This window comes from Camelus ferus, chromosome 22, assembly GCF_009834535.1.
Source record: "Camelus ferus isolate YT-003-E chromosome 22, BCGSAC_Cfer_1.0, whole genome shotgun sequence".
In the NCBI taxonomy this organism is placed as follows: domain Eukaryota; kingdom Metazoa; phylum Chordata; class Mammalia; order Artiodactyla; family Camelidae; genus Camelus; species Camelus ferus.
The window spans coordinates 1,773,596-2,247,240 of NC_045717.1; the positions used below are offsets into that span (position 1 = coordinate 1,773,596).

General features: G+C 50.4%; 6 protein-coding genes, 1 long non-coding RNA gene and 2 other non-coding genes across 12 annotated transcripts; 2 read left to right on the plus strand and 7 right to left on the minus strand.

Annotated features, from left to right (window-relative positions):
• Positions 1-135,453: 135,453 nt before the first annotated feature.
• ADAMTS2 (ADAM metallopeptidase with thrombospondin type 1 motif 2) lies at positions 135,454-341,006 on the plus strand. 3 transcript variants are annotated; one of them, XM_032464910.1, is made up of 23 exons: positions 135,454-135,728; positions 136,747-137,141; positions 205,947-206,106; positions 255,776-255,978; positions 277,744-277,827; positions 295,015-295,171; positions 298,988-299,093; positions 299,760-299,903; positions 300,166-300,298; positions 301,588-301,701; positions 313,121-313,266; positions 314,606-314,781; positions 315,979-316,112; positions 319,691-319,814; positions 320,787-320,867; positions 321,245-321,411; positions 323,792-323,951; positions 325,756-325,888; positions 326,690-326,897; positions 328,028-328,161; positions 328,523-328,526; positions 329,325-329,406; positions 336,893-341,006. In XM_032464910.1, exons 1-23 carry the CDS (start codon positions 135,602-135,604, stop codon positions 337,360-337,362), a joined length of 3,642 nt encoding a protein of 1,213 aa, XP_032320801.1. In that variant the 5' UTR covers positions 135,454-135,601; the 3' UTR covers positions 337,363-341,006. The 3 variants fall into 3 exon arrangements, with proteins under 3 accessions (XP_032320801.1, XP_032320799.1, XP_032320800.1); XM_032464908.1 differs by lacking the exon at positions 328,523-328,526 and having other exon boundaries at positions 135,456-135,728; positions 328,028-328,157; positions 329,316-329,406; positions 336,893-337,066; XM_032464909.1 differs by lacking the exons at positions 277,744-277,827; positions 328,523-328,526 and having other exon boundaries at positions 135,456-135,728; positions 328,028-328,157; positions 329,316-329,406; positions 336,893-337,066.
• TRNAN-AUU lies at positions 139,108-139,182 on the minus strand. The gene has a single exon. It is a non-coding gene; the product is annotated as a tRNA-Asn (tRNA).
• LOC116658958 lies at positions 332,945-335,614 on the minus strand. The gene is made up of 3 exons (XR_004314182.1): positions 335,085-335,614; positions 334,319-334,453; positions 332,945-333,079 (listed from the first exon to the last, which is right to left on the minus strand). It is a non-coding gene; the product is annotated as an uncharacterized LOC116658958 (long non-coding RNA).
• Positions 341,007-343,317: 2,311 nt separating the features above from the next.
• On the minus strand, positions 343,318-376,463 carry ZNF879 (zinc finger protein 879). The gene is made up of 10 exons (XM_032466341.1): positions 375,339-376,463; positions 371,831-371,957; positions 371,303-371,398; positions 365,688-367,128; positions 358,986-359,064; positions 358,678-358,946; positions 357,184-357,271; positions 352,149-352,275; positions 351,610-351,705; positions 343,318-347,529 (listed from the first exon to the last, which is right to left on the minus strand). Exons 1-10 carry the CDS (start codon positions 375,369-375,371, stop codon positions 346,184-346,186), a joined length of 3,702 nt encoding a protein of 1,233 aa, XP_032322232.1. The 5' UTR covers positions 375,372-376,463; the 3' UTR covers positions 343,318-346,183.
• GRM6 (glutamate metabotropic receptor 6) lies at positions 375,556-397,529 on the plus strand. The gene is made up of 13 exons (XM_032466342.1): positions 375,556-375,574; positions 376,129-376,585; positions 386,533-386,584; positions 386,798-387,403; positions 388,507-388,723; positions 388,960-389,095; positions 389,749-389,903; positions 391,011-391,151; positions 391,254-391,454; positions 393,204-393,349; positions 393,440-394,063; positions 395,901-396,212; positions 396,947-397,529. Exons 1-13 carry the CDS (start codon positions 375,556-375,558, stop codon positions 397,142-397,144), a joined length of 3,264 nt encoding a protein of 1,087 aa, XP_032322233.1. The 3' UTR covers positions 397,145-397,529.
• Positions 397,530-408,439: 10,910 nt separating this feature from the next.
• On the minus strand, positions 408,440-443,232 carry ZNF454 (zinc finger protein 454). The gene is given in 6 exon segments (XM_032464912.1): positions 408,440-411,480; positions 411,482-411,705; positions 419,785-419,874; positions 420,298-420,424; positions 422,876-422,996; positions 443,156-443,232. Coding segments are annotated over 5 exon segments (1,584 nt in total). The 5' UTR covers positions 422,909-422,996; positions 443,156-443,232; the 3' UTR covers positions 408,440-410,370.
• Positions 428,204-445,636, minus strand: ZFP2 (ZFP2 zinc finger protein). 2 transcript variants are annotated; one of them, XM_032464913.1, is made up of 3 exons: positions 445,534-445,636; positions 443,156-443,252; positions 428,204-430,488 (listed from the first exon to the last, which is right to left on the minus strand). In XM_032464913.1, exon 3 carries the CDS (start codon positions 430,412-430,414, stop codon positions 429,017-429,019), a length of 1,398 nt encoding a protein of 465 aa, XP_032320804.1. In that variant the 5' UTR covers positions 430,415-430,488; positions 443,156-443,252; positions 445,534-445,636; the 3' UTR covers positions 428,204-429,016. The 2 variants fall into 2 exon arrangements, with proteins under 2 accessions (XP_032320804.1, XP_032320805.1); XM_032464914.1 differs by lacking the exon at positions 445,534-445,636 and adding an exon at positions 445,387-445,527.
• LOC116659172 lies at positions 444,564-444,753 on the minus strand. The gene has a single exon (XR_004314454.1). It is a non-coding gene; the product is annotated as a U2 spliceosomal RNA (small nuclear RNA).
• A 10,596-nt stretch (positions 445,637-456,232) lies between the features above and the next one.
• Positions 456,233-471,825, minus strand: LOC102521197 (zinc finger protein 354B). The gene is made up of 4 exons (XM_032464911.1): positions 471,201-471,825; positions 468,289-468,415; positions 467,432-467,527; positions 456,233-458,280 (listed from the first exon to the last, which is right to left on the minus strand). Exons 1-4 carry the CDS (start codon positions 471,609-471,611, stop codon positions 456,698-456,700), a joined length of 2,217 nt encoding a protein of 738 aa, XP_032320802.1. The 5' UTR covers positions 471,612-471,825; the 3' UTR covers positions 456,233-456,697.
• Between the last annotated feature and the right edge of the window lie 1,820 nt (positions 471,826-473,645).

Here is a 473,645-nt window from a genome sequence, read left to right on the forward strand (position 1 = left end):
GTGGTGGGGTGGTCACCTCGCGCCAGGCAGGAAAGCCCCTGGCTGATGTGCACAGGGGCTTGGAGCTAGGTCCTTGGGCTCGCCTGCCCGCCCTGGGGTCCAGGGAAAGGGACCACGTCCCCTTGTGCCCAGGTGCCCAGAGAGGGACTCCCACCCAGCTGGATGGCATTTGGAATAGACGCATGTAACTTGTAAAGCACCCAGCAGAAGCGTCAGGAGACTCCAGCCTCCATTGCAACGGGGGTGATTCAGCCCTCCTTAGGCGTCCCACTGGGGAACAGATGTCAATGGGTGGCTTTTACAAGCTCCAACTTGGGTGTTCCTTATCTGTTGCAGGGAGTTTGGGGGAAGCCCGGAGACTCTTGAGAGCAGAGTGAGTAAAATTACCAGAACCTTTCCAGTAGCTCTGCCCTGCGCCACCATCTAGATGAAGGAGGATTAATAAAAAAAAGCCGCGTTTAGGCTAGCGGATGGTTGCCCTTAAACCGGCCAATGGACCTGACTGACTGGTTGCTGTAGCTCCAGGCCCATTGTTAAAACTACAGCTGTTAATTTTGCCGTTTCCGCTTTATTCCAGTAATTGAAAGGGACAATCATGCTTGGTCTCTGAGTTGTTCTCCAGGGAGAAGATTACAGAATTGTAACCTTACAAAATAGCCTGAATTACCAAGAAGATCATGCCTTGGGCACTTATAAGATAAGGAGATCTAGAGAGTGACAACCACTGGCTTCTATGGACTTGGTCACCTGGAGATACCGTGATGCCACTCTGAGTCTTAGGAGAAGAAAATGATTCTGTTCTGTTATCGATGCTTTATTGTTTGAGCTATGGCTGCATAATGCCCCTGCCCCATCCCCAGGAGGGCTCCCAGTTCTGAAGGCACCAGCCTGCTGTGAGGCCCCTTTGCCTGGCAAAGCGATAAAGCTGCCTCTTTTCCACTAAGCGCCAATAGCCTGGCTCTCAGTCATTTGGCTCGTCAGGGACTGGGCTGATCTTTCGGCCACACAGATAATTAAGGCTGATTGGCTAAATTGTATTTCATTTTTCCAGAACAGCCATATATATGTAGCTGTGAGAAAATGAGGTTTAAATATATAAACTCCTTGATAACTTGTCCCAAAATTACCAACAATGAGCCTTAAATGGATTTTGATTTGTGAAGAAGATAACATAGCAAAGCTCAAAAAGAAGCCTCTCAGAGGGCCACAGGGAGGTGACCAGCCGATGTGGGGCCCCAGAAGAGCGCTGGGCCCTGGGGCAGAAGCTCCTCTAGAAGTCAGGCAGGCCGGGCAGAGGGGGAGGGAGGCAAAGCCCCCCACCTCCGCCCAGAGAGCCCCCGCTACCCGCCGGCGCACCTTGTCCCCAGTCCCCACCCAGCCAGCTACTCTGAGAACTTCAGGGTGGCCCTGCCACCCACGGTGTCCTGGATCTGCAGGCTCAGTGCCATCCCTCTGTGAACAAAGTGGGTGACTTTTTGGAACCCTCCTTCCAAAAGTCCCCAGGATGTCAGTGCAGGGACCCCCAGCCACAGCCCACCGGGCCATAGTGCACATCTGCCACCTGGGCTGGCATTCTTGGTGCAGGCGGTGGAACAGGCTTCCAGCACCTTCTCAGCCTGCTGCTGCCAGGTGCCTTTGGCTCGGGGGTCCACGAGGATCAGACGGTTGTCACAACCACCTGTGACCAGCTGGTAGCCCAGCTCCGTTAAGGCCTCCGCCAGAGCCCTGCTGTGGCCACCACCGGCGCCCATAGACTGAATTCCCGGAGGAACGGCCTGCTTCAGAGCCACGGTGCCCTGAAATTTTAACATCTATGGTTCAGTTTTAAATATTTCTTAATTTGCTTTCTGCTAAGAGTACTTTAGTAATATATTATGTACTTTCCAATCTTTCTTTTTCCTTTTCTTTTTTCCCTTCCAGCCCCCTCCTTCCTCTTCCCTTCTCTCCCCCTCCCTCCCCCTCCCTCTCCCCCTCCCTCCCCCTCCCTCTCTCCCTCTCCCCCTTCCCTCCCTCACTCCCTCTCTCCTTCCCTCTCTCTCTTCCTTCTTCTGTCTCTTTATTTCTTTCCAATTTCCATTATGGTTGGAGAACACAGTTGGTACAATATTGAATTTATTGGATTTATTCAAGTGTCCTTTAAGGTGCAATTTTGTTTAATTCTTATAAATATTCTGAATGTGCTTGAAACTTATATGATTCTGTTTGTGGTGGATGTAGATACATACACATGCACACATTTAACAACATTGTGCAGGTCTTTCACATCTCTGCTGTTTTTATCTGCTGGCTTTATTGGTTTCTGAGAGAGGTATGTTAAAATGATTGATTTAGCTATTACCTCCTACGGTTCTGTCAGTTTCTGGGAAAGTATGCTAGCATTACTAACTTACTGTTTCTCTTAAAAATTCTTCCAGTTGTGGCTTGCCTTAACTTGAGAGGCTAAGTTTTAGGCCAAATACATCTGTGTGGATGTATATTTTTCTGTTAGGGTAAATGTGTATGCAATTTTGCTAAATATCATCAATTTCTGCTCCACAGGTTTATACAATGTTGCCTTCCTACTCAAAGTATGTGAAAATGATGGTTTCCCCAAAACCCTGCCAGTAGGGTGTATGGTCAAGTTTTTAGATTTTTAATTAATTAATTTTATTTTTTAAAAATTTAAAAAACTTAAACAAGTTTTTTTTGGGGGAAGGTAATTAGATTAATTAATTTTTTAGCGGAGGTGCTGGGGGTTGAACCCAGGACCTCAAGCATGCATGCTAGGCATGTGCTCTACCACTGAGCTCTATCCTCTCCCCAATGTTTCAGATTTCTTGTTACCATAATGGGTGAGAAATTATTTATATCTCAATGCAGTTTTAACTTGCATTCTTTTTTGGGGGGGCGTAATTAAGTTTTTATTTAATTTATGGAGGTGCTGGGGATTGAACGCAGGACCTTGTGCACGCTAAGCATGGGCTCTACCGCTGAGCCACACCCTCCCCCCTTAGCTTGCATTCCTCTTATTACAGGTTGGGTTGAGTTTTTTTTTGGATTTGAGTGCTATTTCCACTTCTTTCTCTGTGATTGTCTCTTCATTTCTTTTGTCCATTTCTCTACTGGGCTGTTGATTTTTTTCTTTCCAATATTTAGAAGATCTTCATATATTAAGCATAATAATCCTCTGTATTATAAATTCTCATTCATCTTTTCACTGTGTGATGGTTTTTGGAAGTAAGTTCCACTTGGTTATTATTACTATTCTTTATTTATTTTTATTTATTTATTTATTTATTTTTGTAAGGGGAGGTAATTAGGTTTATTTATTTGTTTTTGATGGAGGTACTGGGGATTGAACCCAGGACCTTGCGCATGCTAAGCATGCACTCTACCACTGAGCTCTACCCTCCCCCACTATTCTTTAAATAGAATGGTGGATTCTATTTACTAATATTTTTTTAGAAATTTTGCATTTGGTCTGTAAGGAGATTTTTTTTCTCCTACTCTTCCTTCCTTCCTTCTTTCCTTCTTTCCTTTCTCTTTTTCTTTCCTTCTCTCCTTCCATCTATCTTCCTTTTTAAAAACATATCCTTGTTTGTCAAGTTCTGGTGTCGTGATTATGGCAGCCTCCAAGAATAACGTGGTCACGGAAGGCAAATTCATACCCCACATGTGTGTCTGTCTCTGTGAGGACAATTCGCTGTCCCTTCCATGATAGAAGTGCCCAGTGTAACCACCTTGAGTGGGCTGGGTGGTCCCTGCGTTGCATCTGTCTTTGGCAGGGTGGGCACTCAGCAGCGGCCGTGGCCAGAGCAGCCTCTATGAAGGGAAGTCCACGCAAGAGCCTCCCCCTTGCTTCCATGGCCACTTTGTGCCCAGACCTGATGAACACGTACTGGGTGCTGGGGAAGCGGCTGACTGACATCCACAGAAGGGTCGTGACAACGTTCTCTGCAGTGGGTGGATGCTGCCTTCTGGGTCGTCTGCTTCTTTCCAAGTCCCTGGTCAGCTGGCCAGTCTGTTAGCCACGGCCCATGGACCACTGCCACATCAAGGGCCATCTTTCCTTTCAGACAACGTGGACCGCCAGGTGCTCGCGACAGCCTACTGTGCTTTTTCCTCTTCATTTCGTGGTCCTGGGGAACCCCCATGAGGCATGGCAGCAAAGCAGGAGGGCTGGTCCTGTGGGATCTGATCCACAGACAATTTATTTGGACTTTCTGGAGCCACTTGGACCTACCTAGCGTATACTACTTCCGTGGTACAGTGGGCTGCTTCTGGGCACACCCACTTTTATGATTTGGTAGATCGGCTGGTACCCAGTTCCTAATGGGCAATGTGGTGTAATTATTTCATAAAGCAGATTATATTTTTTAATTAGATTTTTCATTTGCTGGTATTTCTTGTACATTTTGTCTTCTCCTATCTTGAGGTCATTGTTCTGATTTAATTTCCATGTTCATGAGAATATCCTTGAATTATTTCCTCAGTGGATTTTATGAGAAATATGTTAGAAGTGTGATTTTCTTTGGCAACTATTCTGTTCTTTCTTTCTGGAAGCTTCTAAGATTTCCTTTTGATCATCATAGTTCAAAAATTTATAGAAAATGTCTGTATTTGTGATTTTAAAATCAAACTCTGCCAGTACTTAGGCTAGCATTTTCAACAGGAAAATTCATGTTTTTTTTTTTTTTTCAGATAAGGGAAGTTTTCATGTATTGTATCTTACAGATGGATGAGGTAACTGCATCGGTCAGGCTAGGCTAGGCTTCTGCCTCGGTAACAAACAGCTCCCAAATCCCAGTGGCTGGACACATGGAAATTTATTGCTCAATCATATGAAGTTTGTTGCAGGTCTGGGCCCGTTTCCAAGACATCTGTCTTTCATAGAGTGATTCAGAGATCAGGCTGCTTTGGTTTTTTTTTTTGGTCCCACACACCAACATGAGGGTTTCTCCAAATAGATGCAGCGGGAAAAAAGACAGCTGGAGAGCTGTGTGCCAGGCTTTGCTGGGAAGTGACCCGTCTCCTGCTCACAGCCTGTTGGCCAGAGCCAGGCACATATGGTCTTCTACTTGCTGGGAAGAGGTGGGAGGGGTATGGATGAGTGAAGTCACCAAGGAAGGGAGGTAGATAGAGGGGGAAAGAAGGTCATGGAGAAGAGGAGGAGCCAACAAAAGAGACAGGGAAAAAATGATGTTCAAGGAGGTGGGAAGAGGACCGGGACGTGTATCCTGGAACCCAAGGAGGAGACTGTTACTGGGAGGAGGGAGTGAGCAAGATGGGGCAGTCAGATGAGGACAGGCTGTGGGATCTAGGTGGAAATGATCTGTAACTTGAGGACAGCAATTTATCAGAGCGGTGTGCAAAAGCCTGTCTGCAGTGAGTCAGAGAGAGATGGGGCTGGGGAGGAATTCGAGACAGGCATAGACAGGCAATGGGGCAGGTGCTGGCGGGGAAGTAGGTTCAGGACAAGGGTGTTTCTGCTGGTTCTTTTCAGCTGGGGAGGAAACAGCATTTTTCTTTGCTGTTGAAGAAGATCTCATAGAGTGAAAACTGATGATGTGGGGAGAGAGAGGGGAGTGCTGTTGGAGCAGTGCCCTGGAGTGGCTGTGGGTGGCGGCCTGGACAGCCCATCTCAGGTCCTGGTTAAGGTTCATCAAGAGAGTTCAAGGAAGAGAGAGGGGCAGGCGTTTGGGGTTTGGGCAAGGGGGTGATGGTTACGATAACGTTAGCTCTTCTTTTTGACCTTTGGGATCATAAATTATGTTGCCAGCAACATACGTTTTATTTTTCATTACCTCTACTGAATTTTATCACCTGCATATATGTATTTATATTACATATATGTAAATGAAATAAATAACAGTATTAAAAATAAAATGTAAGTATAAAATATACAAACATGTAGAAATGTATGAGTTAAAAAATAAGTTAAAATTACAATAAAAATCTAAAAAATTATTGTGATGAAAACTCTTAAGGAGAGTCAAGAAGATACTACAAAGAAACAATGAGAGAAACAAAGATTTTGGAATTTACCTATTCCAGATCCATAGCTAATCTTTATTGACACATCTATCTCCCTAAGGGTGTTTCTCTCAATGCTGTTTTTTGGGAAGGGGATGGTAATTAGGTTTGTTTATTTTTTTAAATTTATTTTATAATTTATTTATTTAAATAGAGGTACCAGGGATAGAATGCAGGGCCTTGTGCGTGCCAGGCACACACTCTACCACTGAGCTATGCCCTCCCGCCATCTCAGTGCTAGTTTTGTTTCCTCTGTAAAGTTTGCCTCTCCTGGAGCCCCTGCCCTGATGGTGGCCTCTGTCCCCTTCCCCCCAGCCACGGGGTCCTTTGTACCAGTGCTGCTCCATGTGGTCCTGGACCACACCTGGGAGGTTTGGGGGAAGGCAGATTCCCAGGCTCTGCCCACGACTCCAGGAATCAAATCTCTGGGGGTGGGGCCCAGGAACGTACAAATTCACTAGCTCCCCGGGGATTCTGTTAAGAACTGCTGCTTCTATGCCATTGGCCTTTGCTTTCCTACTCAGGTGTGGGATGTGGGCCCCTCCAGACCTGCACTGGTCGAGAGTGCAGGGGGCTCTCAGCCAGCTGCACTGGGGAGCTGGCCTGAGGCACAGGAACTAATCCTTCCTTCTCTAGGGATGTGGGGGCGAGAGAATGGTGGGCAAGCTGGCCCACAAAGATCCGGCTCCCCATTTCTCGGGTTCTCCACGTGCATATTTTGTGTTGAGTTGGTACCCAGCCAGCCCCGTGCGTGTTAATTACTATTCTCACCTCACTGTGGTCCCTGGGGGCCTCCCAGGCCTCTTTCTGGGCCCAACAAAGGGAGGACGCTGAAGTCCCAGACCCAGAGAGAACCCAAAGTCAGCTGAGTTTCTAAATAGGTTTAAAGCACTCACAACAGAGGAAAGACTAATTTGAAAACCAAGGGATGTTTGATTTGCTTAGGCTAGCCCTGAAGGACTCTGTCTAAACATTTTTCCACGTGGAGAACTGAGTGGGGAAGATTGCTGGTTGAGGGAGGAGCTGAGAGATGTGTCCACTGGCTGGGAGCCTGGGTGGGCTGTGTGTGGGGCTGTGTGCGGGGCTGTGTGCGTGTCCGTGTGCGCGTCCAAGAAGGGCCATAATGAAGGACGGTGTAGCTCAAGTGGTAGAGCACATACTTAGCATGCATGAGGTCCTGGGTTCAACCCCCAGTACCGCCTCTAAAAAGAAATAAACCTAGTTAATTTACCCCCCCCCAAAAAAAATTGAAGAAGGGCCATAAGCCTGGAAAGTGGGCTGGCTGCAGGGTCCCAGCACCCCAGCGTCCCAGCACCCCAGCATCCCAGAGGCTGCGGGCAGGGAGATCAGCTGCACACCCTGGGTCTCTTGAGGTAGACCCTCAGGGTCGCTCTCAGCAGTGACAAAATCACACACAGTGTGTCCCCTCACAGCAGGTGGCCACAGCTGGGGGTGGGCTTCGGTGGATGCTGGTGGGCATAGACGCCAGCCCATAGTGTGATGCTTGGGAGGGTGCTGGAGGACTGGGACTAAGCACGGATCTCCCTGGGGCCAGGGAGCCACCGGAGGAAAGGGGGACCAGGGTGGGGTGGATCTGCAGGAAATGTCTGAGTTACTATAGACGAGACTGAGTTTTCCTTCAGAGGACTACATGGGGTGTACAGAAACTGGAATCAGAAATTCAAATTGTGTTAAGAAAAACAGAGAGTTACGATTTGAATGTGTGACTTTGAGAATTTGTACTTGTGTTTATTATACTTGAACCTGACAGTATTTTGCATGGTGTCCACGAGGTGCTAGTTAATTTCTTTCCAGTGATGCACAAGGCCTAGGTGTGTGCACACACCCCAGCGGAAAGGGTGATGGAGAAGAGAAAATGCCCAGGTGATGCTGTCATACTGTTTTCATTCAGAAATGTGTTTGCCTTTTCACACATTTGAAATCACCCCATATAGATGATTTTTATGACTTAGAGGTAATCGTTAGTACAAGATGATTAAACTCCTCATTGATCAGAAGACCCAGGTGTGAATCCTGGGCCCAGCCCTCACTGGATGTGGAACCTTCAGCAAGTGCTTCACCTCCGAGAGTCTTCCTTGTCACTGGAAGTAGTGCCTGATTCACGAAGCTAGTGGAGAGCGATGAATGTCTCTTGAGGACTTGCACCTCCCTGGGGCTGTGCTGGGCAATTTAATAGATGTTTTCTAAACAGCAAAGCACAGGGCCCGAACAGGTGCAGACGACCGTGAAAGAGTAAGTCTGCTCTCCCATGTCTATAAAAATTTTTTTTATTGAAGTATAGTATAGTATTACAATGTTGTGTTAATTTCTGGTGTATAACATAGTGATTCAGTTACACACACATACACATTCCTCTTCGCCTTCTTTTTCATTATAGGTTGTTACAAGGTATTGAATAAAGGTCCCAGTGCTAGATGGTGGGACCTTGTTGGTTCCCATGTACAAGTCCTACACACACATCGCACGCACACAAACAACACACGCACTGCAGCAGTACACACTGCCGGCACACATACCACACACAAGCACACACCACACGCGCACGTGCATGCACACACAGACACCACACCCATACGTGCACACACAATAAAGACACGTACACACCACCACACACATGCCACAGCCCCACATCTCACCCACCCACACACTTCTATCACAGGCACACACATCACACGTGACTCATGTGAACACACACATGCACAAACCCCACCGCACACGTACACACACTCCATGCACACGCACGTGCGGTAACCAGGAATTGCAATAATTAGAGGTACCACCAGGTGGCATCTTGACACTTTTATTCAGGAATTTTTACTTGTCTTTTTATACATTTGTGATTCTACTCTATTCGTCGTTCTCAATGTGCAGCCAAAACTATTTTCATAATGATACTAAGATGTCATTTGCTTCCTTTCAATTAAAAAATTTATTTATCTATTATTTTATTTTTCATTTTTAATTGAGGTATAGACCGTTTACAATGTTGTGTCAGTTTCTGGTGTACAGCGCAATTCTTCAGTCATACATGAATATATATACATTCATTTTCATATTTTATTTATTATTATTTTTTTCACTGTTTCTCCCAGGAGTATTCAGTGGAACTTTCCAGAGACTACACTATGCGTGAAGCAGATCTGAGAATCCAGCCGTCTTCTACTAAGCCAGACATTAGAGATTTGTACATGGAAAATACCGCCACTCTTCTCGCTGAGTTTTTAGAAGATATAGCTATTTTTCATTAAAATGTTAACGTTAACATGCAGTGGGTTTATTATTGCTATTTAAGAATAAATAAACATTTCAAAATCTCAGTTTTGATATCTAACAGTTAAAATCGACAGATTCAACTCGCATAAACAAAAGTTCTTTAGGAGGGTCCGAAACACATTTGTTTTTAAGGAGTATAGAGGTTTTTGGAGGCAAAAATGTTTGACAATCGTTGTTCGATATGTAGTCACACGTCCATGATACATATCAAGGTTTTTCTTTTATTATAAATTTATACAGGACCAACACACTACAGAGGATGAGAAAATTCACTTTTAAAAAATACATTTCATTTCTTGTTGCCAATCAAAAATAAATTCCATATATTGTTTAGCAAATGTCATTGTGACAAAAGGTAACAAGAAAACTCCCCGAGAGTCAAATTCCCCAAAATGCCAAAATCAATCACAAAAGTATGCAAATTAAGATCTTATGCAAAATCAGGACGAGTTACCGCTGCCGGGGCTGTGACTTGGCCATTTGGGAAGGTCTCCGCGCGCGGGAGGGCGCGCAGGGCTGGGCCCGTCCCAGGATACGGCCAAGAGGCGGGAGCCAATCACTGCTGACGTTTTGCAGCGTTTTCTTCCAATTGTGTTTCTGCACACTCGTCTGCACGGTTGACGGCGTGCCTGGACCTCAGCGGAGAGTCGCAGGCTGCACCAGTCACTTCCCGGCCTGCTGATGCTGACACGCGAGCTTGGCGGCTCCGCCCCGGCTCCCAGGCGGGCCATCCCTCTCGGTGTTTCTACGGCCTTCAAGGGGTCCTGCCTGAGTAAACCCAGTCACCTCTGCGTTGCTACCTGTGGGTTCTGGCTAAGGTGTGTGTGTCCCCAGGTGGGCGGCAGCCCTAACCCTCCCGCCTGTGTCCCTCCCGGCCCCCGTGGGGTGTGGGAGTGTCTCCCACCCTGCCAGGGGGCCGTGGCCTCCCGGTGTCCTCCCGGTGTCCTGTTCCTCCTCCCCCGACCTCTGCTCGCTCTGCCTTCCTGGGTCAGGGCTCCTGCCCCGACCTGCTGCTTCTCTGATCCTGTTTTTCTGGCTCTGTGGCCCCCACGGTGTCCACTTCCTCAACTCCCGCGGCAGGGCCAGCTCCCAGGACCTCCCCACGCATCCCTCTCCTGTGAGAGAGCTGAGAAACGCCTGCCCGGTGCACGTCCAGCTCTCTGGGGGAGTGGATCGCTGGAGCTACAGGGCTACATAAGACCCCTGTGAGCCAGGGTGGGAAGGGCTGTCCTTGAGCGGAGCAGGCTGTGAGGAGGGGGGGGCTCCCCCCTCCCGGGGGGTCCACGGGACTCCGGGCGGGGCTGCCCAGGCGGGGTCAGCGGCAGCCGCCTGCCGCTTCTGCTCACCAGCACGCGCCTGTGTTCCCTCTGCTCTCCCGCCTCCTTCGGCCTCCTTCCCTACCATGAGGCGGGCACGTTTAAATGTGATCGTGAGTCCAGCTGAAGCTCCTTCCCGTGATTCGGCTGGGCCCTCGGAAAATCTAGAGATACGGCCGGACCCTGAGCCCCAGGAAAGGTGTTCCAGACTCTCTGAAAGCGCCGAGCTTTGTCTGCGAGCCCGCTGAGAACTGGGGGCTGTCCAGCCCCACAGATGGGCGTACCCACCCCTCAGCTTCAGCCGGACACCATGCCCAGCTTCCTACGTGCACATTTTTTTTATTGAAGTATAGTCGGTTTACAGTGTTGTTAATTTCTGGTGCACAGTATAGTAATTCATTGATACATATATATATTCCTTTTCATGTTCTTTTTCATTATAGGCTAATACTGAATATAGTTCCCTGTGTTATATTGCAGGACCTTGCTGTTTATCTATCTTATATACACTAGTTAGTAGATGCAAATCCCAAACTCCCAGTTTATCCCTCCACCCCTCCCTCTCCCCGCTGGTAATCACAAGTTTGTTTTCTATGTCTGTGAGTCTGTTTTCTGTTTTGTAAGCAAGTTCATTTGTGTCATTTCTTTAGATTCCACATGTGATATATGGTATTTTTCTTTCTCTGTCTGACTTACTTCACTTAGTGTGACAATCTCCAGATCCATCCATGTTGCTGCAAATGGCATCATTTTATTCTTTTTTATGGCCGAATAGTATTCCATTGTATAAATATACCACATCTTCTTTATCCAGTCATCTGTTGATGGACATTTAGGTTGTTTCTATGTCTTGGCTATTGTAAATAGTGCTGCTGTGAAGATTGGGGTGCATGTCTCTTTTTGAATTAGAGATTCCTCCAGATGTATGCCCAGGATAGGGATTGTTTGATCATACAGTAAGCCTATTTTTAGTTTTTTGAGGAATCTCCGTGCTGTTTTTCATATTGGCTGCACCAAACCACATTCCCACCAGCAGTGTAGGAGGGTTCTCTTTCCTCCACAGGCTTTCCAGCATTTATTGTTTGTGGACTTTTTAATGATGGCCATTCTGACTAGTGGGAAGTACATTCTTAAATTGAGGTATATTTCAGTCAAATGCATGGATCTTAAATGTATAGTTCAATGATTTGCAAATACTTATATATCTGTGTAGCCAACATCCCATTCAAGATGTAAAACATTTTCATCACCCTAGAAAATGCCCACCTGTCCCTTTCCAGTCTACCTGCCTCCCCCCACCCCCACCTCCACTCCCCAAGCAATCACAATTCTGATTTCTATTCCAAAAGATAATGTTTTCCCTACTTTGGAACTTCATATTAATGTAAAGTATATACTCTTGAATATGGCTTCTTTAGCTCAGAACACTGTTTTTAAAGTTCCTCCTTATTTTTGCTTGTACCAGTAAACCATTCCTTTTAAAAATTGTCGGGCAGTATTCCATTGTATGAATACTCCACCATTTGTTTATCCATTTTTTTGTTGATGAGCATTTGAATTGTTTTCAGTTTTTTTCTATTTTGAATAAAGTTGCAATCAACATTTTTGTACAAGGATTTGTGAGGACACATCTTTTCATTTCTCTTTGGTCAATCCCTAGGGGTGGAACTGTTGGGTCATAAGGTAAGAGAAGGTTTAACAGCATAAGAAACTGTCAGTTTCCCACATTGCTTGTATCAATTTATACTCCCACAAACAATGTATAATTTCCATTTGCTCCACATCCTAGCAATTACGTGGATTTGTCAGTCTTTTTAATGTGAACATCTTCATGTATGTGTAGCAATACTTTGTCATTTTAATTTGCACATATGTTTGATTTTATACATATTTATTCTACTTATATGAATTAATGCATTTAAGCTCTTATTAGCCTTCCTATTCTAGGAAGGATTTTAGGCAGTTAATTTGCTTTCTATATTTTTTCTATATTGCCTTGTATTTTCAAAGTATTTAAAAAATGATTGTGTATTTTTAAATGCTTGCTTAACATTCCAGAGTGTGAGTGAATCATATATTTTCTTTTGGCTGTTTTAGGCAATAAAGATGGAGGTTAGGACCCCTGGAGACAGTGGTCTGGCTTTGAAGGGAAGGTGACTCAAGCTCACTGGGCCTCTGCAGAGAGCCTGTTGTGAGCATTGAATAAGAAAATGCATGTGAAAAGCTTGATGGAGTAATGTGCAGTAAATACTTCTTTCTATTATAAACCAAATTACCATTGTGCATGAAGCTTTTTCCCCTCTATTTTAAGATTACTCCTTTAGGACCAACATTCAGAAGTGAAATTACTGGGTCAGTAGATGCGAACATTTTTAAGAATCTTGGTAGCTATGCCCAAATTGCTCTCTAAAAGTACCCATTTACTCTCCCACTGGCAGCATCTGAGAGCGTCCTTGTCACCACACTGTTCCTGGAAAGTGATGGCTTATCATAGTGGAATGTTCTATCTACAGTGAGAGAAGCCATGTTAACAGGCAGTGACTCAGAAATGATGCCTCACATCTGCTGCAGTGACACCTGCCACCTGCCCAGTATCAGTTAGCTATTGCCACAGCTGTGCTGTGTAACAAACCATCCCCCCAATGTCAATGATGTACAGTAATATGCATCTATTTCCTGCTCATGAGTTTGCAGGTTGGCTGGTGTGGCTCTGCTTCACGCTGCCTAGGACTCTGATCCTTCTCCTGGGACTACAGGGACACAGTCATTTCTGGGTGATGGCAGGGGCCTGAGAGAGGGCACACCTGATCACTCAAGCACATTTCAAAATTTTGCTTGTGTCGTGTCTGCTAATATCTCATTGGCTGAACTCAAAGTCAAGGGGCGGGAAAGTGCCTCTCACCTACACTGAAGTTGTAGCAAGGGTGTGGGTGCAGGAAGAGGTGAAGAATTGGGGCCAACAATTCAGTCTACCACTCCCCGCTTCAAAGAAGTTTCTTTACTGCATTTTTTTTTTTCTGCAAAAAGCTTTATTGTTTCTGTCTGGTCCAAGGCTTGGGAGAGGGCTCCAGGGTGGTTAAAAAGCTGCCTGGTGACTGCACAGAGAGGCTTCAGGCAGAAGCTCTGACACCAGTGGGGCTCTGCAAAGGCTGCAGGGTTGCTGGGGCTCCTAGTCGTGCGTGAGGGTGAGCTTATCAAAGAGATGCTTGCCCAGTCCAGCCTGGGGACCAGCCAGCCTGCGGAGGTGAGTCAGATGGTCGGCCATCTTCCTGATGAGTTTCACCTCATCCAGGAAGTGGCTCTCCAGGAAGTCACAGTGCTGTGGGTTTGCACGGGCAGAACCCAGGGCAGGCAGATCCAAAAGGGCTTGGGGCCCACGCCCTCTAGAGCCACATCGTGGTGGTGGAAACTGAAACCCAGAGAGAGGTTGATGTAGGAGGCCCACAGACGCACGTTGACCAGGTGGTTAATGGCAGCCTCCACCTTGGTGGGATAATTCTGACGAATCTGGGGTCTCGTGGTTGATCGGTAATAAGGAGTTAAGCTCAAAAAACGGTGTTGGCTGGTCCCCAAGGCCGAGGATAGCAGAGTGGCTGGTTCTGAAGGCTGCGACTAGAAAACAGGTGGAAGGGTGGTTGGCGGCTGGAGCAAGGGGTGTCCCTGGATCCGTTCTGTCCAAACACTGTTGAAGCAAGAGACAGACCCACGGGACTGCCAAGCGCACTGCTCTTTACTGCATCTAAAAGGATAAAGGAGGGATTTCTGTTTAGCTTAATATGCTGGTATATTACTAATACATGTAGTATATACTGGTAATTCTTGTTCTTCATACTTCAGCAACTCAACACTTTTTAAGACACCCTGTCAGGATACAGCTTTTTCTGTTCTTTCCTCACCACATGAGATCTCTCTTCATCCCAGACAGCTCTCCACTTAGCCTGATCTGATTTCTTGAAAAAGATACGTGACAATTTAAATGAATCTCTTCCATGTGCTCGCCACTCTACCCCTGCCCTTGAGTGAGTCCACAGGCACACAATTCATCCACATTTTTATTAGCTTGAAAAAGCAAAATTGGTTTAATTAGTCCAATTATTTAGTGAATCAGTGCAGTTTATTAAAAATCCAAAACTGAGTTATTTTTAGACGTATGGCAGTTCTAACTGGATACTTGGTAAAAGAGAGGGATGCTGAGGGTAGGGGAGTATATACGTGTGGGTGGGGAGGGCTATGTTCCAACTCTCTGTATTTTCTGCACAATTCTGTTGTGAACCTGAAACTGCTCTAAAAGAACAAAGTCTATTAAAAAAAAGCGATCCGTTCTCGTAATGGGACAACAGCACATGCACTTGGAGCCCGAGCTCACTTACCCTCCCAGCCGTTCCCATTAACCCTGCAACCAGTTCCCTAGCTCAGTGAGCTCATTGCAGATTTTAATTCCAGACTGAAATTTAACTTTTTTTTTTAACTGAATGCACCAACTTTAAGTCTGTTTTTTAATTCTGTTTTGTTTTGGGAGGGGTGATAATTAGGATTATTTACTTATTTATGTAAATTTATTAAATGGAGGTACTGGGGGTTGAACCTGGGACCTCATGCATGCTAAGCCTGCAATCTACTACTGAGTTAGTTATACCCTCCCCCACTCCATTCTCTCCCTGGAGATCAAAATTAAAGTTAGTATAATGTCTTTGCGTTCTCTATTGCTTTTTTTTGGTTGTAGTTTTATTTATGTTTGATACCATTTTATCATGGTGTTGATTTTTCTCAAATGTTTGGAGATTCTTGACCACCATTATAGATTGTTTTTCCTTTCCTTTCCCTTTTTTTTTTTTTTTCCCGCTTCTTCTAATTACATAAGTCTTTTCTGTCATTTTGGGGATTTTGATTAAGAGGGAGGTCAAACGGGGGTGCTTAGTCCTCCATCTGGCTCTGATCTGCATTTTTAGCAAAACAACTAAGTTTGAAAGTTTGAAACTAACGACATTAGGGCTGAGAGATTTCTTAATGTAAATATATTTCAGCACAGTTAATGAAAACTTGGAGTGCTTACAAAGTTGGATATATTACATGTGTGACAAATTATATATAAACCGGATTTCATTTCCTGTTTTTTTTTTTTTAATCAGCAAAGGAAAAATGGCAAGAAAACCAAATCTCCTATATTTTAGCTATGCATTTTAAGGGATAATGCATATTTAAACATTTTCAACATTTGCTGTTAAAAGGAACGAAACTTTACAATAAAATCCCCTCCCAAAGCATACAGTTCTAGCCAGCGACGAGCCCCTCATTCGGATCCGGGCCAGGTTTTGCCTCAAAGGGCCCGTTGGCCTCAGGCTGCTGCTGTTAGCAACCACAGAGCCATTTCTCTCAAACCTGTATCTCATCGCTATGGTGACGCTCGTTAGAGAAAGTGAACAGTCCCGATCTTGTGCCCTGGCACCTTATTTGGCGTTATGTCTGTGGCTGTCAGTTTCCACAAAACAACAGCCACCTAGTCAATAAATACTTGTTGAATGCCTACTGTGTGCTTGGTCCTAGAGACACAAAGCTCAATAGGACAAAATGCTTTCCCCCAGGGGAAGAAAAGGCAAAACCCATAGATTCCACGGACCATTTGGCAAGTGGAGCCCAACCTGATGTGCTTCTGTGGTTACTAAATTTTCTAATGTTTTGTTTGTGTAGGTAGGTGTAATCTTTTAAAAATTATGTTTAGTTTTCAAGGGGGAGGTCTTTTACAGGGTTCACAAGTCAAAATGACATGAAAAGTTAATCTCCATCTCTTTCCTCCTCTCTCACCCCCTCTAGCTAACCATTTTTATTAGCTTCTTGTTTCTCCTTCTACTGCTTTCCTAGGCATTATTTACAGATATGTATTTTATTTGTGTATTTGTTTGTTTGTTTGTATATTTATTTATAGTGAAGTATAGTCCGTTGCAATGTGTCAATTTCTGGTGTGCAGCACAATGTCCTGAATGTGTATTTTAATTTCCCTTTCCTAACGAGGGTGACATGCAGATCCGGGTGATCTTCCCATATCCGTCCACAGAGGTCTCCCTCACTGTCTTTTGCAGTAGTCCCCCTGGCAGGTGTATCACAGTACATTAACCAGCCCCTACTGATGGCCATTTGGGGTGTTTTCAGTCTTTTGCCGTTACGAAGAATGCCCCCAGTGAATAATCTTGTGCCTGTCACTTGTATGCGTGCGGGGTCTTCACAGAATTGATGTCCAGGTGCGGGGTTGGTGCATCAAACGCTACTTGGATCTATACTTCTGGCAGTTTTTGCCAGCTGTCCCTTGACATTTTCCCCTGTCCCAGCTATGGGTGAGACCACTTCTTTCTCCTGCTGAGAATGTTTTAAATCCGTTCTTGTTTTCTAGTACCAAATAACACTTGCATCTTTTCCTCGTTGCGTTGTCTTTGTTCTCTGGTATTGTCCAAGTTTCTTTTAGCACAAGTGCAGCCACTCACAAGCAGACAATGCGATACATTTGCTTTGTGGAACGCCAGATAAGGAATCACTGACGGGAACCCAGCATATTTAAGGGATGGTGTGGAGCGCAGGGTGGCTGGGTTCAGGGCAAGCTGTCGAGTAGTAGCCGGGGGGCCGGGGGAAGAGCAGGGTCACATTGTGGAAACCGTGGGCTGAACCTTACACCAAGAGGTTTGGATTTTTCCTGCCAGCAACGGGCAGCCACTGAAGGTTTCACAGCAGAGGGAAGAGACAGTTAGAGCCGTGTCAAGGCAGATTTTAGTTCCAGTGGTCTCGGCATAGGGAAGAGACTAAGAACTGCAATTTTTAATTCTTACACGTACCTGCTGTGGCATGCAGGGGTAAGAAATGTGTAACCTTGCTATTTAGCAGTTGTCTATTACATGAAGAGGTTGCGGGGGAGAATTCCTTAGCCAGGAGGGGTAATTTCTCTATTATTCTTTCAGACTGGTAGGGGCGAGGGGCCACTTTCCCACGTGACCCCTCAAGGTTTTTCCTCATCACTGTCATTCAATACACAGTAATCAAAACACTGAGTCCCTTTAAGCTTACAGAGCAGCTGGTGCCTTTGAACAAAGGTTTCTTATCCTCTAATCTTGTGATATTATTTCCCATCCTCGAGGGAGAGGCGGTCCTTAGGGGGCATCCCTCCCTCCAGCCAGTGTCAGACCAGAGAAAAGCAGGCTAGCTTCCCAAGGTCTCGCTCGGCTGTTTTCTCTCTACTGAGTGGCTTTGCCAAACACTGCCGCCTTCTCAGCGAGGGTGCGAGAAGCCGGGGTGCTGTGCGCGGTTTCCATGGCAGTGGCCCGCGGGGAGCAGCGGGGAGCAGCGGCCAGGTGGCTCACCTGCCTTGCTGTTGGCAGCCGCCCGCTTTGCTCGTCTTGGTTCCTGGAGCTTTAGAAGTTCTTCTGTTACTCCCTTTGTAAGTCTGATCTCTGTGTGAGAGAACCTTAAAGTTCTGAGCTTATAAAAAGCGCGACTTTATCTCTAAGCAATTGAATGGCAGGAATTCAGAATGCGAGGGTGGAAAAGTGCTGGGAGATGGCGCGGCTCTCGGAAGCGAGGCTAGAACTCAGAGGTGAGGCCGACTCCGAGCGCTAAGCTTCCTGCAGAGGGTGGCAGGGACACATTCCACAGTGGAAAGCGGGTCGCCCCCAGAGGGCCCCGGGATTCTCCCCACAGATGTCATTGGCCCACGGCTGTCAGACTGCCGGGTCTGGCCATCATTGTTTCATCTGAGCTCTCCATTTAATTAACTCTGGAAGACTGTATATGACTTGCTGCAGCCCAGAAATGCCAGTTTAATCACTGTCTATAATTTTCTGGTGAGGATGCATTGTTGGAGGATTATTTGTAATTCAGAGTCATGGAAGGGAGATGAAGAAGCTCAGACGGAGAAGGACGTTAAAGTCAGGCCCAAGCACACCTGTGCTTCATTAGCGAGTGCTTCTGGTTTCCCTGTCAGCCGGCTGCAGCTGCTGTGTGCAGCCCTGTGGTGTCGGGGACCAGCCAGCTCTGCAGACGCGGGACCCTGTGGGCTCTGCCCAGCGAGGACACCAGGCTCGGGGTTCTGCCCTCGAGGTGAGGTCCGGTGGACCAGGACTTTGTCTGATGAGTTAACACTTAGAAGAGTTCCATGACAGGGATGGAGACAAAGGCTTGGGGTGAGGGACAAGGACTCTGGCTTGGGAAGTGGACATGCTGGGAGCCGGTTCCGTCCATAACAGTTCTGGTGGCACAGATGGCAGGGGCCGCCAGGACACAGAGCAGAACAAACGTCTTCTCAACTGCTTACGACCCTGGAGAAGTGGCCCTGAAGCCACATGCTCTCCTTGGATGTACTGAAAAGCCATCAGACAGAGCAGAACGTACGTTAGCATCAAGTGCCACCTGGAAAGTTAAAACTAAACCTCGGTTTAAGTCCGTCTGTGAGTCAAAGCAAATTTTTTTCACTTTCTTCAGGGGCAGAATATTCTTTGTCCCAGTCATCTGCTGTTAAGTCACGAGCAGAGACAATGAAATTCCCTCCGGGAACCCCTTCAGCTAATTAAACGCGTTTCTCTGGCTCCCTGTCATGACCAGGAAAAGGAAAATGAGGGAGGTGGGTCCATTTGATGGCTCCTTGGGTGAATATTTTTTGAGTACTTACTGTGTTTCTTGGCTCTGAAGTAGGAAGTGAGTAAAGCCAGCCTAAGTCCTTGCCTCCAGGGGCCGAGTCTTCTGGGGACTTGGGGGAGCAACCAGCCAGGTTGCAGCTGGGGGGGGGGCTGACGATCTTGGACGGGTGGGGCAGTTCGGGCGGCGGGAAAGCTGAAGAAAAGGTGCAGAGGAGAGAGAGGGAGGCCCATTCTGGGCACAGAACTGAGGGGGGCAGCAGCTGGAATAAGAGGTGTCGTGAGAGAAGGGCAGAGCCCACTGACTTGGGGTGTGGACTCCATGCTGCCCATGGGAGAAGCCTTTAAACAAGGGAGGTGGGCTTCTCAGAGGCCCGCGGGGCTGGAGGGTGGACGGGGAAATTGAGGCTGTCATGGGGACAGGGAGTCCAGGGAGAGGCCTACTGCTGGAGCCAGAGGGAGAAGAGGTGGGGCGGGGGTGTAGGGCTGGGCACAGATCCGAGAGGCCGCCCAGCCCACGGGGACCAGCTGGCCAGGTGCAGGAGGTGCGAGGGAGGAATCAGGTCACAGCCCAGGGCTTCGGGCTCGGGCAGCAGCAAGACAGACCATGCAGTCCATCAGGCTAGGACCTTGGGAGGGCTCCTCGGTGGGCACGATGGGCCTAATGAGTTTGAGTTTAATTAATGGTATAAAGTAGTGTACCAGTTGGGGCTCTGCCAGAGAAACAGAATCAGCAAGATATTAAAGAGAGAGGAGAGACTGATTTTGTGCAAGGCTGACATGCTTGTAGGGCTGCCGAGGCAAGTCTGAAATCCGTAGGGCCGTCCGCGAGGAAGGACAGGCTGGAGTTTCAGGGGGAGCAGACCCTGCGGCGCACAGGTGGAATTTTTGTGGTTGGCTTTATTCCTTTGATAATGATTTAAGCTTAAAAAGCTAAAGCTCTAAACTATTCTTAGGAACAATGATCAGTACACATATGTAAACTAAAAAAAAAGGTGCAGTGTACTGTCTACGTGTACTTACATGCAGTATAATGTGTGTGTGCAGTCGGACTGTAATAATTCTACCTAATAAAACTGAAAAAGGAAAACAAACAAAAAAAAGACTGAGCTGCTTGGTGATAAAGCTCCCTGGAGCAGCGGGAGGAGTGCAGGCAGGAGCCTGGCACCAGCTTAGTTCCAGATCTTCCCACCTCTGGTCCTGAAAACCATACAGGACACCGAGGATCCTACACCACCCCCACCCTCTGTAACAAAATAAAACTGCAACTTCAGGGGATCCAGGAGACAGAGGAAGGCTCCAAGCCTCAAATGTCATTTGACTATGGCCAAAGGCTCTCACAGTGGAGCGCCAGGCCTGGCAGAGCCGGAGGGGCGTGGGGAAGGGTCTCATGAGCACGTCCTGGAAGGAGAGGCCCTCACCCCGAGGAGGAGCTGCTGTGAGAAGATTGAAAATCAGCTGGAGGAGGGCGGGGGGAGACGGGGATACGAACGCGTCTGGAGGCGGCCCAGAAGTAGCCAACCTAGGAACAACTGCTTTGGGAAGAGTGGATCCCTGCAAGGCAGGCTCAGTGTCCCTTGGAGACAGCAGCTGCTGGTGGAGGGGCTGGAGGGGCCCAGGGCTGGGGAACGAATCTGTCCTTAGGTTTAATTTGCTCCCCGTTTTCCAATGTCTTATGGCAGACTGTTAGGTTATTGATTTGACATCTTTCTTTGTTTTTATTTTTTGGGGGTCAGGTAATTAGGTTTCTTTATGTATTTTTAAATTAATTTATTTTATTTTTAATTTTATTTTTTAGTGGAAGTACTGGGGATTGAACCCAGGACCGTGTGCATGCTAAGCACACACTCTACCACTGAGCTACAGCTCCTGTTCTTTCTTAACATAGGTGGTTACAGCTCTATATTTCCCTCTAAACCCTTTTTTAGCTGCATGCCATAAGTGTTGGTATGTTGTGCCTTCATTTTCATTCACTTCAAAGGATTTTCTGATTTCCCTTTTGATTCCTTCTTTGACCCATTGGTCATCCAGGAGGGTTGCTTGATTCTCATGGATTTGTGAGTTTGTAAGGAGCCTTTCCAGACTGGTGGCCGGGTTCTGCAGTTTTCATATAAAAGATACAAGGTGAAAGAAACTGTCCTCTGCGGTCACAGAGGAGGCAACGCTGGAGCTATGTCTGCCAGCACCAGCAGCACCCGGGACTCCCCTGCTAATAGCTAGTCCTAGAAAATAGGACTCGCCGAAGTACCAGTAATATAATAGGTACAACAACACATTCAGAGAACATCATAAAAAATCATCAAAAGATAGAATTATTCTGCAGATGAGGAAAACACATCAGAGCAAGGTTGCTAAAGGTGGGGGGAATTGTACCCTAACCTTCCAACATCTAATAATAATAACAACAACAACAACAATAATAATCATGCAATGAAGTAGTTGTGCTTTGAAGAAAGACCACAAGGCAGAAATTTAAGACCTTAGGAAAGAAATTGCTGAACAAGAGGAAGAGATGGGCAGATAGTGAGTGGACATTAGGACCTGGTAGACGTTAGGAAAGAAATAGAAGAAAATATAAAATCAGAAATGAACACTAAATTAAAAGGGGCTCAAGACAGAATGGAGCAGAAAGCACAATAAGACAAATTGAGGTTATCAACGAAGAAACAACTTGAAATAGAAATAAAAGGATGAGACAGATTAGAGGTATCGGGAAAACTTGTAGAAGATTTTGCAATAGGCCAAAAGGATGATTGGGTGTCTTCAACAGGAAACTGTGTTTCGGAGTGGAATGGACAACTGAGCACCACCTACGAGATGGTCCCCTCCTGGGTCTGTGCCTTTCCTTGTCTGTGTGCTATTGTGTAATTCTGTAACCTGCAGATAACCGATAGCAATGCAAATGGTTTTGATCTGTAGGTCTGCAGATTAATTCTTTATGATGGAAGGAACAACTGACCCTCCATTTTGGTAGGCAGGATAAAGGGCCCCCAGATGTCCACGTCCAAATCCCTGTAACCTGTGAGTATATTAATTTTCATGGCAAAAGAGATTTTGCAGATGTGCATAAGTGAACGATCTGGAGAGGAGAGTCTCCATCCCAATGTATCTGACCAGTGGGGTCAAAGCTGGAGCGATCCATGTGACAGTGGAAGCTGAGGCTGGAGAGATGCACGGTCATGAGCCAAAGAATGAAGGCGGCCTCTGGAAGCTGGAAAAGGCAGGAAACAGATTCTTCCTTAAAGCCTCCGCAGGGAAGTCCTGCCAACCCATTTTAGAGTTCTGACCTCTGGAATTATAAGAAAATAAATTTATTGTTTTAAAGCCAGTAAATCTGTGACAGCGGCAACTAATCCACACCCCTACAAAGAGGTCAACTTTGTATCTATTTGTATGTTCATTTCATGCTCTCGATGGCTCTGTTCTTTGAATTCTCCTTTAAGCTTCCTATAACACCTTATTGATTTTATCACTAATCAGTGAGTTCAATACAGTATTTTAAATATGTTTATTTTATATTTTTATGAATTTATGATTTCACTCTTCTAAAAAATCATTTTTGACAGCATAGCCAAGACCATTCATTAGGGAAAGGAGGTCTTTCTAACAGTGCTGTGAAGAGGTGCCGGGAAAACTGGGCACCAACATGCCAGAGAATGAATGTACCCTTATCTCACGCCATTTGCAAAAATTAAGTCAAAATAGATAAAAGACCTAAATGCAAGACCTAGAACTCTAAAGCTCTTAGATCAAAACATAGGGGAGATTTTCAGGACATTGGATCTGGTAATGATTTCTTGGATATGACACCAAAGGAAAGGCAACAAAAGAAAAAAGTGGATAAACTAGATTTCATCAGATACAAAAATTTTATGCATCAAGGCTACTACCAAGAAAGTAAAAAGAAACCCCTGGGATGGGAGAAAATATTTGCAATCACCTATCTGGTAAAGGATTGATATCCAGAATATATGGAGAACTCCTAAAACTTAATAACAAAAAACCCCAAACAACCCAACTCAAAAATATGCAAAGGACTTGAATAGGCATTTCTCCAAGGAAGATATAAAAATGGCCAGTAGGCACTTAATACTAGTAATCATAAGGGAAATGCAAATAAAAACCGCAATGAGATATCATGTCACATCTATTAGAAGGGCTATGATCAAAAATCCAGAAACGAGTGTTAGTACGGACACAGAGAAAATGCAACCGTTGTGCACTGCTGGTGGGAATGTAAAATGGTACAGCCACTGTAGAAGACAGTAGGGCAGTTCCTCAAAAATGAAGCATAGAATTACCATTTGATTCAGCAATTTCACTTCTGAGTATATACACAAAAGATCCGAAAGCAAGAACTCAAACAGATCTTTGTACCCTCATGTTCACAGCAGTACTATTGACAGTAGCCAAAACGTGGGAGCAACCCAAGTGTCCATCAATGGACAAACAAAATGTGGGTTTACCCATACAATTGAATATTATCAGCTTTAAAAAGGAACTAAATTCAGGCACATGGTTACACAGATGAACTTTGAAGACATTATGCCAAGTGAAATGTCAGAAGTGAAAGGATAAATACTGTGTAATTGCATTCATATGAAGTATCCAGAGTAGTCAATTTCATAGAGACAGAAAGTTGAAGAGTGTTTACAAGGGCCTGGGAAGAGGAGGAAGTAGGAAGTTAGTGCTTAATAGTTAGTTTCAGTTTGGGATAATGAAAGCATCTTGTAGATGAATAGTAGTGATGGTTGCACAGGAACATGAATGTATTTAATGTCATTGAGCTGTACACTCATGGTTAAAAAGGTAAATTTTATGTTATAAATATTTTACCACAATAAAAATTAAATTAAAAATTATCTTTTGATAGAAAGTGATAGGTAGAGAAGACAGGTAAGGGAGACCCAGTAGATGATACATGATCAGAAACTACAAAGCAGAAACCAAAAGGGTGAATCAGAACAGACATTTTAAAAGAATAGTTTGGTGCAGCCATTATGGAAAACAGTATGGAGACTCCTCAAAAAACTAAAAACAGACTTAACCACGTAATCCAGCAATCCCACTCCTGGGCATACATCCAGAGGGAACTCTAATTCAAAAAGATACATGCACCCCAGTGTTCATAGCAGCACTATTTACAATAGCCAAGACATGGAAACAACCTGAATGTCCACTGACAGATGACTGGATAGAGATGCTGTGGTATATTTATACAATGGAATACTACTGAGCCATAAAAAGAATAAAATAATGCCATTTGGAGCAACATGGATGGACCTGGAGATCATCATTCTAAGTGAAGTAAGCCAGAAAGAGAAAGAAAAATACCATATAATATCACTTATATTTGGAATCTAAAAAAAAAGACATAAATAAACTTATTTACAAAACAGAAAAAGACTCACAGACATAAAGAACAAATTTATGGTTACCAGGGGAGAAAAGGGGTGGGAAGTGATAAATTGGGAGTTGGAGATTTACAGATACTAACTGCTATATATAAAATAGATAAACAACAAGGTCTTACTGTATAGAACAGGAAGCTATATTCAATATCTTGTAGTAACCTATAATAAAAAAGAATATGAAAAAGAATATATGTGTATATATGCATGACTGAAACATTATGCTGTGCACCAGAAATTGACACATTGTAAACTGATTATCCTTCAACTAAAAAAATGGAAAAATATAATGTAAGAAAGCTTTTGTGAAACTAAGCTTTTAATCTATATATTGAGAGAGCACACTGTATTCCAGAGAAAATTGACACCGAATCTCAACACTGATACATATCCTAGAAAACAACTCGCCTTTAAAGATAAAGAAAGACTCTTTTGCATAGTCAGGCAAAAACATTACTTGAGGGGAAGAAAATCAGGTTGGCATTACCTCCTCCACATCAACACACAAAGTCAGAAGACAGTGGAGCAGTAGTCGCAAGACAGACAACAAGAGAAAGTGTGAGCCACGGATTTCTAGCCAGGTTGAACTTTCTAGCCAGACAAGTTTTAAATATTCAGAAGACCAATGGTAGGTTTCCCATGAGCACTTGCTGAAGACTCTATTGGGGGACAAGGTTAACCAAGCTAGAGCCGCCAGGAGCCGCCAGCAGAAGGTCTGATGGTGAGCCCTGGAGTAACTGGGGCATGAGCGACTGCAGAGCTGATACAAAAGTCGGGCACAGGGGACAACAGAGGAGAACGTAAGTGTCTTATGTCCTGACGATGCAGATAGAATCAATTTTTTAAATGGGAGAAAAAGAGAAAGTAGAATAAAAAATACGGAGTAAGTAAGCAGAATAAATACAAAAAGCAAGCAGAAAGTGGAATCAGTTGGCTAATTGCCTCCTATAGCACAGAGTCAAGGGAGATTTTTTAAACTAACAAATCAAGTGGTGGAATTTTAGGCGCAGTTAAGAGGTCAAAAATAAACAAAGATAAAGAAGACATTAGGAAAGATAAAGAAAACGTAGGTTAAGAAAGAGTTTCAATGTCCTAAACTGGAACGTAGAGGAGGAGGGAATGCAAAGGAGGAAGCTAGAAGCTTTTCTGTTTTTTTTAACGTTCGTAGTAGAGAAGTAATGAACGCCATCTAAAAGGGGAGCGGGGGAGTTGCTATATAAAGATTTAACATATATAATCTTATGCATAATTTTAGTAACAACTAAAATAAAAATATGAGCCCTGCCAAAATTAGAACTAATAAAATGAGCAAAAAGAACAGACTACATACTGAAATAATTAAAAAAAATATATAAAAAGTAAGTACAACAAAATACAACAGAAGAAGAAACATATTTCATATACACAAATATAAATATAAATGTGCTTAACTCATCTTTTAAAAGAAAGATTTTCACATTAGATCACAAAGTAAAATCCACTGTGTGCTGCTTACTAGAGACAAACTGAAAGCAAAAATTCAGAAAAGTTAAAAATAAAAGGATCAGAGGAGAGAGAAATAGCTTCGCGGTAGAGCGCATGCTTAGCCTGTACAAGGTCCTGGGTTCAATCCCCAGGACCTCCAGTGGAATAAAAAAGAGAATAGGCCAAGGCGTACCAGCTAAACGAAAAAAAAGAAAAAAGAAAAAGAAAAAAGGAGGTTGTGCTCTTGCTTGTATTGTTTGTTGCATGTGGGGGAGGTAGTCAGGCTTCCTCATTGACTTCTGCGTGGAGGAGGTACTGGGGATCGAACCGGGGACCTCCTGGGTGCTGAGCATGCGCTCTACCACTTGCGCGATACCCTTCCCCCGAGGTTGTGCTCTTAATATTAGAAAAGGTAGAATTTACAGTAAAAGTATTAAATAAGCCAAAGAGGAGCATTTTACGATGCTGAGGGCTACAATCCACAACAAAAGTATTATGAATATCTACATACCAAGTAGAAGCAGTCGTCAGAAAAATTGGGTCTGAGCCGTCTGGAAAAATACAAAGTTGGATTCATACCTGACCGTGCTCATCATGATAAGTTTCAAGTGGGTCAAAGATTTAAATTAAAAACATAAAATTATAAAATTACTAGAACAACACATGACACATTTCTTGATAACCTTGAAATGGGGACATCCTTTCTATCATTCAAAATTAAAAGCCATTAAAATAAGCTAATATATTTGACTACGTTAAAGAGAACCTTCCACTAGGCTTCTGGAAAGATGGAATAGATATACTATTTGCCTATTCCTCCTGCTAAGTACAACTAAGACGCCTGGAATTACATATAAAGCAAACATAAGAAGACCCTGGAAAGTTCAGAGTTAAAGGCAGACTGACTATAAACGCCTCAACAGAGCCCTCTCTCCGTGGCCGAAGGACCAGGAAAGAGACAGCTGGATAAGACAGGAAACTTTTAGACAATAATGGAGTTAATGTTAGAAAGTCTCCTAGTGAGTTCAGCACATTGATCAGCAGAGGGAGAAAATGGCAAACGATATTCTCAATAGATGCAGCAAAAGAATTTGATAAAAATCAAAAGCTACTCATGATTTTAAAAAAACAACTGAACTTTTGACAGTTTAGAAATAGAAGGGGGTATATACTAACAATCTATGGCAAACATTGCACTCTGAGGTGACATGCTAGAGGTAGTCCTTAGCCAATCAGGAATAGGATGGGATACCCCACGTGCCGCTGCCATCCAGTATTGTCATGGGGGTTCCAGACGGTGCAGAGAACAAAGAGAAATTCGACTTATAAAGATGAAAAAAAGCAAACCAAACAGTATCTATTGTCTGATAATATGAACGTAGAAACAGAACACACTCCCAATTTACAGACAGAAGACTGGAATTAATAAGGTAGTTTGGCAAGCTGCTGGATATATAATCAATAAACAAAAATCAATTGCATTTATGCTCCAAAAAACAATGAAAATAAATCAACTTACTAAAGCAACAAAAAGTATGGGGTGCCTAACAATAATGCCAGCAAATGTTTCGCAAGGGACTTCTAAACATCTCAGTTCCAACAGCCTTGGGTCCAACCCAAGCATGGCAACAGAGGGGAGAAAAAAGGTGGAGCCTGGGGCTGGCACCTCAGACCGACCACACAGCCTTCTGCTGAGGGATTTTCTTGTATCAGCCTCCGGGTGAGAGTCAGAATGTCTTGAGTTAAAGACATTAAGTAGGGGGTGCAGGAAGCTGCCCAGTAGCGACACTCCTCTAAAAGCTAGACCACTCCATCTTGCCTTCCCCTAGTTGCATCTGGCGGCATTGACCCTGCAGGGGCATCTCCGACCACACCTGGACCGCTCACCCTCACCAGACACAGCTGCTGGTCCCAGGGGGATAATGGGCATTGGTGGCCAGGCTGGTACGTCCTGGCCTCACGCCTGCACACGTATTTTTAAGGTGAATTTAATTCCGTTAATAGGTAGTACGTTTGTATTGTTAACCAAACCGAATCATACGCAAAACCTTGGTGGCGGGTGACAGATGGGGCCGAGAGCTTGGGGCAGGAAGCAGCTTGTGTGCACCGAGCATCTCCGCTGTCTCGGCATCCCTGTCCCAAAATTCCTCTCGTCTGCAGTCATCGCTTGCCCCGTACTCGGACCTGCCCTCACTCTTCCCTTTATCCTTTGACTCTGTCTCCTGTGAAAACTGCTCCTCTGGCAATTTTCCAGAGGAGGCAAGAAGAACAAAAGTATTGTCTCCTTGAAAAGCCTTTCCTGAGAAGACACCCCAGCTCCTCTTGGCCTTGGGGCCTGATGTGCCCTAACCTCCAGGGCAGACCTCCCCTGTGCTCCTGACCCCAGTCCCACCGGGCGAGCCAGCACCGCCTTCCCTGCACGGCCGACCTGCCAGGGCTGTCTGCACTGGAGCCACGCGGACCCCAGAACAAAGGTGCAGGTGAGGGGAACCCCCAGGAGGGGCGCGGTCCTGGACTAGGGGCAGAGGGGGACGGGCCAACAGCAGCACCTGCAAAGGCAGGAGGGGCAAGTCAGACGTGTGCAAAGCCCCGCTGGGCAGGAAGGGGGGGCCGGGCATGCGCAGACAGGAGAGGCCGGCTGCACTCACGGAGCGCTTCCTCCCGCAGTGGGCTCCCTGCGCGGGACGTGGGAGGGACTGGGGAGGAGGCCGGTGTGCGTGGCTGTAAGGCCAGGGTCCCAGGATAGGAAAGCCTCTCTCTCCAGTCTCTTGGAGCCTGTTTGGGATCCTGGGCAGAGGGGATGGCTAGTTGTCACCATGGGCTTGGGACTGAGCCTGGAGCCGGGCTGGGGACTCTGCTCACCCTGCCTCCTGACCCCACCTCCTCAGCACCTTTCTAAACAATATGCCAACTGGCCCATTACAGCATCCCAAATTATCCAGATCAAAAAGTGGTTTATTGTTATTGCAGCCTCAAATTTCAGGAGTGGGCAGTGGCCTTGGGTTGTTGGCCTGTTATTCCAAGGACAGGGAGAGGGGTTGTTCCTCTGGCTGTTGATGAATTAATGACAAACCGTAGGATCTGGGGTTTCTTTGCCCTTCAAATCAAGCACCAACATAGGATTTAGCATTTTCCTTCTGACTGGAATTTGTGGCTTATTACTGCCACTAGCACCATCCGGGTGAGTGTGGCTTAAATGTCAAGATATATTTTTCAGGTGCTTAAGACACCAAAGATCTCGGCTGTCTGGAAAAGTGAATTTTAATTAGCAAAGGGATCCCATAAAACCTCCCCAGCCCTGACGAAAGAGCCCCGCCAGGCTTTGTGCAGTCCTGGTGTTTATTACAGCCTCAGATGGCTGGTGATAGTGTCCAGAGGACCTCAGGACTGCGTTAGTGGGAACTGGTTTTAGCTTTCAAACCTTATCTGTCAAGTCCCTAATGCTAAATATCTCTGGAGAAACAAAGAAGGCTACATAAAGGCACTTTGTGAACAGCTAATAGTGCAGTGCTGCCCCTAGGGCCTTCCACGGACTGGGCTTCCTTAGCAGTTAATTCATGTGGTTTAGAAAGAGTTAGCTCTTTGAGAGCTTGGGGGCACCACTCAGATTTGGAAGGGAGCCCCCCTTCCTGTTCTTACCTCACTTTCTCTCACACCTGCTTACTTCTGCTCTGCCTCCTCGGCATGGCCGGAGAAAGCCAAGGACATCCCTTCTTTGATGCAGCAAAGATTTGTGCATCCAGCCAGCCTCGCCCTAGCAGCTGAGCCCTCAGAGATGCGTGGGGAGGTGACTTTTGAAGGGCTCCCAGCCTCCCTGTAAGCAAGCCGGCTGTGACCCTGAGAGACCAGGTGCCCCGTTACAGCATGACTGAGGCTGGCAGTGAGGAAGGTGTGTGAGTGTGTGTGTCGGGAAGGTGGTGAACTCACCAAGCCACAGCCAGATTTTAGAAGATGAGTAAGACTTTATTAGGCAAAAGGGGATACTACTATCCAACGTCACAGAAATAAAAGATTATAAAGGAATATTATGAACAACAGTTTGTCAACAGCTATTAGATAACTGAGATTACAAAGAAAGATACGTTAGATGAAATGAACACATTCTAGGAGACAGACTACTAAAACTGACTCAGGAGGAAATTGAAAATCTGAATAGACCTATAGCACGTGAACAGATTGACAGCAGGAGCCCAGGCAGCAAAACGAAAAATAGAGAAATTAGACTTTGTTAAAATTAGGAACCTCTGTGTTGTGAAGGACATCGTCAAAAATGTAAAAATATTTGTGTATCTGATATTTAAAATTCTTAAAGAATTTTCTCTCACTAAGAAAAGACAAATAACCCAATTGAAAAATGGGCAAATGATCAGAATACACATCTTTTTCCAAAGAAGATACGCAAGTGGCTAACAAACACATAAAAAGATGTTTAACATTGTTAGTTGTCGTGGAAATGTAATCAAAACCACAATGAAAACCATTTTACATTCAGAAGCTTGGCTAGAATAAAAAAGTCAGATAATTCTGGTGAGAATGTGGAGAAATTGGAGCCCTCTGGACCCTGCTGGCAGGAATGTAAAACAGTGTGGTCATTTGGGAGGCAGTCTGGCAATTCCTCGAAAGGTGAAACGTGTAGTTACCATGTGACCCAGCAATTCCACTCCTGGGTGTATACACCCAACAAAAATAAAAACATGCTCACACAGACACTTGTACAGGTGTACCTCGGAGACACCCAGGGTTCAGTTCCAGACCTTTACAACAAAGTGAATATTAAAATAAAGCAAGTCCCATGAGTTTTTTTGGTTTCCCAGTGTGTATAAAGTTATGTTTACACTATCCTGTAGTCTACTAAGTGTGCAATAGCCTTGTGTCTAAAAGAGCATTGTACAGACCTTAATTAAAAAGTACTTTGTTGCTAAAAAACATTGACCATCATCCTGACCCTTCAGTGAGTCATAATCAGAATAACAAACAACATTGACGATCACTGATCATAGATCACCATAGCAAATACAGTCATGAAATGGTTTGAAATATTGGGAGAATTACCAAATGTGACACAGAGACACAAGGTGAGCAAATGCTGTCGGAAAAATGGCACCAATAGATGTGCTCAACACAGGTTTGCCCCAAACCTTCAATTTGTAAAAATTGCAGTATCTGTGGAGGCAGTAAAGGGAAGCACAGTAAAAGGAGGTCTGCCTGTGCATGAGTATTCACAGCAGCATTATCCATAGTAGCCTCCAAGTGGAAACAACCCCAAATCCATCAAGTGATGAACAGGACAAAATATGGTATATTCATACAGCAGTATATTACTTGGCAATAAAAAGGAATAAAGTTCCTGGGAATATATCTGGAGAAAACTGTAGTTGGAAAAGATACATGCACCCCAATGTCCACAGCAGCACTTTTTACAACAGCCAAGACATGGAAGCAGCCTAAGTGTCCACCGACGGATGACTGAATAAAGAAGTTGTGGTATATTTATACAATGGAATACTACTCGGCCATAAAAAAGAATAAAATAATGCCATTTGCAGCAAAATGGATGGACCTGGAAATTGTCATTCTAAGTAAGTAAGCCAGAAAGAGAAAAATATCATATGATACCGCTTATGTGTGGAATCTAAAAAAACTCACAAAAATGAACTTATTTACGTAACAGAAACAGACTTACAGACATAGAGAACAAACTTACAGTTACCAGTGGGTAGAGGGGGTGGGAAGGGATAAATTGGGAGTTTGAGATTTGCAGTATACCGTATATAAAATAGGTTAAACGACAGGTTTATACCATGTAGCACAGGGCACTATATTCAACATCTGGTAACCTACGAAGAAAAGACTATGAAAAGGAATACATGCATGTGTATGTGTGACTGAACCATTATGCTGCGCACCAGCAGTTTACACAACACTGTTGTGTTGACTATACTTCAATAAAAAAGGAGTGCAAAAAAGGAATAAAGCACCGGTACATGCAACAGCAGAGATAAACCTTGAGATTATTGCTAAGTGAAAGAAGTCAGTCATAAAAGACCAATTATGTGATTCCATTTATGTGAAATGTTCAGAAGAGATAAATTTATAGAGACAGAAAGTTGGTTACTGGCTGCTCAGGGCTGGGGGGTGGGAAGCGGGGTGGAAGGCTAGCGGGTAACGGAGCTTGGAGGGGAGTCATGAAAATGTTCTGACATTGATTTTGGTGATGGTTGTGCAGCTCTGTGAATACACTGAAAGCCATTGACTCATACACTTCAGAAAGGTGAACTTTATGCTACATGAATTGTGTCTCAATAAAGTTGTTATTTAAAGACAAGAAGTCACTGGGCAGAGGGAAGGGCATGTTGGGCTGGGGAACAGCATTACACACGAGCGTGTTTGGGCACCTGGAACACTCGATGTGACAGTGGCAGCTGGCGGTGCGCGGAGGGGCACTGGGCGGGGTGGAAGGTGAGAGCAGTGGGCCTGGGCTGGAGCACCCAGACTAGGGGGCCTGGATATTTTTTGGAGGCCACAATGGGCCAGTGTGAAACAGGAAGGAAGCTGAAGGAAGACTGCTTCAGAACGGAGGGCAGGCGGCTGAGGCCAGGGCTGAATGGGGCTGCAGGTGCCAGGCGTGGGCAAGAGGGGGTAGCTTTGAGAGCCATGTGGAAGGCCTAATCAACATTGTGGGGTGCGGAGAAGGGCCAAGGAGAGACCACCCCCCATTGGGGGACTCTGGGGAGGAGGGGAGTCCTGCGATGAGAATGGCTTCTGTCCCCCCGACCCCACTACTGACCTGATCCGTGAATCCAGCCCGCATGCCCGAGCGTCCCCCAGCCTGGGCCCCACACCGGGTGCTGGGACGCAGAGACAGGGCCGACTCCTACCCCTGCTGTGGGACAGCGGGGCAGAGGGTGAGCTCAGGGGTGGCGGGAGGGAGCAGAGTAGGTTTCCTTGATGGGGAGTCCAGCGCCAATCCTTTCACGGATTCCTTGATTTTAATTGGGAAGGACGATGGAAAAACGAAAGTGGGATCTGGAAACAAACCAGCGAATGAAAAACTCCCTGCCTCCAGTGACCGCTTCTCCTTTGCCTTTGAAGCTGTGGCTGGGGACACGGTCAAGCTCCTTAACCTCAGGGAGGGCTGCATAAAGACCAGCCAGAGGTTCCATTCTCGCCCGCGCATGTGGCCACCTCTTACATTTTTGGAAGGATGAGATGGGTCTCATTCTGAGTTCTTTCTCTTAACTGGGGGTAATAAGATTTTTCATTGTGTGTGTGTGTGTGTGTGTGTGTTACTATCTTGAGGAGGCCTTTTTTTTTTTCCAGTGGGAAGATGCACAAAAGGGACTATTTACTTTAAGCTTTTATTTATTTATTTTAAATTAATGAATTAATTAATCCTTATTTTTGTCTCCTGCACTGTCATGAAAAAGAGATGTGAGCTTAAGGTTTTAAAAGTCTTATGTCTATGGCTCTCTCTTCTGCCACGTTTGCCTTGTGAACATTGATGCTGTGTTGTTTATTACTTAGATATCAGTATCTCTGTTGAGAATTACACCTTTGACCCTAACAAAGGGCCGTTTTTCATCTTAATGAATGTTTTTGCCATGAATCCAAACTTTATACTCTTTTTGCTGCATTTCCTTGATAGATCACTCATACTCTGGTGTTTTACCTTTTTGAGTTACTCTGTTCTAGTTATGTCTCTTGATTTTTTTTAATTTAATTTAATTTTTTTTATTGAGGTATAGTGGGTTTACCATGTTGTGTCAAGTCCTGGTGTGCAGCACAAGGCTTCAGTCATACATAAATACACATATATTCATTTTCATACTCTTTTTCACCATAAGCAACTACAAGATATTGAATATAGTTCCCTGTGCCATACAGCGCTCTTGTTTTGTTTTTTTTTTTAATTGAAGTATAGTCAGTTTACAGCGTTGTACCAATTAGTTACATCTCTCATACGTTACTTTTTGGAATGTCTTTGTTTGTGTGTTAACCCATGCATTAGACCAAGTGACAGGTGTGTTCTGTCATGCAATTTAGTTTTTAGAACTGTAAAAACACTCCTTATGTGATCTGTTTTATTCATTTTGCCTTTTTATGTGTATTTCTTCTGATAAGTAGAGAAGTGTGTATTACTGTTAGTGCTTTTTTATTGAGATGTAACTGACATAAAACACTGAATGAGGTTTACGTGAACAGCAGGATGATTTGATATGTGTGCTACTCAGTCTTTTTTTTAAATTTCTTTTTTGGTGGGGAGAGGTAATTAGGGTTATTTATTTATTTTTAGAGGAGGTCCTGGGCATTGAACCCGGGACCTTGTGCATGTACGCGCTCCACTGCTTGAGCTACACCCTCCCCCCTACTTAGTCTTTATATCATCTCAATGCCACATCTCATTCTACCGTGCTGATGTGTCAGCATTGTTTTTTAGTAAATCTTGTGTGGTAGACTGAGGTTGTCTCTAATTTTGCAAAGATGCTCTAAGCATCTCTGTGTTTAGTCCTGGTTTTAGTCAGGACTCTTGTTTGCAAGTGACAAGGATGACTTGAGTAGCTGAGGGAAATCGGTGCCCAGGCCTCCTGGGGGAGGGCCATGCCCAGTGTCCCCACAGTGCACTGATTTCAGCCTGCCCTTGCTATCCAGAGCTATCATTTAACTGCCCCCTTCTTTGCTAGTTTAATGGGTGTAAAATGAAACCTCAATGTTGCTTTAGTGTTACTAACAAGGGGTGAGGACGTTTACGGGTTTGCTCGGTGTGGGCGCCTTCCCCTGTGGCGATGGCTGTGTTTATTCCTCCGCTCACTGCCCACGAGGGCTGCTTGCAGACTCTGCCCGAGCAGAGGGCCCGGCCTCCGCATGGTCTTCCCATTTCTCAAGAACAGGCAGAGCGCAGCTCCAACTGTGCAGCAAAGGCCAGTGTGTTCTGCTCCCGCCACGGGGCCAGCTCTGTTTCCGCAGGCTGCCTGAGAGGGGCTGAGGAAGTGATAAGTGAAAAGCCATCACAACTTCTGGAACCAACTCAAAGGACACACTGGGGCGGCTGGAGCACCAGCAGGGCTCGGCCAGGCTCAGCGGTGTCGTCAGGAGAACGATTCCATTTCAGCAGATGCAGCCCCTGGGGAGAGGACGGGGGGCAGGTCTTCAGAGGATAACTTACAAAAAGCTGAAAAACTGTCTGAAAGGTATTTGTGTCGGAGGAGAGAGCTTTGGGCTTTGCCTGAATCCAGTGTCCTTTGCGTCCCTCTTTTGTGGGGTGTCTGTGTAGCAATCACACCCGCTTCATTTATTTCCCCCTTTTGGACAGAGCTGTGAGCAAAACACGACAAGCGGTGCTTGGTGTGGCCAGGGCGTAACTCAGTGGGTTGTGCACTGGTTCGCATAGTGTCTTACACAACGTCATGTATGTTTGACACATTGCTTTACTCGAATAACAGTCTTTGGATTTCAGGAATTCCTGAGTTTGCTTCAGTTTTCTAAAATCTTTGCAAACAGAAGATGGTTCATAAGAGGAGTAGAAAATCTTATCTGATTAGTAATCTTTTTCCTTATTAGAAAGTTGGCTTTCATCTCTGAGAGTCGTTCTAAGGGTAACTGTGCAGGCTCACGCCCTGGGTCTCAGGTAGGTGTGGGTGTCAGCATCCCTTTGCGGGAAGCACCGAAGAGGCTGGGTGTGGAAGATAAATCCTCACTCAAAATGAGACGTCCTCGCCTCTGGGTTCTCTCCTAAGTTAGATCTCATTTGCGTTCTATTGTCCAGAAATTCCTCAAAGTATGTGGTCCACCAAGAGCATCGATCTTGGTTCCCCAAGACGTATTCATTTGAATGGCTGTTTTCTCGTGCATTCCTTAGCTATTTTGGAAGTAGGAAATGCCACATGAATATGGTTCACTGTCTTGAATTGGACATTTCTGTTTGACTCATTGAGCTTTAAACATTTGACCCATCAGGACTTTATTTTAGTGAAGAGTATGGTTGTGACCTGGCATTAATTTTTTTTTTAGTATTATTTTTAACTGATTAACTTTCTAGTGGCCTCAGTGCCTTTTATTGAATGAGATATGTTTGCCCCACTGATTAGATGGTTCTCCTCTATCACATACACCTCCACACTTGTACTTGCACTATTTCTGCACTCCCTTGTCTGCCCTGACTTCTCCTTCTTGGCAGCGGTGCCGGCCAGGTCCATCACGTCTGGGAGAGAATGCTGGTTCTGCTTTGCTGCTTCTGTTTTTCAGAAATTGCCTGGGCGAAATTTTATTTTCCTTCAGATAGATTTCTTCCTTTTCCAAAAATTGTAAGAAGAAAAAAATAGAACAAGATACTATTCTAAACCCAAAATCAATCAACCCATCAATCGATCAGTCCAAGCCAAACCAAACCAAACTTCAAATCAAACAGAATTCTATTAAGATTTTGATTAGGATTGAATTAAGCTTATAGTTAATATGGGAGAGAATGGACATCTGTATTAGTTTTCTAGACTGCAGTGACAAGTTGCCACAAATTACATGACTTAGAAATTTATTCTCTCATAGTTCTGGAGGCGAGAAGTTGTAACTTAAGGCGTGCGCTCTCTGAAGTCTCTAGAGGAGAATCTGGTCCGCGTTGTCCTCTTAGTTTCTGGTGGTTACTGGCAGTTTTTGGCGTTTCTTGGCTTGCAGACACATGACTTCAGCCTCGGCCTCTATCACCACATGGCATTCTCCCTGTGTCTCCTGCCTTTTCCTTCTGACACCAGTCACTTTAGATTAAGGGCACACCTACTGCAGGATGACCTCACCTTAACCAATTACATTTCCAACTTCCTAATTGAAAAATTGAATTCTGTTATTTCCTGATAAAGCAACACTCTGAGGATTTGGGAAGGACATGAGTTTTGGGAGGACACTCAAACCTAGTAGAACATCTTTAAAATTTGTATCAATATTGTATTCAAGAACAAGGTTTGTCTATTTATTCAAGTCTTCTTTTACTTCACTGAATATTTTTTTCATCCAGTTTATTCCTAGTTAAAATTTTATTGTCCTTTTTTGAATGATACAGTTTCTTCTGTTACACCATCTAGCTGGTGTTGTTTCTCTGTCCCATAACAAACTATAGGAAATCAATTTTGTTTTGGATATAGACTTTATAACTCACTGAATTACCTTATTATTTTTAATAGCTTTCAGTCAGTTTTCTTGAGTTTTTCAAGTTTGTAATTGCATCGTCTATATATATTGATACTATTCAATATATCTGTATATATTGAATACTTAAACTTTGAATCTTGTTCTCATGTCTAATTGCATGGTCTTGTAGTTCTAAAACACTATCACATGAAGGTGACCATGGTGGTCACCGTTCTTAGTCCTGGCTTCTGACTTGGGGGCCACATAGAGGGTGAAGTCAGGAGAATGTGTAGGAAGCTTCACTGCTGCTGAGACCCAGACTCTGGCTAAAGGGGTCTTTTGACGTCTTGACCTTCTCAAGCTACTTCTCATCTGGATGGAGACTGGGGTGGTGAGAGGACAGCTCAGGTTTCCTGGGCAAGGCCGACTACTGTCAGCACCGGGATCCACCTGGACATCTGGGAGCTATTCCCTCACCCCGGCAGGCAGGCACTGGGGGGGTGGACAGCTGCTCATGCCTGCCCTGCATCCATGGCCCCTGCTTTGGTAGCAGGCCTCGCTCCTCTCCCGTCTGAGTCACGTGGCTTGGGCTAACTCCAGTACTCCGGGTCTGGCTAGTCACTGTATTCTGTTCCTGGGAATGGCAGTGGTTTGGGGCACGGGTGGAAGGGTTGCACCTGATTCAAGCCAGGCTAATTTTGGGATTCTCTTTTTTTTTTTTAGTGCCTGCTTTTTATTTATAGATATATATTTTATCGAAGTATAGTTGATATACAATGTTGTGTTAGTTTCTGATGTATAGCATAGTGATTCAGTTATGCATATAAATACATATACATATTCTTTTTCATTATAGGTTATTACAAGCTACTGAATATAGTTCCCTGTGCTATATAGTAAGATCTAGTTGTTTATCTGTTTTATATATAATAGTTTGTATCTGTTAATCCCAAACTTCTAATTTATTCCTCCCCACCCCCTTTCCCCTTTGGTAACCATAAGTTTGTTTTTTATGTCTGTGAGTCTGTTTCTGTTTTGTAAATAAGCTCATTTGTATAATTTATTTTCAGATTCCACATATAAGTGATATCATATGGTGTTTGTCTTTGAATTACTTCACTTAGTATGATCATCTCTAGGTCCATCCATGTTGCTGCAAATGGCATTATTTCATTCTTTTTTATGGCTGTGATATATATATGTGTGTGTGTGTGTGTGTACACGTACATACCACAGCTTCTTTGCCCAGGCATCTGTCAGTGGGCAGTTATTGAGTATTGTAAACAGTGCTGCTTGTGAACATTGGGGTACGTGTATCTTCTTGAATTAGAGTTTTTCCCCCCAGAAATATGTCCAGGAGTGGGATTACTGGATCACATGGTAACTATTTTTAGTTGTTTGAGGAATCTCCATAGTGTTTTCCACAGTGGCTGCACCAATTTACATTCCCACCAACAGTGAAGGAGGGTTCCCTTTTCTCCACACCCTCTCTAGCATTTATCATTTGTGGGCTTTTTAATGATGGCCATTCTGACTGGTGTGAGGTGATATCTCATTGTAGTTCTGATCTGCACTTCAAACAGTATGGTACTGGCACAAAAACAGGTGTGGATCGATGGAACAGAATAGAGAGCCCAGAAATAAACTCACACACCTATGGTCAGTTAATCTTTGACAAAGGAGGCAAGAATATACAATGGAGACAAGACAGTTTCTTTGGCAAATGGTGTTGGGAAAGCTGGACAGCTGCATGTAAACCAGTGAAGTTGGAACACTCCCTCACGCCATACACAAAATAAACTCAAAATGGCTTAAAGACTTAAATATAAGACAAGACCCAATAAATCTCCTAGAAGAAAACATAGGCAAAACATTCTGTGACATAAATCATAGCAATGTTTTCCTAGGGCAAAATCCCAAAGCAATAGACATAAAAGCAAAAATAAACAAACAGAACCTAATTAAACTTATAAGCTTTTGCACAGCAAAGGAAACCATAAACAAAACGAAAAGACAACCTATGGACTGGGAGAAAATAGTTGCAAACGATGCAACTAACAAGGGCTTAATTTCCAAAATGTACAAACAGCTCATACAACTAATAACAAAAAAACCAAACAACCCAATCAAAAAATGGGCAGAAGACCTAAACAGACCTTTCTCCAATGAAGACATACAGATGGCCAATAGGGACTCTTTTTTAAGAGAAGGTCTCTGCCTTGTGGACCTGGGGTGGGGAAGGAGTTGTCCTGAGACTACTGGAGTCACACGTGAGATGCAGCCTGGTTGAGCTTCAGACCAGCAATAGTGACAACAAGCCATGACAGCGTCCTTTGCTTACCTGGATCCAGCCACAGTTACTCTTAGAGTTTGAAGCTACAGGAGCCAATAAAGACCTTTTTGGTTATGTCTTTTTTTTTTTTGAAGTATACTCAGTTACAATGTGTCAGTGTCTGGTGAACAGCATAATGTTTCTGTTATACATAAACATACATATATTCATTTTCATATTCTTTTTCATTAAAGGTTACTACAAGATATTGAATATAGTTCTGTGTGCTGTACATAAGAAATTTGCTTTTTATCTATTTTTATATATAAAAGTTAATAATTACAAATCTTGAACTCATAATTTTTCCCTTCCCACCCCCTTTCCCCAATAACCGTAAGATTGTTTACTATGTCTGTGAGTCCATTTCTGTTTTGTAGATGAGTTCATTAGTGTCTTTTTCTTTTTTTAGATTCCACAAAGAATGATAGCATATGGAATTTTTCTTTCTCTTTCTGGCTTACTTCAGGAACATCCATGTTGCTGCAAATGGCATTATTTTATTCTTTTTTATGACCGAGTAGTATTCCACTATATAAATATTGGTTATGTGATCTTGAGTTAAGTTTGCCCCTTTCAACTGGAAGACACTTGAAAAAATATCCACCCTGTTAATGTCTGTCTGAAGCTCAGGAAGTTAGTTGGACCCAGAGCTGTACTCACCTGCAGTTCAAGAATAGCATGGTCACGGGGCATTTTGTGCCTGTTCACTCAGATAGTGTGTGAGGAGCACCTAGTATGCACAAGTGCTGTTTGAGCCCTCAGGATGCTTCAGGGATCAGAACGGATGACGATCCCTGTTCTCATGGAGCTCACATCTCACTGGAGAAGGTGGCTGATAAACACTTGAAAACATGAACAAGTGAGTTATCTAATGTGCCACAGTATGATCGGGGCTATGGAAAGACAAAGAAGGGTAGGGTAAGGGGGGTGAAGAGGCAGCTTTCAGCATTAAAAAGGGTGTTCAGGTTAGCCTCACTGAGAAGGTGCATTTTGGGCGAAGGTGGGTAGGGGTGTGAGGTCTGATACTGGGACATGCCCTCTGCTTGGGGCCGGGAGGAGGTGGGAGAGATGGAGAAGTGGGTGGGTTTGCTGAGGGTAACTAGGAGCTGGAGCTGGCAGGACAGTGGGATGGGCAGGGCACCTGAAGGAGGGTGAGGGAGGCTTGAGAAGACGCCTAGGTCTGGACTGTTTGTCAGATGGGCCTGAATGGAGCAGGGAACTCCTGCCCCGAGGCAGGCGCCAAGTGTGTTGAGCTGTGATATCTTGGAGACGTCCAGGAGACTCCCGGGGGGCTGGTTCCGTGGACTGGGCCCTGGTGGTCTTTTCTCTAGCATCTTGGCTGCTGGCCGCGTCTGGCCAGCATCCTTCTACAGGTGGGTTCACTCGAGCTGGGAGGTGGGCTGGACAGTTGAGGGCCTGGTCTTGCACCTGGCACCCGTCCAGTTCCTGGTGCCCTCCTGCCCTCCCTGCCCACCCCTGTGCTCAGGTGCAGGCCGGGCCAGGCCCAGCCACTACCCTGTGTCTGGCCTTGGACGCAGCCCGGAATCCTGTTTCCCTCTTGGGCAGCCCTGGGCAGGCAATTCCAAAACACCTGGGCTGAGTGTGGCCCGGCAGCACCAGGGGCCTCCCAGGCCTCCTTCCCCTGCCCTGTCCTCGCTCAGCCAGCACCCACCAAGTCCCCGCTCCTGTTCATGTTTGTCGTTCACATTTCTCTGATGGATTTATTTGCCCTCATTTGCATAAGAAACACCACACTCCCCAACTTAACGAGCGAGCCCATCTGGCACTGCAGGCTTCCTCTCAGTGAGAGCTGTGCGGGCCAGGAGCCCTTATAATTAGGGCGTTCCCTTCCAGGGTTGAGGAGGGACTGTCCGAGCAGGCTCTTGACATAGCCCCTGGACCGGGGCTCGCCGCAGCGCGGACCAGAGCCGGCCCCCTGGGCTGCCGGCTGTCTCACCTGTGCGCCCATCTGCGTGCGCCGTCTGGGCTGGCCCTGCCTCTCCCAGACTGTCCTTGGCCGGGCCACAGCTTGGCTACACCAAAGCAGGCATTTCGTAGTAACATTGCAAAACCGAGCTGGGAGCATCCTCGTGGCACTTGGTTGAGCGTGGCCCAGGCTGGAAGCTCCGGAATCCTGTAGTATGGTTGTCATGGAAGGCATCCTCTGGAAACTCAGCTCTGGCCGGTCCTTATCTGGGCTATGTCAGAGGTGACACCCCAGAGAAGGTGCCCTAATCTCTCAGGTGTCACTCTGGTGACCTCCATACTAACCCCTCATCCATCCACCCACGGCTTCAACCCACAATGGTCCCTGCCCTCTCCTCTGTGCCAAGCAGGCTCTGTGCTGGCCTCAGGACAAGAGGCGAGGGGCTCAACCTCTTGGTGGGGGAGGAGGGGAGCCAGAGGACACAGGCACTCCCATGCGACAGCTAGAAGAGGGTGGGACTGAGGGAGCCTGGCCAGAAGAGTGTCTGCGTCTGACTTGAGTGGGTCATGCCTGGTCCAGCATCGGGGTGGCGTCCCCCAGGTCTCCCTGCCCATGAATGGAGTGCCAAGCCACCCATCTCTGCCCCGAGGCTGCCTTCAGGCTCGGCTTAATCATGGCTGCCCTGGCTTCACTCCTGCCCCCTGCTCAGCCCAGGAGTAGTTCCTGTGTGATTAGCACTTGTAGCCTCAAGAAGCCTCAGTTCTAGCAGTGGGATAAAAATCCATGCTGCTAAATGAGAATTCCTAGGAAGGGGTGATGGAGCCCACAAACATCCCAGGAGGAAGGGACTGGGGAGCAGGGGCTGGGGAAGGTGGCAGCGGGCAGCACCCTGGAGTGCATTTTCCCTCCTTTTTGCTTTGCTTACAGGAAGGCTCAGGAGGAAGAGTAAGTCAAAGGGAGAATTTTCTAAGTTCTAAGCTGGCATCTAGAAAGAGACTGACGGGCTCCCATGAATGTGCCAAGCTGCCTCGGGGCTGGAAGCGGGTGGAACTGTGCCTGGACCTCTGGGACTCAAGTCTGGGTGTGAGGAGGAGGATTCTGATGCTAGAAAGAGCATGAGAGAAAGAGTGGTGAGAGTTCGTGAGTTCTTATGTCTTTGTATTTCTTCCAACTAAATTCTGTATTTGTATTTTTAGGAAATTGAGGTATCATAAAAAAGTGCTTAAAGTACACTGATATCATCACCAGGCAGGACCCTAAGGGCCTTCCTGAGACAGACCCCCCCTCTGCCTGCCTCTTGTTTGTAGAAGCACTTCAGCCTCATAGGCCCTCCGCAAGTTCCAAAGAGCATATTTAGTCAGAGAAGAGAGAAAAGGCAGAAACAAAGGAATGTAGTCAAGCAAGACAAAATAATAATAGTTTAGCCATCAAACAAAGTCAAGGAACTTCAGCTCCTCCTCCGGATTTATAGATAACATTCGGAGCCGTATCCTTTGAGCTGTTTTGCAGAGTGTGAAACCCCCACCGGGTGGAAGAAGTTAACTGTGTGCTGCCCACGAGCGCGGAGACTCCAGGCCCGCGGGAACCAGGAGGGCGATTGGTTTCCAGCGACCTCCCCCCCAGCCAATCAGAAGAGCGCCCACGAGCCCATCACCCGCCCACAGCCCTCCCCCTCGCCCTGTCTTTAAAACCCTTCCCCTGACAGCCACTGGGGAGTTTCGGTCTTTTGAACATTAGCCTCTTGGACTCCATGTTTGGTGCCACAGTGAACACCGCACTGCCCTTCGCCGCAGCCCAGGTGTCAGTAGATGGGTTTTACTGTGTGCGGGCAAGTGCACTCAAGTTTAGTTCAGCAGCAGCAGCAATCAGATCTTTACACATCTTTCTACGTGTGTAGAGAAGCTGACCAGCACTCTGTAAGGCTCTTGCATTAATCATGTTTTTTTATTTTTCGTATTTTAGGATGCTTTGGCATCGTCTGATGTTTTGCTGCCTGGGGAGAGACTGCCCCTCCCGGTCTAGAGACAGCAAACAACTTGCCTGCAAGTCTGCCTTTTATATGCAAACCAACCAATCCAAACTGCTTTCTTTATCTCACTCACAAGTCAAGCCAATGTCCCCCTGCCCTAAATCACCCCGCAGCCAGATTCCAAACAACCAGAGGCCACCCCCACAGTCCAGGGCTTGCTGAAGTTATTTAGACCAGCCAGTCCTGAACTTTGCTCACACTCGCCTACTTGTTGCTCTCGTTTCTTCCCCGGGAAGCCGCAGTCTGGGCCCCGGCCATGCTTTCCCCCGGCTCCTTCTGTCTTCTGACCAATCTGGTGCTTCCCCAAGTGGCCCTTCATGGCCCGACATGCCCCGTCCTTTTGGGAACTGTAAGTTGTAAGCTTTTCTTTTAAAGGCCATTGTCTCTGTGTTTGTCACCTTAGCACATCTGATTAAAACAAAAGCCCATTAAGACGGCCCCCTCCCGTCCCTTCCTAGTCTATACTTTCCTCCATCCCAAGAGGTAACCGCTGTTGCGATTTCTATCATAACAGAGTTTTGCCTGTTCTTGTCCTTCATATAAAGTCATTCAGTGTTTTCCCTCGTGTGTCTGCCTTTTTTTACTCAACATAATGAGATTATCCAGGTTGCTGAGACTATTTCTCTCTCTCTCTCGGGCATAGTGTTCCATTACATATGGAGGCCACAATTTACTCATTTTTTGTTGATGGGTATTTGAGTCCCTCTCTGTACCTGTTTCTCATAGAGTTCCACATTTCATTGTTATTAGACTCTTTTGCAACTACGAAGGAAATTTCAAGTATCTTACAAGTCGCAGCTGTGTGTGTCTTGTATTCTGCCTCCGAGAGCCTGGTGCCCAGTGACAGCTGCTCTCCGTCCGTCTGGCAAATAGTTCTTGAGCACTTACCTTGTGCCTTGGTGCTGTCCCAGGTGCTGGACTACCTCCCACAAGGGGCTGCATTCTAGTGGCGATGGTGGGAGTGGGAAGAACAGATAGTAAGCAGGCAGGAAAACAGATCATATAATTTCAAGAAACGATATACACAAAGGAGAAAATAAAGCAGGGTGAGGGTGTTCAGTGTATGTGTGGGGGTGGTTAACACAGGCCGGGAAGTCAGGGCAGTGCTCTCTGGGAAAGTGCCTTTTAAAACATAACTGAATGCAGTGGGGGAGGAAGCCATCTGGGAAAAGAGCATTTCAGGCAGAAGGAATAGCATGTGCAAAGGCCCTGAGACAGAAACATACTCTCGTAAGGTGCAGCAAGAAACCCAGAGGGGCTGGAGAAGTGGACTTGAGGGGGAATGTGGTAGGGGGAATGTGGCCCTGGACTTGAAAGATTGACAGACACACTAATGGTTATTCAGACTCAGGTATTTGGGACACATTTTCTTGAAAATGAATAAAGTGAACTTCTTTCTTCAAGGAAAATGACTAATAGTATTTGTGGCCAAAAAGAAAATTTGAACTTTTAGGTGAAAATTAGAATTTTGGAAAACATATCCCCACCACTGTAAATTTAACAGCTTCTCGCTACAGAAAGACTTTGTTGATGAGAGTAATGATGATTCTCACGAAAGTGATGCTTGATACTGTTTAAAGCAGCATGTCAACCTTTGGAAGCCCTGCATGACTTGAAGAACCAATGTTCTCTGAATGCCCACATGATTGCTATGGAAGCGTGCTGTGGGCAATAAAGTCCTTTGTCACTGACACAGGAATCTCATGTCTTTTGCCAGCATCCATGAAATGGCAAGTTAATTTGGTAGCTTCTCAGTAGGGTAAAACCACATCCCAGCCCTGACAGTTACAGAATCATGCAAAAAATGAGGCAAAGTACACATTCAGAGGCCAAGACAGAAAAATGAATTTTAATGGAGCAGAATACAGAAAGCTTATCACTGTGGTTTCAGAGTTCACACCACAACCAGCAGAGCTGGAATTAGGTGGAAGGAACAAAGTTCAGGCACCTCTCGCAGCTGAGAGTGTCTCGAGTCTGTACCCTGAGTGACTCGCTCACCTTGTCCTGGTCCTGACAACTAGACTTTAAGGAACTGCTTCTTTAAAAATTTTTTTTGAGGAACCACTATACTGTTTTCACACATATATGTAGAATCTAAAAAAAAAAAAAAAACAAAACCAAATGAACAAATATGACAAAACAGAAGCAGACTCAGATGCAGAGAACAAACCAGTGGTGACCAGTGGGGAGAGGGCTGGGGGGGAGGGGCAAAATAGGTGAAGGGGATTAATAGGTACAAACTGCTAGGTATAAAATACATAAGTTACAAGGATGCAATGTACAACACAAGGGATATGGTCAATATTTTATAATAACTTTGTATGGAGTATAATCTATAAAGATACTGAATCTTTAAAGATAAGGTGTACAAGACAGCTACAAACCTGAAGCTAATAGAATATGGTAAGTCAACTATACTTCAGTTAAAAAAAAGAAGAAACAGCTTCTTGTTGAGTTCTGGGTTAGTATCAAGTAAGAAAATCCATGATGCTCTGAAAAGGCGATGAAAATCTTCCTTTTCTAATTGCATCTCTGCAGGGCTCCCAAGCCTCTTCTTATGCTTTAACCAAACAACACATCACAACAAACCGAAGGCAGGAACAGAGATGAGAACCCAGCTGCCTCTCTTAATCCAGGCATTAAGGAGATTTGCAAAACTGCCAAACAATGGCATGCCTTCCACTCCCTTTCCCATTTGTCTCGGAAGACATAGTTTTTATTAAAAAACGTGTTATTTATAGAACCAGGCAATGAGCTCCTTGTTATTTTTAAAACAAGTTAATGAATGAATGTCTTCAAGGTGTCTCAGTTTAAAATTTTAACATGATAAACACTGATGGATATAACTCGCACAAACAAAAACTCTTTGGGGTTCTCCATAATTGTTAAGAATGTAAAGGGGTCTTGAGACCAAAACGTTTGAGAACTGCTGGTCTAAATGCTTAAAAGCTATAAAGCAACCTAATGAACTGGCAAATAAAGTATGCTACGCCTCTAGCCTTGAAAAATGCATCTTTAAAGTGGCCTGGAAACCAGGTTCAAATTGAGAGCTCTTCTAAATGTCCATCAACAGAGCGCTGGATAAAGAAGTTGTGGTATATTATACAATGGGACACTACTCAGCCATAAAAAAAAGAATAAAATAATGCCATTTGCAGCAACATGGATGGACCTGGGGATTGTCATTCTAAGTGAAGTAAGCCAGAAAAGAAAGAAAAATACCATATGAAATCACTCATATGTGGAATTTAAAAAAAAAGAAAAAAGAGGACACTAATGAACTCATCTACAAAACAGAAACAGACTCGCAGACATAGTAAACAATTTTATGGTTACCGGGGGAAAGGGAGTGGGAAGGGATAAATTTAGGAGTTTGAGATTTGTAAATATTAACTACTATATATAAAAATAGATAAAAACAAATTTCTTCTGTATAGCACAGGGAGCTATATTCAGTATCTTATAATAACCTTTAATGAAAAAAAATAAAAATGAATCTATGTATGTATATGCATGACTGGGACATTATGCTGTGCACCAGAAATTGATGCATTGTAACTGACTATACTTCAATTAAAAAAAAAAGCAAGGTGAGAACTCTTGACCTCCTCAGGGTTCTGTGCTGGGGCGGGGTGGAGACAAGGCACTGTCTTCCTTGCCTGGCATCACCCTCCTCTTCTCACCCTGGGCTCCAGGAGCCCCTGAAAACAGAGACTTCTTGGCCACCTCGAAGGTCTACTGGTGGTGGGGTCCACCCTCTAGGACAGCTCCACGAAAGAGGGCTGCATGGGTCCTGAATGTGAGCCTGGGCTTTGGGGGCAGGACCTGCGGGATCTAGGGGACCCAGAGCACAGTCTGGAGAGTGAGGGAGTAGGCTTGGGTGGGCACCTCCCCTTGACCCCGTAGACACCCCATCCCATGGAAAGGGGCGTGGCTAGAAGAGGTCTGAGAGGGAGGCAGAGGGCAGGTTCTAACGGGCTCCTGCTCCCCGGCAGCTGTCTTGGGGCTTAGCCTGTCGTATAAGGCCTTGCTGACGGATTGGAGATTCCAGGGTAGCACTGGGAGCCGGTGTTCTCTGCATCTGCCATCTAGACCCTTCCTGATGCTGGCTGCCACGGCCCTTCTCCTGATCTCCACTTCCTTGCGTTAAGATGAGGAGGGTTGATAGGCGTGGCCCCAAACATTCTCCAAACATTCTTCACATGTTCATTCCAAGAATCTGTGATTTCCAAATTGAGACCCTGATAACCTATACGCTGTGGGGGGATTTAGCTGGTTGGTTAGAGAGTGATTTTTCTTTTCTTTTGAAAAAACGAATAGAAATATTTAGAAGATTTCTTTCTTAAATTACATTGCCAAGGGAGATAGGCTCACACTAAACAGGAAAATAAGAGTATTTCATATATATATGTATATATATATAATTTTTAAATCAGTTACCGTTTCAAAGTACATTTTAAAGAATACAATCATCTTTGAAATAGCTTGTAAGTGTGATTTGCAGGGAATGGCTGTTACAAAATCACTCCTACTGGTTTTATGAGATTTTCATACGAATGTTATGGTACGCGTTGGATCTGAGGGCAATGCCTGCACACAGTCTGTTATCATTAAGAAATACTTTTGTGAAGCCTGTTTTGTGGGTGAAAACAAAAAAATGAAATGCACTAGCCTACTTTCAAAAAGCTTCAAAAAGGTTACTGTCTCCTAAGAGAAATCTATTTATCCATCCATCCATCCATCCATCCATTTGTCCATTTCTCAACCCTCCCATTTGTCCATACATTCATGTATTTATCCACTTATTCTGCCCATCTATCCACCTACCTATCACCTACTCATTCTCTCCTTATCCATACATTCATCAATTTACTGCATATCCCAACCAACCAACATCTATCTATCCATCAGTTCATCCACATATCTATCCATCCATCCATCCATCCATCCACCTATCCATCCATCCATCCATCCACATATCCATCCATCCATCCATCCCTCCAGCCAGCCATCCACCCATTCATCCATCCATTCATCCATCCACCCATCCATCCATCCGTCCGTCTGTCTGTCCGTCCGTCTGTCCATCCATCCACCTATCCATCCATCCATCCAGCCATCCATCCATCCATCCTCTCCTCCCTGAGAGGAGCCAAGCCTTGTATAGGTCATGTGGTGGAGTGGTTAGAGAATACTCTGGGTTTCTAGGAACTGGCTCTGCCCTGACCCTCTTCATTAAGTTCAGTGAAGGAAGTCACTGCAGCCTGACACAGTGGGGGCACATGCATCTGCCCCCTTAGCCAAAGAAGCAATGCGGTTATTAGCTCAACAGGAGAAAATGCCAGAGGCAGGTGACTGGGGGCAATATTCATTTCTCATACAGACCTGATGATGGAGAATGAGTCTTCACTCTGCAGCGAGGCTCGACTTCGGATATTTTTGAAGTGAGCATTCTGCACCCCAGAGGAGAAGGCTCCATGGTTCCCACCCTCTCCCCTGCCAACAGGCCCAGAACCACCACAACCCCAGAGTCAGCGGACCATGAGGCTGACACTTCTTTCCCAGCAGGCTGGGACTGCCCAAGGGCTGCTGAGCTTAGGACTCCGCCACTCACGGGAGGGGCAGGGTCAAATGTAGGGGAGTGGGTACAGAGACGGGCCCACCCTTGGGGCCAGAAGGGGGTTCAATCTCCTCCAAACTCAAAGGCCTGAGCAGAATCCCTGTGGAATGGTGGAGTGGCCATCCCGAAAAGCGGACAGCACCTCTTCACTCCCTGGTCACCCATGGGTAGGGGTCCTACCAGCAGGACTCCCGTCTGGGATTGGCCCTTGACTCCCCACCCCACGTCCCAACTGCTAGCAAGTGGGCACAACTCATTCTACAACGTTGGGGGGGGGATTTTTGCCCCAGCCGTTGCCACCCTCCATGGGTCACAGCCCAGCGGCCGGCTCTTCTCCCTGTGCTGGGCCACCTCATGCAGCTGGAGAGAAGCCATGACCTGTTCCTCCTGTCCCCACGGGTGAGGAGCCCATCAGAGCCTCCATCCACTCACCTCTGCAGCAGCTCGACCTCAGGAGGGAGACCGGCTGGGTGGGTGGCAGAGAGCGGCTGTAGTTCACCGAGACCGGGGCTCGCGCCCGCCGTCCAAAGCTGCCTAGTATTTACCGAGTAAAAGTCATTGCCCTGGAGACGCGGGCTTTGTTGACACTGAGGAATGAACGTTGTCTGGTCTGTGGGTCTGCAGAGGAAGCCTCCTGTGTTTCTGGACAGAGTCTCAGGGAGAAGGCACCTGCAGGGGCCCAGAGACTGGCAATCGTGGGCGACTGGGGGTGGCCTGGGCCCAGGAGGCGGGTGGTCTGAACAGCCTGGGGTCTGGGATGCGTAGGGGTGACCCTGCCTGCAGGTTTGCCCTGAGTGTCTAGTCCTGGCTTCAGGGACTGCCTTCCTCTAGTTTCCCTTTCATCTGGGGCCAGCTCTGCCCTGGTCCCTTCATGGCCTCCGGTGTCGGGCTCAGCCCTAGGTCCTAGGAGAGAGGGTCTAGGGACACCCTAGTCCCATACCTGGGGCCTCCACAACCAGGATTTCTTTTGACCTGGGTGGTTGGGTCCTGCCCTGGGTCTCCCAGGCCCTCCACACTTTGGGGTGCCTTCCTCAAAGTTGTCTAAGTCCACATGCAGAGCCTGGGACCAGCCAGGCTGGCAGGGGTGCCTGGGTGGGGCTCTCCCCATCTGAACAGGACCCGTGTGGGCTCTGGCTCTGTTTTCTCCCTCAGATACTATCTGACCCTGCACCCAGCACGTGGAGTTGACCACATTCCTCAAGGGCTCCAGGACTCAGGCTGAGGGCCCTGTGGCTGGGCCCTGGTCCCAGAAAAGTGGCCTCGTGAACAAATGCTTGCTACTGGTTTTCCTTTTGTGGGATCATGTGAGGGTTGGCTGCCAGAAGGGTGCTGACATGCTGGTTTGGGGTGACTCAAAGTTTATGCAGACAGAGGTCCCACAAGAGATATTTTCCCAGTGGCCTGCCTGCCCTTGTCTGCACAACTCACGCTGTCTGCTGGGTACCAGTAAGTACCTAAGCACCCCACCATCTCCCTACCTGACCCCTCTTTCCAGCACAACCCCTGGGCAGACTGCTGGCTGCGTGCTCCGACTTACTTCTTGCAGCCACCACCCCAATTTTGATCTGAGGATCCTCATGGGGCCCAGCTAGTCTTCACCCCCTGGGCCACTCTCTGCTCCTCCCTCCTCTATGCCTGTGGTCCACGTCCCTGTCTGCCTGTGTCCCAGGGGTGTCTGCGCCTGCCGCCTCCCCGGCCTGGGCTGCCTCCCCGGGCCGCTGCGGGGTCTGCACGTCCCTGTCACCAGCCAGCCTGCCTCAGACACTGGATGTCTGTGAGGACAAGTCTGATGTGTGCAGGGGCCGCCAAGTGGAAACTTCACATTGGTGACAGATGCTTCCTTCCAGACAGCCGATAAAGGTCGCTCCTAAATTCCAGAATAAAAGCCTCCACTTTACTGGAAAATGTCAGAAAGAAGAACAGCTGCCCTTTGCTGAGCTGAGCCAAGCCCTGCGGGTTTTGGCGGGGGAGGGGGTGGGGTTGGGGAGCCACGGAGGGCGAGGTGCATGCCAGGTGTGGCCGAGGGGGGCCCACTTGCTCACTCAGGGAGGAAAGGATGGTAGGTGGCCTTCCCCGCTGGCTGGTCCCGAGTCCCAGGATCGCCCGGGGCCTGGGTGCCAGGGAAGGTGGCAGTGCGGTGGGGAGAGAGGCAGTGTGTATGACAGATTTGGCTGGAAGAATTGTTCTGCTTGACATCACCCCCAGTGATAAACGGCTAACTTGACACTGAACCTGGTGTTCGGCGTCTCTGAAGAGGACCCTCCCTGGGCAGACATCCTTCTGGTGCATCGGCAGGAGCTGGAGAGGAGCTGCCTGCTGGGGGGCTGCCGCTCTCCAGCTGCCCACAGTCCCGGGCCAGCCTGCCTCCCGCCCCGCTGGCCTGCCTGGCCCCAGTGGGCATCCCGGCCTGGGGCCTAGCACTCAGCTGTGAGCCTACTGGGCTCCAGGCCGGCCCACTCCATTCCCACCTCTGTGCCTTTCTCTCCCCTTCTGGCTCCCTTTCTGGCCCCCCATCTTCTTCTCTCCACCTGAGTTCTCACCATGTAACACAGCTCTGTTTGTTCCCAAGCTATGGGGGCTCATTCTTGCCTCACCACAAGCTCTCCCCCATGTCTCTTTGTCTACATCTTGGCTGTGAGTTGGACTGTGCTGGAAGCCCCACCCCTTCCAGGGTCTCCCACATCTCAGCAGAGTCAGGAGAACCTAAATGCCGAGCAGCCCTCTTCCTGCCCGGCCCCCTCCCCCAGGCAGCGCCCAGGACAGCAGGTGCCCTGTGGCCGGTGCGGGAGGCCCAGGGCATCCTCCGCCCAGCCCTCCTAGTGAGGCTGAGGGGGGGTGCTGGACGCCCTGCGCCGAGGGCCGGTGAGGGCCGGTGAGGGCCGGGCCTGCACGCCGTGCAGCCACGGGGCCGGGGGTTGTGGGAGGCGGCCTGCCCGCGCTCGGTGCTTCGGCAACAGAAACGTACCTTCTCACAGTTCTGGAGTCTGGAAGTCCAAGATCAAGGTGTCAGCGGGACGGTTCCTTCTGAGGGCTCTCTCCCCGGCTTGAAGAGCGCCTCTCTCCCCGTGTCTTCACACCATCTTCCCTCTGTGTGTCTGTACCCTAATCTCCTCTCCATATAAGGACCCCAGTCGACTATATTGGATCAGGACCCACCCATATGACCTCATTTTACCTTAATTGACTCTTTAAAGACCCTGTCTCCAATACAGCCACCGTCTGAGGCACTGAGGGTTAGAACTTCATCACATGAATTCCGAGGCAGGGGTTGCAGTGGGGAGTGACAATTCAGTCCATAAAAGTTACCGCAGTGGTGTCATCGCCCCTATTTTTACAGATGAGGACACAGAGGCCGAGAGTAACTTGTAGGAGACACTCAGCTTGGCCCAGAACCAGGCAGCGTGTTTATTTATTTGTTTATTTTAACAGAGGTGCCAGGGATCGAACCCAGGACCTCGTGCGTGCTAAGCACGCGCTCCAGCCCTGAGCTGTGCCCTCCCCTCGCAGGATGCTGATGGAGGTGAGCAGGTTACCTAAGTGGCCCTCCCCCGTGCTCATCTCTGGGGTCAGTCCTTGCTGAAGACAAGGCTGCTGGTGCTGAGGCCCTGCAGCAGGGCTGGGCAGCTCCTCCTAGGAGCTGCAAGCATGGAGCCTTGGACCATGGCTCCGGCACGGAGGTGGGGCCAGGGGGCTCCCAGGCACAGCGCCAGCCCACCGTGCTGGGGGGTTCGCAGTGCTGCTGGCAGGGAACAGCAGAGCTGGCTGGAGCAGTAGCAGGGACCAGGTGGCTGCAGAGAAGCGACCACGTGGGTGAGGCTGCCACACACAGCCAGCAGCTACTGCACCTGGCCCTCGGGGACAGCCCAGCAGACAGATGGCAGGTCTGGTGGGGACATCCTGGGTGGTCAAAGCAGTGTGGACGTCTGGCTTGTTCACAAACCCTCCCACCCCCAACCCTTGGGGGAATCTGCAGGGGGCTGGAGGTGCCATCCGAGCAGGTGGGGCCACGAGCCACTGCTTCCAAGTTCACCCCGCTGACCGTGGCTCCACCAGAGACTTCCTCGCTTTGATACGGCCTGGGTTCACCCTTGTCAGTGTTCATGATGTGTGTCTGGGCGGTGCCTCATGTCTCCGTCACTTACCATTTCAAAATTCATGGACTTCTATGGACATCTGTGGAGAAAATATTAAATTCCACTTGAACTTTTAAATGAATATGCGTAGCTCTTCCACGAGAAAGATGCCTTTTGCCATCACATAAGTTAATACGTATCTGGGCACACTTCACTCAGTGAAATTTGAAATGCTGAGCTGATCTGAAAGACAAGTGTTTTTATGAAGATTGGAATTGTAATAGGGAAGGACGAATCTGACTCCATATTGGATCTGTTTCTTTTACTTTCCCCTTTGTGTCTTGCTGCTTTTGCTACAAGTTAATCACTAAAGGGATGTTGCCTATAAGCTTAAATTATACGTGCCGGCCCATCTCTGGGAACCCTGCCTCCCAGGTAATGAGTATTGAGCTAAAATAACTTTGTTTAGCTCACAGGAGACAGCCTGACCCGGCCCCCCCATGAATGACTGCAGGAAGGAAGAAGTGAACACATCCTCTGGAGGCTGACCAGAACCAGGAAATATGTGACTTCACTCCCTCCCCTTTTAGAATAAAAGAAGCCTGAATTCTAACTCAGGCAAGATGGTTCTTTGGGACACTAGTCCACCACATTCTCAGTCTGCTGGTTTTCTGAGTAAAGTCACTATTCCTTGCCCCAACAACTTGATTTATCGGCCTGTCACGCAGGGGGCAGTACGAGCTTGGACTCAGTGACAGAATGACGCCAGGTGCCCGCTGTGCACTTGCTGCCGCACAAGGTGCGGCCTGTGAGCTAGTCCACTGAGTGCCCAGGACAACTTCGCAAGCCAGAAGTGCATTTCCGTTCCCATTTTGCAGACCAGGAAATTGAGGCCTGGCTGGATTAGGCACCTTCCCAAGGTCCAGCCTCAGCCACCAAGCTGCCCTGTGAGGGATAACGGGGACCCGCGTGGCCCTGGGAGGCTGAGAGGGAGGAGCCGCTGCATCCTTCTGAAATGTCTGAGTGCAAATCCCAGACCCAGATTCTCATCTCAGGCTCCCAGCAGGCTCTACACACACACGCTCGTCATCATGCCAAAGTTCAAGCCGGCAGACAGAGTTGATTAGATTTGACTTTATCCCTTGCTTTGAATTATTCATGCTTCTACCCTAATTTCCCCAGAAATAATTTAATAATGCACAGCTGCAGGAGGGCGCCTGGGTGGGTGGCTCTGTGATGTGCTGGCCCAGGATCCTGTGATGTCTGTCGGGCAGAGGCTGACCTGAGCCATCTTTCCTTTAAAGCAAAGCCCTCCCTGAGTGCCCACGACTCAGGAACACTGCCTGAACAGCCCAGAGCTTCAGGAACTTCCATCCTCCCGTGTCCCCGGCCCCTGAGACTTCTGCCCCAGCCCCATGTCCTGTCTCCCTGCAGGGCTCCGGTGCTCAGCACCTGGCCATGCTCTCAGACCCCTGGACCCTGCTTCTGTCAGCCCTGGTCCAGGCCACCCTCCCTGCAGCCCGAGTGTGTGGGGTAACCTTCTGCAGCCACACCCCTCGCCTGTCCCACACCCTTCTGGAGCAGGCTCCCTGTCTCTCTTGGGCAAAGGCCCAAACTTGCTAGCTCGGCACTCAGGCCCCCGCTGCTGTGGCCCACGGGGTCAGCCCCGGTCCCCTTCTGCTCCCCACTGTGTGGAGCTGCTTGTGGGGCCGGAGTACCTGCTGCCCTCCCCCCACGGCAGCCTTGAACGTGCTGCTCTCCCGTGGGGATGCTGGGCCCACCGCACACACCCTGATGGGCCGGCACCTCCTGCCTCGCCTCCCGGTCACAGCTCAGCGGGGGAAAGACAGCTGTCTGGGGCCTCGGTCTGGGGTCCTCAGCTGGGTGCCCCTGCCCTGCAGAGCTGCAGGGTGAAGGCCCAGAGGCCCTGGCCCTCTGGCACACACACCTTCTGTGTCATCTGCTGGGGTTTCAGCTGTGTCCCCTGTTTGAGGGCAGCCCCTTCCTCAGGAGGACCACAGGGCCTGGCTGAGGGCCCTGACCACAGAGCGACCCCAGCCTTGGGCTACAGAGGGCGGGCAAGCTGCCTCAGGAGCCCTGCAGGACCACCCCCAGGGGACCCGCCACCCGGGCTTCTCGTCCTGCCAGGGCTCCCACTGCTGGGCTGCACCTCCCACCAGCTCGGGAACAGATGGAGGGCCAGAGCCAGACTGAATACTCCTCTGTGGCCCTCGGAGGGAACGGAGAGATGCCCAGGGCGTGAAGGGGACAGTGAGAGGAGCAAAGCTAGCATCTTGCAGTGATTGCCATCTGCTGGGAGCTGCTGTCAAAGCTCTTCACGGACTGTCCCACGGACCTGACAGCCTGTGAGGTGAGAACTGCTACCACTCCCATTTTACCTAGGCGAACACTGAAAGCACAGAGAGGTTAAGTGATTTTTCCAGAGTCACACAGCAGTGCAGCCAGAGTTCTGGTTTCTCTGATTTCAAAACCCTCTCTCTTGGTTGTTACCTGGAGGTGGGGCCAGGAGGGAGAGATGACTTCAGTGTCTTCCTGTGGCACTGGAAAGTGCTGGCTACAAGGCTTCATTCCGTTCCTTCCCTCCCTCCCTCCCTCTCTTCCTTCCTTCCTTCCCTCCTTCCCTGGCAGCTGGCAAAGGAACTCATGGCTTGTGGAGGTTGGCCCAGGAGGCATCTGGAGGCTAAACTGGCTGATGCAGAGGCTTGTTGGACGATGGGGTTGGGACACAGAGCTGCCCGAGTGGAGGATGGGACCTGGTGAGGAGGAGGCTGCAGCATGAGAGGTCATGAGCGGGTCACGAGGGGACAGAGGTCAGTGGGAGGTCAGCACAGGATTGGGTGGCGTCAGGCCACAGGACCACGGGGCATCTGATGGGGGGAAGACTCTCAGTCTCAGGACAGGGTGCTGATCCCAGGCTGCACAAAAATGGACACTGATAGGTGACTGATGAAACCCGGGCACAGGGCGGGGGAGCGGACGTCAGGGACAGGGCTCTTCCCCACCTCTGCTGGCCCCACAGTGGACACAGGACTGTGGTGTGGTGGGGGTGTCGCAGACAGTGTCTGGAGGAGCAGTGGGTACAGTGGGTGGAGAGCAGGTTCAGGGTGGCTCTGGAGGATGCACAGCGGCCCCTCCCCTAGAAGTCCCCCTCCTAGTACCTGGAACTTTTGGACGTTACCATCTATGGCAAAGGAGACTTTGCAGATGTGATTACACTAAGGATCTGGAGATGGGAAGATTATCTTGGATTATCCAGATGGGCCCTAAATGTAGTGATCAAAGTCCTTGTAAGAGGGGGGCAGAGGGAGATGTGACCACAGGGGAGGGAGCAGAGATTGGAGTGATGTGCTCTGAGGATGGAGGAGGCCGAGGTGGCGCTAGAAGCTGAACCAAATAAGGAATAGATTCTCCCCAGAGCCTCCAGAAGGAACCAATCTGCTGACACCTCAACTTTAGCCACATGAGACTGATTTTAGACTTCAGACTTTCAGAGCTATAAGAGGATAAATTTGTGCTGTTTTAAGCCACTGAGTTTGTCATATTTGTTACAGTGGCAATAGGAAACAAATACAGTGACGATGCTCAGGGTGAGCCAAGTGTGTGGCAAGGTCACATTATAAGAGGTCAAGAGCCGGTACAGTGGAGGGCATAATTATTCTCTGTGCAGTCCACTGGGACCTTGGTATGTGGGCATCAGTTCTGGACTCTACACTCTGAGAGGGATAGAGACTTAATTAGACAGGAATGACCACTTTTGGGGAGGGGTTTGTCCAGTCTCTCTCCTCTGAGAACTTCTCCCCCTACCCCCAAGGCTGGGTCACAGACAGCAAAGTTCATGCCACATGGTCTTGTCACATTGGCCACACTTGGTCTGGCCAAGATGGACAGTTGACCCTAGCTGGCCCAAGCAGACGCTCTCTTCTGGAAGCCTTTAATTGAAGCAGGTTCTTGTTGAGTCTGGGCTGGTTGGTGAACTGAGGTGAAGCGAGCTCAGGCCCCTCACAGAGTCAGAGCGGCAGAGGAAAGAAGAGACCCATGGCGATGTGCTGTGAGCTGAGAGAGGGTCCCGAGGCAGTGGCCCTCCGGCTCATGGGAGTAAATTTGTTTGTGATAACCTCTTCTCTTTTTGGGGGGGATTTTTTTTTAATTGAAACAAAATTCTCAAAAGATAAAATTCACTATTTTAAAGTATACAATTCTGTGCATGTTCATAATGCTGTGGAACCATCACCACTGTCTAATTCATCATCCCCCAAAGAATCCCGGCACTCGTTAGCAGTCACTCTCCCTTCCCTCGGCCCTACCCATGTATTTTCTGTCAGTAGAGATTTGGGCATTTCGTATAAATAGGATCATGAGATCTGTGGCCATTTGTGTCTGGCTTCTTTCACTTAGCATAATGTGTTTGAGGTTCATCCATGTTGTAGCACTTATCAGTAATTCAATCCTTTTTTATGGCCGAATAATATTCCATTATATGGATAGATCACCATTTGTTGATCCAGTCATCCATTGATGGACATTTGGATTGTTCTTTTTTGCTACTATGAATAATGCTGCTATGCACATTTGTGTGCAAGTTTCTGTGTGGGCCTGTTTTCAGCTCTTCTGAGTAAATCCCTAAGGATTAGAATTGCTGGGTCATATGGTAACTCTCTGTTTAACTTTTTGTCCTCTTATCTTTTAAATGTCTGTAAGATTTTTAATAATATCTTCTTTTCCATTTCTGACATCATTTTCTGTTTCCTTTTTTTTCTCACTCAAGCTGCACCGGGTTTATCAATTTTATTTTGCTTTTCAATGAACCAACTTTAAAAAAAAATAATAGACTATTTTTTTTGAGCAGTTTCAGGTTCACAGCAGAATTGAGCAGAAAATACAGAGTTCGCACATAGCCCTCCCCATCCACACATTTATACTCCCCTACCCTCAACATCCCTCATCAGTGTGGCGTAGTTGGTACAATTGATGAACCAACATGGGAACATTATTATCAACCATAGTCCATAGTTTACATTAGGGCTCATTCTTGACGTTGTACATTCTGTTTGTTTTGACAAATGCATAATGACATGTAGCCACCACTACAGTATCCTACAGAATAATTTCATTGCCCTAAAAATTCCCGGTGCTCCATCTTTTCATTCCTCCCTCCCTCCCTCTCCCCAAACCCCTGGAAACCATGATCTTTTTATTGTTTCTATAGCTTTGTCTTTTCCAGAATGTCATTTGGTTGGAATCGTACAGTTTGCCACCTTTTCAGACTGGCTTCTTTGATTTAGTAATACGTCTTTTAAGTGTCTTCCATGTCTTTCATGGCTTGATAGCTCATTTCCTTTTTTTTTTTTTACTGCATATGTATTTTTAAAATTTGCATATATGTACTGTTCTCAATGAACCGACTTTTGACTTAGCTGATCCTCTTTATTGTGTACCCTAACATTTTAATTAACTTATGCTTATATTTTAATCATTTCTTTCCTTTTACTCTCTTTGATTTATTTTGCTGTTATTTTCAGCCTTATTTTGTGTAGTACTTGTGTTTAAAACTATGCTTCCACGTAAACGTGGCTTCAGCTGCAACCTTAAAAATTTTGATGTGTGGTATTTTCATTAAGTCCAGTGCATTTTCTAATGTACATTGTGGTTTTTTCCCTTGATCTATGAATTATTTCAGTGTGTGTTTTTCAGTGTTCCAACAGCAGGCCCTGGCCTCACTTCCCTCGTGAAGCTCTCAAATTGTCACCCAGGGTCTCAGCTGCCTCCTGGGCAAGCAGCAAATGTATTTGTTTTCAGTGCTGTGTAACAAATGACCATGCATTTAGTGGCTTACAGCAGCACCACATGTTCATTTGCTCCCAGGTGTGTAGGTCCAGCACTAGGGGCCAGGGTCCTTTGCTCAGGGTCTTTCCAGGCTGAAGTCAGGGTGTTGGGCAGGCTGCATCTCACGTGGAGCTCAGTGATGGCTTTCAGCCCCATTCAGGTCATTGGTAGAATTCAGTTCCTTGTGTTTGTAGGACTGAGGTGCCTGTTTCCTTGCTGGCTGTCAGCCATGGGCACCCTTAGCTCCTGGAGGCTGTCTGCACTTCCTGCTAGAGGCCCCTCTCCATCTTCCAAGCCAGCCAAAGAGAATCTCCCTCACCCTTTGACTCTCCTTCATCAGGAAGAACCGGTTCTTTTTAAGCGCTTATCTGATTAGGTCTGGCCCACCAAGGATAAGCTTATTATAAGATCAACTGATTTGGGTCATTGACCACATTCAGAAAGTCATCTCACAGAAGTGCCTAGATGAACATCTGAATAAACTGGACAAGTTAGGTATACACCAGGGGTCAGGGATCTTGGAGCTGTCTTAGAATTCTGGTTTCCACATAGTCCTAAACAATGGGTTTACCTCCCAGGCCTCCTTCAGATCTTGGCAAGGGAATTCTTGATTATCTTCTTAGCTTTCTGATGCGATCTAACTGATTTTTAAAGTTTTGGTCCAGTTTTCCTCAGTGGGATGGTTGGCCCACATTGTTAGAAGCAGAAACTCCTCTATTCCTGATTAAAAACCAACCAACAACAAAACCCCAACAAACTAAACTCTTAGGAATAAAAGAAAACTTTCTTAACTTGATAAAGAATGTCTGCCAGAAATCTAAAGCAAATATCACGTACAAAGTTGAGATATTAGGCTGATTCCTATTAAAAGTCAGGATTGGGACAAGTTCAAGTTCCCTGTCACTGCTTCTAGCTAAAAACTGGAATGTTGACAATAAAAAAGCTAAAATTGAAAAGGAAGAGAAAAAAACCCGTCATTATTTGTAGACAGATATGATCCTCTACCAAGGAAATCCAATAGGTTCAATCACCTGGCAAATTACTAGAGTTAATTAGAGAGTTCAGCAAGATGGAAAAATGTCAGATCACCATAGAAATGAACAGTGCTCCTAACTGGGTCCTAAATAATCAAAACACAATAGAAATGAGGTACCAGTGACAACAGCCACAGAATTTGGGAAATTCCGGCAAATGACTCTAACAAGACATGAGAGGATTCATATGTTGGAAATTGTAACACCTAACTGAAAAGCGTAACAAAAAGTCTCAGTCCGCGGCGAGACACGGCACATTCGGCGCTGGAAATATCCAATATCCTGCCGACTTCATTCTCCTCAAATCAATAGATGTTCAATGACAGTCACAACCAAAACCTCAGGGGGTAGGATTTTTCGTGGAAATTGTCAGACTCATCCCCAAATTCATGTGGAAGACACTATGGGCAAGCATGAAATGTTTCTGAAAAAGAAAGAACGGTGTGGAACCGGGGAGGGTATAGCTCAAATGGTAGAGCGCATGCTTAGCGTGCAGGAGGTCCTGGGTTCAATCCCCAGTACCTCCACTGAAAAATCAAATAAATATATAAATAAACCTAATTACCTACCCCCTGCAAAAAAAAGAAATTAAAAAAAATAACCATGGGGGCTCTTTCAGGTGTCTTGAGAGAGCAAGAATCTCTAGAGCATGGAATAGTGTGGTGATGGCTCAGGAACAGAACAGCTGTGCAGCTAGGAGACAGGCCAGAGTGATCCACGTTCTTAGTGGGGAATTTAGTACAAGACGGGTGGCATTTACAATCAGTGGGAAGAGCTTTTTTTCTTTCCTTTTTAAATAAATAAGGTAATGTCAATTGGCTCTTTGTATCAGTCAGGGCATACTCAGGAAAGGAAAAGAGCATTCTTTTTTGTTCGTTTGTTTTTCTTTTGGTGGAAAGGTAATTAGGTTTATTTATTTATTTAATGGAGGTACTGGGAATTGAACCCAGGACCCCATGCATGCTAGGCATGCACTCTACTACTGAGCTATACCCTCCCCACCCCAGGAAAAGTGTATTCTTAAAAAATTTATTATTATTATTATTTTTAATTGAAATATATTTAGTTCCAATGCATCAATTTCTGGTGTACAGCATAATATCCCAGTCCTACATATATATACACATATATTCCTTTTCATATTCTTTTTCATTAAAGGTTACTACAAGATATTGAATATAGTTCTCTGTGCTATACAGAAGAAATTTATTTTTAATTTATTTTTATATATAGTAGTTAATATTTGCAAATCTTGAACTCCCAATTTTTCCCTTCCCTCTCCCTTCCCCCTGGTAACCATAAGATTGTTTACTATGTCTGCAAGTCTGTTTCTGTTTTGTAGATGTTTGTTAGCGTCTTCTGTTTTCTTTTCTTTTTTTTTTTTTTTTGGATTCTACATAAGAGTAATATATGGTATTTTTCTTTCTTTTTCTGGCTTCATGTAGAATGATGATCTCCAGGTCCATCCATGTTGCTGCAAATGGCATTATTTTATTCTTTTTCATGGCTGAGTAGTATTCCATTGTATAAATGTACCACAACTTCCTTATCCAGTCATCTGTCAATGGACATTTAGGTTGGTTCCATGTCTTGGCTATTGTATATAGTGCTGCTATGAACACTGGGAAAAGAGTATTCTTAACAGAAGGAATAGAATGCAGGGAACTGGTTAAACAGGGGATGGAATAGCCAGCAGGGGCCGGAGATGCAGCCAGGCCTGGCCTGGGTTGGAGGGATGGAGTGGGTTGGGGTCAGCTGGCAGAGGCTGGGAGCACAGTGGGCTTACCCAGGGAGAGCCACAGCCACGGAGCAGGTGCAGTTTGTTGCAGAGAGGCTACCTGGGCAGAGTGGGAGGGACAGAAACATGCCAGCTTTCCTGTCCTTCTGCCCTCTAATCTCCTGCCAGTGCTTCCTCTGCTCTGAGCCCAGCTGGAAGCCAGGTGATATGGTGGCCTGGGAAATGCAGCCTGTAGGGTCAGGATCCCATGGGCAGGGCCAAGCAGGGGAAGGGCCAGGATGGAGCTCAAGGCAAACAGGCCAAAACTGGCAAGCTATCCTCTTGGGGAAAAAAAAATGTAGATGTATAGTTCATGGCTTAAAAAATATATTCCGGGTCACTCAAAGGCTTAAACGTAGGAAACAAGAGAACTGAAGCAGCAGAGGAAAAATAGGAGGATGCAGACACCACCCTGGGGCACACAATGCTTTAAAGAACACCCAAATTAAAAATAAGCCATGAAAGAGAGAACTGACGCTGTTTATACAACAAAACCAAAAATCTGCTTTATGACAAAAGATGTCACAAACAAATGAAAAACATATCAGATGAGGATAAAATATTTGCAACATGTAAAAAACAAAGGATTAATACTAGGATACATAAGCACGTCTACAAATCAATAATAAGGAGGTAACGCAAGCCAGAAGGAAACCTGACAATTCCAAGTAGAGAAAATTCAGAAAATGCTGAGATGGGAAACTACAAATAGACAATACAAATGAAATGATGGTCAGTTTCACTAGTTATTGGGAAAATGCCAGTTAAAACAACAGTGAGATACCATTTTAGATAAACACACGGGATGAAGTAGTAAGTACAGGTGACAGTGTGTGATGGAGAATGAAAGACACCATTACCCATGTTTTCAACAGTGACCACACCCCACAGTTTCAGTTTCACGCAGGGCCTCCCAGAATAAAGGCTGAAGTTCACTCCCCTTTACAACTAGATGTGGCCATGTGACTAGATTCAGGCAATGACATGTACGGAGAAGAGTGAAAGGGCAATTTCTGGAATCTTCCTTGAAGATGGTAGGCATCCTTTGCCCCTCTTCTTTGTGCTTTTTTCTTCATAATGCTGGGAATGCAGCCGTGATGGCTGGAACCGGAGCATCAGTCAGGAGACCTATAGGAAGGGCAGGCCTGGTGGGAGAGAGCCACCAGGCAGGTCTCTGGGGACTTGGGGAAGCAGAGCTGCCTGGCTGCCCCAGCCTGCCCACCTCTGAGCTGTAACTTGAGAGAGGGCTACACTTCCATCTTGTTTGTTTTCAGTTCCTGGTACTCTTAGCCAAATGGAATCCCAGCAGGTGCAGGGATATAGATGGGCACAGGCATTATTGTAAGCTGACTCGCGTCTCCCCTAAAATTCGTATGTTGACATCACATCCCTGAGGACCTCAGAATGGGACTGTACTGAGTAAAAACGAGGTTCCGTGAGTGGGCCCTAATCCAGTGTGACTGATGTCCTTATAATGAGGAGATTCGGACACAGACACGCCCAGAGGGGTGACTGTGTGAGGACACCGCGAGAAGATGACCCTGTGAGTCGAGGAGAGAGGCCTCAGGAGAAACCCACCCTACCAGCGCCTCGGTCATGGGCTTCCAGCCTCCAGAACCGCGGTCCTGTTTTGGTGGCCCGCGCAGATGGACACAGGCGTGGCGGCAGGCAGCTGGGCTGCTGACGAAAGTCAAGGCAGCTTCTGCGCTTTGATGCTTCGCTGCGGGCGGAGGAGGCTCACGCCAGCGCCTGGGGCCGTGCTTGGCTCGCAGCAGGTGCTGGCTACGTAGTTGTTTCAATGTGTGAATTGTGCACGAGGCTCTTGGCTGCAGCGTTACCCACACGCGCAGAAGCACGGGGACAAACGTCCAGATTCACACCCATACCCGTGTCGACAGTGCACTGACCCCTGCAGAGGGGGTGCGAGCTTGGGCTGCTTATGGGCACCCATAGCTTTATCCATAGTGCTTCAGTCTTTTTTTTTAATTTGAAGTATAGTCAGTTACAATGCATCAATTTCTGGTGTACAGCACAGTGTCCCAGTCACGTATATATGTGCGCACATCCGCTTTTGCATTCTTTCGTAGTGTTTCAAATGGTTGAGAGTATCAGGTAAGAAGGCAGACTTCAACCTCCCGTTTTCCACTCGGAAGCAGTGGTGGCAGGCAGAGCTCAGGCCATCCCTGGCCCACAGCCGCCTCCCTGCTGCCCTGAACTGAGTTTTGGGCATGCTCCGGCTGGCTTGGCCAGAACTGGGGCACTGGCTCTCCAGTGGGTCCACATGCTTCGGAAGGCAGGGAGCCTCAGACTGGTGCCTGCAGCGGGAAGCTGGACCCTCAGGGAACTGCTGTAGGGCACCCACTGCACCGGGTGGGGAACTCCCACCCGGCTGGGCTGCTCGGGGCGGGGGCGCTTGGTCCCACCGCCCACAGATCTGGCCTCTTCATTGGCCTCCTTGCCTCCTGTGGTTGTAGAGTCTGCTCCTCTCGCTCTCCATCAGACCCTTCCATCCTGCCCTCAGCAGGGCTGCCTTGGACCCGCCTCCCTGCCTCTCTGGCCTAGAGCGGCTGGGTTTGCACCCAGCAAAGTCGCTGCGCATCTCCTAAAGTTCACGGCCCAGGGAGGGCAGCTGGAAGTTCACAGCAGCCCGCCAACATCTACGGACCGCTGCAGCCAGCTATGGGGAGCTGACTGGGCCGCACGCTGGGGTTTCAAAAGGACTTTCTTAAGCCCCAGTCTTCCTTTATGCATGGCACAAACCTTTAGGAGCCCATGGCAAGTACTTGCTGAGATTCAAACCCTGAAGGTGAGAATTAGAGCAGACCAGGTGGCTTCTCAGGCCAGGGACCAAAATGGTTCAAGGGGGCTGTGTCCACAGACGCCCCTGCCAGCCAGAGGGCAAGTGACTGGGGCAGAGGGCAGCACTCCCAGGGTGGACAGGGAGCCGGGCGGTGCTCCAAGTGTGGACAGCTGGTCCCGCTGGGCACCTGTTACAGGTAGGGTGCTGGGACCATCCCCGCGAGCTTGCTTCAATGGAGGCTTAAATTACTTTCAGCCACTCACAAAGGAAATGGAACCAATCCCAAACCCCCCGCCAGCCACCAGGAAAGAGACTTCAGCAGAAAACAGCAAATGGGCCCATTATTTCCTTTCTCTTGTGGGCCTGGGGGTCTGGAGAGCACGAGGGGAAATGAATTGCTGGTTCCTTTTGTCCAGGGGTCACTTTCTTCTGGGGGCCTCCTCCGGCCTCGTCTCTAGACCCATAAGCTGCTGGGAAGGAGAGAAGTCACCGCCTCTGGGCAGCTGGTCCCCTGGCATCCTGCAGCGTGAGTGCACAGCCAGCCTCTGCCTCTGTGTTTCCAGAACCCCTGGTGACCCTGGGCCCTGGACCCCCGCCAGCCCGGGAAGGAGGGTTCAGCTGGCCATGCAGCCACGGCCATGCCCGTGACGCAAGCGTCCTGGGGACCCCGGACTGGCAGGGGCCCCTGCTCTGCCTGGGGGCTCTGTTCACATGGCTGCTGCCACCGTGGTCGCTGGTGCTCTGAGGGCCTTGCAGTTGGCGCTGGGCCCCAGCTTGCTCCACAGTGCCTGGATCTGGTCACCGGCCAGGCCCTGCGCTGGTGAGAACCACCTGGGGCTCTTTCCAGCCCTGATGGCCCCCCATCTGTCCCATGGCCTCCTCAGACACAGACTGCCTCTCCGTTTTGTCTGGGACGCTAGGTGGGGGGTCCCCTTTCCTCGTCAGCCTGAACAGCTCGTTTGGCCGGGTCCTGCCTGGCTGCCGTGTCTCCTGCCCACCAGCTGGAAGGGGTTGCACCGGGCACGGGTGGGGGGCTGTCATGGAGGAGCGTCGGGGCAGGGGCAAGGCGGACCCTGGATCCTGCAGCTTGGCAGTGAGGCGAAGCCTCCCTGGACCCCAGACAAAGCTGGCTGCCCCGTGGGGTGATGAGAGGAGGAATGTCGCTGGGAGCCAGGCTACCAGAACCGCTCAGAAGGGCTGCCCCTCCAGCAGGCAGCAAGGGGCCGGGCCCTGGGGGGCCGGGCGCTGAGGGCAGGCAGGGTCTGCGAGCTGGCCCCTGGCCCTGAGTGGGGCGGGCCCTGGAGGGCTCTGCGGGGTCCAGGGAGGCTGCAGGTCCCGATGGGGACAGCACAGACACGAGTCTGAGGCTGCTTGCCGATCACCTGCTCCAGCCGGGGAGGCAGCCTGGGCTCTCCAAGGCTTCCTTTCCCATCTGTGGGCCGGGGACAGAGAGGTATACTTCAGAGCAGGCGCTGCACTTCAGTAAGCTACGGCCGCAAAGCCCCCAGCCCTGGTCCAGGGCCAAAAGGACACAACCCACCTCTTAACAGGGAAGGCAAAGGCTCAGAAATGGATTCCTCACAAGGAAAATGTAGGTCCCACTCAGCCTGACCGTTTCCCTGGGTCCCCCAGCATCTCACCCTCTCTGTAATGACGTTGTGTGTGGGCCTGCATCCTCCCAGTCCCTCCTCCCACAATCCTGGGAAGTCGGGGCTGGAACCCCCTGGATTTTATAGATGACAGCCCCGAAGTTCATGTAGGGAGGCCCTGCACCCTGCCCGTTGTCGTCTTGTGGGGAAACACAGAGACAAATTTAAAAGCCAGCCCCTGCTTCTGAGGAGTTAAAGGCTGGATAGCCCAGGTGGGTTGGCCCAGAAGGAGCCTTGCCCAGGGGAGGGGCTGGGTGCCACCTTTTGTCCTGGGAAGAGGGGGAGGGGGACAGGGAATGCAAGGTATAAGGGCTCCAAGGCTGAGTGCGGGAGGTTCTGAAGCTTCCTGTCCTCTAAGGGTCCCCAGAGAGGCTCAGAGACTGGAAGTGATTTTTTTTTTTCCTTGAAACTAATTGCTATTCTGAGATTCAGTGAATTAGGGTTCATGGAAATGTTTAAGTCCCTGGGGGTAGAATTCAGGTGTTTCTCCTTGTGTGTCCCTCCTTGGCTCCTGCTTGAAGATTTGCACAGAGAATACTTCCTGTTCCCCTTGTGAGGGGCTCTGGCTTCCTGGGCCAAGGGCACCGGGCGCTGACTTGGGAAGGCACCGCGTGGCCATGCCCGGGTGCCCAGGAGGGATCTGTGCCCGCTGCCAGGCCAGAGTTCTGCCAAGGTGAGCAGGGCAGGCGGGGCGGGCTTGGAAGCCAGAGGGCGGGCTGAGCGAAGGCCGGCCTCTTCTCTGTCCCGCTCACCCCGGCCCTTCCCCAGCCTCCTGGGCGTGGCCCCGCTGGTCCCTGCGTGCACACGCACAGGCGGCAGCCCCGCGGTCTCCCGCGCCCTCCTGCTTCCTCACGTAGCAGGTAACGCCTGCATACTCTTACTTAATGCCGCGCCCTGGAAATCTTTCCAGATTGATACCTAGAGTGCGTCCGCGTCCTTTTTATAAATAGCTCCAGCATCAGTCAGGGGCCTGGCAGGAAGCAGATGGCTCACTTAAATTGGGTAATTTGAGGAGCGTTTACTAAAAGGGATTCTTTACGGAGGTGTGGGCCGGACATAAGGGAAGTCATGAGGGGTGGCCTCCGTCCTTATCATCCAAGGCCAGAGGGACGAGGGGAAAGGGCGAGAGACAGGCCAGCAGGGCCGCTTGGCAGGAGCAGTGACCTTCGGTGAAGGGTGCAGCCAGGCTTCGGTGACTCTGCGGGAGGGAGGGTCTGTCTCCTCCTGCTACCCCTCCCCGATGGCTGAACCAGGCCCGAGGCCAGAGGGCGAGGGAGCTGTTGTCCCAGTCACATGACAGCCTCCTGGGGCCCTGAGGACAGCGAGGGGTGGACAGTGATTTGGATAGGCAAGTGGGAAGACCTTCAGGCTTTTGCATGTCCTTCTAGGTTGCTGGGCCATACAACTTTTTTTTTTGTAAACAAGGTTCTTTGCTTAGATGTCCAATCTGTTGCTCTTACACATGCAGGCCTATGGGAAGGACGCATTTTCAGAAGCGAAGTTGCTAGGTCCAAGGGTAAATGCATTTGCTGTTTGGGTAGCCACTGCCTTCCATCGGGTAGTGCCTCTTCCCGTACAGTTTCCCCAGCACAGGTTGCTGTCACATTTGCATTTCTGCCCAGCTGACCAGGAGAAGCCACCATAGTGCTAATCTGTATCGCTCCTGCTGGGTGAGTCAGGTCGCTGACCCGGTGTGAGTCAGGGTCACATTTCGTCTATGTCTGAGGTCAGAGGCCTTCCCCTTCGCGTCTCAGGGGCTGTGTTAAGCTCTCTGGGAAGACACGCCTGGCCCCCAGGTCTGGGCGGGAGGCCGGGGGCTCCCCAGAGTATGCGGCATAGCCATGCCTGGGAGGGCAGAGCTGTGCTGGACGAGCTGGATCCTGGTCCCTGGCCTGTGGAAGGAGCTTATTTTTGCCTAAATTAAGAAACGAAAGCCCAGAAATCAGGACAGCAGCAGTTGATAGAGAAATGCAGTGTTTTTCAGGAACATCTTTGGATTTGCCCCTTGGCACTGAAAAGCTCTCTTAGCCTCTGAAGGGCTTAAGGAAGAGCGGGCGCCCAGCCAGCCCCGTAGACAGTTGAAATGAGCGCAGGCAAAAGCTTCCATAATGCGTGTGCCACGCCGCCAGTCCCCAGAGTCCCATGAAAGGATGGATTATGTTTTCAGCAGGAAGAAAAGAAATTTGTCATCTCCTCCAGTGCTGGGAGGCAAGGTCACCCTGACTGCTGAGTTGCCTTCCTCCTGACACAAGGAGTGTCCCTCAGGTGTCGGGAGAGGCTGGGGGCCTTGGAGGCCAGCGGGGCAGGCTCTGCAGATCACCACTTGCCTCATGGGAGGGGTGACACTTCCGGAGGGCCCCCAGCCCAACAGCTCCTTCTGCCCCCTCCCACGGGGCCTCCCCTGCGTGCACGCTCCTCACTTGTGGTGGCAGTATCCCCAGAGAACCATGGCTCCCACCCACCCCGGCTCTTGTGCTGCAGGGGTCTCCATCCCTCTGCCTGGGGACCATACTCCCGTCTGTCCTGTGGGCAAGAGTTGCTAACATACAGTGACCAGAGAACATGGCCTAAAATGGCCAGCGCTGGACAGTTACTGAACGTGGTGTAAAATACTGAGATCCATTCTTCAAGCCCCTACGTCACTGTCCCCTTACCCCGCCCGCTCCGACCCGCTTCCTCCTTGTGTGTCATCTCCAGGGGCTCCGACGCCCTCCCCACTCAGGGAGGTCCACCTTCTCTTGCAGTCTGGGAGAAGATCCCGCTTCTCCTCAGAGCCTCAGTTTCCCCACGAGAACTGCCAACAGCGGGGTACAAGCCTGGGTCAGACACTCAAAAGCAGCTGGCTGACAGGAGGGGCCTGTCTCTGGGGCTCACATCTCCCAAGGGGCTTGGGGTGGGGAGGGAGTCAGAGTTGGCCTGGGGGCACTAACTGGGCAGTAGGTGCCCAGTAAACGTTGTTGCCTGGGGTCCTTTGGTGGGGACAGAGCCTGAGCCTTGGGTGCGAAGGGTAAAGGGAACAGTTGGTGCAGACGGCGGGGTACGGGCACGCAGATGGTGACTAGAAGCAGGACCAGGGCAGCAAGCGCCCCAAGCCAAGAGCGTGGGAAGTCAGGAATGGCTGCCTGGCGGCAGGGCAGGGCACTCAGCCTTGAAGGATGCGAGGATTCTGACAGCTGTGGGGTTACGAGGAAGGGTCTTCAGGCCTGAGCAAAAAGGAGGAGAAGGAACATGCTGGGTGAATGTAGACGCACAAGCGAGTCATTTGTGTTGGAGGTGAAAACGGACGAGAGACACACGAAGAAGCCTCCACCCGATTATAATCAGAGGATGCAAATTACAGCAGTGAGAAAATGCTTTTCCCCTCAAATGTTATGTAGGCAAAGATAAGACCGCATTGGGATCCAGGCTTGGAGGGGGGTTGGGAGGCTGACCCTCTCACCCTTGTAAACCGGGTCAGTGCAGTGATGGGTGTGAGGAGCCAGAAAATGTGTGTATGCTTTACCCTGCCAGGCTGCTTCCAGACGCTTTTCTTAGGATGTAACTAAGGCTGAGCGTCAACATTCAGCTCTGCTGATTTTCATCAAATCACTGCTTATGACCACAAAAATCTCTCAATGTTTAATTGAGAATCGGTGGGGTAAACTTTGGTCATTAAAATTTCTGCAGTAAAAGAGCAGTTACTGACGTGAGGAAATGTTCCTGATAAGCTGCTGGGTGGGAACAGCAGGCTGTAAAGCAGCGTGAACAGCGCAAGGCGGGCTTTGTGGAAATGGACGCGGGCATGTGTGCGTGGTGCGTCTTTCCTGCTCCCAGCAGCAGGACACCGGGCGCTGCGGGGTCCCCCCTCCCTCCACATCCTCGAATGGGTGAGCCTGCCTCCCTCTTTCTCTGCAGTGGCCGCAGGTGCCCACTGAGCAGAACTGCCTCTTGGACTCTCCCGCCTCGCCTCACGCAGGTGCTGGAGAGCTGGTACCCTGCCTGCCTGCCTGGGGGAACTGGGCGCACACCCAGCTAGCACTAAAAGGGGAGCTTTGATCTGCCGTTTGCCACAACCCCCTCCTCTTCCTACAGCTTCCTTGAAAACCTCATGGGCAGGGGGTGCCTGGGCTCAGATGAGGTTTGAGGGGTTCCCCATCCTGCCATAATTTATGCTTAAACTTTTGAATATTTACTCTCTGTTTCAAAAGGCACAAAAGACTGTAGAGTGAAAAATATGATTTCTAACCATGTCTCCTAGTCCATCAGATCCACCCAGCATTATCAATTTCTTGTGTGGCCTCCTAGAAATGTTTTAGGAATTTGATGACTATTCAGACAATTACACATAAGTAACTTCCCCCCACCACTTTCACACGACTGGTAGTGCACTGTACGTGCCTCTCTCTGTGTCTTTCTTTTCACTTAATGATGCGACTTGATGATAACTGCATACCAGTCCACAGAGAGGTCCTTTTTCACGGCTGTGTAATATTTCATGGCATGGAAGCATCATCATTTATTTAACAATGGATGTTTAGGTTGTTTCCCACCTTTTACTATTACAATGAAGCTTTTGCACAAGTCAATTTGCACCTGTGAGACACTATCTGTAGGATAAGTGGGCAAAGCTTTGTATCCTGGAAATCCGGCTCAAAATGACCAAAGTATCCTCCACAGAGGATGCACCAGTTTACACCTCACCAAGCATTTCTCTACCCCTTTGCTAACACAGTGAGTCTTGAGACTTTTTTATCTTTGTAAAACAGTTTAAAATTTTTTCACTTACTATGAATGGGGTTGAACATCTTTTTAATATTCTTTTTTAAAATTGTGAAATATAGCACACATACAGATAAATTTTTAAGTTGAAGTACAGTCGTTACAGTGTGTCAATTTCTGGTGTACAGCACAGTGTCCCAGTCATGCATACATATATACATGTATTTGTCTTCATATTCTTTTTCATTACTACACATTTGTCTGGTAAAATGAAAAATTATAAATGAAACTCTCAGATAATGGAGTAGATCAGGAATTAAAACAGACCAGCACCCCAGGACCCACTCCCACTGTGTGAGCCCTCTCCGGTCTTGACCCCTTTCTCCTGCATGGGCAGCCACACTCCTGAGTCCTGTGATAGCTCTGTTCTTTCAGTGGTGCCCCGGAGATCACTGCCGGTCCTTAACTTAGCAAAGCCTCTGGTTAATCAGTGCCCTCATCTTCTTCCCAGATGACAGACCCTTGAACCCTTACACGTCATTTACCGCCACCCGCAACCGATACATTACTGTGGTCGTGTATTTTAACTCCGTCTTCTCCCTAATGATTTCTAGGATCTTTCCGCGTATTAGGAAATTAGCTTTTTTGCCGGTGATGTGAGTTGCAAATATTTCTGTCTTTTTAAATTTTTATTTTGGCCATAGTGGTTTTGCCATGCAGAATTTTCATATATATATATATATATATTAGTGAAAAGAGACAAGTAGGTTTTACACCAAATGAGAGCAGCCCTCACCACAGTTAGGGCGGAGTTGTGGCTCATTTGGAGGTTTTCCCTTTGCCTTTATAAAGTTGTTTTTTTCTGTATTGAGGATATATTACTTCTGTAAAAACCAGAAAGAAATGGAGCAGATGCCATACAAGCAGAGTTGTTCATCTGTAGCAGGACCGTCCAGGGTCTCGTGGACCTGGGAGCTGACGCGGCCACTTTGCATTGAGGCCCAGGTGGGTTTGGGTTCTGTCTCCCTCCCACCCCGGCCGCCGCAGGCCCCACGGTCTTAGCCTCTCCCATGACCTCCCCGGCTGTTTCTGGGAGACCAAAACAGGGTCTCTGAGGTGTCCTCACCTGTCAGTCCACGGTGCCTCATGCTGCTGGCATCTGCAAACTTGAACCTCTCTGCCGGGCTGCCCCCACACAGGCGGCCACCCCTGATGCTCGGGGACACTCCTGAGACGTGAGTCACGAGAGCTGGATGGCTCCTTGACCCTGTGGCACCTCCTCAAGGGGCCGGCTGACCGCAGGCAGCTTTAGTGGGGATTTTCCTCTTTCCTTCCATGATCTTTCCATGCCTGGGCTGCACCCTGCTTAGTTGGTGATTTCAGACTGAAGGCATGAGGGACTGAAGATTTGGGGGTCCAAAGCAGGAGCGGATGGGACTTGCAGGGTCCAGGGATGCCCTGAGGGGTGCTGGGCGCTCCACTCCACTAAGCAGGGGTGACCCCTGGGACAGTCACTGGGGGACTCTCCCCAGAGGGTGGGGTGCCATTCTGAAGGCATGGCAGCTGCACAGTCTGCTCACCGTCCTCCAGGCGTGGGGAGCAGGGGGCTGGAACCACCCCTGTCCTGCCCACTCACCCCCCACCCCCGCTTCCAAGCCCACAGCCTGGGAGGAACGCCCAGCGATCCTCACCTCCCACCGTCCTTGCCTCGCAGTCCGTGGGAGACGTCCCTGGGAGATGGCCCCTGGGTAATCGTGTGTGCTTTTTAACGTGACCAACCCCGAAGCTTCCAGCAGACGGGCTTGCTTTTTCTGGTGAGCGGCTAGGAAGCTCTGGGACGAGCCGTGGCCCGTTCTGGTGAGCCCAGAGATCGGTTGGCCTTTGTTTTCCAGTTAGCCTTGCTTCTTACTCCTCTCTGTGTCCCTTTGCTTGTTTCTCCTTCTTTTTTGGCTCCCACATTTAATTTATGCGATCTTGTTATATATGTGTATCCTTGTAAGCACCTTAAATCCTTTCCAGAAGCGTTGGGTAGAAATCATAAATACCACTTCTATCTTCATCCGGAGTCTGGAGGTGGGTAAACATCTCAGTGACAGCCAGTCTCGTTAACCCTCGCCTGGGCAGGCAGAGCGACGGCTCCTGAGCAGAGCGGGCCGTGGGGTCCAGAAACGTCCCCTGCAGACCACGGAGAGGTTCTGGGGAGCGGGCGGGTGGAGGCAGGAATCCACCGCCGGTTGAGGGAAGGGGTTTGCGTAGGGACCATGGGGCACTGGGGGGCGGGAAGCCCGCATGAGTGCTGCCAAGAGCTGCTGGGAACCCTGGTTTCTGTGGGGTGAGTCTCCAAGCAGTCTCAGCCTCCTGGGTATTTGAGAAAAGGCACATTTCACTGATCTGGGATAGAGTTTTTCCAGGCTTGTTTGGCAGAAGGATGGAACGAAAGGTTGCTATGGGCGCTGGCAGAAGGGGAGCTGAGGGGCTCAACCGCTGGCCCCACCTGGGCGGGGCAGGCAGAGAGGCCGCGAGGTGTAGGCAAGACCCATCGGGGTGGGGGGGGGGGGTGCTGATCGGCTGGGGTGAGAGGTTCAGGATCGTGTCCCGGAGGTGGCGCTGTCCTGGGTGATGAGATGGTTTCAGGTTGGCCTCAGCAGAGGCTGGCTGAAGTGGTGTGGCAGGAAGGCCACTGGCCATATGGATGGGCCACCCCTCTGGGTGCTGACCCCTCCCTGGGGCTGGCAGTGGCAGGGTGGGTCAGTGAGTGGGGGTACAAGGTGGTCGAGCTGGATGGGCAGCCCTCCCGGGCTGGTGGAAGGACACTGTGTTGGGTCTAGGGCTTTTTCTGTCCAGCAGCCATCTCCCTCTTCTCCCAGGGGCAATGCCCGGAGGCCTGTGGGAACCTGCCTGCCTCCCACCTCCACCCTCAGACCGTCGCCCTCAGGAGCTGCAGTGTGAGGCCACGGTAGGCCCGTCCACCAAGTTGGTCCAGCTGTATTGAATGGGGATGTCTGGGAGGAGATGCTTTCTTTCTTTTTGAACTTGAATTTGGAAAGATGAAGGCCTGAAACTATGAGTAGTGCCACGAGGACGCTGAAAGCAAAGCCATGAAGAGTGGACTGGAGGAAGGAATAGAGAGACTAGAGGAACAGGAGATGCTTTGAGCCCCCAAATCCAGCTGCCCCGAAGATAATTTGTTGAGTTGTATGTTTAAAATCTCCAGGGGTAGGTTGGACTTCAGGAGAGACGAACCAGCAGCTCAGTGGTATTCTGCTGAGGGCTCTGAATCCCTTCTGCTTTTCAGCTCCCGTGGTGTTGGCATCGGCCTCCAACTGGCTCTCTTCTTGGTACAGTGGCTGCCGGCAGCAACAGGGGTCATGCCCTTTCTCATTTTTCCCAGAGGTTTCTGTAAACTGGGGGAGCATCTTTCCTGGGGGAACCCCAGCAAGCATCTTAGCCTCTCACTGGCCTGACTTGGCTCGTGTGCCTCTCCTTGGACCAATCCTTGTTGTCAAATGGTTGACCAATAGGGGTCCAACCTGAAGCTGGAAAGTTTGGGGATCTGTTAGGAAGGCAAGGATATACCCTGGGGAGGCAGCCAGCACCCATGTACTGCAGTCAGCCTTGGGGTGCTGATCCCACAGCGGACCTGGCTTCCGGTGCAGCCCTAAGTGACTTCTCACTGCATCACTGAGCCTTCTGCCCCCTCTTCCTACACGCTGGGCTCGTGGCTCAGACTGGGCGTGTCTGGGCTTCTCTCTCCTCTGGGTCAGAGTCTTTGGGTCTGACTCTGGTTACAGGAGAGAGTAGGGGCCAAGCTGGGGCTGGAGGGGGCAGCCCACTCAGAGTGAGGCTTAGAGAAGTCAGCAGGGTGAGTAGAGTGACAAGGCGGGGAGTTGATCACCTGGTATGCCCCATCTTCAAGGAATTTTGTTCAGAGACACGAGCTGCACGCACAGTCTGGGAGCAGGCGATCTGGAGCTGGAGCTGTGTCGCTGCCATATCTACTGCACAATCTAACCCCCACGCGATGCGCCACGCATACGACTGAATCCGTCTGTTGAGGTCTGAATGACTCATATCATTGAGGCTTTGTTCTGATGGGATGAAATTACTAACCACGGCTTAACTGATATAGATCAAAGTGTAACTTATCTGTCAAAGGTCCCTCGGCCCCATCAACTCAAGTCACTGGTCAGGGAGGGGCCACTGGCGGTGACTGTGGAGGGTGGGGCTGAGACTCAGCCAGGCGGCTGTCTCCTCCCAGAATCGAACTCCCCCCAGTGGCTGAGCCTCTTCCTGGGAGAGATGTCCTTGAGCCGGGTGTGCATCTGTAACTGAGCCGTGTCTGGTAGGGGTCTCCTGCCTGAGACCCCCAGCAGGGAGGGAGGAGGGAGACCCTGGGAGTGAGTCCGAGGGCAGAGGGAGGGGATCCTGCCCTCGGGATCACAGCCTGGGGGTCTGTGTGCCTCAGAGGTGTGCAGAGTCATAAGCAGAGGTGAGTTCGCCACTCTGAAGCCCCCCTTTGGGCTAGGGCTGCGCTTGTATCAACCCCCTACCCCAGCCCGCCAGGGCTTTGCTATTGGACAAGGGACATCAGCGTTCACCTGGGCGGCGTGACTGGGGGCTGCCTCCTCCAGCACCTTGCGCTCCGCTTCCCACCCAGTCTCTGCTCTGGGCCCCCAGCCAGGACACCAGGGCTTCTGCCTGGACGCTCTGGACATGGCGTGAGTCGGGGCCAGAGGAGCGGTGGGGCGCGAAAGCAGGGCAGAGCACAGGTAGGAGGTGGGGGGGCTGCTGGGGGCGCTGCTGGGGGCCGAGCAAGGCCTGGAGGAGGTGAGATTCTGGGTGTGATGTGAAGCCATGGAAGGCTTTCCTGAAAAAGCCCCTTGGCTGACGAGTAATTTACAGGCCCTGGGTTCAGAGGGCCTAGGGGATGGCCAGCACGTCCTGGGACCCTCACTGGGGAGTGAGGCGTTGCTGGGCAACCTGGCCCTGGCCCCGTGCCCCCATTTCCTCGCCTGCAGACTGGAAAGATGACAGTCTTCCTCAGGGGCTGGTGTGGGGGATAGAAGGACCTGCACTCCGTGGAGAGTGCACGGGGCTGGGCCGCTTCTCCTAAACTCAGGGTGCTTCATCGTCTAGAGGTGGAGGCCAAACACCGAGGCTGCTCTCAGGGTGTCTCCAACATGGGCTGTGAGGGGCACCCGACTTGGCTCTCAGAAATGGGGAGGTTATTCCAAAGTGCGATGTCAGTTAGAGACACCTCCCTCCTCCCCCGTCTCACAAGGATAGACCAAGTGCAAAATCACACAGCAAAGGCCCCAGGCACTGGCCGCGGTGTGCGAGGGGCGTTCGGTGGGACAGAGCTGGGAATGCGAGGGTTCCGAGAAATCACAGAACAGAGGCACAGGCCGTGGACTCTCGCAGGGTGGAGGCCGTGGGCGGAGGAATCTGAACTCAGCCCCTTCCCTCTAAAGCCCTAAACGTGATGAACAAACATGCGAGTAGTTGTAAATCTCACTACTGTTCGGAGGAAAGCAATATGGGGACAAAGGGGAGAGGTGGAAGCCTGAGAGGTGAGGCCAGGGTCAGTGGGTGGTCAGGGAGCATCTGGGTGGGGTGGAGGTGGATGGCCTGGCCCCCTGGCAGGAGCCACCAAGGCCATGCAGACTCAGGCTGGGTGGTGGCAGGCACCCAGGGCCCCCCCTACTGCTGGGAGCCTCCGTGGGTCACAAGCAGCTGGAAGGCTGGCTTCTCCCCATCCTGCATGCACCCCCTGCTTCTCCCAACTTGGCTTCCAAGTCAGAATCGTTATTTAATCCTCCTTGACTCCACAAATGGGGCATAGGCCTCAGCATAAACGCTGTCTGTGCATTTGGGTCTCAGAACCGTTTTCTGTCAGGTTAGGGCCAGGGTTTGAGCTGGGATTTAGCATCCAGGAGGTGGTCTTGTCCAGTGACTTTGCCCCCAGGGCTGAGGATGTCTCCCTCAGTTTGGTCCTGGCCTGCCTGCTTTTCCAGAGCCCATCCGCCGGCCTGCTCCCCAGTGAGGTCGGGAGGATCCTTGGGTTTCAAGGTCATTAGGTGGGTCAAGGCCTCCGAGCTGTGCCGGCAATAGCTTTGGGGGTTGCCGTGGCTTCTGATAGTACCAGCGAGTGGAATAACACTTCCTGGGGCTCTTCCATTTGTGCCATTATATTTGGTGCTCACACTGGTCCGCGCATTCATGTTCCCATTTTACAGATGAGGGAGCTGAGGCTCAGAGGAAGAGGGCCCTTGGACAGGCCACCACAACCCAGGAGCGGTGGTCAGGCTGGGTGTGGGGCTGCTGCTGGTTGGCCCCCCCGATGGCCCGGCCATCCCCGGCTGTGTCCCGGCTCTAAGCGCAGGGCCGCTGGGAAGGCTGTCAGGCGTCCAGCCTCGGGAGTGGTGATGGAGCTGTGATGGAGCCGCGTCCCAGGCCCGCTGTGCCCAGAGCCTCTAATTGCTGGGAGCCGGCAACCCGAAGGACAGGACGGTGATTGCAGACCTGGCGGAGTGTCCTATTCTTTTGGATGTTGTTTTTTTCCATTGCAATTGAAACAACTTCACTCCTTCTCACGGGGCTGGGGCCCTGGCCTCGAACAGCTGAGCCGGCCGTGGGAAACTCTGACTCGCTTGGGCTGCCTGGAAGTGTGGTGCTGTCACATCTTCAGCAGCTGGCCCTGCCCTTGGTGACCTCAGGGGTGGGAACTAGCCAAGCCCTGGGCCCTGGGCAGGGGTCCGGGTCTGGCTTCCTGGTCTTGAATTTGCTGCCAAGGCCAGCTGGGTTTCCCATCTCCGCGCCGGGCCACCCAGGGAGAATGCCCAGCTGCTAGTGTCAACTTGACCTAGACTCCCACCCTGGTCAGGGGGCCCAGACTTAGGGAGCGTCAGCCAGAGGCTGGCAGAGGCTGCTGAACCCTTTTCCCTGTCCATCTGGCTCCCATCAGCCAGAACAGAAGGCAAGACCTCAGACAGGAGGGTGGAGAGAGGATGAGGTGCTGGCCTGGTCCAGTCCACCCTGGGCGCAGCGGTCTTAGGCTAGGCTCCTATTCCTGGACGTGGGATGGGTGGCATGGAGACAGGAGCTCTGACTCCTGCCTGGTGCAGCTCAGTGTGGGCATCAGTGAGGATCTGGCCCACTGCTTGCTCTTGGGTGCCCCCTGGCCCTCAGGCTCCCTGGGGTAAGCTGCCCTGTGCTGAGGCTCAGCCACAGCAGGGCCCGGGAGTGTGGGGGATGATGGGGAGGGGACACCCACCTGCCTGGCTGGCTGGAGCTCTGCTGCCAAGAGCCCAGGGAGAATCTCCAAGGGAGCCCCGCACACCCTGAGCCCGCCTCTGCCGTCTCTGGGATGTTCCAGCCAGATGCTCAGGCCTCCTCTGAGGGCCTGTTTGGAGCAATCAGGCTTCGGGCAGGAGGCAGGGTCCACTCAGATGGAGCAAGTAGAGGGAGGCAAATGAAGGTACCCACGGGGGCAGGGGGGACTTTGGGCCATAGCATCCTGGACCAGCAGGACCAAGAGAAGAAGCAATGTTGACCCGGCAACTTTTTTTTTGAGTGTACCATTCAATGTTATTTTTATTTATTATTTATTTAAAAATTAAAACAAAATTCTTAAATTGAAGTATATGTAGTCAGTTACAATGTGTCAATCTCTGGTGTACGGACTGCATAATGTTTCAGTCATACACATACATACATATATTCATTTTCATATTCTTTTTCATTAACTGGCAACTTTTAATTAAGTAGACTTTTAGCAAGTTTGGATAACCAGTTTCTAAGGGGATAGAGTAGAGAAGCAGCAAATGTGTGTGTGCGATTGTGTGAGTGGGTCTGCGGGATGTGAGAGTGCAGGCCCGGGACACTCTTCCCCAACCCCACACCCCCGCCCCACCGCCCCCCCAGCAGCCCCGTCCTCCTTGATTCTCCTTGATTCAGAGTAAAGGACCGGCGCTGGGTCATCTGATTCCTCTACGTCTTCCCTGGGATCCTGCACGTATGTAGAAGCTCATCTGCAAATATCTATGGAGTAGATGAGTCAATGTATAAAGACGTTAGTAACTGCAGCAAAGAGGGAAAGTGTCGGTCTGATACGTAAGAAAGCAAATTAAGAGGAAAGAAGCCAATAAAAGCAGATGAGAGAAATACAAAGGCATTGCGGCGTGGGGCTCATTGGGGCAGGGGCCAGGCATTCCGTCACGCTGGGAAGATCCTGTCGGGTGGACGATTGATTGGAAGCCTTGCTCGCCTCCTCCTCCGCCTGCCCTGCCTCCTTCATTCTGGTTCCCAGACACGCTGACCTCTTCCCTTCCATCTCCACATGCCAGTACTTTCCTGCTGTTCCCTCTGCATGGAATAGCTTGCCTTGTTGACCTTATAAATTCTCCTTCCTCAAGATCGAGTCAAATGCCTTCTCCTTTGTGAAATACAGCTCCCAGTCCCCACTCGTCTTCTCCGCCGGGCCTGGGACCCCACTGTGAGTGGGACCCAGCCTCCAGCCAGGCGTTTGCCCCAGCCCACTGCCATCGTCTGGTTTTGTGCCCTCCTTTCCCATGAGTTCCTCCCGGGCAGGGGCATCATCTAGTTCTTCTTGGAGAAATTCGACCAGTTTGCTGAATCAAATTGAAGTTTGGATATTTAAAGTCTCAAGTCTTCTAGAAATTTGGCTGATCAGAGAATCATGCCCCAAGGGTCCAGTGTATTTGAAGTTTTCTTTCAAAGGTTTAAGACAAAAGACCCATAAAGGTAGGGAACTGGCTTAAACCATTTCAGAGGAATTTGTCTAACATTAGACCAAGATGCCTTCTAGGAAAGAACTATTTTTCAACAGCAGAGACTTCCTCAACGGTTAAATTGGACATGCTGGAGGCCCAAGGCTGCTCACGTCAATTTTACTTTCTTCCTCTCTCATTTCCTGGCTTTTAAAAGACTCATCCACTGTTGTTTAATTTAAGATAGTTTTCAACCTTCATGCAGTCGAGCTCAGCTGGTACCGACTGGGCTGTGCCCTGAGTCAGGCCCGCTCTGGAGGCTGACCTGGGAGGTGTGTCAGGCCCACTTCCTGTGACGGGGCTGCTCACTCTTGGTGGCAGAAGGGGGCAGGTGGGCACACAGGTGGGCTCAGGGCAGCCCTCAAAGGCCAGGGTGTCTGGGCCTCTGTAGTCTGGGAAGCTGAGGATGGCTGCTGGCTGCAGGCTGATGTGTGCTGTGACTCGGGGAGACAAGGGTTCACAGCCTGGGTCCCAGGCTGCTGGCTGGTTGAGATGGCTGCTCCCCGCTCTGTGCCTTGGTGTCATCATCAGTAAAGAGAGAATGTGATGTGCTTAGCATGGGCTGGCACCAGGCAGGACTCAGGACGCGGGGCTGTGCTTGTTGCAAAGCCATCTGGGATTATGTTACTATGAAAAGGGAGGCACGATGGCCTGAGACGGAAGCCACTGGCCCAGCATGACTCTATAACCCAGCTCAGTCCCACCCACCAGCCCAGCCCTGCTGCCTTGCGGGGTCCAGGGTGTCACCCAAGGTGAAGGGTGGTGTCTGAGGTGTGTCCATGCTTTGGGCTGTCTGTGCTCAGGCCTCAGGGGAGGCTGTGAGGGAATCTAAGTTGGCCCTGAGGGAGGGTGAGGAGGAGGCCAGAGCTGGAGGGGTTTCTGGAGACGAGTTTAGCGCCTGCCACTGGTGTGGTGGGGGTGGGGGTGGGGTGTATCCAAGACCTCCTCTCTGAGGAGCCGCCTGGGGCCTGGGGCTTCTACCTCATCCCTGACCACATTCACTCCCAGGCCCTGGCTGTCTCCTTCCCTCTCCAGAGTCCACACAGAGCTCAGACTCAGCCAGGGGGCCCTGCTGTCCCTGCTGCCCCAGGGTCCCAGGATTCCCATGGAGGGACCCCATGCTGCGCCTGTCTGTCCGTGCTGGGGCTTCGGGGACAGTGGCCTTCCCAAGATAGGCCTCTGAGGGTGGCTGTCAGTGATGGAGAAACTTTTTTGCAGATGGAAGTGCTAATTAAGACATTTGAATGTCTTCCATATTCCTAATTCTTTGTTCTTTCCCTTTATGTAATAGAGAAGAGCTTGCCTCGCTCATTACCAGCTGGTCTAGTAAACATCTAGAGACTTAAGGATATTTTATTTTAATTGCCTGAGTCTCAGGATTATGGAAACAAGACAGTAGGGGGAAGGGCTCTGCAACGAGTCTGGAAAGAAATGCTCTTTGGGAAGTGGTCACTTGGAAGCAAGAGTTCAGGTTCCTTGGATTGTTGGCGAGATTTAGTTTTTGACCTGCACCCAGGAAAGACTGAGACCCATTTGGAGGAACAGATGAGCAGAGCCCGAGCTGCTGCCCGGTGGACGGGAAGGCAGTCAATTAACCACATTTCTCCTTAATAAACGTGGCAAAGCTGCATGAAAATATGTCTTATTTTCTAAGTGGCATGAATCAAAGTCTGGCAAGGGGCCCGAGAGGCAAGAGCTGTTTGCTCTGTGACAGACATGCGCGCAGACTCCGGATGCCGGCTGCGGGTTTAACTCGCACAGGGAGCACGGCCCGCTTTCCAGAACAGGGCTCCCGAGCCAGCCAGCCAGCCAGCCAGCCGGGCCCGGGAGCAGTGGTGGGCGGTGGACGCTGGCCGGCAGGCAGGCAGGCCGGCAGGAGGAGAGCAGGGTGAGGCTGACCACCGGGAGGAGCTGCAGGTGAAGCGCAGGCCCGGCCCCAGCTCGGCTGCGCAGAGCCCCGCAGGGCGAGGCCTTGCGGGTGCCTGCCCCAGGCCCAGGGCTCCCCTCACCAGTGTGCCCGAGAGCCCCAGCTTTCCCAGGGCAGGCTGAGGGTGCAAAGGGGCCCAGTGAGAAGGCAGGGGCCCGGCAGCTTCCCCCGTGTCCTCCCAGTGGGCCGCTCCCAGCTCTGAGCCCGGGCTGGAGGAGCAGCCTGCTTTGCTAACACCCAAGGCAGGTCGGGGTGGACGAGACCATCCAGCTTCCCCGGGTCTGGCAGCCAGGGCCCACCCCAGGACCTGGCTCTTGGAAGGTTCTGGTACCTCGGTGAGCAAGCCTGGCATGTTGTTCTCAAAGTGAGCACCCCTAGGATGTCATTGCCTGGCGGAGGGGTGGCACCCCTGCGGCCCTCCGTGGCACCCCCACCCCACCTGCTACACATGCTCCCTGGAGACGTCCTTGGGCCTCTCCGCCCCTCTGCACCCAGCCCTGTGGCTCTAGGAGGGAGGGGTGGCTGGGGCTTGTACCTACACAGCCGTGGGGTTGGGCTGGCCGCCCTGGGAGCCAGGCTGAGGAGGCGGGACAGAGAGGATGCTGCCCGCGTGGGGGAAGGCTGCCCCCCTCCACCCCCACAGATGGCCTTTCTCTCCGCTTAGTGGGGAGAGTGCCTGCTTGGCCTTATTAAAGACTGGGACCCACCATAAATGCTAATTCCGCCCCCTTCACCCGCAGCGTGTGTGGTGATGGTGGAGGGAAAGCCATTAGGCCGAGCACTTTCCGGGCTGGGGAAGCGCTGGGCTCATTAGGGAAGCCAAGCCCGCCCTAGGGCTCTAATGAGCTGTGAAAACCCCTCAGGACTGGGGATGCTCACAGACAGGGTGCCCTCAGACTCCCAGAGGAGAGGTTTCTGCCTGATGTTGGAGTCCACAGGCCAAGGCACCTGATGGGAAGGCAGCTGACAAGCCAGGGCCTGTCTTCTACAAATCTAAATTGAGTCTTGGGGACAAAGTTCTCCCACAGAGGAGGTTCCCCTGTCCTGGGTCTCCCCAGCTTTTGGTGGGGAAGGAGAGATGAGGTGGGTGGGGGTAGGGGCCAGGCTAGGGTCCACCAGGTCCACAGGACAAGGTGGGGCGCTCAGGCATTGGGACTGCGGTACTTGGGTGGGGACATGGATGGCGGCCATTAGGAGTGCAGACGGTGCCTGGCTGGCCAGACTGGGGCTCTGGCCAGTTCCTGGGCCAAGGAGGTGGGTCTACAGGGAGAGAGGTCCTGAATGGAAGTATGTGAGGCCTGTGTTGGTTTATTCTCAGAGACCCATCCCTGATGGGCTTAAGGGGAAACACGAGCCAGCACCGGCAGAGGCAGGCACAACCAGGCCAGGGGTCTGTTCAGGTCAGCCGGGGTCTGTTCCCTGGTCCTTCCCAGCCCCCTGAACTGTCTGCAGCTTCTTCCGCAGGGACGTGCTCCCCACACAGGACCTTGGGAGCTCTGGCTTCTGCTCCTACCTTACTCAGCCCAGTGGGTGGAGAGGCCCTCTTGCTTAGAACTTCTGGGAAATGTCCCAACCATGAAACTCATCCCCTAACTGGAACCACTGGCCATGCCCTTCTTGAGCTGGGGCCGAGGTCAGTCACACTGGGGATTCTCATACGGAAGTCAAGGGGCCATGGGCACTGGCAGACCCAACCCAAAAGTGACCCTTGAGCAGAGACACTCAAACCGCTGCAGAACATCTGGTTCTCCCACCAAAAGCTCACTGCAGGAAGGGACCAAGGTGGCCTATGGGGTAACCAGGCAAGCAGAGGAAGGGTCCCCTTTCTGGAAGGCAGGTATCTACTTTCCAAATGCTGGCAACCTCCTCCCCCACCCCCAGGACAATGGTCCACACCCCTTGGCCCAGGTCAGCATGGTCAGGTGTCTGTGGGACAAGTGGTCTGTCATGTGCTGCCCTGTGTGTATACATAATAACTGGTGGCCGGTCTCCCACTCCCAGGCACACCTGTGCCTTCTTGTTTCTGAGCTCATGGGCCCTCCATGGGATTTTTCAGCTCGCAGACCCTCTCCTCTCTTTCTGGACACCTTGGCGTCCCTGACACAGCATCCTGCTATGTTTCTTTCTATTCTGTTGACTACTCCCTCTGCCTCTTCCTCCTTTATCTTTAAACTGAGCCTCAGTCCTTGGCTCTCTTTACCTCTCACTTTAAGTCACCGCCAGTCAAAGCTGTCCAGCTGTGACCGTAAGACCACACGTGGGTAGATGACCCTCGACTCTGTATCTCCAGGCCTCAGCTTTGGACTTGCCCGCTTGGCATCTTAGCTTGTCCCAAACTTGAACTTGCTTTCTCCTCTCCTATCTGCTCCTCCTCCTGTCCTCCCCGTGTGAGCAAATCCTTCAGTTGCTCCATCCAGAGACTGGGGACAAGCCTGCACTAGCCACCACTGGGAGCTGGCTGGGGCTGCCAGCCTGGAGCTGAGGGCTGCAGTGTCCCCAGGCTATGCACAGGCTTGGCCCATGCAGACTCGCCCTGGGGTGGAGCTGCGGAGGGCGTCCCTCCTAGTTCCTATTATCTTACTGGCACCTCCAGAGGCCTCTGAGGAAGGGGATTCTGAGTGCAAGCAGCTGGAACAGGAGAAAGGAGTCCACAGGGTTAGTGGCTTCTTGGTCTCCAGGCAAGGAAATACTGATTTCGAGGTGCTGACGCTTCCCTTGGCCTTGTCACAGAGGCTGCCGGAGTGTACCAGGGAGTCACCCGGGACACGGCTCTGCATAACTGCCCACAGCCAAACAGGCTGCAAGTGCTATTCTTCTTGCCTCTCAGATGGATCTCAAACCTTCACCCTCTCCACTACGACCTCTGGACCAAGCCATCCCTCTCTCTCTGTTGGACTCTGCAGGGGCTGCGAACTCATCTCCCTGTATCTCCTTCAGCAGCGAGCACAGTCCCTGGCACCTGGCAGGTGTGTCACGGAGGGACAGAACTGCCCTCTGGGTGACAGTGGGCCCAGGGGACAAGCTTTGCTGCTTCTTTTTAATGCATTGTACTTATTTACTTATTTTTTTATTTTTTAAATTTTCAAATTTTTAATTTTTTTTTTTTAGTAGGGAGGGAATTAGGTTTACTTATGTATTTATTTTTCAGAGGAGGCACTGGGGATTGAGCCCAGGACCTCGTGTACGCTAAGCGTGCGCTCTGCCACTTGAGCTACACCCTCCCCCCGAGCTTTGCTTCTAAAAGTATATTTCGTGCCCCTTGATGGTGGGGGTTATTGCTACTATTTTTAGCTTATTGGGAAGAAAAATAACAATTTCTTGTTATTAAAACTAGAGAAGAGCTACTGGTTTGTCAGAGCAGGAATCACAGTTAGTGCACTTTGCGTGTCACCTACGGGCCCACCCAGTACGTGGCTGACGGTTGGAGTTATCTCTGCACACGTATTGTCCTGTGCTTTTTCCCTAACTTTTAACTTTGAAATAATTCACAGGAAGTTGCAAAAATTGTGTATAAGTCCCTTTATAGTCTTGCCTCCCTGAATGGTGACATCTTATATAACCACGGTACCATGTCAAACCCAGGGACCCGACACTGGCATAACATTGTTAACTAGAGTACATACCTTATTCAGTTTTCATCATTTTTAACTTGCAATAATCTCCCTCCCTCCCTCCCTCCCTCCCTCTCTCTCTCTCTGTATAGTTCTGTGCAATTTTACACCATGGAGAGATTCAGTACTCACCACCACAATCAAGACACAGAACTATGAGACGCCAGTAGCTGTGGTCTTGGGCATACAAAACAGGCCACCAGGAGGAATCTGCTCCATGTTAGCATTACCAAGAAAAAACCCACAAGCTACAGAGTTCATGCCGATGAAGAGTGGTTCCCACGGAAGAGATTCCTGTAGTAAAATAATTGCCAAGTCTGCCTGAGAAGGAAATACTCATCTTCATGTTGTTTTCCAGATAACGTTCTCTTCCTTCAGTTACATCATTTGATGCATGTCTAGAAGATGTGTGTATGAAAGAGAAAAAATACATGGTAAAAATAGCTTTATCATAATTATAATAGGGGAAAACACCCTATAAAATAAGTAATAATAGCAAATACCTAGTAATGGTGACTATGTGTTTGGCCATAGTAAAACTTAAAAAAATCCATCGTCTGGAGAAAACACAGTCTCTTCAGCAAGTGGTGTTGGAAAAGCTGGACAGCTGCATGTAAATCAGTGAAATCGGAACACTCCCTCACATCATACACAAAAGTAAACTCAAAGTGGCTTAAAGATTTAAATATAAGACAGGACACCACAAAACTCTTAGAAGAGAATATAAGCAAAACATTCTCCAACATAAATTGCAGCAGTATTTTCCTAAGTCGGTCTCCAAGGCAAAGAAATAAAAGCAAAAATAAACAAATAGGACCTAAACAAACTGATAAGCTTTTGCACAGCAAAGGAGACCATAAACAAAATGAATAGCCAACCTACAGAATGGGAGAAAATATTTGCAAACGATGTGACTGTCTTAATTTCCAAAATGTATAAATAACCCATAGAATTCAATTACAGAAAACCAAACAATCCAATCAAAAAGTGGGCAGAAGACCTAAATAGACATTTCTCCAAAGAAAAGTTATAGATGGCCAATAGGCACATAAAAATGCTCAACGTTGCTAATTATTAGAGAAATGCAAATCAAAACTACAATGAGATATCACCTCATGCCAGTCAAAATGGCCATCATTAAAAAGTCTACAAATAACAAATGCTGGAGAGGATGTGGAGAAGAGGGAGCCCTTCTACACTGTTGATGGGGATGCAGCTTGGTGCAGCCACTATGGAGGACAGTGTGGAAGTTCCTTAAAAACCAAAAACAGAGTTGCCACATGATCCAGCAATCCCACTCCTGGGCATATATCCAGAGAAAACTCTAATTTGAAAAGACACATGCACTCCAGTGTTCATAGCAGCACTGTTTACAATAGCCAAGACATGGAACCAACCTAATGTCTATCGACAGATGACTGGATAAAGAATATGTGGTGCATATATACACAATGGAATACTACTCAGCCATAAAAAAGAATGAACAAATGCCATTTGCAGCAACACGGATGGACCTGGAGATTATCATACTAAATGAAGTAAATCAGACAGATATCAAATGATATCACCTACATGTGGAATCTAAAAAATGATACGAATGAACTTATTTACAAACCAGAATCTGACTCACAGACATAGAAAATAAAGTATAGTTACCAAAGAGGAAGAGGAGGGAAAGATAAATTAGGAGTTTGGGATTAGCAGATATACACTGCTATACATAAAATAGGTAAACAACAAGGATTTACTGTACAGCACGGGGAACTATATTCAATATCTTATAATAGCCTATAATGGAAAAGAATATGAAAAAGAGTACGTACATACAAATATCTATGCATACGTGTGTGTGTGTGTGTATATATATATGTGTATATATATATATATGTATATATATATATATATATATATATACATATATATATATATATAGCTGAGTCACTTTGCTGTACACCTAAAACTAACACAACACTGTAAATCAACTATACTTCAAAAAAAAATCCATTGTCACAAATGAACTCCCTTGTGCCACCTCTTTGTATCCATACCCCCTCGCCCTGCCTCTGTCCCTTAGCAAACACTGTCCAAGCATGTGAGGGCTGGGTTGTGCACGAAGTGCGTATTTTGTTTTGTGAGAAACTGACAATTTCCCAGAGTGGCTGTGCCATTTTACATTCTCACCAGCAATGGAAGAGAGATCCAATTTCTCTGCATTCTTGCTAGTATTTGGTATTATCACTTTTTTTTTAATTATAGCTGTCTTAATAGGTGCATAGTGATCTCTCATTCTGGTTTTAGTTTGCATTTCCCTAATGGCTAATGGTGTTGAACATTTTTTTCATGCTCTTATTTGCCATCTCTGTCTTTGGTGAAATATCTGTTCATATCTTTTGCCCATTTTGTAATTCAGCTGTTTGTTCTGTTTTTTTATTGTCAAGTTTGTGTGTGTGTGTGTGTGTGTGTGTATAGTGAAATATACATAACAATAACCAGTAAATGTTTCTTCTTTCTTTTGATGTTTTTTTTGCAGTAGTATAAATTAATATACACCCAGAGATCTATGTAACATGACCATATCAGGGATTAATTAGGGTAAGTGTTGGTAGCTATAATAAACAACTCCCAATTCTCAGTGTTTAAACACAATAAATATTTATTTCTTGCTCACATAAAGCCAAAAATGTGTTGGGTGGTTCTTTTTAGCAGCTTTTGCCAAGTATTGACTGTGGAACCTGAGTACCTTCCATCGAAGGGTCTCCAGAATTTATTACTCGTAGACATTTTAGTGATGCTTATTCTAACTGGTGTGAGATGATACCTCACTGTAGTTTTGATTTGCATTTCTCTGATAATTAGCAATAATGAGCATCTTTTCATGTGCCTATTGGCGATCTGTATGTCTTCATTGGAGAAATGTCTGTTTAGGTCTTCTGTCCATTTTTTGATTGGGTTGTTTTTTTCCTTCCTTCCTCACTCTCTCTTTCCCGTTTCTCCCTTCCTTCCTTCATTCCTTCCTTTCTTTTTGCTTGCTTGCTTGCTTTCTCTTTCTTTCTTTTCCTTTCTTTCTTTCTTCCTTTTTCTTTCTCCCTTCCTTCCTTCATTCCTTCCTTTCTTTTTGCTTGCTTGCTTTCTCTTTCTTTTTCTTTTTCTTTCTCTCTCTCTTTCTCTCTCTCTCTCTCTCTCTGTAATTGCATTGTGTGAGCTGTTTGTATATTCTAGAAGTTAAGCTGTTGTCTGTTGCATTGTTTGCAAATATTTTTTCCCAGTCCATAAGTTGTCTTTTCATTTTGTTTATGGTTTCCTTTGCCGTGCAAAAGCTTATAAGTTTAATTAAGTCTCATTTGTTTATTTTTGCTTTTATTTATTTTGCCTTGGGAGACCGATCTAGGAAAACATTGCTGTGATTTATGTCAGAGAATGTTTTGCCTATGTTCTCTTCTAGGAGATTTATGGTGTCCTGTCTTATATTTAAGTCTTTAAGCCATTTTGAGTTTACTTTTGCGTGTGGTGTGAGGGAGTGTTCCAGTTTCATTGAATTACATGTGGCTCTGCAGCTTTCCCAACACCACTCGCCCAAGAGGCTGTCTTTTCTCCATTGTGTATTCTTGCCTTCTTTGTCAAAGATTAATTTAGCATAGGTGTGTATGTTTATTTCTGGGCTCTCTATCCTCTTCCATTGATCTATATGTCTGTTTTTGTGCCAGTGCCACGCTGTTTTAATTACTGTAGCTCTGCAGTACTGTCTGAAGTATGGGAGGGTTATGCTTCCAGCTTTATTCTTGTTCTTCAGTACTGCTTTGGGAATTCTGGATCTTTTGTGATTCCACATAAATTTTAGGATTATTTGTTGTAGTTCTATGAAAAATATCATGAGTAATTTGGTAAGGATCACATTAAATCTATAAATTGCTTTGGGTAGTGTGACCTTTTCAACAATATTGATTCTTACAATCCAAGAGCATGGATTATCTTTCCATTTCTTTAAATCATATTTAATTGCCTTTATCAGTGTTCTATAGTTCTCGGCATATAAGTCTTTCACCTCCTCAGTCAGGGTTATTCCTAAGTATTTTACTTTTTTGATGCAATTAAAACTTTTTGTTTTTACTTTCTCTTTCTGATATTTTATTGTTAGTGTAAAGAAATGCAACAGGTTTCTGTGTGTTAATCTTGTAACCTGCTACCTTGCTGAATTTGTCAGCTCTAGTAGTCTTTGGGTGGAGTCTTTAGGGTTTTCTATGTATAGTATGTCATCTGCATATAGTGACAGTTTTATCTCTTTCCTTGCAATTTGGATCCCTTTTATTTCTTTTTCTTGTCTGATTGCTATGGCTTTTTAGTATTAGTCATCCTAGTGGATGCATGGTAGTAACTCATTGCTGTTTTATGTTGCATTTCATTTATAAGAATGTTGAACATCTTTTCATGTGCTTATTGGATATTCATGTATCTTCTTTCATGGAATGTCTGTTCAAATATTTTGCCCACTTAAAAATTTGGAACCATTGTAGTAGGTCATTTGTTTCTGTATTATATTGTGGTAAGAGTTCTGCATATATTCTGGATACAAGAGCTTTGTCAGGTAAATGTATTACAAATATTTTCTACTTATCTATGGCTTTTTAAAATTTTTATTAATGGTGTCTTTTGGAGAGCCTATGTTCCTAATTTTTATATATTAATTAAATATTTATTGTTAGTTCTTATTGTATTCTAAGAAATCTTTAAATATCTCAAGGTCATGAAGATTTCCACCAACATATTCTTCTAGAAGTTTTGTGGTTTCTCTTTTTAAATGAACCTAATTCAAAATATGACAATAATTCAGTAAAATATTTTTAGTATAGGTATACTAATGAGAAAATGGAATTTTATTTTTGGGGGGTAACATTTTCACTTCAAAATTATGTATCTTAAAAATTGTGTTTCTTATAAAACTCTGTTGCAAATGTAATCAGTAATGATATTTTACATATTTCATTTTTGACAATGTCTTTTCACATAGACAGATATTGCCAAATACTGATACAATCCATGGGCATATGATTTTTTTCCCATTAAATATTTTCTTTGAGATACAACTCATGTGACATAAAACTCACTATTTTAAAGTGTACAAGTCAGTGGTTTTTAGCTTGTTCACTATTTTGTACAATTATCACCATCATCTAATTCTGGAACACTTCCATCACCCCCAAAGAGAAACCATGTGCTTATTAGTGATCAGTCTCAATTTTCTCCTCTTCTCATCTCCTCGCAACTATTAATCTTCTTTCTGTCTTGATTAGCTTACCTATTCCGGACATTTCATATAAGTAGAATCATATAGTATGTGGCTTTTAATGTCTGGCCTCTTTCACTTAGGATAATGTTTTCAAAGTTAATCCAAGTTCTATCATGTAAAAGTACTTCATTCCTTTTTATGGCTGAATAATATTCCTTTGTGTGGATGTGCCATGTATTGTTTATCAATTCATCAGCTGCTGGATATTTGTTTTTTCCCAACTTTTTGGCAATTGTGTATAATACTTCTATGAACATTCATGTACAAATTTTTGTGTAAGCATGTTTTAAGTTTTCTTTGGTACATTCCTGAAAAATATTGCTGTGTTTTATATCAAAGAGTGTTCTGCCTATGTTTTCCTCCAGGAGTTTTATAGTAACTGGTCTTACATTTAGGTCTTTAATCCATTTTGAGTTAATTTTTGTATATAGTATTAGAGAATGTTCTAATTTCATTCTTTTACAAGTAGCTGTCCAGTTTTCCCACCACCACTTATTGAAGAGACTATTTTTTTCTCCATTGTATATTCTTGCCTCCTTTGTTGTAGATTAATTGGCCATAAGTGTATGGATTTGTCTCTGGGCTTTCTATCCTGTTCCATTGATCTATATGTCTGTTTTGTGCCAGTACCATACTGTTTGGATTACTGCAGCTTTGTAGTATAGTCTGGAGTCATGGAGCATGATTCCACCAGCTCTGTTCTTCTTTCTCAGGATTGTTTTGACTATTTGGGGTCTTTTGTGTTTCTATACAAATTAAATTTTTTTTGTTCCAGTTCTGTGAAAAGTATCATTGGTAATAATCAGAGATTGCATTAAATCTATATATTGCCTTGGGTAGTATGGTCATTTTAACAATATTGATTCTTCCAATTCAAGAACACAGTATATCTTTCCATTTGTTTATCTCATCTTCAATTTTTTTTTATCAATGTCTTATAGTTTTTGGAGTACAGATCCTTTACCTCCTTAGGTAGGTTTATTCTTAAGTATTTTATTCTTTTTGATGTGATGGTAAATGGGATTGTTTCCTTAATTTCTTTTTCTGATATTTTGTTGTTAGTGTATAGAAATGCAACTGACTTCTGTATATTAACTTTGTATCCTGCAACTTTACCAAATTCGTTCAAGAGCTCTGGTAGTTTTCTGGTGGCCTCTTAGGGTTTTCTATGTATAGCATCATGTCATCTGCAAACAGTGACAGTTTTACTTCTTCCTTTCAAATTTTGATTCCTTTTTAAATTTTTCTTCTCTGATTGTTGTGGCTAGGACTTCCAAAATCATACTGAATAAAAGTATTGAGAGTGGGCATCCTTGTCTTGTTCCTGATCTTAGAGGAACTGCTTTCAGCTTTTCACCATTGAGTACGTTAGCTGTGGGTTTGTCATATGTGTCTTTCATTGTGTTGAGGTACGTTCCATCTATGCCCAGTTTCTGAAGATCTTTTTTTAAATCATAAATGGATGTTGAATTGTATCAAAAGCTTCTTCTGCATCTACTGAGATGATCATATGATTTTTATTCTACAATTTGTTAATGTGGGGTATCACATTAATTGATCTGCAGATATTGAAAAATCCTGGCATCCCTGGCATAAATCCCACTTGATCACAGTGTGTGAGCCTTTTAGTGTATTACTAGAGTCAGTTTGCTAGTTTTTTGTTGAGGATTTTTGCAACTATGTTCATTGTGTGTAATTTTCTTTTTTTGTGGTGTCTTTGGTTTTGGTATCAGGTGGCCTCATAGAATGTGTTTGGAATTGTTCCTTCCTTTGCAATTTTTTTGGGATAGTTTCAGAAGGATAGATGTTAACTTGTCTCTGAATGTTTGGTAGAATTCACTTGTGAAGCCATCTGGTCCTGGACTTCTGTTTGTTGGGAGTTTTAAAATTACTGTTTCAATTTCAGTACTGGAAATTGGTCTGTTCATATTTTCTATGTCTTCCTGGTTCAGTCTTGAGAGATAATACCTTTCTAAGAATTTATCCATTTCTTCTAGGTTGTCCATTTTATTGGTGTATAGTTGCTCATAGTGGTCTCTCTTGATCCTTTGTATTTCTGTGGTGTTGGTTGTAATGTCTCCTGTTTTATTTCTGATTTTATTACTTTGAGCCCTCTTCCTTTTTTTTTTTCTTGATGAGTCTGGCTAAAGGTTTATCAATTTTGTGTTTCTTTTCAAAGAACCAGCTTTTAATTTCATTGATCTTTTCTTTTTTACTTTTTCCTTTCTTTCTTTCTTCTTCTTCTTCTTTTTTTTTTTTAGTTTCTATTTCATTTATTTCTGCACTGGTCTTTATGATTTCTTTCCTTCTACTAACTTTGGGTTTTATTTGTTCTCCTTTCTATAGTTACTTTAAGTGTAAGTTAGATTGTTTATCTGAGATTGTTCTTGTTCTGAGATAAGCTTGTGTTGCTATAAACTTCCCTCTTAGAACAGCTTTTGCTGTATCCCAGAGGTTTTGGATCATCGTGTTTTTGTTTTCATTTCTCAGCCTTGGAGAGAGAAGTGGCCCCCAGTAGGAGACATCCTATCTGTCCCAGCAGTGCACTCCCCTCTCATCACCCAAGGGCCACGGGCTAGCTGGTCCCAAGGTAGCATCTGGCTTGCTTCTGCGGACTTGATCTGTAGGCTGCAGGACTGTACATATTTTGCTTCTGGTGTCTTGCCTTCTGATGGGTGAGGCTAGTCTAGAGGCTTGTGCAGGCGTTCTGGCAGAAGGGGCTGGTGGGTGGATCTGCGTCTTGGCTCTCTGGTGGGCAGGGCCATGTCTAGGGTCATGTCTAGAAGCGGCTGTGGGCTCGGGAAGTCTTTAGGCCACTTGTCTCCTGATGGGTGGAGCTGTGCTCCTGCACAGTTTGTTGTTTGGCTTGAGTCGCCCCAGTTCTGGAGCCTACGGGCTGTTGGGGTGTGCCAGGCCCTTGTGCCAAGATGTCAGCTTCCAAGAGAGCTCACACAGATGAATGGTCCCGGACATGTTTACTGCCAGTGTCTATGTCCCCAGGGTGAGCCACAGCTGCCCCCTGACTCCCCAGGAGACTGTCTAGGTCAGCAGATAGGTCTGGCCCAGGCTTCTATCAAATTACTGCTTTCGCCCTTTGTCCTTGTGCACGTGAGATTTTGTGTGTGCCCTTTAAGAGGGAAGCCTCTATTTCCCCCAGTGCTATGGGGCTCCTGCCATCAAGCCCCACTGGCCCTCAAAGCTAAGTCTTCTGGGGGTTCCTCTTCCTGGTACTGGACCTCCAGGTTGGGGAGCCTGAGGTGGGGCTCAGAGCTCTTACTCCTGTGGGAGAACCTTTGCAATATAATTATTCTCCAGTTTTGGGGTTGCTTACTGAGGGAGTATATGATTTGATTATATTGCAAGTCCATCCCTCCTACCAATCTCATTGTGGGTCCTTCCTTATGTCTTTAGTTGTAGAAGATCTTTTCTGGTAGGTTCCGGTCTTCTTCATCAATGCTTGTTCCACAGTAAGTTGTGTTTTGGCATGCTCGTGAGATGGGGTGAGCTTAGGGTCCTTCTACTCGGCCATTCTGGCTGACCCCTGCAGTCTGTATCTATTGAAAACAAATCTGCACATAAGTAGATCTGCTCAATTCAAGCCCAGGTTGTTCAAGGGTTAGCTGTATGTTGAATTTGAAGATCAATTTGTGGAGTTTTGACAGCTTCACAATACCGAATCTTCTGATTCATGAACATAGTATATATTTCCATTAATTTAAGTCATATATATATATATGGTGGTGAGGAAGATCTAACTGGCTTTATTAAGTGATTCAGGAATCAGGTAGCATACCATCTAGTAAATAGAAGGGTGCTTGAGGGTTTGCTCAAATGGAAAGTTTTATAGGCAGACGGAGGGTGGGCAAGGAAGTATTAGCAGGAAGAAAGAAAGAAAGAAAAAAGTAAGAAAGAAAGAAAAAAAGAAAGAAAGGAAGGAAGGAAGGAAGGAAGGAAGGAAGAAAGAAAGAAAAGATTGATTCAAGCCAGTCCATCTTCTTTTGGAGGGAAGAGAGCAGCAGAGGTCTATATCATGCAGATTACCTCACTAATGTGGTCCTGAAATTTCATATTACCTGTTCAAAATTCACATTCCTGGGAGTGGTCAAAACTGCAGTCTTGGTTTGCTGTCCTGGGGGCAAATGACTCCATCTGGGCTTTTTTTTTTTTTTTTAAACATGTTAATTATACCTTTAAAAAAAATCAGTGTTTCCCCAACTTTAACATATGAAGGAAGATTTCCTTTAATTTCTGTCAGTAATGTTTTATAATTTTCAATATGGAGTTCTTAGGTATCTTTTGTTAAATGTGTTTCTATGTATTCAATATTTTTTCATGCTATTGTAAGTCAAAATTTTTTTTACAAATTATAATCCAATTTTTATTGCTGGTATATAGAAATGCGATTATTTTTGTTTTTAACCTTGTATCTGTGACTTTTCTGAATTCATTTATTAATTTTAGTAATCTTTTGTAGATTCTTTAGGATTATCTCTGTAGACAAGTACATTTTTAATGCACAAAGGCAATTTTACTGACTTCCTTCCAATCTTTTTGCCTTTTGTTTACTTTTCATGCTTTATTGAAATATACAGGACCTCCAGCACAATGTTCAATAGAAGTTGTGTGAGTGGCATTCAGTATATCACCACTTAGTATGATAACAATTGTAGTTTTTTCATGAATGTCATTTACCAAATTGAGGAAGTCCATTTCTAATTCCTAGTTTGCTGTGCATTTTGATCATAAATTGGTGTTAAGTTTTGTCAGATTCTTTTCCTGCATCTATTAGAATGGCTATATGATTTTTTCTCATTTATTTCATTAACAGGATGAATTATAAATTAGTTTTTGAGTGCTGAGTTTGCGTTTCTTAGAATCCACTTGGCCAAGATTTATTATCATTTTTACATATTGCAGGATTCTACTTATTAATATTTTATTGAGGATTTTTTTTTCATCTACGTGTGTAAAATCGGTAATTTTTCTTCATCAATTATTTGATAGGATTCACCAGTGAAATCATTTAGACCTGCAGTTTGTGAGAAGTTTTTGGTCATAGTTACTTAATAAATTTAGGCTCCAAAGCTGGGTGCCATCAATTTCTTCCCTTTCTCTGTACATGCCTCTACGTGCATCTCCCTCTCTTGATGCTGGGGTGGCCTTAAGACTGACTTTGACAAACAGAATATGGGAAAGTAATGCTGTGTCTGGAGTTCCAGATCCCTTAAGAGCCACAGCTCATGCTTTCCCTCTTGAAGTCAACCACAATGTGAAAAACATGACTACGCGGAGACCACACTGCTTAGATGAAGCTCAAGAGGAGAGCTCGTCTGAGGGAGCATTGAGGTACCAGACATGTGAGTAATGTGTTCATGGACCTTCCAGCCTGGCCCAGCTGCCAGTGGAAAGCAGCAGAGTGAGTCATCCCAGCCAATACCATCTGGAGGAGAAGAATCACCTAACTGAGGTCAATTAATTTAGCAGCAACAAAATGATTGTTATTTTTTGTCATTTGAAGTTGCTAAGCTTTGGGATTGGTTATGAAGCAATAGGATACTGAAAAGTAGGGCTATTCATGTTCTCTTCTTTTTTGTGTGTCACTTTTGGCAAATTGTGTGTTTCAAGAAGTTTCTCCATTTCATCTAAATTGTTGAGTTTATTGTTATAAAGTTGTTTATAATATTTCCTTATTCTTTCAATGTTTGTAGGGGTCTCTCGTGATATATTCTCTTTTATTTTGGATATTTTGTAAGTTGTTCTCTTTTTCTTCATTAGTCTTGCTGGATTTAAAAAAATATTAGTCATTTCAAAGAGCTATTTTTTGGCTTTTATTATTTTTTCTATTTGCTTTTTTAAATTTAATTGATTTGGCTCTTTATTGTTTTTTCCCTTCTACTCACTGGGATCAATATGGGATTAATATGTTCTTTTTTTAGATTACTAAGGTATATGTTTAAACTACTGATTTTTGATCTGTTTTTTTTTCTATTATAGACATTTAGAATTGTATATTTCCTTGTAAGCAGTGCTTTAACCTAATCCCATAAAATGTGTTATTTTTTGTTTTCATTATCATTCAGTTAAAATATTTTCAAATTTCCCTACTGATTTTTTGGTCATGAGTTATTTAGAAGAATATTTTTTGTTTTCCAAATATTTGGGACGATTTTTAGATGTCTTATTGTTCTTGGCTTTTAACCTAATTCCATCGTGCTCAGGAAATAAACTCTGTAAGACTTTAATCTTTTGCAATTTATTGGGACTTATTTAGTGACTTAGCGTATGGTCTATTTTTGTAAACATGTGCACTTGAAAAAAATGTGTATTTTAAAAATTTTCAGTGAGATATTCTGCAAATGTCAATTAGATTAAGATTGTTGATAATGTTGTTCAGATCTTTTATATCCTTACTACTTTTTGTCTCCTCATTCTGTAAATTACTGAGGTAGAGATGTTAAAATCTCCAGTTACGCTCAGGGAATTATTTATTTCTCTCTTTCCTCTCTTTTTGCTTTATGAATTTTGAAACTCAGTTATTAGGTGCAAAGTTAAGATACTAATGACTTCCTGCTAAGTTAACCCTTTTGCCATTAAGAAATACCCCCCTTTACCTGTGCAAATACCCTCTGTTGAAGTCCACTTTGTCTTATTTTAATATAACCATACCAGTTTCTTATTTTTTACCATTTTCATCTTTTTCCATGCTTTTACCTTCAATCTACGTCATTATATTTCACATTCATACAGTTGGGCATTGCTTTGAAGAATCTATTCTGTCAATCATTTTCTTTTAATTAGTGTCAGATTAGTTTTACTAAATTATGTAGTGGATTTTAAGCCTAATATCTAGTTACTTATTTTACATTTATCCCATCTGCTTACTGTTCCTCTTCCTCTTTTGTAAACGTCTTTTGGACTAATTGAATATATTGTATTTTTATAATCTCCTCTATTGGTACCTAAGCTAGTCCTTTTTTTTATTTTTATTTTTTACTAATTGCTTTAGGGATTACAATATGTGCTGTTAACTTATCACAGCCTAATTATAATTAATACTGTTTTACGTCACACATTATTAGCCACATTTCACAAATATAAGAGACAAACAGCAGTATAACTTCACTTTCCTCTCCATCTTCTGTGCTATTGCCGTAATTTTAATTATATGCATAGTATAAATCTCAACTTACAATGCCATTTTGCTTCAAATGGACATTTGTCTTTTAAGAAAATTAAGGGAAAGGCTAGTGCATTAAATGTACATGTTTATCATTTTCAGTGTTTGTCATTTCTTCCTGTAGATCTGTTTCCATCTGGTATCATTTCTCTTTAGCCTAAGAACTCTATTTAGTAATTCTCATAGTGCAAGTCTGCTGGTAAGCAATTCTTGCAACTTTTTAAAATCTGAACTGTCTTTTCTTTATTTCACCCTCATTTTTAAAGGATATTTTTGCTGGATTTAAAATTCTTAGATTACAGTTTTTTCTTTCTTCACTTCAGTATTATTCTGTGACCTTCTAGTGTCTTTGTGTCATTGTTCCTACCTACTCATTCTGTCATTTTGCCCTGGTTGCTTTCAAAGTTTTCTCTTATCTTTGATTTTCAGCAGTTTAATTACAATGTACTTACTTGTGGTTTTCATTGTATTTATCCTACTTGGGGGTTCATTTAGTTTCTCAGGTTGGCAAGTTGATGTTTTTCACTACATTTGCGAAAATTTCAACCATTTTTTCAAAAATTTGTTCTTTCCCAATTCTCTCTCTGCTTTCCTCTAGGACTGGAATTGGACTTATGTTAAACTACTTAATGTTGTCCTACAGGTCACCGAGACTCTGTTCATATTTTAAAAATTTTTTAAAAATCTTTTTTCTTCAGAGTGGAAATTTTTGTGAATCTGTTTCTAGTTCATTGGCTCTTTCTCTTGCCATCTTAAATTTACTTTTAAGCCAATCCAGTAAATTTTTGATTCTAACATTTTCCTCTCAGTTATAAAATTTCCATTTGTTTCTTTTTCATAATTTCTGTTTCTCTGTGGACAGTTCTTAGACGTTCGCTTATTAGGACCACACTTTTCTTTAACATATTTCTAACAGCTTTTAAGAATCCTTGTGTGCTGATTCTAACATCTGGGTCATCTCAGGATCTGTTTCTACCAACTGCTTTTTTTTCTTGATTATGAGCCATATTTTCTTGCTTCTTTGCATGCCTAGTAATTTTTTAATGTACCCCTGGATATTGTAAATTATACATTTTAAGGAGTCTGGCTTATTTTTTCTTCCTGTAAGAAGTTTTGAGTGTTGTTCTGGCAGACAATTCACTTACTGGAAGCTCTCCTTGGTTCTGTCAAGGTTTGGTTTGAGGCTCTGCTAAGGCAGGGTTGTGGTTGCTATACTTATGTATTGCTGTGTCACAAATTACCCCCAAATTAGCACTTTAAAACAACAAAATTTATTATCACCCCATTTCTGCGGATCAGGAATCTGGGAGTCACTTGACTTGGTGGTTCTGGCTCAGGGTCTCTCATGAGGTTGCAGTCAAGCTGTCATGTGGGGCTGTAGTCATCTGAGGCTTGACCATCGCTGCAAAATATGCTTTCAAGATCCCTTGTGTGCTGATTGGCAGACTTCTACCCATTGCTGGCTATGACAGAGGCTTCTGTCTGTCTTACTTGGGTTTCTCCACGCAGGAGACTAGACAAATGTATGAAAAAAAGGAGGTGAGAATCCCTGGCGACCGTCTGGGAGGCTGGCTCCTAGCTGCTATAAGGGTCTAGAGAAGCACGCACTTACTCTCGGGAAGGATTTCTCAGCCTTGACACTATTGACGTTTCGGGCTGGGAAACGCTTTGCTGTGGGGACTATCTTGTGTGCTGTTAAGATGTTTAGCAACAACATTCCTGGTCTCTACACACTAGATGGCAGTACGTCCCATCCTGACAGTGAAAAAGGTCTGCAGAATTGCCAAACGGCCTTTTGGGGGAGGGCCCAAATCACCTCTCCCCTCCAATGGGGAACCACTTCTCTAGGACATGATCCTTATTCATGCCATGTGGGATCTCAGATGAATGTCTTAATGAGGTCTCTTTAATCTAATTGGGCTGGAACTCCGATGACTCCTAGCACTGTGCGACCTTTTCATATCTCAGTTCTGCTTTCAACTGTGTTTCAGCTGCTTTCCGCTGGGTCTTTCTTTCTGTGTACACGTGCAGCCCAGTTCTCAACCAGTTCCTCCTCTATGCTACTCAGTTCTTCACGTTCCGAATGCCTCAGCAGCCCCAAACTCTAATCTCTGCCTTCTCAACTCAGTGTTTGTCCTCTCTCTGCGAGATACGCTGGGGCTGCTTCTCTGCTGTGGTCAGGAAGTTGTCCTGGGTCACGAGCCGGAGGGCACATGGGGCCGACTTGACGTGCTTCCTTCTCTCGGGGGCTGCCATCCAATCAGCTGGCTATTGTCCAATGCTTTACAACACTTGCCGTATGTACTTTGTCCCATTATACCTGATTAAGGCAGAATGACTAGTGTGATGGCAATCTTTTGGTCACTGTGTCATTGTGGCTAGAGGTAGACATTCTCAACGTAGCATTGTTGTTGTTTTTTAAAGGGACCAACATTTAAAAGTCCAAAGATTTCATTTAAAAGCAAATCTCTCTACTGCTCTGGAGAATCACATCTGTCCACATGGGACTGACAAATGGCAGTGTTTGTCCAGACTGATGGTGGCTGTTCTTTTCACACGCTCACTGTTGTTTTCTCATTTCTATGAATCCAAGAGTCTCCTCCCATGTCTCTTACAAAAATGGAAAGATATTCTGAGTGGACGGTGTGATTTTTCTCACACAGGTCCAGCCTCATTCATTTTTGTCTTCCACACTTGAGTTGGTGACCCCCTCTTCCTGAAATTTAGAGGCCTTGTGCACAGATGTGATGCAGGGGAGAAAACACTCTGCTGTCATCTGTCTCATCCTTAAATAAATCTTGGAGACTGTTTGATCTGGGCCAGCGTGTCCCCCGTGAATTTGCCGGGCTGGGGTTAGCCACCAGGCAATTAAATGAACAGACTCCCTGAAGGGCTGGCTCTGATGTGGTTGTCTGAGTCTCCTCAGAAGCTATTCATTTTCCTGCGGGCTTTGGAAGGAGACCCTTGAGTAGCAAGTTACTGAAAGGAAACTCAAAGAAGAGAGGAATTCTGCTTCACACACAGGTCAAGGTCATCTGATTCAGATCCCACCCCACCCCGTCTAGGGGTTCTGAAGGAGCGGGAACAGCCCCTATCCTAAATGGAGATCGTGTGGCTTACCCCCTATAGGGACTCTCTACGTGAAATCAGACTAACCATCACTGAATCCATAAGGCAGGGAGAGGCTTAGGCTGTGTTTAAGTGCAGTTTGCGCAGTTGAATGCCCAGAGGGGCCAGACGTGTGACGTAAATGAATCAGGCTACATGCGGAACAAAACTGAGTGGAGGGGTCTGTGGCCGCTGGGTAACACGTTCCCTGGATGGGCAATCCGTTTCCAGAAGTTTACAACATGGAGCCAGCCCCACAGAGCCACACCTGGGCTTGCCTGTGGGTCGCCAGTTTACCAGCCCTGGCTCTCATTTTTTATTAGCTCAGTGAAAGGCACCGTGGCCAATTCTCCCTGGGGCATCAGTTACCTTGTCTGGATGCACACAGCATGGACGAGGCTAGTTTCAGTAGGCTGGGCCATCCTGGGGGATTTGGGTTGTGCCTCAGGGCCAAGAGCCCTGTGTGAGCGTCGAGATCTGGGCTTGAAGGCTGCTCTGAGCTGCTCCCCGACCAAGGGGTCTGCCCCTCAGGCACCTCCCATATCCCATGCCCTAGGGAACGCGCTCCTCTGAGAGCTTTCCTCTTTTGGCTGGAGTTGTCTGGTACTCAGCAAGCGCAGGGCTGTGGAGGGCAGTGAAGGGCGCTCTGGGCCACCCAGCCAACCCCCTGTGCCAGGGCATCCCCTCAGGTCACACCAGCGGGCTCAGGCCCCACCTGCCCCGCTGTGGCACTGGTCTGTCATCCTCCCCACCTGACTGGGTACCTTACAGTGTTTTCCTGGCTTTTCTAGATGCTTATGAGAAAAAATGTGCACGCTTGTTTTTTAAAGATTATATTTTAAAAAATGCTGACCTTAATTATTTTACCAGATGCAGAAAAACATAAGCCAATGCCTACATATGATTTTTTAAAAACTATCAGTAAACCAGGAGTAGGCAGAAACCTCCTTACCTTCATAACAGCCATTATATTCCAAAAGCCTACAGCCAGCGGGAGACCTGGTGAAAACATCTGCACTGGAAGCCAGGTTGGGTGACAAGGCCCGTTGCACCCCCACTGTCAACACCGCATTTGGGGTTTTGGTGCCAATGCTCTAAGGAATGGAAATGGCATAAGACCTGTCAGAACTGGAAGGAATAAGATTAAATCCTCATTACCTGCAGAGGATAACTTCACATGCATATTAAATTCTCTCCAAATAATAGAACCAACAAGGAGCTTAAGCAAGGTTTCTGGATCCACCATCAGCTTACAGACACCCAGGGCCTCCCTCTGCATCAGCAACAGCCATCTGAAAAGCAGGTCGTGGAGCTTCCTGGTTGGCGACCATGCCGAGTTGCCGGGAGGGCGGTGCGCCCGGAGCGGGCACGGAAGCTCTGCTTGCTTTCCCCACGCGCGTCCTATGCAGCGCTTCCATCCAGCTGTTCCTGAGCTGTGTCCTTTGTAATAAACCAGGAAACAAAATGAAGGCAGAGATTGTAAGTACCTTTTCTAAAACATGGAGCTCTCTTTTTACTGATTTATTTTTGAAGTGGAGCATACCGACAACTCCTTGGTTTATACACGGCTCTGCAACAGAATCAGTACCTACAGGGCTAGTGAAATTCCGGCTAGTGAAGCAACAGCAGAATTACCCTTGGACTACAGATTTACAGGGTTCTCTTCAAACCGTCCAAAAGACAGCTGGCTACTATCCAGCCCTCCCTTGGTCCTGTCAAATGATGAGACATTGCCAACCCAATAAATTATCTTTCCTGAAAAGAGAAACAAGGAAACATATATGCAACAAATGTACTATAAAAATGTTGATATAAAAATACCATAAAATGCTTTATAGGGGCAAATAATGAAAAGTGATGAAGGATAAAAAATAAATTTCTTCTGTACAGCACAGGGAACTATATTCAATATCTTGTAATAACCTTTAATGAAAAAGAATATGAAAATTAATACATGTAGGTATATACACATGCCTGGGACATTATGCTGTACCCCAGAAAATGACACATTGTAACCGACTATACTTCAATTTTTAAAAAAGTGATGAAGGAAATGAAAAAAAGTCGCTATTTGCAGTAGCCAAAAAGCATCCTGAAGTCAACCTAACAAAGAATGGACAGGACTTTTCTGTAGAAAAATGGAAACCTCTGGTAAAGGACATAAAAGAAGACGTCACTAAATGGAGAGATTACTGTGTAAATGGGTGAGATTTCTTAATGTTACAAGGCTCTTGAGTCTCCTGCATTCACCCAGGCATTAAATGCAATGCAGATCAAAATTTCAGCTGGAATTGTTGAGGAAATCAACATACTCATTGCAAAATGTGTATAGAAGGATCAAGGTATAAGAAGAGGTGAGCCAATCTTCCAACATTGCCCTGGACCAGATGTCACGGTGTATCATGGAGGCGGTGCTCCTGGTCACGGGAGAGCCTGGGATGTCAACAGCATGGAACAGAGAGCTTGAAACAGACTTGGTGTGCATGGGGATTTGGTACACAATACAGGTGGCACCACAGAGAAAGAGGGGAAAGGATGGGTTGCTCCGTGGATGAGGCTGGGAAGACTGGCTCACTTTCAAACTGGATCTCAACTTCTACCCAGTATCCCAGGCAGTATCCGGATGGATTGAAGGCTGGCAGATGGAAGGGGAGGCTTTAAAGCTAGCAGAAGTTTATGCAAGACAACATTTTTGAGACAGAGCTGTGGAAAGACTTCTTAAAAGTCACCACAATGCAAACCAGAGGTGAAAATTCATGCTTTTGGCTAAGTCAGAATTAGCTTTATCTGTCAGTGAAGAACTCCACAGCGCAAGCCAAAAGCAAGCAGACTGGGGAATGAGAGCGGGGCTTCAAGATGGCAGCACAGAAGGACGTGGAGCTCACCCTCTCCCGCAAATACATCCAAAATGCCTCGACCGTGCGGAGCAATTCTCACAGAGTACCTACTAAACCTTGACAGAAGTTCTTGTACAATTGGAACTACAAAGAAAATCTTCACGAAACTTAATAGACAACAAGGTCCTACTGTATATCACAGGGAACGAATTTAATACTTTGTAATAGCCTATAATGAAAAATAATATGAAAAGGAACATATATAACTGAACCACTATGGTGTACACCAGAAACTAACACACCATTGTATACTTCAATTGAAAAAAAACACGGCAAACTGGGAGGGGACATTTGTAAGGCCTACATTGCTAAGGGGTTACCTTTCCTAACACAGGAAGGTCTCCTGCCAGTCAGTAAGAGAAAGACATGCAACCCAATGGAGAAATGGGAAAGGGGAGGAAGGGAATGTTCTTAGAAGGAGACGATGCCCCAGGGGACAGCAGGTGTCTGAAGAGATTCAAACACACCAGAGGGCAAAGAAACACAAATTAAAGCCAGCGAGATGCCGCTGGACCCCCAGCGGAGTGGCAACACTGAAAGGGTGGATGATACCACGTGTCAGTGGGGATGTGTGCTGGCACGTCCAGGCACGGCTGGCTGGCGTGTGGAGAGGTACAGCCGTGGTGGGGCCACTGCACAGAATGTTGTGCATGTGCCTCTTGACCCAGGGACGCTAGAGGAGCTTTCACAGGGGTGCCTGTGAAAGGGGGACACGCATAGCTCGGCTCATTGTGGCACTGCCTCTGGCAGCAGAATCCTGGAGACAGGCTCCGGGTTCACAGCCACAGGAATGTTACAGGTTGGATGTGGCAGGTAAAACTGCTGTGCATGACGCAGCAGGAAGGAGCGCTGAATGCGCTGTTCATACAGTTCCAAGGAGAGAGTTCAAAAGTAGTGGTAAGAGAGGAAAGTAGGGATGGAGTGGCGTCCGCAGCCCAGCGCTGTTTACGTGAGGCAGCACGCGCGTGGAGTTCCGCCATGCACACGCCAGAGGGAAGCCGGCATCCTCAAGCTCAGATCAGACATGTCAGAGGATGTGCCTGTGGAGGGGGGCAATGGGAAGGGGGATGGAAAGAAGGGAAAAATTAAGTGGAGCAAAATAAGTCAGGGGCTTGCACGCATCTGTGTTAACGAAGCTGTGATCTGAGGAATGTGGCTTTAGCATGACTCTCTGAAGCTGAAGTTCAAATAAATAAGGGAATGAATAGGCAACCAAGTTCCAGGTTTCTAAAACAAGTAAAAAAGAAAAAGAAAAGAAAAAGGAACACACTAATGCACCTATCTACAAAACAGAAACAGACTCACAGACATAGGAAACCAACTTTTGGTTACCGGGGGAAAGAGGGTGGGAAAAGACAAATTGGAGTTTGAGATTTGCAAATACTGATTATAATATAGAAAATAGATGGAAAAAAACCTCCAAATTTCTTCTCTATAACTCAGGGAACTATATTCAGTATCTTATAGCAAGCTATAATGAAAAAGAATATGAAAACAAGTACATGTACATAAATGAATGACTGAAACATTATGCTGTACACCAGAAACTGACACAGTATAACTGACTATGCTTCAATTTAAAAAATTTAAAAAATAAAATAAATTCACAAGGCATTTGGCCTTATATGGAGGAACAATTAAATAAATGTAGATGAGAAAATTGGATTTTAATCGAGGGGGAAAAAGAAAGACATCTTAATCCCATCTTATTCCAGACATCAGGATGAATTCCTCATGATTTCAAATGTAATTTAAAAAGTGAAATGGCAACATAGTTGCTTGTTGTCTCAACTCTGGAAGGAAGAAGATGCTAAGTGACAGAGGCGATAATTTGAGAATATGGATTTAAAAAATGCTTGCTATGTGTTGAGAGCTATGTACTGTGCAAAAGAATTTTCCGTAGATGGTTCTTTTATTGCTCACGGCCACCAGCTATTATTCCCCTTGAACAGAGGATGCTCTTGACTAGGGAGGAAAGGATCTTGCCTGCAATCGTGGAGCAAGGAGTTGCCCAGCTTGGAACTCAGGCCGCCAGCCTCAGAGCCTGTGCCTCGACCCAGCGATATAACGAGGGTTGGGGTAACAGCAACACAGAGGCAGCTCTGCAGAAGGAAATGGAACGCAACCAAGAGAACAAGCAGCAACAGATGGGAAATAACGGGTTCCATAAAGATGAGGGGGAAATGTGGGTAAACGTAAGGGCTTGTTACAACGCTCGTCCTCCAGGACAAAGTGTCCAAAGCAAGTGGAAAGGAATTGATTTAAATGGAAACCAAAGCAGCAAACCAATGTCTCAAGAAGTGTTGCACTTTAAGTCATTAAGAAATGCCAGCCAATGCTGTGTTAACACCTTGCTCAGTTATTTTTATAAAAAATAAGTGCGTGCCGTAAACTCCAGGCTGGTGAGAACGCGGGGGACCGGCACATCCACGCACAGCTGGTGGAAGCCGAATGTGTATGCAACTCACTTGGGGGGCAAACACCACCTGAAACGGAACCAGAACACAGCAGTGTTTCCCTTCTACCTCCTCCCTGAAATGTGTTTGGTTGGAGGATACCGCGCCCTCTCCAGATAGAAACGTGGGCCGGTCTCACGCCCTTTCTCTCTCTCTCCCTCTGAATGTCCAGTGCAAGGTAGAGACACAGCTTTTAATTCAGCAGAATCCTACCGGGTTGGGCCGCCTTCCGGCTGGAGTCGAGCCGTGGGAACTCCTTCTACTCTGTTTCTCCGCCTGGAGCTTCTACCCCAGCCCTACCTGTCGGGGGGGCTGGCATCCTGCTCTTGGCCTGGTGGGTGCTGGGCTGTCTTTCTCACGTGTGCCATTTGATGGTTACTGGAAGGTTCCAGCTCTGTGACCTCTAGGTTCCTGTGATGGAAGGTCCCCCCATCCCATGGGTCCTTCAGGAAGAGAAAGAGCTCTTCTCAGGACAGGGAGGTGGGAGGGCGGTAGTCAGAGGCAGCTGCAGCTGGTCAGCAGGTGAGCAATGTGCCTTTTCCTCTGCCAGCCTCTCCTGGGGTCCTCAGCTTCTGGTTCCTGCAGGTTCCTTGTGTGCAGAAGACCCCCCGAGCTCCTACTCCCTCAGGCTTGAGGTTCCAGGTCCCACCACATCCAGTCCCCAGGAGCATCCTTCAACCTTGGCCCTGAGGGACTGGGAGGAAGACAGTTCCTAGTACAGCAGCCTTCTCCAAAATCTGCTCCCGTGACCACAACATTGGTCTCAGGATCAGCTGGCAATGGCTCCCAAGTCAGGGTCAGGCCTCAGTCCTCAGTGTCCAAGGCCTCCAAGTGGCCCCATGGAAGTGCCTTCAGTAGACCAGAGGTGAAGGAGGTGGTACCCTACCCACCTCGGAGGGGGCAGCATTCACAGCACAGTGGCTCTGTCCAAACAAATGTGCCCCAATTCTCTCTCCCTCAAGCCCCTCTCTAAGCACCTTTACATTCTCCTAGATGGTGAGGAGGTTTAGTAGGAATTGGGATGCAGGCTAAATTTGGGGGTGCCCCACCTACTTTTGAACTCCACGTTGATTCCACCTGGGAGTGACCATTCATTCGGCTTACCTGTTAGAGCACTGGAGTGTGCTGGGCACACCGCTGGAAGGTTCTGAGTGTGCAAAGGCCTCTGTCTTGAGCATTCAAGGAAGCAGACTGGATGGGTTAGGCTGGGCCATGGAGGCATCTGCCTGACGGCCCCAGGACGAGATTCATGGGGCAGGTGCCTGCTGACGGCAGGCGCACCAGGCCCATGCCCAGGGCTGGATGTGAGATCCACTAGGAATTCCTAAAAGTGACAGAAAACCCCAGTTAAACTGGCTTAAATTCCAGTTCCTCTAAAGAGAATCTATTGGCTCATGTTACTGACACGTCCAGGGAGACTGGCTGCAGGTGAGGCTCCATTCGTCCATTTCAGTGGTGTCACCAAGACCCGGCTCCAGTCCTCTGGGGGTCTCTTGGCTCTGCTCCCCCGGAATGCTGGACTCAGCCTTAGCCTGGCTCCCACCGTGGAAGCAAACAGCTGCAGCAGCTCCCGACCCCCTACCCTCCTACCGCCCCCTCCTGGAGAAGAGCTCTGTCTCCTCCTGAGGTTTCGGCAACCCCCCAACCCCCACCCGCCCTGGGATAGAGGGACTTTCCGTCCGGGAACCCCGAGGATCACTCTGATTGGACCCGCGAAGCCCATGGACATGCACTGTGCTGGCTGTCTTGGGTCCTAGTTTTCTGCTTCGTCCCAGGTAGGGGCAATCGGGAGAAGGTGACCAGCAAGGTCAATGGCAGAAGCAGCAGTGGGAGGGCCACCCGTGCTGCACTGAGTGATTTTATGCATCGCGGCATTTCCTCTCCATCTTATAGGCAGGCACCTGCTTCGCTTGAGGATGCATTGGGAATTAGGGACTATGGACCCAGGTCTGAAGACTGCGGAGTCCAAGCTTTTGCTTCTCTACTGCCTGCTCGTGGGTACCTGGGACCCACTGGCCTGGTCAGGGACAAGGTGGCGTGCAGAGCAGGGCATGAAGCTTCTATCCTTGGAGAACAGGAGGGTGTGTGGAGCTGAGGTCGGTGGGGAGCCAGGACGGGTGGTCTAGGCTGGATAGCAGGCCTCGAAGGTCAGGCTAAGGTGGGTGCCCTTTATCTTGTAGGACTTGGGAAGCGATGGGCAGGTTTTCGGGGAGGCAGCAGAGGGACTGGTTTTGGAGAGAGCACCAGAGTTCTGGGTGGATGGATAGGAGGCGGGTGGCTGTTAAAGGTGCCTGACTCAAGGGCTGTGATGGCATCTGGGAGTGTGCACCTGGGCTCCCCCCAACCCCACAGCCCCCGGACACTTCCACAGCCCACAGCAGCACCTCCAGCTTGCCCGAGCTTGGTTTAGAAGCAAAGCCTTTGCCCGGATGCTGAGCTTTTGGGGGGACCCAACTCCAATGTGTCCCTGACGGTTCACATACTGTTGATGCTGGAAGGAGGCAGTCTGTGTCCATCTCCCGTCCACCTCCTGGTCCTGGGGCCCGCATCCTGCTGTGTCAGCCTCATTTCCTCTTCGTGCTGCTCACCAGCATGAGAATTTTTTCCCAGTCACGTGGGATCTGGTATGTTCTTTCCTAAGACAATGGCGAAATTGTGGTTAAACTGAGGACATTCAATCCCTCTCCCGAATTCCTGACAAAAATCTGCCTGGGGTGATGTTCAAACCCCTTAGACTGGCTGGGTCACCCCCCTCTACCCCCTCGGCTTCTCCAGCTTCACCCGCAGCCCCATGCAGCTCCACCTCCAAGGCATTCAAAACTCAGATTCCCCTCCCTTTCCAGGTCACATGCTTTGACACCTGCCTGCCTTGGCACAGGCGCCCCCACCAGAGAGGGACCCTGCAGGGACTGATGTGTGTTTGTTCTCTTCCGAAGTTGCAGGCTGTTTTATGAAACCAATCTCCTCCAGGCACATCCCTTGCTCTGAGATGGTCTCCCTCAGTCTTGTAAAAGGGAGGTGAGACATTTTCATGGTTCCGGGACCCAGTCACGGGGTTGAAGTTCTCCCCCTCTGGACCCTCTCCCAGCTGGGCTCCTCCCCCTTTCAGACCCAGCTCAGAGGCTCCCAAAACCAAACTGTTGTGGCACCCAAGGGACCCTGAACCCAGGATCGGCACGCCTGGACTGTCCTCTGTCTGCCTTTTTGGGTCCAGATCTGCCAGGCTCCCAGACTGGCCTCTTCCCTCCAAAAAAAGAACTACCCCAAGCCAAGGCCAAACTGGAAAGGAAGATCCTTGGAAATCAAATAATAAATTGTAAAAAGCAAGATAAGGGAAACAAGCTAGATGAAATGAACTGACAGCTTCCATGATAAAAGGCTGAGATAAAACAGAAAAAGAACTACAAAAAAATTTTGAAGTTAAAAGTACAGGGATAAATAGCATTAGCTGATGGGATTAACAAGACAGAAGAAATAGTAAAATAGGGTAATTAAAAATAGGTGACTCTGGAGGGGAAGGATGGGAAGGGTGGGAAGGGTGGGAAGGGCTGGCAGTACAGTCCAGATGAGCCTGGGGTGGGCTTCTGCCATCTGCCTCCTCCCCTGGGGCCAGTGGCTGGCAGCCCCACCCGCAGGGCGCCAACGGAAGGGCTCACTGCCTACCAGGCTCCCTGCGATCTGGAATTGGGTCCCCTGACCGCACACACTGAAGTCCAGCAGCAGCTCCGACCAGACAGGGAGGGGATGGCCCGGAATCCCCACTGGATCTGGGTTAGCGCCCATTTCTGTAGCTGGTCTTGTAACAGAAAAGAACAAACCTGACTCAAGAGACCTGTTCCCTTGGCTTTAACCCTGTGCCCTCTTTTCAAGGCTTAGTCTTGCTAGCTCTGCACCTTTTGTGAAACAATGTTGCCTTTAGCCTGAAATATGCAGGACAGCCTGTTCTCAGGGCTCTGACCTTTAATGATATTAACACTTTTGTACTCACATAAAGATAACAAGTTGCAGAGTGGAAAATAACATTTGTTTTGTTGGAGGTTTATAGGGACACCATGATCTGACCCACGTGGACAGCTGCAAGAACAAAGGATTCCAAGAACATAGAATTCCTACACCAAGAAGTTTGCGCAACCAACCACACCCCCTCCCCTTTTCAGTATAAAAGAAGCCTGAATTCTGACTTGAGTAGGATGGTTCTCCAGGACGTTAGTCGGCCATCCTCTCGGTCTGCTGGCTTTCCAAATAAAGTCGTTATTCCTTTCCCCAACACCTCGTCTCCCGATTGACTGGCCTGTTGTGTGGTGAGCAGAATGAGTTGGGACTCTGTTAACAGTCTCTGTGCAGGAAGATAATACCTCCCCGAATCAAGTAGCTGCATCTGCATAAAACATCCCACACATGCATTGATTTACAGGCTCGAATTTTAGCTGCTCACATTTCAGACAGGGCTGCCTGGAGTTTGCCCTGGTCTGAGAGGATTCACTGCCCGCTGGGAGGGCAGCAGAACCCAGGGGTCCTGCTTGCTGGGGTCTTTGGCCCGGACACCTTTCTCAGCCTTGGCCCCTGAGGGTCTGTCTCTGGCCCAGGAGGTGAGCCCACGGGAGCCCTGGGTGGCAGCTGCAGGTTCAGTGGCTCCCGCCCGAACTGGCTGGGCTCTGGCGTCTGAGAGCAGCATCTTCTCAGGAGCCCGCAGACGAGAGGAGGCGCGTGTTGTTGCTGGGATACGGTGGAGCCCCGGGAAGCGAGGCCCGGCTGCTTGCCGGCCAGGCATTGATTTTTACCAAGGGGCTCTGCAGGCAAGAGTCTGGGCAAAGCCGGGCCTGGCGGAGCTGGAGCTGGTTGTGGGGGGCTCAGCTCCCAGCCAAGCCTTGAAAGAGAGGCCCAAGGTGGGGGCTGCAGTCCTGGAAGGGCAGGGACTGAGTTGGCCCGAACAAGCCCCTCCCTGGTCATCACTTGTTCATCCAGAGCCTTCCTTGTGCGGGCATCAGCGAGACAGCAATCCACTCCTACCCTCGTGGACCCCACTCCTAGCGAGGGGACAGACATGCAGGGTGGGTGGGTGCTGGAAAGCGGTGGAGAGAAGTCAGCAGCTGCAGTGAAGGGAGACACACGGCACTATGACTGGGTGGCCTTGGATGATGGTCTGAATCTCTCTGGGCCTCAGTGTTCTCATCTGTCACATGAGGATGAGAAATACAGTGTGTACCCCGGAGGGGTGCTGAGGGAACTAGATGAGGTAAGTGATAAGGCGCTTAGAATATTGCCCACATGTAACAAGTGCTCAGCAAGTGCTGTGAGATGCACTGTGTCCCTCAGAATTCATCCTGTGGAAGAAACAGACTCACAGGCACAGAGAACAAACTTACGGTCACCAGGGGGAAAGGGGTAGGAAGGGATAAACTGGGAACTAGAAAATTGCTCCTCCTGGGGAGTGATGGAAATGTGAGCTACCTTGATTGTGATGGTGGTTTCATGGGTGTAGACATCTATCAAAATTCATCAAATTGTACGTCTGAAATAGGTGTAGCTTACTGTACAGGAACCCTATTGCAATAAAGGTGTAAAAAATGCTTAAGATTTAAAACAAGAAAAAAAAGTGCATATGTTGAAGTCCTAACCCCCCGCACCTCAGAATGTGACTATCTGGGGATAAAGTCTTTAAAGAGACGGCACAGTTAAAATGAAGGTGTTCGAGTGGGCCCTAATCCAGTATCAGTGGGCGTCCTTGTAAGAAGAGGAGATCAGGACACAGACACACACGGAGGAAAGATTGTGTGAGGACACGGGGAGAGGACAGCCGCCCAACAGCCAGGGGAGAGGCCTCCGAAGGAGCCCGCCCTGCCCGCACTTTGATCTTGGACTTCCAGCCTCCAGAACAGAGGAAGTAGGTTTCTGCTGTTTACTCCCCCCAGTCTGGTGCTCTGTTACTGCAGCCCCGGACGACCGACAGGGGCGTCATCCACAGGCACGCCTGCTTGTAGTGTGCTCTGCTCTACTGGGCTTCACAGATGCTGCAGTTTTGACAAATTGAAGATTTGTGCCAACCCTGTGTTGTCAGATCGTGGTGAGAATTTTTTTTAGCAATGAAGTATTTTTTAAATTAAGGTATGTACACTGTTTCTTTAGACAATGCTATGGCACGCTTAATTGACTGCAATACAGCGTAAGCGTAACTATCATTCGCGCTCGGAAAACACAAAATTCGTGGGACTGGCTTTATTTCGATATCAGCTTTAGTGCCACGGTCTACATGGAACCCTCGGTGTCTCTGAGGTCTGCCTGCATGTGATTGTTGTTCCCATGCCCAGCACTCAGCCCAGGGCCACACAGCAGGCTTTGGGGAGTTTATGGATGGAACTGGGGGAGGGTGTAGCTCAGTGATAGCGCGCATTCTTAGTATGCACGAGGTCCTAGGCTCGCTCCCCAGTACCTCCATTAAAAAAATTGATTTTAAAGGGTGGATGACCCTACAAAGTGGCAGGCTCTCAGGGGCGTGGCTTCAGGGAGAGGAGGAGGGGGTAGGAGAAAGGGGAGGAGAGGGAGAAGAAAGGGGAGGAGAGGGAGGAATGAGGAGGGGTCTGTAAGTGACACTTTTAATCCCAGCTCTCCGACTGACTTTCGTTTTGCACACACACAGCGAGGGTGGAACCCGTGCTAGTGGTGGGCAGGTTCCCTTTCTCTGGGTGGGGGCAGCTTGTTCAGCCAGTCTGCTGTTGACTGGACATCGCCATCCTTCTGGGCATCCCGCTGTTACACACAAACACGTAAGGGAGCTGCCTTACATAGCCTCCCACCCCCACCCCGGCACACAGCAAGGCCTTTTCCCACACGGGTGGATGTGAGGAGCTGCTGGCTCCTGGGGCATGTGGATTGTTAATTGCAATTTTAGTAGATTTTTTTCCTTTAGACTCATCTTTTTAGTAAGACCCTAAAACTCAAGAGTAGGAGGCCAGCAGGGTTTCTGTGCTCAGGAGCTTGGTGGAGGCGGGGCCCTGACGTCCCCTAAGGCTGGGTCACTGCAAGAAGGCACCATGCGTCCCTCCCCCATCTCTTCATATACTATCAGTGGTTGGGGACCCAGAGGGAAACGGAGGCAGGAGACCAAGCTTCCAGCCTGTGGATAGAAGAGGTGAGAAGTGGGCAGATGCTGGGAACGGAGAGAAAGGAACTGCTCAGTCCCCCTAAAATCTGCAGCCTAAAGTATGGGGAGGGGAGGTCTTATGTTCAAGCCTCCACCTCTTCACCCTTGTACTGGTACCAAGTTACTCACCGTCTCCCTGGGTGACGAGCAATGCAGGGCAGGGCCTGGTAACTGCCTTCCTTGATGACGTCATCTATCAGACCTGGGTCCTGAGACCCTCCCCTCCTCCCTCTCCATGCTGGGGATGCTGAGGTGGACACACATCAGGTACTCCTTGCCCCCAGGAAGGACTGAACACTCCAAAGCGAGTCCAGGTAGATTTAATAGGCTGGCTTGCCCCGATTTATATTCCCCCAGCAGCTTGGGAGAGGACCCATTTCCTGGTCTGGCAATGCCTGTCCCATCTGAGGAGTGACACGCTGGCTGGTGGTTTGCCTGCACCTCCCTGCCTATTGGTGAGGCCCTGCATCTTTGCCCCGGTTTACGGCTTCTGGGTAGGACTGGGGCAGAAACGAGAGGTGGGAATTCCAGGTGGAATAAGAAGCCCTGGCATGGCAGAGAGGCAGGGACTCACGAGGTGTCTTCTAAGAACAAGGGCAGTGCTGAGGGCTGGAAGGTGAGGCCAGTGCGAGCACAGAGGGAAGGTGGGGGGAAGGCCTGCAGGTCTGGAAGTCCAGGGCAGGTTCTGGGCTCACCCCTGAGGTCAGAGTTGTCGGGATAGGAGGGAGCTGGATGGGCTCCTGGGCTGCTGCAGCAGGGGTCGGGAGTGGGGGGTGAGAGGGTGGAAACAGACAGCAGCCTGCCCCAAGTAGCCGGAGTGTGGCCCGGCAGTGGGACCAGTGAGGTGAGTGGCCTGAGAGGACATGTGAAGGCAGCACCGAGGGACAGTTGCCTGGATGGATATTGAGGTGTTGCAGCAAAGTGTGTTACAGCAACCTGGATCCTGGTGAGAGATCAAGCAGCACTCGGAGGGTTGGAGAACTCAGGTTTATTATGCCAGTGGGCCCAGAGGAGTTAACACGCCAAGCTCTGGATCCTGTCTGTAGGTTTACACAGGCTTTTATAGGCTACCAGTCGAGACTTTGCAACATTTTGCAACATCATATGCAAACAAGGTGTAACAAAGTGGGCCAATCAGGAATGTGCTTTATGCAAATGGGGTGTTAGAAATGGACCGATCAGGGGTAAGCCTCGGGAACCAATAGACTCTTAGGGGTAAGTTCCGCTTTCCTAGAAGCAAGCTGTTTTACAGAAGCAAAAAGCGCGATAATGCCGCTAGGCCTGGGAACCGGATGGCGCTGGCAGGAAAGTAGTGGCCCTGCCTGGGGGTCCTGCCGGTCTCTTCATGGAGATTCCAACCTCAGAGATACAGGTTACAGGGGCAGAGGCTCTGGCTGTGACATGACAGCAGGTCACTCAGCACTTCCTGGGCAGCGAGCCTGCTGATCCATTACTTCCACTGGCCCCAACATGGCCTGGGGGTGGTGGTGAGCAGCTGGCACAGTGCCCGGTGGGTGAGGCAGCCCTCGTGCTTGCCCCTCTGTGACACTGAGGGCGATCATCAGTTAGATCCATTACTCCTGTAACCTGCCTTCACGGATCAAGCGTGCTTTAACTGTTGCTACACAAAACTTGCATGTTCTCCAAGCGTCACGTAGCCTAAACAAGCTGTTTGCCTGAGTTGTTTTCCAGGAACTTGGAGTCAGCTGTGCTAAGTTTGAGCTCAAGCCGGTTAAGCCTGGTTAAGACCACCGACCCTCCCAGTGGGCCTGCCTGAGTATCCACTTGGTGACCTCTTGACGTCAGAGGGCCCAAAACTCCACCCTCAGCGCAGACCAGCGCTGCCTTGTTCTGAGCATGCGTCCCGTGGAGACGCTGTAGCTAAGCTGCGCCTGCGCAGAGCGACTATCTTGCCTTTTTCTTGTCTCCAGTCACCTTTACCCATGCTCCCCATGCCTCAGACCGTCCTGCTTCTTTGTCCCACAAATAACCTGAGCCCCTCGCCTTTCGGGAGGCCAGTTTGAGATTTGCTTTCTCATATCCTTGCTTGGCTGCCTCGTGCACAAGCCCTCTGCTGCAAATCTTAGTTTCGTAGTGTTTGGCTTGCTGTGCGTTGGGCAGACTCATCTGGTTCAGTAACACCTGCACAGCTCCCTTCACCTGGTCTCCTAACAGAAAAAGAACAAACCTGACTCCACATGAGACCTGTTCCCTTGGCTTTAACCCTGTGCCCCGTTTTCTGGGCTTAGCCTTGCTGGCTCTGCACCTGTTGTAGTAGAATGTCGCCTTTAGCCTGAAATACACAGGAGAGCCTATTCTCAAGGCTCTGACCTTTAAGGATACGAACACTTTTGCTCATATGAAGATAACAAGTTGCAGAATAAAAAATAGCATTTGTTGTGTTGGAGGTTTACAGGGACACTACGACCTGACCCACGTGGACGGCTGTAAGAACAAAGAAGCCCTTCACCAAGAAGTTTGCAGCAACCAACCACGCCCCCTCCCCTTTTTAGCATTAAAGGAGCCTGGATTCTGACTTGGGTAAAATGGTTCTCCAAGATATTAGTCTGCCATCTTCTCGGTCTGCCAGCTCTCCAAATAAAGTCGCTATTCCTTGCCCCAACATCTTGTCTTCCGATTTATTGGCCTGTCGTGCAGCGAGCAGAACAAGTTTGGACTTGGGGACAGACTCGGGGTCTCAGGCCAGGCGAGGTCCCGGGTGAGGCCTAGCAGAGCTACAGGAGGGAGCCCCTGACCCCAGCTGCGGGGCATGGGAGGCTGCGCAGGGCTGCGCAGGGTGGAGGAGGAGATGCACATCTGCTGCCCTGTCCTTTCACAAGCCGGTGTCTGGCCAGGGTGAGCGAATGGGAGACGGGGCATGGCTGCTTTACCAGGAGCCAGCTGCGACTCAGGAGCCGCGGACCACTTCCTGCAGGACAGTAAGGGTGGCTTGGAGGGGGCTGCTGGCAGGAGGGGCCGATTCCGGGAAGGGGTGGTGATGTGAGAAAAGCAACCAGGAGGAGGGCCCCTAGTAGATACGGGCTGGAGGCCCATGGACATGTTGCAGTATTTCACAGTGTCACCCTGAGTGTGCGTCACTGCACTCTGTGTGTGTGTGTGTGTGTGGTGGGGGTTACATAAGGCTGGGGTCCCATATCCCCAGAGAGAGTGACTGGGGATAGGTGCCCCCAGGCCCTCTCTGCTCACGGGGGCTTGTGTAAGCTGCTCTCCTCCCACTCTCTGCGGAGGCCTGAGTCTCAGGTGCTCCATCTTGTCTTATTCTACCTTCCTCTGCCTCCTCCCCCAGCCCGTGCCCAGCTGGAGGGCAGCCCAGGGAGCTTGCTTGTTAAGAGTGCGCTGCGATAGGCAGACTGCTTTCCTCACCATCCCTGCATGTCAGACTGAATGGGCGGGCACGAGGCCCATTTATCAGATAGGAAAAGTGAGGCTCAGAAGATTTCTCAGATGAGATCAGCAGAGTCCACCACCCTCCCCTGCCTCACCATCCACATCGGAAAGATAGAGGTGGAGTAGGCTTGGACACTGGCCCAGAGAGGGGACGTCGACAAAGATGAGAAAGACCTGGGCCCACCGGCAGGCTGAGAAAATACCCTGGAGGAGGCAGTGAGGCTCAGCTGGGACGGACCAGTGAGTTGCAGTCCCTCAGACCTGACCTGATGTTGATGGTGCTGTTCCTGCCTGGCCCTCCGTCCTCTGCACACCCCGGGACCCGGGGTCACCCCAGCCTCTCTCTGCTGAAGGCTGGGGTCTACATCTCCTGAGTCTGAGCTGGCGTAGGGCAGGGGCCATGGACAGAGAAGAGCCACGGCGCTGAAATCCCCAGGCTGTTGGCCCAGTAGGGGACCTGTTAACCTGTCTTTGGTGATCTGGGCAGCGAGGAGGAAGCTTTCCATTAGAGCCTGAATTAGCCCACGAGGCTGTTCTGAGCATCTTATCAGATGAGAAATGCTAAGAGGTACTGAGGCTGTCAGGACCCAGGATGCAGGCTTGAGGGTGGGAGCTGAGAGGGTCTCTCCAGGAGACCCTGGCGTCTAGGTCCAGCCTTGAGGCCTCGGCCCCTGCACGGCTGACCCCGGGGTCTCTCCCTGAGGCTCCGCGGCCCCTGAGCTCCTTGCTACAGGCAGGGAGTCTCTAGCCAGCTGCTCCTGAACCCCTCTGACTAGCAGGTCGCCCTCCAGGACAAGACTCTGTGTGAAAGGACCCCACCCAGGTCCCACTCCAGTCTCATGCCTCCATTCACCCTGAGGCCGTCCTCTCACCAACCCGCTCACTTTCACAGCCCGGAAGAGAGCAGGGGGCTCGAGGTCACAGAGCTGGTTCTTGGGAATCCCTGGAAAACCCACTCTGTTACATGGTTCCCTCTTGGGGCTCCCTTCACCTTTAAACAGGTTGTCTAATTAACGTTGGTAAGATGAGGCTGCTTGTGCAGGCTTTTACTGGACCACTCAGACGATTTTAGAGCTAAAAGGCCTTGGGAGATCAACTGGACCAGCTCCCTGGATTTACAGAGAGGGAAACAGGCCTGGAGGGGAAGGGGCACACCTCAGGTGATGGCTGGTTGACGGCAGAGCTGGGCTGGAATGGAATCTCTGGTGAACTGCTTACAGGAGCTCAGGGATCCCTTTCACGGGCATTTCAATGGAGGGTCTAGGCCGCAGCCGTGGTGCTGCTCCCAGCCCCCGGCCGCTGCTCCACGCCCCACCCTGGTCCTCCGGTCACTCCGTCCACACTGCTCTCCTTGAACCAGCTTGAGCGCCCTTGCTGAATTCTCTCACTGGCCTCCTCCTGCTCTCTCCTCTTCTCCCCTCTCTCTTCTCCAGCCTAATTCAGTTAATGCATCTCCAGAGCGCATGGCCTCAGGAAAGCCTTCTCTGAACATCAGTCTCCACTGGACGCCCCAGAGGCCTGTAAACACACATGGCCCCACTCAGCCTCCACTCCGGTGGTCAGGGGGTGCAAATCAGAACAGTGAGGTGCCGTGGTCACCTATCAGATTAGCAAAAACCTGAGAGAGCAGTGACCCCCTGAGCTGCAGGGACGTGGGAGAAGGGCCAGTCTTGTGGGCACAGCTGATGGGCGGGGAAATTGCTCAGTCCTTTTGGAAAGGCCTGATGATCCCTGTTAAACTTAAAATAGGCATTAACTTTAACCTGCAATCCCACCTTGGAATTTTATTCTATAGAAATAAAAGCACCAACATACAAGGAGGTGAGGCTGTTTATTACAGGACTGCTGGTGATAACACACACACACCCTGCAAACAACCTAAAGATGTCAGTAAATCCAGAAGCAGCTGACAAACGGCTGCGATGGGCTTTTCAGCAGCTGTTGAGAGAAGGCAGTAGGTACCTCGAGCTACGGCCCTGGAGGGACGGCCACGAGGCGACAGCAAGTGAGACTGTCAGTTTCTAACACGTGTGATGTGATTCTGTCTTTGACAGACCCTCAGAGGCCCTTCCCTGTCCACGAAGGTCGGCTGTGCCTGAGCGGGGGGGGGGGGGGGGGGGCACCGGGGGTGAGGGAGGGGTATGGAGAGAGGCAAGAGAGGGGCTTTGAGGGGGGCAAGGAGACTCTGGGGCTCTGAGACCGGAGGTGGGTGAAGCCATTGGGGCTGGAGCCCAAGGCCAGAGTGGACCCAGCATCAACTGAGCTGGCCCCGACTGGCCCAGAGCTTCCCTCTCCCCCGGGCCCCGGGGCAGGGCTGGGCTGGGCTGGCAGGCGGTGCTGTGGGGGAGGAAGAAGGTAGGAGTCGGGATGCAGGCAAAGTCAAGGTTGTAACCCTGACCTTCAGCCCCTGTTTGATCTGGGACAGCTCCTCACTGGCTTGCTAAATTTGTCTTTCATAGGATTCCATGCCATGCTCACACAGGACCCAGCAGAGACACACAATTAGCTGGTTAGGTTGGCCATTATTATGGATGAATTGTGCCCCCACCAAAATTCATATATTGAAAGTCTAACCCCTTGTGTGACTATATCTGGAGATGCGGCCTTTAAGGAGGTTAAATGAGGCCATGAAGGTGGGAACTGATCTGATGGAATTGGTGTCCTTATGACAGAGGAAGAGACACCAGAGACGGCTCTCTCTCTCTCTCTGCACACAGAGGCCCTGTCAGGGCACAGAGTGAAGGCAGTATTCCGCAAGCCAGGAGGAGAGGCTTCACCAGAACTGGACAATACTGGCACCCTGATCTCAGACTCTCAGCCTCCGGAACTCTGAGAAAATAAATCGCTGGTGTTTAAGCCCCCTCGTCTGCGGTATTTTGTTATGGCAGCCGGAGTTAACTAACACAGCCACTACACTGGACAGTTTAGATGATAAGAATTAACTTCTTCTGTGACTTAACAGGCACACTCTGAATCTGAACTGTGACAGTGACCGCTTAGACCCCTTTACTGTGGGTCATGTAATTAGAGTGAAGTTGACCCAGCCCTGGTTTATGGGGTGAATCACATGGCCCACGCCTGGCCTCTCAGTGAATTTCAGCATCTTGACCATGGGGTGGGCTGAGGGATAGGCATCTGACCCCATTTGGGCCCATCAGATACTTGGGACTCAATCTGAGCTCTTGTGGAAATAGTCTGTTTCCCCCCAGGGTTTGAGGTTGAGAACGCAAAGCTGGAGCTGCAGCAGCCCTCTTGGTACCATAAGGAGACATCTTATCTGAGAAGGGAGTGACCCAAAGGAAGAGGGGAAGAAAGTTGGAGGGGAAGAAACTGGGACATCATTCTGGGACATCATTTTATATGCCTGAAGCCAAACTATCCCTGGATTTTTAATTTTGTCAAACAATAAATTCCCTTCTTGCCCAAGTCAGTTCCTGTCACTTGTCATACAACCATGATTGATCCACAAGTTCTTGTCAACCTCTGACCCTTCCTGTGGCTGGGCAGAACTCATCTGCTGTCTTAGGGATGGGCCTGACACGGAGTGGGCTCCGCGCTTACCTAGTGAATAGTTTTGGTACTGCAGGTGTCTTCCTGACTTCCAGCCCTAGAGCTGAAATGGGTCTTCAGCAAGACTTGCATCCAACCTCAGAGCTTTGCAGGGGAGAGACGTGTAGAGGGAGGCATATCAGACCCTTTCCCTCCAGGAAGGCAAGCTAAGCGTTGAGTCTCCATGGCCCAGCTTTAATTTAACTGACAATTTAAAAAATCAAAACCAGTGTCTGGGGCATTTAGAATGTCTGTCTTCCTGGTTTAATTTCACGGGGATTGTGTTACCGCTTTTGATAAAATGTTTCATTTTAAAGGACTGGTTTCATCAAAGTAGGGCTTCCCTTTGCAGGGTCAGCTCTACCGATAAAAGACTTTTTCATTAGGAAAAAGTGGCGCCTGGCTTGGACTTAATTGTAGGTTCAGAGAAGAGAGAGGAAATGCCTGTGCCCTTTGGTGATCCCTTACGGTCCCTGAAGAGGCAATACAGCTGAAGTCTGGAGTAATTTCTTGATGCACCACGCCTGTTCCCGCCTCCTGCCTTTGCCCAAGCCGCCGCCTCCCGCGGTGCCCTGCCTCTGCTCCCAGCAGGCAAGACCCCGTGCCCGCTGACTTGCGCCTCCCTATTCTGGCTGTGGTCTCGGCCAACTCCCATGTCTTTGCCAGGGCTGGCTGGGTGCAAAACAGTGTAAATGTGACCTTCCTTGCAGATGTGGTTAAATTCGAGGACTTTGAGATGAGATTCTCCTGGTTTCTCTGGGTAGGCCCTAAATACAATCACAAGTGTCTGCCTAAGAGGGAGGCAGGGAGAAATCTGACACAAACACATGCAGAAGGAAAGGGGGCAGCGAGACCAAGGAGGCAGAGGCTGGAGTGATGCGGCCACAAGCCAAGGAATGCTGGCAGCCACGAGAAACCGGGAAAGTTGAGGAACGAAGCCTCCCCTAGTGTCTCCAGGGGAGCTCGGCCTCCTGGTGCCTTGATTTTGGCCTCCAGAACTAGGAGAAAATACATGCCTGCTATTTTAAGCCATCTGTTCGGTGCTGATTTGCTGTAGCGGCCACAGGACACTCATACAGAGGGGAACCCATCTGAACTGTCAGGAGCAAACTGGGGACTTTGTGTTGAGGATGGAGGAGTGGGGAGTTCATGAAACCCCGAGTGGAAAGAGCATTCCAGCCTCCTATGGGCTGGAAACAGGGCCAGAGACATGCAGGCAAGTCGACAGCCTTTCCCCTGCTTCCATCTTGCTCCCTCCACTCTCCCCGTCTCCCTCGTGTATCATATGCTCCGTTCTTCTCTATCCAGGAGAGAAAAGTGGGAGGTTCACAAGGAAGGGATTTTGCTTTTTTTTCCACATGATTTGGAATTGTTTCACTTGTTACAACAACGGGTACTTTCATAACGTGCAAAACATCCAGTAAGGAAAATGGGATCTAAGATGTGTTGCATCGAATGCATCTTCGTTCCTCGCTTCTCTCTCTGTCCACGCCTTGTGCTGCATCTCTTTGCAGCTTCTCCCCTGAGAATGGAGTGGATGTCTTGCCTCATTCACATGGCTCTCCTGGCCCCTGGAACTTGGGCAGACATGACCGTGTGCTGGTTTGGAGCCCGGTCCGTAAGGGGCACTGTGCTCTCACACACACCCTCCTAGAAGCTCCCGACCTCCATGGGATCGGCTTCCCCTGGGGGCTGTGGGTGGGTCCCCTGCTGGGCGCCAGGGTGCACGTACAGGGAGCAGAACTGTGAGCAGACATTATTATTGTCAGAACCTAGGAAAGCTCTCAGGTTCTAAGGAGGTTTAGTGTGCAGTGCTATTTTGGCAGTGGGTAACTGCTCTAGAAACTGGCACCTCGAACAGAAACCTGCAATACGTGGCATTGACTTTGGAACCAGAAACTTGTTACAGGAGACTGGAAAAGCGACGGCTTGTATTACGGAGTGGTGGAACGTTTGCTAAAGCTGTCACTTGCAATAACTTGGAAGAAAGAAGTGAACCTAATACACTCATGGCCTTGGGCTGGGAGGATCCAGGTAGAGTGCTGCAGGCATGAGTAGGCTCCAGCTACCTGCATTTAATGTAGAACCACAGAGAGACAGCCCAGGAACAACCTGGCCTGGTCTCAGAAAGAATTAGAGGGAGGGAAGAGAGTCTGGAGAATCTGGGACTTGCTGGGTTGAAAAATAAAACTATTTCTAATCTCCAGCTTCCCCATCCAGGAAGAGATTCTCAAATTAAACATAGCCTGGGAGAAAAGTCAAATCAAGGGCATGGCTGTTAAGAGAGAGCTTGGGGGCCTAGAGTGACTCATAGGCAGAGCCCTTGCATCCCTGTGAATCCCTCTGGAAGAATTAAATGGTGCCTCGTAGCTACTAGAAAGATCAGCGGTGTGGTCCTGCAGCAGCCAGAGCTGCCCACAGTATCTGTAATTAAGTGCAGAAAGAGACATGTTTTGAAATCAATTGTGAATATGGCTTTTGGCACACAAAGTCATATACATGGGAAACTCACAATTTTTGAGAGAGCTGTATTGGCAAAAGCCCACCAATTTGGTTGTAAAGAGACAGACTCTTCAGGATGGGGGGGGGGGGAATCTCTGGTCCATTGATTTGTTACGGGCAAAATGCAGCTGATAAAGTACAGTTTCAACAAAGGGCATATTTTCAAGTGTCCGTCTCAGAAATGACCAAGGAGAATGATGGAGAAGGAAAGACCTCCCAGAGGGTAGAGCCAAGAACCTCTGACAAAGAATTGAGGATCTAGCCCCAGGGAGTGGACGTGGAACCTAATCACAGAACATTCCCTACTCCAGGGTAGCGGCCCCTGGCAGTGTTCCTCCAGCAGGACTTGAGAATCGCTATGGACTGGTGGCTGCTCAGGGCCTCCTGTCCTCCTCCTCTTTGAATGGGAGTGTTTATGGGGTGATCCTGCTCTTCCAAGGCATGTCGGGGGTGTGTGTGAAGTGGTGGAGGGGAGGAGGGGTGCAGACAGCTTCTCCTTGTGTTCCATAGGTCCCAGGATCAACGGGAGCTGCGTCCGGATCTGCCTTAGAATCTGAGACTCTTGACTTCAAGCTTGATGCCATGATTGGGTGTCTTAGGTAAGAATGAGTGTATTTTGCAAGTGGGAAGGTCTTGAGTAACTGTGTTCAAGAGGGCAGTTTTTGGTCAATTGTATCATTGTTCTCAATTCCTCATCCATCTTGTAGCAGTTTCCTGCTACATCCACAAACTTGGATGGTTTTAGTTTATTTCATTCTTTAACACTTTTTGAGGGGGGAGGTAATTAGCTCTAATTTATTTATTTTATTTATAATGGAGGTACTGGGGACTGAACCCAGGACCTCATGCATGCTAAGCTTGTGCTCTACCGCTGAGCTTATACCCTCCCCACCTTGGATGGCTTTAAATAGCAGAGACTTACTGTTTTATGATTCTGGAGGCCAGAAATCTGAAGTCAAGGTGTCAGCAAGGTTAGCTCCCTCTCTGAGGGAGAATCTGTTCCGTGACTCTCTCCCAGCTTCTGGTGGTCGCCAGCAATCCTTGACATTTCTTGATTTGTAGACACGTGCCTCCCATTTCTGCCTCCACTGTCACATGGCGTTCCCCTGTGTGTCTTTGTCTCTGTGTCTCCACTTCTCTTCTTATAAGGACACCAGTCACATTGGACTTGAGGTGCAGTCTGATTCAGTATGACCTCGTCTTAACTAATTACTTCTGCAAAGACCCCATTTCCACATATTTGGTTCCTTTCGGAGGTTCTGGGCAGACATGCATTTTGTGGGAGGGGTACGCTATTCAATCCAGTACACGTCCCTGCATCCACGCCCTTTGCCCTGTGACTCCGCAGCTCTCTCTCCAGGATGGATTCATGGGGGCTGAGCCACGGGTCTCACGTGGCCAAGGGAACATGGGTGGAAGGGACGGTGTGCTGCTTTGGAGCCCAGGTCTTAGAGTACTGTGCATTCATGCTTACCCTTCTAGAAGCTTCTGATCTCTTCCATGAGACAAGCTTCCCCTCAGAGACACTGTGCCTGCACCTTGGGCTCCGATGAGCTGCCCCAGGTGTCCCGGAGACCGGCCCTGTCAGGAGAGGTGCTGCGGCCAGCCGGGCTGCAGAGCTGTGAGCCGGCAGATAACTCGTGTTGTCTTTCTCCGCTAGGTTCTTGGGCACTTCAGGGGGCAGAGCTCTTGGGACAAGAGGTAGCTGGTTCGGGTGGGAGAGGGGCAGCCTCCGCCAAGCCCTGCTGTAGCTGCCACGCAGCAATGTGAGCCCCGCGTTGCCAGGGTTGATTATTTCTTCAAAAGGAGCCAAGAATCTAGATTTCAAATCCCAAACCTCCTAATTTTATGTGTATGAATCTGATTGAATTAAAAAATACCACTGTGCCATCCCAGCCAAACATGCCAGGGGGGAGGGTTCTGCCTGCAGGCTTCTGGCTCGTGGCCTGTGGGCTAGCCGGGCCCCGTGGAGCCCTCTGCTCCAGGTGCTTGTCGCCACAGGCCCAATCATGGGCAGATCCTGGTTCCTGGAGGAGAGGGTCCTACTGTGTGTCACAGAACCCAAGCAGGCCCGGCAACAACCCAGGATCTCCACCGGGAGGAAGGGCGGAGCCCATCCCTGCATTCGGTCGTGCACAGGACCACGAGGCCACGCAGGGGATCTACCATCTTCTTGCCTTTCTGCCCCTTTAAAGGGCATCTCAGGTTATCCTGTTAAGAAATATTTGACAAGAAGATGCCCACAGAGTTTCCTTTACAGAAAAAGTGGGGTTTTAGGGATGGCACTAAAAAACCAAACAAAACCAAACCAAACGAACTGCTGGAGAAGAGGCAAGTCAAACCCCACCAAGGTGAAACTGATTTTACTGGACGGACATCTCCCTTTAAATGTAAACTGAGTCCAAGTTCATTTTCTCCCGCAGACTTCTGGAGGGTGGTGTTCGAAGTGTTTACACTTGTTTCATCTGCCTTTTTGCTGAGCCCTGGTCCCCCACCTCCCTTCCTTCACTTCACACTTGTCGTCTTATTGCACACATATGCTCCGCTTTATATTTACATATATCTAATTTTTATATACGGCTTGTGAAATCTGCCAGACGAAGAATGAAATAGTCCTGAAAACAGCTGGAAAATTATGCAACAGTGAGGAGACTGGGCACATGCACATTCTGTGCTGCAAAGTTGCACAACAGACCCAAGTTTGTTATAAGTGAAGCTGGGAGGTTTTTATTTTTTCTCTGGGGTGACAGCTTGCTCGGTGGAGTAGGCCTTCTGCAGAGGCATTTCCTCAGGAGCCTCAAACTCCTTGAGATGAGAGAAGGCGAGGCTGGAGAGGCACAGGGACTGCAGCCCAGAGAAGGCTGCTGAAGGGCTGGAGGCCGTTCCTGGGGTCTGGTGAGGTCAAGGCCAGGGGTCCGGTGAGTCCAAGGTCCAGCGAGGCTGAGGCCCAGTTTCTAGTGACAGGAGGTCTGGCTGTCTGGAAGCATCCATTTTCCGGATGCCATGTGTCAGGGAAACCTGCGGGACAGAGTCTCCAGGACCTGGAGCCAAATGGCCCCTCACTGCCTGCTGCTCCCAGAGCTTCAGGTCTTCATCTGTCCAGCACCACCTTGGCTCTGCAATTCTCAGGTCTCTCTTGTGCCCCAGGAGGTTTCAGGAGAGTAAGGCCTTGGTCCCTCAGAGCAGGGCTGGGTCATCCCTGGCGCCACTGGGCCCTGCAACCCTGCTCAGCTGTGCACCTCAGCCAGTGAAAGGAAACCAGTAAAACCAGCCACTAGGTCCAAAGTCTCCACTGCCAACATCCAGTGATGGGGGGAAGGCTTTATATGTATCTGTGAAAGAGAGCTGAGGGTCTCAGTTGACCTTAGGTATAACAAGGTGGCTGATAATGTGGTTTGCCTGCTCAAAAACTGAAGACAGCATTATGGCCAGCAGTGACCTTCTGTCTGGGCTCAGTCTGAGATGCGTGTGGAATAAGTAGTCTGGCCCATGAGGGTCTCCCCATCAGAGAGTGTGCAGAGCAGGTCAGGAGGAGGATGGACACCACAATACAGCCCCGTGGGGAAGGGGAGCCCCTCTGTGAAGCTGTGAACCCCATCCCTTGGCATAGGGTTCAGATATGCCCCGAGACATGGGGCAGGGCCATTGGGCTCAGTAATGATGGGGAGAATTTGGGGTCCTGTGCTCCAGGTGAAGCCAGATGGGGGCTTTGGCTGCCCCGGCAAGCAGGCCAGTGACTCCCACCATCACCACAACCCCTGGGTGAGCTGGCAGCTCCCGTCCACGGCCGTCACAGCCAGGATGCGGCTGAGCCCATAGGCTGCTCATGGCTGGGGACGGCTTGCGGGGCAGACCCCGAGGAGGGTGCAAGGAGGTCAGGGCTCCGCTGAGAACTCGGGCTGCCCGGCTGCTGCGGGCGCTTAGGTGGCAGATGGGAGTCGCCCTGGGGGAACAGTGCTGCCCGGCTCATCTGATTTACTCTTTCTCATTTTGAGAAATGCAATTAGAGAGGCCGAGGTGCTGCGTGGCTCTGGAGCTCTGTCTGCGTGTCTGGGGCAGCGTGCATCTGTGTGCTTGTTTGAGAGTCACTGCACGCATGCGGCATGGTGTGTGCGTGTGTGTGTCAGTGTGGGTGTGTGGGTGTGTGTGTGGGGGTGTGTGTGTGTCAGTGTGGGTGTGGGTGTGGGTGTAGGTGTGTGTGTGTGGGTGGGGGTGGGGGTGGGGAGGTGTGTGTGTGTGTGGGTGTGTGTGTGGGGGGGGGTGTGCACGCGCACGTGCAGGTGAACCCCTGCCTCCCGGAACAGTTGTCTGACGGGTGCCCTGCATGGGCTTCCTGCTTTCCATTCATATGAACTTGCTGACAAGTGCCCAGACCTGGATGTGGCGGTTCTCCTGTGGGTCTCCCCTATCCCGCACCCCCATGTCCCCTCCACCCCTGCTTCTGGCAGCAGCCTGCTCTTTCGGATTCACCTTTGGAGGGCCCTGAGTTCTCAGCTAGGGAACATGATCGCTTGGTGGGCAGTAGGGGCCCGCTGGTGCCATGTGGGGGCCATGAAAAGGAGCATCTTGGAAATTCCAGTAACCTGAGGCCCTTGAGGAGGTCCTGAGTGAGAGAGCAGGGAAGCCTGGGGTTGGGCTGGGGCCTGCAAAGGCACGAGAGCTGCCCCTCCCAGGCTGCCAGCACCTCACAGGCCACGCAGAGGCCACCTGAGGGCAGAGGCCCTTGTTCGAGCCTTCCCATCTGAAGAAGCCAGAGGTGGGCCCTGCAGTGCTGGGGGGAGGCCGTGATGGCCTCCGGGTGGAGCCAGCCGGGCGGGGACCACGAGGGTCAGGGCAGCATCTAAAGGCCAAGCCGTCCTTCAGATCCCACTCACGGCTGCCTGTGGTCCAGGAGGCCCAGCGTGGCCAGATGTGCTTGCTTTTTTTTTTTTTTTTCCTCCAAGAGAAGGTGGAGATGCATTATTTTCATGGAAAATCTTTTGATTTTTGAAAAATCTTAGCAAATAATTTGAGCTGACAAAACCCCTTGGGCGGCCAGTTTGCAGCCCTTGATGCATTGGTCATGGTGCTTGACTTCATGACTCCACTGCTTTAGAAAAGGAAGGATGCTTGGGTCCACACCCCAAAGTCCTCAGAGAAGCGCCCAGAGAAGCTCACCGTGGGTGTGCGTGCTCTGGTTCCAGGGTGCGTCGTGAGCTCTGGCCGGCTCCATCCCTGCTGGGGGACCATCTCTGAGCCTCAGTTTCTTCATCTGAAGGAGAGAAAGTTGCATTTCCACCTGGTGGGATGTTGTGTGGATCAAGGGACGCAGTTCAGCTAAGAGCTTTGCCGAATCACCAATTGAGCTGCAGGCTTGCAGGAAATGCTGTGATTTAACAAAACACAGGCTGGCACGTAGTAGGTGCTTCCCAAGGGCACATTGACCCCAGTGTTTTCACTGGAAAGAGGAAGCCATGGGGCCCAGCTTGGCCAGTCATCTTTGACCAGGGCATATGGGGGATGGTGGTGGGACACCGGTATGTGTGATCCTTCTGAGAAGGGATCCAGGAAGCCCCTGACCAGTGTCCTGCTGAGGGCCCCCAGTTCCCAGCATTTTGAGGTGACCATGCTCTTGCATCATTCTCCTGAGTAAATCCTCCACTTAGAACAAAGCACAACTTTGGGGCCTGCAAGGCCCTGCCTCATCTGTGATACCCTGGTTACCTCCCTCACTTCCCTCTTCCACCACCCATTGGCTTCACTGCTCTTTGTTTCCCTGAAGCAGTAAAAGCTCTTTCCTGCCTCAGGACCTTTGCACGTACTGGTCTTTCTACTTGAGATGCTTATCGCATAGACTACCCATTCCCCGGTAACTTCTCTCTGATCAGCTTTTAGCCTAAATCTTCCCCCACCTTCCTCTCCTTTGTCCCATGCATTGTCTATCATAAGCCTCTTTATTTTCTTCAGGGCATCTGTCTTTGACATTTATCTTATTTTTTTAAATCACTCTGCAAATATTTACTGAGCACCTACTACTGTGGCAGGTTGTGTTTTGTCACGCTCAGTATTTCCTGCAAGCCCTCAGCCACTTTCAACCCTGGCATCCCAGCCACCCATGTCCCGCAGTCCAGCCAGAGTTTAGTTCTAAAAGCAGTGACGATATGGAAAAAGCACATGGTCAAGATCCTCGGGAAAATTTCCAATGAATACAGCTTTGCATCTATAGAGCAACACTGACCTATGTACAGCTGGGCCCGGGGGTGACAGAGCACAAAACTAGCTGCACCTGGAGGGCTTCACAGGTGTTCAGTCATTTGATTCTCCAAGTCACCCTGTGAAGTCGGTGATATTACTTGGCCCGTTATTCAGTTTGAGAAACTGGGGCACGGGGAGGTTAAATAAGTTTCTCAAGGCCACGTGACTGGACAGTGACTGACGGAGCCCAAGCAGCCTGTCTCAGGGCCGCCACAAGGAGTTGAAATCATCTATGCTGGGTCGCTGTGAGTAATTCCCCTCCCAGCCAGCCCCGCGGAGCAAGGCCCCCTGCCCAGGACGGCGGCACTGACAGGGCTGGGGAGACAATGCTCTCATTAGGAGATCTGCCTCGTTATTCCAAAGCAGCACTCGTGCTTTCGGCTTCCAGCAGGTGTTCGGGCTGCGCACGCCCGCCCTGCATTGACAAGTGCGTGATTGTGATCAGTGTGTGCGGGCTGCCGGAGACGCCCTGTCTGACCATCCAGAGAGAATGTCACTAGTGTCATCGCTCAGTTCCAGGCTGGGCTGATCACATGGGTGCTGCCGCTGTGCCTGGGGGAGGTGACCGGGCGGTACTAGTGGGAGTGGCAGGGAAGAAGGGCAGGTCCCTCTTCGTAATGAGAGGGTAGATGGAGCCAGTGACCACTTTGTTGTGGGGGAAGGGAGGGGCCTCGATGATCCCGGGGCCCAGGCAAGAGATGCCAGATGTGAGCCCAGGAGGACTAGAGCAAGGGTGGGGGTGGAGTGGAGGTGGGGCCCGTGAGGAGCTGGGGCTCTGAGCCTCCCTGATGGAGGTGCCTGGGGGTTACCTCATGTACAGGGTAGAATGGACATGGCCGGGGGGGGGGGGTCTCCTGGCTGGGAATGGTCCTGGCTGCGTACACTCCTGAACTCATGGGGATGACTGAGACTGCCCAGGATGAGTGGGACCAGGGACATAGCTGAAGAGGAGTCATGTCTGTGGAGACAGAGTGGCATCCATCGAGACTGACTCTGAGGAGTAGCCAGAGACCTTGAGGACAGTAGGACAGTGCGAAGGGCAAGGCCTTCTCCTCCACGGGGCTGCCTAGAGCCGAATCAGCAGAGAGCCCTGCACGGGAAAATTTATTCCCACCCCCCTCAAAAAACTTTAAAGCATTGCACACAAGATATAGGTATAGTTTTAATTTTGGGGGGATGATCAGAAGACGGGACGCTATTCTGCAGGGAGCAGAGGTGACCCGCTCCTCCATGAGCTCCCCTTTAAATACTCTGGGGACTTTGTGTCGGGTCTCAGCATTTCTGCAGACGAGGGACCACCTGGATCTGCTGGGAGGGAGACAGCCAAGAAGGACCTTCCCACTATCGATAGGGACTTGGGTGGCACCCGCTGGAGGAGCAGAGGACCCCCATGGAGCCCCCAGGGGCTGCACTGAAGGCCAAAGGCCCTCAGCTCTGCATCCAGTTTCTTCCCACTGCGTCTGGGCCTTTGGATTCCATGGTTAGTGCTCCTGCCAGCTCCAGCCAGAAGCTTTGGCCTCTTTAAGGTCCACACCCTAGATGCCGTGAACCCTGCAGGACTGGGCAGGACTGCAGTGGAAGGAATTTGGCACAAAGGGACGGCGATCTAGAGAGAATAAAGGCCTAGAGGCCAGGGACCCAGGGGTCTAGCAAGGCACTGGCCAGGGCCACCTGTGGCGCTCTGCAGACGCTGTGGTCTGGGAGGGGGACGTAACAAGAAGTCCAGTGAGGAGCACCTTTCACCGGGCAGGGGCAAGCCTGGGGCTGTGCTGTGCTCTCATTTGGAAACAAAGGCAAGCAAAGTGCTGGGGGGGCCTTGGGGCCCTCTAACATGACCTCTAACATGCATTCTGCCCCAGAGGGCTAATCCAGGCTTGTCCCAGAAACACGCCCACTCCCCACCCTCCAGCTGGCAGCTGGTTCAGTGCCAGGCAGGTGACCCAGCCTTGGCCCCCAGACCAGAGGGGGAGTCAGCCAGCCCATCTGGGAGAGAGGAGGACACCTGCATGTGGTTTGACCGTCCTGCTGCCTGGCCAGGGGCAAAGACGACAGCCCAGGTGGAGGGCTGAGCTCCGGAGCCGCCGCACCTGAGGACTTCCTGGTGCACAGATTGTGCATTTCCTTATGGTTTAGGCGGACTGTGTTAGCAGCCAGGGACATCTTAAGAGACCCAGAGGTCTTTCTCAGATGGAGGGGCTGGACCAAATGGCCCTCTGACCTCTGTGTCCTAGACCTGACCTAGACCCTGATCCAAGTGGGCCCAGGACATCACTACCTGCCACACCCAGACCTTCCCTTGAAAAGTCTTGGGCCTTGCTGCCTCTCTGCTCGGTGGAGCACGTGAGGAAATCACAGGTGGGCACTGAGCTCTCATCCTTCACCGGATCGTTGCTGCTTAGATGGAGTCTGAGCCTCCAGCTGGTGCCTCTATGGAGAAGTGTTGACTGAGCCTGGATCCCCACGCCTCCAAACTTCAAGCACCTTGCTTTTCACTTCCAGGCAGAACTGATGGCACTGGTGGTGGGACACCTCGGTGTGGAACACGGCAATGAAAAAAGTTGCTGCCTGGGCACCACCTACATTTCCTCCTTTGCCTGACACAGCTCCCTGACAGGGTGTGTGAGTGTGCATGGGGCGGGGGGGGGGTAGGGAAGCTCAAGAAACTGCCAGAACCACGCCCCCAAAGGCCACCTGGCCGCCATGTTCTGTTTAATTAGCATTCCCCTGACATATTGCTTACCAAGGCCGCTCCTGGCCAGAATGCTGCCTGAGCATCTGACGGGGCCACTGCCAGCAGCAGAGGGGGACAGAACTGCTGTCTTCAGAGGCCCTCTGACAAGGTCACCAAGTCCTCATGGCTTGTTATACCCTGTCTACGGGTCCCCAGAGGACTGGGCAATCTAGATCCCTCCCACAGCCCCTGGGAGCTTGCTTGTCGGGAGGGAGGACGGCAGAACCTCACTGCCTCCATCTGCTTGGAGCCTGCAGTGCGGGCAGGGCCTGCCAAGGATGGTGACCTCGTCAAAGGGCAGAAGCACTCCTGGTTTCTGCGTGGCCACCAGGGGACAGGAATGGCTCTGATGAAGTCTGTGCTGGCACATGTGGCCTGGAAGTCAGAGGTGGAGCTGAGAGCCCCTCCTCTCCTCTTCAGAATAAGGCAGGGTATTGCTCCCACCCCAGAGCTGGGTGGGTACAGAGCAAGACCCTCTCCTTTCTTAATGCCACTGCTCTGAGGCACGTGCAGTGATTTGGGACACTCAAGATGACCAGCAAAGGTCCCCCATCCCCTTCTGCACCTCACGCTGTTGGGAAGATTTTAAAGGGATTGAAGTTGTTCTCATCCCTTCCCCAACAGCATGGGGCTGTTCTAGATCAAGGCTGCAACGCTGCCCAGGACAGTAACAATTGTGAGCCGGTGTAGGACAATAGGGAGTGGTGGGGACTGTGTCAAGCAGGAGAATGTAAGTCAGACCTAAAGACATTCAAGTTCAACTAAAAATAAACATACATGACACGTACTAAATAGGTGCTCCAGCTGAGTTGACCCTGTGGTGCTTGGTTTGTCTTCGGGATCTAGACTGAAAAAGTAGACTTGAATGAAGAAACACTGGGGATTCCTGGAGCAGAAGGTGGGGGGACTAGAGGGAGAGGCAAGTACCAGTGGGTGGGGCAGCATTTTCCAGAAGAGGAAGGAAGAGGAGAGATCTGAACCATGGAGGTTTGAAGAAGTAGGAGGTGCCTTTTTTTTTTTTTTTTAGCTGAGGACAAGTGACCAGGAAGCTGGGATGGGTTCCCAAGGACCCCCTACATGGAGGCTTCAACTGTAAGTTTCAACGCATGTGTGACTGATTCATCCACTCAGCCTAGGGGGTGTCACTGTGGGGACTAAAGGATGAGCTGGTCAAGGGCAGCGGTCTGCCTCCCACTCACAAGAGGTCTGTGTCTGGGTGGAGCCCCAAGAAGCTGGGGGCGATGTGGGAAGAAATAACTGCCAGGAGTGTCTCAAGAGTGTCAGAGAGACAAAGCCTCTTTCCAAAAAAAAAAAAAAAAAAATCCTAGAGTTGGTTTTCTAAAGTGTGCCAGATAATTTAGTTACGAGGACCGGTCAGAAAATATCATTGATTCACAAAGTGAGAGAGTCGTTCCTTCTCAATTCTCCTTAAACTTCTGATCGCATCAAAGGACAGGGCTCCGTCTCGGCTTGTCCGTCTTACCGCTTTCCCCATACTGGTGAATCAGTGTCAGCCTCAGTGCCTTTTGCAGGCAGCAGTATTTAGAATTTGGTAACAGTTTTTTTTTGTTTGTTTCATGTATGTGTTTTTAGCAGCTATCTTTGATTTGTGGCGAGATGTTGGCTTCTCCATTTATGCGGGTGATTTAAAGTCTCTTTTGAAAACTTAAGTACATGATCAAGTACTGTATAAAGAAATAATGGCAGTGGGAGGATTATGGTAATGACCATAAACCTGGCAGGGAAGTGAGTGAGGTCGTAGGACTTCACCCTTGAAGTAGGTTCATTGGGTCTCATGCATCTTTTGAGGAGGATGAAAACAGGACAAACACAGGGGGAAGGAAGAATGGAAGAGTGTCATGGGTTCCAAGACAGCACCTAGCTGGACCCAACTCTGGGCTGCCTGGCTCCCTCAGCCTTCAGGATTCAACCCATACCACTTCTTACGGGAAGCCTTCCAGGATCCCTGGCTTGGGAGTCATCTCTTCCCATACAGTGACCAACCACTTTCTCAAGAACTAGCTGTGTCATCAGAGGTCAGAAAAGTGGATGCCTGCTGGGGGTAGGGAAAGGGGACCTGTGGCAAACTGCAGGGCATGTGCCCCATTTAATGGCTGATAAACAGAAATGTGCAGGCCTGGGGTGGCCACACCTTCCAATTCCTCAAGAGAATTCAGCAGTCTAAATTCTCATGTGAAATTTCACCATTTTTAATGTTGACCACAAATGCCTGGGGGCTGGATCTTGTCTTGGGCACCCTCAGGTGACACAGAGGGCAGCTTCCAGGTGAAAGCCGTCAGGGTCTTGAAAATGATGGAACTGAGGATATGATCACAGCTAGAGCAAGCTGTCCAAGTCATGTGTTTTCCCCATAAGATGGGGCTCTCCTGGCGGTCAGGGAGGAACCTGAGTCATCAGGCCCTGCCTGACCAAGGCCAACCCCAAAGTCCTGGTCACAGAGGCCTGGGGCAGCGTGAATGATATCCAGAGGAACAGGTGTCCATCCTCTGGGGAAGTGAGGCTGAAGTCTGGGGTCATGTAGCAGAGGTGTTCCTGCAGACACATGCTTGGGAGTGGGTTCCCAGGGGGGACCTGGTGAGGGAAGGTCACTGTGCTAGGGGACAGCATGCCTGGTAGGGCAGTGACTCCAGGCGGTGGGAGGATGAGGACTGTGCTGGGGAGGAGGGATTCTGGCTGGGAATGGACTTTGACAGCAACCTGGCTCCAGAATGGAGAGGGATGCCTTGGATGCAGAGTTGGAAAAGGTGGGCAGAGCCTATAGACACTGTTTCAGGCAGAGCCTGGGGGAGTGCAAAGGCCAGGAGTCTAGAATGCCCATGCAGGATCCGGGAGAGGTGAGGGAGGCAATCTGACCGAGTTCCAGCAGGCAGGGCCCAGGTCTACGTGGATGAGACTGTGCTCAGGGGCAGCAATGGAGGGGTGGGGAGGCACATGGAGAGGGGCAGTGACTTCAGGCAAGGAGGAGTTGGGACTGAGGGAACCTTGCCTCACTCTGTAAGGGTAAAAGTTGATCTTTGGGGTGGCTCCTGCGGTGCACGCCCGCTCCTGTAAAACTATCTTCCCGTCTCAGGGGTCTCCACCTGGTCAAAGGCCCAGCTCAGCCCCGTGGCCCGGTAATCGGCCTCCCCACCCCTTCCCAGCCTGTGCCCCGACTTGGCCCAGGGCGCATAGAGAGGGCGAGGCGGCCTCCCGCACCCCAGGGCTGACGGTTGGGTCCTGGGTGTCCCGAGGACTCTTTGGGTGGGGATGGGCGGGCGGGCGCCACACCTCCGAGGTTGCGCGCCACGAGGGCGCGGGGCGCACCGAGGGTGGCCGGCGGCAGGGCTCCCCCGGCCCGGCCCGCGGCGCTTCTCTGCCGCCGCCTCGGGGTGTCTCTGCTTCGCTACGAGCCGGGAACCGCGGCGGCGACGGCGCGAGGAGGGGAGCGGGCGGTGGCGGCGGTGGCGGCAGCGGCGGCGGCGGCGGCCGCGCCAAGAAGCGCCGGGTCACCGCAGGCTGAGGCGCCCGCCGTCCCCGCCCTCCCCCTCGCTCTCCTTCTCCCTCCCTCCCGCCTCCCTCGCTCGCTCGCTCCTTCCCTCTCCCCGCCTCCCCTCCGCGCTCCCCCGCCCTCCCCTCCGCGCCTCGCCTCCTCCGCCCCGCGCCCTGCGGTGCTGCAGCTGCGGGCGGCTCCAGCTGCCCCCAGATGTGGGCTGGGCGGCGCGCGGGGAACTTTCGCGCCGGCTGCGAGTGCGGGGCCCCGGCTGCGGTCCGGCTGCCATGGATCCGCCGGCGGGAGCCGCTCGCCGCCTGCTCTGCCCCGCGCTGCTGCTACTGCTACTGCCGCCGCTCCTGCTGCCGCCGCTGCCCGCGGACGCCGGGCTCGCCGCCGCCGCCGACCCCCCAGGTAGGTGCGGCCCGGCCCCCAAGCCCCGCGACCCCAGCCGGCCGGGCTCCTCCCCGGCCCGCATGCCCCACCGCCCCCTCCCCAGGCGTCGTCCAGCCCGACTTGGGCAAACTCCGCGCTCCCCGCCCGGGGCCAAGTTGGCCAACTTCAGGGCCGGGTCGGTCGCGCAGGGGGAGCCCCGCGGCGCACCCGGGCGTCATGGGCCGGGGGGAGCCTCGGAGCGCTTGCGGCTCCCGGGACGCCGAGGATGGAGACCGAGGGCCGGGAAAGCCCCGCGGCGGAGAGCGCAGCGCCAAGCCCCAGCGGGTCCGGGGGAGCCAGGGCGAGGCGGCGCCCGGGCTTGCGTCCGGGGACGCTCGGGAGGAGCCGGGTGCCGAGCGCGCCTCCTTGGGCCCTGAGGATTGGTTGGGGCGCCCCGGAGGGAATCCTCCAAGATCTGAAGGACCCTGCTCCACCCCTCCCTGTCCTCGGGCGCGCGGGAAGGGGGACTGGCAGCGGACAGACCCCGAGCTAGACACGGAGGACAGGCCGCCCGTGTCCGGGGGAGCCGAGTCCTCGCCGCTCCGGAGGCAAGCGGTGAGGGCACTCGGGCGGCAAGGGCCGCTGAGAGGTAGAGGCGCACGGGTAGGAGGTCAACGGGGAATGGCTTCGGAGCAGTCCCACGTCCTGCCAAGGACGGTAGGTTCAAGGGGCGGGGGACGCTCTGACGGGCTGCCCCCTGGGGGACTGTGAAAAGCTTCGGAGCCCCAACCCAGAACGGGGCAGGAGGCAGAGTCCTGGGTTGGCAGGGTCCCAGAGGGGGTCAGCCTGGGGGTGGCGGGGCTCCGGAGTGGTGGCCCTGTTAACGCTCTTTCCCTTTTGGAAGAAGGCCGGGGAGGTGCAGACTAGTTTCTGGGGGTTGCCTAGTGGAATGCCCTTCCCTTCGCAGTGGGGGCAGGGCTTGGGGGGATGCTGGACTCGGCGCCGGGGCTCCGGGGCTCTGAGGTCTCTGCGGGTCTAACGCCCCTTCCCTTTGCAGGCGGGCCCCTGGGGCACGGAGCTGAGCGCATCCTGGCGGTGCCGGTGCGCACTGACGCCCAGGGCCGTTTGGTGTCCCACGTGGTGTCGGCGGCGACGGCCCAGGCTGGGGTACGGACCCGCAGGGCCGCCACAGTGCAGACCCCGGGCTTCCCTGGAGGCAGTGAGGAGGACCCTGGCGGCCGCCTCTTCTACAATGTCACGGTCTTCGGCCGAGACCTGCACCTGCGGCTGCGGCCCAACGCCCGCCTCGTGGCGCCCGGGGCCACGGTGGAGTGGCAGGGCGAGTCGGGTGCTACCCGGGTGGAGCCGCTGCTTGGAACCTGCCTCTATGTCGGAGACGTGGCCGGCCTGGCTGAAGCCTCCTCCGTGGCGCTCAGCAACTGCGACGGGCTGGTGAGTACGCACTTCTCTCCCTCCTTCCTGTCCATTGCCCTCCCGTGGGTTTTGGAAGCCTGTTATCTGGGAGTCCCCTCGGAGGGCACGACCTGTACGGAGGACCGTCTTTGCACCACGATGCTTAGAGACCGCTGGGCCAGGACTTAAGGGGCTGGCTGGAAGGCAGGTTGTTTTGATTGGTTCTAGAGGGTGATTTATGCAGGGGGAGGGCCACGTTTCCAAAGTGCTTATCAAGTAGCAGAGTGGTCTCCCTCATGCCTGCAGGCACAGATCTTGGCGTAGCATCCAGGTGATTGTGTATCTCTGAGTGTGTGCATCTGCACGTATGTGTTGGAGTGCTGGCGCGTACTCGTGTCTGGGTACCTGTGCACCTGTGTGCACGTGTGAATGTGCCATTGTGTTTAGTCCATGTGTGTACCTGCAGGTGTCTGCTCATTTGGGTGTTGGTGTCTGTGCAGCGTGTTGCTATGCATTTTAGCGTGTGTGATATGTGTGTGGGGGCACACGTGCTGGCAGCCGGTCTTGTTTCTGTGCGTGCTAGTGGTGCCAGCCTAGGGAGCAGGCAGTGATGCTGAAGTGCCCAATGATCCCTCTGTCCCCTGGCTGACCAGGAACCACTGATTTTTATGCTGTGGTTTCCTGTGGAACTTCAGCTGGTTGGTTATTTGAAAAGTCGGTTTTCCCTCTATTTTGAGCCAAGGGGAGTATTTGGAAATGCGGGCTCTGGTGTCCTTGGGCAGCCCCTGGAGGACAGGAGAGACTGGAGAGGGGGTCCCTTCTGGGATTGCCTGGGCCACCCAGTGTGACCAAAGCCCTGGGAAGTTCTGCATCTGGGGGCCTAGAGGGACCATGGCTGGGCATAAGGGGCCCTTGGAGGAAGCCTGGATCGATGCTCAGGGAGGAGGCTGACATTGGCGGTGCTCTGTCTGGTTGCCCTGGGGCCTGGCACGCGGCAGAAGCCACTGCAGCTTTCTATTTTGGATTGGGTGTGCGGTGGTCAGGCTGGCTGTGCCCGCCAGACAGCTGAGGCCGCCCACCCTGGGTTCCGCTCTAACTGCTGCTCTGAGCGAGTGGCCGCCCTCCCAGCGCTGCTGGCCCCGAGCCCCCGTCCTCAGGCTCGCCCTGCAGGCTGCAGAGCCAGCAATCACAGCAGAGTCCCGCAACCGCTGGCGTTCTTTTTATGGAGACACAGGAAATGTCACTTGTTGCTTCTTCGGAAAATCACTGCCTTTGGCTGGATCTAGTTGGAACCTGGGCGTGTCGCAAACAACTATAAATGTCCTTGGAGGAGCTGGGTTAACGTGGGGCAGCCCTTTATATCTCTGTTGTCTCTGAGGATGTACCGGGTTTCACAGGTGTATCTCATTTTACCCTGGAGGTGAATTTCCTAAATAAAAGGAAGCTGGTGCTGGGGACTGAGGGGGTGTGCAGTGGGGCTGAGCTGGGGCCCGGGGAGTGGGCATGGAGGAGTCTGTTGGTGGGCCAGCTCCTGTGTGCTAAGTAATTCTTGATGGAGTGCATTTCAGGGAGCCTTTGTCAGTGTATCATTCATTCGTCTGTTCCTTCTGTGATCTGTTTGTTCAGCCAGCAGCTCCTTGCGCATTTGTCCTCCGGACTGGACAGAGATGTGGCTGGTCTGGTGCCACTTGGGACACACTGCTCAGCTGATGGGCTGAGGCCCACTCCGGTCAGGGCTCTGAGAGCATGCTCCTGGGGACTATTTGAAGAATGAATTGCCAGAGGGCAAAGGTGCAGAGGGGAGAGGGTGTGCAGAGAGTACCAGCTGTACATCGGCTTGGTTGGGATGGGCACGGTGAGATGTCACATGTCCCGGACACACACCAGCAGAAGTGCAAGACAGAGCTGGAGAGAAGACCGGAGTTGGAAGAGGGGCTGGGGTCTTTTTCATCTCATTTTTCCTTTTCTTTCTTTCCTTTTTAAAAGTTATTTTTGTTGTTGTTAGTGGAGGTACTGGGGATTGAACCCAGGACCTCATGCATGCTAATAAGCATGTGCCCTACCACTGAGCTATACCTGCCCCTTCCTTTCTTTCCTTCTTTCTTTCCTTCTTTCCTTCTTCCTTCCTTCCTTCCTTCCTTCCTTCCTTCCTTCCTTCCTTCCTTTCTTTCTTTCTTTCTTTCTTTCTTTCTTTCTTTCTTTCTTTCTTTCTTTCTTTCTTTCCTTTCTTTTCTTCCTTTCTTCCTTCCTTCCTTTTCTTTCTCTATTTCTCTCTTTCCCTTTCTTTCCTCCCTTCCTTCATTCTTCCCTTTCTCTCTCTCTCCCTCTCTCCCTCCCTCTCACCCTTTCCTTTCTTCCTTTTTGATGTGTGTGTCTGTTCTGATTTTATACCAATTAATTCCTTAGCCCTTTTAGTCTCTCTGTGCATCAGTGATAGGCCCATTTGCTAAGGGCCTGGGGTTTAAACATCATGTTTCTGGTCTTTACAGTGACCCTGCAGAGGAGGGTTCTTCATTCCTGGTTCCCAGTTGGGCAGCTGAAGCTCTGGAAGGTTGAATGACTTGCCCAAGGCCACACAGCCCGTGGTGGCAGGAGTCTGACCTGGTTCTGTCCAGACCCTTCTGCCATGATGCTCCTAAGTCTGGGCAGGTAGAAGATCCTGAGACATGGTAACAGAGGCCGTAATCCCTGTGCACTCCCGCTCAACAGTCCTTACGTGGCTATGTGCACCTCACCCTCCCAGCAACGATGCCACACAGCCCCTTTTCTGCAGCTCCTGCTCTTGCTTTGTAGACAGTGAAACACACTGAAGCAGGTATGTCAGGCTGTGGTGTGTGTGCAAGTCCCCAGGGATCTTGTTAAAATGCAGGTGTTGAGTCTGCATGTCCGGGGGTGGGGGTTGAGCTCCCAGGCTGATTGCTCCTGGGCCTCAGGCTTCCCTCTGAGAAGTGAGGCTTTGCAGCCCCATTTCTGCCAAGGAGTTCCACAAGACTGCACCACAAGTTGCTCCGAGCAAGTGGGGTTCAATCCACAAGCGGTGTGGGAAACGCTGCACCTTGCTTTCAGCCTGGGAGACTCAAGGAGGCCCACAAGGATCTCTGAGAAGCTCTGTAATAAAGAAACCCCTCAAACTCTGTGTAATGCAGCACTGCTCACACAGATGGGACCACGGGACCCCTTTGCAGAACATGTGGAACTAGCCTTCCTGGAAGATGTGCAGAGAAACCACGGAGCAGGATTGTGGCCTTGTGGTCCTGTAGCTTAAGTTATGCCTCTTCTGAGAGCCATAGGCTCTTTCAGGCCTATTGTCCTGCCCCTAGCCTGGGACACATATTTGTTCACTTACTTGCTTGGCACTGAGTTTGTTTCTCTACCTTAACGGAAGCTTTATTTTCTGTGGAAGCTTTGTTTTTTATTTAGCATGAGGGGATTCTTATTCTCAGATCCTTTCAGTCACAAGCGAAAGAAAACTCTGGTCAATTTAGATTGAACAGAAACGGGAAGTTATCAGCTCACATAATGATCAGTCTTCAGGCATGGCTGGATCCAGGTGCTCCCGCCAGGTCCTAAGGACCCTTGCTGTCTCTTGCCTCTGCCTCCTTGTGTGTTGGCTTTGTTCTCAGGTGGAGTCCTTCTCTGGTGAGTCAAGGGGCCCCAGCAGTGCCGGCTGACATCTCTTTCTGATAATTCCAGCTGAGTCCTGGGGATCACTCTAGGCAGGCTGGGATCAGATGCCCCCATGAGAATCAGGACATGGTGTTTGCAGAATCCCATGGATCAAGGGTGCAAGGGGTGCTGCTCCCTAAAGTGATATGAGGTTGGGACCTGGGCCTGCCATGGTGCAAATTCTATGAGAATCGGTCAAGGTGCAGACTCAGGAAATGCCACATAAAGATGTGCTTCATAAGATACAGCGTGCACTTTATTTCCAGAGAGGCTTCTAGATGTGGTTTCCAGGTTCTTTACAGCCTTTAGACAGATATTGTTCATCAAACTCACAGGGAAAGGTTAAAGTTTGCCTTTTCACGATGTGTGAGAAAATAAGGCTTAACAAAGGATTCTTGTATATCTCATTGCTACGGAAGACTTTTCTAGTACCTCTCGGTACATGATAGGTGTGCTAATTTCACATTTTTTTTTAAATTGGAGTATAGTCAGTTACAATGTGTCAATTTCTGGTTGTACAGCGTAATTTTCCCATCATATATATATTCATTTTCATATTCCTTTTGATGAAAGGTTGTTACAAGATATTGAGTATAGTTCCCTGTGCTGTACAGAAGAAATTTGTTTATCTATTTTTATATATAGTAGTTAATAATATTTGCAAATTTCAAACTCCCAAATTTATCCCTCCCCCTCTCACCCCAGGAACCATAAAACTGTTCACTATGTCTGCGAATCTGTTTCTGTTTTGTAGAAGAGTTTATTAGTGTCTTCTTATTTCCTTTTTAGACTCCACATTGAGTGATATCATATGGTACTTTTCTTTCTCTTTTTGGCTTACTTCATTTCGAATGTCACATCATTCTTACATGCTCAGTGAAAACCCAATGAGAAGCCTGTTGACATAAAAAGTAATAACAGTACATCATAGTTTACTGTGCCCCTGTTACGTGCCAGGCTTTCTGCTGAGTACCTTATGCTAAATCAGCTTGATTAATCCTCACAACACCCTATGGAGTACGGCTAATATTATCCCCATTCTTCAGATGAATAAACCGAGGCTCCAAAAGCCGATATAACTTGCTTCGGGCTTTGCAGTACTTAAACGCCTGTTTGGTCCCAAGACCACGCTCACTACATCTCACTGCCTTCTTTGTGTGCCAACAAAAAGAATAAAAATGAAGAAATGCATTTCTTTAAAACATGAGGAAATGTTTTACCTTTTCTATTTTGACTCCTGGAGACCTTCTCAGTCAGGGGCCTAGACTGTTGTCAGTGTCAGTGAGTGGGGGCTGGGCGCAGGTCTCATGGCCGAGTGGCTTGGTGACTCGCTGCTGACCTGCTCAGGGCTGCAGCTCCTTTAAGGTGGCCTGAGTCCTCATGGCTGGACGATGGCTGTGGAGGCTCCAGGAGGATGGAAGTACCCTGGCCCACCTCCACCTCCTCTGTTCGGTGCAGCTCAGGGGACGTCACCGGTCAGCATGGCCATCCATCAGTGACGCCTCCTTAGGCTGGGGGGTGACTCTGTGCGGCAGTTCAGAGAAGGGGGTTCAGAGAAGCCCAAGGGCTGCTGCCTTGTGGGATGGGGCTCCCCTGCTGGGCTGCCGTCCTGGCCAGGTGCCTACTCTGTCCAGTCTTGATGGGCAGTAAAAGTCACTAAGGGCCTCAGAGAGAAGTCATTTGCTGACCTAAGGGACCGAGTTGAGTTTCATTTTTCCTAACAAAGCTGCTCTCTTCACAGCCACACCCTGGGCTCCAGCTGGTTCAGGTGCTAGAGTTGGGGGGGCAGGTGCAATACACTTGGGCTGTGGGGCTGGGGGTAAGGAGTGTATGGGACTTGCAGCTGCCCCTTGTAGGGTCTTCCTTTGTCTCACCCTGCCTTGGCCCTGCCTGGAGGGCAATGAAAAGGTCTAGGAACACTGAAGAGGGGCTGCGGGAATGTCCGGGTTCCCTGGGTGTCGGGGCTTCTCAGGTCAGAGGAGCACTTGCTTGGCCCCTGCTCTTGGCATGCTATGCAGGTGCCCATGGTGGCCTCAGCCTCCTCCATGGCTTACTCTCCTTGTTGTTTAAGACTCATTCAGCTTAAGTGACAAAGAACCAACTTACAAGGGATGCAACAAACACAGGATGTCATGGGCCCAGTTATCTTTGAGGTCCTGAGGAGTTTCAGCTTCAGGCATGGCTGGATCAAGGGGCTTGGGGCTGGTTTCAGAACATGTCTTCTGCCTTTCAGCTCTGCCAGTGTCTGTGTTCATCTCAGGATGGCCCTCCCCATGGAAGGGTCCATCGGCAGCTCCTGACATAACTTGCCTTCCATGGTCGTAGTCTCTTGGAAATGGAGAGCACTCCTTTCTGGATGGTTCCTGCTAGAATCCTGGGAAGGCTTCTGATGGGCACTGCTTGGGTTACAGGCCCATCTTTAAATCAATCGCTGTGATGTGGGCCTGGCCCGAGGCTCTTGCTTACCTCACATTTGGGGCTGAGTGTGAGGGTCAGATCCCCAAACTCTGGAATGGATTGAGGTTTTATGATAAAAACAAGAGGGAGGAGCAGCATGCTGGGCCGCCACACTCCACCCAGACCTGCCTGCCCAGCTGCCTCCCGGGCTCCTTCCTTGGGCCCCCCCATGCTTCTGAGATGGAATGCGGATCTCTCCACTCTCCCCCAGACCTCACCCTTCACTTGGGCAGGAATCCCAGGATCACCCCCTCCCCTCCCTCTCCACGACCCCCACCTCCAGCTGGTCATCATCTTGGACATCTCTGGACGTCACCCCCGTTCCCATCGCTCCACCACGCCTGACTCCAAGCCCTGTCTTTCGCTCCTGTGACCCTCAGCCTCTCCAAATCGGAGCAGCTCTTTCCCCACACAGCTGCCAGACTGATTTTTATAAACCACACATTAAATCATGTCACTCCTTTGCTTAAGACCTTTCAATAGTTCTTATTCCCCATAAAAAAAAAAAAATCCAAACCTGGAAAAAAAATTCAGACCCACCGTCCTGGCATACAGGGCTCCCCATGGCCTGACCTAGTAACCGCCAGTCTTGTCTGTCACTGTGTGTCCCTCATGCCTCCAACACTGGGCACTCCCATCTTAGGGCCTTTGCACAGGCTGTGCCCTCACCCCGACCACTCTTATCCTTCCCTCTTTACCTGACTCAATCTGTAGATCTCAGCTACATGGCACTCCACCCGGGACGCTGTCCCGGACACTCACGTGCCGTGTTGCATCCACGCTTCACAGGCAGCTTGTACGTGGCTATGTCTGCAGGGCCCAGCTCCACTGGGTGGGGCTCCGCTGGGAGCCGTGAAATGAGCATGCTCGGGGAGTGTGGTGGCCCAGCATCCTGCTACTGTACAGGGAAGAGTGGGGGACTCATCCCCAAGACCCTGTGCCCCCCATACTGGGGCTGGCCCACCTCTCCTTGTCTCGTTTGCTGCAGACCCCAGGATGGAGAACCGCAGGCCCCCTTGGAGAATGGCCAAAGGCCCCACCTCTTTTCCCGCAGGAAAGCACTTGTGCATGCATGTGGTTTTGCACGGTTTTCTTGCCCCGAACTCGGAGTTCATGCAACCTGAGTTCAAAACCCCTGGTCTAAATGAAACTAAGTAAGAGAGGGAAGCCCCTTTGGACCTGTTGGGAGGGAGTTTTGGAGGGCCGGTAAGGAGACCTTCGGCCAGGCTCTGGCAGGTCCCCATGAAGCCCTGGGCAGATCCTCCTGCCATGAGCCTCAGTTCACCCAGGTGGCAAGTGAGGCTGGATCAGCCATTTCTGGGACCCTTTTAGGGCAACTCCAGGTGTCTTAGGGGCCAAATGGGGACCAACTGAAGGGACCAGGTTGATGGAGGGAGAGATGGGGACCCTGGCCAGTCTATGCCCTGCCTCCCTTTATAGATTGTTGTCCCTCAGGACCACAGGCTCCTTGCTACTGTACCCTCAGATGTTTCTTCAGAGAAGCTGCATTTCTGAGTCTTGCTATTGCACAGGGAGATGGATCCAGTGGGAACCCAGTGGGCCCTGTGGTCCCCTGACCAGACTTCCAGAGGCTGATGTGGAAATGTTGGGGGCTGCGCCAGCAGCAGGGTCGTTAGGTGGGGGCTCCCAGCAGGCAGGGGCTGTCTTGGAGAACTTGCTGCCTTCCTTCATTGCAGCTGCCCCTGCCCCTTTCTGGGGCAGCCACAACCTCCTGGCCAGCCTCATCACCACTTCTCACTGAGTGCAATCTGTGGGCAGGGAAGGGACTTCTCAGGTGCGCTGACCTGTGGCTGCCATGGTGGAGAAGGCTGGCTGGTCGGGGATTTGTGCTAGAGGTGGGAAAGCCGCCGCCCATAGCCCCTCAGAATGAGGTATACACACCTGTGGTCTGAAACCCAGACTCCCCAGGCTTCAGCAAGTAAGGCATTTGAAGGCGCCTAGGGTAGCCAGAATCTTAGAGACAGCGGGTGGAGTGGTGGTTGTCAGGTGCTGGAGGAGGGGGATGGGGAGCTGATTCACAGGTACAGAGTTTCAGTTTTAGCAGAAGGAAGGAGTTCTGGAGATGGATGGTGGTGATCATTGCACAGCGTTATGAACATATTTGATACCACTGACCTGTACGCTTAGAAATGGTTAAGATGGTATATTTTATGTGTATTTTATCCCCCATAAAAGGCATCTGGGGACTGGTGGGATTGGATAGGTAGTTCAGGGGTGGAGTGGTGTCCTTTGCACCCTGCTCACCCAGCTCCCACCGCTCCGTGACTCTGTTCCCTGGCGGACCGGAGGCTGCAGCTGCCCCCACACCCCTCACCACCCGAGGCACAACCAAGTGCAGAAGGGAAGCAGTCTACTTTTTGGAGGTTCCTGCTGCAGTTCTGAGCTTCACTCTGATTGGATGGGCTTGGGTCACGGAGTCTCTCCATAGCCAATCACTGTGGCCTGGGAATGCCCTGTGCTGACTGGCTCTGGGCTGAGTCACATGCTCCACCCCTGACCTGGAATGAGGTTCAGGGGGCCAGGGGTGCTGGGACCACCTCCCAAGGCTGAGCAGCAGCTTTCTGCCTGCCTCTCTGTCTATGAGCTGAGGGTCCTGCACCCACGCTCCTGAGGATGCCCAGCAGCCAGCAGCTGTCCCTCTGCAGGGGGCGATCAGATCAGGGTCTATATGATCTACCTCTGCTCACTGCATGGACCCAATCCCTGCAATCATCCTGTGTGCCAGCCACCGTTGCCCCCCATTTTACAGATGAGGAAACCGAGGCTCCAGTAAGTTACTTGGATATGTGGGGCTCCCCTGTGTGGGTCACCTCTCCTCTTGGATCCTCTGGGGAGGAGCATGGTAACCTGACTCAGCCCCTCATGAAGGCCAGCATAGCTGGTCCCTGACCTCTGAGCCGGAGCGCAGGGAGGCCAGCTCTTTCTGGGCCATCCTGTCACATTGCCATCCAACACTGACTCCACTGATTGGTTGTGTGCTTCTGGCATTGGTTCCTCAGTGGCAGGATGCTGCTCGTGCAGGTGCTGGCCCCTTCCAGGTCCCCCCTGCCTGATGGCTAGCCTGGCTTCTCACCCCCCGTGTCCCCAGCACTTAGTGAGTGAGGAGTGACCCAGCACCGGGGGTGGGGGTAGGGGAAGGCTGGGTCCTTTGTGAGGACCACAAGTGCCACAGCCAACGTGAGCGGAGGAGTCATCGAAAAGCTCATCAGTTCTGAGCCACAAGGATGCCCTATGGCCTGCTGCGTCCACTCAGCTGTGTGGTGGCCTGAGCTGTGGCTGGGGCCTCCCTACTCTGGTCTCTGAATTTCGAAGGGTCGAGTATACGGGGAGCCCCTCCTGGGACCCTGGGGCTGCACTGGTGGGTAGATGCGTCCTTCCTTGCCCCTACTGCCCTCCTGCACTCGGGCAGGCTGGGGGTTTTGTGTTGCTGTCAGAACACAGCAGGCTACCGGTATGTGTGAGTGTGTGGGCACATTCCTGTACGCGTATGTGGGAATGTGTGCATGCGTATCTGTATGAGTGTGATGTGTGTGCATATGAGTGTGTGTGTGGGTATCTGTGCATATGCGTGTGTGCATTTGAGTGTGAGTGTGCATGTGTGGTCCGGTATGTTCCTGGCAGGGGTTTCCTGCAGGGGAGGAGACTGAGATGGGGTGGGGGTGCTGAGGGGAGAGGAGGACCCCAGCCCACCTTGGACCCTTCCTCCCCTTCCCTCCTTCACTGGCGGGCATTCTGGAATGGGAGGGCCCAGGTAGGAGCCTCTCGCTCTGCCGCGCGTGTCTCATAGTAAATGTCAGCTGTCCACCGGGTCTGCGGCGCTGCCATTAATATGGAGAAGTTATTACCAAGCCTGGAGCTGGCTCCTCAGGCTCATCCATGAATTTCAATTACCCTGCGTGTCTACTCCGGGGCCGGTGGAGTGGGGCGCACAGCTTCCGCTCTGAGGCAGAGAGAACTCTGGCGTCCAGGACCAAGGCTCAGGCAGGCTCTGCGCAGCCCCACCCTGCCCTGCACGTTTCGGTGGTAAGCGGACGTTGTGTGAGCTGGAGGCTGCCGGGTCTCCTGGCCAGCTTTGCCCTGCGCAGCTGGGCAGCCTGGAAAACCTGAGCCTGGGGGTCTCAGTTCCTTGGACTGCAGCCTCGCTGGGCTTTGGAAGGATGGGTGCTGGCAGAGCACTTAGCCCAGGCCCGGGGTTTGGGAAATGTTGGCCGTTTCTGTGTTTCGTTGCGTTGAAGGTGCCATCGGTTACAGGGCACATCAAGAGAGGGGACACTCCCGGTGGAACCGCACCACGACACCTCAGCCGCAGTCCCATCAGGTGTAGGCAGCAGCCACTCTGCCCCGAGGTGCTCCGAGAGGTGGGCTGTTTCTCCCGCCTCACTCGCTCTGCTTACTTAGTATGTGACTGGCTTCATCTGCTTCTGGGTGGCGACCTCTCTTTGATAAAGGAATGGGGTTATGATCATTTCTCCAGGGACATTCTTCTCTGATGCCACAGCTACACGCTCTGTTATCTCTGTGCCTGTCCGCACGCTCTGTAATTTTTCTGCGTCGTCGTGTAACTCCTCGAAGACATTTTGGACGGCAAGGGTCTCAAACACAGGAAGTGCTGACCCTGCGTGTAACCCAAGCGAAGTGATGGCAGTGTGAAACCCCATGGTGGGGCCGGTGTGCGCCTGGCCACACCTGCCACCTCACGGCGGCCGCCGGCCGCCGGCTGGGATAAGACCCACTGATTTCACCCTGAGTTTGGACATGGTAAATGTGAGAAATGTGTGTCTTGGAGTCCTGGACACATAGTTTTATTATGGTGATGATATTACAAATGGTTTCAGGGCCCATCTGAGAGCCAGCATGTGGTTCGCTCCCATGCTGAGGAAGCAGGGACTGGGCCATTCAGACTGGAGGGACTGGCCCTTGCTGGTTTTGTGAGCAGAACATTCAAGGATTCTTCTTTGAACCTGGATATTTTTGTTTTGAAAGCTGGGATGGGGGCCACATGGCAAATAGGTGTAGTTATGTCTCACGCAAGGTATGTCTAGGGCTCAGCGGCGGCCAGTCTGGTTGGGACAGAGCTTCTGAAAGTGTGATTAAAAAGGGGCTCAGGAGCTGAGAATATATATAATTTTCAAAATGAGTTATGCCACACACTGTCTCCAGTCAGTTGTAAATGAACCCGCTGGTCCGGTATCACAGATAAATCCTCTCTTTCTGTCGGTCTATTCTTGTCCTGGTACCGAGTTATGTTCATTATCAGAGCTTTAAACTCTAATGTCTAATGTGTTGGCTACTTGACAGCTGAGCCGTCCACCGTGGTAGCTGCAGGCCACTTGAGGCTATTGGCTATTTGAAATGTGGCTGGTCTGAACTGAGAAGTGCTCTCAAATGTAAAATACACACCAGTGTTCAAAGACTTAGTACCAAAAAAAAAAAAAAAGAATATGGAATATCTAATTGATAATTTTAAAGTATTGATTACAAGTTAAAAGGATAATAGTTTGGCTCTGTTGGGTTAATTAAAGTATACTGCTGAGGTTAATTTCACCTGCTTTTTTTTTTTAACTGCATGTGGCATTCGTGTTACATTTCTTGGATAGTGCTACTTTGAAACATCTGGCTGGATACTTCCCATTTCGCTGTTATTCTTCTGCAAAAATTTCTTGGCTGGTCACCTCTGTTTATTCCTTCAATTGAATTTTAGAATTGTTTTGTCAGGTTAGAAACATCCCTTGCAAATTTGATGGACATTAAATTAAACCTAGAAACCAATTAAAGGAGAAATGGACACAATTTGTAGTATTTACCAGGAACATGGTGTGTTTTCCGATTGATTTAATTCTGCTTTCCTGTTGCTAAGTAAGCTACTACACATTTTTCATAGGGGTCGCCCATTGTTTTAAAGCAGGGCCATTTCAAGGATTTTTTTTTTTCTTTTTCCATTGCGAATTGGATCATTTCCATCTATTGCTGGTATACAGGAAGGCTATTGATTTTCATGTAATTATCTTTTATCAAGCTCTTTGATTGAACTCATTAATTGTGATACATCTTTGTGAATTCCCTTGCGTCTTCTAGGTATACAGTTGTATTGTCTGTGGACTGTGGTAATTGTGGAGCCTCGTTTTCAATCTGTGCCATCTAGAACCTGCAGAGTAACATTAAATAGCAGCAGTGGCTTTGCGTATCAGTGCCCGCACCTGGCTCGGATGGCAATGCCCCCGGTGTTTCTCTGCTTAATATAATGCTTGCTCGTGGACTGAGACGGATTTCATGCTAAGGCAATATCCTCTGATTTCTAGTTTTCTAAGATCCCATTTTTATCAGCAAAGGAGCTGAAATCTAGATAAAATATGTCTAACACTTCCCCCCGCCCCCCGCAAAGATGCTAACAGTTCGCAGGGCTGTGTCTCCTGCTGTCCTGGGCCTCAGGGCTGCTGCCGGGGGGGCCTCAGTTGCACGCTTGCTGGCCCCGAAATGCAAGCCAGCCTCTGTGTACAGCTGTCACCCACTCAGAGGAAGCGTTTGTCGGGTGCGGGGAGCTTTGCTGAGGAAGCTGGAGGAGGCTGCACTGTCCAGCTGTGAGCTGTGCAGGTGGCTCCCTGTGGAGCAGGGACTGGTTCCTAGAAAGCCCACATGTGGGGGAGTTGACAGGCCAGGTTCCCTTCCTCTCAGTGATGTCTCTCTCATGCTCTAGTTCCTCTGGGGCAAGCCTCCTGACTCCTCCTTCACTGAAGGCTTTCTCCGCCTCTCTGAGCCACTGGTACCTGGCCACACAGGCCCCCTACATCGCACTCTTACCTTTGTGTCCACACGCGCCTTTCTAGGAGGTCTTTTTCCAAATTCCTCTTAGAGGAAATCTATGGCCCGTCAAAATAAACTTGTTCTCCATCATGTTATCTGTCCCCCCCCAAGACAGGCAGGGGTTTGGGGCAGCTGTGAATGATGTCCCGGGCAGGACCTGGGGGTCAGGAGGCAGGAGGTCAGACAGAACCAGGTTGGGGGGCCTGCACTCCCCGTGCTGGCCTGTGACCCTCAGTTTCTCCACTTTCAACGTCACCTGCCTTGGAGGGTGTGTGTCTGTGAGGTAGTGACGGGGCGTGAGGCTGTCTGGCCTTCAGTCCAAAGGAATGTCGTGGGGGGGTTGGGGTGGAAGGTGATGATGGCCAGGGAAGCTGCCTCTGGGCCGCTGGACCCTGACCCTCTGTGCCCGGGGTCCCTCACCTGGGAGAGGGAGCACAGCCCCTTGCACGGCCGTCCCAACGACTCACTGTCCACACAGCGGGCACCTGGGACTCGGCTGCAGACCCCGTGGGCAGTGTAGGCGTGGGGGGTCCTCCTTCGTGCTCCTTGACGCCCCGAACCACACTGCAGGCCCTGTGAGGCCCCTGGCCCTCTCCCCTCCCCTCTCCTCCCCCCTGACCATTAGCCACTGGTCTGAGCTCACTAGCCCCAAGCTGAGGTCTGGGGGCCTGGGTTTGTGGGTCTGTCACAGCCTGGAGTGGCTGGTCCGAGACCTGCATGTGTAGAGTGAGGACAGGTCCCCGGCAGGGCCAGGGCTCAGCTCAGCGGGCAGCGCCTGTTTCCTGAGCAGCTTCCAGATGCAGCTGGAGAGATGCTGTCATGGGAAGGGGTGTGGGGGGTGTGGGGTGGTGCCAGGTCCCCACTCAGAGCCCCCTCCCTTCCCTTCCCTGCCTTCCGCCTCCCCCTTCCCTCTCCTTGCTCTCTTCTCCCCTTCCTTCTCAGAGTGAGGGGAGCCCCCTTAGTCACCTTGGTGACGCTCCCGGGGTGACCTTCCTGGGCAGGGGGTTCTTCATCACTGGCCGCACACTCAGCCCCAGACTATAGTCCTAGAACCACCTTCTGTGATGCTCACAAGCCCCCACTGGCAGCAGGCGCACTCCGGGGTGGGGACATTGTCCCAGTGTACTTGGAGGAAAGCAGGGCTCAGAGAGGGGCAGTGACCTACCCCAGCTCACACAGAGTCCAGAGCCTGGGCTCCTGCTGCTGCAGCTGGAGCTCTAGATAAAGGCTTGGTGGTCCTCCGAGGCACACATCCCCCCCCCCCCCCCCCCCCGCCACCCACACAAGCAGGGTTAATTGCTGACAAGGGAGGGCTGAGTTCTTGGTGCACTTCCCAGCAAGCAGGGTCAAGGCCTCACCCCGCCTTACCAGAGCAGTCCCCGCCTCAAATAGAGTGGCCTGGCCTTTGGGTGCCATCTTTCCTGCCAGGGTGCCCGGGCCCTGGCTGGCTGTGTCCTTACTGGGAAGGCTGGTCAGATGAGGCTGTGTTCTGCCCCAGGGCGGCCATGCAAGGTTGTGCAGGTGGTGTCCCGCACAAGGGCACCTGGGCAAGGGGACGAATGAGGCTGTCTTCTACTCAGGATCTGGGAGTGGATGGAGCAGAAGGCAGAGGGTGGCCAGAGGAGGGTGGCCAGAGTTGGGTGGAGACGGTGGACACCAGAGGGGAGGGAAGCGTGGGCCGGGCGTCTGCCCTCACCATCAAGGTCGCAGGAATTGCTGCATTCTCTGCGGGACCTGGAGCACGAGAATCAGAGCCAGGGCCAGTCGCAGGGGGCTGCTGGCTGAGGAGGCTCTGGTCATCTGGACGATGCGGTGGGACGGGGCAGGATCGGGGAGGGCAGATGGAAGACTGGCTCTGTTCAGCTGCCAGCCGTCCTGTTGTGGGGCAGGGTCCTCAAAGTCCTCCCCAGCCTGAAGGTGCCCCTGGTTCTTGTGGGATGAACTCGGCTCCAGGGCAGGGCCTGGGCTGGGCCCCTCCGTGCCTTGCTCTGGGTTAATCGTGTGGGTGTGGATCTGAGCGCATTGTGGCTGAGACTCCCGCTAGTGTGATTAACTGTAGTTGCTCCGCTCCCGCCCGCCCCTCCTCCTCTGAAGCTGGCTGGTCCTCCTCGGGCCGGGCATTAACCCTTCGTGAGCTTGGGCAGACCGACACTCACTGAGTTTCTTTTCATTTTACCTTGCTGACTTGTGTTTCTTTCTGCTCCCCTCTGCCAGGCCCCTCCTGTGGGTGTCTTCTGTTTATTTAGGCTGTAGAAGATAATCAGCCTTTCAAAAAAGTGCTTCATATGTTTTGATTTTTTTTTCTGATTTGAATTTTAAATATTTAACTTCTTTAATTCAAGTGGAGTGTGCTTCCTGTACCAAATAGGGTGTTGTTTTTTAAGTATTTATATTTTTTCTAAATTGCCACCCCGTGGTCTCAGCACTCATTTACTAATTAACCCCTTTCCTCCTGACTTTGGGATGCGCATTTCTTCATCTGTGAAGTTCGTGGAGGTGATCTGGCTTATTTCTGGCCCCTTTCTTGTCACCTACACTGGGATCTTTAATTACCTTTGCTTAATGATATGTTTTAATACCTGATAGGGCAAGTATCACCATCATGACTTAAAAAATGTTTTGGCTTTTTTTTTTATCCATTTTCCAAGTGGATTTTGGGTTTGTTTTCTTATGATCTTAAACAATATCAGAAAAGGATCTTTATTTTGGATGACATTGCATGCTTCAAATAGCGTAACAGTGTCCAGCCTACGGCAGGACCTCAGCAAGTCTTTGCTGAACAAGTGAATGACATCTTCATGATGGTTACTTTTCTCAGGGAAATAAGGATATTAATTCTAATCTTTTCAAATAGATCCCAGTAGGTTTATTACTAAGAGGTAGAATTTTATTGCCATTGTGAATAGGATTTCTTCCATTAAATTTTATTGTAGATTATTATGGATTCTATAATGTCTAGGAATGTTTTGAATCTAGGATACAGGAGGTGATTACTTACTCAGAATACCTGGGACCTACTTGTTCCAGATTAATAATATTCTCAGAGTTTGGACACTTTCATTCCCAAAGAGCCAACGGGACTAAAAGCAGCATGTCACAAAGTACATACACACGTGCGCAGCCGCAGCTGAACACCAGACAGCCACCACGGACCTGGCAAGCCCAGCTCCATCCAGGTCCCACCTGTTTCTTGTCATTTGTCCCAAACTCGCATCTTCCTCTTGCGTTTCAGCAAAATCAGTCTCCCGTTACCACAGTGGCACAAATGCAAAACATGGGCAATCACAAAAAAAACCCTTTAAAGGTGAACCTCTCTAAAGGTAAAGGCTACTTCCCATGTCTGCATTCCAGAGGCGCAAGTTTCTATCTTTATTTCACATCTAGGCATTTTCACCAACTTCCATATTATTAGTTTTGTCCTTTTTTGGTGGATTTTTGGGGTGGGGGGAGTAGGGGAGGATTTTCTAAGTATGCAGTTGACTTCTACAATTTATAATATTTTGATGTCTTCTTTTTCAATATCGATTCATTTTATGTCTCATTATATTGGTTAGAGTGTAATATTGAATTCTAGTAATTTTGTGCGGGAGCCACAACCACGTCTTCAGAGCACCTGGCCCGCCGCCGTCTCAGGACCAGGTCTTGCTTCCCTGCTGTGAATGCCGCAGGCGGCAGACCCAAGGTGGACACGTCTGGGCCTGTGACCCCTCTTCTTCACTCCCCTGTGGTGGGGCAGCTTTTCTTTTCCTCTTCTGTTGCATCCAGCAGAGCTTGAGCAGAGGACATGCCGGGGGGGGGGTGGTTTAGGGGGGGTGGGTAGCAGTGACTGGCGGGCCCCCATTAGGTCAAGGAGCCTCTCTCAGCCCGGTGTGGCTTGTTAGGTGACCCCCAACAGCCGGACAGCAGTGTACCTTGGGCAGGACTGTTAGCAGGGCTGGCAGGAAAACGCCTGTCTTTGGAAGACCATTGTGAGTTTCAGCTGAGGAAGTGGTTCCGTGAGACCCTTTCAGGTAGACGCAGAGGTATAACCCGGAACTCAGAATGATTTTGGACTTCACAGCCCCGTTTGAGTCCCTGCCTTGCCCCTTACAACGAGACGATTTCTGGAGCTCCGTGTTTTCATTGTGCAGGGCGGAGTTTGCAAACTGGCGGGCTGCGCGCCACGTCCACCCACAGACAAGTTTTGCTTGGCCTTCTTAGTGTTTGACAAATTTCTCCAGAGCTCCAGATTTCCAGTTTCTCCTGAGAACCTGGGGCATCTGCGAGGCCTGGATTCCCCAGGGCTGGAGCGGAGCAGGGCCAGAGCCCCCCAGAGGGACCCCGCAGCTTTGGGCAGCCCCGCAGTCTCTGCGGCTCCCTGTGATCCCCCCCAAGCCCGCGCTCGCCTCACTCCCGTTCATCTCCCGCGTGGCCCCCGTGTCGGCCCCTGAGACCCTCTCTTACACTGAGGTGGATGCCGCAGGGGCCCAGGAGCCGGTCGTTTCTTCCTCCCGCCTCCATCTCATGATTTCAGTTCATGGACTATCGTCTCTGTGTGGGGCTTGATGCTCTGAAGTCAGACGTAGTCCCTCCCCGTGTTCGATCCCGGCTCCTCACAGAGCCGCGTCCTGTGTCGCATCTGTGGAAGGTGAATTTGATGGCAGGGAGTCCTCTGGTGGGCTGTTGAAGTAAGGCTGGCACTTGGCAGTGAATGGTCCTTGTTCCTGCGAGGTGGTATTCTGCTCAGGGCGCTGCTAGGAGGAACCAAAGTGTGAAACATCTTGGAGACGCAGAAAGTGCGGTGCAGATGTTAATCACTTCTGGGTGCTCAGTGGGCTGGGCTTGGGCTGGGTGTGGGGAGTGGGCAGGCAGGGCTGGGGGCCGGCAGGCCCCTGGGTCGGATGCTCTCCCCGCCCCAGGCTGTAAGCAGCCTGGGACTTGTTGCCAGATGAGGCCGTGACTATTCTGAAATGGAATTCTTGGGTCAGAATAAGGAGAACAGATGTTTACTGGACGAGGCCAAGAGCCGCTGACATCACCGAGAGCCCGTCAGGACACGGACTGAGGCCGAGGGTCCTCCGTCCCTTCCTGCCGACACAGCATTCCTGGGGCAGCTGCCAGGGCTGGGGGGTGTGGACACACACACACACACACACACACACACACACACACAGGCAATCACGCCTGCGCACATGTAAAGCACACACGTGCAGGCCATTTCTTCCACCAAATCCTCCCCACCTGAATACAATTAGCCAGGATATGGAAAAGATTTCCAGCCTGGAAGGGGAGAAGAGCGTCTTGTTGGCGGGCAGGCCGGGGAGGGGAAATGCAGGACTGGTTGGTGAGTGGACTCTGCAAGACAGAGGAGCGGCTTTTGTCGGGGAAGAGCTGTCTGGAGCCACTGACCAGGGAAGGGAGGGGCACATGTCCCTTCCTCCCACCATCCCCTATAGAGGAGAGCCTGTCCGCTCATTTCTTCTTTGGATGTGAATCTTGGAAGGTGTCACTGAGAGTCTGCTGGGGCCTTGGTCCGGCCCTCGACCAACACCTGTGCAGCTGGTGCCGCCGCCCTGTCCCTCCCCAGGTCTGGATCCCTGCCACTGCAAGTACAGAAGGCCCAGTGTGAACCAACTCAGGCCAAGATGGGGAGCTCAGGCCTCCTGTCCTGTTTCAGCTCCTCTTCCCTCCTCCTTGGCTTGGCCTCAGCAGGCTCTCCCCAGCCCCGCCTGGCACCAACTCCCAGCCCTGCAGAAAGCCATTCTCCCCTGGGGTTTTAGTAAGGGTTCTGAGGCTGGTTCTTATTGGCTCAGGCTGGGTCATGTGTCAAGCTTTGAGCAATCATTGTGATCAGGGCAGGGAGCAGGGATTCCCGTTGGCCAGGCCTGGTCCTATGACCACCCCCGGGGTGGGGGTCACATGCCAAGCTTTAAGCGAGTGGCTCTGGGAGGGGCAGGGAGCAGAGCCGCCTCACATGACCACTGGCTCCAGCGGCTGGAGGCTTGGACAAGGAGGGCTGGGTACCCGGAAGAAGGCCAGGCTGCTGTTGCTGGGGGGAGCCGCAGGGGCTCGCCTTCCCTGTCTCCCGGCCCTCTGCCCGTCTCATCCCTGCTCCTGCCTCCCATTCCTCCTGCCCCGGTCTGCCTTGCCTGCCCTCTCCCCGAGTGCTCCCAGTGGCTCTTCTTCATCCACCGGGTGAGGCCCAGGCCCTGAGACCAGCATTCGGGACCCCTCGTGACCACAGGCCTCAGGACCAGTCAGCATTTCTGGCTTGTTTTGCCCACCGTATCCTCCCTCTCTTCCATCCTGTGGGCCTGGAGCAGAGCTCTTAGGGGTCGTCCGTTCCCATCAGATGTCGGCTCTGCCCATGCTGAACACAGCCCTTGTCGCAGGACTGGGGGGGACGGATTGTCTAGGCTGCAGTCGAACCTAAAAACCATCTGAGGGTGAGAGGTTTTAACTGAGGCCTAAGACAAGTCAAGGGTGCGATTGGGTGAGGATGCGGGGGCCCCGTGGGCCCACCTGGGGTTGCATTAGCAGAGCGGATGGAGCGGGGGTCTCCAAGGATCTCTGGGCCTTTGTCTTTTTTTTTTTTTGGTTTTACAGTTTTTAATCAGAAATGAACCCCTTGACATGGCTATCCAAATCTCAGACTCACAGACATGTTTTTCTTTCTTATGAGTCATACATTTGAAATATTTTTGTATGATTTAGAAACTATCAAGGAACTTCGACCCCAGGCCATTCATTAACTTCTTTTTATCAAGTATTTTCAGTCTCTTTTCAGGGCAGGTACTTTCCTATGAGCAAAGGATTCAGAGACAAATGAAAATTGAGTTGGCTCAGCCCTCCTAGGACTTGCAGTTTAGTAAAATTATGTCTCTTCTGCCCAAGAGGTGTTCCTCTCCCCTGACGTGACTTACATGACCTCCAGGTTTGCCAAACTTAGGTGAGTTCAACTAGATAGAAGCCAATTGTTACGTTATGGAATATTTTCATGGAAACAGAACAGACTGAAAAAATCCATTTATTCATATGTTTCCTTTGGCAGTTGATTCTGTTCAAATTGATGAAATAAGCAAAATTCCGAACTTTTCACAGGCATTTTGACCTCAGTCATTCTCAGATCTGTTCAGCTTTGTAAACATAGGCCTTTGTCTTAAGTGCTGAGAATCCTACATGCCTGGCCAACTCCTCACCGCCCCCCATTCCAGGAGACCTTTCCTGGCTCTGTCGTGGCAGGCGACACCTCTGCGTCTCCGCTCCCGTCTCCTGGCCTGCCTCCTCCTTGCCCGTTCTGTGTCAGGAACCTTCTTGACAGTCTGCTGAGGCCCATGGACCCTTTATCAGAATGATGCTTTTAAGGCATAATTTTAAATGCCTTTAATTTAATTTAAAAAAAAAAAGAACACAAATCCTATTGAAATAGAGCTAGTAACACTGAAAAAAAGTATAGTACAGCAGTACACGTGCTTTTTAGTTTTTTATTGTCCTTGTGCCTTTTTTGGCAATTGCTTTATTGAGATATAATTCATACACCATACATGTCACCCATTTAAAATAAAATCCAGTGGCTTTAGCATGTTTGCAGAGCTGTGCAGCCATCCGTTATCTTCTAGAACACGCTTGTCTCCCTGAAAAGAAGCCCCATGCCCTTTGGCTGTCACCTCCAATTGCCCTGCTCCCCGAGTCCCTAGGAACCACTGACCTACTTTTTGACTCTCTAGATTTGCTTCTCCTGGGCTTTTCCTATAAATGGAGCCACACAATATTTGTCCTTTTGTGTCTGACTTTTTTCAGTTGACATCATGTTTTCAAGGTTCCTCTATGTGTCAGAACTTCATTACTTTTTATGGACAAAACAATATTCCATTGTATTCCATGTTTTAAGTCTATATCAGTCGAGGGACGTTTAGGCTGTCTCCCCCTTTTGGCCCTTCTAAGTAGTGCCACCATGGACATTTGTGTACCAGGGTTTCACGTTCTTTTCAGTTAGTGCTGCGTGAAATAATACGACTCAGCCGCATGTGTCACGGCCTCTGTCGTTTGGATCGTGCTGTGCGTAAACACCGGTTGGCCTCATCTGGAGCGGCAGGAGTGAGAGATGCGAGGCCCCGTCATGGCCATCGTGACGGGCACTGACGCTGCCTCTTCTGTGGGCTTGCTGCCTCCGCCCAGAGTGGGAGGCAATGCCGGCTGCTTGTGGTTGTGGAAGATGGAGTTCTCTTTTTCAACTTACGGAACCTGGGTTATGAGCCCTCCGGGGAGCTCCCTGAGGGCAGTGGTGGACTCCTTGCTGTGGGTGTGCAGTGCCTGGCATCCAGTGTAGTGGCCCCGAGTGACCCCAGTGAGTGCTGTGGCCTGTGGCGGGGTGAGGTGTCCAGATCAAGGTCCTGCTCTGCTCACGGCCGGCTGGAGGGGTGACGTCCTGCTCCCCCTTCCTCCCCCAAGGGTTGTCTGTGTCTTTAGCTGGGGAGTCCTGCAGCCGGAGCGTGGGGTGCCCAGGCCCTCCTGGACTGCGGGGACCCCCTCCCTGCACTGTCTTCCCTCCCACCAGGTCATTGCCGTTCACAGCTGCTTCGGAGGGAACACCACCAAAGGCCTGTCAGCTGGGACCGCTGATGGATTTTACGTCGATCGCACGGACCAGCTCCCTGCCCCCTGCTGGGCTGGTGCCTGCCGCTGCAGGGTCCTGGGCCTCTGTCACTACCTGTGCAGCCCCTGCCAGCCAGGAGGCTGGTGAGGGTTCCTCGGCTGCTGGGGGCCGGTGGGCCCGGCCTGGGGAGGCTCAGGTTCTGCCTTCTGCCCGCCCCTGTCTATGGGCAGGATCCAGTCCTCCTGGCCCCTGCAGGCACTGAAGAGGGAGAGTGATTGGGGGACCTGGGGGGCTTCTCCCGGAAGCCCTGCCAGGCGCCTTTCCTCGAGGGCACCCGGAGCTGAGGCCCAGCCCTCCCACCGCCGCCTTCCCGGGCCCCCGCTGGAAGGCCCCAGCCGCTCCAGCTTCTCAGAGGCCACACTTGGGTTACTGCCCCGCCCGGCCTGGGCCCCGCCTGCCCGGGGAGCTGCCAAGGTCCTCGCCTGCTGCCCTCCCAGAGGGGCCTCCTGTCCTGCTTCTTGTATTTCAGAGGCAGCCAGAGGCTTCCCTGACTCCGTGGTTGGCGGCGACCTTGCTGAGAACTGGCTCCCGGCCTCCCGTGTCTCCTGGGTGTCTTACGTGGCAATGCAGCTCTATTTCCTCCCTGCGGGAGCCCCGGGATTGCTTCAGGCCTTGCCCCAAATTGAGGGCGTGGATGGCAGCCTGTGTTGGAGACCTGGTGCTGAAGGGAGAGCTGGGCTCTGGGCTCACTCCTTTGTCACCTTGGACAACTCACTTCACTTCTAGGAGCCTCCAGGGCCTCAGCCATGAGGTGGCGAGTCCAGGCAAGGACCAATCCAAGCAAGGGATGGGTTAGGGGCATAGCCTTAGGTCCTCTCCCCACTCCTGCATCTCCCATCTGACCCTGAGATGCCCGGCACCAGCGGTCCTGGGATGGTTTACAATGATTGACAAATTTTTTTTTTCCTGTTTGCTTTAAATCCAAGAGTGCCTGTGCATTGAATAAAAGAGAATGCATAAATAAACCAAAGGAAGGAAATTGAAATAGTTTGTAATCCCATTAACATTTGACTGTGTGTTTTTCACATATATGCACGTGTGTACGAAGATACTTACAAAAAAGGCTGTACTGTACATTCTTTGAGCTGCTTTTGTTCACTCTCTATATAAAACAGACATTTTCTGGATCATCTAATGTTCTGCCTTGATACTGTTGCAGAAAAATGTGTTACAGATCAGTTGTGACAGCAACCTGAATCTGAGCGAGAGACCAAGCAGCAGTCGGAGAGTTGGAGAACTCAGGTTTATTACGTTTATTACGCTAGTGGGCCTAGAGGAGTTAACACTCCCAAGTTCTGGACCCTATCTGTAGGTTTACACAGGCTTTTACAGGCTTCCAGTTTACACTTTGCAACATCATATGCAAATAAGGTAAAACAAAAGTTGACTAATTAGGAATAAGCTTTGTAGAACTGGACCAATCAGGAATGAGAGAAATAACCAATCAGGAGTGAGCTCCATGCAAATGAAGCACTACAAATGGACCAATCAGGAGTTAGCTCAGGGAACCAATAGAATTTTAGGGGTAAGTTCCACTTTCCTAGAAGTAAGCCGCCGCTTCAGAGGCAAAAAAGTGAGAGAGAGCTGCTGGGCCAGGGAACCGGATGGCGCTGGCAGGAGAGTAGTGGCCCTGCCTCGGGGTCCTGCCGGTCTATTTTATGGGGCTTCCCACCTCAGTATCTGTGGCCAGAGGCAGCAGAATCTACCTAGGAAATGTGGAGAGGCTGGGCCCTCCTGGTGCTGGGAGACATGGACCTGGGGGGTGAGGGAGAAGATGAGGGAAAGTGCTTCCAGGCCTCTGACTTGGCTGGGTGGGTGGGAGGGAGGGTGAGAAGTCTGCTGACCAGGAAGGAGGAGCAGCTGGGAGGGAGAGTGTGTCACTGGGCCAGTTTCCCTGGAGGAGTGAGGCATTTGGAAGTGCAGGTTCTGAGCAGATCTCAAGCAAGGGCTCTCTGTGCGGAGGGCTGTGGGTACCATTGCCGAGGGAGGGTGGGCACCAAAGGAGAGACAGGCAGGAGGAGGGATGGAACTCTTTGGCCCTTCACTACCAAGGGGACAAGTCCTGGAGGCAGAGGAGACCTGAGAGGGGCTGGTCCCGTGCTTGCTAATGGATGAGAGAATTTCAAGAGGATGAGCTGGTGAGGTGGGAGGCTGCAGATCAGTGTGTGTGGGGTCCAGCAGCAGAGGGGGGGCTTTGCAGACATTAGAGCCAGGGAGTGGGGAGTGGGTGGAAGCAAGACTGACAATATGAGAGGCCCGTGAGAGGCAAGGAAGTGGAAGAAAGAGGGTGCGTCGTGGGGACAGAAGCCATAGCAGGGGGAGAGGTCCGGCTGAAGAGGACTTTTCCTCTTAGGATTTGAGTCTACGTATATGCGTGTAGTGGTCACATGTGCACAATATGTGTGTGTCTGCTTGAACTCTGCCTCTTTGCATAGAGAATTTGAGGGGGGTCACTTAAAATTTTTTTTTAAGTTTTATTATTTTTTAAATTGAGGTGTAATTGACAAACATATTCGTGTCAGGTGTACAACAGAATGATTCGATTTTTGTATGTAATGCAAAATGATCTGCAAAATAAGTCTAGTTAACATCCATCACCATATATAGTTACATGTTCAGAGGATCTTAGTTGGCTTGAGTTTGGTCATAGATGGAGGACAGGGATCTTGGAGAGAGGGAAAGTTTGAAGATATGAAAGACAAAGGATGTATTAGTCAGTAGTTATTCTGCAAGTGCCAGATCCAAAGGAAACTGGCTTAGGCAAAAAAAAAAAAAAAAAAAATTATTGGTTAATAAATCTGGAAAAAAAATCCAGGGCTTCCTAGCTTCAGGTATGGCTGGATCCAGGTACTTAAATAAATGCTCAGTCCTTACTTTCTCCAGCTCTTGGCTCTACTCCCCTCAGTGTTGATTTCATTCATGCAGAAAAAAATGGCTGCAGGCTGCTGCCACCACACATTCTCACAGTTTAATGACCCCAGGGGAAACAGCTGTTCTTTTCCAGTAGTTTCAGCAATAGTTTCTGGATTTAATCTGGTGGACTAACTTGTGGCAAGTCTTTATCCCTGAGCTGTATTCACTGTGATTGGGTTGGCCTGGCCTGGGTCATATGCCCCCTTTTCCCCCAAGTGATCTGTCCCTGCTGTGAGATGTGCACACATGTGTAATGTGTGGGTGCATGGGATGCATGTGTGCAGGTGCATGCATGGTGCATGTGGATGCAGGAGTGCACATGAGTGTACATGCTTGTGTGTGCATGCATGTATGTGGTGCACATGTACGTGTGTGTGTCGAGGGGATAGCTGCTGGGCACCCACAGTCATAACTGAGAACAACCTGTGATCTTTCACAAGATGTCACTCATGGCTGGAGGAAAACAGAAGAAAAATAACAGGCAGGGGGGAAGCAAAGTCAGCTTGCATCAACCCTTTCCCCAAGTGCACGGTTAAGAAGGTTTTCCTGCCCAGTGGCCGACTCTGTCCGTGACCTGCTGCTTTGGGTTGGGGTCTGACCTTCCTGGATGGCCCCTCAGGTCTCCTGCCCCAGGAGAGGCCAGAGCTCAACGTCTTAGGGCCCAGGAAAGTGACATCAGTGCTCCTCCCAGGAAGTCGCCCTGGAGGACAACCCCAGCCTGAGCAAAGGGGCTTTGGCAGTGCCCCTGCCCCTGGCCCAGGGCAGGAGCTGTCCTCTGCTGGCTGCTGGGCTGTGCCTCTTGTCTCTGTCAGATTTCAAAAAGAGGAGGCCCAGTGTCTGCTGGAGCACCTACTGCATGCTCGTGGTTCATTCCCGCCTCCCAGCCTTGTTAAGAACAGCCTTGCAGCAGCTGTAGCAGACTGAGTTCCCCAAAAGGGGTTTGTAGTGGGGCCCCTCCCTGCGTCCCTGTCCCTGTCTGCCCCGTGTCTCTCCCCTGCCGCTGTCCCCTCCTCTCCCCGTCTCCTGTCTGGCTCCCCCTCTGCCTCTGCTGCCTCTCCCGGCTTCAGCCTCATGCCGTTTTAATGAGGGCTTGGCCTCCTGTGCGTGGAGGCGCAGCGGCAGTGCATTTAATTAACAATCTTACGTTGCAGCTCTTCCGAGTAAGCACTGCCATTTTATCCCCACTAATTGGAAGAGGCTAGTTAAGCTCTGAGACGCGTGGCCCTTTCTGCGGGGGACGTGTAAGCCCAGGCTCTCCATCTGGGTGGCCGGGCGCTGCGGGCCCTGGGGCGGGGCTCTGTGCTAGCAGGGCAGAGGGGTTGGCCTGTCCCGCCTGCCGGGCCCAGGGAGGGCCCTTCTGCTCGTGGCCGTGGCCGGGGCAGCCATCTGGCCCAGGATGAGCCTGCCTGAGACCTGGGGAGGGGCTTGCGGGTGGGGGTCCTGCCGGAGGGCAGAGATTGGACTCCCTGTTGCCCATTCTTAGTGTCCCAGCTTCACGCCAGCCCTGGGCACGGCCCCCTAGGGACCCCAGAGGGCCTCAGTCTACACCTGCTTGCCGCTCGCTGTGGCCCAGCCCCATCCCCACCCTGCGTGCTGGCACCACTCCCCTCACCTGCCCAGGGCGTCCCAGCTGGTGCCGGCCACATGGCAGCTCCTCAGCTAGATGCGCGTTGAGACACGTGTCTTTCCAACAAATAGAAACCCCGAGCTGCACTGGCAATAAGAGAAACATACCCCAGGGCTGCGATGCTGCGGGTCCCCTGTGGGCAGGCGGCAGCGAGGAGGCTGGTCTGCGGTGTGGAGGGGGAAGGAGCACCTGGTGGGTGGGTGCCCACCCCGCACTCCAGGGCTTGGGGTCCCCCCGAGACGCAGGTTTGCAGGCCGCCAGCCTGCGAGATAAGCAGTCTGAAAGCACCTCTGTGTCCGTCTGGAGAAGAAAAGTCAAATGAACTGTGTACCTGGGTTGAGCAGAGCAGCGTCCAGTGGGGAGGTGGAGGCACTGGCACAGGTGTGGACGAGGCAGGTAGGGAGAAGTGGAAGGAGGAGTGGAGGGCAGGGTGACGCACAGGTGAGGCACAGGTGACGTACAGGTGACGCACAGGTGAGGCACAGGTGAGGCACAGGTGACGCACAGGAAAGTGCGTTTACGTAATACTTGTGTAATTAACACAAGCAAGTAAGTGAGGCTTCCCTGTAATTACTGGGGCACGTGGTGTTGGATGCCGACAGCATTCCTGGAGCGTCCCAGTGTGTGTGTCCCGCCAGTGAGCCCAGTGGTCCTCCACGGCCACCCAGCTCTCGCCTCTGGTCCAGGGCATGAGGTCCGGTTTCCATCCCTCAGTTGGCCTCCCCTCTGGACAGCTGGGTGGCAGCATGGTGATGTGAGACCAGTGGGGAGGGACGCCCTCTCAGCTCCTTTGTGTCCCTGGGGTCTCCCTTCCCTGTGGACGAGGCTCACTGTAGACGGTGTCACTGCCTCCCTGGACCCCCACCTGTTTGCCTCTCTCCCTCTCTATGTGAAGCTGGGCTGTGGGCTTCTGGGATCTTCACGCTCCCTCCCTGTTGCATTGGTGACAGAAATTGGGGTCAGAAGTGCACCACCCGGGCAGGCTGGCCGCGCAGTGTGACACTGTGTGGTGATGTCAGCTGCTCCGCCAGCTGAGCCGGTCTTCAGGGACCAGGATGGCTCTAGCCAGAACCCAAGCCCGGGTTTATGAGGAACTACCAGGAAGCCATCTGGAGGAAAGGAACCAGGGTGCTGGGGGAATGGCTGTCCGCTGCAGACTGGCTCCCGCCTCCGGGCAGAGCCGGCAGGAGGGCTGGGCCCTGCTTCTGTCCTTGCATTTCTGCCCTTGTGTGTTGCCAAGAATTAGCTGGCATTTCTTTCTTTCCTTCCTTTCTTGGTTTCTTCCTTCCGCCTTTTCTTCTCATCCTCCTTTCCTCCTCCTCCTTCCCTCCCTTCTTTCTTTTTCCTTCCTTTCTTCCCACTCCTTCATTCAGCCGCATTTCTCCATCCTTCCTTTGTCCAGGCCTTGTGGACACTGTGAAGAGGCAGTGTGAACCGGGAGCACAGTTTCCTGGAGACAGTGTGCGGAGGGTATGAAATGCCATCCCCGGGGGTGAGGGGGTGTTCTGTGGGTGGACAGCCTCAAAGGGACCGAGGCAGGAACCTCCCATGTCCACAGTGGAGTGAGCCTCCGATATGGTGGCTGGGACTCCCTACTAGGTGCCTCCCCCCAACTTCAGCTGTTTAAGTGTCCCCAAGTTGCTGCCCCTCTGGGTCCCTGGGACTCTTCTTTTCTGGGGTGGCCTCTGTTGCTGGCCGCCCTCCTCTGTGCTGTTGTCACTCTGGCCTCAGGAAGGGGCCGTTCCCCCTGTGACCACCCCCCCACACCCTGCCAGATCCTTTTCTTGAATTCTTTGCAAATATTGCTTCCTGGTGCTCTTGTCTGTCACCCCCGGTGCACATTCCTCCATCCCGGAGCTGCATGTCTGTCTGAACGCGCTCCTCTGTGCTGACCTGCTCTTCCTCTCAGGGAGCCGTCAGAACGTCCTCTTTGTCTTCGATATTCTTGGGTTTCACGATAATGTGTCCGGTGGGTTTCTTCCTCGGGTATGTCTTGATCAGCTCTGAACCCGTTTAAGGTGAATCTTTCGTCTAATTTGGGGTAATTATTGGCCATTATTTCTTCAACTGTTTCTCTTTGTCCCCACCCCCTTTTCTCCTTCTGGGGCTCACCCACATCTTTTAACTTTTCTCATGTGCCTTCTCTCTCTTAATCCCTGGGCATCCAGAGGGAGCGCGCCCACCGCGCTGCTCAGCTCCTGAGCTGGCTGTTTGGCCCGTCTGTCCTGCTGTGCAGCTCAGCCGCTGGGCCCTTTTCCCATGACACACACGTGTCGTCCCCAGGTCTTCTGTAGCCTCTCACTCCTGCTCCGTGTCTCCAGTGCTGTTGGTTCTCTCTCTGAGAACACAGATTATCTTTACTTCAGTTCTCCCTCATCTGTAGGCTGCTCTGGGCATGGTTTTCCTTTTAAAGCACCAGTCCTGCTCCGAAGCAACCACTCTCCCCCAGGGAGTGTGACTGCATCGCTGTGTGGCTGGAGGGCTCATGCCCCTCGCAGTGAGTGGGAAAACGGAGGTGGGCGGGAATGCCCCGGAGCTGGCTGGTGTCCCACGCCTGGCTGGTGCGCCTGCTGACCTCAGCTTCGAATTCCTGACCCATGATCCTAGCTCCCTGGGTTAACGATGGTGGGAAATGAATGCAAGTTGGGAACACCCCCACTTCACTGACAAGAACGCAACCAACTGGCCCCAGGACCTTGACATGACCCTCATGTGGTGATCTGGTCTCGGTGCATTCCAGAAGGTGGGGTATTTACTTTTGTCCATAGTCGCCTTGTGATGTGCGTCTTGGGTAGGACTCTGTGGGGTGGGCTGGAGGCTGTGCTGGACGGGCAGGGCCTGAGTTGAGACCCTTGGAGGAATAGAAGAGAGAGCTGTGCACCTTGTGCTGAGGCAGGGGCAGGGAGAGGTGGGCGGGGGGCGGTGGCAGACAGTTGGGAAGTGGAAGGGCCGAGCCTTGGGGACACGAGTGGGAGGGAGGAGGAATCCAGGACAACCCCCAGGCTCCTGGCTTGCATGGCTAGGAGGAGGGCACACTGCTGACCGTGCTCCCAGGGAGGGGAAGGCAGGTCAGAGAGGAAGCGGGGAGCTTCTGTCTGCATAGCCTGGGCTTGAGGCTCCTAGAGCCACGCTGAGGGGGCATATTATATTCCTGTGGCCTTGGTTGGCCCTGGCACAGGGAGGTGTGGGGACCCCAGCCCGATGAGTGTAGAGTCAGCTGGACCAGAGGCTGAGGCAGGGTGTGGCCAGGGTGTATAGAGGCCGTGAGGGCTGGTGGAAGGGGGCAGCTCCCCACAGCCAGGGGCCTAGGTTCTGGCCCCTGATGGGCTCTGTGACCTGGCGGGCACGTTGGCCCCTGCAGGCCTCATTTCCCTCATCCATAAAACGGGGCCATAATCCAGTGGGGACGTGGCAGAATCCATGCTGTGAGAGGACGGACAGGCCTCGGGGCTGCGGAGGGGTGAGCAGGCAGGAGGGCTCATGAGCTGGGGGGTCCAAGTCAAGCCTGGTGGGTTTACTACTCTTGTTTCGAAAGGGAAGGGAAAACAGTGTCTGTGCCACAATGTGGGAGGAGGAGCAGCCTCGGTCCCTGCCCGGCTCCCTGCATCGCCTTCCACCGCCCGCACTCACTTAGCTCAGAGCTGGCGCCCGCCCAGCTCCGAGTGAGACGTGGCAGCCAGGAGGCTGAGGCCCCGCCAAGCCCCAGATGGCTGGCGAGAGGTGCTTCCCGAGAGCTGAGCGAGACAAGGACCGGGGCCGACCTGGCAGGGAGGGGACAGGAAGGGCCCTGGAGCCCGGAAAGTGCCGTCCCTGGCCCTGACTCTGGCACAGCCCTGCCTGCTCCGAGGCTGCACCCCATCGGAAGCCTCAGAGTGGGTGCAGGAGGTCGGCACTCGGGTGGCCACGGGTGGCCGTGTGTGTTGGGGAGAGTGGGGTGCAGGGAGCCCCCATCAGGTTCTGGTCAGGAACCCCTGGTGCCAGGACTGACATCCTGGCTCTGGTCAGGGAACCCCCCATTGGCACCCCCTCTGGCTTAGTGCGAGTGCATGAGTATGAGTGTGTGTGTGTGTGTGCATGCGTGTGTGGGTGTGAATGGATGTGAGGATGCAGGCAAATGTGAGCGTGCATTCTGAGTGCGTGTGTCTGTGTGTATAAGTGCGTGAATGGGTGTGCGTGTGTGAATGTGAGGATGCACGCTTGTGTGAGAGTGTCTGGGGGGGGCGTGCCTGGGAGTGAGCGTGTGCACGTGTGTACCCCTTCCTCAGGGCCGTTCCCGAGAAGGGAGCCCCTGTAGGGCTTTAGGCTGCTGCTTCTGGCGGTTACCACTGTGCCTTTGAACTCCCTTCTAGTGCTGTTTCTTGGTGTGTCAGGTTTTGACATTATCTATTGACTTCCTGCCACGGAGGATGAGGATTTAGCTCCCTGACAACCCCAGTCTCCTAGAATAGTTCTGTCACCAGTTTAGTCCATATTGAGGTTCCATCTTTTATCAGTTTCCTGTGGCTGATGTGACAAATTACCGCCCGTACTGGCTTAAACAACAGAAATGTACTCTCTCCTGGTTCTGGAGTCCAGAATTGGCGTTGGCAGGGCTGTGCCCTCTCTGGCGGCTCCAGGGGAGAATCCGTTCCTTGCTCCTTTCAGCTACTAGTGGCTGGCACCCCTTGACACGTGGGCCCATCACTACTGTCCCCAAGGCCAGGATCTGCAGTGTCTCCTGTGTTCACGTGGCGTCTCTGTGTGTCCGTCTGCCCTCCCTCTGCCTCCTTCTCATCAGGAAATGGGCATGTGATTGCATTTGGGGTCGCCCTGATAATTCGGGATGGTTTCCCACCTCAAGATCCTTAACCTAATTGAATACATGGAGTCCTTTGCTGCCCATATGAGGTAACAACATGTACAAGTCCTGGGAATTAGGGCTGCAGCGTATCTTTGGACCACACCCTGTGGACCTTTACACAACACAGTTGCATCTTTGCTGCTTCTTGCATCACCAGGGAGGTGGCTTTGGATCCCTCCCTTAGAGTGATTGGGGTCCGAGCGCCCGTTCTGTCCCCTCCCCACCTCCGTCATCTCTGCTGTCCCTTCTGCAGGGCAGGCAAGATGTCCGCCGTCCAGCCCTCCATGTGGCCAGGCCTTTGCCGACGGGCTTACGCTGATCCCCCGTGTGCTGCTCACAGCCGGCTGGACCTGGCCGCTCACTGCGCCCCTGAGCAGTGGCCACGCCGGCCCCGGGCCCTAATGTTGTGGAAACCAGCGAGAGCACGCGGAGAGGGGCTGGGCTCGCGGCCGCGCTCAGGTCCTTCCAGAGGTCAGCTCCTCCGGGCCGGGAGGGCCGGGGTCTGAGCGGAAGCGGGGACGGCTTTCCTGCTCAGACAAGCTGGGGAGGAGCGGCATCCGAGCAAGCATCTGTTGAACATATGCATCTTTCCCTTACATAATCTGGTCTGGAGCGTGGTTTGGAAAAATTGTTTCCTGTTGCCGTTGAGACGGTGGACGGCAAGCCCTGGTCCTGCCCTCAGGGGGTCCTTGGCCCTACCCCAAAGCGGAAGAGGGGGCAAAGGCTGGGAGAAACGAGCCAGCATGTGCCCGGCAGTGGGCAGTGGTTCCAGGTGCTGGGTGGTGGGGATGGGTGGTCTGTCTGGGACAAGGCCTCCCTGACTCTGCAGTGTGGCCTCGCTCGGTGTGGCATGGTGGCCCTCTCACCGTCACCAGGAGGCTGATGGATGCCCTGGAGGTCCCGCTCCCCCAGGGCTTCCAAGCCTCCTCTCCTTGGTCCTCCCAAAGCCTCTTCCAGGCCAAGGGAGTCCACTGATTTTACAGCCAGGGAAAGTGAGGTGGGGCAAGTGGGAAGAACTTCATAACCCAGGCCGCACTGCTGGCCAGGTAGTGGGAGGCGGGTTCTCTGCCAGGGTCCTCTGCTGACCTTCACAGGGCCCTGGAGGGTCTGGAGTGGCGTGTCCCAGACTTAGTTTAAATTAAATTTGATTATTCTTTTAAATAAAAATTATTTATTTTTCAGGCATACATGGTGACTTGATACACATATGCTTAGTGAAATGATTACTATAGTAATCATACGGGTGGGCAGATGCGTGAAGGTTTGTGATGTATATGTGTACATACAATGGCGGAATATTATTTGATCTTAAAAAAAGAAAGAGACCCTGCCATTTGTGACAATGCGAATGAAACTGGAGGACATTATGCTGCATGAGATAAGCCAGACAGGAATAAAAATGCTGCGTGATCTCACTGATAGGTGGAATCTGAAAAAGTTAAATACACAGAAGCAGAGAGCAGAGCAGTGGTTACCAGAGACAGGGGGCTGGGGGTGGAAGTGGGGAGCTGTTGGTCGGAGGTACGATGCTGTAGTTATGCGAGGTGAGTAAGGACAGAGATCTAATTTACAGCATGCACATTGGAGGTAATAATTCTGTACCAGATCCTGGAAATTCTCTAAGACAGTAGATTTCATGTGCTCTCACCACACACACACACACACACACACACAAGCAAAAGTTACTACGTCGCAAACTTTGGTAAAGCGTCAGATCACCTGGGAACTTGCGAAAGCGCAGGTCCCAGGTTGCAGGTCTGTGATGCAGCCACGATTCCTCATTTCTAGCAAGCTCCCAGGTGCCACACTGTGATCTGTGGCTGCTGACACACCCCCTGGGCCCACCAACCGAGGAGAAGGCACTTCTCTGGGAGAAGGCTTCACCCCTTCCATCCCCATCAATGCACTTTTGGGGAGAATTTATTACAAAGAATTCCTTCAAAGTATTTGTCTAGGAAAAGAAAATGCTGGGATCTATTGCATGGGGCTCTCAGGGGTGGTTATCACGCCGCATGTGTTCCCTGCAGCCCCTCGCCCACCCGCACCCTTGCTCCGGGAACGGTGGTGGCTGCCTCGTGCCCGCCTTCTGCCTGCCCGTGGGGCTTTGCAGCTCCCTTCCAGCTGGCGTGCAAGACCTTTCCTGCTGGTATTTCAAGTGCTCTCTCCCGGCGCTGCTGAGTTCTGTGGATCCCCGAGGCGGTCATTTGTCAGATGGTCCCAGAGCCTCCCGACATCCCTTCAGATTATTCCCCCGCTGCTAAGACAGGCCGTGTCAGACAGCTCCCTGTGCCTGTCTTCCACCTCCAAGCAAGCAGCCTGAATGTTTTGTAAACCAGAGAGAGTTCAGAGCACCGGGACTCTCAGTATACACATACCTTTTACACTTCCTCTTGTGCATGCCCTGCTCACACCGGAAGGCAGTGAACTTGGCCCACTGTGTGACAGTGACCTTGAGAAGGAAGCCCCACGCAAGTAGGGGAAATGGAGGCTCCTAAGGTGAAGTTACTTTCCCATATTAATTGAGCGCCTCTGAGTTGCTGGGTGCTGGTCTGGGGTCCAGCAAGGAAAACCCCACTCTCCTGAGATCTTCTGGTTGGAGGGCAGATGGTGACCCAATTAAGAACCTGTATGGCGATTATTGGGAAATGGCGTTATGAAAAAAATAGGACAGGACGGCAGGATAGAACGTGACAGGGACAGGACACTTATAGCTAAGGTCCTTCTGAGGAGGTGACATTTGAGATGAGACCTGGACTTCCAGGTGGAAGGAACAGCAGGTGTAAAGGCCCTGGGGCAGGAACTAAGTTGAAGTGTGCCAAGGACAGAAAGAAGGTCTCCGTGGCAGGAACTCTGAGTGAAGGAAAGTCAGGTGACAGGGCAGTCACGTTGTGGGAAGCCTCTGGAGGGCTTGGGGGCAAGTCTGACTCATGTTTCAGAGATTCCGTTGGGCAGCTGTGTGGGGAATGGAGGTCACATGGGCTCACGTGCCCTGGCTCCCGGCCTGGAGTGCTCTGTGGCACTGCCTGCAAGCTGTGCAGCCTGGCCAGGGAAGCCCCTGTGGCGCGGTGGGCTCTGAGACCAGTCCCCTCCAGCTGTTGAGCCCTTGTGGGCAAAGCTTCTGCTGTGCTACAGAGCTGTCCTCGCACGACGGGCAAGGCCCAGCCTGGGCCAGCCGGGTGCTGCAGCCCTGGGGTGGCTGATGGGCTCCACGGAGGTCGCGATGCCCTCGCAGCCTCTGCTGGGGTGGACGGCGGTGCACGGCAGGGACGGGTGACTGGGGGCGGGGATGCAGTGTGGGCGCTGGCAGTGGGGGGCTTGGGCTGGCTGGCCACTGGTTCTTTTGGGGGTTCACCTCCTCTCTTGGCTGCTTCTGGTGAATGTTCATCCTTTCCTACGTGCTGGGCTCCCCAGCTCACCCCAAGGACCCAGGCCCAGGGTTGGCACTTCTGGGGCTATCACAGGGGAGGGGCTGGCTTCCTGGGGTGGAGCCCTCAGCTCATTCTCCACCCAGCAGCTGCCTGACCCCCGTCTCCCTGGGGGCCTTTCGCCCAGCTAAGCTCCCTGAACCCCCGGGCCCTAGATCCCGCTGGGCCTTGTTGCAGGACAGGAGCTGGGTCTTCCCAGGGTCCCCCTCCTGAGAGTGCCCAGCGCAGACTGCTGTCCCCGCGCGTGCAGGTGCACTTGGTGCCGTGGGAGGTGATCTCGCAGCTTTGTTGCTCCCGGGGCCCAGTTCCAAGGTCGAGTTCATCTGCCTGGCCTTCTGCTGGCGTGGGGCCTGGCTCTGGAGAGTAGAGGTCCAATGGGGCTGGTGGACGGAGCAGGGGCTCCCTGCCATCCTGCGGACTGCTGAGCCAGACAGCCCTCCCAGAGCTGCCTTCCCGCAGGAACACAGGCTTGGAGGAGTTCCCTGGGCCTCTGCCGGCTCCCAGGCTGCCCCGGCCCTGAGGGTCTGTGAGTGCTGGAGGTGTGTGGAAGTATGTGAAAGGAAGTATGAGTATGTGATCCGGGAGAGCATGGTGAGTGGTGTGTACAAATGTGCGCCTGTGTGTGTGTGTTCGGGTAGTAGGTGTGAGTGTGCATTTGCACGTGTGTGTGTGTGTGTGTGTTTACATGTGTGTTTGAGTGGTGCGTGGGCATAATTTGTGGTATACGTCCATGTGACAGCGTTTAAGGTATGTGTGTGGGGTTGTGCACTGTGTGTGTGTGTGTGTGTGTGTGTCCATGTGAGTGCATGTATTTCAGTGTGTGTATAGAGTGCGATTATGTGCACGTGTGAGTGTATGGTGTGTGTGTTTGGTGTATTTGTATGTATGTGCACCTGAGTGTGATTGTGTGTGTGTGCATATGTGAGTGTGTGTGCACATGTGTGTTCCACACTGCCAGGCCAGTTTGCTCCCAAACACGATTGTGCCCTGTGGTCTGGGGTGGGGCACCTGCCCTGAGCCCTCCTCCCTCCCATCCAGCACTGCCTCGTCTCAGACGCGGGTGAGGACTAGGAATCCTGTGTGTGCATCCTGGCCTCCCCCATGCGCCCCTGGGTTGCCCTTGGAGATTTCACAGCAAGGTCTGAAAAATTCTAATTTCGATGAATTCATCTACTTTCATTATATTTTGATCACCCAAGTCATTTGAATATGTTCTTGCAAAACCTACAGCTGTGCAGATTAGGGCAAAGCCCTGGCCGGCCCCGCACAGACTCTTGGTCCCCACCTCTCTGAGGGAACGGGGTCACTGGAAAAATTTCCTCCAAGATCTTTTTCTGTGTTTACATGCACCTAAATGTGCTTCGAGAAAAACACAGAGAATTGTTTGTGTATTTCTCTCCTTCCTTTAAAAATATTACATATGTATTTAAAACACATTCTATAATTGCCACTCTGTAATTTGCATTTTTCGCTCAAAAATAAATCCGAGGACCTAAGCCACGTTGATGTGCAGAGACTGAGTTCCTTTTGCAACTCCCCCCACCCCACCCAGCATTATCGCGTGGACACCACAGAATGTTTAATGAGCCCCTGTGGTTGTGTCTGGGTGGCATCCATGAGCCACAGGGCAGCCCCCTGGGGACTCCCTGTCCCAGTGTGGGGTGGGGGAAGAGCCCAGCTTTGGGGTCAGCAGACCTGGTCAGCCAGTTATTAGCTGTCTGACCCTGAAAGAGTCATGTAACCTCATTGAGCCTCAGTTTCCCAGTCTGTAAAATGGGAATAATGACATTGTGTTCTCCAGCTTTGCCTTCATCATCTTATTTTTATTCCTTGACCACTTTGTCAAGTAGGTAATGTTGTTCCATTTTACACGTGAAAACACTGAGGCCAAAAGAGGTCAACTAGCTTGGAAGTGACAAGGCAGAGATTTGATCTAGAATCCTCATACAGGTCTCAGTTGGGCCCAGTTCACTCTTCCCTTCGGCCTGGGGGATTCAGGGATGATGTAGCCAGGTTGGCCTCTGAGCAATGCCCTCTGCTTACTAGGGTGTCCCCCTGGGGGACAGGGGCAGGCTAAGCCCCCAGAGCCTGACCCAGGTCACAGTCGGGTGTTCTTGCACTGGGACCAGTGTGTCCTTTGGGGCCAAGGTGAGAAACCAAGTGTTTGCCAGGGGTCTTGTGTTCAGGCCTGCCTTGAGCCCTGCGGGGCCTTCTGGCTTTTAGCATCTCTATCCTAGCTCTGTACAGAGGCAGAGTTTCCTCCAGAGCCCAGGCAATAACACTTTATCTATCTGCTGGCCTGCTGTTCCCAGACTGCTTCTGAATTAAGTTTTATGTATGAAGACTTTTCAGTAATGTCATTGTGTTTATTTGGCTCTCAGCTCTGAAGTGCATTTTTGGGTGCACATGTCACTCCCCCAGAACTGGAGCCTCCTTTGTAAAGGGATTTACTGTAAGTTCGAGAAACGTTTGCTTAAGCCTACCGCGCTAAAAGGCCTGTGCTTTGTGCTAGAGACACAGAAAGTAGAGGGTCTGCCCTGTCCTCAGGCAGGTCACGGTCAGGAAAGGAGGACAAAACCCTGACCAAAAATAGCATTGCAAAGGCAGCATCAGTGGGGCCTGTAAGAGGGTTTATTATTATTATTATTACCTTTAGTTTTCTTTTATGTTCATTATTAAAAGTTATTTTTGCAGCATGTAAAACACATGCTCACTGTAAACCAAAAACATCAAATAGTGAAGAAAAGTTCAAGGGAGAAGACAAAACACATAAAAGCCTACTATTTTGACAAAACCACTGTGGGAGGCAGAATAACAGCCCCCGAAGGCCCCACGTCCAAGTCCCCGGGACCTATGGGCACGTTCTGCTATGTGACAAGGGGGAATCCGTTGCAGGTGGAAGTGAGGTTCTAATCAGCAGAGTTCACGATCAGGAGACTCTCCTGGGTGGTCCAGGACCCCAGGGTGATCACAAGTTATCCTAAACATGGAAGAGGGAGGCGGAGGAGGAGACCAGAGTGAGACAGAGAGATCTGAAGATGCTCTAAGGGTGGAGGAAGGGGCCCCCAGCCAAGGCATGTGGTGGCCGCTAGAAGCTGGAGAAGGCAAAGCAGCAGACTCTCTCCCAGAACTCTCGGTCTCAGCCCAGGGAGACCCGCATTGGACCTCTGACCGCTAGAACTGCAGGATAGTACGTGCGTTTGCGTTAGTTGTTACGGAGTCCAAAGAAGTGAATACGTCCATGACTTGGATTTTGGGGACCATTTGCCATCTTTTTACATGGATGTATTTTTTTTTTTTTTTTGTAAATGGGATTCATATCATGCATGTTATTTTTATAATTTATTTTTGGTTCCTTTTTCTTCTTTCTGCCTTCCTGAGCGCCCACTTCATTTATTGTCATTCTGTTCCATAACTGTGGAGCAATTGAAGGCTGTGAGTTTGCTTCTGGTGGCAGCTTTGGTCTCATCTACTCGTTTTGTTATGCTGAATTTTCATTGTCACTTAAAAAAGTATTTGTGCTTTTGATTCCAAGAACCTGAGTTATTTAGGGGAAAGTTTAAAACCCTGCCAAGGTTTTAGGCTGTTTTGGGTGTTAGGTTTTTTCTTGTTCCTTTGATGTTACTTCCTAGTACAGCCCAAATGTTTTGAGACCTCAGTGACTGTGGATGTATTTGTTTTTTATTTATTTTTATTTTTATTCATTTTTTAGTGAAGTATAGTCAGTTACAATGTGTCAATTTCTGGTGTACAGTGTATGCTTCATACATATACATACATATATTTCTTTTCATATTCTTTTTCATTATAGGTTGTTACAAGATATTGAATATGGTTCCTTGTGCTGTACAGAAAAAATGTGTTTTTTTAATCTATTTTTATATATATTGGTTGACACTTGCAAGTCTCAAACTCCCAAATTTATCCCTTCCCACCCCCTTTCCCTGGTAACCATAAGACTGTTTACTATGTCTGCAAGTCTGTTTCTTTTATAGATGAGTTCACTAGTGTCCTCTTTTTTCTTTTCTTTTTTTTAAGATTCCATATATGAGTGATGTCATATGGTATTTTTCTTTCTCTTTCTGGCTTACTTCATGTAGAATGACAATCTCCAGGTCCACCTATATTGCTGCTGGCATTATTTTATTCTTTTTTTATGGCTGAGTAGTATTCTATTGTATAAATACATCACACTTTCTTTATCCAGTCATCTGTTGATGGACATTTAGGTTGCTTCCATGTCTTGGCTGTTGTAAATATAGTGCTGCCATGAACACTGGGGTGCATGTATCGTTTTGAATTAGAGTTCCCTCTGGATATGTGCCCAGGAGTGGGATTGCTGGATCATATGGTAGGTCTATTTTGAGTTTTTTGAGGACTTTCCATACCGTTTTCCATAATGGCTGCACCAAACTACATTCCCACCAGCAGTGTAGGAGGGTTCCCTTTTCTCCACAGCCTCTCCAATACTTGTGGATTTAAACCAGATTTCTTCACCCATTCAGTGACACCCACCTCTAGCCAGCCCAGACTCAGTTTCCTGCAAGAGCCTGCCCCCTACCTCCACTCGAAGCCCCTCAGACACCCCCAGGCATCCCTGGGTTCTGTCTCAGCTCCAGAGAGCCCATCCGCCAGGTGTCTGGGCATCCATAGTCACCCAGCCACCATCCCAGGCTCCATGGAGCTTCAGGCACCATCCTCAGCTGCCAGACTCCAGAGGAAGGAGAAGAGCCTGTCTCCATGGAGATGTGGCAGAGATGCCCTGGTCCAGGCCAACTCATCCTGAGTTATGAGCATGGCGGATGACCTGGGTGCTCTGAGCCTTGGGGAATTTCTGAAATTGTTCTTGTCTCTTGTGTTTGCTTAGCTTTATAAATGTTAGAGGGGCTTTCAGAGGGAATGCAAGTTCTGTGTTACAGGGAGAATGGGTAAGAAGGAACCTGTAGCCTCTGGTGCCATGGAAACCAGACGGGGCTGGAGAGAAGCTGACAGAGGATGGTGTGCATGTCCCTGGAGGTGGGGCACAGGGCATGGTGCTGGGCGTGCGGGGCAGGAGGTGCAGGTCGGGGGCCAGCCTGCTGGGAAGGGTGGGTGAAGGGGAGCAGAGGTTTGGTGGTAACTGGAGAGAGAGGCAGGTTTTGCTTGCTTAGAATTGGAGAAGATACCCTGGCGTGTGGCTGGGCTGAGAGAAAGGAGTCCTGCAGAGAGGGTGGCTGGAGTTACTGCCAGGTGAGGGACAAGGGACCCAGTGCCATTCTTGAGCACGGCGGGGTGGTGGAGCCGTGTGGGTTGTTCTGGCTCAGAGGAACTCCTCCTCCTCTGAGATTGCAGGAAATGGGTGAGGGGGTCACCCCCCCAGTGGCTTCATCAGTTGTGGGGTGGAGGCTTGGGGGTTACGGCCCCATGATACCAGGGCCTAAGTGGAGCAGGGGGTCTTGGGGGGGCCCGAGGACCCAGTCCAGGCTCTGTAAGTTGGGGTGAGGGGGGCTGTGAGGAGGGCACATCCAGAGACAGGCGTGGCAGGCATGGCGGCTTCTGGCCAGGGAGTGTCGGCAGGCAGGGGCCAGGTGGGGACAGCCCCTCGCCTCTAGAGCAGCGGCATCTGGTGGGGACCCAGCTCGTGGCTTTGTGGGGCTGGGGGGCAGGAAGCTGAGGGTGAGGAGCCCGGGGGGGCTGGGGTGACAGATCGGGGCCTTCCCCCTGGGCTGGCGGGAGTGGCTGGATCAATTTTTCTAAATGTTTCCATGTGCCCTGGGTCATAAGTGTTCCTGTCCACCCGTAAATCAGCCCTGCTCGTTACATTATTAAAACAGCCTGTGCCTCTGTGCTCCCGTCAGAAAATTTGTCATCAGCTGAGAGATGCCCTGGAAGTGCCTCCGTCACCATTTTTCGGTCACTCTCTTGTCCTATTTCTAACAGTGGGGGCTGCATTTCTGGGCTTGCAACCTTTGTGGCTGCGTATTTTTACCACGAACTGTCAATAAAACAGGGGCTGTTAGAGCAATTTCGTTCTTCCTTGTCTGAATTCTCCTGTTATGACATTAGAGACCCTTTGCTTTCTGTGAGTGCATTTTCTTTGTCTGTCTTTTGGCATTTTTCCTTATTTTCTAAACAGCATTGCCATTTATTTTTTCAAACTTAAACTAAACCTCATCACAAGGAAAAAATTTTTTTGTAACTATACGAGGTGATGGATGTTAACTAAGCTTATTGTGATAATCATTTTGAAATATTATGTATGTATAATGTCAAGTCATTATGCTGAACACCTTAAACTTACAGTGTTGCGTGCCAGTTAGATCTCTATAGGACAGAGGAAAAAGCCCAAATTGATTGATCTTTAACCAAAAAGTAAACCCATTGCTAGTTATTTGTGATCCTTATGTTCTTGATTTTGTCATTGTTTCTTGACCTGTATCTCTATGTGTGACTTGTCCCCCTCCACCACCCGCAGGGACTCACAGGGGACCTGTGTCTCTGTGTGTGACTTGTCCCCACCACCACCCACAGGGGCACACAGGGGACATGTGTCTCTGTGTGTGACTCGTCCCTCACCACCACCCGCAGGGACTCACAGGGGACCTGTGTCTCTGTGTGTGACTCGTCCCCCCCACCACCTGCAGGGACTCACAGGGGACCTGTATCTCTGTGTGTGACTTGTCCCCACCACCACCCACAGGGGCACACAGGGGACATGTGTCTGTGTGTGACTCGTCCCCCACCACCACCCGCAGGGACTCACAGGGGACCTGTATCTCTGTGTGATGTGTCCCCACCACCACCCGCAGGGGCACACAGGGGACCTGTGTCTGTGTGTGTGACTTGTCACCACCACCCGCAGGGACACACAGGGGAGCTGGTCTCACCAGATAGTGGCCCTGACCCTTGCTTTGAAGCTGGCCCCTCTCTTTCCCTGACCTGCGTCCTCAGGGCCCTGCCCGCCCACCCCTGCCTGTCTCCGCCTGCCCTGCTTTCTCGTCCTTCCGTCCTTCCTCATCCCACCTGGACACACAGCCCGTGTTTAAGCTCCCGCCTCCCCGGTCCCTGTCTTCCCTGATGGATCTCTGGGCCAAACCCTGTCCCACCCCCTCACGTTCCTGCCTGCAAACAGGAGGAAGTCCCCAGCTGTGCTGAAGGATCCGCTTTTAAATTTCTGACTACAGACCTTGGGTGGCAGTGTCCCCTCCTGGTGGGATGGCCCCTCCCCCTGCTCCAGCTCCCTGTCAGCCCACTTGCCTGACAGTTGCTCCCCGCCTCCCCCTTAGCTCCCACTCGAAGCCCACTCCCCACTTCAAGGTGCAATAGGAGGGTTTACTGCTCCTGAGCCGTGGCCCTGCCTGTCCCTGGGGCTACTGGCCACTTCCCAGCTTTCGCACACACGTTACCTCCGTCCTGCACTTCCTCCGCTGCCCCCGCGTCACCGAAAGTGGTCCCTCCCAGACCCTGACCACGGGGTGTGGTCGGTCGGCTGTCCCACGTCTCAGACCTCGCTCGCGCCCTCCCTGCTATCACAGTGTTGCCCCGCTCCTGGCTTTCCTCTCCCTGCCCTGGACCTCTTCTACCTACCTGGACGCGGCAGGAGGCCTAGGGGGCTGACCCCTCCTCCTTCCACTGCACCTCCTCCCAGAGCCGTCGTGACTGTCCTCCTGCGTTTGGTGGCTGGGCCAGCCTTTCCCGGAGACCTGGCTTGTTTCTCTGCGCGCCTGCTCACAGGCTCACGAGGGCAGTAGTTCCAGAATGGATGTCCGGGCTCCGCCCACTGAGCACCTGCATCCTCAGCCCCTAAATCAAAACGAAAACAAGGCCTCTGTCTTGCCTCCCATCCTGCAGCTTTCACCATCCTGGTAGAGGGCGCCCCCACCCCCACCAGCGTGGGGACTTCCGCTGCAGAGCGTGGCCTTGGACTCGACCTCCACCCTCCCTGCCCCACTGCCGGTCCTCAGCAGGTCTCCTCGCGCTGCCTCCCAAGGGCGCCTCCCCTCGGAGCCGGCCCTTCTGCAGCTGCATCCGGCCACTCCCTGCCCTCCTGAAGATGCTCTGCTGGCCGCCACTGCTGTCCAGGAAACCCCTCAGCCTGGCCAGGGCCCAGCAGCCCTCCACGTCTCGCCTCCCCCTCCCCTGCCTGCGGTCACCACACCTCGGCGCCGCCCCAGCTCCTCTCTGCCCTGGGCCTCGGCCTGCATCTTCCCTTCCTGTGTTCATTCATGGTTTTTAATTTTTTTCCTTGTCTTCTGCCACTGAGACTATGTTTTCTGTGTCTGCCCCCTTCTGCATGCCCTGCTCTCTCCTCCTTGCTGCTGTCTTTCAGCTTCTACAACCTTCTTAAACTTGAGTTCCCCTAAGATTCAAGCAAAGCCGTGGAGCATCTCGCTCCCAACTGTATACAAACCGAGCTGATTTCACTGTGGGTAGAATTTGGGCATCTCATATTAATTGTCACTGCTATTTCTTTTTTTAATAATATGCGTCTTCTATTCCAAGAGTTGTCTCTGATTTCTGTGCCGAGTTTCATGACCGTCTGAGGGTGCTGCAGCCCTGCGTGGTCCCGGGTGGTGGTCTGCGTTGCTGCTTCTGGCCTGAGCCTTCCCTGTTCCCTGTTCTCCATCCTCCTTCCTTCCCAGCCGGCTTGCGGCCGTCCCCATGGTGACGCATCCCTCTCGTAGCCAGGGTGGTGATCTTCTCTGTGGGGCGTGATGTCCTCAGGGCTGAGTGCGTGGTCCCTGGACCGCGGCCCAGGAGGGTGTTTCCCTTGAAGATGGGGTGCCCCGGCGTGGCGACTCCTTCCCTCTTTGATAAGGCAGCCTCTCCCCAGGCCTGTGGTCTACACGCTCCCTCGTCCTAGCACGGACCTATCAAGCTGTTTCGGCTGGCAGGGCTGTTCGGGCCTGCATGTGGAAGGTGGCCGTGTGGCCCTTCCTAAGTTCCTTCCAGAGCGCCCCGCCGCCCCGCTGTGGCTCCTTCCTGCGGCCCAGGACCGCCCGCGGCAGCGTTGGGAGGGCCTCGCGTGCCGCTCAGAGCGTTCCGAGCGGGCCTTGGATTCTCTCCTCCCGAGTCTGTCCTGGCTGCGGGGAGCAGGCTAACCCGTGTGCTTCACGGCGGGGACGGGCCGCAGTGGGGAAGTCTCGTCCTGTACCGGAGAGCCGGGGTCAGCACCCTGGGCCGGGAGACAGTACAGCTCTGTGGGCAACACCCGGCGGCCAGGCTCCACAGGGACCCTCCTCTGAAGGGAGTGGAGTGAAGGCAGGCTTCCTGGAGCCTCGGGCAGGATCAGGGACTCAGGGACCACGGCCAGCGGGAGCCGTGACTGCCCCTGGACTGCAGAGAGGAGAGCCCGCCTCCGGCCTCGGCCTTCCTGCTGGTGCCTCCCTTTGCCAGGACAGCCACGGAGAGGCTGGTCAGCCTCGGGTGCAGGGTGGGACAGAGGTGAGGGGGCTGGGTGGCGGAGGAGGAACAGCCAGCCGTGAGTGTCGGCCAGAAAGGAGAGGAGCAGGGCCCACTTTCCTCTCTGTCTTTCCAGAGCCAGCTTTCCTTCCCGACGCACAGCGTGTTTATTCGGCTCCCGCAAGTGCTGGGCCATTTGGTGATGCTGTCACATCACCAAAGTGAGGATGACAGATCCACCAGCAGCCTCCAGGAGGGAGCTGGAGGCCTGGGTAGGGAGCAGAAACCAAAGGGCCACGCAGCCAGCAGGAGCGCCGCCAGCTCCCACCCCGGCCTGACCACCTGGGAGGCAGTAGCGATGGACAGACGGTCATAGCACCAGATGTCTGCATGTGGCTTTCTTCTCTTTAGACTGCCTTGGTGGGTCTCTACATTTGTGCGAAAACACAGAAGTTATTGCATGAGTGTCTACAAAACCCACATCTACTCAGCCTGATGGGGGAAGCGAGGGCTGTTCATGGGCAATCCTGACGTGTCCTGCCGACTCTGGAAGCCGGTCCCTCCCTACTCGGCCAGCCCGCCCACCTTAGAAGCCGGAGCTGTGCCGAGGCCGCCCTGCAGGTTTGGTGGAGCCCTGCAGCAACGCTGCAGGTGGGACGAGGGCCAGGGCCTGAGGCAGCCCTGCCACTTCCCAGAGCCTGTGGTACCGAGGGTTTGGTGTCCCCGGGTCATCACTCCTGAGCTCCACAAACTGCCCGCCCAGGGTGACGCCAAGTGGATCAGACCAGCTGAGGCTGCTGGCATCCCTGGGCCAGAGTGGGCCCAGTACCCCAGGCTTGATCCCACTGAGACGGTGCTCAGAACCCAGATGGAGCTCTAGCCAGGCTCCCCTCGTCCCTGTTCATGGGGTTGAGTTGCTAGGAAAGAGCATTAACAAAATAATTGGATGTGTTTCTGGGCTGTCAGCTCTGGCGGCGGGCTACTCACCTCCATCAGCACCGCACAGCGTCTCCCAGGTGCTCAGCTGAGTGCGCAGGAGGCACCCACACCCAAAAAACCCAAACAATAAAACAAAACAAGACCACCCTGGAGGGGAAATCCCAGTTCCCATCCCGGCCTGGGTCCTATCAGGCCACTGGCACATTCTGGTCCACGGCCACGGTAAACTGATGTCCCACCCCGCCACCTGTGTCCTGGGCGAGGGCCCGTCAGCCGCTGCCACGCTGCGGCCCAAGGCGAAGGAGGACGATGTCCCACATCGGATGTCTGAGCCCAAGGCCCCGAGTCACCGTATTATGAGGGAAAACACGTCACACTGAGATGTCAGTTTTCGCTTCCAGTCTAATTTCTGACCTGTTAAAACAAAGCCTTGCAAATAAGAGGCTGCCCTTGCTGTGAGTGTGAACCGGCTAATTAGGCCGACTTACTTTAGAGGGACGCACAGTGCCCTGGCCTCTTTGGGGAAGATCAGCACTTTTTGAGGAAGCGCGAGTCTGCAGGTAGAAAGTGACAGGATGGGTGTCGGGCCCCACTTCTGGGGAGGGCAGAGGACGAGTGGCCAGACTCCCTTCCCGCATCCTCCCCCGTAAAGAAGGGGGGAGGCTGCGGGTTAGCACTTACTCCGAGTGTGTGAATGAGGAGCCGCAGTCCCCCACCGGTGCGGTCACGGTGCCGGGGACCGCAGGAGGCGGGGACCTCTGGCACACAGCGCTCCTGCCAGCCTCTGCGAAGACGGAACAGAGGTCGGGCCATGTCCGGCTGATCCCAACTCGCTTAAGCAGAAGGGAGTTAAAGGCAAGCTATGGGGACTGGGGATGGAGACTTGGAGATGCGGTGCCTTGGAGAGCCCCAGCCAGAGCTGTGGGGAGCTGTGCGGGCAGTGGGCAGGGCTCCGGGGTGGGGTAGGGGGCGGGTTGGCCGCCTTGTGGTGGTTCTGTCTCAGGGGCACATTCCCGGGAGACAGCGCCAAAAGTGGGTGAGCCGGCCCCCCACCCCTCTCTCCACCCGGGCTCCTTGTTGACACTTCTTCTAGCCTGCTTCCAGGCACGGCTGTCTCCGGGTGTGCAGGGGTCCTGGGCAGACATTTTCTGCAGGGCCCCGTCCATATAAACAATTTTTTAAAATTGAACTATAGTCGGTTTACCATGTTGTGTCAATTTCCAGTGTACAGCACAATGCTTCAGTCATTCATTTTCATATTCTTTTTCACCATAAGTTTCTACAAGATATTGAATATATTTCTCTGTGCCATACAGTACACGCTTGTTTATTTTATATATACCAGTCAGTATCTGCAAATCTCAAACTCCCTAAACTACTTGATTAAAATGGATTCCAAGAGCCATGAGCCCGTGTAGGGTATCGGGATGTGTGGCTGCAGGTTTTGGAGGATGGGGGAGAAGGGGTGCCAGCCTGTTTGTTTACTGTCCAATCAGCGCAGCAAAGATCCTTCTCAGTGTGCCCTCACCGCCCCTTCCTGCTTGGGTCCAAGAAGCATGTCTTTGTGTTCTTTATTGTTGAGTGTGCTGTTCCTGGCTGATTGCACATTTACACCTCCCACGGTGGGGGAGGAATAGCCGTGTGGTTGTTACCGACCGTGCCTGGGCTCCATGCAGCCTGCTTCCGTAGACGTGCTGTGGATCTCTCCCTTCTGCATTCCCGGATACTATGTATTTAGTGCTGGTTACGGTGTTTCTCCTGACTCTTGTCCTCATCCATCCGAGCTTTGTTGACGACGGCTGCCAGTGCAGCTCTGCCCCAGGGTGTGCAGGATGCCGGCCGCAGTGCAGCTTTGCCCCAGGGGACGCAGGACAACGTGGACCCCTTGTTCTCTTCCGGTCATGTTAAATTTACCACTGGGAACTTCACAGTGTAAGCAGAGAATCACACACCCAGCTGCGTCTTTGTAACGGTCCTCAGGCTGCATGTTACCCGGCACCCTGGACAGGGGTCTCCTCCCATGTTGAGTGTAGCCCTGCCTCCCCCTCGCCGCCACCAGCAGGCAGTGAGAAGGGCCACCCCACCTGTGCGAGACTTGCCATCCGTCGGTGGACCAGCCTGCGAGCGTGTGACATCCGGCTTGGCTCAGTGGCAAGAGAGGACTCAGAGCAAGAGTTTTCAAAGCCTTCAGAACTGGTGGGTGCGGTGGCCCCGAGGACGGCCTGTGCGTGGCCTGGAGCCTGTGAACCCCCGCCCTGGGCATATGGGCCAAAGGATGCCTGCAGCCGGGTGCTGCAGACCAGCGATACCCCTGGAGCTGAGCGCCGGCGGTCAGGAGCCAACGTTCCAGCCCACACGTGCGGCTTAAGCGCAAGGCCAGGCTGTGGGCACCAGAGCCCAGAGCCTGGACTCACTCTGTCTGATGTGAGGGAGAGTCACCAAAAGGAGGCTGGCGGCACCGCTCTGGTGGCTCAGCCCCACGCACAGGCATGAAGGAATCACCCCTTTGGCCGGTGGGAGTGGCTTGCTTGCCTGGGACCCCGGGAAAGCCTCTCGGTGCTAGCCCTGGAGTTTGGGGCCATGCACACAGGACAGAGGGTTGGAGGGTGTCCACAGGGCGGCAGCAGGGCCCGTGTGGGTACTGGTCAGGCCTGAGTGTCGCATTGGCCACACAGCTTTCCTTGGTGTCTGTGGGACATGTCAGGCTTGCTTTCTCGTCAGGGCCTTTGCACTCGCTGCCCCGTCCCCTGGGACTCACCACTCTGGTAGGACCCACCCCAGACTCGGGGATGCCACGGTGAAGCCAGCGTGTCTGCTTCATCTATTCCAGGGGAGGCAGGCACCATGTGCCTGACAAGTGTCCAGTGATCGGTGAAGACTGAACCAGCCAGAGGGTGCCAGGAGTGGCCTGGGGTACAATTCTATGTGCTTAATCATTTTATTTTAAAATAACTTCAGACCTAAAGCAAAGTTGCAGAGACAGCATAGAGATTTCCTGTGTGCCCTTGGCCCAGCTTCCCCTCTGTTAACGCCATCTGTGACCTGGAACAATGATGGAAATCAGGAGATTCCCCTTGAACGATGTTACGCCATCACTTAGACTCCAGACTGCATCTGAATTTTGCCCATTTTCTGCCTCCTGCCCTTTTTCCGGTTTGGGGTCACGTGCAGGACCCACGTGGCATTTCGCTGTTGCATCTCTTCAGTGTTCTCCTGTCTCCTCAGTCTGTCATTCCTGGCCCAGGCACTTTTGACAGGACAGGTCAGTTATTTTGTAGAATGGGCCTCCACGTGGGTTTGTTTCCTCGAGGCAGACTGAGTTTATGCGTTTGGAGGCAGGAATATTGCAGAAAAGGTGTGCGCTCCACCTCGTGCTGCGTCGGGGTGCGCGATGTCGAATTGTCCTGCTGTTGGCGACGGTAATCCTTACCACTTTGAGAACCCCTCCCTCAACTCCCCTGTCAATTTACTGGTTTTTCCCTTCTAATTCACAAATATCTTGTGGGGCGCTCCTTGGAGATCATGCAGGCATTCTGTTTCTCACCACACTTTCTCCCCCTGATTTCAGCCCCCTGGGTGATTCTTACCTGTGACGATCCTTACTGTGGTGTTTGCCGCGGCGATTTTCTGCCTCCATCATTGCTTCTGTTTATTAATTGAATTCCACTGTGATAAGAGCTGCTCTTCACCTCTATTTATTTATTATTCAATGATTAATTTGTACCAGTATGGACTTGTGGATATGTCCTTTATTCTACGGGTCTGTCTGGGGTCCTCCAAGGCACCCCATTTCCAAGTCTCCATCCTCAGTCCCCATAGTAACTATCATTACTTATTATTTTGTTAAAGTTATCCTGGATTTGGCAAATGAGAACACCTTCAAGTTGGATCCTCCATCCTTTGGTTATGCTTGGGTGTGATTTAAAAAAAATTGTTTTTTCATTGTGGTAAAATACACTTGCCCTAAGATTTGCCATCTTAACCATTTTTAACAGCACAGTTCAGTGGTGTTAAATATATTCATAGTTTTGTGCAACCATTACCACCATCCATCCCTGGAACTCTTTTCGCCTTGTGAAACCAAAAACTCTACATGTGTTAAACGGTAACTCCCCGCTTCCCGCTCTCCCCCGGCCCCTGGCAGCAGCCTTTCTGCTTTATGGCTCTATGAAATTGACTACTCTAAGTACCTCCTCTAAGTGAAATCATCTGTATTTTTGTAGCTGGCTGGTCTCACTTGGTGTAACGTCCTCAAGGTCCGTCAGGTTGTAGCATGTGTCCGAATCGCCTTTGTTTTTAAAGCTGAATAATATTCCATTGTAGGCATACACCACGTTTTGCTTATCCATTCGTCCGCTGATGGGCACTTGGGTTGCTTCTGTGTTTTAGCTGTTGTGATAATGCTGCTGTGAACATGGGTGTATGAATACTCTTGGAGACCCTTCTTCCAATTCTTTTGGACATACGGCAGTTCTGGTTTTAAATTTTCGAGGAGCCGCCATACTGCTTTCCACAGTGGCTGCACCGTTTCATGTGGGGCAGTGAGGCCAGCTGCCTCTGGGGAGGGAGCACAGTTGTGAGTGGAGCCCTGAGGAGGTGGAAGCAGTCCCCTGGTGCTGACAGCTGGCGGACGGCCTGGGGTACCTGTGGTCTGTATCCGCCTGGAGCTGCTGTCAGCTCACCTGCCGGCTTCCGGGGGGGGCCCCCCGAGGGCCAGCTCAGCGCTGCTGGTGAGCGGGCTGTGTTGCTGTGTGTGGGTGCCTGGCCATGCCCAGGGAGGGCACCGGGCATCTGCCTGGGGTCACCATTCACACACTGAGACCCTGCCACTGTCTCCCAAAGTGACACCCGGGGGCCTGGTCCCCTGTTGGGAGCAGGACCCCACGGGGCACTTGATCCCACGTGTCAAGCTCCCCTGCGCGCGCCCCCGGCCTGCCTTTATTCTGGACGTGGTGCCTTTGGACATCACTGGCCCTGTGCTCGGGCACCATGGCTAGGCAGCCCATATGGCTCTGGAATTAGTAAATGTCCCAAGGTCACCGGTGCTGGGGCCCAGCCCCCCAGCCTGGTTCAGCGCTTGATGAGCGAGAGCCCCACACAGGCAGCGAGTGTCCGAAGGCCTGGGGACTCGCCTGGCCAGAGCCCAGAGAGCCTGGCCCTCATAGCCCCGTCTCCTCCCATAAATAAACCAGACAAGATCCTCCGTCAGATGGCGTGGCCTGATTTTGGTTTGGGGAAATCTGGACAAGAAGGGACAGCGGAAAGCCTCGGGCCCTGGCGGGGCTTCCTGCCCAGGAGAGGCAGCTGGGCAGGCGGGCAGAGGACGGTCGGCGGTCAGCCTGCCCCAGATACTACGGCGGGCCCTAGAGATCCGAGCAGGAAAGAAGCCAGATCCGAGAGAAACCAAAGTCGGGCAGGGCGCCAGGCTCTCTGTGTGTGTGAGGCCTGAGATGCCCGGCGTGGGGCTGGTGGCCCAGGAATCCAGGGAGGTCACAGCCCATGGTGAACACGGAAAGCCAGGCTACTTCCAGACCTGGGCACCCAGGATGCGTGGGCACAGAGGACACCCCCAACCTCACTCTCTTGATACTACCTTCTCCCTCTGGGGAGACTGAGGCTCAGGGAGGAGAAGGCCGAGCCAGTGCTGCACAGTGAGGCGCAGGGACTTGCTCTGGGGCTGTCCGCGTGGTGGCTGGCATGTTCCCCACCAGCGTCTTTGTGTCTCTGAAGGGCACATCCACCGGGCAGCGTGTCCTCTCTCTGCTGTGAGCGTCTCTGTTTCCTGCTGTGGCCCTGGCTGCTCCCACCCTGCCCCCATCCCAACCATATCTGTGCTAAGGGGATTTCGGGTTGAGGCTGCAGGCTTCCTGCGAGGTCCAGCTGCCCCACAGCTCCCTGGGTAATAGTTCTGCCCACCTAACCAGCTTTTGTCCACCGGCCGAACCCCTGGACCCTTGTGAGCCCATGTCCCCTCTGGTCGTGTGGATCCTGCTGGAGGAGCGTCCAACGTGGGAAGGAGCAGGACCCTGCCTCCCGGGTCCCTGGGACTGAAGGCACCCTTTCTGGGAGGGGTGTGGCATCTTCGGATGTGCTGCCCCCCTGGAATTGCATCCCCATGTCTCCTGCAGCTGTGCGGGCTCGGCCTTGGAAGCCCGGAAAATTCTGGAGTGCTATGGGCATATGGGGAGTCCCTTGGCAGGAGCCCTGGGATCGACGTCAGCCTGGAGCTGCCCCAAGTGGGGCTCTGGAGCAGGACTCCCTCTGGTTCCCAGAAGGGGGGTTGGGTTGGAGGGCAGGGTCCTCGCGCCTGCTTGTCTGGCAGTGCGGTGTCCCCCTCCCCCTGGGCCTGTGCTTACTGCTCTGTGTCATGGTAGCAAGAATGTCTACTCTGGCAGGAGGGTGCGTTGGGAGTCCCATGAGGCCAGTCTTGGGTGTGCTCCAACTTGTCGGAATGCCGGCCCCTGGGGTGTGACTGGGGGTGGGGGGCCCTCCTTCCTGCTGCCAGAGATGCTCCCTGGGCAGAAGCCCAGCCCAGTCTCATTCTGGGCCAGGGGCCACCTGGCACCCCTGCCAGCAGCCAGCCCCAAATCTGGGCAGTGTTTGTGCACAGAGGCTGCGTCCCCCCACCCCCATTCATGAGTCCAAGTCCTCAGCCCCAGTGCCCCAGAACGTGACTGTGTTTGGAGGTAGGGTCTTTCCAGATGTTAGGTTACACTGAGGTCATATGAGTGGAGCCCTATCTGATGTGACTTCTTATTAAGGAGGGAATTTGCCAAGACATGGAAACAAACTAAACATCCATCAACAGAAGGCTAGATAAAGAAGCTGTATATTTATACAATGGAATACTACTCAGCCATAAAAAATGCAATAAAATAATGCCATTTGCAGCAACATGGATGGCTCTGGAGATCATCATTCTAAGTGAAGTAAACCAGAAAGAGAAAGAAAAATGCCATATGATCACTCATATGTAGAATTTGAAAAAAAAAAAAGCCACGAATGAACTAATCTACAAAACAGAAACAAACTCACAGACATAGTAAACAAACTTATGGTTACCCAGGAGGAGAAGGGGTGGGAAGGGATAAATTGGGAGCTCGAGATTTGCAAATACTAACTACTATATATAAAATAAACAAGTTTATATTGTATAGCACGGGGAACTATATTCAATACATTGTAGTAACCTATAATGAACAAGAACATGAAAACAAATGTTATGTATGTACATATATGGCTGAAACACGAAGCTGTGCCCCAGAAACTGACACAACATTGTAAACTGACTACACTTCAATTGAAATCAAAAAAAGAAGAAGAGGGAATTTGGACACAGACACACTGAGAGGGGTGACCCTGTGAGGACACAAGGAGAAGATGACCACCTAGAAGCCGAGGAGAGAGGCCTCGGAAGACACCAGCCCTGCCACCACCGTGACCTTGGACTTACGCCTCCAGGACTGTGAGGAATACATTCTGGTGGTGCCGCCCAGGCGGCGGTACAGCGTGGAGCCGGAGCAGACTAAGGCAGAGGTGCTGGAGGAGGTGCTGCCCTGGCGTCTTCGGAAGGAACTGTGAGTCAGCAGCTCCTCCTCGGAGCATCGGAGCTGCTGTGAGAGTGAGGTGGTGTGAACGCGGAGGGATGGTCCTGGGGTTGCCAGGCACATGGGCCCTACGGCAGGACCCTGTGGGCTTTGCTCAGCCACGTGAGTCTCCTGGGGGTCCAGGATGGCTGAGTGACAGTGTGTGCAGGATCTGGGGCTCCATGGCTGCAGGTGGCTGGTGACACCTTGGCCGAGGGCCCCTGCCACCAGTGACATTGCTTATGGGGGCATTAACCCCGTCCTGATCGTCCTCAGCACCCCAAATAACGCACATCTAGGGAAAAAGCAGACCTCGGTGCTCCTAGGTAAGTGTCCCTGTCCCCCAGCCACCTGACCAGACCATGAGAGTCCTGTCTGGGCCAGACTGGGGGTGATGGAGCTCAAACATGCTGGTCCCAGCCAAGTCAGAGGGTGGGGGGAAGGGCAGGGTGTCCACGGCCTCCGAGGAGGCAGGGAGGCCATCTGGAAGAGTGGCCCAGGGAGGGGTCTTTTGGCAAGATCTTGAACAGGGAACCTAAACCTTACTCTGTGAGCTCACCTCCACCTCATGTCTCAAGGCCACAGTCTGCTGGGGCCCAGCTGGTGAGATACGGGAGCCCAGAAAGAGAAATTCCACTTTTTGAGACTTTGGCAGTTGCTCCTAACAGCAGGAGTCATTTTTCTTCCTCAGCGGAGAGAGCCCTGTTATTTATGCGAATGTTAATTTGTGACTGGGGACATTCCCCGACGCGGTCTTCGTGCTGAGTGAGACCTGGGAAATGTCAGCCCCAGCGCCTGGCGGGGACGGTGTCAGGTCTTGTGATGGATGGGTGGGCCTGTGGCGGTTCTGGGGTCTGGGCTTGACCTGCTGACCCCTCTCCCTAGACCAGGCTGGGAGGCCAGCTCCCGGGGGAGCCACCCCGGCGCGGCCTGACTTAGTGAGAGGACCGACTGGCTGGCCTCTGCTCTGGCCCCCGGGAGGCATTCTTGTCAGCATCTTGTTTATCTCATTTCTCTTCCTTATCTTTCTCTTCCTAGCCCTTCCCCTTTCCCTGCTCCTTTCTTTAAACAATTATCTGTTTTCATGAGTGCCTTTTGTAAAAAAAAAAAAACTAGCAAACAAAAAAAACCCAGAAAAACAAAAAAACCCCAAAACTCACAAAATGCAGGAAATACTAATAAAAAAGCAAAACTCACTCCAAACCTCGACACTGTTAATTTTGTTATACCTGTGTCCAGACGACTCTCATTTCATCTTCATGATGACGATGGTATTGGGCTAGTTAACAAGCCAGCAGTGCGCTAAGGGCTCTGTCTGGGTTAACCCTCACCCCACCTGTGCAAATATTCTTATTATCCTCATTTTGCCCTGGAGACACTGGAGCCCAGAGCCCACCGTTAGCCAGCGCTGAAGGCAGCACGAGCGACTCGGACGGCTTCCCTGCGTGAGGCTGTGCTGACATCAGGCGTGGAGATGTGTGTGACTTTGCATAAGTGCGTCATTGTCCTGGGGCTGGGCCTGCCTTCCTTGCTCAGCAACATGCCATGGATGTGTTTGTTCCTTATGTGGTAAAAAGTCTCACCTGTGAAACGCTTTTGATCCAACATAAATTTGGAAATTTGATAGTTTTCTTTTGCAGGTCATAGAAAATTTTGGAAGGAATCTGACCATTTACATTTATTGTTATAACGCATCTATTTGATGTTACTTCTGTCATCTTATGTTTTCTGTTTTTACGGTCTTTTGGGCTGTTTTTCTGCTTGCTGTCTGTTCTGTCCTCCTTCATCTTCAGTTATTTGGAAGGAATATGGTTGTTTTTCTAGTTGTGGCTTTTTTTTTTAGTATTCTTAAACATATGTCTGACAACTTTAGCAGATTGCCAATAAGTATGGATCCTTCTGTGGAAGACTGAGAAATTAATGCAGCTAAACTACTTCTTTCGTCCCTCCTCTACACTTTTCTTTCATTTTTTTTATTGACTTGTTTGACAGTTTTTGCCCCAGGTTATTAAAGTTGAAGTACAAATTATTTTTACATTGCATAGACTTCCTTTCCAGAATATATGGTAAATGACTTCTGGTTTGTAATCATAATTGTCACAGTGGAATGGATGACGAGGTCAGTTCTGGTCCTCTCAACCTGCGATTTCCCCGTTTGTGGGGACTCGATTTTGAAGGCAAGTCTGGGCTGCACGAAGTGGCAGGTGAGAAATGATGGAGAGAGGTGTAGAGCGGCACTGAGGTGGCTGCTGTTGAGAGGATTCGCTCCTGCAGCAGAAGTGGGCACGGTGTCTCTACACACCATCGTCGCCGCTTCCGGAGGCTCTGAATTGCTCAAGGTCATATATCTGGTTAGTTTGCAGAGTTCAGGGTCCCTTCCCAATCTCTTGGCTTTCCAGGCCAGCGTTTCCCAAAGGTGGGCCTAAGAAGTGAATTAATGTGACACCAAACATGACATTAGAAAGCGTTGGATCCTATCACAGTCCTAGTTGGCTTCTTGGCAGAAAATGACAAGCTAAAATTCATACGAAAATACAAGAAACTCAAAATAGTCAATTTTGAAAAAGAAGAACAAAGTTAGAGGACTCACACTTTCTTATTTCAGAACTTACTGCAAAGCTACATTTCAAAACTGTGTGGTACTGGCAGAAAGATAAATATATAGATCAATGACATAGAACTGAGGATCCAGAAATAACTCTTTGCATTGATTTATGATAGGAGTGTCAAAACAATTTAATGGAGGAAAGAATAGTTTTTTCAACGCATGGTGCTGGGGCAGTTGGATAAGCCACAAGCAAAAGAATGAAGTTGGACCCCCATCTCTTACCATATAAAATTAACTCAAAGAGATCATAGATCTAAATATAAGATTTAAAACTATAAAATCCTTTAAACATATGGGAGTAAATCTTCACTGTTTTGGGTGTTTTGGCAAAAGCTTAGATGTGACACCAAAAGCACAAATGATCAAAGAAAAAAATAGATGAGTTGGACCTCGTGAACGTCCTTGATTACTTCAAAGAGCACCATCAAGAAAGTGAAAAGAGAGCCTACAGAGTGATAGACAATGTTTGCAAATTATATCACTAACAGGAACTTGTATCTAGGATATATGAAGAACTCTTACAAGTCAATTAAAAATTAAATTCATCCAATTAAAAGATGAGCAACGAGTCTGAATAGTTATTTCTCCAAAGAAGAGAAACAGATGGCCGATAAACACATGAAAAGATGCTCATTGTTCTTAGTTATCAGGGGAATTCAAATCAAAGACATAATGGACAACCTAAATGTCCATCAACAGATGATTAGATAAAGAAGATGTGGGATGTGTGTGTGTGTGTGTGTGTATATATATCTCCAATGAAATATTACTCAGCCATAAAAAAGAATGAAACAATGCCATTTGCAGTAACATGGATGGACCTAGAGATTATCATATTGAGTGAAGTAAGTCAGACAGAGAAAGACAAATACCATATGATATCACTTACATGTGGAATCTAAAAAAAATAATATAAGTTCTACTTACAAACCAAAAACAGACTTACGGACACAGAAAACAAACTATGGTTACCAAAGGGGAAAGGGCAGGGAGGGATAAATTAGGGGTTGGGGATGAACAGACACATATTATTATATATAAAATAGATAAACAATATGGACAAGGAACTATAGCACAGAGAACTATATTCAGTTTCTTATAATAACATATGGTGGAAAAGAATCTGAAAAGAAAAAATATATTTATGTTTATGTATAACTGAGTCACTTTGCTGTACACCTGAAACTGACATTGTAAATTAACTACACTTCAATAAAAATTTTTTTAAAAAGCATAATGGAATACCACTCTATACCCATGAAGATGGCTAGAAGGAAAGAGATAAATAGTAACAAGTATTGGTGAGGACGTGGAGAAATTGGGACCCTTATACACTGCAGATGGGAATGTAAAATGGTGTCGCTGCTTTGGGGAACAGTCTGGCACAGAGTGACCATGTGACCCAGCAATTCCATTCCTAGATCTGTACTCAAGAGACATGAAAATATGTCCCTACAAAACCTTGTTTCAAATATAAATACATATATTTTAATTGAAGTATAGTCAGTTTATAATGTGTCAATTTCTGGTGTACAGCATAATGTTTCAGTCATACATACACATACATATATTCGTTTCCATATTCTTTTTAACTATAGGTTACTACAAGATATTGAAAATAGTTCCCTGTGCTATACAGTATGAACTTGTTGTTTACCTATTTTATATATATTAGTTAGCATCTGCAAATCTTGAACTCCCAATTTATCCCTTCCCACCCTCTTCCCCTGCTGGTAACCGTAAGTTTGTTTTCTATGTCTGTGAGTCTGTTTCTCCTTTGTAAATAAGTTCATTTATCTTTTTTTTTTTTCAGATTCCACATATGAGTGATATCATATGGTATTTTTCTTTCTCTTTCTGACTTACTTCACTTAGAATGACATTCCCCAAGGCCATCTATGTTTCTGCAAATGGCATTATTTCATCCTTTTTTATGGCTGAGTAGTATTCCACTGTGTAAATATACCCCAACTTCTTTATCCAGTCATCTGTTGATGGACATTTAGGTTATTTCCATGTCTTGGCTATTATAAATAGTGCTGCCATGAACATTGGGGTGCATGTGTCTTTTTGAATTAGAGTTCCCTCTGGATATATGCCCAGGAGTGGGATTGCTGGATCATTTGGTAAGTCTATTTTTAGTTTTTCCTAAAAAATCTTTTGCATGTATGTTCAAAGCAGCATTATTCATAAAAGCCAAAAAGTGGAAACAACCCAAATGTCCATCAGCCAATGAATGGATAAATAAAATGTGGTACATCTGTCGATGGAGTATTACTTAACAATAAAAAATGAATTTAAGTACAGATATATTACCTACAAAACAAGAATCTTGAAAAACAGTAAGTGAATGAAACCAGCCACAAAAGAACATGTACTGTGTGATTCTATTTATGTGAAATGTCCAAAATAAACAAATCCTTAGAGATAGAAAGTAGATAAGTGGTTGCCAGGGGCTGGTTTGTGTGTGTGTGCATGTGTGTGTGTGTTGGGGAGGGACTGGGAAAAAGTGAGGAGTGACTGCTAACGTGTATGAGGTTTCTTTTGGGGTGTTTTGAAAATGTTTTAAAATCAGTTGTGGTGATGGTTGAATTGTACAGGGTAGGTGAGTGAATTGTGTGCTATGTGAATTATATAGCTCAGCAAAGGTGTTAAATATTTTAAAAAGCATGAATTTCATAGTGAGAAAATTATTCCCTTTTCAGTTTTATTTTAAACTTTCTGATTGAGTCAAGGAGAGTCTCAATTTGATACTAACAGACCTTTTATCAACACTCTTAATTTTTTTTTAATAATGGAGAGAGATGGGGGTTCAGGCTCAGAGTCTTAGCAGACAGGGGTATCGGGCTAGAACTGAACGAAATCGGGTAAGGCAGAAACTGTGACGGTGGTGAAGAGAATGCTGGAGTTCGGCGCCCCCCATGCTGGATCTCCCGGGGGCCAGTGGTCGGAGGGCAAGGCCACAGTCCCAAACCTGTCCCTGGGAAATCTGAGCTGGTGGTTTCAGTTCTTTGAACTTTAGAGTCCTCTGGAAATGGAGTGTTTTGCTTTGTAGAGTTTTAGGGGAGATCGAATTTGCACCATATTTGAAGGCTCCTGCAGGACACAGGGCTTACATTAGGGCTCAAGCCTGGGGGGTCCCTCAGATGCCACCAAGCCCCTTGGGAACGAAGGGCAGAAGCTTGTTGCATTGGGGCCTGGACAGTGGGCTGCTGTGGCCTGCGGGAGGCCCTGGGCTTTTTTTGTCCTTGGAGGCAATGATCCCGGGGAGGAGTGTGTCTCCTGCTCTGAGTTTGTTTGGGTTCTCTCTGCTGGTGCCCCCTTGGTCCTACTGGAATTACCGAAGGATGACCAGTACCTAATTCACAGGTCACCTGGCCTGACGCCCCACTTAGCAGTTGAGGGAACCGGAGTTGCAGAGGGAAGCGGAGTTGCAGAGGGAACAGGACCGGCTCAGAACCAGCATTTGAAGCCAGGTCTGCTGGCTCTGCATCCAGTGTTGCTCCCTCCACCTCGATCTTCGAAGTGGGGCCCAACCTGGCTGGGCATGGGGCTCCGCTCTGGGGGTGCGTGGCTGTCGGCGCTCCATGGTTTTGAACCTCAGAAACTGACTCTGACCAGCTTAGGGCAAAAGAGGGACTTTCTAGAGCAAAGGTTGCAGAGGGCCGGAAATCAGGTCCACGAGGAGGCAGGACCTGCTGGGTGAGCTGACGGGGGCTCTGTGGCGCTCAGGGACAACCCTGTCTGTGGTGCCTTAGCTCAGCTGTGAGGCCCAGCTCTGGCCACAGCCTCCTCTCTGACCTGGGAGCACAAGCCCTGGCCTCCACTTTGGGGGGAGGGGTGGCTCCCCAAGAGGAAAGAGAGGTGTGGATGGCACATGGCAAGAGCCACGTGTGTCCACCGGATGAGGCGGAGAGCAGGGGAGGCAGGGACTGCCACAAGGGCGTCCACAGACAGGCCCCTCCAGGAGGAATGCTCTGGAAGGTGTAGAGCAGTAGCTTTGAGAGACTCAGGGGAGAGGACAGATTCCTTCTTGCGAGTGCTCTCGCCTCCTGGTGGCCATTTCCCCCAGAGATGGCTGGTGCTCCTTTTGGAAAAATCAATATGCAAAATGCCCTTGTACACTGAACTGTGAAGGGGTCCCCTGGCTGGGACGGAGCAGCTTCCATCTGATGAGACTTGGTTCTGGCGCCCGTGAGTGGTCCCCTCCCCATCAAGATTCCAGGGTTGCCTTGGTCTTGCCCAGGTAGCTGGTAGGGGAAAGGGCATGCCCGAGCGGGTTGGGGCAGGTGCCCTGGAAGCGGCAGACCCAGTAGCCCATCTTCAGACCAGGCTTGGGTGTGGCCACATGGTCACATGTCTCCCTGCAGAGCAGGCTGGTGCCCGTTGCCCAGTTGCATCTCAAGGATTCTGTACCAAAAGGAAGAATGGAAGAAAGGATACGGTTCTCTTGGTGTGAAAATATCTCCAGGAACAGGAGTCTTAGCAGATGCCAGCATTTGGGGGGAATTCCTATGGCAAGAGTATGTGTGCGCGCGCGCACGTGCGTGTGTGTGTGTGTGTGTGTGTGTGTGTATGTGCACGTGCACATGTGTGTTTCAGAGCAAGGTCGAGTTTGGAGTGACAGCGAACCGATGCAGACGCATGCTGTCTTGTCCTCTGTCAAAGTCTGGATCCTTCCGTTTTTGGATCAGCTTGTTTCTTTCTATTCTCCATTGTCACCACTGCAACCTTGACAGACACCTGACAGTCTTGATGCTGGAGGCTGCAAGAACGACAAGGCTGAGTGACAGACCTGGTCCTCTCACGCACACGCAGGAGCCTGCCGTGTGCTACGGCCTGTGGCTTCCCCTGAAGGAGCCAGTGAGCGTGGCAAACTGGGCTCCTAGCAGATGGGAACAGGATGCCTTTCCCTGAGACCCCAACCCTGAGGATGCCAGTGTTTTGTCTGTTTTATTTTAATAATGTTTTCATTATTATTTGTTACAGTGATCTGTGATCAGCGATCTTTGGTGTTACTGTGAGTGGCAGTGTTCTGAGTGCTTTAAAATTCAAAGTAACAGAGGATATCCATTAAGCCTCTGGATTCTTATAAATGTTTAACTTTTAGTTTCCATTTCTAGTGACTACTTCATCAAAAACCGAACGGCAAAGGAACAGGGCATAGAAGAAGGGAGAGGTAGGGCGGGCGTCTTATAATTCACCAAGATCTGAGAACCAGGGGTTTGTATGATGACCAAAGAACTGTTAGGTTCCAGGCCCCTGTAGTGGCACCCGAGGGTCTGGGACAGGGTCCTCTCTGTGAGCCTCCCCCCGGCCAGGCTGGGCAGACGATTAGTCGCAGAGTTCATGAGCAGAGTGGATTTGGGGTGGGAGCCAGGGTCAGGGCGTCGGCCCCTCCGCGGGACACCAGGCTGCACGGACGCGGACAGGCTCCTGATTGAGTGCCCTTCAGACCGGCGTGCTTCAGGGGCTTCTTTAATATTTATCAAGTGGGGAGAGGAAACTGATTCTTATTAATAAAAATTACATGTCAAACCAGATACACTTGCCACCGGCAGCAGGAAAATCAAAGTCCTGGAAAAATCTCAGCAAAACGTAGCCCACGTTCTGTACCTTGTTCTCTTGTCAGTTTTCTTTTGCTTTTTTTTTTTTCCAGACAGATCATTCCTGGCATGCATACTAAAGTGCTTTAAACCCAGGCAATCAAACAAACCCTGCTTTCTTTGTGGAGAGCCCCCACCAAGCAGCACCCTGGCCAGTGGCCTTGAGTGGGGCTCCGGTCGTCGTCCGTTGGTCCTGGGGCTGGTCTTGAGGCGGGCAGCGTCTGGCCTCAGGGTGCCCAGTGCCGGTGGGGAGTGGTCACTCATGGGGCTAAGAGTGGTCGGGGCAGGTGCCGCCCAGGTTCATCAGGGCGACCCCCACGTGTGTTCCACTAATGCCTGTCAGAGATGAGTTGATGCTGGTGAGGGATGTGGCTTCTCCATGAGTGAGCTGTCAGTTAGAAGCCTCTGGTTGAGTGAGGAGACCTGTGTGAACTGGTACCATGCCTCCGATTTGTCCCAGGGGGCTGCAGTGCCCTTCTGTGGGCACTCGGGAGAGTCCCTGCTGGGCAGCTTGCCCAACTTGGGCCCTGGCTTCCTGACAGTGACAAGGCCTGGGTCAGCATCAGACAGATCCAGTGCCCCTAGGTCAGCCCGGTGGCCTCTCACCAGAAGGCCAGCAGAGGAGAGGATCCTAATTCTGGCATAAAGGGACACCCCAAACTCTCCTGGGGTCTCTCAGACCAGAGAGGACTGCTTCTCACCAGTTTGCATCCTGGGTTATTGTCACGCTGGGTCCCTCCAGAACGGCCCCAGGACCCTGGGCACGTGGCATAGATGGCTCCACGCCCAGGGTGCAGGTGTCCCTCCAGAAGAGGGGCTGCCCCACTGGACCCTGATGCCCCAGCGTCCTGCCTTAACTGCCAAGGTAGGCCTGGGTCTCTACTCAAGAGATACTTGTTCCACCTGGGGTCTGGGGTTTGATTTCTAGACCCTGTGTGTCCCTGGCAGGCCTTCCAACCGCTGGGTCCCAGCAGGCAGGGGGGATGACATCACTTGGGTTGCAGAGCGCTGCCTACGTGTGCCCTGTGCTCCTGCAGCAATTGCGGGGGGAAAGGGCAACCACGCCTCTTTACAGGCGGGTCATTGGAGGCCCAGGGAGCCTTGACACCTGGGCTGAGGCCACCTGGCCAGACAGAAATGGTGCCGGGAACCCAGAACACCGGACTCCCAGACCGCGCACCCGCTGCCTCCCCGCGGTTCATTCCCACACGTCCTTAAATGAACTCCGTTAATGAGGTGGGGCTGAGACCCATCTGCCCCCAAACCACAAACATGGGAATGTCAGTGACAGCGAAGAGAACTCTTGCTGCTATAAACACTCTTACCCACGTGCCAGCGGAAGGGGACGTCCCTCAGTGTCACTGTCCCCCCCCCATGTGTGTGTCTCTCTCAGAGGACGTGTCCCGCCGTTTTGGGGTCATTTATTCACTCATCTCGCAAACATTTGCTCACCCTCTCCAGGCCTGGAGGGGCCCTGGGACCCAGGATGAGTCAGAGTGCGGGGGCCTGAGGGTTCCCACGGGCCTCTCCGCTCCTCTTTCTTCCCACAGACTGGTGCCCCTGGTGCCCCAGTCTTGGCCCTCATCGCTCTGGCTCCTGCCCTTCCTCTTCGCCCTGGAAATCCAGGATGCCTCAAACCCGTGTCCTCAGGGGTCTGCCACTCCTGTGCCTCACCCTGTGCCCCTCAGAGCGTGGCCACCCACTTTATCCTACTGCCCACCGGCACCCTGGGCTGGTTTCCTGCAGCTGCTGACAATGACTGCAAACAGCAGAAATGTTTTCTCTCAGGGCTGGTGGCCAGAGTCCGGGGGTTGGCAGGGCCGTGCTCTCTCTGGAGGCTTAAGGGGAGACCCCTAGAGGGAACGCCCGGCCACTATGGCTAAGCTGGCATGTCGGCCGGGAAATGCCAGCCTTTCTGATGTTCCGAGAGAGTCTGGAAATCTGGTCACTTACGTGAAAATCCTGATTCTTAAATTGGGGCAACTAATTCAAGCTTTTACAAACCCCTGAGAGAAGTCTCCCGGTTGGTGGATTAGGGAACCCCAGCCTCCATCGTCCGGCAAAGATGAACAGTTAAACAGCTATCCATGCTGAAAACCAGCTCTAGGAGCGCTCGGGAGGCCACCTAAAACACTTCAGTGACACAGCGGAACGAAAACCTGAGGATAACTGCACAAGGAGAGACTGTGCCTGCATCGTCCTGTCCCCAGTCTTGCTCAGGGCCAGGAGGGAGCTCCCCCGCAGAAAAAGTTTCCCTCACCAGGAAAGGGAGACCCGGGTGAGCGGCCAGCTTCCCCAGCCTCTCTGGGTGGTGCACAAAGGACCCACTTTGGTTTCACGCCACCCAGAGACCAGCAAAGCTGAGACGTATAGAAACAACTAGGAACCAGGAAGGACAGGAGCTCCCGCCAGCCGTGCAGGGGGAGTGACCTGCCCTGCGGAGGCCCCCAGCAGCTTCCACCACTGAAGAAACCGATGGCCAGCACGGCCGCGGCAGACCCCCTGTGGATTTTACAGCTGAGGTTTTGCTCCACAGGTTTTCATGTTCACGGACACCAGGCACCTGCACCCTCTTGCTCCCTTCTTCCCCCCACCCTCAACACAGGATCTGCACGGGCAGCCAGCCCAGGCCCCTGCAGCCGCGTAAATGCAGAATGCCGACTTTGACCCCTCTGGTTGACCCCCACCACCATGCGGACACCCAGGGCTAGCCTCCGACTGTGCACATGCATGCCATTGCCCTGATTCCTGTCACCAGCCTCCACTGCCATGTGTGCGCCCATGATGAGACCCTGCAGACAAAAAAGGTGGATGTCAACAGCCAGGGCTCAGGTAGCTGCGGTTGCCTCTGGTCCTCACTGCTGGCCCTGATCCTTCCACAAGTGTCTGCAACTGGACCCTGATGCTACACAGGTACCTCCAGCTGGCCCCTGCTGCTGGGTTCATGCATGCCCCTGGCTCTGGCCACCACTACTGCCTGCCCTGGTCCCTAGCTTCTGGACCTGGGGGCCCCACTGAGGACCCCAAGAGTCCTTGCAGCCATTGCAGACCCCTTTTTTTCTGAAATGGTTAAATTTATTTGCATATTAGTTAGAAAAACCCCACACCATAAATAGTACAATATTTTAAAATTTAAGAAATCATGTCTATCTAAGATAGATAGTGCATTTGAACTGCTCGAGCTCTTTAAGTGCAGAAAGTGGTTCAGGTTTTGCCTTTTTTAAAATTAAGTAACTGCCCATATGCTTTATAAAGTTCCACTCCACCCTGCAGGTGAGGGTCTTTCCTTACTCAACTCAGTCCATAACGTCTGGAAATGCACAGAAAGCTATGCAAAGCTACAAAGATTTTGAAGAATTGGGGAAACATGATAACATCAAAGGAGCAGAGTAAACTTCCAGTAACTGACCCAAAAGAAACAAGATGCTTGAATTGCCTGATAAAGAATTCAAAATAATTGTTCTATAGATGCTCAGAAAGCTACAAGAGAACACAGAGAAACAATTTAATATGAAACCAGGAAAATGATATAAGAACATAATGAAAAGTTCAACAAAGAGATGGAAAATATAAAAAAAGAGCCAAATAAGTTTTGGAGCCGAAGAACACAATGACTGAACTGAAGAATTCAGCCCTGAACACCAGCAGCCAACGGGACCAAGCGGAAGAAAGAAGCAGTGAGCTGGAAGGCAGATCATGTGAGATTGTCTAGTCAGAGGAGCCAAAAGAAAAAAGGACGAAAAGGAATGAGGAAAGCAATGGGACGCGTTAAGAGAAACAACATGCACTGTTAAAGTCCAAGAAGGAGAAGGGGTGATAATGTGGCACAGTGTTTATTTAAAGAAACAGTGTTTGAGAACTTCCCAAACTTTGGAGAGAGATTTGGACATTTAAGTTTGTGAAGTTCATAGGTCACCCCAAAGTGATCTTTTCCAAGGCATATGATAATAAGCTATCTAAAAGTGAAGACAAGGATAATTTTAAAAGCAGCAAGACAAAAACTTTCTCTCATACAGGAGAATCCCAATAAGGCTCTCCATGGATTTCTCAGCAGAAACCTTACAGGCCAGGAGGGGGTGGAATGATACATTCAAAGTGCTGGAGGGAAGAAACTACCAGGAAGAAACTACCAGCAAAAAATGCTCTGCCTGGCAAAGTTGTCTTTCAGAAATGAAGGCAAGATAAAGACTTTTCCAAACAAACATGACTGCTAGTCCTGTCTTATGAGAAATGCAGAAAGCTGAAACAAAAGGACTCTAATTAGTAATGGGAAAATGTGCAAATAATATGCCACACTGGTAAGGGTAAGTATATAGTCAAAATCAGAAGGTTCTAATTCTAATTCTAAAGTAGCTATCACTACAATAATTTGTTCATGGACACACAGTATAAAAAGGTGTAAATTACAATGTCACAGGAATATAAAGGATTGTAAGAGACTTCTATGAGCAAATGTAGACCAACAACTTGGACAACCTAGAAGAAATGGATAGATTCCTAGAACCATACCTCCTACCATGACTGACTCATGAAGAAATAGAAGATCAAAACAGATCTGCAGTGAGTGGGGAGATTGAATCTGTAATCAAAATCTCTAAACAGAGAAAAGTCCAGGACTACATTGTATTACGAGTGAATTCTACCAGATATTAAAGAATTAATGTCAGTCCTTCTCAGACTCTTCCAAAAATTTGGAGAGGAAGGAACACTCCTAAACTCATTTTTATGAGGCCAGCACTATCCTGATACCAAAGCCAGATAAAGATATTATAAGAAAAGAAAACTACAGGCCAGTTTCCCCAAGGAATATAGATGGAAAAATTCTCAATAAAATATTAGAACCAAATTCAGCAGCACATTAAAAAGATTGTACACTGTGATCACGTGGGATTTATCCCTGGGATGCAGGGTTGGCAACATATGTGAATCAATAAATGTGATATAGAATGAAAAATAAAATTCATATGGTCATTTCAATAGATGCAGAAAAAGCATTTGACAAAATTCAACCTCTTGCATGATAAAAACTAAACAAATTCAGTGTAGAAGGAACACACTTCAACATAATAAAAGCCAGGTATGTGACAAGCCCATATCTAACATCACACTCAATGGTGAAAAGTTGAAAGCTTCCTCTCTAAGATCATGAGTAAGACATGGGTGCCCATTCTCACCACCCCTATTCAACATAGTACTGGAAATTCTAGCCAGAGCAGTCAGGTAATAAAAAGAAATAAAAGGCATCCAAGTAGGAAAAAAAAAATTGTTCCTGTTTCTTGTTGACATGATCTTGTATGTAGAAAATCATAAAGACTCTATCAAAAAAAAAAAAAGTTAGAACAAATTCAGTAAAGTTTTAGGATACAAAAATCAACATAAAAATCAGTTGCATTTCTATACACTAATAGTGAACTAACGGAAAAAGAAATAAAACGTTCTTATTTGCAATAGCATCTAAGATAGTAAAATACTTAGGCATAAATTTTACCCAAAGAAGTGAAGGATTTATGCACCAAAAACTCTAAGATACTGATGAAGGATACTGAAGAAGACACAGATAAATGGGATGATGTACTGTGTTCAGGGGTCAGAAGAGTTAATATTGTTAAAATGTCCATAGTACCCCAAACCATTTATAGATTCAATGCAATTCCTGTCAAAATCCCAAATTCCGATAGAAAAAACAATCCTAAAATTTTTATGGAACCATAAAATGCCTCAAAGAGTCAAAGTGATCTTGAGAAAGAACAAAGCTGGAGGCATAATACTTTCTGTCTTCAAGCTATATTACAAAGCTATAGTAATCAAAACAGTATGTTACTGACATAACAACAGATACACAGACCAAGGGAACAGAATCAAGAGCCCAGAAATAACCTTATGCATATACAATCAACTTATATTTGACAAGAGAGCCAAGAATACTCAATGTGGGAAGATTGCCTCTTCAATAAATGGTGTTAGTCAGATTGGATATTCATATGCAAAAGGATGAAATTGGACCTCTATCCTACACTCACAAAAATAAACTGGATTAACTTGGAAACAGATTAAAGACTTGAATGTAAGACTTGAAACCATAGAACTCCTAGAAGAAAATTTAGGGGAAAAGCTCCTTGACCTTGGGTATTATGCCAAAAGCATAAACAATAAAAGCAAAGATCAACAAATGGGAATACATCAAATGAAATAACTTGTGCATAGCCAAAGAACTACAAGCAAAATGAAGCAAAATGAAAAGGCAACCTACAGAATGGGAGGAAACTTTTGCAAATCGGATAAGGGGTTGATATCCAAAATACATAAAGAACTCATACAATTCAAAAGCAAGAAAAAAAGAAAGAAAGAAAGAAAAAGGAAAAAGAAAAGAAAATCCAGTTAAAAATGGGCAAAAGACTCGAATAGATTTTTTTTCCCAAAAAATACATGCAAATGGCCAAGAAATACATGAAAAGGTGCTCAACATTACTAATCATCAGGGAATGCAAATCAAACCCACAATGAGATATCATCTCACATCTGTTAGCATGGTTGTTAAACACACAAGAAATAACAAGTGTTGGTGAGGCCGTGGAGAAAGGGAGCCCTTGTGCAGTGCTGGTTGGAATGGAAATTGGTTTAGTCACTGTGGAGAACAGTGTGGAGGTTCCTCGAAAAATTAAAAATAGAACTATTATGTGATCAACCATTCCACTTCTGGGAATGTGTCCAAAGAAAATGAAAACAGAGTATTGAAGAGGTAGCTGCACTCTCTTGTTCATTACAGCATTGTTCACAACAGACATGGAGACAATCCAAATATCCATCTAGGGATGACAAATTGATAAAGAAATGTGGTGCATACTTACCTGGCCTTTATAACGAAGGAGGTCTTGCCATTTGCAACAATATGGCTGGCACTGAAGGATATTATGCTAAGTGAAATAAACTAGATACAGAAAGACAAATGCTGTAAGATCTCACTTACACACGGGATCTAAAAACTCAGAGAAGTCGAGTGTTGGATAATGGTTGCCGGGGGCTGGGGAGAGGAGGAAGTGGGAAGTGATGGTCAAAGGGTGCAGAATTTCAGTTATGCAAGATAAGGAAGTTCTGGAGATCTTTGATACAGCACACTGCCTATAGCTAACAATACTCTGTCATATAATTAAAATTTGCTAAGAGGGTTGATGTTATATGTAGGATTCTTACCACAAAGAATGATAACAGTAAAGGGTATGGAGGATGCTGTGAGAGGCGCTGGCTGTTCATGGCTCTCATCGTGGTGAGAGTTTCATGAGTGTGTACTCATTCCCAAACTCAGTTGTATATGTTAACTGTGTACATCTTTTTACGTGGTTTATGGATAATGAACCCAAAAACCCAAAGTGTGGCAGCTGGATGGAGCAGTGATGGCAGTGGGGACTCAAGGGGAGGGCACAGCCATGTGGCTGCAGTTGAGGGCTTGGAATTGGGTGAGTAGGCGGTTCTGAGCCAGGCATTGAAAGAGAATTGGCATTTACTAGATGATCAAGGTTGGGGACAGGAGCAGGGAGCCCAGAGGCCAGACGGTGTGCAGTGTGTTGGAAGGACAGGGCTGTTTCAGGGACTGGTGTGTAGTCTGTGAGCTGGGGGCGGGGAGGGCAGTGGCAGGCTGAGAGCCTTGGACGCCAGAGTACAGAGCAGCCTGACTCCTGATGGGAACAGGGGTCCATCAAGGGCTTTGCAGCTTGGAAGGTCCATAGCCGGCTGTGGGGGAAGCTGAGGTTCAGTTGCTGTACAGTCTGGGCTGGGGACCCTTGTGGATAAAAGGATGGACAGTGGGGATATGGCCAGCTGCAGGGATGCATGCCCCACCCATGGTGTCTACTGCTGGGCGGTGTGCATTGTGGTCACAGCCTGCATTTTCCACAGAAAGCTGGAATTCCATTTTTGAAATGTGAAATTGCAGCATTTTGAGTGTTGGGTTCAGAGCTTTGAAAATACTGTTTGGGTCCAACTGAACATGTCTGTGACAGATTCAGTTCCCAGCTGACAGTTTTGGACTTTGTCTTGAACTTTGGGCTCTTGGAGGCGAGGGTGGGGCTGACCCAGGCAGAACGCTTTCCTCAGATGGGTTTCCCCACCATCCAGTGGCTCTGCCCTGGTGGCTAGAAGTGGAGCCTCTGGAATGAGGGGGCCTCTAGGGCCACCTGTCCATGCCCTCCCCAGCCCAGGGCTCAAGCCAGCACCTAGCTAGGGTGCTGGGCAGGGCCCACTGGTCCAGGTGGGAGCTTCTGCCCTCTGGCACCCCCCTCGCTGCTTCCCCTCCTCCGTCTGCTGTGCTCGGGGAATTTGAACCATCTGTCTTTGCCCTGCAGGCTGGCCTGATCCGTATGGAGGAAGAGGAGTTCTTCATTGAGCCGCTGGAGAAGGGGCTGGCGGCCAAGGAGGCTGAGCAGGGCCGTGTGCACGTGGTGTATCGCCGGCCGCACACCCCCAGGCCCCCTCCTCTGGGGGGACCACAGGCCCTGGACACAGGTAAGGCTGCTACAGGTGGGAGCGTTGCATGGTGAACCCTTAATGTCCTCCCAGGGGTCTCAGGCACCCTCTCTGCAGGCCTGGTCCCAGGCCGAGGCTGAGACCCACCCTTGCTGACCACACAGCACCGTGGTCTGGGTGCATGTGGGTCATAAACCTGCAGGTCTGAGGCCTCCATAGCGGGCAGTAAAGGCTGCCTGAGGGCCTTACCTTCTGCTCTCTGAGGGTTGGCAGGTGTCAGCGATCACGGGGAGCCCAGCCCAGGCCTGTGCCCCGGCCTCAGTCCTGCGCCTGTCTCTGAGCCTGTGCGTCTGATGAAGGCGTCTGCTCCCCGCAGACAGCCTCTCCCCTGCCCCTGCGCTGTGCTGTCCCTGCGAAGGTGACCGCCCCTCGCGGGCTGCTCACAGAGAAAGGCCCTGAGCGCCCCTTTGGCCCCTTTGGACCCTGCTCCCTCTGGGAGACAGCGAGGTGCCGGGAGGGGAAGGTAGTGCTCCACAGAGACCCCCGAGGTGCACCCAGCGGCCTCGGCACCCTGTGCACAGGCTCGCGTGAAAAGTGTGCTCTGGGCCCAGGAGTGTGGGAGGTGCTGCTGGGCAGGCTTGGTGCAGCCTCTCCGAACCCTTCGGGAGGCCAGGCCCACCCCCAGCCCATCCCTCCCCAGCGTTCTCAGGGTCTGGGTCCCGGGTCGCAGCCAGGCCAGGTCGAGCCCTGGCTGTGGTCCTTGCAAGACTGGCTCTTGTGGAGTGGGCTCAGCCCTCAGTTTCTGGTTCTAGACCCTTTGCTCTGCTCAGTCATGACAAGTGGCAAGGGCAGGGCTTGGAGGCCTGGGTCTCGGGTCAGGCTCCGCTGCCTGTTTGCAGGAAGCCCCGGGGGGGCCAGCCCAGCATGCTGTGATTAGCCAAGACTCTCCCAGTGCCCCAAGCAGCCCTGGCTCATTTCTTTGAGGCCTCTCTGACTTCCTAGCTGACAGATAAATTGGGTGCAGCCTGGCAGGGCACCATTCTAATTTCAAGGAACGGTGTCAGGTACCTTTGCAAAGGAATTGCTCCACCAGGAAGCCCAGGGCTCTCTAGAGCCGATCGATACGTCCGGCAGGCCCTTCTTCTCAGGGGATGAATCGATGTCTTTCTGGGCTGCTGACAGCAGGGGGGGGCCCCAGGCGCTGCCCGCCAGCCTCCCCCAGCCTCAGCCCCTCCTGCCTCTTTCCCACCCTTGGGCGTCTCTGCATGGGGGGGGAATGGAGGGTAACCCCCTGGGTGAGGTCAGGAGCGAGAATGGGGCAGGGGACGCGCTTCCGACCAGGGATCAGGGCCCCCGGGTTTGCTCCTTGCTGGTTGTCCGCCCTTGGGCAGGTTTGGGCCTCTGGCCTCTGCCTTCTCACCTGCGCAGAGGGATTAAAAGTGCCTGTGTCTGAGAGAACTGAGGGCCTGGCCACTGTGGGCTCGGGGCTTCTGGGCTGGCCTCTGCTGGGAGACTCGGGGTTCCTGGGGGGGCCCCCCTGCTTAGGCTGGGCGAGGTGAGGCTGCCAGGCGCCCTGGCCATGCTGCCAGACCCAGATTCCATGTGGTACCTGTCTCCTGGGCATAGCAGCCCTCCCCCGTGGCCTGGCCAGCCTTGCCTGATTCTCTGGGCTTCTGTGGGTCTTTTGGCATCTTCTCTTGAATCCTTCCCCCCACGCCCTCTGCCTATCTGTCTTCTGTGAAAGCTTGGAACTCAGAATGCAGGAAAGGAATTTCAAACTCTGAATAAGCCCAGAAACCATTGACCTTAGAAGATTCTGGGGACAGCCAACTGCATGGTCTGGGGCTGAGGCTGCACTGAAGTGGGAGGGGTCAGGGGAGCTGTCCCAGGCTGAGCTCTAGACCTCAGCCCTCAGCCCTGGGCTGTGGGTGTTTCGGCTCCGGGCTGTGGGCCAAGGACAGTGGGTCTGGGCCACAGACCCAGAGTCTGGCACCAAGCCTCCTTTCCTTGACGTCCCTGCCCAGTGTCAGCTTGACCCCGTGTGGGTGACTTGTCCACAGAGAGCACATTTCTCCTTGCATGTGCCTGATTGTTTCCACTGGGCCCAGGGCTGAGGCCCTCTCACTGGCTGGAGGTGGTCCAGACACATTTTATGCTGGGGCTGCTCTGAGTGACTTGAGACGGTCCAGCCCTCCGTCAGCCTGGGCCTCGCCAGGGCCTGCAGAGGCAGCGAGGAGATACATAAAAGCAGTGTCCTTGGCTGGGCGTGCACCCGGCCTCTGTGCTCTTTCCTGTGAGAGGACACAGCCTGCTGGGCGCAGGACACCAGGAACTCTTTGCAGAGGCTCTCAGTGTGTATGTATAAGCCAGGGGACCCTCCTTCCGGTGAATTCTGACGGGAACCCTGACGTATCGGTGTGGCTCTGGCCAAAGCAGGCAGGAGGTGCTGACCGGGGGCTTCCTCCGGCCCCCACAAGGGACTTCTGGAAGCAAGTTTGAAACACCCACTTACTGGCGGGCCATGGGTATAATGGGTCCTCTGAGGAAGGGGAAAGACTGTCCTGGGCCTCCTGGCCTGGGAGATTGGCATCTGGCTGGGTGTGGGTGTGAGAATGGGGTGGGGGTGCCTGTGGGGATTGGTGGGGGTGTGGGGGTGCCTGTGGAGGGTGGTGAGAGCCAGGGCATCTGATCCCCAGGGGAGGGGACAGCACGCTCAGGACACGCTGGGAAACAGTCTGGCAATTTCCTCAAAAGGTTCAGCCTAGAGTTACCCTGTGACCCAGCAATTCTTCTAGGTTTGTGCCCAAGAGTAATGAAATTATGTGTCAACACAAAAATCACACAGGAGCAGACAGTGTTGGGGAGGCACCGTGTGCAGAGGCGGCTCGCAGGCCCCGGGGAGGAGGATCTGGGCCTGAGTTGAGGCTCAGTTCTAGTCCTGGAGTCAGAGTGGCCATTCTCCCCAAGTCACCTCTGTCACTCCAGTTAAATGAGGTGAACGGCCCCTCCCAGTGCTGTTTAAGAGAAGGCGGGGCTTATAAAAGAGGCGTGTAAGCCCAACTCAGTCTCCAGACACGTTTTGAACAGCCCATGTCCTATTTTTTAAATACAGAAATGTCTTGCAGAATTACAAATTTCCACAGGGTGTCTGTGGCTGGTGGGTGTGGGTATGGGGGTTGCCTGTGGCAGGTGGCGTGGGTGGGGGTACCTGTGGGGTGTTGGTGGGGGGGTTGATGGCGGGGTGCCTGTGGGGGGTTGGGGAGTGCCTGTGGGGGGTTTGGGGGGGTGCCTGTAGGGGTGGGGGTGTCGCACTCAGCCCCTCCAGGGCACTGAGCCTCGTTGCTGTTGCTCTGTTTCCCTGAGCCGCCATCAGGCTTCCTGGGGTGACCTCAGGGGCTCCGGGAGCCTCACTAATGGTCAGCTGCTGGGCTGCTGGCTGCCTGGGGAAATGGATGGAAAGTGAAGGTTTTAACGTGTCTTCCGGGACTCAGGGCAGGGTCGGGGGTGTGCACTGGGCAGCTTGAGCCCAGGAGGAGAGTACTGGGGTGGGTAGGCAAGGGGTCGAGGGAGACTAGGGTGACATCTCTCCTCACTGGCCTCACAGGTGTTACGGAAGCATCTCTGCTTGGCTCTGTTGGGCCTGGGAGCCTGGCTGGGCCAGGAGGGCAGAGCTCTGAGCCCAGGCTGCCAGTGTGGCCTTTTAGAGAGAGGTGGTTCGGGCATCTTCAGGCCTCCCCTGGGACGGACCCTTCTCCAGCACCCTGAGTCCCATTCTCAGTCCTCCCTAGAGGCAGCCCTGTGCCTAGGGCCATATGTTGGGAGGTGTGCTCTGTGACACTGGCCTCTCTGGTGCTTGCATGTGAGCGTGTGCATGTGTGTCTGTACGTGTGGGCATGCATCTGTGTTTGCATTTGCACACAAGCATGGACAGAGCCTCACTCCGAGCTCTGGGCCCCTGCCTGAGCCCTGCCCTGGGTGCCATCTGTCACCACTGTCTGGGGCTGTGATGGGGAGCCAGGCCAGGGGGTGTGGGGTGAGGAGCCCCCAGCCCAGCTGGGAAGCCCTGCTCAGAGCTTGCACTGGGTGATCCTGGAATGTCACATGACTCCAAGTCTCAGGCTGCCGTGACCCACTCCCACCCGCAGGGCGGCTTAAAACAGCCGCAGCTCATCCTCTCATGGTTTGGGAGGGCAGAAGCCTGAAATCAGTGTCACTGGTCTGAAATGGAGGTGTTGGCAGGGCTATGTCCCCTCTGGAGGGTCTGGGGGAGTCTGTTCCTTGCCGGTCGCAGCTTCTGGTGGCTGCTAGCATTTCTTGGCTTGTGGCTGCATCCCTCCAGTCTCTGCCTGCCTGTGTGGTCACGTACCACGAAGGACCCGGTAGCTTTGGGGGCCACCACTCAGCTTGTGCGGGGAGTGAGCCGCCTCCCTTACTAGGCTGGCTGTGCATTGAATGGGGAGCGCATTTGTGGAGGAGCAACTCTGCCGGCTTCTTTCACTTCTTCTCAGGGGCCGGTGCTCAGGCACAGCTCAGGCAGGCCCCTTGCCCCGCTTCTGCCTCAGCTGGACCCTAGTGCGGCGCAGTTTCAGCCAGACTGTGGGGCCTGGAGAAGCTCGGGCCTGGAGCCCGAGACCACGCAAACGGAGAAGGCGGCCTTGCTGAACTTGGGATTCTGGGAAGATCCCCACTTGCTAGGAAAGATCCCTGGGCTGTGTGCTGGGCATGTGGTCTCTGTCAGGCGCACAGTGCCAGTTGCAGGAAGTCGTGCCATTCCCAGGACAAGGGCTGCAAACTCAGAGGCCTGCAGGGCTCGGCAGGCAGGGCCAGTAGGACAGCACAGAGGATCAGAAAAAGAATGGCAGCCACCCTTGGTCTGGCTCTTGTTTTCCTGCCTTGGATACAAACCCGGCCGCAGAGAGTGCATCTCTGCTAAAGTGGGAACAGCAGCGTGCGTGCGGGGGCACGTGGCATCTGGCCCGGGCCTCACCGCGGGCACAGGACGGACGGGAGACCTTGTCCCCAGGGCAGCCCCTCCTTGGCTCCTTTGATTGAGACCTGGTGGGAGTGTGGGCCGGGGGCAGCCAGTCCTCTTACTGTCAAGAGAATCCAGACATCAGAACTTTAATGTGAACTCTCCTGATTTTAAAGCATTGCTTCAAGTTTCTGAAAAGCACCATATGGGCCAAATAAAACACGACCCCCAGGGGCCACCTGTGCTTTCTGAGATGCACAGGCGGAAGTGTCCCTTGCCCTCCTCATGGGCCCTCTGCGGTCCCCGGGTAGGGCCTTGGGACAGAGGAGGGGCTGTGGGCTCCTGCGGGGCAGGTGGTTCCCGGGCCGCAGTGCCTCCCGCCCCGCCTCGCTCCGGGCCCGGGCCAGGGCCAAGGAAGGAGCAGTCAGACAGCTCCGTGCCTGTGACCTTGGCTGCCTCCTCCTCGGAAACAGCCAGTGCCAAGCCTCTGCCCGCCGCTGTCTGGCTGCGGCGTCCTCCCTGGCGGGCAGAGGAGGCACACTGCCCTCGGGAGAGCTCTGCCCCGCTGCTGCCAGGGGAAGCCTGCGAGGAGAGAGGGGACGGGGAGCCAGCGCTGCGTGGCTCCTCCACGTGGCCAAGCGTGGCCCACCGGCCCAGTCTCCACCCGGCGGCCCACAGCCCCCCCCCTGCCCCTGACCCACTGCGTGGCTCTGCCCCGTCCCGGTGCCCCGAGCCACGTAGTCTTCCAGGCTGCCAAGGAGCCAGGCTGTCCAGTGGCAGGCGCTCGGGCCAGGAGCCGGAGGGTCGGAGCTGATGCCCGGCGCTCACGGAGGCCACAGACTAGAATGTTCCAGGGTCTGCATGAAGTCCCGCAGGCAGTGGGCAGCCTCAGCAAGGGAAAGGGCCTGACAGATGGTTCTGTGTTTTAGCCAGCCTGGTCTGGTCCTGGTTGGAGGCCGGCCGGGAGGCCAGGGCAATGGTGCACGGAGTGAGTGTATCCCTGTTAAGACAGGCCACGGATGGGAAGTGGGCAAGGCTCCACTGAGTGGCAGGAAGATGGCCAGGCCTGCCTCAGTGACGCAGTGGGTGTGAGTCATAAGGGCCTAGCCAAGGGTGAGGCCTGACCCGGGGTGGGGGGCAGGGATTGGGGATAACAGGCAGCGGGTGTGCAGGGGGCGTTAGCCTGCTGGAAGCCAGACTCGGGGGGCTTTCTGCCCTACAGCGGTCTTAGGGTCCTGTTGCAAGTTATCACAAACTTAGTGTCTTAAAACAACACAGATTTATTCTCTTACAGTTCCGGAGGTCAGAGGTCCAAGATGGATCTGAGGAGCTAAAATCAAGGTGTCAGTGGGGCTGGCTTCCTCTAGCAACCTGAGAGGCAACCCCGTTCTTGGCCTCTCCCAGCTTCTGGCAGCCCTGGGCACTCCTTGGCTTGTGGCTGCATCACTCCAGTCTCCGCTCTGTGTTCGCAGCCCCTTCCCCTCATCTGTGGTCAAGTTTCTCTCTGTCCGTCTCTTATAAGGACACTTACGATTATGTTTGACTCACTGGGATAATCCATCAGCATCTTCTCATGTCAGGATTCTTAACTTAATCACATCTGCTAAGTCTCTTTAGCCGTATAATTTACTCACAGGTTCTGGGGATGAGGGTGACATCCTGGCCATGACTCAGCCTGCGTGATATCAAAGTGTTGACGTCTGAGGTCCCTGTGTAAGTGGGGGAGAGGCCTTTGGCAGGCTTTGCACCCTGAGCCCTAGACCTGGCCAGAGTCCAAATTCTGGGGCCTCTCTCTGCTCTGTGTCCCCCAACCAGGCACCTTCTGAGCCATTCGCCAGAGCCTGGGGCCTGGCCTGGAGCTCTCAGGTGGTGACTGAAGGGCTCTCCCACTGCACTTGGCTCGTGCCCTGTCCAGTGGCTGTTGCCGGCTCTCTGAATTACAGCTGAAAGTCTGGGACCTCGGGGCTCGATGCCCAGGGCCCTCTCAGGTCCTCCTCCTTGTTCTGCCCCCGGGCTATGCCTGCAGCTTGGGGACTAGAGGAAACCCAAGGAGAAGAAGGACCGATTGTGAAACCTGAGGCAGCTGGCCCAGCTCCGGGAGGCGTGCTTCAGAGCTGAGCACATCCTTGGCAGAGGCCTCGGCACTCCCACTGCTCCGCGGCCAGCCCCCTGGACAGCTGTTGGAGATACCAGTGCAGTGACGTGGCCTCACGCCGGGGTGGTGGGCGGGGGCCAGCTCTGGGACAGCCCAGGCTGCACATTCTCCGAGGCCTGGTGCTGTCTGGGGTCAGACTTCGGAGACCACTCCAGAGCTATCTGCTGAGCCAGGGGGCTTTCTGCCTGGGGTCTGTGGCTTGGGGTCCCTGCCCGCTGGGCTCCGAAGGCAAAGGTGATGCCTGCAGCCAGGCAAGGGCTTGGACCCACCTCAACCTTCAGTAGAGACTTGCCCTGCGTGCCCTCCTCCCCTGCCCCGGCCCCCGCCCTGACGCCCTCTGTGACTGGCACTCGATCTGGCTGGCGCAGACAGCCCGCGGGCTCAGCTCCGCTCCTCAGGCTGAAACTTAGTGTCCCCTGTGTCTCGGGCCCGCCCTCCCCCCTTCCTCTCTCCTCCCGCGCTTGTACGGGACCTGGTTTGGGGTGGAACTGGCCAGGTGAGTGTGACCAGGATGGGCCTGGCTCTTCGGAGCCCCGTGAACAGACAGATGATGAATGCGACCCAGGGATGGAGATCTTGGTGCTGACCTGGCTGTGGCCTCAACTCAGGTGCAGGGGACAGTTCTCAGAGGAGCCACCTCAGCACAGAGGCCGGGGCAGTTGGGTGTAAGGGGTCCAGTGTGCCTGCCTGGGCCGCTTACCCAACCCCACTGGGTCTCTCTGTCCTCACCTCTAGAATGGGGGTGATGTCGCAGGGGCTGCTGACCCTCGTCGCACCCTTGGTGTGGCCCCCGCCCCGTGCGCGCTCTTCCCCACGCTCAAGACCCGGGGCTGCTGGCCCCAGCGCGGAGGCCCTCTCCGCCCTCGCTGCCCATCTCCGAGGCGCTCTCTTCATCAGACAGGATGCACTGATGCTCTTTCTTTCCTTCCTTTGTAGTGAGTGACCCCCAAAGAGCTTTCTGTTGGCACACAGTAACCGCGCCTTGCTTCCAGACCACACGCGGTCTCAGAGCGAAGCTCTGCTCTGGGTGCATCTGGAGTTTAATTAACAAGAGCAGTGTGCCTAGCTGTCACCGCGGCCATGGGCCCTGCGGATCCCCCGCACAGCGGACAGGGATGTTACTGGGAGAGACGTGATGTCTCCAGGGACAACTTCACACGTCTGTGGCATTTGTGTTTCAGATGTGTTGGCCGGCCTGCCAGAGGTGGGAGCAGCTGGGCCCCAAACATCCCTCGGGACCCCGACGAGGCTCCCTCCACACTGCAGGTTCCCCCATGGGACAGCTGTGAAAGAGATGTGGGCTTCCAGCATGCTGGATCTATGTATGGGAGGGGGGACAGAGGGACAGGTGTCCCACGACAGGTCCCTGGACAGAGGCCTCTTGGGGAGGCAGAGGGCCCTGGTGACAGGTGAGAAGTGCTGGGTCCCAGCCTCAGGGATGTGGCGGCAGAGACAGCTCTTGGGACATCTGATGAGGATAGAAGGCCCTTCGCCAGAAGCAGGGGCTCCGGGCCGAGCTCAGAAGCTGGGTTTGGGCCCGAGGTCCAAACTCTGCCAATTCGTACCAGCCGGAGGCCTCTGACCAAGGCCCTGTTTCCTCTCAGAATTCTCTGCAGGTTGGCACACACTTCAGCCAGCTCCAAGCCTGAAGTGTTTTCTATAAAAATTTCCAATTTTCCTTGACCCATTTCTCTTTCAAATTAATACCAAGCAGCGCAGTGCACTTGGCCCTGAAGGAACTCTGAGCTGGAGAAAGGTCACGCAGTTAGACGGAGCGCTGGTGTCTGGCTCTCTCTCCTCGCCTTCTTGGGCTTTGTTCCTCTCTCCCTCAGTCTGATCCTCTCTCTCTCACACACGCGTGTTTGGAATTTGGGCTGGATTCTTGTGCCGAGGTGTCGCTCCCAGAGCTCTTGACCTGGCTCCGCTGAGCTGGGCCCAGTCTTAGGGTGTGGGCTTCACCTCGACCCCAAGCAAGGCTGCAGGGGCCGTGCCAGGAGCTGACGGGAGGACCTGGGGGCGGAGCCCAGCTGGGGCGCCTTCCATGGGGTCCAGGCAGGATGAAGGTGCACCCTTGGGGTGAGGTCAGGGCTCAGGTGAGAGCTTGCAGGACGGCACAGGGTTCAGGGGAGTCCGGGACCTGGTGGAAGAGGCGGCCGGGGAGCTGGGCCTGCGTGGGGATGCGGATGGGGCTGATCTGGGCTGGAAGGAGCCCGGCACCCGCTGCTGCTCCCAGTCATGGGGACGGTGATATAGATAAGAACTGTACTCCTTGAGGGGACCCTGCGTTCCAGAGCAGGCACCTCGCCCGCTACCGCACATTTGTTTTCTCATCCACTCATTCATTCATTCATTCATTCATTCAACACATACTCACTGTGTGCCTGCCTGTGTCCGGGGCTGGATTGGTGCTGGAGGTAACATCAGAGATTGACCCAGATGACGTCCTGGCTCTTGGGGGGCTCACTGGCCAGTGGGAGAGACAGTGAGCAGAGGCTGCAGAGAGAGGGGGTAAGCCTGGCACAAAGCAAAATCCAGGAAAGGGTAGACTGAGTCAGGGGGAGGTGCTCTGGGTCAGAGACAAGACACACCTGGTTTAAGGGAAGGCCCAGCCTGGGACACTGCTCCAGACAGAGGGGACAACAGGTGTAGAAACACTTGGCACTTCCTGAGGTAAGAGTCACCCTGGTGTGACTGAGGAGCAGAGAGAAGGCCACGTTCCTGGAGCCGAGGGAGTGACGGGAGAGGGGAAGGGTTGGAGATGGGGGGACGGCTGGATCCTGTCGAGCCGGGGAGCAAGGGGGTTTCTTACTCCCCTAGCAGTGGGAAGCCTTTGGAGGGCTCTCAGTGGGGGTAGTGGCTGGCAAGGAGGTCCATGGGGGCCCTGGGTCGTCCTGGTGGCCAACGGCAGATGGCGGGGGGATGAGTTCAGGATGCTTTTGGATGTGGAGTGTGAGGGGAGGATCAAAGATGGCTCCTGGCTTTTGAAAGGCCTGAGCCCCTGGGAGGATGGTGGCTGGTTGTGACGCAGGTCGAGATGGGGGTGCTGGGGAAGGAGAGGCCAGTCAGATGGCTGCGCCAAGCGCAGAAGTCAGAGTGGTGGCCCATCTCCTGACTTCGGAGCTGCGCACCTGCCACTGTCCCTTGCTGCCCTGGCTCAGAGGAAGGGATTTCCTAGGAGAAATGGTGCTAGCCACAGGCCAAGCCCATTTGGCTTCCAGACACTTGCAGTGGGGGACAGGGACCCCAGACTCTGCCCCACAAGTTAGCAAGCTCTGGGGTGTGCGCGCAGCCCTCCCTTGCCCCTGGAGGCAGAGGCCCTGCTCTATGGGACAGGGTAGCTGGCCACAAGGTGAGGTCCAGAGTCCCTTGGACGTGCGTGTGTGTCGCGGCCTCTGTGGTGGGCCAGGTCCTCCTTCCCCAGCCTGCCACTTTGGGGAGGGGGCCCGGATCTGCTGGGTGGGTGGGACTTGGAGACTGTGCATGGTGGGCTGTGGTGCCTGCCTCTCAGGCCCTTCAGACAGAGGTCTGCTGTCCACCTAGCCTGGCTGCAGGCAGCGCTGACCCGCTGCTCACACTGCTGCTGCCCGGGGTGGCGGTAACTCCCCTGCCCCTTGTGCAACCACTCTTGGAATTCGGGTTTGGGGACCTCCTGGCCGGGGACCTCGGTTCTTCTCCTGTGAACAGGTACCTGTTGCTGACCCTGCAAGGTATGGCCTGAGCTGGCCCGGATGCCCCGAGCCCTGGCTCTGAGTAGCTGTCTGGGGTGCTTGGCCGAGTGACCGAAATAATTATGGAATCCAACCTCACGACAAACTCATAGCTCAGGGGCAGAGCCAGACCGCTCTCCCACTGCAGATCCCAGTATCTCCAAGTCCTCACCAGCACAGGGGCTTTGCCCACGGATACTTTGCTGACCCAGCAGTGAAGGAAGTGCTGCTTTTTGCTTTAATTTGTGCTGCTTTGATGGTCAGCAAGGACGAATGACCTCCCCGCGCTGGCTTACTTTGTATGTTTCCTGTTCCTGGTTACGTTCTTTGCCCCTTCATCTCCCGGGGTCTTTTATGTCGGGATAAGCCGTTTATCTGCCTTAGATATCGACTTTCTGTCATGTCTGACACAAGCCTTCTCCCCGGGCTGTAGTTCCTCTTTCCTCTTCAGTTTTGTTAGTTTTTGTTGCACAAAATCCAGTCTTTCCGCAGCCCCGTCTGTGGCTGATTCTTTTCCTGTTCTGGAGCCGGTCGGTGGCTGGGGACATGTGCTTTTATCGAGGGCCTGTGCGGAGATGGGTGCTCTGCGTCAGCGTGTCTCTCACTCTGCACGGCAGCCCCGGGAGCAGGCAGAGACGCGGGCCCGGGGGCGCTGCTGCCCGGGCCACGACGAGGGGCGGGCCGAGGAGAGGCAGCCCTGGTGCAGGAGGCACCAGAGTGGGGCGGGCTCGTCGTCTCAGGGGCTCTTGGAGTGACTCCACGGGCCTGGTTGGTGCCATCGCTGTGCCCACCTTGCCGATGAGGAAACTGAGGTGCCCACAGTCACACAGCCCAGAAGCTGTAGAACCGCAGCCGAAGCCAGCCCGTCGGCCCCTGCGTGGGACAGGGAGGAGCAGGCTGGGGCCCAGGGCGGCCTGGCCCCAGTGCAGCGCCTCCTGTCCGCCCGCGGAGCCTGGACCCCACCTGGGGCCTCCCGGTCACCAAGGCTCCACTTAACTAGTTGCAGAAATGGAGGACCCATGACGGTGAGGGCGGACGTGTCTCAGGCCGTGCAGCACACCAGCTGTGGGGAGAGCCTCTCCCTTGCTGTGGAGTCCCCGGCCTCAGCTGGGGTGCCTGGCACACAGTCGGTGCTTAAATTTCCGTGAAAAGAAAGAATGAACGCGGCCGCCCGCCGGGGAAGCCGGTCACACGGTCCTCACTCTGGGGAAGCAGTTGTCCCTGGTGGCGGCTGGAGGGCTTGCCGCCAGAGCCGGCTTTCATGGTTGCGGCAGCTCTCCTGCCCCTGGCTGCAGATTCTCGGGTTTGTGCAGGCGGGATGCTGCTGGGGCTCGGGCCCCCTGGGGTGCCAGGTGGTCGTGCGCCTTCAGCGCTGCACTGGGGAGGCGAGCCGCGCAGCAGCGCCCGGGGGCCGGGAAGGCCGCCTCCCCAACCCCCCTCACCCAGCACACCCTGGCTGCCACTCAGAGACCGTGCTGCTGTCTTTGGACGTCAGGTGCCCCGTAGAAGCCTCATCCCAAGTGCTCATTAGTTCAGTTCATTCAACTGCTGTTTACTGATGGCCACCCGGGGCCAGGGTCTGGACAGACCCAGCGCCCCCAGCCCTGCCATCACGGCTTGTGGTGACAGCAGGGGTTGCCACGAGGTAGCCACACAGTAACTGGAGGCTGGAGGTGAGATCCGAAGTGTGGATCGCCGCTCACTGGGAGAGGAGGGGCTGGGGGCACAGGGGCGGGCATCCAGCAGGAGGACCGCGTGAAGGCAGAGAAGGTTGAGGGGCAGATCGCGGTGGGCTGTCTTGGAGTGGCAGGGGGTGCTCTCCTTTAAGTAGAGAAGCAGCATGGCCTGGTTTCTATGCAGGAGGGTGAAGGGGAAGAGGCAGGGAGCCAGGAGGCGGCTGCCGCAGGGGCCCAGAGAGAGGATGTGGCCTGGGCAGGGTGGCCTTGGGAGTAGAGAGGAGTGGCCAGATGCCACACTGAGCACAGCATGGAGCAGCAAGGATGTTGGGGGTCCTGTTAGGTGGTCCCTGTGATGGTCAGAGGGGGACGCTGCCCACTGGGCAGAACCACATTCCCATCCAGGCTCCACTCCTCCCACCCACCCTGGGTCAGGGTGGAGCCAGAGCCGCTCCAGCCAGGCCCTTCTCATCCCTACCTCTGCCCCGCTCTGGCCTGCAGACTCAGGCGGTGAATCATCTCTGTGGAGGTCCAGGCCTGGGAAGGTCTTTGTGCGTCTGCACTTTTTTTTCTTTTTTTAAGGCTTCTATCCAGATCTCTGGACGCCTGTTCAAGACGAGTAAAAATGCCGCCTGCAGATCCCAGCTGGAGGGGTTGAGCTGCCTGGGACTTGGGCCTTTCTTTGGCCGACGGCGGGAACTCTGTGGGTGTGCCACAGGGGCCAGAATCACCCCCTTTGTCCTCAGGTCTTTGACAGTTCGTGGACCGGGACTGGGGCTGGCCAGGCATGGGGCACAAGTGGCAGGTGATGGAGTCGGGAGAACAAGAGCTGGGGCACCAGGCTGGTCTGCTGAAGTCCAGCAGGGTGAAGGACCACGCACTGCCCTGGAGCCCCCAGACCCCCCAGGCACAAGCCCCCAGTGGCCTGGGAGGAGCGGGGACTCGGGGGGTCAAGCTGACTCAAGTTCAGCGCAGATCATTTGGGTTGTTGTCGGAGAACAGGGTCTTGCCTCGTGCAGGAAAGCATTCAAGAGCAAGGCATAGTGAAGTGAAGGCAAGTTTATTTAGAGAGAGACACACTCCATGGACAGAGTGCGGGGCCGTCTCAGAAGACAAGAGAGTGACCACGAGGTGCAGAGCTGTAAGGTTTTATGGGCTCGGTAACTTCATATGCTAATGAGTAGGAGGATTCTTCTAACTTCTTTGGGGAAGGGGCAGGGATTTCCAGGAACTGGGCCCCACCCACTCTTTGACCTTCTATGGTCAGCCTAGGAACTGTCATGGCACCTGGGGGTGTGCGTGAGGCTCAAGGTCCACTGGAAGTCCAGTCTTCCGCCATCTTGGTCCTAACCAGTTTGTCCTGTCCTCAGTGGCTATGTTGCTCCTTCAGTGGTTGTGCCCTGCCCCCTTCGATCCTGTTTCAGGGTCAGGGGTTCAAGGGGGCTCAGATTAGGGAATGACGGCTTGCTTGATCCCACTCGCAACCTAGAGTCACAGTTGTGGGCAGCCACAGGCTGGAGTGCAGGCGGAGTGTGCCCAGTGCCCAGGCTCAGGAGGGGCAGGGCTGGTGGGCAGCGACACGGACCCCCAATGGGTCAGAACCCCTGAGGATGGGAGCTTTTCTTCTTACCACGTTGCCCAGAGCCTGGGGGTCAGGTGTCCTTGGACGGCGGTGAGGGGCATCTTTCCACAGGGGTCTCTGATGCCAGCGCCGGTGGGGTGCAGGCCAACGTGGAGTCAGCCGCAGAAAGGATTCCAGTTTCTCAGGAGAAGCCGGAAATTGCGATTTTATGTAAACCCTGTTCATTTTCAAATGCTGGCAGCTAATTCACAATTTTCAAAAACTGTGTATGGGCCAAGCAGGCCCCTGGCAGCTGCAGGGGCGAGAGGGTCACAGGATGGCCTCAGTGCCCAGGAACCGGGGCCCACAGCCACCCCGCGGTCTCTGTGTGGCCGGCGCTGCCACGGAGTTGAAATGCACTTCAGAGGAATTTTTATTTTCCTTTCGGGAACGTTGTGAGAGACCTTTCCAGCGACTCCGTCTGTGTGAGGAGAGATCTGCGGTCGTCCTGTTTTTCTTGGAGGCCAGGGGGAGGCCCGTCTGCAGAGCATTAGCGGGAAGGGCATGCGGCGGGCGCTGGGGGCTCCATCCCAGCCCCCAGACAGAGCCTGGGTGGGGTGGCTGCTTGGTTGGGATCAGCCCCTAGACCCCCGGAAACGGGCCCCCTGCCCCCCAAGCACTGGGGCCGCCCCGGCCACTGGCCTGGCTGAACAGGGCTCGGGGGACGGACCCCATGGTCACTCCGTCTGGATGCTAAGTCCCAGGGGCCGGGGTCTTGCTTTCCCAGCGTGCCCGTCCATGCTCAGGTCCCTGCGGCTCGGGGAGCGAAGGAAGAGAGCACGAGGGGTCTGCTCAGACGACTGGGCTCCTCCGTTCTGGGCCATGTCCCAGAAGCTACTTACATTCTTGGCCAAGTCACCAGGAGGACAAAACGGGCTTGTCCTTGTCCTGGGACCTTGGACTGGGACCTGGGAGGGATGCACGGTCTTCACCTGCCGAGAAGAGGACCTGCCCTGGGCCGCCTCAGAAAACTCAGTTTGGGCCCTGGGTGACAGACTGCAGGGACCAGGCCCTGAGTCCCCTTCTCTCGATGTCCCAGGCTCCTGGAACGTGTTGGGGTGGGAGGCGCGGGAGGGAGCCGAGGGGCTCAGCGTGGCCCTGGCCTGCTGGTCCCTGCTCTGGCGTAGCCTCAGTTCCCCTGTTTGTAAAATCGGGGGGTGTGGGACTAACGCCAGGCCTCATCTGACTGCTCAAAGGCTGTGTCTCCACCACTCGCCCCCCGACATTTTATTTGACTTACACAGTGTCTTCAAAAACTGTGAGTTTACACTTTAAAGTCAGGAGGTTTCACATTAAAATCTCAATTTTCAGTTTCTCAGGAAGATCAGAAGCCTCAACAGCCCTGGGCCTGTCCCTGAAGGCAGTATTTAGAGGGAGGTGCGAGGCCTCCCCTCCCCACCCCTTCCCGTCTGGCCCTCCCACCCGCTCTGGCCCCCACCTGTCCTGGTTGGCAATGGAGAGACATTCCCGGGACACAGGTGACCTCTGGTGGGTGGTTACACACGCACAAACTCTCTGTCTCTCCCACACACACGTGCACATATGCACACTCGTGCTTGTGTGCACACACAGACTTTGCACAGAGCAGACGCATCTTTTCATGGAATGAACCTCGGGACCCCAAGGGCAGCCAGTGTCAAAGCGAGAGGTCAAGGACCAGACCACCTGGGATGTAGGGGCGCATTGTGCCCTCGGCCGAGCTGGCTGCTGGGTCCTGGCCTGCGTGAGGGGCACCTGTGAAGGGGGCCTGGCGCTGCAGTGCTCCAGGGGCAGAACAAGACCCTCCGGGCCTTCTGTGGGAGGAACACAGCCTCTGAGCGCACTCACCACGGTGGGCACAGGCCAGGCTGCGGGTGGGGCTGGGGGACGGTGATGGGGAGCTGGTGGGTGACTTGCCAAGCTTACGTGTGGAGATGTAGGCAACCCCCGGGGCCTGCCAGATTTGGCCCGGCAGCATCTGTGCGAAGGGGCTTGGTGGGGCAGAGAGTGAGCATGCCCACATGCGCCATGGCTGCATCTGCACCCAGGCCCTGGCAGCCGGGCCTCACCAGGGCCACCTGCTCCCCGTGGATGCTGGCAACAGGCAAGAGGGATAGTCTGGCCGCTTGTGTGATCAGTGTGATGTCACGCGCGGCTCCCAAAAGCGCGGAGGGCCAGCTCCGAGGGAACACGGTGGTTCCCCCTCCTGCTGTGCCTGGAGAGGAGCCAGACCAGGCCCCGGTCCCACGTCTTGGGAGCCGGCCCTGCCTCAGGAGGCCTGCTCTGAGCTGGGACCTGGCCGGCTCTCAGGAGAGGGAACAGAAGTCGGGGGACTTGAAGGCTGAACGGTGGGAAGGGTCTGACCCCACCAATGGATGGAGGGGGGGAAGTGGGGGAGAAGGTTGATCTAAACCCAGTGCACTCTCAGGCCCAGAGGCCGCATCGGCTGCGTCAGCCCCGTCCCCTCCCTCAGCTTCAGTCCCACTCCCCAGGGAGTCGAGCCTGCCCCCTGCACCAGGACTCCCTCCTGGAGGTTTCCACCAGGTGGCTGTGGTGCTTGGGTCTTAGGTCAGACACCCCCAGACCCAAATCCAAGCCCCGATTCTGAGCCATTCCGCAGTCCCCTGCTCCCTCCTCAGGCTCCGGTGGTGACCTGCCTCGTGGCTTTGAGTTACTGTGGATTCCAGGTTCAGAGCCCTCAGGCCTGGCCTAGATTGAGTGCACGCCAGCCGAGTTCAGGTTTGAATTTTCCTTCCCTGGCGGGCGGGCTCCTTCTCCGGTCCTGCTTCAGTGACGGGCCTTGGCACTGCTGATCTCCGAGAGGGGGTGTCCTGGGCTGTTGTCTTCATCCCCTCCCTCACCCTCTAGAGATGATCTGTGGACAAGGCTAACCAGTTCTACCCCTAACACGCCCAGAAACGGCACTGCCACCAATCCTCTGCCTGACTTTGTTGCCTGACTCAGTTGTCACGAATGCAAGGAATTCACTTTCCAGTGTCAGAAACTATTCATTCATTTGTTAATTCATTCATTCACTCATTAATTCATTCACCCACTCATCAGATCATTCACTTAGTCATCCATCCATCCATCCATCCATCCATCCATCCATCCAATAAGTGTTTGCAAATGCCTCGTGCCAGGCCTGTGCTGGGCATTTCACATGCACAATCTGGTCTGCCTCTGAGGGGTCCCAGCTGAGGGGAGAGGCAGGTAAGGGGACAAACTGTGACAAGTGCTGCTCACACGCTGGAGAGGCTCAGGGCATGAGCATCTGGCGTTACCCTGCGGGGTGAGCCCTAGGAAGCTCATGAGTGTGGCTGCCAGGTCCCAAGGCCAAGTGGCTGCCCTGGGGCTCCAGGAACAAGGGCAGGGTGTCCTAGCTCAAAGCGCAGACCCTGAGGTCCTGCTCCCTGGTTTAAGTCCTGGCTTCTCCCTCCACCTCTGTGCCTCCGTTTCCTCATCAGAAAAATGGCAGTAAGAGATTTCCATCTGGTAGGATTGTTGGGAGGACTAGAGCCATTGAAACCTGTGAAGGACCCAGCGTGCGCTGGCTGTGCGCTGTGTGGTGAAGTGCTCCCGTGCGCGGAAGGGGAGGCCCCACCCCTGGCCACGACCACTGAGCAGCCAGGCTCCTCCCCAAAGGCTGCTGCCCGTCTACTCAGCAGACGGTTGCTGGACTGCTGTCCCGTGTCCACTTCAGGTGGGCTCTGCGTGGGCAGCCTTGGCCCAGATCGTTTTGCCCTCCTGCCTTGCCAGGTCAGAGTGTGGGGTGAAGGGCCCTGATGTAGGGGGGCAGTGAGGCCTCTGCCTGCTGCGCCAGGTCAGGCATCCTGGAGCAGGTGGCACTGGGCAGTCCTGACAGGTGGGGGCGTCGAGCCTGCCCCCTGCACCAGGACCTTGCGCCATGAAGCAGAAGACACCAGCCAGAAGTTTTGTTGGACACCACAGAATGTTGTTTTTCTCACACAATATTACAAAATTAATCAAACAGACTGAGCTAATATTTCAGAGGATCTGTATGCATATATGGATTTCCAGCTTCCCTGAGGGGTCTGGGCCCCAGGCAGCCCTGGGCTTGCGTGGCTCTCCCTCGGGGCTCCCGTGGGTGGGCTTTCAGGGCCCCGGGGGCCGTGTGCTCCTTTCCCGGTCCCCACCACTTCCACTGACTCCCCTGCCCAGAGTCTGGGACTTGGGATCCATCACCATGTCCCGTTGTCTTTCTTTTAGCCAAAGCGTATTTCTCTGCATCTTTGGTGCTGTCACATGCTGATACAGGACGGCCAGGAGGAGAGGGCCTGTTAGCGGGAGCATGGGTCAGACCTGGTGGTGCAGAGTATTCTTTTTTTTTTTTTTTTTTTAAATTTTGCGGGGGAGGTAATTAGGTTTTTATTTATTTTAATGGAGGTCCTGGGGACTGAACCCAGGCCCTCGTGCCTGCACTTGAGCTCTGCCCTCCCGCTCAGAGAGCACTCGCAGGGCTTGGTCTGCAGCCCTCCAGCCAGTATCTCCCCTGCATGTCTAACAGCATTTGAGTTGCTGCCCCCCCACCTTTTTTTAAACGTATAATTCATGTAACATAAGAGCCACCATTTTAACCATTTAAAAATGTATAATCCATCGGTTCTTACAATCTTCACAACGTTGTGCAACCATTAGTCCCCTTAGTTCCAGAACATTGTCACCTCCCCCCATGGAAACCCTGTCGTATGAGCAGTCGCTCCCCACCTCCCCCCCAGCCCCTGGCAACTGTTCATCGATTGACTTCCTGTCTCTCTAGATCTGCCTGTTCCGACTCTCCATGTAAATGGACTCACTCAGTATGTGGCCTTCTGGGTCTGGCTTTACTCCTGGTCTTTTGAAATAGTCTGTTCTGCTGGTGTGCGAGCCCGCGGTTTACGCCGTGGTCCTTCTGTGCCCCCGCCGGCTTGATCTTGTCCCTTGAGGTCGCTGAGGGCCCTGCTTGTGCCCTGGGTCTGCGGGCAGCTGACTGTGCTGCATCCTCTGAGACTGCAGGGCTGGGATCCTGACCGCTCCTCGGGCTCCCGGCAAGGGCAGTGGCCCAGCCTCCTGGCTCTTCCTTCTGCCTTGTCTCTGACCATGACCACTGCCCTATTAATTTCAGGTACCCTCCAGAAACAAGGGTGAAAGGGGCTTTATTTCTTCAGAAGACATTCAGCTTGAGGCTCTGTCATATGCCTTTTCTAGGCCAGTCCCCACGGAGGGTGTGCAGCCCCAGGGCCCCTCTTCATGGGAGTAGCAGGTGCCCGGTGACATGAATATAAAATCCTGCTACTACTGCTGTTGCTCCAAAGCCACAAAGTGGCGCCCAGTGGCAGAAGGAAGGCCCTGCTGGAGCTGGTTCAGGGCCTGGCTGCATCTCTCAAGTCTGCTCCCATCACCAGATATGGAGATGGGCTTGGGGTCAAGTCTGCTTCGTCCTCGTGTCTCTCTGTGACAGGGACTGCATCTCAGATGCCTAAACTAGGCAACAATGTGCATTTGTGAAGCCCAGGGGGTGACACAGTAGGGAGCAGTGGGGACTGTGGTAAAAAAAAAACCCAGCACATCTCACCCCAAGGGGTGGCCTCCACACTTCTGAAATAAGTTCAGTGTTGAGGTCCCTTCCAAGGTGACATGCTTGCACTGGTGCCGATGAGCTCTGGAGAAGCTCTAAACTGAGAAATAACAACACAAACCTCCACCGCACCCTGAGTCCCAAAGAGGAAAAAACCACGAGAACCCCCCACGGAGGCCAGCCTGGTGCTGATTTCACATCTGGAGCTGGTGTGGACACGTGTGTGTGTGGACATGTGTGCACACATCCACGGCCAACACAGCCATGGGAGGCTGCGTTAAAGAAAAGGGGGACCATTTTTTCTAAGAAGAGTTAGGAAGGAGAACAGGGAACCCCCCTCGTGAGACAGTAATAGAGGAACTGGGATTAAACAAGTCCACATTTATCAACCATCAGAGTGAACGGACTAAACGCACCAGTTCAAAGAGAGATGCTGCCCCATTAGAGAAACCAAACCAAAACCGCAGGCCTGAAACCCAGCTCTGTGCTCTCACCGAAGATACAGCTGAAGTGCAAAGGCAGGAGAAGAAGTGGAACAGAACTCATCAGGCAGCCGGAGGCAGGCCGCTGACGTTAAATCCGCCTCAGACGCGGCCGGCTCGAGGCCGTGTCGGGGAAGACGGGTCACCGTCTAATGAGGACAAGTTCTTTTCCCCAAGATGACAGAACAGCTCTAAAGGCTCACTCGTTCAGTAGAGCAGCCTCAACGTATTTGATGGAAACTTTGTTAGAAATGGAGGCATTGACACATCTATCATCATTTTGGGAGAGTTCAGCCATTTTTTCCAGTTAGTGTTGGATTAAGTAGACAGGAAATCAGCAAAGACAGGGAAGTTCTGAATAACACAAATAATGGCCTTGATTTAATGGAAGTAGATAAATTTTGCTTCTGACGAGCAGAGGTCCCTCATTCTTCTCAAGCACGTGTATAACTCTCATGAAAAAAAAAATTGATCCATTAAGTGCATGTCTGACGAAAACGAAAAGAATAATTAGAATGCAGGTCCTGTTCCTTCACCATCATGCCTTTAAGCTAGAAATTAATAACCCCCTCAAATAGAAACCCCCATTATTGGGCGGAAAAAAAACTCTTAAGTAATTTATGGATCAAAGAAAGAGTAATGATGGACCTTCTAGGATACTCAAAACTGAATGATAATAAAAGCGCTGAATATCAAAATGTGAATGGAAATTTATATCAGAAAAGAAAAAGACTGCAAATTAAAGGAATAAATTTCCAGTGTATGAAGTCAGTGAAAAAAAGCAAAAATTACCCAAAGGAAGTAGAAGGGAAAAGATGAGACCAGAAATCGATGAACTGGAAAACTTCTCTGTTCTGATGACTGTTGCTGTTGCAAGGATGCAGGGTCGGATCTTTCAGGTTTTCAAGAGAAGTCGGAAATTTGTAATTCTGCGAGACATTTCTGTATTTAAAAAATTGGACGTGGGCTGTTCAAAACGTGTCTGGAGTCTGAGTTGGGCTTACACGCCTCTTTTATAAGCCCCGCCTTCTCTTAAACAGCACTGGGAGGGGCCGTTCACCTCATTTAACTGGAGTGACAGAGGTGACTTGGGGAGAATGGCCACTCTGACTCCGGGACTGGAACTGAGCCTCAACTCAGGCCCAGATCCTCCTCCCCTGGGGCCTGCGAGCCGCCTCTGCACACGGTGCCTCCCCCACACTGTCTTCTCCTGTGTGATTTTTGTGTTGACACATAATTTCATTACTCTTGGGTACAAACCTAGAAGAATTGCTGGGTCACAGGGTAACTCTAGGTTGAACCTTTTGAGGAAATTGCTTGACTGTTTTCCAGCGTGTCCTGAGCGTGCTGTCCCCTCCCCGAGGGATCAGAGCTGGTTACCATTCCCGGAACGTTTCGGGGTCTGTGGATGTGCGCTCAGTTTGCTGTGAGCTCAGACTTCATCCCCGGGCTCCGGCGCAGACACGGAGGAGGCCTGCCTCTGGCTCCACGTGAGCAGGGACCAGCCCCTCCCCACGGGCGTGGTCCTACTGCCTCTTGGCTGATGTTCTTGGGCCCCGGCCTGTTGGTTTTATCCTGAAATTGGGGAGGCGGTGGAGATGGTTTGAGCTCTGCTTCATTTAGCTGGAGAATAATTTAGATCCCTGATTGGCAGAAACACAGCTCCTGAGGCTTTCCTTGGGTAGCAAGCTCAAACCTTCCCTGGCCGCGAGCCTTTGCACAACTTTGCTTCCAGTGCCCTGTAAGTGTCCTTTTCTCACACCGCAGTTCCCATGCTGTCTCACGAGGGCCTGGAGAGGCGGGAAGAACCCCACTTACGGGTTGCAAAAGGAAGGCTCAGAGAGCACCCCAGAGCCTGGACGAGCTGGGGCTTGGACCCAGGCCTGGCTGACGCAGAACGTAGGCTCTTTCTGCCCCACGAGATTTAGGTGCGTCGTGAGCCCCCCCCCCGGGGGGGGTGTGACAGCGATGAGGTCTTTGCTTCTCCCCCTGGGGAACCCTGGATGTCTCCAGGTCCTTCCTGTCCAGTCAGGGCCCCTCCGGCAGAAGCCACCTGTGAGGGCAGAATGGAAGGTGCCCACGGGCTGACTGCCGCTGTCGGAACACGAGCAAAAGCTGCTTGTGTCAGGGAGGTGGTGCGATGGGGGAGAGTGTACTGGTCTCTTACCAGGAGGGCTCGCTCCCCTCACGGTGAGGATACAGCTCACCGGCTGGCCTCCCTGGGCCTGGCACTGTGAGCACCGAACAGCTACAGAGCGGGACCAAGAGGCCTCGCTAGCTTAAGGTGTGAGTGGTCACCTGCTCACCACCGAGTATCACCTGGAATCTGGGCCTGACTGGAAATGGCTCAGGAAGGCAGAGGTCAAAGGACAGGTCAGTCTTTTTCTTTGTAATAGGTTTATTGAGATATAATTCATGTGCTGTAACTCACCCATTCTAAGTGCACAATTCTGCGAGTTTTAGTAAAGTCACAGAGTTGTGCACCCGTCATCACAATCAGCTTCTGAACACTTCTATTGCCTTAAAAGAAACTTTATGGTCATCAGCGCTCATTCCCCGTTTCCCCTCATGAGGCTTGACTTCCCCCTTTCCAGTCAGATGCCTTTTTTGTGCCTAGTTTCTCAGTTTAGAATTTCTAGTATTACGTTGAGTAGCAGTGGCTGAAGTTGGCTGCCTTGTCTTCTTCTGATCTTCCAGGAGAAGCTTTCAGCCTTCTACCGTTGAGTGTGATGTTGGCTGTGGGGCTTTCAGAGACACCTTTTATCATGCTGAGGGAGCCCCTGCCATCCCTAGTCTGCTGAGTGTTTTCATCCTGCAGGCGTTGGGTTTTGCCAGAGGCTTCTCCTGCATCAGCTGAGATGATCCCGTCTTGTTTTCCTCCTGTTCTGTTACTGTGCTGTGTTGTACTGACTGAGCTGTGTATTTTGAACCACCCTTGCATTCCTGGAGTAAATCTCATCTGATCGTGGTGTGTAACCCTTTGACCATGCTGCTGAAGTTCAGTTTGCTGGTGTATTGTTGAGGATTTTTGTATCTACATTCATAAGGAATATTAGTTTTCAGTTCTCTTATGATGTCTTTGGCTGGCTTTGGTATCAGGGTAATGCTGGAATGAGCATTAGAATGAGCTAGGAGGTGTTATTTTGTCTTCTATGTTTTTGGAAGAATTTGAGAAGGATTGGTGTTAACTCCTTAAATTGGTCGAGTTTAGCAGTGAAGCAGTCTGGTCCCGGACTTTCTGTTAATTGGGGATCTTGGAATACTGACTTCATCTCTTTACTTGTTATAGACAGTATTCAGATATTCTGTTAATCCTTGAGTTGATTTCGGTGGTTTGTGTGTATCTAGGAGTTTTTTTTTGTTGTTTTTTTGTTTTTCATTTCGTCTAGGATATCTAGTTTGTTAGTATACAGTTGTCCATAGTATTCTCTTGTAATTCTTTTTATTTCTGTACGGTCAGTAGCAATTTCCCCACTTTTGTTTCTTATTTTAGTAACCTGAACCTTCTTTCTTTTTATCTTGGTCATCCTGGCTGAATCTTGTCAATTCAAAGAATCAACTTTTGGTTCCATTGATTCTCCCTATGGGTTTTCTGTTCTCTTATTTTGTTTGTCTCTGCTCTAATCTATATTAATTCCCTTCTTCTGCCAGCTTTGGTTTTAGTTTGCTCGTCTTCTAATTTCTTAAGGTGTGAGTTAGGTTACTGATTTCAGATCTCTCTCTTTTTTTGTAATGTAGGCGTTCACAGCTACGCATTTTCCAAGTGAATCCTGCTTTTGCTGTGTCTCATAAGTTTTGGGTACGTTGTGTTTTAGTTTTCATTTCTTTCACGATGGTTTCTAATTCCCTTGATAATTTCTTCTTTGACCTGTTGGTTGGTTAAGAGTGTGTTGTTTAATTTACAATTATTGTGAATTTTCCAGTTTTCATTCTGCTACTGATTTCTAACTTTATTCCGTTGTGGTTGGAGAAGATAACTTCGCTTGATACTTCGTTTGATTTCAGATTTTGTTGAGATTTGTTTTGTGGCCTAACGTACCATCTTCTGGAAAAAAAAAAGCTCCATTGTCTCTAAGAAGCGTGCATGTTGTGCTGCTTTGGGGTGGGGTGCTCTGTATACACCTGTCACGTCTAGCTAGTTCACAGTGCTCTTCAGAGTCTCTATTTCCTTATTGATTTTCTGGATGTTGTTCTATCCCTGATTGAAAGTGGAGCATATTTATAGTAACTATAAATGGTGCATAACCTTTAAAAATTGTGAATTACTCTATTTTACACCTGTAACCTACATAATACTGTACATCAACTGTACTCCAATTTTTAAAAAGAGAAAGTAGAGTATTGAAGTCTTTAACTGTTGTAGAATTGTTTGTTTCTCTCTTCAGTTCTGTCTGTTTTTGCTTCATATATTTTGGGACTTTGTTGTTAGATGCATGTATGTTTATAATTTTTATATCTTCTTGATGGAGTGGTCTTTTCATTAATATATAATGTTCCTCTTTGTTATAAACAGTTTTTATTTAAAGTCTGGTTTTTTTCTGATATTAGTATCTCTTTTATGTCTCTAGTATGTCTCATATTCCCAGATCTCATTTGCTTACTATTTTCACGGAATTTCTTTTTCCAGCCTTTCACTTTCAACCTATTTGTATATTTAGATCTAAACTGAGTCTCTTGTAGACAGCATGTAGCTGGATAATGGTTTTTAAAAAATCCATTTTGCCCACTTCTGCCTTTTAATTGACGAGTTTAACCCATTTGCATTTAAAGTAATTACTGATAAGGAAGGGCTTACTTCTATTTGCTATTTGCTATTTGTTTTCTATGTGTCATATATTTTTTGTTCCTCAAGTTCCTGCAATACTGCTTTTTTGTGTTTAATTGATTTTCCCCCAGTGTATTGCTATGAATCTTTTTCTTGTATCTTCATCTATATATTTTAATGTCATTTTCTTAGCAGTTACCCTGGAGGTTATAATTATTATCTTAAATGTATAACGTTTTAGGTTGAATGAATATCAACTTAAATTTAAGCAGTATACAAAGACTACGCTCATATATAGCTCAGTCTCCCCCACTTTTTATGATACTATTGTCACATCTTTATACATTGTATGTCCATTAAAAAAGATTGGTAATTGCTGTTTTATGCATTTTCTATTAAATAATACAGAAAAAAAGAGGAGTTACAAACCAAGAATATGTAGTTACCTTTACTGCTATTCTTTATTTCTTCATAGAGATTTGAGTTACTGTCTAGTGTTCTTTTATTTTAACTGGAAGGACTTCCTTTCACATTTCTTGAACAGCAGGCTGACTAGCAACAAACTCCCTCAGTTTTTGTTTATCTGGGAATGTCTTAATTTTTCCTTAATTTTTTGAAGAATAGCTTTGCTGGATATAGAATTCTTGCTTGACAGTATTTTTCACTAGCACTTTAAACATGTCATCCCTCCATAGTCTCTGATGAGAAATCAGCTGTTAATCTCTGAAAATTCCCTGTAGGTGTGGAGTCATTTCTCTTGCTGCTTTTAAGATTCTCTCTCGTGTGTGTGTGTGTGTGTGTGTGTGTGTGTGTGTGTGTGTGTGTGTGACAATTTGATTATAATGTATCTTCAAATGAATTTCTTTGAGTCTGTCCAACTTGGAGATCCTTAGCTGTGAGATTCATGTTTTATCACATTTGAGAAGTTCTTGGCCATTATTTGTCTAAGTATTCTTTCTGCCCTTTCTCTCTCACCTCTCTGTGACTCCTATTATGTGTATGTTGGTGCATTTAGTGGTTTGCCACAGGTCTCCTATATTCTGTTTTTTTTCCTTTCTTCTTCTTTTTTCCTTCAGCTCACACTGGATAAGTGGACTGATTTGATTGATTTAACTGATTAAAGTTTACTGATTTGCTCGTATCTGCTGTTGAACCTATCTAGTGAAATTTTCATTTCAGATTCTTTTCAGCTTCAGAATTTCTTTTGGTACTTTTTCTAATTTCTATCTCTATGTTGACATTCTCTGGTCAGACATCTTCCTGCTGTTTTGCTTTACGTCTTTGTCCACAGGTTTCCTTTAGCTATTTGAGCATATTTAAGACAGTTGATTTAAAGTCTTTGTCTAGCAAGTCCAATGTCTAGACTTCCTCAGGGTAGGTTTCTCTTACTTTCTTTTTTCCTGAGAATGGGCCACACTTTCTTGTTTCTTTGCACGTCTCATAAGTTTTTGCTAGAAACTGGACATTTTGAATATTATAATGTGGCAACTCTGGAAATCAGACTTGCCCCCAACCCCAGAGTTTGTTGTTGCTGCTTGTTGTGCATTGCTGTTGTTTGCTTAGTGACTTTTCTAAACTATTTTTATAAAGCCTGCTCTCTTTGTCGTGTGTGGCCGTTGAAACCTCTGTCCCTTTAGCTTCAGTGGTCGGCTGGAGGTTTGACAGGGGTTTCTGTAAATGCTCCAGGCCAGGGAGAAACAACACTCTTTCAGTCCTTGCACCTGGCTCCGTGTCGTGGTGCTCCTTCAGTGGTTAGCCAGACTACTTTCTGGGCATATATGCAGTCCTGAGTATGTGTGTGACTTCTAGAGTCCCTCGGTACATATAAAGACCTTGTTTCTCCAAGAAGCCCAAGAAGGGAAGTGTTTCTTTCTCTCAGTGTCCAGACCTTGTGGAGGGCTTCAGGGCAGTCACATGGCCACCCCCTGGGCCAGTCACTGTGGTGGGAATTAGGGTGCCAGGTGTGGGCTACTTGGCTCCTTCTCCAGCCTCTTCCATCCCAGGCTCTGCAATATGGAGTTGGAAGGCATGAGAAACGCTACTGGCCGGACTATCCTGGTGAGATACTGTCTCCCTTGAGAGGGATCTGATGGGAGAGGGAGCTTCATACTCTTGACCACACCCATCCATTATGCTGGAACTTCCCTTAAATTGATTTGGTGGCAGTGGATCTGGGAGAAGTAAGTAGGAAGTGGGCTATGGCTTCAGGTGCCAAAGACTCTTGCTGTCAGTACTGAGTTTTTTTTTTAACCAAGATTCAGTGAATTTTCTAAACAAATGATGCTTCTTCACTTGCTCTATGCCCTTAGGACTGTTTCCAGAGACTTTAGATTGTTGTTGTTGGTTTTCTTTTTAATTATTTTCACCAGTAATGGTTGTTTCGCTGAGAAGTGGGTCCATGGGATTTCGCACACCACCATTCTAGAAGTGGAACTCTTGGAACAAGTCATTCATTTTTGTTGTTGCTGCTGTTTTTGTTTTTGTTTTATTGAAGTATAGTTGATTTACAATGTTGTGTTAGTTTCTGGTATTCAGTATAGTGATTCAGTCATGCATATATGTGTATATATACTCTTTCTCATTATAGGCTATTACAAGGTATTGAATATAGTTCCCTGTGCTATATAGTAGGACTTTGTTGTTTATCTATTTTATATGTAGTAATTTGTATCCACTAATCCCAAACTCCTAATTTATCCATCCCCCTATTCTTTCCTCTTTGGTAACCATAAGTTTATTTTCTATGTCTATGAGGCTGTTTCTGTTTCGTAAATAAGTTCATTTGTCTCTTTTTTAAGATTCCACATATAAGTGATGTCATACGGTATTTTTCTTTCTTTTTCTGGCTTTCTTCACTTAGTATGATGATCTCCAGGTCCATTACCATTGTAATGCTGCAAATGGCATTATTTAATTCCTTTTTATGACTGAGTAGCATTCCATTGTGCACATATGTGTGTGTGTGTGTGTGTGTGTGTGTGTGTGTACCAACTCCTTTATTCAATCATTAGACAGTTCATTCTTAACCTTTCTTAGGGCCATAGCATGAGAAAGATAAAGGACTCTGTATTTGTCAGGGTCCTCCAAAGTGTAAGTGATGGAGACACAAATCTAATTAAGCCAAAAGAAAGGAAATGTACTGAAGCATGTGACTGTGACAGTGGGCATAGCTTGACCAAAGGAAGCTGCCAAGGCTCTGTCCCTCCCTCCCTCTACTGACTCAGCTCTCTTCCGCACAGACCTCGCCTCAGGTTGGCTTTCCACATAAGCAGCCCTAAGCTTATGAGTGAACTTGCTGACCCAAGAAGGGAATATTTCTTTCTCGCAGTGTCCAGACCTTGTGGAGGGCCTCGGGGCAGTCACACGGCCACCCTCTGGGCCAGTCACTGTGATGGGAACCGGGGTGCCAGGTGTGGGCTATGTGACTTCCCTGCAGCCAGCTGGGAGCAAGATGGGCACAATTTACACACAGACCAGGGCCACATGGGGTGAGGAAGGGTTCTTTCCCCTCAATAGAAAGAGGGATGTTTGCTTGAAAAATTAACAAATGGCTTCATTACTCCTTTCAAAAACTGCATACAAACAGGTATACACACTATTTTGTGTACAATTAATTTTTACTTGCTGTAAATCTCTTTCACATGCTCAGAACTTAGAAACAGACTTCGTGAGAGTTGTATCTCCTTTAACTGTACTTTTCATGCAAAAGTGATCTGTCACTTCCTGAAACACCGAAACAAATTCAAATTGCACAATGAAGGAAGGAGCAAACTTGAATCCTGCCCGAAAGTAAACTTCTCCAACAGGCTGCCACCATTCGACTTCAATAAATTGAAACTCCAGAATGGCTTTTGACACTGCCTTTTTCACATCATTTTGGACATCAAATTGATTTTGACTCTGTTTTGACGGCAGTGAGACTGAAGACTCTGACTCATGAAAGTGCAGAATAACAGACCCAGCCCGCCTGGCTCTGCGGAGGAGGGGGTGCCTCTGGACCGATCCGCTGTGGCCTCACTTTCCACGAGTGTGAGGTCATTGCTGGCCGGCGTGCCTCGCTGAGGCTGCCTGGGGCGCAAGCCCTGGCCGCCTGTCAGGGTCACACAGGAGGGCTGCCGGGGACCAGGAAGTGTCCACGCCGTCCGGAGTAGTTTCCGGGTGTCTGCACATCGCCTTGGTTGACGTGGTGATGAGACTTGTTGCTCAGCCCAGCCGGCAGCAGCCTGGCCTCCCGCTCTGGAGGGTTCGCCCCTCTCTTCCTCTCACACTGCAGTTTCTTCTTGGCCAAAGGACATCATTGTTCTCCGGCAGCTTCCACAAAGGGCCTGGGTTTACCTCATCCATGCAGCTAAGCCCATCTGTCAGCGAAACCCAGACTCCAGCTAAGTCCTCCCATCAGATTCTCCTGAGTGTTGGGGTTCCTCCTCCTCCGCCGAACCTGAGACCTCCCCCCTGACTTGGGCTGAGCTCATCAGAGTCGTCCTGTGGGAGGCCCATTGAGTTATGCCAAGAGTTCCACCTCCCTTTCTGGACAAAGCCCCCGGAAGAGACGGGACATGAGCTCTGAATCTGAGAATGTTTATAATTTGTACAGCCATGACCGGCCTTGTGTCAGTGCCTCGCACGGCAGCGCCTGAGGTGGAGGCGGCCAGGCGCCGGCTTCGGGAGCTCCCGCCTCGCAGCCCCGCAAGCCCGCACCTTGACACGCATTACGGGAGCTCATTAGGCAGAGGGTCGCTTTCTGGGAAACCTCCCGCCAGTTTGATGATGGCGCAGGTTTCAGGGTGTCCAAAAGGACTCACAAACTGGATTTTTCTTTGGTGACATCTGTGATCATGCCCCAGGTTTATTTTGCCAGGAACCTTGGTCCCTGCGTAACCTGTAACCTGTTTCAGCATCACGCCCTCTGATCACAAACTCTCACAAACCATCAGCCCATCCATGCTGTTGAGTTTTCCTGTCTCTTGCCCGCCGTGTCTTCTCTTCACCCCGATCCAGCTTCCTTCTCTGAAATTACTTAAATACTGTTCACGCCTTGTGATCACTCTTGCTTTGTAACACTGGCTGGCGTCCTGATAGAATGACCTTCTCTACCTACTTTGGACCTTGGGAGTCCCCAAACAGAGCTGCAGGAAGACACTCAGCCTCACGGGCGGTCTCCTTTACAGGGACTGTCACAGTGCCCAGTGGGTCTTCAAGCTGCCAGCAGTCAGACCGCACTCCCAGTGCTCTCCCCTTCCCAGGCCACTTTTCCTGTCTTTCCTGTCTCAGCACCTCCTACATCACGTCCCCATCCTCATGTGCTCCCTGCTGGCTACACGTCCCCATCCTCATGCGCTCCCTGCTGGCTGTCGTCCTTTTTAGGCTCCCATTACAGCAAAACTCCCCCACGAGGAGTCACTGTCTCCAGTTCCTCTCCTCCCGTTCTGTCTTAACCCCACTTGCCTTTTCTCCCATTGCTTTGCCAAAGCTGTCCTCCTCAGTGTCACCGATGACTTCCATGTTGTGAAATCCACTGGCTAGCCATCAAGTTTCCCTTGGTAGCATGTGACGGGGCTGGTCCCTCCTAGCCTTGGTGTGGCTCATGGAACACCCTGCTCTCGTGGACTCTGACCCCCACACTAGTCTTTGCTGACCACCTCTCTTTCCTCCTCGCTCTGAGTGTGTGGGTGGACCTCAGGGCTCCGTCCTTGGAGCCCTTCTCGCCTGCCTCCACACCTCCCGCTTGGCGTGTTCATCCGTCTTGCTGCTTTGGGTATCATCGGAATGTTGATGGCTCCCTGATTTGTCTCTTGAGCCCAGACCTTTCTCCTGCACCCCAGACTCAATTCCCAACTGCCTTCTTGACCTTTGGATGCCTAACAGAAATAATGAACTCAGTACCCTCACGGACACAGACCTTACCCACACCGCTGCTCCACCGGCTGCATCTTGTCTCTGTGGAGAGCGGATACTCCCTCCATTTGCACAGCCTAAGGCCCTGAGTTACCACGGACCCCTCTTTCCCTCTCACACCCCCTGTACAGCCTGTCAGGAAGTCTGTTGGCTTCACTTTCCAAAGCCACCCAGGGCCTGACCACCTCTCCTCCCCTCCGCTGGCCCCACCTCAGGCTAAGCCACCCCCTCTGCCTGGGTGGCTGCAGCGACCTCCTCACAAGCCTCCCTGCCTCGCCCCCTGCCACAGCCCAGCCCCCCTGCTGGGGTCTAGCCTCAGTGCAGCAGCTGTCATTCTTTTCTCTCTAATGGCTTTATTGAGATATAATTCACATACCATACAATTCCCCCATTTAAAATGTACAATTATGTGACTCCTAATATATTCTCAGAGTTGTGCAGCCATTACCACATCAGTCTAGGATGTTTCCATCACCCCCAGAAGACCCCACACTCCTCAGGTATCCCCGAACATCTCTCCCTCCCCCCACCCCTAGGCAGACACTAATCACCTTCTTGTCTCCATGGATTTGCCTGTTCCAGGCATTTTACGTAAATGAAATCCCACAATACGCCACTTTCCTCCAGTCATTCTCGGATGCCTTCAGACAGATCATGTCTGTCCTCTGCCTAAACCCCCACAGTGGCCCCCACTTCATTCAGCGTAAGAGACACGGTCTTCACCGTCTCCCAGCCCCTGTGTGACCTGGCCCTTGGCCTCTCGGAGCCACTGCCCACTGCCTTCCTCCTGGCCTCCCTGCTCTGCACAGGCTCTTCCTTCTGCCTGGATGCTCTTTCTGTGACTCCAAGGAGGGGAGAAACCTTGGTTCTTGTTTTGCCTGAAAGAGAAGAATTCAGATGGGAGATGTAAGCTCTGTGTAGTGAAGGATTTTAAAGATTTTATTAGTAGAGCAGAAGTCCACGTCCCAGGACGGGGGGCGGGCTGATGCAAGGGCGGACAGCAGGGTCTCTGCTTGCGCCTTGCCTTACGCCCTTGCTCAGAGGTGGCCTCCTGATGGACAGCTCTTGCCCCTGGAGGGCTCAGTCATGCTCGTCCCCTTCCGTGCATGTCCTCACCCGTGACGCACACAGAAAAACCCATGGGGGGAGGGGCTAAGCCACAACGCTGATTATATTACAGTGAGCATTGGGTCACGTCCGAATAGGTCCTTGTCACTACTGCTCAGGTGCGGCCATCAGGGTCTAACCCATCTCTTGCTGGCGCTCATTTAGAGGAAGTAAAGCCCTTTTATGCTGAAGACACGCATTCTGCCAACTTCCAACCATCCTCCCTCTCCTCTGCCTTATCTGCCCGGTGCCCCCACTTATCTAACTACCTAACGTTTCCTCAGATGCCCCCACGACTCTCTCCCTCACCTCATTCAGGTCTTTGCCCACATGTCCCCTTTCAATGAGATCTACCTTGACCACTCGAGTATTTCGTAACCTGCCTCCCCACCCCCCACCCCCCCCCCCACCATCGTGGCCTTGGCACTCCCAGTCCATCCACTCTTCATTTCTTTCTCTCCCTGGATGGCCCCTCCCCCTACTGGAGTCAACCTGGGCAGAGGGCTGGGCAGGGTGTGGTCAGTTGATGGGTCAACATCTCGCGAGGCTCAGCGACATTGACAAGCTAGGGCGTGGCACGGGGCTTCAGGGCTGGGGGCTGAGGCTTTGCCTGTCCGCTCAGTGCAGCTGAAACAGGAGGGGAGCCCAGACTAGGACTAGGGGCTGATGGGCATCGGGGAGACAGGAGGCAAGGCTGAGGCAGAACGATGCCTGAGGAGGGGCTGAACCAGATGAGGGGTGACCTGTGCCCTGGCAGGTAGGGAGGACTATTGGAGCAATCCTGGTGCAGAGGGGACCCCGGGACCTACTGGGAGATCTGCCTGGGGCTCACATGGTTCATGTGGGGGCCCAGGACTGGGACCAAGTCGGTCGGCATCAGTACTGGAGTCTATGTTTGGTTTGGAAAGAGGTGGTCCACCCTCCTTCCCACCTCCCTCCCCACTCCCCTCTCCCCCAAGGCCAGGCTTGGCACACCTAGCACCTTCACTGGCCTGGTTTGGGTACCTGGGGTCAAGATGGGGAGAAGGCTGTCTTCCCCATTACCTAGAAGTTTGGCAGCACCAACCCCTGCAACCTGAGAAAAAGGGCCGGGTGAGTTTCTTAAGGCTTCCCAGCTGATTCGCTTCGGCGTCCCTCAGATCAGCACTCGGCCCGGGCCTGCCACAGCTGGCAGAACTCGGGCACATGTAGGTGGATGGGCGCTTGGTTCCCCAAGCACGAAGGGCATCATCTCTGTTCCACACCCCCTGAGCATTCTGCGGTGTCCTGCGACGCGGGGGCAGCCTCCTTTTCTTGCTCCTGGTTTATTCCTTCATCCTGCCTTGCATAAGCCAGTCGCTGGGACCTGCCTCTCGGCCAGGGCTGGTGGTCTAGAGATGAATTCAACGCGTGCTTTTCCTTCGGGAGCTTGTGAATTTAACAGTTCCATGTGGTCAGTGTTTTAGCAGAGGAGAACACAGGGTGCTGTGAGAGTCTAGAAAAGAGAGTGACTCTCTCTGTCTGTAGGTTTATGAGCTGGGGCACGGGCCTGGGTTTTAAAGACTGAATAGGAGTCTTCCAGGAAAGGCCAGGGTGGGCACTGTGGGCAGAGCAAGCAGTATTTTCTAGGACCCGTGGCTGTAAATGCATTGCAGGGCCGTCAGCAGATCTCCCGGGCAGGAGACAAGTGTAAGTGGTGACAGAGGGGCAGGGGCTGGTCAGGCCTTGGCCAGTGAGGCTCCCACTCCTGGTGGGGGGGTCTGGGTCAGCCCGGGAACCGCTGCAGGGCCGACGTGGCGAGCTCTGTGCGGAGGCCGGTGCCAGCCGAGTGGAGGTAATGAGGTGTGACCTCATCACTCGCAGAGGAGAGGCGGCAGAATTCGAGGAACGAAGTGGAAAGGTGCCAGGGTTTGATGACTTTTTGGATGCGGAGGGGAGATGGGCGGTCAGCGGTGCTTTCCAGGATACGGGTAGGAGAGGCGCCGGTTTGCCTGGGGCTCGTTGACATGAAGGGGAGTTGTGGGCAGCTGGGTGGCAGGTCTGGAGCCCGGGAGGGCGGTGCAGGCTGTAGACGGGCAGGCCCCTTCAGCCCACACATGGTCCTGCAGGTGGAGGCAGCAGGCGTGGAAGGAGGGGAGCAGAGACTGAGCGTGACGCCCAGAGGATGCACAGCGCTCCATGGTGAACAGACAGACCCCGGCGTGGAGGGCCCCAGTCTCCCGAGCTCAGTCTGCTGTGGGGATCCGCCTTGCACCCGCTCCGAGCTTAGAGCTGGCAGATTTCTCCTGGGACACCCCACCCGGGAGATGGGATGCAGCGCGTTCAGAATTCCCTGCAGAGCAGGGGTTAAGCCCCGTGGGGCAGTAGTGTCTCTGGGCACCTACTTTGGATGCCGGTGCAGCAGGGAGGTTCTCTGGGGGCAGACAGCATGAACAGGGTCCCGCTGCCCTGCATCAGGGTGGGGTTACTGGGCGGTAGGACACCCACAGTCAGTGGGGTGGCAGGGGGCCGGGCTGGGGGAGGACCTGGAAGCCAGGTCCTGGCTGCAGGAGGGGCTGGACAGCTGTGAACCCGTCTTGGTGACCCCACAGCTTTTTTGTCTCCTGACCTACCTGGCTCAAGACAGTGTCCAGTGAGGGAGAGGCTGATTGGCTAGAAGAAGGCTGTGTGCCTGTGAGGGACCAGTGATTCCTGGGAACAGGAACACAACTGGGCTGCTGCTCCAGGAAGGGAGACTGGACGCTGGGCAGTCCCCCAAACCTTGGTGCCTGGTCCTTGCACCTTTCTGAGGACGTGTGTGCCAGCATGAGTCTGTGCTCGGAATACACCACCCCGATCTCAGATGTGTAAGAGAAACCTGATTCCCTTCCATTTTTTGAAAGCCCCACTGTATTAAAAAGTGAAGGAGACCACACAGGTACATTTTAAGTGTGTGCATGAAATAAAAGAAGTCTTATACCAAGGCGCAGACACGCTGTCAAGTCCATAGCCCCCACCAGGCAAGGGTTCCAGAGATAGGACCGCAGGCCTCCCTCTCCAGATCTCGCCCTCTCTATGCACCTGTGTGCGCAGCCTCACAGGTGTCACATCCTACGTGTGTTTCTGATGTATATTGGAGGTTAGGTCTCCATCTGGCCTCCCTTAGGCCCTGGACAGGTCATTGTGTGCGTGAGTGACGGCCTCTGGACCTGCCCATGCTTGTCACAGCTGAGCCCGGGGAAGCATTTCAGGACCAACACCTGCTGGCGCAGGGAGGGCCGGGCTGTGCCTCCTAGTCACCGCACGCACCCAGGCGCCTGCCCACCTTGCCTGCTGGCCGGCCCCAGCCACCCTCCTGGGTCTCCTCTCGCTAATAAACCACTTAATCCTGCAATGTATTTCCTCCGACGGGCCAGCCCATCGATCGGGACTCTCGGGGACTTGATTACAGTGCTCTCTAACAAAGTCAAGAGCAAATTTCCACGAGAGGTTTGTAGTTACGTAATTATGGGGCTTGGTGTGTATGTGCCAAGGCGCAGAATTGTGTGGGGCAGGGATGTCAAGGGAAAAGGTCAGAAAATTAAATGAGGAAGAAAGAAGGTGAGCATTAGCGAGAGAGGCCGGGCAGGGGCTCCCAGCAGCCTGGAGGAGGGTGCGAAAGGGGAGTTGTAAAAACGAGCCATTTCACGCTTAATTACAATTTCCCATAAGGTGCTTAGAGAGTGATGATGTGCATTGAACTTGGACAATTAATGTAATTAAATATTCATGGTGCCTGCGGCCCATTTCCTGCCTGGGGATCTTTGGAAGCAGAAGTGATTCTTCTTGGAGGTGATTTCAAGAGCAGCCTGGGAAGGGGGGCTCCCGGGGGCTGGGCCTGAGGGCTGCTCCCCTGAGCCCCACATTGGGGCGGGACCTCTCAGAAGAGCTTTTTCGGGCCGCAGCCAGAGGCCCAGGCGGGGCTGGGTATCACTCACCTGTGGGGAAAGAAACAGGGGGCTGGTGTTTGTGACCAGTTCCCATACTTTGCTCAGTTCCAGGCCATTTCAGTCTGACTCGGGCTGTCACCCTCTTTCCCCGATTCTCTGATGGAGGGCCTTAAGGCCCCCTCATGTTCCCTGAGCCCCAGCTGTTCATGTGCATTGAGCATGTCCTCTGTGAGCCCTTGCTGAGGTCATTATGCCTATTTTTCAGATGGGGAAACGGGCCCAGAGAGGGAGTGGCTTGGCCGTGTCAGTCACTGCGGGGCTGCAGGCCGCCGGCTCACTTTTTCTTTTTTTCTTTTTTTTTTTTCTTCAGAACCTGACCATCCCACAGGCTCCCCAGGCAGATAGGGGGGCTCCTGGGAGCTGGGCATGCCAGGTGTGGAGCCGAGGTGGCAGACTGACCTGGGAGCCCAGCTTTGGCTGGTAGCACAGGGCTCACATTATTTTTAATTTGCCTTCTGATACCTAAGGACCCGAGACTTCACATGCAAATCCAGATTCCTGATTTCTTTACACTCAACGCCCAGTAACGTGGACCTTCCTCCTCCCAGCCACCGCCTTCCAGCATTCCACCCCTCCCTGCCCCGTGGCCTGAGGCTGCACTCCCACGTGGCTTCTCTTGGGGGAAATATTTCTCAGTTAAAACTGAAAAAAACAAAAGATAAGCCAAGAGGGCCTGTGTTTCCAGGGAAAAATGGGAGAGCATATTTCTTTCTGGAGATGCAGGCTGTTTCTCTGTGTTTGATACGTAAGCAAGGTGTGTCTGGGTCAAAGAGGGGAGGCATCGTGCCACGCTCAGCTTGGCCACCTGCGGTCCCTGCCGGCACCAAATCCTTGGCTGGCTGGCACAGTGGGGACCCTCAGGACTGGGTTGGGGGGCCCAGTGAGTGTCGCGTTGGCATGACGCATGGCCCGAGGCTTGGGCCAGCAGCGGTGTCTTCTCCGATGGCTCCTGCAGGCTGTCAGGAAGTGCCGGGAGCCATGGCAACGGCTCTCCCAGGAGAAGGGGGTAGGTCAGTAGCCGCAGCAGACCCGCTGCAAGGCCAGGCCAAGCCCTCTGAACGTGCAGCCTCCACCCACCCCTAGCCTCCCGGCTGCCCCCTGCTCCACCCCTGTAAAAGATGGCCAGGAAAGGAGCAGACGGACCTCCCCTCAAGGTGCTGCTCACGGCTGCTCCTGCCAGGGAAATGCCGGCAGCGACTGCTTCCACGCCGGCAGCCCCGCGGGCCCTCACAGCCTCGGTCTGCTCAGAAGTAGCCTTAGGGTAACAGTCATTTTTCATGTATCCAACAGGTGGTTTGGGCCCTGGTTTATTGATTTGTTTGTGCCAAGTTCCTTGTGAGTGTCTGGGGACCTGGAGAGGGGTCAAAGGGGGCCTCAGTCTTCCAGGAATTCCCCATAGTGTGTGCATGTGTGTGTGTGAGAATGCGAGTGTGGGTGAGTGGTGAGCTTGTGAGAGTGAGTGTGCATGCGTGTGTGCTTGTGCGCACACGCATGAATGTGTGTGTGTTGGGGAACAAGTCAGAGCAAGTCGGCAAGTCTGTGATGGTCACATGGCCCCGGGATGCTGCATGGAGGTTATCCTGCAGATAAGACAGGCCTGGCAGATGGTCGGGACTGAAATACTGGAGGAGTGAATGAACCAATGAATGAATGAATGAAAACGTAGGTTTTGGGGACCAGGGAAGGATCCACCAACTCAGTCTGGGGGAGGGCCTGGGGAGGGGCAGGCAGACAGGAACTTCCCCAACAGGAGAAGAGTCGGGGCTGTACCTAGAAGGAGGAGCAGGCTTGGCTGGGCAGACGGGTAGCTGGTCAGAGAGGGTGTTTCTGCCCCAGTGAGCAAGCTTCAGGGATGGGAGAAGCCCCGAGTGGAGGCAGGCAGGTGGGCCAGGGTGGGGTCGTGCGAGGCCTTCCTGCCCTACTTGGCGCTGCAGGAGATGGGACCCTGGGACCCGCAGGCCCCAGCAGACCTCTTGGTGTCCGTGTGCTGGGGTGGCTGGGTGGGGTGGCGGCACACGCCGTCGTGACAGTGGCCCTGCTGCCCTGCACAGACAGGCAGGAGCACCGTGGTCCAGGGTCTGACTTGCACAGACACTGGCTGGGTCGTACCTGCTGTTAAACCAGTAAAGGAAACCCCAAACCTTAGAACATGATGACTCTGAGGTTCTCTGCCCGCTCAGCCACCGGCCTGTCCTCTGGAGCCCTTGTCCAGGGCAGCCAGGGGCCCGGTGAGCTGGCCCCGCGCCATCGTCTCTGCAGGAAGCGCAGCCCTCGGGCGGCCGTGGGCCCTGGCTTGGAGGGCATCCCCTACGCCCTCCCCGCGGTCTGTTAGGAAAGGCCCATGTGAGGCTGCGTCACGGATTAAATTTACAGGCTTCAGCACTTGCTCTCATTTCTCATTTCCTCCCCTCTCTGGTTGGGGCTGATCAAATTAAGCCCCGTCAACACCGTGGTCTGACAGGAGGCTTGGTGCGGGGTGGGGAGCACGGAGAGTGTGTCTCTGTGGCAGCCCCAGGTCCCCACGGAGGAGGGGTCCCCTGCCTTCCTCCTCAGTGACTGTAGCCTCTGAAGGCAGGAAGCATCATGGGAGAGGGGCATGTGGGCTTCTCAGTCCCATGGGCGGGCCTCCCTGAATGTCAGTCAGGAGGCCTCAGCCCCAGGGCTGCCCCATTGCCCTCCTGGCCCCGGGGGGCGAGGGCAGTCCCCCGGACTCCACTCTTTAGCAGGCCCTGGACATGCCCAGTGTGGGATCTTCGGAATCTTTCTGTCCACTATCCTGCTCGGGCCACAGAAAGGTTTTAAAGCAAAAGGACCTCACGCACGTGCACGTCCCAAGCAGGCACTGACCGCAGAGTCCATGCAAAGGGCACACCTGTCCCCAGAGCTGTGCCAGGCACTGCTGAGCGCGGCGACCCTGAATCTGGGCCCTCAGCGTCTCTCTCCTACTGTCCAGTGCCCACTCCTGATTAGACCATCTCAGCAGCTCAGAGCAAGATACCAACAAGGCAAAGAGCGAGGCGGGCAGGGTGCTGAGCAGCTGAGGATGCTTTCTGCTGCCATGGAAACGCTGTCCTGCTCCTCCCAGTCCTTGTTAGAGCCCCACAGCTCAGGGCTGGAAGGGGACGCGGTGAGGCGGAGTGTGTGTCCTTGTGCCGCAGGGTCACGGTGGTTTGGCTCTGGGGCAAGGCCCCCGGCTTGGCGTGTGACCCCCTCCTTTCAGCAGCCTCTTGTCCACCAACCCCAGGGCGGCTGGCTCGGAGCGGTGCTGTCCGAGCTCGGGTGCAGTGGGCTGAGCTGGATTTCCGGAGTCAGACACCTTACCTGCTGCTCTGATCCCATGGGCCAGAGCGTGACGTGGGCCTGTCCCTCCATCTGCACAAGAGGGACTCCATCCCTGCTCCACAGGGCCACTGGGAGAATAAACAAGGGATGTCCGTAAAGTCTCGATGTCCCTGGTGTCATCTCATCATCAACAGTAGGGGCCATTTCCCATCATGCTGCTTATGACGGTGCCTGGGAACTCTCCCTCCTAGGAAGGTGGCTTGATGCTGCCGTGTGACCCATCCTGCAGTGCCACCTTGAGTCCCAGTGTCAGCCAGGGGAGCCACTTGTCCTCGCCCCAGCACCCCTGTGTGCTGGGTTCCAGGTGGGGCCAGGAGGGGTACAGCAGGGGACAGAGGAGCGGAGGACAGTCCAGGCCCAGGCCAAGGGAGGGGGTGTGGACAGGCTGCTGAGAGTCCGTGCAACAGTGAGCCTTGAGCAGGGCTGGGCAGCGTCCCACACCTGCTGCCTGTGCTGGCACCAGGCCCCTCTCAAAGCACCAGGACCACCACCCTGCAGAGTCCTTGCCCACCCTGCATGACTCGGGGCTTCATATTGGAGAAGACGAAGGGATCAATGGGAGAAGCAAGTGGGCAGTTGGAGAGAAATGCACCCTGTGGAACTTGGATTTGGAGGCTCCAAAGACCGAGAAGCTGGTTCCTGGTGGAGGCGTGAGCTGGGGCCGTGACAGAGGGTTGGGGTGTGGGGTTGTGGGGGCAGGTTCAGAGACCCTTAGGATGAGGGTGGAGCGACTTTGTGGGTGGGGAGAAGCAGGCCCTGCTCCTGGTGCGGGCCTGGGTGGGTGCGGCTGCCATGAACCGAGGCGGGCAGTGCCGTGGGGTGGGGGTTGGAGAAGGCATTTAGTCCTGGAATTCTGAGCGTGGGGTGCCTGAGGGCCTTCTGGGTAGCGATGCCTCGGAGGCTGCTGGATGTCCAAATCTAGGACTCCGGAGCGTGGGCTTTCTCTGCCTGTGACGCCTTTGTACAAGCTGTGCCCGGGCGGAAGCCGCGAGGACCAGGGCCCCTCGACGTCGCCCGTCAGCACCCCACTTGCCAAGCCTCCCACTTCCTCTACATTCAAAACGAAATCCCAGGGAATCCTCCCTTCTGCTGGGACCTGTGGGTGTCTGTGTTTTGTTCTGAAGTTCACAGTAAATATTTTCATTAAACGATCTGCCAGTCTCTCCATTGTATCCCGCCATCTGGCTGCTGCGGGCTGGTGAGCGGCTGTGCAGAGGTAACTTGGGGCCAGTTCCCCTTCTCCCCACTGACCGCCAGCAGACAGGCCGTTTTTAGGGACCTGCCCTGCCTTGGCCGTGTGCAGGAGCTCGCCAGGGGAGGACTTGCAGCCCCAGTTCCCAGGTGCCTAGTGGCTGAAGGAGCCCTCGTGCATCCCTGGACCTGGGTGGGCTTCCAAAGCCAGCTGGATGGCGGTTCGGGGGAGCAGGGAGGGTGCAGCGGAACCCAGGCCATTCCGCTGGTGCCAGAGTGCAGAGCGGGGCAGGGGTGTTAGTGGCCCTCCGTGTGAGGGCTGTGGACGGCAGGCCCCGGGCTCTGCTGCAAAGAGCTTCTGGGCATTCAGCAGGGCCCCACTGGTTTGGGCTGAACCTCAGTGGCCTCAGCACTCCTGCAGGTACCCTTACTTCTCAAGGACACGTACCTGTGGGCGCCCAGCCCCTTCTCTTGGCCGCATACCTTAAATCCGCAGTGGGCTGTCTCTCTCCCTGCCCTGTCTGCACTGGAGTTCCTCCGAAACTAGGAGACGCAGCAGAGCAGCCCCGCGTGATGCTAAGTCTCAGGGCGCTCTGGCTACAAGACCAAGAGACGGTGTCTAGCCTCGACCAGTGCATGTGATCGTGTGTGAGCGTGTGTTTGTGTGTGTGGCGGGGGCATGTTAGGACTCTTGTGGTTTCAAGGCAGAATCCAAATGAACTGACTCAAAGAGCTGGAGTCGGGGGGTATATCAGCTTCGCGTGCGGCTGAAATCAGGCCCTAATGGATGTCTGTCACCTGTTCCCTCCATCTCTCAGCCCTGCTTCTCCTGAGAGGAGGAGGTGCCCACAGCCCCTGCCTGGGCCATGTGGGTGCACTGGGAGCTGGGGGTTCGGTGTGGGGCGGGGAGGTTCACCAGGCGACAATCAAGGAGTGTCACCCAGAGAAGGGGTGGGCTGCCCCGCAGCATAGCTCCAGGTGGCTCCGTTTGCCTCCTGGGGGCAGGGGGTGCTGGGCAGTCTGGGTGTTTCCTGTCCACCACTGAGGAGCATTGGCCCCCCCCCCATCCCTGGGAGGGCATGCCCTGGGGGCAGTTTCTTTCCCTTTCTCAAGACCCCCCACCATTTCCGCCCAGAGGTCTGTAAGGGTAAGCAGACCTGGGACTCCAGACAACGTTCGCATCTTGCAGCTCTGGTCTCTGAGATTCGGTGCAGCTGTTACAGATGTGGCCCTGATGGACGAGTGCTGAGGGGCTGGCCGGGCCCCAGGAGCCCCTCCCCACTCCTCCCCTCCACCTCGAGTCATAAAAATGACACTGGATGAGCTGCGTCTGCTGGAGTTGCCAAAATTAATTCCGGTTCGGTAATAAAGTTATAAAGGGCTGGGATGAAATAATCCTAATGAGCTTCTTTTAATAAAGCTCACCAGTGGGGCTCTGTGCTGATGGCCCCCAAGGGGCTGAGCCTCTTTCTGCTTTTCAGAGCCTCCAAAGAGCCTGCCAGCTTCCAAACAGGGCTTTTGCCGTGTCCTCATTATGCTGCTACATAAACATATTTTATCTTAATGATCATCTTTAGGGGAATTTGCAGTCACGGAGGGCTTGTTTCTTGGTCGTTGATAAATGGAAAGGATGACTTTGCTCCAGATGACCTGCCCGGGACAGCGGTGCCAGCGTGCTCCTCCAGGCTGCTGGTGTGCAGGACTCTGGGCCTGGCACGCCGGCCCTGCAGGGGCCTGCGCGCGTTACAGAGGGAGAGCTGGGCTGGCCGTCTGGCCCTGGTCTAGTTCCATGGGTGTCACTCTCCCCTTAACAACATGGCATTTCCTGCTGTGCAGGGCGGTTGTAGAGATTCAAGATTCAGGGGCTTCTGAGCACTAGGGAGGGGAGAGCATTCCTTCGCATCCCCATGCTTGACAAGTTGGGCGGTAACAGAGCCCTGGGCGAGCACACCCATCCCCCCATGTGCTCGCCAGCAAAGGCCAAGGGTGTGGAAACTGCTCAGGGCAATGGGCAGTCGTAGGGGGACCCGGAAAGCACCAGCCTTGGAGTTCACAGCCTGCCTGACACTGAGATCATAAAAAAGCATTTAGCTGAATTTTCTTCTAGCACTTTTATGACTTCATTTTCATCATCCTCAGTGCAGGGTCAGGATTTGATCTTTTCTTCCTCTATCTAACCAGTTGTCCCAACATCATTTAAGAAAAGAAACCATTTATCTCCACAAATTATTCTCTCTCCTTTGCCCCTGCAGTGAGCAACCGTTCTCAGAACAAAAGGATCAAAGGGTATCCTTTTGTTAGTGTGTATTTTTGCAAAATCAGGGTTGCTCCTTGACTGTGTGTGCTACATTGCATCTCATTCTGTTTCTTACTTTTTTGCCCCCAGCACTCTAAGATCAGCCTGTTTATGTGGGTGTCAGACTTCATACCTCTGCGTGGCACTGTGTGGGGTCTCACCTGCCGATGACACCCAGGTTGCCTCCTAACTCCCCCCGGCCTACCCAAGCAACGCTGCCGTGAACAGGTCTCGGCTGCCTCCTGAGGGACCTGTGCGAGCTTGTCAGTCTGCATGCCTCATCCCGGGGAGGGGGCCGTCTGACGCAGAGCTGTCACCCTGGGGTCACCCTTCACCATCCTCCAGGGGAGTCCCTCCTCCCTCGTGTTGCGTCTCCTGCTTCCTGTATCTCTAACCTTCCACTTTCGAGGTTGCCTCTTTTGTTTTGAAGGAGCATATCCTTCAGTAGCTTCAAAAGGGTGCCGGACAGGTAAAACTTTAGAGAACTTACTTGTCTGCAAGTGTCTTTCATACTTGATGGAGAGCTCGTCTTGGTATAGACATTGTGAAGGCTTTGCTCCACTGTTTACCTGCTTCTCATGCTGGTTTGGGGAAGTCTAAAACCATTCTGCCTCCAGTCCTTCGCGACCTCTTCTGTAGCTGCTTCCCCCAGCCCCCTCCCACTCTCTGTGATAGCATGTGGACTCCTCCTTGGGTTCTGAAATTTCACGGTGCTGTACCATGCCGCTGGCCTGTTTCACCTTCCGCGTCGGGTGCTGGCTGGGCCCTGTCGGTCGGGGAGCAACTTTCAGTTGTAGGAAATTTTCTTGAATTGTTTCAAGAAACATTAATTCTTTCCTCCCTGCGTTCTCTTTTCTCTCTTTATGGAGCCTCTGTTGTATGGATGGTATACCTCTGGTCTGGCCCTCTAACTTTCTTATCTTTTTTTCCTGATGGTTCAAGTCTCTTGGTCTTACTGTTTTACTTTTTGGGAGATTTCTCAACTTTATCTTCCCAGTCCTTCCACTTCGTTTATTATTTCTGCTGAAATGTTTTTTTTTTTTTAATTGAAGAATTGTTGATTTACAACGTTGTGTTAGTTTCTGGTGTACAGCATAGTGATTCAGTTATGCATATGTATATATATTCTTTTTCATTATAGGTTATTGCTGGATATTGACTATAGTTCCCTGTGCTCTACAGTAGGACATTGTTGTTTATCTGTTTTATACACAGTAGTTTGTATTTGCTAGTCCCAAACTCCTAATTTATCTCCCTCCACCCCACGCATAAGGTTGGGCAACAAAAGAAGTGGCTGGGTCTCGATGCTGGTTGTCAGGGGCGTCATGGCAGTGATGCTGCCTTCTGGTCTTTGATCAGATTCCCTAGAGAAGCCTCCTCCAGCCTCCTGCCTGGGGGTAAGGACCTGACCACCAGCATTCTAGGAGCATGAATTGTGGAAGCGGGCTGGTGTCGCGGCATTCATTTCATCCTCCTATTTTTTAGCGTGGTACCCATGCTCGCAACTACACCTGGTGCCTGCAACCCAGAGACCTTCTTTTCCACCTTTTCAAGAGAGAATGAGTGTCCGGACCAGTGCAGTGTTAGTTATTGGGCTGTTGCTGGGGCACAGGGAGTGGGGAGAGGGTTTGGCATTAGTCGTCAACGAGTCCTAGTTATTCAATCTACCCTTCGCCCCACTTCCAGGAGTACCAGAGGCTTCTGTGCTGCAGACTGGAAGAGTCGTGGCCATCTGCTCAACATGCTAAGTCCATGGCCATATCATCTGCTTTCCAGCCTCCAACAGTTCTGTTACTTTTTCCTCTCCTGTTGCCTTGTCCTGTAGGCTCTTCAAAAAAACACATCTCTCTACTAAAGTTGTAATGGGGTTCCAAAGAGGCGCACAATTGGATGTATGTGTTCAATGCACCTTTTTACCCAGAGGCCCGCTGTGTGCTTGGATCTGCGTTAGGACTTTGTATTCAGTTCCACGGACCTGTTTCTCACGACACTGGTACCATTACGTTCTAACTAATGTTATCTTGCAGTGCGTTCTGTGAGCTTGAAGGGTAAGTACCTCCTCATTATTGTTCTTCTTAAATACTTTTCCTGGCTGGTCTCTCATACATAGTCTTCCAGTTGAATTTTGTAATTATTCTGTTGGATTTTAACAATTTTTTGATGGAGACTGTGTTAAAATTATGGGTTACTCTGGAGAAGAATCAGCTTGCAATCCAGGAGAGTGTCGTCGTGTCTCCGTTTACTGAGGAATTTTGTTTTGTGGGAGGGCTTGCGCTGTATTGATTTACTCCTTGTGTGGTCTGCATACATTCATTATTTTTGTCTCTTCCTAGACATTTTGTGGAGTTTGTTCCTGTGGTTGAATAGCCGTGTTTTCTCATTCTGTTTCCTGGCCAGTCACTGTTATGTACAAGAAAGGCACTGACCTTCGTGTACTGATTCTGTGTAAGATGAGAATTAACTATTCCTTGTCAGTTTGGTAAAACTCTTCTGTAAAACCTTCTGGGCTCTTCTTTAACTACTTTCTTCATTTCTTCTAAGGTTTACTCAGGTTTTCTACTTGAGCTGACCATTGGAATTGATACTCTCTTCTTGGTCTGGGCAATTAGAACAGCATATCTCATGGCTGGTGCTCAGGGTTTCAGGGCTTGCCTTCGTGTTTGCTCTGGTTTTGCTCTGTCTTTGCTCTGTGCTAGCGGCCGTGGACACGGTTTTTAAGTTTTCTTTTTGTCCGAATGTACAGTCAGATTTGGAATTTGTTCCGCGTGTGCTTGAACAGGACTCATCTTTCTGGTTGTTAGGCTTAAACATTAGGTGGTTTCAGTCCTTCAAATGGTAGCCGACAGCCCTACCTAATGTTTTATCTACTTCGTGTGTTGTTTTCTGGAATAAAGGCATTGAAATGCACAAAGAACTGTGGCTCTGTCTGTTTCTCCTTGTATCAGGTTGAAGCTCTGTTAGGTGAGTCGAACTTCGGGACTTTCGCATCTTCTCAGTGAATTGTTTGTCAGTTTGCCCCTTTAACGTCTTGGATTATATTTTATCTCATAAATGTCATTACTCCTGGTTTCTTTTTGTTGGCGATTAACATGGCACCTCTGTCTTCGCCCCATTTGTTTTAACTCCTCCTGGGTCATTTGGTTTTGGTTATGCCTTGTGTTAGTAATTTACAGCAGGATTTTGTGCCAGCTCCTGCTCCTCTGCCAGTCACCTCACTTTTGCTCTGGCTTCCCGCCCCACCGCACCCCGTCAAGCCTGGGTTGGCCAGCCCTGCTGAACCTGCGTCTCCTTCCAGCCCAGCTTCCGGCTCCCACGGGGACCCCCTGCCTCCCCACTGTTGGCCCTGAGTGCCTCCCATTGCATCCCTGTGCTGGCTCCTGTCCCTCACAGCCCTGCGGTTACCGGTGAGGCATGGGGGAAACCGAGGCACCCGAGACCCTGGGCCCCTGCCTTCCGGGGAGGGGCCTCTACCCAGGGAGGAGAAGACAGTTAATGCCCCAGCAAATCACGTATGAGATCTGAGCTGCAAATGGTGGTGTGTTCATGAAAGAAGAAAGGAAGATGCTGTCAGGGAGATACTGAGGGAAGGAAGAACCTATTTTAATTTATAATGAAATAAGGCAAGTTCCCCTGAGGAGGGGACATTTCGGCTGACACCTGATGGATGACAGGGAGTAGGTCCAGTGAGGAATGAAGGGAAGATCATTCCATGGAAAGCGGACAGCGGTCTTCCCCGCCACTGAGCGGTGGCTTCTCACGGCTCTGTGCCCCTCCTCCCACTTGCAGGCATGTAGCTGGGGGAGGCAGATGGGGTCCAAACACATCCAGTCTGGCGCAGGAGGCAGTGCAGGAGGGAGTGCAGGAGGCAGTGGGGCCCTGGCACCAAGGGCTGCGGGTCCCCTTCCCTCTAGACCTCTGGGGAGCTCCTGCTGGTCCTGGTGGGAGGGGCTACATTTGGGCAGGAGCAGCAGCAGGAGGAAGGGCATCCCAGGAGAGGCCAGTGCAGCAAAGCCTGGGCGTGGGATTCGCACAGGGAAAGCAAGCACCCAGGCGCCCCTGAACCTCCAGAGCAGGTGGCACCTGCTGCATCATGCTCCCAAGGGGTTTGCAGACTCCAGACCCCGGGGTTTCTCTTCTCCAGATAAACCTGCTTGGTTCTACCAGTTTCACTTTCCCCACACCATCCCGTGCTGCCGGTGAAGTACACGGGCCACTCTCGGGGCATGTTAACAACTTTGGATCCCATGACTTGGGCTGGGTCCCTGCCCCTCTGTGTTGTGACTTGTCTGAGTCCCTTAAACTTTCTGGTCCTGGGGTTCCTTGATGCTAAAATGGGGACAATAATGAGGGTAGTGAGGGCCCCCGAGGGGCCCTGTCCTCCCTTGATCTGCACTTTGACCTTGGATTTGGGGGCATCTCTGTAGGGGCTGGGCCTTAATGTCCAAGCCATCCCCCCAAAATGACCGTGGTCGAGATAATGATAAGAATCATTACGCTTGTGGTGAAATTAACATTTCTGCTGCGTTCTTAGAAAACATTACTGCTTTTAATGGACCTACAACATACAACGTAGTTAAAACCTGTGCTTGCTTGGCAGAAGCAGCTGCAAGACGTCCCCCAGCCAGCTCTGGCCTGATGGCAGCCCTGAAGCCCCCCACAGAGAATGTCAGGAAGGGTCACTGCGTGCGGACTTCTTGGGTTAGGGTGGGGAGCATACTCTGATGCCTTAAGGGCAGCGAGGGTGGCAGGCCAGGTGGCCGGGGGAGTGAGTCCCCCTGTGTCCTGTCTCCAGGCATGGCTGTCTCTCCACAGCTCAGGATAAACTCCCCTACCCCCACCCTCTGCAGTGACTCCTTTCTTAATTTCTCAGAGAATCTGGCTATTCTAGATTTTAACATGACATCTCCCAATTTGGAAATACAGTCGGGCAAATAAGGTACGTTTTAAACACCACGTGGCCCTAACAGGCACCCCCGTGGTCTGGCTTTGCCCAGGGACCACTTGTCAGCGACCCCTGGCTTGATGGGGGCAGAGGGTGAGATCCAGCCTCTTCCCTGGGAAGAGATTTTTTTTATGGAAATGACCATCTTTCTGCTTCCCAAGGTGGCTCTGAAGGTGAGCTGTCCCTGCTTGTTGGAAATGCAAAGAAATAAATGTGTAAAAATAGAGCAGCAATTCCTCAAACCCCCTGTCAGGTTTAAGTAGCCAGCGTCCCCTCTGGGAGCAGCAAGGATAGCCCTGAGTCACCTCCAGGCAGCGCTGCAGGGCTCTGCCCCCCGCCCCCCGCCCCCGCCGTGCCTGTCCCAGGAGCAGCGCTGGGCAGTGGCTGCCGTGGGCACGTGTGCCTGGGCGGGGCGGGGTGGGGCCCTGGCAGGTGGCACGGGGATCCCAGGAGGCACAGGAGTGCAAGGAGCCGCTCAGCCCTGGCCTCAGCGTACTCCTTGTTTCTGTGAAGTCCTTCATCTGCTGCTCCTTCAGCTCCACCCTTCCTTCTCAGTCTCTGTCCGTGGCCAGGTTGCGGGTTTGTGCCTCAGACCTGACAGAGAGCAGGTGTAAAGGAGAGAGTTTCTGGCTGACAGTCAGCCACATCGGGGCCCTTCCTGTCTGTAAAATGGGGACAGTCATGCATATCAAAGAGGCCCCGTGGTCAGCACTGGACCCCGGTGGCAGGGCACCTCAGCTGCCTGTGGGTTACCCTGCTGTTCTCAGAAGCCGTGCTGTGTCTTCAGGGTCTGTCGCATGCCACTGTGACATGCCTGGAGGAGGCAGCAGACAAGAGCCTAAGGGACAAGCAAGAAGGACTGTTCTGCAAGGGCCCCACCCTCAGCCGCAGGCCTGCAGGGTTGGTGATGGCATGATAACCTAAGTTCTAGGTCCTTCCTAAGGCGGGAGGCTCTGAGACACACCCCCTCCCCCCACCAGGAAGGCCAAGGAGGAGCAGGACCCCGGGGTCAAGGACCTGTCACAGACACAGAGACTAGTGTGGGGGTGAGGGGGTAGGCTTTGGCACTGGGGCATTTTGGGCAGTGTGGTCTGGGCCTGCCAGTGATGCTGACAGTCAGCCTGCTCAGCTCGGCTGCAACCCTGAGAGGTGGGGGCAGGGTCTCTGGTCCAGGGTGGGCTCCAGGACCAGTGGGAAGGCAGAAGGGACTTGAGGCAGAAGCTGCAGCTGTACAGACAGTGTGATGACATCTTGGGGTCCTGAGCAGGATGGAGCTCCATCCCCGGCCCCTCAGCCGAGGCCCCTCAGGCCCATGCCCCCCAGATGGACTGCAAACTCTGAACAAGGTGTCCAGCCTGTGGGGACCAGAGGGAGCCCTTGCCAGACAGGCGGCGGTGGAGGATCTGTCATGAGAGAGGCTCGTCCTGGTCCCTGCATGGTTAGGTCCAGCAGCTTCTCATCTCCTCGGCACTTGGCACCAGGGGCGGGCACAGACAGGTAAACCAGGGGAGTGCCCGTGTCGGGGTCCCAGCCTAGAATCTGCGTGGACGGACCTGGAACACAGACAGGGGGCCTGGCTTTAGCCAGGGACTGAGCAGGAAGTTCTAAAGGATCTGTCTGAAAAGACGCAGTGAAAAACATGTCACCTGGGCTGGGCTTCAGTTTCCCTAGTTACAACCGGGGTGGCAACACCTGGGAGCCTGCCCTTTGGCACTGGGTGGCCCTTTGGAAAGTGCAAGCATGTGAGAGGGTGGAAAGGGTGCTCTGCCGGCCCAGCTGCCGGCCTCTCTGTTCATCACTGGGTGCCGGACCTGGCCTCTGTGCGGGCCGCGCTGCAGGTTTGCATGCTGCTGGGTCTGAGTTGACTCGGCACGTCACTGCTGCCTCTCTGAACCTCAGTTTGCTCTTCTGTGAAGTGGGGACAGGAGTGCCCTTGGCAAGGTGATAGCCAGGCTGGCACCCGGCAGGCTGCGTCTGAATGGCGTTTTGTCCTGCTGCTACGTCCCAGGTGAGCCCGGGCTGCTGCAGCAGACTGTGTCCTCTCTCCTTGCAGGGGTCTCCCCGGGCAGCCTGGACACCCTCAGCCACGCCCTGGGTGTCCTGGAGGAGCACGTCAACAGCTCCAGGCGGAGGGTGCGCAGGCACGCTGCCGACGACGACTACAACATCGAGGTCCTGCTGGGGGTGGACGACTCCGTGGTCCAGTTCCACGGGAAGGAGCACGTGCAGAAGTACCTGCTCACCCTCATGAACATCGTGAGTGGGGGCGGGGCACGGGGGCGGGGCCGGGAGGCCGGGGCGCGGCGGGGCCGGGGCACACACGCTTGCCACTGTTTCCTGGTGGAGCTGGGAGTGAGCGATGTGGCCACAGGGAGGCTCTCCGGGTCCACAGCTGAGAAAAGGTGACCCTCCCATTGACCTCGCTGAACCTCAGTTTTCTCATCTGCAGATCTGGGTAATTCTGACTTGGCACCGCTATTTGCAGGCTAAGGCGGTTTTTCACAAGCTCCAGTCATTTTGTACCAGTTCTCTTGAGTTTTGGCCGTACCTACCTGCACATTTTCCTATACATCAGCTGACTTGTTTTTAAAACTTAACAGTATTCACAAAGGCAACCTCCCTTTATTGTAAAGTTAACCTGGAAGTGACATATAAAGCGATGTTATCCTAGCTGGAGAGTCCTGCCTTCTGCCGGCTGCACTGCGGCCGCGCCGCTCAGACGGGAGATGAGTGTGTGTCAGGGTGGGGGACAGACGGACTGACTCCCCTGGAGGCTTCTCCTTGAGGTAGTCAGAGGAAGTGCAGATTGAAGAGAGCGTCCCCTCCTCCCTGTGAGGCTTGGCTCCTTAATGGGGTTACTTGTGCCACCTACACCTGCTAGGGCACCACGAGGCACGTGTCCCCTGTCTACCTTAATCCTGGGAGATTAAGTGGGGGCCCTGCCCCTCGTTCCAGCACCCCCCCCCCAGGAGGTGCAGGATGCTGACTTTGCACAGAGTGTAGTCCCCTCGGCCCTGGGCCATGTGGAGGTCCTCCCTCCCCCTGCCTGGTGCTTCGGGTCAGCCCTGCTGGGAAGATAATCAGAATGGCAACCGGGACACGCTGTGGGCAAGCGTTGTGGGAGGGGCGGATCTGCGGCAGGAAGCCCGGGCTGGCAGGGGCTGGAGGTGGGCAGGGAAGCCCAGGCGGTGGGGAGTTGTAAAGCAGCAGGGCTGTGTGCCGCAGCCTGTCAGTGAACCGGGTCCTGCAGAGGCCCGGCTGGGGGCGAGCAGTGAGAGGGCAGGACATGTGCTCAGTTCTGCTTCTTGGTTCATGGTGAGCCTCTGGGAACTCAGTCGGCCCCTAGGCAAGACCCTCCACCAGGGCCTTAGTGAAGAGATAGGTCAGGAGCCAGAGGGAGACTGTGAGCTGGCTGGTCACTGGACCGGACCGGGAGGCCCCTGCCTGCCTCTCTGGAATGCAGCCATCTCGTCCACAAGGCAGGGCCAAGTCTGTTACATGTTCAGAGCTTACTTTGTTTGGCAGAGTGTTGTCACCCTTAATCGCACCTTATTTTTGAAAAGCACCTTTAATGTAATGTAATCGTAGTAAATAACGTTGATACCATGACGGCCGCACAGGCTGAGCTGTTAACACATGGCCCCGTGTGCCAGGCCCGTGCTGGTCACTTATCCTGTGTCATCTCAGGGAATCTTCACACCAACTCTACAAAACTGGTAGATAGAAAATCTCGTCTGCCTTCAGAATATGTGCTTTCCCCCCAAGCGTTATGCTGCCCTCCAAACCAGTGGACAGAAGGGCAGGGCGTGGAATTAGGGTCCTGAGTCCTGGCAAAGGAAAACCGCTTGTTCCCTCTGCCGACGCCACTGCCTCCAACGCTAACTGCCCGGAGTCCGAGGGGAGGGGCGCGGGGCTCCCGTGGCTCTCTGGACGCCCCCCTACCCCAGCACCAGCCTGGAAGCTCTCCAACTTCACCCTTTAGGGTTTTCATGGAGATTTTATGACACGGGCACGATTGACAGAATCACTGGCCGTGGGTGACTGAACTCAGTCTCCAGCTCCACTCCGCTCCCTTAAGGTTGGAGGTGGGGCTGGAAGTTCCAGCTCTCTAAATCATAAAGCTGATTCCTCTGGCGACCAGCCCCTGTTCTGATGGGCCCACTGAGGGTCCCCTCATCAGCACAGGCTCAGGTGTGGTTGAAAGGGGCCCCTTATGAATAACCAAAGATGATTCTCCCACCCTATCACTCAGGAAATTATGAGAGTTTCAGGAGGTTTGTGCCAGGAGCCGGGGGCAGAGAACAGACATACATTTCTTACTGTGGCACATGTGGGTTAGCCCTGGCCCCCCGTTATCAGGTATGTCACTGGGAGTGGATTTTCCTGAGGCTGGTGGAGCAAATCTGCCTCCTCCCTGGTGTGGAGGGTCCCTTTGTCGTACACACCTTGTGCCCATGAGCTGGGAGGACTAGAACTTTCTAGAAGGTCTGGAACTTTCTCTAGAAGATCTAGAACATTCTCTTGGTTTTGCCAGTTAATTTCAGTTTATTCATTTGCGCCCCTGTGATCCAACTGTACCTCAATTTTGGATAATGGGATGGTTTGGTTAGTTTCTTGAAAAGCATGAGAAATATACAAATTATTAAACTGAAACAAATTTTATCATAACCAAAAAAAGATTTTAGGAGAGGAATTGGAGGAGCTGAGAAAGACTAGTTGGGCCTTTTTTCCCCTGTTGGGATTTAGCAACTGGTGCTTGTCCCAGGCACGGCGGTTGGTCCTGCAGAGCAGAGGGCCTGGGGTACAGTCCTGAGCTCAGGGAGATGGGGCAAGAGGGCTAGGGGAGTGATGTCTGTACCCCTAGTCTGAGCCCCACCTCCCACCTCGAGAGCACGGTGTGGTTGAGGGAGATGAGGGGCCCTGCTTGGATCCTGTGTTGCCCTGACAATACCCTCTAAGGCTCCATGTCCTCATTCAGGGCGTGTGCATGCTCTGGGGAGAGTCCCCAGGGATGACCTGAGGCACGTGAGCCCTTTGGTGGTCTTGGGCAGGGGGCAGATTGAGGAAGTGGAACTGTTGGAGAAAGGGTGACCTTCATTAGCGGTGCTGTCCAACAGAACTTTCTGCAGCGCTGGCAATGCCTGATCTGCCCTGCTCGATACAGCAGCCACTAGCCACCCTGATCCTTGCGCACTTGAGTGTGGCTGGGGTCATTAAAGTTCAATTACTTTCCAGTAGAGCTTTTTGTTTTAATTTTTAAAATTTTAACTGTGGTGAAGTGTATATAAAACTGACCATCTGCAGTATTTATAAGTGAGCAGTTCAGTGGTACCAAGTACACACGCATTACTGTGCAGCCATCACCACCATCTCCAGAACTTTCTTAATCTTGCAAAACTGACACTGTACATGTTAAACCGTCATTCCCTCTTCCCTTCCTCTCCCCAACCCTTGGGAACAACCATTCTGTTTTTCTGTCTCTGTGACTGTGACCGTTCTAAGTACCTCCTCTAAGTGAAATCACACAGTATTCGTCTTTTTATGACTTTCACTCAGCATCATGTCCTCAGGGTTCTTCCGTGTTGTGACAGGTGTCAGAATCTCCTTTCTTGTTAAGGCTGAGTGATACACCACCGTGCGTGTACACGGCACTGTCCTTGCCTGTTGATCTCCTCGTGAACACTTGGGTTGCTTCCACTTTGTGGTTATGGAGAATGTTGCTGCTGAACATGGGTGTGCAAATGTCTCTTTCGCGACCCCGCCCTCAGTTCTTTCGTGCATAAACCCGGAAGTGGGATTGCAGCATCATGATGTAATTCTATGTCTAACTTTTTGAGGAACCACCATACTGTTTCCTGTAGTCGCTCTGCCATTTTTCGTTCCCTCCAACAGTGCGAAGAGGTTCGAGTTTCTCCACAGCCTCCCCAGCACTGCTTGTTTTTGGAAGTAGCCATCTTGATAGGTAATGTGAATCTGATTGATTTGCATTTGGTCCCCGGTCCCCGGTGTGGCTAGTGGACTACCACGTTGCACAGCCCAGTTCTGGACGCTTTGTGCGCAAGCGGGCCGCCTGCTGGGCCCTTTCCCTGAACGTGGCCGGCGCGTGGCAGCCCTGGGTGTGGGGCCTTGGGACCCGGAAGGTGCCGGCTCACCCGGGGCTGCAGCCAGAGCCCCCAAGTGGCCCTGCAAGGCCTGGCCCGCACGTCTCCCTCTGCTTGTAAGCGGACAGCTGGCTGTGGGCTTCCCGGCACTTGGAGCCAAAGCTGCAACGTGGAAGACAGATGTGGCGGCAGCCGGCCCGGACTGTGCTCCAAGTGAGGCATTTGGTCAGCGGTGAGGACAGCCAGGGCCGGGGCAGGAGCACTCCCAAGCCTGGGCGGACTATCTGTCCACTGAGGAAGGTCACAGAGGCCCTGGAAGGAGGGACTGGTGGGGGTCCCTAAGGCAAGGCCCCGGGAATGTGAGCCCTGAGGGGCAGCAGAGGCCCAAGCAGGCTGGGTGTGGATGTGGGCCTGCCCCAGCCCCGGCCGCTCTGAGCCGCCTGGTCTCCCTCGTTGTCCGGGCCCTTCCGCTCGCAGGACTCCCTTTGGGGTCTCCTCGTGGCAGAGCCTGGGCTGGGATGTGGGTCCTCGTGTGACATAGACACTTCCAGTTCATCATGCTCCCCTCCCTTCCAGATCCCAGCCTCCTTAACACTGAATTTGGGGCTAGTTTTGTCTCATGGCCCGCGTGGAAGGAAATGACCCTGGTTGCCTCTTGGCCAAGGCAGTCAGGTCCCGGGGTGTCCCTCCCTCTCTCTTTCCCTGCCGCAGGGACCTTGGAAGCCACATGTCTCGGGAGGGGCACCTACAAAATGGGGCAGGGCCACCCAGCCTGCATAAGCCTGTGACGTGTGCCAGGAAACACGCACCGGCCTTTACTGCGTTAAGCTGCTGGGATGCGGCAGTGAGCCTCAGTTAGCTGCACAGAGCCGTCTCATTCTGACAGACCCACGCGGCTCCCGTCCACGCGCTGTGGTCAGCAGATGTCTGCTGGACGTCTCTTATATCTCAGAAGTGGACAGGGGCTGATGAGGGGAGTTGGAGGTGGAGGTCCAGTCAGGACATTGATGTGACTCTGAGGCAGTAGGAAATTGGGAGAGGGGCCACTTCCTTCCAGCGTTCGTGGGCAAGACACCTTATGCCTTTTTTTTCGTAGGAAAGTGGGAGTTAATCCATCCCTCTTTCCATCTCGGGCTCTCCGGAGAGTGAGAAGGGCTGGAACTGTTCGCTGAGCATTTCGAGAGAGCCACTTGGGCATGGAAAGGGTCTCATGGTGCTCAGAACCCGTCACCAGCCCGTTAAAGCCCCTCACCTCCTGCCAGGTCCAGTTTCCTCCTTTTCCTCCTCAAATCTAAAAAAGTAACGTTCACTGTTTATTACAATATGGGAGAGGGAGGGTAGAGCTCAGTGGTAGAGTGTGTGCCTAGCAAGCACGCCGTCCTGGGTTCAGTCCCCAGCACCTTCAATAAAAAATAAATAAAACCTAATTACCCCCCAAAAAAGTATACAGCACTGCATGTCAGTTATATCTCAGTAAAGCTGAAAGAAAAAAAATTTTAAATATGCTCTATTCAACACAGGTGATATATCATTTACAACAGAAAGTTAGAATATATTCACATAAGGATGCAAATGTTTTCTCCCACCAGTTATTGCCTACTGCCTCATTTTAATGATGGCATAACATTGCACCACGTGACTATAGCATAATTTTATGTAACTGATTATTTATATGACATAGACACATAATAAAATTTATTTCCCTGTTAGAGGTCAGATCGGCCACTAACTGTAATGAATACCATTGTTGCTAAATCTATTGCTCATCCTTTACTATTTCCTTAAATTGAGTCCCTAAAAGTACGATCGCCCGTCAGGCTTTCTACGCCAGAATGTTCTGTTGTGGTTTCACCTCTTCCTGTTCCACTGAGCAGATGCCCACCCCTCACCTCTTCACGCCACCAGGTCCTTCTCAGCTGTGGCCGTTTGATAGCAACCGCAAGGCTAGACTTATCGTTGTAAGTTGTCTGTATTTGACGGAAATGAGGTTCCATTTAAAAATATATGTGCCTTTTCAAACAGTGGTCCTCTTATATTTTATGATTGGCTTATCCACATCCTTTATTCTACTGAGATTTTTTAGTTTCTTCTGTGCTAATTTGAAGAACCGTTCTATTAAAGTCAGTTGACTTCTCATCTGACGTACGTGTGGGCAGTATTGCCCCCAGTTCTGGTGTTTGCCGTATGTTTTGTTTTGTTTGGCCGGGGTTGTTGAGGGCTTACATTTTTGTGTGTAGTCATATCCTGAGATCTTTTCCTCTCTGGTGCTTCCCTTGGGGGCCGTCTTTGGCATTTCATGCCCTCTCCGGAAGTTCATCTTCTGGCGTTTTGCTCGGGTCGCCCCCAGCAGTGACTCCCACGGCCCGGTCAGCAGCGTGGTTTCCCAGCTCTCACCCACCGCCTGACCATTCCCGCTGCACATTCAGCGGCAGCAGCCCCACACCCACGATGTCTCCTGGGAACAAAACTCCCGGGGCCCCATGCAAGCTGAAAATGTGGTTCTCTTGTTCCAAGAGCAGGATAAAGTGTCATAAAAGGTACCTACACCAAAGCCTTTTCCTTTCTTCCACAGTCTCTCAACCTGTCAAGATTTTAAATTTTCTATTTATTGTCACTCACAGTGAAGAAAAACTAAGCTTTTTCATTATAATCATGAATTTTCCCATTCATCTTCATATTTCGCAAAGCCGGTTTTCAATGCAGATATTAGAACATTTAACTTGCACGAGGGAATCCCTGGAATTGAACAGATTTGTACTTTGTGGCTCATGCCCAAAGGATGCCACGGGCTAGCCAGAAGTTCCAAGCACCAGCCAGACTCAGGAAGGTTGGGAGGAGGAAGAGAGGACCCCCAGGAATGGAGCCACTAGGAAGCGTTCCCTCAGGGTCCTGGCCCTGGGCAATGCGGGGTGTGCCCACTGAGGCCTGACAGCTGCCTGTCCCCCCACAGCCACCTCTGGAAGAAGGCAGGGCATGGTGCTCCAGGCCAGGGAGCCTGGGGATGTCCAGCCAGGCATCTCCCCTTCCCCTGGGGCCACTGCCCCAACCCCGGCCGTGCCCCTCCCCAAGATGCCCCAGGGCACGTGTGTCCACCCTGACTCTCCCTGCAACTGCATGCAAGCCCCTGCAGGGGACAGAGGGTGGCAGTGGTCGCAGAGTGGAGATTAGGCAGCCAGAAGCCTGTCCCGGGGAGGTAAGGCCATGCATGAGGCAAGGGTTCACTGTCCCATCGGAGTTCACTTATAAAACACAAACTCAAGGGTGAAATGATGACGAATTTCAGGATGGTCACCGCGGAGTCTTGAGCCCCAAGTGCGGAGCCCTTCTGTGCACCGGCCCTGGTCACTCACCCCTGAGCCCAGGGGCCTGAGCCCTGCCCTGAGCCCCGCAGCCCGGCCCGCCATCGCTGCTCCCGGCTGTGGCCTGGCTTCCTGCCACAGGGCCCCGTTCTCACGGCCAGCCCCAGCCTCCGCCCCTCCAGAGCCCAGCTCGGACCTACCCCCCTTCTCGGCCTGCTGCCCGGAGGAAGAGAGCTGGGCCTTCTGAGCACTGGGGCCAGGCCATGCGCCGAGGCCTCGTCCTCTGGGGTCCTCTGCACTAATTTTTAGCTCTCACACACCGTGGCTGCTGCCAGACCCAGGATGAGGCCCTGTCTCCTCGGCCCAGGGGCCCTTAGCCTTGCCAGGGAGGCTGGGGAGCCTTATCCATGCGTTTGTGTGTGTGTGGGGGGCTCTCGTTCCCACCGCTGAGACAGCCTGGAGGAAGGGGCTGGGAGGGCAGGGCTGGGAGCGCAGACAGATGTGCGGCCTGTGCAGCCAGCCGGGCTCCTCCAGGCCCCATGCCCCGCACACGGCTGGCCCTGCCTGGGGCCCCTGCTTCCATGTGCCTCTCCACAGCTCCCTCGGCCACCGTCCCGCCCCTGCCCCTCTCAGCGCTGGCTCAGCCCCAAGGTTGAGGAGTGCCCCTTTGTGCAGGGAACCGCTTGTCTGTCGGACCCTCCGCCCCTGGAAACATGCTCCCCGCTGTGTCTGGCGCTCCCAGGCTGGGATGCGGTCGACGCTCCTGAACACGCCTGCCACTGACTCTGGCGCTTAGGGAATCAGCGCATTTTCACCGACTTACTCCACTAGCTTCCCTGAGCTTGTCCGGGAGCCACGCGGGGACGCAGCCACCGTGTGCGTGGCCCCGCCAGATGCCTTGTCAGGTGTGGACGGAGGCTCCTCTCTGGGCCCAGGTGAACGGGAGGCCAAGGATGAATGCCTGAGGGGAAGACTTGAGAGTCATTATTTTTATTTACTTATTTTTAATTGAAGCCATCAGTTACAATGTGTCAATTTCTGGTGTACAGCATTACCTCCCAGTCCTGCATATGTATACATACATTGGTTTTCACTGAGAGCCATTATTAAAGTAATACGTTTACCTATGCTTTTTAAAAAGCAAAACCTATTAGTGCCAAGATTTCAAGAAGTATAAAACTTGGGCCCAAGCCCAGTGCTTCCTACGGGGCTGGTAGCATTTAACGGAAGCACTGATTTCCATCCTCCTCTTCCCAGAGAAACCAAAGGCCTTGGTGTTTGCTTTGCATCTCAGCTCCTGGAGACGTGGAGCTGCTCGACTGAGCTGCTGGTCCACTTGCGCTCCTTGTAGGTGGGAGGCAGACCGGTGTGCCGGGTGACGGCCAGTCCAGGAAGATGGCTCCTGGGAACGCATCCTCGCAGGGCGTCAGAGGTCACCAGGGCCATGGGACACATGTGAGGTGTCTCCCCCCGAAGTGCCACTTGTTTTGAATGGCAAGCATTTTAAAACATGAATTTTATGTGAAAGTAAACTTGGACATGTTAATGGGTAAAACGAAATTCACATGATTTTTTCGAGATAAACTGGAGATGCTAAAGCAGGGTTGGCAAGGGCCGAATTCAGCCCATCATCTGTTTTTGTAAATAAAGTTTTACTGGGACACAGCCACGCCCGTTCATTTATGAACTGTCTATTACTGCTTCGGTGGAGTTGAGTAGTTGGGACAGAGACCACATGGCCCACAAAGCTACTATCTGGCGTTCAAGAAATATTTGCTATCATGACGTAAAGAAATCTACTTGCTTACTGCCCGCCTTGAGCTGTGGCCCAGCACGATGCAGATGTATTTGCCACCCACTGTGTCAGTGCACTGGGCATAGAACGAGGACCAGCTTTGGAGCCAGAAGCAGCTGCAGCCTAATCCTGGCTTTTACCGACCTGGCAAAGTTCTTGCCTTGCCCTGACCTTGGTTTCCTCATCTTTAAACCTCCTGCCCACTCTGACCAGTAAAGACTGGCACATTCCCTGGCAAGAGGGGCTCCCAGGAGACAAGCTTTCTCTCACCCGCTTCAGGCCTCTGAGCCCCTGCAGCTGGAGCAACTGTTCCCTGCAGGCCGTTGCCGTGACCTCGAACTTGAGCTGAGCTCCACTCTCTCCCTGCTCAGACCCCAGCCCATCCCTACCCCAGGCTTGCCAACTGAATGAGTCTGTGAGGTCACTTCGGGGATTCTTTTTAAAGCAACTGAATGAGCGTTTTAAAACAGGGCAAGGAGAGCAGATTTCTGGGCAGGCAGAGCTGTCCTTCCCAGTTAGGTTAACTGCTCATGCTCTGGAAGAATTCCTGAGTCCCCAGCACACCTCTTTTGTTCAGAGCAGACACACTCCTTAAAGTTTATGGAGAACTTGGGATCGAAAGGGGCTTCTGAGCCATACCGTCTGACCCCTCCAGCAAAGAGGTGATCCTCTGTACAGTGTGTTCTTAAACAATCTTTGTCGAATGAATGATTTCTCTCTGTGCCAGGATTTGGATATTTTTCCTCTTTTCTTTTCTAATTTAATCCAGAAATTGGCCTGGGCTCACCAGAGCCTTGCCAGGGTTTGCAAACAATCAGAGAGGCACACGGGCTCCGTTTCCCACCAGCTTCCAAGAACGCCGGGGCCGCGTGGTGACGGTGGGGAAGGCAGCGACGGGGCAGGAATGTTCTCTGCCGGGCTCGGGAGGGGGATCTTGTGAACTGGCCACGGAGCTGCAAACCCGCCCGGGGGAGGGCGCAGCCCCAAGTTCTGTTCACGTGTCTCTGGCTCTGGTTCCTGGGAAAGAGAAAAACATCTCTGGAAGTGGACACAAAAACTCGGTTCCCTTACGTTGAAGGGGAAAGCAAGCAGGGCTCCCAGGCAGGGGGGACACATTTGGGTTTGGGTCTGGCCATAGCGAAGCGTGGGAGGATGGAGGCGGAGCTGTCACCCTCCCCCGGCAGCTCCCCAGGCCCCAGGGTGTGCTGGGGCTGTGGGTCACAGCAGGGCCTCATTCTTGTCCCAGTGGCCTGGGACAGGAGACATGACTGGCAGGGCCTGCGGTGTGGGTGAGGCTGATACAGTGTTTAGAAGAGGGCCACGTCTCAGATGCTGACGGGGGCCAGGCAAGAGGCCTCAGCAGCGGGGGGTGGGGGGGGGCTGTGGACCATAGAGGTGGGTGGGGATGGGGGTGACAGGAGAGGCTATGCCCCTGGAGATCCCCTCCTGGGTCCCCTTCGCTTGTGGTCACATCGGAACAAGCAAGCCCACCATTGCAAGCGTTTTTTTCTTCTTTTTTTCCCCTGAGTAGCTGGAAATACAACTTTTACAGGAAATCTAATTATTTTTCGATGTTGGCAACAGACTGAAATGAAGACCTCACACTGCACTAGCGAATCAGCGCATGACTGGTCGGTCAGTGGGTGGGTTGTTCCTTCAGGCCTAGAAGAAAGGAGGCAACTGCCTGCTCTGCTGTGTGCTGTCATGGGGGATAATTAGTGCCCCCTGCTGGGGCTGTTGGGAGCATGACTCGAGTTAAACACCAGAAAAGTGCTTAGCAGCGCGCTGGGCACGTAGAGGCACGCCTCAAGTGTCAGCTGTGCCTCGTCACGTGTTCCCACAAGGGATGCTCTCTAAATTGATCTAAATTGGGCCCCACTGTGGGCACTGGGGGGCAGAAGCGAGCAATTGTGTCCCTATGCTTAGAGAGCTCAGAGTGTGGGAGGCGTGGGGAGCAGGGCAAGGAATACCTAATTACGCCCTGGTTAACATACCTGCTGATGGTACATGCACCATGGGGTCACAGGGAAGGGCGCCTCAGACGAGGGCCACTTGAGCTGCCCCTGATGCAGAGGCAGAGTTAACTGGGCCGAGTGGGGAGTGGGCATGATGTGTGCTGGTGGTGCTGTGGGTGCCAGAACAGCATGTGCAAAGGCCCAGTGGCATCGCCACAGCACAGTGTAAGCTTGAGCCCAGCTGGAGTGAAGGGTGCTGGGGGAGAGGCAGGAATGAGGTTGGCAAAGCCTTCTGTGCCAGGCTAAGGGGCCTGGAAGTCACTGACACACTGTCAGGGGAGTGATGAGATTGATTTGGGGTTGAAAGAGATACACATCTCTCGTAGGGAGTTTGGGGCTTAAGCCTTCTTCTATTGGAAATGCCTGTCCCTATGGCCTGGGAGCCTGAGTTTTCAGACATGCCGGCCCCATGCAAGGGGCACTCATACGATGTCTCTACGTTGTCCCAGTGGCCCTTTGAGGTTCCTCTTCCTTAAGGTCACTGAGTCTCAGAAAGGTTGGGTGGTACCGCTGAGGCAGGGCAGATGGAATTCACCTGTGTGGCCTGGATGCCAGTCCTCTCCCGGCCGTTCTGTACTGAAGAGCCAGTGCCCCTGAATCCTGGAGGGAGCTGCAGGGCACTGGTCCTCGCTGACCTCCCAGCAGCATTTGGCATCGCTTGCCCACGACCCCGACTCTCCGTCACCCGTCGTGCCCTCGGCCTCTCCACCTGTTGTGCCTTCTGTTCTGGCTAAGGCTTGCTCAGCCACCCGCCCACTCGTTCACTTAGCACACGTCTACAGAGCTCCTGCGATGTGCCAGACACGGTTCTAGGTGCTGGAAACGTCATGTGAGCCGGCCTGAGGTCCTGCCTGCGTGGAGTCACGTTTCAGTGGGGGTGGGTGTAGACCACAGCCCCCGCCCTCCATGATGAGGGTGCGGGCGGAGAACGTTCTGACGGCGGGGAGGAGGGGGTGGGCGTGCTGTCCTTGCATCTGCCTCTTCTTCCCTGAAGTGTGCAGCGCTCCCCTACCCCCAGGACTCTCCTACCTCCCTCCCCGATCCGGGAGCCTCCTGACAGCTGATGAGGGAAGCCTCGGAGCAGCCTGTCCTTGGCCTCCCTGGGGGGGCTGGCAGTTGTCAAAGCGGGACTGAGAGTCCCCAAGGATGAGGAGGGCCAGGCAGCGTCCCTCCTCGGTGACAGCTCCAGGCAGCTGCACAGCTTGTCTCCTGCAAGCCCTTGCAAGGAAGTGACAACAGAGCCAGAAAAGCAGAGAGCAGGGCTCCCCGTCTGGCTGTCGCTCCCACGCAGGCCCCTCCTGGGTGCCCCCTGGGCTGCGAGAGTTGCTGCCGAGTGACTCTGGGATCATCCCCTGCCTGGGGTGGTCACTTGGCAACATGTCTCAGAAGGGTTAGGGGTTCACACAAAGGCGCCGCAAGTTTAACGCCCGATTCAGAGGGTCTGCTTACCTGGTTTTGCATGTTCAGCGCCTGGCAAAGAGCCAGGCACATCGTAGGTGTGGAGGAAACGTCTTGTGAACGAATGAATCAGTGAGTAAATGATTTCTCGCTAAGTGACTGTGGGCCCGCAGACTTTCATAAAACATAGGGTCTGCCTGTCCATGGAGAGGAAGCCCCAGCGGCATTAATGTCCTTGTCCCTCTTCCTGACTGATGCCCAAGGCTGCTTTTCTCCACCATGGATTCTGGAAGTTTGAATCACTGGGTTGTAGGGACGCACTGTTGTAATTTTAGCAGATTTGCCAAATCTCTGTCCAAAGTCTCTGCCCCGGTCCCCGCTTGTGCTCATATGGGTGAGTTTCTCAGCTTCTCTGAGCCTGTCCTCCCAGTGGTACATGGGGACAGCGATGCCCACCTGCACGTGTGGGAGGTGGAAGGCGATGTGATGTGAATGTGATGTGAGGAGGCACCTGGCACAGGTCTGGGAGGGTCAGAGCTGAGCAGCGACGTGCAGCCATCGCTCCTTCATCCACGACATCTGCCAGACCAGCGCAGCTCTTGTCCCTGAGAAGCTTGGTTCTCTTGGGGACACACTCTCTTTCCTGAGGGCAGCAGGAGGGTCAAGGCCTTGGCTGCCCCGAGGCAGAGCCAGCGCCCTCTGCCTAGCTGGGGAGGTCACAGTCCGAGGTAATCCTCGAGCTGATTTTGACCACAAGTTGGTGTTTCTGGAGTGGAAAGGTGGGGAGTTGGCATTCTGCACAGACCTCAGGGCATGTGTCCGGAGTGGGGCAGGCATGGGGGTGCAGGGCAGGGATGGAGCTGGCCCCGACAGGGGAGCTTGGATTGATCCTGAAGCTTTGGGAGCCAGCGGGTTCTAGGCATTGAGGATGCAACAGCTAAGGATGCAGAAAAGCCCCCAATTCCCAGGGGCTCAGGTCCAGCCGAGGGAGGTGGCCGTTAACGATCTAACAAACAAATGAGGAGATTTGAGGCCATGATGGGGCAGCGGAGGGAACAGCCTGGAGAAGAGCGGCATTCGAGTTAGCTTAGCAAGTTCCATGGGAACGTCCATGGGAATGTCCGTGGGACGCGGCAGAGCGAGCGGGAGGGAGGCAGCCAGGTGAGGGGGCGGGGCTGTCCTCATGCCCCGCCCCCGCCCCGCGCGCGCCAGAGCCTGGCAATGAGACGGCGCGGGCCCCTGTGGCCCTTCTGACCCTGAAGCGATCTGGGCAGATACTTGCGCTTCCAGGATCTCAGCGCCTCAGCCTTTGGTTCTGGGCTCCCTGTGTCGCAGGGCGGGCTCGTCCATCTTCTCATCCGCCCACTTGTTCCCTTGTTCCAGCTCCGGGGTGCCTGCTCTTGGCCTGGGCCCAGGTGGTTGCACCGGGGACAGAGGTGGCAAGGGAGCACAGCGACTACAACAGGTTCTCGTGGTGCAAGGGGCCACGTGCTGCGCAGAAGGACACAGCCGTTTCCCGCTCTTCAAGGAGGCTCCTGCGTTCTGGGTGTTAGGGATCTGCGCTGGGGGATTTCTCTTTCCGGGAGGGATGCGTTCACAGCAGACCGCTCTGGGTGCACTGAGGTTTCCGAATGTTGCTGGGAGCTTGGAATTCCTGGCGAGCCCCCTGCCTGTGCCAAAGGCACAGGTGACAGTGTGCGCTGCCATGGCTTCCTCAGTCTCTGTGCCCGTGCCTGGTGGGCGGGGCCTCTCCCTTCTTCCTCATCACGTGGGGAGGCTGCCCTGAGTTCTCGCCATTTTTGCTGTGAGGGGGGTGTCAGGTCTGGCCCCAGGCTCTTTACCTGGGCTGCTCAGGTGGGCTGAGCCCCACCTGGTCCAGGTCTGCAGCCGAGATGACCTGCCCACTCTGAAGCCCCTCCCAGTCCACAGCCAGCTACCTCCCACCCAAGCCACCACACACAGGAGCTTCTGGAGCCCACACAGCCCACTCGGGGGCTGGGGCGGGAGGTGGAGGGTGGGAGGCAGGCCGCCACTCAGGCCAGGCCACTCCCAGGAGCCCCTCCCGCTTTTTCCCCTCCCACTAGAGCTAGCATCGCTTTGGGAGAGGACTCTACTCTGGCAATGTAGTCGCATCTTAGGGTGCAAGTGGGGAGCAGTGGCGGTGGGGGAGCCTTGACTGCGGGTCTGACTCCCTGCCTCTCCTTAGCCACCTCTCCTGCTCTCCTCCATCAACCAGGGCACTTGCTCCTCCCTTCTTCCCCTCCCCAGGGACCTCCCAGGGGCCAGGTCCTCCATCCCCACGGTGACATTTTCCCTTTCTTTCCTTGGGGCCAAATGGTGATTGGAATGCAGAAGGATATGAATTCTAGGAGGAATGAACAATCGTTCTTTTCACGTGACATGGTGGGGCCCAGCTGGACACAGGTGGCAGAGCTCAAGTGACATGGTGGGGGCGGTGCTCACAGGCTCTGGGATTGGTGGCAGGGGGCTGGGGGAAGGATGCCACGAGGCGCCGCCCCCAGGGCTCTGGTCAGGGGCGCCGAGGAGCTCAGGGCCAGGGCTGCTGCCGGCAGGAATCAAGGTCTCTTCTCCTTCCTGTCAGCGGCCTCCAGACTGGCGCTAGGGGGACATCGGGCCCTGGCCCGTGGCCTCCGCTGTGTCCTTCTGTGCCCTGCGGCCTCAGCAGGGCCTGTCCTTTCCTGTTCTGTGGCATTGTCCCTTTCCGATGAGCTGCCAGTGGCGCGTGGGAAGGTCAGGCCCCAAGTGGTGACGTGGCTGTTGGTCAGCTGGTGGCAGGGGCTGGCAGGGGCTGGCAGGAAGAACCCCCAGGTCCAGATCCCACACCCTGGTTTCCCAGGAGGGGCTCTGGGAGACAGCCTGGGTGTGTACTGTTGTCCCTTCCCGGTGGCCCTGAGGAGGGCCCAGGTGGGCCCAGGAAGAGGACTCGGGGTGTTTGCTTGACCTTCCATCATTTGATGGCAGCTGTATTGAGCCTGTGCTTTGTTCCTGGGATTTTGCTGAACGCTCTAAATAGAGTGTTGAGGTCAGTCCTTGGTCACAGCCTGCAGGGCTAGAACTAGTATTGCGTCTATTTCACAGATGAGAAAACTGAGGCTCAAACAGGCAAAGTACCAGGCCCAAGTCACAGGTCAGGATGGCGGCCAAGCCTACCTGGAGCTCATGCAGCCTGACATAGTGAGGAGAAAGGAGCAGCTTCCTGTGGTATTTAGCACCAACATGGGCAATTGTTGAAGGCAGCTCTGCTTCTTCATTTGCACAGTAAAGATTGAGCTTCCACTGGGGTCTGAGCATCAGCCTCCTTGCCTGGGGGTGGAGGAGCCCCTCGGCACCCTGGGGGTCTGCAGAGGTATCCCCAGGCCCAGCAGAGTGTGGCCTGGTGTGGTACTGGGGAAGGAATGGTTTCACCCTCCTGGGAGGAGCCGAGGTGGGGGTCCTGGGGGCGTATCCTTGGGCTGAAGGAGGGGCTCTACCTGCCTCCCATTTTTGTTCACAGTACGACCTTGGTAATTCCTGCCCTGCCCATTTGCATTTCCTGACAGTTTGATATTTTGAGCAGAAGCTAGAGTAGTGTTTGTTCTTGCTTTGCCTCCGAAGCATTTGCTGTGAAACGAGCTGGTACAGGAGATCTGCAAAGGGAGTGTTTATTCTCACAATGAGACTGGGCTTTCGCAGCCCCACTTATGTGTCATGAGAGGCACGGGGATGAGAATACTCCTCGTGGGAAGCCAACAGACTTTCTGCCCCAGCTTCCACGGCGCTCTCTTCACCTCCCCTCCCCTGTGGTGGTCCACGCCTCCTCCTGGGGGCTCAGAGACACCAGCCTGCTGCCCAGTTAGATCAGGGGTTCCCGGAGAAGCTACAAAGCTGGCTGGCACCTGCCTCCCGAGGCCTCCCCGCAGACCTCCATGGCCTGGCTTCTCCCTGCAGGGTGCCAGGTACAGCTGGGGCTCCTTCTCAGTTGCCAAAGCTTGGCTCAGCAGAAGAGGTGGTGACCTTCCTGGAGGTTGAGGGATGGGAGCCCAGCCTGCAGCTCTGCCCCTGCCTGTCCCAGTAGGAGCCTCATGTCCAGGACCAGTGCCCTCTGTCCTGACCTGTCCCTCCACCCTGGCAGAGGAGAAAGTCACCCCTGCCCCGCAGCCTCAGGCCACCTGCCAGGGCTCACCAGTCGCCTGGATGGAACTCTGCCACCAAGAAAGCAAACTTTTACATTGTCATGCAGACCCCGTATCCTTCCTTATTGTCTATTCCAGAACAGAAACTTGGCTGCGTCTTTGCATAAGCAAAAGGCGCATTACAATGTATTTCCCCAAACAAGAGAGCCCTTGGCCTCTCTCTGCACAGAGAAGGGCTGCGGCTTTGAACGTTTTTCCCCAAGGTTTAAAGATTCCAGGATCAATTTCTCAGACAAGGCTCAAGGACGTTGTCCCCGCCTCCCCTCCCCCTGAGGTCTGGGCAGAGGTGAGAAGCTTCTCCCCAGCACACAGGCCTCCAGAGGGCGGGTGGGGGTGGAGAGGCACTTGGGCACTTAGCTGGGGCATCATGGGCCCCACTGCTGTCATTTCCTCTTGTTCCACATTCTCCAAAGTTATTCATGCATTCATTTCTTCAGAACTCTTTCCTGAGCACCTACTATGTGCTCAACACTGCTGGGGACATAACAGTGAGCGGCAGGAGGGGTGCCTCCTGTGTCAAGTACATAGTCTGGTCTGAGAGCAGTCACTCTAAGGGCTCACTTTGAGCAGGGGGCATTTGTGCTGGGGAAGAGCACAAGAAGCCAGCAGCACAGCAAGTGCAAAGGCCCTGAGGTAGCGATGGGCTCCTTGTGCAAGGAGTGCGGAGGTCAGCAACTGGACTATGGTCAGCAGGGTGAAGACAACCTGAGAAGAGGCAGCAGGGCTTCGATTTTATCCCAAGTGCAGTGGGAAGGCCCTGGGGTGGGCATGGGGGAGGGTAAGTGGGGGGGGGTAACTGCCCCCCTCCTTTGAAGCACTATTGATTGCTCTTTGATTTTTCAAATGCTCTTTGGGTATTTCAAGATTTCAGGGGCTGGAGAGGAAATTCCAGGTATGAGCCACTGCACAAGCGTCAGAGAAGGTGGAGCTGTCAGTCTTGCAAGTTCCTGGAGGAAAGTAACTCCTCAGAGAAGCAGCCAGGGCCAGTTTTGAGGAAGCCCCAAGTGCCAGCTGAGGGCTGGGGCCAGTTCCTGAAGGCACTGGGGAGCCATTGAAGGTCTCAGGCAGAGGAAGGAGGAGGTCAGATCTTTTCTGAGTGGTGACCAACGTGAAGAATGGTGCAGGAGGGTGGGGGGTTGGGCAGGACAAGAGGTAGGAAGGTGTTTGGGAGTCCCTGCTTCCTGCCTGCCTGTCTAGGGGATGAGATAAGGGTCAGAGGAGGAGGGAGACGTTTGGAAGCTGCCTTCTGTCTTTGTGGCTCTTTGTCTCACATCTGTTAACTCTGCTTGGCAGAAATGTTGTAGTTGTGTCCCTCTCAGGGATGCAGGGGTTTCACTGGCATCGTGCTTATTATTCCTGGTGGTGTCCACGCCCCGGTGGGTCCTGCTGACTTCTGGCCTTGCCGGCAGCAGCCCGTGGGGAGTGCAGGCAGCTGGACTTGGGGGGCTACGGCTATTTCACAGCCCCCTGAAAAGCTGGCGTTGCCCTGCGTGGGGGCAAGGCAGGGCCCACTCCTCAGGCCAGTGGAGGGAAAGGGCGGTGGGGCCCCCTCCTCAGCGTGGCTGGGCAGCCCCCCCACGCCACCCTCAAGCCCCGCATCCTGCCCTCTCTCTTCCTGACAAATCACAGTGTGGGGAATGGGAGCCAAACCCCAAGGGGAACCTGTTTGCAGGTATGCGGGCTCTGCCACACCCCCCTGAGGACCAAGAAGGCGGCCCACGTCAGCTGGTCACTGGTGGGGGCTACAGGGGCCGGACCTCAGGGGACACCACCGGGAGGCCTTGTGAGTGGGATGGCAGGTTGGAGGCCACCCGGAAGGTCCAGCGGCCGCCGGGAGTTGCCCGTGCTCTACGAGGTGGGGGCGCAGCCAGCTTGAAGCCCTGACTCTCCAGGAGGAGCGCACAGTGTGGCGCTGTGCCCCGTGTGGCAGGGGCGGGGGCTTCCTGGGAGAAAACGGTGACAGGAGCATCACAGTGGCCGGTTGTGGCGGCGGACGGGGCAGGGCCGGGGCGTCCCAGGAGCAGGCCTGGCCTCCTCTCTGGCTCTGTTGGGCTCTGCTGGGCGTGCCCAGGACGTGCCCCATTTAGCTCCTCAGAGGCCTGGGGACCCAGCTGGTCCCCAAGGCCAGGGTCAGGACGCCCAGCCCAGCCTGGTTGACAGGAGCTGGAGGCTGATGGGCACCTTGAAAGGCAAAGCTTCCCCAGCCCAGGCCTCGCTCAGCGGCCTGAGACCCCCCAGGGCTCTGGCCACCTCACCCCCACCCCCCAGCAGGCCTCCACCTTGGGAAGCTCAGCGCTGAGGGGCAGGGCTCCTGGGGTTCTGGCCACCTCCTGCAGGGCCAGACCTGCCCAGTGTCCAGGAAGGACACAGAACTCTCTGGCTGAGATGAGAGTGGCCACCATCGGCCCCAGTGGAGAGGCCAGGAGAACTGGAGGCTCCCAGGTCCTGATGGGCAGGGTCTGGACCAGGACCTGGGAAGAGGGCCAGCTCTGGGTCTCCTTCCTCCCTTGAGGACCAAGTTTGGCCTCCTCATCGCTCAGGTGAGGCTGACCACCCCTCCTCTGGCCTCCAAGGGCTGCCGGGAACATAAAATGAGCTAATTATGTGAACCCAACCTTGCATCCCTTCCGAATAAGAAGCTCTGCTGCCGCTGTCCCTGGACGCCTCGGCATAGCTGGGCACTGGACTTCATTTTGGCTCTCTGAAGTCACCTCTTCTTAATGGGAACCTGTCCCCTCCCAGGTCCCAGAGAGCATCTTATTCCCAAATAGCCGGACTATTTTTACCCTTTCTGTCCCGCACACACGCCCGCCAACTCGCAGCGTGAGCTGAGGCTCAGGGGTGGAAGGAGTCAAGTGAAGCTGGCCACTCCCCCTGCTCTCTCTGTCCCCTCTGTCCTCTCTTGCCCTCCATCCGGCTGCAGCGGGACCTCCCCACGTCACTGCCTTCTGCGTTTCTACACCACGACTTTCAGTCAAACTCCGTGAGCCAAAATGGCCAGGCTCTGCTTGTGAGCGATAAAGCAATACTTTAGAGACAAAAAAAAAAAACCCTTTCTCTCTTAAGAAAGACTGGCCATAAGGGCTGTTGTCTCACTAGTGGATGAAAAAATCTAGTTTGACCCTCAAAGCTGGGCAAGGACGTCCTGTGTTTAGGGGGTGTGCATCCTGCCCCTGTGACCTCATGGGGGGCTGCGGGGCGCTGTGACTTACCAGCAGTGACACACACAGTTTTACTGCTTTCACCAGCATCGCTGCATCGCACGTGTGTGGAAGTCCAGTCCTCACGAACACGGGGGCTGTCGTCCTGTTTCACAGAAGGGAGGGCCTGGCGTGGGTGAGTTGGCAGAGCCGTCCGGGGCATCCCCCTTGTCAGCTGCGGGTGTCACCTTGTCTGGCAGATGACCCTCAGGGCTCAGCGTTCCACCCTCTCCAGACTCATGCACCGAGTCACAGTGACCATCTTACAGGTCTATCAGTCGTCCTTTCCCTTCAGGAAAGCCAGGTCAGGGCAGAGGAACAAATTATAATCGGAAGGTAGATTTGTGGGCAGGGCACTTCTGGCAAGGGTTGCAGGTAGGGCTAGCTGGTGGTCCCCTGGGCCCTGCTATGCATTTAGCTCTGCCCTCCCATTGGTGCCATCTCGACACACAGCAATGGTGACAGTGGCCACCAGGCTCTTTGTCCAGAATGCCCCATGTGCCTGCCCACCCCATCCAACACGAATTGATTTTCTTTGCTAACATTCAGATTTCCCAGAGGGTCTTCCTACTGTTTATAGGTAGCAGATACCCTTGCTCAGATAGAAATCCTAAAAGGTGGGGGTCAGAGGGAGTACGGCACTGGCCTGAGATGGCAGAGGGGGCTCTGGGAGGTGTGCTTGGTGGGGTCTGCCCTCACCAAGGGCTGGTCAGCAGTCTCTGGGCTTGGCCTGCACACAAGGAGGGGGTGCACGGCCAGTTCAGGCCTCTCCACTGAGTGATGTGTGAGTGGGGTGGTTCTTTCCTGAGGATCTGCTGGGGGCTGCTGTGTCCCAGGTTCTGGGGCCATGCAGGGAAAATGCAGCTGAGTGTGCAGCTCCCAGTCCCGTTGGGGACACAGAGAGCCCAGGGAGTAATGGAACAGGCCAGACCTGAGGGCCCTTCCGGGAGGCAGTGACCACGAGGCTGGGCCTCCGAAGGAGCAGGGACTGCTCAGGAAGCGAGTGAATGAAGTGGGTGGTAGTGCCAGGCCGTGAGGCGGGAGGGTCCTGAACGAGTGCGAGGGCGGGGCCCGTGGGCAGGACGGCCTGGCAGCTGCGAGCCCGAGATCAACCTGCCGGTGTTTCCGGGAGGTCGGGCTGGCTGTGCTGTGGGGAGTGGGGCTTCCTCATTCTTCTTGTGCTGTGGACGGACCCCTTTGACATCTGGTGAGGCCCACGGGCCCCTGCCCAGAATACTGTTTGTCGATGTGAAAAATGAAAATACCTAAGAATAAAAGAATGATAAAAATACAAAGGAAGCCCATTATAGGAGCAGCAGGTGTCAAAGCACAACACTGAAAGCACCTTTGGGACATTGTAACGCCTGCCCTGCACTAACACATGGAAAGTGAGATCTGGTGGTGGGTCTAAAATGACCTCCCTTTCCAAACTGTGATCGGTGTAGACAACCTTTCACAACCACCGGCAGCAGCTAGGGCGTGATCTCTGCCAGTGGTCGCCCTGGCACTGTCGCTGCTGCTGGGGCTGGGGCCTGGGCTCACCCTGGAAGGAAAGGCCATGCTGCAGTTAGAGGCTGGAGCATTCAGAGGGGTCAGTGGCCAGTCCCAGTGTAGCTTCAGGCGGAGAATTCCCTGCGCTGCTGGGAGGGGCCGCCGAGGAGAAGGTGGCAGTTACAGGGGGGCAGGGGAGTGGTGGCCCTCAGAGGGGGCAGGTGGAGCGGAGGGAAAGGAGGAGATGGATTCAAAGTGGATGGTAGGGGGAGGGCGTAGCTCAGTGGTAGAGCCCATGCTTCGCGTGCACGAGGTGCTGGGTTCAATCCTCGGTACCTCCATTAAAAAAAATAATAATAAAGTCTCCCCCCCAGAAAAACTTAAAAACAAACAAAGTGGATGGTGATGCCTGAGCGTGGAGAGCGGGAAAGGGGAAGCAGCGGGGAGGGCCCCAGGGCTCCGGCTCGGAGGCTGGCTGGCCTTCCCCGGGCCCGTGCCTTCTCCTGACACGTCCCTGGTTGCCTTTCAGGTTAATGAGATTTACCACGACGAGTCCTTGGGGGCCCACATCAACGTCGTCCTGGTGCGCATAATCCTGCTGAGTTACGGGAAGGTGAGTGAGCGCTGCGGGCCGGCGCCTTCCAGACACACCAGGGCCCCAGCCCTGTGCAGGGTGAACGGCGCCGGGCAGTGAGGCGCAGACCTCCACGGAAGGCCTTTCTGTGGGTTCACAGCCGCCCTGTCTCTCCCTGGCCGCCTGAGGCTCCTTATAACGAGGAACTTGTGAGCCACGCCCACTTGCCTTTCAGCCCCACCCCTCCTTTTAAAATTTGGGTTTTGTTATTATTCGGGTGTGGTGAGGCCAACAAATCAGGAAGCGACTGTCATGGAAAAGACGGTTTATTACCCACAGATTCTGGACATGCAGGGCCACACAGGGAAGCTCCAGGGTCGGTCAGGAGGCCGAGGGAGGGAGAGGGAAACTGGGCAAGCACTTCTACTGTGGTTTCCGCAGGAAGGACCAGGTGAGGGAGGGGTAAGCAGGCTTCGGAGTGGCCAGTGTGAACCATTTCAGTGGGTTCTGGGGCATCAGGGCTGCCCCTCGTTGTCTGGTACCTGGTCCTGGATGATTCGCACAGGGGACCGTGGGCTGGAGTGCAGAAGCCTGATTAAGGAGGCGGTTGGGCCTGTGGACTCTGAGTTGGTTGGTTTGCACTGGAAGGAAGAGCATGTTCCAGAGCGAGTTGTTTATCATCTGTAAGAACTGACTAACCCTGGGACGGTCAGCAAGGCCCTGGCTGTCAAAGTGTGAGAAACACGAGGGTAACACACCCCTCAGCTTGACTCCTGCTCACATCTTCAGCCAGTGCGCTCCTCTTCTCACGCCACGTCACTTCTGTTCTAGCTGAGCATTCTTGCCCTTTGTACCTCCCTTTGCTGTCAAGCTTGCAACCATCTTTCCTAGCAGCACGCGTGGGTCTATGCAGCAGAGGGAGAAAGCCCCAAGACACACTGACCTGAGATGGAAAGATAACAGGGTGCCTGAAAGCAGAGCTGGTGAGGAAGGAAGGAGCCCGTGGTGGCAGCCAGTGTGGACTGAGCAAGTGCCTGGGTCAAGCACCTCAGAAGAATTTTACACGTATTGACTCAGTCCCAGGACAGATGAGGAGATGGAGCTGTGTCAGTCCCATTTCACAGATAAAGACACTGAGGCTTAAGGCAGTTCAGTGGCTTGACAAGTGAGTGGCCAGTGGCATTTGGCTCTTTGGGAGTCCAGCTTCTCACCTTGGCAGCCAAATTCTAGAGTCCATGCTCTGACCTCACCCCTATGAAGAAAGTTGGGTCATAATAAGACCAGGCATGGTAATTACATGAAGGGTTAACTCTTCTACTCAAAGAAAGAATCTGAGTCTCAGAATAAAATCAAACAGCACACAACGTTCAAGGCCTGCAGTATAGAAACGACAATGAAGGACACTGGCTGGACGAATTCCAGCAACAGTGGACCTTGAACCCACTCTTTTTACCTGGAAAGTATGTCACTCTAAAATGCTGGAAGCAACCACAGTGAAGATACCAGTCACAGTCCTTCACACACCCATTGAGAACATAAAATACACCAGAGCAGATAGTCAGAACGTGGGAGAAATTAGCAAAAACCTAACTGCATGAGTCTTTCATACCCTTTTCAGAGACCTTTAACAAATTACATTTTAAATGGCATAGGAGTTTCAAATAATATAATGAATAAAATTAAATTAGCAGTTATATAATTTTTCCCCTTGCTTTATAGAAAGATGTGCCTTCCTTTTGAGGAATCATAGAACACTTTAAAATTATGAAAGTACTTCAGGTCATAAAGAAAATTTCAGTAAGTTTTATACAGCAAAGCCTGTTTGGCCTATTCCCTGCCTCAGTGCTCTAAAACTAGGTGGAAGGGACAGATAAAACTAGGTGGAAAATCCAATCTCTTTGAAAATTTTTTAAAAAATCCTGGGAAGAAGAATATTACAGTGTCAGCTGCAGACTATTGGGAAAACTATAGGGTGCGGCCAAAGCTGAATCCAGAGGCAAATTCACAGGTGCTTTCCAAGATCACACAGTGCAGATGAAAACAAGTTACCCTTATATTCAACCCATTAAGTTGGAACAGATGTCAACAAGCACCCAAAACCAAAACCCTAAGGAAAGCAAAAATAAGAAAATAGTTCAGAGAAAGCAGAAATCAAAAGATTAGAAACTAGGAAAAAGAAACTATAGGATCAGTGAAGAAGAGAGCCTTGGGGAAAAGCAAGCCTCTGGCATATTTAATCTAGAAAAAAAGAGAGGAAGCACAAACTAAAAGATTAAAGAGAGTGCATATAATGTGACCCACAGTGGGATGCTCGTCCTGGCAGAAGGGAAAGCATTTGGGGCCAGTGCTGCCCTAGGCAGTTGTTGGAAGGTCTCCATTTGAGCTTTCTCTCCATCCTTCCACTCAGACACCCAGTGGAGGTCAATGCAGGAAGGATGTGCTCACCTTCCTCTGCAGGTGGGCAGGCAGGGGGGCTGTGAGGGTTCCCGAGCCCTGTGTTCAGGTTTGTGGCTGTGCACTGTAGGCATGCAGACACAGGGGAGGGAGGGCTGGGGCCACTGTGCTCAGGGACCCAGTTCCAGTCTCCATTCACAGGCAATGGTCTTTTGAGTGTCCGTCGACTTCCCCCGTCCCCAGCTGCTCCACCATCACCATGTTCCCCATCCCTCCCCATCTCCAGGCTGGGTCCTTCCAGTCCTTCCATTCCAGCCTGAGGCCCCTCGTCAGGATCCTCTGGCGGCGGAGGGATTTTCAGGCTTGTGGCATGAGGGATGGGCACAGATATATCCAGCCCCCTCCCCACTTTCTGCCACTGGAGAGGGAAGATGGGAAACTTCAGGTTGTGGGGGTAGGAAGGGGAAGAGATACACCGAGTGGTCCAGGAACTAAAAATGAAAGTTTGGAAAATGTTCACGGTTCACTGCTTACCAGCGCTGGCAAAGCTTTGGCTCTTACTTGGGCTAGGAAGAATCTGCCTCCTCCCCAGTGTGGGTCACTGGGATAGACAAAGCCCTGGAAGGCTCTGTGCTAAGTTGTCCCCTCCCAAAGCTGTTTCTTCTTCTTCTTTTTTCTTTAAGTGTCACAGGCAGGTAGAGACCTGGTAGAAACCAGGTAGAGAACCTGCAGGTGAGATTTGGAGAATCTCTGGGTCAGGGACCTGGAGGTCCTGGGAAATGCGAATATTTCAAAACTGACTCCCCAAAATGTAGGAAATACCAATAGTAGCCCCATAACCATGGTGGGAACTCAAGTTCTTCACTATTTTCAAGGTTACCTTAAAATTACCTAGCGACTGTAGAGTCAGATCATCTATTTTTGAGTGCCTTCTTATTCATTTGCAAGGAATGATTAAGTAAAAATAATACAATGCTGTATAAACTGTTTCAGAATACATACATAAATGTGTTGTGAAATGTGCCCAACTTGTTTTTATAGCCAATGTGATTCCTCCACTCAAAGCTGCCAAAGGTAGCGTATCTAAGACAAAGTAGAGACCTGTTTCACTTCTAAAAATAAAGTAAAAATATCCTGAGGCTTTAAGCATTTAACTCCATAACGCATAAAGAGGAACTCCCACCATGATAAAATAGGGTTTATCCTGAGAACGTGATGATCGTTTAATATCAGAAATGGTCGATCACATCCATTTGCCTAATGACAGAAGTTGTTTTCTAACAGATACTTTCTGAGGGTTTTTGTGAGCCCAGTGCTGTGCTGTGTCACTGGCAGGGTCCCTGACCTCAGGGGCTGCTTCTAGCGCAGAGGTACCGAAAAGGAAACAATTACAACCTAGGGCTCAGGGACGCAACGGGCAAAGGTGGAGCAGGCAGTCCTTACTCAGAGGTGACTTTCAGCCACGAGGAGGGAGTGGAAGGGGGAAGAGCTAGCACAGGGAAGTTTCACGCTCAAAGGCAGGAGGGGAGAGTGAGCAGGTTGTGTTGGAGGAACAGAGCAGCTGTTCTCTGACTGAGGGGAACCATGCAAGAGGGAAACAGCAGGTGCTGTTGCTTGAAGAAGCCAGAAAAAGCGGATCATGAGGGCCCTGCAGGTCGTGCCAAGGGGCCTGGTTTTCTCCCAAGGGCAGTTTCCAGCCGGAAAGTGACACGATCTGATTTGCATTTCTCAGAAGCTCCCTGGGCCCCTGCGCACAGAATGGCTAGAAGAGTGCGGCCACCATCAAAGGGAGGACCAGGGTGGGCTGTACAAGGAGCGTGGCTGCAGTGGGGAGAAAGGAGGGAAGGTGAGAACTTGAGGAGCCAAATCAGGAGCGGATTGGATGCTCCACGGACAAAGGTGGAGACACACTGAGTCCGTGCCTTGGGCAGCCTGGCAGATGATAATGCCGACCCCTAAGGTGGAGAGCGCAAGACAGGAGGCGGTGGCAGGGAGAGAAAGGAGGTGAGTTCAGTTGGGATGAGTCAAGTTTGAGGTGCCTTGTGCATCCCAGCGGGACAGCCAGGGAGACGCCGGCACAGGGGTCTGGAGCCCGGAGAGAAGAGATGAGAGTCATTTGCAAAGGCATGGATGGGGGTGCACAGGGAGCACACCGAGTCGGGGGTCCCCTGTGAAAGAGCCCCAGGAGCCCCGACTGCGAAGGCACCGGCTGGACGAGGGAAATGATCGGTTCTGTGGGAACTGACAAGGGATCTCCTGGTTTCTAAAGGTCTGTGAAAACTAGTAACAGATGGTAGCATGACAACCAAAATTTTATTTAAAGGTGGAAAAAAGAAACGTGTCCCTAAAAGTGTTCTGCAGGGCTGGCCCTCAGGAAGTTCACAGACGCTTACACAGGAGAACAGAGAGGAGTCCATGGGCACCTGAGTCTGGGAGATGCTTATAAAGCACAGGAAAACAGGTCTTCCTGCTGGCATAGGAAAAAAATAAAAATAAATGAAGAGACATGCTGTTCTTTATGGAAAGACTGAGTATAGTAGAAGTTGATTTTTCCCAGGTTAATAATAATAATAATAATTGGAAACTTGATGAAATGATTCTGAGATTCATCTAGAAGCAAAAACAGTCGAGAATAGCTGGGGAAGCCTTGAAAGCCAGGCAAGTAAAAAGGATTTACTTTAAGGGGGGAGGGTATAGCTCAGTGGTATAGCACGTGCTTAGCATGCAAGAGGTCCTGGGTTCGATCCCAAGTAACTCCTCTAAAAAAATAAAACCTAATTACCTCCCCTCTACTACAATAAATAAATAAATAAATAAATAAATAAATAAATAAACATTTAAAACCTGTTAAAAAAAGGATTTACTTTAACATCTTATAAAGCAAAAAAAAAGTTAAAAATCATACAATATTTGCATAAGCATTAACTGGTGAACTGAGTAAAATGTACAGCTCTGAAAGTGCGTCTCATGCAGATGTGGTAATGTGATAAATATAAATGGACAGGTTACTGTGTTATAAATAAATATATGATAGATACAAATTTTATATATAGTCAATTAAGTATATCAGATGATAACTATAGGCCATTAGAATTCAACTATTTAAATGACACAGACCAAAAAGGAAGCAGCGGTTGTCAAGGACTTTCTAAGCATAAATATGGTAGAAAGGATTGTAAGGAGAAATAGATGTGTCTGAATACTTAAAATACAAAGCTGTCAGAAAACACAATCAAAAGGCAAACCACAGTCAGGGAGAAACATTTGCAATATGGCAAAGATAACCTAATACACGAAAAGCCCTTAAAAGTCGCAGGAAACACGGAAGTGAATTAGCGATGCAATTAACTGAAGAAACAGAATTGAACTGACATAAGCAAGCAACTGAAGAAACCAACAAATGGTGAAAAGAGAGAGAAAGCATTGAACTTTACTATTAATCAAGGAAGTAAAATAATTTACCATTTTTTAAGCATGAGCTGTGTTGAAATTAAGAAGGGTTTACTGCTGATGTGGGTGAAGGAAGCCGCGCACGCTTCCGGGATGAGTACGAATGTGTAGACGCTTCTAGAAGGATACGCGAACTTTTGTCACTTCCCTTAAAAAGCCCTTCATCTCTGCCCCTGGTTAGTCGTTTCTGTGGTTCTGTTGCAAAGCAGTTGTCAGAGCTGTGGATGAGTTTTAGGAACAAGACAAAGGTCGTGGCCCTATTTCTAAGTGTAAACAACTGGAAATCACCTAAATTGTCTGCCGATAGGGGTCTATTTAAATAAATTGCAATATGTCTGTGGCCTGCCAGTCGATCCCATTTTCAAAACATGTTTAAGGGCTTTGGGGAATGGTTACAGCATAAAGACAAGTTAGTTTGCTTTTTTGGAAAAGCGGGATGCAAGTTTACAGGAGAACGATCTCAATCCTGTGTACAAACACGTGCACAGAAGGGGCCGAAGGGACGCCTCGAACGTAAACAGCACTTACCTCTGGCGAGTAGGTCATGGATTTTCGTTTTCTTCTTGGTACTTGACTGAATTTTCTTAATTTATCATTATAAGCATGTTTTTAAATAATCAAAATAGTGCGTTTTTAATCATGAAAAAAAGGTTTCTATTTTAGAAAATCTTTTTAGAATGGAGGAGTCCAAGCAATCTTGTTTACCTGAATGCTAACTGCGGGGACTCCAGTGGCATGCCACACGGCTCTGTCGTGTCCAGCGTTTTATTTCCGGTTTGAAGGAGGACGTAGAAAGGACTCCACGCTCTGGCTTGGCGCCTCTTCTTTGTGGTGGCTTGGAAGCAGCTGGGGAGGGATCTGTGTTCGTCTGCCTTGCTGGCACTGTCTTACCTTCCCTGTGGCTGGGTCTGGGGGCTCTGTCACCTGAGTGTCTATGGAGACTTCAGGCAAGATATCTTGGCCAGAGTGAGGATGTAGGCTGCCACAGGTACATGGCTTTACCTGCAGGGGAGGCTGCGTTATCCAAGTGTGCAGGCACCTCTGTCATGGCCATGGCCAGTCTGGCCCCTTCCCCTTATGTGCTGCGTCGTAAGGAGGGATTCTGCTTGGCCTGGGCCGTGTTGATACCCTCCGAGTCCCCCGTAGGCAGAGTTGGGGTGAGGACACCTGGCACAGACTCCACTGTGAGGCTGCAGCCTGCTCTCCTGGGGACAGTATGGAGGTGGGCAGGCCACGGGGCAGCCTGCAGCCCACGGCCAGCAAGACAGGCAGCCGGAGCCCACCTGGGCAGTGGGGCAGCTTCAGTGAGACCAGGACCCACAGAGTGAGAACCAAGAGGGCACGGGGGACCAATGCCACCCCCTTGCCTCCCTGACTTCCCGCAGGGAGGGAGTTTGGGAATCACTGATGGTGAGGAGGCAGGAAGGGAGAGCATGGAGCTGAATGTGTGCTTTCGGAGCTGAGCCGACAGTACCACTGCACCCCCGCAGGGCTGGGCAGACTGGCCTCAGACCTCTGCCGATGACCTCAGAGGGGCCAGGATAAAGGACGTAGCAGGATGTGGGGTTAGATCTCCATGCCCATCCCCAGTCCCCATGGCCTGGCGGGGAGGGAACATGCTGCCGCCCCTCTGCTAGTCCCCAGGGATGCAGCAGGGACCCCTGGTCTCCTGTAGCAGAGCCCACCCCACACTTCTGCCCACCTTCTCCCACTTCCCTGCCCCACCTGTCCCTCAGAGGCCATGGGGGAGGCTGGCGCCCATCAGGGCCTCTGTGTCTGAGGGATTCCAGAAAGTTATAGGGCCAGCCTGTTGCGTGGTCCTCCTCCAGCGAGCTGCAGGACTGGGGGGGGGGGGTGGAGTCCAGGGTGCGCATCGCGCTTTCCCTGGGAAGGCCACGCTGCAGAAGCACCGACGGCGGGGGAGGAGAGGCAGGGAGAGTGTGGAGGACACGGCAGGCCAGCCATACCCAGCAGGGCTGCCACCAGACAGATATCCAGATGCAGAGGGACCGGGGTCCCACCAGCTGGCCCTTTGTCTCCAGGAACAGAGCGGTCTGCACCCCAGCACAGAGTGTGGGCACCCAGGGACGGCAAGGGGGAGTGGCTGTGGGCTCAGGAGCAAGACGGATGGGAAAGGAGGGGCCGGTCTGCTGACCTGGAGCAATCAGTCAGTCAGTCTGCAAGGGACAGCCCTTGGGGAGCAGCTGCCAGGGCCGAGGGCGCCAAGGCGGACACACAGAACGCCTCCACGCCGAAGGTCACATCACTGACCAGTGTCTCTGTAAGCACCTTTAAAAGGAATTGCTAGAAAAAGGAAGTGTGACCAAAACCCAAGATCACTCCGGAATACCAGCCCCGACTTTTTAATCACTAAATTCCATCGACATAAAGTCACTCCATCAAACGTCGAGAAAAGTTTCCTGTTTCTGTACTTGTCTCATCCTGGGTGGTGTCAGTCAGTGTCCACGGGTCACAGACTCCACGTGGCACAGCGCTGGGGGCGAGGCCCTGATTTCAGGTCTCTGGGGACCTCGTGGGAGGTGGGAGAGCAGAGAGATGCAGAGCAGATGGAGCCTGGGACCTGCCTGCTCCCGGGGCTGGAGCACGTGAACAAGAGCGTTTGGGGGGTGGTGAGCACCACGAAGGACAGAGGACACAGGGTGCCGTGGACGGGGTGGCCGGGCCGGTGACTGCCCGGCTGGGGTTCACAGAGAAGCAGTGAGCCCTACTTGTTCCATGAAATGCTGGGGTGTGGGGGTGGGCCCTCTGGATGGGGGTCAGGGAGCAGAGTTGGGCTCACGTGGAGGATGAATTCAGTGAGCACGCATTTCCTGTCAGTGAGCCAGGCCCCAGTCCCTGGAAGGACTGAAGCACAGAAAAACCACAGTGACTAGCCTGGACCCCTGCCAGGAGAGGGGCCTGACTGTGTCCCCCAAGGTCCTGGGGGACCCTGGGGGCTGCGAGGCTGAGGCCCAGACTTGGGGCTTAAGGTGGCCCAGGTATTCATGTCCTGTTATTTATTCCAAACCGTGATGGAAATAGACCAGCTTCCCCGCGCTCCACTCCCCCCGTGCTGTCCCCAAGGCTCCCGTGGGGATAAAATCTGTAGCACTTGTGCGAGTGACATGTTGTTTATCTTCTAGCTTATGAGAAGCCTCTGAGTTATCTCAAGTTTTTCCTAAAACAACATTTTTCTCCATTTCTTAAAAAAAAAAAACAGCCACCCAGCAGAAGGAAAGAGATGATCTTATTTTGCACACTGTGCCATCAGCCAGGGAGCAGAGCATCGCGACACTGAGGGTTGCATAGCAACCGGCTTTTCAATTGATTTTTTGAGAAGGCACCAAAGCTACTGAACTGTTCTCATTTTAAGTATTTCCTAAGATGTTGCAAATCAAAGCAAATGGAAATCAGAGACTTGGGGACAATCAAAGAACATAAGGTATCTTGTCATGAAAGACCAGGTCAAGACAAAGCATGGAATGCTCTTAGGAATTTTTCAGCGTCGGAGGGGAAGGGTCTGAGAAATGCTGACTGTGAGTCTCTTAATGGGAAGCAAGAGCAGAAGGCGCTGGAGCAGGGCTTACTGCTTGTCCCAGGCCACCGCCTACTGCTCTGGGCCTCAGCTTCCCCACCTGTGTGAGGGGCACACCAGGGAGAGCCCCCTGGTCTCCCCAGAGTCTGGGTCCCAACCCCCACCCTGATGGGGGCCAGGCATGGTGTCCAGCCCTGACCCACCTCCTGGGCTAGACCCTCCAGGGTCCAGAGGAAGCAGTGGGGCCAGATGCTCCCCACGGGCCTGAGTCGGGAAGCTTCGTGCGGAGAATCCAGCACTCCTGGGAGCTTGGCTGTCTCTGGAAATCGCTTTCCAGCCTCTGGGAGGATGTCTAGAATGTGCCTTGATGATACGAGAGTCCTGGGCAGAGAAATAAGGATCACGCCTTCCAGTCCTCTGGTCCTCACTGGCGTTGGGGTTTGTGAGGCCTGTCATATGGTGGGGTTCAAGCTCTGGGTACCCTTTGCACGCCAGACCTGCAAGGAGATGACCCTCACCTCGGGGGAGCCCACCTGCACCCAGCCGGAGGGCGTGGTGTTCATTCTGGCCCTTTTGATCCTTGTGGGACGTTCAGCAAGTCATTGAGCTTTAGCGGCCCCTCTAAGATGAGCACACACGAGCAGTCACAGCAGTTAACAAGGGTGTTCATGTAAGTTACGGCCTGCAGTGCCCTCTTTGGGTCAGGCCCTATCTGCAGCCCCGCGCGTGACCTCGCCCTCTTCACCCTCACAGCAGCGCTCTGGGGCAGCCACACCAGCACCCTCCCCTGATGGGTCAGGTGGGTGACCTGCCGGGGTCACACAGCGGTGAGACGCTTTGCTCAGGGGAGGGCGGGCCAGGCTGGGGAGCCCACGCTCCAGGTGCCTTGGCTGTGCTCCCCTCGGGGGGTCTCCTGTGCCAGTGGTTCCCCCTGGAGGGTGATTTTGCCACCTCACTGACCCCAGGGATGCTCCTGGCATCTAGCAGGGGGAGGCCAGTGCACAGGACAGCCCCCAGCACAGAGAGCCACCTGGCTCCACATGCCAGCAGCGCCAAGGTCAAGGAGTACATGCTGCTGTCTCGAACCCAGCAGGTCTGGACTCCACGCGCACACGCTGTCTTGTTCTGTGTCTTCGGGAGGCCGGGTTGGGCTGGAGACTCTCTGGGGTCAGGGCTGTTGAGAAGAGTTCGGTGGGCTGCGGCCGGATCCCTGGGACACGGCCGAGGGACGACGACAAGGGTCGCTGTGGGTACTGACGGCCGTGGACAGAGCACCTGAGCTCCGAGCTTGGGGCTGCTTGCGCCCGCTTTGCGGATGGGGAGCCCAGGACACTGAGGGGACGTGTCCAAGCACACGGAGCAGATGAGGCGGGAGCCTGCCTCCAACGGCAGGGCCCGAGCTGCCCCGGCGCGCCCGCCTGTCCCCGCAGGGGCCCTGGTGGGCGGGGCCTGCGGTCTGCGGGGCTCCCCGACACGCAGGTGAGCCTGCAGCGCCTCCAAGCGGCGGGTCCCTCTTTCCCCCTGTCTCCTTGACCCAGAGAAGGAAACGCATACATAATTCAGCTCTTTCTGGAGCAAACAATGGAAATGTCAGAGGGCAGTGACTGGAACAGAACTTTCTGTGAGGTTGTAATTGATTTACTTAGGGTGGGACCCCGAGGCTGTCTCAGGCCTCTGTGGTCCCCCTTGACCCGTGTGCCCCCAGCATCTCAGATCCCCAGCAGCTGTGGGATCTGGCAGCCGTCAGAGCCCCCGAGCCCCTAAGCCCCTGTTCCTGAAGCAGCAGCGCCCCCTGGTGACCATGTCAGTGTTCGTCCTTCCTGTTTTGTCCCCCGAACACCTTCATAGGTGGCATGGCTTCCACGCCCACCTCCACCTCTTTCTAGCGGTGGGACTTCGGATGAGTTACTTATATTGTTTAAGATACTGTTTCTCATCCTCAAAATAGCATAATAACAGCACCTATATCTTAGGGCAATTATACAGTTTAAATTAGGTGACACATGTGAACCCAGAGCCCAGTGACTTGCTTATAGTGAGCCCTGCCACCACCCAGCCCCAGGGTGCGGAAATGCCCCATCTACTGTAAAAACAGCTCCACGCACCACCCCACTGCAGTTCGCTCTGAGCAGCTGGTGCCTGTGGCTCCCTCTGGAAGAGAGAGGCTGGTCCTGGGGCAGCCCCCTTGCTGGCCTGGGTGCTGCCCCCTGGAACACCATGGCCCTGGGTGCAGTCCCCAGCCCAGCACAGGTGGGGGGAACAGGCAGAGTCGTACAAAAGGCCAGTGCAGAGAGAGGTAGGCAGCCAGGAGGCAGAGAGATGCCTCTGGGGCTGGGAGGAATGCAGATGACCACAGTAAGCTGGGTGTGAGAATCTTTCTTAATTGCAACAGGCAACTCTCTCAGCCTCCCTCCATCACTCCTGAGGGAGAAATAGACTCATCTCTTGTCCTTGCCCCGACGAGGGCTACAGCTCACGTGCTGCGCGTGATACACAGCAAAGGCACAGGGCAGGGGTTCTGGGTGCCCCGCAGAGCAGGGCCCGTCTGAGGGCTGTGGATGTGGGCCAGGTGGCACAGGAGCCAGCGGGGATCCCACTGGAGCCCAATGACCCACGTGGGCACCCAGACCTCCCTCCTCGGCCCCCTGCCTGGACATCTGTCTGTGAGGAGCCCTCTGGGGCAGGCAGAACCTATGGGAAGGCTGGCGGCTCTTAGGAAGTGGGAGGAGGAAGTCGAGGAAAGGTTGGGCCTGGGGTGCAGGAGGCAGGAGTTCGTGGCTGGTGTTTTGGGGACTGCCACCAGGCAAGCCTGCTTCAGCCGGCTTCTGGTCCTTTTGAATCTCTGCTCCACTGACCTGACTTGAGTCCCAGGCTGGCCCTGGACTGATCCCCCAGGGGCTGCACCCCAAGAAGCAGGAGAGCTCCCCAAGGAAAACTGCTGAGCTTTTATGAAGGGAGCAAACTGGGCCCCCAAAGAATGATCTCTCGCCTGTGTCTGAGGCACTGGGGACCCCACCTCCCCCAGCAAGCGTGCGGTCCTCTCCCCCTGCCTCCCCCTTGCCAACAACCATCCTCCCTCACCCGCCAGCCCGACACTTCTCTTGTCTCCTGCAACCCCGTGTTCCCGGCTCTGCTGACATTGCACCAGCCGACTCCCCCTTCCATCTCAGCAGCCATGCTGCCTCCCTCCCTGCTCCTTCCTCACTGACTCAGGGAGCTCTTTCTAAAATGCACGTGGCTCTGGCACCTGCCACGTGGCACAAGATGGGTGCCGGGTAATAGACTGGCCCCTGGGCACCCTGCACCCTCCTGAACGCTCCAGACCCAGCAAGTACGAGGACCCCAGCTCTTAGCTCCTTTGTGGCCACTGAGATGGGCCAGAGCCTTGAGGAAGCGGGGACCTGAGCGGAGAAATAGGAAGTGCCAGCAGCTCGGCAGCTTGGATGCCCAAACGCTGACATCACCCTCCTCCTCCACCTCTCGGGATCCCGTCTGGACCACAGGCTCCCAGGGCCCAGTGCGTGGCTGTGTTTTCCATGATCTGCCTCCCCAGGGCCACCTGGTCCTGGTGTAGCCCCTCGGAGCCCTTCTCTCTGCCTCTTCCCTCCAGGAGTCTCCTTAGAACCCAGTAGCTGGGAGGGGGTCCCAGACAATTTCTGCTCTGGGCCCTGCAGCACAAACCCTGTGGGGCTGGAGGATGCAAGCGACAGGCTGCTTCTTGGAGGGGGTGAGGGAAGACAAGGCAAAAACAGAACGCAAATCAATATTGCAATAAATTATCCTGCCGCAGCCGTGGGATCACATTGGCTGCCGAGGGGGATGGGAACCTGGATCAAACCCAGGAGAACCCTGTGTCTGGGAGGCAGGAGGCCCTGGCCAGTGTGCCAGTGTTGGGTCCAGCCTGGAAGGGCCTTTATTCCAGGGATTTCAACCTGGTGACCTGAGGGATGTGTTTTCTTTTGTTCACGTAACTTCCTGTAATTCAAGTCGACACGAACTACAAGGTAGGCTGCTTTTGTAAAATCCAGATTTCGGGATTGGCCTGAGAATTCCAATCTGGCAACTCTGGGCTCTGTTCTTACAGGCCAGTGAGGCTGGCGCTGAGGGACATCTCCCCTTGAGCTGGGCGTGGGCCCCTTGGTTTGCCGCAGTCCTCACCACTCCTTATCACCCCACTTTCTATGTCAGAACAGGGAAATAACCTTCTGTGCCCTTACCCCTTCTAAACTGGCAGATAAAAAAGACTCGTTTTTCTTAGCACCAGCCTGCCTCACTGACTCACATCTCCAGCCTTGCCCTGTAGGCATTTGAGTTTGCAGCGCCCTCCTGGCACCTCCCACAAGCCCACCCCCTGAGCAGTCGGGCCTGTAGCTGAGCCCCCAGCCCACAGCCTGCTCACTCTCACCCTGTCTCAGCCTTTGGCTCCATGGCCTCATTCCTATTCCCTGGCCCTGACACGGTGTGTCTTTTCTGGCTGAACTCTTGACCCCTCCTCAAAGATGGGAGCAGCATTCCTCTCCCACTGGTGTGGGACATACCAGCTGGACCCTGCAGACCAGCCACCGGCTTTCATCTGCCAGCCAGTGCCCTCAACTGGCTGCCCGGGACTCTCCAAAGAGGAAGCCCGCTGCTCCAGCTCTGTCAGCTGCAGCTGACAATAGCACAACTTAAACTGACTTCCTGACACCCGTGCGTGAGACACATCTCAGCCGCAGGCAGCCCAGGATGGCCCCTGCTGAGCCCGCTCCTCCCCTCGAGTGTGGGCGGGGCTGAGATTTGCTTACAAGTGGACTGTGGCTTCTGTCTTGGATGTGCCCTCTCTTGCTGTCTCTCGGGTCACTCACGATGGGGGAAGCAAGCTGCCATGTGTGGCTGCTCTGTGGTGAGGTCCAGGTGGGCTGGCAAGGAACCCTAGGTCCCGCAGCCCAGGAGGGACTGAATTCTGCCAGTATCCACGTGAGTGAGCGTGGGAGCGTGGCCTCCCCGGGGGAGCCTTCAGATGAGACCACCACCCCAGTCTCGGCTGCTGGCAGTCCCGTGGGAGACTGAGCCAGAGGACTGCGCTAAGTTGCCTTGGGATTCCTAATTCACAGAAACCGTGGGATAATACGCATTTGGGGTTTTTCAGACCATGAAGTCTTGGAATAACTGTTGGTGATAGGTAACAGACGGGCCCGTGGTAGGCTGGTCTCAGGCCTGGGTGAGCCAGGTGGTTGTGTGGGGACACCAGGAAGCGGCCTGTCTGCAGCCCAGGCCCCGCTCTCTCTGTGCTGGCTTCTTCCTCAGCTGGGGTCTCCTCCCGGGGTGGCAGCTCCAGGCTCGACCTCACACTGTCCCTCCTCCTTGGCCCCAGCCGCCATGGTGCTGGGGAAGTGCAGGGTGGGACTGGCTGGGCCTGAGCCCTCCGGCCCCAGAGCGGGGTCAGGTCCAGATTGATGGGAAGGTGGGGGGAAGTTTTACCAAAGGGGACTGGGCTGCTGGTGTCAGAAGAGCACAGGCAAAGGTAACTGCAGGCCGCAGGACCTGAACTGTCCCAGTGCGTGGAACTCAGAACCTGGCAGGTGTGCAAGTCCATGGTGGGGAACAGTCTCCTGACGTATGGACTGAGAGACTTGGCCCTGAAGGAGACAGGGCCCTGTTCATTGGTGGTGGCCTCGCCAGGCTTTGGGAGGGGCGGGGGAGTCCCAGTCCAGTGGGGGCTGTGTGGCCATCCTCAGTGAAGTGGTCGTCAGTGGTCTGCGTGATCACCCTCTAATCAGGGCTCGGGGTGGCCACCTTCAGCTCGGTGGAATCCAGCCACCTGCCCCAAACTCCAGCACCAAAGCAAACCCACCCACGAGGGCCACTGTCTTCTTGTTCCACCCAAAGCTCCTTCCAGGAAAGGCGACCTTTTCATTCAGTCCCTCCTCCAGAGCAGTGGCCTCTCCAGGTTTTCTAGAGGCAGCGATCACGTGGTAGGGTCTCTGGCTGACCCCCAGGGGTCTGGCTCGGATGTGAAACAGATGCCATGTCCCCTTCCTCTGCCCTTCCTGTGTCCATCAGGGTGGGCAAGGTTGTGCTACAGAAATAAGCAAGCTCCACGTCCCAGCAGATGAGGACAGCAGAGATCGATCTCCTGCTGTAAGTTCTGTGTGAGTCAGCAGGGGACTCTGGTCTCACTGTCACTCAGGGACTGGGTGACAAGGCAGCCACCACCTCGGCATTGCTGGTTCACATGCCAGCAAGGAGAGATCTCTGGAGCGTCTCTTGTGGGCAGTTCAATGCTCGGACCAGGAAGAGACACACATCATTTTTGCCAATGGGTCATTTGCCAGAGCTTGTCACAGCTCCTCCCACTCACATGGGGGCACCCAGTCACAAGGGGACAGGTGCGTACGTCCCTTCCCCTTTCCCAGCATCCTCTGGGCTGCCCACCTCTGTGCCAGTGTCCAGCAGGTCCTGGCCACCTGACGTCTCCCTCCAATCTGCCACTGACTTCATTAGGACTCACTACATCTTGCTATGACAAGTAATCTGATCCCCCAGGAGCGCTTGGCTCTGTGCTTCGGACTTGGGGACGGGTCTGCCATCTTGTAAGCCATTGACTTGCATAACCCACAGGACACCTGGCAGCGGCCAGTCCTCTCTGGCCTTGAGTCGTTCTTCCTTCCTCTGCAGCACACTAGCTTACTGACAGTGCCCTGTTACTGATCACTCTCTGCTTGTACACACGGAGAGGATCCCGTGGCTCTGCCTGACGGATACATTTATGTGAGAGAAGAAAGAAACCAAACGCCTGCTTGTGTGTCTACCAAGGAGTGCTTAGCTCTACTCTGTGGACGGATGTCCTTACAGAGGAAAAGAATGTGCCCAGGACTCTTTGCTTGGAGGGAACCACTTTGGTCGTGTGAGTATGTGGTGACAGCAGAAACCAGAATGCCTGCTGTGAGGACTGTAGAACGAAAAGGGATGAGTGCCACTTACAGGAGACTTGCTTTTGAGACAATGTGGTGTCTGTTTTATTGGGGGAGGAAGTTTAGGGCAGGGGATTGAATGTAGACTTTGATTTCAGGCTTCCTAGCTGTGTGACCTGGGGCAAGTTAGTTGACCTCTCTGAGCCTCAGTTTCCTGACTCTCGGAGTGGTTGTGAAGGCTGAATGGGAGAGTGAATGCCAATGCCAGGGTGCAGAGCGGGCTGTGATGCTGCCAGTCCCGCCACCAGCCTTGGCACATGGGTGTGCGCCGCAATCCCAAATGGAGCATGGTTGCTCCCGTTGGCTTCCTGTCCAGGGCTCCTGAGGGAGTTACCTCTACGCTCTTGTCCCTCGTGTGGCTCCCTGCCATTTCTAATGCAGTTTTTTTCCCCCTCCTTTGTGTTGTTTTCTGCAAACAGCTTCCATCAAGGGGGAAACTCGGGGTTCCCGTCCCTTCTCTGGGCGTGCAGCCCTGCTGGGAGCTGTGTCTCCCCTGCCCTGGGCCCTAACACAACGTGAGCGCATCAGGGGGAGCGGGGCCCACTGCCTCTGCCTCCTGGCCGGGGCCTGCACAGTGCGGGTGCTGAATAGGATACAGCGGCCCCGGACGAGGGGTGGGCTGAACGGACGCGTGGAGGCCGTAGACAGCCTCAGAGTTTTGTTCCCACGGCTTACCTGAAATTGTGCAGTGACTCTGTGTGGAAGCTCATGCAGGTGTGTGTGAGTGGGGAGCCTTTCCATCCACTCAGGAGAATGGAGCCAAGAGGGAGGGGTGTCTTGAGAGGGCCTGGGCTTAGGGCCATGCGGACCCAGTCCCCAGGAGATGGGGTCTGCTCAGCTCCCACCTGGACCACCAGACGCCCACCCTTGTCTTTCGTCTCTCCCGCCCTGCAGTCCATGAGCCTCATTGAGATTGGGAACCCCTCACAGAGTCTGGAAAACGTCTGCCGCTGGGCCTACCTCCAGCAGAAGCCGGACACCGACCACGATGAGTACCACGATCACGCCATATTCCTCACACGGCAGGACTTCGGGCCTTCAGGCATGCAAGGTGAGCCTCCCCGGGCGGGAGCCCAGAGGAGAGGGAGGCTGGGGATGAGCCCCTGGTCCCGTGAGGGCCCCTGGCAGCCTGGGGCCGGGCTGGGGAAGGGTGTCCAGGCAAGGGGGGCTGTGCCAACGGGCTGGGTAAGTGCTGCTGACCTCCTGGCTCTTGAAGAGCACCAGGGACTCTGACACCCCCGCCCCCCAGAAGCTGCATCTCCCAGGGGGACAGGGAAGATCAGAGGAAGCGAAATGGGCAGAGTCTGGGGCTGGCAGCCCAGAGACCAGACAGATCTGAGGCTGGGCTTCAGAGCTGTTTGCTTTCCTTGGTTTTTAAAACACAAATTTGAATAAGTTTGAAAGTTAAGGGGCTGTCCTTAAAAATTGAAACTACATAAAACCAACAGATTTAAAAGAAGAAATTGCAGGGAGGGGATAGCTCAGTGGTAGAGTGCCTGCTTAGCATGTGTGTGGTCCTGGGTTCAGTCCCCGGCACCTCTGTTAAATTAAATAAATAAATCTAATCCCCCCACTGCCAATTTTTTTTAAATAAGTAAATAGAAAGAAGAAATTGACAATTCTACAGCCTCAGTTGAAGATTTTAACCTCCAACAAGGCACAGAACCACGACAGCCCACCACCCCGTGGGTGAATCTCGCACGGGGAGGGTAGAGTGGCATAGCCAGGCAGAGAAGACCATAAACTTAGGATTCCATTCATTTCAAATCTGGACGTGAGCAAAACTGACCTGTGGTGCTAGCAGTCAGGAGAGGGGGCAGGCGGGAGGGAGGTTGGAGGCAGCAAGAAGGGGCTTCTGCAGTGTGCGGGCAGCTTTAGGTTTTGACCAGGGAGGTGGCTCCGCAGGTGTGATCCCTTTGTGAGAAGCCGCTGGTTGTAGCCGTATGATGAGTGCCTTTTTATGGGCATATATTGAACTTCGAAAGAAAGAGCTTTAACAATCTACATAAAAATGTATGTTTTGGGGAGTAGACCCATTTCACCTCACCCCCATCCTCTACAGGCAGTCATCTTCATTCATTTCAGGTTGATCGTTCCAGTGATCTTTTTAATAAAAATAAGTACACTTACCTGACAGGTAGGCTGAGTCCTTCCAGCACTTTCTTCCGTGAATTACTGTACGCACTGCCCTGCATCAGACTCTACTCTCTTAACCTTCAGCTTCTCTCTGCCAACCACTTGTCATATTTGCATAAATAGAAAGACTTCCTAAGTGGGGCAGGGCACAGCTCAGCGGTAGAGCGTGTGCTTAGCATGCACGAGGTCCTGGGTTCAATCCCCAGTACCTCTGCTAATAAACAAACAAACAAACAAACACTTAATTACCTCCCCCCAAAAAACAAAACAAACAAAAAGTGAGAAAGACTTCTTATGTGACCCCTATTCAGAGGTACAGCTAGTTCGTGTTAACAAAACCTCTCTGAAGCCAGACAGTGGTCCCCTGGGCCACACAGATGGGCACTACGGTGGGATGCAGGTGGGGACAGAGGGTGTGACTCTAGGTCCCACCACGCACAGAGGGCGGCTGCGAGTTGGTGCTGGCGCCTCTCCGCTGTGGGAGGGCTGCTAGCTGCCCTTCACGGCCCGGACCAGCGCGGCCGGCTGGCAGGCAGAGCGCCCCGTCCGCCGTCCGTCCAGGCGAGGGCACTCACAGGGGGCAGGACTGTCTCATAGAAGAGAAAACAGCACAACTTTGATACTAAGTGAGGTCGGTCCTCATTTTAAAACGTGAAAGGACAGCCAAGGATTACCAGACCTTTAACAAAAGGTATAGGATGAAAAAATGGACACAGATGCAAAACCAAATCAGAAAACTGACTCCAGAGGAAACAGAGAGAACTCAGAGCATGGGAAAGCACAGTTTTATAAGGTAATGTTGCCAGAATGTTTGAGAAAATGCATCCGTAAACCCAGAACAGGTTGCTAGGAAGAATTAGAGAACAAAGGATTTTTATGAAATTAAAGGTGTGATGGGCAGAATAGAAAAATCAAAAGCTGAAATAAAAAAATCAAGGCATCCAAAAAGATTAAAACATGAGAGAAAAGTTAGGAGACACAGAGGCTCAATCCAGGAAGTACAACATCTAATAAGATTTCTGGAAAGAGTAACAGCAAAGCTAGGAGGAAGGATGTAAACAAAAAAAACACAGATACATTTTCAAATCTACAGATCCTAAAAGTTCACGTAATGCTAAGTAGGTGAATGAGAAATACACTGAGGCGCATGTTCCTATGCAGGTTTGCATGCAAAGGCCAAAGAGAAGATTGCAAAGGTTGGCCCTGGCACCGATCCAAGAGCAATCACCTCGAAATCTGCAGAGCAAAATCACTCTGATTTTCCTGTTTATTACAAGGGAAAACGATAATGGTTAGATGACGATGCTTTTACAGACAAGTGTGGAACAGCACTCTCGGCCACACTTCCTTCCTTTCTCTGTTTTTCTCTTTGAACACATTGCCTGGGATGCCCCGTGGCGTCTGAGAGGAAGAGGCTGAGTCCGGGGAGAGCCTGGGCCTCTCACTCAGCGGGTCTGTAGGGCGCCCAGGTCTAAGCAGAGACGCCTTCTGGCACGCGCGGCTCTGTGTGCCCGGCGTTGCCCTGTCCAGGGACGAGCGGCTGGGCCCGGGTCTCTGTGTTTCCTCAGCTGGGGATGGGGTCTCAGCCTCATGCCCTCCAGCCACTCCCCGCCCCCGCAATGGGTGGGAATGCGGTCCTGTGAACCTCCCCTGGGGACAGCTGAAGACACCCTGTGATCTGGCTCAGCCCAGCCAGTGGGTGAGCCCTTCCACAGACCAGCCACGCCGCAGGGGGGCCTTCCCGCCCCCCTGCTTGGGCTGTTCTGGCTCGTTCCTCAGCCCCGCCCTGGCTCCCTGCCAGGCTTCGTCCCTGGCTGCTTCCTTGGGCCACACACTGTAACTGGGCTGGCAAAGCCCACGGTGTCTCCTCACCGTGACCTGTGAATTCAGGGCTCTTCAGAAGCCCTTGATGGAGGGGCGTGGCTGGGGGTGGCCCTTGGCACCTCTTAGGGGGTATGGCCTGCTGCAACTGCCCTTCCCACTTCTTTTCCCCACCCTCTGCCCCTGGGGGCACCCTGCCTGGTCCCGGCTCCTTCCTGACAGACCCCTGGGCCCCTTGCAGAAACGTGGCTCAGAATCTCCTCAGCCAGAGTGCGGGGTTCCCAGGCTGGGGCTCCGACGGCCTCATCGTCTGTGGCTGGTCAGCCCCCAACCACTGGGCCAGTCCCCTCTGCACGACTCAGCAGGGCAGCATGGCATGTCGTCTGTCCTGGCCTGACTCTGCCCCTGAGCAGCTCAGGGCCGCCCTCACTGCAGTCTTCTGTGCACTATGGAAACGGGGAGAAGCCACGGGAGAGCCGAGGAAGACCCCGAGGGAGTGGGCTCAGGGTGCGCTGCCAGGCACGAGGGCCATGGAGCCTGCAGTGGAGGAGGTGGTGTGGAGACGGCTGCTGCCCAGGGGCAGAAGGCCACTCGGCCAAGCTGGGGAGGAATGTGGGCAGTGGCATGAAAGGGGGCCAGCTGGCAGGAGGCTGCCTGCTGAGGCGCCAGAGAGTCCTAGGAGGTGAGACCTGGACTCAGAAAACTGACCCAGCTGCGGTGTGGACGCTGACTGGTAGGGCTGAGGCCCCAGGGTGGAGAGCGGTGGCTTCCTGAGCTGGGCCAGCCGGGGGTGCACATGACTCTGCTCATTTACTCTGGAGGGGTCGGGGGGTGGGGTTGGGACCAGGGTCCCCCCAATTCGGGCAGGGCTTTGGGCCTGGGACTAGAGCCACCCTCTGTCTCCTCCCAGGCTATGCTCCTGTCACCGGGATGTGCCACCCCGTCCGCAGCTGCACCTTGAACCACGAGGACGGCTTCTCCTCGGCATTCGTGGTGGCCCACGAGACTGGCCATGTGTAAGTGGCCTCGCCATCCTTGTGGTCTAAGGGGGATTTGGGGCTCAAGGGGCCCCACTTCTCCTCTATGCCCAGAGAGAGACAGGCCCCGTCGGAAAAGCCCTTGGGCTGTGATGTCCTGAGCCAGTGCTGCCGCACAGGGCAGGCCCAAGGCCCATTCTGCTGAGGGCCAGGCAGGGCCTGGGGGCTTTCTACCCATTACACCATTCAAGTGCCTGGGCACAGGGGTCTTCTTAACCTGTTTTCCAAAGGAGCCTCGCCCAGGAGCAGAGAGCTGGGGGTGGGGAAGCCACGACCCTGCCCGGTGAGCATGCTCCAGGCACCACCTGGATCTTGCCGCATGAGCCTTGATGGGGAACTTCGCGGGGCCGCCGGGTGTGTGCGGAGAGGGTGGTGGATGCCTCCACCTCCAGTGCTTTCTCATGCAGCAGTGCTCTGCCTTGGGGACAGGGCACCTGAGGGGGCTGCTGCTGGATGCCGTCCCCCAGACTGCCCCGGCTTTAAGAATCTAGTGGGTAGAAAGTGGGTACCACCCGGCTCAGGGCAGACCAGGCCAGCCCGGGGGAGTGGGGCACCTGGGGGAGGTGCGGGGTGCCCTCCCAGCATCTGGGTGGGATGGAGCTGACCAGGGGAGGGTCCAGTGAGGCTGCCTCGGGTCCCGCACAGGCTGGGCATGGAGCACGATGGGCAGGGCAACCGCTGCGGCGACGAGGTGCGGCTGGGCAGCATCATGGCGCCCCTGGTGCAGGCAGCCTTCCACCGCTTCCACTGGTCCCGCTGCAGCCAGCAGGAGCTGAGCCGCTACCTGCAGTGAGTACCGCCCCGCGCCTCCCGAGGGCCGCCCCAGAGCGCCAGGCTCGGCTCTCGGAGGGCACCTGGCCCCATGTGCCCGGGCCCCCAGCCGGAGCCCTTGGACCTGGGTCCTCCAGCCTGCAGTGCGGGTGGTGGTTGGGGGACAGCTTTATGCCTAGGAAGAGATGCGGCAGGGAAACTGAGGCAGCACAGCGTGGGGCTGGGGGGAGCAGGCAGGCCCCCAATGAAGGCAGCTTGCGGCGCCCGTGTCCCCTCACAGCTCCTACGACTGCCTGCGGGACGACCCCTTCGCTCACGACTGGCCGGCGCTGCCGCAGCTGCCCGGGCTGCACTACTCCATGAACGAGCAGTGCCGCTTTGACTTCGGCCTGGGCTACATGATGTGCACCGCGGTGAGCGTGGGGCCCTCGGCACCTCCCGGGCCCGGGCCGGCTTCCTGGGGGCTCCTGGGGACGGGGCGGAGCCACCCTCCGACATGGCAGCAGCTCCCTCCACGCCCACCCCTCCTCATCCAGTTGGCACCAGTGCCCTCCTGGCTGGGGCAGGGAGCACACAGGCGACAAGCACTGTGACGCAGGGACCAGCGGGGGATGTGGGGGCCTAGTGAGGCCTGTGTGTTGGTCTGCAGAGTTCAGAAGGGCTTCCTGGAGGAAGGGAGCTATAAAGGCTAAGTGGGAGGAGAGGGTGTTCTGGAAGGTACCACGTATGCCTAGAGTTGAGGGAGCACAGCAAACAGAGGAGCAACAAGTTGTCCCCTAGGGTCGAGCGCTGGGGCTGAGCCGTCAGCAGGAACCCCAGCCGTCAGAACTGGGTGTGGCTGCTGTTCGAGGCCACCCCATGCAAGGCATTGTGGCAAGAGCTTTGGTGTCTGTTAATGTTTGACTCAGTGCTCATCTCAACAGCATAAAGGAAGTAAGCATTTTACAGATGAGGAAACTGAGGCCCAAAGAGGTTGAGTAACCAGCCTAAGGCCACACAGCAAGCAAGTGGTAGGCTCGGGTATTGATGCAGGCAGTCCAGCCCCTTGCACACTGCATAAGGAACATAGTGGGCTTGATTCTCATCTCAATGACTCACTGCAGTGGGAAGCTCTGGAAAGGTTTGCGTAGGGAGTGGCACGGCCAGATCTGAGTTCCAGCTGGATGAAGTCCTGGGAGGAAAGGCTATCAGGACAGGAAATATAAAGGCTAGGGAAAAAGTCCAGGGGACAGAGGCGAAGGCTGGGGTGAAGGTGGGGCTTACTGGAGCAGCAGGGAGGGCTTCAGGAGGGATTAGGTGAAGTGCTCAGCAGGGGAACAGCAGGTGCACGTGAGATCCTGCAGTGTCAGCCCCTGCCAGCCGCCAGCCACTCCTGCCTGGGCCAGAGGGATGCCCTCTAGCTTTCATGCCAAGCCCACTGGTGCCAGCAGTCTGTCCAGGCCCCATCAGAGGTGCAGCCACCAAGAGTTAGAGGCTGGGGAGGCCAGGCAGCTTGCAGGACGTGACGCGCCCATGCTGTAGGCCCCAGGCTCTCCCAGCCCCAGAACGACACAGCGCTCAGGGCACCGCACAGCCCGTCACGGGCAGCCGAGTCATTCCTGGCTCCGCAGCTGTGCAAGAGGACCCGGGGCGGCAGGGTGGCACCCCTGGAGGGTGCCTGACGTGGGAGGCAGCCTGGCTAGCTGCTGGGGCTCTCTTCCAGTTCCGGACCTTCGACCCCTGCAAGCAGCTGTGGTGCAGCCACCCTGACAACCCGTACTTTTGCAAGACCAAGAAGGGGCCCCCCCTGGACGGGACCATGTGTGCACCTGGCAAGGTGAGTCAGGGCAGAGGGCAGGCACTGGCACGCACACAGATCTCCAGGGCCTTCTCAGGGGACCCCGCCTCCTTTCTAATAACCCCGCACTCGTGAGCCTCTGCCCCTTGAACTTCCCGTGCCCTCTCTTCTGAGCCTGGTGTCTCAGAGCTCCTCACTGTGCTTCAGGCCCTCCTCGGGAATCCCCTCCTCTGGGGATCCGTCTTGGGGCTCCAGCAGCCTTCCGTCGCCCCCTGCACACTGTGGGTGACTGGGTCACCTCACCTTGAGACCAACATTGGCCAACATTCTGGTGGCTGCTGGAGCCCCAGGCCCAGCCTCAGGCTTGCCCTCTCCGTGCCCAGCTCCTTGTTGTTTGCCCTCTGGTGGGCAGACTTGTCCCAGGAGGCAGCTGGATGGCCACCCACGGCATCTGCTGGCCACCCCAGGCCCACTTCTCACCTTCTGGCAAAGCAGCAGAAAGAACAACTTCTTCCCAAACTTTCCAGCACAAGCTCTGGGCCTGATTCTCATTGGTTCAGATGAAATCACACTCCCACTCTTCAGCCAATCACTCGCTAGAGGGGCTGGTTTATGCAGATGAGCCTAAGCCTGGGTCTCAGACCAGGAGGGTTCAGCCCACCCAAGTCAGGCACAGCCAGCAGCGCGGGGCGTGGCCCGGGAGAGGACTCCAGAATGCGTCCCCCCGCATCAGGCCTAGAAAACCACCTGCGCCTGAGGTTCTTCCACCCCAGGTCTTAAATTCTGCTAGATTTTAGTCCCTGGTGGAGCTTCCTAAAGATATGGATTTCCAGGTCCACCCTGAAGATTTTGGTTTGGGGTAAGGATGGGGAATGGTTTTGTTTTGGGTTTTTATTTGTCAGTGTATGGTAAAATTCACATAATATAAAATTCTTCACTTTAACCACTTTCAGTGGCTTTTAGTACATTCAGTCCAGTCCAGCATTTAGTCCAGGCCTGGGCGGAGAGAGGGTGCATGGAGTGGGCGCAGGCCCTGCACAGGTGCGCTCACCCCGGGGTGTGTGGCTGGTTTTCACCCACAGGAATCCTGGCCACTGGGAAAACATGGACCAAAGAGTGCCTGATCCCCAGCTGATTGTCTGCCTTCTCCTGGGGGCGGGAGTGGGGGGCTCTGGTAAGAATGGTAGGCAGATGTGGCCAAAGTGCCCCCTCCTCAAAGAAACCACTGACCCAGCCATGATCCTTCACTCTTTTTGATGGTAGGACCCTCTGTTCATTTAGCCCAGTAAAAACATCCATCCTTTAATATATTTTAAAAAACCAGCATTGTGATGATTGAGGGGGTTGCGTTAGGGCTAAGCTCTACCTGACCTGGTTCACAAGGGGCACAGGTAAAAAACTGGCCTAGATCGGGGATTCCAGGTATGTGGGGGTCGGGGGTGGAGGGGCAAAGGGAGAGAGGAGGGAGGGCACCCCCCAGGGGCCTATGAGAGTCCTCTGCCTGTGTGCAGTTGTATGTTTCAGTGTCTTATCATAATGTAATTTTCTATTTGGAAAGCAATCATCCATTTCTCTCCCTTTCCTGCAAGAACAGCCACAGGGGCTGAGAGAGAGGGGAGTGAGGAGGGAGCAGAGTTGGAGAAGTAACATGTCATCTCAGGGATCCGGGCTGTGCCAAGCTCAGCTGTCCCTCTCCATCCCTCTCTGTCCCCACCCCAAGTCCCTGGAAGGGGATCACACAGCTCTCAGACCCTGCCTCAGATCCTCATGATCCACAGGTTCCTGTGGGTCGTCCCCAGCACGTTTTCCCCTCTTGGCTCCGTTACCGGATTATAACCCTGGATACTCAGTTTTCTGTCCCCACCATTTCCCAGAGATGGAACAAGGTATCTGTATTCCATGTGCTGAGATGACCTAGAGGAAAAACAGAACTACAGACGGGCCACCTCCACCCTCTGCCCCTTCAGTTTCACGGCTGGTTCACCATCTGCCTGGATTGCACACTGTGGTGTGGGGCGGGCAGGGTGCACAGCCTTGTGCCTCGGGGAGATAAACTGGTGAGGATTGGGCAATGAGCAGTGAGGGCCAGTGGGTGCACAGCTTTCTGTGGAATCCAGAGTTTGGGGAGGGCATGTTTGGCTGAGAGGGAGAGGTGAGCTTGTTGCTCTTGGACAAAGAAGTGGGCGCTGGACCTGAGGATTAGGCAGATTAGTCATCTCAGCTCCATAGTCATTCATTCATCCACTCCTTCGTTCGTCCATCCGTCCATGTGTCAGACCCACCCCACCTCCGTCAGAACTCGCCATCTGTGGAGGTCGGCCATGAACGAGAAGAGGCAGCTGTGACGTGGTGACGAGGGGGATGTGGAGGGGCCTGTCGGGAGCTCAGAGAGGCTTCCTGGTCAGTGACCTTAGCCAAAGCCCAAAGGATGGAGAGAATTGGGACCAGCACTCCAGGCAGGGGAGACCTCGTAGGGTGGGGGCCTGGTGAGGATGGCCAGGGAGGGTGGATGAGAGGCACATGGTGTTTTACAATATAGTGTATTAATAGAAATTTTGAGGTGTAGTAAAGCCAACAGATCAAAAGATAGTTTGTTTCTCACAAATCCCAAAAGTGAGGGGTCACTTGGAGCACCAGGATCAGATGGAGAGCAGAGGGGAGTGGGGACTGCAGTCTCTGCAGAAAGGAATAGGCGAGGTAAGCAGGCTTCGGGCCGGCTGGTGAGAATAGTTCCGGTGGGCTCTGGGGCGTGGGGGCTGCCCCTAACTGTCTGGTACCTGGCTGGCCCCGGGATGACTAGGATGGGGGGGGGTCGCCAGGAATTTAAGAGCCCCGATGGAGGAGATGGCTGGGGGTGTGGGCTCTGGATTGGTTGGTCTGCACTTGAAAATCGCACTCGTGGGTGACTTGTTTACTGTCTCGAGGAACTGGCTAAGCCTAGGAGGGACCAGTCCCTCCAGGGTCAGTAAGACCCCAGACATCAAAGCATCAGAATCCAGAAAGCAAAACAAAATGGGGGGTGGGTATAGCTCAGTGGTAGAGCCTGTGCTTAGCTTGCTCAAGGTCCTGGGTTCAATCCAGCACCTCCATTAAAAATAAGTAAATAAATAAATAAACATAATTACCTCCCCAACAAAAAATCAGAAAACAAAAGAGATGGTTAACACTGCATGGCTCTCCAGTAGGCTGGTGGGAGAGAGGGAAGGGCTGACTGAATTAATGAGGCCTCTTCCTGCACCTGCTTCTTGTTCTGCCTGCCCAGGGTGCTGGGGGCATGGCTCAGATCTGCTCTCAGAGGCCTGCCCTATGACCACACAGCGTATGCCCTGGATACCCTGGAGGCAGGGTCAGGCCAAGCACAGAGGATCCCCACAGGTGCCTCTGCCCCCCAAGCTGGGCTGGTGGGCTCCCCTTGCCCTCCTCACCTGAGCCAGGGGCAGGGTGGTGGACGGGGTGCGGGCCATCCGGGTCAAGATGGCTCCAGCCTCAGTGTGTCTTGGCAGGAGAGAACCCCCCACACTCACGTGCAGTATCTCGGGGAAGCAACGCCCACCCTAAGTATTCACGAGCTCGGACTGTGCCAGAGACGCATGCCGCGATGCTTACCCAGCATGCAGAGGCCCCGTGCTGTGGCTCATGTTTCCCTGCATAGCTGAGAACTGGCAGGCGGGCACAGAGACAGGGACAGCCCAGGGTCTGGGCATGGGAGTTCAAGCCCTGGTCCCTCCCTCCTCATCGTGTGCCTTTGAGCCATCCTTTCCCCCTCGGCAAGTCACCTAAGTGTCCAGCACGCTTATCCTCACATCCCAGGCTCAGGGCATGTGGTACCAGCTGGTGGGTGGAGGATGGAAACCCAGGACCACGGTGGTTCAGAAATGCTAAATGTACACTTCCTGAGAAGAACAGCCGGCCTTTCAGGGTTTCAGACCAATCTGGCGGTGTCCCCAGCCATGCTTAGGGGCACCGGCGCTCTCCAAGGTACTTACCCGGAGAGGCAGCCCTGGGCAGGTTTCCCCATGGATATGTGTGGGCTCTGAATTCGCTCAGGACGTGTAACTTCGTGCTTTAAATGTTTAAGCTTCTCTATTGGATGAAGTATTTGTTGGCGTTTAAACAAATGTCTATAGAACCTGTTTCCTTCATAGCAACACTGAGGCATCAAGAGCATGGGGGTGCTCGCTTGGGACGCTTGTAGTCGCCCAGGAAGAAACACACCAAAATGCTAGAGGGCATCTTCTGAGCGGTGGCATTCTGGGTGATTATCCTGCCTTTCTGCTTTGCTTTTTTTTTTTTTTTTTCTTTTTTCTTGCCTTTTTTTTTTCTTTAAGGGGAGGTTGAACCCAGGACCTTGTACATGCTAAGTATGTACTCTGCCACTGAGCTACATCTACTCCCTCCTTGCTTTCATATTTTCCACAATGTGTGTTGCCTCTCTGCACTTGGACCTGAGTCTGTGGAGGAGGTGGGGTGTGAGCCTGTGGGGTGTCCTGAGCTCTCCCGTGCCCAGCTCCCCATTTCTAGACTGGGGACCAGTTTGTCCAGTGGGGACAGGAGGACCACTGTGTGGCTTCCTCCATGCCCCCGGCCCTTGGTCTCCATGGCCACCAGTGACTTAGAAGCTGGGCCCTGTCACAGCCTTCAGGGGTGCCAGGACCTTCCCCTCATTCCCTGCCTTAGTCAGCTGGGGCTGCTGAAACAAAAATGCCAGAGACTAGGGTGGCTCAAGCTACAGGTATCTGTTCCCTAGAATCCTGGAGGCTGGCAGCCGAGGTCGGGGTGTCAGCATTGTTGGGTTCTGGACGGTTGCAGACTGCCGTCTGCTCTCTGTGTCCTCACATTTTGGAAAAAGGAATCATGTCTCCCGTGTCCCCTTACAAAGGCACTCATCTCACTCATGAGGGCTCCACCCTGCGCACCTCCCAAAGGTGCCACATTCTGCTTCCGTCACATTGGGTTAGGCTTCCGCGTATGAATTTCGGGCACACAAAAGTTCAGTCGCCAGCCTTTCCTTGCCTGGGCCCCCCTCCTTGCCTGCCCGCCCCACCCAGTACCACCAGCTGAGGGGGACACCAGCTAGCGTTCCTGCGGGTTCTCTGCTTCCCTTCCCAGGTTGAGGTGAAAGACTAGGTAACTGTGGCCCAGGAAGGATGTGACCAGCACCCCTGGTGACCTGGAGCCAGGCCTGCTGGACCCCAGGTGGCTCGTGGCCGTGGGTGTCGGCCACGTGTCCGGGTGCCCAGGCTGGTGGTGGTGCAGCCCCTGACCACTCGCCCAGAGCCCAGGGACAATCCAGAGACTGCAGCTGTCTCCCATGCGCTCAGGCTGGGGCAGAGGCAGCACTGGGGACGCGCCGGCAGGTCGGGAGGAGTGAGTGGCCCGTGTGAGGAGGAAGAGGCCAGGTGGGCGCCCAGGTCACTGAGACGCGCACAAGGGCAGGGAGACAGGCGACGAGAACCAGGAGGCGTACGTAGGAGCAGCAGGGGTGTGGAGGTGGGAGCCTGGCTGCGCTGGAGGCGGGCTCAGAGCCAGCGCTCTGACGGCAGGCGCTTCTCGGGGAGCGCTCTGAGAATCAGCACCTGCAGAGACAGTGAGGCTCTGAACATGGACGTGGTCACAGCGCGGGGCCCAGTCTGCCCCACCTGGAGCCCCAGGCTGGCCTTTCAGAGCTGTCCCCCACCTTGACCCCTGGCCGTGGCTGTCTCCAGGAAAGGGGCATGACTCTGGGCTGGGCAGCCTTCTCTGGCGGAGGGCATTTCCTGGAGAGGGACTCAGCTGCCAGCCAAGAGCAACCAGTACCCTTTGCAGCTGGGGCAGTGAGCAGCTCTGTCCTGAAAGGGGGATCACCCCACCTTACCCCGGGGCGAGGGCGGGGAGGGCAGGGGAGCCACGGGCTTTCTGAGCAGAGGCGCTTACAAAGTTAGGGAGCAAAGTGGGTGTGGCCTGTTCAGAGAGCAGTCAGTCAGTGCTCCAGTGCCTGGCGCGGGAGGTGGAGCGGGGGCAGGGGAGCATGGGTAGGAGCCAGGCCACGGGGCTGGTCTGAATCCTGGGGTGATGGGGAGCTCACAGAAGGTTTCGAGAGGGGAACAGAGATATGTTTACCATGAAGCTTATGATGTGTGAGCTTTGGGGCCCCCTACATGCATGTGTTTTCATAAATTTTGGGAAGGAATATGAAAGGAATATAGGTATATATATATATATGTGCCTGTAAGTATAGCTGAAATCACCATGCTGTACACCAGAGACTAACACAACATTGTAAATTGACTGTGCATCAGTAAAAAATAAATTGTGAAAAAGTCAGATGTTTTGACCATAATCAATGAGGATCTCTTCTCTTTCCAGTCCTCCTTCCCTTCTGATACATTCCTCCTCCTGTCGGCTGACCGTGGGGCGGCCGTGGGTGCTCTGTGGCTTTGGCTTAGGAGAAATTGGATTTGGGGTATATTTGTTGGCTTATTTAACATGGTTTTCAACACCTTCAATAGTGTTGGGTTGTTGTATCTGTCCAGGTGTAAGAATAGCTGTTTTCCACAGCGGCTGCACCAAATTACATTCCCACCAGCAGTGTAGGAGGGTTCCCTTTTTTCCACATCCTCTCTAGCATTTATTGCTTGTGAACTTTTAAGCAATAAAATATTTTTAAGATATGTATGGTTTTTTTTTTTAGACATAATGCTACTTCACACTTAATAGACTTTAGTATAGTGTAAACATAACTTTATATGCCCTGGGAAACCAAAAAATTCATGTGACTCACCTTATGTGATACTTGCTTTATTTTGGTGGTCTGGAACTGAACCAACAATATCTCCGAGGTATGACTGTATTGCCATATCCATGAACATGGGATGTCTTTCCATTTACTTAGATCTTTGGTTTCTTTCAACAATGTTTTGTAGTTTTCAGTGTACTAGTCTTGCATTTCTTTCATTCTATTTATTCCTAAGATTTTTTCTTTTTTTTTTTTTTTTTCCTTTTGGATGCCATTGTAAATAGAATTGTCTTAATTTCATTTTCAGTTCATTCATTGCTAGTTTATAGAAGTACAATAGATTTTTGTATACTGATATTGCATACTGCAATCTCACTGAAATTTTTTATTAGCTTTAGTAATTTTTCAGTAGCTTCCTTAGGATTTTCTATACAGAGTATCATTTCATCTGCAAATAAAATTTTACTTCTTCTTTTCCAATCTGGATACTCTTTATTTCTTTTTTTGCCTAATTGTCCTGGCTAGAACTTTCAGTACAATATTGACTAGAAGTAGTGTGAGTAGACACCCTTGTCCTGTTTGATCGTAAGGGAAAACATTCATTATTTCAGTATTAAGATGACGTTAGCTGGGGTACTTCACTGATGTCCTTTATCAGGTTGAGGAACTCATCTTCTAGTCCTAGTCTTTTGAGTGTTTTTTTCAAGAAAGGGTGTTGGATTTTGCTGGTTTTATTTTTTGAGTCTTGAGGTGATCACATAGTTTTTTCTTTATTCTAGTAACATAGTTTATTACATTGATTGATTTTCAGATGTTAGGCCCTGTACTCCCATAATAAATTTCACTTGGTCATGGTGTATAATCTTTTACTATGCTGTTGGATTTGGTTTGATAGAATTTTGTTGAGGATTTTTAAGTCTATTTTCATAAGAGATATTGGCCTGTGGTTTTTATCTTGTGATACCTCTGTCTGATTTTAGTATTAGGGCACTATTAGCCTCACAGAATGAATAGAGAAAATCTTCTCTTCCACTTTTTGGAAGAGTTTGCAAAGGATTAGTATTAATCTTTCTTTAAATGTTTGGTAGAATTTAATCAGTGGAGCCCCCTGGGCTTGGGCTGTTACTTGTGAGAAGTTTTAAATCACTGATTCAATCTCTGTACTTGTTATAGATCTATTCAGATTTTCTAGATCTCATTAAATCAGTTTTGATAGTCTGTATCTTTCTAGAAATTAGTCCATTTCCAGTACTCTCTTTTTTCATGTGGATTTGAATTATTTTCCAGTATCATTTGCTTCCAGCCTAAATAACTAAATAACTTTAGTGTTTCTTATACAGCAGGTCTGCTAGCAATGAATTCTCCCAGTTTTTGTTCACCTGGGAATATTTTTATTTCACCTTCATTGTTGAGAGATGGTTTCATTGGATATGATTCTTTGTTGACAGCCCTGTCTCTGGTCTCCACTATTTCTGATGAAAAGTCAGCTGTTAATCTTATTGGGTGCTCAATGAGTCATTTTTCTTTTGCTGCTTTTGACATTTTAGCTTTCTCCTTCAATGTTTTGACTATAATGTGTCTGGATGTGGATCCCTTTGCATTTATCATACTTGGTTAAATTTCTTGGATGAGTAGGTTAATGTCTTTAATCAAATTTTGGAAGTTTTCAACCACTATTCCTTTGAATAGTTTCTACTCTTTTCTCTGTGTCCTCTCTTTCTGGCACTTTTACTGTGCACATTTCATTGGACTTATGGTCTTCCATGTTTCTCAGAGGTTCTGTTCATTTTTCTGTATTTTTTCCCCCTCTGTTCTTCAGACTTGCATAATTTCTATTAATCTATATTTAAGTTCATGGTGTCTGTCTTTGGCCAGCTTAAATCTACTACTGAGTCTGCTAGTGAATTTTTCATTTCAGTTTTTGTACTTTTAAACTACAGTTTTTTGGTTTTTGGTTTTTTGTTTGTTTGTTTGTTTTTCAGTTTCTATCTCTTTCCCGATGCTCTTTATTTGGTAAGGCATTATTCTTATACTTCCCTTTAGTTCTTTAGACATGGTTTTCTTTTGTTCTTTGAACATAGGTGTAATAGCTGTTGTGAAATTTTGTCTGCTAAGTCTAACATCTGGGCCTCCTCAAAGATCATTTCTGTTGCCTGCTTTACTTTCCTATGTACAGATCACACTTTCCTGTTTCTTTTCATGTCTCACGTTTTTGTTGAAACTAGTCATTGAAGAAACGTTAGCTATTGATTCCCTTGGACCTTGTTGTACTCTTGCTTGCTCGTTTACCTGTTTACTTGTTCAGTGACTTGGCTGCACTGTTTCAGTAAGTTGCATTTGCCCTGCAGTGTGCAGCTGGTGATACTGCCCCCCAGAGATCACAGCCTTGGGCATAGGCATGGGCATGGTCAGCCTGGCCCACACAGCTCCACACCCCCAGCCCCAAACTCTCAGATCAGCCGGGTTCTCTTTGCCTCTTTCTCCGATCTTCCCATCAAGCTCCCTGCTGTTCTGCCTCTGTTGGTATCACATCCAGTGAGCTTTCACGAGCTGCTAGCTGACGGCTGCATTGTTTTTGGTAATGCCTGGGGTACAATTTGTCTACAGCCTGACCCAGTCAAACTCTGGACCCCTCACAGGGGCAGGGTGTTGCCAGTATTTGAGTTTGGTCAGGCCGCAGGAGGGCGCTTAGCTGTCGTTTCACTGGTTCTGTCTGTTACACTTCTATTTGATTTAACATTTTACTTGGTGCCCCTGGTATCGTGGAGGTACTGGTCTCCTCTTAATTGGTCGCTACCAAGATTTCTATTGTTTTTGACAATGCCCTTAGGCATGAACTCCCCTAAGCTCTGTTCCAAATAAAGTTAGTCCCCTTAGGGTGAGTTATGAGCTCTCTGTTCTGACTCTCCCTCTGGGAAGATCACTGCACCACTGCATTTGAGCTAAGAGCAGGTTGGTCCACTTCCAGAGCGACATTCCTGGTCTACAAATAGGTCGCTGGATAGGGAAAGTAGCCCCTGGTCTTCTTGGCTTTTCCCCTTCAGCATGGACCCTCTGCCCTACAAGCAAGCCAGAGAAGGGGCTATCGGGGTGCAGTATTCCTGGCTTGCTGTGGGTGGAGACTGGGTGGGCAAAGGAGCTCCAGTCCTCTTGGCTGCCTCTGCCTGGAACAGATTGTCTGCAACACAGAGTTGGGAGACATGGGAGGTGCCAGGGGCTTGCCTTTCCTGGGGTGAAACTATAGCCCTAGGCTTCGAGCTGAGGGGACAAAACCTCTGTCTTTTAGGCAGTAAAGCTTCCATCACACTGATCTGGGGAAGGAAAGGGAGAGGGCTGTGGCTCAAATGCCACAGACTTTCAATATTCTTAACAAGATTTAGTAGATTTCCTTGAATAAATGTTTCACCAGTTGTTTTACTGACTTTAGGACAATTTCCAGATACTTTTTTTTTTTTACTGAATAGTTAATGTGTTAGTTTCAGGTGTACAGCAAAGTGATTCATATATAGGTAGACAGATTCTCTTTCAGGTTTTTTTTCTGCTATAGGTTATTACAAGATATTAAGTATAGTTCCCTGTGCTGTACAGTAGGTCCTTGTTGTTCCAGATAATTTAGATGGTTGTTTCTAGAAAGTAATTTTCACTAGTTAAATGATTGTTTTACTGAGAAAAGAGTTCACCAAACTTCTCCCAGCTCCATTCTAGAAGTTTCCATTTGCTGCCTGCCTTTGTCAACAAAGTTTTATTGGCACACAGCCGTATCCATTCATTTGTATGTCCCCTGTAGCCACTTGCATGCTCCAGTGGCAGAGTTGAGTAATTGCGATAGAAATCACGTCACCTGCAAAGTCTAAAACAGTTACATCTGGCCCTTACCAAAAACGCTTGCTGAGGACGGACTGCAGAATCTTTCCGTTCTCCCTGTGGAAAGCAGTCCCTCAAAACTATCGTCGTATGAAGAGGCGATGAAAGAGTACATAGAATGGCAGGAAAGGTTGTGTCTGTCAATCAACTTGAAAAAAAAATCATTGTTCTCTGTTTTTGGTTGTTTGTGGTATTTGTCAGTTTTTAAATGTTTAATTTTCGTGATATATTTTCTTATTCTAAATCAAGATTCCATTCTATACCTAGTTTAGTAGTTTTAATTTTGCAGTCTTCTTCAAGTGGACCCTACATCGCGTGAGCTTCCTCGTGGGGGCAGGCGGGGCAGCAGTGTGATCAGATTCACCCTGCGGACCTGGGTCTGAGCTGAGCTTGACTTTGCTTCAGGGGTCTCCTCCCTTTATTCATGAATTTCTACCATGTAGGCATATCACCTGTCCTTTGTTTCCATATTTCCTTCAAGTTGCCTTTTTTTTTTTTTTTTTTAACTTAAACAAGTAGATCTTACATGCTTCTGGAATCACTGGCTTGATGGGCCACTTGCACCTTTATGGCTGGCCGTGTGTGGGCACCTCGGCCTGTGGCGTCATGCTGGAGACTCGATTGGGCAGACTCTGGCTGCGGGGACAGAGTAGGCTGAACAAAAGGCCCTGAGGATGGTGCGAGGCCAGGGCGGTGGTCAGGGGAGGCTGGGTGGAGGGGCTGGGGGGGTGCCAGCGTCCTACCAGGCCTCTCGACGGGGCTCTGAGTTTCTAGGCATGAGTCATGCCTGGTCTCCCTGTGCCTCCGGGGCCAGGCAGTTATCGCCAGAGTGGGGGACATGTGAGTGATGGGTCAAGGGAGTGACTGTCTGTCTTTCAGCACTGCTTTAAAGGACACTGCATCTGGCTGACACCTGACATCCTCAAACGAGATGGCAACTGGGGTGCCTGGAGTCCCTTTGGCTCCTGCTCGCGCACCTGCGGCACAGGTGTTAAGTTTAGGACCCGGCAGTGCGACAACCCACAGTGAGTCGACCCTGATATTTCCCCGCCTTCCTGGGTGGCAGCTGCTATCCCCAAGGGTCCTTGCTAGCCCACCCTTTCCTGCAAGGCCCCTGAGGATGCCAGTTCTGGAGAGGGTGCGAGGGCAGGCAGTCCTGGCCCCTCCTCGTCTCTCCTGGGAGGAAACTTAGAGGGGGCAGGGCTCATGCCCCAAGCCACGCAGCCTGCTGGGGGCAGAGCCAGCCCTGGAGGCTTGGAAACTTGGTCTCCTGACCCAGCAGTCTGCTGCACGATGCCCCTGGGCTCCCCACAACTACACGCAGGCCTGCACCCTCTTCTGGTGATGCCCTGGTTGGGGTTGTCATTGGTCTGTGGTCCCTTCAGTGGCCTTGGGATAAATCTCAAAGTCACCCTTTCTTTCACCATCCCCATCAAACACTGAGGCCTCTTGATTCTTTCTCCACAAATTTCTCAGGTGGTTATTTCCACCAACTTCCCCTGAGAACAAGGCACCACTATGCAAGGGGCCTCGTGGAAGCCAGCTTCTTCCATCATCCACTCTGCAGTGCTGTCACCACCCCTTGTCGCAGGCAGAGCGTGACTTTGCCCAAGTCTCAGGTGGGGCCTCGGGTTCTGCTTGGCATCTCATAGATGGTGAAGCGGAAGCCCCCAGCTCCTCCCAGGATGCTGGCCTGCCGCGCCCCATCACCCCGCCTGCCAGAGGCACCTACTGGCCACCAGGCAGTGCCTTTCCCGTGGGATTAATGCTTTGTGGGCTGGTGCTGTTCTCAGCAGCGTGAGGACATTACAGAAATGCAGCCCAAGTTTTCTTGAGGTGGAGGAGAGCCAGAGGGTGGAGTGTCCACTGTGTGCCCGACACTTGTTAAGAGCACTTGCTGCAGGTTCCACTATTTCAGAATTGCCCTGCCGCCGTGTGTGTTGAGGGACAGGCGCAGGCCTGGATGGAGAGGAAGCTCACCCAGCTCCTCCACCCTGGGGCTTCTGGCTTGGGACACGGCAGAACCCAGACACCCGTCACAGCTCACTGTTGGGCCCCAGTCACAGCTCAGGAGCTGGGATGGGGGTGGCGGGTGCGAGGGGCTGCACAGATGCCTCCTTCCCACAGGACCCCTGAGAGAAGACACCAGCCCCTTCCACACCTGATGCTCCAAGACCCTGACACCTGGGGGATTATCCAGGTCCTGTGACTGGGGCAGGGCAGGGCCAGGTCCCTTCAGTCAGCAGAGCTGCCCCTCAGTCCTCAAGGCTCAGAGATGCCCCCCAGATCCCACAAGTGGCACCCCGAGTGCTGGCCTCTTCCTGGTGGCGCCGAGCCACAAAGCCCCTCTGTTCTCTCCTCCAGCCCGGCCAACGGGGGCCGCACCTGCTCCGGCCTCGCCTATGATTTCCAGCTCTGCAGCTCCCAGGACTGCCCTGACCCCCTGGCCGACTTCCGCGAGGAGCAGTGCCGGCAGTGGGACCTGTACTTCGAGCATGGCGATGCCCAGCACCACTGGCTGCCCCACGAGCACCGGGATGGTGAGCCCCGTGGGGAGAGCGCCCTCCGCGGACCGGCCCGAGGGGGTGGGCCGAGCTCGCTGTGCCGCTGATGCCACCTGGGCAAGCTGCCGGCCACAGGCCACACCGGCTGTCAGCAGAGCCCACCCTGGCCGGGGTGGCTGCTGGGGTCCGTTCAAGGGCTGGGAGCTCATGGCAAGTCTGCAGTCCCAGGGGAGCCAGAAAACAGGGCCTGGCCAAGGATGCCGGGGAGGGGGCGGGGCTGGAGGCGCAGGTCGTCCGGGGCTCCCGCGGTCGCCACCCGGTGGGCGAGGCTGGAGTTGCACCGTGGGGCCGGCTCAGCCTTGGGGGCGGGGCCGGGGCGGGGGTGGAGCCTGCCAAAGAATCAGGTTACCTCTGGCCCCTCCTCTTTCAGTGGGAACTCAGTTCCTAGTGTCAGCGACTTGAGCTGGTTTAAGCATCAGAAGGCACTTGCTGGCTCCTGGAACTGAAAAGTCTGGTAGCTTCAGGCATGAGTGTGTGTGTATTTCATTGGAGTCTCGTCCCGCTCATGAAGAAGGCGGCATTGGGCAGAGGAGGGCAGCGGGGCCCAGGTCTGCTCCTCTGTCTCCCTCAGCCCGACGTGTTCCACCAGCCAAGCGCCTGTTGCAAGCCCCACACGTGCATGCGGGGAGGGGGTGCCGAAGCAGACAAGATCCCCCCTCTCAGAGGGAGGCTGTGGTCCAGCAGAAAGTCAGATAATGATATTTTAGTGACGTCTGAGATAAATGCTGAGAAGGGAAGGTGCCAGGGACCCAGGGCTGAATCAAGGGGCGTCCGGCCTTATTTGGGCTTTCAGAGAAGGTTGACTGAAAAGGGTCTTCAGGTAGAGACCGGGCAAACAGCCATTTGCCTTTCCCTTGAGTCTGGGGGTCTCCGAGCAGGGCCTCGGGGATCTGGGAGCCTGGCTGCACCAACAGCAGCCTGGCTCAGTTGGGAAAAGCTCTTCCTGAGTTCCCTGCACAGGAACACGAAGCGGGCTGCAGGCACCTGCCTCCGTGCTTTTTCTCTCCCGCCCCAGGGCAGGCACGTGTGGGAGAGGTGAATCCTAAGGAGACCCCCGTGGGCTGGGAGTTTCTCCCTGCGAGGTGCTTCTTAAGCGAACTTGGGGAGGAAGCTGCGTGGGAGGTGAGCCCTGCAGCCCGCCCTCGTCCCCAGCGCCCGCTGCTTCCCTTCCAGCCAAGGAGAGATGCCACCTCTACTGCGAGTCCAAGGAGACCGGGGAGGTGGTGTCCATGAAGCGCATGGTGCACGATGGGACGCGCTGCTCCTACAAGGACGCCTTCAGCCTCTGCGTGCGCGGGGACTGCAGGGTGAGTGCGGGGAGGCCGGTGCTGCGGGAGCACAGGGCCGCCGGCTCAGGCCTCGGCTTCGCCAGGTCGCTGGGAGGAGTCACCGAGGCTGAGCGTGCAAAGTGCTGGAAATGGCACCTGGATCGGGGCAGGTGCTCAGCCGATGTCACATCCCTCCCCCCACTCTCCCCTCGTGTCGGAGGTTCTCAGAGTTGAGTCCAAGGAGCCACCTGGCGAGCTTGTGGCTCTGCCTCAGAGATTCTGATTCTGTCGGTCAAGGCTGTGGCCCGGAGCATGAGTTTTACCAGTGACCCAGGTGATTCCGATGCATGTGGTCCTCAGGGGACCCCTCGTGAAGCACTGCCAGTCAGCATCGGACAGCTTACTCTTGATAGAGGTGGCCCACCATGGCTCTCGTTGGTCTTGCTTTTTGTAAACAGGCCCTGCTGTGTTTTCTGTTACTCTCATGCCTTTGGCTTCAGTCTTAGGCTGTCACAAGAAGCAACCGAGGGGCACCCTCGGCATATAAGAGTAACAAGGGTGCAGGCTTGCCCGCTGCCAGACTCCCTAGAAACAGCTGGAAGCCTCTGTAGTTTGTGTAGGTGAGACTGACTGTAGGTGTCCCAGAGGCTCTCTCGTCTTACCTTCCTGAGAGGCGAGCGCCCTCAGGATGTCTCCGCAGAGAGCCTGGCAGAATGCCGCCGGCGCCTGGAGGAGGGGGGTGAGGCGGGCAGAGCAGGGAGGTGGGCTGCGGGGCAGCTGGAGGTGTGCTCGGGGCTCCTGTCCCCTCACGGGGGTTCGGCTGGACGGCAGCCCATGGAGACGGAGGCTCCCTGGAGACTCAGCACGGGGGGCCGGGAGGGGGCTCGCCCAGCCTCAGTCTGGCAAGGAGGCCCGGCCACAGTCTGCTCAGACCCCAAATACTCAACCAAATACTTACAAAGACAGCAGTGTCTCCCCTGTACCTGGGGAGGGTGTTTAATTTACGGAGGTGACTGACTGACTGATGACACAGGCATCAATGCCACTGTAAGAAAAACTTATTAGAAAAAAAAATTAAAAACAACAACAAAAAAGACAAAAAGAAAAAGAAGGGCTTCTTACTTGCACTTCCTGAGGGAAGGGCATGCCGTGCTGTGCAGAGCCCCGTGGGGAAGCAGCAGGGTCAGCTGGGAGGCAGACAGGAGCAGGGGACAGCCTGGGCTGGAGCCGCCACTGGGGCTTGCCTGGGAAAGGCAGGGCAGGGCAGAGTAAGCAGGCTTTGGGCAGGAGGGGTCTCTAGACTCCCGGCACCTGCCCCTGGGGTGATTTAGGGCAGAGACATACAGGCTTGGTGTGTGAGTTCGATGCAGGGGGTGATGGGAGGGGTCAGTTGGTTTGTGTAGGAAAGGTGTGCCCCCTTTGCTGTCCCTAAGAACTGGCTGGCTAGCTAGCCCTGGGAGGGGTGGTCTCTCCCTGGCTGACAAGATTTTCAAGATGTCAAAACATCATAAATAGTGGGGAGGATGTAGCTCAGTGGTAGAATGTGTGCCTAGCGTGTGTGAGGTCCTGGGTTCAATCCCCAGCACCTCCTCTAAAAATAAATAAACCTAATTACCCACTTCCCAAAAAACAACAACAACAACAACAAAAAACAAATTAAAAAAAAGTTTTTAAAATCATAGCACACAGAAAATGTTTTAAAACCGTGAGTGATTGCAATAGCCCAGGAAACATTTAGTAGTGGAAGTAGCTTTAGATGCCCGCTGTGAGTATGGTCCAAACCTAACAGGGAAGTGGGAACACGAGTGCACCCTCTTAGTGGGCGTGGCTAGAGCCCCGCTCCTGACACTGATGACTGGAGAACAGGGTATTTCATTAATTAAGGGTGATTTTGAACAAATAACAGTAGGATGATAAATTTTTGGATCATTACAAAATGTTTGCATTTAGATGTGATCACATTGCAAAAGTTAGAAAACAAAGGGGAGTGAAAGGAAAGATGGAAAACACGCAAAGGAAATGTGAGTAACAAGATGAAAGTAGGAGTCTTCATAACACGTGTGAATGTGGAACTCTTCGTTGAAAAAAATCTGATATCCAAGTGGAAGCTGACAAAGAATATCAAAATACAATGACTCAGGAAGTTTAAAAGTGAAATGACAGCAAAAGATGTGTCAGGAGAATAAAGACACACACACACACACACAGGAGGGAGTGAGGAATTAAATGAGGCCGTGAAGATGCTAATTCCATTTCCAATTTGGGGGGGTTTTCCCTATGTGTCCAGTAAAGCTATTGTCTGACACCAGCTGGGTGTCCTACCGTTCGACCCAATTCTGATACTACCTGCACAGGAAATTCTGAGGGTTTTAGGAGGTCTAGCCAGAAACTGGATGAAGACCAAATATATATTTATTATAAATCACAACATCACAACCACTCCGGCCTGACAGGGGTTCTCCCCTTCCTCCCTTCCTCTCCTTCCCCCTCAGCGTCAGCTCCATCCTTCACTCGGGTCTTACTCTGTGCCAGGCAACATGTGACTATTTACAAGGATCATCTCCTCTCATGCTGGCAACAGCCCTGGAAGGCTTTGCTGCTCTGACTCCACATCCCAAATGTGGAAACAAACTTGGAGTTTCTCTGAGACTACTTGGCCAGAAAGTGGCTCTGTGGTCTGTTCATAGTCTAGAGACCCTGCCCTCAAAGGTCTTTGTGAAACAAATGTCCGAAATCAAAGAGCAAAGGGAAAAGAAGCAGTCTCGCAAGAGGCAGTGATGGGAGAATCGTGGTGGGGTGGAGGTGAATTGGCTCTGGGCTTCCTGGCAGCCAGTGCAAAGAGGGAAACCTGTGATGCTGTGACGCATTCTAGTACAGATAGAGGGAGCAGACCGGCTCGGAGGAGAGATGGTCTTCCCTGCTGAGTGTGGATGTGGGTGTGAAAGTGGCCTCAGGCCAAGTGCTCAGGGTGTGGACGTGCAGAGGCCGCTCCCCGTGGAACTGTGGGGCCCTGGGAATGCCTACTGTCAGCAGGGCTATGGGGAGGAAAAGAACGCGAACTTGTTACTGCTTCTGCCAGGTGGCCCTGGGCAAGGGAACGTCCCTGCTCTGTGGGGAACAATTTTCGATACTGGAGGGGACAGTGTTGAGAGGCTTGGTTGAGAGAATGAAGATGAAAGTGTTCCCACCAACTCTTGTCACCTCTTGCCCAGACAACCCAAGCAGGCTAAAGACGACACTGTTCCCGGGGCGGGGGGGGGGGCAGTGTGAGGGAGGGGCCTCCAGGCCTTAGCTTTGGGTGGGACGCCCAGGAGAGGGGCAGAGGCCAGGTGTGATTTGTGTTCACCGGGAGGCCAGCCTGTGGTGCCAGGACAGCCTCGGGACGTGGCCCTGTCTAGACTGTGCAGATGAGCGGATGAGTGACGGGGATTGGTTGGTCCCTGGTGGGCACGCAGGGCTTGTCTTGCTCCAAAGCCCCTTCTCCTTCCCCTGTGTCAGAGGCTGCTAAGAACGGCTGCCCATACCCAGGCTGGGGAGGGAACAGCCTCCAGGGGCCGATCGGGGACTGGGGAAGGTGGGATCTCAAATACACCCTGCACCCCTTGCCCCCCCAACAGAAAGTGGGCTGTGACGGGGTGATCGGCTCCAGCAAGCAGGAGGACAAGTGCGGCGTGTGTGGAGGGGACAACTCCCACTGCAAGGTGGTCAAGGGCACGTTCACGCGCTCGCCCAAGAAGCTCGGTGAGTGCGCCCCTCCCTCCCACCGGTGGGTGGCTCTGTCTGGGTCTGACTGTCTTGGCAGAGGTCCCAGAGCGTGAGGTGGAGGGAGAATCCCAGGTGGGGACAGCTGTGCCAGGCCTCGGGGTGGGTGGGGACAGGGAGAATGACAGGACACAGATGCTCAGGGTTTTTATTTGAGGGCACCCCTCTCCAGCCCTCCAGGGCTGGGCTGTCGCCTCCCTAGGTCCCTGCCCCTCCGCTGCTGCGCCCAGCTGGCTGTCAGCAGGACTTGGCCAGGCTGCTCAGTGCAGCCTGCAGCCTGGGGGCAGCCAGTGGTCCCCACAAGACCACAGGATAGGGCTGGGGAACTTGGGGTCTCCAGCCAAGGCGGGCTCTGGGAAGACAGCCCTCTGGGTGAACCCCCTTCCAGAGCCACGTCCCTGCCTGGCCCTCAGTGCTCTGGGTGGACCTGAGCAGCTGGCTACTCTGCCTCTGTCTGAAATGGGGAGAAACCACTTTGGTTCACCTCTTTTGGAAGAAGATGAAGGAGCAACCTGCCCAGACTCCACTCAGAGCTGGTGCCAGCGTCCTGGGAGCCCACCCTCCGCACGACCCCGCTTGAGCAAGGGGTCTTCAGTCTACAGATTGAGCTGCCGAGGTCCAGGGAGGCCACGCAGTTTGCTGAAGGTCTCCCTCCTGGCCGTGACCTCTTAGCTCTGAGCCCAGGCGTGACTTCAGGGCCACTCACGACGGTGCCCACCAAGTTCTCGATGGGGAGGCCGTGGGAGTCCCTGGATCTGAAGATGAGCAGGAGGGCTGGGACTGGCTGGGATACTGCAGTTTTCCCGTGGGCCCCTCTCTGGGTGGATGATCAGAGCCCACAAAATATTGGGCCCCTGGAACCACCTTTGAGGGCGAGGCCCTTTTTGTGTTGCCGGCATTCGACGGCCTCTCCCCTCTCATCTGGCTTTGTCTCCCCACATCCCTACAAAGGTTACATCAAGATGTTTGAGATCCCGGCAGGAGCCAGACACCTGCTTATCCAGGAGGCAGACACCACCAGCCACCACCTGGGTGAGTGTCAGAGCCCAGACAATGCGGTGAGGCTCTTCTGGGGATCGGGGGCCTGGCTGGGAGGCGTGGCTGCAGCCCCACCTCCCCTGTCCCTGCTCCGCCTACTTGGTGGATCTCTCCTGGGGTCATTTCCCAGTGGAGAGGCCAGAGGTTGGGACCGGAGGGCTCCCCTGGCAGCGGCTGTGGAGGGACACGTGTCTCTGACATGCCGCACCTCCCCACCTGGCGGAGGGCGGCTGGGAGACAGAGGGCCCTGCTCCCCACAACGCCCCCAACCTGTGCAAACCAGAGCCCCCTGCCGGCCTCCTGGCGATGAGCCTGGACTCCGCCCCTGGGTGATCGTGGCGGTGGGGGTTGCTGTCTTCTGCCATCCTCAGCTGTCAAGAACCTGGAGACAGGCAAGTTCATTTTAAATGAAGAGAATGACATAGACCCCAATTCCAAATCCTTCATCGCCATGGGTGTGGAGTGGGAGTACCGGGACGAGGATGGCCGGGAGACGCTGCAGACCATGGGCCCCCTCCATGGCACCATCACCGTGCTGGTAAGTCGGGGCAGGGCCTGAGCCTCCCTGCATCCTTCACGGCCTGCCCCTTGGACCTCTTTGTGTCAGAGTGAGGAACAGACAGAGAGCTGCCAGTCGGGGCTCTGGGCCCTGTGTTGACCCCCAGGTGACCTTAGGACAAAATCCCTGTAAAGTTTTAGGTTTCCCCTCTGGGTGACATTCGCGGCCACCTTTCATCACGCTTGTTCACGTCTGCCATGGCATCCAAACCCCGCACATCCCTGGGAGTGACCGACAGGGCTCCGGAAATTAGACCCAGGTCACCCGGACTTTGTCCCTGAGCAGGACCGGACCCCAGGTCTCCTGAGCCCAGGACCACAGGCTGCTCCTGGCGACGGGAATACAGAGGGGCTTGATTTTGCTTATCACTTTTTAAAGATTAATTTTAATTGCACAAGTAATACATTTTATCAGTAAAAAAGTTTAAAATACCTCAGATAGTGGGAAGGGTATAGCTCAGTGGTAGGGTGCATGCTTAGCAGGCATAAGGTCCTGGGTTCAATCCCCAGTACTTCCACTTAATAAATAAATAAATAAATAAATAAATAAATAAATAATAAATTGATTAATTAATTAATCTAATTACTTACCCCCTACCCCCAAAAAATTTAAAAAAAAAACCACCACAGATAAGGCTCAGGTGCCTTTGCCCCCCGTGAGGTGAGCGCAGCGTGGCTGGGCCGGGGCCCCTGGACCCGGCGCCCACACCGGGCGTGCAGCTGCTGAGCGCGTGCTTCGGGTGCGCTGTGCCGCTCTGCTCCCTTCACCTGCATGCACTGTTCATCCCCCAAAATAACCAATCCACAATCAGGAATAAGAATAGAAAAGAATTTTATTTGAGCCAAACTGAGGACTAGCCTGGAAGCCAGCTTCCCAGATTACTCTGAAGAAGCAGGGTTTCCAGCACAGTTTTGTGTCTTGTGAGAACAAACAAACACGAACAAGTCAGGGGTGCGTTTCTTCAAGGTTTAAAAAAAAAAGACCAGCACATACACAGCGAGTCAGTACGACCTTTTTTTTTTAAGCAGGTTTATTAACTACCAGATTTGTGTGCAGCCCTTTTGTTTTCAGCCTCATAGGATCTGATCAAAATACAGCTTTCCCTGGGAAATTAGGTTTCCTCTCCACCCCTTCACGGCCATCATGCTGCTCATTTGTAATACAGTGAGGTTAACCCCTGATGTCCGCATTCCATGTTGTGTTCCCTCTGCCACCTAACTGGTCTCATCACTGAGAGAGGACCTGCACTGGCATCTCAGGAAGGGAGGCGTTGAATCTTTATCTTTAACATAAATAGTCTTTATTTCTGGTCAGTGTGCCCTCTTCTTTAATAATTAAAGCAGGTGTACAATATATGTTTGATGGGCCACAAACAGCCTTAATTTTAGCTAGCCAAAAATTCAGGTTAACTTACGGATAAGCCAGAATGACTTCCCCACATCTCAAAATGTGAAAATTTCTTTTATCAAACACCTTTGGTGCCCTGCCTTTGTTAATGCGTATACAGCCGGGCCTCGGTGTCTGCCATTCCTGTATTGGTAAATCTGTCTACTGAAATGTATTTTGAATCCCAAAATCGGTACAGGCACAGCTCAGGAGGTGGTGCAGGGTGGGTTCCAGACCGCCGCCACACACAAATATCGCAAAACGCAAGTCACGTGGATGTTTTGGCTTCCCAGTGTGTATAAAAGCTGTGTTACACTCTTCTGCAGTCTGTCAGGTGTGTGATAGCCTTATGTCTGTAAAAACAATGTGCAGACCTTAATTAAAAAATACGAAACAAAAAACCAGTTACATTAGTAACACCAAAGTTGACTGGGCACAGGTCACCCTCACAAATAGAACAGTAATGAAAAAGTTGGAAATATCGTGGGAATGACCAAAATGTGACACAGAGACACGGAGTGAGGAAATAAGTGCCCTTGACAAATGGCCCCGACAGACCTGCAGCGTGCTGGGCTGCCACCAGCCTTTAATTGGTAAAAAACGTAATACCTGAGATGCTGCGGGCTTGCCCTGCAGAGAGAGAGTGCACGGGATCGGTGAGCTTCGTTCAGGCACTGGCCGTGAGTTCAGTGTTCGTGGATCAACAGTATGCATCAAGGAAGGTGTCTTCAAACAGAAACACACCTCACATAAGGTTGTGCATTGACAGTTGAATATGTCATGACTGAAGTTTTGCAGGACCCTGATGAGAAGTGGTTCGGTCCTGAATTCGGCGTCTGCCGGGGCTTTCTAGAACCTGACTACCATGAGTGACGAGCACGGGCCACGTGTGTCCCTGGGGCTGGCCCTCCTGGCCCGGCCGTGGAGGTAGGGTGGCGGCGGGCAGACGCATTCACGGCCCTCTCTGGCGCAGGTCATCCCGCAGGGAGACGCTCGGGTCTCGCTGACCTACAAGTACATGATCCATGAGGACTCGCTCAACGTGGACGACAACAATGTCCTGGAGGACGACTCCGTGGGCTACGAGTGGGCCCTGAAGAAGTGGTCCCCCTGCTCCAAGCCCTGCGGCGGAGGTGAGGGCCTTCTCAGAGTTGGGGCCCCGAGGGGGCCCGGGCCGGGCCCACAGTCCCTGCTGGCTGTCTGGCTTGAGGGACGAGCCATGTATGAGGAGACTGGCCCCAGGACCAGGGAGGCCGAGCCAGTGACCTCTGCCCGGGTGACCAGGGCCTAGCCCCACCTGGGAAAGGGGCAGAGGGCGGGCAGGAAGGGTGGGTGCTCAGGGCGGCTGGCCAGAGGCAGCCAGGGGGTACGTGTGGGGCCTGGACGGCACCAGCATGCACCTGCGTCAGTGTGGGCAGCAGGGCTGGCCTGGCCGGAGGCTGTGACGGTGGCTTGGGTGGATTCCTGTGACATCACACGCACAGGCACAGGAAAGACTCAGGCCGTGCTGGAGACCAGGGCCACTCTGCAGAGGATCCTCCTAAAAGGCATTTCCTTCGTGGGGCAGAGCTGGGTGCAGAGGGGTTTCACCTACTCCAGACCTCAGAGAGTCCACGGTCAGGTGGAACATACAGATGGACAGGAAGTTCTGATCCGCTTGGTGTGGTCACTGCTCCTTGCAGTGGGGGAAGCTGGAGGACATAGAGGCAGGAGAAGGCAGCTCAGCCTGCAGGACGGAGCTCCCTCAGATGCCATGAGGGGCCCCACGCCTTGAGGACACAGGGGACTTCTCTGAGGGGCACCCACTCCCAAGCCTGGGCAGGTGGAAGGTGCTCCCCCAGGGCCCCTCCCTGGGCAGATGGCATTCCCTCCTTCCACTGAGCCTCCCGGCCCCCCGGATTTCACGGGCACATCCTGCTGATCCTCCCTCCTGCGTCTCCCTTCGGCCCCATCTGCTGTTACTGTCTTCCCGGTCCTGGCACCGCCCTCACTGCCCCGCTGGCCTTTGTGTGTCCACTCTCACTCCAGAGTGACCCCTGTAGGACAGATCAGACTGTGCCTTCCTGGTGTCATAGGTTTCAACAGCTGCCTCTACTCTTGGGCTCAAAAGCAAAATTCTCCTGGCCTCCAAGTTCTAAGCTGACTGCTTCCACTGTGTTGGTGCCCCCAGCCCTGGCTCACCAGGCCCTGTCCACACTGGCCTCAGATGCTTTTCCTGGACATGCTGTGCTCCTGCCTCAGGGCCTTTGCACAGGCCATCTCCTCCCCCCAAGAGCCCCTTCCACCACCTTCTCACTAAACCAGCACCCCTCCATCCTCTGTTTCCTGGGACATGTCTCCAGACACCCAGGCTAAGTCAGACGGCCCAGCCATGTTCTCTCATGCCTTGCCCACAAGGCCGAGGTTTCGAGACCTCGGCGCTGTCGACATCTTGGGCTGTGTTATTGTCTGCTGTGGGCGCTTCCTCACGCCTTGTAGGTTATGGAGCAGCATCCCCTGCCTCTACCTGTTAGATGTCAGTGGCATCTCCCCCAGTGACAACAAAGTGTCCCAGACTTTGCCAGATGTCCCCAGGGGACAAAATCGCCCCCTGTTGAGAACTGCTTCACTAGACAGGTGGCAGGGGGAGCCTTGCAGGCCGTGTTCTGTGTTTAGCCAGGTCCTCGGTGCATAGTAACTCAAGGTGGAGAAGATGACTCAGCGATGGGGGAGGAAGTAGGGCCTCCCTCCTGCCCCAGGAAGCCAGCCAAGAGGCCAGGGGAGAAACTGGCCAAGCTCCCTGGCCTCTCGCCCTCATTTGGCCTGGGGTGCCGGGTGGACACCACCCTGGACGTCTCTAGGCCCGGCTTGGGGAGGACGTCTCCACTGGCCGGGTGGGGAGGACGGGGCTAGGGGGCCCCGGCGCCCCATGGAGCCCCCTCGAGCTCTCGTCTTCAGGGTCGCAGTTCACCAAGTATGGCTGCCGCCGGAGGCTGGACCACAAGATGGTGCACCGAGGCTTCTGCGACGCCCTCTCAAAGCCCAAAGCCATCCGCCGGACTTGCAACTCGCAGGAGTGCTCCCAGCCTGTGTGAGTGCCCCGGGCTCCCTGGCTCCCCTGGCCCCGAGCCTGGGGTCCCCCTGGAGGAGGGGAGGGCAGGGCCCCGGACTCCTGTGGAGGGAGGTGCAGGATCTGGGCCCCCAGGGTCACTCTGGGCCTCACATCCCCTGAGACATTTGATGGATTCTTTCTCACTCACCGTGTTTCATGGTGTCTTAAGATGCTGTGAGGCGCCCCCCTGCTTCAGACTTCTGAACGGAAACAGTAATGTGCCTCTTAGTAGTGACAACAGGTGTTAATGCTCAGATGGGGAAACTGAGGCCCCGCGGATGCAGGGCTCACTTCTGTGGAAGATGTCTCCCCAGCAGCTCATCGCAGGGGCTGCGGAGCTGACCCTCTGGCCCCGGGGTCTGGCAGGGCTGCATTTTCGGGCCCAGGTTCCTTTTGTAGGGTCTGGAGTGGGGAAGATGGTGGGTAAATAGGCAGGTGGCAGCCGTACAGGGACAGATGCTAAGGGCATCCATGCTGCCAGAAGGGTTTATGATGTCAGCAGAGGCTAGGGTCAGAGGGCAGAGCCGGGAGCCTAAGGAGAAACAGGTTGGCAGGGCCCCTCAGTCCTGGGTTCTCCATGGCCACCCCCCCACCCCCAACCAGGGTCTCCCAGCAGTGGACATGCACGGCGTCCCTCATCTGCAGGACCTCAGACGGAGGCACAGCTGGCCTCCAGGGCGCCTTCATGACAGCAGGGAAGATGCGCCTGGGGGAGCCAGCTGCCCTCCCTCTGTCCACCTGGTTGTCCGGGGCTGACCGTGGGCTGCTCTGCCCTGGCAGGTGGGTCACGGGCGAGTGGGAGCCATGCAGTCAGAGCTGCGGGCGGACGGGCACGCAGGTGCGCTCCGTGCGCTGCGTTCAGCCGCTTCACAACAACACCACGCGCTCCGTGCACACCAAGCACTGCAATGACGCCCGACCCGAGGGCCGCCGCGCCTGCAACCGTGAGCTCTGCCCCGGTCGGTGGCGGGCAGGACCCTGGTCCCAGGTAAGCAGCCCCCCGCCCTGTGTCCTCAGCCCCCACACCAAGCTTGGGTGGGACTGAGGTGGCCAGGGTGGTCCACCTTGGCCCGGGTGCCGAGGTCTTGCCCCGGGCCACGTCCTGTAGGTCCCAGGGCACTGGTGGCTCCACGCAGCGAGTGCTCTGCTGAGAGACCCAGAGGAGTGCGTGTCTTCACTCTGCAGGGCAGAGGCTCCCAGGTGCTATGGGGGCCTGGACCCCCAGTAAACAGGGCAGCCTGGGCTCCGGGACACAAGGAGAGGCCTGAGCTCTCGTTTCTGGGGGCCGAGGTTAAACTTGCAGGAGGGGACACGAGCAGGGGATGGCTTACACTTGGGCCGGAGGAGCAGTTCTGGGGGCCGGACTGAGCTGATGTGAGCACTGACATCCAGCCCACAGGCCTGGTGGGTCGGGGTCCCCACAACCAGATTCACTCAGAAGGTGCTGCACTCCTGGTTATGCTTTATTCTAACAAAAACACAGAGTAGACTCAGCAAATGGGAATAGTGCTTGGGTGAAGTCTGGAGGAAGCCAGGCGCAAGTGTCCAGGCATCCAGGGTCTGCACTGGGGATCAGTCACACAAGCACAGGGTGCCTGCGTGCTGGACATCCGGTACTGCAGCCCCGGACCCCAGAGGGAACGCGGCTGCTTGCCAGAAATCACACTCATGGTGTGAACCAACCAGACAAGCTGGTGCAGCCTGATCCCAGGCCTCGGGCATCCGAAGCACTCTCACCCGACAGACCCGTCCATGAACTTGGCTCCCAGGAGCCACCCAAGGCCCAGTCCCAGGACCAGGCCTTGCCTGGGGCTGGGCAAGTGTGAGCCGCCCAGGTCGCCTGAGTCAGCCCCGCCCCATACACGTGGCGGGGACTTGAGAATCATCCTTAGGCAGGGCTGGGCTGAGCTGAGGACCCAGAAGTGCCAAGGCCTGTCCAGCCCTGGGTATTCGCTCTCTCTAACCCACTTCAGAGCCCAGGAGATTGAGGCAGCCGCCCGGGGCCAGGGCAAGGCCGGCCGGCCTCTCGCTCGCAATCTCCCCTCTGTCCCTCGCCACCTCCCACGTGCGTGGGGAGCCCTTCCAGAACCAGCCTGACTGGTCACTCTCTGCCTGCAGTGCTCTGTAACCTGTGGCAACGGCACCCAGGAGCGGCCCGTGCTCTGCAGGACCGCGGACGACAGCTTCGGCATCTGCCGGGAGGAGCGGCCTGAGACGGCGCGGATCTGCAGGCTCGGCCCCTGTCCCCGTAAGCTCCCTGCATGCAGCGGGCCCGGGGAGGCCGGGGCAGGTGGGGGGTGTTGGTCCAGGCAAATGCAGCTCTCCCCACAACTGGCTGAACTCAGCATCTGTGAACTTAAAGGAGGAGCTGAGCCCTCCCAGGCCTGGGCCGGGACCTTCCCTGGCAGGGAACAGAAGGAACTGGCAGCGGCCAGGCTCACCTCTGGGCCAGTCCTAGTTAAAGATGGCGCGGACTCAGCCCACCCCTGCCTTCCCGGCACTCCCTTTGGTCTGGGGGACAGAAACCAGATTCACAGTGACTGCACATCGGGGCTCAGGCCATGCCTGTGCGAGTAGGGGGTGTCTGTGGGAGTGGGGGTGTCTTGGGAGTAGGGGAGTCTGTGGGAGTGGGGGAGTCTGTGGGAGTGGGGGAGTCTGTGGGAGTAGGGAGTGTCTGTGGGAGTGGGGGAGTCTGGGAGTGGGGGAGTCTGTGGGAGTGGGGGTATCTGTGAGAGTAGGGGGTGACTGTGGGAGTAGGGGGTGACTGTGGGAGTAGGGGGTGACTGTGGGAGTAGGGGGTGTCTGTGGGAGTAGGGGAGTCTGTGGGAGTAGGGGTACCCAACACGGAGAAAAACCAGACGGCCGGCTCCGTGCAGGCGCCCTGCCAGCGCTGGACGCACATCGTCTCCTTTGGTGCCCACAGCAGCTCAAGACGTAGCCCTGGCGCCGAGTCCCTTCTGCAGAGGAGTGGGCTAGGGGTCAGGTGTGCCTGCCCCAGCCTGGGGGGTGGAGGGGTCGGCCCAGGACTCACCTGTTCCGGGTACTTCCTGAGCCAGCTGTCAGGACGCTGCTCAGCCCGGGAGCAGGGCGCAGCAGGGACCCAGGGGACAGTACAGAGACAAGGAGGCGCTGGCGGGGCCTGAGGGTGGGGGTCGTTGCTGTAGCTGCTCCATGGAGCTGAGACCCGGGGTGCTTGGGCTGGGGCAGGCAGGGGTTGTGCCCGGACAGGGTGTTTGGGGCCTGTCTGTCCCAAGTGAGAACACGAATGCCACTCCGGGGAGGTGGGGTCCTCCTGGCACCCCCACCCAAGGACGCCAGGAGCTGCGGAGCCCTCCTGCCTGGGGTGGGGGGTCAGGGGCCTCAGCCTGCTGGCCCAGGAGCCACAGCCTCCTTTCTTCCCGCCCAGGAAACACAGTCCGATCCCTCCAAGAAGAGCTACGTGGTTCAGTGGCTGTCGCGACCGGACCCCGACTCTCCAGCCCAGAAGACGTCGTCAAGTAACCGGCCCGTTTATAACTCTGCCTCTGCCCTCCAGTGCATGCCCTGCGCCTTGTGGAGCTTGCCGTGGGCGCCCCTCCTCTCTTTCTATGGAAAACTCCCCTGACTCTTCCTGAGCGCTCTCTTGGTTGAATCTGTTTTCTCCGGGCCTCTGTGCTCGGCTGTCTCCTTCGGAGCCACCTGGCCGCCTGGTCGGGAGGGCCAGCCTCACAGAGGCACGCCCGGGGCGCCGGCCTCTTGCGGGGGCGCCAGGACCCGGTGATGGCTTGTAAAGGGGCAAAGATCTGTCGTGGTGCTGGAGGGGCCCGAGGCCAAAGTGCACATGTGACCGCTTGGTGACCGCCTCGCGGGGCCACATCCTTCCAGGCTGGAACTGCGGGTCGGAAGTCGAGGGGGAGCCCGCCGGCCCCTCTCACACGCCGCCTGCCAGCGAGGCGAGCCCAGAGGGGCCTCAGGCGTGCGCGCTGCGCCGCCGTCCGGGCGCCCGGCCCGGTGCCGGCAGTGCGTCGGGGGCTCCCCGGCCGCCTCTGCTGCTGCTGCTGCAGCTGCCCCTGTGCTCAGTGTGTCCTCCTGACTCGTGCGCCTGCGGCCTGCTTCCTGTGGCCTTTGTGTCCAACTCACACAGCCCTTGACCCCCCGCGCCCTGTCCCCTTGGGGGTTTGGGTCAAGCGGAGGAGGCGGGGAAGGTGTCCCTGCAGGGGACCTTGGGACGCACCGCCACTTCCTTCTCTGTCCGTTCGCTCTAATGGCCTTTGTCATCGTGTGCACACGACCCCATCCACGGGGTGAGAGAGTGAGAAGCTGTCTGATGTGGATGCGAACCCCCACCCGTGTGAACAACTACAAAATTACCTCAATTTTTATTGCTTTTTTGCTTAGATAAAACTATGTAGAAGATGCCTTAAAGTTGAAAGGTAACAGTTGGTGGCTAGCTCCAGTTTCCGAGGGGGGACGTGAGCCAGGCAGCGGGCAGGCAGTGCGGGTCGAGGGGGAGGTGGCCGGCTCACCCACCTTTTGGCCGAGGGTCCGGTTTCCCGGCCCCGGTGGCCCGGGTCCGTGGTCCTCGGGGCCCGGCCCGCCAGCGCTGACTGTTGCTGGAGCCTCTCGGGCGCTGCCTTACACCAAAGGGCGACTGGCCCGGCCCTCGGCGTGACCAGTGTAGCACTCCGCCGGTCACCCCCGCGCCCTGCTCGCGGCACCCCCCTGGACCGCGCCAGCCCTCCCGGCACTCGTTACTGTTATGTACATACTCGGTGCGCCACACCAACTCTCACGACTGTTAACTCCCAACTTTGACCGAGGCGATGCGAGGGGCACGGTGGCTCCGGGAAGGTGCGGCACGGCCCTGGCCTTGTGCTCTGTCTGTATGCACTTTGGTTCATCAGGGACGTTTTGTTAGTGTTTTGTTTGTATTTAATGACGCAGCCTATAAGGTCCCACCGTCGTCGCTTCTCCGGTTTTTTTATGAGACAACGTTAGTGTGTGCCAAAGTGACTGTGAAAATGACCTTTTACTCCTACTAACAGTGGGAGACTCCTTGTCATGCATCCCACAAATAAAAATAAACGTTCCGTGAAACTGGGTGCCTGGGTGTGGCAGGCTGCGGCCTTCTCGTCGTCACCTCCGCGGCCGACGATGCCGGAGACAGAGGCTGTCGGGGCCGTTCTGTTACACTTTGCTCCTCGGTTTCTGAGTCAGTGACCTTCCTGCCGGCCCTCCTCCTGCTGGACACGGGTACCTAGGGCCCACCCACACGTAGGCCCGCGCCCCGCCCTGGACACTGCGCTGTGATTTTGCGGTGTGACGGCTAGTGCTAGGCAAGCCCCTCGCGGGAACGCCTGGGCCCCCTCCTTGGACTAAGGTCTCACCATTGGGCAACGGGCCCCTGGGGAGCTTCTCTCCGACTTTGGGGTCCGTGCCCATGGAGTGGGAATATGGGGTTGGTACCCGAGACGGAGTCCAGGTCACTGTGCCCCGAGCAACCCTCAGGCCACAGCTCTCAGCCCTGGGCTACCTGTTCAGGGAGGGAGCAGTGCCCGTCTGGCCCAGGTAGGGGCTGGCCAGCCCCAGGGGAGTCTGGGTCGGGGAAGAACAAGCTGGCGGTGGCTCTGGGCAGCCAACCTGCGACCTCCATGTCTCCCGAGGCCTGCCCTCAGAAGCCACGGGGCCTGTGTGTCCGCTCCCTTTATGGACACGGACCACACACAGGTCAGCATCCAACAGGGACATCCAGATCTGGGGCCTGGGACATGTCCTGCCAGGGAACCCCTCTCCCTCCCTTTCCTGTGAAGGAGTCCAGTGCCGGGAGGAGGGAGATCGTGAGACAGGATGATCCCCAGCGCCATGGAGACAGGCGTCAGGAGACAGGGCCAGGCCCCCAGTGGCAGCCTGCAGGTGGGAGTCCCAGGCGCCGTGGCTGGGTTCAGCCTGCCCCAAGCTCTGGGCATTGAGAGATTCCCAGCTCAAGAGACAGGAGACCCAGACAACTGCGTCCACTCAGTCTCTCTGCCCAGACAGATCAGAAGGAATCCCCGCAGAAGGCTGCCCACCTAGAGCCACGGGAGGGCCACCAACTGCCAGGGGACAGCCCGGTGCGTGGAGGGTGCCGCGGGCGAGGGTGCCACCCATTTTCTTTAACTTGCTGCACGACCTTTTGAACACTGAAATGGTGATGAGGCTTGAAGTTTTCTCCATCCCATCCTTTCCCAAAGTTTCCGGGATGGAGGTGATTTCGTTCAGGTGGTACATAAAAGTGATCTGAGTTCCACTGAGCAGCCCCTTCCTTTATGACAAGCTCGGGACAAAGTCTCATTTGGCATAAGCTTTGACATCTGCCTCCCACTGGCTCATTTCCCTCCAGCTCAGAGCTTCGCAGGCAGGAGGCTTTCCCTAGGATCTGAGAAATTAAACTTCAACTCTAAAATTAAGGGAACTGCAAATTTTTCTGTGTATTCAAGATTAGGGTCCCCTTTATTTACCTCACAAGTTTTCCATGAATGGCAGTAGTATGAAGTTTCCTTCTAGAATAAACTTTAAGTTAAAAAGGAGTTCATTTAAAGGAGGAAACCACTCAGCAAATAATAACACCGGCAGGATTCGGATTTGGCCAAGATTGTGGGAGTGGCACCCGAGTGACTTCAACTTACAAAAAATGGGTTTCGTCTCCCCAGTTTGCTGTTCACTTGAAGGCGGTAGGTCCTCCTGGTTCGTGGCTGCTGGAAATGACTGAAGACCAATTATTAGAAAACCAAGGTGATCATTTTGGGAGAGACCCTTGGTCAGGCAGTGCCTCAGGGCAGGTGTGTTGCTCAGCCTTCTGGTATAATTTGCATCTCTCTCTGCTAATTCATACTACTTAAAGATACACAGCCTTTTAAGAGTGATTGGTAACAATTATTTTGAAATTTTTTGAGGCTGATACTAGCATAGCCAAGCTCTTGGCCAGTGGCTTTCTCAGTTATCTATTCATCCTGGCGACTGAGGGGAAGGAAAAAAAAAACGCATAACCTAAAAGCTGAGAATTATGTTTTATTCGGTGGACATTCTGAGGACTTCAAGCGCGAGAGGCAGCCCTCAGGTCGCTCTAGGAGACCGCCCCACAGATGTCAAGGAGGAGCCGGGAAACAGGAGTTTTCACAACAAAGACCAGGCAGTCGGAACATCAAACGATTGCTGTTAGTGAAAAAAAACAAAACCTGATATTGCAAGTTAAGGAATTCAGTGGCTTTTCTGTGCATGGGAAGAGTCAGGAGTCTGGGCTCATTGGAGTCTTTCCTTTGATGCACTTAGCTCTCCAGGGCCCGCACCCTGCTGGTTCCCACCCTGAGTCTCCCCAGGGTGCACCATTGCGGGTGGCTGCAGTGTCCTTTGCTTACTGATCTGGCAGGCAGTATTTTTTCATTCGCAATTCATTGACTTATTGTACTTTTTTAAAACATAAAGCAGTGCAGCCCACTGTTCACAGGAAATCAGACACGAAATTCACTCTGTGAGCCGGGTGGAAGGGGGCCCTGGAGCAGGGGCGCGGCCCCGGGGCTGTGCTCTGCCTGCCTCCGGTCCCATTCATCCACGTGCTCGGCCACAGTTGCCGGGCACTCGTGGTCTCAAGCTCTGATCCAGGACCTGGGGACACGCCTGCGCACCTGACCAGAGGTGGGCAAACTTTTCCTCTAAAGGGCTAAATATTTCAGGTGTTGAAGGTCATGTATATGGTCTCTGTTCTGCCCTTGTCGCAGGAGGGCAGCCGTAGGTGATGAATGAATGGCCTGGCTGCTCCAACAGAACCTTATTTACAAAACCAGGCGGAGGGACCGACGTGTCCCATGGGCGTAGCGGGCAGGCCCCTACCCTAGATATGATGCCTGCTTCTCAGGACCCCAGCCTGGCGGGAGACCTGTGAGGGGGGTGCTTAACGCCAGTCTTGTCATCCATGTGGAGGAGGAGGCACAGGTGACGGGAGAAGGTGTCTGTGGGGCAGGGGCGGCCCCGGTCCCAGCAGCCCGGCCGGGCCTAGCTCCTTGTCGAGGGCTGTGCCTCTGGCCTCCCCGCCCCAGCTGATGGCCAAAGCCTGCGGGGAAACGCTGCACCTGGCACTGTCTAAGCCCCCTGGGGTCTGCCTGAGGGCTGTCACGGGTGGTCTGCACACGCTCACCTCAGTGACTGCCGGGGGAGGGGCACCAGCTTCTAACGGGACTGCTCTGATGTCATCTGCCTTGGATATCGGACGTCTGTGTAAACTTTTATCCATGGCTTTAAAACCCTGAAAGCCACATCTCAAGATCTTCCAGTATGATTTCTGGAATCAGCTCTCAACACACGTCCCTCTGCTTTAGCTCCCGACACGTAGGCCTGTTTCTCTGTCTCAAAGTTAGGAAGACCAGGGCTTTTCCTGAACAGCCAATCTGTGCTTACCTCTTCATGGCGCAGATCCTGCCTCTGGGTATGTTTCCTCCGTACTCTGGCCACTTAGAAGCTCCGAGCCAAGGTCAGGTCGCCCTCTGATGGTCCGTGCCTCTGAGTATTCTCCTTGCCGGGAGCGTTGCTATTCTAAAATCCATAATTTCCTTGTTTTGGACTTGCTCGGTCATTCACATTTGTCTTTTTTACATTGATACATTTATGCATTCTCTTGATTCACTGTTCTAGGCTCTGAGATAGAGGGGTGTCCAAAGACAGCTCAGGGCTCTGCCCTTGGTGTCTTTCAGGATAATGAAAAAGTCAAGCATTAGTCACCTTATCTGACAGTTAAATGTGCACTTGCCAACTGGGATGGAGTGCTGGGAAGGGGAGACCCATGGCACCATGAGACCACATACTAGTGGGATTTAACCTCCAAGGGAGGTCTGGCGATGCTTGCCTGAGGACGATGTGTTTTAGCCAAGCCTAGGGGATGAGGGAAGAGAGGACAGCTGGAGGAAGAGGGGAGGTGCAGTATGTGCAAAGGCCCTGTGGCCAGAGGGAGCACACTGCAGAGCAGGGTGATCGAGGCCTGAGTGAGGCTGGAGAGGTCAAGGGGACAGGTCCTCACCCTGAAAACAACCAGGGGCAATGCAAGGGCTTCAGTCTGGACAGTGATGTGGTCACATCGCCAGCCGAAGAACATCATTCTGACTGGAGCAGGTTAGCTAGACGAGGAGGAGGAGGAATGGAGATGGGTGGGCAGAAAGGAGGCTCTTACCACATGCAGCAGAGAAGCAAGGCAGCTTGGCCTCATGGAGGCAGCAGAGAGGGGAACGTGGATACATCTGAGAGCACTGAGGGGGAAATACTAATGGACTTGGAGGTGACCAGTCAGCGGATGCCTGGGGTCCAGCTTGTGCACGTGAAAGGCCATTCTCTGAGATGGGTAGTCCCAGCAGAGGCCATGGGCTTGGGCTGGACGTGTGGAATCCACTTTGGGGACCACAGGGTTTGAAGGATGTTCAGGAGGCAGTTGTATCCAAGAATCTGACGTTCCAGGAGTTTGAGGCTGGTCCAATTCAGTGTGTCTCCAGCCTGTAAGGGGAAATTACAAGCTGGAGCAATGCCGAGGGCAGACATCAGAACCATTGGCCCAGAATGGGAGGGGGCCTGCTTGTCAGCTCTTGTAGGAAGTTTCAGTGAGCCTGCATCACATCACATGTAGAGGTGGGAAGTGCCGTGTGTCGGTGCAGAGTAACTGTGTCAGATGTGGTCCCCGTCAGTGGCTGCCCTGCCCTTCCTTCCTTCCTTCCCACCTTCCCTCTTCCCTTCCTTCCAGTAGGAGATGAGGTCAACCAGGGAGACTGAGGGGAAGGAGGGCACAGAAGAGGGTTACATGGGAGAAGTTTGAAACGTCCATTATAAAGAACGGAGAGTGGCTGAGCAGAGAGACACGGCTGGAGGGTGGAGCCCCCTGAGGTCAGTGATCAGGAAGCTGTCATGGATCCAGCATCCCCTGTTATATTGTGATATGGCTTATTTTATGTTGAACGAATTTTTGTAAATCATCCCAATGTTTGTGTTGGGTGTGAGATGAGGGGGTAGCAGAAAGGGAAGGGGTGGAAATTTGGGAAGAAGAGAGTGAGAACAAGAGGTGTTGGTGGGTGGGATTAACACAGCTGCAGACAGAGCTGGAGCCAGACCCGGGGAAGCCGGCCGTGGGGAAAGAGACGGCCAGCAGTGGGCTCTGCAGGGAGCCCGGACTCCCCGTGCCAGCTAGACCGTGGGTGACCAGGAACGAGATGGGGAGGATGTGCTGGGCAGATGGATTAGCCTCTGTGACGGCAGCAAGTTCTGGAGCACTTTGTTCAGGAAGTGACCAGAAGCTGCCTGTGGCAGGGCTGTGTGGTGGATGGACAAGTGGCAGGACGTGAGGCTGTCCGGTAAGTTGAGGCAAGTGGAAGAAATCCCAGACACATTTGGATAACTTTCAATTTCTCTTTAGGCACTTTTCCAAAACAAAGATCATCTGGGGAGTCTGGGTGAGGATGGGAGCAAAATGTGGGGCACGGTGAGGCCACAGCCGAGGCTCCGGGATTCGCCCTATCGGGTGTTAGGAACTGGTCCTCTTAGGTTTTGTTTTGTTATAGTTACTGTTACAGATGATTGTAGAGTCCAGCTGTGCCACAGAGTGTCATCAGGGTGACCACTGGGGTGTCCACTGTGAAGATCCGACAAAGCCCCGTTGTTTGGGATGACTTGGAATCACTCCCTAAGAACAGACAGGCTTCATTTCCGTCTCAAACTTGGAGAGATACTGAAAACTCTGGACTCAGCGGGGGCCTGCTTGGAGGAGGGGAGCATTGCTCACAGCTTGAGCAGCAGCACTCCGCGGCGGGGTCCCCAGACGCCGCCCCGCCCCAGGGCTGCTCTGCCATCTAAACCACACCGCCTTCCTGCGCGAGCTCGCTTGCCTCTCCTGTCTCTGGGCCCTTTCAGCGCCTCCTCCAGCAAACTGCTCCCTGTGGGGGAGCGAGGTCCCCCTTGTCTTGTCCTTTGGTTATTTGTCCCACTTTTCTCTTTCAGAGGGCCGCTGCCAAGGCGACAAGTCAATGTTCTGTAGGATGGAAGTCTTGTCTCGCTACTGCTCCATCCCAGGCTACAACAAGCTGTGCTGCAAGTCCTGCAGCCTGCACGACAACCTCACCGACGTGGACGGCGGAGCAGAGGCGCCGCCCGGGAAGCACAACGACATCGACGTGGACGTCGAGGCGCTCGCGCCCACCCTCCCAGCGCCCACCCTCATCGTGGAGGTGGAGCCTCCACCAGGCACACCCCTCGAGGTGCCCCTCAACGCCTCCAGCTCCAACGCCACCGAGGACCACCCGGAAACCAACGCTGTGGATGTGCCCTACAAAGTCCACGGCCTGGAGGACGAAGTCCAGCCACCCAACCTGATCCCCCGACGACCGAGCCCGTACGAAAAGACCAGAAACCAAAGAATCCAAGAGCTCATTGATGAGATGAGGAAGAGAGAGATGCTCGGAAAGTTCTAATAAAGTGGAAAGATAGCATCAATAGCATTTTTTTCCTTGCTTATAGAGATATTCCATGGGATGGCAACTCCGGTGCTGTGGAGATGAAGTCAGAATTCCCGGTTCCAAAAGGCTTTGCGAAAACAAAGAGGGAGAATGTTAAATATATATATGTATATATATGTATACACACACACACACACACACATATATATATGTGGTTGTGAGCAGGTGGCATCTAGGTTGGTACGTGTGCTTCCCAGCCCTGGAGTGTTCTGAGTCCTGTACCAGGGCTGGGTGTGGGGTGGAGGGGAACACAGAGGTTCGACAGTGCCCATCAGTGAGAGGAGGCAGGAGGGCTAGCTCAGAGAGAGAAGGCACTTGCCCTGAGTTTCTGAGCAGTGGTTGGGGATCTCCCTTCCTTTGTGGTGACAACCCCTGCTGGAGATGAGGGAAATTTCCAACCAGTCTCCAGACCGAGGCACAAGCCCCCTTGGTGACTCTTAGGAGAAACAGTGATGTATCTACTAAGTTAACCCGCCACTAAGATGAGCGCAGTGAAGTGGAGGCTGTGAGCCCCACCCAGGGCCTTGGAGGGCCGGGGTGAGTGTGATGGCCAGCGGGGGCCCGTGACCAGCCTGAGGGCCACGCCCCACCGTGAGAGCTGGCCCTTGCTGCCAGGCAGTGTGCTTTCTCAGTAGAAGGCTAGAAGTCTTCTTGTGAAAAGCCTCCATCTTAAAGATCAACTCAAAATATGTGACGGGGGTCTGGGCGCCTGCCGGGGTCTGAGCTGCCAGGCTGCAGCCTCCGGTCCCCAGGCGTGGCTGGGGGCGGTCTCGCGCACAAAGGACTTCAGGAACGCCATCCGATCCGTCTGGTGCTCTCGCGCTGCATTTGAGTATCTCAACCAAACCCGAGCTGTGAAGCTGCCCATTTCCTTCTGGGAAGGTGTCAGGAATGCTGTAACTGGGACTTGAGGATAGATGGAAACATGTTTTCTACTTGAGGAGAAGACAGCGGTGGGGCCGGGGCACGCCTAGGCTCTCCCAGGTCCCCTCTTCACTAACCCTGGTTCTGCTTGTCACCTCTGGCTGGCCTGGCCTCAGGCCCAGGGCTCCCCAAAGAGGCTCTCCCCTCCCCCAGGTGCACTGGAAGGATGAGGGAGGCATGCGTTCTGCTGGAGAGTCCAGTGAGGGGACAAGGCCTGCAACTCCCACTCTGGGGCAGGAGTGCTCCCAGCAGGGTGGGGCCTGTGGGGGTTCAGGTTTGCTCCTGAAGACCAGCTGCTTTGCTTGCAGGGCCCAGGCTTGCCAGCCCTGGGGAGGCCCCTCGAGTCCTGCCCCCACCTCCATCCCTTAGAAGTGCCAGCTGTGAAATGCCTGATTGGGCCTCCGATGGGAGGCCGAGGATGGAGGTGGGGAGAGGCTGCTTTATCCTTTGCTCTTTCCAAACTTTAATAACTTCTATCTTTAGCATCATGGTGCTTTGTGAGCCCGATGAGAATGAGAGAAATAGGAAGGGACTGCGGGGAGGGGGAATGGGAAGACAGCGGCTGATTTTTCACCTCTCCCTGCATTGGTATGTTCTGAACAAGCAGCTTAAACTTGCCAAAATTGCAAGACCTGGGCACATTAGCTCCTTAGCAGGGGCCTCCCTAATTCTGAAGCTTTTCGTGTCCAGGAAAGTTCTAGAGCTTTTGGATTCTCACCAGTCATAGATCTTAGAGAACTCTTTCTTGTTTCATTCCCCGTTCTGTGGAGGAGACTACCGAGGCTCAGGATAACACCCTGATGGCTACTTCTTGTTGAGTTTTGAGGTGCTAAGTACGTCTGTCTGTACCTGTGCGTGGGTGTGAGCGTGCCTCTGCGTGTGGTCTAAGGGACAGAGTAAGGGTGCAGGAAACAGTGCAGGGACATCTGGGGTGCTGCTGGGATGATGGCTCACCTCCCTGTCTCCCCGGCTCAGCCTGCCTCCCTCCTCTCTGCCGCCGTGGCCCCCACTTGCTCGTACGTGCCCCAGTGTCTCAGAGGACTTTGCTGGCTTCCAAGAACCAAACTGGAGAAAACATTTCTCAGTATCTCTCATGGTATCACTTCCTCAGCGAGATGTGGTGGGAAGCATTCCTGCAACCCCATCTCTCCCCATTAGGAAATGGGTCCACGGCTTTCCCTCATTGGTTGAACTCATGGCAGCTGGTGCTACTTACGGGCGGAAGGGCTGGACCGTGCTTGCTAGGGTCTGTCCTAGAATGTCAAGGAAGTTCCAGACTAATGTGAGTTGGTTTACCCAGCCTGGGGGCCACAGGATGGGAAGACTCCCTCCCCAGATTCCCACAAAGCCGGGCTGTGCGTCTTGGCGGCTGGAAGCCTTCGACGGGGGGCCCTAGGTGGAACCCTCCCAGGGCTCTTCTTGTGCTGCAGGAAGAAAGATGTCCTCTGGGAACTGTAGGTCAGCGTGGCCATGGCCCCACATGCCATACTCAGTGCCTTGGGCCATATATCCACAGAGATTCTAGGACCAGATGGTCCTCAGAGGTCTGTCTAAGAAGGCAGTGCTCACCACTCTGAGACACTGCAAATCTCTGCCGAGCTTGAGATAGCTGGAGAGCTGGCTTAGCAATAGGCCTGAGCTGCCAGCGGTGGCCGAGGGGCTCCTGCAGCCTGGGGGAGGCAGAGGACGTCTTGGGTGGAGGTTCCCTAACACCAGGTTGAGGCTCAGAGGTCCTCTCTGTCCGTGGCTCTGAAAGTCAGCCGAGGGGCCTGAGAGTCACTGCATGTCTGTGGGAGACTTGTGCTGGAGTTTTGGGACCTGGCTTTCTGATCTACTCCTTTTGGAAAACCCATGGAATTTCACATATAAGCCTTTTGTGTGTACTTTGTTTTTTGTTTGTTTGTTTGTTTGGAGTATACAAATGGTGCTCAATAGCCAAGTCTTTATCAGATGAAGCATTATGACTATGCACTCCTGTCTGCCAGGCAGCCCCACACCATGGTGCTGAACGCACATGACATTTTATCTTACTGATAACAGCAATCAACACACTTGTTTTTCTGTAGTCAAATTTGGCTTCTTGATTTTTATAACTTATTAAAGTCAAAATGTCTATGTTTTTGCACATCATACCTGTGTTTGTTTGTTACCTTGTCTACGTCTGTTCCCCCTCCCCACCCTGAACTTGGGCAGACAGAAGGATGTGCTGCCCTCGCAAAGCCAGGAGGTGTGGGGGGACACTGGTAAGCTGTGAGCCAAGGCTGCTCAGGGCAGGATCCCGAGACGGGCAAGAGGCACCCAGAGGCCTGATGCTTCTCCCATTTCCCATGGGGTCAGTCCTCCAGCCAACATGACATAGCCAGTAGCTCCTAAGTCACCCTGCAGGTCAAGGAGGAGGTGAAGACTCTGCAGACACCTCCTCCTCCCTCATTACCACCCCCCTTCTCTCCTCTAATTAGGGTTTCCAGGAAAAATTGCTAGATGCTGAGTTAAATTTGAAATTCAGTGAAATGCTCTTGGATCTTATAATATATATGTTGTAAGTACAGTTAATATGTACACTGATATACATGTATATGCATATATATATATATATATATGAATACAGTGGATCACTTTTGGTTTGCTACGGACATTGTTAAAAAAAAATAAAAAGCAAAGCTGCATAACTGGGATAAGATATTTGCAAATCGCTTATTTGACAAGAGACTTGATTACATACTATATAAAAACTGTCCAGTCTCAGCATTAAACAAACAAACAAACAAAAAACCCAAACTGGGCAAAGATTTGAATAGACACTTCACTAAAGAGAAATGGATGGCAAATAAGCACATGAAAAATAATCAAAATCATTAGGCTTTAGAGAAATGTTTTTTAAAACCACAATGAGATAATATTACCAACCTATTAGTGAGGTGGGAAGCCCCATGAAAATGACGGCAAGACTCTCAGGCAGGGCCACTACTCTCCTGCCAGCACCATCTGGTTCCCTGGCCCGGCAGCATTATCTCGCTTTTTGCCTCTGAAACAGCTTCTAGGAGAGTGGAACTTACCCGTAAAATTCTATTGGTTCCCTGAGCTAGCTCCTGATTGGTCCATTTGTAGCATCTCATTTGCATGGAGCTCACTCCTGGTTCGTCCATTTCTATCACTATTGATTGGTCCATTTCTACAAAGCTCGTTCCTAAATAGACAACTTTGTTACATCTTATTTGCATATGATGTTTCAAAGTGTAGACTAGCAGCCTATAAAAGCCTGTGTAACCCTACAGACAGGGTCCAGAGTTTGGAGTGTTAACTCCTCTGGGCCTGCTGGCGTAATAAACCCGAGTTCTTCAACCCTGTGAATGCTGCTTGGTCTCTCACCCGGATCCAGGTTGCTGTCACCACTGAGCTGTAACACACTTTGCTGCAACATTAGCAGGATTAAAATGAAAAACAAACAAGCAAAACAAATACACCCTGACAATACCAAGTGCTGGTAAGGAAGTGGAGCAATGGGAACCCTCCTGCACTATTCCTGGTAATGCAAAAATGGAATGACTAGTCGACAGTTTGGTAGCCTCCTATTAAGTTAAATATTCACCTTCAACATGACCAAGCAATCCTATTCCCGGGAACTTACCCAATAAAAATTAACTCACTCTCCCTCTCTTTCTGTCTCTCTCTCTCTCTCTCTTTCACACACACACACACACAAATGGAAAAGGCTCTCTTTTCTGAAAGTCCTCACTTACAAGATCATGTGGCTTCTATTAATAGTTTCTTCAAAGCACTTCAGCTTTTTACTAACACACACCCACTCCGCTCAACACCCACTGCCCAGTTCCAAAACAACATCCACATTTTAGGCTTTCATTATGGCAGCGCCCAAATTCCAAGTACAAAAATCTGCATTAAGTTATCCATTGCTGCCTAACAAATCACCCCAAAACTTAGCAGGTCAGAACAACAGGCATTTACTAACCCCCAGTTTCTGAGGGTTAGGAATCCAGGAGTGGTTCACCTGGGTGTTTGTGGCTCAGTGTCTCACATGAGGCTGCAGGAAAGCTGATGGCTGTGGCTAGTCTCATTTGAAAGCTGAAGTGAGGGACGACCCACTTCCGCCCTCATTCATGTGATTGTTGGAAAGCCACCGTTCCTTGCTAGCTGCTGGCCAGGGGCTTTGGTTCCTAACCACATGGAACTCTCCCCAGGCTGTCTGAGAGGCCTCACGACATGGCAACTGGCTTCCCAAAGGACAAATGATCCAAGAGAGCACATGGCCAATACAAGAGCCACAGTCTTTACATAAGCAAACATTTTAAATAATGTACCATTCCTTCTACCACATTCCAGTCATTAGAAGTGAGTCACTGAATCCAATACACACTTAAGGGCAGGGTGAGTCCCGTATCTTGGGAGGGTAGCTTATCAAAGCATTTTGGAATATAATTTTAAAACTATCATCCAACTTCTGGACTCTCTTTCTGTCTCATTGATCTACAGGTATATCCCTTCACCAATATCAGTGTCTTTATTACTATAGCTTTGTCGTAAGACTTAAATGAGTATTTTGAGTCCTCAACTTTATTCTGCTTTTTCAAAATTGTCTTGGCTACTAATTCCTTTGCTTTTCCACCTGCTGTTTTAGAGGCAAAAAGTGAGATAGTGCCGCTGGGCCAGGGAACCCGACGGTGCTGGCAGGAGAGTAGTGGCCCTGCCTGGGGGTCCTGCTGGTCTTCTTCATGGGGCTTCCCGCCTCACTATCATTGCTTTTCAGGGTCCTCAGGCAGCTGCTCCATGCACCGTCTAGGATTTTTGCTCGTATTTAGTGGGAGATACAAGGTAGTGTGTGCTTACTCCAACAAGTTGAACCAAAACCAACCAACGTTGCTTCCAGTGATTATATCCATACAGAATAAACTCACAAACAGGGAATTTATGAGTGTAAAGGAAGAATATTGACTGGAAGCTTCTTATTCATCACGTCTCCAATCACACTTAGCCTAAATTTTTTATTAAAATTTTTAACGTAAAGTTTAGAGGATGATCAACAAACATATCTATATCCTCCACAAAGATTCGACAACAGTTGACTAATTTTTGACATATCTGAAAATACGCTGCAAACATCATGACTTTTTAAACTTGAAAACTTTTGCATGCATCTCCTAAGAAAAAGGGCATTGTCCTTTATACCTCAGTACCATTATCACATCTAGGAAAATTAAACATACTACATTATCTAATACCCATTCCACCCTCACATTTCTCCACATTCCCCCCAAATGTCTTGTAGAGTTGTTTTACTGTTTCTGAATCAGAAGCCAATTAAGGATCACATCTTGCTTTTGGTTACATCTCTTGAGTGGCTTCATCTAGAAGACTCCACTTTGTTACATTGGCTTTTTGAAAAGTCCAGACTGGTTGTCTCATACAACGACCCAAACTCTGGGTTTGTCTATTTCCTCACCGTGTAATTCAACTTGTTTCTCTGTACCTTGTATTGCTTGTAAGCAGGACAGTAAGTCTAGATAAGAGACTTTGATTTTCATTAAATATTTTTGGCAAGAATCCACCACAGACGCTTGTGTGTGCTTCATACGGCGTCTCGTCCGGAGTCACGTGGCGTCAGGTTGCCCCACTGGTAAAGAAACTCAGTTTGACAGCCAGATCCCTCCATTAAAGGCATGTCTTTCCTCTGCACTTGGGATGTCATCTTTTGACACTAGGTCAATAATGTTCCTTAAAATTTTTTTTCGTTTATTAGGGTTTTATCATCCATTGAATGTGCCTGATTTGATCACATTAAGGGTTGTAAAATGGTAATTCTTCTAAATTTATCACTGCATGTACAATTAAAAGATGGCTTCTTCAAGTACGTTTATAAAAAGCTGTCTTTTTTTGTGTTTTTTCATCATGGGCTTATTTTACTTTTACTTTTTATGTTGTAACTAATTATGGTGATTATTCTTTTTGATGTTTCAACTGTCCTAAATTTGATCACTGGAAGTACCTTCAATTTGGCCTCGTGTCCTTCTGACACTGTCCCATTAATCTCTGTGTTCTTGTGCTGTTGCATAAAAAAATATTCCAGGCATACTTTACACTCTCCCTGCTCCAAATATGGAATCAGCCATTTCTCCAAGGAGCTCTAGATCCTTTTAGTGGGGAAATGGCATTTAGAAACCAAGATCTGGGTACTAAGCATGATCACTGCTATTGGGCAATCAAAACATGTTTTTATTTATAATGTCTTGCAAATGGCTCTGTACAATGTTAAATTTTGAGGTTTGTTTAAAAGCTTCATTTTCCTTCTAAATATACTTAAATATATAAGATACTTTCTAATGAGCTAAGTCAAAAGACATACTATGCTGAATTCTTGAGTTTTAATTCTAAAACCTTTTTCAGATAGAAGGTTCTAGCTAATTTTAATAGAATAATCTTTTGAATGATACCAGTTGTGAACAGGAAATATAAAACTGGAGGAAGCAGGCCCAAGGGGAAAATGAAATCTTTCTAAAAAAACATGGAAAATGTTTGGATAAACAATTTCAACTGATGATTGGAATGTTTAATAATAAAATATTCATATATCACTTTACAAAAAGAATTCCTAAAAGACATGTCACAAAAACAAACAAAAACGCAATCTTCTGTGTGAAATCTCCAAGGGCAATTTCACCATCTGGACCTCAGCTGGGGTCTTAGGATTTATGTTAATAATTTATGTTAGTATAAAAGCAGGTATAATTAGGGACACATAAGAAAAAGGAAAAACATGACTAAGTCACTTATCAAGATTAAAGTCAGGGGGAACCTGTCAAACATAAAAATAAAGCTGATTAAGTTAAGGTAATTGCGCCCCTAACCCGTTTGCAAAACACATAGCTTTGGGACTTGCACTCTTGGGACTTGAGGTTGAAAATGAACCTATAATTAACACACAAAACCAGAACTGAAGACCTAGATCCTAGTCTTGACTCTAGTCAGTGAGCTCACTTTCTTTATGAGTGAAATGAAAGGCTCTACATAAACTTAAGATCTCTCCTGGCTCTAATGAGCTGCCAGAGGTCTAGTCAGATTCTGGAAACACATCAGTCCTGCAACAGACAGGAGAGTGTCTGCCTGACAGTCTCTCTACCCGCTTCAGTTTACTCCAACTTCTACCACACTGTAAGTCTCTGTTCAGCAATGTACAATCATAGCAAATAAGTAATAATGTAAGAAAGAAACACCACTGGAAAAAAATATACATATATTTATAAATATAACTTGTTGGTGTGGCAGTTCATGGAAAGTGAGCTTGATTATTTCCATGTGAAAACCTAAATTTAAAGAATTCCTTTTTACCTTTAGCTTCTCTTCATGAAAGGCGGCATGTCCTACGTCTGCCTGCCATTTTAGAAAATAAGGCCCCACATTTATTCACATTATTAACAACTCAAAACCTATTCCTAAAAGAAAATTCGTGTTGGAGCTTACTCTTAGAGGGGAATAAAGTCTGATGAAAGAAACAAAACACTTAGTCTATTATTTTCATGTTGTTTTTAAACATCAAAGTTTAAAATTTTTAGTTTTTTAAAGTTAGGCCTTTTACATTTTTCTACGAATTTAAAAATTGTACGTATTTTTAGAAACCTTAGAATTTATTGGTTCTTATAAAATGTGCCAAGTCAGTGCTCTTTATATTTTATCATTACTTAATGGTGACTGGCACATTCTCTCCAGGAGAAATAAAAAAAGACTTAATCTATCAGAAGTTGGTGCCCTGTTTATCATTCTCCTGATCATTCTCCAGTGAGAATTCTTAAATTATTTGAGGTGAATTAAACGTCAAAGGGCTTAGCTCTTCTAAGAAATCTCAGACCCCGTATTCCTTCCACTTATAGAGCTTCTCTTTACTGTGGACTTTTTTGTGTCTACAAAGGTTTGACCTGTAACTGTAGGCTTTCCCACATTCCATGCATTTGTAGAGTTTCTCTCCAGTATGGATTCTCTCGTGTTCAGTTAGGAATGAATACTGGCTGAATGCTTTTCCACACTGATTACACCGGTAGGGTTTCTCTCCCGTGTGAATTCTCTGATGTCTATAAAGGTTAGATTTGCAGCCAAAGGCTTTCCCACACTCTCTGCATGCGTACAGTTTTTCCCCAGTATGAATTTTCCGATGCTCATTAAACGATGAATACTGGTTGAAGGTTTTCCCACATTCCTTACACTGATGGGGCTTCTGTCCAGTGTGAATTCTCTGATGTTCAGTGAGGGTTGAGATGCGTGTGAAGGTTCTCCCACACGCCACGCATGTACACAGTTGTTCTCCAGTGTGAAGCCTCTGATGTTCAGCCAGGGATGTAAACTGGCTGTAACTTTTCCCACATTCACTACACGTATAGGGTTTCTCGCCTGTATGGATTCTTTGATGCCTATGAAGTTTTGCTCTACAGCTGAAGGCCTTCTCACACTCAGCGCATTTATAGAGCTTCTCCCCAGTGTGGATTCTCTGATGCACCGTGAGGGTAGAACACTGGCTGAAGGCTCTCCCACACTCCTCGCACTGATAGGGCTTCTCTCCAGTGTGCACCCTCAGGTGCTTGATGAGGGTTGAGCTGCTGCTAAATGCTTTCCCACACTCGTTACATTTGTAAGGTTTCTCTCCAGTGTGAATCCTCTGATGGGCAAGAAGAGATGATCTGTGGCTGAAGGTTTTCCCACACTCATTACATCTGTAGGGCTTCTCATCAGTATGAACTCTCTGGTGTTCAATAAAATGAAGGCTCTGGTTGAAGCTTTTCCCACATTGACTGTAAATACGAGGCTTTTCTCCTGGGTACATCTGGAAATATCTCATTAGATCAAAATTCTGTTTAAAATCTCTCCCCAGAGTATAATATAAATTAGGTATCCTTTCTATAGGAACACTCTGTGGTGTAACAAGAACTGTATTTATAAACAAGCCTTTCCCCAGCTCAAAACTTGTCTGGTTCCCATCTCTGCTGATGGTTCTCCTGTGTGAAGCCACCATCTGCCCAGGAGCTTTCTTCTCTTGCTCCTGTTGTATCCTGCCCTCAAATTCCAAAGCTCCTCCCAACCTGATGTCCAAGTGACCAAACTTCGTGGATTTTCTCTGCGATATTCCCTGAGACGTCTCTTCTATAGAACTGTCCTGTTTCGGAGGCAGTGCTTCTATTTCAGGCCATGTCTTAAAATCTAGAATGAATCAGAAGAATTAACGGCTCCTCTGCTGGAGGAGACAAACGTGCACCAGTGGGACAGTAAAGCTGGCAACGCACAGAAAAGAGGTTTGATACCACGCGGTCTCACATATGGACTTGAACCTGGAGAAAACAGGATGGAATGGAAGGAGAGGCACACAGGTTAAGGAGTGGTGTGAGAGGATAGAGTGGACTCATCAGAGTGAAAATGAAGATGCTGCCACTGGAGAGGAGTAAAGGCAGACAGAGAGCTGGCTGAGCAGAAGGAGTGAGGATGCAGGGAAGTGTGGCTGCTGAGCTCGGCCTGAATCCTATGGGACCCTGCAGTTTACCTTCATCTCCTGCTCTGAAAACACGAGGCAATGAAGCAGGTAACGTCTCTTTACTTTCTCCTCTCTACTCACATGTTGCTTTTATTATATTTTTTTCCTCATGCTATCACTGAAACTCTATACGCAGTAACTTAAAAATATTTGCAATGTTTCCTTTAAGTTTTGTTTTTGTATGTGGATATGATTTCAAATCACAGTCTGCGAAAGGGGAAACAGTCTGTTAAAAAGGAGGACATCAGGGTTTAGAACTTACAGCAGCCCTGAAGCATGACGGTGCTGACGACACCTGATCTACGCTCACGACGCTGATTATAAAAAAGGGGGGAATACGGAGAAAGTCAGCCACACGCAGCCATCTACCCCCCGTGGCTGACGGCGTGACGCCTTCTTTCACACCACCCACCACCGCGTTCCCCTTTCTACCTGGTCATGAGGAACAGCAGGCACGTTCATGTCTTCTAATAAGCTGCAACCAGAAGACTGGATTCTCTTTGTAGGAATTTTTTGAGATTAATGAAAGTCTACAAGAGAGGTGAAGTTCTGACGCGGGCCCAAGCCCCGGGCTCCAATCTGATGCTGAGTGAGAAGGTCTAGCTTGCGCTGACTCTAAGGAACTCTGGGTTACAGCCTGGCTTTCTTTAATCGATCCACGATTGAAAACAGATTAAAATTAGATCACTATAACTAGGTCATTGTATGTACTTAAATAAGCTAAACACCTTAAATAAAACATAGGTTAGTTATATTAATAAAGTCCATCCAGTTTTAGTAATAAAGTATATTTTATTGAAATTAAATTTAAAAAAAGAAATATAGGCTATAATTCTGTATAAAAATCCAGATTTTTTTCTTTATGGGGCCCTGGGTTCATCCCCTGGCAGCGTCACCGACAAAACAAAACAAACAAAAAATAGATTTTCCTTAATGATATCTATGGGAAACCTAGCAGTTTGGATTTTCAAGGTCAACCAAGGTACCTTCTCTGTTTTAATCCTGTCCCACAATATGACCTTCCTGCCCAACCAGAAACGAACCCTATTACTCTAATCATATTTCTTTACAGAAACTCAATTGTTTAAGCCTAAATTGACCATCTCGCTCTTAGAATATCAAAACATTCTATCACTTAACTTACATATATAAAGCTTCTGAAAATAATTCCAGTATTTGCTCAAGGACAACGGTGGATATGTCTTACGATGATTTGTTACTTCCTTGCTGTGTATAAGACAAGTACACAATTAGAATGTCTTAGACAAAAAAAGAAAAAAAAAAGAATTAAACAGAGAGAGCAAGCTGGAAAAATTACTATAAAGGGCAGGTGGGTTTGGAAAGGAAAAGAGATTCTGTCCTGTCTTACTGGAATCCTGAGACTGAATCAGTCACTTACTGAACAAATACTGACTAAGAGGCAATGATAATAAGAAATAAATAAATGACCAGACAGTAACAGTTCATTCCTCCACGGTGTGGGACTCCGGTTTGAGGCTCAGAGAATGAGGATACTGCGACCAACAGCGTTAGTAAAGAACGGCCGTGTGAAGGGAGACGGACGGCAGAGAAGGGACGGGCTTCAACAGAAAAAGAAAAGAGGCCGTGCGAGCCAGAAAGAAGGCTGGTCAGAGCCATCCGTGGGGACAGTAACCCGTGCAGGGGAGGCGTATTGGCTAAAGAAGGAAATCCAGGTTGGAACTAGTCAAAATTTTGGTTAAGCACAGTAAGGCCAAGTTTCTGAATAACTGAATGAAGAATTCAGAATAACATAATAACCGAAGGCGTTACCAGTTCTTAGGCAGAGTGGTCATGCTCGGCAGAGGGGGCAGCGTGGCTCAGAGGAGGGACAGGATGGAATCTGAAAATGATACGGCTGCAGTGGTCTGGCTGGACTGGGCACCTCATTTTGAACCTCACTGGCACTGAGTTAATCATAGAGGCAATTCAGTTCAATTTAAAAAAACATTGACCAAATCCAATATATTGGATGCTGGAGGCACAGAATTCAAAGACTTGGTCTCTCCCTTAAACATGCAATCTAATTAGAAAGAAGTGGGTAACAACTAATAAATGGAAACAAAACAACTATAATCCGTTAAGATAAATACCATAACGGACATGTTCCAGGCATGCAGAAGGCGCTACGTGGACACAAACGACAGGCAGATGAATGTGGACTGGGAAGCAGGAGAGACAAGGAGAACCCGCAGACGAGGGCGGCCTGCGAGGCGGGCAGACAGGCGCTGGAGGGGAGGTGGCTTCCCAGTGGACAGGATGGAAGAGGAGAGCCAAGCTAAGGACAAACATACAGATGCTCATGAGTACACAGTGTGGCCAGAGCACGGCGCCAGAGTGGAAGTGGCCACTGACGAAACCACATAGGAATCTGCAGACACGCTATGACGTAGGCTTAATGCCACATTAAGGAATCTTACTTCACTCCATGGATAACAGAGAAACAATGAAGTCACTTAAGGTGTAGAATGAACACTTGAGTTTCAAAAAGATCACTCTGCCGACGGCATGGAAGCTGGGTGGAGAGAACACGGCCCCGGGAGGAGAGGGTTAACTTTCCCATCGCTCATGAGACTTCTGCAAACCGCGGTGGGGTAAAGTGGCAGTCGGAACATCTAAGCTCAGACCATCGTCTTACATACTACGCTGCACTGCCTGCTAACTCTTTATTGGGAGAAACCTGTGTTTTAATAAAGTTGAAAAATACCTGTAGGGAGAACAAGTGAAAAAAAGATGTCAACGAAAGCAAGACTCGTAGATTAAAATTTAAACCACAAAGACAGGAGCACAATATTGGCAGATCTAGGTCACATGGTGAACAGAAATGACACTGGTGATCTAGGTTTTTGTCACGACACTTCAGCTTTGTAGCTCTGTGACCAAAGTATTTAAAAATCTCTGATGCTCTATTTATTCAGATACAAAAAGAGGAACTGAAATTTGATCATCTTTAAGTGATTCCCCAGTCCTGACAACCTACAGATTCCCCAGTCTGACCAACTAGATCAGACCAGGCTAGCGGAGCAGTCAGCAAACTTCAGGTCTCAGCCAAAATCCAGCTGATCCCTGTTTCTGCAAAGTTCTGTGAGGACACAGCCACACCTGCTCGCCTAAGTACTGTCTCTGGCTGCCTTGGCAGCACCCCCAGCAGAGTTAAATGCTTGCAAGAGACCGTACGGCTCCCAAAGCCAAAACAGTTACTACCTGGTCCTTTATGGGAAAAGTCTGCTGGCCGCGGACTAGAAAGGCCGCCGGGGTTATGTTAACAACAGCCGGCTGAAAGTAACAGCGGAAGATGACAACCCAGTTTCAAGAAAATAAAAGGGAAATGTTAAGAAACCAGAAATAAAAGGACATTGATAATACTCTGAAATGTGTAGATGGTTACAGAAATGAAAAAATTATAAAGATTTCAAAATGGGGCAGAAGGTGTAAAGTCTTTAATCTGTCAGACACGAACAGGTGTAAACACAAATGAGAAGAAACCATGAAGACCAAGGGGCCACAGACGGCAGGAGGAAGTGAGGGAGCCGTAGAAGCAAGGGACAGAGAGCGCAGGGAGTGCACAGGAGGAAGAGGTCAAGACAGAGATCTTCCTGATGCAAAGAAACCGTTACAACCAAGGGGCCGTCTACCAGGTGGCCCTGAGCATCTCGACGGGGCTCGGAATCCCCAGGAGCTCTCCGAGCCCTCCTCAGGACCCGCTCGTGCCCGTCTCCCAGTCACTCACTCACCGAGACGGGGGTCTTCAGGGATTTCTCTTTCCACCATACAGGGGTCTTCTCCTAGTTGCAACCGGCAGATCACTTTTGGCGTTGAAAATGGAATCCCTGCTCGCGAGGAAGGAAATGGAGTCTGAACAGAGCGCAGGAGAGCAACCCCCGGACTCACAAGCCAGACCCTGCAGGGCAGAGGGGGCAGCACCGGCACTTCGGGGGATGGGGCAGGAGGCGGGTTTGCTTCAGGAACAATACGGGGCCCTGAGTATGAAAGCCTCTGAGATGGGAGGCCTTCCTGTATGGTTTTCAGACTCTAAACTGGGATCTGGTCATTGGATCAGGAGGCGGGGCGGGGCGGGGGGCGGGGCGGGAGGCAGGCAGAGGAAGAACAGCGTCACGACACGAAGGGCATCACGACAAACAGGCATGCTTTCAACTCTACAGGTTCTGGTCCTTTCCCAGGGGCGTGCAGGAGAGAGGCCTGCAGACTCGAACCCCAGAGGGAGCCCTAAAGTGCCCCCACAGCAGGTGCCCGCGCCTGGCAACCTCCTCACCCAGCGAGGCCAGGGCGCTGAAGTTGTCCAGCATCACCTCCCGGTACAAGGCTCTCTGTGTGGGGTTCAGGTGCAGCCACTCATCCCGGCTGAAGAACACGGCCACATCCCCGAACGTCACAGACCCCTGTAATGGCAAAGCCACTCCTGTCCGCCCAGGCCACATCTTCTCCACCAGGAGACTCAGTAAGGAGGTGACACCGGGATGTGTAGCAACCAATTCTGAAAATGCCCCAGGACTCTAAGTATTTCAAATCAACTATTCATGTTATTTCTGGAACCACCCATCAATTACTAAACAGATATTTACTGAGTGCCCACTTGGAGCAAAGACCCATGCTGCCTGCTCTGAGCGTAAGAAAAAAGGGGCAAATTTCCTGCCAAGAGGGAATTTACATACCAACCTGGGGTTTGTCAGAGTAACCGAGTGCATCCATTTATCTCCTCCTTCCCACTCAAAATCCAAATTAAGTAAAAGGGGAAAAAAATCGGAGTACATTTGGAGCGATGCGGAAAACGGGGGACGGTATCATTAGAGAGCAGGTCACTAGGAACACCAGCGATGACCACTGGGGTACAATCTGCCGAGTGTCCACGGGGCAGCAGACGTTGTGCCGGGTGGCCTACGTGCCCACGCTCTCACGCCATCTTTTTGGATTAATGGGAGCTTCTGATGACACCATTAAGAAAAAACATCACAAAAGGGTTTAAAAAAGGAGGGCGTGGTGGATTGAGAAATAAACTTTCTTAGACAAGCAAAAAATTCATTACCAGCAGAGTTGCCCTGCAAGAAATGATAAAAGTTCTTCAGGGAGAAGGAAAATAATACAGGTCAGAAACTCGGATCTACATTAAGGAAAAGCGACAAAGAAGGAATAAGTGAAAATAGAATCGTTTATTTGCCTTATTCTTAACTGATCTAAAAGGTAACAGCTTAAAGTAATAATAACAACGAACTGAGTGATGACAGCATATGAGGAGTAAAATGAGTGACAGCAACATCACAAGGGATGGGTGGGAGGGACGGGGACTGCTCTGTATCTGTAACACCCAGGAAGCAGCATGGTGTTACTTAAAGGTGGACTTAGATTAGTTGTAAATTTATACTGCAAACAGCAGGGCAACCGTTAAATTTTCTTTTTAAAAAAAGAAGCACTACTGACATGCAGAGACAGTAGAAAGACTTGTGGTTGGCAGCGGTTTGGAGTAGGGCAGGGGAAGAGGGCTAAACGGGTGAGGCAAAGGGATCATTTTAGGGCAGTGAAACCATTCTGTATGATACTGTAACGGTGGATACATGACACTCTGCATTTGTCAAAACCCAGAGAAATTTACAACACAGAGAGTGAAACTTAATGGATGCCAATTTAGAAAGCTCATTTCCAATGCTAGAGGGTCCCAGAATGGAACACAGAATGTGACAGACAATCTACATACAGTACAAACGTATGGTCCAACCTAGTGAAGGAGGTGGTAGGAGAGGTGCTGACCTTCCTAACTGGAAATGAGTGGGGTCTGTGAGACCAGCGGGACTGCGCAGAAGCACTGCACCCTGGCTGACAACGTAGACTCCCAGCGGGGTATGAGTTAACAATACAGATACTGCTACACACTTGGCCTGGAACTGAAGGGTTAAGGTCACCGGCCGGCAGACGGGGGGGAGCTAGGTTTCTCACTGCTGTTGGAGCGGGAAGTTACAGATAAGGAAAGAAAGGAGGTTAGAACGATCCGTGTGGCACGAAATCAGAGTTGGAGACATCAGTATGAATACTTAGCTTAACATACGTACAGGTGGTTACCTATAGAAATACACATACAGATGGTTTTATCCACATATATATATAAAACTGTACACCTAGATGGTTACTTACAGAGATGTTTACACACGCACACACATACACATGAGTTTCCTCTCTCCGTCAGCTGAGAGGGTCTAAAAGCAAAGACACCCCAGCAGCAATGCGTAAACGTAAGGCCCAGATCTTGCTGCTAACACCCTTCTCCAAGGGAAAAACCAGGGCTACTGGAGAAAGAGCTGACTTTGGTCCTGGGCCAGGGAATACACAAAATCAGCCTAAGGCACCTCGTAGTGCTAAAAGTAAGGAAGTGCTCCAAAAACAAAACCAAACCCACACGCTGACAGGGGTCTGTCAAAGGGACAGAGGAACAGACTGACAGAGCTCCCAATGGCCAAAGCTGGAACAATTAGAGCAACAGAACAAAGCAGTATTAGATTATAACCCGAAATAGAAAATATGCATCTGCGAGCCCACACTAATAAAAATAATGAGGGAGAAGCGAAAACCCTCCGTACAGAATTTCAAATCCTTTATGTCGATTCTCTGCCCCCAAGGAGATGGAGCATTATCCCTGCTCCTTGTGTGTGGGCCGCACACAGTGACTCCTCCCCACAGAGGACAGAGGGGCAGATGGAAAAGGAGAGGACATTTGCAGTGGAGAATCCTGCCAGGTGATCAGGTCATCGCCAACAGTGATAGGTCATTTATTCGTATGTCATTTTGATGACTACCTCTGTAGCTTTCCTCCCCAAATCCATAATCCCATTAAGAAAGATATCAGACAAATCACATTAGATGAATATTCTATAAAATATCTAACCAATACCCCTCAAAACTGTCATGATCATCAGAAACAAGGGAAGTCTGAGAACCAGAGAGCCAGAAGGAGCCTAAGGAAACATGACAACTAAATGTAACATGGTATCCTGGATGGGATCCAGGAACAGAGAAAGGACTTTAGGTAAAAACTAAAGAAATCTGAATAAAGTATGGACTTTAGTTAATAATAATGTATCAACATTGGCTCATTTAATCATAACAAATGTCTCATAATAATGCAAGATGTTCATAATAGTGAAAACTAGGTGAGGGGTACATGGTAACTGTGTACTTACATGGTCAGTACGGTACTACCTTTGGAATCTTTCTCTAAATCTAAAACTATCTCCAAAAACTAATTTTAAAAAAATAGTGACAATACCAAAAACAGGTACTGATTTACTGCAAAAAAAAGTTAATCGACAAACTATAGCTATAAAGCAATCAACACCAAGCCCTACGTATCTTTCCCCCACAAGATAAATTACATGTTATATGGAAATAGAATAGAGTAAGGACTGTTTGTAAAATCTGCGAATATCCTGCTTCTTCCAAAAATTATGTTTGTTTGATTTTTCTAACAGACAGCAGAGAGAAATTCCCCTCTCAGGACCTTTAATGAGGAAAGAAGGTGAGATTGAACACTGACACTGATGGGACTCAAATGGGGTAATGAGACCTGTGATGGGGTCTCTAAGAGACTTAATGATCGAACAATTAGATACTGAATTAGTGGTCCACAAAATCTGGCTCCGAGGCGCAAACATACTTCTCTCCCTCTTCCTTGAGCTAAAATCAAGCCAGTCTCTCCAGCCTGGGGGTGTGAGAACGCTCACGACAGGGACGAGCCCTACTCTAGGCAGAGGGTGGCCCAGGTCACAGCTGCGTTTTGCTCTGCACTGCATTTTGCTGGTTTTATATTTTGGTTCCCTGAAACACCCTGAACGCTGCTTGTAATTAAAGAATCGAAGGAAAATCTAGCCTAGTGAGGAGGCATGTACCAAATTCAGCAGGTCCTAAAATAATGCTGTTTCTGCTGTTACTAAAGTCGTGACAGCCGGCATTTACTGAGATTTGGTATGTACCATGCACTGCTCTCAGCACTTCACATAGACTGTCTCAGAGCATGTTAACTGTACAGACTGTCTCGTCTGGGCTTCAAGAGCCAGCTGTATGACCTTGATTAAGTTACTTGCCGCTCTGTGACTCAGTCTCCTCATCTGCAAAATGCAGATATTAACTGTCCTCTTGTAAGGATTAAATGAGGTATGTATACTACTAACCACACTTTCAAATGAGGAAAAGAGGCAGAGAGAGAAAATAATGTGCCTGGTCCCATCCCTAGCTTGCATGCGAACTCGTGAAACCAACTTCCAGAGTCCACATTTTCACCCCGCGGGCTAACGCTGCTTTGTAGAAAAGCAGCCAGTGTCAAACAGAATGGAAGGAAGCTGGTGTTGGGGGAAAGATGGGGACTTTCATGGGGAAATATTTCACAAGATTTGGGGAGTGACAGACTGGATCTCTAGGGAAAAGCTCAGGCTTGAGGACAGATATTTGAGAAAGAGCTTCAGAAAGGAGAGGGTTAAATAATGAAAACAGATCTCAAGGAGAAGCAGCAAGAAACAAGAGCCCAGGAGGGGAGTGTGAAACAGCAGGGAAAAAACAATCAGAGGAGACAGAGGCACCAGTCAGGCAGATGAGAGGGGCTTTTGGACAGTTTAACATCACAGTTGCATGAAGCAGACAATCTCCCAAGAGTGGGGGAGCCCTCTGCCCTCCCTCCCCACTGCCGGCCTCAGGGCCTGGGCCAAGCTACGCTCCTTCTGGGTTGCCCGCCAGTATCAGGCCTGCCCTTCAGTATCAGCTCAAAGTAACTCCACTGCTTGGATCTTTCCCCTGAATCTTTCTGGAGGATTGATCATCTCCTAAGATCAGTACCATGAACTCCTTGAAGACAGAAATAACACCTTTCCTCTTTGTACCCCCCCAGTGCCCTGCACAGTATCCTGTACACTGTCAGTGCTCAATAAATGTTTGTTGAGGGTGTCTTCTGACCTTCCCTGGCTTAGCCCCAAATGACACTGTATCATCTGTGAAGACAAAGCCTGCCTAATACCCCATACTCCACACCTAACACTTACTCCATCTGGAAGCCTATGTTCACAACTGACTTAACCTTTGGTCAAAATGAGTTTAGGGTGAATTAAGAGTGACCTGTGTCTGAGGTCTGAGGACAGAGGACACACACTCCTCAGTGACCCCTTGATAAATCCAGGATCATGGGAAAAAACCTAAGAGGGTCTGAATTCTCCGTAGTTACCACTGGAAGGTAAAGTATCTGGACAAAGGATGGAAATACATGCACCATCTCTGAACCCAGGAGGCAATTCATGAAAAAGACAAAATTCACTTACTGTCACCTTAGCAGGCAGCAAATCCAGCGCCATTCTTTCCTTCTCGGTTTTCCCGTCAAGGGAGAACAGAGTGCTTGACAAGGTAGGTCTGCAGAGGAAAAAAAGGTGTCATGAAGAACTCTGGTGTCAAGGGATGGCTTGGAAAAAGGACGTTACAGCCACCCATAATGTCTATCACGTCCTGACAAAGCCACCCACATCAATGACGCAAACCAAGTGAAAAAGCCAATGAAGCTCTAAGACAGTTTGCCCATCTCCACCTCCTCCTTGTATTAACCATACTGCTAATTTCTATAAATGATGCTTTCACGTCCGCCTGGGGTCTATTAGCTGCGTCTAAGCAGACTGACTCACCATAGGTATCTGGAGTCCTTAAGAGAGTTTTAAACTACACGCTCAGTCACAGCGAACATGAGCTTCCTGGGCTGCCACTTTCAAACACAGCCAACCGGTCCTAAGCCCGTTTGCCCTGCCTCACCCTCTCCTTCCTGAAGAAACCACAATAAAGGTGCTTCCCCACATTTGCCCTCTCTTCCTCTGCCTAATGATGAGCCCAGCTGCTTCCTCTGAGGGGCCCTGCCTGGAGTGCTGTGTTCTCTCTAGGGAACTGTGAGTAACCTCTAACCTGTGAACTTTCTCACCCTCTTTCTTTCTCCCTCTTTCTCTCTCTGCATCTAGCCTTACGATAGCTGTCCGAGGTTACATGGTTAAAACACTCCCTCACACACACGCACACACATGCACGACGTACGCCAGATAGGTTGCCACTCCTAATCACAAATTCCAAGAGCGCCACCTCTTATAGCATCCACAGCTCCAAACACAAGCCCCAGTTGGGAGAGAAGGTAGGAGGAGCAGCCAGACAAATGGCAGAGAAGAGCCTTGGCCACGGCTGCCTGCGCTGGCTGCCTGGGTTTGCAGCGGGCTCTGCGGGGACAGCGGCAGGCAGGAGGCTCAGCACGCCGAGGGCGCTGCGTGGTCCCGGGCCACGAGAGGGAAGCTGCCGCAGCAGTACCATAGATGCGACGCACACCTTCTCCCTGCTAGGCGTCTTGCGTGCTTTGCATATAATACTTAATCCTCACAACGACTCTAAAGTTACTGCTTCCCCATTTCACAGATGTGAGGGAGTCTGAGAACCGGGGAGTCTACTGACCTGCCCAGAGAAACAAAATCGGTTAGTAGTAGATTCAAAAGGGGACTCATGGTCCGAGTCCAGGGCCCCAGTTAAATGTGGCAACTTACCTGTCCAGTCTGTGTCTCACTTTCTTTCCCTGTAATAGGGGGACAGAGCACAGCCGACCCCCGTTATCTGAGGGTGAAACGAGTTAGCTCGTCAGAGGCGCCCGGCAAGAGCCTGGCGCACCGAGGCTCTCCATGGGCGCCAGCTATTGTGTTTATCATCTGTTTCACTTACAAGTTTCAAAGAAGACGGCCCCTTGAGACTCCCCCCCACCACACACACACAGCAGTCCCAGGCACGCCCCACCTCACCTGGCAGATGCGCTGCGTCCCCGCGCGTGTCCCGGGGACCAGTGATGTCCAGCCGCGCGCACCGGACCGCCTCCTGACCCACCGCACCGGCCCCGCACACCGCCCCGCCCAGACGGACACCCGCGCGGCCTCCGACTGCCACCACGAAGAGGCAGCAGGGAGCTTCCCGGCCCTAGGCAGGCCGCCCTAGAAGAGCTGGGATCACCCGCGCCCAGAACCCCAAGAAGGCCACCGGAGCCTTCCCTGCCGCCCCCACGAACCCCGAAGAACTACGACTCCCGGCTTGCCTCGGGCCGCGCGCCGCCTACACTTCCCAGGGGGTGCCGGGGCGCGGCCACTTCCGGGAGGGAGGCGAGCGCTTTCCCGTCCGGGGAGCCCTCCATCCCGCTGTCCCGGTAGGGCAGCGAGGCCAGGGCGTGCGCACGGGGAGAGCCAGGTGGGCGCTTTCCTCCAGGTGCTCGCTGCCCAACTCAGCTGCCTGGCTTGTTTCGTTAGGCAGGCAAAACTATTTGAAAAAAACAAACCTGAATTTTGACGTCTTTAGGAGGGTCCATGCGCCGTAGAGCCCACCGGCTAGTTTTGATTATTTTTTTTTAAATTATTTTAATGTGTACCCAGAAGATAATGTATGCATAGGTGCAATTTAATAATAAAACGAATACCCACATACCCTACACTCTGCTTACAAAAGAACCTGACCAGGATTTTGGAAGACTTGTCCAAAGGCTTCCCTAAATTGTGGAATTTATATACTCTAGATTGTGTTAATTCCCTTGCTTAACTTGATGAGTACGTTATATGTATGTGTCCCTAAAACAGCAAGTGTTTACTTTTGCAAGGTTTTTGACCTTTGTGTAAATAGAATCTGGTATATGTTCTTCTGACTTAAATGCTCGACATAAACACTTACAAGTTCACCACTTGTGAACTTGTTTTTTTTTTTTTTTTTTTGAATGGGAATACTCACTCAATTTTATTTCCATACCGCTTACATTTAAAGCCGTTTTTGGTTGACGTTGGGCAAAATTGACCTCACACTTCCCCTGTACCTCCGGCTACCCCATTGCCCCTTTCCTGGGATGAGGAGAGCTTCCCCTAGCCTCACATCCTGCACCACAGGGGTATGTTTCTTTCCCTGGGTGAACATACATTAGGTTCACCTGTCTTGATACACGTGAAGTTCATTCATTTTCACTGTTGTAAAACATTCCATTATTCATTCATTTAACAAACATGTATGTGGCTTTCTGATAGATTTTTTAAAAGCAGGTGTCCTGAGGTGGGAGCATGCCTGGTCTGTTCAAGGAACAATAAGAATACAGTTGCTGAAACAGAAATAAGGCGGGAAAGAGAAGCAGGGGATCAGAGGCAAGAGGGCTAGAATTTTAGGCTCTTATTGGTTGTTATGTCACTGGATGTTGCTCTGGAAGCGAATGCTTTGGACATGGAAGAGACACTCATGTCATTTTTTTCAGTGATCACTCTGCTGTGCTGAGAATAAACTAAAGGGTCAAAGGAAGAAGTACAGAGATTAGGACTAGTTAGAAGACCATTACAGTAAGTGTGAGTGAAGACAGCAGTTTGGAATGAATAGAAGTTATGACAAGTGGTTGGAAAAACTCAAAATTCAAAATACGGAAAAGATGAAGGTATTACGAACATTGCAATATCCTGTTTTTCAACTATGAAGTGTATCTATACTTTTAAAACAGTCCTGGTAATTATATTACGTTTTTAAAAAAGATATTCTTTATGCCCTATTTTTCTGGTTATAAAAATTAAGAATTATCTTCTCTCTTGACTTTCTTTTGTTAACCTAAAACAAATAGGCTGCCAGTTATTTCTCCAGCAAAAATGGGTTTATTCCAGATAAACAAAGAATTGCAATCTGGGGTCTGCAAATGTGGTTGTGCAAGTCCCCAGCAAAAATGGAGAGAACTCTTTTAAAGAGGGGACAAAGGAAGATGAGAAGGCTGTAAACAGAGAGTTCTTTTTCATTGGCTGATTCCAGACAGTCTCTCATTGGCCGCGCTGGTGCCGGAGGAAGAATTCCCTTTTCCTGCAGTGCTCTTCCTGTTGGGGGGTGAGCGCGCCCCCTGCTGTCTCCCGTCCCTATTTGAGGTTTCTGTTTATTAAAGTTTTATACTTTATACATTAAACCAAGTGCAATTTTATTTTACTCACTGTCCCAGGTAAAATTTTAAAAATCTGAGCTAATAGGCCATGACTACTAGTATCTAACTGTAGTACTTCCATATTCCCTTTTCTTTCTCAGATATGAATTTTGGCCATTCCCTTGAGTTTTATCAGTCATTTTTGTTTTTAAATTTATATTTAACCGGTTTCTTTATTGATCATGTCTATACCACCTTTATTTTCTCTTTTGAGAGACTTGACATTTCTGTTTCTTTTTCACACTGTCCCCGCCTAGTTTTCATCTGTGCCCTCTCAGTTACTCTGTGGGCCTCTTGTACTTAGTTTTCTGGAGAAATCTGAGGCCAATATGCTTTTTCTCCTCTTGTTGGTAAGCTTGTTTATTTCTCCACATTGACTTTATAAATCTCCACCCTGCCCTCGTTTCCTGTATCTTTAAATATTTCTATTTTTTTGCCCCTGTATCTAGCAATTTGGTTTTTTCCATTATTTCGTCTGAGATACAAAGAAAGGCTAAGGCACTGTCCTATTTTTTTTTTTCTGCTTTATTAAACTCTTATTCTTGGTGTGTGGCTTTCATGACAATGTGAAGATCTTACATTTTAATTCTTTGTCCTTTCCTCCATTTCTGGAAGGAGCCTTCAAATTTATCTTCCAAGCTTACAGAATCCAATTTATAAAGTGATTATTCTTTCACTTTCTCTTTCTAATGTAGTTTATTCTTTAAAAAGAAATGACCATCTGCTTATTTGAAAAAATGTCTACACTGCATACAGCATCCATGACATAGTAAGAAACCCACTATCCTGACCCAGCAGGCCCCTTGGATCCATGGTGGTGTAACTGAAGGCAAACTGTTTCTTCCCTTCCTTGCTTCCTCCCTCCTCTCCATCCTCTTTCCTTCCTTAGTTCCTCCCTTACCTTCCTTCTCTTTACAGTGAGGAAATAAAAAGAAAAAATGTGGAAAAGGAATAATGGGAATTGTTCCCAACTATTCAAAATTTGAAAGGCTAAATAAAATGGAGTATATGCACTGTGTTTAAAATTAAATTACGGCTCCTCTTCTATCTTACTCTCTTAATCAGCTGATGATCTTAGTGTCACCCATCCTCGTGCACATGTGGAATTGAGGGTGATGGGCGGACTGGATGGGGGAACATAATGTGTATACCGTTTAGAACGCCACATACCATGATCCTGAGTGTCAATGACAGAAACATGCAGTAAGTCATTTATATCTTCCAGCCCTATACGAACTCTCTTGGAGGTTTAAAGGGTATTATAATTGTACAGATACATTTAAGAGTGACTGCAAATACTTGTTTAGAAAAAATAACCCCACTGACCTAAATGAGGAGATATACAGGCCAGATGGTGCTGAAATATAGGGTTCTGAGGGTAATTCTGTCTGGGTCTTTCCATCACAACTCTACAAATTTATGGGGTGAGTCATGAAAACCTATAATTTTTGACTGGGTATAATCTAGTTGCTGAAAAGAAATTGGAGTTTTGTTAGCTTGTTTTCCTTGGCCCATACCTTTCTACTGAAGCAGAGATCACAAAGCAGATGTTGGAGAACCAGCAGCTTTTAGACCTCTCTTGCTACAGGCCTGCCAATGGCTTGTTCTGTTTTAGGAACAACCAATTTTGGGGATATGGCACATAATAAGCACTTAAAGAATATTGTTGGAATAGACAAGTGAAAATCAGGCAGACATGATGAGTTGTTGTTTGAGTGGGTAACAAAAATGTCTCTTCTGGTAATTCTCGGAGGTGAGGTAGTGATGCTGGTATAAATCTAGAACTCCCATCATAACCTTTAAAAAAAAACAATAAAGGATATGGAAGAGAAAAGAGAAGAGGCAGCGGTGTTCCTAAAATTGATACAAAACCACCACCAGAAAGAGAAAGTATGCCCTACGTGTGAAAATAAGCAACAGCTGCCTGGTATGTAAGAGCACCGAAAATAAGGAAGTGCCGGAAAGTACACGCAGGACATACAAACAACTCCCACGGCTTGACGACAACAACAACTAACAGTGCAATTTAAAAACGGGCAAAGGATTTCAACAGACGTTTCTCCAAATAAGATATACAATGGCTAAAAAGCACATTAAAAGATGCTCCACATCCCTGGTCATTAGGGGACGCAAGTCATAACCACAACGAGATGCCTTTTCATACCTGTTAGAATGGCTATCATGGGGGGAGAAAAGAAAAGTAACAAATGCTAACAAGTGCTGGCGAGGCGGCAGCAGAACCCACATTCAAACCAGAGCCCTTGTACGTTGCCGATGAGAACGTAAAACACTGCGGCTGCTGTGGAAAAGTCTGACAATGTCTTACCAAGTTTAATATCCACTTCTCAGCTGACTATGCAATCCCACCCTTAGGTATTTACCCAAAGAGGAAGGAAAACTTACGTTCACACAAAAACCTATATGCAATTGTTTGTAGCAGCTTTATTCATAATTTCCCCAAACTGGAAACAACCCCAATGTCCTTTCTACTGTTGCTTGGCTGAGGTCATGAATGGGAACTGTGCATTTTGTTTGCTGCTTCTACATTTATTGAGATGAGCATAGGGACCTTAATGTTAAGGCGGTGCACAGTATCCGTAAGTTTCCTAATGTTAAAATAACCCACGTGGTCCCATGAAAAACCTACATTCATCACGATGTATTTACCATGTTTAGGTACTTTGGGATTAATTTGCTAACGCTCTTGTTTAGGATTTTTCAGTTCTGTCCCTGGATGGCACTGGCCTGTGGTTTTTCTTTCTTGTACTTTCCTTACTTGATTTTGGTGCTGGGTTATAGTAAAGTCGCCATGCTTGTAGGCAATCTCCTCTGAAAGATCCTGCAAAATTTACACAACCTGTTACATGCAAGTTTGACAGACCTTACCGTAAAAATAACTAGGCCTAATATTTTGTGTGGTTTTGATTTTTTGGATGATTTTAGGATTATAATACTTGGGGAATGCTTTGGTCTGAATGTTTGCATCCCCTCAAAATTCATGTTGAAATCCAACCCCAAAGATGAGTGTTAGGAATTAGGAGGTGGGGTCTTGGGAGGTGACCATCGTGAGGGCTCCTCCCTCCTTGAATAGATAAGTGCCCTTGTCAGAGGCCTCCAGGAGAACTCTCACCCCTGCCACCATGAGAAGGCACCAGAAACGGACCAGGAAAGGGGGTTCTAAACACAACACAACCATACTGGTGCCTTGATCTTGGACTTCCCAGCCATCGTAACTGTGAGAAATAAGTTTCTGTTCTTTATAAGGCACCGAGTGCCGGTATTTGGGTACAGCAGCCCGAACTAAGATAGGGAAGTTATGTGTTTCCTAGAATTTTCCCGCCTTAGGTAATTAGAGTTTAAAAGAACGGTTGTGGAGAAAGGGGCACTGCAGATGGAGCATTACGTGGCCCAGAAGAGTCTGTTCCTCACGAGTCTGAAAAGATGAGACTGACTAGTCCCAGAAGGCAAAAGCTAAGTCACTGACTTCTGCTTTGTTTAGTCTCCAACCCCAATACCTTCCTGGAGTTTTGTTTTTTGTTTGTTAAGCATCTGGGAAAACAGAAAAAACTAAAGCCTTTTAAAGTGAAATGAATATTCCTGTCCCCAAGTGCTTGCCTACGCCCAATACACGGGGCAGAAACCCGGTGCGAGCCTCTACGGGGTTCAACAGATTCTCAGTCTTACTTCTGAGATAACTGTCTTCAGCTTGCTCGAATTATTATTCACATTTTAGAAATGATTTAGTGGGATAAATAACTTATCAAAATAAGAGTCCATTTTTTTTTGGAGGAAAAAGCATCTGAACGTAGAGCCGGCATTTTGTCTGGTGGCCTTCAGAGTGTGGGGAGGGAGGGCGCATCACCTGACGGGGGTGAAGGTGGAATGTAAGAGTGAAAGCTTCCTTGTCCCTTTACCTCCAGGGAGGACAACCCACGTTCCACGCCCCTGGGCCTTCCCAGTGGCTGGTGACCAGAAAGTCCAAGGAAGCAGGCACAGCCTGGGAGCCAAGAGTCATCCTCCCTATGGTTACACTGCAAGGTAATTTTTCACATTTATCAGTAAATTAACTTGCAAAAAGCAATAGTTGTCTAAATAACCTTTAATTCTCAACACAGCAAAGGCAATCACTTCATGAGAAAAACAAGTGACATACGATGCATTTTGTGATTTGAAATAATGTGACCTCTGATCTGATTCAGTTTAGAGCAAGCAGCCAGGGAGAAAATGCACAGGATTTATACCTGCAGGTTATGGAGTGATTTTCTTCTCAGGTGAGTGGCTAAGGAAGCAGGGGAGAAATAACTCCGAAGTTTTAACCTCCAAGTGCAGAAGTTACTTTTAAACTATTACAAAAACAAATTTTAGTGACAGTGAGGTAGCTCCAGGTCACCTGCTTACTCTCCCCTCCAAAACATTCTTCCTAGTACAACTTACCTGCACGACACTCAAAATGCAGTTTCAGAAAAATAGAATCCTACATTCATCTGCAGTCTGGAATGTTATGGCTACACTTTTCCATCGATCTACATGCTTCCCCAGTGACGGCTGGGAAAGCTGGTGGCTGTGATCACCAGAAAGAAAATAAAATACTGTTTGATCTACCTATTTTATGGTCTGTAATAACTTAACAACATATGAAAAAACAGTGGTACCAAAGTTTTCCTACTGTCCCTAAGGTTATCCTGCACCCCGAAGTCTCTCATGGTTGACGAGGTCTAAATTCTGGTGTTTAACCCACAGTTAATACTCTTCCTGATGCTCTCACCAGGATGAATTCTCTGATAGTCAATGGCATGAACTTCAGTTGGGAGCTTTTTCCACATGCTTTTTACTTACAGTTTTTCTCCAGTATGAGTCCTCTGGTGGTTGGTGAGGGATGAGCTCTGACTGAAAGCCTTCCCACACTCCCTACATTTATAAGGCTTTTCCCCTGTATGAATTCTCATATGTGTCATAAGGGATGAACTTTGTCGAAAGGCTTTCCCACAGACTTTACAGTTATACGGTTTCTCTCCAGTATGAATTCTCTGGTGCTGAATCAGAGCGGAGCTTTGGTTGAAGGCTTTTTCACAGTCATTGCATTTATAAGGTTTCTCTCCAGTATGAATTTTTCGGTGAGTATTAACTGCTGAGTGGGAACTGAAAGCTTTTCCACATTCCTTACAATTATATGGTTTCTCTCCAGTATGGATTCTGTTGTGTATATTAAGCCGTGAAATCCAGGAGAAGGCTTTCCCACATTCATTACATTTATAAGGTTTTTCTCCAGTATGAATTCTTTGATGCTGTATAAGAGCTGAGCTTTGGCTGAAGGCTTTCCCACATTCTTTACAGGCATAAGGTTTCTCGCCAGTGTGAATTCTTTGATGTATAATAAGGGCTGAATGGTAACTGAATACTTTTCCACACTCATTACAATGAAAGGGTTTCTCTCCAGTATGAATTCTATGGTGTCTACTTAGCCGCGATATTGATGTGAAGGCTTTCCCACACTGAGTACACTCGTACGGTTTCTCCCCAGTATGAATTCGGTGATGCTGAATAAGAGATGAGCACTGGCTGAAGGCTCTCCCGCATTCATTACACTTATAGGGCTTTTCTCCTGTATGAATTCGCTGGTGATTATTAAGGGATGAGCTACCTTTAAACGTTTTTCCACACTCATTACATCTATAGGGTCTCTCTCCAGTGTGCATTCTCTGATGGCCAATGAGCGACGTGGTGAAACTGAAGGCTTTTCCACACTCACTACATATATAAGGCTTCTCTCCAGTGTGAACCCTCAGGTGCTGAGTCAGAGATGAGCTTTGGCTGAAAGCTTTCCTACATTCCTTACATTTATAGAGCTTCTCTCCAGTGTGGATTCTCTGATGTTTACTCAGGGAAGAACTGTGAAGGAAGATTTTCCCACAGATACTACACTTGTAACATTTACGCACCGTGTCGATTCCCAGTTGCTTAAACAGAACTGAATACTGCTGTGAACGGGGTTTCCTTCCTCTGGAAACTATGCCGGGTTTTCTCATAAATGATTTTAGATCAAGACTTTCCCCAAGGTCAACACCTAGAAAGCTCTTCTCCTTCATAAAGGTTTTCTGGATGGCAACTAAGACTTCCCTGAAAGGTCTGTGCATCTTGCCTTGCTGATTCTCTAGCTGGTCCTCATTTATGTAGATTTTTCCCAGTTTGAAGTCAAAAGGACCATCACCTATGAGTTCATTCATTACTTCCTGATTTTCTTCTTTGGAACAGGTTGTTTCAAACAAGCTCTCCCATCCTAAAATAAGCAAAACGTGTAAGTCTCTCTCGCACTGGGAATAAAGGAAAGTGACATCTAAACATACAAGGGCAGCTAGCAAATGTATCCTGGGAGTCCTTAGAAAGGGACGGGGGAAGAAGGGGAGGAGAACACAGCAGGCTGGAAGGCGTGCCCGGGCGGGAAGGGTCTGAAGATGCCGACATGCAGGTGGGCTGAGGGACCGGGAGGGCAGCTCTTCCCACAGAGGAGCCGGGCCTGCCCCAGTGACACAGCAGCGGTCAGCAGGGCACAGGGCATCTCTGAGGAGAGCGGGCTGTGCTGTGGTTTGGCTTCACCCCCAGGTCAGCCACCAGTGCACTCAAGGTAAATCTAAGAGAAAACTGCAGAGGGGCCGTCAACAAGACAGGGAAGGAGCGTGGGCCTAAAAGGCTCTTTGAAACACAGGCCTCCACGAGTGGCGTCTTGGAACTCGTCTGAGTGCTGTGAATACTGCTGGGATGAACATTCACGGACTCATTCAGACTATTTCCTGAGTGTCCACTATGTACCATGCAAAGGTCAAGACTCAGGGTTACAGGGAACACGCCCAGTAAGAGTCCAGTTTTCACAAGGTTTACATTCTAGGGGCCGGATACTGACATCCACCAACTAACCAAATAAACAGAGAAGCACTGGGAGTAATGAGAACTGTAACAAAACAAAAAAAAACAAGGCGATGGGTAATATGAGTGCACAACCTGCTATTTTAAATGGGGTGATAAGGAAATAAGATTAAAGATGAGATCTAAATGGCACACAGGAGCTGGCCAGGCAAGAACGTGAGTATAAAGATGGTGATTCCAATCAGAAAGGAGAGCCAGCTCAGAGCCCTAAGGCAGGAACAAGCACTGAGTGTTCCAGCACCATAAAGAAGTCCAGTGTGGTCTAGCAAGAGGGAACCGGGGAGTGCTCCAAGGTGAGGGAATGAGGCGGGCAGGGCCACAGCTCGTGGGACCTTGTAAGATATACGAAGGTGTTTGGAATTTTGTCACAGGATCACGAGGGCGTAGGAGGGACATGACGGTTCTGTCTAAAAAGGGTAACTACGGTTCTGTGACAAACAGACTGCAACTGGAGGCAGTGAAAAGAGAACAGGGACGGGGCAGAGCAGCCAGTTAGGAGGCTGCCATGGTCCTCCTGCGTGGAGGGGATGGGGCATCGTAGTGGAAGCAGGCGCACTGGGATACTGTGGAGGCAGAGAGAACAGGTATGCTCACCTGTGAATACACCCTGGTACTAACTAAGTGAGAGGACCCAAGAGACACCTAGCGTTTGGCTTGGGGAACCCAGTGGAGACAGCTACCACATACAGTGACAGAGGAATACTGGGAGAAGAGTACATTTCTGAGAGTGATTTTCCACCCATCTTTTCCATCACTTAGGGTACAGAGCAAGAAATGGAACCGTTGATTCAAAAGAATGAATGTATTTTATGAAAGAGATTTAATTTTCTTAGCTAAAAAGGAAATATATACTCATTGTAAGAAAAATTAAGAAAATATAGAAAACTATAAAAATGAAAATACAGTTCACCCATAAACACATCATGCAAATATAATCACTGTTACATGTGGAATGGAGCTCATCAAAATTTTTCTATATATTAAAAAAAAAAAACATTTACTTAAAAAATTAAAATGGGTTGAAACTAAACTTCCCCCTACCCCTACTTCACTTAAAAAAACTGTGAGTATCTTACGGTGAAAAAGAACATGAAAATGAATGTATATATATATTCATGTACGACTGAAGCATTGTGCTGCACACCAGAAATTGACACAACATGGTAAACTGACTATGTATCTCAATAAAAAAAATTGTGAACTTTTCTCCATGTCAATAAATGCGGGCTGACATCATCATTTTAACAGCTACATAATATTCCAAGGCATGAATATATCATCATTTAATACATCCCCTTCTGAATCGTTTAGCTTTCTTTACTCCTAGTGATGCCTCATGTTATAACATTCCCTTACACCATCTTTACAACTTTGCACAATTATGGAATTATTTTCTTATGATAAATTTCTAAACCTGGGATTGATTTTAATAAAGGCAGACTGTCCTCCAGGAGGACAGTCAAAATCCCACTGAAGACTCTGCTTATTGCTCAGAGTAACAGAAGAACCCTGGATGTGTGTTTTTTAACCTTCAGTAATTTAACAGGGAAAAAGTGGTATCTCATTGCTTTGGTTTGAATTTCACTGACTTATAACTAAGTTGACTAGTTTTTCAAAAAAATCTTATGTGAACTTTAAATTCACATTCTTTGCCTTTTAAACAACACTCATGTCTTTGCACTTAGTTATTTGGACCCTTTTCCCCTTATATTTATCTTTGCATTCCATAGCCATGACAGCAATATTAATAGGAGAAAATGGGGAACTAAAATTTCCAAAAGAAAGACTGTTTAATAAGATATGGCTTAAGAATACACTAGAGTTCTTTCAACGAAGTAGACCTCTATTCAACAAAGGCTGACTAATTCACTGACGTTCACAATCAAAAACAGGCTCAAGAACAAGATGTACAATCTGTTTCTCTGTGTATGTGTTTCATGTACAAACACACTCAAACAAATCTTCACACAGTTTGAAAGGATAAATAGTAAAATATTAACAATGGCTCAGCATGGCTGGTGAAATTTCAAATAAATTTCCTTTTTTCTGCTTCTTTTTTTTTACAACTCCGTGTATACCTTAAACAAGTTGAAATAATTAATTTTTATATGCTTGCAAAAGAAGAACACAGTCAATTTGAACCTGATGATTTCTTTGCCAACTAATGATGTCTTTGAAAGCTCACGATCAAAACTGAAGCTCATCCACGGCTATTGTTCTGGGTCTCAGAACAGATATATTTATTTTCTAAGGTTCTGACTGAATTTCTATCTTATTAGTTCATTATTCTTGCAGTCAGCCTCCTCCAATTGTTGGTGAAATGTGGCAGAATATATGTTAGTATGTGGTAGAAAAAAGATTCCTGAAATGAAAAAAGACTTGGGTCTTCAAAGCAAAGGGCCCCCTGAATGTCAAATAATTTGGAGAAAAAAAGAAGCCTCCTTGATATAATATAATGAATCTTCTGAATTCCATAATGAAAAGAGTATCTTATACTATTCTAGACAAAAGACAAAAAAGGGGGGAAAAAAGATTTTCTATACAGGAAATAAGAGGGGAAAAATTTAAAACTAACAGAGGACTTTTTATCAACAATACTCAGTGCCCCAAAACAGCGGAGCAAAGTTTGAATAATTCTTAGGGAATAAAAACTGATGCCAGAATTCCAAACTTAAAGTATAATTCCCACAGAAATAAAAGAATTGATACCAGACATGCACAAATAACGTGAAAACATTAGTCAAGAAATATTCTAGTCAAACCAAAGGAAAAAAAATCTGAATACAGGGTTCATGAATGGACACAAGACTGAACTGACACAGAAAGCCCATCTCTTGCCATCAGGAGAAATAAATTCTGCACAAGCTGCAAAACTCAAAGCAGTGAGCCATCCTCTGGTGCCAGAAACAAAGACAAAACTCAAAGTGGGACAGAAAGCAAGAGCTTGCAATTCCACAACCCACAGGGATTTTAGAGGCCGAGAGAGAGACGTCCCTGCAGCTTGGGTCCGAAAGTGTCCCGGCCTGCTAACCCTGCTTTCTCTTGTGTAGCACAGACACACGCGCAGCATTTTCTTTCTAGCTGAACCATGTGCAAAAAGTTGCAGATAAGAAAAGTCAAAGCAAAAACCCAAGATGGGACAATGGGGGTGCACTGCAGTGATAAAAGGTTTGTTCAAATCATAAAAGGAAAATAATTTAAGAAAATAATCTAGCAAAAGCAAGAAAAAAAGGGGAAGATATGAGTCTCAAACCTTTAAACATTATATACTTCATTACATAGTCTGCATCCAAATGACAAAGGACATGTGGTAAAAATGCAGCCCATGTTGGGAGAATTCAACTCTCCCTCCGAACCTGCCATGTCACGTACTCCGAAAGGCAGAGTGAGGACACGCCCTTCCAGCCAGCATCTCCCACCGGGCCCGGCAGATCAAGGAGGGCTCTGCTGGATGCTGCCTGAGCACGGCCTCCTCACTGATCAGCAGAGCCCACGCAGTTAGAAAATGCTATGCAGTTACTGTCACTCACCTAGACACGCACTCTGAGAAACTCCATTTTCCACCATCCAGGGGTCTTCCCCTTGCTCTAACTGGAGGATAACCTTTGGTTTGGAAAACAGAATCCCTGTTCATGAGCAAGAAAGAGAATGAATCCACGGTGCAGACATGAGGGGACACTCTGGCACTCAGATCCAGCCTCAGGGTCTCTAAGGCAGAGGGACAGCTGAGAGGAAAGAGGTTTGTTCCGAAAGGAGCTTAAAACTGGGCTCCCAGAGGATGGCCAGGAGGTGAGCTCAGGATGCAAGTTAGGGCTCTGGCTGTGCATTCTTCTAAGCTGGAACCTCCTGTGAGACCCCGAGGGACAGAGTTTGGGGGCAGAAGATGGGAAAGGCACAGAAAGGATGCCCATCAGCAACTCTACCAAGCCGAGACTCGTCCTGGCAGCCGAGGGGCATGGCAACCGCTACTTTCTGAGTCCATGCCCCGCAGTGTCCTCCTTGGAGAGGGCACCAGGGTGCCTCCACAGCAGACTCTGCATCACAAGGAAAGTCCTTACCCAGCGACACCAGGGCGCTGTAGTTGTCCAGCATCACCTCCCGGTACAAGGCTCTCTGCGCAGGGTTCAGGTGCAGCCACTCGTCCCGGCTGAAGAACACGGCCACATCCCTGAACGTCACAGACTCCTGGAACAGAAAGCCGTTCCTGCTCACCCAGGCCCATGCCCGCAGTGGGATGACCGAGCAGCAACCCTGCCACCACTCTAGGTTCTGAGCATTTCCAGCTGAGTACTTCCTGACCACCCCTCAGTCACTGAGCACACATCTGTCGCCCACCTACTGCTGCAGTAGAAGAGAACAAAGCTGACTCCACATGAGACCTGTTCCCTTGGCTTTAACCCTGTGCCCTGTTTTCTAGGCCTAGTCTTGCTGGCTCTGCACCTGTTGTAAAAAAAAAAATGTTGCCTTTAGCCTGAAATACACAGAAGAGCCTATTCTCAAGGCTCTGACCTTTAAGGATATGAATACTTTTGCACTCATATAAAGATAACAAGTTCCAGAATAAAAAACAAGGTTTGTTTTGCTAGAGGTTTTTCAGGGACACCATCATCTGACCCACGTGGACAGCTGCGAGAACAAAGGATTCCTACACCAAGAAGTTTGCAGCAACCAACCACACGCCCCCTCCCCTTTTTAGCATTAAAGGAGCCTGGATTCTGACTTGGGTAAAATGGTTCTCCAGGACATTAGTCTGCCATCTTCTCGGACTGCTGGCTTTCCGAATAAAGTCGTTATTCCTTGCCCCAACACCTCGTCTCCCGATTTATTGGCCAGCCGTGCAGCAAGCAGAACCAGTTTGGACTCGATACTCGGTAACACTGTCAGTGAAGCACTGTGTCTTCAGAAAGCTGAAACACAGCAGCCAAACAAGGTGAGCACTTAAAATCATTAAATAAAATCAGAATGATGGCAGTGCAGAATTCTAGACATGGAAATGCACGATTGCCTAGATCAAACTCATTCCCAGGTGAGAAAAGAGAAACGGGTCTGAGAAGCACACTCACTCAGGGAGGAAAAGGTATGCCCGGATTCGGTCATCACCTTGGGCCATCTGTGTCCTGGGCGAGTGGACAGTGACAGTCACAGGAAGGGAGGCTCTAGAATGCCCCAGGCACCGCTTTCCCAGGAGCGGGCCCAGGGAGGTGGGCTTGGAAAAGCCAGGTGAGGAGGCTGCAGGTGGGACTCCCCCCCCGCCTCCCCCCACCCCTCCCCCACCAGCCTCTGTTCTGCTACGTCTCTCGGAGACGGAGCAGGACCCTGTGGGGCCCTCCTGGAGACAAAAGCCCTTCCGTGTCCCCACTTCTGGTTTACAGGAAAAAGGCCTCAGCCTCCTAAACCTTCCTGAGTACCAAAGGGCAGATTCAAACAGTTGCTAATCAGGGGAGTGAGGGAACGCAGAACAGAGGAAAAGCAGTCAAGAAACAACAGCAGCAGCAGTAAAGCAGGGTCCCCTCCAGGGATACATCGTAACAATGTGTCTTTGCATGTTCCTGCAGGAGCTAAGGCCCCCAGCCAGGTGGAGGGCGGTGACTTCAGGCTGAGAGCAGGAGTCCGGGGACACCACCCTGCTCCGTCACCAGCAACCAAAGGAAGTCATACATCCTGCAGCCCTCACCCCAAATTTTGCCTATAAAAACTTCTCCCTGAAAACCAAAAGGGAGTTTGAGTATTTGAGCACAAATAGTTCTAGCTTGGCCCTGCAATGAATAAACCTTTCTCCGCTCCACACTGTGACATTTCGGTTTGTTTGGCCTTACCGTGCATCAGGCACACGAACCTGTGTTTCGTAACATCTCCCACCTCACTGCATCACAAGTCACCTCTTATAAACTGGTGTCTCTTTCTTTTACTATTAAGAATCTTTTTTTTTAAAAGCAAATTAGGAAAGACCAATAAGCATAAGAAAAGGGAATAGATCTAACTTTCTACCACCAGAAAGAAGGTTTGTTAACTTCTAACTGTATATCCTTTCGGACTTTTTACATGCTAATATGGCTCTAGATTTAAACAAAAATAAAATATTACACATGTAACTTTACCCCTTCAGTTTTTTACTTGCTACCCAGTGTCTCACGGTACAGATGAATCAGTTTACGCAGCTGATCTACTGGTGGGCATTTAGGCTGTTTCCATTTTTGTAATCCTAAAAACGCGGAACTGAGCATCCCTGCACATCACCAGAGAAGCGTGCAAAGCTTATTTCCTTAGGACACATTTCTAGAGGGGGAAATACTTTTACTCTCTCATTAACATCTCCCCCCAAACCGAGAAAGGAGGTCACAAGGCCAGGGATGTTCTCTGACCGGTTAGGACAAAAACAAATGAAAAATAAGAGGCTGTCAGAAATAAGGGAGAAGACTCCCGCCCCCCTCTTCCATTTTCTTTCCGAATTTCTTTCTTTGTCCAAATGTATGTACATCTTTTAAATGCTAAATAAATCATCTGCCAAATCATCACAAATGTTTTCTCAAGGACCTGGTAATCAATTCTTTGAATGTGCCAACCTCCCCATTTCCTGGGAGAAGACGGGCCTAACTTGTCACCTGACAAGTTTCCAAATTGCAAAACTGGGTCATAACACTGAGCTAAGTGACAGCGGGCTTTCTGTCTCTGCAGTCTCTTTAGTGGACTGCCTGTGACGCACGTTACATTCTGGCTTAATGTTTATTCGGTAAAAAAAAGCGTTTTCCTTCCCTCCTACCTTTGTGGAGAGGTTTTCTGGTTTGGGAAGAGATAATGTTTTTGATTATATTTCCTCTAGTGCCATGAATTGGCAAAGAAGGGAAGAAATCACCGTGGACCGGAGGCTTCCCACCTCAGGAAAAGCTCGATTCCCCTGAGTCTGGCCCTGAAAACCACTGCCCACACTGTGACTTCTTTTCCTTTCACCATCTGTGTGAGCCTGGTCCTGCTTGTGCGTGCCAAACAACAACAAAAAAATAGTAGACAGTACCCCCGACCACACCTGCTGATTCACTGGTCTTCCTTCTAGGATCTTCCTAGAAAATCACTGGACCCTTACCAAGTATTACTGGGGTTGACTGGTCCTCAGGAATGCCGTTCCTCTTTGATTTCCTAGTGTTAAGGAAAGATTTGACTCTTTTATGTCATTAAAATGTCTCTGCCCCATACAGCGCAAAAACAGACCTGGATCCCTCACAAAGCTCTGGGTGTGGCACCGGCATGGGGCCTGAGGGCCCATTCACTTCCTAGTCAACAAGCACTGTTAACATGTTGATCTCCACTTCACCCAAATGTGGGTAACAGTTGAGTTTCCTCAGAGGCACCGGATCCCCAGTGGGTGATTAGCTGGGTGATCACTGAGTTAAGTGGAGAATTCACAATGTGACTGGCCCTGAGGCAAGGGGAACCCCTTTCGGGAGCTCCTCGCCTATCAAGCCCTCAGGCCCCTTAGCGGGCTTCATTACCTGGAAAAGCTCAACAAGCAATCAAGCCCCATCCACCTCTGAACCCCAAGGACAGTTCAAGAGAGAAGCCTGCACTCACCAGAGCCTGGAATGGCAGCAGCCTCGTGGCCATTTCTCCCTCCTGGAGAAGGCACGTGAAACGGAGAAAGAAACTGTGAGGTCGCTACAATCCTGTTTGCACTTCCTCCCCGATTAGGGTTAGACCTGGTTAGAATAATCTCCACACGAGCAACCTGCAGAGGGAAGTAAGAGGGAACCTGGAAGCCCAGGCATTCCTGAGTCGGAGAGGCCTAGGCATGACCACCGAAAGCAGGGGTGGGCAGTAAGCAGACCTCCAATCACTGGGCCTCCTCCCTTTCAGCCAGTGGTTTACGAGTAAAGACGAATCCAACTGAGGGATTAAAACTCTCTGATGTACATTAACAATGTAAAGGGCAGCCATGCTGGGCTCACAAAGATCTTAGAAATGACATAAATATTCCACACACCTGCATTTAGGTATTTTGAGCTATAATAATTATAGTTATGATTACAGTAATTCTTTAAGTGTCACTTGAAGAACTGGTGTCCTTTTCAGGAATAGCCAACCAAAAATTAGTCCTCTCTTCTCTTCCTCTTGGAAGCTGTGCTTCCCTTATCAAAGCTCCTTAAATGTAAAAGGAAGTATTTCCTACCCACCTTCCCTTCCCCACCCCCACAAAATTACAAAACTGAGAAGAAACAGCTTCGTTGGCTAGAAATGACTTTAAAATTTGGAGAAAAGGGAAGTAACTTTGCAAGCGGACAAAATTATTCCAAATAAAAAAGAAAATAATTAAATCACTTAGGATTCACTGTGGGAGAGCAATGCGGAAAAGCACGGTTGGCAGAAACGGAGAAACATAACAGAAAGTTTGAACTCCGGAGGGGGAGACCAACAGACGTCAAGAGCCGAAAGCCGCCCCAGGCTCGCCAGCCCGGAGACAAGACACAGCCCCCCGCAACCTCTCTTTGGAGAGCGTCTCTCCGGGAGCCTGGGCGGGGGCGGAGGCGGAGGCGGAGGCAGCGGGTCGAGCGGGGGCTCCTGCCGGGGCAACGCCCCCTCCCCGGGCCGCGTCCACCTGCCGAGGCCGCCTGGGCTCGGACGCCCGGCGCTGGGGCTCGGCTGGCGCTCCCTCCGTCCCGGCCCGCCCGCCGCGGGAGCCGCACATCCCGGGCCCGCTCTCCCCGGCATCTGTACCTGGGCGCGCCGGGACGGGCACGGGACGCGGCGGACCGCACCGCAGGAAAGCGGAACACCCAGCGCGGGGATGTCTGGGGCCGCCGCCACCAGGCCTCCGGGCGCCGGTGCGCCTGCGCACAGAAGACCCGTGGCGCTTTTCCTTTCGAACTCTATTTCCCAGCCGTCTCCATGGCACGGCCCTCTACGGTGTCCGCGAAGGGCCAATGCGGGAACGCCAGAGAACGCGTTCTTGCTGGAAGCCCAAGGAGGCTGAAGTCTTCCAGCCCCTGCTGTAACCACGTATCCCCTCGTACACCTTTTAATTAATAATTATGATGACAATGATAGTAAAAGGGAAAAGTAAGTATGTAATACAAAAACGTGGAAGACTAGCCTCTCACTACTGCTTATTCTTGGTTGATCAAAGAACCGTTAGAATCAATTTAACAGATTTTTGAATTTTAAAAAATTATGTCTACATTTTGTAGCCTGTAATAAGAGACATATATTTTAACTGGCCCGCACCATTGGGTTAAAACAAAAGCATAGACTCAGTATTGCCCTTTTCATGACACTCATTACTTCTTTTTAAAAGGGTTCCTTTAAATTGTAAGGCTTGTCTTCCGATATTGACTGTAATTCCCTTCTGTACAACTGCATCCTCAGTGTCTGACACTGTACATATCAAATAATACGTACTCAGTAAGTGTGGAATGAACGCTTTTAAAAATATCCACCACTGAGGGGAGGGTATAGCTCAAATGGTAGAGCGCTTGCTTAGCATGCATGAGGTCCTCGGTTCAATCCCAAGTACTTCCTCCAAGAATAAACAAATAAGTAAACCTAATTACCTCCCCTCACCAAAAAAAAAAAAAAAAAATGAGGTCTGGCCCGATGTGAGAAATTAGTTCTAATAAAAAGCACTTAGAACACTAGAAAATTGTAAACACTATACAAGTACTAGACATTATTATATCATTATCATCATTATTTTTGTTATCTCCATTCTTGTTTCCACCCTCAGCACCTCCCTCGCCCCCCCTTCACAGACACCAGTGGTAACCATTCTCCTGCATGCATTTTTTTAAAAACTGAAACATAGTAACCATATCTGGTGCACAGCACAATATCCCAGTCATGCACATACGTATATTCGTTTTCATTAGAGGTTATTACAAGATGTTGAATACAGTTCTCTGTGCTATACAGAAGAAATTTGACTATATACTTTAGCTCATTTAATTCTCACAACAAACCTATAGCTAGTTACTAGTACTTTCTGCGTTCTACAAAGAAGGAAACCAAGTTGTACTTCCTAACCCTTCTACCAAATATTTCCCAAGTTAAAAAAATCAATAAATGAAATCGAGAAAATATTGCCAATATTTAATATATCAAAGTAAGAAAAAGTAGCAGCATAAGCTTACTTTTGCTTTTGTTTTATTTAGTTTAGAAATACAGCGGTAAGTCCAGGAGAAACAAGGGAATTTGGCAGAGGTTTCTTCTAGATGTGGTACTCCATTTTAGGGCACCCCCGAAGGACACTAGTGGAGGGAAATCCTCCCCATGGGAAGAACCTTGAGGAGTGCCCCTGAAGTGGGAAGCCCCATGAAAAAGACCAGCAGGACCTCCAGGCAGGGCCATTACTCTCCTGCCAGCACCATCCGGTTCCCTGGCCCAGTGGCATTATCTCACTTTTTGCCTCTGAAATGGCTTACTTTAAAAAAGGAAACTTATCCCTAAGATTTTATTGGTTCCCTGAGCTAACTCCTGATTGGTCCATTTCTATCACTCCTGATTTGTCCATTTCTACAAAGCTCGTTCCTAATTAGTCAACTATTGTTACACCTTATTTCCATATGATGTTGCAAAGTGTAGACTGGCAGCCTATAAAAGCCAATGTAAACTTACAGATGGGGTCCAGAGCTTGGAGTGTTAACTATTCTGGGCCTGCTCGCATAATAAACCTGAGTTCTCCAACTCTCAGAGTACTGCTTGGTCTCTCGCCTGGATTCAGGTTGCTGTCACAGCTGAGCTGTAACACACCTTGCTGCAACACTCCTTGTTGTTCACTTTGCTTGGAAGGAAAAAGGTCAGAGGTGTAATTATATATCATGAGCTGTGGCCATTCATTTGGCTGGATGATCAGGGAATTGGAAGGAACATAACTGGAAAATTGGTGATAAGGAAATCTTGGGAAGAGAGACATGGATAGTCTTCTCTGAATGGGCCAGAAATGTGAAGATATTTGTGTCCTATGTGAATTCACACCAAAGGGTCGCTTCATCAGAGGAGACTTTTAATAATCAAGTAGCTAGGATAGCCTGTTCTGTGAACACCAGTCAGCATCTTTCCCTAGCCACCTCTGTCACCGCGCAATAGGCTCATGAACAGAGTCCCCATGGTAGCAAAGGTGGGAGTTATGCATGGGCTCAGTCACATGGACTTACACTCACCAAGGCCAACCTGACTATGATCATGGCTGGATGTCCAATCTGCCAGCAGTCGAGGCCAACCCTGAGTCCTTGGTAGAATACCATTCCCGTGGTGCCCAGGCAGCTACGTGGTGGCAAACTGACACCTTATCTGCTGTCATGTTATTCCACACAGCATTGTTTGTGATTGAAGAACTCACTTCACAGCAAATGAAGTGTGGCAAGGGGCCCATGCTTATGGAATTCATTGGTCTTACCGTATTTTCTACAATCCTGAAGCAGTTGGCTTGACAGGATAGTGGAATGGCCTTTTGGAGACCTAATTACATTGCGAACTAGGTGGCAATACCTTGCAAGGCTGGGGCAAGTTTCTCCATAAGGCTGTATATGCTCTGAATCAGCCTCCAGTATATGGTTCTGTTTCTCCCACAGCCAGAATTCATGGGTCCAAGAATCAAGGGTTGGAAATGGGAAATAGTGGTACCCTCCCCAGCTCTTACTCCTAGAAACCCACTAGTAATACTTTTGCTTCTTATTCCTGCAAAGCTACATTTTGCTAGCCTAGAGGTCTTAGTTCCAGAGAGAAGAAAACTTCCACCAGAAGACACAACAATGATTTCACTGAACTGGAAATTAAGAGAACCACTTTGGGCTCCTCATGTCTCTGAGTCAACAGGCAAAGGAGACGTACAATGTTGGCTGGGGTGAGTGATGCTTAATACCAAGGGGAAACTGGACTGTAACTCACAGTGGAGGTGAGGAAGAGCATGTCTGGAATACCAGCGCTCTCTTAGGGCATCTTTAGTATTACCATGCCCTGTGATTAAGGTCAGCGGAAAACTATACCAACCCAATCCAGGCAGGATTACTAATGGCCCAGGCCCTTCAGGAATGAAGGTTTAGATCATCCAACCAGGCCAAAAACTGTGACCAGCTGAGGTGCTTGCTGAAGGCAAAGGGAATACAAAATAGGTAGTGGAAGAAGGTGGTTATAAATACCAGCTATGACCATGTGACTGGTTATAGACATGAGGACATGACATGAGATAGGACATGTCCTATCATGAGTTCATTGTCTCATGATGAACATGCTTGTTTATAATCTTTGTTTTCTTCTCTTATTCTCTTATAATGTAACATAAGATGTACTGATTTCATATTGTAGTATTTAAGTATTGTTAACTTGACATCATAATATTTCAGTTGAAGGGGCAAAATCCACAAAGGGACCAGCAAGACCTCCCAGCCAGGGCCACTGCCTTCCCACTTTTGCACTTCTGTAAAACAGTTTGCTTCTAGGAAAATGGAACTTAGCCCTAAAATTCCATTTGTTCCCAAAAGCTCACTCCTGATTGGTCCACTCCTAACACCTCATTTGCATATGGTATGAACTTAACTGAAACCTTAAAGCCTGTGTAAACCTACAGACGGGGTCCAGAGCTTGGAGTGTTAACTCCTCTGGGCTCATTGGTATAATAAACCCGAGTTCTCCAACCCTCCGAGTGTCACTTGGTCTCTCCACAGGATTCAGGTTTCTGTAACACAGGATATCAAGGAGAAGAGGAAGCATCACTCAAGGTTGTTACCGCCTCTTCTGGGGAAGAGATTAGTGAGTTTGGGGTTGGAGGCAGGATAGTTGTTATTATGTCGGGTGGAAGTATGAGCTTGTTATTGTCTTTACGTAGAGATCGAGTGTGGTTTAAAGAGCTGCCTGTGGGGGCCAAGTTGACAGAAGGTAGGCTTGTTGTGATTAATTCATTGTTTCAACCTGAATGGGCTATGGGATGCCCGGGTACCTGGTCACACGTTATTCTGGCTATGTCTGCCTGTGAAGGTGTTTCTGGATGAAATTAGCATTTTTTGAGATTAACATTTGAATTGGTAGACTGAACAATGCAGATTGCCCTGCATGATGTAAGTGGACCTTGGGCAATCAGTTGAAGGCCTGGGTAGAAAGAAAAGTCTAATTCTTTTCCGAGTAACAGGGAACGCCTCCTGACTGCCTTAAACTGGAGCGTTGGTCTTTTCCCTGCCTTCAGATTCAAACTGAAACATTGGTTCTTTTTGGATCTTGAGCCTCTGGCTTTTGTTCTGGAATTTACACCATGGGCTCTCCCAGTTCTCAAGCCTTTGGACTCGGACTGGAATGACACCATCAGCCTTCCCAGGCCCCCAGCTTGTCGACTGTAGATCTGAGACTTCTCAGCCTCCACAGTCACATGAGCTGATTCCTTCTAACTTATTCATGTTCTGTTTCTCTGCAGAATCCTTAATACAGTAGGCAACCACACACCAAACGATAAGAGTTGTGGACATACTTTTTTCATTGGAATCTCTTTAAATTGTATTTTCTTTAGCATTTTTTTCCAGATTTGTTGAGATAGAGTTGTTTATTTTAATTCAGTCATTACGTTTATTTCTCTTGGCTCTGACTAGCGCCCCCTAGAGGGAGTGGTCATGGGAATTATAGTTGACACTTAGAAACAACACAGCTTTAAACTGCATGGGTCCACTTATACACCAATTTTTTAAATCAACGAATTCATACACAATCCACGGTTGATTGACTCTGTGGGTGCAAATCCATGGTTATGGAAGGTTGGCTCTAAGTTATACATGGATTTTTGACTGTGAAGAGGGTCAGTGCCCCTAAACCCCACATTGTTAAGGATCAACTGGATTGTTTTGCTCTGGTTTTAAGGGAAATAAATGCTTGAAATGACTTATCTCCTGAATACAGTATCTTCTGGAGGCTGTCAGTAGATAACTTGATCAGGTTAAAGACAATCCTTAGATTGCTAAGTTTTTGAAATTATGAATGAATATTGCATGATTGCAAATGTTTTTCTGCATCCATTTAGATAATCATGGGTTTTTTTTCCTTTAATCTGTTAATGCAGTGAATTACATTAATAAATTTCCTAAATCGCTAATCTACTAAAGTGCATTTCTGGGACACAACAGACTTGATTTTGATGTTTTTATGTTCTTCATTTTGCAAATGTTTTGACAAGGATTTTTGTATCTGTGCTTCTTGGTTTGGCTGGAAATTTTCTTTCTGGTCCTCATGATGGATTAGTCTCATAAAACATATTGTAAGATGTTTTCTTTTTTTATATTCTGAATCTTTTTGGGAAGAGTACGTGCTGCTGCAATGCGTACTTCTGCATGATGGATTAGTCCGGTGTGATGGGCAAGTTGTCTTGGTTTGTGTGAGAATTTTTTCCCCCGGCACATTAATATTTTACACTTCAATAAGCCAGAAAGAGAAAGAAAAATACCATATGATACCAGTCATATGTGGAATCTCAAAAAAAGAAAAGAAAAAGAAAAAAGAGGACACTAATGAACTCATCTACAAAACAGAAAGACTCGCAGACACTAGTAAACAATCTTACGGTTACCAGGGGGAAAGGGGGTAGGAAAGCATAAATCTGGGAGTTTGAGGCTGCAAGTGATAAACACTCTATATAAAAATAGATTTAAAAATTACTTCTGTATAGTACAGGGAAGTATATTCAATATCTTGCAACAACCTTTAATGAAAAAGAATGTGAAAACGAATCTATGTATGTATATGCATGACTGGGACATTGTGCTGTGCACCAGAAATTGACGCATTCTGACTGTACTTCAATTTAAAAAACGAAATAAGATAAATTTTACAGTTCATGTAAGGGGATCTGAATGCAGGTAAACCAACACAGCTGAGAGCATACGGTTGCAGAAAACAGGACTGTTTCCCATACCCCTTCGACTCCCATAATCTCTCCTAGTTCATCGTGGCCCCCTGCTTTCTCTCTCAGAAACACTTCTGCGTGGTCTTCCTAACTCAGTGGCATCAACCCTTATCCAGAGTACTTTCACCTTTCTTAATAGGATATGTTCCCTCTCTCTCTCTCTCTCTCTCTCTCTCTCTCTCCGCCCCCCCCCCTTCCTCTCTCTCTCTCGGCCTCCAGCTGGTCCAACAGACCCCAAATCAAACCTACTGGTTGGGGTTCCTGACCTAAGTTGCTACTAAGAACGGGAATCCCATTCACAGAAGCGGCTAGGGCCTGCGTGCCCGCCTGGCCCCGTCCCTGAGGCTGGCCCCGGAGCTCGGCCATGACCTCTCCTGCCACAGCAGCACAGTTGAATCACTGCAGCAGAGACTGGACTGGCCTGCGAGGCTGGAAATACTTATCAACCGGACTGTGTTAGTTTTCTAGCGCTGCTGTAACAAATCGCCACAAATTTGGTTATTTAAAACAACACAAGCGTATTTGCTCACAGTGCTCTAAAATCAATTTCACTGGATCAAAATCAAGGTGCCAGCAGACCTGCAGACCTGGAGGCTCTAGGGGACCATCCGTTTCCTTGTCTGTTCCAGGTCTTGGGGCCGCGTTCCTGGGCTTGTGGCTCCTTTCTGCATCTTCAGAGCAAGCGCTGAGTATTTCAGATCTCTCCCTGCTTCCATCTTCACACTGCCTTCTCTCTCATAAAGACTTTTGTGAATACATGGGGCCCACCAGGTTAATCTAGGGTCATCTCTTCATCTCAAAATCCTTAATTTAATCACATCTGCAAAGTTCTCTCTGCCGTATAAGGTAACATTCACAGGCCCTGGGGATTAGGACTTGACCAGATTGGCGAGGGGGCCTATCATATGGCTCTTAAAAAAAAGTTGTTTGCCAGACTCACAGCATATAACAAACTTATGGTTATGAAAGGGGGTCGGGGAGGGATAAATCAGGAGTTTGGGATTAGCAGATACAAACTACTAGATAAAATAAACAACAAGATCCTACTGCAGAGCACAGGAAACTATATGCAACATCCTATAATAAACCATAATGGAAAAGAATATGAAATAGAATATATATACATATATATACACATATGTATACATATATGTATGTATATATCCGAATCACTTTGCTGTAACCAGAAACTAACATGACATTGTAAATCAACTCTACTTCAATTAAGAAAAAGTTGTTTGCTATGATCATACCCTGACAATGTGTGTTATGGAGAAAATTCCATTAAATCTAAGTTCCATTAAATAAAAAAATTTTTTCTTGACCCCTGTTCCACACTACATGTAAGATAACGTCCCTCAGATTCATTCTATGGCTTCCTTCACTTTGATTTCTCTTAATTTTGAAGAAAATGGGTATTCTGGTTAAAGACTTTGCTATTAAAAACAGCAACAATTAGGCAGTATCTCTCAAAGAATACCCTAATATTTAGCAAATAGGCCCTTGAAAATGGACAGTTGCTCAAATATATATCATACCTGAATAACATTACTGAGTCCACAGTGTCAGATCCTCAGCTCAGGCTGCCTCCACTCACCTCATAACCCGTGTGATGAGTTATTATTATCCCAAAGCAAAGGGCTGGCAGCCTTGGGAGAAAGCTCATTTGCAAAGTTTTTTGATGCGTTATGAGCTGATTTGTGTCCCCCTCCCACCAAATTCATATATTGAAGCCCTAATCTCCAATACCTTAGAATGTGACTTTATTTGGAGACAGGTCTTTACAGAGGTAATCAAGGGGAAGTTAAGTCATAAGGGCGGGCCCTAATCCAGCATGACTGGCGTCTTTATAAGAAGCAGATTGGGACATACAGATGGAAGACGATGTGGAGACACAGGGAGAAGATAGCCATCTAGAAGCCAAGGGGAGAGGATGGGGCAGAGCCTTCCCTCACCGCCCCCAGGAGGAACCAACCCTGCTGACGCCTTGATTTCAGACTTCCAGGCTCCAGAACTGTGAGACAATAAAGCCTGTTGTTTAAGTCACTAAATCTGTGGTGCTCTGTTATGGCAGCCCTAGCAAATTAATAGATGTGGTGAGAGACTCTTGCTTCCAGAGGAATTCCGGAGTCGGAATTCCCCAAGAACCAAAAAAACCACATATTCAAAATAAACAAATTGTAATTTCTGTAACACTCTCTTCCCTTTCTGTCAAGATTACAAGAGGGGAGGAATGCATGGTTAGAAAGATGCACACCAACTGCTGTCACCTGCATAACCCAGGGGGTAATAGCCTAGTTCCAAGTTAGCCTGACTTGGCTTTACTATCCCAGCTCTGTAACTTACCCTAATGCTTGTGTAACGCTGGTGAGATAGGAGGAACGGGGCAGGGCACAACCATGAAAATAATGACACAGCAACTGAGAAATGTAATTGGTTAGAACCAAGATGGCGGAAGATTCGACTTCCAGCAGACCTTGAGCTTCATGGCACATCCACAGGCACCATGACAATTTCCAGGCTGACCATAAAAGGTCAAAAAGTGACCTTTGCAATGTCAAGCTTGGGCTCCGTTAGAGAGGGTGGATTAGGGCAGTGGATGGGACACTTAGCTGGTGGCCCATCCTTTCCCACTTGTAAAGTGGGTAAAGGCCAAGCCGGACCTCCTGATGCATGGCTTCTGCCAAGGACAGGTGCCTGGGCATTTCTGAAAACAGAGACCCGCGGGGGCTTTGGATGTGGTGAGGGAAGAGAGAAGGGCGACATGGCTTTTGTTTGCACCCTCTGCCAGCTTTGCCCAAATCCCCACGGCCGCCCTAATCCGCCCTCTCTAATGGAGCCCAAGCCGGCTCAGGCCCCCTTAGCACGGGCCTGCTAATCCCTGGGGCTGGGAGCTCACCACCTGTCTCCAGGATGCACTTCGCTCTCAGCATCAGAAAGGCAAATCCAGGGCCCTAGGTGGGGGTGATGGTAAGAGTATCTTTTGGCCAGTCCCCCTCATCTTGGCCTGAAACATGAGATGGGGAAACTCAGGTACAGGGAGCCTCCCAGGGCTCTTCACTGCTTCAGACCCCAGCGCCCAGGAAATGTTTCTACACGACTAGAAGAGCAATTCCTCAGGGCTCCATCATCCGATGCAAGAGGTGGGGGTGGGAGCTGCAGGGTGAGTCAGCCCTGTCCCTGCCCTCTTTCAAAGGCAGTGAGAGCTCGTCGTCTCCCACCAACCTGGGTACAAATCCTGATACTGACACATGTCAACTGTGTGACCTTGGGTGAGTCACTTAACTCCCTGAGGTCTCCATTTCCCCATCTGCAAAATGGGGCTGATGGTAGCAGTCTCTTCTCTGCGAGGTTGTGCTTGTGTTAAGCAGAGTCCTTGCTAATATTAAAAGTCTGCTTGCTGACGCCTCCTTCGTGCTCAGCCCTGTTCTCCCTTCTCCCGTCCGAGGGCATTCAGTTCGCTCATCCTGTGCTCCTTCCTCCCTCCACTCACTGGTTTCCTGCAGGGTTTTGCAAGGGGAAAGTTGAGAAGTACCTTAGGTAGCTGGAGCCAAGACACTGGTGGCCAGAAAAGAGAGGAGAGACAGAAAAAGGGTAAGAGACAGAGAGACAGTGAGAGAAAGAGACACTGACAGAGAAAGAGAAGAGAGATAAAAAGAAGAGGGTGGGTAGAGAAAGTCAGAGACAGAGAGAGACCAGGAGACAGAGAAGGACAGAGTATGGGTGTCAGACACACATCCAAAGACAGGAAAGAAACGGACCCAGGGAGAAGGAGAGGGAGCGAAAGGAGATATGGAGAGGGCCAGTTCTGCGCACACCCCTTGCTCAGGAGGGGTCTCCGCCCTCAGGGCGGCCTCTCATCCCTTCCCCAGAATCCTTAAATCCTCTCTCCCTCAGGGCGCTCTGGATCTGTCACTGCGCTGTCCTGAACCGACAGCGGCTGGCGCAGGTGAGTGTGGCCACGAATGGTGCCCAGGTGTGCACTGGGGGTGCGCCTGAAGGAAGCGAAGCCGGGGGCTGTCGGGGAGGGGAGGGAGCAGGATGGAGCGGCGGAGACAGTGGTCGGGCAGGGGGGCCCGGGTGATGGGGCTCAGAAGGTGGCAGAGCCAGGCGGCCTGGGAAGGCTGGCTGAGTTGACCCCCTCTCCCCGTCTCTTCTCCAGCTGGCTCGGCCCACGTTTATTTATTGCTCGCCTGAGCTCTCCCCGAGCCTCGAGCCTCGGGCTCCTCCGCCAGGAGCTCAGCGCGTGCTCCGGCCCCGCTCTCCCCCGCAGCCCCGCGGGCCGATGGCGGGGCTGCCGGCGCTGCTGGCGCCGCTGCTGGCGCTGGCGCAGGCGGGCGTGGCGGGCGGCGCGGGCTCGGTGCGCCTGGCGGGCGGCCTGACGCTGGGCGGCCTGTTCCCGGTGCACGCGCGGGGCGCGGCGGGCCGGGCGTGCGGGCCGCTGAAGAAGGAGCAGGGCGTGCACCGGCTCGAGGCCATGCTGTACGCGCTGGACCGCGTGAACGCCGACCCCGCGCTGCTGCCCGGCGTGCGCCTGGGCGCGCGGCTGCTCGACACCTGCTCGCGGGACACGTACGCGCTGGAGCAGGCGCTGAGCTTCGTGCAGGCGCTGATCCGCGGCCGCGGCGACGGCGACGAGGCGGCCGTGCGCTGTCCCGGCGGCGCCCCGCCGCTGCGCGCCGCGCCCCCCGAGCGCGTGGTGGCCGTCGTGGGAGCCTCGGCCAGCTCCGTCTCCATCATGGTCGCCAACGTGCTGCGCCTGTTTGCGGTGAGGGCTCGAGGTCCGGAGTCTCTCTCCTGTCCCCCTTGCCCGGGGGGTGGCCGAGGTCTGGTCTCCCGGGAAGAATCACACTAATTCACAAGGAAACCCTGTCCCCTGGGCCAGACCCAAGTCTGTCTGGGATGGTTGTTCTGAAGATTAAAGTGTCTCTCTCGAGTCCCCGGTCTTCCTGTCCCTCTGTCTCTCTCTGTTCCCCCTTCCTCCTTCCCTCTTTCCTTCTGCTGGTCCCCTCCCCTTTCCATAATGTCTCATGCTCCACCCTTTCTCTGTGTCCCGCTTCAAACCTCCCTAACCCCTCAAGACAAGCTCCAGCCAGGTTCTTCCAGAGCCTCCGCCCTCTCTGATTTTCACCTCAGCTCCCACTTGCTCCCAAAAGGGAGCAAGGTGGTGAGCGTGTCTTTCTCTAACCCGAGGGATTCACCCCTCTTCTCTGCTAGCCTCTCTCTTCTTGGCTTTTCTGCCGCCATTCTCCGCTCTTCTTTCACACTTACTGCCCCCAGCCCCACCCCACCCCCTTCTCCCGGATCAGCTCAGCCGTAATCCCCGCTGTTAATCACTCTAATGCACACAGATAAACCCAGTTCCAAACAGGCCCTTTCATTTGGCCAGACACAGCCTTCCATCAGACATCCCCTCCCCCGCTCTCCTGCCTGCTCTGCCCCTGCAGGGGCTGCCGCCCACCTGCACGGACCACCCCTTTGTGTGAATGAGGGAAACGCGTCTTCCCCTGGGGCTGACAGTTGTCCCTTTTCCCAGGCAGATGCAGCCTATGCCTAGCGGCTGCATTGGCCACAATCTGGACTGGAACCCCCCACTTCCCTACTGCCTGGGACATGCCCCATGCAACCGCATGTGGTGGCCCGGCCCTCTCCTCTAGACCCTCCTACCTCCTGTATTCTGTCAGACCCATTCACAAAATGCAGATCCTTCTCCACACCTTCCAGCCTCTCCACGTGGCTGTTTTAGCTTGCCCCCAGTACCATAACCCCAAACTTCCATGCTCCCCACCCTGAGTCCTGGGTTCTCACTACCTTCCCTCCCTGGGGTCACTGACCCTCCATCCACAGCCCAGGTGTCCTTCCCCACTCCAGATACCCCAGATCAGCTACGCTTCCACAGCCCCTGAGCTCAGCGACTCCACACGCTACGACTTCTTCTCCCGCGTGGTGCCACCTGACTCCTACCAGGCCCAGGCCATGGTGGACATCGTGCGGGCACTGGGATGGAACTACGTGTCCACGCTGGCCTCAGAGGGCAACTATGGCGAGAGCGGGGTGGAGGCCTTTGTGCAGATCTCCCGAGAGGCTGGTGAGCTGGGGGCAGGGGGTTCTGAGGCATGAAGGAGCCTACAGAGGGGCCATCAGACAGGGCATAAGCTGTGAGATGGGACACTGGCTCCATGAGGGGGAGCCTGCATGGTGCCTGCTGTGGGCTGGTGCCCTTTTCCTTTGGAGGACTCAGCCCCTGCCACAGTCACGCGCAGTGGCGGCCCCGGTGGGTGAATGGGTGGGACCAGAGCTGACTTTGACATCTCCGACACCCAGGGGGGGTCTGTATTGCTCAATCCATCAAGATTCCCAGGGAACCGAAGCCTGGAGAATTCAATAAAGTAATCAGGAGACTCATGGAGACACCCAACGCCCGGGGCATCATTATCTTTGCCAACGAGGATGATATCAGGTGGGATGGATGGCGCGTTCAGTCACCATGCTCTTCAGAAGCTCTCCTTGAAGGCCCCACCACCTCTTCTCACACATTCCAGCCACATCAGTTCTCCTTTCCTCCCTTTCCCTCTTTCAGCTGCCCCCATATTCCTGCCCCTACACACCTTTCCCACTGCCATCTGTCTGGGGACCCCAGAAATGAACCAGGCCTAGTCTGGGTGGAGATGCTCCAAGCCTAGCCAGAGAAACACACAAGAATACATATCTGCTTTTATCATTCCCAGTGGGGGAGAGACTGGCGGGCACAGTAAGTGCAGGAAATGAGCTGTCAGGGAAGGACTCCCAGTGGCAGGAGGGTGTCAGCAGTAGGCCACAGACCCTGGCCTGAGCTCTAGCAAAAGAAAGGAGTCCCTTGCTCCAGGCAGCAGGAAGTGGCTACAGTACACAGAACAAGAGGGCGGGACTGGGGTGAGAGCCTGGCTGGATACTTTACTACTTGAGAAACTCAGGGCAAGTGTCTTAAACACCCTACATCCTTCTTTTCCTGATAAATAAGGGTATGATGAATGATGCGGAATGGGGTAGATGGAGAGAGAAAACTGAGAAGTGATCAGAAGTAAGTTGGAGGAGGATCTCAGCCCTTACTCACTCTCACGCTGTTCTTACCAGGAGGGTCCTGGAGGCTGCACGCCAGGCCAACCTGACCGGCCACTTCCTGTGGGTTGGCTCAGACAGCTGGGGAGCCAAGATCTCACCTGTCCTGAACCTGGAGGATGTGGCCGTGGGGGCTATCACCATCCTGCCCAAAAGGGCCTCCATCGATGGTGAGGATGGGAATGCCCTCCCCCAGTGCATCTCCCACCCATGCTTGTCCTTCCCCACGATCCCCTCTTGAAGGTGCTCATTTCCCCCTTTCGTAAAATTGTACCATGAGCCAGGTCCCTTCTAGGATTCCCAGATTCTAGAATTCTGAGATTCTGTGATTCCACCCCTCCAAGCAGTGTTTGAATGAGTTGGCAAATGAGGAAATGCACATCCCACTATACAGGCTGAAGAATTATTAGGTTTTGTTGGTTTGTTTAATTTTGTTTTAATGCAATGCCTGTATTCCTGGTTCTGGCAGAGGTATTGTAATTTGAGGGTAGGTGTGAGAAGAAGAGAAACCATGGATGTGGGACATAATGTCCCGCTGATCAAATGATGAGGCCTGCCTTTCCTCCCCTCCTCCACCATCCTGCCTGTGAATATGTGGGAAAATGCAGGAAAGATGTTCACTTTAGAACAGGATTGCTTGTTTTCCCAAAGGCTAGACTGAAGGCTCCTTGATAAGGTGTTTCAGGGCTGTTTTACAAAGCAAACACTTTTAAAGGCTAAGCCCTGACCTCCGGGGGCTCCAGCCTTTTGGGGGTGTACACCTACCCTCATACTCTTTCTTTCCCTTAGAATGCATTCAGTTGCAGGCGACAAACTAGACTGGGAGTGGTTCTAACAATAAAAGCATTTCATCACAAGACAAGAGGTCTGAAAGTAGGGGTGACTTCATGTTTGAGGCAGTGAGTGAATGATGTTCTCAGAGCCCTGAGCTCTGTCCCCACTTCTGTTCCACCATCCTCTGTGGTTGTTATATGTCTTCATGATTGTGGTATCTTATTCACAAAGTGGCTGCTGAAGCTCCACCCATTACATCTTCACAGCAGCATTCTAACCAGGAAAGAAGGGGCAGCATAAAAGTCTTTCATGTGGTGAGGCTCTGAGTTTGCATCAGGATGCAAATTTACCCTGGAACCCTTAGATGGCTTTGAACTGACTGGCCAGGCCAGAACTTGGTCACATGGACACCCCCAGCTACAAAGTGAGCAAGTGGTGATGGGATACAGGTGGTGAGCTGTTGCTGGCTCAGATGGTTGCCACCCACCCTCCCTCTCTTGCAGGGTTTGACCAGTACTTCATGACTCGCTCCCTGGAGAATAATCGCCGGAACATCTGGTTTGCTGAGTTCTGGGAAGAGAATTTTAACTGCAAACTGACCAGCTCAGGTACCCAGTCAGACGATTCCACCCGCAAATGCACAGGTGAGAGCTGTCCAGGGTGGCGGGGGTGGCGAAGGAGAAGGTGGGAGGCCAGGTCGGGCACCTGGGGGCCAGGCGCACTTCCTCTGGGCATCCCTAGGACAGGCGAGGAACGCATCGGCCGGGACTCTGCCTACGAGCAGGAGGGGAAGGTGCAGTTTGTGATCGATGCTGTGTACGCCATTGCCCACGCCCTACACAGCATGCACCAGGCTCTCTGCCCTGGGCACACAGGCCTGTGCCCAGCCATGGAGCCCACCGACGGGCGGACGCTGCTGCAGTATATTCGAGCCGTACGTTTCAATGGTGAGTGGGAGCCAGAGCCCTGAAGTGAATGAGGGGAAGCCTGCTGGGATGGGGTTCTTGGGACCTGGGATGACTCAGGATGGAAGGGATGGCAAAGGAGAAGGGTATAGTGCGGAAGCCCTGGCCTGAGAGCTGGGGACCAGTTTTTAACACTCTTTCCCCAGGCTTCAGCTCCCCCTGCCCCAGCCTGCAAATTCCAGGTGTCAGGGAACTTCTCTGTGACCCCTTCTGCCTGGGACTCTCAGAGGGTCACACACAACTCTCCCCTGCATCACAGAGTTTGGAGGCGTCTGGTCTCTTGGGGCATGCTTGGATCATAGCACAGATTGTGCAAAGGCACTGTGGACATGCTGCGCACTTTGAGTCTCAGGCTTCCAAGTGTCTCCCCAGCCAGGCCCCGGGCTCTGTGAGGCATGAGTCTTTCCCCCTGGTACCAGTGGAGGACCTGGCAGGGCTCAGCATGAGGGCTTCTGAAAAGGCCCAGATGGACTCAGCTGTGCTATGGTTTGTGGAGAGAGATACATTTGTGTTCAATTACGATCCTTTAGAAAATTAAAAATTCTGCACTTCCAACAAATATTGAGCACCTTTTCTCTGCCAAGCTCTCTGCTAAATAGTGTGACTTAATATCACTCCAGAACAGCTCTACAAGCTGGTAAAGCAAGCTTCTAAAAGAAAGAAAGCTGATGGTTCAGACTGATAGCTTTGTACAAGCCTGAACTCGTCCTCTGCCTGGACAGTTACGCGCTTTTTTTTTTTTTTTTTAAACTGAGGTAACTATACACATATCATAATACTTACTAGCTTAACTGTTCTTTAAGTGAGCAGTTTAGTGGTGTACAGCCAATGGCTAGAACTCTGCATTGTCCAAAACTGAAACTGTGTACCCATTAAACAATTACTCCCCCTTTCCCCTTCCCCCAGCCCCTGGCAGCCACCTTCTGTCTCTATGAATCTGACTAGTCTGTATGAGTGGAATCACACGGCATTTGTCCTTTTGTGACTGGCTTATTTCACTTAACGCAAAGTTCTCCAGGTTCATGCATGTTGTCGAATGTGTCAGAATTTCTTTCCTTTTCAAGGCGGAATAATATTCTCTTGTACATATACCCCACGTTTTGCTTATCCACCCATCCGTTGATAGACACGAGTTTCATCCATGTTTAAGCTATCGCGAATAACGCTTGTTGTGAACATAAATGTACAAATATCTCTTTGAGTTGCTGCTTTCGTTTCCTTTGGGGATATACCTGAAGTGGAGATACTGGGTCGTGTGGTGATTCTGTGTTTAATTTCTTGAGGAACCGCCACATTATTTTCCGTAGTGACTGCATCATGTTACATTCCTATCAGCAAAATACAGGGTTTTAAGATCTCCATACCATTGCCAACACTTATTTTCTGTTGATTTTGACAGTGGCCATCCTAGGTGGTTGTGAGGAGGTGTGGGGTTTGTTTTTTTGAGGGGAAGGGAATTAGGTTTATTTATTTATTTTTTAATGGAGGCACTGGGGATTGAACCCAGGACCTTGTGCATGCTAAGCACGGGCTCTACCACTGGGCTCTACCCTGCCCCCTCCACCCACTGTGGTTTTGATTTGCATTTCCCTGATGATCCCTGACGCTCAGCACCGTTTCACATGCTTGCTAAGTAAGCTCTCCCTTTGTCCTGGCTGGGCCGTGGCCTCTGCAGGAGGCTGGCTTTGATGGGCTGGAGAACCAGCTGAGGATGACAGGCTCTCCTTCCAGGCAGTGCAGGAACCCCTGTGATGTTCAATGAGAATGGGGACGCACCCGGGCGATACGACATCTTCCAGTATCAGGCGACCAATGGCAGTGCGGGCAGTGGCGGCTACCAGGCCGTGGGCCAGTGGGCGGAGACCCTCAGGCTGGATGTGAGTGGCACGCCCTGAGCCCCGGGCGCAGGGAGGCGGGCCCACCTGCCCGGAGGCCGGAGTCACAGACCCCTGTGTCCTCTGTCCCAGGTGGAAGCCCTGCAGTGGTCGGGAGACCTCCGCGAGGTGCCTGCGTCTCAGTGCAGCCTCCCCTGTGGGCCGGGTGAGCGGAAAAAGATGGTGAAGGGCGTCCCCTGCTGTTGGCACTGCGAGGCCTGTGACGGGTACCGCTTCCAGGTGGACGAGTTCACGTGCGAGGCCTGCCCGGGGCACATGAGGCCCACGCGCAACCACACGGGCTGCCGCCCCACGCCCGTGGTCCGCCTGTCCTGGGCCTCGCCCTGGGCGGCCCCGCCCCTCCTCCTGGCCGTGCTGGGCATCATGGCCACCACCACGGTGGTGGCCACCTTCGTGCGACACAACAACACGCCCATCGTCCGGGCCTCTGGCCGCGAGCTCAGCTACGTCCTCCTCACCGGCATCTTCCTCATCTACGCCATCACCTTCCTCATGGTGGCCGAGCCCGGGGCGGCTGTCTGCGCCGGCCGCAGGCTCTTCCTCGGCCTGGGTACCACCCTCAGCTACTCCGCCTTGCTCACCAAGACCAACCGCATCTACCGCATCTTCGAGCAAGGGAAGCGCTCGGTCACGCCCCCGCCCTTCATCAGCCCCACCTCGCAGCTCGTCATCACCTTCAGCCTCACCTCCGTGCAGGTGGGTCCTCGGGCTCCCAAGTGAGTGACGGGGTGGGAGGATCAGAATGGAGCTGGGGGAGGTGGGTGGTGGGCACTGACCCCCACTTTAAAAATCACTCACTCTTTTCTATTTTGGCCTCTATGTTTAAAAAAAAAAAACAACAGAGGAGAGGGTAATAGCTCAATGGTAGAGCACGTGCGTAGCATGCACAAGGTCCTGGGTTCAATCCCCAGTACCTCCATTAAAACAACTAACTAAAGAAATAAAATATTTTAAAATGAATAAATAAAAACAAATTGCCCCAGGAGATAGGGTGCTACTGTTCTTCTGTAACTAGAAGAACTCATTTAACAGCAGCTGTTTCTCCTGCTTCGTCCTTGAAGGAAAATGGGTCAGTTAGGTGGGGAGTGCAAGCAAACATCCAGTGATTTTTTTGATGTAAAACAGTGAAATTATTTTCATAAACTGAACATGCTCTTCCACATTTTGGCTCCCAATTAAAAATAGGGCAAAGAGAGAATCTAATGAATTTTTCCCAAGCAGAGCATCTGTTTCCGTAAAGGGAGTTCCTGCTGCCCCATCCCTGGGTAACCTGGACGAGTCGCATAGGGTCTAATGACGTTCCTGTGGACCAGGGCATCCGGTCCTGTGGATGGCCGGAATTTCACACTGTAGGTGCAGCCAAAGCAGAATTCCTTCAGGGTGTTCTCTGAGATAGTCACACTGCAGCACTGGAGATGGCTCCCGGGGTCTGGAAAGCACTGGGTGTTCTCTGTGCAAATGGTACTAAGAGACAGGTGTGTGCAACATTGTGCGACACTGTACGACACTGCAGGGCCAGCCCCGTTCTCAGGGCCGGGTGGAGGGCCTGTGCCCATCCCATCTGGACACAGCTCACTCTCCACTCCAGGCGAGCCCTTCTTCCTACCCAGCTCTGCATATAATATGGTCATTCCCACCCACAGGCCTCGGTCCACGCGATTCTCCACGACTGGAAGGTGCCGCCATCTTCCTGCACAGGGCAGGGCCTGAGCTCCCCTGCCAGGGCCAGAATCCCAGTGCCCCGCCCATGCTCAGGAGGCACCTTGCTGCTTCCTGCCTGAAACGCCCACGGTGCCCCTTGCCCCGGGACAGAGACGCTTAGACTCCATTCAGGGCCCCTGGCTCACCTGTGGCCTCCCCACGTTATACCTCCCTGTCCAGACACCCCAGACCTTTTCAAAGAGGCACACCTTCAACTTCACAAGGTTATTTAGCAACATGATGGATGTGAAATGTTCACCAATTCTCTGGACCTGGGAAAGGAAGGGGGTCCCCAGGAACTAAGTTTGCTGTTGCTAGAATGGATCAAGCTAGTGTTTCCACACGGACAGAATGGACATGGTACTGCCTCCTTGGAAGGCTGTGAGAAGGAACATCTCGGCTGGGCCTGGTTCTTAATCCCTGGGGCATGCACTGACTCCTCCTGCAAGCTGGCACTGTGTCCTCACAACAGAGGGTTCCCAGGAGGTGGAGAAGATGTTTAGGGTCACAATTCCAGAGCCTCTTCCTGCAGGCCCTGCACCTTGCAGGGCTCAGTAAATGGCACTGGTAATGGTTGAAATAGAGACAGAGGACATCCAGAGGCCCCTGGCCCAGCCAGCACATACCTCTGCTGCAGTCCCTTCTCTCCACCTGCCCATGTCACAGGCCTTTGCCCAGGCAGTCCCCTCCTGGACAGCCTGCCCCTCTCCATGGTGGCTCTCAGGTCTGAGCATCCCACTCACGAGGCCAGGAGCCTCCATGTGACCCTAATCTCCCAGAAACCTCGGTTAGGGGTGAGTCTGGGCAGGTCCCCAATACTGTGCTCCTGCAGGTGGTGGGAGTGATGGCATGGTTGGGGGCCCAGCCCCCACACAGCGTGATCGACTACGAAGAGCAGCGGACGGTGGACCCGGAGCAGGCCAGAGGGGTGCTCAAGTGCGACATGTCGGATCTGTCCCTCATCGGCTGCCTGGGCTACAGCCTGCTGCTCATGGTCACATGCACGGTGTACGCCATCAAGGCCCGTGGCGTGCCCGAGACCTTCAACGAGGCCAAGCCCATCGGCTTCACCATGTACACCACGTGCATCGTCTGGCTGGCCTTTGTGCCCATCTTCTTCGGCACCGCCCAGTCAGCCGAAAAGGTAATCTGGAGTCCCCCGTCAGTTTCACCACCTTGTTTGCTTCCTGCCTGTGCACAGAAGGGCTCAATTTTCCAAGAGCTGGGCCGCCACATGAATGATTGCTCGGCTGGCTGGTTCATTCATGCACTTAAACACCTGTCCACTCACTTGTCTTTCCAAGCTCCCTCTGCTTGTTCAGTTAGTCATTCCCTCTTCCTTTGTTCATCCATGCTTCTAAACCATCAGTTAACTTGTTTTTATTCAATCAGTACTTTATGTCTGCCAACCCATTAATCTTTTGGTCCATGTGTGTGACCATCATGCAATCATTTATTCATGTGGAACATTTGTTTATTTGCCCCGTCATCCTTTTGCTTGCCCACTTGCTCCTTTACTCAGTCTTGGTTCATCCATCCATTTATACACTGGAGAATATGGTCACTCATTCATTACCATGCTCTAGCCCTTTTTAGGCATATGGACCATTTCGCTCTCTGTGAATGAACCTCTCACTTCCCTTGGTCACTTGCCCACTCAGTCCTGTGTCACTCAGCCTCCTTCCTGCCTATACCAGAGCCACACCATGACCGCCACTTCATCATGCCACCGGGCCTTTGCTTTTGCGGCTGTCCTTTCCTGAGTGCCCATTCCCATTCACATGACTGAAACAGCCTCCCCTCCAGGCTGTGGGGGGAAGGTGGAGGGTGGGAGAGGACTGGGCTGAGTCCCACCTGGTCCCTTCCTCCACTGCTTAGATCTACATCCAAACCACCACGCTGACCGTGTCCTTAAGCCTGAGCGCGTCGGTGTCCCTCGGCATGCTCTACGTACCCAAAACCTACGTCATCCTGTTCCACCCGGAGCAGAACGTGCAGAAGCGGAAGCGGAGCCTCAAGGCCACCTCCACCGCGGCGGCCCCACCCAAGGGAGAGGACACAGAGGCCCCCAAGTAGCTAGTGGTGGGGGTGAATGAGACGATTGCTCCCCTTCCTCTGCTGTTTCCTTCCCCTCACTTCGTGGTGGAAGCGGCGAAGACCCAGGTCTGCAGTGAGCCATGGGGGAGGGGTCTGGGGCGGGGGCGGGGTGGGGCCCACAGAGGCCACGCCCAGCAGGGTGGCGCTGGCCTTCCGAAAGGCCTAGGCTCACCCGCCACGTCTAAGCCCTGTTGTCCTGTACGTGTTGGCTTCGTTGTCCTCACTGCAAACCAGACACAACACTCGTGATGGGAAACGGCCACCGAGAGTCCCTGCTCTGGAGAGGAACTAAAACACTCACTGGTTTGACGTTCAGAGATCGCGATGAAACCCCGAACTTGGCCCAGTGGGAGCGGATTTCCTCTCCTCCACCAGCCCCCGGAATCTGGGGACTGAGCAGAACGTGAGCATGTATAGACCCCAGAATGAAACACAGGACTGGAGTCAGGGAGGCACGGTTTCCACCAGGGCTCTGTGGGTCTGCGTTTTGGATGAGTAACTCGGGCTTGGGTACATATTTTGCTGGAGCAGAGGGATCGGCCCTTGGGTGAGAGCCCCGTGAGAGAGGCTGGGCCCACTCAGGACGCGGGCGGGGGGGCGAGCAGAGGGAACTGGGGCTCCCTCACGAGGGTATTTGTGTCAAAACCTTCTCCTCCAGCGCTTTTCTCCTGGGATCTGGGGGATGCCACACTCGGAGTACAGTTTTTTTCCTTTCTCGTGTGTACTCCCTTAAATGAACCCTCAATTTCAAGACAATCAGATACACCTCTATGGTGTTAGTGGCGTCAGAATAAACTAACGAGCATTGTGTTTTCCTTCCTCTGATGCCTTTGAGGGATGGTGTTCATGAGCTCCAGGCTGGGGCCAGTGACAGAGAGAGCTGGGTCCATGGAGAAGATCAATTCCAAATGGATAAATTAGGATGAATATCCAAACTCTTCTCTCCCAGTATTTACTGGGCGGTTCCCTTTGAAAGCAAGCATGAGGAACAGGGAGGAAGACGCTTTGACTTCAGATGCATTTTTTAGTAAAATTTTTTTTTACAAAGAGCTTGGTTTAAGTTATGGAATTTTATTTCCCTGGGGTAGAATTTAAATTTGCTAAATTGACTCTTTTTATTTACCAGTATGACTTCTCTCGTATCTAATGTCTGGCTCTGATTTTGAAGGTCAACCACACTTGGTACAACACGGAGACTCTTCCCTAGACAGAGCCTCTGTGTAATACACTTTGACCTTGGGACTGAGTGCTTCTGTGTTCTTTAACAGGACTTCTCCTCAGAATAATGTTTTTGGTGTACAGATTCTCCTCCCTCACATTTGTTGCATTCCTAGCAATTCTCCGAAATTATGAATTTTCACGTATTGTGAATGCTCACCCAAATTCATTATTTCATGGGGCTTCTCTCCTGTGTGAGTTTTCTGTTATATAATGAGGTGTGTTTTCTTGCTGATGGCTCTTCCACATTCGTGCTTTTATAGGGTTTTTCTTCTACACTAATTCTTAGAGAGCCATGAGCTCTGATCTCCAGGTGAAGGTTTTCCAGTATTTGCTGTTTTCCTGGTGTTTCTCCCAGTATGAATTCTCTGATGTGCAGTGAGTCTTGACTTCTAGGTGAAAACCTTTCCACAGTCTTTACATTTTTGTGGTTTTCCCCACTCTGAACCCTATGACTTAGAGTTCTAATGATTTCTTTTTTTTTAATACAACCATCATTTATTATTCACATACTGATTTCTTTTTTTTTTCTCCTGTTCATTTTTTACTACAAATCCTCACAACATTGTTCCCAAGTTCTTCTCTTAAGGTTTTTTTTAGAGTTTAGGATTTGAACTTTTTAAAAAATTTTATTGAGTTATAGTCAGTTTATAATGTTGTGTCAATTTCCAGTGTAGAGCACAATTTTTTAGTTATACACGAACACACATATATTCATTGCCACATTCTTTTTCACTGTGAGCTACCACAAGGTCTTGCATACATATTCCCTCTGCTATCAGTATAATCTTGTTTATCTATAGTGTTCCAATGATTTCTTAGTAAAAGCTTTTCCACACTGAGAGGATTTCTCCCCATGTGAAGTTTCTGACTTAGATTCCTGGCTCGCAGCTGAAGACTTTCACACACCTCCGCATTCATTCCGACCTGTCTCTCTGATGTGGATTCTTTGATGCATAGTGAGTTCTGTCTTCTTCTTCCTGGCCTCCTCTCATTCAGTCATCTTACAGAAGGTCTTCACGGCATGCACCATTTTGTGTATGGTGGGGCATCCTTTATTGTTAAAGGTGTTATCATATTTCTGAAGTCTCTAATGTGTACCAAGGTCTGGCTCCGGGAAGAGGGCTTCCCCACGTTCAGTATGTACATAAGGTCTCACCCTGGGATCAATTCTTCGATGTCCAGTGGGAGCTGACAACTCCCTGAAGGTTTTCCCATGTTATTTGCCTACATAGTTTGCCTTCTCCGATGCCCAATCAATTTGAACCCCTGAATAAAGTTTTTCCCTTAAATTTGTGGAATTTATCAGGCATTCTGCCTGGGTGGCTCCTCTTCTGTTGAGTAAGAGCTGGGCTGTACCCGCAGCCTCTCCTGCATTCACTGCCCTTGAATGATTTCTCCGCAGTGTGGGCTAGACGTCCCAGTGAAAGTGGGGTTCCTTTGGAGACTCCTGCACACTGCAGTCACAGTACCCCCTCCAGTGGGAGTTCTCTCAAGCAGAGTCCGGGTTCATTCTGACACAAGCTTTTACTCACTGTGAGCATCGTGCCGAGACTCGTATAGGAGGGGTCATTATATGAACTATATTCTTAGGTATTTTCACTAGTGTGATTATTTGGGGACACATTTTATTACAACTTTGTCACATGTATTACGTTTTGTACTCTTTGGAAATTTCTCCCAAATTCATTACAGTCGTTGTAGCTCACCTGACTCAGTAACTCCTTGTTAAATAAACGTGACTTTTCCTGAAAGTTGGACTTGGGTTTCCTGTTGCTTTTATATGTTGTCATTGATTTGCAAGACTCTTTCTAAAGTGGAAGAAGATGCATAATTCCAAGTGAAACTTCCCACCATCATTTTACAGAATGAAGGGTCTTCAGGAATCCTTTGTTACATTGATATCTTTGCCTCTAAAGGTGAAAAATTCCCAAGCATAAATTTGTCCCACTTCTTTTGGGCTTTGAGGGAGGAATCTGCTCCTGAGTGGAGAGAGCAGGGTACTGACAGCTATGACCAGTAGGCTGGGAGTTTCAGAGGTGATCTTTCAGTCTGTGGAGCAAAGAGGAAGAACCAAGATAGGACACAGCTCTGAAAGGGGAAAATTGAGTGAGAGGACTGGATGGAAAAGGCAGACAAGGGTGCAGAGAGGCACTTACGGTGAAGGGACAGAGTGTGGATGTTTATATGTATTACATACATATTACATACATATTATTATTATATATAATATATTATTATACATACGGCTAAGCCAAGTCCACTTTCTTTTTTAAAAAAGATTTTATTTTATCTTACTGGGGTGTATTTATTTACTTTTAGTGGAGGCACTGGGGATCGAACCCAGGAAGGACCTCACGCGTGCTAAGCATGCGCTCTACCACTTGAGCCACACTTTCCACCCTGGGTGTGGACATCTTAAGCCTCATCACTTCGTTTATGGATTACTATTGCAGGACACTAGCTAGCCTTCCTAATTCCTATATCTTTCCCCTCTCATCCCACACTCATCCAATTATCAAAATCATCATTCCAGGGCACCGGGTCCCCACATTTATAGGAACATGGCTGTGGTCCTGCCCTCTCCCAGCACCTGCATCGTATTTACCTACAGACTCAGAAGCAGAAATCGCAGGAAGGGTGCACTAGTCTAGAGGATCGTGGCCCCAGGCACCAGCCACTGATACCCTGATGGGTCAGGCATCATTAGGTTATTCTACCAGAGCTCTTGAATTTTGAATTTACTTGTAGTATCAATTCCTGAGTTATTCTGATTTGCCAGACAGAGAAATTTTCCCGGATCCATAGACCTTGTCTTGCCCCTGCCACTGGATACTTCATTCAGTCAGCTTTCACATCTTGAAACTGCACAGCATTGAGGTTAAGACTTATTGAGATCAGTTCCAGCTCTGCCACTTCCTGGCTGGGTGAGCTTGGGTGAGATAATTAGCCTCTCCCACAGCCAGTCGCCTTAGTGATCCCTGCAGAGATGCCCAAATCATTGACCCCATTTACCTACCACGGACCCTCCCAGTCCTACCAGTCACTGTCCACACAGACCCCACCCATTAAGCAAAGTCCTCAGCTGACCAGTCCCAACACTCCATCTCAGACCCATTGGCCCCTATTCACTGACCCCCACAGACTGCTTGTTCACTGTTCCAGCAAGTACCATTGGGTGCTTTCTCTGTGCTAAGCACCTGGGATACATCAGTCTACGAAATAGACGAAGGCTGTTTCCTTCACGGAACTTACATCCTAGTGGTGGAAACAAACAATAAACAATATAGAAAACAAATAAATTATGTAATATGTTAGAAGGTGATGAAGTGCCGTGGAAAAAAGAAAACAGCAGGGTAAGGAGAATGGGGATGGCTCAAGGGGACAGGCTGCAATTTAAATAAACTGGTTTAGTGTGGGCTTCCTTGAGAAGGTGGAGCTTGAAGGAAGTGGGGAGCGAGCCATGGGATTATCCGGGGGAAGAAGGGCCTAGTGGATGGAGCAGCCAGTGCAGAGGCCCTAGGGCAAGGGCACACCTGTGTATCTGAGGACCCAGCAAAGAGGCTGGAGTGGTTGGAGCAGGGTGAGGGGAGGAGCCAATGTGGGAAGGTAGGTGAGCTGTGTCAGTCAGGTTCTCCAGAGAAACAGAACCAACAGAACATGCTGCTTTCTCTGGAGAACACTGATAGATTAGACGGGTAGACAGAGATATAGAGAATATATAGTATGCAGAGATAAAGGATAGAAAGGCTGACAGATACAGAGATCTAGCTCCTATGCAGATACTATCTATCTATCTATCTAGTCTACAGTCAATAAGATACATATACATGCATAATATCAAGACATATATTTTAAGAAATTGGTTCTCATGGTTGTGGGGGTTGGCAAATCTGAAATCTGTACAGCAGGCAGTAGGCTGGAAGCTCAGGCAGGAGGTGATGCTGTAGCCTTGAGGCAGAATTACTTCTCCTCCTAGAAACCTGGATTTTTGCTCCCAGGGCCTTCAACTGATTAGACGAGGCCCACCTACATTATTGAGGATACTTACTTCTCTCCCCTTTACTTGAAGTCAACCGACAGTAAGTGTTAACCATATCTACAAGATACCTTTATGGCAACACATTAATTAGTGTTCGGTTGAATAAGTGGGTTTATAGCCAAGTAGACTATAAAGAGGAATGCCTTGGGGTATACCATGTGGCGCCCCACAGGCCATCATAATTATGGACTTGCTTTTATTCCAGGGGGGATGAGGAAACACTGGAGGGTTACACCGGAGGGCTGTAAGAGAGGAGTGATATGGTTAAGCTAAAGGACCACTCTGGCTACTGTGCTGGAATATCTTAGAAACACCTGTCATGCATGTGTCTTTTCAGAGCGTATTACATGCAGACTAGTGTGGTGGACACACCCATCCACTGAAGTAACACTATTCTCAATCATGCATGTACTAGCATTCTTAGAAACAGCATTTGATGTCACCTTATATTTTGGGAAAGGGATAAAAAGGAAGAGAGAGAAGGCGTAATCAGAGGACTCGGGCAGCTAGGGTGACAAGTTCTCCAGACTCATGGCAGTACAGCTCAGTGGTCAAACATTTGGTTTCTAGAATCAGAAAGACTTCACAGTAAAAACCCTTCTTGGGGGGCAGGGTATAGCTCAGTGGTGGAGTGCCTGCCTAGCATACAGGAGGTCCTGGGTTCAATCCCCAGCATCACCACTAAAAATAAATAAGTAAATAAATAAACCTCACTACCTCCCCCAAACCCAAGGGGAAAACAAAAAACTAAACACCAACAACAAACAGAAAAAGCCTTTCTCTTAACTCTGACGCTGTGATTCTGGACAAGTCACAGACCCTTCATCTATAAAGTGAGTATGATAACCATTGTCTAGCTGACAAGTAATCACCCGCCCCCACAAACCTGGGGGTTTTGTATAAATTTCTTGGCACAATGTAGGTAAAGTGCACAGTGCCTGCCTGATAGTAAAGGCTTAGTGAATATTACCTATAATGTGACCATATTTTCAAGCTATGATGGTACAAATAAAAATGACCAGAAAGGGTAAGAAAAGCTGCTGATGAAAGAAAACCTAGAAGACGAGGACGAAGATGAGAATCATGGCTTCCTTCTCGAGGACTAGCCACAGACACGTCTTTTACTGATATCATCACCAGCTCAGATGAATTACTGTAACAGCCACAGAACTGGGTCCTCCAGACCCAGCCTCCCCCGGCCGTCAGGAGTCCAGAGTATTTTCCTGCCAGAGAATCTGTCAGAGCGGGGCCAAAGACATAAATTACTGCATTTTTGAACACCTCCCCAAATAATCTCGATACCACTTCCCTAATGAACACGTGTAACCGTGGCATCTCTTCACTCATCATCCCAGCCCATCCCCACTGCCTACTTAATAAGTTCCAGCACAGAGCACTGGCAACAGACGCCCCTCAGTATCCACTCTCAGACTACATACTCGTTGACAAAGAATAGCAGAAGTAACATGACTGGATGGGATATTAAAAATCCTCCAGTCCACTCCTCTTTTCTGTTTTTTTTTTTCAAATCAGTAAAGAAACTAAACACTGGAAGATACAAGACTTGTCCCAAGTTAAGCGGCTAGGAGATGGTAGAAGCAAAAGGCAAGTCTGAGTTCCCGAGGGCACCACCCCTACAAAAGCACCATGACTCGTGCAAAAACACCTACACACTGCTTCTTCCTCAACCCTTACTGATTGATCCCAGTTTTAAAGGTTGCTTACTGTCTGCAGCCAAGTTTCATGAAGCCTTTGCCAACACTTCTGTCATTTCTGTGAATTCCAACAACAATTTGCTCCTATCCCCTGCTAGCACCGGTCACAGATCCATCACACACTGTAGCTGCCTATTACTATTGAACCAAATGACCTCATAGTTCATGGCTCATTCACCTTTTTTAATCCCCAGTGATTCTGAACATTCCTAATCAAATCTCAGGAGAAAAAAAACTTAGCAATACATTAAATGTAAACCTTTAAGTCTTAATAGTTCTCATCTCTAAAAAACAAAGTGGATAAAACTTAGTATTCGGATCAATAATGGAACTCTGTAAATAGTTATGTTAAGAAGAAGGAGTTACTTCTCCTGACACTAAGGCCGGGTAATTTTCACTCTGTATGTATTTCTCTCAGAATTCTTCTCATACGAAAGCTTCATAATAATACAGTAACATCAGAAGCATTATGGTTAACTAATCAAGAATTGATCCAAATTTAATTTCACATTATGTTCAAAAAGTACTGTACTATTTCTCCCAAATTCTGCCCCTGAGTTTTCTGGATACGTATGTTTTCCAGAAACAGGTTCCTGAGTCTCCTGGTTTACATGTAACCTGACTCTGCTTGTAACTACTCCACTCCAACCTGAGATAGCCTTTTCCTAAAAGGCACTTTCCATGTAATGCACTGACCTATGGAGAGCTTCTGATTTGCGGCACTGTTAGGGTTCAGTGCTGCTCCCTGGATAGTAATGCCCATTCCAACTTTTAACATAATGTCATGAGAGGAATGAGGGTGGACATATGTGTACAGAACAAATTTTAATTCTAAACAGCATAACACAAAGCTATGCCAAAGTTCTACTCCTCCTTTATCTTCACCTAAATAAACTGATAGCCTTTTGGTTTACAGAATGTATCTTCTTATCCACATAAGGCCCCACTAAAATGACAGTACAAGTATAAAAATTCTACCAACTCACTGTATAGCGCAAGGAACTATACTCAGTATCTTGTGATAACCTTTAATGAAAAAGAACATGAAAATGAATATATGTATGTACATGCATGACTGGGACATCAGAAATTGACACATTGTAACTAACTATATTGCAATTAAAAATTATGTAAACTCAGATAAACAAAGAGTGTAAAAAGGGACAAAGTAGACAACAGTACTGTGGAAAAAAGAAAGCGGAGAGGGCTAATTTGCACAAGTCTCCCATAAAGACTGAATGCTTGGAAGCAGTAGGTAAAGGGAAGCAGGGGAGTGTGCCAAGGGGGGAGCAGAGAAAACCAGAAATTATTTTGAAAGTCCATCTATGAAACTATGCACCCGCACACTCACATCAGACACAGAAAGCCGTCAACAGAAACCTACCCACCAGGGATGAGAAAAGAGGGTAATTTTTTCCTTAGAGACACTGACTGGGAAAGACTCAGGTCTTAGGTACACAGGGCATGGCAGGGGTGAGGCATGGGACTAGAAACAAGGATATTATTTATAAACGTACTTACTTTCATATCTTTTTCATTAAAGGTTATTACAAGATATTGAATATAGTTCCTTGTGCTATACAGTGAGTTAATATAATTTTTATACCTGTACTGTCATTTTAGCAGGGCCTTATGTGGGTAAGAAAGATTCATCTGTCCCCTCACCCACTGCTAGAATTCTGTAACAGTAAACTACTAATCTGATGTGAAGGCAGAACGAAGACATTTCAGACATGAGAGGACATGAAGTTCATCTCTCATGCTTCCTTAGAATGCTGTTGGAGGATCTGCTCCAACAAAACTAAGGAGTAAACCACGAAAGAGAAATACACCGGATCCAAGAGACAATGGATCTGATCTACGAAATGAGTGAAAAGATCCAGCTGGAAAGACATACACAATTTAGAAGGTGAGCAGTCTACAGCCATCATGGAAAACAGTATGGAGATTCCTCAAAAAAACTAAAAATAGACTTACCATATAATCCAGCAATTCCACTCCCGGGCATACATCTGGAGGGAACTCTAATTCAAAAAGATACATGCACCCAATGTTCACAGCAGCACTATTTACAATAGCCAAGACATGGAAGCAACCTAAATGTCCATCGACAGATGACTGGATAAAGAAGTTGTGGTATATTTACACAATGGAATATTACTCAGCCATAAAAAATAACACAATGCCATTTGCAGCAACATGGATGGACATGGAGATCATCATCCTAAGTGAAGTAAGCTGGAAAGAGAAAGAAAAATACAATATATCATTCATATGTGGAATCTAAAAAAAAAAAAAAGAAAAATGAGGACACTAATGAACTCATCTACAAAACAGAAACAGACTCACAGACATAGTAAACAATCTTATGGTTACCAGGGGAAAGGGGGTGCGAAGGGATAAATTTGGGAGTTTGAGATTTGCAAATGTTAACTACTATACACATAATTAGATTAAAAAACAAATTTCCTCTGTAAAGCACAGGGAACTATATTCAATATCTTATAATAACCTTTAATGAAAAATTACTTAAAATAAATAAAAGAATAAAGAAAGAGGAGAAATGTTAAATACCTGAATAAATATAGATTTTTTAAAAAGTGAGTAGGCTAAACAAGGGGAGGACCAAGGATTCCAAACAGACGAAAACAGTGTAAAAGTTAAATAAATGGGAAAAATGGCTGGCTCATATGCTAAAACATCTGAAAAGAATTAAGCATCTGTTGAAATTAATGTAAGCAAAACTGTAGGGCAGTTAACTTAGGAAAAATACAATGCTGGATAAAAAGAAAATTTTATTCTAGGTTCCAGATCTGGATAACATGGAGCAAGTAGACTCCATCCTGGTCTCCTCCTCTGAATGCTGCTGTAAAACCTGGACAGAAAGCATGGAATAGCTATTTAAGGACCCAGGAAAGTAAGTGACTGGCAAATTTAGGGGGAACACTATGCTGTACACCAGAAACTGACACATTGTAACTGACTATACTTCAACTAAGGAGAAAAAAAGGAGTGGGGAACAAGGAGCAATTATTCTCCCCTCAGGAGCTGGCACTGTCGCTGTTCATGGGAGCCTGTAGGCACTGAATAATAGAACAAAGTCTACGTGCTAATTCCCTGCTGCACCCTCCTGCTGGGCAGAGAGGAATCCGCACTGGTCGCGGGTGTACCCACTGGGCAACTCCGAAGCATCCTAGGAGAGCACTGGTGTGGGAGGCGGGCCCAGGTCTGCTTCTCTGGCTCCTGTCTTTCTCCACAGTCCAGGTGAGGTGGGGGGGCTGGCTCACGTGCGAATTCAGCCTGTCCTCTGCCATGTGCACAGATTCGTGACGGCATAGGTGTGGGTGTGCGGGGAAGCCTGTGTGCACCAGGCTGGGGCAGGGAGGGGATGGGCTGAATGTGCTGAGGATGGCGCATTACCAGCTCGGCAATGCCAACCCTGAAGGGTCCAAACAGTGGTCCTCACCTGTCACAGTGTCTGTGTGGCTAATCAGTAAAACTAGAAAAGGGTGATGTGGGATTAACTGCTCCTCCTAGGAATCTCTGATGTCCTGGGGCTGACCTGGCAGAGGGTGGGTGGAGGGAAGTCCCTGTCAGTAACTGCTGGACCCTTTGCCTAACCCCACAACATCAGCTGGCAGACGAGAAGGTGGCTGGGGGACTCTGAGTTCTCAAAAATGCACTCTTGGGGGTTAAGTCAAAGATCGTGCTGGGGCAGGTCAGACTGCCTGCGTGGAGAACCATGCCATTTCAGATCAGAAAAGGACGAGACAGCAATTGGGCAAAGGTTGGCTCCCTTAGTTGAGGTCATTCGACAAGGTGTTCATCTTGGCAGATTATAATGAAGCCACTGCTAGTGGCCTGGCCAGACGAGCCGCGCTCCCATAAGTGCATGGAAGCTGGCACAAAGGCCCTGTTAGCAGAGCTAGGAGGCCATGTATTCACTTTGTCTCCCTGTAGAGGGGTAAGTGACGGGCATCTCAGGGGTCCAGTCTCACAAAGACCCAAGCCTGACACGAGGCAGGCTCGGGGGACATGGATGTCACCAGACAGAGGGCCTCCGGGCTGCACCCTTGCCTGCAGAGGTACAGCCACTGAGCTGTCACTGGGATGGATGGCGGCAGGTCTCGGCCCTAGCCCAGCCACAAGCCCGAACCAGGCGGCGGTAGCTCTCATCAAAAGCAAACAAAATGAACAACAAACTCGGCTGAGAAATATGTTTCTGGTGGGGGATTCAAGGTAAGGAGGTAACAGGACCAGTGGGCCACAGGGATGGTACTGAAGACAGACGTCTGCTAGTAGTGAGCAGTTTTTCAAGTTTATTCTGGAACCTGGAGTTGCCAGCCACGTGAGGCTGCAGAGTGTGTGGGCCCAGGGCACAGAGGGTCACAGGAAACTCCTGAAATGCTGCCTCGCCCGCAGCTCAATAGGGAAGGAAGCAGGAGTCGCTGATCACCCAACAGGAGATGCCTCCCCACACTGGTGGCCTTTATTAGATGGGAGCTGAATTTACAGAACTCGGGCTTCAAAGCTGCTGGCAGCTTCCAAGTCCACGTTTAACCTGAGACCCACTGATCCCCCGTGACAGAGCACCCTCCCCTGTAACCCGGAGCCACGGCGCTGCATCCATAGGGCCACACGGTGCCCACCCTGACGGAGGACACTTCCCCAGACCAGGAGCCTGCCACTCTCCATCTTCATGATGTGGTGTGTTCCAGCTCCCGGGACTGCCACGCCCCCCACCCCAGTCCCTGTGCTGGGGGAGGGGAAGGGCCACCAGAGGCTGAGTGTGGGAAGGCACATGGATGTCATATTACCCGGGATTTCTACTGACAGCACTGAGAGATTCAGGATGGTGAGGGAACTGCACCTGCAGGACGAGATATCACTCAGAGTTCTGGGCACGGACACCGCCCTGCCAGACCATGTCACAGTGCTGTTGACCGCTCCATGGAATTACTCCACACCCTGCCCACCACTCTCAGAAACGGGGTCGTCTTTAAGTAGTGAAGCACCCAGATGGACGAAAGGAAACGGCCACCTCCAAATGCAAAAGCAGAAATTCAGAGCTCTCTGCATTCCTGGTGAACACAGAGTTGGTCCCTTCAGGAAAGTGGACAAAAGCGGGGCAAGGACCAGGAGGCGGCGGTTCAATATTCTGGGAGTAACGAACCTACTCTGCACGGCAGACAGAGGACTGCCCGGCCAAGGGAAAGCGAGGGGGGCAGAGGCTCCTGACAGCTGGCGCTGAGGCTCTGACCTCCCTTGTCAGTTGCACATCCGGAAATGACAAGTCACAGAAGGGGAGGGGGCCCCCAGGGGGCTGGGGCCGTCACCCCTGAGGCTGAGCACGCCCCGGACTGCCGTGTGTAGAGGAGGCAGCGTGCAGAACAATGGTGGGGTCATGTCTGCACACACTAGGCCTCTCCTTTAGGCATCGTCCCGGGGTCAGAGTCAAGCTGAGGACCAAACTGGGTAAAGCAAGAATTTTGACCAACCTCTGCCTCCCGGACAGAGGTCCCAAGTTCTGGAGGCTGGGTCTGTGCACCACCCAGAATCGCGGGCTGTGCGTGAGGTCAGCTCGCCTCAGCCCTCAAGGGCAAGTGGCTGGGAGTAAGTGACCTGATGTCGCCGGTCAGGAGCTGCGAGACCAAAAAGGGACAGGCCACTCGAATAAATCGTCCCAGGAGGAGAATGCAGGTAAGAGGCCAGGGGACACACAGACCCAGAGAGCTGACAAAAGGTGGTTTGAAGCAGAAGGCGGGGAACATAATTTATGTAACTCCTGGGCCGCTGCAGGGGTGACCACATTCTCCACGCTGGGTGCCAGCAGAGGGTGAGGAAAACAAAGGGCCCCATTAACAGTGGAGACTCTTTTCTATCAGGGGAATGAAGTAGAGTTAAAATGCTTACAGGCCATTTTCTTACTTTTTTGTTCCTCTGCTTGTCAACTTCATTTTTATAATTTGGTAATTTCTCTTAATAATCAACTAATTGCTATGTTGTTACTGAAGGTCCATTTTGGTTCTGATACTTGGTAACTCGGTCTAATTCAACAGGACTGCCATTCAAATGAGGCAGTTCTGAATTATGAGTGTTTGGCATTCTTAAATTCTCCACACCTCTAGTACTGTGAAGCTCAACTCCCCGTAAACAAAAGGACTGTCTTCACAAGAGCCTTCAGGGTTATTCAGTCATCAATACAGTCAGCCTCAGAGCTCGCTTCCATGTCACTTTTCTCCAATATGGTGTCTCTGATGCTGAATGAGGTTTGCAGTCTGGTTGAAGGCTTTCCCACACTTGCTGCATTTATAGGGCTTCTCTCCCGTGTGAATCCTCTGGTGCTGGGTCAGGTGTGTGCTGCGGATGAAGGCTTTCCCACAGACCCTGCATCTGTAAGGTTTTTCTCTGGTGTGAATTCTCTTATGCTGAGTGAGGGCCGAGTGGTCACTGAAGGCTTTCTCGCATGTGTTACACGTGTAAGGTTTCTCCCCGGTGTGAATCCTCTGGTGCTGGGCGAGGGCTGACTGGTCCCGGAAAGCTTTCCCACACAAGCCGCACCGGTAAGGTTTCTCCCCGGTGTGGATTTTCCGATGTCGGGCAAAGGATGAATTATCCCTGAAAGCTTTCCCACACTCGCTACACTTGTAAGGTTTCTCTCCAGTATGAATTCTTTGGTGTTCAGTCAGGGAGGAGTTCACCCTGAAGGCCTTTCCACATTCGTTACATTCGAAAGGCTTCTCTCCAGTGTGAATTCTCTGATGCTGAAGAAAGCTTGTACTCTGATTGAAGGCTTTCCCACACTCGTTGCACTTGTAGGGTTTCTCTCCACTATGAATATTCTGGTGTTTGGTAAGATGGGCCCTGCACACAAAGGCTTTATCACATACGTTACATTTAAAAGGCTTCTCTCCAGTATGTATTCTGTGATGGTGGGCAAGGTGGATGTTTCGGATAAAAGCTTTTCCACATAAGTTGCATTCAAAAGGTTTCTCTCCGGTATGAATCTTCTGATGGTAGGTGAGTGAGGAGCTCACTGAGAAGGCCTTGCCGCACTCCTTACATTCATACGGCTTCTCGCCGGTGTGGATTCTTTGGTGGTGGATGAGGTGCGTGCTCTGGTGAAAGGCCTTCCCGCACTCCCTGCACTCGTACCGCTTCTCCTTGATGAGAGCTTTCCGGTTTGCGTTCAGGTTTTCAGTATGAACCTTCTGATGTTTGCTGAGGGCTGAACCCTTTGTGAAGACTTTGCCACACTTGCTGCACTCAAAGGCGTTCTTGCTGGGCTGAACCCCCTGGCTCTGAACCAAAGATGAGCTGATGGTGCAGGTGCTTCCCGAATTCGTCACGTTCCTGGTCACCGACCAGGGGTGAGGGTTGCTGGTGGCTGAGTACCACCTGCTGCGAGTTTACCTCCTGGCCTTCACGCTGCCACTCCGACAGGCTGTCATATCTCCAGTGACTGTCTCTAATGCATTTCGCCTTTATCATCCACTGACCCACGTCTCCTTCAGGAACACCTGCTTTCAGAGTAGATTTCTTACTCACAGGCATAGTCACCCAGTCTGAAAGACATTGAAAACAAAATTGTCGGTTTTATCCTAGTGAAACATCTAGCTGGGACAAGAACATGACCTGGTTTATCGTGCTCACAAAGGGGCTGCAGCTTTGAAGAGTTCGTGACGTGAGGATGAGAAAGGAAAGGGGAGGAGAGGGGAACAGAGGGCACGGCCGGAAGGGGCGGATTGAAGCACAGCACATGAAGCAGGAGGGCTTGGAGCCGGGGTTCGGGGGTCCCGGGCCTGGGCTGGGATCCTGAGCACAATACTTACCTTCTTTGTGATGACAGAGAAATTCCCTAAATTTCTAAGCCTCAAAAAACCTATACAGACCATATTATGCTTGCAGATAAGAAAAATATATACCTTATCTACTTCAGCGATGTGGTCTCTAAACTAACCTAGATGTGGCCTTAAGGAACCGTTAAAACTAGAGGTCAACACTTGGTTGGAAAAAATTCAGCTCCAGAGTAACTTCTAAAACCAACATGTATGTTTTATAGACTCATTTCAGCATTCAGATGGAAACCAAGAAGTCAGGCGACCATGGAAGTGGTGTGAACCCCTGCTATCTACTGTTAGGGTTAGAACCTCCTGCTACAGGTGGGGAAGCAACGTCTTCAAATCTGTATGAATCATGTGACATCTCCATGAGGAGAATGCACCATGAGGATGTATATGTGAACATCTGAAATGTTTTTGGAAATTTTAATTTTCCAATTATTTATTGCTGGTATATAGATACTGGTTTTTATATATTGACCTTATGTCATAAAAAGCATTAACCATAAGAGGGGAAAAACCCTCAATTAACTGGACTATCCTACAAATTTAGAACTTCTGTTTATCAAATAACACCATTCTTCAAAGTGTGCAACAACATTTACAATGCATGTATATCTATATGACAGAAGATCGAATCCCAGATATACAGCCCTATATAAATCAATAAGAAAAGACCAGAAAACCAAATAGAAAATAGGAAAAAGACTTAGACTTACAGATACTTTAAAAGAGAATATTTAGATGATTAACAAAAATAAAAAGATGATCGACTTCACCAGTCGTAAGTTGAGACACAAGGAGATGCTTCATATTTCTTCTAGAATGGTGAAAGAATCTTAAACAACAATATTAAGTAGATAAGAGGATATAGAAGCCTCATATCCTGCCGACTGGAGTGTAAGATGGTAAAACCACTTTAAGAAACTATTTGGCAGCGTCCACTAAAGCTTACATATTCATGAACATAGTATTCCCAGCTATAAACTCAGGAGAAATGCATACATATATTCTCTAAAAGATGTACAAGAATGTTCGTAATAGTTTCAGTACTACTGATGGGAGCTCCAAAGCTAGAAACAAACCAAATGTCTAGCAACAGCAGAATGCACAAGTCGTGGTAGGCTTACACAGTGAAACACTATACGTCAATGAGAACAAACCAGCAATTGTTACATGTGCCAACACGGATGCATCTCAGACACACCGTGGAATGAAAGAAGTCAGACACAGAGGAGTAGACACTATGATTCTGTTCATACAAACTTTGAAAATAGGCAAAACAAAGCTACGGTCAGGGCAGTAATTATCTTTGGGACAAAAGAAACAGAGGGGAGTGGGTTTCTGGTGTTCTAGTAAATATAATGTCTTGATGTGGCTGCTGGTTATACAGATGTAATTATACTGTAAAAATCTGTTGAGTGATTTGTGCATTTTCCTGTGTTAGTATTACTTCAATAAAAGTTTACTTTTAAAAAACTGGGAGTGGTTTTCAAAGATAATAATGTGGCTCAATAAAAATAACCAATAGCTAGCTTTCTTTTCTAGCAGCCATGGATAACTTTGTCTATTAAAGCCCTTTCTTGACTGTGATCATAAAAACAGTATCATCTATATACAAGAGAATATTGGCTTTTTAATGTTTTATGTTACAGGAAAACGCTTCATCTAATTGTGCATCAAGACGGGGCCAAACACACCCTGGTTTTACCAGCCGAAGAGGAGCTGAGGCGGGGAAAGACTGGACTCCCTATAATTAGGAGCCCTCAGGGTCAGCCCCCACGGGGCCCAGGTCACTTCAGGGGGGCTGAATCAAGAGGCAAGAGCCCTAGCTGCACTGGCCCACATTAAAAAAATAAAAAAGGTTTTAAACTATATAACTCTAGGGTTTCAAGCAAGGCAGGCACGCAAATAGTATGATCCAAACCCTACGCAATGTAGTCAAGAGGCCACCCCCACGGAGGGACCAGAAACTCGCCCAGCTGACCTCCAAGTCGTCAAAAGTTTCAAGAATCAGCACCACCAGGTACATCTGGAAGGGGGGGGTGTGATAAAAGAAGGAGTACTGGTTTAAGGTCAGTTTATGAAAGCTTTATGCCCCCAGATCCCTTCCCAACTCAGAGGAGCTGGAGGACTTCCTGACTAGGCAAAAGGCTGGGGGCTTTTTCACCAGGAGAGACTAAATCAAAGCTGCCTGGCACCGAACACGCTGGGCGGCCGTGGCAGAGGCATCGGCTGGAGGACTCCAGCCCCTGCTCACCCAGCCACGCACGGCTTCCCACAGGACCTCCATCCTCCCACTGCCTAACGGGGCGGACAGTGAGGGGATACTGGATAGCTCGGGAGAGCCTTTAACAAGGAAGAGGTACCAGAACAATCAGAGAGAAAATTCGAGAACACAGAGCCTATGAGGGGGGAAGGAGATGTTTTTGAAAATCATTCTCTTTAGATGTAAAATATTTTAACTGTTAAATATGAATAAGAGCTTACAAATAAAACAACACTCAAAGACACAAGAGCTCCTGGAAATTAAAAAGGATGGCAGAATTTGAAAACAGAGAATTCCCACCATAAACAATTAGAAAACTGGGAGAAAAAAGAAAAGAGAAACAACTGTTTTTAGGCAATGGACAAATGGCAGGAAAGACAGCAGATCCTGGGAGAAGGGAGACAGACACAGGAAGACCCGGGGACGCCCTGGTGTAGTCCCTGAAGGCACCTTCTGGGCCTCAGCACAGGGGCCAAAACCACCCAGGAGTCTCAGCGAACCAAGTAGCAGAGATCAGGGTTTGGGAGGCCAAGGCAGCCAAAACCCATGGCCTGCTAAAGACAAGAGGGCTGTGGAAACTGAATTTTCAGTTTAAAACTCCCATAAGGAAAAGTCCTGGTCCATAAGACTTCACTGAGTCGGCCAAACATTTCATGGAGACATAACACCAATTCTACATACATTTTCCCAGAAAAGAGTAAAGGGAAATGTCTAAATTCATTTTATGAGGCTAACGTTACTCTAATATCAAAATCAAAAATATCGCAAGGAGAGAAGATTACAGACTAGGAAAGAAAAATTATAGACTAATATACCTCTGAGGAATATAGATGCAAAAACTCTTAACGAAATGTGAGCAAATTATACCCAGCAATATTTAAAATGGGTAATAAATCAAGGCTAAGTTGTGTTTATTCCAGGAATGCAAATCTGATTGGATATTTTTTAACCAATCAGTGTAATTCACCACACTAACCACTGCATCATCACAAGGATTCGGAAAAGTATTTGACAAAAATTCAGTATCGACTCATGACAAAACTCACAACAAACCAGGAACAGGTGCAAACTTTCTCAGCCTGATAAAGGGAATCTACAAAAAAATCTATACCTGACATACTCAATGGGGAAAGACCGAACCCCTTTCCGCCGAGATGGGGAACAAGGCAGGGCGGCCCCCCTCACAGCTGCTCCCCAGCATGGAGAGCAGTAAGAGGCACCTGGGAACCGCCCGGACCCTGCCCGCACTGCTGTGGGGATGCAGAACGGAACGGGCACTCTGAAACAGCCGCACAGCATAAACACACATTCGGAGGATCCAGGCCTCTACGCTTTAGTGAAAGCACATGCCCACAAAAAGCGTAAGCGCTGAAAATAAATCCACCCAGAAGCCCAAAAACCTGGACGCAGTGTTCACAGCAGCTTCCACCAGCACTTGAAAACAACCCAAACGTTCACTGACGATGGATGGATGAACAGTGCTACATCCGTAGGTTAGGACGTTGCCTAGCAACAGCATGGACCAGCAAGGCTGAGTCTCGAAGATGCTGGGCTGAGTGAAAGCAGTTACACACGGAAGAGCACACACTGCATAATTCCATGTACATGAAATCCTGGAAAGGGAAACTCGCGTGACCCAAGCAGACTAGTGGTGGCCAAGGACTGGGGACGGGGGAGGGGATCAACTGCAGAGAGGCGGGAGGGAGTTTTTAGCTAGAGATGACAAAAATGTTATTCTTCATTTGGTGATACATTTGTCAAAACTGATCACAAATTACACACAGAAGGGTGAATTTTATTGCATGTAAATTATACTTTAATAAAGCTGATTAAAAATACTTTTTTTAAAAAAAAACCCAATAGATAAACTGGAAGATAAAACTGAAGAAAGCTGTCAAAAAGGAGGACAAAAATACATAAAGCTGGAAATTATAATAAAAAGATGAAATTAGAAAACCAGTCCAGGAGGTATCAGGTATTCCATCCAGAGAAAACAGAGAAAACTAAAGGTGGAAATTTAACACTGATTTACTAGATCCCAGGGCAGGAATTTAGATGGAAAGGCTCATCAATGCGCATGGATACACGTACAGAACCACGCCAGGTACATTACTGAGAGACCTCAGAACACTCGAGTAAATGAGGAGGTCCCACAAGCTTTGGAAAAACAGCTCACAGATGAAGAACCAGAATGATTCCGAATTTCTCAGCAGCAGATTGAGGCCCAGAAAACAAGAAAGCCACACCTTCAGAAGTCTGAAGGAAAAGTGCTGAATTCTATCTAAAGTATCCAGGAAGTGTCAGGGCAGAAAAAAGACATTTACAGACACGGTAAGTTACAAAAAGTTTATTCCGATGCATCCCTTCTTAGGAAGCTATTGCTTCCAAAAGAAGAGAGAAAACCAAGAGAAAGGACAACACGGGGCGTGCAGCCCAGGAAAGACGGAACTTGCAGGAAGATGACAGCTGGGCACCAGCCCTCCTAGAATGGAGCTGGTCAGAGGGCCCCAGAAGAGGCTCTTCCCGGAAAATAAAGTCATCGAGTGGCTGATGAATCTGAAAGTCTTGAGAGGAGGTGCCGCCACCTACAGAAGGGCTGAGATTACATTCTACGAAACTACATGATCCCTGGGAGAGACTGCTTAGGAAAACAAAAGCCAAGGTTGTCGCAGTTTACCTCCCGGGCCAGCTGTGAGTAGCGCTTCAGGACGTATACACACTAATCACTCCTCTGACCACCTCTCTGTAACTCTCTCTGTAACGCTGACGCTGTAGCTCTACTGGGAGGACTCGGGATGGAAAAGGAGGTAAGACGAACCGTGCGGGCAGTGACCCGAGTCCTCACCTTTTATAGAAGAAACTCAATAAATAATGCCTAAAACTGCAAAGTCCAGAGGTAGCCATGGAAACATGTTCCCTGGAGAGGTGGGAACAAATATACCAAATATTCAGCTGAAAGAGGAGAAAACGGTTACTTCTAAAGAGGGGAGGAGGGGGGTAAGGGGGGTGAGGGGCCATCAGTTTTCATAATAAACAATGTAGTTTCATTAAACTAAGCTAAATACATTAAGCATGTATTATTTTGATGAAATTTAATACAATAAATAAAACAAAATAAACTCCAAAAAAGTCAAAGAAATAATTAACAGCAAAAATTAATGAAACAAAGATAAAATAGGATCAGTATATTAAAATATTTATTTATTAAAAATTTTAAATAAAAAGTTTATTGAGGGGAGGGTATAGCTCAGTGATAGAGTACATGCTTATTAGCATGCATGAGATCCTGGGTTCAAATCCCCAGCACCTCCATTAAAATAGATAGATAGATAGATAGATAGACAAATCTCATTACCTCCCGCCCTCCAAAAAATAAAAATAAAAAAGCTTATTAAAAAGGTAAATCTCTGGTAAGGCTTATAAGAAAAAAAAAAGTAAATATTATTAGAAAAAAAATTCATGCTTTCGTTCAACAAACACATACGGGGACATGGTATGCTGAGGCTGTAAGAGCTAACAAGTCCAAGTGCTCCCCTCGTGGATCTAAGGGTAGAAAGGATTGTTTAAACAGGACCCTGAAAGCACTAAGACAGAGATCATAAAGACACAGACTAAGAACTTCGGCTGGTAAAGAAAAAGATAAGCTACAGACTGACACATATATTCACTGGTGAAGTATCAGATTCCTGAACATACACAGAACCACAAGTGCGTGAGACAAAGACAGACTGTAACAGAAAGACGGGCAGAGCACAGAGGTCCGGGAACATAAACCATCAACACAGGAAAAGATGCTCAACCGCACTAGTGAACAAGGGAGAGCAAATTAAAACCACCACGAGCTACCACTTCTCAGCAATCAGACTAGAACTGTAGGTCTGACAGTTCCAAATTTTGGCAAGAATGTGAAGTAGCGGGAACATGCATCAACCCGAGGATCATCTGGAGCCGCTGATTTAACCCGCCGTCGGGCCCATCTAGTAGAGCTGAAGAAATAGAGACTCTTAAACCCAGTATTTGCACACCGTGAACGCACCTAAAGGAACTTCCAAAGGAGGCCCACGTGCATAAGGAAATATGACCAAGAATATGCAGGTCCCCGTTATCCAAAAAGCAGCGAAAAGTGTGGAAGCAACCTGTGGCTCTATCAGCAAGAAAATAGGTAAATCAAGGCACAGGCATTTAAGGAATATCAAAGTGCAGTAAAAAAAAAAATGACCCAGAGCCACACATCCCGACAAGGCTGTGAAAAGAGCAAGCTGTGAAGGGACTCTACAGCACAGGACACGTATCGCACGCTTGAAGTGTGCAGGGCGGCACACAGCCGCTCAGAGCTGTGGACACAGGAGCAGCAGCACAGGGGCTGCGAACAAAACTTCAAGCTAGCGGCCCTCTGGTGTGGACGGAGGGAGACCCGCCGAGGGGGGGGCGCAGGGAGCCTCCTACGAGGTGGGGCACACTGAACCTCACAGGTGCTGCTGTTCCCCGTTTCTTAAGCTGGATAGCTGGATCTGAGGGGTGTGTTTGCTTATGCTTCGAACTTTTCCAAAATATTACATATTCTGTCTTCTATACAGGATGCACAGTATCAAAATACATTTGTTTTCAAGCAAAAATAAGGAAATGATCATGCCAGGTGTAGAAATAAAATTAGAGCATATGATGGCTGAAACATTATGCTGTACACCAGAAACGGACACATTGTAAGTGACTAGACTTCATTTTTAAAAAATTACAGCATATGACAGAAATAAATAAGAGCTGGTCCTGTACAAAAAGTCTCAACAAATTTAAGGGAAAAAAATGCAGATTAAAAAAATGTAAATAAAATTGGAAATGAGAAAGAGGACATAATATAAAATATGAAAATTACATATGAATATCGTGCATAGTTATAAATGAAAACATTTTATGGTTCAAAAAAAGATAATTTAAAGCTAAAGAGTAAAACATACAACTGATGTAATGAAAAGAAACCTAAACAGATTAATAAAGAAAGAAAAAACGTGAACTTATTAGCAAACTACTCAAATTAAGGGATCAGGTGGTTTTCTTTAGGTTTATTGAGTAAACAATTTTTGTGTAATTAAAACTATTTTGAGAAGGGGAAAAAAGGCCTCTGTGCACACATGGTGACAGGCCCCAAGGACCAGAAGCTGCCCTGCGAGTGGAACCCAGTGCGGGGCCTCCTCCCTGGAGACGTGCGAGCAGACCGCGCCTGGTCAGATGCTGTCACATCTGCATCTGGTGCCACAGGGCAGGCGAGCACAGCGGGGAGCTGCCCCGACGACTTCGAGGTCTTTTCCAAACCACAGACTGTTAAGCTCTGCCAAGCAGAGAGAGAAGAAAATTCATGGAGCAGGGAGTCGAGGGAGGCCGAGCTGCCCCAAGGAGGGTGTGACATGTGCACGTGAGGACAAATGGGGCGACGAGGTACCGAGATGAACACGCTGGGAAAAGCTGCTCATTGCTCGGCTCACGGCCCGGCGCCCTGCTGAACTCCTCCCGACGCCTCCCATCTGCAGGGTTCTTACCAAGACAGAAGCCTCCCAGCGAGTCCTCCAGCGTCCACTCTTCCCCTCTGCCCAGCTGGGACAATGTATCTGGTTTGGGTCCTAAGAGTCCTGTTTTTGAGGAGGGGGAAAAAAAGGACCACATCTGTTCATATCAGAGGTAGAAATCATTGCAAGGGTGAGATCTGGTCCTTGGAACTTCCTGGAAAAGGTGACCTGATAGGGCCCAGGGTAGAGGCAAGTTCCCAGGAGGAAAAGCTGGCTCAGGCCTGACACAGACAGTCGGTTCCCAAGTCCTCCTCCCTGCTAGCAGGGAGGGAGGGCTGGACCCCTAGTCACCTTTAAGACATCTGCCCTCAGAAGCCAAAAGAGCCTTGTGCCAAAAGAGCCTTGTGCCCAGGACGCAAAGGACGGGCACTGAGATGGCATCCTCAGACCAGCCCACTCCCAGCCCCAGCCTCTGTGTGGAACCCGGCGGAGGGTCCCGCGGACATCTCCGACTGTGAAGAGAAGCCTCCGGAGGCTCCCACTTACCCAGGGACACCAGGTTGCTGCAGGTCTCCAGCATCACGTCCCTGTGCAGGGCCCTCTGGGCAGGGCTCAGCTCTGCCCACTCCTCCTGGGTGAAAAGCACGGCCACATCCCTGAAGGTCACGGATTCCTGCAAGGGCAGACCCATCCCCGCTGACCGGTGGCCACCCCTTCGCGTGGCTCCACAGGAAAGGCCAAGGCTGGCCACCCCCAGGAGCCGGCTGGGAGCCGCAGGGCTGGCAGCCCAGCTGGGGCTGATGCCCTGGGATGAGGGGGGCGCTCCCTCAAGGGCTCCCGGGGGCCGAGCTTTCATTAGAGTTCATCTCCCGCTTTGAAGAAAAATAGCTTGTAGAGGAGCCATACTTCCTCAGCACTGGGACTTCACACTGGCTGCTCATTTTATCCAAAACATCTTCTCCCATCTGCGCCAATCTGCACAGCCCTGCCTCTCCCCGCAGCCCCGTGACCAGTCCTACCCGGGCCTCGGCTTGGACATGAGCTCCGTGGCTGCCCCACGTCCGCTGTGCAGGCCCACCCAAGCTCTGTCCCACTGTGCTGAGTTCTGGCTTACTTCCGGTTTCCCCACCCGACCATCTACGGACACAGTCCCACAGCTCCCATCACGCCTTCCCTGCCATGGCTTCTGGGGCACGGCCCACGCTCCCAGCACCCATGGCGTGTGTTGCTCAGCAACTTCCGCTGTCCTTCAGCCGCTCACCTGCCCACCCCCACCACACACCCACGGCTTCCAGGGGAACAGTCCTGGACCATGTGACACTGTTCCCTCTGATCACAACCAGTCCCTTCTTCTGTGGTCTCTTGACTGAGAGGCCAAGGGCAGCTGGTGTGCACTGAGAAGGAGGAGTCAAGCAGAAGCCCAGAGAAGAAAGCCAGGGGTCTAAGAGAAAGGACTTGTAGATTATTCTAGACTCCCGTGCAGAGCCGAAATACAGCTGCATTTTTCCTTTGGGTTTTAGGAGACCCCTAGCATCCTTCCAATAAAGACCTGCTTCTGCTTAAGGTGGTCTGAGTTAGGTTTCTGTTACCTGAACCCAGAGCCTTGCACAAAGTAGGCTGAACCAAGGAACACCTGTTGGATGGAATCCCATGAACCAATCAGTCAGGGTCCATGGTTCACCTTTGTATTAGGGGCACAGGTCATTATACCTGGCAGATTTTACATCCTTAAGATAGCTCTGTTGAATGGCAACCGAATTAAGGCAGCCTGTAAACACGAGATAATTGTGTGCCACCAACAATGAGTCTGAGGAAAAGTCTAGGGAAGGGAAATACCACAGTGGCCTGGCACCGTGGAGACAGCTGTCACAGAGAGAGTGGTGCCAGAGATGGGCCCCACACGCCAAGCCGGACACCGAGAGGAGGGCGTGAGTGGCCCGAGAGCGGGGCTGGGTTGACATGGCACTTTCAACAAGCTGTTCCACCTTTCCGGTGATTTCTGCCAGATTCCTGCCCTGGACAGGTTTAATGTGAACTAGTTAGAACAATGTGACTGTAAATGAAAAATACTGCAACCATATCAGTAAACAAAGAATGCTGAAGCCATTAAGTCATCAGCGGCTGCTGCCACCCCCAGTGAAGACAAGCCTGCAGCCCGGCCTCTGCAGCCACTCACAGTGGTGCCCTCTGAGGGGACTCAGAATAAGAAAGGACAGGGTACTGGCCCTAGATAGCTAGGTGCTTGTTGAAGGAATGAATTCAATGATCCCAAATGTTTGCTTCCTCCCATACATAGAAAAGCACTACATTCTTTAACTTGAGATGCCTGGTTCTCTTTAGATAACAAGCAATCTTTCATTGTTCCAACTACCTGGTCTTTGATGTAAAGCTCCTATATATCCTAGCTCCTTGCCTACCTCTTCGGAGCAGTCCCTCAGAGCCATCTGAGAGGCTGTCATCCCGGCTCAAGTCCTCCCACCAAATAAAACATAACTCTCAACTTTAAGGCTGCACATATATTTCAGTCAACACTACCAAATTCAACAGAATTTCTCCACTCAAATGAATGCTGTCTCCTTCAAAGTGGAGTCCACATCCTTATTCTAAAGGAGCTGGCACTGCTCAAAGGTTTTTTAGTAACATGTTGAAATTACAAACATATTGTTTGAATGATTTGATACCTAATATTGGAGTAAAAAGCCAAATGTCATTAAAAAAAAAAAAAAAAAAAAGAGCCCAGGAAGTCCCACCCTCCTAAGAAAGCGTTCCAGTTTCTCTCTTCTCTCAACCTCTGTGTAGGCTCTGCCTGACCACGTCAGAGCCTTAATTTTACTGGAAAAGTGGAAAGGCTGCAGGTCTCCATTTGGGACCAACCTGGGTTTCATTTCCAGTTGTGTCACTTGTGTGACCTCTAGAAAGCTCCATAGCTCAGAGCCCACCAGGATGAGCCCAACGTGGAGGGTGGAGAGTAGGGAAGAAAGGAGCAAGCGGGTCAGGCCCCTGCATGAGACTGGATGGGAAAAAGCTCCCGGTTAAGGGGAAGAAGTATGCCCACGCTCCTACCACGACCCTCAAGTCGGCTAAGGCAATTCTGAGGAGAACCCACAGCAACCCCCGTACTCACCTGGACCACAGCTGACAGGCGCCGGACTGCCATCCCTTCTTCTCTGATGAGGCCTTTTAAGGACAAGCAGAGCGGAACTCCTCAGGCTGGAAGCTTCTACACGCCTTTTACGAGGAGAGGCCTGGGTCAAAAGACATCGCACAACAGTCCAGAGTGGGGCTTTGAGCATGGCACTCTGGGGGTCCTCCAGCACCCCAAGCAGTCAGTTCTTAGTCCCTGTTTGCTCCCAGTCCTCTCTCCTTATGCGGGTATTTCAGCTGGCCGCCACTGCAAGGGGAATATAGCTCACCAGGCTGCTACTCCCACCACCCTCCACCAATTTCCCCCCTAGCAATCTGGGTCAGATTCTCCGTATCTTCCCTTTTGTATCTTAAATAGCTCGACTTCTCCTTGAAGAAAGCCTGCTCCAGCCCCTTCTCACACTTTCTACACACCCTCTGGCCTTCTGCCCTTGTTATGCTGAGAGACCTAAGAAAGGTGTGTCTCCTACCTGGACACCTGCCTGAACCTGGGAGGGGAGTGAAGGAAATGGGCAAGGAGGGTCGTCTTTTCTCCTCAGAAAGGAAGCTAAGAAGCCTGGGGCTTCATTGTGGAGATGCTTCTCTGGCAGAGCCTTTTTCTGGCCTCAGGTCTCTCCCTGACTGGGGCCCTGTTCGGGTGACCTGGGGTCAAAAGCGGGCGAGAAGCAGTGTCTTTGCCGGGGTGGGGGGTAGGGGTGCAGGACGCAATGGAACTTAATCGCACACCCCTCCTCGCGCCCCCTGCAGCTCTGCCCCGTCCCCTGGGGAGCTGCTGCCCCGGCCTCAGCGAGTTCCGAATACAAGGCTCAGAACCACACCGGGAGCATCTACTCCAGAGCGTAAACGGGCTTCCCGGAGTCGGTTCCAAGATAACGCCAGAGGCCCTGACCGCATCCTCCTCCACACGCACCCGCGGATTCGGACCCCTAACCCAAGTGCCCACATCTGGCCTTTTTGTCCTGGGAGTCAAACCTTAGCCATACATCCAGAGAAGTTTGGGGCATCAGATGAGCGTCCTCCAGAACGTACCACGACCCGGACCTACTCGGTTTGCATTCACCCTCCCCACCAGGTTCGACCATACCAAGGCCAATCCTGCTCTCCCGATGCGGCCCTGGCCACCGCGCCTGGTCACCACTGGGACGCACTTCGAGGAGCTTCTGCCGGCGACGAGAGATCGCCAGCGCCACATCGCCGGCAGAGCACAATGAGCTGGAGTCCGCAGCCCGGGTCGGGACTGCGCTTGCGCGTTGCCCAGGGAACCGCGGAGCGGAGCTGCGGCGCTTCTCCTTCCCAAACTCCACTTTCTAGAGGGCGAATCCGCGGCGGGCGCCTGCGCCAGCGGCGGGCGGAGAAAGTGATATCGCGCGCCTGCGCAGACAGGGACGCGGCCTTCAACACCCCCGCCCAGGCCCGGGGGGGTTTCTGTGCTGAAACTACATTTCCCGGAGGCCTCGTCGGGGGCGTCACGGTTCCTTTGGCAACTGACCCCCAGTGTGCTAACCCGCACGTGCGGATTTGGTTCCGTTCCGGTCAGACCAGGGAAGATGAGGGACCAGCGAAGAGTTGGGGACGGGATAGGGGAGGCCAGTCCGGGCGAGCGGCGCCTGGTCCGGTGAGGAGAGCGGGTCCCAGGGCAGCACCCCCAGTACGGCGTAGGAGGCGACAAGCCGAAAAGGCGCGCTCCTGATGGAGGGCTGGGCCCGGGGGACGCAAAAGCCGCCAAGCGTGGCCTGCGGCCGGGTCGGGGCGTGCTGGGCAGGAGGCCGGCAGACGGGGAAGGAGGCTGCCGCGGCGCTGGAGGCCGGGCCCGGGGCGGTGGCCGGGGACTGAGGGCACGGCGCGTGGGAGCCGCCCACGACGGGGGATAGGCTGGGTCCTCCACGGCGTATCCGGAGGACGGTGTGGGACGCCAAGGAGGCTGTGCGGTACACCTGGGGCGGGGGGTTGGGAAGGTGGGATTTATTTTTGTGGACAGTGTTTTGCGGGGGCGGGCAAGGACGAAATACAGAAAGATCCGACTGTAGGTATTTAGTTGCCTTTGAATATATATTTTCACGGAGCTCAGAAAGGAAAGATGAGAGGGCTTTAACTTTGTGGCCAAACAAAAACCGAAACCCCTCAAGGACGGGACCTGAGATTTATCAGTGAGGAAACTGTTGGCCACCTCTGAGTGAGCAGTGTCAGTGACACTACGGCATTCTGTTTTGGGTTTTATTGAAGATTTCATTCTATAGACACTGTTGGAGCACTTATCTGTCAAGTACTGTATTAGAGGCTGGAGAAATGGCAGTGAAAGCCTGCACTCACGCAGGCTGCATTCTACTGGGAATGAGTCAACAAAACAAATGTACAGTATTTATTAGTTGGTGATGACACAGTGAGGCCGTATTAAAGTTTAGAGTGTGACGGGGGTGAGGAGGTGGAGATTATCTTAAGCAATGTTTTTAGAAGTCTCCTCTGAGGAGGTTAACATTTGAGCAGAAATTTGCATGCAGTGAGGGAGGAAACCGTGTGCCCATCTGGGGAGAGAAGAGAAACTGCTGACCAGAGATGGAAGCGTGTTTGGTGAGTTTGTGGCTTAGCAAAGCCAGTTTGACAGGAGAGGGCACAGTGAACGAGGGAGAGTGGGAGGGGAGGTTGGAAGGGTAACCAGAGGCCTTGAAGGCCACCGTAGAAAGTGTGGATTTATTCTGTGTGTAATGGGGAACCATTAAAGGGGTTTGAGCAGGAGAGTGGCGTGGCTGAACACATTTAGACACAATCACTGGTCAGCTGTGGGAGAACAGGCTGTGTGGGGCCAGAGGGAGGGCAGGCGCCCACAATTGTATGACCTTCCTACAGGGCCTTTGCTTTGAGAACTCCGTGATTCTAAGATAGTTAAGGGCTCTGGATGCCATGCTAAGGAGTTTGGATATTATTCTGTTTTCGGGTATAGGAGAATGATGATAATAAAATATTTATTGAGCACTAAATATGTGTCGGGCACTTTTATAAGCACTTTACATGAGCGTTGGCTGTAACCCAGAGCTCAGCAGTTTGTACTATTAATAAGTAAACTGAGACAGTGATATACTAAGTGCTCTCCCCAAGGTCTCATGACTGGAGAGAAGGCGCAGAGGTTGTTACCTGCTGCCCAGGACGGCTGAGAACTGACAGACAAGGGCCCCAAAGCTTCCAAAACTGAAAAAGTAGCGAAATCTTCATTTATCGGACCCATTTCTGCTGCTGCTCCCTCTAAGGGTTCATATTTTACCAATTTTGGGTTGTTGCATCCATCTTAGGCTTCAGTACACTTTCTTCTTCTCCCCCTTGTCGTCTGCCTCTCTTTTGAGACTTTAATTTTGCTGCTGTCTTCATCATTTTTCATCTATTTCCTACCCACCTCTCTGCCTCCTTTTCATCCATTTCTCTATCTTGAGATCAGGTGGGGAACAAGAAAAAGAATTATGTGAAGGGAAAGGAGGAAACTGGGTTTAAGGGAGAGACATTATTAAAAACCTAAGTTCCTGAGGATATAATTAACTCAGTGTTTCATTCCCCCTTAGTCTTTGCCTCCACAGAGGTCCCGTAACACAGACTGAACTACTCAAGGTCCAAACACCCAGACTCCATAGGGAGCCTCCTCCATTGCTACCCACAGATATCTTCTGTACCCATCATTTCCTCTTTTTAAAAAAATTTTTTTGGGGGGGAGGTAATTAGGTTTATTTTTAGAAGAGGTACTGGGGATTGAACCCAGGACCTCGTGCATGCTAAGCACGTGCTCTAGTGCTTGGGCTACACCCTCCCCACCTTGTACCCATCATTTCTTGATTCCTACCTCTCCTGGTGGAAAGTTTCCTTCGTCCTGTTGAAAAAGATCCCTGTAGCTGCCACCTGTGCCCCAAACCGATTTCCCCACCTTGAGCTGCACGTACCCTCCTTCCTGCACCTACAGATGCTCCATGTTTATGCAGTGATAAACATGCTCAGTTCTTCTACCTCATACACTCTTGACAGACTGTTCGTTGGCTACAACACCTTTCTCCACCCACCCTTTCTTTGCCCACCTCCATTACAGAGGCTGGAAGAGCTAAATACTTATTTTTTTCAGCCTTCTTTGCACCTAGCCTCCATGCAACACAGCTGTGGTCAGTGAGCTGTAAGCAGAGATCGGCTGAGGGGCTTCTGGGAAAACCTTGCCTGGTAGAAGGCACAGGTGTTCCTTCCTGCCTTGAATGCAGCTAATTTACCTGAAGCTATGGGAGCCATCATGTGACATCACAGAAAAGTCCTGAAACTCTGGGCACTGAATAATTTTGTCTTTGAACCAGTGCCAACCACCTCCATATTTGTTATGAGAGAAAAATAAATCCCTGTTTGCTTGTAAGGCACTGTTATCTGGGCTTTCTCTTATTTGTTGCTGATATATACACCCTCTGTATATGTATTCTGATACAGACACTCCCTCTCAACCACAGTCTCCCCCCGGTTATCTTCCTAAATCTCGCCTTTCTCAGGCAAGCTGCGAAGTCCTTTTCAACCTCTAACTCACTCTTCAAGCCACTAAAATTTACAGGGGTTACCCATACCCAAAACCAAAGGCCATTTTCTATTTTTATCTTCCTGTAGTCCTCTGCGGCACTGGAAAATATGAACTGTCCCCGTCCCTGTGCTAAAATTCTCCTACTTCTGTGCTGCCACCTTCTCCTGATTTTTGTTTTTCATTCTTCTTTTGCTTATCGTTTCCCCTCAGCTTCTACTGATTCCACTTTGCCCACTGACTGCGGTCAGTGACAGCACTCCCAGAGAACCCTGGCTCACTGGCCTTCAACTTACTCTGCTGCCCGGACATCCGCTTGGGTACCCACAGACTCACAGGATGCCCCCCAGGCCGGACTCGTCACCGCCCCGCAGAACGGGTCAACTTTTCCTGTTCTTATTGATAGCACCCCATCCACCCAGGTAAGTTCAGGCACCCGTGTTTAATTGGTTGCGGTGTTACCTGACTTACTACTTCTGGAATTCTTCCCTCTTCCATCCCACCGCCAATTGCTTAGTCTTTGGAAAACAAAAGACTACCTTATTCATTTTGATTTCTAGACATTTCTAGAATTAATCATATTTAGTACTTACTAAATGTGCACAAAATAAATAAATTGCCTGAACGACTCTCCTAAGTACAGACCTATTCACCCTCTCCCTGTGATTACTCTGAGCATGCTGTGAGTTGCAAAGGTTTTGTTCACGTGTCGAATTTTTGTCTCTGTTAGCGTTTGGCCTTTTCCCCTTGTCACTTCAGTCGTCAGAATATGAGACAAAGATGTGTGTTTGAATCCTATGGACTCAAAGGCTGTATTTGTTACAGTGTTTTCTAAATAGCTTATTTGACAATAGTTTAACGACTACTGAGAACTTAAAACGGCATGCTGCTGCTCTGAGACCTGTACAAGTATTCTGCCACCTGGGAGCACTGAGCCAGTGCACCAGGGGAGAGAGTAACAACGCGCGGGGGGGTGGGGGGTGGTAACAGGCGTTGGCAGAGGTAGGGAATTTTGACTCAGAACATCCAGGGAAACCCGACTGTGGAACAGGAGCATCTGGGTGACACACCTGACATGGTAAAAGATGGAGGATTTCCCAGCATTCATTATATTTATAGGTTTGTAGCATTTTAGAGCTGATAGGGATCTCGGAGCCTTCTAAAAAAAAAGTCCCTCATTTACCAAATAAGGACACTAGGACCTGGTGAAAGCAGGTGACTTGTCCAAGTCAGCGGCAGACCAGGACGCCAAGTCAGGCCTCCGGGCTGCCCAGGTAAGCACTCCCATTCTTCTCTCCAGTGTGAAGTCCCTAATGCCCAGAGAGGAATCTGCAGCATGACAGCAGAGCGCACCTTCCGCGTGAATGGCCCTTGTTTACAGCATCAGCTGTCTGAACCTTACTTTTACTTCTCAATCAAGATTTCTCCACTTTTATACGGCTTCTCTGCGGTGGCCTGTCCTCTCCGATATGGTATGTTGTACTTCAACTAAGAGGTTCCTACGATTGTTACATTCACTAGGTTTCTCCATCACGTGACCTAATGGGGTTATCACTGGAGGGTTAACCACGGTGAAGGGTCCTAGGAAAGCTCTCCTCACGTATGAGTTCTCTGATGCCGTGTGAGGTTCGTACTCCGACTGAAGGCCTTCCCACATTCGTTACACTGATAGGGCTTCTCTCCTGTGTGAGTCCTCTGGTGCACTGTCAGGGATGAATTCTTAATGAAGGCTTTCCCACACTGGTCACATTCATAGGGCTTCTCACCGGTATGAATTCTCTGATGCTCAATAAGATAAGCACTCTGGCCGAAGGCCTTCCCACATTCGCTGCACTCGTACGGCTTCTCCCCAGTGTGAATAACCTGGTGCACGGTCAGCGACGATCGCCCAGTGAAATGTTTTCCACACACCGGACACTCATAAGGTTTCTCTCCAGTATGAATTCTGCGGTGTTGAGTAAGAGATGAGTTCTTACCGAAAGCCTTTCCGCACTGATTGCATTCAAAAGGCTTTACTCCCGAATGAAGTCTCTGATGCTCTATGAGGTATGTACTTTGGCTAAAGGACTTCCCACATTTGTTACATTTGTAGGGTTTTTCCCCAGTGTGATTCCGCTGATGCAGGGTGAGGGTCGAGCTCTTACTAAAGGCTTTCCCACATTCACTGCACTCATAGGGTTTCTCTCCGGTATGACTTCTCTGATGTACAATAAGATGCATGCTCTGACTGAAGGCTTTTCCACACTCATTACACTCATAGGGCTTTTCCCCCGTGTGAGTTCTCTGATGCACTGTGAGATTCATGCTTTGGGTAAAAGCTTTCCCACATTCATTACATTTGTAGGGCTTCTCTCCAGTATGAATCCTTTCATGCTGAATGAGGGACGAATTTTTGCGGAAAGCTTTTCCACATTCTTTACACTGATGCGGTTTCTCTCCAGTATGAGTTCTCTGATGAGCAGTGAGGTTCATGCTCTGACTGAAGGTTTTCCCACATTCATTACATTTGTAGGGCTTCTCTCCAGTATGAATCCTTTGATGCACAGTCAGGGAGGAGCGTTCAATGAAGTGCTTCCCACATGTGTTACACTTATAGGGTTTCTCCCCCGTGTGAATCCTCTGGTGCTTAAGAAGGGATGAACTCTGGCTGAAGGTCTTCCCACACACATTACATTCATAGATTTTTTTTCCTGCAAACATCCTTGGAGTCTTAATTAACCCAGCATTTTGTTTAGTGTCTTTTGCATGTGAGTTCTGCCTGTGAGGGCTTTTTCCCACAGGGATAGGTTGTTGTGTATTCGTGACTGAACCCTGAATGGAACACCTTTCAAGTTCATTACCTCCACACATCCTTCTCTCAGTGAGGGTTTCCTTGTGGGTAACTTGCACATGGTCCAGATGTCCATCCTGGTTTTTCTGTTGCCCCTCAAGCCAATGGTCAGGTTCCCAGGCTTCCCCCAGAGCAGAAGGCCAGGGACTCGCCCTTTCCATCATCACCCCGTGGGACGAATCTTCAGTAATGCTGAGCTTTTTAGCTGACTCTTTGGTTTGAAGGCTTGTCTCCCAGTCTGAAACAAATAAAAAGTTCATTGGCTTCTGTGCTGGGAGGCTGAGGAACTGTATGAGGTGGGAATCAGAGGATGAAACTGAGAATAATTATAGGGCATTTGAGAGCTTTTCAAAGATGTCCCTACAACTAGGAAGAGAGCTGTAAGGGAGGGGGGGGAAGTAGAAGCAGGGCAGGCAGAGGGCAGCGTGAGCTGTGCAGGAGGGATGGACACCGAAGTCACCGACCACTGGACAAGACTAAATAATGAAGATGGAACTAGGGGAGACAGACAGACAAGCCGGGACCGGGAGAGGCAGACCAGGAAGCCCTGCCACGCTCCTCGGGCATCCCTACCAGCAGTGCCTTCCCTCCTGCAGCACCGTCTGCAATTCTGACAGTAAATCTTCACAGCGCATCACAGTGTAACCCAGGGAAAAGAATGTTTACCCTGGAGTCAGGCAAACTTGGGTTTAAACACTGGCTGTTAACACTTATCATCTTAAGTCGTAACTTGTTTCTCTGGGTCTGAGTTTCACAGACATAAAATGAGGATAAAATAATCTGATAAGGATTAAGTAAAATGTACATAAACTATCCTTCGGGAACACAGTTGTCTGGAACATCAAATACCAGGACACACTTGAAGGGAGGACAACACAATCTAAAAGCCCCCCCCGCGGCCCCCCAACTTTAAGGAGCATGTAATTTTCTCACTTCCTTCAGGTGAGAGAGCCCTAAAGGGCCCACCCTTTCCTTAGAGACAGGACCTGGTGGCAGGGGCAGGGGCGGGCAGGGGGATCTGCTGCAGACGGGGCTGAAAGAAAGACCTGGCAGCCACTCAGACTGATTTTCTCAGATCCCATTTCTCATCCCAGACAAAACAGCCCAGAGACAATGAGAGGCAGAGGGCAGGAAGCTACAAATGGAGAGTCAGCTGGTCAGCTTGATCAGGATTACCAGACCAGAGATCCACACTGAACCAACAGACCAAAGGCCTGTGGGCAGGAGGCTTTACTGCGAAGCAAACGGTATGTGTTAACTGGACCTCCTCCTTCCAGCCTGACCTGCTTATGGAAAGGAAGCGAAAAAGTGGAAACCCGAGTAGGCGCCACCTCTACAGCACATACACAGCCAGGTAACCTCAGAGAGGACCTGTCTGGTCAAGTGTGAAACACCAGCAGGCACACCGGAACCGGGGCTGCCTCCTGCCCCACCTCACTACGTCACAGCCAGCTGTGCAGCGGAGGTTCTCTGAGAACATCCTGAGTGGGGCATCTATTCACACTGCTAGACGAAGTCCAGACAGGCAGAACTATTCAAACATTAATGATACACAGAAGATACCCAAGTTGGGAACTACATAGAGGTTCAAGAAATGTTTAAAATAATAAAATCGGGAGAGCGAGGGGGAAAAAGCATAAAAACCAAACGGGAGAATAAATGCTTCCAATCATCAAAAGACATAAAAAAGAAAGTTAACAAAAAATAAACAAAAGGTACATACCAGGAGAAGACACTTGTAACACATGACCCGAAAAGAGCTCTAGAACTTGGACTTGGGAAACAATGTCTGTGGAACACTATGCCCGCCAAAAAATGGGCCAAAGACTTGAACAGGCACTTAAGGGAAGGAAACCTGAACAGCGAGTAAACATAAGCAAAGATGCCAACCCAGCAGTAACCAGGAGAAGGCTGATTACGGCCCCAGGGAGATACTATTACCACATCCACCTGAGTAACAATTCAAAAATTCAGGTTGACAGCTTCAGATTTTAGAAAGACACACCGTAATGGAACTTGCGCGCACTGTTCGTAGGAGTGTAATTTGATTCAAGTATTTGAAAAACAGTTTAGCACAACCTAGTGATGTAAACAGGCACACAGACTGTGATCCAGCGAGTCCTCTAGTAGGTACATACACAAGGTAACTGTCTGGCCAAGGTCCACCGTGATTCATAATTTTTAAAGGAGCATTGTGTACAATAGTGAAAAACTGGAAACAACCCAAATGTCCAGCAACAAGAGAAGAGATAACTAAACTGTCAAATGTTTATGGAACAGAATACTTGAAAACAGTGAATGTTATAGATTTCATGTCTGGGTCTCCCCCAAATTTGTATATTGCAGCCTAAGCCCTAAGGAGACAATATTAAGAGCTGGGGTCTTCGGTCATTAAGTCATGAGGGTAAAGCCTCTCGTGATGGGATCAGCGCCCTTGTAAGAAGCGGCACACCAGAGAGCTTGCTGTCTGCTGTGAACCAGGAGGGCCCTCACCCGAAACCCAACCGTGCTCGCACCCCGGCCTCAGACTTCCAGCCTCCAGGTAACTGGGCCTGCTCCGTGCAAGGAGGAACACACTTTTTGGAAACATCTACATTTATTATAGTCTTTTACATTAACTTTCCTACTAATGGAAGCAAAGATGTGTGCCTATATTAAACATTAATTAAGAGGCTTATGTTAGCATGAAGGTACAGAGTTTATGAATTCTGTGTGTGTGTGTGTGTGTACACACACATATATTTACACACACACACACACTCAGAGGCAGCAACCCAGTACATCTCTGAGAGGGATACAAAAATCATGTATAAAACACGAACAGGTTTCCGTGTTCACAGGTAGTTCAAGGTAGCTTCCTGGACAGCTTAAAATGTCATAGAACCCCTAACGGCACCTTATTTTTCAGACAAAATCTTTGATAATAGATTTCTAATACTTTACCCATGTTCTTACCTTTGTTTCCTTCATAACTGAAACCTTAACTGATTTAAGTCTAATGACCACTGATCAAAGGATAAAAATTCACTGCTTTCCACATTCCATAATTTCCTTTTCCATGTTAGCAAGTTAACTAGATAAAACCGCCTCTAGGAACAACACTTTTATCTTTACATTTGTGACTCAGCTTTTATAAGACACGAGCAAAATTTAACAAAGCATTCAATCACTGTACACACGGACACTTCAGTACAGAAAAAGAAAACCATCATCTACAAAAGAAAATTAGGCCAGGAGGCACAAGTTCTGTTTTTACTAGCTATACTAAGAGGTAAGAAGTCAGAGCAAGGCAAGGAAAGAAAGTTATGATTTTTTTTTTACAATTGGCATTAAGCTCGAAGACCCAAGAAAACAAAGAGCCTGGTTCAAACTCCGGCCTGCCCTTTGACCTCTCTGGGCCTGCTCCCTCCACCGCCGAGGGGTTGGGAGTACCCACCCTGGGGGAGTGTGCTGCTGGGTCGATCAGATGACACCAGGGCGGGAGCTGAGCACGGCGCTCACCCGCCGCTTTCTCATCTTGGGTTTGGACGGCACAGTGAGACCAACGGGTGGCTTAATCTGGCAATAACGGCGGAGGAAATCAGGAAAGAACAAGACGTGGCGTTTGCACACCATCACGTTTTCTGGGCTCCGTTCTCTGCCTCTTCGTTTCTGTGTTGAGTTTCTCCTCTCTCATGGATGTCCCTCAGCTCTTGTAAATGCATTCAAGGCTCTTCCTCGGTCAAAAGCACACAGGAGGCACTTGAGCTCTGACTTCTTTCAGTTCCTGCCCTTCTTTTTCCTTCAAAGTGAACTTTGTTGAAAGGACAGTCTGTACTTAGAAGACTTTGCTTGTTTCCTTCCTCATGCTCCCACCCACAGCACGTTTCCCACAGACCACAGCGGTCTTCCCGGTCCCAGGCCACCTCCTCAACGCTCAGACCAGCGACACTTCTCATTTCTTACTTGGCATGCCACCCTCTTCTCTGTTTTTTTCTCTTCCCTTGGCCCAGCTCTCCTCCATAAACTCTCTCCTCCCTCTCTGACCACTCCTTCTATTCACTGAGATACATGTCACAAATATGATTATAACTCTCAAAGCTATAGTTTTACCTGATTACTAAACATTCTACTTAATGCCATCTAATAGTCACTCAACAAACATAGTAAACACCTACTCTGGCAGACAGTGTGCTAGGCAGGGGATATATAAAGAGAAGTAAGCTCAGTCGTGACAATTCCATGAGCCTACATATTAGTGGCGAGACGGATATTCAAAGAGACAGGAAAAATACAGTATGAAATGCAACATGTAAGTGAAGAATCTTTAGGATTCAGGCCAACAGAGAAGTTGGAACATGGGTAAAAATGTGGGAGAGGAAAACACAGCATGAACAATACCTTTGTTTGCCTCTGCTGCTTCCACAAAACCCACCAACATGACAGTGGCATAATGAAAAAGTCATAAACAAATCCACTAAAATAATCTGGGGAGGAAAGGGGGAAAGGCTGCATGCACATGCCAAAAGAGAGCCAAAACAAACCCAAAAACCCCAACCAAAAAAATAATTTATATATCCTCCTACAGTCAAGAGAAGGTAACGCGTGCATTTAAAAAGATTGCTATTTAAAAAGGAGGAGCACTCCGAGGTTAGAAGGAGCACAGAAATAGAAAACACGAGAGTAGAAGTAAGTTTTCTCACAGAAGGGCTGGAAGACAAAATTTAAGGAAACCTTGGCATCCCGCACCCTTCCCTTCACACAATGCCATGCAATTTACCGCAGGGTCTTTGCACCTGCTGTTCCTGGTACCCAGAATGTTCTCCCACATGGCCCATCACTCTGAGTATCTGTTCAGTAGTCCTCTTAAAGAAGAAGCCTTCCCTGGACACCCCTGTAGAGCAGCACTCTGCTAACTGATTGACTTTCCTTACGATGCTGTTTTCCACACAGCACCTGACTACCACATTCATTCCCCACCTTCTCCCTCCCTGCCTTCTTTCTTTATTAATTTACTGTCTCCCCGCTAGACTATAAGCTCCACGTGGAAACTGCCTGTTTTGCTGCTGCTCTGTCCGCAGTGTTAGGAACAGGGCCTAGTGCTCCAAAAATATCTGGTGGTTATTTATATAAGAATACAAATAGCAATAGTAATCGAATCCACAGAAATCTGTAATAAAGTTATATCAAAGCTACCTTAAGTGATCATTTTATACTTAAAAAATTAGCATTCAAAATATAAGACGATATCCAAAAGTCGTGCAGTATGCAGCGGAGCCAGGAAGACGTGTACATCCTTCGACCCGCTGGCTCTTCTAGAATCCTGCTCTTTAGAAAGCTTGCTGGAAACAAGCCGTGGTGTTCCTAAGATGATTTTTATTCCTATCAATATTTTTTATAAAGATTTCTTTTATTACTTTGTACTTAGGTAGCTGTACACTATCCAGAGATCAAAAAGTATTGGCCTCTCTCTTCAATTTAAACAATGTATAAAAAGAAGTGGTGATCAACACTTCTTTGTCTAGTAGTAAAGATAAAGGTGTTCCATGCGGAGAAAGGTCAGGGATAACGTCTAAAAGAGAAATTCCAGTTGTGAGGGGGGTTAGAAAGCCGATAACAAAAGAGCAAGAAGCATTCAGTGCTTAGAGGAGCGTGGGACTGAACAGGAAGCAGCTGCAGATCAAACACTGAGGGACGAGAACGGGCGGGTGTAGCTCAGTGGTAGAGCGTGTGCTTAGCACGCACAAGGTCCTGGGTTCAATCCTCAGTACCTCCATTAAGAAATAAACAAATAAATAAAAATGTAATTATCTCCCCATACCCAAAATACATAAATTAAGAAAAAATGCTACAAATGTAGCTGTTTCTGAGGCAATGGAAATGCTTGTGCCAGTTATAAAATTCTGGTTTCTGAAGTGAAAAAAAAGTGAATGAAGGGCTTCAAATGGCAAAATTTCCTTTTTTATGGGTGAGCTGTATTCCATTACATATATATGCTGCATCTTCTTTATCCATTCATCTACTTACGTGCACTTACAATGCTCCATATCTTGGCAATTATAAATAATGTTGCTGTTAATAGCAGGGTGTATGTATCTGTTTGAGTGAATTCTTATTTTGTGGTTGGCTTTATTCCTTTGATAACTCTGTAAGTTTAAAAAGCTAAAGCTCTAAACGTTCTTAAGAACAATGAACGGTACATATATATAAATTTTAAAAAATGCATTCACCTCGGGAGGGTGAGCGATGTCAGCAGTGCGGAGGCATCTGAGAAAACACACAGCAAGTGGTGCAGGTCTTAAGAGACCAAGGGAGCCCTGACGTGGTTCTCCCCACGGTGCCGCTCCCGGGGCAAGTGCTGGCAGCCTGACCCTTACCCGGGGAGAGGCACCATGGGCGTTCTTTTGTCCTCAGGCTTAGTTCTTGCTCCAGCTGAGAAATCACATTTGGTTTGGAAAGCTGGTGCCCTGCTCAGAAGGAGAGACACTAAATGTGGGTTCTGAACTGAGTCTGAGCACCACTCCCAGCCTGTGTCTCATCGCTTCCCCTCAGGGCTTCTGAGGTTCCCATTTCCCCTTTTCTACAGAAAACGTTTTTCTCCTTGAAAGAGAGAACACCAAGAAACCCACCCTAAAGCAACGCCCTTGTAGTATCAGGATTTCAAGCCCAAATTCACGAATTTCACAGGCTGTACAAGACGTCAACGGCGGGGAGGTGGCAGCAGGCAGGTCCGAGTAACAAGGAGACGTCCTTCCCCAGCGAAGCCAGGTGCCTGGAGCTCTCCAGCATCGCTCCCCTGAGCAGTGTCTAGCTGGATCCACTCCTCCCGGATGAAATCCACAGACTTATCCTCAAACATCCCCGACTCCTGAAGCTATAAATTCCCGCTCAAGGGAAGGGTTGCGCCAATGACACCCTCCGAAGGGAGTGGAAAAAACAAGCAGCATTAGAAGGGACGGGATAGAGAGAGCTATGTGAGGAGAACGTGTCATCCTCCCAAAGGAACCAAACACCTGCAAGAAAAACGGACATTACCATGAAATATCCAGAGGTAAATATAGAAAGTGCTTTGGCATTTAGGGACGGAAGAGGAGGTCCAGGGGGCCGAGGGGGAAGCTACCGAAGGCTGCTCTAGGTTAGCACCGAGGAAGAGGAGGTGGCGTTCGGATCGCCTCCTGTTCACCCACGGATGACGGACGGAGGGGTCCCCAACCCTAAAGAGCACAAGATGACCGAACACGTGACACCCAGCACTGGACAGATGAGACTGTGAGCAGTTTATCAGTCACAGATCCTCACCCGCATGGCGGAGGACACTCGGGGGTTGCACTTGGGAGCAGAGAACTAGCAGGGGCCGTGGGAGGCAGGCTCTGTACTGACAAGGGGGTGAGGTGACCCTTGGTAACCACGGGAAGATGGGATCGGCTTGTTTGAACAATTCTGTGGGCTGGTAGGGAGATGAAACCCACTAGGCTGAGGACTGGGAGGGGTGTACCTGGCTGGGCTGATAGGGGAGCTGGCCAGGCAGGTGGGGGGAGCCCTTCCCACTGGGTGGGGGTGTGTCTGGCGAGAGCAGGGGACCTCACAGCTAGGTCTTTGGAGTAACGTGAGGCTCCAAGTTGTAGACGCAGCACATGGAATTTTAGGCTTTACTATAATTGGGCAGGAATTCCAGTTAGTGGGGGGGAAGCATGTGCAAGCGGGAGAAATCCAGAAAGTGGCTGGCCTACGAGACAACCAAGAAAACACCCAGCTTGACTTAAAAATGGCATTTCCAATTTATAAGCCCATTTCAGCCTTGTTTTGTAGCCCCCAGACTAGGAAATAAAACTGTAAGCATTCATCTCTGGGTAATGAGTGTGATGGTTGACTTGACTGGGCCAAGGCATGCCCGAGTAGCTGGTAAAGCATGACCTATTTCTGGGCGTTTCTGCGAGGATGCTCCCACCTGCATCGGGAGACAGAGTCCACAAGAGGTGGGAGGGCTTTGCCCAGTGGGCTGAGGGCCCGGACAGAACAAAGAGGCTGAGGGAAAGGCGAGTCCGCTCACCCTGCCTGAGCCAAGACAGCCGTCATCTGCTGCCCTTGGTCATCCGTGCCCCTAGTTCACGAGGCTTCAGACTCAGGACCTGCACCATCGGTCCCCGGACTCAGCCCCCGGGTCTGGAGTGGGATGGCAGCACAGTTTCCTGGGCCATCTGGAGTGCACACGGCAGATCGTGGGGGCTCTCTGTCCTCCACAGTCGTGCACCCCCACTCCCCACGTAATCTCTCTGTACATCTACGTATATCCCATTGGTTCGGTTTATCGGGAGAACCCTAATGCATACAAGGAGGGAACACGAACTGAGTGGTGGTTACCATAAATGATAACTCTGGGACTCAGTTTTGTACCTGTAGGGAATTCATATGCCTCAGTTCATAGCATTCAAATGACAACCAGCTAGACTCATAGCATTAAAGCCATCATTCTATAGATGAGGAATCTGAGACCCAAAAAGGTTAAAGAACCTCCCCAAGATCATACAGCTTGAACCCAAGGCCACCCAACTCCTCCTGTTGTGAGGGGAAGCCCAAGGAGAGACCCTTGCCGCCCTCAGCAGCTGAGAGATGGAGAGAAAGACAGGCGGGGAGATGGAAGGAGACTCAGGACCGAAGGTCCGGGGAAGGAGGGCTTCAAGGACGAGAGAGGTCCACGCTCTCAGAAGCCGGGTGGGTCAAACAGAATGATGAGTGGAAAGAATCTGCTGGTTCCAAAATGAGCTTTCAGCTGAGAGGTAAAGGCAGAAGTCAACTTACAGTGGATAAAAGAATAAAAGAGAGGGAGGCTATAGCTCAGTGGTAGAGCGCATGCTTAGCATGCATGCGGTCCTGGGTTCAATTCCCAGTACCTCCACCAAAAAAATAAGTAAGTAAGCCTAATTACCTTCCCCTACCAAAGGGAAAAACAAGAATAACAGGAAGATAAGGAACCAGAAGCGGTCAGATGAAATTACCTCAAACTTCTTGTGAAGATGAGAGATACAACTGTAAGGAAAGAAGGAGTAAGTTGTGGAAATGGACAAGGTCTTTATTTAAGGACACAGAGCACTGTAATGTGCGAATAGGCAAACAGAAGGAAATCAGTGGAGAAGGAAGGACTAAAGAGACCAGAGACGGAGCAAAACCAATTTCCAAGCAGTTTGTGTGTTTTACATCCTACTGGCTGAGGACTCCAGAAAAAGTGTCAGCCCTGAGGCACAGAGTTTACTATCTTCCTACCTCATTATTTTCTCCTAATATTTTAAAATCAATGTATCAAAAAAATAAAAAATGTTTAAAATCACTGACAAATATTATCAAGAAAAGTGAAAGTAGCTACTAGTAAGATATAAATACATGGGAGACTTTCCATTTTATGAAAGGAAAAAAGGAAATAAGAAAAATTATCAATGCAACAAATTTAAGGAAAAGAAACAAGAACGCATAGTAACCATAAGTCATTAAGTAAGCAGCAAAAGGCTTGATACACGTATAGCAACAAATACAAATGGGGTGACTTTATCTATTAAAAAACAAAACCTGTAAGGTTGGTTTAAAATCCAATTAAATGGCACATATGAAAGAAACACCTAAAATACAAACCAAAAAGTGAAAGAAAAAAAGGCGGGGGTGGGGGCGAGGGGTAGTAGAGCTGAAACACGCAGTCAAGTGCAAACAAGCAGAAGAAGAAGCTGGGAGGGCACGAGACCTCAGTAAGGTGAGGCAGGATGTACGCTGGAAACAAAACATAAGCTGCTGCTTTGCAAAAAGGATGACAGTTCAGAAATATGACATTCTCCTTCCAAAAATCAATCTACTTTCAATAAATTCGTAACAAAGCAATCGCCTTGTTGGCTAAACATACGAGGCGAAATTAAAGCCCAAACGCAGACTCCTCTGGGCTGATTTCCTGGTTCCCCCACCTCCCCTGACTCTCGTCCCCTCGGGTGCAGGGCCCCCGGCCAGCACAGGCCTTGTGTCGGCTGTGGAACTGTGGGGCCCTGTCTACACAAGTACAGAAAGGCATTTTTTTTGTCATTTAAAAAAAAAAACACGTTTTTAACACCTTTACTGTGGTATAAAGGCTGAAATGAAACTTAGCTGCATCGCTCATAGAACGTATTTGTTGTTAATCCCCTAAGACATTTTCTCCCTTTCTCCTTTGCACTTACTACGGGTTTTTCTCCCCAGCACTGCACGGGGAGGGTACAGGATAACTGCACGGTGTCTGAAATAAGCAGCTTCCTGGGTTTCTCTCGCTCATGCAGAGGTTCTCCTAAACCTAAAACACAGGCTTTTTTGATGTTTTTATTCCTTAAAAAGGTCAAGTATCAAATGGAATCAACAGGGATATCTTAATGATAAAAGTATGATTAATAATAATAATAAAAGTATGATTAATTAGTAATATTAATAACTAATAAAATTAGTCATTAATAATGATGAAGCTTCAGGCGCCACAGCAACCAAATGTCTTCAAAGAGCACTCTTAAGTAATTTGTTTCTACAAAATCACAATCGTGATCAAGTTATATCCCAGTCACTACAGCAACAAAGAAAATGAAACACCTCAGAGTACACTTAACAGGAATATGCAAGGTCCTCGTGACCAAAGTTAACAGAAGCCATAATGCAAGATCTGAATAGAACAAAGGGTGATTTTTTCCACTCAACAGGAAGAAAAAACATTGTGAAGATGGTGGTCCTCTTCAAGGTGATACAGATTTAATGGAGACCAGGTCAAAATTGCACATGTTTTAACTGTTTCTGTTAGAACTTACTATTGTTAATACCATTTGGCCACAAGGATAAATATATAAGGACAGTACAGTAACCAAAATTTTGAAGAGAAAAATAAAGGGGAATTTGCTTTATAAAATAAAATAAATTCTAAAACAAATAAAATAGTGTGGAACTACAGTAGAAAAAGAGCAACAGAACAGAACCCAGAAAAATTAACTCATGTATATGTGTGCATGTGAATATATAATATGAAAACACATACATTTATGTATTATATATAAATATTATTTATATATAGATTTAGTATATTTTAAAGGTAGCATCTCAGATCTATGGAAAAATAACTGGATTATGCAATAGATTCTTTCAACAGTTTATCACAGTTTGAATGCCTCAGAGGTGCCACTCTGGCTCTGCCTAGCTAAACAGACCCCCAGTCACACTCCCCCAGGTCACCCTGCTGTGTGGCCATCACGGCACTGAACAGTGTCCTCAGTAACACTGCTTCTTCACTGCTGCCCTCTCTTTCTAGAAGAGAAGATCGAGGAGAAAGGGGCTTAGCCTGTCTCATTCACTGCTATCTCGCCAGCATCCAGAACACAGTTTGGCAGGGCATTTAGCACAGTAGGCAGCTGCTAAATTCCTGTTTAATGAATGGATGGATGATGAGTTGCCTCACCACACTGTGTTAAATAAAGTAAGATTCTGACCTCACATTATATTCAAGAAAGTCCAGATAACTCAAGGATCCAAATTTAAAACGATAAAGCTAATAGAAAATGTAGAAAAGTACTTTTATAATCTAAAGGACCAGAAAGCCTTTTAGAGCAATGATTCCAAAGCCAAGCAAAGGAAAAGGAAAGGTAACTGCATGAAACGTCAAAATTTATTTGCCGCAGAAGATTATAAACAGATTGAAAGGAAAAATTTCAAGAAACAAGAATGGCAATTTATGGCAAAGGATTAATATCCACATTATACAAAAGGCTTCTTTTATATACAAACAACCCAACATAAAAATGGGCAAAAGATGTTAAGGTATCTTAAAAGGACAGAAGAATGTACATCCATAGTTATTTTTGAGGATTTGAGACCTGAAAGTATATCTTACAGCCTTAAAAAAATTTTTTTACAACTATATGCCTAATATTTATATTCAGAAAAAAAAGGATAAAATTTAAAGGCAAATACAAGTCATACTCAGGCAGTTAATAGTCGCATCAGTGTCCAATGTAGGAAAGATAAAAACATGAGGAAAAATGAAAAAAGGACTTGAGCTCTAATGCTGCCCTGATGTGTCTCACACCAATCCCTGTGCTCTTCGAAAGCGTCAGGTCATCGAAGACAAAGACCCAGGAAGTGTCTCAGGTGAAGGGAGACTAAGGAGACGGGGCAGCTAAATGCCGGTTGTGCCAGTTTGTTTTTTTATGCTGTACACCAGAAGTTAATACAACACTGTAACTCAACTATACTTCAATAAAAAAAATTAAAAAAGAAAAAAACTAAATAAAATAAAGGAAAAAAAAAAACAAAACCCTGCAGAAGTCTTACCAAGGCCAAGCATGTGGCAAACACTCAGTTAATGCTGTTACGTCTCTCATCACCAGGAGGAACTGATGCTTCAGAGAAGTCAAGTCACTTGCCCCAGGCAGCACAGCTATTATAAAACGGTAGATTTACACTTGGGACACTCTTGACTCCGCTACAGCAAATCCTCTCCAGGTGTCCCTGCCCAATCGTGCTTCTTCTGGTCGCCACACTGATTTCTTTTTTCAGGTCTTGAACACTGACAATCCAGGTACTTAACCATATTTGTTCTTATTATCATATTCATGTGCAATCATGGAGCCTGTTCCTTCTAAAGATGCGACCTTTTATATGTCCCCTGAGAGTCCATAAACCCTAGAAGCAGCAGGACTGTCTCTCACATGATTTCTGTTCCTTTCCTGACCCTTGAACAGCACCAGCAGCTCAGGAGGCCAGGGTTTCCAGCTGAATGAGGAAGTGACAGCTGAGAACAGATCTGAGGGGTACTGAGGGGGGCTGTGTTGTAAATATCCAACATTCGGACATCGCAATAGCCCTGTCTTCTGCGGTGAGACCCACCGACAGTCTAGGAGCAAGGAGCAAGGGAGAGGTTTGAGCGAGAAACATGAGCTCACCTGTGCTCTCAGTGGTGACGGCCCAGCAGCCATTGCCTTCTCCTTCCTTCCCGTGGGGTCCTTCCTTGGGGACCGGCTGGAGCCAGAGGAGTCAGAGCTGAGGGAAGGAAAAGACATGAGAAACAAGCCTTCTGCAACAACAAAAATACAGTGCCTACAGACAAGCCAAGTAACAAGTGTATGGACACCGGGAATTGACACATTGTAACTGCCTATACTTCAATTTTTTTAAAAAATAATAAAAATAAATTGAAATCTCTAAATAAAAGTCAAATAGTTAAAAATAATTTCACTTTATAATAAATAAACCTATAAATAACAATAAATCTTAAAAAAAGAAGTGTATGGTATCTACATAAAGAAAACTATCATTTTTATTTATTAAGTTTATTTGGATATATAAAGCTAAACAGAAACATCCCATATTCCTGGAGAGAATGGCACAACATGCTAAGCTGTCACTTCTTTGAAATTAACTTATAAACTGAACATACACCGAGGCAAGTTATAACTAAATAACAATCTTGTGAAGTTAGTTATGGAAAAGATGATTTTTAAAAAAAGTTAATTGTGTTAATGTAACAACAGCTAGGAGGTTTCTGAAAGGAAATAGTGATGAGTGAGACTCTGCCCACCAGACATTATAAAGCTATGATCATCAGAACAGAGTGTTACTGAACAAGCAAAATCACTCATTCACCGGATGTACTGCTGACCACCTACTGCGTACCAGGCGTCATTCTTAGGGGAAGGGATGAATATAGCTGTAAACAAAACAGATCAAGTCTCTCTGCCCTTATGGATGTTACAGTCTGACAGGGAAAAGGGTCAGTGGAACAAATTAAAATCCTACCAACACAAAGAGTTCAGAAAAAACTTTATATGTAAGAACTCAGGTTATGAAAAAAGTGACATCACATCAATGAAGGAAGGATGTGAAATTAACACTTAGACTTGGTGTGGGTCAGTCAGGCACCCTTAGCTGCAACGTTTATAAACTACTATTTTCTAGAGAGACTAGGACAGGAGGTATCAAAAGCCTTACAGTATGACCTAGAAATGTCACTTGAGAAGATTTACAGAATGAGACAAGAATACAAAGATATATGCAGCCAGATGGCCTATATTGTTTATAATACAGGGGGGAGGGGAAAAAAAAGCAACCCTAAGAGCACAACGCCTAAAGAGAGGATTAAATACGGCACAGACATACTTTTCCTCACATTCATTAGCCGTTCTTGAAAATTGGTATTAGTAGATACTTCCAAATATTAAGTTAAAATAAGTTTATACTGCATATTGATTAAGTTGTACTTACGCAGATAAAAATATTTATTTAAAAAATCACGGAGCTGAAGATTCGTGCACTTTAAATCCCTTACCAAATGTATTTCGTAACTTTTTTTTTTTCTGGTGCACCGTTCCTGGAGGTACTGCAAAGCAGGTGGATGCGTGGAGTGGACGTAGCAAGCTGCTATCCCAACTCCCTCCTCCAAAAATCCATTTAATATATTGTCCTCGGATAGAGGCCATATCGGATATTAAACTGATAGGAACAGATACTACACTTGATCTTAGCCAAAAGGCTGAGAAGCGATTATAACTCATTTTTAAAAGTAAATGGAGAAAAGGATACTAGTACCCATATGTTTGTTTAGAAACAAAACATTTCTATTCTTATACAGATACATGCCGCCATGCAGATTTTGATAGTTTTCAAACGATCTTTTTTCCTTTTTTGCTCCTCTGAATCTTCTAGCTGCCCTACAATGAACTTTGTCTTCCTTTCTTCCTTTTATTTATTTATTAAGAGAAAAAAAAAACTGATCTTAAAAAAAGAAAGCAAATGATCCACTCAAGTAGAGCCCCGCACAGGGTTGGCCTGCCCTTTCTTACGAAGGTGAGTCGAGGAGCGCCCCGCCCCCGCCCCTCGGAGTTAGGAAACCACAGCGGGCGGGTCGCCGAGAGGCGGCTCACACAAAGGGCAGGTGCTGGAGCCTGGAGCCCCAGCACCCCGGTGCAGCATCCCCGACACTTCCGAGGTGGGTCCCAGGGCAAGTCCGCGGCGGGGAGGAGCCCGGAGTCCTAGCGACTCCCCGAGCTTGCGGCCCCTCGGCGGCCCCTCGGACCCGGAGCCGCGGCGCCAGGGCCCCGCCCGCGCTGCCCCCGGGACAGCCCCTCCGCTCCGGGTGGTCCCTCCCGGCCTGGCTTTGCGGTGAGAGGCGGCGCACCTGGAGCCAGGGGCCCGGCGCCGCGCAGGGCCGGAGAGGTCGCGCCCCGGCCCACCCTGAGGAGCCTCGCCCTCGGCGCCGGGTTCCTCCTGCCAGGACCTCCGGCTTCAGCCCGACTGGCGCTTCCCGTTGCGGCCCCGCACTCACCATCTCCCAGCGGGAGCAGGAGCCGCCGCCGGGGAACCGATGCGGCCCCGCCCGGCGCCTCCACCCTGGGCGCCGGACTACATTTCCCACAAAGCCGCGGGGGCGCGGCGCGGGCGTCGGAGTACTCAGGCGCAGGCGTCAGAGTGCGCAGGCGCGGGCCCGCGGCAGGCCGGCTGCGGGCCAGGGTCTCCAGCGGACGGGAGGTGCTGGCTCCTGGGACGACTGCATCGTTTCGGTCAGGTAGTGGCTTGCCACGCGATGAGCGAGCTGCTCGGCGATCTTACCCCGGCTGCGTTAAGGTAGCCCGTCTCTGGAGTCTGTCGGTTTCTAACTCATGGGTAGGGGAGAAGGGGCAGACAGCCGTGGCGAAGGCTCACCTCCCTGCTCTGAGATAAAGGGAGCCCAGAGGAGTCGCTTACAGAGTTGTCAGTAGAGTGAGCAGGATGTGGTTAACGTCCCCGGTACACAGCGGGCACTCCACGAATGGTGGTTACTGGGCTTCCTTTCTAGCTCAGTGTCAGGTGCTGCCCTGTTTGCTCCAAAAGCATCACTGTGTAGAATGCCAAATCTCCAATTACATGTGTGGCCAGCTGGATCTGCCACCGGGATCTGGAGAGGGACATGACATTTAGGGCGGATCAGTATAGTAGCTTTGATTGTAATACTTGGTTTTCTAAAAATAACTGCTAGTTTCCTCTGCCTCTTTCTGTTGGTGCAGCAAAGACCCAACCCTTGACCAAACTTTAGGAAGGTTCCTTTGAGCTCTCTTTTCTACTAGGCCTCCTCCTTGGGCCGTCTTTGGCTTGTGGAACCCAGTTTCAGCAAGAATCCTACTGTTGCAGGAAAAAGGGGTACCAGAGGATGGCTGTGTCCCAGTTCTTGGGTGAGTTCCTGGGATGTGCCCCATCAAGTGAGGCTCCTTGGCTTCAGCACGAAAGAATTCAAGAGTGAGCCATTGTAAATTGAAAGCAGGTTTATTCAGGGAGATTACAAACTCCGTAGACAGACAGAGTGTGGGCAGTCTGAGAAGGCAGAGCAGCAGCTCTAGGAGATGGGATTGTCCTGGAAAGTGAGAGCTCCTTAGGAGATACACGCCCCATTGACACGATGTGGGCATCTCAAAAGGTGAGAGGCCCCAGTGGGTGGGGTGATTAGTTTTTATGGGCTCCATAATTTCATATGCTAACGGGTGGGAGGATTATTCTTTTCTGGGGAATGGACAGGGATTTCTCAAAATTGGGCCACCGCCCATTTTTTGGCCTGTTATGTTCAGCCTTGGAACTGTCAGGGCACCTGTGGGTGTGTAATTTAGCATGCTGATACATTCCAATGAGCATATAAGGCTCAAGGTCCACTGGAACTCATCTCCTCCGTCATCTTGAGCCTGGTTGGTTCTAACCAGTTTGTGTCATACCCTCAATTGCTGTGTCTTTCTTTTGATGGTTGTGCCCTGCCTGCTTCCCTCCTGTCTCACTGCTAAGTCAGTTTAGGTAGAATCCCCTCCATTCGTGATATCTGATCAAATTTCTCATCCCCTACTCTTGATATCTAAGTTCTTGGCCTGCCTTTAGCAAGAATCTTCTTAAGCCAGTTAAGCAAGAGTCCTCCAGGCTTGCTGTCTTCTATTTGGTAATTTTCCACCCACTCATTCCCCCTGGCCCCAACCCTTACTCTGCTTGTTGGCGTTGTAAATCCCCAGCTGACTTTGCTCAATTGGGAGTTGAGTTCAGTTTTATTGAAGCCTCTCTCCTTTATTGCAGTGGTACTAAATAAAATGTCTTTACTGCTTTTAATTAGTGTCCAACTCTGTTTCTCTTTGAGAGCTGTCTGAACTATTTCAAAATATTGAAAAACATGAAAATCTTCATAATTCATTTAATCAAGTGAAGGTAATCCAGATAGCACCAGACAAACAAAGTAAAAATCTACCACTGTGCTAAGATAAATACCTTGAATCAAACAGTTGCTTCAGGACTACAAGGTTATTCTTACATTAGAAACTTCATGAACATATTCATCATGGTTGTTCTGGTAGGGAAATAGCCCTTTTTAAAACTCATAACATAGAGTGTGCAATTTCCCAAAAAGCAGGCAGAGAGTATGGAACAGGAAGAAGGAGAAAGACAAAGAAACCAACCTCCTGCCCCCCACCCCCTGCAACAAACCCACAAACATAAAAATTCAGATAAATAAAAAATACATTAAAAGGTGTTAGCAATATATCCAAATCTATTAGTAATTACTCCATAAGGACATGGACTGAACTTCCCAATTGAAAGAAAAATACTCTCATACTACATTTTTATAAATCTAGCTATATACTAAAACATAAGGATACACAAACCTTGAAAGTGGAAAGTTGGAAAAAGGTATACTTGGCAAATATTAACCATAGAAAATTAATGTAGCTGCAGACACACACACACACACACACACACACACACACACACACACAGAGCATTAAGGCAAGAAATATTGCTAGAGGTAAAGAAGGTAATTACATAACAGTAAAAGAGTTAATTCACCAAGAACAGAAAATATTCATGAACTCTTACGTATTTAATAATGGAGCTTCAAAATGTATAAAGCAAAAATTGACAGAACACAAAGAGAACTGACAAATCCACTGTCGCAGAGAGTTATTTTTAAACTATCTTTCTCAGTAATTGATAGAAAAGCTCACCAAAAAAACTCATTAAAGATACAGAATATAGGAAGAGCAAAATTAACAAGTTTGATTTAATGGACAAAATATTGCATCCCCAAATTAATAAAAAAAAAAAACATTTTCAATCATACTGTTATAAAAAATGACCTCATGCTAGCTATTAAAGAAGTCTCAACACATTTCAAAGAATTGGCATCATAAGTACCACATTCTTTGACAACAGTCCAGTTAGACATTTTTAAAAGACTAGAAATCTTTTTTAAAGGCAAAGGGAGTATTTAGTGATTCGGCTGGCCACACTGACAGAGCTTCTCCTTGATCAAACTCTAATCAGGCTCCTCTGAGTTGTTTTTCAACTAGGCCTCAACTGTTGGATTTGCATTTTTGTTTCTACATTGTCCAGTTTTAGCAAGAATCCTACTAAATCAGTTTACCCAGAATCCCCCCATTCTCCAAGCCTTATCACCCTTGGTATCTGGTAACTCCTCCTCCGCCTTGCCTCAGGTGATGTCTGCTTTCACCCGGAGTTCTGTGAGGTTGGTCCCTCCTCACCTTAGTGTTTTCTCTTAGTAATTTTCTATTCTCTGACCCCACCTAGCTCCTTGGCTATACATTCCTACTTGCTCGTGCTATATTCAGAATTAAGCCCAATCTCCCTTCCCCGCTGCAGTGGTCCCTATACCCATCATGATGCCCCCCCCCCCGAATAAACTCTGCCTCACATTTCCTTTAACAAATGTCACGAACAATTTTTTAACACGTAGGATAATACTGTTTTCTTTAACAGTACATCAAATTTTATTCCTTTCCAAAAATCCAGTAAAACCAAAATAAAGGGATTATTTGAAAAGTTAATTTACAAGTTCAGGAGAAGACAGGTAAGGACACACCAACAACACCTCGGACCTGAAAAGAGGACGGATATTATTTTCTTGACAAAACTGAAAAATGCCAAATCCCCGAACAGCAGTAAGAAAAGCTGCAAGCCAGTCTGACTTTATACATCAGAAATCTCAAAAGTGCAGGAGCGGTAATACCAGAAACTTCTGGAACTGGGACTGAAGGTGGAGGGTGGGGCTTAAACAAAAAGTAGAAATGGGACAAGGAGAAAAGTTTTTAAGGCAGAATTTAGATCTCCTTTCCCAAACATTATGAACAATCCCCCATCCCCCACCACAGTAGCCATCCAGATGGTCTCCGGAGGGTGCACTGGGAAGAGCGAAGTAAGACAGAGGCCAGCCACGTGGCAAGAGGCTGAAGCTTTAAAGAAAGCTAGTCAGTGAGGCATTCTCAGGATTTTAGAGAAGTCTTGGGGAACATCTGAGGAAGCTGATGGATAGGTTCTAGAACTATTTTCCTTTATTTAATTTTGCATTTTATAAACTTTTAAAAAAATTGAAGTATAGTGTACATACTTGAAAACTCTCAATAAAGTGGGAGGAAAGGCGGCAGGGCACAACCATTGAAGGAGCAACACAGCCACTGAGGACAGAACAAACTGGTTAGGACCAAGATGGCGGAAGTTTGGACTCATGGCACACCCCCAGGCACCATGACTGCTCCTAGGCTGACAACAGAAGGTCAAAAAGTGGGGAGTGGGGTGTTTCCTGGAAATCTTCACCCCTTCCCCAAAGTAGTTGGAATAATCCCCCTACTCATTAGCATGTGAAATTACAAGCCCATAAAACCCAACAGCTCCCATGCCTCGTGGTCGCTCTGTCTCTCTTGCCTCCTGAGACAGCCCCCACTCCGTCTATAGAGTGTGTATCTGCTTTTACTTTACACTAAACACCCCCACACCTCCTGGTCGCTCCCTCTCGCCGTTCTGAGATGGCCCACACTCTGCCTGTGGAGTGTGTGTCTCCTGAGCCGTCTTCCCTTCTGAGTGAGACAGGCCCCACTCTGTCTGTGGAGGGTGTGTCTCCCTAAATAAACTGGAAAGGAAGGAAAAGAAACTCAAGTGCAAGGGAAGCTTTCTGCTCACAACGTTCTCGCAGCCAGTTTTCTTTTTCTCTAGACTTTCTGCCCAGGCCTCAGGACCTGCACCAGCCCTGGTTCCCCACCCAGGCCCACAGGGCAGCTCTGGGGTGGGTAGGGGTGCTGTGTCTCCACATACCTGGAGCTCTGACTTTGCCCATGCAGTCCTGGTGAGCAGAGGGTGACCAGAGCCCTTCTGAGCACAGATTGTGTTCTTGAAACAAAGGGAGAGCCCTTCCAGGCCACAAAATACTTAGTCAGAGTCTTTGTGTTCCGTCAGCTTTCAGACTTCGTCATTCATGAGTGAACTGGAACAACACCCGGACACACAGATGCTTCCTGGCAAGCCCGTGAGAAGAGGGACTGGACGCTACTTCTCCCAGCGATGCTGGCTCCCAACCTCCTCGTTAAGGTTTTATCCTCTCTCACCGACAGACAGAAAGGCATAGTGGGCCTTGTCTGTGGAGGAGGGCCTCTGAAAACCTCTCAAGTGTCAGAGTAAGCCATGCCAAGGTGCACCCACATTCCTCTGTCCCTTCCTGGCCAGTCCTTGGAGAGACCAGGAAATCCAGAATTTCCTACAAGAACGGGGAATCCTTTGGAAATTTCATCTTGAGTCAAGGAAGAAGAATCACATACTGGCAAAGACGATTTTCCAGGGTCTCCAGCCAAGGGCCATAAAGAACTGGAAACAGTGTCCCCAGATGCTGACAAGTTTGAGACCGGAATATTCATGAGGCCAACAAGTGAACACTGGCCCGTCCTTATGGAGAAGTCCTGCAGCAACCCTGGGCCAGAACTGGGAGGAACACATCCCCACAGGTATGTCCCTTCTATATTCCACTTCATGGTCCTTAAGGGACCAACAGGGGCTAGCCCAGCCCATCACACTGTGCCCTGAGCAGCGTAGAAAATTATGAGACCAGCCTTTGCCCATGGTCCTGTCCTCACAAGACTGGAAGGACATCACACTCTGAGCTTGTCCCTGCCTCTCTCTCCTAGTTACTCCTCAATACCTGGGACCCAAAGCAATGGTGCTGCGGGAGTCCGCTGAGGGCCTTGTTCAGGGTGGTCGTGGCCCCTGAGGAAGGCAGGCTCAGAGGCAGTGATCCAGGGAGTAGGTCTGGGCCATCTAACCCAGTCCTGAGGTGCCTGTCCCAGTCAGCTCTTCCTTGTGCAAAAGACCAACTCCCACTTCCCAGGACCGGCTCCATGACTGGCCCATCCACATTCCTGAGGGTCAGAGTTCTGGATCTCCCCTCTCAAAAGTGAACTATATTAAGACACCAGAGTGCTGTTATGGGTTCTGTGAACCTCAGGTCCTGCCTGGTCATCTCTACAGGTCTTCTGTTGGCTGACCTCAGGTTCAGCGGCAGTGGTGGACCCCATCTGATTCTGAACAAGATCATGGTCTTAAAGACAGGACTTAAATTCATTTAAACCTAGATCCCAGTTCTGTTTGAGAGACAAGGGTTGCACGCATTGAATTATAATATCAGAAGCTTAACACTTAGAATTATCCAGGGAAATAATCTCTGCACCTGGGGGTTTTTTTTGGATGGAGACTTTTAAATATAAATTACATCTCCTTAATATATAGAAGTATTCAGATTGCATTTCAAGATATTGGTCTATTTAATCAAAAATTATCAGATTTAAGTATGTAGAAATATTCATTATTTTGTATTCTTTTATGGGATGGTCAGTTGGGTGTGACTGTGGAAAGGACACAAAATAGGCTCAGAAAAGAACAAACAAGGTTTATTATATTCACAGGTCCTAGGGACAGGAGGCATGGCGTTCCACACAGGGCCACATGGAAAAGACACCAGGGTGGCCAGGAGGCAGAAGACAGGAAGGGGAAGGTTTAGGCCAGAGCCTTCCTTCAGTTTTGCAGGGCAGGCAAGGGAGGCAGGGTGAACAGCTTAGGACTGGCTAGATTGAGTGATTTCACAGGCATTGGGCTATGGGAGTGGTCCCTGGTTCCCTTGTATCTGGCTGGCTCTGGGGTGATAAAGTCAGAGAAATATTGCCTTCTGGCGTACACAGGCCAGACAGAGGTCTGAATTAGTTTGCATATCAAAAGCATTCTCCCAGCTGCATCACTTGCCATCTCTAAGACCTGACTTAGCCATAGGAAGGGCAGTCTGTCTGCAGCCAGAAAGGTTTTATTTTTGTATGTTCATTTGCTTGTTTTGTTTAAGATATCAAAATATCATAATATACAGCTTTTGTTTGTCTGCAAAAGTCTTACTTTCTCCTTTATTTCTGAAGTGCAGTCTTGCTGGATGTAATATTTGGGTTGGCAGATGTTTTCCTTTTAGCGCTTTGAATATATCATGCCCCTCCCTCCTGGCCTGCAAGTTTTCTGCTGAGAAAAAATGACAAAACCCCAACAAAAGCCTATTTCTTTAGCAAAAGGACCAGGAAAGGGGTACCCTCGCAAGACGGAAAACTTAGATAATACCCACTCTACTCTAGCCAAACAACAGGGAAAAACTGACCCCATCACTTCTGTATTCACCCTCCCTCTGAGCTTTTCACTCTCGTGGTGCTCTTGTCCTTGCCCTCCCCTTTCTCTCTCTAGGCATTACGATTCCATCCATCCTTCAGATTTGGATGATAAACAATTCTACTCTGAGCCCTTAGAACACAATCTTGGTCACTTCGTCAGGTTTCTATTTATTAAGGAAGAAACCTGATCTTCTAAGCATATACACATAAATGATGATGTATCATGAGCAAGCAGAACTTATTTCAGGAATGCAACACTGGTTAGCATAAAAATTCAGTCAATATAATTCTCTTTTAAAAGTATGAAGAGAAAAACAATATGATTATCTCATTAAATACAGAAAACGAGTGTGACAAAATACTACTCTCATTTATGATAAAAACTCACAGCACATTGGGAATACAAGGGGATGTTTTTATTCTGGTAACAAATGTCCACAAATTAAAGCCAATCTCACATTAAGTGGTGAAAAATGAATATTATCATTTGTAGTCAACATTGTACTGGCGTGTGCTATATAGCACTATCATGTAAGAAAAAAATTTAATGTATTAAGTTAAAATTTTAATTTTAATGTATTACAACTAGAAAAGAAAAACTAAAATGGCTATTATTTATAGATGATCATTGTGTTTGCAGAAAGTACCAAAGACTAACAAACTGTTAGAAAAAGTCAATTTAGCAAGGTTACTGGATATAAGATCAATATATAAAAATCAATTGTATTTCTATGTACTTTCAGTAACAAGTAACTGAAAAAATGAAGCTTAAAAAACACCGTTTACAACAGTACGGTGAGCACGTCACGTCCTCTTACGCCCCCGTGCTCGTGCACAGACCCTCCCCATGTCAATGCCTGCCCGTCCGCCTCCACACGTCAGTTGTACTTCTGCATTTCCTTCCAGTCTCTTTTCAGGTTTATCACTCTCTTAAAATAAGTATTTTTTAAACTTTAATTTACCAGCAAATTTTTTTCTTAAAAAGACAAAAAGTAATGCAGATGCCAAACATATAGAGTTGATAACAGTGGAGCTTTCTTCCTGAAAAAGTATTGAGTGAACTCAGAGTCATGACTTCCTACAGAAATCTCCAAAGCAGACTGAAACTCATTAATTTAACATTTTTAAGTACCCAAAGATCCAAACATTTTAAAAAATGAAATCTTTCTCCTGTTTTACAGAAAATTCAGTCAGCAGATAGAAATTCCTTCACCTCTAAATCAAATAGAAACTTACCTGCTTTCTTACCTTTCTGTAGGCTTTCCCCTTCAGTTCAAGGTAGGGTTAGTTCCTCTCTATGGTCTAATTCTTTCATATCTCAGAAAATATGTTCTACCCAATGATCTCTTCTTTAATTCATGCTCATACATTATTGCCTCAGTTATTAACACAGAAATGCTCCCTAACTCATCTTCTCCCCTCTACAAACAACCCTTTTCTTCCCTTCACTTAAACTTCTTGAAACAGTCTCAAACAGCCTAAGAGTTCTCATCTTCCATCTAACTTAGAATAATCTGTTCTTCTGTTCACCCCAATTCACAGAAATTGCTCTTGCCAAGGTCTCCAATGTTCTAGCCACCAATTCTGACGTCCTCTACCTGGTACGTGGTTTGTGGCACCTGCCACCACTGAGGTTCTGTTCTCCTTTGGCCTCAGAGACACCACTCTCTTCTTTTCCTTCACCAACTCCTTATCTATTTATTAATGTTTGATCCTTGCTTCTCATTATAACCTGTACACTCTGCTGGCCAAGCTCATGTACCATGGTTTTGACTACCAACTATATATTCTAATTACGCTGAATTCTAGTCTTCTGGCTCCTATTTTCCTTTTAGATCTGTATGACCAATTCAACACATATAAAGTCAGACTTGTTCGCCTCCTGTACTGCCTGCTTAGTGCACAGCACTACCATCCATCCAGGTAACCAGGCAGAAATCTGCGAGTCAACCTACCTTTCTTCTCAACTTACGTCTCTCAATTATTTGACTGCAAACAACATGTCCTATTTTACCACATATTCTTCACTCCACTGTTCCTGCTTGAGTTTAGAGCCTTACTTATTGTTCAAATTACTGTAACAGCCCATATGTCTAGGCTTCAGTCTGTTCAGCCGTCTTCAACCTCCTTACTTCACTCTGCACCTTCTTGCCAGAACAATTTCCCTTACATAAAATCGTTCATTGGCTCTATAAATTTCAGAATCAAATTCAAGCTATTTAGGATGACAAGATCTGGCCTCTGCCTTCTTCGCAAGTTTCAACATGTCTTCTCATCACTTAACAGGTGTTCTCCAAACGTGTCATGCTGCCGCCCACCTTTCCCTTGGCATATGCGCTCCCTCTTTGAAGTATTCATCTCACTCTCTGGAGAATTCCTGTTGCCCTTCCGAAACAGGGCTCAGGCATCACTGTCTCGGGGGCCCTGTCACTGGTCTTTTCAGGCAACCCTGGTTAGTGTCCATTTCTTCTTTCTATGCCCTGCAAAGATCTCTACAGCATTTGTGTTCCATCACATAGTATCACTGTAACATCTGCTTCTGTGAAAACTACTTTAGCACATTATGGTAGTTCGCTTACCTCATTTGTCATTCCCTTCTGCCCCATCCTTTCGCCCCTCAGTTCACTATTCCTTTCTCCTGTACGATGTCCAGTGCCTGCAGCAATACCTGGCTTAGACCTGGTGGTAAACAAACATTTACTGAGCAAACCAGTTTTTAAAAGATTTAGAATTTTCCCCCTTCTTTTATTTTTCCTTTGCAGCCTGAGATTTTTAAAAACTAGAAAACCCCTCATGTGGGGAAAACATGCTTTTATTTCATGAAACTGATTCCTTTTTAAGACTTTGGCACAGGTGATAGGTTCTTAAGATTTCTCCTGTAGCACGCTGAAAGAACATTCACAGCCTTGACTTGGAAGTGACTACCTAATTAAACTCCTAATCAAACTGCATTTCTTCTAGCTAACATGCTGTTCAGAACATAGCAAGTATAGTTATATAATAAATATAACTTCAATGCAACAAAAAAAATAATTCTGAAAACAAAATTAGAAATTGTGTAAAAAAATTGGGAGATGGTTAAATGTAGTTTGGAAGTAACTAGAAAAATAAAAGAGGAAGAGAACAGTTTTCTGGGGGGTTTGGGGCTCTTTTTTTTTTTTTTTTAATGAAAACCATGCATGAAGTTTGCAAATAGTTTAGGAAAAGGCAAGTTCCAGGCACTGAGGTAGTCTGCAGTTTGTCCTTATCTACTATTTGGTCCTTTGCTCTACAAATGCACATACTTTAAGACTCTGCTTATTGCTATTAACGTGTTAGTGGTGATAAATATGCCACTGGCTTATACAGCTGGTGTCTTTCTAATAAAAAATCCAGCACCCCTGTGTCCAGATTCTTCTCATGCTTACAGGTATCACATATAGCGTATAATGCCATATAAAGAGAGATAAAAATCTTACCTTTTATCTTACAGATGACCAAAATTAATACTTGGAATTATGATTTATTTGTCTTATAATATTTTAAAAAGTGACTGACAGGTTTGAAACTTTTTCACGTATTTATTACATATTATCCTTAGAATTTAATATCTGATGAGAATTAAAACAGAATTTTTCTTATTTTCATTACATTTGTTAAATCATTCTCAAGTATGTATATAGCTGTCCCTTAGCATCTGTGAAGGACTGATTCCAGGACCCCACCCTCCACAGATACCAAAATCTGATGACCAAGTTCCGTATATAAAATGGTGTAGAATTTGCATATGACATATGCACATCCTCCCATATACTTTAAATCATCTTTAAGTTACTTATAATACCTCATACAACATAAATGCTATGTAAACAGTTGCTGGTGTATGGAAAATTCAAGTTTTGCTTTTTGGAACTTTCTGGAATTTTTTCCCAAATATTTTTGATTCATGGTTATTTGAATCAGTGGGTGGGGAACCCACTGATACGGAGGGGTGACTGTACACTAATGAGCTTTGGTTTAAGGAATTCACACACGCAAATCTACTTCCAAGGAGTCCTCTTCAATGTGAATTTTATAATGATTAGTAAGGGATGACCTTTGGCTGAAGAGTTTCCCACATGCATTACACTCATAAGGTTTCTCTCCAGTATGAATTCTTTGATGTGCAATAAGTGACGAGCTTTGTCTGAAAGTTTTCCCACATGATTTACATTCAAAGGGTTTCTCTCCCGTATGAATCCTCTGATGTTGAATAAGAGCTGCACTTTGGCCGAAAGATATCCCACACTCCAAACATCGATACGGCTTCTCTCCCGTGTGAATTCTCTGATGATTACTGAGGGATGAGTTACACCGGAACGTTTTCCCACACTCGTTACACTTGTAGGGTCTTTCTCCAGTGTGCATCCTCTGATGCTGAATGAGAGCTGAACTCTGTCTGAAGGCTTTCCCACACACTTTACATTTGCATGGTTTCTCTCCAGTATGAATTCGTTCATGAATAATAAGCGTTGAGTGGGAACTTAAGGCTTTACCACATTCATTACAATTATACAGTTTCTCCCCAGTATGAATTATTCGGTGTCTATTAAGCCGTGAAATGGAAGTGAAGCCTTTTCCACATTCATTACATCTATAGGGCTTCTCTCCAGTGTGAATTCTTTCATGCTGAATGAGAGATGCACTCTGGCTGAAGGCTCGCCCACACTCACTGCATTTAAAAGGTTTCTCTCCAGTGTGAATTCTCTGATGGTAACGAAGGGATGAGCTGGACTTAAAGGTATTGCCACATTCGTTACATAAATAGGACTTCTTCCTGGAATGAATTCTCTGACATCCAGGAAGGGATGTACCACAACTGGACGCCTTCCTGCCTGGGTTGTATCTGTGAGGATTTTCTCGAGCATGGATTTTCTGATGTACAAAAAGGCCTGACCTTCGGCTGAAGGATTTACCACATTCTTTACATCTATAGGATTTCTCCACAGTATGTGTTCTTAGGTGTTTACAAAGGGATGCACTGTGGCTGAAGGCTTTCCCACATTCTTTACATATATAGGGTTTCTCTCCAGTATGAGTTCTTTGATGTTGAATAAGAGCTGAACTTTGGCTGAAGGCTTTCAAACATTCTTTACATATAAATAATTTCTCTCCAGTATGGTTTTTCTGATGTTTACGAAGGGATGAATTGTGAATGAAGGCTTTTTCACATGTATTACATTTATAGCGTTTCTCTGCTGTCTTGATTTTTGGTTGGTTAAGTAAATTTGAATTCTGCTTGAAGCTATTTCTTTGTATTTCATATTTTGAGAGTGATTTTTCTCTAGCAATCCTCTGTTGCTTAACAAACACTGATTTCAGGCTGAAATTTTGGCCGAAGTCATTATTTTTATGGCTTCTTTCTACAGCGAGGATTTTTGTATGGGTGATTGAAATCACTTGTAAAATTTCATTTCTGTTCTGTTTCTTTACTTTGTCTTCATATATGCAGGGTTTTTCTGATATGAAGTTCCAGGGTTCATCCCTTTTGAGTCTTTTCCTTATTAGCCCCCCAAACAATGAGTCTTGAGTTTGAGTTGACTTTGTGGTTTTAGGACTGCTCTTACATTCTGAAACAAACAAACAACAACAACAGAAAAGAAATTGCCAATGATGACTAAATGTGTCGAAGAAATAAATACTAATGAAATCGAAATAAGGGCTTGCTTTCTGGCTAAAAGAAACTAGCAAGAGGAAAAAAACAGGAAAGTAACACTGTATAAACAATAATGGATGAGAGCTAAAGTACTCGGGTGAATAAAATAAAGGATGCTCATTTAAAGAAGGTCATAGTGTATGAGTGACCAAAGAAGGGAGAGAAGGTGTTAGAGGAATTGGGAAATGCAGTCTAATACCCAAAGCCTATGACAGGCTCATAAATCATCTGCATGACACTATTCTCATTTGTGTAATTATTTCTAATCTTGAATGTCTTCCCTACTTTTCCTACATGCCAAATTTCTCTGCAGCCATCAGATTCAATTCCAGGGTCAGCTCCTCTGTGCACTCTTACCTAACTCGGAGCTCCAATAATCTAGTCCCCTTAGAATACCACTTACCACAATATATTATTATAACGTATGTACCTAAGGGGAAAAATTATAAGTATATCTAGAAACAGTGAGAAAGCCTTAAGAAAATTCAGCACCGTTTGATAACAAAAACATTCAAGAAAACATGAATTGAGGGATACTTCCTCAAAAAGATAAAGTACATATATTTTAGTCCTAAAGCCAGCATCTTATTTAATGAAGAAACTCTAGAGACATTTCCACTATGATCAAGAACAAGGCAAGGATGTCCATTACTTTTGCTTCTACTCAACACTGTACTAGGTGTATTATCCAATACAATTACACAAGCACAATCAATTAGAGGCATAAAGATGAGTAAAGAGGAAATAAAAATACTTCTATTTGCAGATGGTATAATACTATAGCTAGAAGAACCTAAAAGAATCAATGATAAAACATGATCAGTAACATAGGAAAATATAAAATTAACACACTTTATGTAAATCAATAACCTTCATTTACACAAAGATTTAGGAAAATAAATCCACGAGAAATATGAAAAGATTATCTGGGGAAAAATTTACAACAGTCTTGAATGTTGTTCAAGTATACCTGAACTAACGGAAAAACCCTATTCTTGGATAAATCAATTCAATGTTATAAAAATATAAAGATATTTAATAGATATCTATTAAATAGATTTAATAGAGAGAGAAAGGGAGATTTTTAATCCTGCAGGATTTCTCTACCTCAGCTGACATTTTGCGCTGGATAATTCTTTGCTGTGCAGGGCTGCCCTGTGCATTAGCCCCTACCCTTTCCACCACTCCTACCCTCCCTCAAGTTGTGAAAATCAAAAATGTTTCAAGGCATTAATAAATGACAAAATCACTCCCAGTAGAGAACCAATGGTGATGAGATGAAACAAAAATGACAGTAAGTTGATAACTGTTGAAATTGGGTGATGGATGCACAAGAGTTCATTATACTATTCTCTCTGCTTTTATGTATGTTTAAACTTTTCCATAAAAAAGCCAAAATTTAAATTCTACCCTCTGTAATTTCTTGCAACAGGAGTGAATAGGTTAATCTTTTTCATCTTACAGACCATGTCTAATCAGGGGGAAATCAGAAATTAGTTACAGAGGAATGAAAATGGAAAACACAATTTTCCAAAACATATGGGGTGTAGTGAAAACAGTGCTAGGAAGAAAATTTGAAGACATAATAAACAACAGAACTTTACAACTTAAGTAACTAGAAAAAGAACAAGCCAAATCCAAAGCTAGCAGAAGGAAAAAAATAATAAAGATAATAGCCAAGATAAGAATAGAAAAACAATAAAGAAAATCAACAAAACCAAAATCAGTTCTTTGAAAAGATCTACAAAACTGATAAAACTTTAGTGAGACTGACAAGAACAAAAGAAAGAAGACACAAATTACTAAAATCAGAAATGAGAGTGGTGACATTACTATGGATTCCAAAGAAATGAAAAAGATTATAAGGAAAAAGTACGGACAATCATATGACAAAAAAAAAAATTAGATAGCTAGACAATATGAGCAAATTCTTAGAAAAACAAAATTTGCCCAAAATGAATTACAAAGAAATAGACAATCTTAATAGACACATTATTAGTAAGGCAATTGAATCAGTAATCAAAACCTCCCAACAACAATAAAAAAGAAGTTCTGAACCGGATGGTTTTACTGTTGAATTCTACCAAACATTAAAGAGGAATTAGTTCCAAGACTTCTTAAACTCTTCCAAGAAACTAAAGAGAAGGCAATACTTCCCTACTTAGTCTATGAGGCCAACATTGCCCTGATAATAAAGCCAGATAAAATCTCTCCAAGAAAAGAAAACTGAAGACCAATATTCCTTATGAATATTGATTTAAAAATCCTCAATAAAGTACTAGCAAATGAAATTCAGCATATTAAAATGACTACACACCATGACCAAATGAGATTTATCCCTGGAAAAATGGTTCAACATATGAAAACCAATTAAAGCAACACATCACATTAACAGAATGAAGATATAAAATCACATGATCAGCTCAACTGATGCAGAAAAAGCATGTGACAAAATTTAACACCTTCTCAAGATTAAAAAAAAAAAACACTCAATTAACTAAGCCTAGAAGGAAACTCTCCTAACACAATACTCTCCTTAAAAAACCCATAGCTAACATCATACCTGATGGTAAAAGACTGAAATGTTTCCCTCTGAAATCAGGAACACGACAAGGATGCCCACTTTTATCACTTCGATTCAACATAGTATTGGAATTTCTAGCCAGAGCCATCAGGCAAGAAAAATAATTAAAAGGTATCTAAATTGGAAAACAAGAAGTAAAATGATCTTGGTCACAGATGACGTTAATCTTCTATGTAGAAAATCCTAAAGATTCCACAAAAACCTGTTAGAATTAATAAACAAATTCAGCAAAGTAACAGGATAGAAAAATCAACACACAAAATCAGTTGTGCTTTCTTTCCTACTCTAACAATGAACAATCCAAAACAGAAACAGAGAAAAGGATTTCATTTACGACAGCATCAAAAAGAATAAAGTGTTTAGGAATTAACTCAAAGAAGAGGTAAAAGATTTGTACACTGAAAACTACAAACATTGCAAAAAGTAAAGAAGACCTAGGTAAATGGAAAGACATCAGGTATTTGTGGATTGTAACATTTAATGTTGTTAAGATGGCAATACTGCAGTGATCTAGAGATTAAATGCAATCCCTATCAAAATTTCAACGCCTTTTTTTTTTTTTTCAGAAATAGAAAAACACGCCCTAAAACTCAAGGGACTCTGAAAAGACAAAATAGTCTTGAAAAAGAACAAAGTTGGAGTACTCACACTTTCTGATTTCAAAACTTACTAGAAAGTTATAGTAAATGAAGCATTGTAGTATTGGCATAAAGATGGACATATAAGGCCAACAGAAATAGACTAGGAAGTCTGAAAATAAACCTTCACATATATGGGCAAATGATTTTTGACAAGGGTGCCAAAACGATTCAATAGGGGAAAGACAGCTTTTTCATAAAATGATGCTGGGGAGACGATATGCACAGGCAAAAACATAAAGCTGGCCCTTCACCTAACACTATGCACAGGAACTACCTCCAGCGCAGCCGTGTCTTACATGTAAGACCTAAAACTTTAAAATTCTTAAAAAAAAAAAAAACCAGGGCAAAAACTTCATGACTTTGGATTTAGCAATGGTTTCTGGGATGGGACACCGAAAGCACAGGCAACAAAGGAAAAAATAGACAAATAATTGTACTTCATCAAAATTAAAAGCTTTTGTACATAAAAGGAAATTATCAGCAGAATAAAATGACAACCTACAGACTGTAAGAAAGTATTTGCTAATTATGTATCTGATAAAGAGTTAGTATCCAGAAATATAGAGAACTATGACAACTCAACAAGAAGAAAACAAACAATCCAATTAAAAAACGGGCAAAGGTCTTGAATAGACATTTCTCTACAGAAGATATACCAATGGCCAATAAGCACGTGAAAAGATGTTCAGCGTATCACTCACTGATCAGTCAGCAAACACAAACCCAAACCACGACATACCACTTCGCTTCCATTAATGTGGCTATTTTGTACATATATGTGTGTGTCATACACACATACACAGAAAATAACAAATGCTGACAAGAATGTAGAGAAACTGGAACCAAAGCAAAATAATGTGGCCACAGTGGAAAACAGTACGGCAGTCCTTCAGAAGGTTAAGTGGAGAATTACCACGTGATTCAGCAATTCCATTCCTACAGATACACCCAAAAGAACTGAAAGCAAGAGACATTTGTACACCCATGTTCATAGCAGCATTATTCACAACAGCCAAAAGGAGGAAACAACCTAAATGTCAGGTGACAGATGAATGGATGAACAAAAAGTGGCATATACACATAATGGAGTATCATTCAACTTTACAAATAAATGAAATGCTGACAGATGCTACAACATGGACGAATCTTGAGGACATTATGCTGAGTGAAGTAAGCCAGGTTGAAATGACAAGTGTTATATGAACACAAGTTCTACAAGGCTCCTAAAATAGTCAAATACAGAGAGACAGAAAGTAGAACACTTACTGCCAGGAGCTGGGGGAGAGGTGAATGGGGAATTATTTTTAATGGGTACAGAGTTTCAGTAATGGATTCTGAAACATTTCTACAGATTGCTAGTGGTAGTGGTTGTACAACACTGTGAATGTATTTATTGCCACCAAAGTGTGTATTTATAAATGGTTAAAATGGTAAATTTTATATTATTTGTATTTTACCACAATAAAAAAATTAGGGGACAATAAAATGTTTTGTCAAGAAAGCGGATAAACGGGAATCTATCTACATGCATAGCTGATGGGAATGTAAAACAGTACAACTGCTCCGGCAAACAGTTCAGTAGTTGCTTAAAAAGTTGAACCACCTCACCATATGACCCAGCAATCCCATCCTAAGTATATACCCAAGAGAAATGAAACATATGCCAACATAAAAACTTTAACACAAATGCTCATAGTAGTAGTATTCATAATAGCCAAAAATGGAAACTCAAATAGCCATGCATGGATGAATGGATAAACAAAATGTGATATATCCATATCATAAAAAGGAATGAGGTACTGATGTATGTTACAACATGGCTGAATCTTGAAAATATGCTAAGTAAAAGAAGCCAGACAGAAAGAGCTACACACTGTATGATTCCATGCACATGAAATGTCCAGAATAGTCAAATCCATAGAGACAGAAAGTAGATTAGCAGTATCCAGGGGTTAGGAGGAGGCAGGAATGTGGAGGGATGCTAATTGATATAGGATTCCTTTCTGGTGACGAAAATACTCTAAAATTACTGGTAATGGTTAAAGATCCCTGTGAACATACTTAAAATCACTGAACTACTCACTTAAGAAGCATGAATTTTATACTATGTGAATTATATCTCAATATAGTTGTTTAAAAAAGAGACAGAGAAAAAGCAACAATTCCCAGATTGCAGTCCCATAAGATCCAACCCCTCCCTGCCCCAGAGAAAAGGCTCTGTGATTAGCAATGGCTGACTGAAAAAAAAAGAGTCTAGAGAGACAGAGGAGGAATTCTACCAAAGAGCCTAAAGATGAGCTGAAGTGACCACCAGAGAGATTAATCCCATTTTGAACTGAAAAATATGAAAAAAATAACCAAGATGATCAGGAGTACGGGAAAAACAGAGAGCTTAATTTAAATTCCCAGTTTACACCACTAGAAAAACTAAGTAAATGGAAGAAAAGCTATAGGAGAAAATAAGAATTAAAAATGAGAATCGATAATGAAAAGAATTGGTATCTCTATCCAAATAAATATGAAAACCTATATGAAGCAGATAATTTCTTAGAGAAATACAGGTTACCAAAACTGACTCCAATAGAATTAGAAAGTGTGAAACAGACCAATTTTCATTGAAAATTTAAATTTATTTAAATTTAAATTATATTAATTTTAATTTTTTATTAAATTAATTTAAAGTTATTAAAGAGCAAGACTGTAAAAAAAAAAAAGGCACTGGAAAATTCTATCAAACTTTGAAGGACCAGAGAGTCCTAGTGCCATATAAATTATTCCAGTGCATTGAAAATAAAGGAAAAGTCCCTAATTCCTTAATAAAGGAAATATATTGCAACTTAAACCAGATAATGACAGCACAAAGAAAGAAAACTACATGCTAGTATCAGTTATAAATATCAATGCAAACATTCTAAGAAAATTATTTTCAGCAAACAGATTCCAACATGTTATTCTAGGGATGCAAGGATGGTTCACTATTAGGAAATTCATTAACATCATATAGTTTCCTCTTCTACCCACTGGGTTAAGACCAGAAATCATCTCCCACTCACCTGTGAATCCTCAATATGGCACTCAAATTACATATACAACATTTTTTTTAATTTTATTATTTTTATTGAATGAAAGATTCTTTAAATTCTATAGTGCTTTATAATTTTTACCATTTTCAAAACTTTCACACACATGATTTCATATAATCCCATAATAAACTCCATTTTTCCCCACCCATATGTTGTCTCTCCCCCCTCCCTCTTCCTAGTGGTAACCACTAGTTTGTTCTTTATGTCTGTGAGTCTCTTTCGTTTTTGTTTTATTCACCAGTTTGTTGTATGTTTTAGATTCTACATATAAGCGATCCACAGAGTATTTGTTTTTCTCTGAGTTGTTTCACTTATCATAATGCCCTCCAAGTCCATCCATGTTGCTGCACTCAGAGTTTTCCCTTCAGGGACATGTTCTCAGCCCTGAGGAGGACTCGACACACCACGAGGTGGCCTTGGGGTCTCTGGAAACATCTGGGCTCCAGTCATACTTTCCATTCTGTTTAATCCAACCAACACTTCACTCAGGAAGGGGGACTCCACGTCCACCAGAGGCACCCAAGCCGAAGGGGACGGGAACAGTCCCTCCTTCCCTCCCTCTGATCATTCGCGCCAGACTCAGCCCACACCTGCCGGTGGCACTGACGCCCGTCCTAACCCTCCTCTGGTTCCCCGCTGCCTGTGTTCTCTGTTTACTTTGTGAAAGTTTCCAGTAGTTCCCACAAAATTAGAACATTTCTCCCAAATGACAGTTACAAGATAGAAAGACATGTGTGGTTCCCACCTCAAAAAATCTAAACTTGAGTGGGAAGGAAGCTCTCCCCTAAAGTGTGGGGGCTTTAGGGATCGACACAGCCTGTCCCACAGCGCCTCTGCTGGGCCTGCATGGGGAGGGGCCAACACTGACCCGTCTGGACCCAACCACAGCCTCAGACAAGACCTCCCACGTCTGCCAACTGGCTCCACGTGGGCTGCAGGCTGATCCGTGCGGAAGATAAGCCTGGGCCTGTGGCCAGGCTACCTCAACTCTCAGAGGCCGTGCCCGGCTCCCAGGCAGACCAGGTCTTGTGACAGGGCTCCAGGCTCAGCGCGATCTGGTCCTTGTCCCTCCCTCCTTGCTCCGTCTCCACCTGCCGCCTGCCTCTCTCTGGACTCACACACGCCCTTTCCTGAGTCTGAACGCTTCTCCACATCCTGAGAAGTGGTCCTTGCTGGGGGAAGCCTTTGCTGACACCGGCCCTCCTCTTCCACGTTCTCACCGCACCTGCAGCTCTCCCGCGGGGTCCCCACCAGACCCCGTCACTCCACACCCCTGGGTGCGCCGAGCGCATGAACACCTGTCTGCCCCTCGACTGAGCTCCGCCAGGGCAGGACCTGCGTCCTTCTGCCCAAGGCTGCACCGCCAGTGCCCAGCACGGAACTCACTCACCGTCTACTAAGGGACTGGAAAGCGGGGGGCGAGGGTTGCAACCTGGGTTCCCCAGAACCTAGGCCTCCTCGATTCCACAGCTCTCAGCTCCCAACTTCCACAACAGCCACCTCTGCCGTTTCTCTCCCCTGGTGACTTCTTCTCAGGCTCAGCCACAGATTCCTCTTTCTTAACCCACCTCATAAACGGGGAGGTCTCCTGGGACTCTGTCCTCACTTGCTCAGCTCAAGGCTCCAAGCGCCACCTTTGCCCGCCGGCTCCCTGACCTCCCTGTTGAGTTCCAACCCCATTTACCTCCTACAACTGTCCACCGGCGACCGCTACCCGTATTTCACTCACATCTCAAATGAAACCCATCCCACACCAAACTCACCCTGCACCCTTAACAAAGGGGCCCTTCTCTTCCCTCCTGACCCCCTGCACGTGCCTTCCTCCAGGCCCTAGTAGTGCAGCGATCTCCACGAGGGTCCCACCCCTAGTTCCTCCTCACTTCGGTTCTAAGCCCAACAACATTTCCCAAGTGACCATTCTTGTTAAACTCAAATCACATAATAAGGACTTCAGGAACATACTCTCCGAAAAAGTTACAAACATTACCTGTAAATGAAGTCCCCTTTCATCGCACCCATTTTCAGCCCCGCTCCAAATGTAACCAGTTACCAGCTCAGAGGTGCCCCCGACCTTCTCTGGGCACTGGCCACACTACACGTACAGACACCCAGGTAAGTTTCTTCACACATCAACAGCGACACGTCTTACTGACGCTCCGTGACTTGCTTTAGTCCTTCACGTGCCCTGGAGCTCGGCCCACGTCACCGCTCTTGCTCTCTGACTGCGGGGCTGTGGGCCAGCGCAGGGGCCCACCTCAGCTTCTAGCTCTGCCTTTACTGAAGGACAGTTAAAGTGTTTCGACTCAGACCAGTTTTTCTAAAACATCAAGGATACAGGGTTCTCCTATTCAAAATCCTTGACTTGCTCCCTCTTGTCGGTAGAGGGTTCACATCTCAGAAATGTCCCGAAGCACCTGCCTGTCTAATCTCGTTTCCTTCCTCATCTCTTTTCCCACAGAAGCTGGGCTGGAGTCAGAATGGATTCTCTGCGAATCCTCAAATACACTGCTGAATGAATACATGAAAACTGAGCCCTCCTCTGAAACAACAGGAAAGAGAAGAAAAAAGATCCTGAGAGATTCGCCTGTGCAGTGATTACCAGAGCAGAAGAGGAAGCTTAGCCTCCCTTCTTCAGTGCTTCCTGGGGACCGCGAACCTGGAGAAACTTTCCCGAGCAGCATCCCCAAGCCGCACCCCCACTCACCCCCAGACGGCCACCCGCAGACGTTCCCCCCGCAGATGTCCCCACCCACTCACCTAGAGAGGCGCCTCCGGGACTGTCTCTCTCCACCTTCCAGGGGTCCTCTCCCTGCTGCAACAGGGAGATCACTTTGGGTTTGGAAAACGGGAGCCCTGCTCGTAGACAAAAAAGAGAAAACAAAAAATAAAAAAATAAAAACAACAACAAACTTGGTTTTGACACAAAGAGGTATCAGAGATCTGAGGGGGAAACTCAGAGGACAATACAAGGAGCTTCTGTGGGGTGTTCAAGCTGTGTCCCCACGACTGAGGGGGTGTGTTAGGGAAAAGGCGAGGGGCTTGTAGGACATACCTGTGTACTAAGTAGTTGTGTGTCAGGGAAATAGGATAAACACGCAGCCTTGAAACCATTAGCTTTCCACAGAAGAGGAAATGTTAGATGTACAGACTAAAGTAATATTTGTAAACAGGTATCTATGGAAAGGATTATGTATCAGGTAGTTTGTTTAAAATGAGAAAACACTAGCTGGCTGCCTCTGAAATATGGATTATATAGTGTTTATCTGGCTGGAAAAGAGAACTGGGAAAGGCAAGTGGTGGGTCCAAGGAAAGGGTGGAGGGACACTCTGCAGAGAGATGAGCAAACACATCACAGAACATTCACAGTGCGAAAATGTTTTCTGAACTATGAGGAAATGTCTAACCTGCAGCTCTATAGATTTTCCTGACCACGGGGCAATTCCATGTCTATCAGGGGTAAAAAGGTTTTCAGATTTATTTGTGGAATCTGATTTGTACAGTGCTAAGGCAAAACTCAGCTTAAGTTTTTGATGTCCCACGGCTTTTATCCAGGGAAGCAGGTGCTGAGTTACCCCAGTTTCCAAATTCTGGACTTCCAGGGGAAACCCCCTTACCCAGCGAGAGCAGGTTACTGTAGTTCTCCAGCATCACGTCCTGGTACAAGCTCCTCTGAGAAGGACCCAGCTTCCTCCACTCGTCCCGCGTAAAGAGCACAGCCACGTCCTCGAACGTCACTGACATCTGCAGAGACAAGCCGCCCCAGCTCAGCAGGGCCGCCCAGCACTCAGGCTGAAGAAGGCGGCGGTGGGGAGAAGACGGCCCCCATGAAATGCTTCTATATTATTCTAGGTTCTGAAGGTTCTGGGTCATTTGTTTAATGAATAACTGACAAGTGACAAACATACCCTGAGTCGCATGAAGTATGAACCAGTCTTGTGTTAACCTGTACAAGAGATGTATGGAGGTATTAAGACCACTAGTGGGAGTGTTAACTAGAATAATCTTCCTGATGGCAATTTGATAACAGACATTTAGAGCTTTAATTTTTTTTAATTGAAGTACAATTACAATGTGTCAATTTCTGGTGTACAGCACAATGTCCCATTCATGCATATACATATATATATATATATATATATTCATTTCCATATTTTAAAAGCTTTAAAATGTGCCTATTCTTTAACTCTCCAATTACTGTATGTTTCATAATGAACAGTACACAAAAATGCACACAAAAGGACATTTATCACGGCATTAGTAACAGTAAAAAAAGTAGAAACAACCTGAATAATCACTGATGGAGGCTAGGTTAAATAACTTAAAGCACTATCTGTGTCTTCCGTGAAGTCTGAGGATGGTTAATGATGGAAATTAAAAGCGCTATCATGTATTGGCTTTCTTCAGGCCAAGTACTATTCTTAGAGCTTTGCATTAATTTTTTGTGTAAATCTTTATTTTTTCTTCACAACAACCCTTATGAAGAAGATATTCATATTGTCCCCATTTTATACAACAGAAAACAAAGTCACAGAGAGGATAAAAATTTGTCTAAAGTCACATAGCTGGTCAGTGGTAGTGCTGGGATTCCATTCCAGGTTGATGTCTGAGACTCCATTCTTAACTACTCTGCAAAATTGCCTCTCAAAACCTACCAAATGTTAATAAATGATGAAATATTCCACACAATGTACTTAAAACCATACCTAGCTGATATTTAAGGTTCAGATGTCATCTTTCGTCCCATCAATACAAAGTACTATGCAATTATTAAAATTGACAGTGTAATACTGTTGACTTAAAAAGACATTTGTAATAACGTTAAGTACAAAAAGCAGGTTACATATCAGTATGTATAGTTTGTTCCCATTTTTGAAAAAAATTATGTATGTACATAGAAAATGATGTTGGGAGATGGGTAACAAATGGCTGACAGCGATTATCTCCTGATGGTGGGGTTAAGGGTTATTTTATTTTATTTTTTTGCATATATGGAAAAAAAACCACTCAAATACACATACATACACACATCTGTGCATATATATATGTACACGCATATATATGTGTACATTTTATTCTCTAAAGTTTTTTGCCAAGTCTTCGTGCAATATTTTGACTGTAAGAAAAAGCTTTAAATTATTGACACATGAGGAGGAATACAAGAAATGATCTTTGCTGTCAAAGAACTTATAATCTAACTAGCACAGAAGAAAAATGCACAAATTTGAACAATAAAGGAAAAACGTGTAGCTGGATAAGACCAGCTCCTTTAGTCCTCATTTTAGAGACAAAGAACAGAAGGTCCAAGGCAGTCAAGATTCCAGGTCACATTCTTTATTAAAGGCAGAGACAGGATAACTAAAATTTTCTTTTAATGTAGCATTTGGTATAGTCTCTCCATTCTTAAACGTTGTCACTGAATTTTACACACCAGCCCACCCAGAACTGACATACGGGTAGCAGGCTAGGTTAAAGAGGATGTCATATAGGACTCACAGCAGAGAAGACTCTGGGCAAGAGAGCAGCTCGGCTCTGTTGGAAAGGAATGAAAAAGTCTTAGAAAAAAGCAGCCCAAATATGCAAAGGCAGGTCCTAGCCACAGCCTCAGAAGACCAACCACCACTTTTCGTAGGTCCAAAAAATACACAACACCACACTGCAGAAGAGCTCTGGTAACACAGGGGCTGGGCCCGCCCTGTGTTCTGAAAGATGCACCAGAGGAACGGCTGGACGATAACTAGCATGAACTTAGAGGCCAGACATACCTGAGTTTGATTTCAGGTCATCTACTTTATTGAGCCTCAGTTTCCTCTTGTGTAAAATGGGGGTAATAACTGTTGCGCTGTTATGAGAGTGAGAACAAAGGTGAAGCCCTCCGGACATTCCCCAGCAATGTCAATTAACATTCTCAGATGAAGATGAGGAAAGGGAAAAAATTTTTTTCAGCTTTATTTATGGAGATCCCATTTGTACAGTGTTAAGGCAAAAGATGAGAAACAATTCCAAATTTTTAAAGAAAGCTGGTTCGGAAAGAGTAACGACTTCCGTGGCAAGGAGGGGGGCTGCTGTCACAGAAACCAAAGCCCCTGGGTTCCCGTCCTGGCTCTGCCACCGGGGGAAGCCGGCAACTCACTTTCCGTGCAAAACAGGCCATTACGCCTGTCACCCGGGAGGGCAGTGGCGATGCTAAAGGGAGGAAATCATTTTCTCACGTCCGCTGCCGTCAGGGGGCAAATTCAAGGCCGGCCGGGGCCAGGCCGGGAGCGCGCCGGGAGCGCGCCGGGAGCGGGTCGGGAGGAAGCAGGAGGGGCCGGGCCGGTGCGGGCCAAGTGCCCGACCCGCCGCGTCAGGGGCAGGGGCGCGGCCGCGGGAGCGCTGGCGGGGCCTGGGGACGGAGCCCGGGGGCCGGGTCCTCGGCCCGCCGGCGCCCACAAAGGCCCGGCTCGCGCCCCTCGGGCCTGCGCCCCGCGCTGCGTCCTCCCGAGGCCCGCTCCTCCCTCCCGCATCCCGCCGCCGCTCCGCCGCTCACCTCGCCCGGGCTCCGGGGCTTCCAGGGGCCGCAGGCGGGAGGCTCGGGAACCGCCCAGGCCGGACAGCAGCCTCGAGACGGGCCTCTCCCGGGGTGATGCCTGGTCGGACCTGAAGCCGGGACGCCCCTCACGCCCGCGGCAAACGCCCGGCGCCCTACGCAGGTCCGAGGGAGCGGGGCAGGGACCGTCGCTAGCCCCTCTGGGAAATGTAGTCCACGCGAGAACCCACGGATTCTGGGAAGTGTAGTTCTCCGCACTCGTCTGCGAGGAGAGGCCTGGCTGAACCTGTCACGTGCCCAGACCGCATTCTGGCCTCGCCGCAGCGCATATTCGACTGCGGGTTCCTGGGTTCCCGGTTCTTCCGGAAGGAAAGAGAGGCTCGCCGAGGGCAGCGTCGTGTAGCTTGGCATCTGCGAAAATGACAGTAAGGCAAGTAGACAATCGCCGAGAACACACCTGTTTCCCCTTCAGTCTTTCAACAGAAGTGTGTTGAGCACCTGCTGTGTGTCAAGCCCTCCCTGTTGTAAAGGATTTGAAATTCGTCAGTGAACAGAACAGAGATCATTGCTCTGGGGAATTTTTTTGGGAGGTAGGAAGAGACTATAGGCCATAAACATAATTATATAACATTTATATAACATGTATTATAACATAATTATATAACACAAGAGATAAGTATTATGGGAAAAAGCTAACGGAGAGCAGGGTCGGGGGAATTGGGGGCCATTCAGAGAGAGTGAGTAGGGTGCCCCCTGGCAGGCCTCACTGAGAGGATGAAAATGCAGATTCTGAAGCAGTTGGAGGAAGGGAGGGCCATTCTAGAAACTAAGAAGGCAATTTTTTTTTTTTTTTTTTTTGGTGGAGAGACACATGTCCCATTTAGAATGTTCGATAAATACAAATAAACGTTTAATGTGTTGGTGAACATCTTTAACAGCCCTTTGGAACTCCTTATTACTCTCCGACACTCACACCAGTCCGGCGTCAACAAAACGGAGTATTGCCGATAATATTTACAGATAGCAGTTACAGCCTATTTTGGTTTTTTCCCCACTTCGAAAATGCCTTAAATATTTGAACTTGCCAATAAAATTCTCCCTTAGTAGCGTTCTCAATGATTTAAGTGCATTCCATTGCATTTAATTAGTTTTTTTAGTTAAACATATTTAAGCTTATTTATTTAAAGATATTTACCTAGATCCCTATTGTTAGTTATATTATTTCCAGGTTTTTTTTTCCTCCATTAATATCTTTATAGCTATATCTTTGAAGATAATTTTCTCAGTTTAAATTCCTTGAAGTTGAATTGCTGGGTCAGGGACTAGGAGAATTCTAAGTACATTGTCTAGGTGCCTTCCTGGGAGATTTTACAATTTATATTTCCATAAGCAGTTCCTGACACCCATGCCTACTTTGGGTTTTTTCTTTGTAAAATGATTAAAAAGATGCTTTTGTTTATTTGGTCGAGCAAAAATTTTATATCTTATTTGAAGTTAAATATGTCTTATATTTATTGAACCATTTAGATATTTTTCTATTAATTGCCTGTATAGGTACTTTAGCCATTTCCTAATGAAATATTCAAAATTTTGGGTTCATTTTGAAATACTACATATGCATATGTTTTTTTAAAGGGGAAAGTGCTTTGTGGTTTATCCTGACTATGAAAATAATGCACACAGTGTATGGAGTAAAAAAAATTTATACATGGTATATGGAGTGAAGAAACATGTAATACATCCAGCAGAAACACTGATTACATCTATTCATATATGCTGTTGTGTGTACATACCCACATTTGTGTGTAGGAAACAAAATAGAATTGAATTTCTCATACTTTTAAAAATGTGAAATATGTATGCACAAAGCCAATGAGAACATATAATCCAGTATAACATATGATTATAAAGGGAACACCCCTGGAAGCATCCATCCAAGTTGAGCGGTCGCCCCTTACTACCAACCACTCAGTACCTCCTTCCTGATCGCTAAGCAACTACTATCATGACTTTTGAGATAGACCTTCTTTTTCCTTTTCTTTATATTTTACCACCCACTCGTATATCCTTAAGTAATAGTTTTACCTGTTTTTAACTTGATATAACAGAATCATACAATTGTTTGTGTGTGTGTGTGCTTTGTTCTCCAAACATTTTGTCCAGTTTATCCTCATTATTGCACATAGCTTTACCATTTATACTGTGGTTGGAATTTGTGTTGTTTCCAAGTTTTAGCTATTAAGAACCATGGTAAAACAAACTTGGCCACATATTATTGGTAGAATTTATGTGATGGTATGTGGGTGTTCACTGTAAGATTCTTTCAACTCTACTTTGTATTTGAAAAGTTTCATAATAAAATGTTGGGAAAAACTCTGTATCTGGGGTTTCACCCCACACGGAGTAGCCCCTTTCCTCCCAGGTCTTCCATTTTACAACTAAGTA

Bases quoted from the DNA above. Each gene is read 5' to 3' on its own strand.
- LOC102521197 (XM_032464911.1), bottom strand. From the start codon at position 471,611: ATGCCAAGCTACACGACGCTGCCCTCGGCGAGCCTCTCTTTCCTTCCG. The intron at 467,528-468,288 runs GTAAGGGGGTTT...GTCTACGAGCAG, and splicing joins CAGTAACCTGCTCTCGCTGG to GGCTCCCGTTTTCCAAACCC. The intron at 458,281-467,431 runs GTGAGTGGGTGG...TGTTTGTTTCAG, and splicing joins TCCCGGAGGCGCCTCTCTAG to AATGTAAGAGCAGTCCTAAA.
- ADAMTS2 (XM_032464910.1), top strand. From the start codon at position 135,602: ATGGATCCGCCGGCGGGAGCCGCTCGCCGCCTGCTCTGCCCCGCGCTG. The intron at 206,107-255,775 runs GTAAGGCTGCTA...CTCTCCTTGCAG, and splicing joins ACCACAGGCCCTGGACACAG to GGGTCTCCCCGGGCAGCCTG. The intron at 299,094-299,759 runs GTAAGTGGCCTC...GGTCCCGCACAG, and splicing joins GCCCACGAGACTGGCCATGT to GCTGGGCATGGAGCACGATG.
- ZNF879 (XM_032466341.1), bottom strand. From the start codon at position 375,371: ATGGCCACGAGGCTGCTGCCATTCCAGGCTCTG. The intron at 367,129-371,302 runs GTGAGTGACAGT...TGCTTATTTTAG, and splicing joins TTCTCAGAGTGCGTGTCTAG to GATGGGAGAGCTTGTTTGAA. The intron at 352,276-357,183 runs GTAAGTGAATTT...TTGCCATTACAG, and splicing joins TGCTGCCTGCTAAGGTGACA to GGGTCTGTGACGTTCGGGGA.
- GRM6 (XM_032466342.1), top strand. The intron at 386,585-386,797 runs GTGAGTGTGGCC...TCTCTTCTCCAG, and splicing joins ACCGACAGCGGCTGGCGCAG to CTGGCTCGGCCCACGTTTAT. The intron at 396,213-396,946 runs GTAATCTGGAGT...TCCACTGCTTAG, and splicing joins CCGCCCAGTCAGCCGAAAAG to ATCTACATCCAAACCACCAC.
- ZFP2 (XM_032464913.1), bottom strand. From the start codon at position 430,414: ATGATGGAAAGGGCGAGTCCCTGGCCTTCTGCTCTGGGGGAAGCCTGG.